Source organism: Pipistrellus hanaki (assembly GCF_964339955.1).
Source record: "Pipistrellus hanaki genome assembly, chromosome: 5".
Taxonomy (NCBI): domain Eukaryota; kingdom Metazoa; phylum Chordata; class Mammalia; order Chiroptera; family Vespertilionidae; genus Pipistrellus; species Pipistrellus hanaki.
The window spans coordinates 76,623,529-77,173,244 of NC_140507.1; the positions used below are offsets into that span (position 1 = coordinate 76,623,529).

A 549,716-nucleotide genomic window follows, 5' to 3' on the forward strand; every position below is an offset into this window, starting at 1 on the left:
ATGACAGCTACTATAGAACAGTGTTTCCCAACCTTCTCTCATGATGAGAATCACCTGGTGGAGTTGTTAAAACACAGATTCCTGAATCCCAACTAAGAAGTGCTAAACTAGAATTTTTGGGAACATATAGGTAAAATTGTATACTTAACTAGTGCTCTAAGACAGATTTTATATACAGAGCACTAAGTTAGGTATGCAATTTTACCTATATGTTCTCAAAAATTCTAGTTTAGCACTTCTTAGTTGGGATTCAGGAATCTGTGTTTTAACAACTCCACCAGGTGATTCTCATCATGAGAGAAGGTTGGGAAACACTGCTATAGAAGACAGTACGGTGGTTAAAAGTAGGATTTCCACATTTGGCAAGGTGGTTCAGTTCATTGGAGCGTCATTCTGTACACCAAAAGGTTATGGGTTTGATTCTGGGTCAGGGCACATACCTAGGTTGAGGGTTTGATTCCCAGTGGATAGCAGGTATGGGAGGCAACAGACCAATGTCTGTCTGTCTGTCTGTCTTCTCTCTCCCTCTCAAACCAATAAAAACATGTCCTGCCCTGGCTTGTTTGGCTCAATGGATAGTGTCAGCTTGTGGACTGGAGAGTCCTAATTTCAGTTCCAGTCAAGGACACATGCCAGAGTTGTGGGCTTGATCTCCACTGAGGCGCATGCAGGAGGCAGCTGATCAATGATTCTCTCTCATCATTGATGTTTCTGTCTCTCTCTCCCTCTCCCTTCCTCTCTGAAATCAATTATATATATATAATAGATTTTATTTTTTTATAGAGAGGAAGGGAGAGGGATAGAGAGTTAGAAACATTGATGAGAGAGAAATATCGATCAGCTACTTCCTGCACACCCTCGACTGGGGATGTGCCCACAACTAAGGTACATGCCCTTGACCAGAATCAAACCCGGACCCTTTCAGTCCACAGACCGACACTCTATGAGCCAAACTGGTTTTGGCAATAAAAATATATTTTAAAAAATAAAAACATGTCCTCAGGTGAGAATTAAAAAAAAAATTTCCATACCATTCAGCAATTCCACTTCTGGGTATATGCCGCAAAGAATTGAAAGCAGGGTCTTGAACAGATACTTGTACATCTGAGTTCATAGTAGTATTATTCACAATGTGTGGCATCTTCTGGATTGTATACAGAATTATTATTGTATTTTCACATAATGGTCCACTGATATTTTCACATAGTAGAAATAAGGCCAGAGTGTTCTGTGAGGTCTCTCTCTCTCTCTCTCTCTCTCTCTCTCTCTCTCTCTCTCTTTTTTTTTTAATCCTTACCTGAGGGCATTTCCCCATTGATTTTTAGAGAGAGAAAAAGACAGGGAAAGCACATCCATTGGTTGCCTCCTGTACAAACCCTGACCAGGGCCCTCGCCGCAGAGGAGCCTGCAACTAAGGTATGTGTCCTTAACCAGAATCAAACCCAGAACCTGTTGGTCTGCAGGCCAATGCTCTAATCACTGAGCCAAACCAGCTGGGGCTGTGAGGTCTCTTTTATGAGGGCACTAATGCTCATGAGCTCTATGCTCATGACTTAATCATTTCCCAAACACCCTGCCTCCTGTTACTATCCCACTGGGCATTAGAATTTAAATTTTAGGGAACACAGCATTCAATCCATTGCAGTGGTCACCATCTTCAGAGGAAGAACTTTCACTCTGTACAACAACTAAGGGGAAGCTCTGAAGTTGCAGCCTGATTCCTGCTGAGCACCCCAGCCTTCATCAATGGCACACTGACATGCTAACTCTTGACTATAACTTAAATGCTTCAATACTGGAAGACAAAAACAAAACAAAAAAAAACCTTTTCATCCAACAAACTCCCTGGTACTGGGAGACAGCAAAGATGGCTCCAGTTTTCTGCCCTCATGGACTTTACCATTTCCTGAAAGAATGAATTAGAAAAGTATGTAGTAAGAGTTTAACCTGGCCCCAGAAGAGGCTTGGACTTTGTACGCACCTTTTGAGAGGCCAACTCTAAGATGCCATTCTGGATGGTCCAATGGTTAGAAAGACCCACAATGTGAGGTTTTGGGTCTTGGGGTATTAGTGGACCTGGAGACTGAGACAACTTGTGTTCAAACGACCAGTTAACAAATTGTGCTTACATAATGGAATCCCAATAAAAACTCAGAACCCTGTGCTGGGGTGAGCTTTCCTGATGGGTCATACTCTGTGTGTATCATTACTCACTGATGCCAGGAGAGTATATCTGTCTACTTTTAATTTCAAACTTTTTTAAAATTCAGGTAAAATATATATAACATAAAATTTATCATCATAACCCGGCTGGGTGTGGCTCAGTGGTTGAGCATCAATCCAGAAAACAAGAGGTCACAGGTTTGATTCCCAGTCAGGGCATATGCACAGATTGTAGTCTCGATCCCAGGTCGGAAGCATGCAGGAGGCAGCCAATCAATGACTCTCTCTCATCGATATTTCTTCTTTTATTAAAAAAAATCCTCATCCAAGGATATTTTCCAATTGATTTTTAGAGAGAGTGGAAGAGAGGGAAAGACAGAGAAAAATATTGATGTGAGAAAAGCACATCCATTGGTTGCCTCCTGCAGGAGCCCTGACCAGGGCCTGGGCTGGGGAGGAGCCTGCAATGGAGATACATGCCCTTGACCAGAATCTAGCCCGGGACCCTTTGGTCCACAGGCTGATGCTCTATCCACTGAGCCAAGCTGACTAGGGCTTATCATTGATATTTCTCTCTCTCTCTCTCTCCCTTCCTCTCTAAAATCAATAAAAATGTATTTAAAATTTTTACCAGCCCTGAGGATCCACCCTTCTACTGTATGTCTCTGAATTTGACTCCCCTTTCAGGATCTAAGTGGAATCATATGGTATTTGTTTTGTGTTTGGCATATCACTCAGCATAATGTCCTCAAAGTTTATCTATGTGTAGTATATGTCAGAATGTTCTTCCTTTCTAAGGCTGAATAATATTCCATTGTATGGATATGGTCATTTTTTTTATCCATTCATCTATTGATGGACACTGGGGTTGTTTCCACCTCCTGCTCTTGTGAATGCTGCTGCTGTGAAAATTAATAAAGAAAACCTAAGATTGAATTAGGGGGGAGCTTATAGGAGGGACCTTGTATCATCAACAGGAAAATGTGTTCTATCCTACTACCCCAGCAAGAGGACGATCTTCTCTTACCCTGGCAACAGCTTAGCCAATGAAAGCCACTACATTTCAAACTCTCAATTTCCTCCCATGGGCTTTGTTTATAACAGCTCCTCCCAAAGAACCCTTTTTCTCCATAAAAGAACAGTTCCTCCCTGTTGTTCACTGACTGGCCTATGGTTTTGCCACAGCTTGCATGTCCCAAAGTGCAATCCTTTGCTCTTCCTGAATAAACCAATTTTTGCTGACAAAATAAGTGTTCTATGTTTAAGCTCAACACTGCTATGAACACAGTGTACGAATATCTCTTGAAGACCCTCCTTTCAATTCTTTTGATCATATACTCAGAAGTAGAATTGCTAGATCTTATGGTTAATTCTGTTTCTAACTTTTTGAGGAACCGCCATTTTTCCCCCCTCAGAAATTTACATTCCCCCTAACAGTGCACAAGAGTTTGGATTTCTCCACATTCTTGCCAACACTTGTTATTGTTGATAGTAGCCATCCTCATGGGTGTGAGGTAGTAATCACTTCCCAGTGCTGAGTCTGCTCCTGCCTTCCTAGAAGTGTATCACGGTGTTATGAAGTTATTGGAAGAACCAGGGGGAAGTAACAGCCAGAGAAACCTAGGACAGTGGGACCCTTCCCCCAGGAGAAGCAGAGCCACTGAGGCCCCCCCTTTCCCAAGGTCACCCTGCAGATGGGAGCACAAGTGCAGGCAAGGTTCATGGAACCCTAGCTCCAGCAGAGACAGGTTCTTGTTTCTCCAGTTCAGGGTTGGACAACCTGTTCTGCCACAATCACAAAAGCCACTCCCAGGCTTAATTTGCACTGCAAATGAGGTCAGTGGAAGAAAGGTAGGAGAAAGTACCAGAGAGTAAAGAGGAGGCTGATGGAAAGGGGCCAGTGGGACAGCCACTTGGCTCTGTCAACCCATGCCCTGCTGCAGGGCCGAGGGGATGAGTCATGTGATCCTCAGATGACAGATGAAGGTGAAAGGATGAGTAGAAACTCCAAGGGACATTTGACCATGTATGGAGACATTTTTTGGTCGTCATAACCCTGGGTTGGGAGGGTGGTGTTTTTTTTTTTAATAGGAAATATTTTTATTTCAAAAAGCATTGAAGATATCCTAAAACCTTAAACAGGACTCTGGACATGTAAACCTACAGAACAGACAAACACATAGCTCTGTCCCCCTTTGGGGCTGGAACTGGATGTTGGACATTGGAGTGGTGTGTGTATGTGTGTGTGTGTGTGTGTATACACACACACACACACACATACACTAGAGACCTGGCACACTAAATTTGTGCAGGGGTGGGTGGTTGTCCCTCAGTCCAGCCTGCATCCTCTTCAATCTGGACCCATAGAGGGAGGTCCGACTGCCCGTTTAGGCCCAATCCCACAATCCAGGACTGCTGGCTCCCAACTGCTCGCCTGCCTGCCTTCCTGATTGCCCCTAACCACTCCCATGCCAGCCTGATTAATGTCTAATGCTCCCCTGCCAGCCTGTTTGCCCCAACTTCCCTCCTCTGCTGGCCTGGTCATCCCTAACTGCCCTTCCCTGCAGGGTTGATCACCCCCAACTGCCCTCCCTTGTAGGCCTGGTCCCTCTCAATTGCCCTCCCTTGCAGGCCTGGGTCCCTCCCAAATGTCCTCCGCTGCTGGCCATCTGTGGTGGCCATCTTGTGTCCACATGGGGGCAGGATCTTTGACCACATGGGGGTAGCCATCTTGTGTGTTGGGAGTGATGGTCAACTGCATATTATTCTTTTATTAAATAGGATAATTATCCTGGGTCTTTGGATTTTGATCTTGTCAGCCTCCACAATCACTACCATTAAATACTAGTTACTGAGTTTGTGCAACTTAATTTGTTTTGCAGAAAGATCAAGTCTGGGCATCAACTATGTAGAGACAGTCCCAGTTCCAGTTGGCCCAGCCTCTGTCCCCAAGTCAGTGTACAGACATCTGTACATTGTGGGAGCTTGAGGGCAGGGCAGGGGAGCAGATGTCTTCAAAGGATAGTCACTATTCCTGGACTCCCAGTTGGAGGCTGGAGGGCCCTGTTGCGGGTGAGGCTGCTGCCTTTTCTTCCCATTATTATGGATTTTTAAAAATATTCATTATAATTTTGTATTAATATCAGGTATACCCATCTTTGGTCTTTTAATCAATCAATGGTTTCCTGATGGTGGGGAACCTGAGTAGTTCTAGGGAGTGACATGAAGGAGAGGAATGTAAACTCAATTCTCTTTACTGGCCAGCACCAACCCAACTATCATCTGAGCAGCTGTGAGACAGTGGGATGGTCAGTCATAGTGAAGGACCAAAGAACAGGAGGCCAGGACATGGACCTCCATAAGGGACCTCCTAGAGGGAAGGCCAAAGGCTCAAGCCCCAAGGTGGCACCTGGGAGCAAGCCCTGGCTCTGGCCTCAGTGCTGACCAGTGATGGACAGAGGCCAGGATTGTTGCTTGGCAATCTGCAGTCACAAAATGGTTTTCATAGCAGAGGATTATTGGACTGAAAATGTCAATGGCACTGCGGTTGAGAACCCTTAGATAGAACCCTTGCCTTCTAACAAACACTTGAAAAAATGGATTCAATGTGGTCTAAACCCTGACATACAGTACACCTCCTCCTCATGATTTTCCCCACAGAGAAGGAAGAGAAGTGATACATTTTAGATGTTTCCATTTTATACTCCTTGTAACCTAGTACAGCCCTGGGGATGAAAACTGAATTTGTTGGTATGTCCATGCCAAAGTTGTCCAGAGAGTGTCCATTGAGCACAGCGCCCTGTGCCCATGTGTTTCTAGTCTATTTTGGTGATGTGGTTAATTTTATGTGTCAACTTGGCTAGACTCCAGTGCCCAGATATTTGATCAAGCATTATTCTAGATGTTTCTGAGAGGGTGTTTTTGGATGAGATTTGCACTGAAATTAGTAGACTGTGAGTAAAGCAGATTGCTCTAGATAATGTGTGTGGGCCTCATCCAATCAGTTGAAGGCCTGAATAGCTCAAAAGACTAATCTTCCCTGAGCAAGAAGGAATTCTGCCAACAGACAGATGGCCTTGGGACTTGAATTATAGCATCAGCTCCTAATGGATCTTCGAATTATAGACTTGCCAGCCTCTGTAATCACTTAAACCAATTCCTTTAAATCAATCTTGTATTCATCTGCTCAGGTTAACTACAACACCATAAAATGGGTGATTTTAAAACAGAAATGTATTTTTCACAGTTATGGAGGCTTGGAAGTGTAGGATTAAAGTGTGAGAAAATTCACTTTTTAGTGAGGGCCACCTTCTTTCTGATAGATGGGCACCTTCTCATTGTGTCAGAAAGACACACACACACACACACACACACACACACACACAGAGAGAGAGAGAGAGAGAGAGAGAGAGAGAGAGGGAGGAACATCAGTGTGAGAGAGACACATAGATTGGTTGCCTCCTGCATATGGCCCAACCAGGTCCTGAGATCTGAGACTGAACCTGCAACCCAAGAACATGCCCTTGACTAGGAATCCAAACTGTGACCCTTCAGTGCATGGGCTGATGCTCTAGCCAGTAATCAATACTGGCCAGGGCAAAAAGAGCAAGTTTAATGGAAATTAGAAAATACCTAAATAGATATCATTCATGGACGACTTAATAGTATTAAAAGATGGCAATTCCCTTGATTTGGTATGCAATCCCAATCAAAATCCCATCATATTTTTTGGTTTGAAATTGACAAGAAGATGCTAAAACTTATATAATAATGCAAAGGATCTAGAGTAACCAAAATAATCTTTAAAATAACAAAGTTGGAGGATTACCTGATTTCCAGACATTATAAAGCTACAGTAATCAAGATAGTGTTGTCTTAGCACATCGACAGAGAGGCCAGAAACAGACTCACACTTAAAACAGTCAACTGGTTTTGACAAAAATGCCAAGGAAATTCAATGGGGAAGCAGGTAGTCTAGAACAATGGAATATCTCTATGGAAAACCATGAACTTCAACCTTACCTCATACCATGTATAAAAATTAACTCGAAATGTATCCTAACAGATACCTGATTCTTAAAACAGGATTCCTGATCCTTCCTCGCCAGTTTCCATATTCCATTGTCCTAGTTGCAGAGAAAGATTGAGCTCATTCTTGATCCTCTTTCTTTACCTCAGGTTCATTCTTCCAAGTTCTATCCATTCTTCCTCCAACTCTTCTACCATCTTCAATCTAATGCAAGCCACCATTTTTTCCACCCTGGATAACTGCTAGGGCCTGAAATGACTCCCCACTTCCTCTCCTTCCTGGCCAGGCCAGTCTCCACCCAGCAGCCATGAGAATTTCCTGATTAAAGCCCTTCAACTAAGCCCTGGTTGGTTTAGCTCAGTGGATAGAGCATTGGCCTTTGGACAGAAGGGCCCCAGGTTTGATTCTGGCCAAAGGCACATGCCTTGAGTTGTGGGCTCAGGAGGCAGCCAATCAATGATTCTCTCTCATTATTAATGGTTCTCTCTCTCTAAAATCAATAAAAGATATTAAAAAAAAAAAAAAAAAAAAGAAAAGCTCTGCAACTGCTTCCCACTGTGCTCCAGAGAAAGCTAAAGATCCTTACCACAGCCCACAGGGACATCTCCCGTACAGCCACATGGCCATCATCTATTCCCACACCCTTTTCCTCCTCAGAGCAAATTGTCTCCCCTACCTAACGTCCTCCTCTTTGCTCTTGTTCATCTTTTGGGTCTTGGCATAAATACCTCTTCCTCAGAGAGTTCTAGCTGACTCCCTAGTCCTAGGAAGGTCCCATGTTATGACCTCATCACACCTTAGGCTTTTCTTCCATTGCACTTAAGATTTTCCTATCAAGGCTTAAGGGGGTGTGGGGGGGCACTCCTGTGCCTTTCCCTTCCCCATCTTCTTCTATCAGAGACCTTTCTCCTAAGTGCCAAGGACCCCTCTTCTGTCCCTGTAACTTGTTTTAAGCCTATGAAGCTCAGTGGCTCACTTCCACTACTCTGTAACTTTTTTTTTTTTTTTTAATATATTTTATTGATTTTGTACAGAGAGGAAAGGAGAGAGACAGAGTGCCAGAAACATCGATGAGAGAGAGAGTCATCAATCAGCTGCCTCCTGCACACCCCCTACTGGGGATATGCCTGCAACCAAGGTACATGCCCTCGACCGGAATCGAACCCGGGACCCTTCAGTCCCCAAGCCCACGGTCTATCCACTGAGCCAAACCAGTCCCGGCAACTCTGTAACTTTTTAAAAATGTTTTTATTGATTTTTAGAGAGAGGGGAAAAGAGAAACATCCTCCTATACACACTTGACAGAGGATTAAACCCACAACTTGGGTATGCACCAACCTTTGTGCTTGGGACGATGCTAAACCAACTGAGCCACACAAGCCAGGGCACCTCTGTAACTTTCTAAGTAAACTTTCTCTTAAAAAAAAAAAAAAAAAAAAAAAAAAAAAGTATTTTCTCTGCTCCATGGGCAGGAACCTTGCCTTCTCACTGCATTACTGCAGGCCTATGATCTGTTCAGTGTGCTCAACATGTTGAGGACCCTTAAGAAATATTACTTAAATGAATGAGAGAGACCAAGGTTCAGAGCCCACTTTTCCATTTTCTGTGCATTACTCAACATTATGAGCTGAGGTTTAGAGAACTTTCAGGTGGCCTGCTTGTCATGGATTCCTCGTAACCAGCCTATGGAGGTGGGCATGATTTCCATTTACAGGTGAAATGTAAATGAGTCCCATAAACTTTCCTGGCACCCACAGCTACTAACAACAATGGAATCATGTTTTAAATCCAAGTCTTTCAAATGACTCAACTTGGGCTTGGAAAGACTCAATGAGTTAATGTACACTCAATAGGCAGTTAGTCTTTATTATTATTTCAATTAAAAAAAAGTAGCATTGCCGAAACCAGTTTGGCTCAGTGGATAGAGTGTTGGCCTGCGCGGACTGGAGGGTCCCGGGTTCGATTCTGGTCAGGGGGGCGTGCAGGAGATGGCTGATTGATGTTTCTCTCTCCCATCCTCTCTGTAAAAAGTCGATGAAATATATTAAAATAAAATAAAAAGTAGTATTTAGTATGTGGCACCACACTAGATGCTAGGTATTCACTAGTGAGTAAAATAAACATCTTTGCCACTTAATAAGTTCCATTTAAGTTGAGGACAGGGAGACAGAAAATGGAAAGAGGGTACCCAAGAAATATGAAGAGAAACTTTTGTTACTGCCAAAAAGGGAGAGACGCCTGAGGTGGTGAGTGAACGGACACCTGAAAAATGAGGAAGGGCAGGCCTGAGAGGCGCAAGGGTAGGGACAGTCACAGGCTGTGGAACCTGACCTTGGGGGACCTTGCTCAGGTGAGGGACTAACGGAGGAGGGCCCTGGAGATCCTTCCAGAGCGGAGAGGCGCCTGGGGGTCTGTGCCTTCACACTCTCCCTCAGGTTTTGACTCAAATGTCTTCTTCGCAGCAGGGCCTTCCGTGATTGCTCTATATAAAATCTACATGACTCGCCACCTCTCCATCTCCACATGACGTGTTTTACTTACTTCTCTTGCCTCTTGCCTGCCTCCCCCATTAGACCGTGAGCGCCACGGCGGCTGAGATTTTTTTTTTTTTTTGTCTGTTCCGTGCTGTGTTCCGCCTGGAATATAGCAGCAGGTCAATGAACACTTGCTAAACTACTAATTAATAGCACTAGGAAGGCTTAGCAGAAAAGGCAGCCACGGCCGAGTTCCCCTCGGACCCACCGAACAGGCCCCACCCTCCTCCGACCAGGGATGAAAGCGACTCCCAGCCTACGCTAGGCCGACTCTGCTCAACTTCAGTCCAGCCTGACGCACGGCCTCGGGTCCTCACGAGTCTCAGGGCCCCTGGCCAGCCATTTTCCACAGACCCCACCACCTCCCGCCCCATCCCCCATCCCCCATCCCCCAACCTCCTGCCGCCGCCGCCGTCACGACCGCCGCAGTGGCGTCAGCTCTGCGCACGCTCCGCGGCGTGGGTACGCGCGGCGTCGGAAGGCGAAGACCCCTTCCCCGACTGAGGTGGGAGGAGCGTCGGACTCTGGTGCAGTTCCAGGCCCCGCCTACCTTCCAGGGCTCGGGGAACGCGCTTGCGCACTGGGAGCGGAAGAGCGGGCGGGCGCGCGCTCTAGGCCGGACGGACGGCGGAAGCGGGAGAAGCCTTTCCGTGACGGGGGGGCGGTCAGGGGAGTCGGCGAGTGCGCGCGCCGCGGGGGCGCGGGTGGCGTGTGTGCGGGGGCAGGGGGAGGCCAAGGCGGGCGGGCGCGCGCACGAGGTTTAACCTCGCTTGGTGGCGGCGGCGGCTTCTTTGTTTCTTGAGGAGAGGCGAGACGCCCACTCAGTCCCCGGCAAAGCGCAGAGGGGCGGGGGCGACGCCGAGAAGGCGACGGTGCAGGCGGCTCCCGGTAAGGAACGCGGGCCACGGGGGAACGGCACGGGGTTGGGAGGACGGTTTGAATGGAGTCGGGGCGCCGAGGGGGGGGGGGGGGGGAATGCTGGCTCCCAGAGTCGGGCCGGGGTACGGCGGCGCCCGAGGGTCAAGAAGCCCGGCCGGCACCGCGCGCGCGAGGAAAGCTACTGTGTAGCGAGGTCGCAGCGGCTACGAGATCTGCGGGCCGGCGGGGTGGGGGCCGGTGCCGCGTGGAGGCCGCGCGCCACTCGCGCGCGTTCTCGCCGGATTCGTCGGACAAAGCTTGCCGCCCCCTCGGCGGGCCAGGGTTCCGGCCGCGATCGCGGTCTCCGTGGCGGCTGCAACAAAAGCGAGGCGTCGGGGATTTTCTGACTGTGTTATAACGGGTCCGACCCCAATGTTGCCTTTTTGGCGAGGTTACGGTCGCTGCTCAGTAGGAAAAACTCCTAATGTGTGCGGTGTCGCCTGGACACGAGTATTTGCAGCCTCCTTGGGTTAGATGACCTAATATTTTACTTTAAAAATCACATATTCTAGATTTTTAAAGGGAAGGTAACTCGCCCCATCCCTTGCAAGTAGGAACTTTAAAATGTTTGTCCTGTGTGGAGGGGTGGGGTTGGTAGCAAGCGGGGTACGAATGGGAGAATTGTTTGCTGTTGAAAGTATTGTTTTTACATCCTTTTCCTTTCTACCAGTTGATTTTCCAGGTTAAGGTTTTTATTTAAAACCTGAACCTTTCAGGAGAATGTTTTGTGACAGTCTTGGAGACACTGGTTTTGATCCCTCTCTTCCTTCTCCTCCGCCACCCAGTAAATCCTTGGGAAGGTAGGAGATAAGTGTAAGAGCCACTTCCCAGGAATTTGAAACAAGTTTTCCGTTTGAATTGACATACCAGATTACTGTATGATTCCTGGCACTTGCTCGGTCACTTAGCTGTGTGACATTAAGCAGATAGTTTAATCTCTCTGAACCTCTTAGTTTCCTCCTTTGTGAAATGAGAATAATGTTACAAATGGAGCTGGGTGAAAGCCTGTAAAATGGTTCCTGGCAAGTGGAAGCCCTGTTACTGTCTGGTCCAATCTGCTTCTTCATTGTTCAGCAACTCCCCGGGTCCCTACTGTGGGTCAGATGGTTGGGAGGACCCTCTCCGATCTTTAGGATGACAGGTGGTTAATGTGGGAACAACTCCCCTGGCCTATCATTTAATCCTCCCAACTCTTTCTGTGAGAGGAAAGCAGTGGATTGGATGCCCAGGGAGTGGTGAGCCAGAGATCAGGAAGGTGTGGGGAACAGAGGGTTTTTACTCGGAATCCGGGAGGATGTCCAGTCTTGTATTTTGACTGCCCTGTAACAGTCATTGTTCCCTCTGCTACACTGGCACATTGCCTCAATTTGTAATTACGCATCCATATTCAGAGGACCATGGGAGCTGGGGGTTGTCTCTCACAGCACTCTGGGCCTGGCACATGGGAGGCCCTTGTGAACATTTGTGCAATGAATGAAGGGCTCTTGGTTGGATTGAGTGAAGGTATGTGTGAAGTTCTTGGCACAGGACTAGAGTGGTTGTAAGCAATCAACATTAGTTGCTGTTGGGTTTTAACTTTCAAGGCCATTGTTTCCCAAACTTCATTCTCCTGGGAAGGAGAACATAGGATGGTAGTGTGGGATGCTGGTGAGGAATGCTGGTTCTGGAATCAGACCTCCTGGTTTCACACTCAGCTCGCTAAATCTTTATTTTATTTTATTTAATATATTTTTATTGATTTTAGGGAGAGAGGTAATGGGGAGAGAGAAACATGGATGTGAGAGAGAAACATTGATCAGTTGCCTCTGGTATGCACTCCCAACTGGGGATCAAACCTGCACACTGGACATGTTCCCTGATGGGGAATCGAACCAGCGACCTTTCTGTGCATAGGACAATGCTTAATATGGACCAGAGCCTAGCTCTCTGATTCTTAATTAGACCTCAAGCAAAGCACTTACCAGTGGGTTTCCCCATTTGTGAAACAAGTATGACAAAATGGTGATTGAGGGGGTATCTACTTAACACATTGAAGTGCTTGGCATATATGAGTGGTTATATATATTTTACTAACTTGCTTTAAAATCAGTGCATACATAATTGTGAGAATAACAATTCTCCTTGTACCACCTAAAATAATTTTGATCTTGCAGGTTTTGGAGTCAGGGCTGAGGGATGACATCAGAACTGTGACATTATCAGTACATGGTCTCTAGTCTTTGTTTTTGAAAAGCAAACATACACATTTTTATTTGCACCCTTTACCACTCCTTGTGGACTCTCAAAATAATGGGAGGCAATCCTAGAGCAGATATGGGAGGGCGGGAAGAATTATGTATTTTGGCCGGGACCTGTTTGGCTCAATGGATAGAGCGTCGGCTTGGGGACTAAAGGGTCCCGGGTTCGATTCCGGTCAAGGGCATATGCCTTGGTTGCGGGTATATCCCCGGTAGGGGATGTGCAAGAGGCAGCTGATCGATGACTCTCTCTCATTGATGTTTCTAACTCTCTATCTCTCTCCCTCTCTGTACAAAAATCAATAAAATATATTTTTAAAAAAAAGAATTATGTATTTTGGGCAAATGTCTGGTGAGAACAACATTCTGCTGGTAAAGAAACACATCGTGGGTGCTTCTTTATCAGGGGCTCTCCAGTCAACCACCCTGAGTTTGACTTCTGGTTTTGCCCCTTTCCTTGGTGCCTCAGAAAAATAGAAGTGACAATGCCTGACACATAGTAACTCCTCAGATGTGCCAGCTGATTTTGGCCTCGGGTCATCATTCCTTGCCTGCCATGTACAGAGGGACCCATTTACATTAACAAGACTGAACACAATGTTTATAGCGCCCCCTGGAGTTGTGCAAGAAAGTGGCTCAAGAGGGACTCATTCACACCGGCCACAAACAGAGCACAATGTGAATGGGAGTTGTGCAAGAAGTGACCCAACCACTCATTCCCCATTCATATAGCAAACAAATGTGCCATGAGCCAGGCACTGCTGGGAGCTGGTGATTCAGCCAGGAGCAGGCAGACAAGGACCCTGTTCTGATTTGCTTATATCTGTCGTCTTATTTGCCAAGGTTGGTAGTAATAGTACCCGACTTGTAGGATTGCTCTAAGGACTAAACAACAACAAAAAATGACAAGTGTAAGTTGCTTAGTGCATAGAGCTAAACATTTGGTAGCTGCTGTCATTAGGTTTCCTACAACATCTTGGTGGGTACAGAATATATTTTTGCCAAATTGTAGTCATTCTGTATGATTCAAGATGGTAATGAAGAAATGGACTCGTCCATTTTTCCTTAATACTTAAAAATTTTATGCTTTCCAATTTCACCATAAGGCATTAGAAAGCAGGAAGCATGTTTGGTGGCATCTCTTTTGAAAAATAGCAAACATTTATTGTTAATTTCACTTAATTAAAATTATTGAAAATTATAATTTTCTTACAATTTGTAACATTGATTGGAACACTTCAGAGAAAATTGAAGTTTTTTTAAAAAAAAAATTAGAGTTAAAGGGACATGGAAAACCTATTATAAAAGGGAAGCAACAGCTGCTGGAATATGGGGGGATGTGTCCAAGTGGAAACATGTCAGAATCGAGTTTGAAGCCAAATGGAGAGCTGCCATTGCTGTTGACCTTATACATAGAATCTTAAAGAAGTATAAGCCTCATGAATATGACCAGTGATATCTTGATTGGAATTTCCTGTTAGTTGCATGCTGCTGCTATTAACTTTTCAGGATATGGATTTGGTGAGCATGAGAAATTAAATTTGGCCTGCACTCATCTTCCTATATGGCTAGGGAAGGAAAGCACCAGGTGTAGCTGGGTTTATGGGGAGGTCAGATTTCACAGGGCGGAGAAAAAGGACGGATGCATCGATTTCCCCTTAATTCTCTCAGGGCAGGTGCTTTCTTTAGAAAACAGGTACATGTTAGCTAGAATAAACCTGCTCTGACCCTTTCCTGGCCTTTGCAACCCCAAGTGGTTTCCAGAGCTTCACTTTGGGACTGGTTTTCTTCGCTAAAGGAACATGTCTTCGTTTTTGCACATGGACACTTGTCACTGGGAACAGTCTGAGTTTTGCTCTGTGAGGTTCCCCAGCCATGAGTGTGGTAAAGGAAGGTTGACTCTGTTTTTAGTAGCTGTGGCCTTTAAAATAAAATGATTCTTTGGGCTGGTTTAAGTTCTCCGTTAACTGGCAGGTCACGCCCCGCTGGCTCAGGATGCAGGTGGCCACATGGCAGTTGCTGCTTCACCTGTTACAGTGGGAGACTTGAGGTGGCGGGTTTGATGTGTGTCACCCTAACTTGCCCTATAAGTGCCAGTAAAGTGACACAGTGTATGGTCTCACTGTCCTAATGATGTTACTGAAGCACAGCAAGCCGCTTGCTATATCCTGGGAGCAGCTAATGACCCTGGTGACTGCCAAGTGTTGTTTCCGATCACAGCCTGGACTGATTGTGTACTGAGTACCCTTGCTTGACTCCACAGAACACTTCCTGTGTGCTCCTTCCTGAGGGGGGCTTCTCTTTGTTATACTCCACATCCTTTCAGGCTCTCTTTCTCCTGTACCTTCTGATCATCCCCCGAATCAGTTATTCAGACCTTGCAGTCACACAGACTTAAGGACTCTACTCCCTGCATGATTAAAAAAAAAAAATGTTTTTATTGATTTTTAGAGAGAGATAGAAACATCAATGATGAGAGAGAATCATCGATCAACTGCTTCCTGTACACCTACAGGGGGTCAAGCCTGAAACCGGGCATATGCCCCGTCGGGGAATCGAACTGTGACCGCCTGGATGGATGCTCAACCACCGAACCACACTGGCTGGGCTCCCTGCATGACTTTGGGCAAATGACTTAACCTCTCTGAGCATACAATCCTCTGTTTCTGCCTAAGTCTTTTCAATCATCAGTGCTGAACCGAGGGGATGCAAGTTGGGGCTGAAATCCATCCTGGCTGGACTTTGCCAGATTTTTCTCCAGAGCTAGGCAGTCCCAACTAATGGCATGTGCTAGCTGAGGCCATCTTAGTCACCTTGACTCTCACCCTATCTGTTCCATCAGCATGTCCAGAGAAATCTTTTAAAAGCGTCACCAAATTATATCATTGCCCTGTCCAGAACCTTGTAGTGGTTTTACAAATCTACCTGGAGTAGACCCCTTACCTCGTCACCATTGCCCTCAAAGCCTGTGATCTGCCCTCCCCACCAATCTCTGACCTCATCTGCCACAACCCCATCAGCTGCTCCACTCTAACAAAGTCCTACCCCAGGGCCTTTGTACTTGCTAGTCCCGCTGTTCATTGATAGCCATGTGGATCCTATTTCACTTCAGGTTTCTGCTGAAATATGTCCCCATTACTGAAACCATCTCTGGCCACTATGATTGAAAGAGCACCTGCCGTCAGCTTGAATGCTAACTCTGCTTGATTATTATTATTATTATTATTATTATTATTATTTTCCAGAGAGGAAGGGAGAGGGATAGAGAGTTAGAAACATTGATGAGAGAGAAACATCAATCAGCTGCCTCCTGCACACTTCCCACTGGGTATATGCCTGCAACCAAGGTACATGCCCTTGAGTGGAATTGACCCTGGGACCCTTGAGTCCGCAGACCAATGGTCTATCCACTGAGCCAAACTGGCCAGGGCTTGATTATTTTTTTCATGACACTTTCACCCCCTACTTGACGTGTCATATCATTTGTGTGTTTGTTTCTGTCACTCATTTATCAGTCCCACCAGACAGGGACTGTTTCTGCCGGATGCTCAGTGCCTAGAACCTTGCTTTGCTCAGGGTCAGTTGATATTTGGGGTGGCTGGGAGGGTCTGTCCCAAGTGATACTTAGCAGGTATCGGTGCCGTGCCTCCTTGTACTTTATCAGCTCCTTTCTTGGGGAAGTTCCCTTCAGCCCTCTCCAGGGATCATGTCTTGCTCAGTGTTGAGTATATAGCAGGCCATAACAGACCCAGCAGTGAGTCATGACATCCATCCAGGGTTGACTAGGCTGGACAAGAGCAGGGTCAGGAAAGATTTGTAAAGCTTGTTGCAATTACTTGGTGTATGTTTGTGTTGGGCCAAGTCATGACTCTGGGTCATGGTCAAAAACACATCTAATAGTTAATAGGATAGTGTTTGTGTTCTTGACGTAAAGACACTACACCTCACTGACAGAGTGTGAACTCTCAGGGCAGAAATCCAACCTAGTTGTCATGTCTTCTGGCATGTTGTATTTGGGGAGGTGATCTTTAGGGTTGTCAAGTGAATGAAAAAACTTTTCAAATGGGCAAGGGTAGATTTCAGTGAATAAAATGATAATAATTCCCAGTGCTAAAAATAATACTTGGACCCTGACCAGTGTGGCTCAGTTGGTTGGAGTTTCATCCTGTCCTGTATATGGGAACGTGGCGGGTTTGATTCTAGGTCAGGACACATACCCAAGTTGCAGATTCCATCCCTGGTCCAGGTGCATGTGGAAGGCAACAGATTGATGTTTCTTTCTCGAATTGATATTTTTCTCTCCCTCCATCCCTTCCTCTCTCTCTCTAAAATCAGTGGAAACATATCCTCAGGTGAGGATTAAAAAAAAATAGCCTGGCCTGTGTGGCTTAGTGTTTGAGCCATGACCTATGAACCAGGAGATGTTGGTTTGATTCTCAGGGCACGTGCTTGAGTTGTGGGCTTGATCCCCAGTAAAGGGCATGCAGGAGGCAACTGTTCCTTGATTCTCTCTCCCTCTCCCTTCAATCAATAAAAAAATATTTAAAAAATAATAATAATACTTGGTAACAATTCAGCATACTTACCTTTTAGGTAGAACTGAGAAGCCATTGTAATTGGTTGTGACATGACTTTCCCTTTCTAAAATTTATTCCTTTTTAAATGCAGGGCAAGGTTTTGCTATTTAATTATATTGCAAGGAAAGTTCTATTGGACACAGTGATGGGGAAGTACAGTCCAGGAATAAGCCATTTCCACAAGGTCCCTAAGTCCACAGATGCCTGCCCCTTAACATCCTTCAGGTTCACTTACTAGAGCACTTCACACCATCAGGACGAGTGTGGAGGGTTTTGCTTAGTAGATTTATTAGGAGGGAAACGTTTTGTAATTTGAACGTAAGGCATGGGGCTTGTTTTGCCTAGCCAGCATTGCTGGGTATGAACACCCTGCTATGATTTAACTGTAATGTTGAATCTGCTGATGACACGTGTCTGTAAACAAATTTCCCCACACACCCCTAAAAACACAAATATTCTGGGTCAATCTGAAAGACAAAGCTGTTTTTTCTGGCAAGATGAAAAAACATACACCATAATTCCAGCAAGCAGATATCAGAGGGTCCAGATTGCTTGTTAGCAGCTTGTCCTGCTACAGAGACTGGCCACCAGTGTACTTAAAAAAATATATATATATATATATTTTATTGATTTTTTAAGAGAGAGGGATAGTTAGAAACATTGATGAGAGAGAAACATCGATCAGCTGCCTCCTGCACACCCCCTACTGGGGATATGCCGCAACCAAGGTATATGCCCTTGACAGGAATTGAACCTGGGACCTTTCAGTCCGAAGGCCAACGCTCTGTCCACTGAGCCAAACCGGTTTCGGCCACCAGTGTACTTTTTATAAGACAGAAAGCAAGGGTGTTAGGAAAGAAGAAACTAGACTGATCCTCCAGCACTCCTGTTTCACATTTGATGGCCAGAGATACTTTAATTTAAATGATAATTTTGATGAAGTTGAAAGAAGATGGAAAATAATGCAGTTTAAATCCTTTCATCTTTCTCTTTTAGTTCCACAAAGGCACTTCCTGGGCCTCTCTTCTGGGAGGATTTTTCTAACCTAAGTATTTTCCCTTAAAAAGGGCTCAGTTGGTAGGGTGTCATCTCATGCTCCGAAAGGTTGCTAGCTCCATTTCTTGGTCAGGACACATACCCGTGTTGTGGGCTTGATCCCTGGTGGGGGGCATGCAGGAGGCAGCCAATTTGTTTATCACTCTCACATCCATGTTCCTCTCTTTTCTTCTCCCTTCCTCTCTCTAAAATAATCAATAAAAAATAATTAAAACATTTCTAAAAATCTGGTTATGGAAGTAATAGATGATTATTATAAACAAACACACACACATACAGAAAAAACACACCAGAAATCTCTGATGTAGAAAATGTGAAGTTTCCCAGCATACACCTCCAGAGAAAGCTGCTTGTTGCTGCTGATAGTTTGGTGTATGTTGGCTTCTATGCATGGATTAACATGCAACTATAGTACATGTTAAACAATGTTGCAAATTGATGCAGAACTTTTACTCCTTCAAAACTTAACTACAGTACAGCTCAATGGTTGAGCATTGACCTGTGAACTAGAAGGTCATGCTTGATTCCTGGTCAGGGCATATGCCTGGATTTCAGGCTTGATCCCCAGTGTGGCATGTGCAGAAGGCAGCCAATCAATGATTCTCTCTCATCGATGTTTCTATCCCTCTCTACCTCTCCCATCCTTTCTGAAATAAAGATATTTTAAAAAATGACAAAAACTATTTAACTATTTTTTAAAAATATATATTTCTTTATTGATTTCAGAGAGGAAGGGGAAGGGATAGAGAGATAGAAACATCAATGATGAGAGAGAATCATTGATTGGCTGCCTCCTGCACACACCCCCTTGGGCATGTGCCCCTGGCTGGAATTGAACCTGGAACCCTTCAGTCTGCAGGCCCATGCTGTATCCATTGAGCCAAACTGGCTAGGGCTACTTAACTATTAAAAAAAATTAAAAAAAATATATATGTATGTATGTATTTTATTGATTTTTTACAGAGAGGAAGGGAGAGGGAGATAGAGCCAGAAACATCAATCAGCTGCCTCCTGCTCACCCCCCACTGGGGATGTGCCAGAAACCAAAGTACATGCCCTTCACCGGAATTGAACCTGGGACCCTTGAGTCCGCAGGCTGACACTCTTATCTATCCACTGAGCCAAATCAGTTAGGGCACTACTTAACTATTAATAGCTTATTGTTGACTGGAAGCCTTACTAATAATATAAGCACTTGATTAACACATATGTTGCATATTATATATATTATATTATAGTAAGACTACCTAGTGGCCCGGTGCATGAATTCATACACATTGAAAGTAAATTAATGAGAAGAAATAGTTTAATATTGCTATTCGCCCTTTCTCCAATAGAATTATCAACCAAATTCACAATTGACAATGACAGATTGAAATATACCTGTGATTGGCGCCAGCGAGAGCTTTACATATTTCATGCATGTACCAGTCAACTTAGCCTTTTATATATATAGAAGGAACTTGCTGAAATAGACCTGCTTTCTGATTTAGCTAAACTTTTCCAGCCCAGTGAAGCACCCCAACTTCTCTTTCAGGTAATTGTCAGCAACACAGCAGTAAATATCAACATGAAGTAGATAATTATTATAGACCATGCAGGGAGAACAAAGGGTGAAATATTTAACTGTAGCAGTGTTTGACTATATTCTGCGCAGTGAGAAAACCTGAAGTAATTTTTAAGGTCCACCATTTACTGCTTTTCAGTTGGGTCAAGTTTCTAAGCTTTCTAAATCTCCGTTTTCTGATTAATGAAAATAAAATAGGATTCCATTGAGTCTCCTATCTACCTACACCAGGATTCTGTGAGGATCAAATGAGATGAGGTTTGGGAAAACACTTCACAGACATTTGGTTATAGTGAAAAATGTTTGCACTTGGCTATAAAGCAAGTCATGTTCCTGGGCTAAAGAAACTGCAGGGAGGCTAGTTGTTAGAGAGAGGAAGCTGGGTATTGCTACGTGATATCATTACCCAGATGGACACTTAGCATATTAGTCATATATATATAAAGTAAATGTTAAGAAAATCATAAGGAAGAGAAAAAAACATTTTAATATATTTTATTGATTTTTACAGAGAGGAAGGGAGAAGGATAGAGAGTTAGAAACATCGATGAGAGAGAAACATCGATCAGCTGCCTCCTGCACGCCCCCTACTGGGGATGTGCCCGCAACCAATGTACATGCCCTTGGCCAGAATCGAACCTGGGACCCTTCACTCTAAAGGCTGATGCTCTATCCATTGAGCCAAACCGGTTAGGGCATCCCCTGCTTCATTTTGGATGATCCTCTGGGTCCATTTGCACAGAGCCCCCTCATTCACTTTTAATGGTGCCACTAACATCTGCAGCATGGATTGTGTGGGGTCCTGACTGGCATTTTGGATGCTTTTCAGAGAAATAGAGGAGAGGTAACATGGCCAAGTCACTTCCAGATCCTGTGTCCAGGGTTCTAGAGCAAGCATGTCAAACTCACAGCACACAATGAATATTTTTGTGGCCTAGCCAATGTATTGTATGCAAGAAATGTGTTTTTTTTTTAATAAATATTTTATTGATTTTCTACAGAGAGGAAGAGAGAGGGATAGAGAGTTAGAAACATCAATGAGAGAGAATCATGGATCAGCTGCCTCTTGCACACCCCCTATTGGGGATGTGCCGGCAACCAAGGTACATGCCCTTGACCGGAATCGAACCCAGGACCTTTCAGTCCGCAAGCCGACGCTCTGTCCACTGAGCCAAACCGGTTTCGGCTGCAAGAAATGTTTTAATAAAAATTTTGTGACTTAACTTTTACAATATCCTGTTATACATAATTATTAATAATGAACCACAACGTTCACTATTGAATGATTACTGTAATCGAGTTGCACTCATTTCCCTTACACGCCTTACGCGCAGGCGCACCATCCCCAGTAATACTAGCAGCGAATATTTTAGTAACCGATTGCCACGTCATTAGTCTTGTACTGACTTGTTTGGTGTGCGCAACAGGAAATATTTTGCTTTCGAAGAATAAGAAAAATAGGTTTATTTGCATTACAGGTTATTAATTTGTGTCTGGTAAATTAAGGTTCAAGAAAATATATTCATTTTTATTAAAATGTTCTATTTTATGTTAACGATTGCTCATTTATTTCAGCCCTTTATATTTACCATGTCTCTATTGAAATAAACCTACATTTCTATGAAAATTGAAGCTTTTGCTTTTATTGTGGCCCACATAAACTTAAACCTTGTTTATTTGGTCAGTGTTAACCTTTGAGTTTGACATGCTAGAGCCTGTTTTCATCTTGTGGCCTCCTGAATATCTTAGTATTCAGCTTTTCTATTCTTACCGGAAGTAGTTTTATTTCCTGTCACATTTCGTCAGACTGCCCATTGGATTCCCAACCTCTGTTCCCTTCTGTGGAACCCCAAATGCACCTAACCCATGGCCCAGACACATCTCTATTAGGCTTTCAGATACACCAGGCTAGCAGTTTCACCATTTTGACTCCTCCATCCCCTTGTCCTTTGTTTTGTCTCTCTGCTTAGGTAGAACTGGTTGGATGGATTTCACTGTGTGTGAAGTTGCCCTTACTTTCCCAACCTAGACACCAAGTGACTTGTCTGAGAGGGATTTGTTGCAGGAGTCCATGGCAGCACCATGGAAGCTACCTGGAGCCCACCAGGCCTTAGGACGACCTTGGGGGACCAAGACATTTGCTGGAAAAGCCAACTCTTTAGTTTCTGATGTAGAAAGGGCAGGGGTGTTTGGTGGTAAGGTAGAAAGAATGGGGAAGAGGGATGTCAGATCTCACCTGGTTAATCCTGTCTTGCCTCCTGAGTAGGCATCTCACTGGAGTGTAGTAGTACCCCTTCCTCCACCTTCTTCAGCCCTCAGCAGTGCCGGGCGGCTAGCTAAAAGGAACTTGATAATGAATGGCTAAGCAAATTGCTTTTGTGGCATTGATGACCAAGAGGCAAGGGAGAGTTTGCAGCAGCCCAAATCCTGCCCATTGATTGCGAGGCTGGACCTTGTTTGCTCTGGGCTATACTGATCTTTAAGCAGCTTCTGCTTCTTGAGGGGAGAAGCAAGTATATTTGTCCTGAGTGCTGAGGGATGGGAACATTGATCAAAGTTTGTCCTGCAGCGAAGCTAAAGTTAGGAAGCAAATTCTCTAGAGTGGTTACTTACTATGTGGCTAGTTTACTTATCTCTGTAGGGGAGAGGAGGGTGTAAATGCTTAATCTGTATGACATTTCTAGGACAGTAGTGACACGCATTGCTCAGTAGATGTTAGGACCTTGATTTTACCAGATGTGTGGTGGCACTTCCTGCCTGTATATGCTTTGCACATGTTAGCTCATTCGATGCTGGCTGTGACCCCTGAGGGACATCTCTGCTGAGCCTACAGAAGAGGAACCGGGCCCAGAGAAGTTAAGTCACTTACCTAGATGGTGCAGTTAGTAGGTGACAGAGTCCACACTCAGAGTCTGAGTTGCCCTGTGAGCTTGGCCTTGTTTCTCCATCTTCTCCACTGACCTGATGTGTGACTTCTGAACCTCAGGGACACCTCTGTCAGTGAGACCAATAATAGCTCTTTTGTATAGTGTGGTGGTATGACTCAGTGAATAAATCCAGGTCCTTATCACCAAATGGGCCCAAGCTCTGCCTCTCTCTGGCTGGGTCTTCCTTCCTGTGATTTATTTGTGACTGATACATCCTCAACAGTTATAAATTACAGGGACAGGGACAAGTCACAGTTCCCTTGGATATTAAAATATCTCTTCCCATTCTCTATCCTATGACTATGAGGTAGTACAGGAAAACCTGTTTCCTCAGATCACATTTTCTGACATCAAATGTGGGTTTTCCATACCAAGCAATTTTCTGCAAGTTTCTGCTGACACTAACTGTCCTACAGTTCAGTTCTGGCACTAACTGGAGTTACTGCCTACCCCACAGATGAATGGTTCAGTCCCACAGGACTGCCCCCCAATTCTGATGCCTTCTTTGCAAGTAGTGGGTCCTCACACTACCCACACTTCTGCCCAACTAAGCTACAAATCAGGGTTTCCCAGAATCCCCTTCTAAGTTTTAAAAATTTGCCAGTTCAGCTCATAAAATCAAGGAGATGTTAAAGGATACAGATGAACAGCCAAATGAAGAGATATGTAAGGTGAGGTCTGAAAGGTTCTTGGGCACAGGAGCTTCTGCCTCTGTGGAGTTGGAATTTATCACCCTCCTGGTCTATGGGTATGTTCACCAACCCAGCAGCTTTCTGAAACATGTAGTTTAGTTTTTATGGAAGCTTCATCACTCAGACATCCCTGGAGGATGGAGGGTAAGGTTGAAATTCCAACCCTCTAACCATGGCTTCGTCTTTCTGGCACCTAGTCCCCCATCCTGAAGCCATCAAAGAGCCAACTAAGAGAAGCCTCATTAGAACAAAAGATACTTCTATCACTTAGGGAATCCTAAGGGATTTTGGAGTTCTGTATAAAACCATCCTGACACCCATATCACATGTTTGATCTAGAGCCTTATGAATTAAAAGGGTTTTTTCCGAAGTTCTGTGTCAGGAACAGAAGGTAGATCATAATGTCACAGGTAGACAGAGATTTCTTAGTACCCCAAGATTATCTATATACTAGTATATAAAAGCCTTAGGTATATGCTAAGTGTCCAACCAATTGTTCTACCGTTTGGTTGACCACTTTACCTGTCACTATGATGTGCACTTACCACCAGGGGCAGACGCTCCAACAGGTAGGTTAGCTTGCTATTGGGATCCAGCCTATCTGGACTGGGTGAGACAGGCTGGACACGCCCCTGGAGCCCTCCTATGATCCATGCCTGGCAGGACAAACTCCCGAGGTTTCTCCCCAGCCAGCTGGCCCCCATTGGCCTCAATCAGGACTGGACAAGATGGCCCCAATTGGCCCTGATTGCTGGTCTGGCTGAGGGACCCCAACCATGCACAAATTTGTGCACTGGGCCTCTAGTTAACCATAAAAGAACAAATTTGATAATCAGACATATTACAATTAAGAACTTCTGTTGCCCTAGCTCCATGGTCGGCAAACTGCGGCTCGAGAGCCACATTAGGCTCTTTGGCCCCTTGAGTGTAGCTTTTCCACAAAATACCACGGCCTGGGCGAGTCTGTTTAGAAGAATTGGTTTTAGAAGAAGTTTAAGTTTAAAAAATTTGGCTCTCAAAAGAAATTTCAATTGCACTGTTGATATTTGGTTCTGTTGACTAATGAGTTTGCCGACCACTGCCCTAGCTGGTTTGGCTCAGTGGATAGAATGTCGACTGGGGACTAAAGGGCACATGCCCAGGTTTTGGGCTTGGTCCCCAGTGGGGGCCATGCAGAGGGCAGCCAATCAATGATTCTCTCTCATCATTGATGTTTCTCTCTCTCTCTCTCAAAAAAAAAAAAAAAAAAATTAAAACAAAAAGAACTTCTGTTTATCACAAGACACTGTTAAGAAAGCACAAAGGCGAGTCACAAATTGGCATATGGTCATTGAACCACTTTTTCCCAATAAAATTTTAGCAGAAATGTAGAGCTGTTATATAATAGAAGTGGATATCTTAATGACCATTAAGAATATGAAAAGGTGTTTAGTCACAGAGAAATGCAAATTAAAATCATAAGATATTCATGCCGAAACTGGTTTGGCTCAGTGGATAGAACGTTGGCCTGCGGACTGAAAGGTCCCAGGTTCGATTCCGGTCAAGGGCATGTACCTTGGTTGTGAGCACATCCCCCATAGGGGGTGTGCAGGAAGCAGCTGGTCGATGTTTCTCTCTCATCGATGTTTCTAGCTCTCTATTGCTCTCCCTACCTCTCTGTAAAAAATCAATAAAAATTATATTTTTTAAAAAAAAGAAAGAAATCTGGTAAAAAGTGAGCTGTTACTTGTGTCTGGGGCAATGGTGATCCTTAATTCTATTCCTGTTTGAACATCTGGATTCCCTGTCAACATCTGTTACCACGTATAGAATGAAGTGTTGTCTTGTAGCCTGTTGTACATTTAAGAATAAACTTTTATAAAAAATAATAATCATATAGTGACTTATCTGTTTAGTTCTTTTCACTCTGCCATTTCAACCTTACCTGTGAGGTCAGAGTAAACCCAGCCCAAAGTCTTTCCGGAGTGTGTTCTTCATTATGTTCCATCCTGAATTCTGTACCGCCTGTAACTAAACAAACTCATTAAAAAATAAAAAATAAAATACAGACAGCACCAAGTGTTGGTGTAGATACGGAGGAACTGGAATGCTCACCCACTGTTAGGAGGGCAGTGTGTAAGATTATATTCTTAATTTGAAAAATTGGCAATATCTACCAAAGCTAAATTTATGCCTTTCTTATAACAATTCTGTATATATATATATATAAAAAAGCATCTGTGTTCCCTAAATGACATTATTCATAGCAGCTTTATTCAGGCTAGCTCCAAACTGGTAGCATAGTGTCTGTGAACAGGACAAATGAAGAAAAACAAATGACCACTATACCCAACAGTATGGATGTCCCTCCCAGATGAACAAAAGCACACTACCTTGTGATTTTCTTTTTAGATGCAATTCACTAACAAGTAAACTAATATACAGTGATAGAATCAGGGCAGTGGTTCTGCGTAGGAAGGTGGTTTCTACCGGGAAAGGAGCTGAGGGTGCCTTCTGGAATGTTGGAAGTGTTATGTCTGATGTAGGATTCATCTATATATGTACATACAATCAGGGCATGTTAGGTATGCTACAAGTCATTACAGGTAATTAAAATAAAAATCCCCTCAGTATACACTGAGGACCAGAGAGCCACACTGGTTCCATTTTCCTGTTCTCTCCACCACAACAGTTCTTGTCCACATGTGGCACCAGCATCCTGATTGGGCTCCTCAGTGTTTGACAGAGCCCTACCCCCTGTGCTGCTTGGAATGGTTTTGTATTGTATTTGCACTCCTTTGGGTTCCTGTTGCTGTCACTCCCCACATGTATCTGAGCTTTCCCTCCAGAAACAAGTTTGCTCTGATGGTGGCTCCATGCACTTACCTACTTCATGGCAGCTTGACTCTTCAGAGGTGGCAGTTTCTGAAGCAAATATTTTATTAAACTGACTAGAGACCCAGTGCACAAAATTTGTGCACTCATGGGGGGCAGGGTGTCCCCTCAGCCCAACCTGTGCCCTCTTGTAGTCCGAGAGCCCTTGGAGATGTCTGACTGATCCACTGTGCTTGCCAGCCATGAACCTGACTCAGGGCTTCTGGCTGAGTGGCACTCCCCCTGTGGGAGCACACTGACCACCAGAGGGCAGTTCCTGCATTGAGCATTTGCCCCCCTGGTGGTCAGTGCATGTCGTAGCAACCGATCATTCTGCCATTCGTTCAATTTGTGTATTAGCCTTTTATATAGGATAAGAACAGATACTACACTTGATCTTAGCTGAAAGGCCAAAAAACGATTGAAGCAGGTATTTTTGTTTTTATTTTATTTTTTAAAATATATTTTATTGATTTTGTACAGAGAGGAAGAGAGAGAGAGATAGAGAGTTAGAAACATCGATGAGAGAGAGTCATCGATCAGCTGCCTCTTGCACACCCCCACTGGGGATATGCCCGCAACCAAGGCACATGCCCTTGACTGGAATTGAACCCAGGACCTTTCAGTCCCCAAGCCAACGTTCTATCTATTAAGCAAACCAGTTTCGGCGAAGCAGGTATTTTTAAGAGTGTCATGAGAAGTATCAAAAGTGGACAGTGTCACATTCGGGCACAAAAAGTCTGTTTTGATGTCTTTCAGTAACTTTAGTGGGTGCTGTGTTGTTGATGAATTGAGCCCTCCTCAGTGGAGGCAGGTAATTTCTAGAGGCACCACATCTTTGATGGGAAGAAGGTCTGATAAGTATAAACTACGTTTAGAAGCGCCATCATTCCAAAGGTACTTCCAGTGTTTGCTTGCCAGCATGTCTGCCTTTAGATGGGAAGTTGATGTTCCCTTGGTGGTGTGGATTCTATTTTGCTGTCAGTTTCAGTTGGCTTGACTTAGAACAGAGACCTCCAAGTGAGAAAAAAATTCTGAGCCTATGGATTCTGCAGGATTCCTTAAGGATTTGCAGGACCACTGTTCCTTTTCGCACCTCACTGCAGTGCTCTGTTGGCCTGCGAGGGGCTGTGGACATGAAAGGGCCAAAGAGAAGCTTGGGGAAGCCATCATCCTTTGCCCAGTGTGGCCATGTCAGTGTTGCTTGCTTTCCCACCTGTGAATTGTGACTGCAGGTGCGTCCTCCTGTAGACAAACTCCTGGACCAGAAGTTTCAGGCTCCAGAATCGGGATTTAGCAAAGGAGATACAGAGTACTTGGCAAAGACTGGGGCGGAGTCTTGGGATCAAACAGGATCTTGTATCCATGTCAGAATGTGTCACTCTTCACACAGAGCTAAATCAAGTCACATTTTGCTTCTAAATGGCTTCCAAATGAATTTGTGTCAAATGCATATATTTTTTATTTTACTTTATTAAAAAATTTTTGTTATTGATTTGTGAGAGAGAGGAAAAAAGGGAGAGAGCAAAAGAAACATCCATTTGTTGTTCCACTTATTTGTACATTCATTGGTTACTTCTTAAATGTGCCCTAACTATGGATTGAACCTGTACCCATGGTATATCGGGAGGATGCTTAACCAACTGAGCCTCACAGCCAGGGCTGTATATATATTTATTTTTATTTTTATTTTATTTAAAAAAATATTGATTTTTTATAGAAAGGAAGGGAGAGGGATAGAGAGTTAGAAACATCCACCAGCTGCCTCCTGCACACCCCCCACTGGGGATGTGCCCGCAACCAAGGTACGTGCCCCTGACCGGAATCGAACCTGGGACCTTTCAGTCCGCAGGCCGACGCTCTATCCACTGAGCCAAACCGGCAGTATATATATATTTTAAAAGTTTAATTTTACACTTAGCTTAATTGGGTTTGGATTTGTGGAAATGGGCTTGTGAGCAGACACCAGTTCTTCAGTACTCTTATGAGGCTGACTTAAGGTCCAACACTGAGGCTCCTGGAGCTTTGGAGGAAATCTGGGGCGCTCAGAGGATGGAGGAGCATTTTCTTTCATGTTGGGGTCTGTTCACGGTCCTGCTGGTGTGCGACCACTGGTTTCTGCCCTGCTAAAGTTTCTGATTCTGTCTGCTCCGATTATTTGCTCATGAAACTGGAACAAAGAAATTTGGGCTTTTGATCTGTTATCAAGGAAAATGCTTCCACCTTTCAAATTAACCTTTTTTAATCAAGATAATTAAAAATGTTCCTGAGCCTTGACTGGTTTGGCTCAGTGGATAGAATGTCAGCCTGTGAACTGAGGGTCCTGGGTTTGATTCCAGTCAAGGGCACATGCCCGGGTTGTGGGCTCAGCCGCCAGTAGGGGACGTGTAGGAGGCAGTCAACAATGATTCTCTCTCTTCATTGATTTTCTCTCTCTTCCTCTCCCTTCCTTTCTGAAATCATATATAATGATTTTAAAAATAAATATATTTATTTTAAAAATGTTCATGAACTTCTTATCAGGATTTATTCCTTAGAACCAAAAGTACCCAGTAAAGTCTAGGGGCAATGAGACTCATTATAAAACCAAAATACATCCACAGAAACAAAAACCAGATTTGTGACATGCCAACAGGATAGAGGCTTTTTAGTAACTCGGGATGCACAGAATGAGAGAATAGAGTGGAGCTGCTAGAGTTCATGCTTTGAAGACTATTAAATGACAAAAATGGTCATAGGTATGATTATATGAAACAAAACAAAAAAGCTTGCCAGCCTGGCTGGTATGGCTCAGTGTTTGAGCACTGACCCATGGACCAAGAGGTCACCAGTTCAATTCCTGGTCACAGCACATGTCTGGGTTGCTGGCCGGACGCAGCCAATCAGTGTTTCTCAATTTTTTTGTCTCTCTAGCCCTCTCCCTTTCTCTCTCTCTCAAATTAATGTAAATATATTTTTAGAAAGGAAAAAAAAGCTTGCCTACAATGTGTTGAGTAATTCTGTTTTGTGTGTGTGTGTGTGTGTTTGTGTGTAACAGGGCCCCAGGGACAACATCAGGGCCGCTCGGTGTCCTTAAGAGGGCCCATTCTGGATGTCTCAGCCTCATCCTTACCACTCTGGGGGGCTCTGAGGGTCTCTTGGGAGTCTCTGTTTCCACACACCTCCTCTAGAATCCTGCTGGGAAAGGTCAGAAGGGCAGGGTTGCTTCGTCCTCTCTGTAGGACCAGCAGGCTCCTAATTCTGCATCTAGTGGGATGATGGGTGATTTTAAGCTTCATATTCTTTATGTTTTCCAGATTTCACCACTGAGACTGTATTGCTCCATCATGATGAAAGAGGTTACTGTATTAAAGAAAATTTTATTTAAGGCCATATAACCACATAACTGATTAAGGGTTGCTTGAAAATTGAACCCTTAGTGTAGGAAGCATTTATAAAACTTATCAGCTCATGGTCCTTCTTAGCAAGTATAATTTATCAACATCATTGAATATTTATGGACTTGGAGGCTCTGAGTCATAGTTCTGGGTGTCAGTTTTTAGTGTACATCAAACTTTAGACACTTAATTATCACTCTCGAAGTATTTGAGATATCAGAGTGCCATTATTTATGTAATACTTCTTTTTAAGTGAACCTACTTTTTTTTTTGTGAACCTACTTTTTAAACTTCATTTATTTTAAAGGAAACTATCTCACTGCCTTAAATGAAAAACCAGTATTACTGGCCACCAATATTTGTTTTTATTGAATTTTTGAAAATCCAGTCAGATGCTGTTGCTGGCAGTGGCTTTGAGCCTTAGTTACACTCTCCTTTTTTGTTAAATTGGAAGGTGAGCACGCATTAAAGTGGTGTGAAGTATAGATCAGCATCACCCTTTGTTGTAATCAGAAAGATGGCAAGGGAAGTGAAGTCCCCCTCCCCCACTCCTGAGTTTCACCTCTTCCTCAGGGAACTCTTATCTGATTTTGTGTGTCTGATGTATGACCTCCTTCCAGAGGAATGGAGGAGAAAGATCTGGAGGAGAAAGGTTTGCATGTCAAAGGCACCAGCTCCCTGTTAGATGGGTGCTTCTGACATGACTGTGGTCCTCCTACAATGCCCCAACCACCCAGCTGAAGCCCATGACCCCCAGACTGACCTCGACTTCTCTCTAGCAGGAGACCACTGTCCGGAGCTCCTGTGAAGATGTCCACTCCAGATCCACCCCTGGGCGGAACTCCTCGGCCAGGCCCTTCCCCAGGCCCTGGCCCCTCCCCTGGAGCCATGTTGGGCCCTAGCCCAGGTCCCTCCCCTGGCTCTGCCCACAGCATGATGGGGCCCAGTCCGGGGCCTCCCTCAGCAGGACACCCCATCCCAAGCCAGGGGCCTGGAGGGTACCCTCAGGACAACATGCACCAGATGCACAAGGTAGGAAGCCCTGGGCCCACTGCTCTGGCTGGTTGGATTCACTTGGTCAGAGGCGGGAGGGTGAGCCATGCATCCTGGCCCCTGCTATGAGCTGGCAGTCATCATTTCATGCAACTCCCTCCAACCCATCCCAACTTTCCCCTGAGTGTCTCTCACACCCGTTTTTCTAGGTAGGAAATGTGGTAACATTATTTCTAAGTTGCCTTTCATTAATGAATAAAAATGTCCAAATCCTTAAAAGATAGCTGAAGGCAAGTGGACTCCTGCAATTTGGTTGCTCTGTGTACCCATGTAACCCATAGAGCAGGGCAATTGTCCTCATTGGGTCACCACTTACCTGACCCGATTAGAGCTGCCTTTGCTAATGAGATGAAAAACTTCTCAACACAAATATTTCCTCTTTCTCTGTGTTCCTGAGAGGTAGTTGAAGGAAATAAGGAACCGTCCTCTTATATGTATTAGCATCTGCAGGAAAGGGTGCAATTCCTCAGCCTCAGAAACCACAGGAAGCTGGCAGGTAGAAGATGCAGAGGCAAGGGCACCTTGGTAACCCCTCTGGGCTCTCTGCCTGGGCTATCCATGTATTTGCTCCCCATTCCATTCCCTCACCCCCACCCATCAGGTATAGGTGAGTATTAAGCCCATTTCATAGACCATGAACCAGAGTCTCAGAGAGATGGGCATTCAGCCAGTTAGTGGTAGAATCATCTCATCCCTCTGCTGCTCCCTGCACCCCAGGCCTGTGCCACCTCAGTGACCTCCAAGCACAGCCAAGTGAACCCCTCCCTGCCTCCCATCGCCTGTATATTTCTGTCAACTTTGGCACAGTATCTGTCTTGTCACTGCCTTCCTGGGAAGTTGTTGGTGACTACCCTCTCCACACACAACACCAATTTAGGCCCGCTTCTTTAACATAGCCCCTCTTTTTCTCACTGCCCATTTGTTCCTTCCTCCTGGAACTGTTAACGCACACTCCATGCACATTTACAAACCTCTGTCAGAGGCCTGCTGTGTGACCAGCCCAGTGTCAAGAGCATAGGAATAGGGATCTGCTGGTGTGTGTGTGGTGGGCACCTCCTATCTGTACAGAGCTCCCACTCTGTGTGGAGACAAGCCCATCCCAGGAAAGAGGTGTGGAGGAAAGGCCCCATCCAGGGGTCCTGTCAGCCTCCCAACAGTGCTCTATCCTTTTCCTGTGGAGACATCTGCCCCTCCTGTCTCAGCCAGGCACCCTCTTGGCCTCCCTTCACTGTACACAAAATGAGCTGCAGGTGATGGGGGGTTACCCATTAGGTTAAGATCCCAGAAAGCAGGACATTTGCATTCACCAGGGCCTAAGGAGTGCCCTGGAAGGGTCTTAAGAAAAGGTCCCCTTTAACAACCATTTCCATAGGGGAAGTGTCTGTGCTGAGCATTAGGAGGGAAAATAGGTGTCATGGTCCTGGCAGATAGCCTCCCTTGCAGCTAGCAGGCAGGAGGCCGGTATTCGATCACTGAGGACATGTGATGTATTGTTACCATGCTCATGGGCAGAAGTTTCTGTCTGTCCCTCTGATTTACAGTCTCCCAAGGAAGAGGGTCCCTGATCTCAAGATTTGTGGTGACAAGGTTTCCTTGTGACCTCCAAAGTCAGGGGCTTCCAAGGTTTCCAGTGACAGAGTCCTGAGTCCTAGCTAAAACTGCCCCTGACCAGAAGCTGTCACTCATTTCCTTGTGGGATTCTGGCCATCTGAAACTGACTCCTGTTCTTGCCGAGTGCCCTGGTCTTGTTGTCCCCTTGCCCTTCAACTGCTGGTCTCCTAGGCAGTCACCCTCCATTGGTTGGTATTATTTTATGCATCTGCTTGACACCTAGGTAGCTGTCAGGATCATGTCTTGGACCTAAGCTGCTTGGTCATGTTGGCAATTCAGTAAATGCCTTAGTGTTTTCAGTGACATTGAATTCTTGGGCAGTGCTTTGCTGTGCCATCTCATCCTGTCCCCGCTTGCTGATCCTGCCTTGTTATTACCCCCCTCTTGCAGCCAATGGAATCTATGCATGAGAAGGGCATGTCGGATGACCCCCGCTACAACCAGATGAAGGGGATGGGGATGCGGACAGGGGGCCACGCAGGAATGGGTCCTCCACCGAGCCCCATGGACCAGCACTCCCAAGGTATTGTTTTGTTTATCTTCTTTCCTCATGTTTATCACCCCCAGGAGTCCCAAGTCATTTTCCTAATCAGGTCTCCCACAGGTAGACAGGGAGGACATAGGGCAGTGCGGAAACACTACCACAGAGGGCTGTAGAGCTTAGGTTTGGCTGGTCCCCTGCTTGAGCTTTCTGTCTCAGAGCAGCCCAGGAGAGTGAATACCAATGGGAACGAACTGTGTTTAGTGCCGGGTGTGAGATGGCAGCTGGGCAGGGCAGACTCCTCAGGTTAGCAGCTCTGGTGTCACCCCAGAGTGTATTAGAAATGCAGATTCTTGGGTCCACTGCAGACCAGCTCGGTCAGAATCTTGGGAATGGGGCCCAAGCTGTTCAACCCAGGGTTCCAAGTGGCTTTTCCAGAACTTTGAAAAGTGAGAGTAGTTGACCTCTTGTCAATAGGGCAGGAAAGTCAGGGGCTCCCCAGGTCAGAGAAGTGAGGAGAGGGGACCTGGACAGGGCGAGGGACAGGATGGGAGGACCAGAGAAAGCCTGTATCTGTGTAACCTCTCAGTATGACCATCAGCAACTTATTGGACGGTAGGCCAGACCAACCACACCGGCTGCTGGTCAGTACCCTCTGGGTGCCTCTTGTTTGAATACAAGAATGAAAAAAATTTGGTCATGCCATGTCTCAGGGTAGGTGCCAGTGTAAGCTTGGTGAAAAGGTTATTGTCTTTGCCTTAAAAATCACTGGATGTATTCTCCTGAGTGACCTCTGGATCTGTGTTTTCTGCAGGTTACCCCTCACCACTGGGTGGCTCCGAGCACGCCTCTAGTCCGGTTCCAGCTAGTGGCCCATCCTCAGGCCCACAGATGTCGTCCGGACCAGGAGGAGCCCCGCTGGATGGCACTGACCCTCAGTCTTTGGGGCAGCAGAACCGGGGTCCAACACCATTTAATCAGAACCAATTGCATCAGCTCAGAGCTCAAATCATGGCCTACAAGATGCTGGCCAGGGGGCAACCCCTCCCTGACCACCTGCAGATGGCAGTGCAGGGCAAGCGACCGATGCCTGGGATGCAGCAGCAGGTGCCAACACTACCTCCACCCTCTGTGTCTGCAGCAGGACCTGGCCCTGGCCCTGGACCAGGCCCTGGACCAGGCCCAGGACCAGCACCTCCAAATTACAGCAGGCCCCATGGTAAGGCCCACTATCTCCAGCCCTTGGGGGAGGGAGAAGTCTCAACAAACTGACCACGTGGGGGCAATAGTGTCACGCAGACCTGGGCTCTGCTGCCCACAAGTTTCCCCCTTGGGGCTGGCACAATGTCTAGTGCTCATGCGGGCAGGCAAAGCTGTTATCAGGATAAAAGTTCTTTCTCCAGTTCCCTGCTTTTCCTTAATGCCCACACTAAGGGGCTTGTTGTTGGGTGTGTCCCCTGGAGACAGGGCTGCCCATGGGGGTGGGTGTAGGATGAACACAGGACACATTTTATCCTATTGTTTGTTTTTCCCTGTGTGTAGGTATGGGAGGGCCTAATATGCCACCCCCAGGACCTTCAGGTGTGCCCCCCGGTATGCCGGGCCAACCCCCTGGAGGACCTCCCAAGCCATGGCCTGAAGGTGAGTACCCTCTGACTTGGTGACATTTCTCTGCCCTGACTTATGTCATGAGCTGAGCCTGTCCAGATAGAGAGAGGGCCAAGGACAAGTCCTCGCTCCTTCCTGCTGTCTTCTTTGTGTCTTATCGATCCCTGGTTATTTTCTAAAGGCTTGGGTTGATTTCACTCCACAATTCCTGCCCACCCTTGTTCTGTCCTTTTGGATCTTGGAGACCCTGGGGTCTCTTTAAAATGTTAATAAGAAGAATACAAAATGAAAAGTTCACTGTGACTCCAGGGAGATGCTGTGGGGAGGCATAGCTGTAGCCATAGACACGACCCTTCAGGACCTGGTGCCTCCAGGCCTGTAGGTTATAGCTGACGTCCCTTCCCTCCTGGGATGCCCCCCAGCACTATGGAGGCCAGCAAAATGACAGGGTGGCTCAGGGCTCTGTCTCCTCACCATGTCCAGTTTCTCTTCCTTCTGTCAAATGTAGTTGTCAGCAAGGATTTGAGGGTCACTTCTGTTGGATGAAAGCTGTAGACAAAATGGATTTGTTTCCTATCCTCTTAGAGCCTGAGGTTTAGTGATGGGCATAGACGAGCTAATCACTTAAATCTGATTTCATCTGAACCGTAGTAGGTGGAAGTCAGGAAAATGCTGCCCAGGAAGAACGAACACAGGGTTGGCACTTGGATCAGTGCAGGGCTTCAGGGAAAGGCAGGTAGATCTGGAAGAGGCTTGAACTCTGAGGCAGGAGAGAGGAGACCCCTGAGTGAGAAGCTGCCTGCCATGCCAGTTCAGTGAGAGGCGGGAGATGGGGAGGTGTGGCCCAGACCGTCTGTCTGTCACTGGGACAGTGAGCACCGTGCAGGCTTTTTATTTTTACTTGGAATTGACCTGAAGCTCAATGCTGTGCTCCTGCTACTTGACTCTCCTCAGGACCTATGGCGAATGCTGCTGCCCCCACAAGCACACCTCAGAAGCTGATACCCCCTCAGCCTACAGGCCGTCCCTCACCGGCACCCCCTGCCGTCCCGCCCGCTGCCTCTCCTGTGATGCCGCCCCAGACGCAGTCGCCAGGGCAGCCAGCCCAGCCTGCCCCCATGGTACCGCTACACCAGAAGCAGAGCCGCATCACCCCCATCCAGAAACCCCGGGGCCTGGACCCTGTGGAGATTCTGCAGGAGCGGGAGTACAGGTGAGGGCACTGCTGCTGCCTCAGGTCATCCCTGACACATGTTGATGTGGTTTCCAGTTCCAAAGGCCAATAGGATATGCAACCAGAAATCACCCTATGCCTTTCTCTCTAGGTTCCCAGCTCCCCAATTGGCATGTATCCTTCCGAAAAATTGTGTGCATATGCAAGCAGATAGGCACAGGTAGCCATATTGTCCTCAAGGGGTTCATGAAGTATGCATTGTTCCTTTTTTCATGTTGTTCAGTGAAGATAACATGGTGCACATTAAGTTATTTCTAATCCGGCGTTAAGACAGTGTCTTAGTAAATGCACTTCTGTATTTGTTTTTAAGTTTACACGTGTACACATGTGTCAGAATAAGTCCCCAGAAGTGGCATTAATGGGTACAGGGACCGTTCACGGGAATTTTGTAGATTCTGCAAAGGTGCCCTCCACCGAGATCATACAGATATATGTTGGAGTAAAAGTATGTGTTCCTCCTCACCAAAATAGTGTATCCAACTTTTGGTTCATCGCACTAAAAAAGAAACCCTGAGAGCTCTGCAGTGGATCCTTCTTACTAGTTGCTGGCCCCTTTGCCAAGGCCTCCTGGGCACCATGTGGGATGTCTGGCACACCGTAGGTCTGTGATATTTCATCCCACACTTCTGAGGGCACCTGAGATTCACTCCTTGAGCATCTTGCACTTCCCATTTCCCCATTGCATTTATAACTTGTTCAGGGCAGGCGTACCTTGGTAAGTGTAAGCTCCACGAGGGAGAGGCTGTGCCTTGTTCACTGTGTATTCCCAGAGGCATCAGTAATTCTTTGCCTAATGACCATCTCTAAAGTACGTCTCAGCTGTGACATGCCTTGGAGCCATGTGCCTCCCCTGTAGCTTGAAAATGACCTATCCAGATATCTTCATGTTTCCCTGTCTTTCCCTCCTGTCTCTGTTCCCATATACCCACTATCCAGCAGCTCATTGGGCCACAGACAGTGCAGCCCCTTTCTCATCCCCCTTTGCATAGGTAGTGCATGACCCCTTGGTGAACCAGTTCGTCTCAGCTCCCCTCCCCAGACATGGTTCTCCCCCCGTACTGTTAACTGCCACCTGGTCTACTCCTGCCTGGGGCCTCCCTTCTCTCACACTTGCCTGTTTCCCACACAGCAGTTGGAAGTCTCTTTTTACAATTTATTTACACTAGATTCTATTCCCCAGGTTAAAACCTGCCATTCTGTTCAGTAAACTCCCTTCTGTTCAGTCCTTGTCTCATGCTCTGTCCCCGCCTATCCTATTTTCCTTGTTCCAATTTGTTTATTCAACAAGTTAGGCTTATTTCTGCCATGGCCTTTGCTTGGTGGTACATGACTCCTTGTGCTCACTTAGACCTCATTACTAAGGCCACCTCCTCATAGAGGTCCTGCCTATTCCCTTACCTCTAGCCTCCTTAAAGTAATGTTTAAATATTTTTTCCATTGATTCTTAGAGAATGTGGAGGAGGGAGGGAGGGAGGAAAGGAGGAAGAGAGAGAGAGAGAGAGAGAGAGAGAGAGAGAGAGAGAGAGAGAGAGATGGAGATGGATAAACAGAAACATCGATGTGAGGGAGACACATCAATTGGTTGCCTCCCGCACAAGCCACAACTGGGGCCAGGGACTGAACCTGCAATCCAGGTATGTGCTCTTGACCGGGAATTAAACCCACTATCCTTTGGTGCGGGCCTGCATTCTAACCACTGAGCACCATTGGCCAGGGCCATGGATATTTAGTTCTTCAATTCCTTTATGGCCCATATTTCTGATAAGGCTTCCAGGCTAAGTAGATTCCCAGGGCTGGGAGGGAGAGCTTGGCCTGCCTGACTCCAGAGGCTGGCACCCCGCTGAAATGCCTTAAGTCGGCTGTGCCCTGTCCGGTTTCCTGTTTGCTGTAGCTCTGAGTCCTCTGGCTGCCTTCCTCTGTGTTTTGTGGCTGGTATCCTTTTCTGAGACATCTGCCTCCCCCAGAGGATGGATTCTTCTGAGGCTCCTGCTTTAAAGAAAGGGCATAGGTGGGCTCCTTGAAAGCAGTCCTCTCATTGCCTGTCCTTTTTTCTGTCTTTGCACCCAGGCTTCAGGCTCGCATCGCTCACCGAATTCAGGAACTTGAAAACCTACCTGGGTCACTGGCCGGGGATTTGCGAACCAAAGCAACTATCGAGCTCAAGGCCCTCAGGCTGCTGAACTTCCAGAGGCAGGTAGGTGCAGGCACAGGCCTTTTCTGCCAACGCTGATGCTTAGATTCAAGTAATTACTTGCTGAGCAATTATTAAATAAATGTCCCTTGACCATTGAAAGCAGCAATGTCCACCCACACTTAGCTCATTGTACCCTCTTTTCTCTTCATGAGGTGGCACATGGGGTATTTCTGGGGGTGAGTAAGCATGTTTCCCTAAGACAGTGAAACAGGAAACTTAAATGGATTTATATCTGAGGGGGCTGTACTTTTGAATGAGCCGTAAGAAATATTTTGTGTGTGCTTGAGGAAAGGCAGAGCTATAGACCTGCTGGGTGTCCAGAAGCAGCTGTCTCCTGATCTGTATTTGCCTCCCCAGCCCTTGGGCATTTATCAGATGCCCTCCACAGGCACACACATTTGTGCTTATGGGATTTTGCAAGGACCCTTCTGGAGGCAGCAGTGTTCTGCCTAGCTTGCACTGTGTAATTGTGCATTTTGTGTGGACATGACCAACGTGTGCCTATGTTTTTCCTCTTCCTGAAGCTGCGGCAGGAAGTGGTGGTGTGCATGAGGAGGGACACGGCCCTTGAGACAGCCCTCAATGCCAAGGCCTACAAGCGAAGCAAGCGGCAGTCCCTGCGTGAGGCCCGCATCACGGAGAAGCTGGAGAAGCAGCAGAAGATTGAGCAGGAGCGCAAGCGCCGGCAGAAGCACCAGGTGCGCCCCCCCCGCTGCTGCATAGCTTGTCCTGCTGGCCCTCCAGTGTACCCGGGTCCTCACAGCTCCCTCATTGTTGAGTCTTGTTTTGTTTTGTGTCTAAACATGCTGTTTCTCTTTTCTGTTTGTGATAACACTAGTTAAGGCACCAAGAATACATTCTTGAACAAAATTGAGTGGTAGGGAGAAATTGAGTGGGCTACAATCAAGGATATAAAATATTGGGAGGAGATAGGATATAAAGAAACATGAAGCAGTATCGGGGAGCTGTTGACACAGAATGGTTGGTTAAGTTTTTTTCTGAGGAGGTGAGATCTGAGGGAAGGAAGCCCTATGGCTATGTGGGCAAGAGCTTTCCAGATAGACAGGGAGGTGCGAACGCCCGGGGGCTGATACACGCTGTGTGTTCTGTAAAAAGCAGGGATCTCTGTGCTACCAGAGTGCAGCAAGGGGGAGAGTAGGAGGAGGTAAGGACAGATCGTGCTGGGCCTTGTGAGGCAAGGAGCAAGTTGCACTATTGCTCTGAGTGAGGTGGAAGCTATGGAGTCTCTTAGAGGAGGGATTGATCTAGGTTAGGTTTGTTGTTCACTCATTATATTTTCTAAAGTTTCTCCAGTCAATGTCTATTACTGGTGCAGTTCAAAATAATAGAAAAAGTCAATATTCAGTGTGTATATATCTTTCCAGCCTTATTCTGTATACATAAGGTAATCAAACACTGAGATAGGCATTCTTCTTTTTTTTAATCCTCATCTGAGGATATGTTTTTATTGACTTGAGAGAGAGAGAGAGAAAGGGAGAGAGAAAAAAAAACATTGATGTGAGAGAACATCAATCGGTTGCCTCCTATATGTGCCCTAACTGGGAATTGAACCCACAACCTTTTGCTGTACAGGATGATGCTCCATCCAACCTGGCCAGGACTGTAATAAACATTTTTGTTCTTGAATTTTTTTTGGACAATCTCTACTACTTGCTTAAAATAAAATTCCTAGCAATGGAATAACTTGGTTGGAGGGTGTGAGCATTTTGAATCAGTTAATGTTCTTGTCAGCTTGTCTTAGCAAGGTTGATTGTCTGTCTGTTGTATACAAAGAAGGGCCCTTCCAACCACCCTCCAGCATTATCCTTACACAGAGAACATGGAACCTCGGAATCTCGTAGGCAAACAATGTTATAGTATTGTCTGATTATGTCCTCTTGGTTTTAAACAAGCTGCCTTTAAAGTTTTATCACAAGGAGTGTTACAGTAGTCAGTCTTGACTTGTGTGTCCTTGTAGGAATACCTCAACAGCATTCTTCAGCATGCCAAGGATTTCAAAGAATATCACCGATCTGTCACAGGCAAAATTCAAAAACTTACAAAGGCAGTGGCCACGTACCACGCCAACACAGAGCGGGAACAGAAGAAAGAAAATGAAAGAATCGAGAAGGAGAGAATGCGGAGGCTCATGGTAAAATTCTGCATTTGTAACTGTGTATCCCTTTGTTTGTGTACTGGGTGGTGCAGGGACCAGGAATCCATCACCCTGTATTTCACTGAGGCATTTTGCTTCTCAGAGTTAGAAGTGGAAGGATTTGAGTTTGAGAATCTGAAAGAACTGGCCTCAGACCTTTGTCTGGTCACACCAGCCATTAGAGTGCCTGCATGACCTTAGCCAGTTAGCTGGCTGCTTTATGTCCACCAGAAAATGAAGGTGCAGCCCCTCCTGGCTGTGAGTCATCAGTGGTGTGATCTGGTCCCCCATCCCCACCCTGTGTTTCTGACCATTTATTCCTGGGTGATTTTCTAATTGGGTAGGTATTGATAGGCATTACTGTCTGGACAGAGGCCACAGAAGTAAAGAGAAGGACACAGCCCTGTCCTCAAAGGGCTTGTGCTTACCCAAGGGAGATAATTGCCCAAGTGAAACAGTTCCGAGTGGTGGAAAGTGCACTAAAGAGAATGAACACATGGGATTGACAGGATGGTACTGAAAGGGTGAGCAGAAACCTGGAGGAAGTGCCTCCTAGGGATTGAGGAACCAAGGTCAAGGGCCCAAGGTAAGGAAAAGCCAGTTGCAAGGCACAGCAAGTGACCCCTACAACGGAATGGTGCAATGGAGGAGTGAAGTCAGAGTTGCAAGGGCAGGTCATTTGGGGCCTTGCAGGCCATAGGGAGGGCTTTGGATTTCATTCTGAACATGATGGGGAGTCATGAAGGCTATAAGCTGGGTAGTGATGTGATCTGATATATTCTTAGAAAGCCTCGAGGGAGAGAGATTGCTTAGACCAGGGAGAGAAAAGGGCTTCGATTTGGGGTATGTTTGTGAACAGATGGCACAGAACTTGATAATGGCCTTTACAAATAACTCTGGGTAGGATTATGTCTGTGCAGCCAGGTCCTTACAGAGCCTAGCTCTGGGTAAGAGTTGAGGAAATACTAAAGGGAGAGACAATAGTTATATGTGAAAGGCCTACATACAGCACAATGCAGGGTGTGACTAAGAGTTCCATAATGTGGGCCTGATTGTTCGTTAACAATAATTCCCAGTGGACTTCTCGACTGTGATTTGCCTGTCTTGGTGGCTAATGGACAAGCATGTCTTGCAGGCAAATGCCATAACTGCATGCTTTTGCAGGCAGAAGATGAGGAAGGGTACCGGAAACTCATTGACCAGAAGAAGGACAAGCGCTTGGCCTACCTCTTGCAACAGACAGACGAGTACGTGGCTAACCTCACGGAGCTGGTGCGGCAGCACAAGGCAGCCCAGGTGGCCAAGGAGAAAAAGAAGAAGAAGAAAAAGAAGGTATGCTGGGACTGGAGCGGCATTCTTGGCCTGTGCTGCCTAAGTATCCCTGTGAGGGAGTGACTGTATCTCTCTTTATTTCCAGAAGGCAGAAAATGCAGAAGGACAGACACCTGCAATAGGACCTGATGGCGAGGTGAGGAACCAGGTTTTTGGTGTATATTTTTTGTGGAAATGTCAACCCAGCCCTGGACCTTGGGTCTATTTCATTCTTTTCTTTCTTTTTCTTTCTTTAAATTGATCTCAGAAGGAGGAATGTGGGATGAAAACACACACACACACACACACACACACACACACACACACATACACACACACACATGAAGGAAGGAAGGAAGGAAGGAAGGAAGGAAGGAAGGCAGGCAGGCAGGCAGGCAGGCAAGGAAGGAAGGCAGGCAGGCAGGCAAGGGAGGGAGGGAGGGAGGGAGGGAGGGAGGGAGGGAGGGAAGGAAGGAAGGAAGGAAGGAAGGAAGGAAGGAAAGGGAAGGGAAGGGAAGGAAGGAAGGGAAGGAGGGAAGGAAGAAAGGAAGGAAGGGAAGGAAGGAGGGAAAGAAGGAAGGAAGAAAGGAAGGGAAGGAAGGAAGGGAAGGAGGGAAGGGAAGGAAGGAAGGGAAAGAAGGAAGGAAGGAAGGGAAGGAAGGGAAAGAAGGAAGGAAGGAAGGAAGGGAAGGAAGGGAGGAAGGAAGGAAGGAAGGAACATTGCTAGAAACATTGATTGGTTGCCTTCCTCATGCATCCGAGCAGGGATTGAACACACAACCTGGGTATGTGCCCTGACCGGAATCGAATCCACCATCTTTTGGTGTATAAGACAACGTCCCAACCAACATTTTTTTTTTCTTTTTAAACTGTAAAAGCTGAATATGATGATGGTAAAAATCTAAATCTGTCCCCTGCCACCATCCCACCTCTTCCTTGATCGCACTGCCCAGAGAAAACATTGTTAACTATTAGGTGTTTTCTCCCAAGACCTTTTCTATGCATGTGCCGCATTATTTACTTTTCAGGTTTTTTTTCATGTAATTTTAGACTCCTGTGAGGTGTAAGAACAGTACAGAAAAGTTATGTGCACTCTTCACCCAAACTCCCTGTTTTCACTATCATCATTTTTTCCTAAACCATTTGAGCATCAGATGCAGACATCATGGCCCTTTTCCTCCACATGCGTCAGTGTGTATTTCTTAAAAACAAGATAATATGTTTCCATAATTGTGCAGTGATCAAAAACTCTCCCCAGGAACATGGGGAGAATACTATGATATAATTGATAACCATTATGACCGTTTCTCCAGTTGTCCCTCTATTGTCCTTCACAGCAACAGAAAACCCCAGTTCACATGTCACACTCAGTGGTAGTCCCTTTCGTCATTGATCTTGAACAGCTTCTTGCTTTTTCTTTGCCTTTTATGACCTTGGTATTTTTTTAAAAAAATATATTTTATTGATTTTTTTTACAGAGAGGAAGAGAGAGGGATAGAGAGTTAGAAACATTGATGAGAGAGAAACATCTATCAGCTGCCTCCTGCACACCCCTACTGGGGATGTGCCCGCAACCAAGGTACATGCCCTTGACCAGAATCGAACCTGGGACCCTTCAGTTCACAGGCCGATGCTCTATCCACTGAGCCAAACCGGTTTCGGCTGACCTTAGTATTTTTGAAGAAGAATATAGGACAGGTATTTCCTACAGTGGCTTTGGGTTTGACTGATGTTTCCTTGTGATTAAAGTCAAGTTAAATGTATTGGCAGGAAGACACTAAAGTGACTCTGTATCCTTCTTGGGGCATCACATTGGGAATGTGTGCATAGATTTGTTCTGCCCCTGGTGCTGTGACCTTGATCCTTGATCTCTTGGTGTTGACTAAGGCAACCCCACTGTAAAGTTACTGTCTTTCCTTTTGTAATTAAGCACCATGTGGGAGGTACTGGACACTACATATATTGTAACTCCAAATACTTCTAACTCACTGGTTTCACATCCATTGATTATCTTTGCCTGCTTCTATTTTTTAGTTGACTTTCTGTAGGAAGGAAAGGCTTTCTCTTATTTGTTATTTGGCCCATAGGCCATAATTTGCAACCCCCTGGTACGAACTCATGGATTTTTATTTAATTTAATCCTTCATAGTCAGTATTTATTTTTTATTTTTTGATTTGAGAGAGGAAGGGAGAGAGAGAAACATCAGTTTGTTGTTCCACTTATTTATGCATTCATTGGTTGATTCTTTTTTTTAAAAAAATATTTTTTTATTGATTTCACAGAAGAAGGGAGAGGGAGAGAGAAATGTCAATGATGAGAGAGAATCATTGATCGGTTGCCTCCTGCACGCCCCCTACTGGTAATGGAACCACGACCTCCTGGTCCACAGGTCAATGCTCAGCCACTGACCCACCCCAGCTGGTCTGGTTGATTCCTTTTTAAAATATATATATATTTTGTTTTGTTTTTTAAATGTATTTTATTGATTTTTTACAGAGAGGAAGAAAGAGGGATAGAGAGTTAGAAACATCAATGAGAGAGAATCATCGATCAACTGCCTCTTGGCCATCCCCTAATGGGGATGTGCCCAAAACCAAGGTACATACCCTTGACCGGAATCGAACCTGGGACCTTCCAGTCTGCAGGCTGACGCTCTATCCACTGAGCCAAACCGGTTTTGGCTAAAAAATATATATATTTTGTATTGATTTCCAAGAGGAAGGGAGAAGGAGAGAGAGAGAGAAAGAGAGAGAGTGAAACATCAATGATGAGAGAATAATTAATCAGCTGCCTCCAACACTGGGGACTGAATCCGCAACCGAGGCATGTGCCCTGACTGGGAATTGAACCATGACTCCTGGTTCATAGGCCAATGCTCAACCACTGATCCATGCGGGTCGGATGGTGGTTAATTCTTATATGTGCCCTAACTGGAGTGTGACCTTGGCCTATCAGAACGACACTAACGACCTGAGCTACCTGGCCAGGGCAGTATTTATTTTCATGCTCAAATTGTTACAGTTGGGCCAGTAGGAGCTCCTTCAAATTGGTTTCTGTGTCCTTTTGATGTGTCCCTATCATCTTTTGGGGGCTTCCTTACTTCTTTGTATACCATTTTGGTGTAACCTTACCTTCTGATTTCCCTGCCAGACCCCTGGAGCCAGCCATTTCTCTAAGGAGCCCTGATTCCTTTTCTCAAAGAAGAATATTTTAAATTCAAAATCTAGGAGTGCTGATTGCTTCTGGTGTCATTGCTTCTAGGCCCTCTCAGCAGACAGATGTAGGAAATAGGTGTATGTGTGTGTATACATGTGCATTGCTATTTTTATATACTAATATTAACAAATCTTGATTTCACACTGACACCACCAGTTCTAATCCAATACCATGGGGTTATTTCTGTCCTTTCCTTTTCCACATTGAAACAGAAAAATCTGGCTGCCATTAACCATGATATGCTTTCCTGTTTGCTCAGTCCTAGGATATACAGGATGTACATTCAGAATTCCTAATGTGCTCCTTCCCATCCCCCCAATAAAAGGAGCCTCTAGAGTATTTGAGATTTTGCTCCCTGGCATGTGTTAATCAGTTTGGCTAAATTAAACTCCAATAAAAATTTAAAAAAAAACCCGCAAAAAACAAATACAAGGAGCCTCCTAGCTAGAGGTCAGTGTGTTTGGAGTTCTTTTTTTAATTTTATTATTTTTTTATTTTTTTATTATTAAATTATTATCTGTGTACATATTTTAGTGTTTGGAGTTCTTCATTCCGACAGTCTGTTCTCTAAATATTGTGCACAGAAGCTACTTGGATTGGCTCTCCCCTCATGCCCCTGTAGTTTCCCCCACCTTTGTTGGCTTTATTTATTTACTCGTTGTTGATTTATTTAGTGTGTGAAACACCAGCTTGTTCCAAAAGTCAGAACCGTACAAAGTGGCCCATTCAGAGAGGGGTTGTTGTGCCTACACACCCATCTTTCTACAACATCCCACGTCCTGAAAGCAGCTATTTTGTGTAATACACTAATTTGGGAGAAAGATATATAAAAGTGGGATGTGTAAATAAGAAGTGTTTTTGGTACCTCCTCGGCTCCTTGTCCCACTTCCCAAAGGGAAACCATGAGTAATGTGGTGTTTGCTCCTGGCCTTTTCTATGCCTGAGCCACTGGGCGGCTTTTCTTGTTGTCACATAGCATTGTATCTCAGACAGCACCCCATGTGAGCTCATGGACACTTACCATATTCTTCCTACTTTTAAAAATTTAATTTAATTTTATTATTGACAGTATTACAGATGTCTCCCATTTTCTTCCTTTTACCCCCAATTCCCACCCCAAGCTTTCCCCATGCTATTGTCTGTATCCATGGGTTACGCATATATGGTTTTTGATTAATCTCTTTCTGCCCCCTCCCACTCCACCCTCCATCCCCCTACTAAGATCTGTTATTCTTTTCCATGTATACATACCTCAAGACCTATTTTGTTCATCAGTTTATTTTTTTCATTAGACATATAAGTGAAATCATGTGACATTTGTCTTTCTCTAACTGGCTTATTTGGCTTAACATAATAGTTTCCAGGTTCATCCTTCTTTCTTACAGCTGCATAGTATTCCATTGTATAAATGTACCATCACTTGTTTATCCACTTACCTACTGGTGAGCACTTGGGCTATTTCCAGATCTTAGCTATTACATATAACTGCTATGAACATAGGGGTGCATATATTCTTTCTGATTGGTGTTTTGGGGTTCTTAGGATATAGTCCCATAAGTAAGGTTGTTGGGCCAAATGGCAGATCAATTTTTAATTTAGCCTATTCTTTCCAACCTCTCTAAAATGTAACACTTCCTTCCTCTAGAAAAAATTTAAATGATAACATGACAAGTAGAAGCCTAGGTATGCATACTGATTCCTGGTGACATCTTCTCTATTCTTCCTGAAATCATTATGCTTGTATCCTTTTTACTTTATTTTGGGACTATTTGGGTCAGTTTAGACATTAGCTAGACTTTTCCTACTTAGCCAAATATCTTGTGCCACTTTCCATATCACATCGTTAGTTCTATTTTTATTTTATTGTGTTGACATGTTAGAATCTGTTTCATCATTCAGACTGTTAGCTCTTTAGGTTGCTTCCCATCTGTAGCTGTTACAGAGATCCTGCACTGAGCAACTCTTTGCCTTCTCTTCTATTGGTGACTATTTCTGTTGCCTTTTTTCCTTTGCATGCATTGTTGTAGTGAGCCTCCTTTTGTATCACCTTTTGAGACTGTCTTAGTCAGCTTGGGCTGCAACAAAACACCATAGCACCATAGCCTGGGTGGCTTAAATAACAAACATTTATGTTCTCACAGTTATGGAGACTGGAAATCCAAGATCAGGGTGCAGCAAGTTGGTCCGTGGTAAGGGCTCTCTTCCTGGTCTGTTTTGTAACAGAAGCATCATTCAGTGGTGGCTGTGAATTGTCCTTATTCTCAGCCAGTGGTTCTTAGCATTGGCTGTACATCTGAATCACCTGGGAAACTTTTCTTTCTTTTTATTTTATTTTATTTTTTTTATTATCTAAAATTTTACATATGTCTCCTGTTTCCCCAGTTGACAGCACCCCCGCCCCCATCCACCCTCCCCCAGCTATTCCCACCTTGGGCAAGCCCCAGTGTCTGTCATCTGAGAAACTTCTATAAAACCCTAGAGCAGTTGAATCAGATTTTTTTTTTTTTTTTTTTTTTTGGGTGGGCAGGTGCAGGCATTACCACTATTAAATGCTCCACGGAACATTCAGGGGTGAAAGTCACTGATTGAGGGTTTGTGCCTCCCGAGTTGGGTGTCACCCCTCCCCCATCATGGTGGGCCACTTTGAGGGTGAGGTTGTATTATGCACAGAAACTAATCTCTCTCTACTGTATGGATGGTGTTGGTAGTGCAGAACTTTGGAGGGAGGGAGGGATATAAGTTCCTGGAAGATGCTGCTAATAAACAAAATTTAACTGAGTGCATTTGAAGATCTAATTGGTTTTATCCGATGACTTATGAATTGGGTAGGTAGCATCTCATCTAGCAAACAGAGAGCTATCTTGAGCTGTTATACAAGATGGAAGGTAACGAGGATGGATCAAGAAAGTCAGCAAAAGAAAAATGAAAATTTAATGGAATAAAGTAAGAGTTCAGGTGATGACCGCTTCTCATTGGTTTAGCTGGCTTTCAATTGGCTAGGCTTGTTGCAGTATAAGAGAGAAGCCTTTTTCCTGCTGTGGTAGTGCAGTAGATGCATTTTCTGTTTGGGAGTACAACGTAGGTCTCTTCCTGTTGGGATGTGTAATTGACTTCCTGTTTGAGGTAACTGACTTTGAGTGGTAGGGTAGGAGAGCTTCTCTACAGGCCTTCATGATGCCAGTTTTAGCTTAGTTTAATCGTGTCCAATTTAGTTGACCCAATTTTTTGTTTATTAATTTTCACAATGCAAACAAAGGTTTAAAATAAGAACTTCATCCTTATTCTGAAGTCTTCAGGAAATTTGAAGGGGGAAATGTTCATCCAATGTTGATATCTCAGAATGAGAAATCAAGGAATTTCATATGTGTTGCTAAGAGGAAGTTAGTTGTTTTATTTTTCAAATATTCCAATTAGCTATTTAACAACAACAACAAAAATGAGGACCCTTGATGAAGTAACAAACATATTACAAGTAGAAAAAATGTCAAGGGCCAGAAGAATGTGAATAGTACAGTCATTTGTGTAAAAATGGGGAGAAACCAGTTCTAATTTCTTATTTATGGAATTGATCGGTAAGGATGCATGAAAAACTGATACTGGTGGGCATCTATGAAAAGAGAAACTGCCAGGCTGAGGGGCAGGGGATGGGGAGAATCCACACTCTACATTCTTGAATTTTAAACTATGTGAATCTATTATCTATTTGAAAATAAAAACACGTATGTCAGTTATCTCAAAGAAACTGCTGTTATCAACGGATTATATCTTTTCTTGAATTATATGTAGGAAACCCACTGGCCATTAGTTGTGTGCCATGTTTTGGTTGAAGAGTTGTCAGGGCACTTCCCAGTTGGCCATGGTTAGTGAACATCTGAGGCATGGTCACCACAGAACCTAAAGTCACACATGTGAATCTTTTTCAGCCTCTGGACGAGACCAGCCAAATGAGTGACCTGCCTGTGAAAGTGATCCATGTGGAGAGTGGGAAGATCCTCACAGGCACGGATGCCCCCAAAGCAGGGCAGCTGGAGGCCTGGCTTGAGATGAACCCAGGGTGAGTTGGGCCTTGAATTCCAGATGTAGCCAGGATCCTGAGTCAGCTGGCTGGCAGCTGGCGGTGATTTTGCTTGATTTGGAAACAAGCCAATTTGCTAAGGTAAATGAATTATGCTGGTTTGGGGGAGATTTATAATAAAACACTAATATTTTTTCTAGGTATGAAGTAGCTCCAAGATCTGATAGTGAAGAAAGTGGCTCAGAAGAAGAGGAAGAGGTGAGTCCATTTCCTTCTGTCAAGGCCCTTGGTGCTCTATAGTGGTGACCTGCCTCCCTTGTGTATCAGTCACCCCTGCATGCTGTGACTCTCCCACTCTGCTTGGGCATGTGGGACAAGAGATAGGCAGAGGGTAGCCAAGGCCTCAGTCCTGATGAAAAGTTGGTGCTTTAGAGCTGTGCTGTCCAGTAGAGTAGCATCTAGCCACACATGACTGTTTTATTTTTAAATTAAATTAATCAAATTAAGTAGAATTTAAAACTCACATTCTTGGTCATATTAGCCATTTTTCAAATGCTCAACAGCCTTCTGCACAAAAAAATAATCACTATAAAGTTGTGAGCACTAAATCGTGCATGTTTACTTACTATAATCTCTTTATTAAAAATACTGTAAATGGTTACATTTTTATGCATATTCTTTATTTTTTTAAATATATTTTTATTGATTTCAGAGAGGAAGGGAGAGGGGAAGAGAGATAGAAACATCAGTGATGAAAGAGAATCATTAATTGGCTATCTCCTGCATGCCCCCTACTGGGGATTGAGTCCACAACTCGGGCATATGCCCTGACTGGTAATTGAACCTGGGACCTCGTGGTCCATGAGATAATCCTCAATTCACTGAGCCATCACAGCCGGCTTATGCATAGTCTTTAAATCACTTAATTATTCCATGCTAAAGTGACTTCTAGATTTCCCTGGTTGACAAAGCTCTGATTAAAAGCCTGCTCCTCTATCTGTTGTGAATCACCTCCTTGAGAAGGATAACTCAGAGGAAGCTAGGATGCAGTTTCTGTAGGCACTGTTCCTTGCACACAGTTAGCATCCAGCAAGGTGATCTTCACTCCCCCTTCAGCTGGGTTGAGAGGATCTTAATAGGCTTTCAAGTAACGTTTTAAAATATTGATCTTGTTGCCTATGAACTTGCTAAACTCATATTGTTATTTCTGATAGTTTTATTGTTATTATAGATTAGAGGTCCAGTGCATGAAATTCATACACTTGAGGGGATCCCTCAGCCTGCCCTGCATCCTCTTGCAGTCTGGGAGCCCTTGGGGAATGTCTGACTGCAGCGAAGGCCGTAGAGGTTCCCACAACCACTACTGCGCTTGCCAGTGTGAGCCCTGCTTCTGGTTGAGTGACACTCCCCCATTGAGCATCTGCTCCCTGGTGGTCAGTGTGCATCATAGCAATCGGTCGTTCCACAGTGTGATCGATTTGCATATTATCCCTTTATTATATAGGATTACTATACAGGATTATTTACAATTTTTACATACAGGATCATGCCATCTGTAAATAATGGCAATTTTACTATTTCTGAAGTTTCCTGTCTTTATGCTTTCAATTTCTTTTTTCTTGCCATATTGCACTGGCTAGATTCTCCAGTACAGTGTTGTATATGTGTCAAGAGCAGACATCCTTGCCTTTTTTCCGATTTTAGGGGTAATGCATTTTGTCTGTCACTGCTTTTTGGTATTAGCTGAAGGTTTTTTTGCACATGCTCTTTATCAGGTTGAGTAAATTATCTTTTAATCCTAGTTTATTGAAAGTTTTTATAATTCTGTCTATAGTTGATTGGTTTTTTCTTCTCTGTTCCCTACTAGGATGCTTTATTATATAAATTAATTTTTGGGTATTAAACCAAACTTGCATTCCTGGGATAAGTTCTACTTTGTCCTGATGTGCAATCTTTTTTATATATTATAGCTAATATTTTGTTGAGGATTTTTGAGTAGTTTTCTCTAGATATCTTTGTGTGGCTTTGATATTAGGTTAACGTTGACCTTCTAGATGGGCTTAGAAAATGTTCCCTTCTCTACTTTCTGGAAGAGTTTGAGAAGAAATTTATTAATTTTAAAATATTTGATAGAATTCTCCTGTTAAGCCATCTGGGACTGGCCTTTTCATTGTGAGAAGATTTTTAGTTACTAATTCAATTAGCTGTCAGATTTTATTTAGATTTGTCTACTTCTTGAGTCAGTTTTAATAGTTTGTATCTTTCTAGGAGTTTGTCCATTTCATCTTAGTTATTTGTTGGTAAAGGATTACTTATAATAGTTTCTTATTATCAAAAATACACACAACACACACTCATATATATTTATATATATATATATATATATATATATATACACACACACACACACACACACACACATAAAATTTCAGAGAGGAAAAGAGATGGAGAGAGATAGAAACATCAATGATAAGGGAAAAATCATTGATCGGCCGCCTCCTAATTGGGATCGAGCCTGAAACCTGGGCATGTATCCTGACCAGGGAATCGAAACATGACCTCATGGTTCATAGGTTGATACTCAACCACTGAGCCACACCGGCCGGGCTGAAATCTTTTAGAAGAGAGAATTTGTCTACAACCTCACTCAGACTTAGCCAAAAGTCTCACCCCAATATTAATTTCAGATATGGTAATATCAGTTAGGGTAAATTTGTACCAGTTTTGATTTTTTTTGACCAAAAATATTTGTGCTGCTATCAACTGTTTAATATTCCAAATGATCTATAAAATCATTTTGCACACCCCAAAAGAAATCCCACTAGATTTTTTATTGGAATTTTTAGCAGATTAATTGGATTTTTAGGTTTTTGAGTTTTTTTTAGTTTTATAGCAGTTCCATTACACATGAAAATAATTACTGGGACTTTGTGTCACTTATAGAAATATAAGGATGGTTTACTACCAGGAAATACATTCATGTGTATTTTATTAATATATTATGCAAAATTCCTTTATCATCTGAATGCTGAAAAATCACTTTCATGAAAACACAACACTTAATTTATAAGTTTATAAGTTTATTGAAAACCTCTTACTAAATTAGGATGCCTGTTATCACCAGTATTATTTGACATATTTTAAGCATTTTAGCCATATCGATAAACCTAGAAGTAAATCAAGAGCAACAAATATTGAAAATTGTCTATTAAATGTTTTATTTTGAGAAACTCAAAGAGATTACAGTGAAAATCTGGTGGAATAGGTTGGACAAGGAATAAATGTATAGTATACATTGTATAATGGGGGCAGGGGACATGAAGATTCTATTAGTAAACAAAAATACAAAGTACCCTGAGATAGCCTTAAAAAGAAGTATCTGAACTCTGTGCTGGGAAAACTAAAAATAATATGCTGAGCAATTAAAAGAAGATGCAAAGAGGAGGCATGACACATTCCGGGATAAGAAGGTGTGAGGGTTGTAAAACTTCGGATTCTTCTAAAAATGTGTTCTCCCCTGGGATCCCTGTGCCTGTCCCTGTGGGGTGTCTTGAGCTGATGCAGTCTTTTCTCTTGGTAGGAGGAAGAGGAGGAGCAGCCACAGCCAGCACAGCCTCCCACCCTGCCTGTGGAGGAGAAGAAGAAGATTCCAGATCCAGATAGCGATGACGTCTCTGAGGTGGATGCTCGACACATCATTGAGTAAGGCATTCCTACACACGCTCCTACTCCCCCAGCTTCCTTCATGGGGGTCCTGGCAGGACGTAAGCTTCCCAGCTTCTCCCTGTAACCCTTGGTAAAGGGTTACTTATAATAGTTTATTTGATAGAATAGAATATTTTAGCTCTCAGTTAATCTTGCTTACCATTGTCTAGCTGGAAGCCACTGTGATACCACAAATGGGAGTTCGATCTTAGTGCCTGTCTCCTCTCTCGCCCCCCCACCCTTCCCCGGATTAGTATTTGCTGCCTTACCTGTCCTTAGACTTTCCAGTCACTTTTCTTATTTTAGGCTTGAGTCACAGGTCCTCAGACAGAAAGAGCTGCTTAACAGTGTTGTGTCAGAAGTACATTGTTACAAATAGAAATGTGTGTCTTTACTCAGTGATTCTATTCACTTACAGGAATGCCAAGCAAGATGTTGATGATGAGTACGGTGTGTCGCAGGCCCTTGCTCGTGGCCTGCAGTCCTATTATGCCGTGGCTCATGCTGTCACTGAGAGAGTGGATAAGCAGTCAGCGCTTATGGTCAACGGCGTCCTCAAACAGTACCAGGTGAGGCAGGCGGGGGCTGTACTTACATAGCAGTCTTGACACATAGGTTCCCAGCTTGTGGGAGGCTGCTAAAGACAGGCAGACTCAAGTTCACATTCTACTCCTTGTCTCTGGGTACCTCACTCTTTCTCTCTAAGCCTCAGTTTCCCCTTCTGTGAAGTAGAAGCATGATCTGTTAGGTCAGCCATCAGGAGGAAATGAAACGGTATAATATATTAATGTTTGCCGGGTACTTGATCTGTGCAGGGCAGGATAGCAGCGTGTTTTATGCTGTTAGCTTCTGAATCCCCCAACAACTCTGAAATAGGCACTATCATCCTCCACACTTCACAGGATTAGGGGTGTGTGCACCTGAGGAACAGAAAGGTGCAGTGATTTCTCAAACTTACACCTTGGGAGTGGTCAAACCAGTTCCGGACCCAGGTTTAGACACAAGTCCATGTTCCCTGATGTTTTATACAGTATAGGATAGTGAGGAGTGATGGCATAAATGTCTGGAGCTGGCAGCCCGGGATCTAGCCTTTCCGGGATTTAGCCTTCTGTGGAGGTGACCTAGCACTGGCAATAAACCTCTTCGTCAGGCCCCTCCTGGAACAGACAAGAATTACAGCTGCCATAGTAGAAATTTCTTTTTCTGTGGCCCCATATCCCAAGCTCATTTATAAGCTCCCCAAAGGCAGCTGGTTTATATTTAATCAAAGATTTTCTGTTTGCTTGTGGCCCTTATACTTCAACTTTTCTTGAACTCTCACAGCCTCCATGCCAGTATCGAGTTCCAAAGAGGCAAAGCCAATGACCAGTGACATTTCCAGTGCCCAGAAGTTACTTCCTTAACCCGTTAGGAAAGTTTCCAGATTTCCCTTTATAACATATTCCATTTGAAAACTGTCTTCTCTTTAACGGTTCCTATTTGCAGAAACTTGCAAGTTTTGGAAAGCTCTCAGTTAATCTTGACATGCTAGTTCGGGGGTCATTGGCCGTATGGCGGATTCATCAGCATGTTCCCCTGAAACCCTAATGATCTCCCAAATTGAGTGTCACATGATTGTGGGCAGGTTTGTCCCAATGTACCACATGACTTGGTGTCAGGCAGTGGCAGACGGATCTTGTAACTTTAGTTCAAATGCTCATCTGAAAAATAAGTTTTGAATACTGTACATATATTATTAACACAGCAGCCCTATGATTTCATAGGAATGATTGCTGAGGATGAGGCTAAGGAAAAAAGGAATGGGGTGATGGAGAGCAAAACTCTAAATAAAGATGGCTGTGAGCAGTTCGTGGCTAGGGCTCTACTTGTTCCTGGTTGTGCTCGAATCTCTGAAGTGTGGGCTTCAGTGTTGGCTGCCTCTCTCCTTGCAGATCAAGGGTTTGGAGTGGCTGGTGTCCCTATACAACAACAACCTGAATGGCATCCTGGCCGATGAGATGGGCCTGGGAAAGACCATCCAGACTATTGCACTCATCACGTACCTCATGGAGCACAAGCGCATCAATGGGCCCTTTCTCATCATTGTACCTCTCTCGTAAGTGCACCCAACCCTGGAGGTCCAGGAGTGTCCAGTGCAAGTAACCCCATTGCCCTGCTTCAGTGACACCCATCCTCATTCAGTGTGTGAGTTTACTGGGTCTTTCCTAATAAAGTACCACAGCCTTATGACTTAAAGAACAGGTGTTACTTTCCAGGAGGCCGAAAGTCTGAGAACAAGGCATCAGCAGAGTTGGTTTCTCCTGAGGCCTCTCTCTTAGCCTTGTAGGTGGTCATCTTCTCCCTATCTCTTCACATAGTCTTCCGTCTGTGTTGTCTATATCCTAATTTCCTCTACTTCTAAGGATACCAGTCATTGCATTAGGGTCCATCCTAATGACCTTATTTTAACTTCATTACCTCTTTAGAAATCCTTTCTCCAAATACAGTCACATTCTGAGGTTTTGGGGTTGAGGATTTCAACATAGGGATATTAGGGTGACACAACTCAGCCCATAACAGCCTGCCTATGGCTCAAGGGCAAGATCGGAAAGGGGCAGGTGACTGTTTATTCATTGTCTGAATTGGGGCAGCTCTCACTGGAACTTAAGGTTCTCTTCAAGCCTACAACCAGCAAATTCCATACAAGGGTGGTGAGTCACAGGACCTAAGGATCCTCATGTTAGAAGATTAGAGTGGAGCCGAAACCGGTGTGGCTCAATGGATAGAGCGTCAGCCTGCGGACTGAAGGGTCCCGGGTTCAATTCCCGGCAAGGGCATGGACCTTGGTTGCGGGCACATCCCCGGTAGAAGATTAGAGCGGAGCCATTTGAGCAAACACTGTTTCCACCCCCTACTGGTGACCCTGGAGCCCTGTCGGTCCCATCCCAGCCCTGGTTATACAGATGCTCAGGTGTAGTGAGACCTGGGTACCCAGACAGCATCCTGAGGAGGTTCTCACCACTCCTGTGTGCCACTGGCCTCCTCCTCCTTGCAGACACCTCTCTGGTTCCGTGATTCCATCAGCCACTCTAGGCAGCCCTCTTTTCAACTCAGCCTGGGTCACAAAATGTCTCAACTTCCCCAGCATGTTTGCAAAACTCCCAGGGCCCCCTCTCATGGACCCAGCTCCGGGCACATGTCAGGCACCAGTGCAGTTACAGGCCTGGGGGATTGTCTGCTCTGATGTTGCCAGGCCTATGTATATACTTGGCCTAGCCCTGGATGGAGGGGAACCCCCTTAACTTCGGACCAGCACTAAGTGGGGACCATGTCATCATCAGATCCGTGAATGAAAGGAAAAATGGGAAGCTGAATGCTAATGTCTTCCTTCCTTTAAGAAGGCCAGACCTTCAAAGGTCACGCACTCATGGTGGCTATCTCAGAACCCCACAAGAATTTAACTTGGAGAAATTTATTTCTTCTTTTTGCCTTCCTTTCCACGTGGTGATATAAAATAGGCAACCTTGGCAGTCTTTGTGGAGAGGACTCTTTGCAGTGTAGGAAGATGTCCCAGGCTAGCAGATGGCCTTGCCTCCTCCTCCCTTGTGGTCAGATCCAACTTGCTTCTCAGCTTCCCACTGCACTGGCCTGTGCAATGTCTCCCAGCCCTGCAGTGGCTGAAGTCCCCTGTTTGTTTCCCCAAGGTGTAACTTCATCTTCACACAGCTTTCTTCAATGTGCTGTTCTGCAGCCTGGGTTGTTTATTTTTACTTTCCCATTTTAAAATTATTTTAAAATCATAATAATTGCAAAATTATTGTAAAGAATTCCTATATATCTGGCCTTCCAAATCTTATACCAGGACAGTTAACTCTATGAAGGGAACAATTACTTAATACTATTAATGAACCTAGAGACCTTACTCAAATGTCTATTCCCCCATATAACCTTTTTCTGGTCCTGAATCCCACTTTGCATTTTGTTGTCACATCTCTATGACAGCTTGCTACTCCATCTTTGTCCTTCATGATCTTTCCACTTGAATCCTGGTCAAGCTATTCCTCAGATTGTGTGTGATGTGCCTATTTCTGAAATTCTGGCAAGAATCCCCTAAGAGGGATGCCTTGTTCTTTTGGGGACCTCATGTCAAGAGGCACAAGAGAAAGGTAATTTGATCTTGGTTATGTGGTGCCTGCCAGTTTTCCCCTCCAGTTGTAAAACTAAGAGTTTTCCTTTATAATCCAAAAGTATCATGTGGGAAGGCACTTAGAAACCATATGATATCCTATTTGTCATCATACTTTCCCAGTAATTTTAGCATCCATCAGTTCAGTCTCACCTGAAATGGTTATTACTGTGGGAGGTACCAGGCAGTAGAATTCTCTTTCCAACACAGTGGGCTCTATCCAGAATGGACATTATTATTATTTATTTTGTTACTTAAATTGTCCCTGGTTTGGCCTGGGGAGACCCTTCCAATTGGTTTTAACATGTCCCCATCATCATTGTATTGTGGTTGGTGTTTATTTCAGAATGCTTTTATTTACTTATTTATTTTTATATATTTTAAAACATATTTTTATTGATTTCAGAGAGGAATGTAGAGGAGAAAGAGTTAGAAACATCAATAATGAGAGAGAATCATGGATTGGCAGCCTCCTTCACATCCCCTATTGGGTATCAAGCCCACATCTCAGGCATGTGCCCCCGACCAGAATCGAATCCAGGACCCTTCAGTCCACAGGCTGACACTCTCTCCACTGAGCCAAATCGGCTAGGGTCAGAATGCTTTTAGACTAGGAAAAAGATGTGAAGACACTCCCCCAGTTTGCCCTGGTGCTGATCACTTCTTACATGGCCTGTTACATTTAACGCAACTCGGGAACTCATTAATGTTACTATTCACTAAACTCCAGACGTTATTTGTATTTCACTAGTTCTCCCCCAATGTCTGGTTTCTAATTCCAGGATCCTAGATTACCTGTAGTCATCACTTCTTCTTAGCCTTCCCTGGTCTTTGACCGTTTCTCAGATTTTCCATATTCTTGATGACCTTGATGTTTTTAAGGAGAACTGCTCAGGTGCTTTGTAGGATTCCCTCAGTCTGGATCTGTCTGGTGATTTTTCTCATGCTTACATGGGACAGAAGATCATAAAGTAGTTACTGTCAACATGACTTTTCACTGTTGATGTTGACCTTGATCACATGGCTGAGGTAGTGTTTGTGAGGTGTCTGCTGTTGAGTTTCTCTTTTTTCTCTCTTCCATACTTTATTCTGTAAGGTCACTCGGCTTGTCCTGTACGCAAGAGATGGGCAGTTAAGCTACACCTCCTTAAGGAGGGAGCAGATACATAAATTATTTGGAATAATTCTGTACAGAATATTTCTCTCTTCTCTCCCAATTGTTAATTTATTTAATCATTTCTATCAAGTATGGACTCATGCATATTTTTTTTAATATTTTGGGTTATACTCCAGTACTAGTTTACTTTGTTGCTCAAATTATTCCAGCTATGGCCATAGGGAGGAGCTCTTTCAGTTGGCTACTCTGTCCCTTTGACATGCCCCCATCACTGTGGTGGTTTGAGCACTTTTCTTTTCGTCACCCAAAGGTGCTCCAAATTCAGCATGTACATTTTCCACCTAGGCCTAGAATCAGCCTGGTTTATCTTATTAGAGAATGGAATTGAAAGCCACTACCTGGATGTAGAAATATGGGGGTATCCATACTTCTAGGCCCTCTCAGCGGGCAGCACTAGAAAAATAAGTATATGTGTACTAAGCCTTATATGCACATATCTAATATCATAACATAGATAATAGTGTCTGGTCATCGATATCTCTATTAAAGCTAAACATATTCATACTGTGGTCTCCAGTTCTCAGTGAGGACCATATGATTCATTCTAGGGTTTTCTCCTCATTTATTTGTTCATTCCCAGTGTACATATACAGTGCTTTCAGAAGAGTTATCCCATGCAAACCAACTTTACCACCTGGAGTATTGTGTTCAGATCCACTTCCTTTCATCTCTAGGCTTTTAATTTCCAGTTAAAACACCTTTCTCCGAGGTTATTTCAGTCGGCTTCTTTCCCCTCTTCCCTTCAGTGAAGTTTTGCCATGTGTTGATTTTCTGACAAGGATCCAGTCTGTAAATGTCATCTTTGAGCCAGAAGAGCTACCTGTGCCCCAGAGAATGTTTTTAGACTTTGAGCATTCAGCTGTCCCATCCACTGGTTGGGATGTAGAACTTTCCACCATGCATTTGCTTGTCCTGCCTCCCTCTTGCTTTAAAAAATATATTTTTATTGATTTCAGAGAAAGAGAGATAGAAACCTCAGTGATGAGTGTGAATCATTGATTGGCTTCCTCCTACATGCCCCACACTGGGGATCAAGCCCACAATCTGTTCATATGCCCTGACCAGGAATCGAACCATGATCTCCTGGTTCATAGGTCAACGCTCAGTCACTGAGCTATGCCAACCGGGTTCCATCTTTATTCTTTGCCGTACTGGACAGGAGCCCTCAGTGGCTGTCATTTTTATTTAATTTCATTTCATTTAGAAGCCTGTCAAGTTTATTTATTTTTAAGATATTTTTATTGATTTCAGAGAGGAAGGAAGAGGGAGAGAGAGTTAGAAGCATCAATGATGAGAGAGGATCATTGATATCCTGCCTCCTGTATGCCTCCTATTGGGGATTGAGCCTGCAACCCAGGCATGTGCCTTTGACTAGAATCTACCCTTCAGTTTACAGGCTGAGTCTACCCACTGAGCAAAACTGGCTAGGGCTGTCATTTTTATTTTGAAGTGGTATTAAAGATACAGGTGGTGTCTCCTGTACTCCCAGGTTCCATAGCATGATTTCTAGCATGGTTTTGAACCTGAAATGAAGCACCACAAGCCTGTGCGTTTTTCTTGGCACAGTTTTATAGAATATAGCTTATTCTCACAGATGGTTGTGACCATAGTGGTGACAGAGAACTGGTCTCTAAGGTCCAACTTTTGGGTTCAACCTTCTCTTGCCGACCAACTCTAGTCCAGGCTGGCCCAGGCTTCTCACTGACCCTGTACCCGTCGCCACACTGTGTGTCCCTGATCCTCCCTTCCAGGGCACCTTCCCTCACTTGCCCCCATTGGAGATGATCAGTTACCTACCAGCTCTGAGCGCCACAACCACACTGGCATCACTTCCCAGTGGACATTGGTATGAACAGTGAGCTATTGTTGACTGAACTAGAACCTGACTGTTCCTTCCTTGTTTCCGCTAGAACGCTGTCGAACTGGGCTTACGAATTTGACAAGTGGGCTCCCTCCGTGGTGAAGGTGTCCTACAAGGTATGTCACAGCCTGTGGAGTGGACATAGGTGAGAATAGGGTAGGGGAGTAAGGAATACAGATAAGTGAATAGGGAAGTCAGCTTGTATTAATAATGAGGCACATGTGTGCATTTTTTTATGTTATACACTTGGGATCGTGGTGTTAATGCAGGTTTGGGGTCACTTGTTTTGGGGAGTAATGTTTATTTTCTATCAGTTCACCCTATGAAGTGGGGACTTGTACTTGTTTTCCTGGTGGGGAAACTGAGGTAGACAGGGCCTCATGCAGCCACTTAATTGCAGAGCCAGGTTATGCCTGGTCACTGGGCTCCGGGACCAGGGTTTTCACCCTGTGCTGTGAGGCTCTCTGCTCATGCTGAGGAGAGGGGTCTTGGCAGAAGGGACAGCATGTGTGGAGAAAACGTGGTACAGTTGAGGAGTTAAAAGTATTTCTGGCAAAAGCTTATGGGACCCAGTGGATATCAATCTGTGTGGAATGTGAACCTGAAGAACACTGGGCCTCTGGTCATATAGTTCAGGAGTTTGGACCTGGGAGCGGGACAGGGCAGGTTTGCTAATTGCAAGTAGGCTGGAGCCTCTGTCAGGAAATGATCTCGGTGGCCAGTGCTCAAGTGGGAGGTTTTAAGGAGGGTGCCCTGGTGTTCAGCTTGGAAGCCTGAAGGGAGACCAGGAAGACGTGGGGAGCTGATTTGCCATTGGGGCTCAGGCAGATGGTGCAGACAGCAAGCCTCCCAGAGAACCCACAAGCCTTTCTCTGCTTCCTGCATTTGGCACTCAGCACATTGCAGTTGGAGGACAGGAACCAGCAGCTCACCCAATTCTCCTCCCCTGGAGGCTGATGTGTGCATGTCTTTTCTTCTTCCTAGGGCTCTCCAGCAGCCAGACGGGCTTTCGTCCCCCAGCTCCGGAGTGGCAAGTTCAATGTCTTGCTAACAACGTACGAGTACATCATTAAAGACAAGCACATCCTTGCGAAGGTAGCGTGTCCTCATGTAAAACACCAGCCTTAGGCGCTCACTGCTATCAGGGAGCATGTGATCCGGCCGGATCCGGGATTGTTATGAGTGTATCATACTTACCATCTTCTCAAAGCCCATAATATACACATATGCACATGTGTATAAAGATAGCTGCTGTGTATATGCAAGGTCCCTGTCAAGGTGACCTTGCGTTTGCCTCTCTGTTCCCAGGCTAGCCTGGGATTAGATCCAGATATGGGGTTGCCTACAAAGCATGTGCGCTAGCGTCTCCTAGGGCTTTTGCCCAAAGAGTCTGGTCACACAAGATGCCTCCTGACCCACCTGTCTTCCTGCAGTGTTTTGATAGGGCCACGGAGAAGCCAGCCTTGTCTTTACCTGTCTCTAGCCACCTTAGACTGTGCCTCCCCCAGCATAGCCATGCGAAACCAGCCCATGATGCTTTCTGAGGCCCTTTGTGGCCCATAAGCCTTGGGCTGCTGGGCTGGCAAATTCAGTGGGGGCTGTACAGGCTTCTTAGCTGACATAGTTGTGAAGGTGGCTCTAGTTAGGTCATACTGAATTACTGAGAACATAATGATATAAAACAGACACCATCCCTTGTTTCCTGGTTTGAGGAGGGGTCGAGGCTGAAGATGATGTATCTGGTCTCACCACTAACCGTTCAGTAGAGTGAAGTAGAGGATAGAGTCCTTGACCCAAGATGGAGATGTTTACAAGTTACCACACCTCAGGGACTTGGTCAGAATGATGATAGCTTAGTTGGCATCTCTGAGCCTACAGATGAGGAGAGTGAGGCCTAGAGAGCAGATGTACATTGTATGGTCTCCTGACTCAGTACAAAGTTATCTGTGCTTATTCGACAGCAGCTTTAATTAGCAAACACTCTGCAATGGGGTTTCCTCGTGGGAGAAGGCTCTTGTATTACTCCAGCCAGATCTGCCTCTGACACTCTGTGTCACTCAGTCCTCACTCACTGTGTCCCTAAGAGGCTAAAGTACAGGATGGCCACACACTGATATAGTCAATGTCTAGCCTCTATCCATCAGATGTGTAGCCAAGACAGGTTCTAGAGCATAGCCCTAGCCCGCAGGTTCATACTCGGAATCTGCCTGAGTCTCTCAACCTTTAAAGGCACATTGGAAAATGTATTATGTATTATCTCACCGTGTCCCCTGTAGATGTACCCCTTCCCCCATTGGACTCCTCTGATCAGTGAGGGGGAGGTGCTGTTTGACAATTTTTCTGTACTACATACTAACATATGTAATTATGGGAGGGAAACCAGACTACTTTTCTACAACTTGCTTTGTTCATCCAACAGTTCACAGGCATGTCTCCTTGTCTGTTCGTGCTTACTGCATGCTTTATAGAGGCATGTTGTGTGTCTTTCTCTCGGTGAGCTGGCTCCTTGTCAGGGGACGTCATGTTCATGTTCTCCATCTAAACAAACTCTTCTACATGGAGCACTCTTGCCTAATCGCTGTGAGAAGCCCTGCGGCCTCTCCTCTAAATGCCTGCTCTTGGGCCTGCAGATCCGCTGGAAGTACATGATCGTGGATGAAGGCCACCGCATGAAGAACCATCACTGCAAGCTGACACAGGTCCTCAACACGCACTATGTGGCTCCCCGCCGCCTTCTGCTGACAGGCACGCCGCTGCAGAACAAGCTTCCTGAGCTCTGGGCACTCCTCAATTTCCTGCTGCCCACCATCTTCAAGAGCTGCAGCACCTTTGAGCAGTGGTTCAATGCGCCGTTTGCCATGACTGGAGAAAAGGTGGGTGTGTGCGGCCAGCCATGTGGTGGTGAGATGGGGCAGGGAACTATGGTCATGGACCATCATCAGAGGATTTGGGCATGCATTGGGTACCCACCACAATGGGCTGGGACTGTGGTAGGTGTCAGGTTCCTAGAGAAGAGCAGTGATTGAGGAGGTTAGATCTGGGAAGATACTTGGGGCTTCTTTGACCCTGTGCTCCAGACACAGAGAGGGCACAGTGAGGAATATGGCCTTGAGGGAGCTATGGGGCCAGAACAAGGGTATGAAGGACAACTGGAGGGCCCGAGGAACCTGTTAGTCCCTTTAAGGATTTTAGGTTTTACCCTCAGGGCAGTGAAAAGCCCAAAAGTTTTTAGACACAGGAGTAATGTCGTATTCTGTGTATTTCATTTTTTTTTTTTTAATGTTATTGATTTCAGAGAGGAAGGGAGAGAGATAGAATCATTGATTGGCTGCCTCCTGCTTGCGTGCGTGTGCGCGCGCGCAAACACACACACACACACACACACACACACACACACACACACACACACACACTGTGGGGGACCGACTGCAACTCAGCATGTGCTCCTGACCAGAATCGACCTGAGACCCTTTAGTCCGCAGGCAATGCTCTATCCACTGAGCCAAAACAGCTAGGGCTGTGTATTTCATTTTTAAAATGCTCTATGGCCGGTGGATCTCAAGGCCTAAATGGCCAGGGGTGGCAATGGCAGAATGAAAACCAGACTGTGGCATGTGGGCTGTAAGGGGCTAGGTCCTCATCACTTGATGAACTCCTTAAGCAGACTTCAGAGTGAGCTGCTGTGCTATTGGGTTTAAACTGTGTGTGTGGGCCAGCTGCATTTCAGTTGAAGGCAGTTAAGCCGCCAGAGCCTGACAACTGAGGAAGTAGGTACAACTGCAGCGTGTAATAAGTGTCACTTGTTCCCGATTATGAGGTTTTCCTTAGACAGGTGCAGGACAGCTGGGGCCACTACACCATGTGTGCAGAGGGGCCTCTGCCAGCATCATCTGTGAGGTACTCCCTCCTTGACACCATTTTAGGCTGAAGCCATTCTGAAGGAAAAATAGACATTTCCAAGAGTCCCAGGCCCCCCATCCAATAACTGAGAAGCAGATGCTCTAGTTTCATTTATTTTCAAGTTGAGTAAAAACTTTGCCAAGAGATTTTCTAGGGGACCCACAGAAGGAAAGTTCAGGTATTGCTTTATTTACTTATAACTTTTTTGTTGTTGTTAAGTATGTCATTTATTGTTTTAATTTATTTTAGGGAAAGGAATGGAAAGAGAGTCAGACAGACCCACACGTGTGTACGCACACAAATGCACACACACTCACAAAACACATGCAAATCGATCAACTGGGTATTGAACCCACAACCTGGGCATGTGCCCTGACCAGGAATTGAACCTGCCACCCTTTGGTATACAGCAGTGGTTCTCAACCTTTCTAGTTCCGCAACCCTTTAATACAGTTCCTCATGTTGTGGTGACCCCCAACCATAAAATTATTTTCATTGCTACTTCATAACTAATTTTGCTACTGTTGTGAATCATAATGTAAATATCTATTTTCCGATAGTCTTAGGCGACCCTGCTAGCGGTTCTCAACCTGTGGACACTGGTGTACAGGATGATGCTCCAACCCAGTCATACCTCCCAGGACTTATTCTTCACTTTTTAAATTTTTTAAAAAATTAATTTTTTACCAGAATAGCAGTCACCCTGGGAGAGCAGCATTTCTTTCCCTCCCATCCCTTCCCAGCTGAAATGAGAGTGGATATGGGGCTCCCAGTGGTAGAGCCCTCCATGAGCATCATCTGGTTTACACCAAACACTCTATGAATGTGGCCCCCATCATGCCACTTAGCTTTCATTTAGATGTGCTGGCGGGAAGCAGCACTATGCTGCTTTATTGCTCTTTGTTTTTTGTATGTTTTTAAAAATTGGTATCACATATTTGTCCTCAGCCCCCCATTCCAATCCCCCACCCTTCCCCACTCATGCCCCTACCCCTCTATTGTCCTTGACCACTGGTTAGGCTCATATGTATGCACACAAGTCCTTTGGTTGATCTCTCCCTTTTATCCCCACCCTCCCTTTGAGGTCCAACAGTCTGACCCATGGCTCCTTATCTCTGGGTCTGTTCTTGTTCATCAGTCTACGTTGTTCACCATTTCCCCTAGATGAGTGAGATCATGTCCTAGTGGAAATATACTTATAAGAGTCAAAAATGAGACAAGCAATAATGGTTATCCTGAAAGGCACATGAATCAGTCTGTAATGAGTTTCTTTCTGGGCCAACAGTTCTTTTGAGACGCAATTTCAATGTCAAACAGTTCCTTATGTGTACATGTCAGCAATAATACAATATTTCAGTTCTGGATGGTAGGCAAATGGTGGTAATGCAGGTCCAACCCTCTCTAGTTTGGTCCTGGGCAACCTGCAGTGATACACAGCTGCTGACTGCTATTATGGCAAGGCGTCGTCAGCGATTTCCATCTCTGGACTGCTTCTCTTCTGTCTTCATGGTTGGAGTAGTCCTGTCAATTCCTCTCTTTTGCCGGAATCCACATGGTCTTGAAGTTGTTTTCTGAAAATATACAAACATATTCTCGACCAAAAGTTAATAAAGGAATATTTTCTATAAATTTGACTTGGGATCCTTTTTCATTTTTTGCCTAAATAATTTTCCTCTGGCTTGTTTTGACACTATCTGTGTTTTTCATGGGTGTCTTGCTGTTAGCATTACAATTAATTTTCTAAAATACAAATTTTCTAGATGTAATTTACTTTCAGGATATTTTTCCTTACATGATATTCTTCTACTTTTCCCCTTTTTTGATTTAAATATTAGGAGGCTTTTGAAAATTTTATAAGGTAGTCTTGATGGCTTTTAAATTTTATTTTTTTGCATTATAATATGACTGCTTTAGGTTCATTTCCTGTTGTGAGATTTTATCATGAGATGAACTACCAATAAAAATTTTAGTTAACACTTTAGGCACAGCTTTTTGTCCAGTGCAATTAATTTTCTAGAATATTCACTTATTTCAATTAGCCTATTTAAATTTGCCTGAAAACTTGTCTACTATTTTACTGTCAAATTTATTACTCTAAAACAATCTTATTTTACCATCTAAATAATAGTGGAAAGGATTATTTGCCTTCTCTAATAGGCCTTGAGCAATCCTGGTGATAGGCTGGACTTAGGTATCAAAAACCCACTTCCCCATACCATGGGTACAAGACAACTCAAAGAAGTCTTGTTGTAGTGAGAGAGCAGCTGCTATCAGCCAAGTCTCTGTCTTTTACCCGGGTCCCGATTTGAGCTGGGCATGGGAAGTTAAGCAGCCATGCGGGCAGGAGACTCCCTCAGCAGTTTATTGCTCTTTGTAAGGCCTGTGGAACGTGGTGCCCTGGGCTCCTTGGTTCCACGTCCTGCATTTCTAGGGAAGAGCTCAGACCCTTCCTGTTTTCCAGAAGAAAAGATTTCTTGCAAACCCCCTAAAACAGAGGGCATCTGAAAAGGTAGGGCAGGGCACAGGGTGACTCCAAATGCCCCCCCTTTGGAAGTAACTCTTAGTTTTACATTTCTCTTGGCATGCCAGGTGGACTTAAATGAGGAGGAGACCATCCTCATCATTCGTCGCCTCCACAAAGTGCTACGGCCCTTCCTGCTCCGGCGGCTCAAGAAGGAGGTTGAAGCTCAGTTGCCTGAAAAGGTACCGTCAGGATTTTAAGTAGAAGAAACCACAGTGCAGGGCTTCCCTAGGGTGGTCCTGGCCAGGTGGCTTTCCTGTCCTTGCTGGCCTATGGTCTCATGGTCCTGGCCTTGCCCTGTCATTCCGAAGTAAATCCATCCCGGGAACGGCTGCTCACCCCCTCTAGAGCACTAGAAGGCAGGGGTGGTAGATTAGAATACAGAGTCCTACCTGTTGTCAGTAGGTCAGATGCTTGGGCAGCTCCTGCCCAACTATGTCACAAGCTCAGCTTGGAGACCATGGGCTCTCAGGGCTGCTTCCCCATCTTGAAATGGCTCTGAACTCTTGCTCAGGGAACCAGTACCACAGTGGGTCTCTAGGGCTCCCTTTCCTTCCCCCCGGCAGGGCTGGGGGTTCCTGGCCACAGTTACCCCTCTAGTCATACTTGGAGAGGCCTTTGGAAGGTGGCCACATGTGTCCCCAACAGAGAGGCAGCCCATCCTTTTCCCCAGAGTTCCAGGGACTGGCTCTTCCTAGGCTGCTGTGAGCCACATGCCCATCTCTCCACTGCCTAGGTATCTATGGAGCTATCACTGATTGGGCCTGAAGCTGGAATTAGTCTTTGTTCTTGTTGGAACCTTGAGCACTGAGAGTGGGAAAGAAGGGGAGAGAAGTGGATGCCGTAGGGGCAAGAGCAGTCCAGGACTCCCCTTCCATGTTTCTCTGTCCTGGTGCATCACTTCCCCGTGTCCCCGCTGTTGGGGCCTTTTCACTATCACCCCTGTGTGCCTTGATCAGAGCATCCCAGGGCCTAGGATGCTACCAAGAGATAGATGTGCTCAGGTGGGGGATTAGGCTCAGGACCCCTGAACCCCTACTGATAACGTTGTGTGTCTCTTACAGGTGGAATACGTCATCAAGTGTGACATGTCTGCTCTGCAACGTGTGTTGTACCGGCACATGCAAGCCAAAGGGGTGTTGCTGACCGATGGCTCTGAGAAGGACAAGAAGGTTTGCCCAGGCCCCACTTCCCCACTTAAGTGTCCAAGGCGGGTGGGTTCAGGGCAGCCAGGTGTGTGGGGTTGAGCACGCTGTAACCTGCAGGTCTTCCACCTTGGAGCTTTTGTTGTGGTCTAGGCCCCATGAAATGGTGATCCCAAGAGCACTGCAGAGCTATTGTTTAAGTCATGGCTGGTATGAATGTGTCAGTAAGGCTGCGGGAGCAGAGGCTAATGGACCAATTCTGGGGCACACTTAGAGCCAAAAGAACCTCCCAAGTCAGATGTTGTCTGGTGACCTGTTTGTTTATGAAATGTTAGCCACCATGGGTGTCAGTGGCAATACTGGGCCCAGCACTAATTCCCGCAGAATTAGAAAGTTTTAGTGAGCCCCACCTTCCCAGCTGGGAAAAAGCTGCCCCAACAGTCATGAACACTTAGCCCTTTCACCTTTTTAGCAGATGACAATGGGCAGGGGGTGGTGTTACAGTGGAGAGGAACGGGGGCTGGGCTGGCTGCTGACTTCTGGGATTTCTCTGAGGTCTAGTGCTCACCTATCCCATCCTTCACCTGAACTGAAATTATCATCTCAGGTCTCTTGATTCCACACCCGGTACCTCAAGCTTAGTCCTACCTCCCCATTTCCTCCTCTAGATGTTTTGTTAGGGCCCTTTTTTACCTGAGCTGTGGCAGCAGTGTGTTTACTGGTTTAATTCTATCCCACGGCACCCACTTACTCCTGAATCCTTTCTTCATGCCGTAGCCAGCAATATTCCTAAGTCATGACCCATCTGGCTGCAACCCCTAGAGACTTGCCACAATGCCCACAGTGAAGCTGGTTTCAAAAAGTGTTTGTGATTCAGCCTTAGCTCTGTCACTCTAATTTCCCTTCCTTCCCACCTTCCATCCCTCCAGTGCACAGGTAGTCTCTGCTCTCCTCAGAGCTGGTTCCAAGTCTCTGAGCTTCCACAGGAGCCAGTTCTTCACTCCTCATTTCTCTGCCATAAGCCATACCTGCCCCTAAAACTTCTCCTTCCACAATCCTCTTTCCAACCCCCATTCCGCCCCACCCTGGGACAAGACCCGATGTGGGACTCCTTTCTTCCTCTGCAGGGCAAAGGTGGCACCAAGACCCTGATGAACACCATCATGCAGCTGAGGAAGATCTGCAACCACCCGTACATGTTCCAGCACATCGAGGTGAGGCCCCCCTTTTCCTGGCCCCGGTGCTGCCCTGAGTACCCACAGGCAGGCTGAATTGCTTCTCCCTGATAACTTACAAAAAAAAACGTTTATAATATTTTAATAGACGATGCCTGTACATTTTTCTCTGTTGGTTTGCTGTTTGCAAGTGCTTATGGGAAAGAATCAAAACAGTGTAAAAAAAAAAAAAAAAAAAAAAAAATGGGCTAGAAAGTCCTTGAAAGCCCACCCTATAATAATCACAAATTATTAGAAAACTCCTCTCTGGGTCAATTTTCACCTTGTGGGGTCACACTGCCTCTGTTCACTGTTGCACTAGCATTTCGCACTCAGTGACATGTGGAGCCATCCTGGATCATTGTATTGACTCTGAACAGCTTTCCTCTTTTTTTTTTTTTTTTTTTTTTTTTATAAGGGAAATTTTATTTATCTATTTATTTATTTATTTATTTTTACATATTTTATTGATTTTGTACAGAGAAGAAGGGAGAGAGAGAGAGCCAGAAACATTGATGAGAGTCATTGATCAGCTGCCTCTTGCACACCCCCTACTGGGGATATGCCACAACCGAGGTACATGCCCTTGACCGGAATCGAACCCAGGACCCTTTAGTCCCCAAGCCTATGCTCTATCCATTGAGCCAAACTGGTCTCGGCTCTTTTTTTTTAATATATATTTATTGATTTTTTTTATATATATATATTTTATTGATTTTTTACAGAGAGGAAGGGAGAGAGATAGAGAGTTAGAAACATCAATGAGAGAGAGTCATGGATCAGCTGCCTCTTGCACACCCCCTACTGGGGATATACCCTCAACCAAGGTACATGCCCTTGACTGGAATCGAACCCGGGACCCTTCAGTCCCTAAGCCGACGACGCTCTATCCATTGAGCCAAACCGGTCTCGGCTTTTTTTTTTTTTTTTTTTTAATATTTATTTTATTGATTTTTTACAGAGAGGAAGGGAGAGGGATAGAGAGTTAGAAACATCTATGAGAGAGGAACATCGATCAGCTGCTTCCTGCACACCCCCTACCCGGGATGTACCTGCAGCCAATGTACATGCCCTTGTTGGAATCGAACCTGGGATCTTTCAGTCTGCAGGCTGACACTCTATCCACTGAGCCAAACCGGTTTCGGCAGCTTTCCTCTTTAGGAAGTCTTGGGTCATATCATTTTGGGCCATGGTGCCCTTTAAGAATTTGGGTTCTTGCTTCTGAAAAGCACACACAAATATGTTGGCGTTTTGGCATAATATTTCAGGTTTGTTGGAATACCCCTGGTGCCCTAGGATTCTGTTTTTGCAATCCCGGGATGGTTTCTGGTGCACACTCGCCTTTTGTGCTCATTTTGGTGGTTGAGTGTTATATCATGACTTCCTTTCCTTCATTGGAAAAACACGGGGAAAGGGACATACATGGGTGAGATAGAACAGCTGTAGTTGACATCTGTGGCTTCAGAGCCACTGTGGGCAGGCACTGAGCACTGGTGTGAGGGCTCAGAGGCATGGTGCTGGGCAGCACTCTTCTGCCCGTCCCCTCACCCCCATTGAATTGTCTCTCATTCCATTGCAGGAGTCCTTTTCCGAGCACCTGGGATTTACCGGTGGCATCGTCCAAGGGTGAGAAGCGTCCCTGCTGTATGGGGTGGGCAGGCGGGCCATGTGGTGGTGTTTTTCACATCTTTTATTGGTCCTGTTGCTAGTGTTACATTGGTTTGATTTCAAAGGCATTAAGTTCATGACAGAAAGTTTAGAAAATATAGACAAATTCAACGAAGAAAATAGAAACCTCCACACGAGAGTTGCCCACCATTAGAATTCCTAAGGTTGACCTGGTTTCCATGCCCCACCCTGCCACCTCCCTCAAGGCTCTGTGAACGTTACCAACTTCCTTCATCGCTCTGAGCCTTAACTCTGTCTGCCAACAGGGAGATGCTCCGAATGGTGTGCTGCCCACCTTGCCATGGATGTGCTTTCCCTGGCATTGTTTATAAAGTGCAGCTCAGGCTTCATTAAGCCTGTGGTGTTTGATGTGGAAGCTATCTCTAGATTTCACCACTGCCAGCAGCTTTGCTAACACCATCATTTCTCTGGGTGGGATACTAAGCCATTTCCAAGAGTAGAGGCACTACACAAAAAGTAAACCATCTTCTAAGGTGTCTTTTTTTATTCCCAACTGGTGGCCCAGTGCACAAAATTTGTGCACATGGGGGGTTCTTTAGCTCAGCCTGCACTCTCTCACATTCCGGGAGCCCTCAGGGGATGTCTGACTGATGGCTTAGGCAGGAGAGGCTTCCACCACCACCGCTCTGCTTGCCAGCTGTGAGTCCAGCTTCTGTCTGACTCATCCCCTGTGGGAGTGCACTGACCACCAGGGGAAAGCTCCTGCATTAAGTGTCTGCCCCTTGGTGGTCAGTGCACGTCATAGAAACCAGCCATTTTGCCATTTGGTTGATTTGCATATTAGCCTTTTATTATATAGGATTGCTTAATGAGGTCCCGCAGAGGTGGGTTTGAGTCCTGGCTCAGGCACTGCAGCAACCGTGTACCGCTGTCCCCAGCTTCAGTTTCCATATCTGTAAACTGGCGGTAGTAGACTGCAGTGACTGAGAGGAACTGCAGTGACCACTAGCCCGGTCTGTGGCTCAGTGTGGGCACTCTATAGCATAAGCTATGGCTTCTGGTTCTTTAACAAAATGGAGACATTGCATAGTTACTAATAGCGTCTCTTCTCACAAGTATCCAAGTTGGATGATGATTCCATGGCCACCCTTGTCCAAAAATGGCCTGAATGTATTTTAATTGGATTTGCTTAATCTTCTTGGGGATAGGGGATCTGCCTAGGAAGTCACTTGTGTGCCCTTACCCCTGATGACCAGCCCATGTAGGCTGTTTCTGTTCAGCTTGGAAATGGGACTGTGCCTCCTTCTTGCCCACCTATGCTATTGTTAACATTGTGTGTATTCTTCCCTCCTCCCTCTGCTTACCAGGCTGGACCTGTACCGAGCCTCAGGGAAATTTGAGCTCCTCGATAGAATTTTGCCCAAACTTCGTGCCACCAACCATAAAGTGCTACTCTTCTGTCAGATGACCTCCCTCATGACGATTATGGAAGATTATTTTGCGTATCGCGGCTTTAAATACCTCAGGCTCGATGGTGAGTCTGACCAAGAGAGACATTTGTTAAGGGGTCTCATTATCACTGCTGGCAGAGCTTCTGGCCAGTGTGCCCTCCCTTGCAAGGCAGGACGACGTCAGAGCTTCTGGCCAGTGTGCGAGGTGCGAGCCTCTAGGTGTCCCAGCAGGAGTGAGTGCAGCAGCACGCTCAGTCACACAGGCTCTCAGGGCTGCAGGGAGGGCTGTGTTCTCCTGCTGTGGGCACAGCTGAGCCAGGGCCCTAGAGGGGCTTTCTTGGTGCCTTTGTCCGTGGCATCCTCTGCAGGTGCCCTTCTGTCTGTGCAGTGTCCCCAACAGAGAGTTCCAAGGGCTGGCCCTCATTAGGCTGCTCTGAGTCCCATGCCCATCTCCACTGCCCAGGTGACTGCCACTATCACTGATCAGGCCTGAAGCTGAAACCAGGCTTGTTCCTGCTGAAACCTTGAGCACTGAGTGGGAAAGAGAGGAGGGAACTGGATGTAGCAAGACTCTGGGAACTGCGTGGCTGTGACCCTGCACGCATAGGGAGGCCTGCATTCCTGCCTTTACCCTACCACATGGGAGCCTGGGGCAGCAGTGGGTTTGTGTCAGTGTCACAATGTCAGTGAGCTGCTGACAACATGCAGAACCTGTGATGTGACGTGTCAACTGGCCAGGGAGGGCCTAGAGGGAGTCCCCATCCTCTCTCAGATGGCGAGAATGAACAGTGTTCATGAGAAAAATGAACTTGAGTGCCATAGTTTCTTCTTTCCCTGCACAACTCAATCTTTAAGCCTATTGCCAAGTCCATCTCCATGGTCAGATGCCCCAAACCTCTGTGTCCTGTGTTGTCTTTACTCTGCGTCTTGTGGTTTCACGGACCACAGACAGGTAATTGCTGGGCTGATTATTGGTCCCAGAACCTGTCTTGAATTTTGCCTTCCTCAGCTTGTTCTTGGAATTTTATCCAGAGTAACCTCTAAAAACACAAATCTGATCACGGGTCTCACTTTACTCCTCTCTCTGTGCCTTGGCTTTTCCAGCTGCTCTATCCTTAGGGAGGGCTTGTTCTTTTCTGTGTCACCATCCCAACCCTCCAGAGGACAGGCTATACAGTATTTGGAAAGCGTGTTTTCACCCACCCCAGTGGCCGTCCACCTCCCCCTTTTCTCTCCTTTCTTCCATGACAAGTTATTTCCTTAAGGATGAGGATTTTGTGGGTTAAGCATGATTTATCCCTAGTACTTCTCATGGACACTGCCAAACGGATAGAAACTCTAGTAAAGAATGGAGGGCCCTAACTGGTTTGGCTCAGTAGATAGTGTGTTGGCCTGCAGACTCAAGGGTCACACGTTCGATTCTGGTCAAGGGCATGTACCTTGGTTGCGGGCACATCCCTAGTAGGGATGTGCAGGAGGCAGCTGAGTGATATTTCTCTCTCATCAATGTTTCTAACTCTCCCTCTCCCTTCCTATCTGTAAAAAATTAATAAAATATATTTAAAAAAGGAATGGAGAAAGGGGGCTCAATGACAAATTGTATAAAAATAGAACCTGCCGAAACCGGTTTGGCTCAGTGGATAAAGTGTTGGCCTGTGGACTCAAGGGTCCCTGATTCAATTCTGGTCAAGGGCATGTACCTTGGTTGCAGGCACATCCCCTGTGGGTGGGGGTGCAGGTAGTGGCTGATCGATGTTTCTAGCTCTCTATCCCTTTCCCTTTCTAAAAAATTCAATAAAAAATATTTTTAAAAAAATAAAAAATAGAACCTTCTACCACCAGAGTGGTAAGAGCAAGGATGCAGGTCAGGCACCTGGAGAGATGGCCCCTCCTTCTGGGCCTGCCCCTGCCCCCCTTGAGGCCTCAGCCCCTCCTCAGATCTGTTGTAGCTGTGGGCACATCTGTAGGCCAGGCTCTAGAGGGCAGCAGGCCTTTGCACTGTTCATTGGGACCTCTAGGTGAGTGGCAGGAAGTGTTTAATTTTTGTTTCATCACCAAAAATGACTCCTGAATTTGCCAAGGCACCTCTGCTCTGAGCTGGTAGCAACAGCATCGTGAATACTTACTTACCTCCCTGGTACTCATGATGCTGAGGATCTTGTCCTGGGCCAACACCTGAGAGTCCCTGTAACTCTTAGAAGCCTGTCATGCCCAAAGGGAAATGAGCCACTGAAATAAGACACCTGTGTGCTTGCATGTAGGCAATTCTCTCTGAAACAAGAAATCTCATTACAGTAATTTGAGGGCAGACTCTTGGCCTCTGGTCAGTTACTTGTTTTGAGGGTGCGGTGTTATCGAAATTAGCTGGTGGGCAGGGACTGGTGGTAACAACAGCACAACAGGCAGCCCTTGTTGCCTGGGTATTTGCTGGGCTTCAGTCCCCACCTGGTCTAGTTCTTGCAGCATCCCTGTTTTTTTGTTTGTTTGTTTGTTTGTTTGTTTTTAAATATATTTTATTGATATTTTACAGAGAGGAAGGGAGAGAGATAGAGAGCTAGAAACATCGATGAGAGAGAAACATCGACCAGCTGCCTCTTGCACACCCCCCACCGGGGATGTGCCCGCAACCAACGTACATGCCCTTGACCGGAATCGAACCCGGGACCTTTCAGTCCGCAGACCGACGCTCTACCATTGAGCCAAACCGGTTTCGGCGCATCCCTGTTTTATACAGAGGAGGCGCAGCCATCTTCATGGGGCTCATTCTTACCTTCTGGGATGGGGAGAATGGCTTTTAGTGGTGTCATAAGTGGGTGCAGTCTCTGTTCTCCAAAACAAATGTTCCTCTGTGTCTCTCCTTGCCACCGCCTATCTCCCCCTCGTCACCCCACTAACCCTGTTGGCCTCATACCTGGCAGGAACCACAAAAGCGGAGGATCGGGGCATGCTGCTGAAAACCTTCAATGAGCCCGGCTCCGAGTATTTCATCTTCCTGCTCAGCACCCGGGCCGGGGGGCTCGGCCTGAACCTCCAGTCGGCTGACACTGTGATCATTTTTGACAGTGACTGGAACCCCCACCAGGTAAAAGCCCCTGGCGCCCTGGGTGGAAAGGCTTGAGGTACAGGGAGACCCTGCTGAGCCTCATGAATGCCACTAGCCTCCTTAAATCTCCCAGAGGGAGCAGCACCTATAGTGCCTGAGGCTTTTGGAGAGAAGCCCACATTGTATTCATTCCCCTCTGTTTCTCAAACCAAAATAGCTTTTTGTTCTGATATGACAAAAACATATTCCATTGTTACATATATAAAAAGAAGCCTGGCCCTAGATGGTCTTAGCTCCGTGGATAGAATGTTAGCCTGCAGACTGAAGGTTCAATTCCGGTCAAGGGGCATGCCTGGGTTGTGGACTCGATCCCCAGTGCAGGGTTGGGGGGAGAGCATGCAGGAGGCAGCCAATCAATAATTTTCATCATTGATGTTTCTACCTCTCTGTCCCTCTCCCTTCACTGAAATAAATTTTAAAAAGTATCCTGGTATTAACACAAATGTGGACAGAAAATGCAAAAGGCCCCACTCTTATTAGCTGGCAGTAATCATCGCTGTTTTAGTGATGGTTTAGGCCGTGTGCTTTTGTAAACAAAACTCAGGTCATCTTTTATGTACTTTGTGTACTGCTGCTCTGTTTCTTACCTGTCTACACTCCATGGGGGCACATGCCAGTAGGTGCAAGGTTGTGATTTTATAGATACAATAGTTTGAAAATACTTAATTTTTCTTAACTTTTTAAAAATAGCAAATATCACTAACTCAAAGTAATGTAGGGTCCATTTTCCCCCTTCTCCACCCATCCTGTTCTTCTCTGAGTACATGCCAGCATCTAATCTGTATGTTCTGTTTTTCACAAAAATACAGCATTTTCCAGGATGTGTCCCTTCCCTTCAGCTGCTGGGGTGTTTCACCTCTGTGTGAGCATTTATTCCGGGCCCTAAGACTTTTAACTCGAAGTGTAGTTATCAGACATCTGGGTTCTGGTGTTTGGCATGACCACTAGTCCCCTCAGCGAGCCCTATTATTGCTCTCAGAGCACCAGCCAGGCCAACCTTGAGAGGTGGGATTGCTTGGTTCATGGGTGTGTCCCCTTCATGATATTGGCCTCCAGTGGCCTCCAGAAGGCTCCCAGGTTTCTTTCCCACTGATGGGGTGTGAGTATACCCTTACCACAACCAGTGTGAAAATGATAGTTTATCTGATGGGCAAATACTGTGGGTGTTTGCTAGCATCCCTTTCTACTGTCATCTTGGAGAGTAGTTCCTGCCTGGACTTTGACAACTGGCCAGTTTCCCAAGAGGTGGTTGGGGCGTGTCTCCCCTGTTAGCAAACAGGCGGCAGGGAGAAGCTCCTGTGGAGCCCTGTCCTCCCTCTGTCATGCTGGGCAGTATCAGAGGCCACTATGCTCACTGCAGGGCCTGAGGGGGCTGCCATTGAGTGCTCGCCCTGCCAGGAAGCATGCTGGCCAGCCAGGGGCCCAGTAGTGAAGAGAGGACACTCCTGTCTCCAAGCAGGTGTGGCCTCTGTGTCCTCCATTAGGTACCAATTTCGAGCTCAGCCCCAAACAGCACCAGCCCACTTGGCACAATATTTCATGGGATTCCTCCTGGTTCTGTATTGGGGATGATGATCCAAATTAGGTTGGCAGTCATGGCTATCACTTTGTCAGAGCTTATTCCACACTAGGCACTGGACTGAGCATTCGATGCCCATTTGCTTCTCCCATGCACACAAAAGCCAGGAGAGTGGCTTGTGTGAACAGAGTGAGACCTAAGGTTCAGAGAGGTTGAGTTTGGGGTTGCACAGTAAGGAAGTACTAGGGACCACAACCAAAGTAGGTATCGCCAACATGCTGTCCAGCTTTGCCCTCATCCTGTAAATGGTACTGTGATACGGTCACACTGAGCATAGGGTCCTCCTTGGGTAGGCAAGGGGACCCCTGCATTTGTGATAGGAGCTGCTTGGGATGTAACTACCCAGGGGTTGTCCTCCCAAACTGTGCTATCTTCCTGAGTATTTCTCAAGTATCACTGAGAAAGTAGCACTTCTGCAGGAACTCAGTATGAAATCTTCCTGGCACAGGCTCCACATCCTGTACCTGAACTCGCCAGCCAGGCGGCTGCTGGTTGGGACCAGCAGAATGGCCAGGCAAGAGCCAGGTACAAAATAATCAAAAGGCCCCGCCTCTCCCAATGGCTTCGCAAGGCCGACCTCCCCTTAAACTCTAAAGTGCTTGCTCAAGACTGACCAGTGTTTCTTCCCCAGGACCTGCAAGCGCAGGACCGAGCCCACCGCATTGGGCAGCAAAACGAGGTGCGCGTGCTCCGCCTCTGCACAGTCAATAGTGTGGAGGAGAAGATTCTGGCTGCGGCTAAGTACAAGCTCAATGTCGATCAGAAGGTGATCCAGGCTGGCATGTTTGACCAGAAGTCCTCCAGCCATGAGAGGCGTGCCTTCCTGCAGGCCATCCTGGAGCACGAGGAGCAGGACGAGGTGAGGGCAGCACTGGCTCCAACCCCCTCCCCAGCGTGAGTGGTGAATGCATGAGCGGCTTTCATTTTTGTTTTTTTACCTTTTTTGTACTTTTTTTTTTTTTTTTTTCATTTTTCTTTTTTTGCATCCCTTTGGAGTAAAGGGAGTGTGGGCTGAAAGGAAAGAGGATGAGTACTTGCTTTTTCTTTGAAGTCGTTTTTTTTTTTTTTTTTTTTTTTTCTAAACTGCTGGTGAAAGACGCTGGATTGACAGCCCTGGAGACTGAAGTCCTCTATTTATCCACAGAGCAGACACTGCAGCACGGGCAGCGGCAGTGCCAGCTTCGCCCACACTGCCCCTCCGCCAGCGGGCGTCAACCCCGACTTGGAGGAGCCACCTCTAAAGGTGAGAGGGGTAGTTCAGTCTCCATGCCCATTCAATCCTCGGCTTCTCGGCTGAGACGGCCAGCAAGGGCCCTGAACCCACGGAGCGTGCGTGTGCGTGTGTGTGTGTGTGCCTCTCGCTGCTGTGTAGATCGCCATCCACTGCAGCCGGACTGGGACCACCAGCTCATTTCCCATGGATGCCGCCGCTCGCCTCCGAGCCCGGCCACCACCCATCCTTGCCTCTCCACCCTTGTACTAATCCTGTGAAATCTTGTAGGAAGAAGATGAAGTGCCCGACGACGAAACTGTGAATCAGATGATTGCCCGGCACGAAGAGGAGTTTGACCTGTTCATGGTAAGCTCCACAGGCGGGAGCTGAGGTGGCATTTCCACCTCACACACCTTTAGGGAGCTCAACTTTCCACCCATATGAAACGGGGAGCCCCGAGGGGTTCACATGCCCTGCCCCAATGACTTCAAACAGAGCAAAAACTCCCAGTGACGTTGGAGTCCCTGGATGATAATGGAGCCAGCGGTGGCCCCACAATGCCTCCTAACTCACCCAGCTTTCTTCCATGTTCTAAGAGTCTCAGAGGGATAGTGGACACACCCTCAGCCCCCAAAAACCTGTCCTCTTAAATTTGCTGAGGCTCCCTTGAGGTTCCCTTTAAGGGTGTATTAATACTGACCAAAGCCGCGGGTCTGGTGAGCACCTTGGTCACCAATACCTCATGCTTCTGGGTGAGAAGTATGGTATTAGTTTGGGCTGTGTGCCCCAGTAGGCTTTGTGCCTCCTGACAAGACTATACCTTGAGCCGAAACCGGTTTGGCTCAATGGATAGAGCGTCAGCTTGGGAACTGAAAGGTCCTGGGTTCGATTCCGGTCAAGGGCATGTACCTTGGTTGCAGGCACATCCCCAGTAGGGGGTGTGCAAGAGGCAGCTGATCGATGACTCTCTGTCATCGATGTTTCTAACTCTCTATCTCTCTCCCTTCCTCTCTGTACAAAATCAATAAAATATATTACAAAAAAAAAAAAAAAAAAGACTATACCTTGAAACTGTCACCCTATTTCAGCTCCCTTATGCAATCTGCCAGTCCTTTCCAGTTTTCTCTGTCCCTAAAGCAGAGCCCCTAGCCAGGGTCCGACGCAGGAGCCAGGCCACCTTGGCTGTAGCAATCCATACCCAGAACTGCTGTTTAACTATTAAGACAAAGAAGCAGCCCCTTATCAATATCCCTTGAATGTCCTCCTGGCTCTCCCTGTGCTGACGCCTCTCCTTGCTCCCCAGCGCATGGATCTGGACCGCAGGCGTGAGGAAGCCCGCAACCCCAAGCGGAAGCCACGTCTGATGGAGGAGGATGAGCTCCCCTCATGGATCATCAAGGACGATGCGGAGGTGGAGCGGCTGACCTGCGAGGAAGAAGAAGAGAAGATGTTTGGCCGTGGTTCCCGCCACCGCAAGGAGGTGGACTACAGTGACTCACTGACGGAGAAGCAGTGGCTCAAGGTATATGCCAGAGATGGCCGGCGAGGAGCTGGGCTGGGGGAGGAGAGGCTCACACCACGATAGCTTGGCCTTTGTCTAAAACCTGAGTATGTTCCGTTCAGCTATTCTTGGCTTTCATTCATGACAGCAACACTCTAGCATAGGGTCAGGTTTGCTCAATTCCTCCTGACCAGAGACAGGAAAGAGCACCAGTGCCATCCCCAAGCAGTTCAAAACTCACTGCTTGTATATAATTGGCCTCTTCTGTGTGAGGGTTCACCTCTTCATGAGGTTAGGATAAAACATTGCCGATCTCAGCATGGTGCAGGTCTCCTGAGTGTCGGTCCATACATAGGAAACACAGCCAGAGATTAGTGAACATCCAGTTGTCCTGCAAGCTGGTCAAGAATGCTGACGGGGTCAGGTAGCCCCACTTTGGACACATCACCCTTAGGACCTGAACTCCTAGGCAGGCTGGGGAGGAGTGAGCTGCTGATGAGACTGCATCCACAGTTACTCATAGAGGTGATGTCAGCACTCGTTTTCAGCTCCCAGCCCTGTGTACATGCAGCCCCCAAATACCTGTCCTCTTAAATTGCCCAGGGCCCACTGCATGTACACTGGGATTATAGTGATAAACCTGACCCCTCCCCATGTTTGGGAACTCTGAGTGGAGAGGTAATGATTAAAAATCCAACCTGGAAGTAATTTCATAAAAATGTCCCTGAAGCAGTTGTTCCCAGGAGGTTGGTGATGGCTTTTGCCACATCCCAGAATGAGAGGTGCTGCCTCTGGTCGTACATCCTAGGGTTCCTTGGGTTAACTGGGACCTGGTCCCTTTCTACCCCAGACATGGAAACTCGCCCACTGAGATATGCATGAGAGGGGCCATTGAAACATGCCAGGGAACCAGGCAGACTTCAGTGAGGGGTGGGTGTGGTGTCCTGTTGTCTGGCCCAGGGCTTCAGGACCAAGAACAACACTCCAGAGAGGGAACTTAGGCCCAGTTTCAGATCTGTATCAGCTTCCATGGAACATTACCAACCCCACATTTTTGAGACAGTGAGTGCCTTTCGCCATACTAATGTTTTGTATACATTTTTTGAGGTATAATTTATATACTGTAGAATCCACTCATTTAAGATGTACAAGCCAATGGTTTTTACTATATTTACAGTCTTGCAATTGTCATCACAGATCAACCTTAGAACATCCTCATCTTTGCTCTTGAGCTGTCTTCCTTCCCTTTATTCCACCTTGCCCTTGACAGTCACCCTATTCTGGACTTTACATATAAATAGCATCATGTAACATATGATCCTTTGATGTCTGGCTTCTTCACAAAGCAAAATATTTTCATGGTTTATCCATGATGTAGCACATATTCTTTCTTTTCAAGGCTGAATTATGTTTTATTTTACGGATATATCACTTTTTTTTATCCATTCATCAGTTGATGGACAGACACCTTGGTTGTTCCCACTTTTTGGCTATTGTGAATAATGCTGCCATGAGCATATGTGTACATGTTTTATGAGGACATGTGTTTTGATTTCTCTCAAGTATATACTAGAAGTGTAATTGCTGGGTCTCAAATGGTAAAATCCTATGTTTAACTTCTTTTTTTTTAAAATATATTTTATTGATTTTTTACAGAGAGGAAGGGAGAGAGACAGAGAGCCAGAAACGTTGATGAGAGAGAAACATTGACCAGCTGCCTCCTGCACACCCCCAACCGGGGATGTGCTCGCAACCAATGTACATGCCCCTGACCGGAATCGAACCTGGGACCCTTCAGTCCGCAGACCGACGCTCTACCACTGAGCCAAACCGGTTTCGGCCTATGTTTAACTTTTTGAGGGGTGGGCTGCCTGTTTTCCAAAGCAGCTGCACCATTTTACATTCACACCAGCAGGATATGAGGGAATTTCTCTGCATCCTTGTTAATACTTGTTATTATCTGTCTTTTTTATTTTAATAATTCCAGTGGTATAAAGTGGTGTCTCTTTGTGGTTTTGAGTTCCGTTTTTCTAGTGGCTAATGGCACTGAACATCTTTTCATGTGCTTATTAACCACTTGTATATCTTTTTTTATAAGTCTCTTATCAGATGTGTGATTTGCAAATATTTCTCCTGATCTGTGGTTTATCTTCTTCATGGTTTCCTTTTCAATTTTGATATAAAGTCCAGTTTATTTTTCTTTTATTGCTTATCTTTTGGGATCTTGTCTGAGAATCTCTCACGAGATGCAAAGTCACAAAGATTTATCCCTATATATTTTTTCAAGTTTTAGAGTTTCAGCTTTTACATTTATGCCCATGATCCTCTAAGTTCACTTTGTATATAGTAATAATTTAGGGTCCAACTTCATTCTTCTATCTGTGGACATCCAGTGGTCCTAGTACTATGTGTTGAAAAGACTCTTCTTTCCCCATTGAACACATAGCTTTTTATATGTCATACTCAGTAAAATTTACATTAATAATAAATATGTTTGCCCAAAACAGGCACTCTCCTCTCTTAGTAATGGATGTGTAATGGGCACAACTTTTTTGACAGACACTCTTATGCTCTATGTGCCAAAATCGTTCAGAATGTTCCTGGCTCTTGCCTTGCAGGCCAGGGGACCAGAAACCCGGGTATTAGATATTCCTAGGGTTCCCATAACAATTACCACATACTTGGTGGCTTAAGACAACAGTAATTTATTCTCTCAGTCCCGGAGGGCTAGGATTCTAAAATCCAGTTCCTTCCGAAGGACCCTGTTCCTTCCGAAGGCTCTAGGGGAGGAGACTTCTATGCCTCTTTCAGCTTGTGGTTGCCCTGGCATTCCTTGGCTTATGGCCCCATCATTCCACTCTCTGCCTCCACCTTTACATGGCCCTACACTGTGTCTCTGTGTGGCCTTTCTATCCTCATAAAGTCACGCTCATTGGATTTTGGGTCCACCCTAACACAGGATGAACTCATCTTGCTCGATTCTTAAGTAATTACATATGCAAAGATTTTATTTTCAAATAAAATAACATTTTAAGGTTCCATTTGGATATGAATTTTGGGGGGAAATATATATTTTTTTTAATTTTCACCCAAAGATATTTTTTCCCATTGATTTTGAGAGAAAGGAAGGGAAGGGGAGGGGATGAAAGAGAGAAACATTGATGTGAGAGAAACACATTGATTGGTTGCCTCCCACATGCACCCCAACCAAGCCCAGGATTAGACCTGTAATCCAGGCATGTGCCCTTGACCAAAATTGAACTTGTGCCTCTGGTGCTCGGGCCGATGCTCCAACCAGGCGGGGGACAGTTATTTCATCTATCCCAGTGTTTTTCAACCTTTTTTGGGCAAAGGCACACTTGTTTCATGAAAAAAATCACGAGGCACACCACCATTAGAAAATGTTAAAAAATTTAACTCTGTGCCTATATTGACTATATATAAAGTAATTCTCTTGAATAGGAATCAAATAAACACAAAGAAAGTATTTTATAATTACTTTATTATGAAATATTAAGTAAACAAAATAGTGAAAAATTATAAAATTCTTGTCTTGTCTGCACCTACGGCACACCAGGCAACATCTCGCGGCACACTAGTGTGCCGCGGAACAGCCGTTGAAAAACGCTGATCTATCCCACTAGGCCTGCAGTACATGCCCTCCCCTGTGCTGACCTTCTTTCAGTCCCTCCTGGATGTCTTTTTCCTCCCCTTTCCCTGCCGCGCCCCCTTCAGTTCTTAGCTTCTGTACCACCTCTTCTAGGAAGCTCTCCTGAACCTCTAGGTAGGACAGGTCTGCTTCACAATCAGCACCACTCACCCTTCTTCCTGGAACTTGACCCATGGTTGTCACTACATTTGTGGGAAGTCTGTCTGCTAAGTGTCCACCTGGCTCTGTTCAGTGCTCTGTCTTCTGTGCCAGGCCCCCTGCCCATTTCACAGTCACTTGATAAATGAGAGACGAATGACCAGCACAACCCTTTGAGTCCAGCCCCCTCCCTTTATGATTCCAAGCTCCCCTGGAAACCTGGCTTCCCTTCCCTTTGTCTTAAACGTGCAAATTATTCAGAATGAATAAATCAGGATCCTTTTAAAATTAACATTGTACGTGTTGATGTCCTTCAATTCAGCAGCTTCACTTCTGTAATCTGTACAGAAAAGACAGATGTCAGTCATGGCATTATGTAGAATAGCCACACCTGCCCCAAATAGTGGAAATAACCCAAATGCCCATGAACAATTATGTCCCTTTTTGCAATAAAATACTAAACAGGCGTTAAAAATTATGTTGCAGAAAAACAACAGGAAATGCATCCAGGATATAGTAAGCAAAAACATGAGTCATGATATGGTACGTGGATACAATTCCATGGTGTCTCAGTTGTGCACATGTACGTGGGAAGGGCAAGGAGACCTTGGAGCTGGATGGTGGTGGTTGGCTGCACACAATGTGAATGTACCTAATGCCACTGTGTTGCGCACTTCAAACCTGTTTCACCAAATTTAAAAAAAAGATGCATTGGGTCCAGAGAAGTGTTAACATTGTCACCTCTGGGTGGAGGGATACAGGAGTCCATTACACGGGAGTGAAGATATGACTAATTTTTAAAGTACAACCCTCTAGTTGGGAAGGACAGGCATGGGTGGGATGTGCTCTGGCCTTCTGTGGCTTTTTGGAGCCTGTGAGAGCCCTGGTGTGTGTCCTGCCCCAGCCAGAACCCACGGGTTTGCGCCGCGGGCTCTGCTTGTCAACCTCGGTGCTGGCTGTCCTATTTTACCACTATTGACCCTGAAGGCCATCGAGGAGGGCACGCTGGAGGAGATCGAAGAGGAGGTTCGGCAGAAGAAATCATCGCGAAAACGCAAGCGGGACAGCGACGCCGGCTCCTCCACCCCAACCACCAGCACCCGCAGTCGAGACAAGGACGAGGAGAGCAAGAAGCAAAAAAAGCGCGGGCGGCCACCTGCTGAGAAGCTCTCCCCCAACCCTCCAAACCTCACCAAAAAAATGAAAAAGATTGTGGACGCTGTCATCAAGTATAAGGACAGGTAAGCTGAGGAATGGGGCGGGTGGGTGGGCAGATGCCGGGGGTCCTCAAAGTTGCCTTTCCTGGCCTCCCATGGGCTTGTGAGACCATTCCACAGTCATTGGTTAAACAAGGAAGTGTACAAGTGATGTCAGCATGGGGAGAGGGAAATAAAGTGTGGTGGGGAGGCCAAGGGCTCTGATGAAAGGAGGTCTAGGAATGAGTTCACCAGCAGAGGCAAAAGCAGGTGGCAGGCCCCAGGCTGATGAGGTGTGGTTGGCAAGATTGAGGTTAGTGATGAGGCGAGGTGGAAGGAGAGGAGTTCTGTGCTGTGATGGGTGCCTATCTTATGGCCGACACTCACGACTATGGTGGAAGCCAGAGTTGCTGGAGCAGAAAGGGTTTCTGTTCCCTCTCTAGACTACCCCACCCTCACTGCCCTGTCCCCATACTTGCATGATAAGCCCAGTTTTCATGCTGGGCCATTGGAGGTCCGCCATGTGTTGGCTGACTGCTCTAGGCACTGTGAGCCCTGTCCTCACAGGCACCAAATACAAGGGAGTATGTGTTTTCAGCTTCAGTGGGTCTGTTTGTGGAGCACAAGTACCATTTAAATAATAATAAGAAAATAATGGTTCTCCTGCAGCCCTCCAAGGAGAATGCGCACATTCTGCCAGTGCAGGGTGGACATGTGCAGCTGCAGAAGGTGGCTAGGGATGCACGGCCTGCACCTTGCTCCCACTTTCCAGTGTCTTATGCCACTTTCTGGTACATACCAGCCCATATGACTCTCCATAACATAAGGGTTGTACGGCTTGGTTTTATAGTAATGCTTTGCAGTTAGTCATGAAGCAAAGTAAGGGGGAATTTTAATCTGTAGCAGTGGACAATGTCAAGGTGTGAACCATTAGCACATCATTTAGAGAGATTCTTACCAAGCATGACATTTTGGGGGTGGTGACAACTGGTATCCAAATAAAAAATACAGATTGACCTTTAAAAAGAATCTTATTCTCTGGCCGGTCTTTTCAGTGGTTAGAGCATTAGCATGGAATGGTCCTGGGTCCCATTCCTGGTCAAGGGCACATATCTGGGTTGTAGGTTTGATTACCAGCCCCAGTTGGGGTGTATGTGGGAGGCAACCAATTAATGTGTCTCTCTCATTTCGGTTTCTCTTTCTCCCCCTCTCCCTCTTCCCTTCCCCTCTCCCTCCCTCCCTTCTTCCCTCCCACTCTCTCTGAAAAACCATTGAAAAAATATCCAGTGAGGATTAACAACAAAAAATACCTTATGATAGCCCTGGCTGGTGTGGCTCATTTGAGTGTCGCCCCATGCACAGAAAGGTCGCCGGTTGGATTTCCGATCAGGGACATACCAGGTTGCAGGTTCAGTCCCCGGTTGGGGTGCCTACAGGAGGCAGCCGATTGATGTTTCTCTCTCACATCAAAGTTTCTCTATTTTCCTCTTCCTTCCTCTTTAAAAATCAATAAAAAAACTTTTTAAAAAATCATCTTATTACCAAAGAGGAACAAATGATGAATTTTTAAAAAAGCATATGCTAGTTCATCTGCTCAACCTAAAAATGTAATTAGTGTCAATATTGAGAAGAAAATATTGATGCTAATTTGCTAACTTGACCTTTGAGAGAAACTCCACAAAGAAACATGTAAAAGGTGAACTATGGAATGTGTAAAAATCCAATGAAAACAGTAGACTATATCCTGCCCAGTTAGTTCAGTTGATTGGAACATCATCCTGTGCACCAAAAGGTTGTAGATTGGACTTCTGGTCAAGGCACCTGCCTAGGTTGCGGGTTCAATTCCCAGTCAGGGTGTGTGCAGGAGGAAGCCAACCAATGACAAAGGACATATCCTAGGGTGAGGATTAAAAAGATTCTAAAAAAAACAAAAAACAAAAAAACAACAACAACAGCAGTGGAGGCCATGTTTTTTCCTTAGTGATATTCCTGTGAGGGAAACTTAAAATTACCAAAATGAAGAAGACTCTTGAAGGTCAGCGGGGCAAAGATGGACTTGATGGAAAGTCATGCTGGTCTTTGGATATCCATGTGGAGAAGAACCTTGATAATGCCTCACATCTTATACATACATTAGTTTTAAATGGATAATAGATATAAATGTGAAAGGAAAAGTTCTAGAAGAAGGCATGGGAGAAACTCTTCGTGGCCTTGAAGTAGGCAGACTTCCTCAATAGGACACAAATGTCACAGCCCATAAAAGACTTCATGAAAAATAAGAACAACTGTTCATCAAAAGACACACTGCCTGGGTGGTGTGGCTCAGTGGTTGAGTGTTGACCCATGAACCCAGAGGTGGCTGGTTTGGTATCCAGTCAGGGCACATGGCCCGCATTTCAGGCTTGATCCCCAGTGGGGGACGTGCTGGAGGCAGCTGATGGATGATGTTTCTCTTATTAATGTTTCTGTCTCTATCCCTCTAACTCTCTCTCTCTGAATATCTATAAAAACTTTTTTTTTTTTTTTAAAGACACACGATGATAGTGAAACTGCCATAGACTTGGGAAAAAAACACCCAATTTTAAAATGGGCAACAAAAAATACCTTATGATAGCCCTGGCTGGTGTGGCTCATTTGAGTGTCGCCCCATGCACAGAAAGGTCGCTGGTTGGATTTCCGACCAGGGCACATACCAGGTTGCAGGTTCACATCTTCTGGAAGAAGATGTCCCCATGAGCAATCAGTATATGAAAAGGTGATGGGGATCATTGCATCAATAACATCAAATGAGTGTGAGATGCCTGAACAGAGAGACTACAATTCCTTTGAGTGTATGGAGCAGTTGTACCTCACACTACTCAAAATGACATAAAAGTTCAACATAAAGATGAACTTTATGACACAGCAACTCCAACCCAGGAGAGCTGAATGCATGCCACCTAAAGGCTTGTGGAAGTACGTCCACAGCAGCTAAGATAGAACTGCCCCTAGTGAAGTAGCCCAAATAGTGTCCACCTCCAGGAGAATGTGTCAATGGCCCAATTGGACAGCAGAATTCTAACAGCCACAAAACCAAAAACACCACTGCTCCTTCGAAGACTCTTACATTTGGTTGAATGAAAGAAGCCAGAAACTAATGAGTACCTACCGTGTGCTTCCAGTTATATGAAGTTCAGAAGCTGATTCACAATGATGGGCATTGAATAGTGGTTATGTCAAGATGGGGAATTGACAATGAAAGACCATGAGGGAGCTTTCTGGGGTATTGGGAATATTTTATCCCAATGTATACATGAAAATGTTCATAAAGGTATATACTTAAGATGTATAAGGTTATACCTCAATTTAAAAAGAAACACTTGGAGCCCAGCCTGCATGGCTTAGTGGTTGAGGGTTGACTAATGAACTAGGAGGTCATGGTTCAATTCCTGGTCAGGGCACATGCCCAGGTTGTGGGCTCAATCCCCAGTGTGGAGTGTGGAGGAGACGGCCAATCAATGATTCTCTCTCATCATTGATGTTTCTATCTCTCCCTGTCCCTTCCTCTCTGAGATCAATAAAAAATATCTTGAAAGAAAGAAAGAAAAGAAAGAGAAATGGCAGCCTGAATTTGTTAATGGGGCGTTAGATATTTTCAAACCAAAAAAACATGTCAAATATCGGTCCACTTTCTTAGTCATCATTCTACAACTCACTGAAAAACCATTCTCAGTCTCATTTAGCTGTATATTATAAGCCAAAAAATGGCTTCCACAACAAACAGTTGTTCTCACACCCTGTGTAAGGTTGGATGAGAAATCAGCCAATAAATGAAAACTAGCTTTTAGGGTTCAGTGACCCCCTTGTAAAGACTGTTCTATTGCAGAATGCTGAGATCCTGGTAAGGATTCTGAGATCCAGTTTGATGTTCCCAGCTGATGTCAGACCCACGTGGCAGGACACCTTATCAGAGGGTATGATGGTTTATCTTTAATCTCACATCCCCCTCGTATGGATAGTGCCACAGAACTTGGAGTTCTCCATTAGAGAAGGAAGAACTATAAAGGAGTTACAAGAGGACTGCAAATGTGACCATTCAAGGAAGCTACCGTGCCCTGGACTGGAGAAGCATTTGGTTCGAATTTGGAGACGGCTGTCCACTTGCTATTTTGCTGCTGGTCATACAGGAAGAGATCGAGTTGCACATAAACTCAGGGAAACAGACAGTTTTCCTGGTTGAAAAGTTACCTCATTTGGCAGATACTTTCAAAGACGTTTGGAAACAAAGTTTACCTACTGAATGGATAATATTTCTGATGTTCTTAACAAACTGAATTTGAAGCCACGGGGAAAACAACCCCTGTTGAGGGGTTAAGTGACAGTCCATAGACCACCCTCACTTCTAACACCTCTGCAGAGGTCAGGGGTCCCCAAGACCACCCTCAGGCTTTAGGATTCTCTAGAAAAACCTCAGAACTCTGAAAGGTGTTATATTCATGATTATAGTTTATTAATTACAGCAAAAGCATACAGATTAAAACCAGCTAAAGGAAGAGGTACATGGAGCAGCATCCAGGAGAGCTCCACGCTTTGAGCTTCCTCACCCCACGGAGTCCCAGAGAGCACTGGCGACATCATGAGACAATGGGCACAGAGCATTGCCAGCTGGGGAATCCTCAGTGTCTAGGATTTTTATTGGAATTTAGTCCCATAGACATGACTGACTGCCCAGGTGTAGGTTGAGCTGATACCATATGACCCAGTGCCCCTGCCCTAAATCACATTCTCAGACTATCTGGGCCCGGATAAATTTTTTTGCAACTATATGTCACACACCGGGAAGATTCCAAAGACTGGTCACTGCGCCACACCAAAGAACTGGGGTGCGATAAAATTGGAGGTTGCCAAACTCGCACTTTCTTGTCTCAAACTTCCAATTGCTCCATTCCAAAAGAGAAAATGAAACATTTGGATTTTTTTTTTTATTGCTTTACACAACCCTATAATTAGCCAACTGCTATACTTGAGTTCAGTCTAGAGCCTGAGAGAGAATGAATTGTTACAACTTGGTTTTTCCTAGATCCCCAAAGAATGTTATCAGCATGCTGTTAGCTTTTGAAGTCAGTTAGGAGCCTGCCTTGTGGAGCAGGAGCATGTGGTGGAGGGACCATGGGGGGGCGGGGGGGGGGGGTTTGCACCTTGATGCAGTGACTCCCCTGAAGTGGTTCAGCAGTGCCTCTGCTGCATGTCTGAACAGGGAAGCCCTTCCGCCAGCTGGCATCACTCCAAATGTTGCTTTTCACTGTTGGTTTCCTGATGCCCCAGTTATATTTAAATACCAGTGCAATCTTGTATAATACTCCCTTCATATGTACATCCTTGTCCATATGAAGGTAATTCCCTATATTGTAAGTGTAGCTTCCTTCACATGTGTCAGATTCAGGGCTGCCTTGCTCCTGCCTCCCAAGGCCCTGTGCTCCCTGTGAGTGGCACTTCCAGGAGTTGTGTGGGCGTCTGGCCTCATATGGGTTGTAGTGAAATGCACTTTGTGCTGTAGGGCCCCTGGAGAGTCTATAGTACTGTGCCTTTGACCTGTGATGGCACGGACGACCCCAGGGCCCAGGGTGGCCTCAGGTAGAAGTGCTTCATAAGCAGAGCCTGAAGACTTAGCAGGAGCCCACCAGGGGAGGAGGAGGTAGAGGAGACAGCGTATGCAAAAGCCTGGAGGCTGAGGGCACAGGTTTCCCAGACCAGACGAAGATGAGGGGCCCCCACAGGGGTCAAGTCAGACTGCCAGGCGTCACAGGTGCCTCTTGATGATTAGAAATCTCAAATGGTATCAAAGACTCCACTGGTCAACAGCCAAAATCAAAATCTGAATTAGGAATTAAGAGTTTGCACTTCAAACGTAAACATATAAGTAAGTTAGTCACAGGCTCCTGAGTCAGATTGGTTCCTAGTTGTGGGGCTGTGAGTGCTGCCAGTTGGTTTCAGAAGCTCTGTCTGCAGAAGCCAGTTAGCAGGTGTGCAGATACCCTTGGGGTCTTTGGAAAGGTTTTGGAGAAGTGCATTTGCTGAGGCGCTGCCTCAGCAGGCAGGCCCTAGAGGGCCCCATACAACTTTTTGCGTACCCTAGGCCGCAGTCGCTGTAGGGGTTGTGGGGCGAGTGTCACAGAGATCTGGTTTCGATGTGTGTCTCTCTGCTTGTTTCCAAGTCTGTGGCACAAAAATTGAAGCCCCTGTGTGGGGTTATAGAGACCCTCAAGGAGAGAACATGGGCCAGACATGCAACTCAGAGACCGCTGTGGGTGAAGGGCCCCAGCCAGATCCACGGTGGGTGGTGGCACCGTCAGCCGAGGCCTGGATCTAATGGGAACTGCCCAGGCCTGCAGGCACTTTCCCTTTGCCCTTGCACCTCCATTGTTAGAATAAAAAAGAAGGTGACTCTTCAGAGTTGAAAGCTTATACCTTGATTTACAAAAAAATTAGAACAACTTAACAAGCACAGTGCAGGTTGTCAGGTTGAAGCGTTCTTAGGAGAGGTCACTGAAGGTGGCTCTAAGATCCGCAGGATGGGCCCCGGGAAGGGAGAGGGCAGAGGGTGAGAGCTGTACCCTGAGGGGGCAGGGAGGTCTCAGGGTTCCCTTGCTTCAGCCTTCAAAAGGCCAGATGGCCCTTCATCTGGAGCCAGAGCCCAGAATGGGTGTCTCCAGAGGAGGAGGCGGCTCTGCCTGTGGGACCAGGTCTGGGGTCAGCACTATCTGCTGGGCACCTAGCCCGGAGTCTCACCTGAGAGGCACTGAAATGCGATGTCTTAGAAAAGTGCTGATCCCATCATCAAGCCCCGGGCCAGCCTGAGAGTGGGTGCAGGCCGGGCTAAGGGCCCAGTGGGGCTCCGAGCCACCAGAGGATTAGCCAGGTGCTCATGGAGCAGTGCTGGGGTTATGAGCCTGCCATAGAATTTGCTGGAATAAGCTCACCTGCCTTGTTTACCAGTCTATTTATCATGCAAAACAAAACAGGTTTAGAAGGGTCTTAAAACTAGAATTACATAAAGCTTCAAACAGGACAGGGACAGATGCGTGGACTCTGGAAATAAGTAGATTTGGGTGAACAGGTTGAACCTTGACCCCCTCGTTTCTGTCTCCCGTGGAGTCCTGTCCAGGTAAGAACCTTCTAAAGTGTGCAGTGCATTTTATCAAGCTTGCACTACTTCTGTATGCAAGGAAAACAGAAAAGGGGTGTTCATGACAATAGGAGATACTAATCGGGTAACACAGGAGGTGTGAAATGAATGGGGGAGAAAGGAAGAGGAAAAGGATGATGGCAAAGGTCCAAAGATGAGGTTTCGTAAGTGAGAAGTCACAAAAGAGGGTAAAATTTTAAATTAAGCCAAGAGACAGTTGGATAAAAGAATAAAAAGATGAATTGAGAAATGTTGAATTCCGAGGTGAAACTAGTTAAAAATATGTTAACTATGGTTAAAGATTAGCTGGAGGGAAGGAAGAAGGAATAGGTATGAGGTCTCTAGGCAGGTGTGGACGTGGTCCATCAGCCCTGTACTGCAGCAGCAGTTCCCCAGGCTGCTGACCCCGAACACCCCCACTCATCCTCTGCATAGACCAGAGGACCATGCTGCCCTTGGTTCCAATATGGGGATTTGCAGTCCTTGGCACTTCAGAAGGAGCTTGAGACCCCCTCTAACTGCTCAGCACTCGGAGATGCTGACATTGATAATTCAGAAAATCAAGCACAATTCTTGAGGCCCTGGTCCCCTAGCTCTGCAGAAAGTGGTCTTGGGCCTCCCTGCACTCACATGACCACCTCCGCAGGTCTCTTAGAAATGCTCTCTGCATTGTCATAAACCTGTCACGGGTACTCTGTTCTTTGTCCTGCTCACCCACAGCTAATGCCTTCTGAGTGCCTGCCGCAGTACAACAGCCTGCTTGAGAGAGCACAAAAGTACATGCCACACCTAGGAGCTCGTCTGGATTACGTCCGGCTTCGGCTTCTGCTGCTTGCTCTGTGGCCTGGGACTTCTGTCTTTCACCCCCAAAGCTCAGATCTTGCCTCCAAAATTCAGGTTCAAACTAAGTAGTTTCCCAGTTTGAGTTACTTGGAGGGGGGAGTCAAGATTTTTATAAAATGAGATTTGGAATTTATATTTTAACTAGATTGAGACATGCAACCTCAGATGTGTTTTTGGCTCATTTGAAACTATTACCTCATTAGACAATCACCATCGGAACCTACAGCCAGTGTAGCACTTGGCATTTGGACCCTGCTGCAAAGCTCTCCACCTCCTCTCCCTGCACTGGAAGAGTGTGTAGAGTGCAGGGCAGCCCACAAACCATTCTCACTGGTGAATATAATTTCCCTCTCACTCATGCTTAGTCAGAATTTTTCTGTACTGCAATGCTGTAAATTCAACACAAATAGATATTTTAAGGATGGATGGGTGCTCAACTGGTGGAGGCTCTTAGTAAATATTGTAAGTAAGTGCATTTATCCAGACTTCTTACTTTTCTAAACTTTGAGATATCCTTGACTTGGTAATGTGTCCAAAAATTAAGACTAGGAAATAATTGTATACTAGTACAATTTCCTTTTAATGTGTTTCATCAATTCATTTTCAAACTTTGTTTATCGAGTACTTTCTGAGTCTGTTTCATATAAATATTTTGCTAAATCAGGTTTGAAAATACTGAGTTGTTCATGTCCAGGACCTTGGTTGGCCCAGTTCACTGGTTGAGAGTCAAAAGAGAAAATGGTCCAGTTCTAAAAGCTGTCATTGAGAGATGTCAGAGGGAAATTGTCTGAATGGGACTCTAGGAAGGAGGGCAGGGCTGAGGGAGTCCTTCCATACAGATTGGGACCACTTCTATCTTGAGCACCATCTTCAATCAATTGCTTGAGCCTGCCTGAGGCCATGGGAGCTCAAGGGATAGTGCTGTGATCATTTTTTTATGTCTGCCCCATCAGAAGATGTGGAAGTAAGGACATCATTTGCCCTGGCCAGTTTGACTCAGTGGTTCTATTCCTGGTCAAGGGCACATACTTGAGCTGCAGGTTTCAATCCCTGCCCCATTTGGGTGCATGCAGTAGTAATCAACCTGTGTGTCCCTCTCACATTGATGTCCCCCTGCCCCCTTCTCTAAAAACCAATGGGGAAAAAAATATGCTCGGATAAAGGTTAAAAAAAAAGTCTAGCCTACCACCTGTGTATGGATAGCCTGTGAATTAAGAATGGTGTTGTTTTTTAGATGATTTTGAGAAAATTAAAAGACTACTATGATGTGAAATGTGAAATTCAGATTTCATTGTTTATAAATAAAGTTTTATGTGGAAAACAGCCAGAGCCCATTCGCCTGTAAAGTCTGTGGCTGCTTTTGTGCAACAATGGCCAAGTTGAGTAATTGTGATGGATATGGTATGGCCCACAAAGCCTAAAGTATTTACAGTGACTGTTTACAGAAAAGCATTGCTGACCCTTGATTTAGAATGGGGTATGATATAGGAGGGAGAGTCGCTGACTTAGCCTAGGGGCTAAGTACTGCCTGCCACCAATTTTCTGTGTGTGTCTGTAGCCACCTTTCATAGCCTCTCTGGTTCTTTCCATCTGTTTAGCGAGGGGTACTGGTCGATGATTCCTTAGATACTGAAAGTCCATGGTTCTGTATTTTTAGGGCTCTGTTGTTCACTTCTGATTCTTTGTTCCTCTTCCAGGAGATGTAATTTTATTTTAAGGCTAAACCAAATAATATACTGAAAGGGATGTGTCAATTCAGACTTTTGGCTTCTGCCCATCAGGAACCCAGTTCTAAGCCCTTCAGGCCGAGAAGGGATTTCGTTGGCCTGGAGGCCATGTCGGAGTTAGTGAAGACTACATCTTGGGACCTAGAGTCCTCCCATGGTTCTCATGGCTGAATCATGGCTTCCACAAGCACCTGCTGCTTCCCCAGCTGCTGGTAGAAAATCCCAGAGCAGGACTCTGCTTGGCTGGCTGGTGCTGTGGTCCTGCTTGATGATGGTCAGCCCCACCAGAACCCCAAGTTAGTGTAGGGGAGGGCTCTTTTCCACAGAGAGGCAGACACTGTCTGTGCAGGTTAAATAACAAGGGTCTCCACCAAGGCTATTCAAGCTCCAAGGAGGAGGACTTGTAAAATTAAACAAGGCTTTGGTCTCTGAGCACCTCCTGCATATCGTGTCCTGTTGTAGTGACTGGGACTGGGCAGTGACGAGGTTGAGGAAAGCCCCTGCTCTGGGAGCTGACATCTAGAGGAAGAATAACATCATTTTTCTCATCATCATATGGATTGTCAGCAACAGCCATGGTTGCTCTTGCCAAACCAGTGACAGCCTGAGCTAGAAGGCACTTCCTTCCTGTCTGAATTGGAGTCATGGAGCTGATGCTGACAGCTTCATGATTCTTCGGGCTCCTTCATTTCCATCCCACCCCTGCCAGGACTGCTGGACACGCTCAGGGCTGGAGGTGGAGTTCCCAACAACTGTCTGCAGCAGCTTTTTCAGAGCAAGTCTCACAAGATGGGAGGTGTGCTCTGCAGTGGGACTCCTGGTAGTTGCTTCCAGAGTGTTTTCTGTAGTGGGATGGTATATAAATGTCCGCACGGGGTTGGGGGTGGTGAGGCACCCAGGTTCAAGCCCTGCCCTGTGACCCTGAGGCTTTCACCCTGAGCTCTCTCTTCCTCCATTCATCAAATGTGTTTTGAGCACCTGCTGCATACTAGGCTTTGTTCCAAGTGCCACAGACAGAACAGTGAATAAAACAGGCAAGGTCTCTGCCCTCATGGCTCGTTTTCTGGGTGTGGCGGGATGAATGGTAACTTCTATGGAGAGAAGCTCTCCAGGGCGACCGGCCTCATATCTAATAATGTAAAAAAGTGAAAATGTCCAAGCTTCTAGAAAATATCTCTGTGACCTGGGAGTAGGCAAAGATTTCTCTAACAGGGCAGGAGAAACGCCAATTATAAGAGGAAATACTGATAAATTAGGACTTTGATTAACATTAGTATCTATTCACCAAAAGACCATCCAGGGAGTAAGAAGACATAGATTGGAGAAGGGGTCGCAATAAATATGTCCAACAGAGCACTCCCAGGGGAAGCAGGTGTGCCTGACAGACTGTCAGACCCAGTGCACCTGTGAAAAGGTGGAAATGTGAATTAAAACCACAAAGTGATAACAGCACAGCAGGATGTAGACTGCCCACATCGAGGAGGAGCGACGGGAGCGAGTGCAGCTGCACAGAACCAGGACGCTCACCTGCTGCTGGAGGAGTGGACACAGGCTCAGTAGCTACCGGAGCTGGGTGTCCTCTGCCCCGTGACCCAGCACTGCTGCCCCAGGTAAATTCCCGAGAGATGCGAGCCGAAAAGTCAGACACAAGTGTCCACAGCCACTTGTTTATATGATATCCCAAGCCAGACACAGCCTGAGTGCCCCTCAACTGCAGATGGACAAGTGGACCACAGGGGGTACTTGCTCTGGAGCACAAAGCAGTTACTAAACAGTGAACTGCTACATGCACCAACAGGTAAATCTCAGTGGTGAGCGGCACTGCTAGGCCTGGGGGCTCACTCTTGTGATCCTGTAACATCAAGTTCAAGAAAAAGCCAAGCTCAGCCAGTGTCAAAGGTCAGGGAGGCTCACAGGAGCCTTGGGCACCTCTGGGAGCCAAATGCTGAAGATGTGTGCCTTTGTCTTACAGCTCACGCCTCCTTTTTTATTAAGAGGTCTGAGGGCAAGGTGGACAGGTGAGAATACTCTCAGGAGAAGGTGACATTTGTGCTGAGGGAGGGCAGGATCCTGGGATTCTTAGGAGAGCAGTGACGTGGGTGTGAGGAGGTACAGAGAGGGACACTGACATCAGAGGCCGCGGACAGTCCATCCTGGAGGACTGTGCGACTGTCAGAAGGACTTTGGGATTTATTTACAGGAGGTGGAGAGCTAATGGGGGATGCACCTCTGATACAGAGATGAGGAGGGCCTGGCCAGCATGGCTCAATAGTTGCATGTCGACCTATGAACCAGGAGGTCACTGGTTCGATTCCTGGTCAGGGCACATGCCCAAGTTGTGGGCTCTATCCCCAGTGTGGGCCATGCAGGAGTCATCTCATCATTGATCTTTTTATCATTCTCCCTTCTCTGAAATAAATAAAAACATATTAAAAAAAAAAAGTTGAGGGTTGGTGAGGCAGTCTGGATGGCTTTTGATCTCAAGCCAATGGCTTGGGGTTTAGTGGACTGACTCTTCAAGGGGCTTCTGAGCAATTAAAGTCTTAAATCAGTGGCTTTCCAAGAAGCCTTGGCTGCTGAGAGAGGACAGCTTTAAAAGGCCCTGTGGTCCTGGCACCTTCTCCGTCCTCGTGTACACCCAGGTCAAGGCCTTTGCGCTCAGAGCTCATCACAGCTGAGCAGGGCTGTCGGGCTGGTGGCAGCTGGGCCTCTATTCCCCGGAGGTTTAGAAGAGGAGGCCGTTTCTTTGCTCTCAAACAATTTCTCCGGCTGTCAGAGGAGAGGGGGTCTTATTACGAAACTTCCTGCTCTGTTACAGCGCTAAAGGCCCACCTAGAGGGCCAAATGCTCCCTGAGGCCGGCCGCCTGCATGGATTTCACAGGTGATGGGGCTTGTGGCCAGGCTCCACCGGCCCTGGCACTGCAAGCAGGGCTTTTCAAGCTAGAAGTCCGTGACCATCGGTGGGCTGTGGAGTGAATTTTGTGGGTCCCAGCTGGCGTTTCTCAGAGAGAAAGTAGGAAGTCGGAGTCTATTGCACTTTGTAAGGGAGACGAATGCCCCACAGAACTTGTTATTTTCACGTGTGGGTGAGAGTCCTGGGTCAGAGTGTAAAATGCAATGCTCCCCAACGTCTTGCCAAAGTGTGGGATGACACTGCCGTGAGAAAGGAGGCTCTGCGTGTTTTGTTACCCGTTCTCACTTTTGGAGTTCACACAAACGAATTCCAGTTGCTTGTTGCCAAACCACCCACCTGCCTGTTCATGAGAGAAAGGAAGCTTGTGTCGGGGAGGAGCTCCCTGGCTGGAAGGTCAGCCTGGAAGTGTGCCCTCCCGGAGCTGTGGCGCCTGACCCTGCACAGGGCAGGAAAGAAAGCGGGAGGCAGCCACTTACCGGTGTCCTCGGTAACACTGGGAGGAAGGCAAGGCCCGAAGTGAGCTGTGTCCTGCCAGGGCAGGCTGAACTTCAGCCTTAGTTCCTTCAGCACAACCATTAAAATAACAGCGTGATGAGAACCCGTGTTAAAGTGTGTCCAAGGCAAGGTGCAGGGAGCGGGTTCCAGCCCGCTTTCAGGCCAGGGCCCTCATGATGCACAAACACCCCAGATGAACAAAGGCCTCCAGGGATCCCTCTGCGAACAGCCTCGGGGAGGCGGTGCTGGCCAAGCCGCTCCTTAAGGCCATTATGAAATTGGGGCATCCAGCGACAAAACCCGAATAGCAGTTGTGTCACTACTGTCTTCCAGAATGGTAAACTAAAACAAAAGGAGTGGGGGCAGACTTGGGGATGGAGCGGGCAGGCTGCTCTGTCCTTTGAGAATTCTGTTGAAAAGAAAAGGGAAACAGTTGAGCCAAAGGGGCTCAGCCCAGAGGCAGCTCTGGGCCTGAACCACGGTCTCCTGTGACTGAAAAGCCCGAGTGGTGAAGCAGCCAGAAGGAGGTGGGCCAGCCGAGCGAGTCAGACATCCCGCAGCAGGACCTGGGTTAAAGCTCAGCTGGAATGAGTGGGCGCCTGGCTGGGGGAGAGGCCGGGAGAGCAAGGTTGCCAACAGGTCACCAACTCCCGGGATGACCTGGGCCTCTGCTGGCTGTGTGGAGCCCCAGCAGGATGGAACCCCTGGGGCACATTAGATTCCCGGAGGCAGAACCGCCATCCTCCAGGCTGACTGAACAGCAGGGAGCCTGGCGCAGGGGGCACTGTCTTCTCCCTTGGTCCTTCAGGTCTTGAATCCAGCTCCTGTTCACTCCCTCCCCGGAATGATGTCTCATCTGAGCTCCTGTCCCTAGTACAGAGCCAGGCTCAGGTGTGGCGCAACCTGCTGGCCTGCTGCACAGGATTCTCCAGGAGTGACACCCAGGAGTGGCTGCAGGAGGCCCGGTCGCCTCTCATGGCGTGAGACGTACACATGCCACGTTTTTCCTCGGCTCCCTGTGGAGAACAAGCTGGGGAAGGGGCTAGAAAACAGCTTTTATCTGTCGTTAACATCTTGCTGGGGGCCATCTTTCTCCCTGGGTTTTTGCCAGATTCTCTGACGGTCACTGCTCCTAACTGCTGCCTGCAAGAGACACACAACACGCCCGAGCTGGTTTGGCTCAGTGGATAGAGTGTTGGCCTGTGGACTGAAGGGTCCCAGGTTTGATTCCGGTCAGGGCACATGCCTGGGTTGTGGGCTTGATCCCCAGTGGGGCATGTGCAGGAGGCAGCCGATCAATGATTCTCTCTCATCATGTACAGACAGTCACCTCTCAGAGCAAACTGATATTTGCCTCGTGCATAATCGTGATCTGTCCAGTGCCGAGGCTGGCTTTGTGGCACGTGGGCCGAGGGGGTCGGGGGAATTGAGTGAGCTCAGATCCTGGATTGAAATACATCCCTGACCTCTCCATGCATGGTTCCCTCTCCGGAATGTTCCAGGCTCCCCCCGTTGGCAGGGCCTGTGAGTAACGTCCGCTCTGTTCCCTTACAGTAGCAGTGGACGTCAGCTCAGCGAGGTGTTCATCCAGCTGCCCTCCCGCAAGGAGCTGCCCGAGTATTACGAGCTCATCCGCAAGCCCGTGGACTTCAAGAAGATTAAGGTAACCCCAGCGTGGGGGGAGGGCCTCTCACTGACCCAGGACCTTGGCCCCCCTGGCTAGAGACCCGATCATTGTCTCTTGGGATTCCTCGTGGCCCCAAGTGTCCCAAAGATGTGTCACCAGGCCATCAGAGTTCAGGACTCCTGCAGGGTTACCCAGACTTCAGGCCTCAGTCATGTGGCTCTTGTGTTCAGTGGGTCTGGGCTTCTGAGTCTGCACAGAGAAGCCGAGACTGGGCTGTGACCTTGTCAAGCAGAGGGTCTCCCAGCCCCGGGTTCCCAGGCACAGGTGGAGCCTGAGGGTAAGGCTGCTCTCCCCCCCGCCCCCCCCAGGAGCGCATCCGCATCCACAAGTACCGCAGCCTCAACGACTTGGAGAAGGACGTCATGCTGCTGTGCCAGAACGCGCAGACCTTCAACCTGGAGGGCTCCCTGGTGAGGAGGCGCCCCTTCCCAGCCGTTCCACCTCCACAGCTGGCCCCAAACTACCGTGCCCCTCGCTCCATTTTGAATTGACTGGTGTAAAAATAATTCCCAACAACTTGGAATATTTTACTCATCACAAAAGCAGTATGTGTTCATTACTGAAAAAAAGGGCAGAAAATGAAGGCAAGTAAAATAGAGAAAGGAGACTCAGTCCCGTCCATCCAGGTGGCCCTGTGAACAGCTCCTGTTTATCTTGGAATTTTATTTTGAATTCACAAGGGAACTCTTGAAAGGAATCGTACGGATGCTTCCTTTCCTGTGATGAAATTAACACACACAGTCTCAGCGTAGCAAAGTTTTGCCAAGTGTGTTTGGGATAGGTGCCTCCTGGGAAAGGTTTTACAGTCATGAATTTGGGGAAAGTAAGGGAAGTAAAGATAAAGATCTCAGAGCCTTTAAAAGTGCTCTCGCTGTGATTCTGGGGGAGGATCCTTCAGCTGTTTCTTTGTTTGCTGGGGGCGGGAGGGTTGTGTGTGTATGTGTGTTTGTTTGTTTTTTACCTTCAGCTATTTCTAAACTAACACACGTGACCTTTTATCTGGAACCATTTCATAATCCTGATGTTCTCTTGGGCACCGATGGGGAAAGGACGGTTGAGATGTCCCTCTGTCCCGCATGGGCCAATCTGGCCAGAGCTCCCCTCCATTGGGCCCCAGCCCTCTCAATACCCACGTGTTTCTGCCCAGATCTACGAAGACTCCATTGTCCTGCAGTCCGTTTTCACCAGCGTGCGGCAGAAAATAGAGAAAGAGGAAGACAGCGAAGGCGAGGAGAGCGAGGAGGAGGAGGAGGGCGAGGAGGAAGGCTCGGAGTCTGAGTGTGAGTCCTGGGTGTGTGGTGGTGTCCTGGGATAGTCAGGGTCACAGCGTTCACGCCCACCTGAGAGAGCCAGAGGTCTCGTGCCCCGTCCATTCACAACCTGCCCAGCTCCCAGGTGCCCCCAACTTGGGAGAGCGCAGTATCTCTCCCAAGCTAATGTTTCCCCCCCTTTCTGATCCCACCCCAGCCCGCTCGGTTAAAGTGAAGATCAAGCTGGGCCGGAAGGAGAAGGCACAGGATCGGCTGAAGGGGGGCCGGCGGCGGCCAAGTCGTGGATCCCGGGCCAAGCCGGTGGTGAGTGACGACGACAGTGAGGAGGAACAGGAAGAGGTAAGCCCAAGGCCCTGGGACAGGCGGGAGGTCCAGTGGCAGTTGGGTCATCTCCATGCCAGCCAGCTCCTGGACCCATACCAGGTGTACCGGTTAATAATGCAGATTTTTTTCAATTTATGGAGTTACACACATGTTGATATGTATGCCAAATATGTCAAATTTGCTGAAGGTGTTAACATCAGAGATATTTTTATGCTTAAAAATGTCAAATATCGTGCCAAAAAAAGAGCATTTGGGGGACGTTTTAATTCATTACTATATTTTGAAGAAAAGTGCTGAAAGTTGCCGTATACTTCGGGAAGCTTATGGTGAAAGTGCTCCATCTCAGGATACTTGTGAATGCTGATTTAAACGCTTTAAAAGTGATGATTTCAATGTGAAAGACAAAGAACATCCAGATCAATCGAAAATGTTTGAAGACCAACAATTACAAGCATTATTGGATGAAGATGCATGTCAAACTCAAAAACAACTTGCAGAAAGATTAAATGTTGCTCAGCAAACAATTTTCAATAGTTTTTATGCAATGGAAAAGATTTCAAAGGAAGGAAAATGGGTGCCACATCAACTGAAGGAAAGACAAATGGAAAACTGAAAAGTCATCAGTAAAATGTTGCTTCAACGGCACAAAAGCAAGTTTTTTGCATCAAATTGTGACTGGTGATGAAAAGTGGATTTATTTTGAGAATCCCAAACACACAAAATCATGGGTTGATCCAGGTTAACCATCAATATCGACTGCAAGGCCAAATCGCTTCAGAAAGAAGACAATGCTCTGCATTTGGTGGGATCAGGAAGGTGTGGTGTATTGTGAGCTTCTAAAACGGGTTAATACTGATCGCTACCAACAACAGATAATCAATTTGAATGACGCTTTGATTGTAAAACGACCAGAATGGGCCAGATGACACAGCAAAGTAATTTTGCTTCATAATGATACACCATCACACACTTCAAAACCAGTTAAAGAAACATTAAAAGATCTTGCCTGGGAAGTATTAACCCACTGGCATATTTACCAGACCTTGCTCCTTCAGATTACCATTTGTTCTGATCAATGACATACTTTCTGAGCAGCACTTCAGAACGTACGAAGAAGTGGAAAATTGGGTCTCTGAATCATTTGCCTCAAAACAAGACAAGTTCTATTGGGATGGTATCCACAAATTACCTGAAAAATGGAATAAAGTGTAGCTAGTGATGGACAATACTTTGAATGAAGCACTTGATGTTCTCTTGAATTGATCGTGTTTTCTGATTATAAAATCCACATTATTAACTGGTACACCTACCTGTTAGGCTTTCACATCCCCACTCCACAGATGGGGAAGCTGGGGCTCATCATTATATGACATGTAACTCAAGCCCAGGTCCATGTGACACTAGACGCCTGTACACCAGTGGGCGTCCGGGAACAGGGTGGGTATCCCATTCTGTTCCCACTGCAGCAGTCTGCACAGGAGCCCAGGGCTGTCCTGCCGTGGCCCAAGGTGGGGCCGGGTCTTTTTTGAGGCAGGAGACACTGATTTGAGATGCCCCTGTACAGTCCCTGTCCCCTCAGCCTTCCAAGCAGACACAGTGCCTTGCCGTCCAGTCACAGCTGTCACTGTCCTTTAACCCCATGTGCCTGGGTCTCCGCTCGGGGCTGTGTTCTCGCCAGCCTGGGAGGATTTCCTAACAATGCTACTGGGTTAAAAAAGGCCTGGCTCCTCAGTTACAGAATGGTATGGAGCAAAAACCACGAATGGCGCCGATGCATGTCCCCTGTTGCAGGCGGTGGTCCCACACACTGGGGAGAAGCTGCAGGCTTGTCAAGCCCACAGAGGGCGGTTTGGGGGATGTGGGGTGTGGGACCAGACCCACGTGCTGGGTCTAAATAAGCTTTGCCTCCTGGTCCCAGTCCAGACACCTGGCCCTTCCCTGACCTGGGCAGTTAGTTCACTTTACTTCCGAGCCTCAGTTTCCTCTTCTACGAAGCAGAGAGGTGGGCTGGATTATGGAGCCAGGCTCCTGGCCAAGCTCAGGAGGCACCATTTTGGTGTTGCTCTTCTTCTAGAGCCATTTGCAATAATAGCAAAACTAAGTACCTTGCAATAAATCTGTCTGAAGACGTGCCTGACCTTCTGAGGGTGTCAGTGCTGCTCTGACCACGAGGAGGTGTGCCTGTGCTTTAGGTCTGGACCATAAGAGTGCCCCACCTGCCCAGTCCAGATCCAGCGGGGCATTTTATGGCCCTTGCCAAGCTGCTCAAAATGTTTAAACAGCGGAGCAAAGATCTTTCATGGTTAGGACCAGCCACGGTGGTTTTGAAATGCAAGGTCAGGGGCACAAGGACAGGGCATACGCAGTGGATGAAGCAGGGAGGACGTGGTGAGACTCCCAGATTCCAAGGAAGGGTCCGTGTGGGTACGGGGCCAGTCCTCAGGCGAGAGATGGCGTGGCAGAAGGGGCTGAGGCCAGAGTCCGCTCCGCCTCCAGTCTCAGTGCCTGGGCTGCTCTCACACACCCAGGAAAAGCAGTCCCATTGCCTCCACCAGCGTCTCAGCCTCAGGGTCCCCTCCAGGATGCAGACGGCTCATGCTCTCTTCTCCTGTCCCCTCCAGGACCGCTCAGGAAGTGGCAGCGAGGAAGACTGAATCCGGACATTCCAGAGTCTCGACCCCAAGCCCCTCGTCCCAGAGCCGAGGCGGTGTAGCTCTTAGCAGTAACGGGTAGCAGCAGATGTAGTGTCAGACGTGGGGTATAACTGTATAAACAAAAATCTTCCATATTTATATGACAGAGAAGATGTAGGGCTGTTTGTGTCTGGTCCTGTCCTGGCATCAGTAGCGTTTGTTAACAGCATTAACTGTTTAAAATGACAAAAAAAGAAAAAAAGAAAAAAAAAAGAATTATGAATTGGGGAACACACGACGCCTGTTTTTCTTTTCTTTTCCTGGCAGTACTGTTGCGGCCGCAGTTTGGAGTCACTGTAGTTTAAGCCGTGGATGCATGTGTGTAGCCGTCCACTCCTTGTACTGTATTTTATTGGACAGGTCACGCTCGCTGGGGCCGGGGGCCGCGGGCCCGGCGGGGGTATGTCAGTGTCACTGGATGTCAAACAGTAATAAATTAAACCAACAGCAAAACTCAGCCCTTTGCCTTCTTCTGGCGGACTTGTTCCCGCTCCGGGCGCATTGGCGGTGAAGCCTGGCAGCCTCGAGGAGCCGCGTGTCCTCCTGTCACCAGCTCCTGGGGAGCCTCTCACGGTGGACACTGAGGCCGACCTCACACCGTCTAAGGACAGGCTCGGGCTGTGGGCCCTGCTGGGTGCCACTGTCATTCCCATCCTTTGTTCAAGCCTCCTGCCCTGCCTGCAGCCACGCGGGATCCGGGGGATGGTCACGTGAACAGGCAGGCCATACCGCGCGGTCAGTGCTTTCAAGTCCACCACCTGGACCCCCACAGGGGAAGGTTCTATTGGCTGCCCTTGTCCTCAGTGTTGGTCACACTTCCTTGTTCCTTTGCATGTCTTGGAATTTGTTATTCAAAAGTGGGCATTTTATTTTATTTTTTATTTGTTGATTTTTTTTTTTTTTTTTTTTCCTTGTATGTGCCCTGTCTGGGGATCGAACCCGGTAACCGTGGCACATCAGGATAACGCTCTAACCAGCTGAGCTGCGCAGCCAGGGCTAAAAGTCAACATTTAAAAAACAGATTGTCAAAAAAAAACACAAAAAAAACAGATTGTCACAACTCTGAATTCCAATTCCTCCCGAGGAGAGTTGTGTTTTGTTTTGTTTATTGTTTGCTTAGTCGTTGCTGAACTAACTACAGTGTATGTCTCCCCAACAGTGTGCAGCAGCTGATGGTTGCTCAGTTCTTGTTTGTTTGTTTGTTTTTAATTCTTTAATTTTAATCTGGCTTCCTCTCGGCATTACACCAGGTCAGCCTAGCTCCAAGGTCAGCTTGTGGCTCAGAGGTGGTGCCAGCGGCCTAGGCTCAGGCATTTTGCAAGTCAGACCTTTGCTCCCTGCCCGTCCCTCTTGCATTTTCTCAGCACATGCACACAGCCTCCCTGAGAGCAAATTGCATAGATTTGTGGGTTCACGGGGCTCTCTCCAGCTCACCCAAGCCGTGAGGCCAGCCCCTCCGGATGTATGGGGCCACCTGAGGCTGTCTCATCCCTGGGCTTCCTGTCTGACTATCAATCTTTTGAGACCAGGATCCCCACTTAGCTAGTTAGGAGACCTCCTCACCTTGCCCATTCCTTCTCCTCTCAGATCCCTCCTCCTTCCAGCAGCCCCAGGGCCTGAGCTTCCCGCTCAGCTCCAGATCAACGGCCTCCTCCACAGGGATCTCCATGGCAGTGGGCAGAGCTGGGAGGCCCCCGTGGGAAAGTGGGGGAGACAGCCCCAGACAAAAAATACTGTCTCCACTGCTCTGTCATTCTTCCCGTTTTCTTGAATAAATGCTTAATTTGTCAAATTCCTTTGATAAATCTCCAGAATCCTGATATGGTTTTTGACAACACTGTAGTTTCATTGTTGATGCTGTTAGGGATGAGATTTGCCAAGATCCTCATTACATCATTTTGAAAGTCTCTCCCCGCCCCCCCCCCCCCGCCGCCTTTGTTTTCACCCCCCTCTTAATAGCTTTGTCTTTATTTTAATACATTTGAATTTATTTTAATCTTTACAGAAAATCAGCTCACCAAACCCTTGGTTTCATGGTATTCAGGATGAGACCAATTTAAAATATTAGTCCCTTGAGAGGGGAAAAGAGTACACTTAGGACTGGAAAATGAGAAAAATATGATGCTATAGTTTGAGAATTCTGACTTAAGTTAGACACGAGTTCATATCTCTCATGTCAGAGTCTGGAGTTGGTGCCTCAGAGTGCAGGAGTACACGGCCACGTCACCTCCTGGCCCACGCGGCTGCAGGAGCTCCATCTGTTCATTCCATGTTCCCAGCTGTCAATAGGAGGCGCCCCCCCCCCCTTAGAGACCCTCTGTGGAAACTGACACACACTCATATGTGCTATTGGCCATGATGCAGTCGAATGGTCACACCTAGCTGCATAGGGGGCTGAGAAATGCAGCCTTTCTGCTCTTGCTGTGTGTGGTTCTGTTGCTAAGGAAGGAGGGAAGGCTTATGAAGCCTGAAGACCCAGGAAATGAGGTCTGAGCCCACTGCTCACCTCGTGATTATCCTGTTTTCAGCTGTAAAAACTGAGGCACAGAACAGAAGCATCTGTCCAAGACTGTACGGCTAGTCTTGGAACAGGTGTTTCTCAAGCTGCGTTTGTCCTCCTCCCATGCCAGGTGGTTGGGGGGTTTGAATCCTGGCCCTGCCACTTCCAAATTGTGTGATCTCGGGCAGCTCTCTGCATCTCTCAGCCACTAGAAGATGAGAAAACTACATATTCAGGAAGGTTTTTCACTTCGGGCATTTTTATGTTTTCTGTGACAATGAGAAGGAAAATTATTCTGAGAGAAAAAAATGAAAGGCGTTGACAGACAGAGTTGGTTTGCGTGTCCACATGTGCAAAGCCAAGTGTCGTGGTTTGGCCCAGGAGCACATGGACTCTGGTAGGGGTGAGAGGTCAGGGCTGCAGGTCCCTGGCCTGGCTCTGCCATGTCAACCTTAGCCTGAGGTCCTGGAACCAAGCTCATGTGGACACTGGCCACGAACCAGGGGCCTCCATCAGTCAACTCCTGCGGCTCCTGGTGACAGCTGTTCTCTGCCGCCTCCCACCCCCACCAGCCTTTGCTCTCAGCACCCTTCTGAGGATGGCCTCTCCCTCCATCTCTGCCCTGCTGGTCAGTGCCTTCCCCCTTCCTCCCACCAACCCTGAGGGGTGGGGGACTTTGTGCCCTTCTCACAGGTGATACAAGTGGGGCTCAGAAAGGGTGAGGCGCTTGCCAAGACCACCCAGATTTGAGCTCAGGCTTGTGGGCCACAAAAGTCCTCAGGAGCAGAGACTTGCTCTGGGTCAGGAGGAAAGGCCTTGGGTCTGGCGGAGTGAAATGGCCCCACGGAAAGGGTGGTCGGTTGAGCAATGGGGTGCGGTTCTCTGTGTCCAGGGAGGCAGGGAAGCAGCAGGCCATGGGTGGGACTTCCATGGAATGGCTTAAGGCTGGAATGTCAGGTGTCAGGGCAGGAAAGGAACCCGCAGAGTGCCTTGACGTAGCCGGAACTGGGAGGGGGCAGCCAGGAAGACTGGGACTGCATGCCTGACACAGTGCCACACATCCTCCATCCTCCATGCAGTTCTAGAACCTCGCAGCTCTCCGTATCACGACATAGAGCCTAATTTTTAAATTGAATTTACTTGGGTGACATCAATTAATAAAAAAAATTACATAGTAGGTTTCAGGTGTACAATTCTATAAACCGTCTGTATATTGTATTGTGTGTTCACCAAACCAAGTCTCCTTCTATCATGACTTATCCCCCCTTTGTCCTCTCTTACCTTTCCCCACCCCCTTTCCCTCTGGTAACCACCATACTGTTGTCTGTGTCTATGAGGTGGTGGTTTTTTCTTTGCTTAATCACTTCACTTTTTACACCCAGCCTTCATCCCGGCCTCCCCTCTGACAGCTGTCAGTCTCTTCTCAACCCATTCTCCTCTAACTTCTTCAATCCATCCACCTGCTCCATCCTTGGCCCCCATCTGAGTCACCACCACGAGTCATCGCTAGTCTGGACCAGTGTCCTCAGCTCCTCCCTGGTTCCCCAGCTTCCACCATGGTTCCTGGCCATGCTGTTTGTCCCATGTGGCCAGAGGCTTCTAAACTGTTATCATTCCTGAGTGCACATGGGGCCCTGATCATCTGAGTCTGGCATCTCTCCAGCCAAATTATATCTACTTCAGCTACACAAATTTTACACTGCAGACTTCCTGTCCCTCTTCCCATAATGCAAATCTTCCCCTGAGCCTCATCTCCAATGTCACTCTCCTGCCCTGGCCAAGGTGGTGCAGTTGGTTAGGGTGTCATCCCATTTCACCAAGGTTGTGGGTTCGATCCCTGGTTGGGGTACATACAAGAATTAACCAATGAATGCATAAATAAGTGCAACAACAAATCTCTCCCAATCAATAGAGAAGAAAGTGGACACTGATGAACTTTAAAAAATCATTTTCCTTCCCTTTTACTTTGTAGACAGTCTAGGGGAGGAAGCATGTAGGCTCTCCCTAAAAAAACCCTAAAAAGGTGTGTTTTCAAAGCATATTCCATGAAGGCTTGTTGATAAGTAACCAACAGGAGGGGAATGGGAAAGTGGAATTGGTGGAAACTGGAAAATGTTAGCTTGTTTGCTGAATACTTTAAGTTCTTTCTATTTGCTACTTATCTTCAGGAACCGCAACGAAGAAATACAAATAGGGTCCTGACTGGTGACTCAGTTGGACCATCAGCCTTTATACCAAAAAGTTGTGGATTCAATTTCTGATCAGGACACATCCCAGGTTAGATACCCAGTAGGGATGTGTATGGGAGGCAACCAATCCATGTTTTTCTCTTAAATTGATCTCTCTCTCTAAAAAAATAACAATAATACTGAGAAACATCCTTGGATGAGGATTTTTTTAAAAAGAAGCAATACCAGTATGTGAAAAAAGAGATGTTGCCGAGACCTGTTTGGCTCAATGGATAGAGCGTCTGCTTGGGGACTGAAGGGTCCCGGGTTCAATTCCGGTCAAGGGCATGTACCTTGGTTGAGGGCATATCCCCAGTAGGGGGTGTGCAAGAGGCAGCTCATCAATGACACTCTCATCGATGTTTCTAGCTCTCTCTCCCTTCTTCTCTGTACAAAATCAATAAAATATATTTAAAAAAAAAAAAAAAGAAGAAAGAGATGTTATCCTATTAACCACCAAGTAAATGCAAATTAAAGCGATGAAATTATTATTATTATTATTATTATTATTATTATTATTATTCAGCTTAGCAAATTGGTAATGATTTGTTAAATAATAAAATGCAGTGTTGGCAAGGTGATGGGAGGCTGGTCCCCATATTAGCGACTATACCTGGATGTGACTTTCTAAAAGGCAATCTGACAGGATTAATTTTAAATGTCCTAGCTGATTTGGCTCAGTGGATAGAGTGTCTGTCTGCGGACTAAAGTGTTTTGGGTTGATTCTGGTCAAGGCCATATGGCCAGGGTTTCAGGCTTGATTTCAGTAGGGGGAATGGAGGAGGCAGCCAATCAATTATTCTCTCATCATTGATGTTTCTATCTCTTCCTCTCCTATGAAATCAATAAAACTATATTTTTAAATCAGTAAATAAATGTAATACCTACCCTGGCTAGGTAGCTTGGTTGGAATATCTTCTAGGGTTTCTGGTTTGATGCACAGTCAGGGTACAAACAAAGGGTAACCAGTAAGTGCATAAATGAGTGGAACAACAAAGCACTTTCACTCCCTCTAAATCCAATTTAACATTTTAAAAAATATATTTATAACCTTTTCTCAGGAATTTCTCTTAAGGAAATCATTAAAGATACAAAAGTATGAAGGAGTATTATTTTCATTGGGAATGAAAGTACTCAATAATGGAGTGGCAAGGCAAGGGGGGACATATGTAATACTTTAAACAATAAATATATTTTTTTAATATATTTTATTGATTTTTTACAGAGAGGAAGGGGGAGAGATAGAGAGCTAGAAACGTCAATGAGAGAGAAACATCGACCAGCCGCCTCCCGCACACCCCCTACCGGGGATGCGCCCGCAACCAATGCACATGCCCCCGACCGGAATGGAACCTGGGACCCTTCAGTCTGCAGACCGACGCTCTACCACTGAGCCAGACCGGCTTCGGCAACAATAAATATTTTAAAAAATAATTATTATAAAAAAATAATGGAGTGGCAGTGCCTGTCAGGATTCATTCAGAAGATACAGGACAGCCATTAAACATCATATCATGAGTGTGAAGAAGGGCTTATATATGACAGAAAGGGAGGAAAGGACCTACAAAATTATATCAGTCAACAAAATTTGAGTTAAGTCTATAGTCTTCACTAATGTCACTTTCTTGGGTTTAATAAAGTACTATAATTATGTAGGATGTTACCAACCATGGGGGAGGAAACTCAGGGGACCTCTCTACTATTTGCACAACTTCTTGTGAGTCTATAATTATTTCAAAATAAGGGTAGAAAAAAAAAATAGTGTCCATCAGGACAGGCAGGTTGTATGCTGCTATAACAAACACCCCCATCATCTAAGTGGTTTAAATCAACAAAGAGTGATTTTTTTTTCCCACACAATGAGTTTGTGTTGCAATAGTCAGTCACTCAGCAACCCAGGTGTATGGAGGTTCTGTCTTGACATGTGCCTCCACAGGTTGCCAACCCAGGAAAACATATGTGGCCTAATCAAGTCATATGGCCATGACTAACTTGACTTGGGGACAAAAAAAGAACAATCCTTTTTGGACCCAGAGAACAAATTTACTGATTTACCACATTGTCATAGAAAATAATCCCACTTCATAAAAATGCACACATTTATATATTTTTTAAATATATTTAATTTAAATGGGCATATATGTAAATTTGTAGAATACACACACACGTACATAGAAGAGACTAGAAGACACAAAATACAAACTGATCATATTGAATTGATTGTAGGTGTCTATTGCTTTCTTCTCAGAAGCTTCAAAGCTTTCTACTTTGTAAGGATTTTACATTTAAGTACTTGCTATAATTAAACAAAGATAACAATGAAAGTAAATGAAATTCAGATCAACCTCAGAGGAACGTTCTAAGTAGGAGCTCCTGGGACCAAACATTTGAGGTGATACCAGTGGTTTTTCTAGCCCCAGACATGGGTTACTTCAGTTCAGTTTTAATCTAATAGACATTGTATTCAGCAGGTTCTTCACAAACCAGATATGAGGTGGTTTTAAAGTAAAAAGGACAATCGGATCGGCAGTCTGGTTCTGGAGTCAGTCTGGGATGTGAGGACATAATTGGCTGAATCCAGCCACTTGCTCATGTTCTTTGCAATGGATACCTGGGAAGCAAATATCTGGCCTTGGGAATGTCCAAAGTGGGATGCAGCTGAGAGGCAGATACCCAAATGCAGGAAAGGGATTCTGATGCTGAGCAGACAATATAAAGGTGGAAGGGCCATAGCTTGAGGAAGGGGAGATCAGCTCTGCCACCAACCTGCTCTGTGGCTTTGGGCAAACCCCTTCCCTTCTCTGTGCCTCAGTTTATCCATCTGTTAAAGAGGAGGAAGGAATGCTTTGGCTTTTGCCCATATTATCCTTAGGAAGACAGAGAGCTATACACCGAGTGGCCAGATTATTATGATCTCTGAACAAAAAATAATCTGGCCACTTAGTGTATATCCTATATAATAAAAGGCTAATGTGCAAATTGTCCCCTTGACAAGGACTTTGACCAATAGGAAGGCTAGTCAACCACCCATGTCCCCTCCCCCTGGCCAGGCTGGCTGGACCCCACCCATGTATGAATTCATGCACCAGGCCTAATATATATATATATATCCTGAATGGCCAGATTATTATATGTTCAGAGATTATAATAATTTGGGCACTCAGTGTATATATAAAAGCCAAGTGACCAGAACGTTGGAATGACTAGAATGACTGGTCACTATGATGCCCACTGTGGCAGCGGCCAACCAGCCCAATCGGGCACCAAACGCTCCCCCTCCCCCAACCTCCTTCGGCCCCTCTCACTCAGCCAAGGACAACCCAAGCCTCCTGCTCTCTCTGTGTCTGCAGCCATCTTGGTTGGATTAATTTGCACACTCTCTCCTGATTGGCTTGTGGGCATGGCTTATGGGTGTAGCGGAGGTATGGTCAATTTGCATGTTTCTCTTTTATTAGTGTAGATGGGACCCAATTAAATTCAGAATGAATTAACATATTGACCTCCACATCTTAGACGGATTTTTCTTTATAAGGCAGAGGTTGTAAACCTCTCATTCTTTGAGAATCTGATGAAAAGTAGGACCCCTCTCTCCAGAAAAATGCACATTTCAGGAGATTTTAGATGAATAAAGATAACCAATGCTCATTCTTTAAGTGACTTTGAGATTACTTTATTGAAAGTCCACTGCCTACTAAGGTTTCTTCAGAAAGTGCTGCACTTATCATTGATTCATTCATTGTTTATTGAGCTCCCTTAGGAGCTGGGGATACTGCCATGAGTGATGAGGTCCCTGCCCTCAAGCAGCTTCTGGTCTCGTGGCGATATTGCTGCCTGGGTAATCATGGCAGAGCATAGGAGGAACACTCGGTCACCAGTGATGGAGCGGGGAGGTTGGTGGGCTTTTGAGAGGAGGTGATACTTGAGCTGAGCCTTCGAAGTAAGAGTGTGTTTGTCCTATTAGGCAGGAGCTACAGTTGAGTGTGTCAGAAATTCAACTCAAACTAGCTTATGCAAAAGGAAATATACTGGTACACGCAACTGAAAAAATCCAAGGGATGCCTGCAGGCATGGCTGTATCTAGGTGCTCAGATCTAGCCCTGAGGGCAGGACTCCGTGCTTGGTTCTTTTTTTAAAATATATTTTATTGATTTTGTACAGAGAGGAAGGGAGAGATAGAGAGTCAGAAACATCGATGAGAGAGAGTCATCATCAATCAGCTGCCTCCTGCACACCCCCCACCGGGGATGTGCCCGCAACCACGGCACATGCCCCCGACCGGAATCGAACCCGGGACCCTTCAGTCCCCAAGCCGACGCTCTATCCATTGAGCCAAACCGGTTTCGGCCATGCTTGGTTCTTTTCTTTCCTCTCTGGGGGCTTCCTTCTTGGCAGGCCCTCCTCGAGAGGTGGCAAATGAGAAGATAACACCCTTGCTCCATCACCCTAAATCCTCCAACTAACCCAACGGAAAGAGAGCTCCTGTTTCCCAATCCTCTCATTGGTTGGCTTGAGTCACATGCCCATCTTTGAATCAATCTCTAAAGTTGAAGGTGATTTTTTAGTTCTAATTGGCCAGGTCGGAGTCATGTGGCCAATCCCTGGGGATTGTCAGGCAGAGAATGGCTGTTCCTCACAAGACTGAGAATCAGGGAGGGATAGTCCCTCCTTCCCCTCTCTTACCAGAAGTAGGTAGAATGGCTGCTGGGCAGACAAAATGCCTACTAAGGTTAGATAAGGGGAGTTAAAAAAAAAAAAAAAAAAAAAAAAAAAAAGGCATTTGGCAGAGGGAACAGCATGAAAAATGTCAGCACGAGTTTAGACTGAGCCCTAGCCAGTTTTGCTCAGTGGATAGAGCATTGATCTTTGGACTGAAGAGTCCCAGGTTCGAATCTGGTCAAAGGCAGGTACGTTGGTTGCAGGTTCCCAGTCAGGTCAGGGTGTGTGCAGGAAGCAACCAATTAATTTCTTTCTCTCATATCGATGTTTTTCTCTGTCTCTGTCTCTCCCTTTCACCCTCTCTAAGAGTCAGTTGGAAAAAATATCCTTGGGTGAGGATTAACGACGAAAAATAAATAAATATAAATTATAATAATAATTTTTAAAAAAGTTCAGACTGAGAGGTGAGACCTGAATGGCAGGATGAGGTGTCTGGTTTCCCCAGAGGACTCGTGGAATCCCCACAACAACAATAATAACAATAAGAGCAGCAAATACTATTAACTGATTTGGACCAGCAGGTGCTGGTCCTAACAAGTGAGCTGATGCACATCCGGTTTGACAGAGGAAGAAATCAAGGCACAAAAGAAGCAAGTAACTTGCCCAAGGCCACACAGGAAGTGCAGAGTTGGGGTTTATGTTCAGACTGTGTGGTTCTTTGCCAACGAAAATCAAGACAAAGTTAAAACACTCTTCTGGAAGGTCCCTGAAGCCGTTGCCTTGAACCCTTTTGATAGGATTGCATTCAGCTGCGTGTGAGAGGACAGCGGATTTAAATAACTGGGTCTTATTGTTTGAAAGTAACATGGCAGGCAGTCCAGGCCCCGGCTGCTCTTAGCATTCTCCTGTGTGACTTTCACTCCATGTGGGCGGGACAGCGGCCTCACTTCCGGGCACCGATGTAATGCACAGACGGGAGCAGAGGGAGGACAGGGCCCAGGACAAACGGTCACGGATTGTATGTTTCCTGGGCAGGAATTGCCACTTGCTTCATTGGTTAGAGCCGGGTGTCAGGCCAACCAGCAGCAGCAAGAGTCTGGGAAAGTTTTTTTTGTTTGTTTTTTTTTGTCTCATCATTACACTTTATTAGAACACTTGATTGTTAAATCTGTTTGATAGTAAATATATTTTTTCAAGAAGTCTATAAATGAAGACATGTATGACTATGAAATGAAATGGAAATAAAACAGCTACTGACAATCTGAGAGATTGGAGCTGAAAACTTCTGGAGTTTTTTAAAGTTTATCAATTATAATTTATACCAACCAAATTCTCCTAGGAATGATTTTTAAAATGCATTTATCATTTCAAAAAAAAAAAAAAAGGGAGAGGGAGAGAAGAGAGGAGAGGAGAAGAAAGAAGAGGAAAGGAGAGGAGAGGAGAGAGAAATATAGTTCTTCCACAGGGGATTGAGGCCAGAACCAGAGCATGTTACCTGAGGAGGAATTAAACCAGCAACCCTTTGGTGCATGGGATGATACTCAACCAACTGAGTCACATGGACCAGGGCTCCTAGAAGTGATTTTCTATCTCAATTATGAAATCCAAAATTCTTTTTTATTTAAGTCTCACCCAAGGATATGGTTTGTTTTTTATTGATGAGAGAGAAACATCAGCATGAGGGTGATCGGTTGCCTCCCATATGCTTCCCCAACTGGGGATTGAACCTGAACCTAGGTATGTGCCCTGACTGGGAATCGAACCTGCAACCTTTTAGTGTATGGGATGGCACTCCAACCAACTGAGCCACCCAGCCGCAGCTGAAATTCTTACTTTTTGATTAAGAAAGGCCTAATCTGAACCTTAAATCTAGGCAAAGGATATATGGGATTTTTAAATATATAAATTTTATTGGTTTCAGAGAGGAAAGGAGATAGAAAAACATCAGTGATGAGAGAGAATCATTGATTAGATGTCTCCTGCACACCGCACACTGGGGATCAACCTTCAGCATGTGTCCTGGTCAGAAACAGAACCGCCTGGTTCCTAGGTCAATGCTCAGTCACCGAGCCCTGTGAGCCAGGCTGTGGGACTTCTTTGTACTTACATACCAGTTTTAGGAGTTTTTTTGGTGGACTCTCTAGGATTCCATATATACAGTATCATGTCATCTTCTGGGAACGTATTTTAACTGGGCACCTTATAGTCTGAAACAGGATTGGGATTCTATAAATAAAGAAAAGGAATGTGAAGCGGCGTGGCTGTTGCACAAAACAGTATGAAGTTTCCACAAACAATTAAAAATAGAATTACCATGTGACCCAGCAATTTCACTTCTGAATATTTACCCAGAAGAATTGGAAGCAGGGACGCAAGGAAATATGCACACCCAAGTTCATAGCATTATTCAAAAGAGCCAGAAGGGAGCCTGGCTGCTCAGTGATTAGAGCATCAGCCCTTGCACTGAAGGGTCGAGGGTTCGATTCCCGGTCAAGGGCACCTACCTCTGTTGCAGGTTTGATCCCTACCCACATTGGGGCACATGCAGGAGGCAACTAGTCAGTGTGTCTCTCTCACATCAGTCTCTCTCTCTCTCTCTCTCTCTCTCTCTCTCTCTCTCTCTCTCTCTCTTCTTTCCCTCCCCTTCCCTCCCTTCCATTCTCTCTGAAAAAGCAATGGAAAAAAATATCCTCAGGTGAGGATTAACGAGACAAAAGTCAAAAGGGAAAAGTAACCCAAGTGTCCATTGATGAATGAATAAACAAAATGTGGTATATCCATCCAGCAGGATATTGTTTAGCCTTTTAAAAAGAGGTAATTCTAGCACATGCTATAAAATGTGTGAATCTTGATGACATTAAGCTAAGCGGCATAAATCAGACATAAAAGGATAAATACTGTGTGATTCCCCTTATATGAGGTGCTTACAGCAGTCAGATTGATGGAGACAGAAAGTAGAATGGTGGGGGTGTCAGGGGCTGGGGTGGGGATGGGGAGTTAGAAGATTAAAAAGTTCTGAAAGCGGATGGTGGTGATGTTTGCACAACAGCGTGAATGTGTTTATTAATGCTACTGAATTGTACACTCAACGTTGTTAAGGTGGTACATTTTGTCATGTATTTTGCCACAATGATCCATTTTTTAAATTAAGAAAGAAAAGGAGGGCACTCTAGTTGCAGGCACTAGCCGTGTCCAGCCCATACCTGCACCCAAAACCAAGAGCTGCATCCATTCACCCAGGAGGGAAGAGCCTGGCTCCAGGCAGGCCGCCGAGGCACCCTGTGTCCTGCATGCAGGACGGGAGCGCCCAGTTCCATGGGCCTCCAGGGGGCCTGGTGGGCTCTTCCTCCCGGGTTTCTGCAGCTCCTGGCAGCAGGTGCGGGCGTCCTGAGGGAGCCCAGGCGGCTGTGCTGCCCCGAGGAGCTGTGGGAGCCAAGGTTGGTGTGTGGCTGGGGGAGCTTTGACAAAGGGTTGTTTTGTTTCTCTTTTCTTTCTTTAACCTTCCTTTTCCCCTCCTCTTCCCTTCCTTCCTTCCTTTCTTCTTTCCTTCCTTCTCCCTTCTTTCCTTTCTTTCTCCCTTCCTTCTTTCCTTCTCCCTTCTTTCATTTCTTTCTCCCTTCCTTCCTTCTCCCTTCTTTCCTTTCTTTCTCCCTTCCTTCCTTCCTTCTCCCTCCCTTCCTCCCTCCCTCCCTCCCTCCCTCCCTCCCTTCCTTCTTTCCTTCCTTCCTTCCTTCCTTCCTTCCTTCCTTCCTTCCTTCCTTCCTTCCTTCCTTCCTTCCTTTTCTTGCTCTTTCCCTCCCTTCCCTTTATATTTCTTTTTTTTTTTCTCACTTGTTCTGTTTTTAATTGTGGTGAAGTACACATAACTACAAAACTTCCATGTGAACCCTGATTTAAGTGTAAGCTCAGTGGCATCACCACACTCACATGGTTGTGCAGTCATCACCGCCACCCAGCTCCACAGCCTTTTCTTTTTTTAAATATATATTTTATTGATTTTTTTACAGAGAGGAAGGGAGAGAGAGAACCAGAAACGTCAATGAGAGAGAAACATCGACCAGCCGCCTCCTGCACACCCCCCACCGGGGATGTGCCCGCAACCAACGCACATGCCCCTGACCGGAATCGAACCCGGGACCCTTCAGTCCGCAGACCGACGCTCTACCACTGAGCCAAACCGGTTTTGGCATCCACAGCCTTTTCACCTTCCCCAGCTGGACCCCTAGCCATTCAACACTAGCCCCACCCTCCCCTGCCCCCAGCCCTGGCACCCACCACCTACTCTGTGTCTCCATGGATTTGACTCCTAGGGACCTCCTGCAAGTAGAATCATATATTTGTCTTTTTATTTCTAGTTGGCTTCACTTTTCTCTCTCTCTCTCTCTCTCTCTCTCTTTTTTTAAATAGTTTTTTATTGTTTTTTTTTAAATATATATAAAAAATAAAAAAGTAAGCCCATTTATGATGTTTATTATGGCAAGTTTATATGAATTTGCCAAATACAACAACCCTCTGAGCAAGTTGCAGAAGAGCAATGGAGACTCCAAGAAGTAGTAGAAAAATGAATCAGCATGACTGTGTCCTCAGGGCGTGGAACAGAAGGGGCCTGGTGATTTCTGCAGGCAGGTCCAAGGGAGACTCGGGGAGAGCTGTCCTGGAGACCTTGCACCCCAGGAATGTTCTTTTCAGAGCTTTTTTGCTCTTTTTCCAGGCCTGCCCTCGCATCTAAGGAGACCAGAGCTAAGTTTCTTTCCGGAAGAGAGCCTGTTCCCGGTCACTCTCCCAGGCCTGCTGAGAAGGGCCTCCTACCATCAGATGGTTAAGGAAAAGCTGGGCTCCTCACAGAAACACAGTGTGTTGTGTCTTGTCATTTTTCTGAAGGGAAACCAAACTTAGGATCCTAATTGGTTGAAAAAAAGAAATGGAGCATATGGTACAAGGAGTGGAATTCATGGTGGCACATGCACAAATGTTGCAACAACTCCCAGAACTTGCCCATCCTTGTAAACTTGCCCAGGTGATTGCTAATTAACTCATCTGACCCTGACCCTGAGCCTGCCAAGTAAGGGAAGAGGGCCTTGTTTTCTCCCCTTTCCAGGTTGTGAAAGCCATTTCACTCACCCAAAGTTGACTGATTCCAGAGTTGGGGCTCTTAACTACCCTTCTGCTTATAAATCTCATCCTTTATATTAATCACCATTTTTCTTTCTGAACGCTTGATTGTCCCCTTCTGCCTATTTTCTTTTTAATTTTTGTTTATTGAGATTACAGAGGGGACAGAGAGAGACATCCACCTGTTGTTCCATTTATTTATGCAATGGTGGGTTGATTCCCTCATGTGCCTTGACCACAATCAAACCTGCAACCTTGGCATATTGGGCCGATGCTCTAACCAACTCTGAGCTGCCCAACCAGGGCAAGGCGCTGGCTCTTTTCTTCCTTCTTTCATGGGTTTCCCATCAGCGTGCTGAGAGCTTAAGTGTGCCCTGCCAAGCTCCGTTTGTAAACCCCAGAGAACTCCACTCATTCTTGGGGGAACACTCCAAGACTGCCAGACGCTGTGTGAGCCTTTTTGGCCAGGGGCCCCTGGCAACTGCACAAATCCCCGAAGAGCCTTCTGATTCTAAAAGCTGCTCTCCGTCAGCCCTTCGTGGCTAGGCAGTCACTTTCGGCGCTGAAAACCCCACTTCGTTTTGATTTTTCTTTGGGGAGAGGAAGTGGCTTTTTGTTCATCTCTTTCTCCTAAAAGAATAAATCAATATTTATGTCCAGGCTCCAGGTTTTGGGTCAGCTGCTTTAGAGATGTTTTTGCTCATAATTCATCCAAGTGCTGAATCCCACAAGACAGAAATCCGGTGCAGGTTGTAAGGATTTTATGTAAAGGCCTCCTTGATTACTGTTTATGCTGCTATTTGGAATAACCATCTAAAAACTATACAGAACTAAACTCGGCTAAAACCTGCATACAGTTCCTAGAAAGGAAAAGGGAAGTAGAGAAAAGAGGGGGGAAATTTTCCAACACCCAGTTTTTCCGGTTCGAGACAGAGGGGAGATTGTCACTCGCCAATGAGACCTTTTTGGAAGGACAGACAATTAATCTTGGGACACTAAAGAGAAACGTAGCAATGAGTTGGTGGACATTTAAAGGAAATGTTGCAGGAGACGCATTTCCAGTTTGGGGAGGCCTCGATCTTCAAGCGCTACCTAAATCCCACAAAGCGAGGGGCCGCCGGCCGGGAGCGGCGCTGGAATCCCAGTCAGGCCTAAAGGGGTTAAGGGGCTATGTCACATCAGCGGCTCAAACTCCTCCTCTCGCCCGCGAGGTGAAGATATTTGAAAATCACCCCACTGCAAACTCCTCCCCCTAGGAGAAACCTCACATTGAAATGCTGCAAATGACTGGGGCCCGCGTGCAGTCGCCGCCGGGCTGTGCGAAGCCCGTGGTTGCAGCGCGGACTCTGCGGAACAGGGGCCGGCAGCCCGGGCCAGGGCGCTGCGGAGAGCATGAGGCTGTGCTGGCTCCCCGTCCTGCTCCTCGCCGCGGAGATGCCTGCAGGTGAGGCTGGCTCCAGGCGCCCACACGGAGTGTGGGTGAGCCCCCCGAATTCCCGGAGCCCCCCTTGGCAATTTTTTTGGGGGAGGCAGCGAAAAAAATCACTGCATCCTTGGGAGATGTGGGGAAATGGCACAAAGTCCTCCCAAACAGCTGGAGAGAACGCTAAGGAGCGCAAGGGTTTGGGGCGTCAGAGGAAAAGAGATGCGGCTTTCCCCACAAATCCGCTAGAATGGGGAGTCCTTCCCCTTGTCTCCCGCAGACCGGGAACCGGGTCTCCAGCACTGGGGAGGGGGGACCCTGTCCCAGAGTGATTGTAGGGACAAGGGTGACCCGAAGTTCGGCTTCCCCGCGCCCGACCGCGGGCAAGAGGAACTGAGGCTCCAAGTGGGCTTTGTGCTGCCCGCGAGCCCCGCGCATCTGGGAGCCCAGCCGAGGGCATCCTACCCGGCCGCCGCGCGCGCGCCTCGGCCCCAGGCCGCCGCCTCCCGCCACGCCCCCCGACCGCCGCCCCGCCCCCGAGCCCCCATTGGGCTCGATTCAAACAGGCGAGCCCAGAGTCTCTCCCACTGACCAATGGGAGGCGGAGCCTGCGGAGGCGCGCGCAGCGCGGGGCGGGACTATCTTAGGGTTCGCGCCGCGCCTTGTGCTGCATGAGGCGCCGTCGGAGATGCGGTTTCTCGCGCCGATCCCGGGCGCCCACCACAAAGGAAGCGACCCTCCCCGGGCCCCGCGGCCACCTCCGCGCGCGAACACGAGGCGCCCGCTGAGCGCCGCGGTCCCCTCAGCTAACCCCGCCGTTTCCACGGCGATCCGTGCCCAGGCCTCCGTTCCCACCGTGTCTTCGAGGCCGCCCTCGCCGCCCCCCCCCCCGGGGCGCGTCGCAGTGTCACCGGGCCGCCTGCGGGGCCACGGCTCCTCCCGAGGCTGAAGCCTCGCCTCAGCCAATTTCAATTCCAAGGGGGCCGGTCGGGGCCGGGCAGGGACTGGGAAGGCGCGACACCGACGGACCCCTCACAAGTGCCTTGTTGGTTCAGAGGCTCCAGAGTGGGTTTAGTTGAACTGCCGCTCTGACGATTTTTCACTTTAGGGTAAGGTGACCAGACGTCCCGCTTTTGGCGGGACAGTCCCGATTTTTAAAACAATTTGTCCCGCGTCCCGCGGCGTTTTCAAAAAGTCCAAAAGATTTAAAAGATTCTTTCAAAAAATCGGGACTTTAAAAAAAAAAAAAATCGCCGCGGGACGGGAACAAGAGAGGGAGGTTGCAGCCTCCTAGCCGAGGACCAGTGTAAAATTCAGCCAGCGGTTGTGAAGGGCAGGGACCCGGGCTTGGTTAAGAGGCATTGACTAACCTGTAGTTCACATGCTGATCCCTTCCTCCCCCGGGGAAGTGGGGAGGTGGGGGAGGCAAGGCAGTGAAGTCTGGGGCATTTAGGTTTTTTTCTCTTCCTCTGGGTGGCTGGGGAGCGGATGGGTCTCCTGTTCTGAAGGAGGCTCTGAGTCCCCAGACGCCCTGGCAGCTGGCGGCTACTTCTCTCTGGTGCAAACAGGAGCAGCCCCTGTTGCTCCTTGGCCGCCTTCAAAGCATTTCAGGTGGGGTGGGGGATCTCTTCTTTTCCTTTGGAAGTGAAAGTTGTTGGAATCTGAGCTGCAGGCTTTCACTTAGCCAGATCCATGTCCCTTAATAGTTGTCTGATGATGGAGCAAAGATGCAATGGTTACTGTAAGGAGAAGGTATCTTAAGACCGAGGAACGAAGCAGGCAGTTCCATAGAATATCACAGGATCTATTTCCTTGAGGGAAGATTGTTTCAGAGTGGAAGAGACAACCCAGCAGTTTTCCACTAAAATTGTTCTCCGCTAAAGACTCCTGTTACTGCACATTTTAAAATATTATAACGTAGGTACTAATGATTGACAAGACCAAGGGACAAAGAATACAGTAATGCTAGGGGCCATATTCCCTGGTGGTCCATACTATCATTAGTTTCGTATTCATTTCTGTTGTCATCTGGTCATTAACAAAAATATTTTAAGGAACACAAGATACTCATTATCTAGAAGGGTTCTTTGTTTTGTTTTAAATGTTTTTATTGATTTCAGAGAGGAAGGGACAGGGAGAGAGATATAATGTGCTGCCGAAGAGAGCATCAGGGAGAGAGAGATAGAAACATCAATGATGAGCCGGGACCGGTTTGGCTCAATGGATAAAGCGTCGGCTTGGGGACTGAAGGGTCCTGGGTTCGATTCCGGTCAACAGCATGTACCTTGGTTGCGGGCATATCCCCAGTAGGGGGTGTGCAAGAGGCAGCTGATCGATGACTCTCTCTCATCGATGTTTCTAACTCTCTATCTCTCTCCCTTCCTCTCTGTATAAAATCAATAAAATATATTTAAAAAAAGAAAAAAAAGAAACATCAATGATGAAAGAGAATCACTGATCGGCTGCCTCCTGCATGCCCCCTACTTGGGATCGAGTCCACAACCTGGATATGTGCCCTTGATCATAATTGAACCCGGGACGCTTCAGCCTGCAGACGGACATTCTATCCATTGAGCCAAACCAGCTAGGGTTAACGAGAAGGTTTTGATGTGCTTACTAAGGACAGTGGATTTAAGCAAAGGTCATAACATAAAAGGACACAAAGGTGGAGATGTTTTTTTGTTCACATCTACATCTGTATAATAGTTGTGTGCAGAGTATCAAATATGCCAAGGGCACACCCAAACTCAGAGGACATAGAGCATCCTGTTAAGAGTTGTATCTGCCTTAGCGACTTCTTCCAGGGCAATACTGGGGAAAGATAGGGAGAGCTTTTTTGAGGCTGGGAACCTTTAAGAGGAATTACATACCTCATTCTGTGTTTCCAGGCTAGTCCTGCGCTTAGCTGTGGGGTTCCTCCCCTGATAATATTCAATTCTAAATGCCTTTGTTGCTGGGAGCTTCGATAGTCCCCTGGCATTCCATGTTGAGTACATTAATATCATCCACACTTTGCCCAGCGGTCAAGCTAGTGACTTTGCTGCTGTGACGCTGTGGGAGTGACCGCAGTGAACACTGACAGGGACAGGCTACTGCTCCCCAAAGCTGCTGGCCACAGAGGCTACCATTGAGACCGCTCCTGGGAAAACCACCGTGGCACCCGAGTTCCGGAGAGAGCACTGCTAAATTGGTTTCTCACTGAACAAAAACTGTGCACCTATGGATGAGGACAATGGGGGATGGGGAAAGGACAGAGGGTGGGGTAGGAACCTGGTGAAGGGGAGCAATTGAGGAGGGGAAGAGGATCACATTTGTAATAATCTGAACAATAAAGATTTATTTTAAAAAATAAAAGATAAATAAATTGGTTTCTCATTCATCTTCATTCAGCTGAGGCTGTTAGCCCCAGGCATCTCTTCTTTCCAGGAAATGATTCTATCTGTAGATTTTATTTCCCTTACCACAGCCACCTTCAGTGTGTCAGTGTAAGAACCTGCCAAGAATTTTTTATGAGTTTATTTGGGCCAAATGATGACAGTTGTCAGGAAGCAAAACCTCCACAGACTGAGAAAATGCTCCGGAAAATGCACACAGTTTTGTAGTTTATTTGATACATTAGAAGGGGGCGGGAGAAAGCAAAGCGGGGAAATCTCTGAGACTGGATAAAGACTGGAAAACCGGAGAGACACACGTACTTCTTTCACATTGGCGGATACAGAATAGTTAACAATTAACATTTACAAAATAGACACAGTGTTCCTAGAACAAAATGAAAACGAGGGGTTCTGTGGTCTGCTCTGGTGCAGAGGTTGTGCCGTGAGAGGTCTGGAAAAGATTTGTCTTTTTTTTTTCTTAAAAAAAAAAGAGCCGAAGCTGGTTTGGCTCAGTGGTAGAGCATCGGTCTGCGGGCTGAAAGGTCCCAGGTTCGATTCTGGTCAAGAGCATGTATCTTGGTTTCGGGCACATCTCCAATAGGAGATGTGCAAGAGGCAGCTGATCGATGATTCTCGATGTTTCTAGCTCTCTGTCCCTCTCTCTTCTTCTCTGTAAAAAATCAAAATATATTAAAAAAAAAAAAAAAAAAAAAAAAAAAAGGAACACAACGAATTTATGTCATCCTTGCGCAGGGGCCATGCTAATCTTCTCTGTATTGGTCCAATTTTAGGATCTATGCTGCGAAAGTGGGCACCCTCTGACTTTTCAAAGATATGTTATCTTAGATGCAAAAAGACAGCAGTCTCAATTAAGGTTGATACTGATCTTTGTCAAGGAAGCTACAGGCCGTGACTCGCTTTTAGTTAGGGATTTTTTTATGTCAGATCACCCTGCACGGTGTGTGGTTACTTTCAGTCTCTGAGTTTGTAAGGCCTGCCACGCGGGTCTCCCAAGCTTTAATTTAGTCAGGTTTAGTCTGCGGCTCCTTCGTCCACAAACATTGAAAGCATTTACTACCTCATCTGTGTGTTGGAGAAAAAGCAGAAATGTGTATTCTCCTTTTCTGTTTCGATAACATTGTTCCTGATTTGTCACTCCTAACCAGAACAATTTAAGGGCTAGAAGAGATTTGTGTGTGTGTGTGTGTGTGGGTGGGGGTGTTGGGTGCAGTGCTTCAGTAATTTTAGGCACCCCCAGCAGGAGATATAAAAGTGTGTGCTCCCACCAAGACCGGTTTGGCTCAGTGGATAGAGCGTCGGCCTTCGGACTGAAGGGTCCCAGGTTCAATTCCAGTCAGGGGCATGTACCTTGGTTGCAGGCACATCCCCAGTGGTGGGTGTGCAGAGGGCGGCTGATCGATGTCTCTCTCTCATCGATGTTTCTAACTCTCTATCCCTCTCCCTCTCTGTAAAAAATCAATAAAATATATATATTTTAAAAAGAGCACTTGGCAATAAAATAATCATTAAAAAAAAAAAAGTGTGTGCTCCCTTTTGCTTTTGCTGAAATTTAAATGAAACTGGCATAGGAAATCCAAACCTCGCTTCTGCAAGTGGGAGGAAACAAGAACGGTGTGCGGTTCCTTTGGGCTGTAGTGATTAGAACAGAACTAGTCCTGTCTACCACGGGACACCCGTCTGATGTGTTGTTACCTGCTGCTGCCTGTGTCGTTTTAAATTTTTTTTTAAACATTGATTTGTTTTTATTTTTTAGAGAGAGAGAAACTGATTTTGTTGTTCCACTTATTTGTGCATTCATTGGTTGATGCTTGTATGTACCCTGACCCGGATCGAACTCACAACCTTGGATTATCTGGACAATGTTGTAACCAACTGAGTTATCGGGCCACGTCAGTGCTCCCTGCTTCTGGTTGCTGTTCCCACCAGCAATATGCTGGGACTTATTTCTCAGCCAACTGCTGCCTGGCTGTACCTATAACAATAAAATCCATCCACTTTTCAAACATTGTCTGGAACTGATGGCCAGCTGTTGGAAGACCTGGTCTGATAGAAATAGGTAGTTGGAGGGGTCTTCCTGTTGGTGAAGTCTTCAGCCACCTGTGGCTAGCAGATATTTAAAGAACTATTATCAGGTGAAGGCTTGATGTCCAGGAAAGGAATTTAATGTTGTTGGGTTTTTTTGTTTTTTTTAAAAAATATATTTTTATTGGTTTCAGAGAGGAAGGGAGAAGGAAAGAGAGATAGAAACATCAACGATGAGAGAGAATTGTTGATCTGCTGCCTCCTGCACGCCCCCCTACTGTGGCTTGAGCCCACAACCTGTATATACCCTGATAGGGAATTGAACTGTGACCTGGCTCATAGGTCAATGCTCAACCACTGAGCCACACGAGTGAGGCAGAATTTATTGTTTTTATCTTTATCCCTCTTTAAAGGGCCTTAAGATCTTACTATTATTTCCTTTTATTTGTAAGATAGGTCCTTGTGCAAAGGTTAGGAGGTGAGAGCATTAGTGGTGTGGACGAAAAAATGGTTCTATAGAAAGTAACCTTACAAGATGTTCTGATCTTAAACTCCTAACTTGGCAGGTCACGTTGGGAAGTTACACCTCAGGCATGTAACTTGCAAAAGGCTTGTACTTGCCTTAAGCAAGCTCTGTCAATTGTTTCTGTGCATCTAGATTAAGACACTTTTTTGAAAAAAGCATAACCACCCACAAGAGAGCACATATCTTGTTAACTGTCCTGTAGTCCAATCCTCCCCTTGCTTTTCTCCACTTTCATATAATTTTACGTAATCTGATGTTTGGGCTTCACTCTCAAATGCATAAAAGAAACGGCAACACTGTCAGTGCTGCCCAGCATCTGAGATCTTGCTTCCCTGGCTGGTGACTCAGTAGTGGGAGCATAGTCCTGTGCACCAGGAAGGTTTCGGGTTCAATTCCCAGTCAGGGTGAGGATGGGAGGCAACCACTAATGCTTCTCTCTCCCCTCTCTACTCCCCGCCCCCCAACCCTCCCACCTCCCTCTCACTCTAAAATCAATTAAGAAAACAACATGTCCCCCCGGTGAGGATTAAAAAAAAAATTCTCTACAGGTTTGGATGTTCTTATGTCTACAGTGGTAACCAAAGCGTGGCTGGCAATGGGAGGAAGGGGATGATGACAGAAGCTCCTCCAAGATCCTCATCACCAGTGCCCCTTGTCTGAACTTCCTATTTCCTTTTTTTCAAAGATTCCTCAAATTCCGATTGCTTTTTGCCCACCGTGTGTGCCACAGCACAAGAAGTGTCATTTCCTGCTTTCGGCATGATTACCATTATGATGCAGCTGTTTGTCATTGGGGGTATTGTAGAGGCATCTCCAAAGGAGACATCCTGTTCTGATGGGTGGTTGGGCAACACAGCTCTCAGTACTGAGGGCAGATTCCAAAGCTCAACTCATTCCCCTCTCCACCCCCTCTCTTCTGCTCTTGTCCTGGTCACCTGGGCCATGTACTTAACACTTTCCACGTTCTGTTGATTCTTGGAAACAGTCCCCGTATTTCTCTCTTTATCACCTCTATCTTCTTCTGGGGCTCCCTCATATCTCTCCTAATCTCATCTGACTGGTTTCCTAATCTTTGGCAGGAGCATTGGGATTGAATTTTGAAGACCCAGAGTGAGTTGGTTTTTTTTAATTTAGATATAATAAACATACTATAAAATGGATAGGTAGGAAGTGAGCAAAAGTTCAGTGAGGTTTTTTTATTTTATTTATTTATTTATTTATTTATTTTTAATATATTTTATTGATTTTGTACAGAGGGGAAGGGAGAGAGATAGAGAGTTAGAAACATCGATGAGAGAGAGCCATTGACCAGCTGCCTCTTGCACACCCCCCACTGGGGACATGCCCGCAACCAAGGCACATGCCCCAACCGGAATCGAACCCGGGACCTTTCAGTCCCCAAGCCGACGCTCCATCCATTGAGCCAAACCGGTTTCGGCCAGTGAGGTTTTTTTAATTGAATTTTTATCTTTTAAAAAAATTCATACTTTTATCGCCGAAACCGGTTTGGCTCAGTGGATAGAGTGTTGGTCTGAGGACTGAAGGGTCCCAGGTTCTATTCCGGTCAAGGGCATGTACCTTGGTTGGGGGCATATCCCCAGTAGGGAGTAGGCAGGGGGCAGCTGATCGATGATTCTCTCCAATCGATGTTTCTAACTCTCTATCCCTCTCTCTTCCTCTCTGTAAAAAATCAATAAAATATATTAAAAAATATATATATATACTTTTATCGACCTTAGAGATAGAAGAAGGGAGAGGGAAAGAGAAATGGAAACATTGATTGGCTGCCTCCTCCATGCCCCTACTGGAGATCAAGCCTGCAACCCTGACTGGAAATCAATCTGGAGACCTCTTGGTTCCTAAGTCCATGCTCAATCACTGAGCCAAACCAGCCAGGCTAATTAAATTTTGAGAGAGAGAGAGAGAGAAAGGGAGAGGGAGAGAGAGAGACATCGATGTGAGAGAGAAACATTGATCAATTGCCTCTCGTACACGATCTTTCAGTGCATGGGAGGACACTCAACCAATTGAGCCACACTGGCCAGGACCAAGTGTGTGTGTTTTAAATATATTTTTATTGATTTCAGAGAGGAAAGGAGAGGGAGAGAGATATAAAAACATCAATGATGAGAGAGAATCATTCATTGATCAGCTGCCTCTTGCACACCTCTTACTGGGGATTGAGCCAGCAAGTGGGTATATACCCTCACTAGGAAATGAACTGTGACCTCCCTGTATCATAGGTCAATGCTCAACTACTGAGCCATGCTGGCGGGCCAGTGAGTTTTTATAAACATCTATTTCTATGTATTCATCTCCCATTTGCATATATTGAATAGATTATTTCTAGCCCTTCAAAGAGTTTTCTTCTGCCCCTTTCTGCAATTTAATTACTGCTCCCACACACCAGAGGCAACGGCTAATTTGAATTCTAATTTAGATTAGTTTTGCCTGAACTAGAACTTCACATAAATGCAGAGTACATACTCTTGAACAAAATAAGTCAGACACAAGTAATGTTCAGTAAGTCATGTGTGTCAATAAGTTTATTAACTATTTGTCCCTTAAAAAGGGGGGGGGGGCGTGTATTGATTTTTTTAGAAAGAGAAGTAGAGAGAGGGAGAAACATCAGTCTGCCTTCTGCACGCCCCCTACTAGGCATGTGTCCTGACTGGGAATCCAGCTGGCGACATGGGATGGGCCTAAGCAACTGAGCTACTGGGCCAGGGCCAAGATCTTGATTCTTCCTCTTCCACGCCCATAATGAAGAAGGAAAGGCTGCTCTCAGGGGCAGGCTGAATCATTCAAGAATTTGCTCTCTCCATTTATTTTGGTCTGAGTTTCTCCCAAGAACGGAATAGCTTTCTGTAGATGTGAAGTCTGCTTCAAGTTTGATGCTTGTACCAGTATAAATTATCTTTGTGCAAAATGAGCTAATGACTATATTTTGCACAAACCATTAAACAATTCTTTTGGTTATAGCTAGTGCTCAAAATCAATTGATAAAAGGAAAAATCTTCTTACAAGGATAATGAAACATGTAAATAATATAGACATCAATCAAAATTCATATTTTATATTCTATTTACCTACAGAACATCTGACTCATGAGGAAAATCCTTTTAGCCGCTTTTATTGTTTTTCTCTTATTCCTTATTTATTCAATATAAAGCATGCTAAGATAAGCCAGGTCAGAATTTGTATTGGCCTCATTGTTTCAGTTTACATAGGAAATCAAAGTTTATATTTTGAGCTTAAAAGATTATTATTATCAGGTAATCGACAACCAAAAAAGTTGGCTTTGATTCCAGTTTATACTAAGCAGCGCATTCTAATTTAAAGTGTACTATTCAAGCCCTGACTGATTTGGCTTAGTGGATAGAGCGTCAGCCTGCAGACTGAGGGGTCCCAAGTTTTTTTTTTTGTTGTTGTTGTTTTTTAAATATATTTTATTGATTTTGTACAGAGAGGAAGGGAGAGAGATAGAGAGCTAGAAACATCGATGAGAGAGAGTCATCGATCAGCTGCCTCTTGCACATCCCCCACTGGGGATACGCCCGCAACCAAGGTACATGCCCTTGACCGGAATTGAACCCGGGTCCCTTCAGTCCCCAAGCCGACGCTCTTCCATTGAGCCAAACTGGTTTCGGCCCAAGTTTGATTCCAATCAATGGCATATACCTTGGTTGTGGGCACATCTCCAGTGGGCAGCTGATCGATGTTTCTCTCTCATCAATGTTTCTAACTCTCTATCCTTCTCCTTTCCTTTCTGTAAAAATAAATTTTAAAAATATATTTAAAGTATAATATTGAAAAGAAAATGCAGTAAAAAAAAAAAAAAAAAAGGAAGTGGAGTCAATATATATATATATTTTTAATCCTTACCCGAGGATATTTTTTCCATTGATTTTTAAAGAGTGTGGAAAGGAAGGAGCAGTGGGGGGGTGGGAGGGGAGGTAACATTGATTGGTTGCTTCACACATGAACCCTGACTAAGGCCAGGATCAAACTTTAAATCCAGGTACATGCCTTTGACAGGGAGTTGCACCTGAGACCCTTGGGGGTGCAGGCTGATGCTCTAACCACTTAGCAGTGCTGGCCAGGGCACAATCAATATAATTTTGATCTCTTTTCCAAGGTGCAAAAATCATGTATTTTAGGAAATTTCCCAGACACTTACTTTATCTTCATTTTTATCTAAAAATTCGAGTGTTGTTGTTTTTTTTTAATTGATTTTGAGAGAGAGAGAGAGAGAGAGAGAGAGAGACCGACAGACACCCTATTCCACTTATTTATGCATTCATTGGTTACTTCTTATATGTGCTCTGACCTGGGATCAAATCTGCAACCTTGGCATATCAGGACACTGTTTTAATCAACTGAGCTACCTGGCCAGGGCCCAAGTCTTTCTCTAGGAAAATTTTCTCTTATTACACATAAAGCTACTGTTTCTGTTCCATTTCTTTTTATCTCATGTTGAGATATTTGATTACCTTTGTTGCTGAATTTCTGCTCTCTGGCTTCCACATTAATTTATCATAATTTTTCTTTCCATTTCTATTCTACCTGCTGGAGAAAACTCAAGTTTTAATAAGTTTGCAGTGTCAATTTTTGTCATTATTGTTTCCAATACAGGCTTATAATATGCTAAATAATTTTCTTTATAAATGTGCATGAAAATTCTAATATTTTATCCCCAGATCCCAGTGAATTTGTACTTTGGACTCAACAAAGCATTATGTCCAACTCTTAAACTTTGTTGACAAGTCTCACTTTTGGTTGTGTTTTTTTGCATCCCCGCTATACTTTTGGCTCATGAAATTTAACTTGTTTCATTTATACATGTTTTATTTCTTGGAACCAGACTGTTATGATAGGGTTATATTTCTGGTTTGTTCTTTAGTTGGCAGGAAACAGACATAGGTAATATTGTCAGTTTCTGATCCTGCATTGAATATTTCTTCCCCTTTTCTCTCTTAGTGGAAGGCAATTGTGGGAGAAACGAGTTCCAATGCGAAGATGGGAAATGCATCGCTTACAAGTGGGTTTGTGACGGGAGTGCCGAGTGCCAGGACCAGTCTGATGAATCCCAGGAGACATGTAGTAAGTTCCCTTTGGATATTATACCCATCTCAACAATTAAAAAATACATGCACACACACACACACACACACACTAATAAAATGGTAATATGCTAGTTAGACCAGATGTCTTCTGGATGACCTTCTGGACATCCTTCCTCACAAAGCTGGCCCGGGTGAAGCTGCCCATGGCACCTGTGGCTGTGGCTGGCCCAGGTGAAGCCACCCCCAGTCTCAGGTACTTGCAGCCGGCCAGAGGGAGGGAAGCCTGGGTCCCGGGGTCAGGGACTGAGGCAGAGGTGGTTAGGGGTGATCAGGCTGGCTTGGGAGTAGTTAGGGGCGATCAGGCAGGCAGGCAGTTAGGAGCCAGCGGTCCCAGGTTGGAGAGGGTGCAGGTCAGACTGAGGGACCTCCCCCACACACACATGAATTTTATGCACCGAGCCTCTGTACACTGAGTGGCCAGATTATTATGACTTTGAACACATAATAATCTGGCCACTCAGTGTATATCCTATATAATAAAATGCTAATATGCAAATTGTCCCCTCGACCAGCAGGCAGGCTGGCCAACTACCTATTTCCCCTCCCTCTGGCCAAGCTGGCCAGACCCCAGCCATGCACAAATTCATGCAGCAGGCCTCTAATATATATATATATATATTATATATATAATCTGGCCACTCTGTATATTGATTTCAGAGAGGAAGGAAGAGGGAAAGAGAGATAGAAACATCAATGATGAGAGAGAATCATTGATTGGCTGCCTCCTGCATGCCCCACACTAGAGATTGAGCCTGCAACCCAGGCATATATCCTAACTGGGAATTGAATCATGACCTCCTGGTTCGTAGGTCAACACTCAACCACTGAGCACACCTGCAGGAGCCCCAACCCTTTGTGATGATAGCCAGGGACAGATGAGGTGGGTTTTGCCCATTACATTGATATATTCAACCACGAATTGGGAGGTGGGGAGCAAAGGTATTACTAGAACATCCTTTGAACAGCTCTTTAAAAAAAATTATTTTGAGGGGAAATTCACACAAACAAATTAACCATTTTAAAGTGACCAGTTCACCAGCATTGATGCATTTGCAAAGCTGTGCAACCACCACCTCTATCTCATTCCAAAACCTAGCGTCTGATTTTTAACAAGCTCCATTAAAGTTTGACCCAGAAAGGTGGGATTGGCACCTTTTTCCTGAAAACTCTGGGTTCTAAAATAGATCCAGAGACATAGAAGCATGGAAGAGAGTACAGAATCTCAGTGGGAAGGTAGGGGAGAGTGGGTGAGTGGGAAAAGATCAACCAAAGAACTTGTATGCATATATGCATAACCTGTGGACACAGACAATAGGGTAGTGAAGGCCGTGGGGTGGGAGTGGGCTAGAAGGAGTCAATTGGGGGTGGGTGGGGAATGGGGACATATGTAATATTTTCAACAATAAAGATTTAATTTAAGAAAATACACACAAAAACTGGGTTCTTCCTTTCATGGCAAGGACTGGGAAAGCAGACTGGCCTTTTCTTTGAGTTAAGACTCAATCCTGTTTCTCCCACAGAGTCTGTCACCTGTAACACGGAGGACTTCAGCTGTGGGGGTCGTATCAACCGTTGTATTCCTGAATCCTGGAGATGTGATGGCCAGGTAGACTGCGAGAATGGCTCGGACGAGCAAGGCTGCTGTAAGTGTGGCCCCTCGCGGCAGCCCACATGCCGGAATGTCCATGTGGCCCGATGGGCTTCTGGCTGCTATCAGAGCTTGTTCCCCAAGCAGCCCTGCCTGCTGTGGATTGGCCGCTCTTCACTCAGCTCCACCTCCTGGGAGCACATACCAGCCCCCTCCCTCCCATTGAGGCCCGTCTTGGCTAGAAGGTGTTGCGGCAAGTAGTGATGGCGCCCTCTTAGGGTGATCAGCACACTCCGTGAGGTTGTCCTTGCCACATGGCATATGCTTCCGTCAGTGAGCCGCTATGACCACTGTCAGCCACCCCAGGAGGCTAAGCACATAGTAGGTATTCAACTACCAAGACTCACTCATCCAACTAACCACTAAGAGGAGGAAAGCTTCGCCAAAGAAGCCGGCTTCTTCAAAGAAACAAGACCGAGTCCTGGAGGGCAGTTCCCTTTGGAGCTGGATGTCTGCCTTGGCTCTTATGTATTACTAATCACCCTGCACACGAATCCGTGCACCAGTAGCTTTCAACGGAGCCTGGCTGTTTCGCACCCGCTGCCCAGAGGCCCTCTGCGGCCAGGGTGGAACACTTGTCTTGTTGCTGCAGCGACAAAGCAACCATTCCGCCAGGCTGCTCATGCTGCCTGCTCTCCGCGGCCACCCTCCCAGGACTGGGGGACTCCAGCAGGGCTGAGAGAATTGGGCACTGCCATCTTTGTGACAGTGATAGTTGATTTGCATATTACCCTTTTATTAGATAGGATTATTATTATTTTTTCACTTGTGTAAATTTTTTTTCAAAACCAAAATATCAGAAAAAAATAACTAAGATCATATTAACTCTTCAAATTCACAGAATATAAAAGTCCTTAAGAGATTTTTAAATGGATTTTTAGAGAGAGAGATGAGAGAGGAACAGAAACATCAATGTGAAAAAGAAGCATGGCCCTAGCCAGCTTGGCTCAGTGGATAGACCATCAGTCTATGGACTGAAGGGTCCTGGGTTCAATTCTGGTCAAGGACTGCCTGGGCAGTCCCCAGTAGGGGGTATGCAGGAAGCAGCTGATGATGATTCTGTCATTATTGATGTTTCTCTCTCTCCCTCTCCCTTCCTCTGAAATAAAAATAAATAAAAAAATAAAAAGTTTTAAAGAAAAGTCTTGCATGGCTAGGCTGCCTGCTGCACATCCCCAACCAGGGATCGAGCCTGAAGCGCAGGCATGTGCCCTGACTGGAATCGAACCTGCAACCTTTCGATGCATAGGATGATGCCCAACCAATGGAGCCATACCAGCCTGGGCCTTAAGAGATTTTAAAAAAATGTGTTTACTTACATTTACCTTAGAAATACACAACTATATATACAAATAAATAACCTTCATTAGTAGTCATCTAATGAAATGACTTTTTGGGGAACATTTTAAAATAAAATGGATAAGACACTCGTTTTAAATTTTCCTTCCCGAAGTGATGTGTAGGCATAACCTGCAGTGGCCTATATACAAATACAATTTATATGCAAATATGGGTTTTATGCAAATACAAATATATAAGGGACTTGATTGAGCATTCTTGGATTTTGGTATCTGTAGGGTTTCTGGAACCAATCCCTCTAGGACACGGAGAGATGCTTGTATTGTGAAATGATTACCACAGAAGGGTTACTTAACATTTCTATCAAGTCCCATAATTACAGCTTTTTTTTGGGGGGGGATTGGGTCTCTTTTAATAATAATAATAGCAAACCCTTAATCAGTACTTCCTTGGAGCCAGCCCAACCTGAGAGCTGTACTTACCAGTCCTGATAATAAATCCCTGAGGCAGGAGGGGGCCAGGAATGGGGAGGGGAGCATCGGGACCAGCCTAGGACCCCTGACTGCTATCTCCCGCCTCTCCAGGGACCACGGAACTGGGGTCTGGCCTCTCTTCTCTCAGTGCCTCCATCTGTGGAATGGGCTTGCGTTGGGAGGCGGGGGCTCCCGGTGACCAGGTCTTCATCTCCCCTCTGTCCCCACAGCCCCCAAGACCTGTTCCCCAGACGAGTTCCGCTGCCGTGACGGCAAGTGCATCGCCTCAGAGTTCATCTGCGACTCGGACCGAGACTGCCTGGACGGCTCGGACGAGGAGTCCTGCCCCCCGCCCACCTGCGGCCCCGCCAGCTTCCAGTGCAACAGCTCCTCCTGCATCCCCGAGCTGTGGGCCTGCGACGGCGACCCCGACTGCGATGATGGCTCAGACGAGTGGCCGGGGAACTGCGGGGGCCGCAACACGTCAGCCAAGCACGGGGACAACCCCTGCTTGGCCAGCGAGTTCCTCTGCCGCAGCGGCGAGTGCGTCCACCGGAGCTGGCGCTGCGACGGCAGCCCTGACTGCAAGGACAAGTCGGACGAGGAGCACTGCGGTGAGGGCGCCCTCCCCGCCCGGTCCCCGTGCTTCTGAGTGGTTAAACGATTTCAAATCACCTGCCTGTTTAATGAATCTCTTTTTTGAGAGGGGAGTAAGCCAGAGCTGCAGTATTACTTTGGTTCAGAAACAATCCTGGGCTCCAGGCCTGGCTGGGGGCGTGGAGCTGTGTGACCCTTGGCCAAGGACGCCACCTCACTGCGCTGTGGTGTCCTCCCCTGTCCAATGGGGCAATAGCGTTGGCCTTGGCGGGCCGGGATTAGAGTCCATGGCCACCCAATAGGACTTTCTGTGAAGGTGGAGGCTTCCTGTGTCTGCACTGCCCAGTACAGTAGCCGCTAGCCAACGTAGACAGTGCAACTGGAGAAGAGAATTCCTGTGTTGGAGACAGTGCAGATAAGGGCTCTGGCCCTGTGTCCGTGCTCCTTGAACCCACAGGTGGCTATTTCGAGGCTGGCGATGTGGACTCACGGTGAATCCAGTAGGAGTTTCCCTTTTTCTGTGTCAGTTTCCATAGAGCCGATAAAATGTAATTGGACCTTCAAAATCAAGTTTTAAAAACAATGCATGATGTTGTAGGTGGTGTGTTCGAAAACTTAACACAAGCTCATTTAATCCCCATCACTTGTGAACAGGCTCCCCCCACTCTTTACAGATGGGGAAACTGAGGCACAGAAAGGCCGAATTATTTTCTGAGGACACATACTTGAGGAAACGAAAAATCCCATCCTCCTATCATTTGAACTGTCATCAGAGTTTAGGCTTCACTAAGGTTATCTTTGGTTGTTATTGTTTTTTTCCTTGATGTGAGGATATTACATATGGATTAAAAATAGGATCATTCCCCTTTTTACATATCACAGCAGACCAAGTGTCCACTTGTACATACAGAGTGCCAAAAATTTGAATTATTATTTTAAAGGTGGAAAGAGTTCATTCTGCTCACAGATTTAGTATCTCTTCTCTCTCACATCCTGAAATCAAATTTTAAATTGTATACATTTTAATTGTGAAATACAGCCCAAAGGAAAGTGCATACAGCCTAACGACTTAGCACAAAGCAAATCCTGCGTGAGGTCAAGGGCTGGACCATGGTTGGCAGTACCCTATTCCATCACCATGGACATCCTCTGAGTTTTAATTGTAATGTCTTTTATCACATGGTTTCATGTCATCAATATTCCATATATTTGTGGTCTCAGTCGTTTGAACAACTGCATTATACTCCTGTAAGGCTGTCGGAAAATTGCTTCTTCAAAGATGGGGCTTCTTCCGTCTTCCCCTCTCCCTGAGAAGAATCAGCACGTGCTCTGTCTTTCCTAGCTGTGGCCACATGCCAGCCTGACGAGTTCCGGTGCTTCGATGGGACCTGCATCCATGGCAGCCAGCAGTGTGACAGGGAGCATGACTGCAAGGACATGAGTGATGAGCTTGGCTGCATCAATGGTGAGCTCTGCGCCTTGACACCCTAAACCATGGCAGAATACGGGGGTACCAGCAGGGTGGATCCCAGAGCAGGGCAGGGGCTCCCAGGTCAGCCCCCCAATAGCTGTGCGTCCTTCGGCAAGTTACTTGTCCCCTCTCTGAAAAATTGTGCATAATGAAAGCACCTACTTCAGGACTGTGAGATTTAATGAGGTCAGAGTGTACAAAGCCCGTATCTTAGAGCTCTGAGTTATGTACAAAATTCAATTCCATGTAAAAGACTTTTCTGAATTTAAACACAGCAATTCCACTCCTGGGAATGACCCCAGGAGAAACTTGTCCCCATGCACTAGGAGCCTGGCTCTGGAAGGTCCAGAGAAGCACTGTGCTGATGGCAAAACCTTGGAAGCAGCCCAAATGTTCATCAGCAATAGAATTAATTTAAAAATTTTAATTGCGGTAAAATACAAATAACATAAGGATATTGCTTTTAAAAAAATGTTTATTTGATTGATTTTTAAAGAGGGAGAGAAAGAGAAAGGGAGGAGGAGGGAGAGAGAAACATCGATTTGTTGTTCCACTTACACACATTCATTAGTTGTTTCTTGTATGTGCCCTGACAAGGGATGGAACATGATACCATGCATATCTGGATGATGCTCTAAAGATATCAACTAAACTACTCAGCCAGGGCCAGGATACTACTTTTTACATGTTTCTTATGGCCCTGGCCAGTGTGTTCAATGGTTAGAGTGTAGCTCACACACCAGAGTCTCAGGTTCAGTTCCCTGTCAAGGGCATGTGGCCTGGGTTGCAGATTCGTTTCCGGGCTAGAAGATTATATATATATATATATATATATATATATATATATATATATATATATATATATATATATAATGTTATTTAGAGACTGAAACAATTTAGTGAATAAGAGTGAAATTTGCCGAAGCCGGTTTGGCTCAGTGGTAGACCGTCGGTCTGCAGACTGAAAGGTCCCAGGTTCGATTCCGGTCAGGGGCATGTACGTTGGTTGCGGGCATATCCTCTGTGGGGGGTGTGCAGGAAGCGGCAGGTCGATGGTTCTCTCTCATCGACGTTTCTGGCTCTCTATCTCTCTCCCTTCCTCTCTGTAAAAAATCAATAAAATATATATTTTTTAAAAAGTGAAATTTGATAATGCACTACCTTTTTTAAAATTGTGGTAAAGTACCTACAATATAAAATTTACCATTTTAATCATTTAAAAAATATATATTTTATTGATTTTAGGGAAGAAGGGAGAGGGAGAGAGAAACATCAATGATGAGACAAAATCATTGATTGGCTGCTTCCTGCACACCCCTACTGGGGATCAAGCTCATAATCCAGGAATATGCCCTTGACCCAAATCAAACCAGAGCTTTATATGTATCGCGCATGTGCAAGTCAATGTTTATTTTTAAATTGCCAGTGCGTGTCATATGTACTGGCTGGTCGAATGGATGGACAAATGTACAGTTAGTCACTTAGCCTTTTATATATAGAGATGAAAAGTTTTAGCCCAGCCCTAGCTGGTTTGGCTCAGTGGATAGAGCATTAGCCTGTGGACTGAAGGGTCCCCGGTTTGTTTCCTAGTTTGCCCAATCCTGCTCTTGGTAACATTCTAATTCTTTTTTCTTTCTTTCAATATATTTTTATTGATTTCAGAGAGCAAAGAAGGGGGAGAGAGAGAGAGAAACATCCATGATGAGAGAGAATCATGGATTGGCTGCCTCCTGCAAGTCCCCCACTGGAGATTGAGCCCACAACCTGGGCATGTGCCTTTGACCGAAATCAAACCTGGGACCTTTCAGTTTGAAGGCCAATGCTCTATCCACAGAGCCAAACCGTCTAGTGCAACATTTTAATTCTTAAACTGGGTTTACGAGTGTTCAATAGTTAGTACATTTTATTAGTGAATACGTTTGCATAAAATCTTGTACAAATTGTTATATTATTAAAAAGCAGCTCAGAGCACTGACCCTCTTCTTTGGCTCTCATAGTGACTCTGTGCGAGGGCCCCAACAAGTTCAAGTGCCACAGTGGCGAATGCATCACCATGGACAAAGTGTGCAACTTGGCCCGGGACTGCCGGGACTGGTCAGATGAGCCGCTCAAGGAGTGTGGTGAGTCTTGGGGGGCAGGAAGCTCTCGGAGCTCGTGGGGAACTGGAAGCAGGACCCCGATATGGGCGTTGTGGGGCTGCAGGGCTCAGCCCACCCATGCCCCCAAGGGCTTTGGCTCTGGGGCCAGAGAGATGTGGGGGTCTTGGGATAAGTGGCTTTGCTCCAAGTCTCAGTTTTCACAGCTGTAGGATGGGACCATAGTTGTTCACACATCCTTGGACTGCTGGGGATTGCCGATGGGGTACTTGTAAAGTTCCAGCAATGTCCTGTGACCCATAGCTGTGTAAATGTTTGGATGTTTCCAGTCCTATAGTCTCTCTTGCAACTAGACAGCAAGGCCATTTTACCAGAAAAGCAGCCATATGAATGCATTTGTACACATATGAATGTGGTGGCTAAGCTCTAAGAAAACTTTATATGGACACTGAAATTTGAATTTCATAGACCTTTTATGTGGTGTGAAATATTTTTATTTTGATTATTTAAAAAATATATATGTTTATTGATTTCAGAGAGGAAGAGAGAGGGAGAGGGAGCAAGAGATAGAAACAGCAATGATGAGAGAGAATCACTGATTGGCTGCCTCTTGCACGCCCCCCACTGGGGATCGAGCCCATAACCCGGCATGTACTCTTGACTGGAATCGAACGAGAGACCTTTCAGTCTATAATCCGAAGCTCTATTCTCTGAGCCAAACCAGCCAGGGCTATTTTGATTAATTTTTGAGAGTACATTTACTAACATTGCACTTGATCTTAGCCTAAAGGCCGAGAAGCAATTGGATCTCTGCACCGGGGACAGGGAAACAAGGAAGGGTTTAGGATAGAAGAAGGCACAGGAGAGCGCGGAGGGGGGCTGCTGTACCTCTAGAAATGTTATAGGAAAGACATGAGCCTAGGCAGGGCTAGCTTAGCTCACGGGAAGTCAGAGAAAAGGGGGCTTGGAGACAGGCTCAGAGGGTCGCCCCGATGAGCTGCCACTGCCCACTGCTCCCCTGGGAACAAGTCTCGTGAGGACCCTTAGTGATTAGGAGGTGCATACCTATTGGGGAAGAGGGAGGAAGGGAGACCACACCAATTCTTATTTTTTTTTATTTTTTTTTTTAAATAATTAAAAAAATATATTTTTATTGATTTCAGAGAGGAAGGGAAAGGAAGATAGAGAGAGATACATCAATGATGAGAGAGAATCATTGATCTGCTACCTCCTGCACAGTCCCTACTGGGGACTGAGCCCAAAACCCTGGCCATCTGCCCTTGACTGGAATCGAACCCAGGACTCTTTGGTTCACAGGTCGATGCTCTACCCACTGAGCCAAACCAGCTAGGGCTCTTATTTTTCTTTTTAACTATTTAAAAATGTAGAATCATTTTTAACTGTTGGCCTGTTTAAGAACAGGTGGGAGGCAAACTTGGTTGTAAAGAGTTAGCGGATGGATTCTGGAGCCAAAGGCCCTAGGTTCGAGCCCAGCAGTGATCTTGGATGTGCCTCAGTTTCCCCAGCTATCTTTAGGGTTGTTGGGAGGATTAAATAAGTTAATATACAGGGATTGGCAAAAGTAGGTTTACAGTTGTGAGTTCACGAATTCTTGTATTATTTATTAATTATTGTATCATTTTCCATACAAACAACTGTAAACCTACTTTGCCCACTTCTGTATGTAACTGTAGTGTGTGATTTACAGTTTTTATCAATAATTTTTTTTTAAATTGTGGTTGAAGAAAGCAATAAGATTTATCATAACCATTTAAAAATATGTTTTTATTGATTTTAGAGAGAGGAAGTGAGAGGGAGATAGAAATATCAATGATGAGAATCATTGATTGCCTGTCTCCTGCATGCCCCTACTGGGGATCGAGCCCACAACCCTGGCATGTACCCTGACTAGGAATCAAACTGTGACCTCTTAGTTCATGGGTTGATGCTCAACCACTGAGCCACACCAGCCAGGCTCTCATAGCCATTGTTAAGTGTGCAAATCAGTATCATTAAGCAGATTCACATTGTTGTGCAGCCATCACCACTGTTTTATCTCCCAGACTTTCTCATCTTCCCAAACTGAAACTGTTCCCAAACTCAAACCGCCCCCTTCCCCATGGCACCCACCATTCTACTCTTTGTCTAAGAACCTTATATAGGCGGGATCACACAGGATTTGTCCTTTTGTGCGTGGCTTATGTCACTCAGCACAGTGTCCTCCAGGCCCATCTTTGACATTGCACGTGACAATGGTATTTTTTGTCCTTCTTAGGATCTGGCACTTCACTGGCCTCACACTCATTGTGGTGATTGAGATGAAGATAGCAAAATAGAGAGGGTGGCTGGGAAGGGTGGCCGGAGGCCTGAGTGTGACCATCTGTCCCCCGCTCGCTGCAGAGACCAACGAGTGCCTGACCAACAAGGGTGGCTGCTCCCATCTCTGCAGAGACCTCAAGATTGGCTACGAGTGCTTGTGTCCTGAGGGCTTCCGGCTGGTGGACCAGCGAAGATGCGAAGGTGATTCCTAAGCTGGGAGGGCTCCAGGCCTCCCCAGCCCTTCCCTCTGATACGGTGGCCAAGCCCTCTGTGCCTTGGTTTCCCCATCTGTGTTTGTGGGCCGTCTCCACTCACAGGGCTGTTAGAAGGATTTAACATGATGCCATAGGCATGGGGAGTCTAGGATGGCTTAGCCCATTGCCACACTTGGTCCTTGCTTTGGGATTCATCATTTTAAAAAGGAGCCCAGGCTGGGTAGCTTTGATCATCGGACCCAAATGCCAAGGTTGCGGGTTCTAGCCTCAGGCATATGCCTTTGACCAGGACTCGAACCCACTATCCTTTGGTGTGAGGGCCGATGCTCTACCCACCCTGCTCACTGGCCAGGGCATTAGAGACGATTCTTTGCTGTTTTTAAAATTTTATTCCTGAACCTCATAGTTACTGAGACGCCAGCCCTGGAGATCTTCCCCGGAGGGAGAAGGTTGCTGTCCCCCATTTACCATTATAGGGCATAGCTTTGTGTTGGGGCCCATCCTACTGCAGGGAAGATGCCCAAACCTTTCTCTGTCCCAACTCATAGATATCGACGAGTGTGAGGACCCCGACGCCTGCAGCCAGCTCTGTGTGAACTCAGTGGGCAGCTACCAGTGCAAGTGTGAAGAGGGCTTCCGGCTGGACCCGGTCACCAAGGGCTGCAAGGCTGTGGGTGAGTGCCCCGAGGTGCCCGAGGGGTCTGGCCTGGCCGCTCCAAAGGCAAACAGGTGGGGAGTTGCATCATCTGAACGTTACATCATCTGAACTGTGGACAGGCTGTTCGCTCCCGGGACCTCTGGCAGGTAACGGAGCACGTGCAGTTAGGACTCGGGCTCACTGGAAGGCTGCCCTCACGTGTCCGGCTTCTCGGCAGACACAGGTCAACCCCTGGGGGGTGGTTTTTCAGCTCACAGACCCCACCGGAGACTTCAGAGGGCAAGAGGTGGAAAGCCATGGCCCCAAACAGCCTGCACCCCCTCCAGCTCTTATTAGCTAACGGTACTTGCACAAAAAAACACACACAAAACAAAAGCAAATACATTTAAAAGAGACCAAAATATAATAGCTCATAATGAAACAGAATAGTAGATATAGTTGAGTTTTATTTCCTACCTGAACTTTAGGTTAGAAAACAGCAAGCGTGCACTAATCATTAGAATCACCTAAATCAAGGGTGCCCATGCGTGCACTAATCATTAGAATCACCTAAATCAAGGGTGCCCATGCGTGCACTAATCATTAGAATCACCTAAATCAAGGGTGCCCATGTTTTTGGAGGCGTAATTGCTCTGGCAGATTTATCAGCCAGGAGGTCGCCCAGACATTCTTTGTTTTGCCTCACGTTCTGCTCTTACATGTGATTCCAGCAAGGGCAAGTTTTGCAGAAATGTCTTAGAGCTTGTTTTGTTTCCCCAAGAACATCCCTTCTCCACTGTTGTCAGCCTTTTAGACAGCCTCCTGTCCTCCCTCTGTCACATCCCCATGCATGTCCCGGTTCTGGAGAAAATTGGAGGGTGAATTCCTGAAATCCTCCAGGATTTGAGATTTTACTTTCCTTCCAACGTGTAGTGTCAGTATCTGTACGGATGCCACCCCAGGGGCGGGGATATTCTGAGTGAGGTCAGTTGTAGAAGTGGTCAGTTTGTTAGAGCATATCAGTGTCATGGTTACAGCACAGCTCCCAGAGTCAGAGAGACCCAGGTTCAAATCCTGGCTCTGTTGCTCACTAGCTGCGTGACCTGGGGCAGGTCCCTTTCCCTCTCTGGGCCTCAGCATCTTTTTCTGTAAAAAGGGTTGACAACAGCACCTGCCTTGTAGGAGTGTGAGAATCAGTGAGGGAAAGCTTAAGTAAGAAAAGCACTAAAAAGAATTCTCTGCTCTAAGGAGTCACTCTGTATAAATTAACTCATCATTTCTTCATCTTCCTGTTCTAAAATGTAGAGTGCTGGGGCCCAGGTGTTTAAAATGTAGCTTTCACTGTTATGCACCTGTGGTGAGGCCAGCGGAGGGGGAGATGGCTGCCCCTGGAAAGCTAGTTTGTTTCTCACAGACCCCAGAGGAGGAGCCGCACCGCACCAGGCAGGGCCCCACGGGAAGGCACCAGGGTGGTCAGGAAGCAGAGGGAGCGGGGAAACGGGGCAGGAGCCTTTGTGGTGGTTTCCTCGGGAAGGACAGGTGAGGCAGGGTGGCAAGGCTTAGGACTGGCTAGCTGGAAGGCTTTCAGTGGGCTCTGGGTGCAGGGACTGTCCCTGGTGCTGATTCCTGGCCCTGGGGTGACCACGGCCAGGGCACAGTGGAGTGTGAGGAGGTGAAGGAGGTGGTGGGTGTGGGCTGGTTAGTTTGCATTTGAGGCGAGTGGGTGACTGAGCCTAGGAACCGCGAGGCCTGGGAGGGGCCGTCCCACCGGCATCTGCAAGACCCCGAGGTCAGAGCATCAGAACCGCGTTGTTATTTTGTTTGTTTGTTTAAATATATTTTATTGATTTTTTTTTTACAGAGAGGAAGGGAGAGAGATAGTCAGAAACATCGATGAGAGAGAATCATCGATCAGCTGCCTTTTGCACCACCCCCACTGGGGATGTGCCCGCAGCCAAGGTACATGCCCTTGCCCGGAATCGAACCTGGGACCTTTCAGTCCGCTGGGCGAGGTTCTATCCACTGAGCTAAACCGGTTTCGGCCAGAACCACGTTGTCGATACACGAGGGAGGCGCGTGCACCCCATGTCCGGGGCGTACTCCCTGTTCAGCCAGGCCCCAGAAACAGGTCCGGGGTCCCTTCCACTCCCCTGAGCGCCCTCCGTGGCTCCACAGACACCATCGCCTACCTCTTCTTCACCAACCGCCACGAGGTGAGGAAGATGACGCTGGACCGCAGCGAATACACCAGCCTCATCCCCAACCTGAAGAACGTGGTCGCCCTGGACGTGGAAGTGGGCAGCCACAGGGTCTACTGGTCCGACTTGTCCCAAAGGAAGATCTACAGGTGAGCCTCAGCCCATGCCCACCCCACCCAGTGAGCAACCATGGCCTCGGGCACTGACTCCTCCTCCTCCTCCTCCCTCCTCAGCACCCAGATCCACAGAGCGTCCAGCTCCGCCTATGACACCATCATCGACGAGGACCTGCAGGCTCCCGACGGGCTGGCCGTGGACTGGATCCACGGCAACCTCTACTGGACTGACTCCATCCTGGGCACCGTCTCCGTGGCCGACACCAAGGGCGTGAAGAGAAAGACCCTCTTCAAGGAGAAAGGCTCCAAGCCGAGGGCCATTGTGGTGGATCCCCGTCACGGGTGGGTGTTCCCAAAGCTGAGGGGCACCGAGAGCAGGAAGAACCAGCTCGGACTCATGGGGGGAGGCTTGTGCCCCAAGTACTCAACTGAGGTGGGGGCTGAAGGGGGTCCTTCCCCACCTGCCCTCTGGGCCGTGGGATCCATCCCTCTGACGCCTGCTGTGCCACCTGAGGTGCAAGCAGACCCTGAAAAGTCCTGGCCTGTGGAATAGAATCCACAACCAGAAATTAATACTGCTGCCACCTGGTATTAGGAATTCATACTTATTTGAAATTGGAAAGTAAAAATCGGATTTAGTCTTTTGTGCCAGGACAGGAGTGGAGAAAAGTAAACTTGCACAAGCCGGACGTTAATCAATGGACAGGGCGTGGGCTGCGGACGTGACAGGGGTGAAGGTCACCCCCTGGGAGGCCCAGACAGGTGTCCACAGGGCTCGTGGCTGACGCAGCAACTCTAGGGCCCACAGGCAGGAGGGAAGCATGGCCGGTCTGTACCTGCCCGACCACGTCTGCCACCCCGGCCTGCCACGTGGGGGAGGTCATAGACCCTGACAGCCCCGATGGGCAAACATAATCAGAGGACAGGGAGCATTTGGCTGTGAGCGTGGCGATGGGACAGACCCTGTGGTCAGATGGGCCCACAGGCCTGGGTCCTCCCAACGGGCCAGGGTTTATTTAACTGCTATTCAAATCAGCACATGAACTTAGAATTTTAAATCCCCCTTTTTTATCCTACCTCTCACAAAGGAGCACTGCTTTATTGTGGTGGTCTGGAACCAACCCATAAATATCTCCAAGGAATGCCTACATATGTGTTGGGAAAGCAAAAAATTAAAATTTTAAATTGCAAAAAGATGAAAAAGTTGTAAAACCCTCAGAAAGCCCGACTGGCATGGCTAAGTGGTTGAGCATATGAACCTGGAGGTCACAGGTTCGATTCCCGGTCAGGGCATATACCTGAATTTCGGGCTCTATCCCCAGTGTGGGGCATGTAGAAGGCAGCCGATCAATGATTCTTTTTTTATCGTTGATGTTTCTATCTCTCTCTCCCTCTCCCTTCCTGTCTGAAGTAAATAAACTCAATAAAAATATTTTTTTTAAAAAACCTTAAAAACATGCACAACAGTGGTGAAACTTAGAGTAATTAAATATTTTAAAAAAACAAAACAAAACAAAAAACCCACCCTCAGAAAGTAGTGTTTAGAGTGCAAGTTCCTGGGCCCCAGTCCTGACATTGCAATCAAAACCTCCATTTTTTCTTGAAGGTTCTAAAATCCCGCCAGGCCTCACCAGGTGGCAGGCCTTGGGGTAGGGCAGAAGGAACCAACCTGAGGTCTCCCCAGGGCCTGTGTGGGAGCCTGGCCTGGCCGCTTCAGGATGTTTTTTCATTGGTTTTTAGAGAGAGGGGGAAAGAGAGGGAAAGACAGAGAGAAATACCGAGGTGAGAGAAACATATTAGTTGGTTGCTTCCTGCACGTGCCCTGACCAGGGCCCTGACTGGGGAGGAGCCTGCAACCACAGTACATGCCCTTGACCAGAATCGAACCTGGGACCCTTGGTCTGCAGGCCAATGCTCTATCCACTGAGCCAAACTGGCTAGGGCTGCAAGCTGCTCTTCAATGTTGTCTGGGAGCCATCATTTTGGCTGTGTTCTGAGTGTCTGTTCTCTCTGTTCTCCCTCCAGCTTCATGTACTGGACGGACTGGGGGACCCCTGCCAAGATCAAGAAGGGGGGCCTGAATGGCGTGGACATTCACTCACTGGTGACAGAGGACATCCAGTGGCCCAACGGCATCACCCTGGGTATGTTCGAGGGACGGTGGTCTCCGGGGGGGAGCACAGTCTAGATGAGAGAGGACAGTGGCCAGGTCACCCCTGCACACCATGCAGCTTCCTGAGCTATATATCTCCTGTGACTACTGCCCCCACCCCTCCCTCCACCCCAGCGTTTGGTTCAGGCTCACCAGCAGGGGTGTGGTCAGAGCGGCTTTTCCGGGCACACCTCCGCTGGGTCCTTCGGGGGCTCTTCCTGCAGCAGAGTGACCAGGCCCAGGGGCCCCTCTGGCATCAACACATGACTTCTCCTTGTCCGCTTGTGGGTTCTAGATCTTTCCAGCGACCGCCTCTACTGGGTCGACTCCAAACTCCACTCCATCTCCAGCATCGACGTCACCGGGGGGCACCGGAAGACCATTTTGGAGGACAAGAAGAGGCTGGCGCACCCCTTCTCCTTGGCCATCTTTGAGGTGGGGGCTGGGAGCACGTGGGCGCTCCCCTGGGGTCTGAGGGAATGCCCAGCCCAGTGCTGTTTACTGAGCGCCACTCATGTCTGAGGCGTGAGCACGCATGCCAACAGGTCAGCTGGCAGGGTCTAGTTCATGCAAGCCGAGACTAACCCAGGAACTGCCCTCCACTATGAAGAGGGCTTACACCTCTTCAACCGTCGTTTCTGTGTTATTCTCGCCAGAAGGATTCTCAAGAGTCTGAAGCAGCAGCTCTCACCCCGAGGCCGTTTGCTGCCCAGAGCATTTGGGAATGTCCGGAGCCTGTGGGAGGGCTGCTACGGTAAGGTGACCAGACGTCCCGATTTTTTGGCGGGACAGTCCCGACTTTTTGGCGGGACAGTCCCAGGACATAGGACAAATTGTTAAAAATCGGGACGTCTGGTCACCTTATACTCTGGGCCTCTAGTGAGTGAAGGCCCGGATGCTGCTAAATAGCCTGCAAGTGGAGCCACCCCAAAGAGCCATTGGCCCCACGTAGCACCCCAGTGGGGAAATTCTGTCTAGAGAAATGGTGTTCTGTTGGTAGACCCTGATTCATAACAGCCAAGAGGTGAAGGCAGCGTGTGTCTGTCTGGGATGAGTGGATAAGCCCCACATGGTCCATCCTTACGGCAGAATCTCATTCAGCCTTAACAAGGAAGGAACTGGCGACAGCGCTACCCTATGGATGCACCTTGTGGACATCCTGCTGAGTGAAATAAGCCAGTCACAGAAGGACGAATATTGGACCGCTCCCCTCGCAGGAGGTCCCTAAGGAGTCCGATCCAGAGAGGCAGGAAGTAGATGGGGAGCCAGGGCTGCAGAAGTGTTTAATGGAGACAGAGTTTCCGTTTGGGAAGATGAGAGCGTTCTGAAGGGGATGGTGGTGATGACTGCCCAACACAGTGAATGTATTGAATGCCAGGGCACGGACAAAGAAGATGATCAAGATGGTACATTTTGTGTTCTGTGTGTTTTACCACAGTTAAACTTTGTTTTCAGAAGAAGAAATGATGCTACCACCTAGAAGTGCTGTTTCCCAGAGACCCTCCGAGGCTCGGGGGTGGGGAAGACAGTGGTCTGCCCTTCCCAGTGGTTAATGGGGTCTGTCCTCTTCCTCACTGCCCGTGTAGGATAAAGTATTTTGGACGGATATCATCAACGAAGCCATTTTTAGCGCCAACCGCCACACGGGGTCCGACGTTACTTTGATGGCAGAAAACCTGTTGTCCCCGGAGGACATTGTCCTTTCCCACCGCCTCACACAGCCAAAAGGTGAAGGCGGGGTGCTCACCCTCTCCCACTTCCCTGAGAGAGCTCTGCAGTTTTCTAGAATTTTCTTACCTCGTTTTTGCCCTGACTCCCTGCCTTTTGCACCTCAGGGATAAACTGGTGTGAGACAGCTTTCCACTCCTACGGTGGCTGCCGGTACCTGTGTCTCCCGGCCCCACAGATCAATTCCTTCTCACCCAAATTCACCTGTGCCTGCCCTGATGGCATGTTGCTGGCCGAGGACAGGAGGAGCTGCCGCCCAGGTAGGGGACACCAGCCTGCCTGGCACAAGTCCTGCTTCTGCCACCTTCTCGACTCCGCCTGAGCCTCTCTTTGCCCATCTGTCAAATGGGAGAGCAAGGCCCCTGGAGGCCATTGTAAGGACTCGTTAGCAGGGGTAACGGTGGTATGCCTTAAATACTAGAGAGGCCCGGTGCAAGAAATTCATGCATGAGGGTTGGGGGGACGTTCCTTAGCCCAACCTGCACTCTCTCCAATCTGGGGCCCCTCGGGGGTATGTCCAGCTGCCTCTCTCAATCGGGGTCCGCTGGCTCCTTCCTAACCACTCGCCTGCCTGCCTGCCTGATTGCACTTAACCCCTCTGCCTGCCTTCCAGATCACTCCTAACCATCTCTGCCTGCCTGATTGCCCCTAAATATCTCTGCCTGCCTGCCTGATCACCCCTAACTGCTCCCCTACAGGCCTGATCACTCCTAACTGCTCCCCTGCTGGCCTGATCACCTCTAACTGACTCTGCCTCACCCTGCACACAGGACCCCTGGTTCCCTCCTCCTGCCGATTATAGGTACCCAGGGCCTGGGCTTCCCTCCCTCTGGCTGGCCGCAGGCATCCAGAAACTGGGCCAGCCACAGCCACAGGTGCCCAGGATTGCGGGCTGGCAGCTTGTCTCTCTTCTGGGCTACAGCCTGGCTGGTCCTCATTCCTCTCTCCCCAGTGTTATGTCTGAGCCATTAAGCATGATGGTGTGAGGGTGTGATGACCATTTGCATATTTGCTCTTTATTATAAAGGATTGAACATATCAGCACTGTGCTAGACACTTAGACTCAGTTTTTTGGGTTTTTTTTAATTATATTTTATTGATTTTGTACAGAGAGGAAGGGAGAGAGATAGAGAGTTAGAAACACCAATGAGAGAGAGTAATCGATCAGCTGCCTCTTGCACACCCCCTACTGGGGATGTGCCCGCAGCCAAGGTACATGCCCTTGACCGGAATCGAACCCGGGACCTTTCAGTCCCCAAGCCGACGCTCTATCCATTGAGCCAAACCGGTCTCGGCAGCAATAAAGATTTTTTTAAAAATGAATAAAAGTGATTAAAAAAATAAAATAAATAAGATCAGTTACCGCCGAAACTCTATCCGATAGAGCGTCGGCTTGGGGACTGAAAGGTCCCAGGTTCGATTCCGGTCAAGGGCATGTACCTTGGTTGCGGGCACATCCCCAGTAGGGGGTGTGCAAGAGGCAGCTGATCGATGACTCTCTCTCATCGGTGTTTCTGACTCTCTATCTCTCTCCCTTCCTCTCTGTACAAAATCAATAAAATATATTTTAAAAATAAATAAATAAAATAAAATAAAATAAAATAAATTTAAAAAAAAAAAATCTTTATTGCTGAAAGTATTACATATGTCACCTTTTTTTCACCATCGACCCCCTCCAGCTGCCCCCCACTCCCGACGCCCCACCCCAGGCCCTCACCACCCTACTGTCTGTGTCCAAGGGTTATGCATATATGCATACAAGCTCTTTGGTTAATTAGGGGAGGTGGTTGATTTTAGAGCAATGGCTCTTTTAAATTATGTATATATATTTATGTTGCTAAAACAACTGGTCATTTAATTTCAAATACCAGTATTTTTCTGAAGTCTTTTGGTATGTCCACTCTTGCATCCCTTAAGAGTCCAGTGTTAGGAAGTTTACCCACCAGCTTAATATACTTTAATTTCCCCCAAAGTTCATAGGTTGGGTTATTTTGAGGAGGAGGAGGAGATCTCTTTTATATTTAGGAATTTAAAAAAAACACTGTAGACTTTCATATGATTCTGAGCTTCATGTGATTCTGAGCTTTCCCTTAAAAGAGAAAACAAAACAAACTGTTTCTTTTTGCTACTGCCATAAATATTTTTGTTCCTTCATTTCAGTTCGGAACCCCGGTTCTTACTACATTTCAGCTTATCCTTTTAGTTCCTATGAAAGTATTTTGAGATTGTGTGGTTGGTTGTCTCATTTTATTTCTCTCTTTCTGCATATCTTGATTATTTTTTTTATCTGACATTTAAATTTTTAAAAACTTTCACAGAAAAATCAGGGTACGTTTTGCTCACAGTTGCTTTCCAGTCCTTGACCAGATCTGTCTGGGCAGGTGGGTAGGAAGGAGGGGTAGAGGGGCAGCATCAGAAGTTCTTACTCAAGTGCAAGCTTGTGCTCAGTGCTGGCAGCCCCGAGATACAGTCCTCTGGGCATGGCAGCTGGCTCTGTTCTCCAGGAACCGCTTGTTGAACCGACGCTCTTGTAGCCTTTCGTGACTTCACAGGTGCTTGCTGCACAGGCCAGTGCCGGTGTACCGGATGTTCTTTCTTGTCCACAAGGAGCAGCGTGGAGGAGACTGCCACTTCCTTTCCATCTTTTTTCTTCTTCCTTCTTTCTGCAGAGTTGGGGGTCATCATCTTATTTACATAATATCGTCCTTCTTCATTGCACTCATTGTTTTGCCCTTGTATCCAGAAACTTTAAAAGAAAAAACCCTTAGATTAGATTCAAGCTTATGCAGGGCGCACACCCCTCATGCGACTGCAGTCAAGCTCCCAGCCAGGGCTGCCGTCATGTGAAGGTTCGCCCGGGGCAGGAATAGCTGCTTCTAAGGTGGCTTACGCGGTAGCGGTGGCAGCAGGACTCCGTTTCATGCTGGTTCCGTTTCCACTGCAGGGCCTGTCCACAGGGCTGCTCCCAGTGACATGGGGGATGTCTGGAATGTGTGATTCCCTCCACCTCCCACCCCCAAAGTTTATATGTTGAAAGTATATTGTTGAGACCTGGCTGGGGAGCTCAGTTGGTTAGAGTGTCATCCGGATATGGCAAGTTTGCGGGTTTAAAACCTAAACATTCAAGAATCAACCAATGAGTGCCTAAATAAGTGGAACAATGACTCTCTCTCTCTCTCTCTCTCTCTCTCTCTCTCTCTCTCTCTCTCTCAACAAAGTTATAGAAAGTATATTGTTGAAATAGAATCTGCCCTTTTCAGTTTTTCTCATCCTCAGAGAAAGTCTCAGTTTGGAGCTGGTGTCCATGACACTGACCTCCCTCTCCGGAAGCAGACACCAGCGTGCTAGCATTCTCTCTGCTTTTGATTTCAGTTATTTCTCTGTGGCCCTTGGCACTCACAGGCACGTGTTACTGTAAGCAGCACTGAGCTTTCAGAGCGCTCCTCGGCCACAGGGCACTCAGGAAATGTCTAATCTTTCCAACACAGAACCTGTAGTGACCACCCGGGCACCAAACATGACTCGCTCCACTGTGACCACTCCTGAGCTCACCACCGCCAAGATGGTGACAAAGACCCACCAAGGTAAAGGCCAGGGCCACCCTGGGCCCCAGCTCATCCCGATAAGCATCCAGATTGAACGCCCAGAGCGTTCAGGGGCCAGAGCAACTCAGTGATGAGCTAGAGAGTGCAGTTAGTTTGGGCTCCTTTGCTGAAGGGGCCTGTGTATCTCTGACGCCTCGGTGTCCCTACTTAAAAAAGAGGCTGGTGCCGAGATCGGTTTGGCTCAATGGATAGAGCGTCGGCTTGGGGACTGAAGGGTCCCGGATTCAATTCCGGTCAAGGGCATGTATCTTGGTTGCAGGCATATCCCCAGTAGGGGGTGTGCAAGAGGCAGCTGATCGATGACTCTCTCATTGATGTTTCTAACTATCTCTCTCCCTTCCTTTCTGTACAAAATCAATAAAATATATTTAAAAAAAAAGAAAAGAAAAAAAAAGAGGCTGGTAACAGTGCCCACCCACCTTGTGGTAATAGTGGGGATCACATGGGCGAGCTCATGTGAAGAGTCTGAGCTCATGGTGGCTGCTGACCCCAGAGTCCACCGCACAGGCCCAGGGGTGTGAAGTGCTGTCCAGGCCCATTCACTGTCCTGCTTTCCGGTGTGTGCCCAGCAGGGCCAGCAGGAGGGTGAGGCAGGTAAGGTACTCCTCGAGGCAGCACCTGAGGGGCACCAAGAAACTCAGGACTCAGTATGTTAATCTGTTATTTTAAAAAATCAAATTGCCAAGCGATAGCCCGTGGGGCCAACCACCTATTGTAAATAAAGTTTGATTCGAGCCAGGGTCCTAGGAAGGCATAGCGTCAGATCCAATCTTCCTAAAAATCTGGGTATTTTGTTCATCGTAGGGTATTGGAATTAATTTTTATTTTTAAAAATAATTCATCACCCAGCCGGTGTAACTCAGTGGTTGAGCATTGACCTATGAACCAGGAGATCATGGTTCAATTCCTGGTCAGGGAACATGCCCAGGTTTTAGGCTCGATACTTAGTAGGGGGCCTGCAGGAGGCAGCAATCAATTATCCTCTCTCATCATTGATGTTTCTCTCTCTCCCTCTCCCTTCCTCTTTCTGAAATCAATAAAAATATATATTTAAAAAATAAGATTGCCCTGGCCGGCATGCTCAGTGGTTAGAGTGTCGGCCCACACACCAAAGGGCCCAGGTTCAATTCCCAGTCAAGGGCAAATACCTGGATTTTGGATCCCAGCCTTTACTTCCACTCTGAAAAGCAATGGAAAAAATATTGTCTGGTGAGGATAAACAAACAAAACTAAAATACTGCTGAATTATTGAATTGGGGCTGCGGGAGCTTTAATTTTTGTGCTTCAGGCCAGTGACTCTCCTCACCTTAGCCTGGCCTAAAGTCATGACCTCCTTGGAGGAGGTTAGAACTGGGCTCTCAGTGAATTGATCAGAGACCCACCATTTGTGTCTTCGTCCACCAGAGGGCGCCCGGCCTAGCTTTTGAGCAACCGGAAATGGAGCTCATGGACTTTTCTGGCCAGAAAAAAAAGTCACATCAGCATGTTTCAGACATATTTCCCCCTCAGAGTAGTTGAAGCCTTTGTTCAGCCATAAACGAGATAAAACAGGAACTGCTGTGCTTATGGGATGCCTGGAACCCTTCTCACGTGGGGGGTTTGAAAAGCCATTTCACGGGCAGGCCCATCCAGGGCTCTGGAATTTGGCAAAGGATCCTTTGTAAGGGAAAAACTTCTCAAAAACCCTGCTGCTGCCCTAGGTTATTGTTGTCACAAGGCTTCTTAAATATTTGCAAATGCAATACTGGGTATCAATTTCGTATACACATGACCAACAGCTAGAAGCATTGAAACCCAGATGGATTTGAACATGGTGGTAACCACAGCTCACCAGCCCTCCTGTAGCCCGGATGTGGCTTCTTTTATCTTCCTAGCCTGTTTTTCTCTTTAGAGACCTCTACAATTTAAAATATATATATTTTTTTATTGATTTCAGCGAGGAAGGTAGAGGGAGAGAGAAATAGGAATATCGATGATGAGAGAGAATCACTGATTAGCTGCCTCCCAAATGCCCCCACTGGGGACTGAGCCCACTACCCAGGCATGTGCCCTGACCAGGAGGACCTCCTGGTTCATAGTTCGATGCTCAACCACTGAGCCACTCATGTGCATGGAGCCCCTTGTTGTCTGGCTCAGGTGCATTTGCATGGTGAGTGGTTATATAATGAGGTGTCTTTCCCCACCCCGATATATTTTATTAGCTGGGGACAATTGACACAGGACTATGAAACTTGGTGCGATTCAACCAGACTCTGGAATTGGTGGACCCATGAAGCAAAGGCTCATTACCATTAAATGCAGAGCCCGGTTGGAAATTTTCACCAGAGCCCTGTTAATATCAATACCACAGAGTCCCGTAACTCCAGCTGCTAACAAACGAGGCCCGAGGCCCGGGCACAGCCTTCCTGCTGCGCTTGGATCCTGGGAGATGCTCCAAGTTCCTCAAATGTTTAAGGGCAGTGGGAGGGGCCAGGCGCTTCCCTTTGGGTGTCAGCCATCCTATCCCTGCTGTTTGCATGCCCTGCCTGAGGGTCTGAGCCTCACTGTCTCCCTTTCCCCCTGCAGCCCCGAAGAACAGTTCTACCGGAGAGGACAGGGGGCAGAGGGCCCCGGGCGTGAGCTCGCTCTACATCGTCCTCCCCATCGGTAAGCCCACTGGCCACTGGCCGGCCCTCCCTCGGTTCCCTGGCCTCCCTGCTAGTCGCCTTTTCTCTCAGGAATGGGGTGTCCCCACCATGTGTCCTGTCATCACTGCACTCCCCTTCCTAGCTTCATTCATTTAACAAATCTAGGTGAGGGCCTCCCATATACCAAGCCTGTTTCTGGGGACACAGCTGTGAAGAAATAAACACCTCGCCCTGTGGGTGCCCACGTGATGTTCAGATGGGGGATGAGCCCGAGGCCCCTGGGGCGCTGACACCGGGAGGGGGGGGGGGGCGGCAAGAATCCTTCTCTTGCGGGGGCGAGTTTGCAGAGCTCCACGGTCCCTTCCTCAGCCTGTCAATCATAGCTCGGTTAGCATCGCCCGTTCTTCCTTTTGTGAAGAAATCCTTTTGAGGCGTCCCGTCAGCATCCAGCCTGCCCACAGATACTTTTATTTTGGTGCCCAACAGTCATCCGACTGTGGGTTGACAGACGTGTCAAGTGGGACCCTCACCCCCTGGTGGCCTCCAGGTGTGTGCTGCCCTACGTGTCTCCCACCCTCTGGGCACTGCCCAGGCTATTTCACAAACTGGGCTGTGCACGCCGTTGGCTGTGCCCTGGGTCTAAAAAGGAGTAGCCCCCTTCGTGGGCAATCCCTGAAGAAACCGGAAGAATCCACCACAGTTGAGCATTTCCGGGGTGAGGCGGTCACAGAGGTCAAGTGAGAGATTGGTAATGCTTACCGATAGGGTTTTCACAATGGGCAAGGATTTCTTTAAATCAGAACAAAGCCACTCACAAATAAAAAGGCTGGAGTTTGCCGAAACCGGTTTGGCTCAGTGGCAGAGCGTCGGTCTGCGGACTGAAAGGTCCCAGGTTCGATTCCGGTCAAGGGCATGTACATTGGTTGCGGGCACATCCCTGGTGGGGGGTGTGCAAGAGGCGGCTGGTCGATGTTTCTCTCTCATCGATGTTTCTAGCTCTCTATCCCTCTCTCCTCCTCTGTAAAAAATCAATAAAATAAAAAAACAAAAAAATAAAAAGGCTGGAGTTTGAAGGCAGCTCACTGGCCCCGGGGCACCAGGCGGGGCACGGGGCATGGGGCACGGGGCACGGGGCAGGGAGTGACGCCAGGCTGCCTCCCCGCAGTGCTGCTCGTCCTCCTGTGCCTCGGGGCCTTCCTCCTCTGGAAGAACTGGCGGCTGAAGAACATCAACAGCATCAACTTTGACAACCCCGTGTACCAGAAGACCACGGAGGACGAGGTCCACATCTGCCCCAGCCAGGACGGCTACACCTACCCCTCGGTGAGAGCCCAAAGCCGTCCGCACGGCCGGGGAGCAGGGAGGGTGGGGAAGGAGAGACCCGGAGTCATGGCAACGAACAGAGGGAAGCCACCAGGGGCTGGGAGAGGGGAGGCGAGTTTAGAAGAGGCGGTTTGGGCGGGCCTCCCTAAGCAGGAAGCATACGGTGTGCAGAGGGGGCAGCCTGTGCAAAGGCCCTGAGGCTGGACCGAGCCTGGTGTGTTTGAGCCCAATGGCCACAGCGCAGCCACTGTGGCTGGAGCGGAGAGAGGGGGAAGGAGGGAGGAGACAGGGCAATGAGGGGCCTGGCAGATGGAGCAGAACCTGGTGGCCCTTGGGGAGGACTTGGGCTTTGCTCAAAAGGAGGAAGGAGCAATGGAGAGCTCTGGGAAGAGGAGGGACATGGCCTGACTTGGGTGCTCACAAGCACCCCCTGGTGGTGGCTGCTGTGTGAGGACAGACTGGGGAAGGGTGAGGGCGAAATCTGACTCGGGTGCTCACAGGCGCCCTCTGGCTGCCATGGGGGAAACAGACTGGGGCAGAGGTCAGCGGCCAGGGGACCTGGGCGGAAGTGATTGTGCCGGTGCCGGCCGGTGATGAGGAGCAGGTGGCCTCTGGCCATGTTTACTGGATGTTGGACTGATTATTTCCGGTGTTTATCGTTTTGTTGACAGAGGCAGATGGTCAGGATGGAGGATGACATGGCGTAAGGCGCTGCCTCCAGCCCCGCCCCTCCCCTGAACCTGCTGCTGGTCAAGGGCAGGAAGAACGCTTTCTCCCCAAACCCTTGACCTTTCCAAAACCCTTCTTCAGACCTCCGCCCCCCTCCCGTTCCGCTCAGAGAAGGGGTGGCCAAAAGCCCTGCTGGCGGCCGACCTCGACGCTGGCAGCCCCGGGCCTGTCTGCCAGAGCTTTGTTTTATATATTTATTTATTCGTCTGGGAGGCAGGCGACAGAGCACACGGAATGGGTTTGGGCTGACATTTTTTCTTGACCTTTTCTCCTCAATTGGCTCCTCGCCTGAGGAACGAATGGACGGAGGGACACCGAGCAAGAGAAAGCAAGTGGCTCTGAACCGGAGAGCAGGCGCTGCCCGCAGGGTCCCAGGCAACTGCCGAGCCCTGACCTCAGGAGTGAATGTGTTTACCTCTGCCTTGCAAGCCTCGGTGGACGCCAGAGCCAGCGTCCGCTCTGCCACCCCCAGATCAGGATGAGAGCCGTTTCTAAGCCGAGTATGCGCCCTCTCCTTAAGCCGGGAAAGGGAGGCTGGCACTGGTGTGGACATGGCTGAGTCCAGCACCCCGGGGTGGCCAACTGAGCCCCATTCATTCAACAAAACCTCGACAGTTCCCTAGGGAAAGCCTGAGTCACCCTTTGCCCTTAATATTTATTGAGTGCCCGAGACCCCGGGTAGCTTGTGTATGAAGATAAGTGGCCTCCGACCTCTAGCAGTGTCCTTCAGCCCCTGGGGGGTTGTCCGGACCAGCCTGTGACCCAGCCCCAGCCCCTCCCACGTGCCTTTGCACTTTTCTAGTTCAGGTTTGTACATCTGTAAGGACTACAGTTCTTTATTTTGCACTGTTTTCTGGTCTGGCTGGGATGGGCTCCCAGGTCGGAGAGGACCCGGGAGCGGAAAGGGGATGAGGTGCCGTCTCATGGCCTTTCTCCCGGCACGTCAAAGCCAAGATGTGATTATCTGGCTGGTGTTTCCGCTTCTCTGCACATGTCCCTGAGCCATTCGTCTCCCCGACAGGACAGTTGTCAGGGATGGTGTTCCAGCCCTGAGACGTCCGTGGGTGTGGTCCTTAGATGGGGCTTAGGAAACGAAACTGTCACACGTGTGTTCACAACCGAAGAGACTGTGGGAGGGGCCGCCCGGGGCTTCCCTGCCATTGTGCACTACAGACACCAGCCGCGGTGCCCGCCCGCCCGCCCGCGGGAAACCGTGAAAGGTGTTTCTCGCTCTGAAGCCTGTAAATAGAGCCCTGTCCCTAGGAGCGGGGCGTTCGTGTTTGCACTTTGTACATTTGTTGAAACATTTACCACTCATCTATATGAAAACAGATCTATTTATTTTTGCAAACCCCGCCCGGGTGCTGCTTTGTTGGGTGACCCTCAGGGACCTGCATCGGGGGAGAGGCCTCGTCTTTCTGTGCAGCGGACCTGCGTGCGCAGCCCGGGCGCTGGGCTCCTCGGGAGACCCGTGTCCATGCCGCCTGCGTGGGCTGCTCGGGGGTGGGCTTTGATTTTAAACCTCTGTACAGAATGTTTTTATAGTCTGACTGTCTAACTTTGATTACATTTCTTAAATGAACCATTTGGCTAAACCTGATGCACTGTCTTCTTCAGTTCCCTCACTTCCTCCATCTGCTGGTGGGCTGGGCTCCACAGGGGCGGGGATCTGAGGGAGCACGGCCCTGAGTTCAGGGCAGGCTCAGGCTCTCGTGAGGTTGTGCTCAGCTGGGAGGCAGCTCTGCTGGGTGCTCCCCGGAGCTGGGGTTTTCCTAAATCTGCTGCTTGTTCATTCATTCAACAAACACGTATGGGGCACCTACTGCGTGGCCAGGTCCTGTTCTAGGCATGTAGAAAAAAAGACAATAAAAATGACTAAGAGTCTGGGCCCTCAAGGACATGACTTTTTTTTTTTTTAATTTTTAAATATGTTTTTATTGATTTCAGAGAGAGGGTTAGAAACATCAATGCTGCGAGAGAATCACGATTGGCTGCCTCCTGCATGCCCCCTACTGGGGGTCGAACCCACAACCCAGGCATGTGACCTGACCAGGAATCAGACCTGGTTCGTGGGTTGACGCTCAGCCACACCGGCCGAGCAAGGACATGACATTTTAGAAGGGGAAACAAGATTACTATATTTTAGAAGAATGTTAAACAGGATAATGGGACAGACAAATGGCTGGCAGAGGATTTGAGCTGAGTCAGAAAGAATAACTGGCCATGTGAGGGTCTGTGGGGAGAGTCTCACACTCGGGCTTCATGGAACATGGTATTTCTGGAGGACATATCCCTCCAAACCTTTGGGCCCGCGGAGTGGTTGGTGTGAGGGCCTCGGAAAGGATATAGCAAAGGCTAAAAATGTGACTACATTCACCACTGAGATCTAACAAAAGTTTGGTGAATCTACAGGTTCCACATAGAAATATTTGGCTAGAGCTTTGGGTGTCTGCTCTGCACACTGCATCCATCTCAGTACCCTGCATCTCCACTCCTGTGCACCCCAGCTTCACTTGAGCCTGGGCCTGGGGCCATTTCAGCATGCCCTTGAACATGGCAGTCAAACCACAAATAGTCCCTGAGTACCAACTGGGTACAGTCAGAGCCCACAGCAGATGTTTGGAAAGAGAGAATTCAATATAGAGACCTCAGTATAAAAGACCAAGGAGGCAGGCAGGCGCCATGCGATGCCACCTCACACCCATTAGAATGACTCTAATAAAAAACAAAACATTAGATCGCATGATCTCACACATCTAGAGGAAATGATGAACAACATAGACTGATGAACAAAAACAGACCCAGAGAAAGAGAAGCAGCGATCAGACTCTCAAACCTCAGAGGGAAAGTAGGGGAGGGTGGGGGTAAGGGGAAGAGATCAAGCAAAGGACTTGTATGCATGCATATGGGCCTGGCCAGTGGCCATGGACAAGGGCTGGGGAGGGGGGGGGTGAGGGCATATGTAGGAAGGGGTTTGGAATGGGATTGGGGAGATGAGGACAATTATGTGATACCATAATCAATAAAAAAATTAAAAAATAGAACAAAACAAAATAACAAGTGTTGGTGAAGATGTGGAGAAATCAGAGCCCTATGCACTGTAGCTGGGAATGTAAAATGGTGCAGGCTGTGGAAATAGTGTGGTGGTTCCTTGGAAAATTAAAAATAGAATTACTGCCCTAAATTAAAAATAGAATTACTGACTGGTGTATAGAGCATCGGCCCGCAGACTGAAGGGCCCCAGGTTTGATTCAGGTCAAGGGCACATACCTTCTCTGCAGGCTCCATCCCGGGTTCCTGGTTGGGCTCATGTGGGAGTCAACCAATGGATGTGTCTCTCTCACATCGATGTTTCTCTGTCTCTCTCCCCCTCACTTTCACTCTCTCTAAAAATCAATGCCCAGCCCATGTGGCTCAGTGGTTAAGTGTCAGCCTATGAACCAGGAGGTCACAGTCGGATTCCTAGTCAGGGTACATGCCCAGGTTTTAGAGTCAATGCCTGGAGGGGGGTAGGGAGGAGTGTGTGCAGGAAGCAGCTGATAAATGATTCTCTATCATCATTGATTTTTAAAAATATATATTTTATTGATTTTTTACAGAGAGGAAGGGAAACAGAGAGTTAGAAACATCAATCAGCTGCCTCCTACGCACCCCCTACTGGGGATGTGCCTACAACCAAGGTACATGCCCTCGACCAGAATCTAACTTGGGACCCTTCAGTCCGCAGGCTGACGCTCTATCCACTGAGCCAAACCAGTTAGGGTATCATTGATGTTCTCTCTTCCTTTCTGATATCAATAAAAATCTATTTTAAAAATAAAAAATGAAAATATACCCTTGGAGATATATATATATATCTCCTATCTAATAAAGAGGGAATATGCTAATTGACCAACACTCCATCACAAAGATGGCTGCACACACAGCTGAGGCCAAGTTCCTATAAGGAGCCTTAACAAGCAATCAGCAGGGACCTGAGGCTACGCCCTCCCCTGCCCCAGTGGAGCTTGACAGGGGACTTCAGGCTGCACCCCCCACCCCGGTCTGGGCTGGGGGACCTCAGGCCACATCCCCCATCCTGGCGCTGGGCCAGGGGACCTGAGGCTACCCCCTCTGCCTGACAGGCTTGATAAGGGTGGGACTGGCTGGGTCTGGATCTAGCCCAATGGGGGGGCCGGCAGGGTCTGGGTCTCATATGATTTTGAGGTGCATGTGGGTGGGCGAGGATTTGACTCTGGGTCCCATGGTGTGCCCCAGCCTCTGGCAGAGGAAGGTTTTTATATACATTTTTACTAATTTTCTTTCATCTCTGACACTTCTATTATAAAGGGCAAATAGCAATATTAAATTTTCTCCTCTAATTCCCACAGCTGAGGGGGGCGGCTGGGCAGGAACGGACCGGGGCAGGGCCACTGGGTGGGGAAGAGCACAGGCTGAGTCAGGCCGCCTGGGTTGACAGATGACCTTGGGCCCATCAAAGCCAGTTTCCCCAATAAAACTGGGGCCAAGGCCGATCCACCTCCGTTCTGTGATCTGTGGTGGGAGGTGAAGACCAGGAGCTGCTATCATTTCTGTCCACAGGGTGGCACTTCCTTCCTTCCTTCCGCCTTTTGTCTTGGGAAGGTTCCAAAATGCCTCTGGGGTGAAAGCTGAACTGGCCAAACAGGAAGCATCGGGCTTGCACACGGACGCACACGGACGGTCAATAATTGGGTGATTGACTGAGCCGATGCTCAGCCATGTGGCAAACAGGACAAATGGACCTGAAAGGCCTGCACAGGGGAGTTGGCCAGGGGATGGCTGGAGGGAGCTGAGAAGGGGTTAGAGCTGTGAAGGGGGGGAGAGGCAGAGGCAGGGAAGCTTCTGGAACCTGGCCGTGGCGGCTTTGCTGAAGGAGTAGTCACAATTACCCATCAGGCACCCCCTGGGCACTGGCTATGGCACCGCCTGGGGTTAGAGCTTTGTGACATACAAGGATGTACATACATGTCTGCGGGATGAGCTCACCCGCTCCCTGTGGTGACCGGCACCCACTTTACAGATGGGGAGAGGGGGCTTGGGGTCCCTGGACCGACTCCCCTGGCCTTTTCCCACCACCAGCCTGGGACGGTCACCATGGGGGTGACCCTGGGCTCAGAACGGGGCCCCTCAGTGAAAGGTGTGAATGTCACCAGGTAAAGCTCAGCCCCCTGGGCTGACTGGCCATCCTCCTGGCCTATGGGCTCGCCCGCACCTGAGGGGCTGGTCCCGGAAGGGTAGGGGCGGCAGTCTGGGGGTGGGGGGCTGCCTCCCCAATATGGGTGTGGGCTCCACAGCTCTGGCGGGTCTGGGTGGGGGCAGAGGAAGCTGTTCTCCCAAGCCCGATGCTCTACACGTCCTCTGCTGCTGCCCGCCCCCAGCCCTGGCATCCCAAACCACAGCTGCCTGTGGTGAGTCAGGCTGGAGCCTGCGGGGCTGGGCCCAGGTCCTCTGCAGGGAAGGAGGAGAAGGGGGGCAGGGGGGGCGCTGCCCTCAGTGCCCTGCCTGGGAGGCGGGCGGGGGGAAAGCGGCACCCTCTCCGCCATGAGGCTGAGGACTCTGAGCTTGTACAGGTCCTGTCACCCACCCCTGGGCCCGATCGCCTCCCCTCCAGGCAGTTCAGCTCGGGTTTCAGTGCAGCTTCCTGCCCTCAGCCGAGGGGCTTCCTCCTTCCCGAGCCCCACCCTCCCAGCCCAGCTGCTCCCACTCGCCCTGCCTCCCCTCCCACGCCGCCTGGATGGAGATGGGGAGCTTGGGAGTTCAGTGAGACCAGCACCGCTGGACTCCGGAATCCTCCCCACGTCTCACTGGACGGCAGGCCCGGCGTGACCAAGCCCTGTGGCCTCGGGGTCCCCTGCGCCCCGGCCGCTGTGGTTCAGAACGCCAGCCTTCACAGTGCTGTGCCCTCTGCCAGGATCACTGGCTCCGACTTCTGTCCCCTGGGGGCTCAGGTCTGGGCTCTCATGACACCTCCTCCCTGGGCCTCCTACAAAGCCCTCGCCCCTCCAAATACCAACAGCATTTATCAGACACTGGGATGACCTCAGGGTTAAATTCAAGTTCCTGATCCAGTTCAACCCCAGCTCTGCCAACATCAGCTGCCAACCCTTCCCTGTAAGGAGCCACGGAGCCAGCACCCAGCACCCGCTCAGCCCTGAAGCCAGGGCCCCATGCAGCGTGGCTTCCCAATGGGTGCAGGTCCCAGAGGTGAGCCCTCCTCTTTCAGTCAGGCCGCTGGGGTCCTGGGTCGCCCTGCGGCGGATCAGCGTGGGCCACACACGGAGGCCCCGGGAATCCCAACAACGCTGTGTCCGTGCCGAGACCGTCCTGCCGGCCTCGCTGAGCTCGCCGGGGGGTGGGGTGAGGGCTTTGGCCTCAGCAACACCTCCTGTCAGCCAGGCCGACCAGGTGTGTGCATATCTGACCAGCAACCACCGATCAAGAATGACTTCCGGGCCCTAGCTGGTGTGGCTCAGTGGATAGCACGTCCGCCTGCGGACTGAAGGGTCCCAGGTTCAATTCTGGTCAAGGGCACATGCCTGGGTTGCGGGCTCAATCCCAGTAGGGGGTGTCACTGATATTTCTCTCTCTCCCTCTCCCTTCTTCTCTGAAATCAATAAAAATCTATAACAAAACTATATGCCCCCTCCCTTTTCTTAAAAAAAAAAGACGATGTGTCTGAACCCAGGCCTGCTTCTGTCACCTTTCGGGCGTGACCAAGCGCAGGTTCAGTCTCAGTTCTGTTGGTCTTTCTCCCTGTGCGACCCCGGACAAGCGCCTTCTCATCTGCAGTGAGGTGACCCTGGGCCCCCGTTCTGACCGTCCGTGCCGTCTCCCCACCTGGAACATGAACCGTCCTCACTGTTCGGGGTGGTGCCAGGCCCTCGCCGGGGTGGGGTGGGGTGGGCACAGGGTTAGGAATGGGGCGGCGGGGTAGGGCTGACCCCTGGTTCTGCAGTCCGGTGACCTGGTTCCCCACTCCCTGGTCCCGGGCACATAGATCCTCCTCCTCCCTCCACAGGCCGGGCCAGCGCTCAGCGGCTGCTGGCCAGCCTCCAGCCTCCAGCCTCCAGCCCAGAGCTGGTGGAGAGGCTCCAGGAATGGGCGGGGGCGGGAGCAGGGGCGCAGGCTGCAGGCCGCGGGCCTGAGCCTCTCCTGCTGGCTGTCCCGGGCATCTGGCCAGATCCCGGCAGTGAGTCAGGGCCCAAGCACGTTGGAGGCCGGGGTTCTCCCCGCCCCTGTGAGCTCAGGCGCCTCCCTGAGCCCACCCGCCCACAGGGCCCCGGCCAGCCGTGCTCCCACACACTTGCTCACTCCTTTGGGTCAGTCCCTGGAGACTGGGTCCATGCAGTCTCCGTAACGGGACCGTCTTCCTCGGGGGCAACGGAGCTGCAGGCGGCACAGGCCCCCACGGCCCCCCTGGAACAACGGCCCGGCCCCACGCCCGCTCTCCCCCCAGGTTTGGGAGGAAATGCGCTCCTCCCGCCCGGACCTGCAGCTGGGCCGGGGGCGCCCCTCCCCCACCCAGGTGAGCAGGAGGCCAGCTGTGCCCGCAGGGATGGCCACCAGTGACCGCTGTTAGCTGGCCACGGGCCAGAGCCTGTTATGGCTGCAAGGCTGGTCAGCAGCCTGGGGGGCTCCCCTGGGACACTGGCAGAGCCGGAAACATCTGTGGGGGTCACAACTGAGGTGGGTGCTCCTGGCTTCTAGCGGGTGGAGGCCCAGGGGTGCTGCTCAATGTCCAGGACTGCCCACCACACCGATTGGCCCCGACGGCCACCAGGGCCGAGGTGGAACCCTAGTGCAGGTCATCTGCTGCCCTTCAGACGTGGCTGGCGCAGAGGGGGCTCTGCACCCACTTCACACGGTAAGACTGCTGGCCGGGAGCAGCAGCCGCCCGGAGGGCTGTGCACAGGAACAGCCGGGCGCGGGCACACAGCAGGCCCTGGAGTTCTGGAACCGTGTGAGCGGAATGGGCCGCAGGCCTCCTTACTGGGCCCTGCAGGCAGGCTCCTGGCCCCAGGCCCTCCAGTCAGGGCCGAGCTCACTGGCTGTGCCCAGGTGCCGCTAGAACTTGCTGTTCCCCGCTGCCTAGGATGCCCGTCTCTGACTAAAACACTAATTGTGCTGACTGCAAACACTTGTGTGGCATAGAGGTGTACAGAACCCAACACCCAGAGCTTCCTGGAACATCTACTGGCTCCGGGCAAAGCTGTACCCAGGGGGCAACAGGTGTCCACGGCTCTACTCCCGCTCCTCAGCAGGCAGGTCGCGAGCTTCCCACCGAGTACCCGCCACCGAAAACGGGCTTCAGAGAACACTCCCGGCCAGCCTGGTCTGGGCTCCATCGGTTAGGGTTTATTGTGACTGACTGGGACAGAAACACAAAAGTAACAATGGCACACACAGAGGTCCAGGGCTGACACCAGCTCCCCCATCTCAGACACCAGTTCTGTGTCACCCCCATCGCGCCGCACCCCTCCTCACTTGTGGGATGTGGCTGCCGGGTCTCCAGCCATCACACCCAAACCCCAGAAAATAAACGGCGGGGAAAAGAGAGGGCCCACCCCCTTGCCTTTTAAGGATTCTTCTGGAAGTTTCACACAACACTTCCACTACATTGCATTGGCTCAATTTAGCTGCAAAAGAGGCTGGGGGGTGAGTTGTGACCAGGCATAGCTCTGGGGTGGCATCGGCTCACACGCGACTCCTCCTGGGGCAAAGGGATCCTTTTCACCTTCGTCTGTGTCTTGGTGCCTAACACTGTGGCATTCAAAGATACTCTCCGAATGAATAAAAAAGGGCCAAACTTGAATAATAAATGATCAAGACTGGGAATTTGTCTTCATACACTATGGTGTCACGGGTACAGTGTTGTCACAGCTGTGAAGTCACAGGCCTGGCACAGTTAAGTCAGTTGTCAATGGTTACCTGGCCCAGGGCAGTCCAGCATCTGAAGCAAAAAAATGGGGAGAGGAGGGGAGAATTCAGTAAAAATCCCATTTATGTTTAAACATTTAATTTTAAGCTGATCTCACCACCAAGGCACTAACCACACACCCCAAATGATTCCCGCTCTCTGCAAGATGGTCCGGGAGGCTCCGGCTACCACTCCGTGTCCACCAAACTCCAGAGATAGTCGCTGATGAACTTGGCGGAGAGCTGGGTGCTGTCCAGGTGGATGGGCTGGGCCACGCGGGGGCCGCGATGGACTGCGGCGCGATGTAAGGAAACCTGACGCCCGTCCCCCCCATGGCCCCCAGCAAAAGATGCCTTCAACGACCAACAGATTTTCATGAAGAAAATTTTAAGCTCTAATAATGTACCATATTGTTTTTATAAATTGTGGTAAAATACATAACACGAAATTTACCATCTTAACCATTTTCTTTTTCTTTTTTTTTTTTTTTAATCCTCATCCAAGGATATTTTTCCATGAATTTTTAGAGAGGAAAAGACAGAAATATCGACGTGAGCCGAAACCGGTTTGGCTCAGTGGATAGAGCGTCGGTCTGCGGACTGAAAGGTCCCAGGTTGATTCCGGTCAAGGGCATGTACATTGGTTGCGGGCACATCCCCGGTGGGGGTGTGCAGGAGGCAGCTGGTAGATGCTTCTCTCTCATTGATGTTTCTAGCTATCTATCCCTCTCCCTTCCTCTCTGTGAAAAAATCAATACAATATATTTAAAAAGAAAAAGAAAAAGAAAAAGAAAAGAAATATCGACGTGAAAGAAACACATCCATTGGTTGCCTCCTGCACGTGCCCAGGCTGGGGTGGAGCCTGGAACCGAGGTACATGCCCTTGACCGGAATTGAACCCGGGACCCTTTGGTCCGCAGGCCAGCGCTCTATCCAGAGGCGAGGGCACCGTCTTAACCATTTGTAAGTGTGTAGGTCAGGGGCACTAACACACCATCCATCTCCAGAACCTTTTCATTGTGAAACTCAAACACTGTCCCCATTAGACACTAGCTCCCCAGCCCCTGAACCTACCATCTACTTCCTGTCTCTGACTTTGACTCCTGCACGGGCCCCGCCGAGGGCCCAGGGGGGGAGGAGCCTGAAACCGAGGTCCATACCTTTGACCAGAACCGAACCTGGGACCTCATGTAAGTGCAATCTTACAGTACGTATTTATCTTTCTGCTCCTGGCTTTTTCCACTCAGCGTGTCCTCCACAGCAATGCACACATGGGTTGCCTCCACCTTCTGCGACCAGTGCTACTAGGAACGATGTATCTGTCCCGTTAGGATTTACCCTCGGACCCCCACCCTATTCCCCCCCGCGGCTGCAGCATTCACATCCCCTCCAGCAGTGCACACGGCTCCTTTTCTCCACAAAGGATACTGCCTTTGATCGTCCCCGGTTCACACTCATAATCCCACTCAATTTTACTAATTCGGTGGTAAAGTTGAGCCACATACCTGCATATGAATACAAAAGAGAGAGAGAGAAAAGAAAGTTACCCCAGCATCACCCCGACCACAGCTGGGACTGGACACACAGACTCGGCACGCACTCACACTGGCAGTTACGGGACCTACATGGCTGCAGGGATGGTGACCGTCGTGTCATCGTCAACTTCCTTCTCCTGTTTCTCGAGATCAGCCTCAACCTCCTTGAGGTCCTCCAGCTCCCTGGTGAGCTGAGTAGAGCAGGAAGTTAAGGATCCCTGCGGGAGGAGGGAGGGCTGCCTCCATGCTAAAGCAGCCGCCCGGGCCCAGGGCTCCTGGCTCCAGGCACGGGTTCTAGCGTGAATGACCCCACCCCCCAGGATCCCAGGAGAGGCCGAGGCCCGGCTGTTTCGAACCGGCAGGAAAGGATATAGGAGGCTGGCCTGCAGGTGAGTGTCCTGCTCACTGGCCTTCTGAAGTTTGGCTTCGATCTGCTGCAACTCGGCACCGCCCTGGCTCGCCAGCTCCTTCGCATCGAGGAGGCTCTGGGCCACATCCTTCTCTGCCTTCAGGATCTCTGCGGGTGGGAGAAGGCCGAGGCCCCTCAACCCGGGCTTCCTGGGCTCTGTCCTGGGAGAGCCCGAGGAGCAGACTGGTTCACGGGCCTGTGGCCTCAACTACCCCCCTCCCCCTCATCAACGATCAACCATGAACGGTCCCACTTTCCTGTCCGCAGCCCCCCAGCCCATTCACCTTATTTCCAAAAGTCTATCAGTTTCACCCGGACCTCACACAAACACCGCCATTTCACTGAGACACATCTGAATCCACACAAAAGAATTAAAAAAGGTTCTGCACACCTAATCTTAACGTATAACGTCACAATCCCTCCTGTTGCCCGAGCAAGAAGCCTGGGACTGACTGTTTTCTGCATTTGGCCATCCAGGCCTGACAGGTCCCCCTGCCTCAGGTCCTTGGTCCCTGAGGCCACCCTTACGCCTCCCCCTGCCCAGGCGTGGTCTCTCCTGCTGCCAATCGGCCGATCCTCTTCCTTCTGCCTCCAGAGCGGCTGCCTGTGAAGTCCCTCCCCTACTCAGACCCCCATGGTCCCCAGTGTCTCCGGGGCAAGTCCAGGGCCTTTGAGCACCTTCACCATTCCTGCCAGCCCCCTCTCTCCCTCCTTTTCACCCCACCACGTGTTTCTCTCTCTGCTCTGGCTGCAAGGATGCCTCATTCTGCAAATGCCAGGTTTTTCACAGCCCTGGGCCTCTGCCTGCCCGTCCTCCGTGGGACACATCGGACTCCTGGGTAATGACAGACAGCGGAACACTCTCTTCTCCCGCCTGGGGCGACTGTGCTCCGTGACAGCCCTCTCACACTGAGTTACTTCTTCCTCGAACCGGAGATTGCATCTGAGTCACCACGTGCTGCCAGCACCCACTCAGAACAAACACGTGTGGAACACAAACTCAGAAAGATTAAGAGCACCTTCAGGTCACTGTGTTCCTTCCCACAGAGGCAGAGGAACCTGCCAACACAGATTAAAGCGCTTCTCCACGGGCTGGCATGTAAGTGTTTACAATCGGACATTGTTAACCTTTAACCAAAGTATTATTACATGTATATGGTTGTGAACATTTAAACACACACACGTGTGCACCCACATGCCCCCTCTAAGCCTCTCCACCCCTCTGAGGCAGGGACTTTCAATTCTTTACTATTTTCTCAGGCACTGACCTTCACAGTTTTAAGTAATCGCTCTCGCTGCTTTTATGATTTGTCTGTATGAGATGTGCCTGCTGATTTCCTGTTAGGGGAGCTGAGGGTCTGGCTTTCTTACGAAGCCTTCCTGCCCCTTCACTCACCCTCCTGAGCGTGTGCTCCGTGTGCAGAATGACCTGGGAGCCCCCGCTCAGCGCACCCTCACACCCCGAGGGAGGTGGCCCACCCCTCCCACCATGTGAGGCTCAGGGACTTGTCCGCAGGCACGCAGCTCCGAAGCCTGGGTCTGCACCGGATTCACTGGCTCAGAGCCCCAGCTCTGAGAACACGGACTCCTCTCTCCGGCCCCAAATCCAACCAACTGAGGCTCAGGGCTAAGAGTCTTCTCTTTGATGGTGTCTTGGATTCGTCAAAAATGATACTATTTGTCCAGTGTTCTCTCCACATGCAGCCGGAGGCACTTTATCCACATCCATTTATTTAATCCTCTCCATAGCCCTGGCTCCCCCCACCTCCTCGGGGTTCCTGCTAAAATATCATCTCAGAAGGCCTTCCCTGACCCCGCCCCAAAACATCACCACTCCTCCCTACACAGCCTAGGTTTTCTCCTTGGCCTGTCGCCTCCAGACGTGTTCATTTTTTCTTGCCATCCCCTACTAGCATATCAGCTCCCCTAAGGGATTCTGTTTTGCTGTCTGCTGCCATCCAGGGTGGGCACTATGCCTGGCACACGGCAGGTGCTAAGTAAAACATCTAAATAACCTTAGGAAGTGGAAGGGCTGGGTTTCAAACCCGGCACCTGGACTCCTGAGCCCCAATGCAAACCCAGAGTCTCCCAGTCCCTGCTCCCCGAGCGCTCAGAACTGCGCCAGGCGCCCCAACTCCTATATTCATCACCAAACCCCTGGAGGGGGCTGCGGTCCTAAAGCCCATTTCACGGGTGGGGAAACTGAGGCTCAGAGGGAGCAGCGCCCGCCCGCTAGCCCCCTGGGAAACCGGCTAGGGGCCGGGGGCACGCAGGAGGCGGGGCTCGGGAGGCCGGTCCCGGCCTCGCCCCCGCGGAGGCCCCGGCCCTCACCTCGCAGCTGCTGCTCGGCGCCGTCCTGCGTCTCCAGCAGCCGCTCCACCATCTGCCCGTAGCGCCCGAGCAGCCGCCGCTGCTGCGCCGCCGCGTGGTTGGCGCCCAGGAGGCTCAGCAGCCCCTGGCACAGCTCCTCCATGTCGCGGAAGGCCGCCATGACTGTGAGAACCCCAATCCCGCGCAAATTTAACTGTTCGCTAGGCCCGCCCCCTTCCTGAAGAGGTCCGTTTCTATTGGCTTGATCCTCCGCCAGTCATTAACGAATGGGGGAACGCCCTTCTGGTCTGGCCTAGTACGCTTGCGCCGGGTCCTGTCAGTCATTGGCGATGGCCAATCGACGCAGGTTGCCTCTAGGTCCTATCTGATGCACCTGCGCAGACGGGAAAGTGGCTGCTAGAGCTTGAAGCTGTGGGTATCTCCCTAGTTGGAGCACCTGCAGCAGGCAGGGAGGCATTCCAAGGGCCAAGCAGTGAATTGCTTCTAGTGGATCTGAGGTTCTACAGTGTGCGTGGGAAACTCACAATAAATAAGTAAATTCAGTAAGTGTCTGCATAGCAAGAAGATGGAGTCTACAACCAGATTCATTGGATTCCAATCCCAGCTTTGCTACCTACTAGCTTGTGTTACCTTGGGCACATACTTTCATCCCTCTGTGCCTCACTTTCCTTCTCAATAGAGTGAGGATCATCATTGTACCTGCTTCAGGGTTGGCGTGAGATTAAATGAGGATGATCTCTCTGTTACTCAATAGGAGCTACATAGGACAGTGTTAAAACATAAGACATGCTAGCTAGCTGGTGAGGTGCTTAACGTCATGCTAGGTGCGGGGTTACCGTAGAGGAAAGGCAAACTGCACACTCGTGACATGTTCTCGGACTGAGGTGAAGAAATAAAAGCAGTGGGTCATGACCAGCTGTTGCTACAAAATGCAATGGAAAATTTCAGTGCATTGTGCATGGAGGGTTAGGTAAGTATTTGTATTGCTTGGGGACACTCCAAATTCTGCATTTGTATCCTGGGTGTGGCAGGTTGTATTTCTGAAAAATGACTACAGAAATACCGTAGTTCCAACTTTGCCACTCCCCATCAAAAGCTAGACTCTAATTCCTTTCCTCTTTAAAACGAGCAGGACTTTGTGCAACAAATAGCTTGTGGCAAAAAGGACGCTGTGCAGCTTCCAAGCATAGGTCAGAAGCTAGGATCCATCTCTTACCTGGTGATAGTTCTCTCTTAGTCTTGGGTTTCTCTCTCTCTCTCTCTCTCTCTCTCTCTCTCTCTCTCTCTCTCTCTCTCTCCCTCCCTCTCTCTCAGCCCAGCTGCCGTGGTGAGAGGAGGCCCAGGCAACATGAAGGTCCAGATAAGCCGGCATGAAGCACCAGACAAGTGAGTGAATACTGAAATGATCCCACCGCCCAGCCTCCGGCCATCCCAGCTGACACCAAGAGGAGCAAAGAGTTGTCCCCATCGAGCCCTGCTCAAACTGCAAACCTGTGAGCAAGATACAAGTCGTTGTTTAAAGCCAGTAAATTTGGGGGTAATTTGTTACACAGCCATGACACCTGGGTGGCCGGGTCACATGTGAAATTTATATTACTATAGGTCACATAAAAATATCATTGCAAGTCACTGCTATGGCAGCAAGACGTCATAAGAAGAAAGAAAACTGGAGCAGGATCTTTTGAACTGGAACATCTGCTGTGAAGGCAATTAAACAGGGTCATAGGATAGTCACTAGATTCGGGGTGGGGAACGGGGATCGGGACTGGACTTCCTGAGCAGGGGATATATGAACTAGGTGGGACCTGAGTGATGAAAAGGTGTTGGAATATAAATAGCCAGAGAGAAGAAAGAGCAAGTGCAAAGGCTGCTGAGGTGGGGAAAGTTTTTAATTTATTTAAGAAATTGCAAGGGGGCCGAGACCGGTTTGGCTCAGTAGATAGAGCATCAGCCTGCGGACTGAAAGGTCCCGGGGTTCGATTCTGGTCAAGGGCATGTACCTTGGTTGCAGGCACATCCCCAGTGTGTGTGTGTGTGTATGTGGGGGGGGGGGGGGTGCAAGAGGCAGTTGATCGATGTTTCTCTCTCATCGATGTTTCTCTCTCATCGATGTTTCTCTCTCATCGATGTTTCTAACTCTCTATCCCTCTCTCTTCCTCTCTGTAAAAAATAAATTATATATATATATATATATATATATATATATATATATATATATATATATATATATATATAAAAGTTGTCATGCTTATATTAAAAAAAAACAAAAGAAAAAGAAATAGCAAGGGGGTTGGCGTGGCCGGAGAGGGGTGAGCAAGAGGGTTGCCAGGAGCCCTGAAGTTCTCTCTGGTGTAACAGGAAGCATTGGGAGACATTAGGTAGGGGTGAGCTAGGGAAGATCTCGATCCCAGATCTTCTGGAATCGAGAGAACTTGCGGGCTGACTGGGTGTATAAAATGAGGAAGACAGTTTAGGACCCCAGAAGACCACCCCCAGACTTTTTGGGTTAAGAAGCTCCCCAGCCTTTGTCTCATGAACCAGCTAGAAGATTTAGAAGTCATGACACCTGCCCTGGTCGGTGTGCCTCAGTTGGGTTGAGTGTCATTCCGTGCACCAGGCAGTCACAGGTTCCATTCCTGGTCAGGGCACATGCCTGGGCTGTGGCTGCAGACTGGGGATCCCGGGTAGGGCCATGCAGGAGGCAGAGCAATGGATATTGCACTCTCTCACTGATGTTCTCTCTACTCCTCTCTTCCTTTCTCTCTAAAAATCAGCAGGAATATTGTATATCTTATAAAAGAAGCCATGACACCTGAGTTATTTCCTGCAGGAATATTGGTGTCTGGTGCCTGGGCATGGAGCCTGGTCCCCAGAGTCAGGGCTCAAGGTCAGTGTTGCTCACCCTCCTGCTGGCTGAGCCGGGGATGATGACATTGCTCTGTCACCATCCGCTGTGTGACCTTTGGCGGCCGGAGCTCACCTTCTGTGCCCAAAGGCAGTGGGGTGGATTACTTAACAATGCAGAATGAAATAATGAGGAGATAAGGCCTTGGATTCAGTTTCTGGCTCTGCAGTTTACCTGTGACCTTGGCAAATTCTTAACCTTTCTAAGCCATGGGCTAATGATAGTTCTCTTATCAGCTGGGGAGGGGGGTGTTCAAGAGATTAGCCATTTGAAATTGCACAACTATAGCCTGACAGATATAAATGCTCGGGTCAAAAAAAGGCCACTCACCTCTCTTCTAAAGAGCAAAGTTAGAACCACTTCACAGCCAGAAGGATGGCTACTATTAAAAAAATAATAATAATAGCCGAAGCCGGTTTGGCTCAGTGGTAGAGCGTCGGACTGCAGACTGAAAGGTCCCAGGTTCGATTCCGGTCAAGGGCATGTACATTGGTTGCGGGCACATCCCCGGTAGGGGGTGTGCAAGAGGCAGCTGGTCGATGTTTCTCTCTCATTGACATTTCTAGCTCTCTATCTCTCTCCCTTCCTCCTCTCTGTGAAATATCAATAAAATATATTTAAAAAAAAAATAATAATAATAATAATAAATAAGGCAAGCAAGCCCTGGCCAGTGTGGCTCAGTTGGTGGAGCATCATCCCCCTACACCGAAAGGTCATGGGTTCGATTCCAGGTCAGGGCATATAGGTTACGGGTTCCACCCCAGTTGGGGTGTGTGTGAGAGGCAGCCAGCTGATGTTTCTCTTTCACATCTCTCTCTCTCTCCCTCCCTTCCTTTCTCAAAAATCCGGTGAGGATGAAAAGCAACACAACAGAAAATAAGTGTTGGTGGGATGTGAAGAAGTCGGAACCCTGGGGACCCTGGTCATTGGAGGGGGGAATGTAAAATGTGTAAAATGGTGCGGCCACTGTGGAGAACAATACACAACAGTAAAGAATTTTAATTTTAAAAAAAAGAAAACAATATAGCAGGGCCCCCAACCCCCAATTACAAAGAATTACCATATGACCTAGCAATTTCACTTCTAAGTATATACCCCCCCCAAATTGAAAGCTGGGGCCTGAAGAGGTATCAGTGTGGGACTAAGGTGACCAGACACCCCGCTTTTGGCGGGACAGTCCCACTTTTGAACAATTTGTCCCGCGTCCCGCGGTGTTTTAAAAAAGTCCCAATTTTTGGAAAGAACTGTTAGACAGGAGCAGAGCAAGGACGATGGGCCGGGCCCAGGACACTGCAGGTCACCGGGACGGGAAGCCCTGGGAGTCCAGCAAAAGAGGGTCTTCAGGCGGGATCCCCTGGGGTGACATTTCCTCCCCGGGCATTTTTAAAAAAATATATTTTATTGATATTTCACAGAGAGGAGGAGGGAGAAAGATAGAGAGCTAGAAACATCGATGAGAGAGAAACAATCATCAACCAGCTGCCTCCTGCACACCCCCCACCGGGGATGTGCCCGCAACCAAGGTACATGCCCCTGACCGGAATCGAACCTGGGAGCCTTCAGTCCGCAGACGGATGCTCTACCAGCAGCGTTTTTCAACCGCTGTTCCGCGGCACACTAGTGTGCCGCGAGATGTTGCCTGGTGTGCCGTAGGTGCAGACAAGACAAGAATTTTATAATTTTTCACTATTTTGTTTACTTAATATTTCATAATAAAGTAATTATAAAATACTTTCTTTGTGTTTATTTGATTCCTATTCAAGAGAATTACTTTATATATAGTCAATATAGGCACAGAGTTAAATTTTTTAACATTTTCTAATGGTGGTGTGCCTCGTGATTTTTTTCATGAAACAAGTGTGCCTTTGCCCAAAAAAGGTTGAAAAACACTGCTCTACCAGTAAGCCAAACCAGCTTCGGCCTCCCCTCCCCGGGCATATTAATGGTCCCCTGGTGGTTTGGACCCGCCTCCCTTGACCTTGAGATAACATCTCCTGCCTAGAGGTAACATGTAGGCCTCAGCTGTATGTCAGCTCCAGGCCCAGAAAAGCAGCAAAACCAGACAAGCTGACCTCAGGAGAATGAATCAGTGGAGACCTTGACCCTGCAGGGACAGGCCTGGAAAGCGGATGAATAGTCTATTAAGACCTTCCCCTGGCACCTCCCCTAAAATCCTCACCCTCAAAACCCTTCGAATGTGGCTTCAGCTCATTCTTCCCCCAGGAGCTTGCCCATGCTTTTCGCTTTCCCCTTCCCCTCTGCCTCCCTCTCCCCTCTGCCTCCCCTCTCCCCTCTGCCTCCCCTCTCCCCTCTGCCTCCCCTCTCCCCTCTGCCTCCCCTCTCCCCTCTGCCTCCCCTCTCCCCTCTGCCTCCCAGCAGACACGTGACCATGTGCTTCCTCACTCCCAAACCCCCAAGGCCCTTCCTGTCACTCTCTAACTTGTTTCCTAAGCCCGTTTCCTCTAGCAGTTGCTGCTTCTACCTCTGTGAATTTCCCGAAATGTTCTCCGGTGAGGATGAAAAACAAAACAAAGTGTAATGTTCTTTAGCGTGAGCTTTGGCTCTGAAATCTTTCCTCGCCAGAACCCAGGTCTGGTCTGACCCTCCCAGTCTAACACCTACCCTGTGCCTGGATTTGTACACCAGCCTTATTGACAGTCGCCAACAAGTAGAAGCAATTAGGTGTCTATTGTTGGATGAGTGGATAAACAAGATGGAATATATGCATACTATGAAATATTATTCAGTCTTAAAAAGGGAAGGACATTCCGCCATATGCTACAACATGGATGAACATTAAGGATATTGTGCTAAGTGAAATAAGCCAGACACAGAGGACAAATCCCGTATGGTTCCACTTATGTGCGGTCCCTAGAGCAGGCAAATTCATAGAATGGTGCCCGGAGCTGGGGGTGGGGGGTGATGAGTTAATGTTTAATGGGGACAGAGTTTCAGTTTAGGAAGATGAAGAGTCCTGGAAATGGGTGGTGGTGATGGCTGCACAACAATCTGAATGTACTTAATGCCACTGAACTGAAACTTAAAAATGGCTTAGCCCGGCCAGTGTGGCTCAGTGGTTTAGCGTCGACCCTGGCGTCAAGCTCGATCCCAGAAGGGGGTGTGCAGGAGGCAGCTGATCAATGATACTCTCTCATCATTGATGCTTCCATCCCTCTCTTCCTCTCCCTTAAATCAATAAAAACGTATTTAAAAATCATATATTGCCGAAACCAGTTTGGCTCAGTGGATAGAGCATCAGCCTGGGGACTGAAAGGTCCCAGGTTTGATTCCAGTTAAGGGCATGTACTTTGGTTTCGGGCACATCCTCAGTAGGAGGTATGCAGGAGGCAGCTGATCGATGTTTCTCTTTCATTGATGTTTCTAAATCTCTATCTCTCTCCCTTTCTCTCTGTAAAAAAATCAAAATATATTTTAAAAAAATAAAAAATAAAAATAAAAATCATATGTTGTCCTGGCAGGTGTGGCTGTAGTGTCCACTGGGCACCAAAGGGCTGTGGGTTTGATTTCACGGTCAAAGGCTTGTACCTGGATTACAGATTCATTCCCTGGCCCTGGTCAGGGCCAGTCAATGTGTGTTTCCCTCCATCGATGTTTCTCTCTTTCTCTCCCCACCTCCCTTCTACTCTCTCTAAAAAAAATCATTTGAAAAGTATACTCAGGTAAGGATTAACCAAAAAAATCATGTATGAAAAAAATTAGCTTGGCGAGCATGGCTCAGTGGTTATCGACCCGTAAATCAGGAGGTTGTGGTTCTATTCCCGGTCAGGGCAACATGCCAGGGTTTGTGGGCTCGATCCCCAGCGTGGGGGGTGCATGAGGCAGCCAATTAATGGTTCTCTCTCATCCTTGATGTTTCTATCTCTTCCTCTTCCTTCCTAAAATCAATAAAAATATATTTAAAAAAATTAAAGCAAGAAACTGGGTGGTGGTGGGGAATGGGTCCTTAGGCATTAGCTGAACAGGATTAACAAAGAAGACAAAATGGTCCTCGACAATTACTTGTGAGAAACAATTTCTTAAAAAATACAACTAGGCCAATCTTTCTTTTTTAAAAAATTGTTTTTATTGATTTCAGAGAAGAAGGGAGAGGGAGAGATAGAAACATCAGTGATGAAAGAGAATCATTGATTGGTTGCCTCCTGCGTGCCCCCTACTGGGGATTGAGCCCGCAACCCTGACATGTGCCCTTGACAGGAATAGAACCTGGGACCCTTCAGTCTGCAGGCTGATGCTCTATCCACTGAGCCAAAGCAGCTACGGAAAGAGAAACAATTTTAAAAAATATATTACAGCCGAAACTGGTTTGGCTCAGTGGTAGAGCGTCGGTCTGCGGAATGAGGGGTCCCGGGTTCGATTCCGGTCAAGGGCATGTACATTGGTTGCGGGCACATCCCCGGTGGGGGGTGTGTGGGAGGCAGCTGGTCGATGTTTCTCTCTCATTGACGTTTCTAGCTCTCTATCTCTCTCCCTTCCTCTCTGTAAAAAATCTATAAAAATATTTAATATATATATATATATATATATATATGTATATATATATATATATATTACAAAGGCCTCTTCTTGGCTCACTAACCCCCCTGAAAAACTGACAAGCGCAATGGACCTTCCACTCAGAAATAGACAACTCTGCATAAAATCCCTGGCACTTCCTAAAACCTCTGAAACCCACCCATTATCTCCTGGCTGAACAATCCAGAGGTAAAACAGAGGAAGTGAGAGGTCAGGAGAGCAACCATAATCACCTTTGGAGGGAGGGAGAGGAAGGGTCAGGGTTGGGGGCCAGCCCAGGCTGCTCCACTTCCTGTCCTGGTGCTGTGACTGGAGGGTGTTCGGTTTGTGCTTCTGTGCATGACTTTGTCGGGTCTGATCAAATAATGGAATCGATATTTCTCCCCTGGGAGCTGACCTTTAGGCCACTTCACAACCGACACTCCCTTTCGCTTAGACCACCTTCCACTTGCTAAGACCACAATCTTTCCCCTGTGGACCTGCCCCAAAAAGGCCCGCCTAGAGTCCTTTAAAATCAGATTCCTGCCGAAACCGGTTTGGCTCAGTGGATAGAACATCAGCCTGCGGGCTCAAGGGTCCCAGGTTCGATTCAGGTCAAGGGCATGTACCTTGGTTGCAGGCACATCCCCAGTTTGGGGGGGGGCGGTGCAGGAGGCAGATGATTGATGTTTCTCTCTCTCTCCCCTTCCTCTTTGTAAAAAAAAAAAAATCAATAAAATATGTTTAAAAAAAATTAAAATACAATCTGATCCCTTGTCCCTCGGTGCTGGTACCATTTGGGGGGCTCAGCTCTTCTGAGTTTCCAGAAGACTTAATGAATTTATAATCCCTTACCACTTTGGCCAAGTGCATTCCTCCTCCCGCAACCCTAACAGACGTGGGCACAACATGTGTGCATATTACATCTCAAAAAATAAAGCAGCAAAACGTTTACACTAAGGACCAGAGCACCTCCACCATGCCAAACATTTCTGTATTGTCTGGATTTTGCCTTTTACAATTGCTGTGAATTGTCATGAGGAAAACGCAGTCTGTCAAGATTTTGGTTGAGGTCTTCACTGTGGGTCTTCGTTAGAACTTTCTGCCAATGTTTTCTACCTCTGGAGGCCAATATGATAGCCACTAGGCACATGTTAATTATAATCGTAACTAAAGTCTATTTAAATGGAAAAAGCCACATGGAGCTAGTGGCCACAGTATAGAACAGAGCATAAGGGAGTTTACTATAATAAGTCTTATCACTTTTCTGTAGCTCTGAACATTGTTCAAAATAAGCAAATTATAATTTTTAAAAATTGATTTCAGAGCGGGAGATAGAAACATCAATGATGAGAGGGAATCATGGGTTGGCTGCCTCCTGCACGCCCCCTCCTGGGGTTTGAGCCCACAACCCGGGCATGTGCCCTTGACCGGAATCGAACTCGGGACCCTTCAGTCCATGGAGCTCTATCCATGGAGCCAAACCGGCTAGGGCAAAAGGGTATCTATTTTAAAGCTTAAAGAGGCACACACCTTGACAAAGACCAGACACAGATATTGGCATTATCATAAAGTAGCTTTATTACATTTCTTTACCGTCTAAAAAATGATTACAAAAAAGAATACTTCATTTAAGCGTAATACTGTCTTTATGGACGTACCGTGGTTGGGAAGTAGAGTTTAAGGCCATGAATACACGTGAGAAGAGAATGGGGACAGAGGCAGTACCCCTGTGGCTCCCTGCCAAGCCAACGGGCACCAGGGGAGAGGGGAACAGGGACAAATATGGTGTCAATGAGCTCTTGTAGGGGCTTAAAATAAACCACCGCTGGCCCCGGGCCAGGACACACAGGCACACGACACCAGGACCGCGGCTCAGAGCCGCCTCCCATCACACGCCAAGGCATCCTCAAGCAGCTTCGGTTTTTTTCTTTCCAACTCACACACACACTCTCCCCCTCTCTCCGGGGTGCCTCCCTCCTTTGGCCACGCAAGCTCTTTTGTCTCAGGTACAGAGTAAAAAAGATTCTGATCCCCTTCAAAATCAAAGCAAGCCAGACTCCATCCGCCAGGAAACCCACTTCTGTGGGAGGGGAGCCAGCGTTCCGCAGGACCGAGTGGACACGTGAGCGCTCAGGGCCGGCTCCATCCCCGGCGGCCTGGCCGCCACCCTGGCCGCAGGGCTGCGGACTGGCCGGGGGCAGGACACCTATTAGCCAGGGGTCTCCCTCCCCGGCCGCAGGGGCACGTGGGGAGGCTCGGAGCCGCTCCCCTTTCTGTTTTTGGTTCACAGAAGGAAGGAAAAGGAAAGAGAACTCGGTCGAGATCCTGGGAACAAAACCGGCCATTAAGGAAACTGTGAGTGTCTGGCGAGCCCCAGTCCAGCAGGCTCTGCTCCAGGCAGCGCCGGAAAGCCTGTAGGTTAAAAAAAAAAAACCCAGCTGGCCCTTGTTTGGTTTTCGGCAAGGCCCTGCCTCTTTAAGTTTGTGCTGGGAGCCCTCTGGGGGCAGCCAACTTTTAATTGTGCACACATGGGGTTCCTGGAGCTGGCCCCAGGCGCTGCCAACACACACACACGGCCTGTTTTCTTTCCTTTGAAGAGAAATTCTGGAGCCTGCGGAGGACCTGGGCGGCCCGTACCCTGGGTTCGAAACCCAGGGACGCAGCAGCCACTCTGGGAACAGGATTCATTTCCTGTGTCTCCGGGCCTGAAGGATTTTCTAGGAAAATTAATGTTCGCTGGGGCCTCCATGCGGGGAGGGGCCGGAGTAATTTCTCGATACGAACTGCTCCCACCTCTGGGCTGCTGAGTCCTGGGGCTCCCTCCCTCCCCCCATGTCCGACCTGACGGGGTGGACGCTGCCAGTGGCAGGAGAAAGCAGAAGAAAGGGCTGCATTTCCTACTCCGGGTGACAAGGACTGCATCCGTTTTGTGAAGAGACCAAAATTCCCCCGAAAAAGCTGTCTGCGGGGGGAGTGGACACAACACTGCTACATACCAGACAGTTACGTGGGGGCCGAGGGGGAGTGAAGCCACTCCAGACCACGCCCGTGAGTAATGACACTCATGATTAGAGTGAAAATATGCATTTCCAGTGACTTTCAGATTTGGCAACAGGTCCTACGACGGCGGTTGGAAAACACAGTGCGCTCCCCTCTGGCCCTCCTCCGTCCGCCACCGCCAGCCGATGGTTCTGTTCTCCATGAACCCACGCCCAGCACGGCCGCCGGCGCCCATCTCTGTGGGAATGAGCTTCGGTCTGCGCTGTGGCTGCTTTGAACTGGGGGGCGGGAAGACCCGCTGTAAGCTGGAGTCCGGTCGCTGCTGGGAAGCAGAGGAGAACCACGTGCCTGTGAGACCCAGGCCTCGGTGGGAAGGAGTGGGGTCGGCCAGGGAGGAGGGGCGGCCGCTTGGGGCTGCCTGGCCTCGGAGGGGAGGCGCCCGGGTCCCCCTCGTGGCTACTCTTCCGCGGAGGACGATGCAGGGCTTTCGTCATCCGACATCGGGGCGAACTGAAACGACAAGCACAGTCGTTGTTGGCGTCCTGGCCTCCGAGGCACCGCGGTGAGTGAACAAGAGGCTGCGATCCCTCGGCCCCCAGGAGGCCACGTGACGGGGAGATGCCTCCAAGAAGCAAACAAATAAATGCAGCGGAGGATTTTCATCAGGGACGGGGACGGAAGGGAATGGAGTGGACGGCGGGTGGTCGGGGAGGGCCTGTCTGAGCTGAATGCTGCTGAGGGGCCAGCCAAGGGGCAGAGCAGGCACTGCAGGCAGGAGAGCCGAGCCAAGGCCCCGAGGGAGCAGGGAGAAGGCTGGTGTGGCTGGAGCTCAGGGATGGGGGGAGGGAGAGGGGAGGGGGGAGCTGATGGGCTTTAAGGATGGCTTGGGCTTTCTCTCCAATGGAGGAGGAGCCAGAGAGGGCTGTGAGGAGGAGGCATTGCTGACTCAGGTGTCCGCCATGACCTCTGGCTGCTGAGGGGAGGGCAGACTGAGGGGGGTGAGGCTGGGGGAGGCAGAGGCTGTAGCAGTGGTCCAGGTAGACAAGGAGGATGGGGGTTCCTCCCTCCGAGTCCCTGGGGCAGGAGCACAGACCAGAGGGCGAGCCATCTCCAGCCCCATCACCCCATCTTCCCGCTGAGGAAACTGAGGTGATCGGGGCGTCACCCCTGAGGCCCGGGTGGGTGTCCTGAAGCCGGAAAGCTCGGAGCCTCAGGAGGACCTGGGAGCCAGGCGAGACGGATGCATGTCTGCAACCTCCCTCTCTTGGACCTTTTGGGATTCGCTGTGTTGACACCCACGATGCCACCCTTGAACCCGAACCCGGATACGCTTCGGGGCGAGTGCAGGTGTGGGTGCGGGGGGAGGGGGGAGGCGGCAGGAGGCTCCTGCCCGTGACCAGACGTCCCGCTTTTGGCAGGACAGTCCCGATTTTTAACAATTATCTTTTTGACAAATTGTTGTTAAAAATCCGGACATCTGGTCACCTTACTCAAGGCCTCTGCACACTGACACGCTCCCGGCAAGACCCACAAGGCCCGGCGTGACCTCCCGGCCCTCCTCTCCTCCGTGGGCTCCCAGACGCCCCTCACCCGCCAGGGAAGCCCGCCTCGGGCCGTGGCTCTGCTCGCTCCTTCCGCCCGGAGGCCACTAACTCGCTTCCTCAGCGTCACAGTTTCATGAAGGTCTCAAGTGGCTCCTCCATCACGCACTGTCCTTCCTCTCCTGTTCCATATCTCTCTCCAGGACTTACCGTCCCCGGGCTGTGATACACCAATCTGCTTATTTTGTCTTTTATTAGAACGTCTGCTCTAGGAGGGGCAGAAACTTTTTTTCCTGTTTTGTTCAGTGCCGATTGCCAGGCCAGGATTAGGGCCAGAGACAGCCAGTGCTCTGTAAATACTTCTCAAATGAGTGAATGGCGATTAAGAACATGCACTTGGCCTGGCCGGTGTGGCTCAGTGGTGAGCGGTGACCTATGCCTCAGAAGGTCACAGTTTAATTCCCAGTCAGGGCACATGTCTGGGTTGTGGGCTTGATCCCCAGTAGGGGGTGTGCAGGAGGCAGCCGATCAGTGATTCTCTCTCATCATGGAAGTCTCTCTCCTTCTCCCTTCCTCTCTGAAATCAATAGAACTATATTTTAAAATCATTTAAAGAGCATGCGTTTGGAACCGGATAGGTCTGGGTTCGAATACTGAGATGTTGACCATGATCGTGCAGCCTCAGCTCCCGGTGACTCATGGCCTCGTGGGGCACCATGAAGGCTCAACAAGCAGATGATGACTGAGTCCCTGGCTCAGGACCCATACCATCAGCTCCTCATAAACATCCGTCCACTCCCGGGCCCAGCCCTGCTCCCCCGCGCCCCGCCTGCTGGGGCGCAGACTCACCGAGCACTGGATGTTCATGCGGGAGTACAGCATGGAGGCGATCTCGCTCTGCCCCGCGTCCAGGGCCACCATCAGAGCCGTGCTCCCGTCCTGTAAGCATCGCGCGGTGAGGACGCGGCACCAGCCCCGCCCGCCCCGGGCGCACCTGAGCGGGACTCACGCGGTCGGCGAGCGAGATGTCGCAGCTGGGCACGGCCAGCAGCAGCCCCGTGATCTCCTTGTGGCCGTGCTCGCAGGCGCACATGAGGGCCGTGGAGCCGTCGTCGTCCTGCACGTTGACGTCCGCCTGGCAGGCCAGCAGCGCCTTCACCACGTCCGCGCGCCCGTGGCTGACCGCCAGCATCAGGGCCGTCTGCCCGGCCTGCACAGCACAGCACAGGCTGCTCCACGCAGGCCCGAGGCACGGCCCCCCCCAAACCCGTCACAGCTCCCACGACCCGAGGCTCCCAGCGCCCGCTGGCCTCCCTGTATCTCAGACAGGCCTCCCACCCTGGGCCCTGCACCTGCTGGCCCCTCCCCGTTCCGCTGCCTCATTCCCGCAGGTCTCGGCTCCCATGTCTCCTCCTCTGAGATGCCACTGGCCTCCCCATCGCCACCCCACGCCCACCTACAGCAGCCGCCTGGCTCACAGGCGCAAACAGGTGAAAATGTTCGAAGCTGAGACCTGTGCACGTCTCTGTATGTCAGCTGAACCTCCACAAAAATTAAATCAGTGCTCCCAGCAGATGAGCAATAAGCACGCTGTGGTAAACCCGCCCTCCAGAATGTCATTCCGCCTTAGAAGGGAACGCCACACCCTGCGAGGGGGAACCTTGAAAACACTGCGTTCGCTGACAGAGCCAGACACTAAACGGCGCATCATACACGACGCCATTCGTCTGAACCACAGCGGGCAGATCCAGAGGCGGAGAGCGGAGAGCAGACCGGGGGAGTGACTGCTAACGGGGTTTCCTTTAGGGGTGATGGGAATGTTCGGAGGTAGATTTAGGGGACGGTGACACAACACTGTAAATATATTGTACTAACTGCCATTGGCCTGTACACCTTTCAAGGGTAATGTGTGAATCTCACCTCAGTTAAAAAAAAAAAAGTAAACCAGCCCTAGCTGGTTTGGCTCAGACACAGTGAAGACCTACGGACTGAAGGGTCCGGGTTCCATTCCGGTTCAGGGCACATGTCCCAGCTGGGGGCTCGATTCCCAGGAGGGGGCGTGCAGGAGGCAGCCGATCAATGATTCTCTCTCCTCTCCTCATTGATCGCTGCACCCTGCTCTTCCCTCAGGGCGTCTGTGCTGCTCCGTTCCCTCCCCTGGCTGTCCCGCCCTGCTCCTCCGCCTGGACCCCGTCCACATCCCGGTGGCTTTCAGTCTCCTAGCTGCTGCTCCCAACATGCAGCTGAAGGAGATTTCAAATCAGAAAGCGGTCGCACGCGGCCCTGATGGAATGCCCCCAGGGGCCTCTGCAGCCGAGTCCAAACCCCCTGCAGGCCTCCGTGCCACCTGACTGAGCGGCTCCTGCCCCCTGGCTGGGGAGCACCAGGAGGGAGGGGCCGTGCCCGCGGGCCACCTCTTGAGCCTCTGGCCTCCGCCTGGTGCCAGTGGCTCCCCAGCAGCATGTGGGGCAGTGTCAGGCTGGGAAGGCTGGAGACCCCCTCGACCTCCCCATCCCCACCCACTCCCCCAGAAGGCCCTGCGCCTGCGGGGAAGGCACGCGAATGGGGCTCTGGAGCTAGACCCCCGGTTCGAAGCCCCTCCTCTAGCGGGACCTTGAGAAAACAACGCTGCTTCTCTGAGCCTCAGTTTCCTGTCTGAGGAGCGGGGACTCTGGCATGAAACCAGGTCACCGGGGCCTGGCGTGCGGCTGGGACCTGGTCAGGGGGCAGGGCTGCCCGGTGTGCAGTGCCCGGGCCTACCTGGCTGGCTTTGGCGTTGACGTCTCCGAGCCGGAAGAGCTGCAGGAGCGTCTCGATGTCGTCCTGGGTCTTGAGGGCGGCCAGGGCGGTGAGCATGATGGGGCTGTAGCCGGCACGGTTCTGCTTGTCCACCTGGCAGACACCTGGGCGGGGCAGGCAGACACCAGCCTCAGACCCCCTGACACGGCAGGCCCCTCGAGGCGGAGGGCGGGCCCTGAGGCCCGGGAGCCGCCCTCTCAGACCGGGAGCCGCTCCCTCGGACCGGGAGCCGCTCCTTCGGACCGGGAGCCACCCTCTCGGACCGGGAGCCTCTCCCTCGGACCGGGAGCCGCTCCCTCGGACAGGGAGCCGCTCCCTCAGACCGGGAGCCGCTCCATCAGACCGGGAGCCGCTCCCTCAGACCGGGAGCCTGGCTCCGCTCGACCACGAGCTCTGGGCATCCTGTCTCCTCCGTCGTCGAGGTGTGGCCGGACCCCCTCCTCTCAGACGGAGAGCCCCGTCTGCCCAGGGTGTGTGTCCCATTCTCACTCCCCTAAACGGAGCCCCCCGCCCTTTGTGACTGAAGCCGCTCCACCCCTCCACCAGCCTGGGCCCCCCGCATCGGCACCGAATGTAGGGCTGAACGCCAGTTCCTCAGACTGGCCTCTGCCTCCTCCATCAGGCTGGAGTCTTCACCAGACCAGGAGTCTGTGCCTCCCCGTCTGACCAGGGAAGGAAGACCTTTTCCTGCTGAATGGGGGACCACATCTTCCCTCCAAGCCCCAGACTCACAGCCACGTCCGTCCGTCCCTCAGACGGGTCCCGGAGGCCTGGCCTCCTTCCACGGGGGTCTGTGTGGATGGCGGGAGGCCGTGTGCTCCCGAAGACCGCGGCTGCCCTTTCCAGAATATGGGGCGTCCGGGGGGGGGGGGGGGGCCTGCATCTCCCCCACCCCCCCGCCGAGTGGGAGGCCGTGTCTGCCCAGCCAGACCACCAGACCGGGGACAGCGCGCCCGGCGGCTCACCGCTGTCCAGCAGCTGCCGCACCACCGGGAAGTTAGCGTGGGACACGGAGTAGTGCAGCGCGGTGTTGCCGTTGCTGTCGGCGATGTTGACCACGTAGTCCAGCAGCCGCGAGGACATGGCCCGGAAGGTCACCAGGTGGCGCCGCACGAGCTCGGGGTGGGCGTCGCTGCGGCAGGCCAGGCGCAGCCACTCCTGCAGCACCGTGGTGTAGGCCACCTTCTGCCCGGGGGGAGGGGGAGAGGAGGGCTGGGAGGCTAGGCCCCGAGGGGAGCCTGGAAGGGGAGCACGGGGACCCCACCCACACGAGCCCCTGGAGCGGTGCTGCACCCCGTCCTGGACCAGGACCCTGGAGGGAAGTGGAGACAGGCAGCCAAGGTCTGTGGAAGCTGTGAGCATCTCCATCCGGGGAATGACAACCAGTGGAGGGGATGTGCCAGCCCCTCCCCTCAAGCTCCCGGAAGGACCAGGGACCAAGGCCGGCTCTGCCAGCAGGCGATCATCCTCAGGTCCCTCTCCCCTCCCCCCCCACCCCCCGGCCCCTCTCTAAGGCCCGTGACTCAAGCACCCCCCACCCCCCCACCCCCGCAGGCCGGCAGAGGGACAGAAGGAGGCCCTGCGGACAGGAGGCGCCAGGGGGCGGCGGGAGGAGGGCCCTCCTGTCCCAGGGCCGCGTACCAGCTCCCGCTCGGAGAGGGCGTTGGGGTTGTCCAGGTACTTTTCCAGGGCCAGGCAGGCTGAGATGAGGTCGGGGCTTAGCTCCATCCTGCGAGGGAGAGGGGGTTACCCCAGCCGCCTGGGTTTCCTCATTTCCCACATCCGCCTGGGCACTCACCGATCCCGCCAGGGCCCCCCTGACTGTAACCCTCAGACGCCCCCTTCGCCAGGAACACGTTTTCACATCACAGCCCACAGGGCGTACGTGGAGAACAGACAGACTCGGAGAGAGCATGGACACACAGGCTAGTTTACTCCAAGTGGCCAGAGGCAGGTGGGAAATCTTTTCCTGATGCCAGATTTTTCATCAAAGGATTAAAAAAAGATAAACAGGATGGACAGGTGGGGCAAAATGTCCCCAAAAGGCAGGTAGCTTAAGGACTTTAATCCTAACCCCACAGCCAAACTGCCCCCCTCCGGCCCTTCCTCAAAGCCTCAGACCTTCCGGGTGCCCAGAGGGAGAAATGCTTCTGTGCTCACTTAGACTACGGTGCACGACTGACGGGATGTTCACTCAGAAGGCGTGGAGGGTGGGACTGGGGGTCACCCCTGCCTCCCACCCAGAGCACTGACCGGATCTCCTCCGCGTTGGACCCCGAGGCTCCCCCTCGCTCGGGCTCCCGGGGCGGCGGGCGCTCCTCCGGGGCGGCCGTGGGGGCTGCGGTCCCCGCGGGCCTGGGCGGGGCGGCCTCGGCCACGGCCGGCAGCCGCGCCTCGGGCTCCGGGGTCTCGTTCCCGGTGCTGTCGTTGTCGGAGTTCTCGGCGGTGCTGGAGTCCTCGGAGGAGGACTCGCGCCTGGGGAGGGTGGCGGGAGGAGAGATGCTGCGGGCGGGCCCGGGTGTGGCGGGGGCCGCTGGGGGCCGCTGACGACTGGACCCGGTTTCCCCGTCTGCCAGCCGCGGACGGTGTCGGCACGGACCTCACAGGCCTGCAGGGACGTGGCTCAGAGCGCCTGGCACAGTGAACCTCCACAGACACTCGCTGTGGCTGGGATGGCGCTGGGGGCCAGGGAGGGGCACTCTCTCCCTTCCACCCTCCGGTGCCGCTCACGCCCCGCTCCTGGTCCAGACCCTCCCCCCCCTCGATGGGCCCCTCATGCTTCTTGCTTCCTCCGGACGGAGTCTAAGCTCCTGGTATTCGAGGTTTCAAACTGCCCCTGACCATCGCTCCGATGCCTCCCATTCCTCCTGTCGCTCTGCTTCCTCTCCCCTCTGGGCCTGGCCCCAGGCCGTGCCTCCACCAGGGGAGCCCTCTTACCCCCTCCCTCACTTTGCCAGCCCATCCTGGGGCGCCGTGCCTCCCAAGATCCCCCTGGCTGAGTGCCCTCCTTCCTGCTTCATCCAGGCCGGGAGCTTAACCTGGCACCTTCTGTGGCTACGGCACCAGCCCTGCAGCCAGACACCGAGCAGGCTCCTGGGCACACGTGCGTTCCAGCGAGGCCCTCGGCCTCACCGGGCCTCATTTCCCCTCCCGTCTGCTGTGCTTTCGTTAGGTGAGGGCACCCAAGTGAGGGGCTCAGGCCGGGACTTGGTCCACGCTCGGAACAAACAGGGACTGGAAGCTGGGGCGTGGGTGGGGGCTCTCTCACCCGCCGTTGACCCCCACAAACTGGAGGCTCCGCTGGTGGGCCGCGGGGTCCGCAGGCTCCTCTTTCCGCTTCATGATGGACCGTATGGCCGCCTGGGGCCCGCCTGGGGGGGGGAGGGGCTGGTGTCACAAGGGCCTCCCGAAGCCAGACCCGTGCCCAGGCCTCCAGCGCTGTCGTCTGGGCGGCACCCCACTCACCCGCACCTCCGGCCTCCTCCGGTTCGCGTGGGGCAGCCGGCCTGGGGGGCACCCCGCCTGCGTTCTTCGTGGGCGGTGCCAGGGCTGCTGCGGACCCTGGGGGCGCCGAGGACGCCGCTGCAGACGCCCGAGGACCTGGAGGGGCGGAGGCGGCGCTCACTGTGGGAACAGCGGAGCACCCACAGCGGCAACGCTCCTCCCGTCCGCGCTCTGAGGACTGGCTCCTCATCAGCTCCTCCGGCCGGGGAAGGTGGACGGTGGGCGACTGCGGGAGAGCAAACGGAGGCACCGGAGGGAACGGAGGAGAAGAATCCAATCCCAGCCCTGGCTGGCTGCCTGGCCCCCACGGGCAGGGACAGGGAAGGTCCTGCGACCACAGGATGCTGGCTCACGACCCCTCTCCGACCTCCAACGACACGCGAAGTGCTGTGTGGTGGTCACTGCAGGGAATCATGTCTTCCAGGAGCAAGTATGTGACCTCGGGCAACTCATGTAATCTCTCAGTGCCTCAGAGAACGGCATGCCTACTTCCTGGCAGCTGATTGGACGGAAGACAGGAAGGCGAAGAGCCTACAACAGTGGTCAGCAAACCGCGGATCATGCAGGCCATTTTGTAGTAAGATATGTGTAACGTGAAGTTCTCCATTTTAGAAATTGTAAAGTGTCCGGTTCGGCAGTGGTGCGCGATCAGTGCGATCGAAACTCCGTGGCCCGGCGCAGAGGTCGTTGTCGGCCGGGCGAGTCCATTTTGAAGAAGTGGTTCTAACGCCGAGCCACACTCCCGGGGCCAAAGAGCCGCATGTGGCTCACGAGCCGCGGTTTGCCGACCACTGGCCTACAACAATGTCTGCACTTGGGAGGGCTCAAGAAGCATCTGTTAATTCAAGAGAATCGTAAGCTCTATTTTGGTGAGACTTCATATTATGATTTTTTTTTAGTCTGTCCTTTCTTTTATAAAAGATTTTTTGATGGACTTTTATTGAATTTTTTTTAGAGAGAGAGGAAGAGAGAGGGAGAGAATCATGGATACAAGAGAGAACATGGATCAGCTGCCTAAGACATGCCCCCGCCTGGGGATCGAGCCTGCAACCTGGGCATGTGCCGTGACTGGGAATTGAACCTGCAGCCTTTTGGTACATGACCATCTGAGCCACACCAGCCAGGACTTTGATTTCTTTTTTCTTTTTTTTTTTAATCCTCACCCGAAGATATTTTCCCATTGATTTTTAGAGAGAGGGAAAGAGAGAGAGAAACAGTGATGTGAGATAAACACATCAATTGGTTGCCTCCTGCACAAGCCCCAACCAGGGCCTGGGATGGGGAGGAGCCCACAACCAAGGCACAAGCCCTTGATCGGAATCGAACCCAGGACCCTTCCGTCTGCAGTGGACGCTCTATCCACTGAGCCAAACCAACTAGGGCTTTAAAAAAAAATTATTTTTAACAAAAGTAGGATTGTGCTATAAATGGCATTTATATCCCGCTTCCTTTTTCCCTTCTTAACTCAATTTTAAGCAGGCACTATTTTAATAAAAAGAAAAAGAAAGAAACAATTGAGCTATTGGAAAATGACAATTGAAACCCCACCCAGGCAGGGATTTAGTTTGGGAAGATAAAAAAGTTCTGGAGGTGGGGTTGGTGATGATTGTACACCACTGGACACTTCAAAATTCTTAAAATAGAAAGTCTCATGTGATACGTATCTTATCACACTTTTTTAGAAAACCCACCTACCCTGTTTCCCCGAAAATAGGACAGTGTCTTATATTAATTTTTTCTCCCAAAGTTGCGCTAGGTCTTATTTTTAGGGGATGTCTTATCTTTCCATGCGCTAGGTCTTATTTTCGGGGAAACACGGTAGTTTGGTGTAAGGACAAAGCTGACTCTGTGGGCATCAGGCCCCGAGGGTGCTCACTGTCCCCTTGGGAACGGAGCCGCAGGAAGAGCCAGCCCGGAGCCCGGTTTGGAACGAGGAACAACAGCTCAGTCCCACTGTGGGGGCTGCCCGAGTCTCGGGAAGGCTCAGGGCCCCAGGCCACGTGTGGCTTCCATGTCACCACTTCCTCAGGACGGCCCCGTCCTGCCCCTGGCTGCACAGGCCGAGTCACTTTAATTCTCTTCAAAATACATATTTCTATTGATTTCAGAAAAGGGAGGAGAGAGAGAGAGAGAGAGAGAGAGAGAGAGAGAGAGAGAGAGAGAGAGAGAGAGAGAGAGAGAGAAACGTCAATGATGAGAATCACTGATCAGCTGCCTCTGGCAGGCCCCCCCACTGGGGATTGAGCCCGCAACTCCGGGCATGTGCCCTGACCGGGAATCGAACTTCGACCTCCTAGCTCATAGGTCACAGCTCAACCGCAGAGCTGAGCTGTGCTGGCGGCTGGGCACTTTAATTCTCTTTAACAGTTAGAGCTGTTTTGACATACACAGTGACTAGTTCCTCAAGTCCTTGGGCAACATTCAAGTCAAGAACAGGGAGTAAATACTTGGGACCAGCCCACAGAAAAGATGAGGCACTTGGCCTGAGCACGCAGACAGCACTGCAGCCAGGGCGTGGCTTGGCCAGGCCAGTTCCGGAGCTGGTTTTTATGAGAATCTCATTTTTTTTTTTTTTAAATTGATTTTAGAAAGAGAAAGAAGAGAGAGGGAGGAAGGAAAGTGGGGGAGAGGAGAGAGAAGCACTGATTTGTTGCTCCACTCATTTATGCATTTCTAAGTTAGTACTTGTATGCACCCTGATCGGAGATCGAACCTGCAACCATGGTGTACTGGGATAACATCCTAACCAATGTGCTACTGGCCAGGGCTCCTGATTTTTTTTTTTTTAACCCTGTCAATAAATTCACGTAAAACAAAAACATTAAGTGGCCAAGTGAAATGTGTCAGGAGGCAGACGGCCAGCTTGCAGTCTCCGTGTGTGCCCCTTACTGAAACCCCTGGGAGGGTCCAACAGCCAGGCAAAGCAACATGTGGCTGCGTGACACAGGCCAGGCACCCGAGGATAAACACTGTGTGAGTCTACTTACAGGAGGTCCCCAGGGGAGCCAGGTTCACAGAGACAAGAAGCAGAGGGTGGGTGCCAGGGGCCGGTGGGGGGAGGTTGTTGAATGGAGACTGAGCTCCAGGTGGGGAAGACAGAGACATTCTGGGGATGGCTGGTGGTGGTGGCTGCACAAAAAACGTGACTGCCGCCTGGCCGGGGCGGCTCAGCTGGTGGAGCATCGTCCGGTGCACCAAGAGGTCTCCGCTTCTTTTCCTGGTTGGGCACAGGCCAGGGCCGTGGCTCCTTCCCCCTGCGGGGTGTGCGGGAGGCAGCCAATCAATCTCTCTCTCTCTTTCCGTCTCCATTCCTCTCTCTCTCTCTGGAATCAATAAAAACTTTAAAAAAAAATTATTCATTTATTTACTAAATATATTTTATTGACTTTTTACAGAGGAAGAGAGAGGGATAGAGAGTTAAAAACATCGATGAGAAAGAATCATCGATCAGCTGCCTCTTGCACACCCCCCACTAGGGATGTGTCCACAACCAAGGTACATGCCCTTGACCGGAATCGAACCCGGGACCTTTCAGTCCGCAGGCCGACGCTCTATCCACTGAGCCACACTGGTTTCGGCAAAACTTTTTTTTTTTTTTTTTTTAAATATGACTGCTGAATACCATTATATGTGGACACTTAAAAATGGTTGCCGCCGGGACCGGTTTGGCTCAGTGGATAGAGCGTCGGCCTGCGGACTGAAAGGTCCCGGGTTCAATTCCAGTCAAGGGCATGTACCTTGGTTGCGGGCACATCCCCAGTTGGGGGTGTGCAAGAGGCAGCTGGTCAATGTTTCTCTCTCATCGATGTTTCTAACTCTCTGTCCCTTTCAATTCCTCTCTGTGTAAAATCAATAAAATGTATTTTAAAAAAATAAAAAAATAAAAATGGTTGCCCTATATATAAATTTTGTTATATATATTTCACCACAATTTTTTAAAAAATGGAAAAGAAAAAAATGGAGTGGCACCATGGCCGCTTTTGCCACAGGGAAAAGCGGGCCCTGCTCCCAAAAGCTTGGGCGGCTCCTGTCATGCGAGGAGGTCAAGGTCAGACACTGCCCTGCTAAAATAACACCAATAAAAATGGTATTTACTGCTGTTATTTCCCTGGGGGGTGGGGCACGCTGATACCGAAATTTATATGGAAAAACTAAAGTCCACGACCAGCTAAGATCATCTTACAAAAATGGGCAGAGACGAAGAAGCCAGCTGGGAGAGAGTAAAACAGAGGCCAGAGCCCGAACGGTCCCGGCAGGGGGTTTGTTACAGGAAGAGATGGGCCCAGGGAACGGGGAGAGAGCCCAGCACGGCCCCGCTCAGGGAACGGGGGTCAGACGGAGGGGTTTCCACAGACCAGCGGCCAAGGGGGGCTCTGCGGGTGGTGCTGGGGAAAGCAGCTCCAGCTGAGAGAGTCCGGCAGGAACCCACCTCAGGCCTTACGCAGAAGTAAACCCTGAAGGAACAACAGGAAGGTCCAACTACAAAGCCGCAGGAAGCAAATGTAGAATGCCGGGGCCTCAGGAAAGGAAAAGATTCCTTTAAAAATTCCTCAATGTCTAACCACCGTGTGGCACACCTGAAACCAATATAGCGAATGACAACTGTAATTGAAAAAATGAAAAACCTCAAAAATGAAACTTCAAATACGAAAAAAAAAATTAAAAATTCCTGGCATGGCTCGTTTGGCTCAGTGGTTAAAGCATTGGCCCTCGGACTGAAGGGTCGTGGTTTCGATTCCTGTCAAAGGCACGTACTTTGGTTGCAGGCTCAGTCCCAGTTGGGCACCTGGGGGAGGCACCAGTTGATGTGTCTCTCTCACATCGATATTTCTCTCTGGCTCTCCCCCTCCCTTCCACTCTCTCTCTTAAAAAAAAAAAATTCTTCAAAGCACAAACTATATGTGAAAATACAAGCTGATCTCACTTCCATGTGGGATCTAAAGACAGACAAACAAACAAACAAACAACACCCTGAACTCAGAGATAAAGAGCAGGGATGGGGGCAGGGAGTGGGCGAAAGGGGTCAAAAGGTACAAACTTCCAGTTATAAGATAAATAAATCTCGGGATATAATGTAGAGCACATGTGTCAAACACAAGGCCCGGGGGCCAAATCCAGCCCGCCAGGCCTTGCAATGTGGCCCGCACCGCGCTGTCATCACTGCACTCCACTGTCAGTTTATGACATTGTCGGTTTATGACTGTTCAGTAAACCATTCGGCCCGCGATTTAGGCTGGATTTTAGATTTTGGCCCCTTCTCTGATTGAGTTCGACACCCCTAATGTAGAGGACGGTGGCTGTAGCTTATGCTACTGTACTGTATATTTGAAAGCTGCTAAGAGTAGATCTTAAACATTCTCATCACAAGAAAAAAAAACAACCTAACTTTATAAGGTGATAGATGTTAACAAAACCTACTGTGGTAATAATTTCATAACATATGCCTACATCAAATCATTAATGTGTACACCCAAAACAAATACAATGTTATATGTCAAATACATCTCAATAATGGAAACAAGTTTTTTAGAGACGATGAGTTTAACTGTATCTGAAATAGGTTTCTATTTGATAAAGACAAACAAACCAACCAACCTCCAAAAGACTCATAGTCAATTGATAGAAGAATTCAGACAGGGAGAAGATATTCGAAATGCCAAAAATGGGCAGGGACAGACAGCAGACACTTTAGCTACATGGGCCATAGTCTCTGTCGAAATGGTGCAAGTTTTGTAAATGAACGGGTGTGGCTGTGTTTTTATAATTTTGAATTTTATGTAATTTTGCTAATGTCACAAAATGTTACACTTCTTTTCATATCGCTCAACCACTTAAAAACATAAAAGCCATTCTTGTGAGCCACAGAACAGCAGCCCTGGCCAGTGTTCTCAGTGGTTAGAGCGCCGGCCCATGCATCAAAGGGTCATGGGTTCGATTCCCAGTCAAGGCACGTCTCTGGGTTGCAGGTTTAATCCCAGCCCCGCTCAGGGTGCATTTGAGAAACCTCACATAGATATCTCTTTCTCTCTTTCCCTCCCGCCCTCCCTTCTTGACAATCAATGGAAAAAATATCCTTGGGTGAGGATTAACAAAACAAATAATAAGAAACATAAAAGTAAAAGCTGGCAGAGCGCTGGATTTGGCTCACCAACCCCTGACCTGGGATGTGCCAGAAATTTCCCAAAATTACCCAAAGAAAGATGGGCAAAAGCTACAAAGAAGTGACCCAAGGAGGAATCTTATTAAACTTATATGGTAATGCCCAACCTCATCAGAAATCAGAGGAATGCAAATTAGAACAAGGAGATGCCACTGCAGCACCAGCAGAGGACAAAGCGTTAGGAGGACACGGGAGACGGCATGCTGGTGGGGACCTGGGGAAACGGGCATCTCAAGCTCAAGCACGGCTGGAGGGTGGGGGTGGGACCAGGGCAGCTTCTCCAGGGAGGACCTCGGTGCCAGCGGCCCTGCTGACGGGCACGGGGAGGAGGGTTGCCGCGCTGTGTGTGGCATCAGGAGGTGGAAGTGACCCCGGTGCCTACCAAGGGCTAAGAAAAATGTAGCACATGCTCGGGCATTCACAGTGACACACTGGATTTATATCAGCATGGAGAGTTCAAAAACAGCGTGTGCAGAAGGGAAATTAAGAAAAGAATGAGATTTTTTTTCACCCTCTAAAGCACAATACCATTTTAGGAAGTTCACACACACAGGGCATGTTTTTCAAGGACACTCACATATCTCAGTGACTCCGGAAGGTGGATTGCCAGGAATGATATGAAGTGGGGTGAGGGGTGAGGGGTGAGGATGGATGGAGAGTGTGTGTGAATGGCACAGGGCAGAGGTTGGCCAACTCCAGCGTGAGGGCCCTGTTTACATTTTTAAGTGGCTGGAAAAACAATTAAAAGAAGGATTCCATTTGGGACACATGGAAATGATATGAAATTGACGTTTCGGTGTCCACACACCAAGTTTTCTTGGCACACAGCCATGCTCGTTTATTAATACATATATATTTATTAATACATATATATTAATACATATATATATTTAAAATATATATTTTATTGATTTTTTACAGAGAGGAAGAGAAAGGGATAGAGAGTTAGAAACATCGATGAGAGAGAAACATCGATCAGCTGCCTCTTGCATCACCCCTACTAGGGATGTGCCTGCAACCAAGGTACATGCCCTTGACCGGTATCGGACACGGGACCTTTCAGTCTGCAGGCCGACGCTCTATCCACTGAGCCAAACCGGTCTCGGCTATTAATACTTATATTGTTTACGTCTGTTTTCATGTTACAAAGGCACCAAATTAATGAAAATGTACACACTAAAAATAGACACTTCTGCCCAGCCTGGGTGGCTCAGTTGGTTGAGCATCATCCTGTGCACTGAGGGGTTACTGGTTCATATCTGGGCTGTGGGTTTAATCTCCGGTTGGGGCACATATGGAAGGCAACTAATCAATGTTCTCTCTCTTATCTCTCTCTTTCTCTCTCTCCCCTTTCTTGGGTGAGGATTAAAAGAATAATAATAAAATTAAAAAATGCACACTTTTGCCCTGGCTGGGCAGTTCAGTGGGTTAGAGTGTCGTTCTGATACGCCAAGATTGCAGGTTTGATTCCCCATCAGGGCACATACAAGAATCAACCAATGAATGGGTAAATAAGTGGAACAAGAAACCAATGTTCTCTCTCCCTCTCAAACCAATAGAAATAAAGAATGTCCAAAGTTGTAGGGAATTTTAAAAAATTAAAATATATATATATATATATATTGGGTCGGCAGCTAAGTAATTGCGGGTTTCACACATATATGGCTTCAGTTGAATTTTTAGGTTTGCAGACGTAGTAAAATGTAAAACACATTTTGTTATTTGATAGTTGGCTATTCAGCTGTTAATCAGTAAAAAAAGTTTTTTGATCTGTTTTGTAGTTTTCGTTTGGTGTTCGTTGAAAAATGGAAAATCAAAAGGAACATTTTCATCATATTTTGCTTTTTTATTTCCGCAAAGGGAAAACGCATCGCAAGCTCATAAAAAGTTATGTGCTGTTTATGGTGACGAAGTCTTAAAAGAACGGCAGTGTCAAAATTGGTTTGCCAAATTTCATTCTGGTGATTTTTCACTCAAAGATGAAAAACGCTCTGGTCGTCCAGTTGAAGTTGATGACGCCCTAATCAAAGCAATAATCAATTCGGACTGTCACAGTACAACACGTGAGATTGCAGAGAAGCTTCATGTATCACATACATGCATTGAAAATCACTTAAAACAACTTGGCTATGTTCAAAAACTCGATACATGGGTTCCTCACGAACTGAAAGAATCACAGTTAACGCAACGCATTAGCAGCTGCGATTTGCTAAAGAAACGTAATGAAAATGATCCATTTTTAAAACGACTGATAACTGGCGATGAAAAATGGGTTGTTTACAACAATATCAAGCGGAAAAGATCGTGGAGCAGGCCAGGTGAACCAACTCAAACAACATCAAAAGCTGATATTCATCAAAAGAAGGTTTTGTTATCAGTTTGGTGGGATTACAAAGGAATTGTCTACTTTGAACTCTTACCACCCAACCGAACGATCAATTCTGATGTCTACATTGAACAACTAACGAAATTAAACAATGCAGTTGAAGAAAAGTGGCCCGAATTGACAAATCGAAAAGGTGTTGTATTCCATCATGACAATGCAAGGCCACACACATCTTTGGTCACTCTGCAAAAATTAATGGAGCTTGGTTGGGATGTTTTGCCACATCCACCATATAGTCCTGACCTTGCACCATCTGATTACTTTTTGTTTCGATCTTTACAAAACTCCTTGAATGGTAAAAATTTCAATAATGATGATGATGTCAAATCGTACCTGATGCAGTTTTTTGCTAATAAAAACCAGAAGTTTTTTGAACGTGGGATTATGATGCTGCCTGAAAGATGGCAAAAGGTCATTGATCAAAATGGGCAATACATTACAGAATAAAGTTATTTAGTTCCATGAAAAAATTGTCTTTGATTTTCTTCTAAAAATCCGCAATTACTTACTTGCCGACCCAATATATATATATATATATATATACACAATATATACATTTTTTTGTATATAATATACCTTAATAAAGCTGGGGAAGAAAAAGAACAGAGTAAATTGAGTTATTGCAACATGGATCATACGGCCCACAAAACTGAAAATATTTACTGCCTCTCATCACTGAGGCTGGAAAAGATGATGAAAAAGAGTAAAGTAAAACAACAGCAGTGTGGTCACCACGGGCAGAAGAAATTTCATTATCTCAGGTTTGGGCCCCTTAAGTCCAAAAGAAATTGTTAAAAATGTAAATTACGGGTCAACCCAGCCAGTGCCGGGAAGGGGTGAGCCCACGGGGGGTGAAGCGATTTGGAATCAGACAACAGGAGCCTCAGAAGGCCCTTCAGAAACTGCCCTGAGAAAACAGACCAGAGGATGCGAATGCTCCTGAGGAAGGACGCTGGCGCGGGACCCTGAGAGTAAAGAACCAAGTGGCTCAAAACAAAAGGCGCCTCCCACAAACTCTTAGTAACGTCAGCAAATGTCCCTGGGATATCGTGATAGCAAAACGATAAATCCTGGCTTCAGGAACCGTGGGCAAATCCCTAACCTGCCTGAGCCTCAGTTTCCTCATCTCCAACATGGGGATTAAAAACACCCCTCCTTATATAGGTGCTGGGGATCTGAATGAATTAAAAAATGAAAAGGGAATCAAATAATGCCTATAGTGAGGGCAGCCTAAATGCTTTAAAAAGTAAAATGAAGGGAAACAACAAATTCCAAGTTCTATGTTTTGGAATTGAAAAATACATATTATTTTGTGTTAAATAATTCAGAAGGAGTCCTAGCCAGTCTGGCTCCGTGGACAGAGCACTGGCCTGTGGACGGAAGGGTCCCAGGTCTGATTGTGGTTAGAGCACATGCCTGGGTGGGACGTGCAGGAGGCAGCCAATCAATAATTCTCTCTAAAAAAATAAATGATAATAATTCTCTCTCATCATTAATGTTTCCAGCTCTCTTCCTTTCTGAAATCAATAAAAAACATATAAAAAAATTCAAGAGGAAAGCAGCAGCTGCGTCTGGGTGGTGGTAGGTTTATGGGAGCTTTATTTTGTGTTCTAGATTTTTCTCTACTTCCCAAAGCTCCCACAAAGAATATGAATTGCTCATATGTTTCAAACAAGAAATACGTTTCAAAGAAGAGCAGAGAGAATTTCAAAGTCTTGGAGGGGCCACAGCTATGCATGTGTCTGGCTGCTCCCTCTTCCCCTGACCTCCGTGGTGCCTTTGCCAGATGGGGGCAGGACTTTGGGGTTCTCCAAGCTTTTCCAGCCCGAGGGGAAGACTGCCCTTCAATTGCGGTGAGCACATTCTACAGGGCGGAGAACTTGGGCTCCTTCTTGCCTCTTCCTCCAGGGAGCCCTCCCTGACCGACACATCTAGCTGACCTACCTAAGCGAATACATGGTCCAAATACGTATCAAGTCCTCTTAGCATTTTATCTCATTTTATTTCTCCTATTGCTCTTCCCCAGCCTAGAAACCAGGGAGGACCTTCCCCTGATGCTCAGGCTATCCTGCACCCTGCTTCCCTAGCCTCATCTTATGCCGGTTTGTTTGGCTGCACCTATACCCCTCCTCACCTCAGGGCCTCCCCCTGCTGTGCCCCCTCCCAGAACACTCTTTTTCCCACTTCTTTGCCCTCTGACTGCTTCTTTCCTTTCACATCTCGGTTCAGAGTCCACAGCTGACCCTTGAGCACCCGTTGTGTGTCTGGTGCCACACGGAACACGGAACATGAACGGATGCATTTAAGCCTCATATTAATCTGGTGACATCGGGCTGTCAAGACCCCCAGTTTGCAAATGAGACACAGAGAGGTTAAATAAATTGCTCAAGGGCGCAGAGCTAGGGAGCAGGGAAGCCCAGCCCCCCGCACCCCGTCCCCCTCTCCCCCATCGAACACGTATCTGTCTCAAACACGGATTCTCTGAAATAACTCTTCACTTGTTTGTTGTGGCTGCCTATTTGCTTATCTCGGGGGCTTTTGTCTATCTTGTGCACCGCTGTGTCCCCAGTGCCTAGAAGCGTTGGCACATCACAGGCGCTCTGTAAACATCTGCTGAATGAGCAGACACGGAAATGAACGAGCTCGGTGGGCCTGGCTGCAGCAAGAAGGAGTTAAGTGAGACACAGGAAGCATCGCCGGGAGGACACCGCTGTCCGTGCGTCCCGACGGCAGGAGGTCCCATGACTGCCCTGGGAGGCATGTCTGGAATGGAGGTTGCCTCTCAGAGGTCCTGAGGTTGGGCCAGGCGGGGCTCCTGGCCGGAGGCCAGAGTCGCAGGGCTGGGTGTTTGGAATAGATACAGCACAGAGGGGTGGTGCCCGGAGCTGGCCAGAAACAACATGGAAAAGCAAGAAAACACAGCTGCGTCCCCACCCTCCAGCTGTGCCCTCGGGTCCCACCGCGAGGCCCTGGGCACCTTAGATCTGAGGTTGGCATGAGCACCTGGGTCCCCCCTGTGAGCCCTGCCGCAGGTTCAGGCTAACGTCGGCTCGGACCCTGCTTCGGCCGCTTCCTGGCTGCGTGACCTCTCCCCAAGCCCCCGTCTCCCCGGCTGTAAACAGAGCTGACCTGAGAGTCATCAGACGCAGACACAAGCACCGATGGAGGGCTCAGCGTGCACGCTAATTCACAAGCATCCCGGAGGGGCTGTGAGTATGCCGCTTCACAGAGAGGGAGGCCGAGGGCCCGCGAGAGCTGCTCGCTCAGGGACACACACAAGAAGTGGAATTTCAACCCAGGTTGCCTTCAGCCCGCTCCGGGCGAAACGCTTCGCACAGCACCCAGCTCCCGCTGGTATCCGATAAAGAACAGCTGCTGTTATTATTATGAATCATCCTGGCAGCGTCTCTGGGAGCCCCAGGGCGGCAGTGGTAGGCAGCTGCCATGCTGTACAACCCACATCCCCTTTCTGGGCATGAAGACTCAGCACTTCCTTCAGGGAGCACCCTCAGGACTTGGCTGCAGCACCTGGGTGGGGCTCCCCTGCCCCAAGGGCCAGGCAGTGAGGGTCAGCGATGAGCTCAGTGTTGGGCATGTGACCCCAGCGGCGATGATGCCACCTCCGGGGTTTTTACTGGCCGTGTTTGGACGGAGGGGCGCCCTGCCCACTGAGCTGCAAGCACAGAGGCGCAGAGCGGGGTGTGTGTGTGTGTGGTCACCTTTGCTGGTCTAAAACAGAAGCCTCGAGGGTGCAGAGAGGAAGAGAAAGAAGGAAAGAGTCAAGAGCACCAGGATCCAGCCATGCCTGAAGCTGTCCCTGAGTTACATTTCCTTCCCATTCCTTGAACTGGTCTGAGATTGCGTCCTGCCACTTACTGAGCAAACAGGGAGGGTTTTTTGCTCAGCAAACCAATTCCTGGGGAGATCCTTCAAATACTTTGTCTTCTGGACACTTCCAGTGTACGAGGCACGAGAACATACATTTAACAGACACCCAGGTGTCCGGCACGATCCCCACACACTGAGTTGGCGGCACAGTTTCGCCCCCTTTGAGCAGAGGAAGAAAGATGCGGATGGATCTGTCTGGTGGAAGGCCAGGGCCGGGGCTGGGGCTGGACCCTACCGCTCCGGTGAAGAGCGATGCCCCTCCGCGGTCCCCCCGCCCGGGATGCTCACCTGCCGCCCCGTTGCAGCTCGGCTCCGTGATGCTGATCTTCTTCACCAGGTGGACGTGGCCCGGGGCTGCCGCGGGCGAGGAGAACGCCGCCTCCACCACTTCGTGGCTCCGGAACACGGGGCGGCTCTCGGGCCCCCCGGGGGCCACCAGGGCCCGCAGCCCCGCCCCGTAGGGCTCCAGGCTCTGGGCCCGCTGCGCGGGGGCCCCAGCGGCCGTGCTGGCCGCCACCTCCACCTCCCGAGGTCCCTCCACCACGCGGACGGTGTCCACGCGGACAGGGCTGTCGGGCGGGGGCCAGGCCTGGGCCTGGGGCTGGGGGCCGGCCTGCCGCGCCTGCGCCGCCTGCAGCTCCTGGAGCGCCTTCTTGAGCTGGGTCTCCAGCACCGCGACCTTGGCGGCCAGGGCCGCCTCCCCGTCGGGCACGCCCAGGTCCCGCTCGCGGACCCAGGTGCCCACGCTCCGCGTCTCCCGCGGCGCCGGGTCCTCGGGAGCCTCGGGGAGGTCGAGGCAGAGCTCGCCGCGGCCCCGGGCCCCCGAGGGGTGGCCCAGGAACTTCTGGCTCTTGAGCTGCACCGTGAGCTGCCGCTTCTCCTCCTGCAGCACCGACAGCTTCACCTGCAGCACGGGGATCAGCTTCACCTGCTCCTCCAGCTGCCGCAGCTTCCGCAGGGCGCCCGCCATCTGCTCCCGCACGTGGGCCAGGTGCCCGGCGCTGGGCGGCACGGGCGTGGACATGCCCGAGCCCCGGGGCGTCGGGGGCGGCAGCCCCACCCCCACCAGGGAGCTGGTGGAGCTGGCGGCGCTGGGGGCCAGGGAGCCCAGGCCCGCGGGCGCGGCCGCCTGGTCCTCCAGGCGGCGCCGGGCGTCCAGCAGGGTGCGCTCCACCCGGGGGTTGAAGCCGCCGCCGCGGGCCTCCAGGGCGCCGTACTGCGGGTAGAAGCCGCGGCCGCAGTAGGAGTAGGCCGAGTGGCGGCTGTCGGCGCTGGCGTTGGAGCACAGCGACTCGGTGGAGGTCCACCAGGAGCCGGGGCCCCGGGGCAGCGAGCCCAGGCGCGGCCGGCGCTGCACGGCCACGCGGCGCAGCGTGTGGCCCTTCTCGATGTCGTCCACGTACTTGAGGAAATCCAGGTCCAGGCGGTAGCCATAGGGCGTCTCCACCGAGTAGGGAGGCTCGGTCTCCTTCGGGGGGAAGGCCGGCGGGGAGGCTGGGCCAGGGGTCCCTAGGGCGGGAGGAACGCTAAGGCTTCAGAACGCCGCTGTCCTCGGCGGGGAAGACTGAGCCCCCCCTTTCTCCTTCCCCCCAGAGCCAAGATTTATTTGCCCGAGAGATGGGAGCCCGCAGGCCCTCAGCAGCTAAACTGGGTCTCCAGTCTCAGCCGCCCCCCCCCCCCCCACTCCCAACAGGGCCATCTCCCTCTCTGACCCTCCAGGACAGTCCGGTTGTCTACATTCAGGCCCTCAGGGCAGGGCTGTGTTCCTCACCACCCCCCACCCCAGGTAGGGCCCTCTCTCCCCCAAGACCCCTCTCCCCGCCCTCAGGCCTCCAGGGCCGGACCACGTCCCACCGCCTGGCAGGAGTCTGACCTGGAAAGGGGGCGGGCACGTGCAGGACTTGGGCCATCCTCCCCTCCGTAGATGCTCCTCAAGCGTCCGGGAGGCCTGGAGTCAGACTGCCTTCAGCACCGGCTGAGGCTCACCTGGAGAGGGGGCGTGGAGAGGGAGTCTGGAGGGTCTGCAGGGGGAGGGGAGGGGACGTGGCCACCACCCAGTCCCAGGTCAGGACCCTCCTGTAGGCGTACACCCAGCCACGCTGTGGAAAGGGCTGGGGTGGGGTGAGGGCCCTGGGGCCTAGAACAAAGGAACCAAACCTCCCTGCCTGCCTGCACATCTGTCCAGCCGCTGGACAGTCTCCAGCTGTCCCCAAAGCCCGCCTCCACAAGGCCCGCCGGCTAGGAGCCCCGAGACCTACAAGCCCACCCTTCCTGCACCCCCTTCCCTCAGCCCAGGCCAGGAGCAGGTCTGGGGTCAGATGGGGGCTGAGGTGGGCAGGGGGCTGGGGTGCTAATAGGGGGACAGCTACCCTGAAAGAGACGCAGAGACAAAAAAAAAAAAAAGAGAGAGAGCTACAGCTCAGGGCAGGGGACCCCAAAATAGAGCCGGGTCAGGGAAGTGGGGGAGAGAGGGCAGGGAAAATTGTGGGGAGGCAGTGAGGAGCAAAGCCTTTCCCCTTTATGGAAACAATTTTCTCTAAAAATAAACAGTTTCGCTGCCGGGCTACACGAGAACTTCCTGCCCACCCCCAGGACACGTCCGGCTGGGGAGAGGGGTGCCCAGCAGCCGGGCGGTGGCCCGGGAAGTCATGGGGGTATGAGGAGGAAGTCAGAGGGGGCGCCTGGAGGCTGCAAAGGGGAGGGACAATCAGGGCCTCTCACTCACTCCCCCTCACCCCCCTGGAGTCCAGCCAGGGTCCTTTTGTCCCAAACACTCCGTCTGAGCCTATCCAGTCCTTCCTGCTGTTTGACCTCCAGCTACCCTATGGCAGAGGCCCAGGCCCACCCCTTACCAGCCCGTGGGTGCAGAGCAGCGGGTACCTGGGAGGGCGGGCCAGGCGGGACACCGGCTGGGCATGAAGGCGGGGCTGGGGCTCCAGGGGCTGCCAAGCTGGTCCTTTTCTCACACCCAGTGTCTCTCGGTCAGTCAGCGTCTCGCTTTATCTCTCTCCACGTCTCTGTCTCTGTGTCTCTCTCTGTACTTCCTTCTCCCTGTCTCTCCACGTCTCTGTCCTCGCTTCTCTGTCTTGCAACACCTGGAACACGCAGCCACCAAACGTAGGAAGGTTGGTTTTCCACCTGCCTGCAGGCTCCCTCCCCCTCTATAGGACAGGATTACAAATAATTTCTGGGGACCCGAGAGAGGGAGGCAGGGTGCAGGATTGGAACAGCCTGTGGGGGCGCCTGGAGGTGGGCAGGGATGGGGTGAATAATAGCAGCAACACTGATCTGTGCGTCAGACAAACCCACCCCACCAGATGGGGAGGCACGGAAATGTGCAGTGACTGGTCCCGGGTCACTGGGTGGGTGAAGGGCTGGTCCTGGGTTTGAACCTAAGCCTCGCAGATCCCCCCGCTGCAGGCCTGGCCACCCTCCCCCGCACTCCACATCCCTCCCGCCCATTTCCCAGGCAGAGAGGGGTCTGGGGGTCTCCAGCCACCCGGCCATCCTCAGTGAGGGCAGGCAGCTCCAGGCGGAGAAAGCAGAATGGAAGCGGGGATGTCTGCGGCTGAGGCCCCTCTCCCTATGTGGAACCCCTTGGGGCACAGGGAGGGAGGGGGACACAGATAGAGGCAGAAAGGAAGACAGGATGAGCCCGGGTGCGCCCGAATGCCCAACCGGGTCTCCCTAAAGACCCCCTGGCTGACCAGCCTGGATGTCTCTGGGGTCTTCCCGCCCCTCTCCCCGCCCCAAAGATGGGGTGAGAGGACCCCACCCGTGCAGGGAGGGGCGGGGCCTGCGGGGTCCCCGGCTAATGGCAAACAGCTGCCGCTCCCCACGCCGGCCCAACCGCCAGGCCCAGGCCCAGCCCCGCCGGACGCCCGGTCGCCTTCCCCGCGCCCGGGGCCTGGCTCTGGGCGGCCGCCGAGGGCGCAGAGAGACGGAGCGGGGCCGGGGGAGGGGGGGGGCGGTGGAGGGACGGAGCGGGGCAGAGGGGAGAGGGGAGGCAGTGACGGGGCGGAGGGGTAGGGCCAGAGATACAGATGGGAGAGGAGGACGGGGTGGGGGTGAGGAGCAGGGACGGGGGTCAGAGACGAGAACCGGGCAGAAACACTCAAAAGTCCGCAAAGTTTGGGATGAGATAGTGGAGTGAGAGGCAGCGGCTTGTCCACACCCGCGAGGCTCTGCCGCGGAGTTGGCGGCGGCGAAGGACCACGCTCGAACCCCGAAGCGGACTCGAACCCCGATCCGACCCCCGGCCCTACTCGCCTCCCGCGCTCCGGCCGCCGCCGTCCCCGCGTCCCGCTGCCGGTGCGTCCTCCGCGCGCCGCCGCTGCCCGGCCTCCGGCCTCGGCGGTGGCCCCGCCCCTCCTGTGGGCCCCGCCCCCTGCCCTCGGCGATGGCCCCGCCCCCTGCCGCCTGCGGGCTGGCAGCGGCGGGAGGACGCGATCGCACCTGGACGGCAGGTGTGTGCGCGCATGGGGGCACCAGTCCGTGTCCCCGCGCCTCCCCTCCCGGGTCCCGGACCCCCCGCTGTCCCCCCTCCTGCTGCGGCTGGACCGCTGCGGGGGGCGGGGAGGGCGGGACTGGCCCGGCCCCAGCTTCGCGAGGGCGCGGAGGGCGGGCAGCGGCGGACGGAGCTCCCCCTCCCCCAGCGCAGCGGGCCGAGGCTGGAAGCGGCCCAGCGCAGGCCTGGTACGCGGTGACCGCCCGCCGCGGGGCGGACAGGGAGCTGGGTCAGCTCAAGGCTGCACAGGCCGCAGCTGAGGCCTGGGCTCTCTGGCCGGCCGGACCGGGGCTCCAATCCCAACCCCAAGCCTTTAAGGGCTCGGTGCCTCAGTTTCCCCATCTCTAAGACGGGGTTAAGGGTGTGCCTGATAGTGGTGCTGAGGAGATTCAATAACCTATTGGAGTTTTTTTGGGCAAAAAGACCCATAAGTGGGGCAGTGTCTTCCTGGGGGCTGGGCAATCAGCAAGGGTTTAATAAATGCTCCTTTTGAAAAAATAAAATAAACGTTCTATTATTCCCATGTACACGTGACATTTTCATTTGTGTGTTGCCTTCCTCATCGGAACCACAAGCCCCACAAGGGCAGGCATTTGCAACTGTGGTCACTGCCGTGTCCCTGGCACCCAACAGTCTCAGTGGCTGTCAAAGATCAGAGAGTGGATATACGGTGCTCACGTGACCCAACCCCCAGGGACCACACCACACAGGCTTCTCATAAAAAAACATTTTAAATTAAAGAAAGGTAATAAGTATCAGTGCACAAACAGGAACAGAGGGCCCAGCACCACATGCAATGTGGTCACCCCAAGGGAGGCAGACTCCCAGAAAGGCACAGAGCTGAGGCAGGGTGCTGGTTCCTCTGGGTGTGGTTTTGGGCCCTGTGAGCTCAGAGGTCGGCCTTCCGGAAACTTGCTCTGTTCAAGGAGTTCCTGGGGGAGGAATGAGGTGGGTCAGCATGGACACAGATGCCCCCAACTCCACAGCCCCTTCCCTCCTCCGCCAAAGCTTCCCTGCTCCTTTCACGTCCGTTCTGATCTGGCTGTGGGCTCACAGATTCTCTCCCGGAACCCACCACCAGAATCGCGTCGTGCCCATTTTACGGATGTAGAAACCGAGGCTCAGGAAGACGAAGTTGCTTGTGTGGGACCTAATGCACTAGGACAGTGGTCGGCAAACTGCGGCTCGCAAGCCACATGCAGCTCTTTGGTCCCTTGAGTTTTTAGCAAAGGCCAGCTTAGGAGTACCCTAATTGAGTTAATAACAATGTACCTACCTATATAGTTTAAGTTTAAAAAATTTGGCTCTCGAAAGAAATTTCAATCGTGGTACTGTTGCTATTCAGCTCTGTTGACTAATGAGTTTGCCGACCACTGCCCTGGGATCGGAAATGATTGCCCAGGGTGTGCATCTGTGCACATGCCCAAGTAGTCACATCCTTGTGTGCAAAGCCACATGCGTGTGTTGATGTGCACGACAGTCCCCATCCTGTGCCTGCCTCCGCCGGCCCTCTCCAGGGTGGGGGCGGGGGTCAGGCACCTGAGGCTGGCCGTGGTCGGCGCCAGCAGCTGGGGCAGCCGCTGGGTGAGCAGGGGCTGCAGAGCCTCCCGCAGGCGGGCGTAGTTGCGCTCCAGCTCGCGATGGTACTCCTTCTGGTCTGGCCCAATCAGGGCCTTGTTCTTGCGCAGCGCATCCTCGCACCTGGGGGCCGGATGGCAAGGTGCTCAGAGACTGGCACTCAGGAGAGAAGAAAGCAAGGCCAGAGGCGGAGGGGGAGACCGTGAGGTGGGTCAGGAGCTAGGAGGGAGGGGGGGAAAGTGGGTGGAGCGCCATGATGAGGGCTGGAGGGGCTCTGGAGGGTGAGGTCAGGCCTACTTCTTGCAGAAGTCCTTGAAGCAGAGCCGGAGCTTGTTGTGGTGCCTGAAGAGTTTGGGGTCTTCTGGGATCTCTGCCAAAAACACCTGGGCCACCTCCAAGGGACCCTGTGGGGTAAGAAGGCCTTGTGAGGGTGCCTGCGTGGACCCCGGGGGGCCTCGGGCAGCCTGCATACCCCAGCGGCCATGCCTGGTTCACCGTGGGTCCCACGGAGCCCTGGAGCACCATCTGCAGCATCTTGGCGTCCGGCGGGTCCTGCTCGGTGGCAAAGGCCAGCTCCCGCGTCTTCTTCTGCATGTCCTCGATGGCCACCTCCACCGGCGTCAACACCGTCTGCAGGGGAGGGGGCGGCGCGCACTGGCTGGGGCCTGGAGACATCTTGGCCCAGGACAGCCCAGGGCAGCTGCAGCGGGGAGGGGCCTGCGTGGCTGTGTCATGAACAGCGTGTGAGGGCTCCTGCCTGCCTGGCTCTGCCAGGGCCTGGCCCGGCTGCCTCTGTCTAGCTCTGGGGCTGTGGCCTGGCTGCGGTCCAGCCCTGGGTCAGCTGGGTCTGGAGGGAGGGATCTGAGGCTGCAGATTGGGGTCTGGAGGATGGAGTTGGGAGTCCCCTCACCTCCCCCAGCCCGGGTTTGGGGGCCCCACATACCTCCTCCCGGTGGCACACGCGAATGCGGGTCTTGATGTAGGGGAAGGCGTGGTCCGTGCTCAGCAGGGTCTTTCGCTTGTGCTGCTCGTGCAGCTCCCCGTGAGCACGCCCATCGGGGGTGAAGGGCGTGCAGAACAGGAAGGTGCGCAGTCCGTAGTTGCGGTCGAAGTAGGTCACGCGGTCCTTGAGCTCATAGGTGTCGAAGTGCGGTTCCACGTATGTGATCTGGATGTAGGCCTGGGGCACGGGGCTCGGGAGTGAGGTTCCCACACCCCCACATACTCCCCCCGCCCCCCGGGGCTTCCCAGCCTCCCAGCAGGGCCCTGTCCCTGAGAAAGGGGATCTGGGCCTCCACGGGTCTAGGGGTTTTACACCCGGGGGTCCCAGGTCTCCTTACGAATTGCCTGAGGCTAAGGGTTTGGGGGTCCCTGGAAAAGGATTTGAGGGTTTCCAGGAAGTAGTACTGAGAGCCACCCTGACTATCGGATCTTGGGGACCCCAGGGGCGTGGCCAGGAACCCTCACCTTCTGGGAGTCGAGCTTGGTCTTGTCGACAGGGTTCGAATCTTTGACGATCTCGACCACGTCTTCTCCGAACCGCTCCGTGTAGAACTCCTGGGGACACGGGGCTGACTCGGCCGCACAGGGGCAGCCTCACCCCACCCTGGGCCGCCCTGGGCTCCCTCCACCCACCGCCACCCACTGGGACGTGCCTCCAGCCGATGGGAGATCTCGGCCAGCTTCGTGATGGAGGGCTCCTTGTACACAAACTCCTGCTCGTCCAGGTCCCCGAAGCGGGCTCCGTAGAAACCCACGCGGAAGTAGGTCCCAAAAACGCGCTGGGGCTGCGGGGAGGGGTATGTTGGCCCGGAGGCCCCGCTGGAGGTCCCCCTGCTCCATCCAGAAGCCGGGCCCCACGTGTGGGAGAGGCGGACATGGTCAAGGGGACCAGAGCCCTTGGGTAGGCGAGTGAGGACTCCAAGAACATGTGTCACAGGCAGAGGCGGGGGGCCTCTTGAATACTGGGCATGGACTCAGAGGACCACCAACGGCCCACGCCTTGCTCTTTCTCCCTCGCTCCCGTCTCCTACCTCCCCCAATCTGCCCCTCACTGACCCCTCATGTGGAATAAGGCCTGGGTCTATCCTGCTCACAGCTGTATCCTCAGTGCCTACTGGGCTGGGTATGCAGCAGGTGCTCAATAAATGCTTGGGACAGAGACTCTGCCTCCTTTGTTCCAGGGCATCCGCTCACTCCTCCCCCCGCCTCCCCTCTCCCACCAGAAAGGAAGGGGTGGCTCCACGTTCACTCACCAAAGCAGATCCCGGACGGGTGGGGTAGGCGTCAGGAGAGGGAGGCGGGGAGCAGGGGACAGAGAGACAAAGTCACGGGGGAGGCCAGAGGGAGAGCCACCAACCCCCCAGGGTCCTGGTTATGCTGCCCCGTGAGACCAGAGCCCCAGGGGAGGGAGGGGACCCGCCCCCCACCCAGCCCTCCTGCCTCAGCTCTGGGTGCTTGCCATCTTTGGCCAGAAAATTCTCCCCAAACTAGGAGATGCCTAAAAATAGACCCAAGTGGGGGGAAGGCGGGAGAGGGGGAGCACTAAATGGCAATGAGGAGCGGAGATCCTGGGGGAGGAAGGGGAGATGGGAGAGACAGACCAAGAGAATCAGAGGGAGTGATCAAGACAGGGAGAGACTGGGAGACATTGGGGGGTGGGGGGAGAGGAAGAGACACAGAGACAAAGAGAAAAAGAAACAGGGCCCCCTCGCAGGCAGTGGCTTAGCAGGCCCTGCCCAAGGGAGGGGTGTCTCTGGAGAGCTCCCAGCTGGGTGAGTCACAGGCTGCCCTGGAGATTTGGGGAAGGGAGGGGGGGTCTGGGGGAAAGTAGTGGGGTGTATCCTTGCCCACTGGGTCCCAACGCCTGTGTCCCGGCAGCCATGCTCCTCCGGCGCCCCCTGGTGGCTGCCCGTGACCGCTGCTGACTAGCCTCGTGGGGGCCCCAGAGGCAGATGGCCACCAGGCTGACTTACCTCCCAGCCAGAGCTCTGTGGGGAAGAGAAGGGTCAAGAGTTTAGCCTGGGAAGGTGGGGTGGGGCCAGGGGCTGGGTCTGGGAGGGCACCCTGGGCCGACCTGGTGCAGGATCTTGGTGAAGGCCTCCTGCAGTTTGCCGTGCACAGCAGCCAGCTTCTTGTAGTCGCGGTGGGCTTCCAGGATGGGGATCAGGTTCTTGTACACCTCGTTCACCGCCTCATAGAGCCCACCCTGGGGTGGGGGGGAGCAGGTCAGGGTTCCCAGCCCCTCCCTGGTCACCTCCCGCAGGGAACAGCCCGCCCTTCTGTGCTCTGACCCATCTCCCAAGGCCCCCCCGCCACCGCCTCCTCCAGGAAGCCTGCCCTGACCACCCCCACCCGATGGGGCATCAGCCTTTCCACTTGGCGCCTACATGCCCCGCTGTGGTCTCCACCGTGTTTGCTGTGGACAGGCACTGTGTACGTCTACACTTTACCCGTGTCCCTTCATTGGTGGGAGGAGGAATCCCTCCCCACCCCCAGTTCCTCAGAAGGGACACCGAGCCTCAGAGACATGGAGACGCCCCCCAGGGTGTGGACCCGAACACCAGCCCCCCTGGCCTCTGACCACTGCCTCCTGGCACATGTGATGACCACTCCCTCATAGGTGCCCCTTCTCCCTAGCTGGTGCCAGCAGCAAGCCTGGCATAGAGCAGGCATCCTGGATGTTGGCTATCAGAGGGTCTATGTCTACCTCCTGGCTTCTTCCCCTCATGAGGCCCTTGTGAGACTCCAGCAAAGTGACAATAATGACAACACCGCTAGGAGGGCTGGCCCCACAGGAAAGCAATCTCGCCGGGCAACCTGACCCTGAAGCAGAGCGGGGCCCCAGATGCAACTGCCAGTTCCCGGAACCAGGAACGGACGAACAGGTCAAGCAGCCAGTCACGGGCGGGCGAGAACACCTTTTGGAACAGTTCCCACCTCCAACGAGGGAAACGCAGGAAAAACCAAGCGCTTTCACACAAGCAAGCACATTGGAGGAAAAACTCCTTTGCAACAATAACAAGTAAATGCCTAGGCATCCATTTATCAAGAAATGCATGTCCTGGCTGGGTGGCTCGGTTGGTTGGAGCTTTGTCCCATTCACCAAAAGGTTGTGGGTTCGATTCTTGATCAGGCACATACCCAGGTTGCGGGGGGGGGGGGGGGGATCCCTGTTCGGGGTGCGTACAGCAGGCAACCGACGAATGTTTCTCGTTCACATCAATGTTTCTCTCTCTCTCTCTCTCTCTCTCTCTCTCCCCTCTCCTCCTTTCTTCTCTAAAATCAATAAAAAACATATCCTCGGGTGAGGATTAAGAAATAAAAAAGAATTCCTGCTAACTTCGTCGTGCAGGATAAGAGTTGTGTAAAAGGGACTTTCTCAGTGGGAGCTGCACACAGGTGCTTGTGGGTGTGACGCGGGATATCAGATTTGTTTTAAGCTGGAGTTTCTCCGACTCTAAAGCGCACAGGAATCTGAGATCTTGTTACAGGCAGGGCTCAGAGAGTTTGCCTTCTCGCAAGCTCTGGGTGATGGCCACACTGCTGGGCCTCTGACCACACCGAGTAGCAGAGGTTTATAAATCCGAATGATCACCTTCCGATTCATCAATGCTTGAAAACTGGGATCTTGTTTTTTTTCAGATGCCAGAAAGCCCCACAAAAACTCAAAAAAAGATCCTTTCTCTCTCTCCCACTTTTTTGGGGGGGAGGCAACCTAATTTTTGGTGGCCTTGTTTCAGCTAAAAAAAACAAAAACAAAAACAAAAAAACCACCAAAAAATCTGGATAAAGAGATGAAACAAGACGGTAAATACAGGTGGCTGATGAATTTGAGCGCTGGGTTGGTGGGGGTACAACTTTCTTCTTTGATGTGTGCTTGAAATCCCCCCCCCTTTTTTTTTGGTGGGGGATGGACCTACTAAGCAATCACCAAAATGTTCTATAATAAAAAAGGTTTTAACACCAGCTAAACGTGATAAAGGCTTACGCTATCCAGCCTGCATGTGGAGGGTTTAACAGGGAGAAAGGCAGGCCATGGAAGCCACTGAGGGTCCCCATTTCCCCCTGCAAACCCCCCAGCTTCCCCTCGAGTATCCGAGAGCAAGGACAGGGCCCCCAGCAGGTCTGTGATGCCCCCCCGGCCGAGCCCCGAGCCCCGAGCCCGAGCCGTGGGCGCCGGGCCTCACCATGGTGAAGTGGGCGGCCGCCTGCTCCAGCAGCCCCACCAGCCCCAGCTCCGTGAAGTGCTTCCCGGAGCAGAAGCCCTCCTCATCGGGCGACAGGATGTCGTCGGAGATGGCGGACTCCTCCAGCACGTTGGACGAGATGTTCTGGGGCGAAAGGGGTGTCAGGGCCGGTCCCTGCCGCACGGTGCCCCCCCGCTGCCCCCCGCCCCCCCGCCCTCACCTGGAAGGAGACGCAGCCCACCGGCAGGTGGCGGCTGTCCTCCAGCAGGGCGAGGTACTCGGCCACCAGCGCGGCCGCGTGCACCATGCACTGCGCGGCCTCCGCGTGGTTGCCCAGCTCCGCGTGCTTCCCCGCCATGTTCTGCAGCCACGTCAGCCGCAGGTCCGGGGAGCCCTGGTAGCCCCGGGCGATCCTGGTGCCCAGGGGAGGGGGTGAGGAGGGTGGGGCTCCCCCGCCTGCCTCTCACCTGCCCAGCCTTCCCTGTTACCCCACCATCTGCCCACTGACCAGCCAATCTCCTCACCCGCACCCCGCTCACCTGTCCCTCCAGTCACCCGTTTCCTGTCTCCTCATCTATCCATGCCCTCACCCGTCTCCCTGTCCATCCATTCTCCGGCCCCCCATCCACCGTCCGTCCTCTAACCCAGTGTTCCCCAAAGTGTGGTACGCGTCCCCCCAGGGGTCCGGGGAGAGTTTGGTGGGGGTACGCGTTGCCCCGGAGTTTGATGGGGATATGCACCGCACCGGGCTTAGCTGCGCCTAATTCTACGTTCTCATGAGTACGAGGGGTGCTCAGCGTTACGGAAATTATAGAAGGGGCACACATATGTCAAAAGTTTGGGAAACACTGCTCTAACCTGTTTCCTTACCAGTTCTACCTTCCATCCTTGCACCTAAACCATCCCCTTATCCCTTAGCCCACCTGTCCATCCCTCTGTCCATCCCTCTGTCTCACCTGTCCATCCCTCTGTCCCACCTGTCCATCCCTCTGTCCCACCTGTCCATCCCCCTCTCTCACCTGTCCATCCCCCTTTCTCACCTATCCATCCCTCTGTCCCACCTGTCCATCCCTCTGTCCATCCCTCTGTCTCACCTGTCCAACCCTCTGTCTCACCTGTCCATCCCCCTGTCTCACCTGTCCATCCCTCTGTCCATCCCTCTGTCTCACCTGTCCATCCCTCTGTCCCACCTGTCCATCCCTCTGTCTCACCTGTCCATCCCTGTCTCACCTGTCCATCCCCCTCTGTCTCACCTGTCCATCTCTCTGTCCATCCCTCTGTCTCACCTGTCCATCCCCCTGTCTCACTGTCCATCCCTCTGTCTCACCTGTCCAGCCTCTCACCTGTCCATCCCTCTGTCTCACCTGCCCAGTCCCTTGCCTATTCCCTTGCCTGTCCAGCCTCTCACCTGTCTTCCCATTTGCCTGTCCATCATCTCCCCTCTTCCTCTACTCACCTGTCTCCTCCCTTACCCAGTCCCTCCCTGCGTCCAAGCCCTCACTTATCCAATCGTCACCATCCATCCTTTCACAAACCCCCCTCCCCCCAAAGTGTCATTCTCTCACTTTCCTTCTGAGCCGTGGCCCACGCCCCACTCACTGATCCCCTTGCACATGCACCGTGTCACCGCCCCCCCAGGCCCGTCCCTCCCGCACCCGCATCACCCGCCTCTCCGGCGCCCACGCCCCAATTTCTTACTAACTCCCCTCACCTCTCCTCCAGATTTACTTACTCCCTGACCCGCACCCCCGCCCACTGCGTGCCCTCACCTGTTCCTCCCACTCGTGCCCTCCTGTCCTTGTTCTGTGGGTCCCTCTGGCCCCCTCCTCCCCTGTGCACTCAGGAGCCTCACCTCACTTGCAGCCTCCCGTCTGCTCACCGGTCGCCTCGCTCACCTGATTCCCCCGTCCGTCTGCTCTCCTGTCCCTCTTGTCACCTCTGTGCTCGCCCGCTCCCGCCTCACTGTCTCAGGTGCCCACTCCTCTGTCTGAGCGCTCCTCACCGGTACATGAGGTCAATGAGCATCTCGGGGTCCTCCTGGTGCTCCTTCATCTTCACCGTGTCCGTCAGGATCATGTGCAGGTTGAACATCAGGTCCTGGACCTGCCGCGGGAAGGGGGCCTCGTTGGGAGGTGACGGGGCCGAGGCGGCGGGGCGGGACCCGGCGAGGCCCTGGGGCGCGGGGAGCAGGGCGGCGGCGGGTCACCTGCTCGGCGAAGGCGCTGTCCCGCAGCCCCACGTCCTCCTCGGCGTAGGTGAGGATGGTCCTGAGCGAGCGCCGCAGGTGCTCCTCGCTGAAGCTCTGCGTCGTCCCCACCAGCGAGGACAGGGACATGGTCACCTGCATCTTCACGCGGGCGAAGTTCTGGGGGGCGAGAGCGAGAGCACGCCTGGGGGCCTCGGACCCACGCCGGGCCGGCCGGACAGGCTCGCTCACCCCTCTCCCCGCCCACCCTCCTCTGTCACCCCCTCCCTCCGCCCCGGGAGGCCGCCCCTGCTTACGTTGCCGATCTCAAAATTCTGGCGCATGAGGAGGTAGAGGGAGGCGCTGGCGTGTGTTCGGATGGTGCTGATGCGGCTGCCGCAGTGTCGCAGGAGCCGCAGGCAGAGGTCGGCGCACAGCTCGGTGTCCTCCTCGAACAGCAGCTCCGGGAACTGCCCCCCGGGGCCCAGACAGACACGGGTCAGCCCCTCCCCGGGCCAGACCAGAAGGTCCCCCCTGGGGACCTGGGCAGGAGCCCCTGTCTGCGCTCTGCCTTCCGTGGCCAGGCACAGCGGACTGGGCAGTCACCCCGGGGCTAGTCCTGGCCGTGTGACACTGAGGGGGTGACCCGGCCACCCCGGTGCTCCGTTCTCTCCTCTGAAAACTGCGGCCGAGGAGGGTCTGCCGCGGGGAGACACTGCACACACAGGAGGCGCTCAGCGACGGGGCGGCACTGTGACTCTCAGCCGCCAGGCCGAGGGGCTCACCTTGGACACCAGGGACCGCTGTGTGGCCAGGCCGTGCTGCAGGAAGAGGGCGCTCTGGGAGCTGCCCAGGCTGTACAGCACCACCTTCAGGACTGCCCCCAGCACGCTCTCCCGGGCCTCGGACAGCACCACCGTCTGCGGGGCCAGAGGTCCGGCTGTGAGGGCCCGGCGTGGGTATGGACCCGGGAAAGGAGAGGGGCTCTGGGGTCCGGGATCACGGGCATTGGGGCAGGTCCGAGGCCAGGAAGAGGCTGGATCCAGCCTTACCTGCACGATGATCTCCAGGGTGTCCAGGACGACCAGGCTCACCTCGGTGGCCAGGTTCCCTTCCACCAAGGCCTCCTGTTCCATTTCGTCCTTGGTCCTGGAGGAGAGGGGGGAGAGGGGAGCCTCTGGAAGCCGGACCTACCCTCCGGCGAAGCCCAGCCCCTCCCTCAGGCACCCGAGGCGCCAGTTTCTCTGGGAACTGGCCTCCTTCGGGCAGCACCTACTTGTCCACGCGGTCCGCGGTCTGCTTCCAGTGCGTGACGCTCTTCCGCCAGCGCACGTTCTCCTGGTTTCCGAACGGGCTCCGCTCTGGACGGGCAGGCACAAAGGGACACACGTGACCGAGAAACGCACGGGCACAGAGGTACACAGGTGGGGTGCACAGGTGCTGGCCGAGGGGACGGGGTGCACAGGTGCCGGCCGAGGGGACGCACAGGGAGGCCTGAATGACTTGTGAGAACAGGTGGGGACACAGACACCCATGTGTATGGGGATGACGCATGGATTTCTGGGAAAAGTGAGCTGGACAGAGAGGTAGGGACGGGCCCGCGTGGGGGCCCCCCCGGACGCGGGGTGAGAGCGGCTGGTGGGGACGGGCGTAGGGTGCACCCCCCTCTCACCACGGCTCCGCCGCACCATCTCCTGCCGTGCTCCGATGGTGCCCAAGATGGCCTCCTCCAGGCGAGCCTTCATGTCTAGCGACTTCTTGAACGTGAGGCTGTTGATGCGCTCAAAGGCCTTTTTCCCCTAGGATAGGGGTGTCGAACTCAATCAAAGAAGGGGCCAAAATCTAAAATCCAGCCTAAATCGCGGGCCGAATGGTTTACTGAACAGTCATAAACTGACAATGTCATAAACTGACAGCGGAGTGCAGTGATGACAGCGCGGTGCGGGCCACATTGCAAGGCCTGGCGGGCTGGATTTGGCCCGCGGGCCGTGTGTTTGACACATGTGCCCTAGGAGGTCAGAGAGCGGGTTCCGGGCTGGCTCTGCCCTTCCCCGTGGGACCTGGGCTAACCCGGTCCCGTCTCTTCTGGCCCTTCCCGGCCTCTGGGACCCTGTGCTTCAAGATACCGCTCTCTGCTGTCCTGCGAACCCTCGGCACCTTCCAAATTCCATTCGTGAGAACAAGCCTCCCCTTTTCCTTGTGCTCAGCACAGAAACAGTCCACCCCTCTCCCCTCGGGAACTGGACACGAGGACAGTCCCCCCCTTCGCGCCCAGACCACAGCGCCGAGAGCTCTGTACGCACCCTCAGCCTGCCTCCTGCCCCCAGCCCCTGCCCACACCCGCAGCCTGCCTCCTGCCCCCAGCCCCTGCCCACACCCGCAGCCTGCCTCCTGCCCTCCAGCCCCTGCCCACACCCTCAGCCTGCCTTCTGCCCCCAGCCCCTGCCCACACCCTCAGCCTGCCTCCTGCCCCCATCCCCTGCCCACACCCTCAGCCTGCCTCCTGCCCTCCAGCCCCTGCCCACACCCTCAGCCTGCCTCCTGCCCCCAGCCCCTGCCCACACCCTCAGCCTGCCTCCTGCCCCCAGCCCCTGCCCACACCCTCAGCCTGCCTCCTGCCCTCCAGCCCCTACCCACACCCCAAACCTTGTACTCGAAGGCAGCCAGGCAGAGGTACAGCAGGTCCAGGAGCCGGCCCAGCTGGGGGAGGGACAGGTCGGCGGCCCAGTGCTGCAGGAGGGCTGGCTCTGCGTTCTTCAGCACCCACAGCACACACACCAGCAGCGTCCGGCTGGACTCGGCAGAGAGCGGGCAGCCGGAGCGAGAACCCTGGGGCCAGAGAGGGGACAGGGCGCTCAGAAGGGACAGAGTTGACTTCCATTTTCTCCAAATAAGATGAGAACTGGCTGACTTGAACCTCATTTCGTAACTTCTGTCACCCGGTGGGATAGTGGCTCTGAGAGGCCGGCCCCATACTCACAGTGGCTGAGCCCTGGGAGATGCTGGCCCGGGAGCCAGGGGCCAGGGGGCCACCGGCAATGGCCATGGCCACGGAGGGGTTGATGGTGCCTCCAAAGTCCCCGTCCCCTTCCGCGTCTGAATCGAGCATGGAAGCCAGCCTTGACCGTTGACCTGGGCCCTCTGGGGCAGGAGCAGGGGGAGAGAGAAAGGAGTCCTTGGTAAGTGCTCTCCCTCTGCCTCAAATCTCAGCTCACGGGTCACCTCCTCATGGAAGCCCTCCTTGATCCCACCCCCTAGACCAGTCTCCAGCTTTCTACCCTCAGAGCTCACTTATTGTACTTGGAAACACATGCATTCATTGTGTCCACAGAGGCAGGAGCTATATCTACTCTGGCCACTGCTCTATGCTCCACACTCAGAACCCGGCCTGGCCCACAGGAGCAGAAACTGTAAAGGTGATGATGGTGGTGATGACAACAACAACATAGGCTGTTGCTATTATTATGGCATCTCCTATGTGCCAGGTGCTAGTCTCACTTAAAAAATATTAACTACGGCTGAAACCGGCTCAGTGGATAGAGCGTCAGCCTGCGGACTTAAAGGTCCCAGGTTCGATTCCGGTCAAGGGCATGTACCTTGGTTGTGGGAACATCCCCAGCAGGGGGTTTGCAAGAGGCAGCTAATTGATGATTCTCTCTCATCGATGTTTCTAGCTCTCTATCCCTCTCTCTTCCTCTCTGTAAAAAATCAATAAGATATATATTTTTTAAAAATATTAACTACGAATCTTAAAAACACATACCTACAAGATAAGGACTTTGATCATTCCTACTTTATAGATGAGGTTACCCTCTCTGTAGAGGTTAAGTTACTTGCCTGGGGTCACGCAGTAGTTGGTGCATAGTAAAGCTGATTTTAATCTAAATGGTCCAGTTCTAAAAATCTACGATCTTGTAAGAGTACCCACTCCCCTTCCCCTCCCCCCAAGAAAGTCTCACCAGAGAGAGGAGCAGCCAACAATTAGGTTTCACCCTAGGGATTCTTGAAACAAAAGGTCAACTTAGCCCTAACCGGTTTGGCTCAGTGGATAGAGTGTTGGCCTGGGGACTGAAAGGTCCCAGGTTCGATTCCGGGCAAGGACATGTACGTTGGTTGCGGGCACATCCCTAGTGGGAGGTGTGCAGGAGGCAGCTGATCAATGATTCTCTCTCATCAATATTTCTGACTCTCTAACCTTCTCCCTTTCTCTCTGTAAAAAATCAATAAAATTATAAAAACAAACAAACAAAAAACACAAAAGGTCAACTGAACCTAACTATCACTCCAGCCCAACTTAGCCACGCTCAGTTTCAAACTGGACTGAAGTGATCAGCCCCTTAACTCATCTGCTAAGAGAGGGAAAGAGGAACCCTCTCTAGGGAAAAATGGCATTGCTCCAGTCCTGGTGGTTCTCTTATATACAATGTCCAAAATACAATAAAAAGCTGAAAGGTATGTGAAAAGGTGGGGAACCGATTGATCAGAGAGAAGAGACAACAGGAGGAGGCACATCGATGATCAAAAGCAAACGCAGTTCTTAAGATAAAAAGTAGTGGAAACGATGGACTAAAATAGACATCTTCCTACTGAAAAAATGTAACACCTGAAATTCAGAACTCAATAGTTGGGGCTATCGGAAGCCTGGACACAGCAGAAGACAGAAGTAGTGAACTCAAAGACAGGTGAACAGACAATTTCCCAAGGGAAGCACAGAGTGAAAAAAAAGAATGGAAAACACAACAGAGCATAGCAGGCACGTGTGAGATGATCAAACGGTCTAATATAAGTGTAATTGGAGTCCCAGAAAGAAAGAAGCAAACAAGGTAGATAAAAAAGTTAGAAATAAAGACTAAGAACTTCCGCCCAATGATGGAGGGGATCAACCCACAAATCCCAAGCCTATGCTTCCCACCCCCGTGTCATGTCCCTAAGAGGTGCCAATGAATGCGCTATGAGCAAATCACTGAATCCAGGGCTGCAACTGCCTTCTGGCCCCAATGCTCCCCGCCTTCCCTCCTCACACCCTCTCCTTCTCAGGAGTAATACATGTTATAATCCTATCTCCCATTTACTGTGGGCTGACAATGTCCCAGTGCTACAGCTCTGCACGTGTTTACATAACTATAGGAAGTAGTTAGTGTCACCACTGTCCCCATTTCACAGGTGAGAAACCTGAGGCGCAGCGAGGTGAATGGCTTGCCAGGGCCCTGCCCCGGCACTTGAACCCAGTCTGTGGACCCTCACGCCATGTTTTTACTCCTAACTGTGCTCGCCCACCTTCCCCAACCTGAGCCCATGTGTCCATCGAGCCCCTGGGTTGTGTGACTCCAACTGCCCGGCCCACTGACCAGCGAAGTCATGCAGCCGCGGCAGCGTGTCCCGGGCGATGGACAGCAGCGGGAGGTACAGCTCGGCCACCCGGGCCTTCACCGGGGCCTCGGCGTAGCGGGGGTCAACATCATGGCCGCAGAGCAGGTTGTGCACGGCGCTGATGACCTTCTTGTGCAGCTGGGAAGCCCTGCGGAGGAGTGGGGTGCTCAGGACACAGGAGACACAGTGCCTGGACCTTCCCACCCGCTGGGGCCAAGCAGGGCCCGGGCTCACCCCTCGGCCTCCGGCTCCAGGGCCAGCGCCAGCTCCGTCAGCAGGAGCCCCGCCAGGAAGTGCTGCTGCCTGAACGGCCCGCTCAGCTCAAACATGCTGAGCAGCTTGGGGTCCGGGGCTTGGCTGGAGAAGGTGGAGCTCTGCGGAGGGTGAAGGGAGGGGGAGGAAGCAACGATGTCACCAGGGGTCAGGGGTCGGAGGTGAGGGGTTAGGATGAACTCATCTGAAGTTAAGGTTTAGAGGTGAGAGACTGGAATTATCTGGAGGTGACAGCTCAGTTCAGGGTCAGAGGTAAGAGAATGAGGTTCACCTGTGAGGTGGTGGGAATATGGGGTCAAAAGTCAGAGGTCTGAGACACAGCAGCTCGAAGGCAGGTCGGTGAGCTAAGATTTAGGGGTGAGAAATTAGGACCTGGTCCCTAGGAAAGTGCTGAACATGAGGGGTCAGAGGTGAAGGGTCAGAGGAGAGAGGATGGTCCCCCCTGGACAGTGGCCCACCCTGAAAAGGACAAAGGCTGGGGAGCCCCGGAAGACAGGTTGAAGGTGAGAGGTCACAGGTCAAGGGAGGAGCCAGAAGGGAGGCCGGCCCACCTGCGAGGTGGTGGAGGACACGGAGGGCGAGGGGGAGGCCGGGGGCGACAGGGGGCAGCAGGGGAGGTTGAGGGTCACGTAGTGCTCGTGGCTGCACAGGATGCGGGTGAAGTCCGTGCGCAGGGTCAGCAGCGCCGCCGGGCTGGGGGCCGACTGCAGCCGCGCGGCCACCTGCCGGGGCCCGGGAGGGGTCAGTGGGCAGGCTCTCCGCCCCCCCCCCCCCCCGCCGGCCCCCGCGGGCGGGCGCCTCCCACCTGCTTGTAGTGGGCCCGGACCAGGCCGAACACGAAGCCGCGGTCCGCCAGGGACAGCAGGTCGCTGAGGAAGAAGGCCAGGCTGCTGTTGAGGCGCTCGGCCTGCTCCATGTCCTGGGGACACAGGGCCCGTCAGCCGCGCGGTCCCTGCCGGGCCCGCTCTCTCCACGGCCGCCAGCGGCTCCGACTCCGGGAGCCGCGTCGCAGTCCCAGAGCCGGGTCCTAACACCCCTCCGCCCTCGGGCCTCTCCAGGCCTTCCTGGGGTCTCCGCCCTCTGACCAGCCCCTCCCTTCCTTACACCTACATGTCCACACCCCTCAGGGCACCGTTTAGGACACAATTTTCTCTCCTCTCTCCCCATGGAGAATTTGTGCCTGGGTGAGGTCCGCCCAGCCTGGCAGGGGATGTGGGGGGAACAACATGGATGGCAGAAACTGGCTGCTGACTCCCCCTAGATCCTCCTTCCCATCTCTCTGGTGTGAGGTCAGAGGGCGGTAAAGACTGGATTTCCCAGCCTGCCTTGCAGCTGAGAATAACCCTGTGATCAGATCCCATTCTGGCCAATGGGATGAAGGGAGATACTGTGGCCAGGTCTTCCTGTTCCCACAGCCTGCCAGGTGCCTGATGTGGGGGGCACCATGGAGAATCTTTTTTATAATTGATTTTTTACAGAGAGGAAGCGAGAGGGGATAGAGAGTTAGAAACATCGATGAGAAACATCGATCAGCTGCCTCCTGCACACCCCCTAGTGGGGATGTGACCACAACCAAGTCACATGCCCTAGACCGGAATCGAACCCGGGTCCCTTCAGTCCGCAGGCCAACACTCCATCCACTGAGCCAAACCAGTGTCGGCACCAAGGTGAATCCTGATGGCCAGGCCCACACCATGGAGCCCCCATGGCCCACTTGTGCTCAGAAATAAACCTGGGGCACATTTAAACCACTTGTGGTTAAGTTTGAGCAAATTAACCTCTGCCCTAACGCTAAGCCCTCAGCAATCATCTGATGAGCACGGACGGCTTGCACAGCGCCCAGCTTCCCGTGGGGGATCTCAGATCGTTCCACGTGTCGAAGACGACTGAACGGGCTGCCCGTGGAGGGAGGCCCGGAGGAGGAGGAGGAGGAAGAGGCGCTCCAGGCCGAGGAAAGAACAGGGCCACGGCCCTGGGGCAGGATGTGCCCCGCTAGTGGGAGGGACAGCACGGGGATTGCTACGGCTTCCGGGCCCAGCTGGTGCGTGTTCTTCCCGCGTGCTCTCTCCAGCCACTCTGGCCTCACCGGTCAGCCTGGGGGCTCTAAGCTCCCTGCAACCCAAAGGGACAAAACACAAAGCCTGCTTGAGCCGAGTCCACCATGGGGTGGGGGCGGGGTCGGCCCCGTTCCGAGCTCCGTGCGTGGGACCACGGCGGCCGTCACCGCTGTCCCACTCGCAGCTATGCGACGGGCTTCTCGGGGGCATTGCTCTGCCCTGCAACCCTTTCCCAGGGCGGTTTCCTCACAATCTGGGTCAGCCCCTGGGAATGTCAGTGCTCAGGGGAGGCTCCAGTGGAACAAGGTCGGGACCTTTGAGACCAGCCCAGAGGTCGCCAAGGGATTGCACAAGGGGCTGGCTCGGGCCAGTCTGGTGTTTCAAAAGTCTGGAAAGTTCCCATCAAATCCAGAAGTCCCATTTCACTTTTCAAATGAGACATTGCGGCCACAGCGGCCGAGCACACGCCCTCGGGGCCTTCACCGGCCCCCGCTTCCCCAACTGAATCGGGCGATAAGGGTGTGTGTGGGCTCTGAACCTGGTGGCGTGGGTTCAGTTCTGCCCCTTCTCGGTTGTGTGGCAGCAGGTTGCTAGTCATTCTCTGCCCATTTCTCCTCCAGTAAGATGGAGATACTAACACAAACTTCCTGGGGCTGTTGGGAGGCTGTGATTCATCTCAGGTGTTTAGATACACAGTAAGTGCTCAATATTACTATCATGAATATTGCCCACCTAGCTTCCGAGGGCATGGGAATTAGGGACCCAGTGCCTGGACAAGTGTCAGGGTCTCAGAACACTAATGTCCACGATTGAGCCCTCATTGTACACTGAGTGTTCAGAGATCATAATAATCTGGCCGCTCAGTATATATATTAGAGGCCCGGTGCATGAATTCATGCATGGGTGGGGTCCGGCCAGCCTGGCCAGGTGGGGGACATGGGTGGTTGGCCAGCCTGCCTGCTGGTCAAACTCCTGGTCGAGGGGACAATTTGTATATTGGCCTTTTATTATATTTGTTATATAGGATATACACTGAGGGGCCAGATTATTATGTGTTCAGGAATCATCATAACCTGGCCCCTCAGTGTATACTGACACTGGTAAGGGCTCATGGATCCGTCACTTCCTGCCTTCTCCAACTCCCGTTCCTGATTTGCTCACTCTGTTCCGGCCACTCCCATCACTTCATTCTCCTCCGACAGCCCAGGCACCGTCTCAGCCAGGGTTTCTCTTGCCATCCCCCTGCTTGGAATGCTCTTCCCCCAGACGTCAGATTGCTCCCTCACTCCTTCAAGCCTCTCCCTGACAGTCGGCGCCAGGAGGGCAAGGGTTGGCATCTCTTGTTCACTGCTGTGTCTCTAGCGCCCAGCACAGGGATGTGCACACAGTAGGTACTTAAGAAATGACGTTGGCCCTGGCTGGTCTAGCTCAGTGGATACAGTGTCAGCCTGCAGACTGAAGGGTCCCGGGTTCGATTCCGGCCAAGGGCACATGGTCGGGTTGCGGGCTCGATCCCCAGTATGGAGTGTGCAGGAGGCAGCAGATCAGTGCTCTCTCTCATCATTGATGTTTCTATCTCTCTCTCTCCCTTCCTCTCTGAAATCAATAAAAATATATATTTAAAAAAAAGAAATGACGATGAATGAACAGACCCATCCAGCAAATGGGACTGGTGGCCTCGCAGCCTGGAAGCACTGGGCGGGACTGGCGCCCCGAGCCCCGCCCCCGCGGAGGCCCCTCTCCTTTACCTTGTGGGCCCGGGTGATGACCTCCAGGCCCACCGAGCCCACCAGCGCCACGATGTCGTCCAGGAAGCGCGCGGGGAAGCGGAGCTTTCGGGGCGTGTCCAGACGCTGGCTCAGAACCAGGTGCAGGGCCATGCTCTTCACCTGGGGGCCGGGCGGGGCCGGGGGAGAGCTTGAGGGGCGGTGGGGCAGAGGGCTCTTGCCAGATGGGGATGGGGCTTGAGGAGCTGCGAATGGTATTTTAGCAGCGAGGGAGGCGAGGGACAGGTGGGCGTCATGGGCCCTGGCCCTCCCCCTGGATGACCTCAGCACTTCCGACCGTCCTGGGCCCCGCGCCCGGATCCCGAGCTCTTCTGGCTGTCCCCGTGGGCCCGCCCCCTCGATGATGCCAGCACTTCTGGCGCGTGACCCCGACCCGAGCCGTCAGCCACCTGAGCATTTCTGGCTCCCCACGGAGGGCAGGGCCGGAGAGGCTGCGAGTAGGACTTTCTCGAAGGCCACGGGCTGAGCCTGAGTGGGCTGAGGCTGAGCCAGGGGGAGGGCTGACGCAGGGCTCCTGGGGTGAAGTCTGGGGAAAGCACTGGGCCTGAGGGGTGGGGCTGAGGGAGCCCTGAGTGGGCCTGTGAAGGCCCACCGGATGGGGGTGGGGCTTGGAGTCAGGGGGGGTCCCTCAAGGCACCTCTTGAAGAGTTCCCCAGGGGTTTCCTTCTCTCTCTGGGGGTATCTCTCGGGTGGGGGTGTCTCCGTCCTGGTCAGGGACCTCAGCTGACAGTCCCATCGGAGGGCGGGGGAGGGCCTCTCTCCAGGGGACGATCCCTGTAGGTGTCTCTCATCTCTGTCCCTGAGTGTGGGGGGGTGTCTCGGAGCCATTCCTCAGGGGTCTCAGGCACAATCTCTGGGCTTCTCTCCCCCAGGAGGGCCTCCCCAGGGCCTCTCGCTCTCCGTGTGCGCCTGTGTGCCTGTGTGTGTGTGTGTGTGTGTGTGTGTGTGTGTGTCTCACCATGAGCTGGAAGAAGAACCAGGCATGCTGCAGGACGGCCTCGCGCACGGCACTGCCGCTCACCACCCACTGCAGGGCCAGCTCCTCGTGAAGCAGCTGTAGGCGGGGACAGGGTCACCGAGGGCAGAGGGCGCCCCCACCCCCCCGGAGAGCACGAAGCGGGAGGATGAAGCTGGATAGAGGGCTTGGGGTTAGAGCAGCAGGAGGCCATGCGAGAGAGCGGGGCGGGGGGGGGGCGGGCAGGAGTCAGATGTGCCCTTTCCCTGGGCTGCCCGGACCCCGCTGGGCTCAGGGGTGGGTGCTCTGGACCCCCTTGCCGGGCCCAGGCCGAAAGTGCGCCCCCCGCCCCTGCTCCCCACTACCTTCTGCACAGTGGGTCTCGGCCGGGTGGCTGGTGGGGCCGAGGAGGAGCTCTCGAGGTAGGAAGAGGTTCGGGCAGAGCTGCGGTCGATGGCCTATGACGGATGGAGTGGAGAGGATGGGATGGCGAGGAGGGGTTAGTGTGGGCAGATGGCATGGACAGGAAGGGGGCTGGTCGGCACGGACAGAGGAAAGATGTGTCCGTGTGGACAGGCGGTCGGGGTGTGGATGGAGAGGGAAAGGGGGTGACGGAGATGAGCATAAGGCAGACATAGCGAGGAGGCGAAAAGCAGGGTGAACAGAACAGGTGAGGATGTGAGCCGGAGACCCCGTGGGCAGGGAGTATAGACACACAGGTGAGAGAGTGGATGGGAAGGGTGGAGGGGGAGAGGGTAAAATCACTGTAGATGGTGAAGAGGGAGTGTGCTCAGAGGGTGGAGAGTGAGTGTGGACAAGGGTGGAGAGTGTGAGTGAGTCAGTGAGCTCAGGGGTAGTAGACAGAGAAGGAGGAGGGAGGGCACAGAGGTGGAGGAGGGAGAGAGTACAGACAGAAAAGGTTAAAGAGAGGAAGGAGAGGACAAAGAGGAAGAATTCTAGGGCAGGGGAGGTAGATGGTGATGAGAAGCAGGGGAGCAGCTGAGAGCCCCGGGTTCCAGGCCTGGCCCCACTCCAGCCTTCCTTGGGGGCCTCACTGGGCCTCAGTTGTCCCCATCTGTGAAACGGGTACGGGGACTCAAGCTCCACTCTCCCCTCCTCCTTTGTCGGTTAGGAGGTGAGGCTGCTGGCAGGGAGAACAGGTCCAATGACAGAGGCGGCCCAGCCCTGGGACCCGCCCAGGCCCCGGCCTTGGCAGTGGAGGCCCCCCAGCTCCCACAATCCCAGCCACACACCCTGGCTTCTCAGCAACCCCTGCAAAGGCCAGCCTCGGTGCCACCTCCTGCCAGGAATGCCCACCCGCCTGCCATCCCAGCACCTCCTATGTGATCTCCAAGGCCCAGCTGACACCTCCGCGGTCGGAGGGCAGTGGGGGAGTCCTGTTAAAAATGCAGGGGGGCCGGACCGGTGTTGCTCAGTGGATAGAGCGTCGATCTGCGGACTGAAAGGTCCGGGGTTCAATTCCGGGCAAGGGCATGTACCTTGGTTGTGGGCACATCCCCAGTAGGGGGTGTGCAAGAGGCAGCTGATCGATGATTCTCTCTCATCGATGTTTCTAACTCTCTATTCCTCTCTCTTCCTCTCTGTGAAAAATCAATAAAATATATTTTTTTAAAAAAGCAGGGGGGCTGGCAGGACCCACGAACCCAGATTTCCAATCTGGAAAGTCTGTCGGAAAGTCCCCCTGCCGGTGCTGCTGTCAGTCCCCAGGACCACCACGCAGTGCAGGCCCGAGTGACAGCACAGAGCTGGGACAGGGCTCAGGGCAGGAAACCAGCCCCCGTGGCCTCCTGGCTCCACCTTCCCCTCCAGGTCCCAGCAGAACACGCTCTCTCTCTGGAGAGAAGCCCCAGAGAGAGGCGGACCCCTTTCTATATGCACCCTACACCAGAGGGAGGCTGGTGGTCCCTCTGCTGTCTCCTTCCAGGCATTGCACTTGTTTGCGTGCTGTCTGTCTCCCCAGCTAGCTGGCGGCTCAGGGGTGAGGCTGGGCCAAGAAGCTATGTCGCTAACAGCATCCTGCCTGCAACCCCCTAACTCTCTCCCGGGCTCCAGGCTGCGGTGCTGAGCACTTTCCTTAGAATCGTTACCACGTCTGGAAATTCAGAGCCAGGATTCAAACCCACGTCTGTCGGAAAGCAAAGCCCCCGTGCACAGGGGGTGTCTGGGGGAGGGTCGGGTAGAGGGAGCTGCCCACAGGCTCCCCTTTGTCTGAAACAGGACGGCGGAGCTCGAGGCTCGGTTTTGTCCCCCTGGGACCATCCAGGTGGCCGTGTCAAGGGGACAGGGAGAGGCTCCTGAACAGAGCGGTTAGAGGGCAGAGAAGGCCATGCGGGGCAGTGAGGTTACAGTGGCTGGGTCTGCATATCATTTCCATGCCGTGTACACGCCACCCGTCCCTTCCTTCTGTCTCTGCCTGAGGCTGTGGTCCTGTGGCAGCAGTTTACGGCGACCCTGTGCGCCTGCCATGCCGACTCCACAGATCCAAACAAAGCAGAAGGGGCGCGCCTCCTCCTTCGGGCAGCCCCCCTGGGTTAGTCAGCGCAGCCAGGACTGAGGGGGAGCTCATGCTGAGGGGGGTCCCACGCGTGCAGGGCGGGGGGGGAGGGCACCTGTCTGGGGTCGGCCCCACAAAACGGGGGTGCCCGGCGCAGCACAGCCTTGCTGCCTCCTGGAGCATAGGCAGAATTCACCCAGGAGTGCGAGCGGTCGATACCCTGGAGATACACGGTGAGTGGTAGCATCCATGGGCAGACGACAAGGAAACCAGCATAAAAAAATCAAGTGTGAGCCGAAACCGGTTTGGCTCAGTGGATAGAGAGTCAGCGTGCGGACTGAAGGGTCCTGGGTTCGATTCAGGTCAAGGGCATGTACCTTGGTTGCGGGCACATCCCCAGTAGGGGGTGTGCAAGAGGCAGCTGATCGATGTTTCTAACTCTCTATCCCTCTCGCTTCCTCTCTGTAAAAAATTAGTAAGATATATTTTAACACCCCCCCCCCCCCAAAAAAAAAAACACACAAAACAAACAAACAAAAAAAACCCAAGTGTGTGCCCTGGCCGGTGCGGCTCCGTTGGCTGGGCACCATCTGTTCACCGTAAGGCTGCTGGTCCGATGAACGGTCAGGGCACACGACCGGGCTGCGAGCTGGCTCCCCAGGGCAGAGTGTGAAGTAGGCAGCGGCTTGATGGTTTGCTCTCACATTGATGTTTCTCTCTCCTTCCCTCTCTCTCCCTCTCCCTTCCTCTTTTTCGAAAATCAATTAAAAATCTTTAAAAAAAAAACCGCAAGTGTGAACACTAGCCTGGACCATATATGTGTGCCCATGTAGGCATCCACATGCAACCCTGGAAAACTGGTGTGCATGTACGTGCACGGGGTGCATGAGCATGTGAGCCTGTGTTCACACGTGCGTGAGTCACACAACCCTACACCTGTATACACACGCACGGGGTACACACATACATCTGCTCCGTGCATGTACACCTATGGGGCAGATATATTTGTGACCTGTGTATTTACACACATTGGGCACACATGTATATGTGCCTCCCAGTAGGTCTATATATAGGACACACACACGTATACACACCCTACACACGTATGTATACCCTATGCGCATACACATATAGGGCAGCACACATATGCATCCACATATGTGCATGCATGTGGTATATATGTGTTCACCACCAGGCCAAGCCCGGCCACCCATCCTTAGGTCAGCCCCAGAGTATGGAGCCCAGTGTAAACCCAAGTCCCAGCTCCCCAGCTGTGACAGCCCCTGAGCCTCCTCGGCCCAGCGTCCAGCCTGTGCCCACGCCCCAGTCCTGTCCTCCACCAACGCTGAAGTCCTTCGCCACCCACCTGGCAGCCACGGCCACCGAGGCCGGAGACGCCAGGGTCCCCCTCGCCCTACCTTGCTGGCCAAGATGCGGGAGACCTCGTCATCCACGGAGCCGGGGGCCACGGCCAGGTCCGGGTTGCTGCTGCTGATGCTCTTAGAGCGAGCCAGGTAGAGGCTGGCCGGGCGGCCAGGGCCACGGGCCAGCGTGGCAGGCTGCACGGCCACCGGAGGGGCCCCTGCGGTGGAGGGGACACGGTCAGCCACCGCCTACCCACCCTGCCGACCCACCCCTTCCCAGCGGCGGCCTCTGCTGAAGTCACTTTCCGTTTATGAGCCGCCAGGTTCCTGGCCTGTACAATGGGTGTGATAATGGCTGCCGCCTCCTCACAGCTTGGGGGAGACGAAAAAACCCCGAGCACGGTGCCTGGCACACAGGAAGTGCCCAGAGGAGGTGGCAGTTCTCACTAGTTATTTAGCAAATGAGAACAACAACCGGCTCTACGGAGCGCTCACGGTACCAAGCATTTGGCACGGATTGCTATGCCATTTCCCATTACCAGCGCCCAGGAGAGGGGGCACGTCACTGATGTTTTACCAACGGGAATTCAGGCTCAGAGAGGGGCAGGCACTCGCCCAGCAGTTCGGAGCTTGCGGGAGGCAGAGCGGATAACCCTGCTCGAGCCCCTGCTTTGCCGATCAGCCGAGTCACCTGCCAGCAAGCAGGCCGACACCAGACCCCCGGGGCAGGAGCAAAACGTGCACGTCGTCCAGGCCAGCCCCGGCCTGCGTGGCCTCAGGACCTTTGCACGGGCTGATTCCCTTTGTCTAGGACGCTCTCCTCCCGGATATTTCCCGTCCTGCAGATTCTCCCACCAAAACTCACCGCCCCCGAGGCCGGGCTCGGTGCCAGGCAGCCGGAAGGCATAGTAGACGTAGGCCGCCAGCAGGAGGCAGTGGCCACGGGCGTCCTGGGCAGCCTCTAGACTCCGATGGATGAGGCTGACCACGTGGGCCATGGCTTCAAAAGCTCCACGACCCAGGTTCACTGCCGGGCAGAGCAGAGGTCAAATCCCAGGCCCCGGGGCCTCTACCTTCCCGAGAAGGGGCTTCAGGGCCCAAGGGATCACGTGGCAGCGGAGGGTGGCCGGAGACCCGCGCTCAGCTCAGTGGGCCGAGGTCACTCCCCAGACGGGGAACACGGAGCCGGAGAGATGAAGGGGCTAGAGGGAGTCCCCCGGGACCAGGGGACGGAGGGGCCGTTTTCCAGGTGGGGAAACTGAGGCCGGAGGCCGTGCCCGCTCACCGATCTGGCCGCCGATGATGGGGGGCCGCACGACCAGGCGTACGAGCTTGTCCAGCACGTGGTGCGAGAAGGCCACGAGGAACTCGGGGCTGGCGAGGCGCAGGGCCGCCAGGCTGGCCCGCAGCTCCGGCTCCACCGTGCTCTCGCTCAGCACGCCGTCCTTGAGCCGGAACGGGAAGGCGCCCTCCTCCAGGACGTGCACCAGCGTGAAGAACTTGTCCAGGTACGGGTCCTGGGCGGGGGGGCTGGGTGAGCAGGGAGGGGCCGGGCCCCGGTCCAGGAAGCCCCAGGGGTCTTCAAACTACGGCCCGCGGGCCACATGTGGCCCGCAGAGGAGTCTGATCCGGCCCGCCAGGTTTTTTGGGCAGTGAGCGCAGCCGAGGTGTTACAGTAGGAATTAGTAGTTCATATAGTCCGGCCCTCCAGCTCTCTGAGGGACCGTGATCTGGCCCCCACTTTAAAAAGTTTGAGGACCCCTGCCCCAGGGGATGGAGTGGGGAGAGCTGAATGAGCAGAGACACCGAGGCCAGGGATCCATGAATGGATAGTAAGGACGGGATGAGACTCCAGAGCAGCGGCTCTCAGCCTTCCCAGTGCCGCGACCCTTTAATGCAGCTCCTCCTGTTGTGGTGACCCCCCAGCCAGAAAATTATCTTCGCTGCGACTTCATAGCTGTCATGTTGCGGCTGCTAATGAATCGTAATGTTAATATCTGTGTTTTCCCATGGTCTTAGGCGACCCTGCTGGCGGTTCTCAGCCTGTGGGTCTCAACCACCGGAAAACACAGGTATTTACATCACGATTCATAACAGTCGCAACATGACAGCTATGAAGTCACAGTGAAGATAATTTTATGGCTGGGGGTCACCACAACAGGAGGAACTGCATTAAAGGGCCGCGGCACTGGGAAGGCTGAGAGCCGCTGCTCTGGAGGAAGGGAGGGAGGAGAGAGGGGGAGGGACCACAGAAACGGCAGGGGACAAATGGGGGGAGAGACCATGCACAGGGCCACCGCCCGGGGCGGCTGGGGCAGCCACTGGCCCCGCGCCTGCCTGAGTCAGCAGCTTGCGGGGAGACGGGTCCAGCTGACTGAGGTCTGTCCGTGGCCCAAGGCCAGGCCTCTCCCCGCTCAGTGGGAACTGTTGCCCAACTCCTGGCTTCCCGTCCCAGCACCTACCTGGGGGTGCACGGAGGACACAGCCATGAGCTCCACGCTGAACACGCCCTTGTGGCCGTCCACCCAGCGCATGCCCGGCAGCGCCACCTGGGGGCGGGACACGCCGGTGGGCACTGGCTGTCCCTCCCCCACTGGCCAGGTCACCAGCGCCAGCCATTCCAGCTATTGCAACACCACAGCCTGAGCACGGCCCTGCATGGGGGAGCAGCTGGGCACCCTGCCCGCGGCCCTGCCCAGCGATGGGGGTGGGGGCAGTCGGGGGGAGCACTATGGGGTTCCACTGGAGACCCAGATGGACATCGATGGGAGGGAATGAATCAGAAAATGGGGTCCTGGGAGAGGGAGGCCCAGGAGCACAACGAACGGTGTGAGGGTGTGCGGGAGGGTGACAGTATCCACGGAGGGGGTGAGGGTGGGGATGACGGCCCCCGGAGGACCCCAGGGGACAGGGGTCAGGAAGGCGGGCAGGGCTGCCAGTGGGGGATGGTGAGTGCAGAGGCAGGGGCACTAGGAGGCAGGGACAGGGAGGGACACAGGCGCCTTAGGACACACAGAGGTGAGAGCACGAGTGAGGAGGCAGCCGGGGCCCTGGCCCTGACAGCGGACAAGGCTCCCAGAGGTGCTGATGGCAAGGGAGGCGGCACCATCGGGGAGCCACCAGGACCGTAGGGAGCGCTAACGGGGCACCGGGTGCTGGTGGGACCGGGCGGTGGGAGGCCGGGCCAGGCGCTTACGTCGGGTGTGAGCACGGAGTAGCTGGGCGGGGGCTGGTCCACGGACACAGGGAGGCAGAAGGGGCCGGTCCTCAGGCGGCCGTGCTGCAGCAGTGGGATCCACTAGGAAGAGGCTGGGGGTCAGGGGCGGGGGGCCGGGCCGGGGCCAGGGGGGGCTGGGGAGGGGGAGACAGCCGGGGGGAGGGGGGCCCTCACAGTGAAGCCCACGGGAGTCTCCAGGGCCGTGCCGGGCCGGGGCTGGCAGCTGACGTGGTAGAAGGTGAAGAGCAGGTGGTGGTTCTCGGTCACACAGGCTGGGAGGTGCAGCTTGAACTCCTCGTAGAACTCGGGGGACCTGGCAGGGCCGGGCTGGCATTGAGGGGAAGGGAGCCGCCGGCCTGCCCCACCCCCTCGGTCACGTGTCCCCCTCAGCACTCCCCCCCCCAGTCTCTGCTCTCTGCCTCGGGTCCCCCCCTCAGCACCCGGGAACCTGCCCCTCCCTCCCCTCTTCCTGCCCCCTGCCCCGGCCCTGCCCCACCTACTTGCTGTGGTAGACCACCGGGGTGAAGGCCTCCCGGGTGAACTCGCTGCAGCTGGACTTGCCGAAGATGACCTGGGGGAGCAGGGCCGTGAGGGGCCAGCTGGGGGCACCGCGCCCACCTCTCCCAGCCCGGGCCGGCCTGGCCGCTCACCGGCAGGGCCTGGCTGGGGTCCTCGCCCGCCATGTACTGCACTCGCACGGCCAGGTTGCGCACGGAGCCCTGGCGGCTGCTGAAGTTGAGGCTGTGCGGGTACACGTAGAGCAGGTTCCTGTGGGGACGGCATGGAGGGGGAGCGTCACAGGGACAGAGGAGGCTGGGCTCCTGGAACAGGACGACGGCCACACGGCCGAGGCCCTGAGGGCCGGGTGAGGGGCCATGAGGGCGCAGTTCGGAATGGGACTGGCAGAGCGTGGGAGACAGAAGGGCGGCTTCGGAGCGCAGACAGGGAAACTGAGGCAGGCGGTGGAAACAGAGGCAGGGGGCCACAGGGGTTCTCAGGGCTGAGGCCAAGGAGGCCCGGGGCCCGTGGTCAGGATAAGCCCTGCACCAGGGCCGACCTGCCCCTCACCCGCTCAGGGGTCTGTCCCCCTTGTCCCCCCGACCCCAGGAGAGGCCCTCATCATATCGCATGTCCCTCGGTGGGAGAACTGAGCCCGGGACCAGCATCGCGGCTTGGCTGGGGTCAGAGATCTGCCCCTCTCCCCAGGAGCAGCTGTGCAGGCCCTGACCTCCCTCTGGACTCCAGTTTCCCTACCAGTATTGGGGGGGGGGCATTGACCCTCCCCGCTGAGCCTCTGTAACAATACCAAAGGCGATACCAGTACTGACAGCGATTGCACCAGCCGCCGAGGGGCCCCCTGTGTGTGCCAGGCCCTGGTGAGGCGCTCACCACGAAACAGCTAATTTACTTTTCACAAGCGGCTTGTGAAGCAAGACTGAGCACACCCCCATTTCACAGGCACGGAGAGTGAGGCGCCTGCCCATCGCTACCCAGAGGGAGAGCTGGCAGCTGGCACTGACCGGGGCCATGTGTGGCCTTGGCAGAGTCTCTGCACCCCCTCCCCCGGCTCCCAGCCGGGCCTCGCCGGCCTGCGGGAAGGCACCAGATGGGTTACTGCAGCCAGTGGAACAGCTCTGAGCGAACTGGGGAAACTCACAGGAGCCTCCCCGTTGTCGTCACCGTCATGGTGCCCTTCTGCAGGCGGGAAACCAGGGCCCAGAGCTCCTTGGTGCCCCAGCACCTGGGCCTGGCCCCGCCCCGTGCCCCCAGCCCACACCTGGCCCTCAGCCCCGGCCTGCGTGACTCCGGCATGGCCCCGCTGGACGTGTGCCTGATGCAACCGCCGGCCGCTGCCAGGCCCTTGCACAACACAGACACCCGGCTGGCTGGTTAACGATTGACCGGGGCTTGGGGGGCGCTGCGGCATAAAAGGCAGCGGCGGCGCCGGGACCGCACCTCCGGCCGCTCCGCCACAGCCATGCTCGCCCTGTGCCTGCTGTGCTCCCTGCTGGCCGAGGCCTGGCCCGCCTCCGCGGCCCCCGTGGGCAGCGTGGAGCCGGCCCAGCATGAGGAGCTGACGCTGCTCTTCCACGGGGCCCTGCAGCTGGGCCAGGCGCTCAACGGCGTGTACAAGAGCACGGACGCGCGGCTGGCCCAGGCCCGGCACAGCGTGGGCCTCTACGGCCGCGCCCTGGGGCTCCTGGGGCGCGAGGTCAGCGAGGGCCGGGACACCGCCCAGCAGCTGCGCGCGAGCTTGCAGGAGATGCAGGTGAGCATGGCGGTCCGACCGCCGGGGTGGGCGAGGACTGCCCTGGGGCGACGGGCAGGGCCACCCGCCGTCCGGGTTTGCCCGGGAAGAGAGCGGTCCCAGGGTTAAACTCAGGGATGGCGCAAAAACACCCTGCCACCCTCTCCCTGTCGCCGCTCTGCAGGTGGAAGAGGACGCTCTGCAGCTGCAGGCGGAGGCCACGGCCCAGGCGCTGGGCAAGGTGGCCCAGGGGCAGCGGGGGCTGCGGAAGCACATGCGGCAGCTAGAAGCCCGGCTGAGAGGCGCCTGGCTGGGCCGGGCCCAGGAGGAATTCGAGGCGTTGAAGGTAAGGGGCTCCCAGGCCTGGGGGAGTTTGAGACCCTGATGCCCAGGCAGCACTTGCTTTTCGAGCATGTCCCAGAGATCCCCCTCGCCCACCCAGGCCAGCTTCCCAGCACCAGGCGTGGCCCTGGGCGAAGCCCTTGTCCCGTCCCCTGCCTCAGTTTCTCCATCTGCAATTAGAGGCAACAACGGATGTCCCAGGGAGGAGCCGGGGACTCAATGCAGATAAGATAGGAGGAGGCTAGCTAGCTACTCGCCAAATGCGTACTTGTAGAGAAACTGAACACTTCTCGAGCGTCCAGTAAGCACCCAGCACTGTTTTGTGTCCTTAAATAATCCCCGTCATGCCCAGAATCCCACCAAGTGAGCCCCATTGCTTCCCCATTTCACAGCCAGGGAAGCTGAGGCCCGACTTGCTGGGTCACGCAAACGCAGTGAGGAGAGGGGGCTGGGTAGGACCGAGGGATGGGAGGGGAGGCAGCCCCGGCTGAGGTTTCTGTCTCGTCCCCGCAGGCCCGCGCTGACAAGCAGAGCCACATCCTGTGGGCGCTCACGGGCCACGTGCAGCGACAGCGGCGGGAGATGGTGGCCCAGCAGCACCGGCTGCGCCAGATCCAGGAGAGGTGAGCCTGGTGGGGGCGGGGCTTGTAGGGCACCTGGCCTGGGGGTGTGCCGGGAAGCGGGATGCCCTCCCACCCCCCACCTAGGCTGAGCCTCGTCTCCCTTCCAGGCTCCACACAGCGGCGCTCCCGGCCTGAGCCTGCCTGGCGGAACTGAGGACCAGCCATGCACACCGAGGGACGGGCGCTGCCACGCCCCACGCGGCCCAGCGCAGGGAGGAGCTGCCTGGCGGCCGGGGCCAGTCCGGCTGTCCGGCCCCACGTCCGGCCGTGGATCAGAGACAGAAGCAGGTGGGGTCGAAGGCAGAAGACGTGGCCCCACCGAGGAGGAGTGAAAGCAAGACACGTGCCCCCCTGAGACATGTGCCTAATGACCCATTAAACATGTGCCTAATCACCCATTAAAGCAACAGTGGCATCGCACCCCGGGTGTCTGTGTGTGTCTGGGACTAAAGGGGCCTCACTCGGCAGGACACCTGAACGCCCCCCCTTCAAGCACCCGCCCGGGCCCCGGAGGCGGTACCTGTAGCTCGTGTGGGGAGCGTAGACCTCACGGGTGGGGAACTCCAGGATCTCCTTGGTGGGCCGGCCCCTGGGGTCTGGGTAGGGCTTGACGTGGAGCAGCTCCGGGGACAGGCAGAAGTGGGGGTTCTCGGGGGCCGGGGAAATGTCGATCTTGAGCTGGGCTGCAGAGCGGAGCCAGTTTGCACCGGCCGGGAGCCTCCTAGCCAGGCCCCGCCCTCCCTGGACTTTGGGGTTCCAGCCCAGACTCTCCCACAATGCCCTCTGGTGGCTGTCCTTCAGGTCCTAAGGCCAGAAGTCACCCTCAGCTCCCACCTCTGGTCCCCTCGTTGGATCAGCTCTGCCCGCAGGATCCACGCCCCCTCCCCCGCCCCAGCCACTACGTCCCCCAGTTGAACCAATATCTGTCTCTACGGCTTCCAATCTGTGGGCCGCGGGAAGGTCCAGCTCCGAAGCTGGGGTCTGTCTGTCGCGGTCCCTGCTGGCGGCCAGGGTTTGCTGAGGGACCCTCCTGCCACGGGGCCGGCACGCACCGGTCACAGGCCGCAGGCGCCGCAGCAGGGACGAGGGGCGCCGCATGTCGGCCAGGAACCTGAAGAGGTCCTCGTCGCTGAGCCTCTCGGCCTCCTGCACCAGACCCGCACGTGAGCCGGCCGGGCCCGCGCGCCCCCAGGCGTCCCTCGGCGCCCCGCCCCGCCGCCCCCGCGGCCCTGGCACCTGTTTGAAGAAGTTGGTGACGGTGAGCGTGGCCGGGCGGAAACTGGAGAAGCTGCAGGTGTCGTCCCCGCTGCTCGTCCGGTCTGGGGGCCCCCGCCGGCGGCGATCCGTCCAGGCCGGTCGGCGCTCTAGGGGCAGCAGTGACAGGATGGGTGGCAGTGACAGGGATGGGTGGCAGTGACAGGATGGGTGGCAGTGACAGGATGGGTGGCAGTGACAGGGATGGGTGGCAGTGACAGGATGGGTGGCAGTGACAGGGATGGGTGGCAGTGACAGGGATGGGTGGCAGTGACAGTGACGGGTGGCAGTGACAGGGATGGGTGGCAGTGACAGGATGGGTGGCAGTGACAGGGATGGGTGGCAGTGACAGGGATGGGTGGCAGTGACAGTGACGGGTGGCAGTGACAGGGATGGGTGGCAGTGACAGGATGGGTGGCAGTGACAGGATGGGTGGCAGTGACAGGGATGGGTGGCAGTGACAGGGATGGGTGGCAGTGACAGGATGGGTGGCAGTGACAGGGATGGGTGGCAGTGACAGTGATGGGTGGCAGTGACAGAGATAGGTGGCAGTGACAGGGATGGGTGGCAGTGACAGGGATGGGTGGCAGTGACAGAGATAGATGGCAGTGACAGGGATGGATGGCAGTGACAGGGATGGGTGGCAGTGACAGGATGGGTGGCAGTGACAGGATGGGTGGCAGTGACAGGGATGGGTGGCAGTGACAGGGATGGGTGGCAGTGACAGGATGGGTGGCAGTGACAGGATGGGTGGCAGTGACAGGGATGGGTGGCAGTGACAGGATGGGTGGCAGTGACAGGGATGGGTGGCAGTGACAGGATGGGTGGCAGTGACAGGATGGGTGGCAGTGACAGGGATGGGTGGCAGTGACAGGATGGGTGGCAGTGACAGGGATGGGTGGCAGTGACAGGATGGGTGGCAGTGACAGGGATGGGTGGCAGTGACAGGATGGGTGGCAGTGACAGGGATGGGTGGCAGTGACAGGATGGGTGGCAGTGACAGGGATGGGTGGCAGTGACAGGGATGGGTGGCAGTGACAGGATGGGTGGCAGTGACAGGATGGGTGGCAGTGACAGGATGGGTGGCAGTGACAGGGATGGGTGGCAGTGACAGGGATGGGTGGCAGTGACAGGATGGGTGGCAGTGACAGGGATGGGTGGCAGTGACAGGGATGGATGGCAGTGACAGTGATGGATGGCAGTGACAGGGATGGGTGGCAGTGACAGGGATGGGTGGCAGTGACAGGATGGGTGGCAGTGACAGGGATGGGTGGCAGTGACAGGGATGGGTGGCAGTGACAGGATGGGTGGCAGTGACAGGGATGGGTGGCAGTGACAGGGATGGATGGCAGTGACAGGGATGGGTGGCAGTGACAGGATGGGTGGCAGTGACAGGGATGGGTGGCAATGACAGAAATGGGTGGCAGTGACAGAGATAGATGGCAGTGACAGGATGGGTGGCAGTGACAGGATGGGTGGCAGTGACAGGATGGGTGGCAGTGACAGAGATAGATGGCAGTGACAGGATGGGTGGCAGTGACAGGATGGGTGGCAGTGACAGGATGGGTGGCAGTGACAGAGATAGATGGCAGTGACAGGGATGGATGGCAGTGACAGGGATGGGTGGCAGTGACAGGATGGATGGCAGTGACAGGATGGGTGGCAGTGACAGGATGGGTGGCAGTGACAGGATGGGTGGCAGTGACAGAGATAGATGGCAGTGACAGGATGGGTGGCAGTGACAGGGATGGGTGGCAGTGACAGGATGGGTGGCAGTGACAGGATGGGTGGCAGTGACAGAGATAGATGGCAGTGACAGGATGGATGGCAGTGACAGGATGGGTGGCAGTGACAGGATGGGTGGCAGTGACAGAGATAGATGGCAGTGACAGGATGGGTGGCAGTGACAGGATGGGTGGCAGTGACAGGGATGGGTGGCAGTGACAGGGATGGATGGCAGTGACAGGATGGGTGGCAGTGACAGGATGGGTGGCAGTGACAGAGATAGATGGCAGTGACAGGATGGGTGGCAGTGACAGGGATGGGTGGCAGTGACAGGATGGGTGGCAGTGACAGGATGGGTGGCAGTGACAGAGATAGATGGCAGTGACAGGATGGATGGCAGTGACAGGATGGGTGGCAGTGACAGAGATAGATGGCAGTGACAGGATGGGTGGCAGTGACAGGGATGGGTGGCAGTGACAGGATGGGTGGCAGTGACAGAGATAGATGGCAGTGACAGGGATGGGTGGCAATGACAGAAATGGGTGGCAGTGACAGAGATAGATGGCAGTGACAGGATGGGTGGCAGTGACAGGATGGGTGGCAGTGACAGAGATAGATGGCAGTGACAGGATGGGTGGCAGTGACAGGGATGGGTGGCAGTGACAGGGATGGGTGGCAGTGACAGGGATGGGTGGCAGTGACAGGATGGGTGGCAGTGACAGGATGGGTGGCAGTGACAGGGATGGGTGGCAGTGACAGGGATGGATGGCAGTGACAGTGACGGGTGGCAGTGACAGGGATGGGTGGCAGTGACAGTGATGAGTGGCAGTGGGTGGCAGTGACAGAGATGGATGGCAGTGACAGTGATGGATGGCAGTGACAGGGATGGGTGGCAGTGACAGTGATGGATGGCAGTGACAGTGACGGGTGGCAGTGACAGGGATGGGTGGCAGTGACAGAGATAGATGGCAGTGACAGGGATGGGTGGCAGTGACAGGATGGGTGGCAGTGACAGGGATGGGTGGCAGTGACAGTGATGGATGGCAGTGACAGTGACGGGTGGCAGTGACAGGGATGGGTGGCAGTGACAGGGATGGGTGGCAGTGACAGAGATAGGTGGCAGTGACAGGGATGGGTGGCAGTGACAGGGATGGGTGGCAGTGACAGAGATAGATGGCAGTGACAGGGATGGATGGCAGTGACAGGGATGGGTGGCAGTGACAGGATGGGTGGCAGTGACAGGATGGGTGGCAGTGACAGGGATGGGTGGCAGTGACAGGGATGGGTGGCAGTGACAGGATGGGTGGCAGTGACAGGGATGGGTGGCAGTGACAGGATGGGTGGCAGTGACAGGGATGGGTGGCAGTGACAGGATGGGTGGCAGTGACAGGGATGGGTGGCAGTGACAGGATGGGTGGCAGTGACAGGATGGGTGGCAGTGACAGGGATGGGTGGCAGTGACAGGATGGGTGGCAGTGACAGGGATGGGTGGCAGTGACAGGATGGGTGGCAGTGACAGGGATGGGTGGCAGTGACAGGATGGGTGGCAGTGACAGGGATGGGTGGCAGTGACAGGGATGGGTGGCAGTGACAGGATGGGTGGCAGTGACAGGGATGGGTGGCAGTGACAGGATGGGTGGCAGTGACAGGGATGGGTGGCAGTGACAGGGATGGGTGGCAGTGACAGGATGGGTGGCAGTGACAGGGATGGGTGGCAGTGACAGGATGGGTGGCAGTGACAGGATGGGTGGCAGTGACAGGGATGGGTGGCAGTGACAGGATGGGTGGCAGTGACAGGGATGGGTGGCAGTGACAGGATGGGTGGCAGTGACAGGATGGGTGGCAGTGACAGGGATGGGTGGCAGTGACAGGATGGGTGGCAGTGACAGGATGGGTGGCAGTGACAGGGATGGGTGGAGGACAGATGAGAGGCAGGGAAGGAGAAACTTGGAGACATAGCCTGTACAGAGCTCAGCCAGCAGAGGGCGCCCCTTCCTTTCCCCGGTAGCCCCGCCCCCGGCCACCGCCCCGCCCCCGGCCACCGCCCCGCCTCTCACCGCCCTCGGAGTCGGAGTCGCGGTCGGGCTGCCCGGCGCTGCTCACGATGTTGGCCAGGTGCACGGCCGTCCAGGCGAACGGCATGCGGTAGCGGCCCAGGCGGGTGCAGAACTGCTCGGCCGCCAGGCGAAGCTTCTCCAGCTTCTCTTTGTTCTGTGGGGAGACCCTCCGAGACCCACAAGCTCAGCGCCCCGGGCCTGCTGAATGCAGGATTGGGGTTAGGGAGAGGGTCCAGCTCCACCCCTTACCTTGGCTGAGTCCACCTCCTTCATCACCATGTAGGGCTCACAGCACTCGCTGATGTCTCCCTGCTGCAGCACCTTCTCCAGCTGCGGGCAGGCAGGCCGGTGAGGTGTTGCCGAGCCTCACCTCCCCCACACCCCACCCTCCTGGGCCTCCCATGGGCCCAGGCACCCCGTCCACGAGGGCTCTTGCTCCAACTCCCTGGGCTCCCACTGTCCTCGGGGGTGAGTGCCAGCCGCTGCCTTGCCTGGCCAGCTGCCCCCTCCCCACCTCTGAACCCACCCCAAAGTCCAAGGCTCCATAGTCCCCTACATCCGCAATTCTTTGTCAGTGTACACAGAGGCCACCCCAAGAACCGGACTTCAATCCTGACCCCTCCGGGCTGTGGGATCCTGAGCAGGCCCCTCACCTGACCCGTGCCTCAGTTTCCCCACCTGTAAAATGGATCCACGGCAGCCCCCAGATCCCAGGGCTGCCGTGAGGCCTGACTGACAGTGAGCAGTCCCTATCCATTGATGCTCAGGTAACGTCATTAGTGTGACCCAGAGATCGGCAAACTCATCAGTCCACAGAGCCACATATCAACAGTACAACAATGAAATTTCTTTTGAGAGCCAAATTTTTAAACTTAAACTTCTTCTAACGCCACTTCTTCAAAATACACTTGCCCAGGCCGTGGTATGTTGTGGAAGAGCCACACTCCAGGGGCCAGGGCCGCATGTGGGTGTAACCTAATGAATGCTTTGGGAAAGGAAACTGAAACTCACTCCTGGAAACAACAGCCCAAATAAACGTGCCACTTAGGTCTTTTCTCTCCTAACGAACTGAAAAGCTCTCCACTAAAGAACGGATTTCAGGCCCTGGCCAGGTGGCCCAGCTGGTTAGAGCGTTGGCCTGATACACCAAGACTGTGGGTTCTATCCCCAGGCAGGGCACATGCAAGAATCAGCCAGTGAATGCATTGATAGGTGAAACACCAAATCGATGTTTCTCCTTCTCTCTCTGTCTGTCTCTCTCAAATCAATAAGTGAGAAATGTGTGCATGTTTAAACATCTGTCCCCCTATGCCAGGATGCCATTTCCCTACAGGCTGCTCACGTGTGGGTCTCGGCTCAGCTGCCACCTCTCCATGGAAGCCCTCCGTGATTTCTCTTCCCCTGGGATAGGTCAGGAGCCTCCTCCAGGCTCGCCCACTGCCTGTGCTTCCCCTACAAGAGGCCTGGTCACCCTTCCTCCTCCGTGTCCGTCCGTGTCCGTAGGGACTGAGCCTGTGACATTCGCCCCCCGTCCTCGCCCAGCCCCCGTGGGCACCTTGATGACCAGGAAGATGTCGGGTGAGGGGTAGGTCACGGAGAAGATGGCGGAGCGGGCCAGGGTGGAAATGGCCGGGTGAGAGCCGTGGGCCCGCAGCAGTCCCTTCACCGAGTCTGAGTTCAGGTCGAAGTAGAAGTTCTCCGAGATCTGGGGGCACAGGAGGCAGCTGGGTCACCGCCTCCGGGGAGCCCACCGCCTTGCCGCGAGGCGGGCGGCGAGGACGGAGGGAGGGGAAGGCAGGGGCCCCACCTTCTTCTTCTCCCGCACGTCGTACAGGGCCAGGATGCCGAAGATGGGCTCGATCTCGATCTCGAACCTGCGGGCGAGGGGGCGAACTGGCACCGGCCGCTCCTGGCACCCTCCCGGCATCCACCGCCCCTGCTCCCTCGGGGCCCAGCCGCCTCGGTGCAGCCGTGGGGGGCATCTAACTCCCACGCAGCCGCACCGACGGCCATTTACGGGCTTGCAGGAAAGGCCTGGCCCGTTTTGCAAGAGGAAACCGAGGCACTGATTCTACCCCCTCCCCCCCACTCCTATCAGTAACTCACACAAACCCCTCCCCCTAAATCATGGCTCTTGCCGAAACCGGTTTGGCTCAGTGGATAGAGCGTCGGCCTGCAGACTCAAGGGTCCCAGGTTCGATTCCTGTCAAGGGCATGTACCTTGGTTGCAGGCACATCCCCAGTAGTGAGTGTGCAAGAGGCAGCTGATTGATGATTCTCTCTCATTGATGTTTCTAACTCTCTATCCCTCTCTCTTCCTCTCTGTAAAGAATCAATAGCCGGGACTGGTTTGGCTCAGTGGATAGAGCGTTGGCCTGGGGACTGAAAGGTCCCGGGTTCGATTCCGGTCAAGGGCATGTACCTTGGTTGCAGGCACATCCCCAGTAGTGAGTGTGCAAGAGGCAGCTGATTGATGATTCTCTCTCATTGATGTTTCTAACTCTCTATCCCTCTCTCTTCCTCTCTGTAAAGAATCAATAGCCGGGACTGGTTTGGCTCAGTGGATAGAGCGTCGGCCTGGGGACTGAAAGGTCCCGGGTTCGATTCCGGTCAAGGGCATGTACCTTGGTTGCGGGCGCATCCCCAGTAGGGGGTGTGCAAGAGGCAGCTGATCGATGATTCTCTCTCATCGATGTTTCTAACTCTCTATCCCTCTCTCTTCCTCTCTGTGAAAAATCAATAAAATATATTTAAAAAAAAAAAAAAAAAGAATCAATAAAATATATTTTAAAAAAAAAATCATGGCTCTGGTTCAGTCTGTATAGAGGTATTGATAGCTTTTGGCACAACAATTCCCTCCCTTCCCCCCACCTCCCAACTTAAAATTCTCCACTCCCGGGTCTCCCCGTCTTCCCTCTCTGGGGTGTCCTGCCGCCTGGGCCACCCGGGCCGAGTCCCATTTTCGCTCGCCCGAATGGCCACGGTCACCGCCTCCCTCCCTTGCTCTGCCTTGCTGGCCCCACTCGCCATCGGCCTCCTAAGGAAGCATCTTAGAAGCTCAATGTGGAGGCTCCCCGCTGCCCTGACAACAAATCCCTGCACGGCCCAGCCCTGCCACACCTCTCGGTCTCCTTTCCCCTCTCCAGATGTCCCCCTTCCTGTGTGTGTGCTGCGTGGTCACCCCACGATTACACGCTCTGTACACGCGAGGCGCTCCATGGGTGCCGAGGGACTGGATGAGCCCACAGAGCCAATCCCCAGCCTTTGTGCTGGGGCAGGCGGCCCGCCGGGCCTCCGGCCAGACCAGGCCTCTCCTTCCTGTCCCCGGCCAGCAGGAACTCAGGGTGGGAAGGGGCAGGGCCGGGCTCCGGTCCAAGGCCACATCCTGTTCAGCTCCGTTCCCACGCGTTTCTGGCTGCTCCCCGGGGGGCTCCTGTGGGGGGGCCTGAGCCCCAGCGTCCCAGCGCGCCTCCACCTGGTCCCCCCAACGAGAGGGAGCGCGCTGGCCTCCGGCCTCCCACGTCGCGACTGTAGCACAGTGACCTGGCCACTCCGTGCTTCGGTTTCCCCCCTGGTGTCCGCTCACAAGGTTGGAGTGGAGAGGAGGGTGCGCGTATGTGAATGGGCTGGCACACAGCACGCGAGGGTTGCTGGTTTTGAATGACAGACAGACACGGAAGTCTTATCTCCCCCGAGAAGCCCGTGGCCTCACGGGTCTCGTGGCTGCACGTGGCAGTGGCACGGCTCTCGCAGTGAGCACCAAGTGGGTGCCACACCGTACTCTATCCGTCCGGGCCCCTTGCCTGTCTGAGGGGGAAGGGAAGCACACTCACTTAAGTGACAGGCACTTGACCAGGATCCTCTGTCCGAAGTGCTCGCAGGGCGGCTCCGGGTGGATGCAGCGTTCCACGGCCTCGTCCTGCCAAGAGTAGGGGGTGCGGGGAAGGGGACAGCTGGGACACGGCCTCCAAGGAGAGCTTGGAATGTACAGCCTGAGACCAACTCAACCCCCAGCCTGACTGAGCTTGGAGTCCCTGGCCTCTGAGCCTTTGCACCTGCTGTTCCCCGGCCTGTAATGCCTTTCTCCTCCCTTCCTCCTCACTGCTGACGCCTGCTCTTGGTGGAGGCCACAGTCTACCTGGCACTTCCTCCGGGAAGCCTCCCCCGACCCCTGAGGCCTGGGCAGGCACCTCCTCCACCTTAAACTAGTAACAACGAAAATAATAACAATAATGCTTGGTATAATTATCCATATAATAAAAGCCTAATATGCTAAGTGTCCGGTTGTTCATCCAACCAATCAAAGTGTAATATGCTAACGAGATGCTAAGGCTGCTCAATTGCTCACTATGCCATGCACTGACCACCAGGGGGCAGATGCTCCGACCGGTAGGCTAGCTTGCTGCTGGGGTCCAGCTGATGGGGACGAAGCGGAACAGGCCAGACACGCCCTGGAGCACTCCTGCAGTCCCTTCCCGGCTGGCCAACCTCCCAAGTCCAACCCCAATCATGCACCAGTGGGGTCCCTCAGCCTGGCCTGCGCCCTCTCACAATCCGGGATCCCTTGGGGGATGTCGGAGAGCGGGTTTCAGCTGATCCCACTCAATGCAGGAGCTGCCCTGTGGTCAGTGTGCTCCCACAGGGGGTGCACCGCTCAGCCAGAAGCCGGGCTCACAGCTGGGGAGCGCAGGGGCGGTGGCAGGACCCTCTCCCGCCTCCACGGCAGCGCTAAGGATGTCCAACCACTTCCCCGGGGAGCGGGCCGAAGCCATCAGTCAGACATCCCGAGGGCTCCCGGACTGCGAGAGGGTGCAGGCTGGGCCGAGGGACACCCCCTCCCGCCTCGAGTGCACGCATCTCGTGCACGGAGCCTCTAGTTATTGGTATAAGGTAGCTGCTCAATTAATGCCGGTTGAGAAAATGGACCTGTTGCGATGGGCCACGTGGCTGGGGCATTGAGGGCCACGGGAGGGACAAATCTCAGCACGTCGTTATGGTGTTACTCTGTCTGGGTAGTAATTTCCTGGAGGGTCTGTCTTCCACTAGACTGTTAACTTGTGGGGAAGGAATTGGGTCTGTCTTGTTCATGGCTATATCCCCGGGGCCTGTCATACAACAGGCACCCAAACATGTCGGTTGAATAAATAGAGGTATACAGTAGATACCTACTAAAAGTTGGATAAACAGATAAGATACATATAGAGAGAATGCATTCTATTAATGATTACTGAATATATATATATATATATATATAGTATTAGATTAGATACCCAATAAACACTGATTGAATAGATATAGGAGTATACAGTTAAGACTCAATAAATGGTTGAATGAAAACACGAGGTACCCAATAAAAGTGGGTTGGATAAATAAAGGGGTATATAGATGTCTAGTAAAAGTCATTCGATAGCTCTAACTGGTTTGGCTCAGTGAAGGGTCCTGCAGACTGAAGGGTCCCAGGTTTGATTCCAGTCAAGACCACGTACCTTGGTTGCAGGCACATACCTACTAGGAGGTGTGCAGGAGGCAGCTGATCAATGTTTCTCTCTCATCGATATTTCTAACTCTCTATCCCTCTCCCTTCCTCTCTGTAAAAAAAATCAATAAAATGTGTTTTTTTTTTTTAAAGCCATTCAGTAAAAAGAAAGTGTATATCCACTTGTTGTTCAGTAAGCGTTGGTTAGATAAATATAGGCATGTAATAGGCACTAAATAAATTCTGTTTGATTAAGAGCGGTCTATACAGAAGGTATACAATAAGTATTGGTTGAATAAGTATGGGGGTGCATATTAGGCATCCAATATAAGCCACGGAATAAAAAAAACGGGGTATACAGTAGGCACCCCGTACACGTTGGAGGGATAGTATGCAGGGATACATGTCAGTCGGGTGGGAGTCGGCCTCAGGGCCTGTGTGGGCCCGCGGGCACCCACCTCGTCCGGGGCCGGGTAGAGGGTGAGCAGGGTGCGGGCGCGCTGCTGCCTCCGGAGGGCCTCGTTGCGCCGGTCCACCTCCTCGGGGGCCACCCGCTCCAGCAGCGAGGGCAGCAGGGAGTCAGCGGCCAAGTTCTTCAGGTCGAAGATGCCAGAGGCGCCGCTGCTCCGAGGAGTGTCCTCCGGGGAGCCCGAGGAATGCCGGGGGTCGTCCTGCCAGGGGCGACGGGCGAGCACCATGACCAGGGTCACCTCGGGACTTCACTGACCCTCTTCCTGGAAACTGACTTGGTGAGCCCTCCTCCGCTGCCACTGCTGGGAAGGCTACTTCTGTCCCCATGTTCTGAGCATCACACGACCCTCATCCGGCCAATCAGAATGCATCTACCGGTCCCAGAGCCGGGCTCCGCGGTTAAGGACATGCCTGGGCTGGGCCAATGAGAGCCTTCCCTGGGACTCTGCTCGCTGTTGCCAGGGGAGGGAGCGTTCTTACGGGGGCTGTCACCGGCCCAGGATCCCACCTAACCTCCACACACAGCTACGGTCAGGTAGGATTCTACGGAGCTAGAATACCCTGGTTCAAATCCCAGCTCAGCCCTGTGACGCCAGATCTAGACCCCAACTCTGAGGGCCTCAGTTTCCCCAGCCACATCGATAAATTATAACGATGAAAACAGTAACAGCTGAAACCGGTTTGGTTCAGTGGATAGAGCGTCAGCCTGCAGACTGAAGGGTCCCGGGTTCGATTCCGGTCAGGGGCATGTACCTTGGTTGCGTGCACATCTCTGGTGGGGGGTGTGCAGGAGGAGGCAGCTGGTCGATGTTTCTCTCTCACCGATGTTTCTAGCTCTCTATCCCTCTCCCTTCCTCTCCCATAATAAATCAATAAAATATATTTTTTTAAAAAGTAACAATAATTCTTAGTATAATTATTGTTGGTATAAAGTAGATGCTCAACAAATGCTGGCTGACAAAATAATAGGCCAGAGTCATAGTGGGGTCCAGCTGCCTCCGTTTTAACCCGTGCCTCGTTTTCTTTAATCTGTGAAATGGGTGTAATGGTTGCCCTGCCTCCCGGGATGAAAAAAACGAGGACAAGTTTATAATTATTCTCCTTAACTTTTCGCTCCTGGGGGGTCCACGCATTTCCTTTTAAACTCAAGGTTATCTGGGTCCTTGCCCGTTACATGTGACTGAGAGCCGGGGCGGGAGCTCACACACGCACCCCGGCAGCGATCCCCACCCCGGGGTCCCTCACCGAGTCCTCCAGCCCGGCCTTCTCGTCTCCAGAAGCATCCTGCTCAAACACCTGGCGGGGGAGGCCCTTCTGTCGCTCTCGCTGGGTCTCCGCGGTGATGGGACTGTATGCCGAACTCAGGTGCTGGTACCTAGGAGGAGGCGGGGCTGGGTGGGTAGCAGGGACCAGGGCTTCCCCGGACTCCCCGATGCACCCCGACACTCCTGCAAGGCCAGGTGATGCCTGCAAGACTACCCACCTACCCTGTGCTCAAGTGATGGAGCACAGGGTAGGTGGGTAGTCTTGCAGGCATCACCTGCAGTGACAATGGGCAGGCATCACCATGCAGCGACAATGGGCAGATAAGCAGGAGGACCAGCCGCAGACAATGAGCTCAGACCCAGCCGGCCTCTTGACCCTGCACCCCGAGCTGCCCCCCCAGCCAGACCCACCTCCTGTGGGCGATGATCCAGTCCTCTGTGTACATCTCCACCGCGGCCCTCGCCTGGGCATCCAGCTTTCTGCGCGAGGTAAGACCAGGGTAAACTGAGGCAGGGCCTAGTGCCGGTCCTGCCCGGGAGCCAGCCGTGAGGTGGGGACGTGTCCTTCCGCCTGTCTCAGGGAGCCAGAGGCTCAGGGAGGGAGGGTGACTTCTCCAGGCCGCACGGCGGGGGCAGGATTTGAGGTCAGGGCTGTAGGGGGTGGGGTGGGGAAGGAGGTATCGGCGGGGACAGGTGCCTGGAGGTGGCGTGAGGGACAGGGAGGGCGTGGGGGGGACCCACCCGTCCGTGGGGATCCCGAGCTCGGTGGTCCGGCATTCTCGGGGCTCCAGCAGCAGCTCCAGGTCGTCAGCCGGGAACTCCACCAGGTCGCGGAGCGGCCCGGGCTCAGCGTCTGGGGGCCGGCTCAGCAGCACGTCCTCGAAGTCCAGCGGCTCGATGACTTCCGTCAGCGGGACCTGGTTCGGGGCGAAGTGGCCGTGACCCCGGCGCCGGGCCCCGGGAGCGGGGGCGGAGGCTGCGCGGGGGCACGGGCTGGCCTCGGATTCCAACGAGAGGGCGGTGGGAGCCATGGAGGGCGCTGGAGCTGGGGAGGGTCCAGGAAGGGTGGTGACCTCGGCCTCTCCTCGCCCAGCCGGGCCACGCCGGCCCCACCCCTTCCCAGGCAGGAAGTCACACCCTGTGCCTGGAAGGGCCGGGAACTAAGGGTGGAAGGAAAGGCTTACCGACTGCAGGGGAGAAACAGACAATTCCTCAGGCCCAGCGGCCAGATGGCCCCACCCCTTCCCTCTGCAGCTGATGGACCTCCCAACCCCCAGCCGCCTCCCCATCCTCATCTGGGTGGTCCAGGCAGCGGGAGCAGGGGCTCCATCAGGCTGGAGTCTCTCCCCACCCCACCCCGACCACCCACAGGGAGGCCCCCCTCCCCTCTCACAGGGAAGCGGGAGTGGGGACAGCACTGGGGCCGGGCCAGGAACCCCTCCCTGCCGCAGCTTTCCCAGGACAGGGCGCACGGGAACCCCACCTCCACTAGGGGGCGGGGTCTGGGCGGGGCACCTCCCCACGCGTACCCCCAGGTTGCTGCTGCAGCGCCGGCTGGAGTGGGGCGAGCCGCTGCGTTCCCGGGACACCTGCTTCCGCACCTCGGCTGCCACCGTCCTGTGGGGACAGGAAGGGGGCCGTGGGGACAGGAAACGGGGGCAGCAGGGCCCTGAGAGCCTGGCCTCGGGGCCAGCACATTCATTCTGCGGGAGAAGAATCCAGGCTGAGGCAAGAACACAACAGGCCGCTTGGCCAAGGGAACGGAGGCTTCCAGAGGCACGCATCTCACACTGTGGCCTTTCCCACCCCCTCCCCGAGCACATGGGGGCAATGCCACTGGGAGGGGCCCCCAGGGGGTCATAGGTCCCTCCTCACCCAACCCCACCCTCACCACGCCAGCCCTCTGGTCTCTGCTTTCTCATCTGGGGGGGTCTCTGTCCACCCTGGGGCCCCTCAAACACCTCACCACACAGCCCATCCAGAATGTGGGCACCGTCCTGTGCTTGCTGGGGTGCCTTGGACAGGCCGCTCCTGCCACTCAGCCTCAGTTTACCCTTTTGTGGCTGTCCTGACCTCACAGGGCTGCTGTGGGGAGCAGGGCAGGGGCCTGGCGATCAGAGGGCACTCCCTGGCATTCCCAGGGAGTCTGAGAGAGGCTGGCGGTGTATAAGAGGCCCGCCGAACCCTCAGAGCACACCCCGTAACCAAGGTTAGGGCTGCGGCCTGCCGGAGTCAAATAAATCTGCACAGGGAGGGACGGGTCCCTCGAGGAGGGGCAGCAGGAAAATCGGGGACAAGTCCCTGTGAAAGCAGGGATCCCCCAGGCCCTCAATCCTTCAGCAGAGCTTAGAAGGGGGGGGGGGGAGGAGAGAGAGCCGGGCAGTTGTCTAGGGGAACAGCGAGCCAGGCAGTGGGAACAGCACGTGCAAAGGTCCTGAGGCTGCGCTCTGTGCTCTGGGCACGGGCTCCAGGATCCAGGACCGTGTGGCCCCCACGGAGGCCCTAGCGTAGGACCCTGCGTCTCACAGGAGCTCAGTACATGTGGCTCTTTGAGGGAACGAGTCAATCCCTCCCCAATTCCCACCTGGTCCAACTCTCTCAGATCTGCTGTAAATGGGGTAGCCCCAGACCTGCCGGTGGGGTGGCTTTGGGCAGCTGGGACACCTTCTCTGGCCTCACTTCCTCTTAAAATCAGAGGGCAGTTGCCTGAGTGGTCAGGCCTCCGTTCTGCCTCCCACCGAGTGCGTGAAAATGTCCATAATGCAAAGTGTCACCCCCAAAAGCTCTCTACTGAGGACTGCAACCCTGATGGCCCACAGGCCACCACGGAGATGGATGTGTGCAGTGGGGCGGGGGTGGGAGACTGGGGCCAACTGCGAACCTTAGCTCCACCCAGAAGCCTGAATTCAAGTCCGTATGCGTCAAACAAAATGTGACCGTGACCCTGACCCAACATGGGGGCCTCCAGTTTGAGGCCCCAGCCTCACGCCCTTTTACTTATTTTTATTTTAGAGAGGAAGGGAGAGGGAGCGATAGAAACATCAATGATGAGAGAGGAAATCACCGACTGGCTGCCTCGGGCACACCCCCCTCCTCTGAGGGTCAAGCCCGCAACCAGGGCATGCACCCCTGACCGGAATAGAACCCGGGACCCTTAGGTCCGCAGGCCTACGCTCTATCCACTGAGCCAAACCAGCTAGGGCACCTCCCTCCTTGTCTGTCCCTGCATTCTATTTATTTTCTGTCAACTGCCCCTGAGTCTTGCTTCTATTGATGGGGAGGGGCAGGATTCTGGGAAATTCAAAGGGTGTTCAAAATTCGGGATTTGTCCCAAAATTAGGGACATTCCCCAAACTGGGCTGCCCCCTCTGGACGCCTGGGCACACCAGGACTTTGGGGGTAGTTTACGAAGGAAGCCTGGACAGGGGACCTGTCTGTGTCCGGGCCCAGCTGTTCTGCAGCTGCTGCCCAGCGCGGGAGGGCGGGGGGAGAGGGGAGGGAGGGCCAGAGCTCCAGCCTCATGTTGTCATCAGGGAGGAGAGGCCCCTGTGGTGGGAAAGGGATGGTCCACAACGCCATGGCCATGGCCGTGGCCATGGGAGCCAGTTCCGAGCCCGGGGCTGTTCTTGGAGCTGGTGACCTCCCCTCTGTGGGCCTCTAGGCTCAGGGACAGGATGCACACTTGCTCAGCTGTTTGGAGTGTAGGCCTGGCACATAGTAACTGCCCAATTATTATTATTTTTTAAAAATATATTTCATTGATTTTTTTTACAGAGAGGAAGAGAGAGGGATAGAGCTAGAAACATCGGTGATATGAGAAACATTGATCAGCCACCTCCTGCACCCCCCCCCCCCCAAACTGGGGATGTGCCAGCAACCAAGGCATGTGCCCTTGACAGGAATTGAACCTGGGACCCTTGAGACCACAGGCCAACGCTCTATCCACTGAGCCACACCAGTCAGGGCTAACTGCCCAATTATTAAGGCTCGCTGTCACCAGGCTGCCCTAAAGAGGATCTTGGGAACTAGAACCCTGGCCCTGTCTCTGACCCCGAAGGAGACAGGCTCAGAGAGGGGTCTGATCCTCCCAGGGTCAGAGCTGAACGCAGCAGGGCCAGAACCGCACCCTGGCCGGCCGTTGGCCAACGTGGGCACCCCTCGGCACTCCCTGTGACTCCGATGGGAGAAGGAGCCCCAGGACCAGGCCTCCGGAACCCACCCCTCCCTGTCCTCACGCCCTGCGCACCGGCCCTGTCCAGCCTTGGGCCTTCGACACCTTCTCAGTCCGTGGGTTTGCGCCACGTGACACCGGTCTCTGCGTGTGCCCATGTGGGGGGCCTGTGGGCAGCCTGCAGGGTGTGACTGTCACCGGTCCCCACTGTGTCCCTGCCTCACCCGGGCAGCCCCAGCCTCTCAGGTGTCAGGAACCCACCCCTGGGGTCACCCCAACTCCTCTCTGTCAGGCATCCTCACATTGAACACCTTTCAAAAAGGCAGGCAGCTGAAACCAGTTTGGCTCAGTGGATGGAGTGTCAGCCTGAGGACTGAGAGGTCCTGGGTCAAAGGGCATGTACCTTGGTTGTGGGCACATCCCCAGTAGGGGGCGTGTAGGAGGCAGCTGATCAATGTTTCTCTCTCATTGATGTTTCTAACTCTCTATCCCTCTTCCTTCTCTGTAAAAAATCAATAAAAAATATATTTAAAAAAAAAAAAAAAAAGGCAGGCAAACTGTTGAGCTGAACTTGGTGATTTCCCCGAAGTATCTGTCTCACAATTGCTATGGGGGAAACTGCAGGTGGTGGGTTAGAGCTATCGGTGAGATCAGGCATCCAAAGGTGAAAGACTGACAACCCTATGTGACACTGAAGAGTTGGCTCAGTGGATAGAGCATCGGCCTGCAGACCAAAGGGTCCTGGGTTCGATTCCCGTCAAGGGCATGTACCTCCGTTGCAGGCTCCTCTTCAGCCCAGGCCCAGGTTGGGGCTCGGGCAGGAGGCAACCAATAGATGTGTTTCTCTCACATCGATGTTTCTCTCTGTCTTTCCCTCTCCTTCATTCTCTCTTAAAAGCAATGAAAAAATATCCTCAGGTGAGGATTAAAAAAAAGACAAAAAGACAAAGTCTTAAGAGAAAAAGAAAAAAAAGAGCTGCCCAGAGGGGAAAGATGGAGCATCATTGGGAATTCAAGTGAGACTGTGGAACTTGCCCCAGGGCTGGCCAGATTAACAGAGGTTTTACCCTCACAGGGAAGGAGGATGATAATCCAGAGCAAGAATGACAAAAGCTTCGAATGCTCCGTGTTCCCATTTGTGCAAAAAGTGAGGGAAGAAAGTGAATCCAAGTAACATCACAAAGAGATGCCTCTTCATACCCACCCTCCCACCACCACTCTGGGCCAGGAGAATTACGAGTGCTGGTGCTGATACAGATAGAACAATGGTAACTCTCACGGGCTGGTGGTAAAAACCCCGAGTAAAACCACCTCCAATTATCAAGGAAAGCTGAAGGTATGCCCTTCCAGCAATTCCCCTTGGAGGCGTGCTCAGGAGGAAACACGTGGCCAAGAATGTGCTGGTGACAGCCCAGCACGAAACAGCTCACGTGCTCCCTGACCACAGACGGAGAGTCCACAGGCAGGGAACACTGTGCAGCAAATGTAAAGGACGAACCTGACTCTGGGCACCTGGACAGACAAGCCCCGCTCCTGACATTGTGCTGGGTGAAAGCGGGGTCCACGGATTAGATGCCCCACGTAATTCTATGTATAGGATGCTCTAAACATGCAAAACTAAGCCCTGGCCAGGTGGCTCAGTTGGTTAGAGCATCGTCCCAATACCCCAGGGATGAGGTTCCGATCCCTGCTCAGGGCACATACAAGAATCCACCAATGAATGCAGAAAGAGGTGGAACAGCAAATCAATGCTTCTCGCTCTCAAAATAAAGTTTAAAATAAGTAAACAGGCAAAAACTAACCCATAGCGGACATGGAGCCATCCTGGATGAGAATCCATAATGCAAGTGAGAGGGGGTGGCAACCGCCAGTGGCATGGCAGCTCTGAGGGGCAGAGCCAGTGCCGCTTCGGAGGGGCTGCTGGGCTGGGGACGCCCAGGAAGAAGGAGACAGCCCCCATCTTGACCTAAGTGGTTGTTCCTTGGGATTTGTTTTATTTTTATTTATTTTATAAAGATATGTATTTATTTTTTTACAGAGAGGAAAGGAGAGAGGTGGAAAGTTGGAAACATCGATGAGAGAAAAACATCGATGAGCTGCCTCCTGCTCACCTCCTACTGGGGATGTGCCCGCAACCAAGGTACATGCCCAGGATCGAACCTGGGACCTTTCAGTCCACAGGCCGATGCTCTGTTCGCTGAGCCAAACCGGGTAGGGGGATTTGTTTTATTTTTAAATTGTTATTATTTTTTAAAAAAATAGATAATATACTTTTATTGATTTCAGAGAGGCAGGGAGAGGGAGAGAGAGAAGGATGAGAGAGATCGTTGATCAGCTGCCTCCTGCACACCCCACGCTGGGGATGGAGCCCAAAATCCAGGCATGTGACCTGACAAGGAATCACACCATGATCTCCTGGGTCGTAGGTCAAGGCTTAACCACTGAACCACACCGGCCGGCCAGGCTCCTTGGCATTTGTATTATAACTGAGCCTTACACTTCCCTGCAGGGGTGCCTCCCATAGCCATTTTTAAAAGGTAGTGATGTGTGCACGTGCTCATCTTTGCAGACATCCTGTGGGACGGAGCAAGAAGGAGCCATTTCCTTGAAATCCTAGAGGCACCTCTGGAATTCTGTCCCTGTCTGTTTCATGGCCCTCCACTAGTCCAACAGATCATGGTCATTAAAGGAGAAAGGCAAGCTGCCTCCTATCAATCCATCCGCGGTGGGGCGGAGAGAAGACGCGGCTGTTAGATGCCCAAGGAGAATGAATAGATGCCCTGAGAGACAGGCGGTGGCAGAAAGAGGCTCAGTTCCCAAGGCCGCTTTGGGCTCCTGGGCTCACTGTCCCAAGGAGACCCGCTACAGTGACCCAACCACTCCGAGCCTCAGTCCCACTGGCTCTTCCTGTACCACGGGGCTCTGAGGACAAACAGTTAGCATCCCAGATGGACATACGCATGCGAGAAGCATTCTTATGAGTGCTGGGCATTATCACCATTCTGTATTGTATTTTATTTAAATAGCACAAGTGAAAAAAACGAACAGGTTATATTGCACACAAGAAGATTTGTCCGTATTATTTACATTCACAAGAGTTTGGACTTATAGGTTGTCATCCAAAATCTAGTGTGTGTGGTTTTTTTTTTTCTAGAATCTGTTCATTAGGAAACTGGGGGACTGTCTTATGTTCAGGTTAATATGGTGTTTGTGGAAGGAAAGAAGGAAGGAAGGAAGGAAAGAAGGAAGGAAGGAAGGAAGGAAGGAAGGAAGGAAGGAAGGAAGGAAAACAGGCCCAGGGAAGGAAGGAAGGAAGGAAGGAAAAAAGGAAGGAAGGAAGGAAGGAAGGAAGGAAGGAAGGAAGGAAGGAAGGAAGGAAGGAAGGAAAACAGGCCCAGATCTGAGCATGTAAGACACCTGGGTGTCCACCGGGCAGCTCTGGAGACCTCATCAGAGAGCAGCTAGAGACTTGAGCCACTTGCTTGTGGTTCACTGGGGCCCCAGGACCTTTCTCTGCTCTTCTTACTCTGGGTCCTGTAGCATCTGTTTCCCAGGGTGAGACCCAGGACCCCTCTTACTCACAGAGTGGAAGCCAGGACCCAAGGACAGAGGGACTGAAAGGCAAAGAAACAGGCTCAGAGACATCAACGTTTCAAAAGAGACAGAGATGACAGACATAAAAACTGCCCCGGACACCACGTCACATCTCGAACCCTTCATGGGTCCGCCCTCACTCAGGATAAAAGTTAACGTCCTTCCTCAGCCCACAAGGCCCCGCACCGTCTGTTGCCACTGTCCCCTCCTTCCCCTCCCGCCCGGCTCCTCTCAGATGCTCTGTGAGCGACTGCGCCTCTGAGAACCCACAGGGCCTTTGCACTGGCCCTCCCTGTGTTTGGACCCTTCTCCCACATACAGGCACGGACCCCCTCCTTCAGATCTTTGCCCAAACGGCACCTTCTCATCCAGGCATCCCTGACCCACCACCTCCCCCGTCTAACATAACCCCCCACCCCCTATCTCCCTCCGTCCTCTGCCTTGTGTATCCCCACAGCACTGGTCACTAATAAATAATCGACTTCATTGTGCTTCTCATCTGTACCCCCTTCTGTCTCTGCTCCCAAGGGTGACTGACATCTTTCCTTGGGTCTCTCTCCATCAGGCCGGGCTGGACCACTCCAGGGAGACTTTTTCCCTGGGGGTCAGGTCCCCTGTGGAGAGGACCGCCACGCAGACACTGATCCCTCTGCCCCCAGGCCGGCTCACAATCCTCAGTCACGGAAATGGATCCCCCAGCGCCTGGTGCCTGACCCTTCCCCTCCCCTCCCCCGTCTGCCCACCAGCTGGCTCCGTCCCCAGCCCCCACCCTCTCCATTCAATCCCCCCTCCATCCATCCATCCATCCATCCATCCATCCAGCCCGTCCAGCCGGCGCTGGGAGAGCCCGCAGCTGGGCGGGGGCACCCACAGCTGTCTCTCCCCCCCCCCCCCCCCGACAGCTGGACCGGGACCCCGGGGACGGGGAAGGGGAGGGGGGGGGCGCCACGGGAAACTTTTCCACGGGATCCAGAGCCTCCAGGAGCACAGCCCCCGGTTCCGAAATCCCGGCGCCCCGAACCAGACCCAGAGGATGGGGGGCACCGCGGCTGCCCCCCCCCCCCCCGCTTCCCCTCGGCTCGGGGTCCGGGGAGAGGCCAGGATGGCGGGAGGGGATGCCGAGGACGCCCCCGGCTCCGGCTCCCCCGGCCGCCGCCTCCAGGAAGGCCCCCGGCCACGCCCCCCGGCCCCGCTCCGGGCTGGACCCCGGCCGCCCCCCGCCCGCGCCCGGGCGCCGCCCCCGCCGGGACCCCGGCCCCGGCCCCGGCCCCGGCCCCCGCGAGGGCGGAGGCGCTGGCCCGGGGCGCCGGCCGGACCAGCCCGGGGCGGGCGGCACGTGGGGGCCCGGAGGGCCGGCGGCCGCGCTACCTGTTGATCTTGTGCGCGAAGGCGCGGCGCTCGGCGGCCGCCATGGCGCCCCGCGTCCCGACTCCGCCGCCGCCGCCACCGCGCTCCGGCCGCCGCCGCCTCCGGGATCGGGATCGGCCCCGGGCGGGCGGGCGGGCGGGGCCGGGCCGGGGGCGGGGCCCTTCCGGGCGTCCCGGGCCGCTCCGCGCTGCCCCCGCCGGCCAGAGGGGGCGCTGTCCCCGCCGCCCCGCGCCCTCGGGGCGGGAGGGGAAACTGAGGCTCCAGGACTGGGGCCGGGGCTCGGGGTCGGCGCGGGGCAGGGGCGGGCACGGACTCCAGGGGAGGCTCTCTGTGCCATTTAACAAGGAATCGCCACCATGCAACCTCGGCGCTTACGGAGCGGCGGGAGCTCATCTCTCCACTTCACAGGGGAGTGCGCGGAGGCGCGGAGGTGTCCGGGCATCGCCCAGCTTGCGTGACCCCGGGCCTCTGAGGGGGAGCCGGGCCAGCCGTCCTCCCAGGCGCCTGCGGATGGGCGTCAGGGCACCTCCGGGCGGCGGGACCTGAGGGAGCCAGTCCGGGAGGCCGGACTGGCTGTGCAGCCTACGCTGCGAGGAGGATATGGGGATGTCTTGGTTAATCTGGTCTCAACACTACCCTCCTTCCCTCCCCTCCAAACTCCTGCATCAGTCCTGGAGCCTCCCTCCGTCTCCCCGCTCTGAGCCTCAGTTTCTCCAACCAGCCCCGAGGGAACAGGGGCGGCAGGGGGACCAGCGCCCCTCTCCCAGCCCCACCCCCTCCCAGCCCCTCCACAGCAGTTTTGGAGGATTCTCCACCCCCTCATCCCCTCATGCGCCAGTCCCTCTTCACCTCCAAGCCTTTGCACAGGCTGATTCTTCCTCTTGGTGACCCTCAACTCCAGTCCTACGGAGATTTTTTTTTTAAGTTTTTTTTTTTTATTGAAAGTACGTTTTTATTGATTTGCTTTTTGTTTTGTTCTGTTTTTAGAGAGAGAGAAACAGCCATCTGCTGCCCCCTGCACACCTCCACCGGGGACCCGGCCAGGGCGAAATCAAACCAGCGACCTCTCCTTGCATGGGAGGATGGCTCAACCAATGAGCCCCAGTTAAAGATTTTTAAAATTGATTTTTAGAGAGAGAGCGAGAGGAAGGGAGAGAGAGAGAAACATTGATTTTTTAAATATATATATATTTTATTGTTTTTTTTACAGAGAGGAAGAGAGAGATAGTTAGAAACATCGATGAGAGAGAAGCATCGATCAGCTGCCTCTATCCACTGAGTCAAACCGGCTTCGGCAGAAAGATTGATTTGTTGTTCCATTTATGTATGCATTCATCGGTTGATTCTTGTGTGTGCCCTGATCGGGGATCAAACCTACAACAGTGACGGGTGTATCCGGATGATGCTCTAGTCCACATGTGTCAAACACAAGGCCCGCGGGCCAAATCCAGCCCGCCAGGCCTTGCAATGTGGCCCGCACTGCGCTGTCATCACTGCACTCCGCTGTCAGTTTATGACATTGTCAGTTTATGACTGTTCAGTAAACCATTCGGCCCGCGATTTAGGCTGGATTTTAGATTTTGGCCCCTTCTCTGATTGAGTTCGACACCCCTACAGTCTAGTCTAACCAACTGAGCTATCGGGCCAAGGCCCTAGAGAGAATTTAGGCTGAACAATACTGGGCACAGCTGTACCTCAGGGCCTTGGCATGTGTTACCCTCTGTTCAGTGTGTGGGTGCTGTCTCTGTCCCCCTCTTACAGATGAGAAAAGCAGAGTGCCCTGCCCCCGGTCGCCCTGTGGGTCAGTGACAGATCCTGAGCCCACAGGAGGGAAGCCTGGGTGGAAGGGGAGCCCTCCGGCCCCCCCACGTTGCCCTGGCCCCGTGAGGGCACGGCAGGGTGGCTCCCAGCTTGGCATGTGACACGGGCACACGCGTGCCAGCACCCCACGCACCTGCCCGAGTGGTCCAGCCACTTCGGCGAGGGAGATGCCGGTGTGACTCCGCCCGTCACTCCCTCTGTGTCCTCCCTGCCCCAACCTTCAGCCTCCGGGGCTGGAGTCCCTGCCTCGCTTCTCAGGCTGCCGGGAGCCAAAGGGGCAGGAAGCATGGGGGCGGGGAAAGTGGCGGGTTCCTCCCCGCCCCTCTGCCTTGTCCCAGCCCAGCCTCGCCGTCCCTGGTCTCCTGGCTCCTGCCCTCAGTGGCCAGAGGAGCCTGGAGACACGCGCATCAGGTCATGTCCCTCCTCTGCTTCCAATCCTCCACGGTTCCCACCTCATCCAGCATAAAAGCCAAAGACCCTGCATGTCTGCCCTGTCACCTCCCTGTGCCTCCCCCCTCCCCCCACTCTCTCCCTCAGTCACTGCGCTGCTGCTCACTCGCTCCATGTTCCTCTGGACACAGCTCTACCTCAGGACCTTGGCATGTGCCGTTCCCCTTCCCACGTGTGGGTGCCGTCCTCACCCCCTTTTACAGATGAGGAAACTGAGGCCCCGAGAGGCACAGAGGGACTTGCTGCATTTCACCCAGGGAGTCAGGGTCCGATGTGTGACCCAGGGAACCCGGCCCCACAATGGCTCCGGAAGACCAGCCCGGGGTCCGGTCCGGGCCAGGCCGCGGGGCCCAGGGGAGACCTTCCCGCCTTCCTGTGCCTGTCTCCTGGTCGGAGAGCTCGGGACAGACGCGGCAGGAGGAGGCGTGGCCGCAGGAACACCACAGGCCAGGCCTTGTGGGGCTGGTTCCACAGCAGAGCCGGTGGGAGCTGTCCGCCCAGCCACTCCGGGCGCTGTCTGGGTGGAGACACGGCTGCAGGATCCCTCCCCCGCTGCCTGGAGCCAGTACCTGCCTGGTGCCTGCCAGACCTGATCGGCGAGGCAGTTCCTCTCAGGCCTGACTCAGCGGGCGGGGCGGGTGACCTCCACAGCTGCTCAAACAGAGGCCGTGCTGGGGGGGACTTTGGCCTGGTTGGCTGCTGTGGGGGATCGGACTGTGTGTGTGTGGGCACCTGCAGACCCGGGAGGAGCGGTTGCACCGGCCCGGGTGGGGGGGCCCTGGGCTGGGAGGGAGTGGGCTCAGAAGAACGACGTGCTGGTAAGTTGAGCGTCTGTGTGGTCAGTGGAGTGGAGCCGACGACCATCTCTCTTCTTCACGCCGACCTTGTCCGGCGCTGTTCCCTCCCCCTAGAATGCTGTTCCACCAACTCCTCCTCTGGCTCCTCCTCCAGCCCTCAGGTCTTACCTGGCTCTCCCCGCCTCCCCATCACAGCCCCACCACACCGGCCCAGGTGGTCTGTCTTCAAGGGGTCCCGCCCTAACTGGTGTGGCTCAGTGGATAGAGAGTCGGCCTGCGGGCTGAAGGGTCCCAGGTTCCATTCTGGTCAGAGGCATGTACCTTGGTTGCAGGCATATCCTCAGTGAGGGGTGTGCAGGAGGCAGCTGATGTTTCTCTCTCATTGATGTTTCTAACTCTCTATTCCTCTCCCTTCCTCTCTGTAAAAAAAATTAATAAAATATATATTTTTAAAAAATAAATAAAAGAGCTGAAACTGGTTTGGCTCAGTGGATAGAACGTCGGCCTGCGGACTGAAAGGTCCCACGTTCGATTCCAGTCAAGGGCATGTACTTTGGTTGCGGGCACATCCCCAGTAGGGGGTGTGCAGGAGGCAGCTGATCAATGTTTCTCTCTCATCGATGTTTCTAACTCTCTATCCCTCTCCCTTCCTCTCTGTAAAAATCAATAATATATATATATATATATATATATATATATATATATATATATATATATATATATATATTAAAAAAAAAAAAAAAAGAGGGCCCAGCACCTGGCACATAATTCGTACCCATCGTATCTATTTCTGGCCCCTCCTGTTTCCCTAATCTGTTACCCATGCCTGTTCCAGGGGCTCACAATGGGAATCAGTGTGGCATTAAAATGTGCTTTTTCATCTTTCTGGGCGCGCGCACACGCCGGGGGCTGCAGCCCCTTCCAGAGCTCTGCACAGGCCGTGCCCTTCGCCTGGAGCAGTTTCCCCTTCTCTTCGCCTGAAAAGACTTCTATTCATTCCTCAGGTTTCCCGCCTCTCAGAAGCCTTCCTTAACGACCCCTCTCCCCTGCCCAAGCTGGGCCCGGGGTCCCCTGGGCCCTCCCGCAGCCCCTGGCCTTCCCCTCACAGCCCTGGCCACCCTCAGTGGTCGCCTCCTGCTCCCGAGGTTATCCGTTATCCCACTCAAGTGCCAACTCCATCAGGGCAAGGGTTTTTCTGTCGTATTCAGCGCGGTGTCCCCAGCACTTAGCAGAGGGCTGTGCATACAGTAGGTGCTCAATAACAGAATGAATGAGGCGGAGTGAGACAGAAGTCCAGTGGCCAGAGGACCCTGATGCCTTCCTCTCCCGTGGTGCCTCCCATTTCCACCTTCGGTGCCCTGGGAGAAGCCAGCCTGGTGGCAGAAGGATCAATTCCTCAGCGCCCCAAACTGAGAGGCCCCGGGGGGGCAGGAGGCCAGGAAGATGGGGAGTGGGGGCGGAATAGGGGCGCCCCCTGCCCCTTGGTGCCCACAGCGGGGATAGCAGGACCAGGCAGCCTCGGTCACTTGTCCTGGGAACCCTCTCTCCACAAGGCGAGGGGAGTGAAGGGAGTAAGAAGATAAGGTGGGGGCGGGGGCAAAGGGTGCAAGACATCTTTCGACAAGCGTCCCGTGAGCACCTGCAGTGGGCAGGCTCCAACTGACCCCGGAGGTGGGTCATCACCCAGGCCATCAGCTTACAGACTCAGGAAACCAAGGCTAAGGGAGGAGCAGCTGCTGGCCCCAAACCACACATTTAGGTCATGGGCCTTGGACTGGGTCTGCTGTGTTCGGGGCAACCTCTCTCCTGGTTCTTCAGATGCATTTTGACAACTTGGTGGATCACATGATGAATGAATGAATGAATGAATGAATGAATGAATGAATGGATAAATGAGTGAATGAATGGGTGAATGAATGAGCGAGTGAATGAATGGATGGATGGATGGATGGATGGATAAATGAGTGAGTAAATGAATGGATGAATGAGTGAATGGGTGAGTGAGTGAATGAATGAATGGATAAATAAGTGGGTGAATGAATGAGTGGGTCAATGAATGAAAGAGTGGGTGTCTAGCAGTCAGGGGTGAACTCAGAGTATGAACAGTCAAAAGCGGGACTTGGAGTTGAAAGAGACCAGATTCCAGGCTGGGTGGCCTGGGCCGCGTTGGCCTCGGCCTCCTGCTGTGACATCCGTGCGGCACCCTCCGAGCTGGCCTACGGGATGGGGAACGGGCCCGAGAGCTGTTGCTGGAGAGCACAGAGGCCAGGAGGCCCTGAGCACAGGCGTGGGGAGATGCCGCCTGTCAGGTTGTTTTCCCTGTGGCTTCCGGAGCCAGTGGGAGCCGGGAAGGAAGCTGGAGCAGCTGGGGTGTCCTGCCTTTGGGAGCTTAAAGCACAAAGGCTGGGCCGGGGCAGGCCAGGGGGCAGGCCGCAGGCTTCCTGTTTGCCTTCCGACAGCTGGCCCGGCTGCCTGTCCCCGGCCTCTTGTCTGGATGCTCGTTCCTCATCCCTGGAAATCACTCCTAGCCCTCGTGGTGACACCTCCGTCCAGTTTGCTCATTTTCGGGGGCTCTCACCACACCCCAGCATTTGGAGAGTTTTCATCGAGGTCCCCAGATACCCAAGAGGTCTGCAGATAGAATTCGGGGCGGGGGGGCATGAACTTGGAGGAGGAAAGCTAGAATCGCTCACGCTCACCCTGACAGCAGTCATTAGGCTTGCCGCTTTGCTTCACTAGTATGTTTAGAAAGATGCACACATCTCATCACAATTAAAACATATTTTGATAACTGTACCCCAATGTACTGGGTTTGTAATAGGTTTCCGTTCCCACCCAGGTGTTTTATTTTCTGTAATTACAAACTTTCACTGTTGAGGGCCCATGGCACCAAAAGGTAATATAAGAGGAATTTTACCAATACCCTCTACTCTGCTTAAAGCCTGCTACGGGCCCTAACCGGTTTGGCTCAGTGGATAGAGCGTCTGCCTGCAGACTGAAGGGTCCCAATTTGAGATTCCGGTCAAGGGCATGTACCTTGGTTGTGGGCACATCCCCAGTAGGGGGTGTGCAGGAGGCAGCTGATCAATGTTACTCTCTCATTGATGTTTCTGACTCTCTATCCCTCTCTCTTCCTCTCTGTGAAAAATCAATAATAAAAAAAAGGCCTGCTATGGTTCCACATTGCCCCAGGAGGGAGACATGCCCTTCCCTGTGGCCTACAGATCCCTCATCCGCCCCCTCATTGATTCATTCATTCATTCTACCAGCAGTTATTGAGCACCTGCTGTATGCCAGGCATAGGAGTTCTGGAAGGGGGTGAGGCCTAAATTCAAGTGGGTGTCGACCAGGCAGAACCAGAAAGGTACAGGGACCAACAGGGCAAAAATCGAGAGGAGAAGTCGCCCGCGGTGGGGGCAGGAGGAGAGGGTGAGACTCAAGGTGGTGGGTTTCAGACCCAGGTCCCAGGCATAGCCCTGCGGAGAGTGGGGAGCAGAGGAGGGGGGCGGGCAAGGGCACTTGGGGCTTCTTTCAGGAAGATGCAGTTCTCACGTCCATCGCTGGCAGAGGTGTCCTTAAGTAAATGTCCAGTGGAGGACAAATCAGCTGGATGTTTCAAAGTTGCAAACGTATAAACCCTTGGCCCTAGCTGGTTTGGCTCAGTGGGTAGAGCGTCAGCCCTCGGACTGAAGTGTCCCGGGTTCAAGTCCAGACAAGAGCACGTATCTGGGTTTGCAGGCTGGACCCCTGGCCCCAATCGGGGCACATGCAGGAAGCAACCAATCGATGTGTCTCTCTCACATCAGGTGAGGATTAACCAAAAAACAAACGCACAAAAACCTATCAGCCCTGGGTCAGAGAATGTCCACTGCTAGATTTCCAGTCTTTACATGGCAGGCGAGGAGGACATTGGTGGTGTCCACCAGACAGCTAAGATTGCAAATGCCTGTCCACGCGGAGCTGGCTCCACGCTCTCTGTGGGGTGGAGAACTACGAAGCTGTGAAAAAGAACGAGGGTTGTATTTCTAGAAAAGAAACAGCCCGGCCAGTATGGCTCCATGGTTGAGTGTCCCCCTATGAACCAGGAGGTCACGGTTCGATTCCCAGTCAGGGCACATGCCTGGGTTGTGGGCTTGATCCCCAGTGTGGGGGGTGCAGGAGGCAGCCGATCAATGATTCTCTCTCTCATCATTTATGTTTCTCTCTCTCCCTCTCCCTTCCTTTCTGAAATCAATAAAAAAAATTTTTTTTAAAAAAAAAACAATGAGAACGACATCTATGCACGCAGTGCACGGAATGGGTAGGAATGAGAAAAACAAGGACAAAACAGGGTGTGGTATAGGAAACCAGTTTTTGTGTATTTGGGAACTATATACCCACATTTATTGATTTTCTAGGTGTCCCCTTCAAAGAATCCCAAGAAAATAATGAGTTTGGGGAAAAGATGAAGGGCAGGAAAGACACTTTTCTTTTTTATGAATGGATGTTGCTTTTAGAGATGTTTCCGTTCAGAGAATTGAGCCGATAATCCAGGAAGTTCCCACATGTCTCCTCAGCCCCCACCCGCACACTGTTTCCTCCACAATTAACATCTCGCTGGAGGGAGGTACAGTTGTTACACCTGATGGAGCAAAACCGATATATTTCTAACTAAAATGGGTAGTGCACTTTAAGCTTCGCTTTTGGTGTGGTACGTTCTGTGGGGTTGGACCAATGTACAATGACATGTATACATGGTAACACACAGAATCCTTCCACTGCCCTAAAACGCCTCTGTGCTCCCCAATCACCCCACCCCACCCCTTTGTGACCTCTGACCTTCTTACTGCCCCCACCGTTTTGCCTTTTCCAGACGTGACATGGTTGGAATCATGTGATGAGTAGTCTTTTCAGATCAGCTTCTTTCACTCAGCGGCCTGCATGGAAGGCTCCTGCACATCTTCTCAGGACTGGAAACCTCCTTTCTTTTTCTTTCTTCTTTTTTTTTTTTAATAGATTTTATTGATTTTTTTATAGAGAGGAAGAAAGAGTGATAGAGAGCTAGAAACATTGATGAAAGAGAATCATGGATCAACTGCCTCTTGCACACCCCCTACTGGGGATGTGCCCGCAACCAAGGTACATGCCCTTGACTAGAATTGAACCTGGGACCTTTCAGTCCACAGGCCAAAGCTCTATTCACTGAGCCAAACCGGTTTCGGCTGTCCTTTCTTTTTTAAGAAAATCTTTATTGCCCTAACTGGTTTGGCTCAGTGGATACAGCGTCGGTCTGCGTACTGAAGGGTCCCAAGTTCGATTCCGGTCAAGGGCATGTGCCTTGGTTGCGGGCACATCCCCAGTCGGGGGGTGTGCAGGAGGCAGCTGATCGATGATTCTCTCATCGATGTTTCTAACTCTCTATCCCTCTCCCTTCCTCTCTGTAAAAAGCAATAAAATATATTTTTAAGAAAGAAAATCTTTTTTGTTGAAAGTGTTGCCTATGTCCCCTTCTCCCCCATTAACCCCTTCTAGTCCCCTCAACCTCACCCCAGGCCTGCACCACCCTATTGTTTGTGTCCGCGGGTTATGCATACAAGTTCTTTGATTAATCACTTGCCACCCACCCACCCTCCCTCGCCTTCCCTCTGAGATTCCGCAGTCTGTTCCACGCGTCCACGTCTCTGGATCCGTCCTGTTCATCAGTTTATTTTGTTTGTTGGACTTCACACGTGAGTGAGAGCCTGTGATCCTTGTCTCGCTCTGCCTCTGCCTGCGGCGTTTCCTCCTTCGCACAACCCTCTGCAGCAGGCAGCACCGATTTCAACAAAACTAGATGGATCACCTTTTCTCAGCTCAGCTCAGCTACTTTTGAGATTTTTTTTTTCAGTCCCAACATGGCTTCTTCATCATTTCCTTAGTTATAGGACTTCTGTTTGTCTAGTTTTCAGATGGCTCTTCAGGTTGATTGTTCTATAATTTAGTTATAATTTTGATGTGTTATTTTAATATATATATTATAAATATATATTATACATATATATTATATAAATATATATATATATATATATATATATATATTATTGATCTCAGAGAGGAAGGGAGAGGGAAGAAAGATAGAAACAGCAATGATGAGAGAGGATCATTGATCAGCTGCCTCTTGCACGCCCCGACTGGGGATCGAACCCACAACCCCGGCATGTGTCCTTGGCCAGAATCGAACCTGGGACCCTTCAGTCTGCAAGCTGAAGCTCTAACCACTGAGCAAAACCAGCTAGGGCCTACTCTGCCACCTTGGCCGGAACTCCAGTTACTGCCTTGGTTTCTAGAAGACGGCTCTGCCAAGAAACAGAGGCGGTACCACGCGGTGGATAGACGCTCCGATGCTGGGGTTTGAATCCTGCCTTCAACTCACAATGCCCCCCTTAAAAGACTTCCCTTCCACACCTGTCAGATGGCTAAGCTAAGAATGCCGACAGCCTCACATGCTGGTGAAGATGCAAAGAAACAGAACCCCTCCGAGGCAACCGCCATGTGACCCAGCAATCCCACGGCTGCGTGGTTAGCAATGAAGACGCACAATCTCAGAGAAGCCTGTACGTGAATGTTTGTGACAGCTTGATTCACAATCACCAATAACTGGGAACAAGCCAATGGTCCTCCGATGGATGAATGTAAAACAGCAAATCAGGGCCCTGCCCGGTGTAGCGCAGTTGGTTGAGCATCATCGCACGCACCAATGGTGGCCGGTTCGATTCCCACTCAGGGCACATGCTCGGGTTACAGGCTCGATCCCTCGCAGGGGGTGTGCAAGAGAAGCCAATCGATGTTTGTTTCTGTCTCCTCCTCTCCCTAAAATCAATACAAACATATAAAAAATTATCGAGTCCACCTGCACCATAGTCAGTAACAAAATAGAACAAACTAAGTGTACAGGCAACAAAGCGTTATGCTCAGATGCTTTTAAGCTTCCGTGAGAGAAGCCAGATGCAAAAGGCTACCCTTTGTGCGATGCCATTTAGATAACATTCTCAGGAAGACAGAGCTGCCTGGGCTGGGGGAGGGGCGGCGTGAAGGGATTCCGGAGTGTTTTGGTTTTTGTTGTTGTAAATATAAACACACACACACACACACACACACCCAGAGGGGATGGGAGAAGGAGAGAGAGTTAGGAACATGAGAGAGAATCATTGATCGTCTGCCTCCTGCATGCCCTACCCTGGGGACTGAGCCTGCAACCTGGGCATGTATGTGCCCCGACCAGGAATCAAACTGTGACTTCCTGGTTCAAAGGTCAGTGCTCAGCCTCTGAGCCACACCGGCTGGGCCGGGAGCGTTTTGGACTTTGGGAGCTGCCTGGCAGGAGAGCGGATGGACGAGATCAGGGCGGCAGGTCCTGGAGGAATCCGCTCCTGTGGGAGCCTGAGGCAGTGTCTGACCCCGCCGGAGGGCCGTCAGCTGAGACCCAGAGACCGCGCTGGGTGGAGTCAGGCAGATGCAGGCCCTTCCCGGCTGTGGGAACAGCCTGAGCAGAGGCCCGGAGGAGGTGCATTCAGGAAAGCAAGTGACCTTTATTTTTATTATTATTATTATTTTTAAATATATTTTATTGATTTTTTTACAGAGAGGGATAGAGAGTTAGAAACATCGATGAGAGAGAGTCACCGACCAGCTGCCTCCTGCACACCCTCCACCGGGGATGTGCCCGCAACCAATGTACATGCCCTTGGCTGGAATCGAACCTGGGACCCTCCAGTCCGCAGACCGACGCTCTCTCCACTGAGCCAAACCGGTTTCGGCACAAGTGACCTTTATTTTACTGGAATCCACAGAGGCCATGTGTGTGCATGTGTGTGTGTGCGCGTGCATGTTTAATCCGTTTTGGGGGTGAAAACTGGAGAAGTTGGTGGGATCTGAGCAGACTTTAGGGCACTGGGGAGACTTGGGAGGCTTTGGGACAGGCAAGGAAGGCAGCCAGACTTTAAGTCCTATTTTAGAAAGGTTGGGCTGGACTAAAGTGGAGGGTGATTGGAACCAGGAAAGATGGGAGGTGAGAAGGAGGAGGCGGTGGCCGCCTGAAGGAGCAAAGCCAGGGGCTGACGGTGGAGAGAAGTGGGCAGAGGGGAGAGAGATTCGAAGGGGTGGGGCTTTGTTAAATCAAAACTGCCCTCCAGCCCTAGCCAGTGTGGCTCAGTGGATAGAGCATCGGCCTGAGAACTGAAAGGTCCCAGGTTGGATTCCGGCGAAGGGCACATGAACGGGTTGTGGGCTCCATCCCCAGTGGGACTTGCAGGAGGCAGCTGATCCATGATTCTCTCTCATCATGGATGTTTCTTTCTTTCTTTTTATTTAATATATTTTATTGATTTTTTTTTTTCAGAGAGGAAGGAGAGGGATAGAGCGTTAGAAATATCAATGTGAGAGAATCATCGATCAGCTGCTTCCTGCACACCCCCCACTGGGGATGTGCCCGCAACCAAGGTACATGCCCTTGACCTGAATCAAATCTGGGACATTTCAGTCGGCAGGGACGAATAGCTCGGTAGACCCAGACCTTGCCCTTGAGGTCATCATAGGCCGGATGCCAACATCCAGATGCCGTTGTCAGATAGTTTTCTCCGGAGGCTGGGAGGGTGGGGGGTGGGGAGGGGGGTGGGGGGTGGGTAGAGGTGGGGAGGCGGCCGGGGCTGAAAGATTAACGCCCCCTGGGAACAGCCTCAGTTGGGGGCTGGTGGGCGTTGGGTGGCGGCTGTAGGATGGATCCCCAGGTCCCTGGCCTTCATGCGCATGTTCTGCTGGCTATCCCCGCACCCCCCGCCCCTCCCCCCCCCCGCCCCCATTGCCGATTGCCCCTGGGGCAAACCAGCCCTACACTCCCTTTCTTGCTGCCTTTCCTTCCTGGATTCACTTCTTTCTTCTGATTGAATTGGGAACCTCCGCCCAACCCGCCCCTCCCCAAATTCCTGTGTTAAAACCCTCCCGCCAGGACCTCTGCCGGGGCCTGCACATGGAGAGGGGTCTTTAAAGAGGAAACGAAACAAAATGAGTGAAGGCAAAGCCCCCGGGGCACAAAGGTGCATCAGGTGAGGCAGAGGGTCCGGGGCCTGGGGTTCCCAAGCCAGAGCCAGTGCTGCAGGACAGACCTCAGGGCCACAGAACCCACGCTGGCTCCCAACCCCGGACAGAGCACTTCCGATGTGGAGAGGGAGCACCCACAGTGGGAACCTCCTCCCTGGCTTCGGGCCACAGAGTCCGGCACAGCTCACTTCGGGGAGGCCACAGGGGAAATGGTTACTCCTTTGGGCTGAGCTGACCTGACCTCAGCCTTCTGGGCTGGGCCTCTCCCCTCCTCCTCCTCCTCCCTCCTCCCTTCTCCATTCTCCCTCCTCCTCCTCCCTCCTCCCTCCTCCCTTCTCCTCTCCTCCTCCCTCCTCCCTCCTCCCCTTCCTCTCCTCCTATCCCCCCTCTTCCCTCCTCCCTCCTCTCTCTCGTCCTCCCTCCTCTCCTCCCTCCTCCTCTCCTCCTTCCTCCTCCTCTCCCCCTCCTCCTCTCCCCCTCCTCCTCTCCTCCTCTACTCGCTCCTCCCCTCCTCTCCCCCCTCCTCCTCCTCCCTCCTCCACTCCTCCTCTCCTCCCTCCTCCCTCATCCTATTCTCTCTCCTCCTCTCCTCCCTCCTCCACTCCTCCTCTCCTCCCTCCTCCCTCATCCTCTCCTCTCTCCTCCTCTTCTCTCCCTCCTCTCCTCCCCCTCCCCTCCTCCTCTACCCCCTCCTCCTCCCCTCCCTCCTCCATTTCTCCTCTCCTCCCTCCTCCATCATCCTATTCTCTCTCCTCTCTTCTCCCTCCTCCTCTCCTCCCTTCTCCTCTCCTCCTTCCTCTCCTCCTCCCTCCTCTCCTCCTCCCCCTCCTCTCCTCCTCCCTCCTCTCCTCCCCCTCCTCTCCTCCCCCTCCTCTCTTCCCCCTCCCTCCTCCGTCCTCTCCTCCCCCTCCTCTCCCCCCTCCTCTTCTCTTCTCTCCTCCACTCCTCCTCTCCTCCCTCCTCCGTCATTCTATAGTCTCTCCTCTCTTCTCCCTCCTCCTCTCCTCTCCTCTCCTCCCCCTCCTCTCCCCCCTCCTCTTCTCTTCTCTCCTCCACTCCTCCTCTCCTCCCTCCTCCATCATTCTATAGTCTCTCCTCTCTCCTCCACTCCTCCTCTCCTCCCTCCTCTCCTCCCTCCTCCTTTCCCATCCTCGTTTACTCCCAGAGACCTTGGGCCTCCCTCGGGCCTCAGCTTCTCCCCAGCCCAGCTCAGACATAACTCACATACCACGCAATGCCCCATTGAAAGTGGACAAATCAATGGTTTTTAGTATATTCATAGACACATGCAACCTTCGGCATTTTCATCATCTCAAAAAACCAAAACAAAAAACCAACCACAACCTGCACCCTTTCGCACCACTCTCCTGCCTCCTGTCCCTGCACCCCGAGCCCTAAGCAGCCCAGAACTCACTATTCTGGGCTTTCACAGGATGGAAATAATTCAGTACGTGTTCTCTGCATCTGGCTCCTTCCACTGCGGGAAGTGTGCTCAGGGTCCATCCCCGTGGTCACCGGCGTCAGAGCCTCGTTCCCGGCTGGGGCTGAGTGAGACCCCCGGGGGGCAGGCCGCAATCGGCGGTCTGTTCTGTGACGGGACCCCGCGGGGCTGTGTTTTCATTCCTCCGGGCGCCTCTCTGAGGAGCATAGGGTAATTCTACACTTGACCTTCTGAGGAGCTGCCGGGCTGCTTTCCAAGGTGGCTGTCCCATCCCACAGTCCCACCAGCAGCGAAGGAGGGCGTCCGTGTCCCCAAGGTTTTTTCCATTTCATCGAAGCTTCATTAGAGTCCATGGGTCTTTACTGAGCTCCTACACAGTGTACCAGGTACTGTAGACATCCAGTGGCAGAGCAGACAGAAAGCCGTGAAATAGTGTGATATAATGAGGAAGGACCCAGATTGTTTAAAATAATAAGATAACTCTGGCCAGTGTGGCTCAGTGGTTGGAGTGCCATCTCATACACCAAAGAGTCTTGGGTTTGATTCCCAGTCAGGCATATGCCCGGGTTGTGGGTTGAATCCCAGTTGGGGTGCATGATGAAGGCAGTTGGCCTCTCTCTCTCTCTCTCTCTCTCTCTCTCTCTCTCTCTCTCTCTCCATCCCCCTTCCTCACTTGCCATAATCAATTAAAACTTTAAAAATACTAGTAGCTGAAACCGGTTTGGCTCAGTGGATAGAGTCTCAGCCTGCGGACTGAAGGGTCCCAGGTTCCATCCCGGTCAAGGGCATGTACCTTGGTTGCGGGTACATCCCCAGTAAGGGATGTGCAGGAGGCAGCTGATCCGTGTTTCTCTCTTATCGATGTTTCTAACTCTCTATACCTCTCCCTTCCTCTCTGTAAAAAAAAAAAATCAATAAAATATATTTTTAAAAATAAAATAAAATAAAAGAGACCCTCCCTTTCCAGGTTTCTATCATTCCTTTGGCAAAAAAAAAAAAAAAAAAAAAAAAAAAAAAAAAAAAAAAAAAAAAAAAGAAGGAAAAAAAAAGATTGCTCAGAACACGGAGGGATGCCAGGACTCTGTAAGAAGAGACCAGAGACTGAAGGAGCCACGATGCTGAGCGGCCGCCTGCACCAGGCCGCCGTGGCCCGGGCAGGGCTGTCTCAGCATCTCAGCGGAGGCTCCTTGCTGAGCCTGGCGGGAGAGGAGAAGCTGGGGCCTCAAGTGAAAGAATTTTCAGAAACAAAAGCAACTCTGACACGGAATGTAGCCGGGACAGTGGGGGTCCGGGAAACAACCCGCCCAGCACAGGAATCTCCTCCCAGGCTGCCTGGGGGCGTTAGGGCAGCGCTGTCTCATGTTCTTCCTTCTGGAAGTGTCCGCAGATCGTCTGCCGTGAGCGTGTGTTCCTTCGGCGTACAAAAAAAAGTGGTTCGGGCCCCGGAGGGATGTCACGGCAACGTGGCCCTAATGCGCCCGGGCTGGCATGTTTGCAGGTTCCCTTCTGGTCGTTTTTGTCGATGAGACAGGAACCGGGGCTAATTTTTCAAACTTGGGATCGTCCGGAGCGCACAGCGCAGCGTTGGGACCTGCACATCCTCTCAGGGTCGTTTCTTCACACCATTGAACCTCCAAGCCCAAACTCACTCTAAATCCAGATTGATTTCATCTCAAGATCCCTCGTTGCATCTGCAATGATCCCATTCCCAAACAAAGTCCCCCGCTGAGGCCCCGGGAGGACATGGGCTTGGGGCTTGGGAGCGGGACTGCACCCACTGCGCGGCCCGAGGGGGCGGGCGCTGCAGGGAGGAGCTGTGCCCTCCGCCCAGCCATCGCCACGCCTCCCACCCGGGGCCGCCATTCCTGGTGCACATAACATCTGCTACTTTTTAAATATATTTTATTGATTTTGTACAGAGAGGAAGGGAGAGAGATAGAGAGTTAGAAACATCGATGAGAGAGAGTCATCGATCAGCTGCCTCTTGCACACCCCCTACTGGGGATATGCCCGCAACCAAGGTACATGCCCTTGACCGGAATCGAACCCGGGACCTTTCAGTCCCCAAGCCGACACTCTATCCATTGAGCCAAACCGGTTTTGGCGATCTGCTACTTTTTAAATTAAGATATACAGGGTGTTCCTTCAAAATGTATACACGCACTTTGAATAATTATAAAAGCAAGTGTTTGTTAAATACATTGCATTTTAAAAATTGAGCTATCAGCCGAAACCAGTTTGGCTCAGTGGACAGAGCGTCGTTCTGCAAACTGAAAGGTCCCGGGTTTGACTCTGGTCAAGGGCATGTACATTGGTTGCGGGCACATCCCTAGTAAGGGGCATTCAGGAAGCAGCTGGTCGATGTTTCTCTCTCATCGATGTTTCTAGCTATCAGCTGTTAAAGTGTATGACATTTTTGGGGTACACCCTTTAGTTAAGGTATAATATTAGTTTCAGGCATACAACATAGTTATTCAACCTTTACTAGTATATATCTAATGAAGTGATCGCCATCATAGATCTAGTAACCACCTGTTACCGTACACAGTCAGTATGACATTATTAAGTGTGTGGTACATTACATCCCTCTGAGCTATTTATTTTATTTTATTTTAGAGAGAGGAAGAGACAGAAGCACTGGTTTGCTGTTCCATTTATTTATGCATTTATTGGTTGCTTTTTAAAAAAATATTTTTATTGATTTCAGAGAAGAAGGAAGAGGGAGAGAGAGAGACAGAAACATCAATGATGAGCCAGAATTATTGATCGGCCACCTCCTGCACGCCCCCTATTGGGGATCGAGCTTGCAACCCAGGCATGTGCCCTTGACCAGAATCGAACTCGGGACCCTTCAGTCCACAGACTGACGCTCTATCCACTGAGCCAAACCGGCTTGGGCCGGTAGGTTCTTTTATGTGCCCTGACTGGGGATAGAACCTATAACCTTGGTGCATCGGGACGACACTCTAACCAACTGAGCTATGCTGCCAGGACCAGATTTATTAGTTTTATAAGTGGCAGCTTATATTTCTTAACCCCTTCACTTTTTCCGCCCTTGCCATCATCCTCACCTTTTGGCAGGTAGGAAACCGAGGCCCTGCCAGGTGAGTGCCATGGCCTAAGTTCCTTGGCCAGCCAGGGGGGACACCAGCAACTGAATGAACAAGTGTTGAGACCCAGCCCCCTGACAACATGTGTCTACAGTTATTTGGGAGAGATCAAAATGTTTCTGCTTTTATGGGGGAGGTCAGGGTCAGATTATTTTTTTTTATGAAAGTGAAATTCACATACTTAAAATTAACCATTTTAAGCCATACCATTCAGTGGCACGTAATACAGGCATGATGTTGTACAACTCCGCCACTATCTAATTCCAAAACATTAAAATATATATATATATATATATTGAGCCGAAACCGGTTTGGCTCAGTGGTAGAGCGTCGGTCTGCGAACTGAAGGGTCCCAGGTTCGATTCCGGTCAGGGGCATGTACGTTGGTTGCGGGCACATCCCCGGTAGGAGGTGTGCAGGAGGCAGCCGGTTGATGTTTCTCTCTAATTGATGTTTCTAGCTCTCTATCCCTCTCCCTTCCTCTCTGTAAAAAAATCAATAAAATATATTTTAAAAATTATATATATATATATATATATATATATATATATATATATATATATATATATATTTCAGAGAAGAAGGGAGAGGGAGAGAGAGATAGAAACATCAATGATGAGAGAGAATCATTGATTGGCTGCCCCTGCAGACCCGCCACTGGGGATGGAGCCTGAGACCCAGGCATGTGCCCTGACTGGGAATGGAACTGCGATCTACTGGGTCATAGGCCGATGCTCAACCACTGAGCCACGGGGCCAGGCCCCAAACATCTCCCTCACTCCAAGAGGAAAAACTCTGTCCTCATGAAGCCGTCATTCCCATTTCCCCGCTCCCAGCCTCTGGCAACAACCAATCTACTTTCTGCCTCTACACATTTGCCATTGCTGGGCATTTCCTGCAAATAGAGTCACACAACATGTTGCCTTTCGCGTCTGGCTTCTTTCACTCAGCGTGAGCTCATCCACATTGCAGTGAGTGTCAGAGCTTCGCGGCCTTTCACAGCCGAATAATATTCCGTCGTGTGACTGGCATCACAATTTGTTTATTCATTCATGTTTTCCACCCTTTATTCCTTTTTTTGTTAATCCTCACCCAAGGATGTTTTCCCATTGATTTTTAGAGAGAGTGGGAGGGAGGGGGAGAGACAGAGAGAGAAACATCGATGTGAGAGAGACACATTGATTGGCTGCCTGTCCGACCAGGGCCAGAGCCTGCAACTGAGGTCCGTGCCCTTGGCCAGAACAGAACCTTCCAGTCCGAGGGCTCCGTGTATTATCCACTGAGCTAAACCGGCGCTAGATACACCTCACTTCTTCTCCTAAGAGACAGTCACTTGGAAGTCTCCCCGTGCCGGTCCCTGAGTGCTTTTGGGATTCAGCACTCATTTCCTCAGCGACAGAGCATCCCTCGGGTCTGAATCGGCTCGGACCATTGTAACAAAACGCCTCCGACTGCTGGGTTAAACGACAGACATTTATTTCCTGATGGTTTTGGAAGCCAGACCCCAAGACAGAGGTGCCAGGGGCGGTTTCCGCTGAGGGTCCTCGTCCGTCCTGGCTTGCAGCCGCCGCCTCCTGCCGTCCCTCACTCAGCACTTCCTCCGTCTCTCTGCACAGAGACATCTCTGGCATCTCTTCCTCTTCGCACCGGGACCCCAGTCCTATTGGCTCAGGGCCCACCCTCCGGCCTCATTTAATCTCAGGTTCCTCCCTACAGACCCTTCCTCCCTATATGGTCACTTTGGGGCCTTTGACTCCATGAATTTGGGGGGCGGGGGGAGAGACACACCACCTTTCTGTGGTTGGATCCTGTCGTATGTAACCAGCCCCCTTGTGAAGGGCATTTAGGTTGTTTGTATTCATTCACCAACTCAGACTAAACTTTAGAGGAGGCGTTGACAGAACCACATCCTGCCACCTGCTTCTGTAAACAGCATTCCCTCGGTTGTTTACATCGTGATGTGGCCACGCCCACTTGTTTGCATTCATTTGCATGGTGTTTATTTGCATAAGTCTGTGCTATGAGAGCAGAGTGGTAACAAAGATGGTGTGGTCTGCAAAGCCGAAAGTACCTGCTCTCCGGGTTTGCCAACTCCTGGTTTATGTGTTTGAGTGAATCTGTGGGAGAAATTTCTAGAAGGGGAAACACTCCTCACCTACTTTGTTGTTTTATTTTATTTTTTGTTAATCCTCACCCGAGGATATTCTCCCATCGATTTTTAGAGAGAGTGGAAGGGAGGGGGAGAGACAGAGAAACATCGATGTGAGAGAGACACATAGATTGGTTGTCTCCCGAATGTGCCCTGAGCAGGGCCAGGGAGCCACCCTGCAACTTAGGTATGGAACCCAGGTACACGCCCTGAACTGGAATTGAACCAGTCTGAAGGTCAACTCTCTACCCACTGAGCCAAACCAGCTCGGGCTCCTCACATACTTTAAAAAAAAAAAAAAAAAAAAAAAAAAAATATATATATATATATATATATATATATATATATATATATATATATATTATTGATTTTTTACAGAGAGGAAGAGAGAGGGATAGAGAGTTAGAAACATCGATGAGAGAGAGACATCGACCAGCTGCCTCCTGCACAACCCCTATTGGGATGTGCCCACAATCAAGGTACATGCCCTTGACCAGAATCGAACCTGGGACCTTTCAGTCCATAGGCCGTTGCTCTATCCACTGAGCCAAACCGGTTCTGGCTCCTCACATACTTTAAAAAGTCCTGTTTGTAGTTGTTATAGGTCCCTTTGAGGCATAAGAGGTGCAGAATCTCCGAATACTACTTACAAACTTTTTAGTGGGATGGGAGCAGTTTTGACTCCCCAGGGAGCAGCCATTGGGTTGGCTCAGTGGATAGAGTGTCTGCCCGCAGACGGAAGGATCCCGGGTTAGATTCTGGTCAAAGGCACATACCTCAGTTGTGGGTTCCATCCCCAGTCCCAGTCAGGGCGCATGCAGGAGGCAACCAATTGATCTCACTTCGATGTTTCTCTCTCTGTGTGTCTCTTCCTCTCTCTTCCACTCTCTCTAAAAATTAGTGGGAAAATATCTTTGGGTGAAGACAAAAGCAAAAACAAAACCAGAGCCCCCTTGAGGAATGTCACCTGGAGCCAGTGGTCTAGGAGCCACTCTGTCCGAACTCTCATTAGGATTCTCACCAGGACCTCACAGGCCTCCTGGTCCTACAGAGTCAAGACCCTTTGCTCTGTCTGGGCAGTACTTTGTGGCTGAGTTTGTGTGTGTGTGTGTGTGTGTGTGTGTGTGTGTGTGTGTGTTTAATATTTCAAGAAAAACTATTTTAAGTAAAATAATGTTACATACAATAAACATTAATATCTCAAGGAAAACTATCCTAAGAGGGGATATGCTAATTGACCTTCACACTGTCACAAAGATGGTGGCACCCACCGCCAATAAGGAGGGGATATGCTAATTGAATGCCCCACCCTCAAAGATGGCGGTGCCTGGTCCTCTCAGGTCCACCCCCAGGTGGGTAAGGCTGCTCCTCACGCTGCCTCTGGAGTCCCCTCAGCCCTCCAGCCACCCAAGGCCAGCCCGAGGTGCAGGCAAACCTTGGATGGCTGCTGCCCAGCCGCCCAGGGCCACCCGAGGCTCAGGTAACCGGGCCGGCCGAGGCTTGCACTACCGGCAGTGGCAGCAGCAGAGGTGTGAAGGGACATCATCTCCCCCTAATTGCCAGGTCACCTCCCACTCCTGAGGGCTCCTGGACTGTGAGGGGGGGCAGGCCGGGCTGAGGGACCCCCGCCCCCCCACTCCAGTGCATGAATTTTCATGCACCAGGCTTCTAGTTTTTTGTTGTTTTTTTTTGTTTGTTTTTGTTTTTTTTAAATCAATCTTTATTGTTCATATTATTACAAAGGTTCCTCATTTCTTCCTCCCTCCACCAGGTTCCCACCCCACCCTCTGCCCCCTCCCCATCCCCCATTGTCCTCATCCATAGGTGCACAGTTTATGTTCAGTCTCTTCCTCCCTCCCTTTCCCCGATAGTAAATCCCTTTTCAGATAGTAAATCTGTTACTTAGCATTTTCTCATATCAATAATACCTCCACATGCCCAATGATACACTTCACACAAAAGACATTTTCAAATAGGTCAACCAGCCTCATCCAGGCCCCACCCAAGGCACTCACAGATCAACACCCCAGCGCTATACTAACTCAACACATCCAGATCTAAGCCTTCATCACTTGATTCAGCAGACCCTCAAGTTCCCGCAAAAGTTTCCAGCCATGTCTGAGAGGCAGCCGTGGGCAGGTACAGGCGAGGAGCAAGCTGTTTCGGGCCTGGCTGCTCCGGGCCTGGCTTCTGTTGCTCTGGTTCGTTCCACAACCAGCTGCTCCGGGTCTGGTCACTGCCGCTCCCGACCTAGTTGCTCTGGACTTGGCTGTTGCTGCTACAGGCCTGGCCGCACCCGACCCGGCTGCTCTGGGACCGGTTGCTCCAGTCCCAGCCGCTCCGGGCCTGGCCGCTCCCAGCCTGTCAGCCGCTGCTCCGGGCCTGGCTGCTCCCAGCCTGGCAGCCACTGCTCCTGGCCTGGCCGCACCAGACCCGGCTGCTCCAGGCCTGGCCGCTCCCAGCCTGGCAGCCGCTGCTCCTGGCCTGGCCACACCAGACCCGGCTGCTCTGGGCCTGGCCGCTCCCAGCCTGGCAGCTGCTGCTCCGGGCCTGGCCGCTCCCAGCCTGGCAGCCGCTGCTCCTGGCCTGGCCGCACCAGACCCGGCTGCTCCGGGCCTGGCCGCTCCCAGCCTGGCAGCCGCTGCTCCGGGCCTGGCCGCACCAGACCCGGCTGCTCCGGGCCTAGCCGCTCCCAGCCTGGCAGCTGCTGCTCCGGGCCTGGCCGCTCCCAGCCTGGCAGCCACTGCTCCGGGCCTGGCCGCTCCCAGCCTGGCAGCCACTGCTCCTGGCCTGGCCGCACCAGACCCGGCTGCTCCGGGCCTGGCCACTCCCAGCCTGGCAGCCGCTGCTCCTGGCCTGGCCGCACCAGACCCGGCTGCTCCGGGCCTGGCAGCTCCCAGCCTGGCAGCCGCTGCTCCGGGCCTGGCCGCACCAGACCCGGCTGCTCCGGGCCTGGCCGCTCCCAGCCTGGCAGCCGCTGCTCCGGACCTGGCCGCTCCCAGCCTGGCAGCCGCTGCTCCTGGCCTGGCCGCACCAGACCCGGCTGCTCCGGGCCTGGCCGCTCCCAGACTGGCAGCTGCTGCTCCGGGCCTGGCCGCACCAGACCCGGCTGCTCCGGGCCTGGCCACTCCCAGCCTGGCAGCCGCTGCTCCGGACCTGGCCGCTCCCAGCCTGGCAGCCGCTGCTCCTGGCCTGGCCGCACCAGACCCGGCTGCTCCGGGCCTGGCCGCTCCCAGACTGGCAGCTGCTGCTCCGGGCCTGGCCGCACCAGACCCGACTGCTCCGGGCCTGGCTGCTCCCGGCCTGGCTGCTCCCAGCCTGGCAGTCGCTGCTCCAGGCCTGGCTGCACCAGACCCAGCTGCTCTGGGCCTGGCCGCTCCCAGCCTGGCAGCTGTTGCTCTGGGCCTGGCCGCTCCCAGCCTGGCAGCCGCTGCTCCGGGCCTGGCCACACCAGACCCGGCTGCTCCGGACCTGGCTGCTCCCAGCCTGGCAGCTGCTGCTCCGGGCCTGGCCGCTCCTAGCCTGGCAGCCGCTGCTCCAGGCCTGCAGGCTTCTAGTTTTAAACATAATATTACATGCAATAAAAATTAATATTTCAAGAAAAAAATATTTTAAATATGATAATATTACCCAAACGGTACTAACATAGTATAATAACACAAAAGTTGTAGGAAATATTAAAAATCTGCAAATAACAGGATTACTTCTGTTATATTCCAAAATATTTTTTTCCTCTGGCTCTGTTTTGGTTCATCAGTTTATGTTGTTCATTATATTCCACAAATGAGTGAGATCATGCGGTATTTATCTTTTTCTGACTGTATAATGCTCTCCAGTTGCATCCATGCTGTTGCTAATGGTAAGAGTTCCTTTTTTTTTAACAGCAGCATAGTATTCCACTGTGTAGATGTACCACAGTTTTTTAATCCACTCATCTGCTGATGGGCACTTAGGAGGTTTCCAAATCTTAGCTATGGTGAATTGTGCTGCTATGAACATAGGGGTGCATATATCCTTTCTGACTGGTGTTTCTGGTTTCTTGGGATATATTCAATGAAGTGGGATTACTGGGTCAAATGGGAGTTCTATTTTTTAGTTTTTTGAGGAAACTCCATACTGTTTTTCACAGTGGCTGCACCAGTCTGCATTCCCACCAGCAGTGCACGAGGGTTCCTTTTTCTCCACAACCTCTCCAGCACTTGTCATTTGTTGACTTGTTGATGATAGCCATTCTGACAGGTGTGAGATGGTACCTCATTGTCGTTTTGATTTGCATCTCTCAGATGGTTAGTGACTTTGAGCATGTTTTCATATGTCTCTTGGCCTTCTGAATGTCCTATTTCAAAAACTGTCTATCGAGGTCCTTTGCCCATTTTTTTTATTAGATTGTTTATCTTCCTTTTATTAAGTTGTGTGAGTTCCCTATAAATTTTGGAGATTAAATCTTTATCGGAGATAACATTGGCAAATATGTTCTCCCATGCAGTGGGCTTTCTTGTTGTTTTGTTGATGATTTCTTTTGCTGTGCAGAAACTTTTTATTTTGATGTAGTCCCATTTGTTTATTTTCTCCTTAGTGTTCCATTGTCTTAGGAGCTGTATCAGTAAAGATATTGCTATGACATACGTCTGATATTTTGCTGCCTATGGATTCTTCTAAAACTTTTATGTTTTCACGACTTACATTTAAGTCCTTTATCCATTTTGAATTTATTTTTGTATATGGTGTGAGTTGGTGGTCTCCTTTCATTTTTTTGCATGTATCTGCCCAATTTTCCCAACACCATTTATTGGAGAGAATGTCTTTTTTATTTTATTGATTTCAGAGAGGAAGGGAGAGAGATATAGAAACCTCAATGATGAGAATCATTGATTGGCTGCCTCCTGCATGACCCCCCTCTCCCCACTATGGGAGATCAAGCCTGCAAACCCAGGCATGTGCCCTTGGCTGGAATCAAACACCGCGAGCCTTTAGTCCACAGGCCGATGCTCTATCCAGTGAGCCAAACCGCCTAGGGCTGAAGAGACTATCTTGACTCCATTGTATGCTCTTGTCTCCTTGAGTTTTGGGGTATTGTTCATCCTCACCCAATGATCTTTCTTTCTTTCTTTCTTTCTTTCTTTCTTTCTTTCTTTCTTTCTCTCTTAGAGAGTGGAAGGGAGGGAGGGGGGAGAGAAAGAGAGAAATATTGATGCAAGAAAGACACATGGGCCTGGATAGGAGCTAGGGAACGAACCACAACCCATGTTTGTGCCCTTGACCAATGCTCTACCACTGAGCCACACCAGACAGGGCTGTGGCTGAGTATTTTGAATATCATCCAAAATCTGTTAGTGTTCTTTAATTTACTCCCGTCTTTTCCTGAAGTTGAATATCTGCTGAGCTAATGGGGTAGAAATTCCAGATTTATACGCAGAGAAAGAGGAGAGGAGCGAGTATCCCTAAGGATAGAGGCCTTCCTGTCGCCCCCTCCCCACCCCCACCCAAGGCCTCAGCACTCAGAGTAAAAGGCTCAAAAATAAGTCGGAATCCCTGGCCAGTGACTCAGTGGTTAGAGCTCCAGCCTGAGGATTGAAAAGCCTTGGGTTCGATTCCCGGTCAAGGGCACATACCTGGGTTGCAGGTTTGATCCCCACCCCTGTTTGTGTGGGAGGCAACCAATTGATGTGTCTTTCTCACATTGATGTTTCTCTCTCTCTCCCTCTCTCTCTCTCTCTCTCTCTCTCTCTCTCTCTCTCTCTCTCTCTTTCCTTCCACTCTCTCTAAAAATCAATGGGAAAAATATCCTCAATGAGGATTAACAATAACAAAAAAAGTCGGAATGTGAAAAAGATGAAAGAAATGGAATATTTGAAAACCAACCAACCAGCCAAACAGCAACAAAAGATCCCTCATGGTGGAAACGCCGTCTGCTTCTCTTTCAAGTGGCAGCAACGATGGTTACTATGACCCTCTACTGTCCCATCGAGGATTTCAGCCCACAGTGTCACAGCTTCCCTGGCCAGGGCTGAGGGCTGCGGCCTGGGAAGCCCGGAGTGAGGGAATGACCAGCCTCAGATGGACAGATGAGCCCTGAGCTCACTTTTCTGTTGGCTGGTAGATTCCGGTTTGTCACCTCCTCCCCCAATGATTGCTCTAAAATACCTTAAACCATAAAATGCCTCCTGTCAGGGGTGGATCCAGGTCGTGTGGCTCTAAACACACAAACATATCAATGCTGCAGATTTTACGTGAACAGTCAACCGGGTGAACTAACTCCTGAGAACCTTGTTTTTTGTTGTTTAATATATTTTATTGATTCTTCACAGAGAGGAAGGGAGAGGGAGACAGAGCTAGAAACATCAATGAGAGAGAAACATCAATCAGCCGCCTCCTGCACACCCCCCATGGGGGATGTGCCCACAACCAAGGCGCAGGCCCCTGACCAGAACCGAACCTGGGACCCCTGAGTCCGAAGGCCGACGCTCCATCCACTGAGCCAAACCAGCTAGGGTGAGAACCTTGTTGTTGATGCTGATGACAAATCTATGAATTTAAGGATTGTTCGTGGACTAACAAGGGCTATTGACATAAAATAGTGTGTGTGTGTATGTGTGTGTGTGTTTAACAGACTTCCTTTTCTTGGAAATTGTTCATTTAAGAAACGTATCCTGCCCGGCCAGCATGGCTCAGTGTTTGAGCGTCGACCTATGAACTAGGAGGTCAGGGTTCTATCCCTGGTGAGGGACATGCAGGAGGCAGTTGATTGATGATTCCCTCATCATTGATGTTTCTCTCTCTCTCCCTCTCCCTTCCTTTCTGAAATAAAAATATATTGGGGGGGGGGGGAAAGAAAGAGAAAAGCATCTCCTAAATTATAAGGAAGGAGATCTAGCATGTGGAGAAAGAAACCAGGATTGTGTCAATACACCGTAAGCCCTGCTATTAAGGAAATATTGAAGTGTTATTTCTACCGCGGTCTTTCTGTGTCCTAATGGCTCTGTAGCACCACTCCAAGAGGAGCTTTTCACTGTTTCTAGAACCTTTTAACTGTCACTGATGAATGTGTCCTGGTTTTCTGCATGCTTCTCTTTTTTAGCCAAATGGCTTGCATTTCTAATTTGCCGGATGCCTGCACAATTCTGTCTGTTCCCATCAATTCAGAGGATTTGTGTTGGAGGTGTTGGGGGTGGGAATTACATCTCCATTTTCTCACAAAGGACTCTCTTGGAGCTTCATGACACTCGCGGGCAGAGCGGCAGTTCTGGGGGACCCACATATCTTAGCGGGGAGTCCGGACACACGAAGGGCCGCGCATCCACTGAAGGCCGACAGAGGGCGCGCGAGACCGGGCCGGCCGCGGACTTGCGCGAAGCTGGGGCGGGGCCGCGGAGGGTCCACCTTCCGCAGCGCACAGGGTTCTCCTTTCCCTCCCCTTTCCCATCCCGGCTGCCCCCTGTCAGCGGCAGGCGCCCCAACCTGCCCCTCCATCCACTCCAACCTCTGTCTCCCACCCCACCCCTCTTCATCCGCCCCTCATTTTCCCGCCTTCTTTGCGTCGCCGCTTCTATCGATATCCCCACCCTCCGCATCCTTTTTCTCCACCCCCCCTCTGCACCATTTCCCCATGCTCCCTTTCACCCCGTGTTTTCCCGCCTTTGTACCCCTATTTTCGTGTCCTTAGCCTCCGGCTCTGAGGCTCCTTGTTTTAAAAGACCATTGAGGCCCCAGCCAAGTAGTTCAGTTGGTTAGAAGGTCCTGGGGATATGCCAAGGTTGCAGGTTCGATTCCTACTAAGGACACAGGCAAGAATCAACCAATGGCCAAAACCGGTTTGGCTCAGTGGATGGAGCGTAGGCCTGCGGACTGGAAGGTCCCGGGTTTGATTCCAGTCAAGGGCATGTACCTTGGTTGCGGGCACATCCCCAGTGGGGGTGGTGCAGGAGGCAGCTGATGGATGATTCTTTCTCGTTGATGTTTCTAACTCTCTATCCCTCTCTCTTCCTCTCTGTAAAAAATCAATAAAATATATTTAAAAATTATATATATATATATATATATATATATATATATATATATTTTTTTTTTTTTTTTTTTTTTTTTTTTTTTTTTAAAGAATCAACCAATGAATTCGAAAGTCCCAGTGATCAGTGACTCATGGGCTCAAGGCCGGTCCCTCCACCAGCTTTGGCTGACAAGCCTCAGATGGAGAAGGGCCGACTCCTGGGGAGGGGCCACAGGTTCCAACCTCAAAGCCCAGCCTCCATCCTGCGTCCCTTGTGGCCTCAGCCGTTATCCGGGCCTCCCTGAGCCCTGTGAGAGGGATGGGCCAAATGAGCTAATGTGGGCAGGGGCTTTGTCTCAGATTCCTGGGTCACAGTTCCTTTTTGTTGTGGTTAATCCTCCCCCGAAGGATATTTTCCCCCCCATTGATTCTTTTTTTTTTTTTTTTAAATATATTTTATTGATTTTACACAGAGAGGAATTGAGAGGGACAGAGAGTTAGAAACGTCGATGAGAGAGAAACATCGACCAGCCGCCTCTTGCACACCCCCCACAGGGGATGTGCCCGCAACCAAGGTACATGCCCTTGACCGGAATCGAACCCGGGACCTTTCAGTCCGCAGGCCGACGCTCTATCCACTGAGCCAAACCGGTCCCGGCCCCCCATTGATTCTTAGGGAGAGTGGAAGAGAGAGGGAAAGACAGAGAGAAAGATCAATGTGAGAGAAACACATGGATTGGTTGCCTCCTGCACAAGCCCTGACCAAGCCCCGGGCCAAGGAGAAGCCTGCAACCGAGGTACATGACCTTGACTGGAATCGAACCCTGGACCCTTTGGTCCCCAGGCCGACATTCTATCCACTGAGCCAACCCGGCCAGGGCCTTTTGGTGCCTTCATTCCACACGGGTGTCCTGGAGCACGTCCTGGGTGGCAGGCGTTGGGAATGCAGCCGGGAAGGGGACACTGAAGGCCCTCTCCCCCTTGGTGCCCCCCACCCCAGTCTAGCATCAGCCACGTAAGAGGTCAGTGCTGGGCACTCTCCCCACAGGACCCGATGGCCTCGGGGGTCCCAGGTGGCACCCTGAGTCTTTTTTCCACGCCCCACACGTCCTGTTTGGAGGAGCCCGCAGGAAGGCAGTTGGGGCACCTGCTCCGATTGTGATGTGATAAAGGCTGGTGACTGCACCCCTCCCCTGCAGATGGCCAGGCAGTCAGAGAGGGGTGGGGGGAGAGCAAGTCCGCTTTAGTGACCCCGCCCCCGCCCCCCAGGCCTGTCCCAGCTCAGGAAACAGCAGCCCGGAGGTGCAGGAAGATGCGGACTTCGTGTCCCCGGCGCCCAGGCTGCCAGCATGGCTGAGATGCACACTCCCTATTCCTCCCTGAAGAAGCTGCTGTGTCTCCTCCACGGCTTCCTGGCGGTAAGTATGTCACCGCCCAGGCCCCCAGCCTCTCGGCCCCTCCTCCGCCGCTCACTCCCTCAAAGACAGAAATAAGCTGATCCAAATTCGTGGGCATCCAGCTCTGCGGTCCCCGGGGAAGCAGGAGGAATGTAGGGCAGGCTGACGAGGAGCAGGACACGCTGGGGACAGGGGTAGCCTCCCCTGGCCCAGAGCCGGTGGAAATCACAGGCGCGTGTGATCTGGGAGCCCAGAGTCAGCGGAGGACGGCGTGGCTCGAAGCCAAGTCCTGCAGAAAACCAAGTTGGGTTGGGAGGGCAGGAGGGAGTGGTCATTTTCTGGTCCTTTAACTTTTTCAAGACATTGCTTTCTTTCTATGAAAATAACTCGACTTGTGCATTATTAAAAATATTTTTAATATATTTTATTGATGTTTTTACAGAGCGGGAGAGGGATAGAGAGTTAGAAACATTGATGAGAGAGAATCATCGATCAGCTGCCTCTTGCACACCCCCCACTGGGGACGTGCCCGCAACCAGGGTACATGCCCTTGACCGGAATGGAACCTGGGACCTTTCAGTCCGCAGGCCGACGCTCTACCCACTGAGCCAAACCGGTTTCTACAAGAAGTGGTTGTTTTTAGAGGAGAGCAGTCTAAGGACAGGCTGCCAGGAGAGAGAAAGCTGTTCAGTGTCACTCCTGGTTACCTGTCCCGGGGCGTTTTGATGGGAAGGAAAGGAAGCCGCGCACTTAAAGGGCTCCTGCCTATGATGGGAACATTGCTCAATAAAAAACCATCATCTCATCCCGGCCGATGGCTCAGCGGTTGAGCACTCACCTAGAAACCAAGAGGTCACTGGTTTGATTCCCAGTCAGGGCACATGCCCAGGTTGTGGGCTTGATACCTAGTGGGGGTGTGCAGGATGATTCTCTCTCATCATTGGTGTTTTTATCTCTCTCTTTCTTTCTGAAGTTAATAAAAGTTAAAAATAAATAAAAACTTCCTAAGGCATTGAAAACATCTTTTTATACTAATAAACGTTTTCCTACAATAGAGGTCAGCACAGTACACCCATACAGATAGATGGATGGATGGATAGATAGATAGATAGATAGATAGATGAAATGTATTTGAGATTTAAAAAATTGTTTGCAAATTGAATATGGCTGCTTTTGAGGCACACCACCGTAGCTGAGTTCTTTCCAAAGAGAATTTACAGCCCTGGCTGGCTGGCTGGCTGGCTCAGTGGGGTGGAGTGTCCTCCTGGTAAACCAAAGGTTGCAGGTTTGATTTCTGGTCAGAATATATACCTAGGTTATGGGTTTGATCCCCGGGCCAGACACATACAGGAGCCAACAAATCGGTGTTTTCTCTCTCCCTCCTTTCCTCTCTCTCTCCAAATCTATACAAATATACCCTCAGGTAAGGATTAGATAAAAGCGAACTTATAGTCTACAGAGCTCATAATATCCGGGGCTTTTCAGGGGGGAAAAACTGCCACCCCCTCTCCTACAGCATCATTTAAAGTAGGGTTGTCGAACTCAATCAGAGAAGGGGCCAAAATCTAAAATCCAGCCTAAATCGCAGGCCGAATGGTTTACTGAACAGTCATAAACTGACAATGTCATAAACTGACAGCGGAGTGCAGTGATGACAGCGCGGTGCGGGCCACATTGCAAGGCCTGGCGGGCTGGATTTGGCCCGCGGGCCTTGTGTTTGACACATGTGATTTAAAGTAACTGTGTATGGTGCCAGGGCACGGCCTTACCATGGCTTACCTATCCGCTCTGTCTTACTGGTTGCTTCAGTAATTTTTGATGCTTTGTCCTTAAGGAACATCCTGGTACTGAGGCACATATGTGACTTTTCCTTAGGCTGAATATCTAGAAATGGAAGTTCTACGTAAATGTTTTTACCATATAACCTTTAAGGTGGTTTTTGTTTTGTTTTGTTTTTTTAAAATATATGTTTATTATTGATTTCAGAGAGGGAGAGAGAGATAGAAACATCAACGATGAGAAAGAACCATGGATCGGCTGCCTCCTGCACGCTCCACAACCTGGGCGTTATGCCCTCACTGGGAATGGAGTTGTGGCCTCCTGGTTCATAGGTGGATGCTCCACCACTGAGCCACACCCGCTGGGCTAACCTTTAAGGTTTTAAAATACAAATTGCAAGTGCCCTCCCCCCACCACCCCCCGGCAAAAAATAAAATAAAGTTTTTGCCTGGCAGAACTGTGTGAGAATGTTCCTCCCCATCCTCTCCGACACAGGGTATGATCAATGTTTTAATGTTTTTGCTAATCGTATTGGCCTTCATGCTCCTGTCCCTCCCCGAGGAGAGTTCCTTTTGTGAACAACTAACAGTCTGCCTTCCCGTTTCTGATTCATGTTCTGAAGATGTCTGGCGTGATCCTCATCTGCCTGGGCATCTATGTCTCGTTCAGAGGGGCCGTGCTCACCACCGTGCTCGGCGTGTTCTCCACACACCTGTTCCACGTGGGCTACCTGTGTCTGGTCATGGGCTGCCTGGCCGTGCTGCTGGGCTTCGCCGGCTGGTACGCCACGAGCAAAGAAAGCAGGGGCATCCTCTTGTTTGTAAGTTGGGTCTGCAAGCACACCCCAAAACTCTCCCCGCACATACGAATCCTTTACCGTGCCTACTGCACATCCCCCCACTCACCCGCCCGTTTACAGTGTTCATGGCGTCTCATGCGATGGCGCCAATACATACATCTTCTCCTTTACGATGTGTCTCCCTTAGAACTCCTTTCCTACCCAAGGTCATAAATTACACTCTCCTAGGATTCCCCCCCACCCCCACCCCAAGCCTTCTGGACGTTAGCCGTGTGTGTGGTGTGAGGTAGGGATCTGCTTCATCCTGTCTCCCTTGCTGAGTGGCCCCTCCGGTCCTCCTCTGCCTACGTGACTTTCCATTGTGTTTAGGTCTGGCCTGGGCATGCTGCTCTTTCCATCCCACTAACACAACACTGTGAATCGTCCTACGTGAACAAGTACATGGGGTATGAAAGTTCTGAGCATGGCCATGCAGAGAGCACGTCCCAGATTTTACATGCTTTATTTCCACACACACACACACACAGACACACACACACAGCTGTGGCTAAACATCTCTTTAAAATCCAGCTCCCAGCCTCCCCATTCCCATTTCCCTGAGAATCTTGTTGGAGTGGATGATCCCACCTGATGTTTGGTCTGTCCCTGATGTGTGTGTTTTCCTTCCTCCACTGTGTTGCTACCAGTCTCTGGTTATTTCAATGTGAGGGTTTCAGGGAAATTCTTACTCTAGTTACCCCCTAAGGCACCCTGTCGCCACCCTCCTCCTCTCTGAAGTTCCATCATCTCAATTTCCTTTCTTAATTAGATTCAACAAATATTTCCTAGCCACGTCCTGTGCCTACAGTATTTCATGTTATCTTTAATGACACGGACGCTATTTTAGCCATAGTTCAACGTGGAGGAATCAGAGTCCTCCCTCTCGCAACCCCACATCCAACCCGTCTGCAAATCCGACCTTCTTTGCCACCAGTCTCTGTCCCTCCAAAGCCTCTGAGACCTCACTCACAAAAGCCACGTCTTTTTGATGGATTTGGGAGCCACAGAAGGGTCTGAGCAGAGGAGGACTTTGAGACACAGGTGCTCACGGGCGCCCTCTGGTGTCCGTGGGGGGAACAGTGGGGGACATGGGAGCAGAGGCACTGTGCTGGGCCAATGGGCATGGTGGAGGCTAGACCTGGCGGAGTTGAGGGAGGGGGTGAGAAAGGGCAGACTGGGAATAGATTCTGAAGAGAGCCACCGGGACTTGCTGAGGCCTGGTTATCTTAGTCACCCAGAGGTGATATTAATATTAACCCCCATAATCTGTTACATGAGCTGCTCATGTGGGGTCCTACACCTGCTAAGCCCTGCACCCACGTTTATCCCTGTGGGCTGTGGGGACCCCGGGGGTATATCCACTGCACTTTCCTGCCTCTCTGTGTGAGGGCCAGATAAGCCCTGCCATTGCCAGCTGGGTGACTCAGCCTAAATTATCAAACGGGTCTTTAATAATAATCCTATCTAATAAAAAAGGAATATGCTAATTGACCCTCACACTGTCCCAAAGCTGGTAGTGCCCACAGCCAATAAGGAAGGAATATGTTAATTGACTGCCTGCCCTCAAAGATGGCAGCGACCACAGCCACAAGATGGCGGCACCCAGTCCCCTCAGGTCCGCCAGGGCGGCAGACGTGCGGCGAGGCTGGGCCCGCCTGTCTCCGGAGTCCCCCAGTCCCCTCCGCTCCCCAGCCACCCAGGGCCACCAGGGTAACCAGGGCCGGCTGAGGCTTGCACTGCCGGCACTGGCAGCAGCAGAGGTGTGATGGGGCATCACCTTCCCCTGATCGCTGTGTCGCCTCCTGCCCCTGAGGGCTCCCGGACTGTGAGAGGGGGCAGGCCGGGCTGAGGGACCCTCCCCCCCCCAGTGCATGAATTTTCATGCCCGAGCCTCTAGTAGTACCCTGTTTCCCTGAAAATAAGACAGTGTCTTATATTAATGTTTGCTCCCAAAGATGCGCTAGGTCTTATTTTCAGGGGATGTCTTATTTTTCCATGAAGAAGAATACGGTACACATTTATTGTTAAATGAAAATAAAGGAAATTTATTACCTGTATACGGTACGGTAATACGGTAGTTGTCAACACAAACCAGACAAACTGTGAATCCTGCAGTATCAAGAATTTACTCATTTATTCAATGACAATCATGTCATCATCTTCTGGAACATCATCATAACAATCCAATTCCTGAATTTCCTGTGACTCCATTTCTTTCAGAATCAGTGGACCAAATCTCTCATGGTTAGCCTGGGGGGGGGCCTTATTTTCGGGGGGATGCCTTATATTTCACTCAGAAGGAAACCTGTAAGTAGGTCTTATTTTCGGAGGATGTCTTATTTTCGGGGAAACACAGTAGTAATCATAATCTACACTAATAAAAGAGAAAGATGCAAACTGACCATACCTTTGCAACATCCACCAGCCAATCAGGAGTGAGTATGCAAATTAACACAACAAAGATGGTGACACGCAGTCATTCCACACGGCTCCCGCAGCTCTGGGCCTCTGGGCAGCGTGGGACGGCGGGAAGGTGGCTCCGGCTGGAGCAAAGGCGGTGCGGGCAGCCAGGGGAAGGAAGGCCCATTCTTGCACGAATCTTCCAGGCCTCTAGCAATAATAATAAGAAGAGGCGTAAATGGAAATGCATGAAAGGAAAGCCAGGAGCTGAGCTTACTTTGCTCCTATATGGCCTCAAGCTCCACAGAATCCACTGAGACCCCCAGAGCTGGTCCCACCCCATAGTGTGCAGATGGGGAAGCTTCTCCTTGGTGGGTAACTTGGAGACCGCCCCTCTGCCGGCCAAATTTCCCATCGTTTTCCACTGTGCAAGTGAATTTATCAGAAACGTTAGGCGGCAAATGCTGATATTTTCTTCCTGCACCCACCGACCTGTCCCCCGTCCCTCCCCTTCAGTTGTCACCCCTCTTCCCACACTGGCAGCTTCTCCCTTCCTCCTGTCCTCCCCACCCCCACCCCACCCCTCACCCCACCCCCGTCCCTGCTGTCTGCAACACACGGCCTTTACCGCACCTGACGCCTAAGCCTTCCTGGCACCCATGACGTGCTGGCGTGAATGAGGGTCCGGCCGGCTGGCTCCTCAGTCTACCCTGCATCCTGGACACGTAGGAAAGCGACACATGAAAGAAACAGAGGCCCCTACCCCGCTGGATGTCCGTCTTTCAAACCGGGCCGGCCGTGGCCTGGGGTGGGCGGGGACGCCCCGCAGCTCCGCCCCCACCGCCCCTCCGTGTCTTCCAGTGCCTCGTGTGGATGGTCGTCGTCCTCATTGTGGAAATCACGGTCGCCACGCTGGTCCTCGCCTTCCTCCCGATCGTAAGTACCGGTGCCGCTTTCTCCCCTTCGGCACCAGAAAGGACAGACTCGGCCCCCGCCGGTTTGGTCTGCGGCTGAAGGGTCCCGGGCTCCATTCTGGCCAAGGGCACATGCCTGGGTTGTGGGCTCGATCCCCAGTAGGGGGCGTGCAGGAGGCAGCCGATCGATGATTCTCTTTCATCGTTGATGTTTCTATCTCTCTCTCCCTTCTCTTCCTCTCTGAAATCAATTTAAAAACATTTAAAAAAAAAAAAAAAAAAAAGAAAGAAACAGATTCAACTGAAGCCCCATCCCACCCACCCCAGGCGGAGGCACTCGGGCTGTGGGCTGCTCACGGATGGAGCTCCGTGACGGCGGCCTGAGGTCCCAGGGAGGGGAGTGGGCCTCTAAAGATGCCGTGAAAAGCCGAAACCTCAGGCCTCCCCTCGAAGGCCCCGGGAAACTGGCCCGCTCGCCCATCGGACCCCCGTCCCGCTCTGGGTGAGGGTGGTCAGGAGCAGTGGGAACGCCGTACAGGCTGTTGGGCTTCGGACTATGTTGAAAACGGGGGGGGGGCGGGAGGAGCCTATTTGGCAAAACCCATCCAAGTGGCAAGCAGATGCCCTGACCCCACCATCCCACTCTCACCCACGGGTCTGTGTGTCCGTGGGCAGAAGGACCTGCCTCCGGGGATGGAAACTCCCGCCCCCCGAGCACCCTGCAGGGGCAGCGCTGACCGCCGTCACAGGACAGCCTGGCGCCGGTGGGCAAAGGGAGGAGGAGGAGGCCGTCCGTGAACAAGATGGCACTCTCTTCAGGACGCAGGGGTGTCCTGTCTGTGTCCTCCCCCCCAGAGGCCAGCTCGGAGACGAGAATTTGAAGGCTCCTGGTTTATTTGAGACGTAACCCCAAGGATAAGGTGACCAGACGTCCCGCTTTTGGCAGGATAGTCCTGATTTTTAACGATTTGTCCCGTGTCCCATGGCGTTTTTAAAAAGTCCAAAAGAGCCGAAACCGATTAGGCTCAGTGGTAGAGCGTCGGTCTGCGGACTGAAGGGTTCCAGGTTCAATTCCGGTCAAGGGCATGTACATTGGCTGCGGGCACATCCCCGGTAGGGGGTGTGCAAGAGGCAGCTGGTCGATGTTTCTCTCTCATCGACGTTGCTAGCTCTCTATCTCTCTCCCTTCCTCTCTGTAAAAAATCAATAAAATATATTTTTTAAAAAGTCCAAAAGATTTAAAAGAATCCAAAAATCAGGACTTTTTAAAAATATATATATATTATTGATTTTTTACAGAGAGGAAGAGAGAGGGGTAGAGAGCTAGAAACATCGATGAGAGAGAGTCACCGACCAGCTGCCTCTTGCACACCCCCCACTGGGGATGTGCCCGCAACCAAGGTACATGCCCTTGACCGGAATTGAACCTGGAACCTTTCAGTCCGCAGGCTGACGCTCTATCCACTGAGCCAAACCGGTCTCGGCAATCGGGACTTTTTCAAAACGCCACGGGACGCGGGATAAATAGTTAAAAATCGGGACTGTCCCGCCGAAAGCGGGACACCTGGTCACCTTACTACCAAGGAGCACCCGGGGGACAGGGAAGCGAGGCAGGGACGGGGATGCACTTTGTGAAAAGGGGGCACTGCGGGCAGCTGGGGCACCGGCACCCGGAGCAGGCACACCGCTGCTTCTTGCCCAGCGGCCCAGGAGGCTGCAGTGTCGCCCCCCTCCCGTCGGCCACTTGCGTGCGGCTCCCTGGATGCCCGAGGCCGTGGGAAGCAGGCGCAGGAGCACAGAGATGACAGAGGCCACGGGGACGCGGGCAGGGCGCCCAGAGCAGTGGCCTCCCTTGTCCGCGGCCAGCGGGTACAGACCGAGAGGCCCCGGGAGGGGAGGCGCGGGCTGGGCTGGCTCTGACACACACAGGCTGCCTCTTCTGGGGACACAGGAAGCAGCGACAGCCGCTGTGGAGTGGGAGGCACTTGCTGGCTGGGAGAGAGAGGTGGGAGGGAGACTCTGCCCGGTCCACCCGTCTGTGCTTTGTGCGTTTTGAACCATGTGACTACATCACCTCTTTGGGGGGGCAGGGGGGGGAATGTTTGAAATGTGGACCTTTATTTAAAAAGTAGGAAATGAAATGTGTTTCTTTTCTTGTGCAGAGAGAGAGAGAGAGAGAGAGAGAGAGAGAGAGAGAGAGAGAAATTCAGTTGCTAACGAGGATATTCAAGACTTTAATAGCATTACAGCCAAATTGGGGGTGGGGCCGACGTGTGGGCGATTGGAAAGAGCAGATGATTCAAACTGGTTTGTGATGGATGCGACCAGATGCGCCCGGCTCGCGACCCACGCGCGCCCTGTGCCGCCCGGGAGCCTGAATTTGCCGTCCGCCAGCGCGGACCCAGGGCTGCGGGGGAGGGACCCTGAAGGAAGCGGGAGAGAACCCTCCACCCCCACCCCGGCCGCTGTCCCCAGGAAACCTCACCAAACGGGGCACCTTGCCGGTGTGTGTATTCACGGCTTCCCATTTCGCCTTTGAGGTTCAAGACGCAGCCCTGGAGCACAACTTTGTGGCCCTGAAGCGGAACTACAGGGGTTACAATGAGCCAGACGACTTCTCCGTGGAGTGGAACCTGGTCATGGAGACGGTGAGAGTCAGTCTTCTTTTCAGTGTGGTGAACCGTCTCTGTGTACAAAAGCCTAAGCGACCGTTACCACTGGTCGACTGAATGACTGGTCGCTATGACCATGCACTGACCACCAGGGGGCAGATGCTCAGCGCAGGGGCTGCCCCCTGGTGGTCAGTGCACTCCCACAGCCAACCTCCCACAGTCCCTTCCCCCCACCCTCCCGCCGGCTGGCCCCGGCCAGGCCAAGGGACCCCATCCATGCAGGAATTTGTGCACCTGGCCTCTAGTACATAACATAAAATTTACCATCTTAACCATTTAAAAATATATATATTTTATTGATTGTTTTACAGAGAGGAAGGAGAGAGGGATAAAGAGTTAGAAACATCAATCAGCTGCCTCCTACACACTCCCTACCGGGGATGTGCCTGCAACCAAGGCACATGCCCTTGACCAGAATCAAACCTGGGACCTTTCAGTCCACAGGCTGACGCTCTATCTACTGAGCTAAACCGGTTTTGGCGCAGCTTAACCATTTTTAAGTGGCATTAAGCACACTCACATTGTTTTTTTGTTTTTTTTTGTTTTTTTGTTTTTGTTTTTATTTATATATTTTATTGATTTTTACAGAGAGGAAAGGAGAGAGATAAAGAGCCAGAAATATCGATGAAAGAGAAACATCGACCAGCTGCCTCCTGCACAGCCCCTACCGGGGATGTGCCCGCAACCAACGTACATGCCCCTGACTGGAATCGAACCCGGGACCTTTCAGTCCGCAGACCAATGCTCTACCACTGAGCCAAACCGGTTTCGGCCACACTCACATTGTTGTGCGGCCGCCACCACCATCCAGCTCCAGAACTCTCTCATCTTCCCAAACTGAAACTCTGTCCCATTAAACACTCACTTCCCCCGTCCTGGCACCCACCATCTACTTTCTGTCTGTTCATCGGACTCCCCTGGGGACCTCATCAAAGTGGAGTCGCACCTGTTGTAGCATGGCCCAGCATTTCCTGTCTTTTGTGTGGAGACAGCCCATCACCCATCGGTGGACACTCGGGTTGTTCCCACCTTCGGGGTGTTGTGAAAAACGCCGCTATGAACATGGGTGTGCAAAGCCTTCTTGGGTGTTTGAGGACCTGCTTTCAATTATTTTTTTAAATATATTGTTATTATCTTCTCAGACCATAGTGGCATAAAACTGGAAATTAATTACAATAAAAATAATCCAAAGAAATCAAATACATGGAGACTAAACAACATGCTATTAAACAAGGACTGGGTTACCAGAGAAATCAAGGAAGAAATTAAAAACATCCTGGCAACAAATGACAATGAAAACACAACAATCCAAAATCTATGGGACACAGCAAAAGCAGTTTTGAGAGGGAAGTTCATATCCTTACAAGCCTATTGCAAAAAACTAGAAAAAATGGTAACAGATGAACTAACTCTACAACTCAAAGAGTTAGAAAAAGAGCAACAAGAAAAGCCCAGTGTAAGCAGAAGGAAGGAAATAACAAAAATCAGAGCACAGATAAATGACATAGAGACCAAAGAAACAATACATAAGATCAACAAAACCAAGAGCTGGTTCTTCGAAAGGATAAACAAGATTGATGGACCTCTAGCCAGGCTAACCAAGAAACAAAGAGAGAGGACCCAAATAAACAAAATCAGAAATGAAAGAGGTGAAATAACAACAGACCCCACCGAAATACAACAGATTGTTACAAAATACTACGAACAACTCTATTCCAACAAACTAAACAACCTGGAGGAAATGGACATATTCCTAGAAAAATACAAACTGCCAAAACTCAATCAGGAAGAATCTAAAAATCTCAATAGACCAGTGACGTGGGAAGAAATTGAAACCGTCATCAAAAAGCTTCCAGCAAACAAAAGCCCAGGGCCAGATGGCTTCACAGGAGAGTTTTACCAAACATTCAAGGAAGAACTAAAACCTATCCTCCTCAGACTATTCCAAAAAATCCAAGAGGAAGGAACACTTCCGAACTCCTTCTATGAAGCCAACATCACCCTAATACCAAAACCAGATAAAGACAACTCAATGAAAGAAAATTACAGGCCAATATCCCTCATGAACATAGATGCCAAAATCCTCAACAAAATTCTAGCAAATCGACTCCAGAAGAACATCACAAAGATCATACACCATGACCAAGTAGGATTTATTCCAGGAATGCAAGGATGGTACAATATCCGCAAATCAATAAACGTGATACATCACATAAACAAATTGAAAGATAAAAATCATATAGTCATATCAATTGACGCAGAAAAAGCATTTGACAAAATCCAACACCCTTTCCTGTTAAAAACTCTTAAAAAAGTGGGAGTACAAGGATCATACCTCAACATAATAAAAGCTATATATGATAAACCCACAGCCAACATTATACTCAATGGGCAAAAACTAAAACCATTCCCTCTAAGAACAGGAACAAGACAGGGATGCCCACTCTTGCCACTCCTGTTTGACATAGTTCTGGAAGTACTAGCCATTGCAATTAGACAAGAGGAGGAAATAAAAGGCATCCAAATTGGAAAAGAAGAAGTAAAGTTATCCTTATTTGCAGATGACATGATATTGTACATAAAAAACCCAAAAGACTCCATTAAAAAACTAATTGACTTAATAAATGAATTTGGCAACGTAGCAGGATATAAAATTAATGCCAAGAAATCCATGGCATTTCTATACACCAACAGTGAAACTACAGAAACAGAGGCTAAAAAAGCAATTCCATTCACCATCGCACCAAAAAAATTAAGATACCTAGGAATAAATTTAACTAAAGAAATAAAGGACCTATTTGCGGAAAACTACACGACACTGAAAAAAGAGATAGAGGAAGATGTAAGGAGATGGAAGAACATACCATGTTCATGGATTGGTAGGATCAACATCATCAAAATGTCCATACTTCCTAAAGCAATCTATAGGTTCAATGCACTCCCCATTAAAATACCAACGACATATTTCACTGACCTAGAAAGAACTCTCCAAAAGTTCATTTGGAACAATAAAAGACCCCGAATAGCCACAGCGATTCTGAGAAAGAAGAGTAAAGTAGGAGGGATCTCAATACCAGACTTCAAACTATACTACAAAGCCACTGTTCTCAAAACAGCCTGGTACTGGCACAAGAACAGACAAATAGATCAATGGAATAGAATTGAGAACCCAGATATCAACCCAAATCACTATGCTCAATTAATATTTGACAAAGGAGGCACGAATATACAATGGAGTCAAGACAGTCTCTTCAATAAATGGTGTTGGGAAAATTGGAAAGACACATGCAAAAGAATGAAACTAGATCACCAACTTACACCATCCACAAGGATAAACTCAAAATGGATACAGGACTTAAACATCAGACGGGAAACCATAAAAATACTAGAAGCATCCACAGGTAGCAAAATCTCAGACGTATGCCAAAATAACTTCTTCACTGATACGGCCCCTAGGGCAATGGAAGCTAAAGAGAAAATAAACAAATGGGACTACTTCAAAATAAAAAGCTTTTTTACAGCAAAAGAAACCATCAATAAAACAACAAGAAAGCCCACGGTGTGGGAGATCATATTTGCAAATATTACCACTGATAAAGGTTTAATCTCCAACATTTACAGACAGCTTATACAACTAAATAAAAGGAAGATGAATGATCCAATTAAAAAATGGGCAATGGACCTAAACAGAATATTTTCAAAAGAAGACAGAAGGAAGGCCAAAAGGCACATGAAAACATGCTCAAAGTCACTAAGTATCCGAGAGGTGCAAATCAAAACAACAATGCGGTACCATCTCACACCTGTCAGAATGGCCAACATCAACAAATCAACAAACGACAAGTGTTGGCGAGGTTGCGGAGAAAAAGGAACTCTCGTGCACTGCTGGTGGGAATGCAGACTGGTGCAACCACTGTGGAGAACAGTGTGGAGTTTCCTCAAAAAACTGAAAATGGAACTCCCATTTGACCCAGTAATCCCACTTCTAGGAATATATCCCAAGAAACTAGAAACACCAATCAGAAAGGATATATGCACCCCTATGTTCATAGCAGCACAATCTACAATAGCCAGAATTTGGAAACAGCCTAGGTGCCCGTCAGCAGATGATTGGATCCAAAAACTATGGTACATCTACACAATGGAATACTATGCTGCCATAAAGAAGAAGGAATTCTCATCATTTGCAGCAACCTGGATGGAATTGGAGAGCATCATGCTGAGTGAAATAAGCCAATCAACGAAAGAGAAACACCACATGACCTCACACATCGGTGGATGATAAAGATCTTTATAAACTGATGAACCAAGAGACAGATATAGAGAAAGTAAAGCAACAGGCAGACTGTCAAATTACAGTGGGGAGGGTAGGGATATCAGGGGGAGATAATAGATCAACCGAAGGACTTGTATAAATGCATATAAGTACAACCAATGGACATAAAACTATGGGGAGGGAGGGGATGTGTGGGAGGGAGGGAGGGGGGCAATAAAAAAAAAAATCAAGAAAATATGTAAAAAATAAATAAATAAATAAATAAATAAATTAAAAAAAAAAATAAAAAAAAAAATAAATAAATAAATATATTGTTATTTATTTTCCTCCTCAAAAGCTAGTGCCTTAGCCTGGCCGGCATGGCCCAGTGGTTGAGCATCGAGGTCCCGGTTTGATTCCCCTTCAGGCACACTGCCGGGTTTGCAGCCCAGATCCCCAGCAGGGGGCGTGCAGGAGGCAGCCAATCAATGGTTCTCTCTCAGCATTGATGTTTCTATCTCTCTCTCCTTCTCCCTTCCTCTCTGAGATCAATTTTTAAAAAGGAAAAAGAAAAACCGAAACCGGTTTGGCCTAGCGGATAGAGCGTTGGCCTGCGACTGAAAGGTCCCAGGTTCGATTCCGGTCAAGGGCATGTTCCTTGGTTGAGGGCAGGTTCCCAATGGGGGGTGTGCAAGAGGCAGCTGATGGATGATTCTCTCTCATCGATGTTTCTAACTCTCTATCCCTCTCTCTTCCTCTCTGTAAAAAAATCAATAAAATATATTAAAAAGAAAAAAAGAAAGAAAAGAAGAGGGAACAGCCTGTCTAAAGGCCCCGAGGCTGGCACTTGCTAAGTGTGTGTGAGAACATCGAGGAGACGGGGAGGCTAACGCGGAGACAGTAAAGGGAGCGTGGGCAGAGATGAGGGCCTGGAGGTGACAGGCCGGTCTTGCAGGCCTGGCGGGCCAGGACGTCAGCTGAGAACGTGGGAGTGGGGGAGGGAGGCACTGGCCGGGCCCTGGGATGGCGGGACTGCTGTCTACACAGTAGCCATGGTGACTGTGGCTCCTATTGTTCTTGTCACTTTAATGTGTGAAAGGAAGTGTCCACGTGTTTGTTCTCCTCCCGCAGCTGAAGTGCTGCGGGGTGAAGAACTACACGGATTTCTCCGGCTCCTCCTTCGAGAGGACGACGGGCTACACCTACCCCAGGAGCTGCTGCAGGGACATGGGGACGGCAGCCTGCACCGGGCGCAACGCGTCCTCCGGCGTCATCCACCAGGAGGTAACTCCGCCTCCGCTGCCCCCCCGGGGGACCCGAGGGCTGGGGACTTCCATAAAGAAGTACATAGGACGGCACTCCAGCCCTGGCTGCTGTGACTCGGTCCGAGTGTCCTTCTATGTACACCAAAAGGTGGTGGGATCGGTTTCCGGTCAGGACACATTCCCAGGTTGCGGGTTTGATCCCCGGTGATTGGCGTTTCTCTCTCAGGTTGATGTTTCTCTCTCTGTCTCTCTGTCTGTCTCTCTGCATGCCCCCTACCCAGGATTGAGCCCACAACCTGGACATGTGCCCTGACTGGGAATTGAACCAGCAACCCTTTGGTGCCAGGATGATGCCCAAATGAGCTGTGCCACTCTGGCCAGGGCTGGGCGTTCACTTTTTTATTTATTTATTTAATTTCTTTATTGATTAAGGTATCCCATATTTGTTCTCAACCCCCCATTCCAATCCCTCACTCCTCCCCACACTCATGCCCCCACCCCCCCTATTGTCCTTGACCACTGGTTAGGCTCCTATGTGTGCACACAAGTCCTTTGGTATATCTCTCCCTTTTATCCCCACCCTCCCTCTGAGGTCCAACAGTCTGACCCATGGCTCCTTATCTCTGGGTCTGTTCTTGTTCATCAATTGGGCATCCACTTGAATTCAGTTCCCATCGCACCCCTCCAGGCTCTTCTCCCGTTTTACAGATGAGGAAACTGAGGCACAGAGCGCTTCCCACGGCCAGGGAGCGGTCGACCTGGGCTTTAAATCTCACCCAGCTTCCTCTTGACTTCAGTCATGAGTGAATGCACACGGGTCTCCTCTGAGGGAAGAGACAAGAATCATCCCTTAATTCACTCTTCACCCGGAATGGCTCCTGCCGGGAGCCAGACCCTGGGACTCAGAGATGGACACACCGGCCCCTCGGGCCCTGCACAAGCTCTTCCCCCACCACTCCCACCTCCCTCCTCCTGCTGCAGCCGCACCAGCCCCCTCGCTGCAGCAGGAGCACATCAGGCGCCGGCCAGCCTCAGGGGCTTTGCAAAGGCTGTTCCTTCTGCCTGGAATTCTGGTCTGTGCCCCATGGAGACTATTCCCGCCCCCTTCTCTGTAATGGGGTCTCCCCCGAAATCACCGTCACACGTCATCTCCTTCCTCTGCTTCGGTGTCTGTCCGGTGCTTAACCAGTGCCTGTCACCTGGTTTCCCCCCTCACATGTCCGCCCCACCGAGGCAAGAACTTTGTTTTCACATTGTTGGGTTCCAGAGCCCAGTGCCTCGCATACAATAGGCACTTAATAAATAGTCATTGTGTGAAGGGCCACTGAACTGCCCGCCGCCCACGCTCCGAACACGAGAGGTGCTGGGGGCCTGGCGGGGAAGGGGCATCTCCGTGGCCGCAGCAAAGGGGTGGAGCCTGCTCTGCTCACCCATCGAGTCTGGTCGCTTCTCCTGTCTGAGCCTCAGTTTCCTCACTTACAAAACAGAGAGTCGGCTGGCGTGACTCGGTGGTTGAGCGCCAACCTGCGCACCAGGAGGTCACGGTTCGATTCCTGGTCAGGGCACATGCCCGGGTTGCGGGCTCGATCCCTAGTGTGTGTGGGGGGGAGGGCGGGGGGGGGTGCAGGAGGCAGTTGATCAATGATTCTCTCTCATCATTGATGTTTCTATCCCTCTCCCTTCCTCTCTGAAATCAATAAAAATGTATTTGGGGGTCGGGGGGAGAGAAAAATACCTGCCTTATGGGATTGTTGTAAGAAATGAGTGAGGCCCTAGCTGGTTTGGCTCAGTGGATAGAGCGTCAGCCTGCGGACTGAAGGGTCCTGGGTTCGATTCTAGTCAAGGGCATGCACCTTGGTTACGGGCACATCCCCAGTGGGGGGTGTGCAGGAGGCAGCTGATCGATAATTCTCTCTCATCGATGTTTCTGGCTCTCTGTCCCTCTCCCTTCCTCTCTGTAGGAGGTCGATGAAATACATTTTAAAAAGAAAGAAAAGAGTGAGGAGGCGCTAGAAACACGTTAGCCCTTCTGAACATATATACAGAACACTCAGAAACAACTAGTAGTCCCTGAATGCTGGCTCTGTGTCAGGCCACGGCTATGTACTTCCTGTAGATTCTGTCTCTCAATCCACTCAAAGTCTTGTGAGGTGGACCCAGTTGGGAAACTGAGGCACGGACGGGGGTGACCTCTACCACATCCCAGTTAGTAATGACTTGCACAGATGGATCCTGGGGAGTGTTGGGGGGGGGGGCGGGGGTGAGAACGAGGAAGCTAGGGCAATGCTGGAATGTTGGGGGGCAGTCAAGCGAGATGGAGCCGAGGTCCTGAAGCTTTGTCCCTGTGTCCTCCCTGAGTCTGAGGGCCGTTTGAAGGGCCCCAAAGGGGTGGGTGGGGACAGGGCCCCCGAGCCTCGGAGCCCCTAACCAGGTCCCGCCTGCTTTGCTATGTGTACCTGCAGGGCTGTTTTCCCAAGCTCCTGAAAATAGCCAAGACTCAGAGCATCAACCTGAGCGCGGGCTCCCTGGGGGCAGCAGTGATACAGGTAAGCCAGCTCCTCTGGGACACGCTAAACTCTTTTATTGAGCGTGCCAAGCACACAACAGTGATGAAAAAAAGAGACAAAAAATCCGTGCCAATGTGACACTGACATTCAAGTGGGGGAGGCAGTAGAACAAGGGGATGGAATAAGGAAGATTAGGGCCGAAACCGGTTTGGCTCAGTGGATAGATTGTCGGCCTGCGGACTGAAAGGTCCCAGGTTCGATTCCGGTCAAGGGCATGGACCTTGGTTGCGGGCACATCCCCAGGGGGGGTGTGCAGGATCAGCTGATCGATGATTCTCTCTCATTGATGTTTCTAACTCTCTATCCCTCTCTCTTCCTCTCTGTAAAAAATCAATTAAAAAAAAAAGATTAGGGAGGGCCTGTCTGCGGAGGTGCCAGGTGACCAGTGACCTGCGGAAAAGCCGTGTGTGTGTGCATGCGGGGAGGCGGAGGGAACAGTTGGTGCAGAGGCCCTGAGGCTAGGATAGTGTGGCTTTTCCAAGGACCAGCAGGGAGGCCCTGTGGCGGAGCGGGGTGGACCAGAAGGGGGACAGGAGGGCAGGCTGATGCAGGGAAGGTGATATAAGGCCTTGTGGGTACAGAGAGGGGCCGGCTTTCTTCCGAGAATAACAGAAAGGCAGTAGAAAGGGTTTTCACATCTTTTTTTACTCCACAAACTTTATTGAGCACCTACTAGGTGTACAAACTTTATTGTAGACACCAAGGATACAATTTAGAATGAAACGAACAAAACCCTCTGCCGTCATGGAGCTGACCTTCTATCCAGCAGGGATAAGTGAAAAATATGATTTTTAAATTGGAAAATGTGGGCCTGGCCAGGTAGCTCAGTTGCTTGGAGTTCTGTCCTGATACGCCAAGGTTGCGGGTTCGATTCCCACTCAGGGCACCTACAAGAATCAGCCAATGGCCCTCGCTGGTTTGGCTCTGTGGATGGAGCGCTGGCCCTCAGACTGAAGGGTCCCGGGTTCGACTCTGCTCAAGGGCATGTACCTCGGTTGCAGGCTTGGTCCCCAGCCCCGGTCGGGGCACCTGCCTCCCCTGTAAAAAGGGCGGCCCCATTGTTTGCTGGGAAGCACTCTGAGGTAGAGTGCGTCAGAGGCTTTGTGCGATGCCCCGTGATTCCGGGAAGTTAATGTCATCCCCCCGAGGGAGGGCTTCCCCAAGGCAGGGATCACAGGGCGGCAGAGGCAACGAGGTGACGGTTCTTCATGCACCACTAGAGATGCTCGGAGGCCACTCACCATGGAAACCGTGTGCACAGGAGCCATGCTCGCCCCTGAGCCTGTCCGAGGGGCGGGCGGCTCTTTGCTCAGAGCCCAGTTCAGATAAGCCCCAGGGAGAGAAAACATTTTCTGTTAAAACTTTTCTTCTCCTATCTCATTTAAAGATAACTGCACTGGGCAATAACTATAAAATTGTGTTGATAGCCTTATGTTAAAATGTAATTTGCATGACAACAATAGCATGAAGAAGGTTGGAGAAAATAGCTATATAGAAACGTTTTTTTTTGTTATTGTTGTTTTTTTAATATATTTTATTGACTTTTCACAGAGAGGAAGAGAGAGGGATAGAGAGTTAGAAACATCGATGACAGAGAAACATTGATCAGTCGCCTCCTGCACACCCCTCACTGGGAATGTGCCTGCAACCAGTGTACACACCCTTGACCGGAATCTAACCCGGGACCTTTCAGTCCACAGGCCAAAGCTCTATCTATTGAGCCAAAATGGTTTTGGCAGCAACCACATTTTTGTAGGCTACTGAAATTAATTTCTCTTAATCCAAGCCAGACTGTAAAGAAGTAAAGACGTTCACTGTCATCCCCAGGTGGCTGGGGTCGGCCTGTGCACTGAAAGGTGTCGGGTTCCATCCTGGCCAGGTCACACCTGGGTTTCAGGCTTGATCCCCACTAGGGAGCATGCACGTGGCAGCCAATCAATGTTTTGCTCTCACATATATGTTTCTCTTTTTCTCTTCCTTCTTCTCTCTCTTTAAAAAATCAATGAGCCCCAACCAGTTTGGCTCAGTGGATAGAGCGTTGGCCTGCAGACTGAAGGGTCCCAGGCTCAATTCCGGTCAAGGGCATGCACCTTGGTTGTGGGCACATCCCCAATGGGGGGTGTGCAGGAGGCAGCTGATAGATGTTTCTCTCTCATCGATGTTTCTAACTCTCACTTACTCTCTGTAAAAAATAAATTATATATATATATATATATATATATATATATATATAAAATTTGATTTAAATTGATTTAAATATATATAATTGATTTATATATATATATATATATATATATATATATATATATATATTTTAATCAATGAAAAGATTTTTTTTTGAAAAATTAAAAACATAACTGCTTTATGACCCAGTGACTCCACCTCTGGGTATATATCTGAAGAAACCCAAAACACGAATTGGAAAGAATATATGCACCCTTTGTTCATTGCAGCATTATTTATAATAGCCAAGATATGGATGCAACCCCAGTGACCATCAATAGGTGAACAAATAAAAAAATATGATGTTTCTTTTTTTAATACAAATTAAAAGATTTTTTTAAATCTATATTTTTATTGATTTCAGAGAGGAAGAGAGAGGGAGAGAGTGATAGAAGCATCAATGATGAGAGAAAAATCATTGATCAGTTGCCTCCTGCACGCCCCCTACTGGGGACCAAGCCCACATGTGTCCTGACCTGGAATCAAACTACTGTATGACCTCCTAATTCATAGGTCGACACTCATCTACTGAGAGATACAGGTCAGGCTCTCAGCGATGTTTCTATCTCTCTCCCTCTCCTTTCCTTTCTCTGAAATCAATAACAACGTATTAAAAAATAATAATAATATTTTAATTTAAAAATAAAGAAAGAGGAGGAGGAGAAGGAGGAGAAGGAGGAGAGGAGAAGGAGAAGGAGGAAGAGGAGGAGGAGAAGGAGGAGGAGGAGGGGAAGGAGGGGAAGGAGAAGGAGGAGGAGGAGGAGGAGGAGAAATTGGTAGCCACAAAATAGTCATGGAGATGTAAAGTATAGCATAGGGAATATCTATATAATAGAGGAATATGCAAATTAGCTGGGATGCCATAATGTCACGACCAATTAGCCGGGACCTAAGGCTGCATGGCGCCTGGTGGGAACAAGGGACCTCAGGCCACACCCACCACCCCAGCACCAGGCCAGAGACCTTAGGCTGTGCCCCCTGCCCAGCGGGGTTTGCTGGGGAACCTCAGCCGTGCCCCCCACCCTGCCGCCAGGTTGGGGGACCTGAGGCTGCCCCCCCCCACACACACACACACCTGGAGGGGCTTGACAGGGGTGAGGCCGGCAGGGTCTAGCTCTCACCCAGTGGGGTTGGGGCTGGCTGGGCTGGGTCTCCTGTGTTTTTGAAGCGCATGTGGATGGTGGGCGGGGACTTGACTCTATGCCACTCCCCAGACTCTGACAGGAGGGAGATTTTCATATGCATTTTACTAATTTTCTTTAATCTCTGACACTTCTATTATAGAGAAAGGGAAAATAGCAGTATTAAAATATTTCCACTAATTAATTCCCTTTTAATGTGCACAAATTTTGTGCACTGGCCACTAGTAAGCAATAATATTGTAAGGACTATACACAGTGCCAGGTGGGCCCCGAAATATTGGGAGGACCACTTTGTAAAGTACAGTGTATGATAATCTAACCACCATGTTGTGCACTGGAAACTAATACAAAACAATATTGTATGTAAACTGTCACTGAAAAAGAAACGCGATCAGAAAAGTAGCCTCTGCAGAGGTGTGGGCGGAGTGAAGGAGAATGGGGGGCGTTGAGGCACTCAGGGGCTGGCAACCTGGGAGCTGTCACTTCTCCCAGGCCGGAGGAGCTGGGCGGGCAGGCTTGGAGCGCTCAGGATGCGCAGAAGAGAGGAGGGAGTGAGGAATACTTCAACCTTCCCCCCATCCTTCCACTTCTCACCGGTGCTTCCTATCGGCCAAATCCAGCAGGAAGGACGGCCGGAGGCAGGGGCTTCTGGGAAGTGTCGTTTTCAGGACCCAGGAGGTCGGAGGTGAGACCTGGGGGAAGCAGAGAGAATGACGGCTGTGCCTCCCGAAAGCCCTCCACCTTCTACCCACCCCTGACACTACGTTAACGGGTCCACACGCTCTCCACCCTGGCCCCGAGGAGCCTGAGGCCCCGTGTGGAACCCCGCCCCCGTCGTTCCCGGAACAGGGTGCTCCCCGTCGGTGTGCGTCCAACGTGGTTCCGGTTCCAGGAGTCCCTCAAGTCGGTCAATGTCTGTTTCTTCCATTGCAGCTGCCAGGAATTCTCGCCACCTTGCTGCTGTTTGCGAAGCTGGGCTGACGGGCCTGGGGAGGACGGCGCGCCTGGCCCACCTGGCTGCTGGAGCTGTGCTCTCCTCTTTGTTCCTCCGCGGCTCTCACTGCTTTTGAAGGGAGATTGGTAATAAAAGATTGGGGATCCCGACTCCTTTCTCCTCCTCTGTATTTATTATTTATTTTTTTGTTATTTTTCTTTCTTTTTTCTCCCCTCCACTTTGTTTTTCATACTAGCTGGCAATGCTTTTAGTTCTAAATACCTGACAGGCCCTGCCTTCACATGCAACTGTCTTATTTGGTAAATTATTATGTGAAAAAAAAAAATCTAAAATATTCACAAAAGATAACTTGTCCAAAGAAACTCCCATGTACTCCTAACCCAAATTCAGCAATCACCAAGAGTTTGACATTATTTGTTTCATTATCCCCTTTTGTTCTCTCTTTATTTTTTATTGTTTATTTTTTAATATATTTTATTGATTTTTTTTACAGAGAGAAAGGGAGAGGGATAGTCAGAAACATCAATGAGAGAGAAACATCGATCAGTTGCCTCCTGCACACCTCCCATAGGGGATGTGCCAGCAACCAAGGTACATGCCTTTGCCTGGAATCAAACCCAGGACCTTTCAGTCCTCAGGCCAGAGCTCTATCTGTTAAGCCAAACCAGATAGGGCTTTCTCTCTTACACACACACACACACACACACACACACACACACCAAAAAAAAAGTTTTTGAGGAGAACCAAGCTGGCAGCATAGGTAAACACATGTTCTTGCCACTTTGCACAACCACATTAAAATTTCAACTAAAATACAGAACAACCATCATTGAGAGCTGTCTGAACAGAAGTCCTACAACTAGAGAAGTAAAGAAAAAAGTACATTGAGACTAATAGGAGAGACGGAGGCACAGAACCAAGACACATAATTAAAATGCCAAAGGTTAAAGACAAAGAGAAAAGCAGCAAGAGAAAGCATTTACCTACCTATAAGGGAGCACCCATACAACTGTCAGCTGATTTCTCAACAGAAGCTTTGCAGGCCAGAAGGGAGTGGCAAGAAATATTCAAAGTGATGAAAAGCAAGAACCTACAACCAAGATTACTTTACCCAGCAAAGCTATCATTTAGAATTGAAGGTCAGATAAAGAACTTCCCAGATAATGAAAAGCTAAAGGAGTTCATCACCACCAAACCAGAATTACATGAAATGTTAAAGGGTCTTCTAGAAGGAGGAGGAGGAGGAGGAGGAGGAGGAGGAGGAGGAGGAGGAGGAGATAAAAAATATGAACAATAAAATGGCAATAAATGCATGCCTACTAACAATTGAATCTAAAAATCAAAATAGCCCTGGCTGGTTTGGCTTGGTGGAAAGAGGGTTGGCCTGTGGACTGAAGAGTCAGGGTTCGATTCTGGTCAAGGGCACATGCCTGCATTGTGGGCTAGATCCCCAATAGGGGGGGTGCAGGAGGCAGCCAATCAATGATTTTTCTCTCATCATTGATGTTTCTATCATTCTCTCCCTCTACCTTCCTCTCTGAAACCAATAATAAAATATTTTTTTAAATTATAAATAAAAATAAATGAATAAGGAATCTAATGGACAAAATAAGCTGATGACTAAAATATAACCAGAAGCATGGACACATGAACACACCGGTGAATCTCAGAGGGAAAGGGGGTGGGGGGCTGAGAGGAGATTAACCAAAGAATTCAATGCATATGTGCGTTACCTATGGACACAGACATAGGATGGTGAAGGCCGGCAGTGAGGAGGGAACCAGGTGAAGGGAGACAATGGGGGAAAGAGGGGGGACATCTGTAATACTCTCAACAATAAAGGTTAAAATAAAAATTTTTAAATGCATACAGTTGTGTTCACAACCCCAATGCCATTATAACATCAGACTGAATATGGGTGTCTCCCCAAAATTTGTATGTTGAAACCTAATCCCCAAGGTGATGGCATTAGGAGGTGATGAGGTCATGAGTGTGGGGCCCTCAGGAATGGGATTAGTGCCCCTGTAATAGAGACTCCAAAGAGCTCCCTCCCCCTCACACCATGGAGGACACAGTAATCTGCTGGCACCTTGGTCTTGAACTTCCCAGCCTCTGGATCTGTGAGAATAAATGTTGTTTGTAACCCACCAAGGCTGATATTCTGTTACAGCAGCTTGAATGGACTAAGACATCTAGACAACCAGCAGCCGTTCTTTGACATCACCAAACCACACAGGCCTTCATCGAATTTCTCTAATTGGCTCAAAACGGCATTACATTTGGTTTCTTTAAATTGGGATCCAAACAAGCTCCACATGTTATGTGTGTCATGTCTTCCACGTCCCTTTCATTTGAATCCCAGCAGTCCTGAAATTAGAGCACGCATTGCAATCCTCTAGATCAGTGGTCGCTAAACTGTGGCTCGAGAGCCACCTGCGGCTCCTTGGCCCCTTGAGTGTGGCTCTTCCACAACATGCCACGTGTGGGCGCGCACGTACAGTGCAACTGAAACTTCGTGGCCCATGCACAGAAGTCGGTTTTCGGCTCTCAAATTGCAATCGCCGTACTGTTGATATTTGGCTCTGTGGACTGATGAGTTCGCCGACCACTGCTCTAGATGTTTTGCTAAAGTCCCAATCCCGCCACCAGGGCTTCTGACTCAGGAGATCTTGAGGGCCAGGGATCTGCCTTCCTAACACGTTCCCAGACAATGCTGCTGGCACAGGAAGCACATGTTGAGACACCCGCTGCTCTAGATTTCCTCCTTTTCCCCAACCCCGCCCACCTTTGGTTTGTTTTGGGAGGAGTGTGGAATGCTGGGAATTCCACACCTTCTGGTTTTGCTGCTTCTGCTCTGTGGTGCCTTTACCTGGTTCCCCTCTCCCCTGTATTTCCTGTGAATCGCTTGTCCTCAGCCCTGGTTGGACACCGGAACCCCCTGGGAATTTAACAAAACACTCAAGCTTGGACCCCAGGGTTACCAAGCAAGGCCTGATGGACACAGAAGCCAATCCTATGGCTCTAGCTTCTCCTTTTTTCCTTTTTAAATATGCTTTTATTGATTTCAGAGTGGAAAGCAGAGAAGGGGAGAGAGGTAGAAACATCAATGAAGAGAGAGAATCACTGATCGGCCGCCTCCTGCACGCTCCACGCTGGGGATAGAACCCGCAGCCCTGACATGTGACCTGGAATCAAACTGCAACCTCCTGGTTCATAGGTCAAGGGGGCTCACCACTGAGCCATGGCGGCCGGGCTACGGCGCTAGCTTTTGAGGAGGGAAAAAAAGGAGGGGGAAAAAAAGCTTTTATTGTGAGGTCAACTGCAAAGAGACAGGAGACAAGGCTCAAGCCTGTCTTCTCCTTCCAGGGAGTGGGGCAAGATTGAAGGGGTGTCATCCTGACCAGGTAGCTTAGCTGGTTGGAGTGTGGTCCTAATACACCAAGGTTATGGGTTCAACCAGGGCACATACAAGAATCAACCAATGAGCCGAATCCAGCTTGGCTCAGTGGATAGAGCGTCAGCCTGCGGACTGAAAGGTCCTGGGTTCGATTCCGGTCAAGGTTGCGGGGAACATCCCTGGTAGGGGGTGTGCAGGAGGCAGCTGATCAATGATTCTCTCATCGATGTTTCTAGCTCTCTATCCCTCTCCCTTCCTCTCTGTAAAAAATCAGTAAAATATATTTTAAAAAGAAATTATTTTAGCAGCCATTTCTATACAGAAGCCTCTCACGCAAACTGCGCTCCAGGGAGAAGCCTGCACTGAGCAGCCTGCCTCTGCGCTGACTCGCCTGCCTGCACTGTCTGCCGTCTGAGCCAGCCCTGACACAGGAGTGCCTGGAACCCTGCTTCAACCACCGGACTGAGGCTTCCCATCCAACTGGCCCTGCAAAGCTCAGGTCAACTAGAGCAGTTCTATTCTGACCAATCAGGTCAGTGCCTTTTGGACCAATCAAACTGCCGAGGATTTGGAGTCCTCATTTGCATGAGGACACACCAATCAGGGGCCGGGGTGGGGACTTGTGTCTATATAAGCCAGCTCTCCTGCGGCTCTGGGAGCACACTTTCCTTTCCACCCAAGACTGGAGGGAACAGAACTGGCCGGAAGGCAGTGGAGCAGGTCCCTGCAGCACAGAGCGGACCAGCCAGGAGCAGAGCTGCCTCGTAGGAGTGTGGCCTGGCCCCAGGACTGCCTCACAGTTGTGCTGTGTCACCATTGAGGTGTTTTGTACTGGATAATTTCTTTCTTTGCCACACCCCAAACTGGGGATTCCTATTCTTGAATTGGCACCAACATCCATCAGTTGACATTAGAACAGGATAGGGCCAGTTAGAGCTGGTTCTGTGGTTGCACCATCTCCCCATCTTTTGATTTAATTGGATTGGGGTGTGGCCTGGGCATGGGGACTTATTACATTTACCCAATGAAGGGGTGGCCCCGGTCACTGCTATGAACCAATAAAACAGGGGTTTCACCCAGTGACCATAGCAGACTGAATGGGTTCTTCCATTGGGGATTGCAAATGGTAATTTTTCCATCTTTCTTTTGGGGAGGATAATAAAATGGGCACAGTCATATTTGCTATTGCTGCCATCAACTGCCACTTTTTGTAAAACACACCTAGCTTTCTTTGGAACCAGCCCGCCTCTCAGATCTGTGTCTCTAAGCTAGGGCCGGGCAATCAGCTCCAAGCCAGCCAATCAGCATGTTTCATCTGTCTGACTTCAGTCATTGGTTCAGGCATGAACTGGGACCCGGGTGGCCAAGAGACCTGGTTTGGGGACGTTAACTAGGGTTACCAGAAAGAGCAGCTTCCAGCATCCCCACAGCCCCCCACAACTCACATGGTTCAGAGGGGTCAGGGGCGGGCTACAGAGAGCAGGGATGAGAATCCTGGTACCGTATGCAAGTCTTTGGGCCTCGCTCACGCAGGCTCTGCAGTCCGTTCGTTCGCCGAACAAACATCTGTGCAGTGCCTGCTGTGTGTCAGAAACAAACTGTTTTTTACTCACACTTCTGACACCAAATGTGAGGGGACTCTCCAGATCAAGCAAACCTGCAGGCATCCGCTGGGTGACCCGCAGTTCAATTCAGTTCTGAAACCCACTGCCCAGAGTCCACATCAGAAGCCACAGGTTTAAGGGCTCAGTCCCGCGGGACTGCCCCATCTCAGATGCCAGCGGCCAGTGTGGTGTCCCCCGGTGAGACACACCGCTGTCTGAGCTGGTTACGGGAAGGGGTTTCCCGCCGCCTTCCTTCCGTTTCAGGCCTGATAACCGAATGACTCGCCAAACTCAGGAAAGCACTTTACCCGTTACTACGTTTATTACAAAAGCTACGACTCGGAATAAGAACGTATTTAAAAACATAAATGAGCCGAAGCCGGTTTGGCTCAGTGGTAGAGCGTCGGTCTGCGGACTGAAAGGTCCCAGGTTCGATTCCGGTCAGGGGCATGTACATTGGTTGCGGGCACATCCCTGGTAGGGGGTGTGCAAGAGGCAGCTGGTCGATGTTTCTCTCATCGACGTTTCTAGCTCTCTATCTCTCTCCCTTTCTCTCTGTAAAAAATCAATAAAATATATTTAAAAACATAAATGAAAGCTACAGCTCAGGAGCGTGAGAGGGAGGAGAAGCACCGGACAAGGAATGGGGAAGGGAGTGGGGTGTCCATGCCTTCTCTGAGCAAACCACTCCCGGCACAGCCATGTGCTCACCACCGCGGAAGCTCTTCCATAGGTTAGGGTTTTCACGGCGGCTTCCTTACACGATTGATTAAGTCATTAGCCATTGGTGATTCACCCCATCTCCAGCCCCTCTTCTCCCAGGAGGCCAGGGGGCAGGACTGACAGTGCCCAGCATCCAATCATGGCTAATCATGGCTTGGTCTTCCTGGAGGCCAACTCCCATCCTGAAGCTACCAACCCCCTCCCCCAGTCTTCTGTCAGCATGCAAAAGACAGTTAGCCCGCCCTCCGGAGATAACGGGTTTTAAGAGATGTGTGCTAACCCCAGCTGGCCCCCCTCAGTGGATAGAGTGTCAGCCAGTGGACTGAAGGGTCCCAGGTTTGATTCCCGCCAAGAGCATATACCTGGGTTGCTAGGGGGTGTGATGATCTTCTTTCATCATTGATGTTTCTATCTCTCTCTTCCTCTCTGAAATCAATAAATATATATATTTTAAAAAGAGCCCTAATTGGTTTGGCTCAGTGGATAGAGTGTCTGCTTTCGGACTGCTGATCGATGTTTCTAACCCTCTATCCCTCTCCCTTCCTCTCAGTAAAAAAAAAATCAATAAAATATTTTGAGAGAGAGAGAGAGAGAGAGAGAGAGAGAGAGAGAGAGAGAGAGAGAGGTGCTAGGAACCAGGGACAAAGACCAAGTATTTCTTTTTTATTGTAGCAGACAGGAACAGAGCTGGGTGTGGTGGTGAAATATTTTTAAATCCCTGCATTTAGCTGACACTATTGGAGGAAATACATGTTGACATTAAGTGAGAAAATAAGATAGTCTTTTATATTCCAGGGGCTCTGGGAAGGAGGGGTTGCAGTACTACATTGTGGGGAAGCAGCAATGAGAAGGTGAAATGTGTGGGGAGACCTGAAAGGGCACGTGAGTGAGGGGAGCTTTGTGGCTCCCTGGGGTAGGAGAGTTCCAGGCTGAGGAACAGCGAGTGCGAGGGCCCTGAGGCAGGGGCCTGGTGTGTTCAAATAGCAGCCAGGGAGTCAATATGACCGGAGCAAAGCAAGTGGGAAAAGCTGAGAGCAGGGAGGCGGCTGATTAGGCCACACAGTGCCCTGTAGGCCACAGGGAGACTGGCATTTACTCCCAGGCCGGTGGGAGCCATGGAGGGTCCTGAGGAGAGGGGTGTGACCAGACTGGGTGCTCACAGGCGCCCCTCTGGCTGCTGTGGCGGAGGACAGACCTTCCTCATAGAATTAGTTGGAGCGACATTATCCTCTCTGCCCTCCAGGCAGAGGAAGTTTCTGAGCCAGCGGAGTGGCCTGAGTTCCCAGTAGACAGCCCCAGGCCGGAGCCTCCCGGGACTCACATGGGAGCTGCTCCGTCCAGCAGGGCCCTCCGCCATCCGCTTGGCTGTGACTCCACCGCTCTCTTCCTGGAAATCGCATCTCACTAATGGAAATGAAAAAACAACCGTGTCTGGGCACAATGGCTTTAATTCTTTTTTCTTGCGGAGAAAAGTGCACCGTCTTTCCAGTGGCCACCAGAGAATCGCTGGCGCAAGAGAACCACGTCCAGGATGGAGACGAGCAGGCCCAGGGCTCCCTCCGTAGTGTTTTTGGGGAATTGTGGGGGAGACGAAGCCGGCTGGCAGAATTAGCGCTTCCACACGGAGACCAAATTTCACCCTTTGCTTGTTTTTCTAAGTTTCGTTGGAGAGAATGACACAAGAATATGACCCCCAGAGAAGCCAGAAAGCAGACCCCAAACCTCAGCAATCATGGCAATTTCCCACCGGGCGGCCTGTGGAAAGACAAGTTGCTAAAAGCAAGTGGTCAGAAGGGTCAGCACCCGGGCAGGACTCCCTGCCGCCGGGAGGTGGTTTTCCCACGGCCGTGGGTCTATTTCTGTTTGTAAACTCAACACGCCTCCCTTCTCTCCATGACCCGGGAGCATATCCATGTCTGTTCCCCAGAGACTATCTTGAGCAATCCCGCCCCCACCACCACCACCAAACATCATGGAATAAAAACTTGCATTATTTTTAGAAGAAACAAAAATACATACTATGCTCCTACATGCTCCCCAGCCTTGAGAGAACCCGGAGGCAGCTGCCTCAGTTGTGACTTGAAGCTGAACGGTTGAAAAACTGTCTACACAGCCAAAACCGGTTTGGCTCAGTGGATAGAGCATCGGCCTGCGGACTGAAAGGTCCCAGGTTCGATTCCGGTCAGGGGCATGTACATTGGTTGCAGGCACGTCCCCGGTGGGGGTTGTGCAGGAGGCAGCTGGTCGATGTTTCTCTCTCATTTGATGTTTCTAGCTCTCTATCCCTCTCCCTCTCTATAAAAAAAATCAACAAAACATATATATATATATTAACTATTTTCATTTTTATGTCAAAGCAATGGACATTTCTGATTCCCACCCCAAGCACTCAGATCTTCTCACTTGGTGTGTCTCCCAAAACTTGATCCTTTCGCCAGTCATTTAACCGGTTGTTGTCCCAAGATATCATCGCTTTGAAACCCTCCGGGCAGACACGGATACGGGGTCCACGGGACCCTCTAGAAATAGGTTCAATCTAGAGTTTCCAGAAAGGTGAGAGCTAAGGTTAGACTTGAACCAGGCCTTCCGGGTTCCACAGACCTTTAAGGCTACAGGAGGTCACCTGGCCAGCAGGGGCCGGGACAGGAGAGTTGGGAACACAGACTATCGGTCTGGGCTGTCCTCACAGTGTCTGTCAAGTGGGGGGCGGGGGGGATGTCTGTTAGTGTTCCAGGGGGCCACGGAGCTGAACAGGGTGTGTGTGAAGATGGCAGATCCCCAGACTGCACATAATAACCTCCCAGCAGGAGCCGGGGCAGCTGGGAACCCAAGCCTCAACCGGGGAGACTGACCCCGGCCCATCCCCTATCCGCCCGCTACTCCTGAGCAACATCATGAAGTACAAGAGGCAGTAGCAGTTACACAACCCTACCCTCTCCCTCCTCCAGCCCACACCCCAAACATCCCTTAGAGTGGCTCCTCCGTTAGCAAAAAAAGGTCCCGTCTCCGGGCCCCCCGATGGCATGGCTCCGGGCCCCCCCGATGGCATGGCTCCGGGCCCCCCCGATGGCATGGCTCCGGGCCCCCCCGATGGCATGGCTCCGGGCCTCCCCGATGGCATGGCTGCGGGCCTCCCCGATGGCATGGCTGCGGACCTCCCTGGCGCCCACGGGGAAGGAGCCCACATCCTTTTGGCAGAGCCGCCGGGAGGGCGGGCTACGAGAACGTTGCTCCATTTCCTCCTCTAGCAGGATGTGCGATGTGGAAAGACCTTGCTTAAAACTTCACCCCATGGGCCCAGGGAGGCAGGCTGGGGCGGGAGGGCGGGGGCTCCTGGGTCTGAGGTGAACTCCTGGCAAAAAAAAAGCCCCAAACAGGAAGGCGAAGGGGCTGGCGATTCTCTGCCTGGCCTCACACGGGGCGTAATTCCAGAATTCAACCCTGGATCGGGGGCACCAGGGATCAGCCAACACAGTGCCAGGGTCGTGGAATTCTGGGGAAACTCAGAAGGCACTTCGGGGTCCCCAAAGCCCGGGGGCGGGGGGGTTCTGTCCCCCCTTATCCCTTCACAATGGGTGAAGCTGCTTTAATACTGTTTGCACAGACAGAGGATCTGCAGGCCAGAAGGGAGGGGTCTGCCAGGGCCAGCGTCACCGCCCCAGCCTGGGGCCTTGAGATCAGAGAGGGACGGGCAGGCTCGGGATGGGAGCGGGGGACCCTGAGCAAGGAGCCTCCTTCCGCTCCCGAGGATGAGCTCGGAGAGCCCGCAGGGCGTGAGGAGGAAGGCTGACCCCCTTCAGCCAGCTCCTGAGCTCCAGACGACCAATGCCCGGCACGGAACGGACGTGGACAACGGCTCGAACCCAGAACGTGGTTTGAACCCAGAAGGCACTGTGGAAGCCCCACAGGCTGCCGGGCGCCCCCACGAAGACGCCTGGGAAGCAGGGAGCGCGTGCAGGTCAGCACCCCCAGACCCTCCTCTAACGCCGTCCCCAGGGTCAGGAGCTAGCGACCGGGAGCTGCCTGGGCAGCTGGCGGCGGCGGTGAGAAAACGGGCCATGCGGGCAGTGAGGGGCAGCAGACAGCTGACAGAGGGGGGAAGGGGGCGCCCTGAGCTTGGAAACAGCCCTTGTGGCTCATGCCGCAGTCACACTGCCTGCCAAGGCAGGCGGGGGTGGGTGGGGGCGGGGTACCACCTCTAGCAGCTACAGCTGCTGGGCTGGGGAGGTGGGGCATCCCCCAGGGCGGGGCCTTTGCCGTTGCTGCCGGGGCTGGAGCTGGGGTCCAGGGACTCGTTCATCTTCTCACAGATGACATCCACCAGCCGCTCGAAGACTTGCTTCACGTTGATGTTCTCCTTGGCGCTGGCCTCGAAGAACTCGAAACCTGGGCGGACATAGTGGGGACACCTGTGAGACGCGACGAGGCACGGGCTGGGCCGTGGCATCATCCAGAGCTGGGTTCCAAGCCCACGTCTGTCTGTTCTGCGGCTACGGGACCTTGGCTGAGTGCCTCAGTCTCTCTGCACCTCAGTGTGCATGTCTATACAATGGGAATTATGTTAATAAAAACCTGCGATAGTCCTGGCTGGTTTGGCTCAGTGGCTAGAGCATCGGCCTGTGGACTGAAGGGTCCCGGGTTTAATTCCCATCAGGGGTGCATGCTCGAGTTGCAGGCTCAATCCCCAGTGGGCTGTGGGGGAGGGGAGCAGGATGCAGGAGGCAGTCAATCAATGATTCTCTCTCACCATTGATGCTTCTATCCCTCTCCCTTCCTCTCTGAAATAAAAAAACAAACAAACAAAAAACCTTGTGATAGAATCCCTGCTCTGAACTACCCTAAGAACCTCTTTGTCCCAAGGCAGTGGCTGCAGGAGTCCAGGTAGTAATTTTCTGGTGCCTAGAGGGACAGGTACCCACGGGTGGCTTCGACTTACCTGACATGGAATTGTACCGCACAGGGAGGTCCCGCAAGGGGGCCCACAACACTGGACATGTACATGGACTCTAGCAATGCTCTGGAAAATGTGCTTCCGACCAAGGAAAGCAAAGCTGAAGACGGGCTTCAGCCTGGGGCTACCAGTCTGCAGTTGCTGTCGGGTTCCCCAGTGTTTGTGGGGAGTGTGTGGTAAGTAGTTCCTGGCCGATAGAAGGCACTAAAAATGGTAATGGTGATGATGATGATGGTAATAATAATAATAGCCCTGACCAGTTTGGCTCAGTGGATAGAGCGTCGGCCTGCAGACTGAAGGGTCCCAGGTTAGATTCCAGTCAAGGGCATGTACCTTGGTTGCGGGCACATCCCCAGTAGGGGGCATGAAAAAGGCAGCTGATAGATGTTTCTAACTCTCTATCCTCTCCCTTTCTCTCTGTAAAAAAAAAAATCAATAAAAATATATTTTAAAAATAAATTAATTAATAATAATAATAATAATAATAATAATAATAAAAGTGCTTATATAATGCTTACTATGTGTCAGGCACTTTTCTAAGTGCTTTGCATAAATAAACATCTTTAATGATGCTCTGAGGTTCATCCTATTATAACCCATTCTATAGATGAGGAAACTGAGGCACAGAGAAGGAAATTCGCTTATTTAAATTCACATCGGTAACACCAGGCTGCCTTGCTCAAACAACAGTTAACATTAAATAAATATTCTAATGTAATAAAAAAAAGAATCATAAATATTCCTGCTGCACCACCTTGGGTCTCGGCTGGCTGGCTCCTTCCGGGGCGGGAGGCTGGGAGGCAGCTCTGAGTATATTCTCAGTGGCTGTCATGACTTGTTTGCCCTCCCAAAGGTGGGAGGCGGAACAAATGCTTTGCTTAAGGCCTCTCAGCTACAAAAAGCAGCCAGCCGGCCTGAAAATCACGGGTACATGACGACCCTTCCCGCACCCCTAAAAGTTTGGTTAAGGATCTGGCTGCAGGGAACTATCCCTGAGAGGTCCCCGATGTGTTCCCACCTGCCACACCCGCCAAGGTGGGCCAGAAATGCAAACCAACACCCGCCACATTACACACAGCACAGGGTAAACGGGCCTCTGCCCCAGCACTTGTCATGCCGCACTATAAAATGTAATTAAGCCGAAACCAGTTTGGCGCAGTGGATAGAGCGTTGGCCTACGGACTGAAAAGCATTTACCTTGGTTGCAAGCACATCCCCAGTAGGGGGTGTGCAAGAGGCAGCTGATCAATGTTTCTCTCTCATCAATGTTTCTAACTCTATCCCTCTCTCTTCCTCTCTGTAAAAAATCAATAAAATATATTTTAAATTTTAAAAAATGTAATTAAATAGTTAGGTGTGTAATTATAGGCTCCCTATCCATCTCCGCTACTAGACCACCAGCTCCAAGAGGGCAGGATTTCTGTCTGTCTTGTCCACTCCGCAGCCAGTGCCTGGCACAGAGCAGGCATTAGGGAACCACTTGCTCAATGACAGGATGGATGGATGGATGGATGGATGAATGAATGAATGCTAGAGGTAGGATATGAACTCAGACCATATCATCAATGGCACCCCACTGTCTTCCTGGGCAAACCTGGCCTTTTCTTCAAATGTGTGTGGCTTCTCTCAATCTGGATCCTTTTTTTTTTTAAAGTATTTTTTTCTCATCATAAATATTTGCTAGAGAAAGCTAGAACTGCTGAAAAGTATCAAGACAAATATGAAAGCCATTTGTCATTTATCACCCAGAGACAATTACTATTGATGTTTTGATATTTAGCTTTCTACTTTAAATATATTTATTTTATTTTATTTTATTTTATCAATATATATTTTATTGATTTTTCACAGAGAGGAAGAGAGAGGGATAGAGAGTTAGAAACATCGATGAGAGAGTATCATCGATCAGCTGCCTCTTGCACACCCCCTACTGGGGATGTGCCCGCAACCAAAGTACTGTACATGCACTTCACTGGAATCAAACCTGGGACCTTTCAGTCCGCAGGCGGACGCTCTATCCACTGAGCAAAACCGGTCCTGGCTAGCTTTCTACTTTAAAAAATACAAATACAGCCCTAGCCAGTTTGGCTCAGTGGATAGACTCTATGCGTCTGACTGTGGACTGAAGGGGCCCAGATTCGATTCCGGTCAAGGGCACCTGACTGGGTTGTGGGCTTGATCCCCAGTAGGAGTCCTGCAGGAGGCAACCAATCAGTGATTCTCTCTCATCACTGATGTTTCTCTCTCTTCCTCTCCCTTCCACTCTGAAGTCAATACAAAATTAATTTAAAAAAAACACAAATACATAATTGTTGGGCTTGGGTTTGTAGGTTGTGTGTATGAGGGGGTTAGTTTGGTTTCCTTTCTTTCTTTTTTTTTTTTTTTTTTTTTTACAAAATTGGGATTAAATTCCATCTTCTGCTTTGTCCTCTGGCATTTTAAACTTAATGACAGAGTGGGAAGTCCCCCCTCAGCCCTGGCACTAGATGTCTCTGCAAGAAGGTGTGGGCGACACCCACAAGGACACTAGCCCACGATAGGACTCCCCAGGAAGTGAGACCAGGCTAGAGTTCCCAGAAAGCACCAGGGCCAGAGGAGCGGGTAAAGGACACCCCGAGGGGGCAAAGAGCCCCAAACCTCGAGTGCAAGATGTCCCAGAGAACAAAGACCCCGTTTCTCCAACAAACGGATGGCAAGAAAAGAGAGGAAGGGGACCAGGACAGCCCAGGGGTCCTTGGGCTTTTTCTGTAAAGGGCCAGATTGTAGGTATTTCAGACTTGGTGGGCCATAGTGCTTAGAGTTTTCTATGCAAGCATCAACAATAGTTCACGGTCATGCCAGCTAGCGCTGAGATGCAACCTACTCGTGTGCCGGACGCTGTTATAACTACTTCACACGTCCTAACTCGTTTGGTCCTCAGTTATCAGTGAGGTGGGGCTGTTACTATCTGCAGGTGACACATAGGGACATGCAGACCCAGAGAGCTGGAGTCACCGGCACACGATCCCAAAGCGACTGAGAAATAACACAAGTTAATGTTCAACCGAGGCCAGCGTTTGCCTATTTAATCCTCCTAATAGCCCTACGAAGTAGACACGGTTTCGCTTCTGTCTCCCAGGGGAGAAATGGAGCACAGAGGGGAGGCTCTGAGCCCTCGGTCACACAGCAGTGGGCTGCAGACTGGGACTGTATCCTCCCAGAGTTCCTTTAGGCAAACGTAGGTATATGTTCTTATTCTCATCCTTTTTATACACTAATGGGGGGGGGGGCCCGGGGGTCCCCCTCAGCCCAGCCTGCACCCTCTCACAATCAGGGGACCCCTCTTGAAATCTGGGACCACTGGCTCCTAACGGCTCACCTGCCTGCCTGCCTGATGCCCCTAACGCAGGGGTCCTCAAACTTTTTAAAGTGGGGGCCAGATCACGGTCCCTCAGAGAGCTGGAGGGCCGGACTATATGAACTACTAATTCCTACTGTAACACCTCGGCTGTGCTCACTGCCCAAAAAACCTGGCGGGCCGGATCAGACTCCTCTGCGGGCGGCATGTGGCCCACGGGCCGTAGTTTGAAGACCCCTGCTAACGGCTCCCCTGCCACTGTGGCGTTGTCCAGAAGGACGTCCGGCAGACATCCGGTCTTATTAGCCTATGACCCTTTCATCAGTATAGATGCAGGCCTTGGCCCACTCCAGAATGCAGGCCAATTCCGGCCCACGGCCTGTTTGGTAAATAACGTTTTCCTGGCAGTCACACTCACTCGCAGGTGTATCATCTATGCCTACTTTCAGACAGAAGTGAATCGCTGTGAGAGACCCTACGCCCAAAGCCATTTCCTCTCTGGCCCTTTAAGCAAATGTTTGCCGACCGCTGCCGGCGCTAAAGGAAGCAGCCACTGTTCTGCAGTTTGCTTTTGCCTCTGAGCCACAGCTCCCAGGAGCCTCGCCGTACCTGCGGCCGCGCCGCGTTTTGCCACGTGAACATGCTTTCTGTTCTGTGGCTTCCTCCTCTGGGAGACACCTGGGAGGCTGCCAAGGTTTCCCTGCCACTAGCAGCTCTGGAATTGGACATACGCGCCGCCGCTTCCCACGTGGGTGAGGATGTTTGTGGGATAAATAAATAAAAAAGACCGTCCAGAGACAGTCTCCTGAGGCTGCGTTCCTAGGGGGGACAGCAGTCAGGGAGGGGGGTCGATGGGGGAACCCCCTGGAATGAAGTGGAGAAGGTGGCACACACGTGGGCGTTTCTCTGGCCAGACCCTCAAAGAGCAGAGGGTTGGAGACTGTGGCTGGACCCGGGGTCTGAGCGTGAGGACAGGGGCTGGTTCTGGGAAGGCCAGGGCCCACGGCCCAGGCTGGGCACTCACCGAGGTCATCGGCGAGCCTCCGGCCGTCCTCCTCGAGTACCACACGCTCATCCTCCAGGTCACACTTGTTCCCCACCAGGATGACCTGCGCGTTGTCCCAGGAGTACGTCTTGATCTGGGTGGCCCTGTGGGGCGTGAGGGCTGTCAGGCCCGCGATTTGGGGGGTGGGAAAGGGGGAGGGCCAAGGTCAGGGGACCAGCAGTCAGCAGGCACTCACCAGTCCTGCACGGCGGTGAAGGACTCCTGGTTGGCGACGTCGTACATGAGCAGGAAGCCCATGGCTCCCCGGTAGTAGGCCGTGGTGATGGTTCGGTAGCGCTCCTGTCCCGCCGTGTCCTGGGGAAACCGAGGGGTCAGCCGGCGAGGGGTCGCCGCAGGGCCCTGCCCTCACTGCCCCGTCTGATGGGAGGAGCAGGGCCTGCCTCTGCCGCCTCCAGTCTGGTGTGAGCATGGCCCTGAGCCTGAGGAACTCGCCGTCTGAGCGGCCAGTGCCTCTCACAGACTTATAAGCCCTTTTGACCTCATCTCCGAGAACCAACGTAATGACCACAATTAGGAGCCACTCGGGGTAGAGGGGACCAACCCTCTTGATGCACACACCTGGCGCTCGTTACCATGACAACTGTTACCAACGGCTGCACGTTGGGGGTGCGGTGGAGGGTGAGGGTGGCTCTGACACCTGGCAGGCTCAGTGGGGGCCTCTGGGCTCACCCCTGAGAGGTACCCAAACCCCTTTCCCATTAGCCTCCAGGGCTTCTAACCGCCTTGGGTGACAGCTGACTCCCCCTCAGACCTCACAGGGCAGGTGTCCTCTCATCCTGAGGAATCAATTCGCTACAGATAATTCTCCCCTTCTCTTCGCCTCTACTCCACGCCCCCTCCCCGCCTCGGGACCCCTCCCCACGGCCCTGCACCTCCCCGTGGGCGTCCCAGAGGGACCGCAGGCCCCCCTCGGCCGCAGAGCCGGGCACAGCGGCGGGCGCACCCATATCTGCAGCTTGATCCTCTTGTCGTGGCGGTAGACGGTCTTGACCTTGAAGTCGATGCCCACGGTGCTGACGAAGGCGGGCGTGAAGGAGTCGTCTGCGTAGCGGAACAGGAAGGACGTCTTGCCCACGCTGCTGTTGCCGATGAGCAGGAGCTTGAACATGTAGTCGAAGTTCTGGTCCGCTGCGTCGCGTGGGCTGGTGGCGGGGTCTCCAGCGGACGCCATCCTGGGGGGAAGCCTCCTGCGGGGGGAGGCCTGGAGCCCTGCCGGGAAATAGAAGACGGGTAACCCCGGTTCAAATCCCGGTCCTGCCACTTGGAAACCAAGCGACGACGCTCTGCAGGACGCAGAAAATGGGGACGTTTGGCAAATGCAAGGGTCCAGGGTGGGGGGCGCGTGGCAGCCTCCTCTGGCCGCGGAGGAACCAGACCCTGCGAAAGTGCAGGTGTGGACTTTGCCCCCTGGTGAGCAGCCAGTGTGGCCGGGGTGTGCGCTGGGGGAGGGGGCCTGCCAGCTGGATAGAGCCCCCCCCCCCTGCAGGCTGGGTGTTGACTTTGGCAGGTGTCAGCCACCGCCAGGGTGCCTACCCTGCCCCCCATCCAAGCTGAGCTTAACCCCTTCCCTGATCCCCAGGGGAGGGGATTAATCAGTAGGTTCAGCCCAGAGGTTGCAGGGATCCGGCCAGGGGATCAGCCCAGCTCCGGCCCGGCCATGGTTACTGCCACCTTCTGTTTGTCAAAGGGGCCGGGCCCGTATCGTTCTGGAGAGAGCTGACTCAGCCCGCCCCAGCCCCAGCCAGGGAGGCTGCTGGGGTGATGGTCCTCAAATACAAGGAAGCCACCTCGGCCACCTGGTAACCAAGAGCCCTGCTGCCGGGGCCACCACGCCTGGTCCTGTCCCGCTGGCATTGTGTCCCCACCGCGGGCTGCTTCGCCCGGCCCGGGACATGCCCCAGCCCTCGGGGCCGCCCCAGACCTCAGCTTCCCCAGCCGTCTGGCCACACGGGGAGTGAGGTTCCAGAAGGCCTGGGCGAACGGAGGGCACCCCAGCGGAGATACTCCCCGCAAAGCTCTTCCTCGTCTGCCCGTGGGGCTTTTCTCCACGTGAAAGGAGGACACAGCCGGCCCCCCTTTCTGCCCGGCCCTCGGCCCCACCCCGTGTTCCGGGAGAACGAGTTTGAGGGGAAGACCAGAGACAGGAAGCCTGTCCCCAGGCTGGGCAGGGCTGCCAGGCTGGGCCCCCGTCCCCGCCCCAGCCCCAGCCCACCTGTCCGCCGGCCCATCCTCCCTGGCCCCGCACTGGGCAAGGGCCCCCGGGCTGGGCCCCCTTTCCCTCCTGCCGGATCTGGAGGGGCCCAGCAGGTGCAGGGTGGCTCTGGAGCACCCCCCGCCCCCCATCACCATATGGTCCCATCTCCAGTTCCCAGCGGGGATCCGGGAGCCCCCGCATCCCAGGCACGTTCTCCGAGGAGCCCAGCTGGGTGGGGGCGAGGGGGGAGGCGTCCCCGCGGCCCGCCTTGGTCCCCCCGGGGCCTCCCCCGCCCCCCGGTCCCCCCCAGACCTGATGGGACGCAGAGGGGCGGGCGGGGCGCTCCCTCCGAGGGGGTCACCTCGAGCGGGTCGTGGCCCGCGGAGTCTCCGCCTCCGGACTCGCTGCGGCTCTGCCCTCGGCCGCCGCCGCCGCCCCGACCGCGACCGCGACCCCGATCCCGCCGCCGCCGCCGCCGCAGCCACCGGATCCCCGGGCTCCGCCCCGGCGGGAGGGAGGGCCGCTCCCGGGGGCGGGGGGCGGGGCGGGGCGGGGCCGGGCCCGGGCAGGACTCGCGGAAAGTGGGGAGAGGGTGGAAGCGGCACCCCGCGTGCAGAGGTCCGGAGCTCCCCCTGCACCCGCCCCGACTATACACTGCTTATAAAACTCCTACTGGGTGCAGAGCGATTGAGCGAGTGCAGGATTCTGGAGCCAGGTTCGAAGCCCAGCTCCACCGCTTTCTGCCCCTGTGACTTTGGAGAAGTTCCTTAGCCTCCCTGGGCCTCAGTTTCCCCAACAGTCAAATGGTTGAACACGAGAGTCTCCACCTCCCAGGGTTGTGCATGGGTTCTGGCCTGAGAATTAGTGTTTGTAATTGCAGTGCACCTGACCCCAGAGTGGGCTCGATCCCTTTGCCAAATACTCTTAAGGGCCCTTGGGATTCATTTCCACTTTATGGATAAGGAAACTGAGGCTCAGCCGAAACCGGCTGAAGAGTCCCGGGTTCGATTCCGGTCAGGGGCATGTACCTGGATTGCGGGCACATCCCCGGTAGGAGGTGTGCAAGAGACAGCTGATCGATGATTCTCTCATCGATGTTCCTAACTCTCTATCCCTCTCCTTTCCTCTCTGTAAAAAATCAATAAAATATATATTTTAAAAAAGAAAGAAAGAAAGAAAGAAAGAAAGAAAGAAAGAAAGAAAGAAACTGAGGCTCAGAAAGGATCAGCTCCTTGACCGAGGTCACACAGTATGGAAATTTGGCACATCCAGCCCTAACTGAGGTCCTAGAGGTTTTTTTGTTTGTTTGTTTGTTTTTTATGCTAGCAGGAGAGGATGTGCAGTGATAGCAGCTTAGGCTTTGCTGGTGTTCAAATTCCACCAACTCCACCTGAAGCCACTTGTTGAACATCTCTGAGTACCACTGCTTCATGAAACAGCAGATGCCTCTGAGGACTGCCTTGAGAAGGAACAAAAATGACATGCATCAGTCAGGAAGGAGTGGCATATGCTCAGTAACAAGCAGCCCCAAAACTTCAATGGCACCCAACATTTAAGGTGTGCTTCTCACACTGGTCATTGTGGAGAAGGGAGAATGTGGCAAATCGTGCACTGGCTTGTATAGTAGTCCTCCCTTACCCAAAGCTTCTTTCTGTGGGTCAACCGCTGTTTGAAAATATCAAATGGAAAAGTCTGGGGTAAACAATTTCTATGTTTAAAATTGTGTACCATTCTGAATAGCATGACAAAATCTTGCGCTATCTTGTTCCATGCAACCTGGATGTGAATCACCCGTGTCTACCATATCCACGCTGTGGACACTCCCCACCCATGAGTCACTTAGCAGCCATCTCAGGTATTAGACCAAACGTCACAGTGTCACAGTGCTGGTGTTCAAGTAACCCTTATTTTACTTAATGACCCAGCCCCGCCGCTGTTGTTCAGTGGTTCAGTGTCACCCCGTGCACCAAGAGGTCGCCAGTTCCATTCCCAATCAGGGCACATGCCCAGGTTGCAGGCTCGATCCCCAGCGGATGGTGTGCAGGAGGCAGCCAGTCCATATTGATGTTTCTCTCTCATGAATGTTTCTACCTTCCTTTTCCTTCCTTTCTCTCTCTAAAAAAAAAAAAAAAAAATTTAAACCCATAATTTAAAAAATAATAATGACCCCCAAAGCACAAGAGTAGTGATGCTGGCAATTCAGACATTCCAGAGAAGCCATAAAGAGCTTTAATTGAAAGGTATGTGTGAATAAGAAAAAAAAAATCATAATATATACAGAATTTGGTACTATCCATGGTTCAGGCAATCACGAGGTCTTAGAATTATCCCCCATGGATAAGGAGGGGACCATTATACCCTTCTCTCTCTCTCTCTCTCTCTCTCTCTCTCTCTCTCTTTTTAAATCCTCATGTGGGGATATTTTCCCATTGATGTTAAAAGAGCGTGGGGAAGGGAAGTAGGAGGGGAGAGAGAAAAACATCAACATGAGACACATAAATTGGTTGCCTCCTGCGCACATGCCCTGACCAGGGCTGGGGATCAAGCCTGTAACCGAGGTACATGCCATTGACCAGGAATCGAACCTGAGATCCTTTGGTCCAAAGGCTGACTCTCTCACCACTGAGAAAAACGGGCTAGGGTGTACCCTTCTCTTTGGAAATGACTGTTGGGGACTGTTTACATTTCATTGGCCAAAGCAAGACACATGGCCATCCCCAATTCAATGGGGTTGAAAATATGCTTGTCCCCTAGGGATCAGAACCAGCGATGGTTACAATAATATATGGTGCCAGCATGAGAATGATTACCTCCAGTGCCCATGTGTTGGCACACAGTGGGTGCTCAACACATGGGCACTGTGATAGGAAGAGCTTAGGGGCTGCAACAGCTAACACTCCAAATCACACCGGGAGTGTGAACGGAGAAACAGAGGCCCTGGCTTCCACTCTTGTCCACCTTTCCCCCTGCTTCCCAGTGGGAGAAAAAGGACAGCAGCCATTTCCAAAGATGGGTTTATTGAGATCTTGGGGCCCCAGCAGAGACGGAGTATCAGTGGGTGCTACAGGCTCTTAAGATTCAGGGCAAGGCCAGCCAGACAGAGCCCATTGCTCAGGAGGCAGCCCAGATTGCAAATGGAGGACAGGCCGTGGTAGCGGAAGAAGATCTGGCGGAGGGCGCTGTACTTGGGATCCTGCTCCCGCAGCTGGCGGTAGAGGTCCGGGCCCTGGTGGCGGCCTGGGACCTCCCCACCCAGGCCCTGCTTCTTCTCAATGGCCTGCAGGGCCCACATGGCCGCTGTGGTGCGATGCTCCAGCCAACGGGCATTGATGGTGGCGAGTGTGAGACTCAGGAACATCAGGCAGAGCTGTTGGAAGTAGTGGAAGGTGAGCCATACCTGGAAGAGGGGCCTTCTGCATCCTCAAGGTCCAGAGGGGCTGGGGGACAGCAGAGGGTCAAAGCCGGGCCTCCCACTCCTTCCACAACCCAGATTAGGGAGCGCCCCCCCCCCCCCCCACACACACACACACCAGAGCTCCAGGTCTAACAATCTGAAGCTGGCAGGAAAAGCTCCATATCAGCACCGCCTTTATCCCCCTCCCCCCCAAACCTTCTGAGCCTCCTCTTCTCTGACAGTCAGACTGGGCGTTTCCAGAATGCAGCCTTGTGTCCTCTTTTCCCACAAACTGACAGTATCTCAGAGCAGGACCTCTCTTCCCCAAATTGGAACCGCACAATAACTGCCCCCTCGTTCCCCCAAAAGAGAGAACCTAAGATAGGGTCCATCTCCTCTGTGGCCCCAGCCCAGATTCCAGAAGCAACCATTGGGCCCACAGGGAGTGAATAAAAAGCCCTTAAAGTGCTAGTTACCCATAACATACTCCAGTGTCTATGGGATTATTCTTGAAACCCCTGTCAGGCTTTTCCTGCTCACATCTGAGGAACACAATGAGGGCAGTGGGAGGGCGGGATAGAGAAATATGAGATGCAGGGAAGGTCCCTTGCCTGGTAACTGGGGAAATGCGTGGATGGGGGTGGGGGACTTTAAATTCCCAGTCAGGCTAGTTTTGAAACAATGAGCTGGGGTCAGTGCCCCAGCCCAGCTGAGTCACCCCAGCTTGGCAGCAGGCCCAACCAGAGGGAGGCGAGGGAGCAGCAGCCAGCAGATAGACAGGGGGGTAGGATAGACAGGGCTGCTGGGGATGGCTGTGCAGGCGGTGGACTGCTCACAGGTGTACAGAGCCCAAGCTTTGTATTCACCAGGAAGAAGGCACAGTTTTGTTGTCGCTTAATTCTCACAAAGGAGGGGCCGTAGGAGCTCAGAGGGGTACTGGGAAGGAGTCTTCTTCAGAGGGTAGTGAAGCCCAAGACTGCATACCTGGCTGGTCTCCCAGAATGTGAGCTGAGCCCAGGCGTGTTGTGGAAACAAGACGCAGAGGTTGATGAAGGCACAGCCCATAGAGATGTGAAAGTAGAATGGGAAGAGCTTGCTCTGCACGAGCCCGAAGGTATGGCGTGGAAGGCCTCGGAAAAGCAGGAAGCCTGTGGAGTGTAGGCATCCGTTAGGACACTCCAGGTCCTGCTCTCATTCCTGCCCCCGCCCTGGGTATTCATGACGTCCAGTACGAGGGTCCCTACCTGAGAAGAAGGTCACCCACATTTGCATGCCCCAGGCCCCGGACAAGACCAGGAGATGAACCACCTTAGTCAGGCTTGCCAGGTCCCCGCCTTCCTCCATCTTGCGGGCCTGGGAAGGAGGTACCGAGTGGCTCAGAGCTTCACCTTTGGCCTTCAGCCCCTGTGAGCCTGCGCAAGGCCGGGGTCACCAGGAGTAAGGGTCGGGCCCTGCGACACCCCGACCCCATCTCTCTAAATGTCAGCCCTCAAGATCTCAGCCTCTCTGGACCCCAACACCCATGCCACCTCCGACACCCCCAAGTTTCAGCCCCACCAGCTCAAGCTCGTCGCCCTAGATCTTCTGAGATCACCTCAGTGACTCTCAAATATCACGTCGGGGTCCAGTTCTAACAGCAAAGATCCTGCTTCCATAACAACATCCAGATATCTGTATGAAGGCCCCCCCAAAGCACCCCGGCTCCATCTAATCCTGAGAAACCCCCAAATCTCATCCCAGAGACATCGATCCCATCAATAGGAATCCGAACTTCAACCCGCAATACCCAGGAGTCCGAGACCAGAGGCCGATCTTGGGGGCCAGCCCGCTACTTTACTCCCGGGATCCTCACCACTTCTCCTCGTGGGACCAAGAACTCGTCCCGCCTCCCAGCTGAACCCGAAGCCAATCCGATCGTAACCTGCTGCCTTCTGTACCGCCCCCTTAGCTATCGACTAATCGCTTAGCAGAAACCTGCCTGAAGCCCCGCCCCCTCTCCGGGATTTTACTCAATTACGCGGCGGCTCCCAAGATCTGCGGAAGCGGGAAGGCGCCAATGAGGCCGCGGGCTGCGACGGAGGGGGCGGGGCCAACGCGTCAGCCACGCCCCTCTCTGTGACTCCGCGTTTGGGCTCCGCGCGTTTTAAAGTGATGGTGTCCCCGCAGGATCAAATTTCAGCGTCACAGCTGGGGACTGGCTTCGCGGTTCCTGATGGGAGAGTATGAGCAGGTGCTATGTGGTAGGTGGAAGTGGGAAGTGGTCAGGAGCATGTGGGGCGCAGGACTCAAGGCCCGGGGGGCGGGGCCCGGACTAATGACCCTCCCCTCTCTCCCCAAGAATTCTCCCTGTAGGGACTTCAGGAGGAACAACCGATATGGGAGGGGGAGGGTGTTCCACTTGCAGTTGGCACTCAGAAACGGGTCCTCCCTCTCCTCCAATCCTCTCAGGGCTCCTATGACTCCCAGGTCCCAGTTTCTCAGCGTGACATTCAAGGGCATACATTGAGTTTCCCACTGCTGTGTGCTAAACACTGGCATGGATTAATCTACTTAATCACAGCAATTATGTGGTAGCGTGATATCCCATTTTTATAGTTGGGGACACCAAGGCATGGGGAGGTTCAGTAATTCTTTCAATACCACACAGCTAGGAAGGGGCAGGGCTAGGATTTGAACCCACACCATCCAGCCAGAGGGTCTCCAGTGCCTCTTGAAAAGGTACTCCAGAACATTTCAGGCAGAAGCACAACCTCTATGTGACAAGATGGGTGTGAAGATGAGTGTTGATGGTGGTGCCCCCCACTCAGTGAGGTACTCAGAAAATATGAGCTTAAAAACGGATCAAGGGCCCTGGCCTGGGTGGGCATCCCCCCCTGCACTGAAAGGTGGCGGGTTGTTCCCTGTCAGGCCACATGCCCGGGTGGCAGGGTTGAGCCCCAATAGGGGTCATGCAGGAGGCAACCTACCCATGTTTCTCTTTAACATCAGTGTTTCTCTCTCTCTCCCTTCCCCTTCCTCTGTCTCTAAAAATCCATTTAAAAGGATCAAGGGCCCCAGCCGGTATGGCTCAGTTGGTTGCACTAGAAAGTCAATGGTCCCTTCAGCACATGTGGGCTGGATCCCCGCTAGGGGTCGTGCAGGAGGCTGCTGATCCATGTTTCTCTTTCACATTGATGTTTCTCTCTCTCCCTCACCCTTCCTCTCTCTCTCAAATCAGTAAAGACATCTTTCTTAAAAAACAGATTAAGGAAGCTTTTACAGAGCAGATGCTGAGTAGGGTTTTGAAGGGTGCATAGCAGTCTTCTAGGACTGGGCAGAGGAAGGACACTGGAGGACTCAGAAAAACCTCTAGAGTGTGGCCTTTCTGTCTTTTTTTAAAATATATTTTATTGATTTTTTTTTACAGATAGGAAGAGAGAGGGATAGAGAGAAACATCGATGAGAGAGAATCATCGATCAGCTGCCTCTTGCACACCCCCTACTGGGGATGTGCCCGCAACCAAGGTACATGCCCTTGACCGGAATCAAACCCGGGACCTTTCAGTCCACAAGCAGACGCTCTACCACTGAGCCAAACCGGTTTCGGCCGGCCTTTCTGTCTTGCTTCCAGGTGGAGGCAAGACCCCCTCCACCTGGAAGTTTTCCCAGACAGCTCTGTCCCACGTGACTCCATCTGTGCCAGCCCTGACCACTCCCCCTGGAGTGAGGCAGAGCTGCCTTCTCTCTCGTTCCCAGCCCCACTTAGCCTGGGCCTGGGCCCCAATCGAATAGACATGTCTTATAATACGTACTGAATAGATAGGCGTTGCCTCTCCTGTTCACACACGATGGCTCCCAGGTATCTGGGGATCCGGGTCCAAACTTCTCTGCTCGGCTTTCAATGCTTTGCTTGAACTGCCTTGCTAATCTCCTGCTGCTTCCTCTTGGACTCTGCCTCCAACCGTCCTGAATTTATCATCACAGACCACATGGTCCCACACCTCCAAGCTTTGGCTCATGCTCTTTCTTTTTTCTTTTTTCTTTTTTTAAAGAATAGTTGATTGGTTTTTAAAAAATATTTTTAAAATCTATTTTTTATTGATTTCAGAGAGGAAGGGAGAGGGAGAGATAGAAACATCAACAATAAGAGAGAATCGTTGGTTGGCTGCCGCCTGGATGCCCCCAGCTGGGGATCTAGCCCTGGGCATGTGCCCTGACTGGGAATCTAACCAGCAGCCTTTTGGTACGTGGGACAACGCCCAACCAACTGAGCCACACTGGCTAGGGTTGCACATGCTGTTTCCTGACAGGGCCCAATGTTAAGAACTGGTTTTTTTCTTTTAGACTCTTCTGAGACCTCCCTTTCTCCTGGGGGGTCTTCTGGGTCCTTCTCACTGCCCATCCCAACCCCCGGGGCTGGGATCAACTTTCATCCTGTTCCTCCCGTAGCTGGAGGCCCTGTGTTCAGGGCTGAGGCCTCTGTGAGGTGTCAGGGAGGGCCTGGCAGTGTGGGACATGGGGGCTGGTCTCAGTGCAGCCCCCTGTCCTGTCCTTCCTACTCGAAGCGACCCTCTTCTGGCCGGCCTGCCCCGGGACTCTGACTACTCTCTGCCCTGCTACTGCTCATCTCCGTCGCCCTCCAACTTGTGTTCGTTTGATAACAACAAGTGTGACAAGTACTGGGGTTCGTTGAGGGGCTGCTCCAGAGCTGGGGAGCTGGGAGGGGCTGGCGTGCTCCGGGTCGGCCCTCAGGATGTCCTCATTCACTCCCCACGCCCCCCCAGGCCCTGCCTCAGACAACAAGAACCTGAACTATACGTTTCACTGGTCCAGGGCCCCAGATCCAGAGACCCCGGGGCCAGCTGCTTCAGAGAACACGGTGACAATTATAGACTGGAAGCCAGGGAGGGACTCGGGGCCTCAGTCGCATGGGTCTCCCCACTTCCCCAACGCGGACTCGCAGGAATGCTATAATGACCAGGAACTTGTGAAGAAGCGTTCGAGCATCACTAAGGTTACCCGCACCCGGACCCCCCTTCCTGCTGCACCACTGTCTATTGCTGCAGGGCTTGGGGGCGGGGGGGTTGGGGAGACAGGGAGGTCCTTAGCACCCAGAACACCTCCCAGGGCTCAGCCGGCCTGCAGTGAATATGCCTTACTGGATGAGGGAATGGATGGGATGGACGTGGGATGGTGTGTTTCAGTGGAATCTTTTCTGTCATTGTCTCTGGCTGTGACTGTGTGTCTGTGTCTGGTTATGTGTCTGAGATGAGTGTGCATGGGCGCCCTGGGTCTGATGCCTTGGAGTGCACGCCTGTGTCTGTGTTTATGTAGCTGTGATTGTTGTGGGATTACCCATGGTTATGCGTCTGTGCCGTTGGTGCTGCCGGCAGCCATTGTCAATGTCGTTTGCCCCTACAGAGGAGGACCCTTTTCTGAGCCCAGTCCAGAGATGGGGCTTGGCAGGTGCATGCTGTCAGGGGCAGCCCAGAGGCCCCGCACATGTAGGCTACAAGCCACATAGGTGCACTTCTGAGCATGTACAGATATGCCTGCACTCAGGGTCTGAGACACCCAGAACTCAGCAGACTCAACTCATGTGCAGACCCTGGGTTGGGGGGAGGAAGGAGGCAGCCCAGGGATGAATTTCTGCTGCCCTCATACTCCCCTATCCTAGAAACCATCGGAGACCAGCTCTTCTAAAACCAAAGGTGAGAACCCTCCCTCCTCACAAGACTGGGTGTGCAAGACCTGCTGGTTCCTGCATCCACCCTCTGTCCCAGCCTCCGTGGGATCCTGCCATTGCTGCCCACTCAGCCTGCCCCAGCATCGGCTGCCTCTTGCCCCTGACCTTGCCCTCCATCCCAGTCCCTGATCATGACCCCCTACTCCTGCCTCTACCTCAGGCTCTGTGATCCCTGCTCCTGACCTTGCCCCTGCCCCCACCCTGCCCAGCTGGGCCGACCCACACTTCTGCTCGCAGGTAAGCCCACCATGATGATTCCTGACACCCAGAAGCCCCTGCGCTGCGAACTGGAGTCACTCAAGAACCAGCTACAGGCCCAGACTAAGGTTGGCCTCCTCAGCCAGCCCTGTGCCCAGCGACCTCTGTCCCTTCCTCCCCCCCCTCCCCCCACCCCCCATCCCCCGCCCCCTGCCTCCCAGGCATGACCTCTTCCCCCACAGGCTTTTGAGTTCCTAAATCACTCAGTGACCATGTTGGAGAAAGAGAGCTGCCTGCAGCAAATCAAGATCCAGCAGCTTGAAGGTGAGGTCAAGGCCAGGCGGGAGGCTGTCAGGGTGGGCTGGGTCAGAGTGAGAGAAGTGGGCGAGCCTGGATTCAGGGTCGGGATCCAGCCAGGCTAGGGCAAACGTGGGTTCAAAGCTGCGCTTGGTGGGACTGGGGCTCAGCCCAGCTCCCACTGTTTCTGAAGAAGCCCTGAGTCCCACGGGCCGCCAGACAGAGGGAAACAAATCCGACGCGGACCAGGGACAGCAGGAGCTGTACGGGGCCCTGGCGCAAGGCCTGAAGGGGCTGCAGAAGACCCTGAAAGAGAGTGAGGAGGTGCAGAGAACCCGCACCACCCGCTGCCTGCAGCTGCTGGCCCAGGAGATCCGAGACAGGTGGGTGTGCTGAGGGGGAGGCCTGGAGGCTGTGGGAGGGAGGGAGGGAAGGCCAAGAGGGGGAAATGGGAGCGGCTTGCGTAAGGGTGATGGGGGGCCATGGAAGGCTTAGAGGACAAGAGGAACAGATGACAGGGTCGAAGGCAGGTTCAGTGTTTGTGTGGGGGGAGACTGGGAGGCCAGAAGGCAGGGAGGGGAGACGGGAAGCTGAAGGAAGGATGGGAAGGAGGTAGGATGGAGAGGTTGATGCGGGCTGAGGCTGGGAATATGGGAGGTCAGGGGTGAGGAAGATAGAGGGATGGAGGACAAGCAATGGGAAGCTGAGGGAAAGGGAGGCTGCAGGTCAGGAGGAGGTGACTGGGGAGGGAGAAGGTGGGGGGGCCAATGGTAGTCGGAGGGTGAAGGTGGGTAGGCAACTTGGGGAGGGGTGGAGCCTGGGGGAAATGGTGGTTGAACAGATGGGAACATGGGAGGTGGAGGAGGTTTGGAGAGGCAGGTGGGCAGACTGTGAGGCGGGGAGGCAGGCACTGGGCACGGCTGTGGGTCTAGACTGCACTGTCCCCTCAGCAAGAAATTCCTGTGGGAGGAGCTAGAGCTGGTTCGGGAGGAGGTGACCTTCATCTATCAGAAGCTCCGTGAGTGTCTGGAGCCCGGGGGCCGAGGGGGCGGGGGGGGGGGGGAGGTGGTGGTGTCCTCTGCTGCCGGCCTCCCTGAGCCCCCTCCCCTCACAGAGGCACAGGAGGAAGAGATCACTGAGAACCTGGTGAACATCCAGAAGATGCAGAAGAACCAGGTGAAGTGCCGTAAGGTGAGGAGAGGACAGGGGCCCCACGTGGGCTGGGGATTTGGGGATCTCTGCCGGCCTCCACCATCGGGCTGGAGCCAGAAGGCCTGGACATAGATCTCAGCTCTGCTGCTTACTGCTGTGTGACTGTGGGCGAGTTTCTTGGCCTCTCCGGGCCTCACTTTCCTCATCTGTGTCATGGATAAAACACACACATCCCTACCTGAAAGGGGTAGCTGCAGGAACTGAGGGCAGCCTGGCATGCAATAAGTGCCATGTAATGGTCACTTTGCACCGTCATTATTTTTTTTAAAATATATATTTTATTGATTTTTTTACAGAGAGGAAAGAGGAAGAGAGAGGGATAGAGAGTTAGAAACATCGATGAGAGAGAATCATTGATCAGCTGCCTCTTGCACCACCTCTACTGGGGATGTGCCCTCAACCAAGGTACATGCCCTTGACCGGAATCGAACCCGGGACCCTTCAGTCCGCAGGCCGACGCTCTTCCACTGAGCCAAACCGGCTTCGGCTTGCACAGTCATTATTACGACTGCTCTTCTCTCTCTTCCCACCCCTGTGGGAGCCCCAGGTCTTGACCAAGATGAAACAGCAGGGGTGTGAGACAACCAGCTGGCTGGAGGCAGAGGAGGTGCCATCAGGAGGCAAAGGCTCTTGGAGGAATGACCTCCAGAAGGAGCTGAGTGACATATGGTGATGCCCAGCCCCCACTCTCTGACCCCTGGCCCTCATCTGCCCTGCCCTGCTCCTAATCTGATCAAACTGTGACCCCCAGAACCTAGAAGCCACCTGAGTCCAGACCTCCCATCTCCAAGCAGGACTCCCTTCCTCCTCTGCCCCCCTAACAGCCCCATGCCCCAGCCTCAAGCAGTCCAGAGTCACCTGGGGCCCCCAGCTCCCCGTCCTCCTGCAGGTCCGCCGTGCATATGCTACAGAACTCCTTTGATGGCCTCAACTTGTCCTCGGGAATCCGCCCCAAGACTGGGAACCTTAGGGGTGAGAGGGACTGAGCCATGCTTCTGGGTGGGTGGGGTCATTCTCCAGCTTCACACATGGAGGTCATGTTCAAAGGCCATATTTAGAGGTCACATATGTTGGGCCTCATTAAAAAAAAAAAAAAAAAAAAAATATATATATATATATATATATATATATATATATATATATATATATATATTGTTTTTAGAGAGGCAAGGAGAGGAAGAGAGAGAGAGAAACATCAATGATGAGAGGGAATCATTGATCAGCTGCCTCCTGCATGCCCCCCACTGGGGATCAAGCCCAAAGCTCAACCACTGACCCACATCATTTGGACGGGTTTCTTTCTTTCTTTTTTTTAATATATATACAATATTTTAAATATTTTTTATATATAATATTTTAAATTATTTCAGAGAGGAAGGGAGAGGAACAGAGAGATAGAAACATCAGTGATGAGAGAGAATCAAAGATTGGCTGCCTCCTGCATGCCCCCTACTGGGGATCACGCCAGCAGCCCAGGAGGAACTACCCACCCTCCTGGTTCATAGGTTGATGCTCAACCACTGAGCTATACCAGCCGGGCCACATTTTTAATTTGGGGTCACATTAAGGAGTCCCTGGAGATTTCATCTAGGGGTCACTCCGGGTCACCTGGATGTTTTTTAAGGATCATTGGTGTAAAATTCAAGTATCACATTGGGTCACATTCAAGGGGCATGATTAAGGGACACTAGTCCATCCATATTCGGAGGTCTTTCAAGGGTCACATTCGGGGTTCATGCACGGAGAGCCAGAATGGGACCTGTCCCTGCAGGCTACAACGGTCACAGATGCCTGAGTCCTCCGCTTCAGTCTTGGGACTCGGACTCCGACTCGGACCAGGACCCTTCCCAGATACCCTTCCGCAAGAGCCGCTCCTTCCCATCAGGTGTGGGTCCTCCCCGGCCCCTCCCGACCAGCCCTGGAATCCCACAGCACAGAGCCTCCCAGCTCCCAGCCTGCACTCCTGCACCCTGACGGCCATCCCTGGGTCCCCTGGACCAGACCTGGCCCTTACCCATCCTGTCTCCCCACAGCTTGAGCAGCCGGGTTGCTCTCCCCGAAGACTCCTCCAGAGAGAAAATAAACTAGCCGAGACCCTCCTCCACCTGCGGACTGTTGCTCCTGCTGCTTCTTGTGCCTGAGAATGAGCCACCCCCATTTACTCACCAGGGTTGGGGAGGGCATGGAGATCCCAGGGGCTGTTTGGGATGTAGGAGCTTAGGGTCAGAGCACAGTGCGAGGGCAGATTGGTATATGACAAGTCCTGGATTGATCTGTCCAGATATGAGTGGCTAGACAGGCTGTTTCTCACTAGCCACACGTATTCCTTTCTTTTTCTTTAAAAAAATATATATTTTATTGATTTCTTTACAGAGAGAAAGGGAGATAGAGCTAGAAACATCGATGAGAGAGAATCATCGATCAGCTGCCTCTTGCACACCCCCTACTGGGGATGTGCCCGCAACCAAGGTAGATGCCCTTGGCTGGAATCCAATCCGGGACCCTTCAGTCCGCAGGCTGACGCTCTATCCACTGAGCCAAACCGGTTTCGGCTTAAAACAATTTTTAAAATATATATTTTATTGGTTTTTTTACAGAGAGGAAGGGAGAGAGATAGAGAGTTAGAAACATCAATGAAAGAGAGACATCAATCAGCTGCCTCCAGCACACCTCCCACTGGGGATGTGCCCTCAACCAAGGTACATGCCGCTGACCAGAATCGAACCCAGGACCTTTCAGGCCGCAGGCCAAAGCTCTATCCACTGAGCCAAACTGGCCAGGGCTTAAAATAATTTTTGTTGATTTCAGAGAGGAAGGGAGAAGGGAAAGAGAGATGAAAACATCAATGATAAGGGAGATCCGTTGATTGCCTGCCTCCTGCACACCCTCCCTGGGGACCGAGCCCGCAACCTGGGCATGTGCCCTTGATTTGAATCAAACCCAAGACCCTTCAATCTACAGGCCAACGCACTACCTACTGAGCCAAACCGGCTCGGGCCAGAGTCCTCCCCCTGAACCTCCATCCTTCGTTCCCCCTCAATCTATGTATTCTAACTCGCCCCGCCTGGCCCCAAAGAATGGCTGAGACTCCGCCCCCGATCATGCTAATAAGACGTCCCGAAGCCCCGCCCACTGTTTTATGCAAATAAGGTGCCCGAGGCCACGCCCCTCGCTCCTTCACGGAGCCTGCGCGGCGCAGAGCCGGGCGACAGCATCTCCATTTGTGCGTCCACCCACCCGCCCGCCAGGCCGGCGATCCGTCTGTCCGGCCGCGCTGGTGACGTCTAGGCGGAACGCGAACTCCGGTGGCGAAGCCTCAACCCGGTGAGGCGGACGGGCTTGGACCCCGTCTGGCGGGCTTCCCACCCTCGGGCTCTGCCTGGTCCGGGTTCGGATCCTGTGGGTCCGGTCCCCTGCGGGTCCAGCGTGGGAAGGGGGAGGGGAAGCGAGGAGCTAGGGGACCAGCCTGGGGAGGGGGCATGGGAGGGGACCCGGGCTTGAGAAGCCAAGAGGAAATGGCGAGGGTGGTGACTGGGATTGCATGGTTGTAATTACATGTCAGTGGGGTTGTGTAACTGTCATTTTGTGTCTGTAGAGCTGTGGTTGTGTGGCTTCTGAAGTGTGTGTGGTGTGGTGTGTGTGTGTGTGTGACTGTCTCCGGTGGCTGTCATTGTGTGCTCTCATCGTGGCCATCCCTGATGGTGTGTGTGTGGCTTTGTTGTGATGGCTGTCCCTGTGATTGTGAGTCTTTTAGTGTCTGTGTGGTTGTGGGTATATGGCTGTCATTGTGTGGCTGCTGTTGTGTGTTCCTTTTAATGGTGTGTTGGGGGGGCATGTTTGCATTCTAATGTGTAGCTGCCATCGTGCATCTTTCGTGTGTGGCTGTGGTTCTCTGTGTGAGTCTGTCATGGTTCATGTATGTATATGCCCTTGTGTGGCCATGTGGCTGTGGTCGTGGACAGCACCGTATCTCCCATGACTGTCGATGTGGATGAGAAGTGTTCATGTGTGTGGTTGTCACTGAGTTCCATGTAACTGGGGGTGTGACACTATGACCGGTTCTGTGACACCCCCTCCCCCCCGCATTGTGTACGGTGACTCTCTTTTTGATGTTGCTCTTAAGTGTGTTGGCAACCCCATCCCTGAGGGGCGAGTGCTCATGCGGGGCTGTGGGCTGGGTGGTGTGTGGAGAGCCGCCTGTTGTGTCCCTGTGACTGTGTTGGGGGAGTTGTTTGATCCGTGTGGGTGTCTGTGACAGGCTGTGCGCACATTGTGCCGTGTGCGTGTGCGGTGCGTGTGCGTGAGTATGCCGTGATGTGTGTGGTGGGCTGTGGTGGGTGTTGGGCACCTGTCTGAATGAGTGGGCCCGTCTTGTTCACCACAGGCTGGCACTCAGTACAGTGCCTGGAACGCAGCAGGCATGTGGTTTGTGTTGGTGAGACCGGCGAATGCTGAGCCGTGAGGGGTGTGGGGTGTGGGGAGGGGGGCTGGATGAAGGCTGTGGCTGAGCTGTGTCCTCTGGAGGTGCCAATGCGGTTGACTATGTCTCCGGGGGGCTGTGGCCAGATAGGCACCTGGGACCTCTTGCATCCTTCATCCCACATGTTACACTGAAGAGCAAGCCTGGTGGATGGAGCACTGGACCCAGAGTGCCTACCCTCAGCTGCCTGCGCCTCAGTTCCCACATCTGTGCAATGGGGGTGACCGTCACTGCCCTGCTGGCGGCCAGGGGCGGCTGTGAGTGCGCAGGCGTGGCAGCCACCTGCGGGAAGTCGTAGGGCTCTTTCCCAGGTGAGGCGCCCGGGAGGGTGGGTCAGGCAGGTGTGACCGTTAGCGCTTCCCTGTGGGGGCAGCGGGGAGCATGGGTGGGAGACGGCTCCCTCAGGATGCGGGGAGGTGATGGGCTGGGAGGAAGTGAGAGGCCATCAGCCAGGAACCACAGGGACCTGGGAGAAGGGCCTGGAAGGGGTGGGGGACACGGAGCATGGGGTTCCCCGTAAAGCATGTGGGAAGAGAGGACAGGGTTCCCTAAACACTGGTGGGTGTGAGAACCCTTCTACCTGGATCCTTCTCCGTAGTGGAGGGATCCCTGTTAAGTTGGAGGATTCTCTTCTAAAAGCCGGGGCGGGGGGAGGGGAGGGGTCCTGCTTAGTAAGGAGGAGAGTCCCTCCTAAAAGGTACGGGGCTAGAATCTCCTATGTAGGTTACAGGGAGGGAACACCGCTAGAGAATCCCTGGGGTTCCCCCGCCGCCAGGCTGAGCGGAGCAGGCTGTCAGAGGAAGCCGGTGTCTCCGATGGGCAGGAGCGGGCTGAGCCCTGGATACGCAGAGGCATGGCCAGAGGACTGCAGGGGCCCCGTGACCTCAGTCAGCTTCCCCCTCGGCCACACCCTGGCCACCCCGCCTCCTCCCCACCTCCACAGGCCCAGGCCTTCACCATGGCGGGAGGGAGACCTCAGCTCAAGAGGAGTTTCTCCATCATCCCCTGCTTTGTCTTCGTGGAGGTGAGGAGTCCATGCCTCCTTCACCCCGTTCCCTCAGTGGGGAGGGGGGGTACCTGTCTTTCTGTCCCCTCTCTGTGTCCCTCTTCCTGGCCAAGTCCCTAACTGTCCACCTACCTGGTTCCAGGCCTGCCTTCTCTCTCCCGATCTCCTCCTCCCTGTCCGGGGGGGGGGGGGGGGGGGGGGAGGGAGGGGCAGGGAGATGAGAATATGATTCCCTTTCTCTTGAGGAGTGTCTATGGGCTTGGACTCAGAAGTAATGCTCCCAGGGTTCCAATCCTGCTCTTCACATCCTCACTTCCGGACTCTGGGCATCTCACATACCCTCCTGAGCCTCAATTTCCTCTTCTGTCCAATGGGCATATTTAGAAGGTCAATGTATTCACTGACAGAAAAGGGTTAGTATGACGCCCTGCCCACAGGAAGAGTTAGACCTGAGGTAGCTGCTATCCCACCAGTAGGATTAATTCTTCCCCTGGTGATCTGTCCACCCAGTCTCTCTATCTCTCTGGTCAGATTTTAACCGTGTCCTCACCCTCCCTCCCAATCCCATTCCCTCTTTTCTTCTCTCTAGTCTATTGTTCTAGACCCTTCTCTTTTTTTCCCCTTGCCTTTTCTCTTTTTCTTTCTCCTCTTCCCGCTTCTCTCCCCTCCCCTCCCTCCACTTCTGTCTTCCCTCTCTTTCTTTCTGTTTCCATCTCCATCTCTTTTCTCTGTCTCTTACTTGTGTCTCCCAAACTCTGACACTTCTCTGGCCCCATTCCCCATCTCTCTCTCTCTCTCTCTCTCTCTCTCTCTCTCTCTCTCTCTCTCTCTCTCTCTCTTCATCTCCCTCTGTCTTGATCACTCTCTGTCTCTCTCCCCCTTTTCTCTCTCTGACTCTCATGTTTGTGTGTGTGTGTGTGTGTGTGTGTGTGTGTGTCCATGTCCCCAGTTCAGGCCTGACCTTCTCTTTTGCTCTCCGTCTCTCTCTCTGCTCTGGCTGGGCGGCAGTCTGTGCTGCTGGGCGTGGTGGTCCTGCTTGCTTACCGCCTGGAGTTCACGGACACCTTCCCTGTGCACACCCAGGGCTTCTTCTGCTATGACAGCACTTATGCCAAGCCCTACCCGGGGCCTGAGGCTGCCAGCCGAGCACCTCCTGCACTTATCTATGCTCTGGTCACCGCTGGGCCCACCCTCACGGTGAGACTGAGGGGGGTCGCCTTGGTAGACTGTGGGAGGCCCTCCCAGGAGGCCCTCAGTTGGGGAGTGCCGAGGGCTGGGCTCGAAGGCCAGGAAGACCCTGTTCTGGTCTCATCCACAGATCTTGCTGGGGGAGCTGGCTCGTGCCTTTTTCCCCGCACCACCCTCAGCCATCCCCGTCATCCGGGAGAGCACCATCGTGTCTGGGGCCTGCTGCCGCTTCAGCCCCCCACTGAGGAGGCTGGTCCGCTTCCTGGGTGAGTGACAGGCCCAGGGTTCAACCACCCAAAGGGATCTGGGCCAGGCTCGGCCATCATCAGGATTCCAGGGGGTGAGGGGCGGAGAATTGTTATGACGGTCAGAGGCAAAAAGGGACTTGGGCTCTGGCCAGGCATGATGGAGGTCTTAGGGACATGGACGGGGCCTAAGCCAACCACGGCAACTGCAAGAGGAGGGCCCCAAATTGCCACAGGGAAAATCTGTCAGAAAAGGGGGACACCATGGCGCCCCAGGGAGATGAGACCCCAGCTGTGCTGTAAATGTAGTCCCAGCCACAGCGGGTGGTGGTGGGGGTCGGGAGAGGGCGTAGCTCATCCATAACAGTGGTCCCGAGGCAGAGGGCTGGTGTTCAGCTCTGGCTCATTGGGGACCCGGGAGAAAAGTGGGCACCTCGGTCACAGCGAGTCCAGGGCAGATATAAAGGGGCCCCGGAATGCCGTCCGGATGCGACTGGGAGGTCCCAGGCCCAGGTCCAATGCTGATGTCAGGTCTGGTGGGGTCCCTCGGTGGTAGTCCCAGGGGGACAGAGCGCCATCATGGTGGCCAGGTGTGGTATCTCACGGGGTGAGGTATCAGGGGATTGAATGGTGGTCACGGGAACAGGAGAGAGGGCCCAGATGAGTCACAAGGAGGCTCACGGGGGGAGCCAGCGCGGCCTCGGGGCCCTAACATGCACCCCTTCCCACCCCATCCCCAGGGGTCTACTCCTTTGGCCTCTTCACCACCACCATCTTTGCCAACGCGGGGCAGGTGGTGACTGGCAATCCCACGCCGCACTTCCTGTCCGTGTGCCGCCCCAACTACACGGCCCTGGGCTGCCAGCCGCCCTCACCAGACCGGCCAGGGCCCGACCGCTTTGTCACCGACCTGGGCGCCTGCGCCGGCAGCCCCAACCTGGTGGCCGCTGCACGCCGGGCGTTCCCCTGCAAGGATGCTGCCCTCTGCGCCTACGCCGTCACCTACACCGCGGTGAGCCCCGAATGGGAGCGCCCAGCGGGGCAGGCCACCTGCGCGGGAGCCTCTGATTCTTACCCAGGAGAAGCCACGCCCTGACCCTGTTACTCCGCCCATCAGGCAGGGTCTACCCGGTGGGAGCTCCGACTCCTCCCCTTGCACCCTAGTCAGGCCCTGAATCTGCTGTGGTTGACTGCCTGCCTTTTGGTGTCTGGCCCTGCCTCCTGGCCCAGGAAGGCCACACCCAATGGAAGCTGTTGGCTCCGCCCTGAGGGATCAGGACCCTGTGCCTGGAGCCTAGCCACTTCCCCAGGATGCTATTTCACCCCCTGGAGCCCTCAGTCCCTCCCCCTTTATGGTCTTGGTCTCTGCGAGGACTTCCTGACTCTCCCTTGCTTTTCCCCGGCCGCACCCCGTGTTGCTTTGACTCCTTTTCCTGGAGTTTGGGTCAGAGATTCTCTGGTGTTTGGGGATTCCACCTCCTGGAGCTCCCGGACCGCCCCTTAGGTCCTGGTGCCGCCCTCTGCTTCTGTAGCCACGCCCCAGCCCAGCAGGGCCTTTCTCCGTCTGTGACTGGCCCCTGGGAGACCCTGCCCCTGAGGGCTCCATTGCTCTTTGGTGATCTGGCCACGCCCCAGCCCAGCAATCTCGTCTCCTGGCTCTGTTCCCTGGAGCCCCTGACCACATCCTCCAGCCCCAATGGGGTTCTGGCCATGGCCCCCAGCCCCAAACGCAGCGGCCACTTGGGTTCGGCAACGGCATTGCCTGTGTCCCCTGACTGGTCCCGTTTGGTTTCCGCAGATGTACGTGACACTGGTGTTCCGCATAAAGGGCTCCCGCCTGGTCAAACCCTCGCTCTGCCTGGCCCTGCTGTGCCCCGCCTTCCTGGTGGGTGTGGTCCGCGTGGCCGAGTACCGCAACCACTGGTCAGACGTGCTGGCCGGCTTCCTGACCGGAGTGGCCATTGCCACCTTCCTGGTGAGCCCCCCTTTGCACCCACTCTGGTGTGGGAGACCCTCCAGCAGCTCCTTGGCCCAAAAGGGAGGACTGCATGATGGTGAGGGTTATGGACTCTGTGACCTTGGACAAGATCTTTAACCTTTCCTTGCCCAGATGTTCATCTGGGAGATGGGATAGCAGGACCTGGATCAGGGTGATGTGAGCGAGGTCCTTGTTTTGAGTGCAGAATTCGAAGCGTGCTAAAACATTCAGTAATTCAGATAAGTCATATTTCAATGAAACATTTTAAAAATAAAATTAGTGCAAAAAACATCAAAAATTTTAACTTTACCAAACAGAGCCTTACTTGCCTGCTCCCGGGCCAGCCCTGTGGAGTAATTACAATAGGAAGGTGGAAAGGAACATAGTAAGCACCATAAAAAACGGTAGCTGTCTTTGAAAACCTTACCCTCAGTTTCCTTATCTGAAAAAGTGGGGATGGTATTTATTATACATAACTCGGATCTCATTAGCCTAACACGCCTCTGTCCCAGGTCAGCTGCGTCGTGCACAACTTCCAGAGCCGACCGCCCTCCGGCCGAAGGCTCTCCCCCTGGGAGAGCCTGGGCCAAGCCCCCCCGGTGGACAGCCCCCTCGAAAAGTTAAGTGTGGCCCAGGTAAGGGGGGCCGGGGACTGCTCCCGGCTGGAGAGGGTGGTGGGTGGAAGGGGGGCCAAGGATGCAGGGAGTCAGGCGACAGATCGGGGAGGGGGGTGTGACCCTCTCTCCCTGCCAAGGGGACCTGGTTGATCCTGATCATCTGGTTGTCTCTTCCATTGGGCTCTCTGCCCTATGAGCCCCTCATGCTGTGGCCCAAGGGCCTCAGGGGACCGCTAGCCCATCCCTCTGCCTCTTTGTCTCAGGAACCCGAGGCCTGCAGGCCGCATTCGACACCGGCACGGCTCACCCCATCCAGTGAGTGTCCGGGGAATGGAGGGATAAATGAGGGGACTTCCAGGTGGTGGTGACTGCCACAGAGGTCTTCCCTCCTCCCAAGCTTTCTAACCCCATGACCTCTGACCCCCAGAGCCGCAGAACTGCGCCCGCCGTGGCCACCTGATCCCAAGCTGCGCGTCCTCCAGGGCTCCAGCCATGTGTTCATCACCCCGTGTGCCCCGCCCTCGATTGAGATCTGAGCCAACGCCTCTGCCTCTGCCCCTGCCCCTGCCAGCACCAACCCCCAGCCAGGGCCCCTCACCCTCCTCTCCTGGGCCTGGGGGGCCAGGCGGGGGTGGTGGACGTAGCCGGAAGCTGTTGTTGCCCACACCCCTGCTGCGGGACCTGTACACCCTTAGTGGACTCTATCCCTCCCCCTTCCATCGGGACAACTTCAGCCCTTACCTGTTTGCTAGCCGTGACCACCTGCTGTGAGGCCCAATCACTCACCCAGAATCTGCCAGTCCTCATTTCTTCCCTGCCACACGTGTGCATGCGTGCGCCGTGTGAGTGCCAAAGGCCCCCGTCCCCAAACCAGCCAGGTCCACACATCAGAGGATGGCTGGAAGGACATTTGGGGGTCCCCCTGCCTCTCTTGCCCTCTGGGACATCCACGTGGGCATAACTGGGAGGTGGGCCCTTGCCCACTAGGATTGCCCTTTTGAGGGCCAAATCCTGACCCCATTGGCTATTGCCAGCCAGTGGGAGCCTCCAGTTATCTGAATTATAACCAAAAGGAGTTTACTCCAGCCAATGGGAGCCTCCTCCTCACTTAGAATCCTCAGGCAAGAGGGCAGCTCCAGCCAGTGTTCAGCAAATGAACAACCAACAGGAGCCCTTGTTTTCCAGAATTTCTAGGGTGGGTATGATTCCAGCCAATGGGGAACCGCCCATGTCTAAGTATGTGCAAAACTGAGGAAGGAGATGGGATCATCCTTTGTAACTGGGTTCTCTCTCTCTCCTCAGGATCAGAATCCAACCCGAGGGTGGGGGCAGGTTCCCCCATGGCAGGGTCCTTGATTCACCCCTTCCCCTCTCAGACCTTCCACTATGTGCACCCTCTCACCCAGTCCCTCCTAACCCCCTACGTATGCAGGGCTTGTCCAGTTCAAAAGTTTTGTGGTTCAGGGTGCTGTCTCCCTTTCCCTGTGCCCGGGTCACCCCAAACCCTTCTGTTATTTATTAGGGCTGTGGGAAAGGACTTTTTCCCCCCTTGGAACCCACCCGTTTTTCACACTGCCCCCATGCCCCAGCCTCATGAGGATGTGCCCATCATGGGGGCATGGGTGGAGCAGAGAGGGCTCCCCATCCAGGAGGGCAGCCAAGGGCAGTGGGCAGAGGAGACACTGACTCCCTTTCCTGCCCCTTCCTCATCTTTAATAAAGACCTGTTTGTAACAGAAGTTTGGCCACATGCCTCCCTTCCCTGAGTATTGGAGTGTGGAGGTATTTTATTGTGGGTCTAGGTGTCAGTGAGGCTGGGTGTGGGTGTATTGTTAGTGTATCTGAGGGGAATTGTGGAAAGACAGTGTGGGGCTGTGGGCCAGCAACTTGGGCTTAAATCTTGGCTCTGCACTTCTTGGCCTCAGGAAAGTTAATTAACCTCTCTGTGCCCTTGCGTCTTCGTGTGAAATGCAGATCCACAAACATACAGTGAGGGGCCTCACATGCCTGTCTTCCCCAGGCAGCTGGCCTGTTTTTTTGTTTTTTTTTCTTGTTTGGTTAGTTTTGTTTTGTTTGTTTGTTTGTTTGTTTTACCATGGCCAGGGGGTAGAAGGCACAGGAAATAAGGTGAGTGTTCTCGGGGTTCCTAATAATGAAAGGAGATGCTGACGTCAGTAGGAACCTCAAAGCCAAACCCCTGGATACATGGATGAGAGCAGGAGTTCTGATTGTGAGGTTGTGCTGAAGACCCATTGGAGACCAGAAAGTGTAGGAGGGGCAGGGAAACACACACACACACACACAAGCTCTGAAGGGCTTCAGACAGGCCATTCAGGGCATGGAGTCATCCAGGGACTAGGAAAGGGGAAGCTGCTTTCCCCTAATTCATCCATCCATCCATCATTCATTCATCAAACACTAGGGAGCACCTTCTACATGCCAAGTGCTGTGTGAGTAGGCATATTGGCTGTCGCAGTTAACAGAACAGACACAAATTTCTGCCCTCATGGAGCTCACATTCTAATACTTAAGAGACAAACAAGATACATAAGCTATACACTGAGTGGCCAGATTATTATGATCTCTGAATGCATAATTGGCCACTCAGAATATATATATATATATATATATATATATATATATATATATATATATATATGTATATACAGGCAGGCAGTTGGCCAGCCTGCCTGCTGGTCGAACTCCGGTCAAGGGGACAATTTGCATATTAGCCTTTTATTATATAGGATATACACTGAGTGGCCAGATTATTATGCATTCAGAGATCATAATAATCTGGCCACTACAATTGCAAATTTCGAAAGTATCTGAGAACCAAAAAAAATTTTTTTTCATAATTCATCTGTGGCAAAAACCTGACCTGTACTGACTTGAGGTTACTATAGCCTTCATTTACTTAACATGATGTGAATATTCTTATATTTCATTGATGATAAAGTGTTTGCTTTTGAGATGTCATCCCAGACTCCACCAGGGGTGTTATGCAGCACGTAGTATTTACACCAGCGTTATTTTCGAAAATGTAAAAAATTCTGATTTCCAAACTCTAGGACCACAGACTTAGGGCAGGGATTGGGACCTCTGATATGTTAGGTATTGGTAAGTGATCAGGAGAAAACTGAAACTAGAGAAGACAATAGGACAACTGTAGGATAGAGACACAGTTTGCAACTTAAAGTGGGTGGTCAGGGAACTTCTTTCTGAGGGGATGATACCGGAGATGAGGTGTGCAGGAGAGGAGGGAGGGGTCCATTAGCATGCCAGGGCTGGTGGGAGAAGCATTCCAGGCGGAGGGAAGATCCCTGCGGTTGGAGTGTGCCTGCTGTGTTCAGGGAACAGTGTGGGGACCTATGTGGCTGGAGCGGAGTGAGTGAGGGGGAGGGGGAGGGGGTGGGCCTGTTGTGGATCGCAGGGAATGAGATGGGAGCATGAAAGGATGAAATCAAAGGAGACACAGAACCATGGACCCTCCCCTCCCCCGCTTCCCAGACCAGAGCTCCTGTTTCCAGGGCTCACACCTCCACTCGCACAGCTGCTTCCACCCAGGACAGGAAGGAAGCAAATGGTCAGCACGTGGACAGCACCCCTACCAACCCGGTTGGTGCTGTCCACGGTCCTGAAAGGTTAAACTGGGGCTGCAGGGTCCACAGAAGTGTCTGGGCCCCGCTAGGGAGGGTGGTGGCGGTAGCCTGAGCCTTGGCCACATCCCCATCCCATGACGGATAGTCGTAGGTAGAGAACCCATATTGAGATGTACCCGCCTATTCAAGAGCGTTCTTGACGTGCTCCCGTGGGTCTCACCGCATCTCAAACTCAGCTCATCCAAAGCAGAACTGTGGTTTAGAATGTCAATGAGGCCATGTCCCTCCTCTGCTCAGACCCTCTGTGGATCCCCATGGCACTCGATGTAAAAGCCGAAGTTCTTCCGATGCCTCGGAGGAGCCTTTGCAGGTGCAGGTGCCTCCACCTGGAATGTCCTCTCCCCCGCCCCATAGTTGCATGATTCCCCCATGACCTCCTTCAAGCCTTTTCTCTCCTGTCACCTTCTCATTGAGCTCCTCTCCTGCCACTCTATTCAGAACTGCAAAAGCAGCCAAATCTTTGGTCCTCCAAACTTCCCTTCCCTGTGCAAACTTTTTTTTTTTTTTTTCATGAACTTACATCTGCTCATAGACTATTTAAATTCCTCAGCCTCCCTCCCAAGGGATGTCAGCTCAGACAAAGATTTTGTCAACTGTTCACTACTGAGTTCCCAGTGCCCAAAACAGGGTCTGGCACACCGCAGGTGCTCAACAAATAGTTGTTAAATGAATTAACTTGAGAGTGTTGGTAAGTCCTTATCCTCTCACCCATCAGTCCTCCATACTCCAGGGAGCTCCTCTCTATGTTAATTGTTCTTCTATCAGAACATGAAGACAGGATTGTAAACAGTGAGGGAAAGAAGCATTGTATGCATGAGAGGTATGCCAAACGTCTGCGTCTCTGCCAATGTACGCACTCAGCCTACATTTATGAGCACCTCCTGTGTGCTGGGTGCTCTTCTAGTAACTGGGGATCCAGCAGTGAACAGCTCCTCGGTGGAGCTGACCTTCTAGGGGCAATAAAATAAGTACATAACATTAGAAGTTATATGTTATTTGAAGATATATAAAGACAGATAAGCAGTTAAAAGTGAAGCATGGCCTGGCTGGAGTGGCAACTCATGAACCAAGAGGTCACTGGTTCGATTCCTGGTCAGGACACATGCCCAGGTTGTGAGCTTGATCCCCAGTAGGGGGCATGCAAGAGGCAGCCAATCAATGATTCTCATCACTGATGTTTCTATCTCTCTCTCCCTTCTTCTCTCTCTCTCTCAAAAAAAAAAAAAAAATCAATAAAGACATATTTAAAAAAGTGAAGTGTGTGCAGTCTTTCCCTGGTCAGGGAAAGCCTCTCTGGGTGATATTTGAGCAGAGACCTGAATGGAGTAGAAAAATGAGCCAGTGGGCTATCTGGGAGCTGGGTGCTCTAGGCAGGGGAACAGCAAATGCAAAAGACCTGAGGTGGGCTGTGTTCAGCATGTTCCCATGTATGCAACTGTATGACGGGGTGCTTGTTCATCTGTAGTGTTGCAAAGTGAGGTGAATCATGGTTTGTTGGAGGAAGGGGCTGAGGTGGTGCTTTTGACAAGGCAGTGTAACAGTGTACCTCATCTCTGTGTGTATTAGAAAGAGCTGCAGGTACATCAGCTAAAAGGAAACTGTGTGTGTGGTGGCAATGATATGATTGTATCGGTGTGTTCCGATGTGTGTACAAGGGAAGGGTGAGGGGATGAGAAGGTAGGAGAGAGTGTAGATAGGATGCTTTGTGTCAGGATAGGGTAGGTCTGTGAGCATGTGGGTGATGGGGATTCTGGAAGTGGAACATATGCAGAGATGCCATGGAGTGTGTGTGTGTGTGTGTGTGTGTGTGTGTGTGTGTGTAGGAGTGTGGGGGTACCCGACTGTGTGAGTGGTATATTGGGGGATATTGTGGAACTGTGTCCTGGTCCCAGAGAGAGAAAGCCCCGGAAATCTCAGTTCCACCCTGTCCCTGGGTCTCCTGGCAACGGCACTACTTTGAAGTTACCAGGAAACGGAGTTGCTAGGGCAACAGGGCTGTGAGTGGCAGCTCTGGGGCAAAGTCTGGGTGAGGAGCCCCAGCTTGCGACACTTGATCACTCAGCTTGTTCCTCCTTTCTCCCAGTTTCTCATCAATCCTACCTTCCTTCTTTTCATTCATTTATTTAACGTGCACACAGGGTGGGGCAAGAGTAGGTTTACAGTTGTTCTTATGGAAAACGATACAATAATTAATAATAATACAAGAATAAACTGTCTCCTGTACTCACAAATGGAAGCCTACTTTTGCCACATCCTGTATATTGAGAATATACAATAAGCTAGTCACTGTTCTGGACGCTGGAGTTATCAAGTGAACAAAGCAAAAACGGTCCCAGTCTCCCAGCCCGTTTCTTTTTCTCCTGGCCCTTTCTTTGTTCTGTGGTGCTGCCCCCTATCCCCTTACCTCTAGCAGGACCCAGGATCCCAGGCCAATGGAACTCCTCGCAGACCCCCGGGGACAGCTTCTGAGGTTTTGCACACCCGTGTCCCTGACAGACACTGGTGCCAGTACTCAGACCCAGAAAGAGAAGTACACAGCTTCTCCATCTCTCTGCTTCTCAATCGTCACTGGGTGACATCAGCAAAACCACAGACACATGCCCATAGCAATATTCCTCTGCGATATCATGAGTTCCATTTTACAGGTGAGCAAACTGAGACTAGGAGACTTCAGTGTGTCACTGATTCCAAGGCGTCTGCTCCCTTCACCTCTCAACCTTACATCTGTCTCTTTAGCTGATGGGCTCACAATAATAATATTCATACTGCTCTACTCCGCAGACTCAATCAAGCAAAAGGCCTTTTCCCCCATCAAATGCCCGTATTCCTCCCTCAGACTAGGTTAATCATCCCTTCACCTGCGTAGGAGCTAGCCAAGGCCGATCTAACTTTGATGGACAGATCCATAGACCAATGGGGAAGCCGAGTGCACTGTAACCAAACAGACCTCGGGCTGGGCGGGATTAAGGGCAGGAAGAGGCCGCCGATTGGACAGAGAGGCACGCTGTGGATGGCGGAGACGCTGAAGCGGGTGCTAAGCCCCGGGAGGGCGGCCGGGCCCCGGGAGGATACGACCGCGGAGGTTGGGCCACCTTTGCTGCTGCTCGGCGGTCCAGGGTCCGGAAAGACAGCGCTGCTCTTCGCGGCGGCCCTGGAGGCGGCAGGGGAGGGCCGAGGCCCCGTGCTCTTCCTGACGCGGAGGCCTCTGCAAAGCCTGCCCCGCCGCACGCCAGCGGCGCTCGACCCCCTGCGGCTACAGGTAACAGGGAGGCGGGACTTGAGACGGACCAGCCAGTGGCAGGGCGGATCGGAGATTGAGTGACAACTAGACAGACCAATGAAGGGGACAAAGGAAGGACGAGCCAGAACAGCCATTCTAGGGCGGAGTCACGAATGGGGGGGCGGGACTTGTGAGGTTTGTTGAAATTGAGTGAGAGACTGACTGTCCAATGAAGGGGCGAGAGGCGGGACCCAAAGGGTGGGATCAGGGCTGGTTGGGAGCCGGACTAATCCTGGTTGTTAGGACACGAGTTGGTTCAGGGAAGCCAGAGGCAAGGATGGAGTGAGAATGGAGGCTGGGGTGGGTTTTGCGTAGAAAGATTGACCTAAAAAAAAGATTGACCTAGAGATTTGGCAGGAAGACATACCTTGCCTTTAGGACCTACTATCTATCTCTCTTCACTGTAATCTTGCCACTATCGCATAAAAAAAAAAAAAAAAAAAATACAGCCCTGATCGGTTTGGCTCAGTGGATGGAGTGTCGGTCTGTGAACTGAAGGGTCCCGGGTTCGATTCCGGTCCAGGGTATGTACCTTGGTTGCGGGCATATCCCCGGTGGGGGGTGTGCAGGAGGCAGCTGATCCATGTTTCTCTCTCATGGATGTTTCTAACTCTATTCCTCTTCCTTCCTCTCTGTAAAAAAAAAAATCAATTTTATATATATATATATATATATATATATATATATATATATATATATACACACACACACACACACACTACTGTTCTGAACTAATACCGAACAGTAACGAATGCTAAATAATTTTTTAAAGGGGGGGGGGCAATAGAAGAATATATTTGACATCTCTAAGCTGCTTCATTTGGGCGTTGAGGAAAGTATGGGGGGAAGCAAGGCTGTGGAAGCTGGGAGCTGGCTTGCTGTGCTGAACGTGGCCCTTCTTTTCTCTCTCTAGAAGATCCGTTTCCAATACCCGCCCTCAACCCAAGACCTTCTTCAGCTCCTGTGCTCTGCCCATGAGGCCCGGGGCCCGGCCCCCTTCCTCCTGCTGCTCGATGGGCTGGAGGAGTACCTCGCCGGAGACGCGGAGCCCCAGGAAGCTGGCCGCCTGGCTGCCCTGCTTCTGGACACAGCTGCCCACTTCAGCCACCAGGTTGGGCCTGGCCGAGGCTGTGGGCTCATCGTGGCCCTGCAGACCCAGGAGGAAGGAGACAGTGGTGACACCCTGCAGCTGGCGCTTCTCCAGAGGTACTTCCCTGCCCAGTGCTGGCTGCAGCCAGTTGCACCAGGCCCAGGGCAGCGCTGCTTCAGAGCCTGCCTGGAGCCAGGCGGGCTGGGGCCCAGGGTGGAGTGGCGTGTGGCTTTCCAGCCTGATGGAGAGATGACCATCGCCCCGTGGCCTCCCCCGGCTGGTGACCCCAGCTCAAACGAGGCTTCGGGCTCTGGAGGCCAGCCTGGAGCTGTGGTGTAGGACCACCTTTCTGCCTGTTTCCCATGGCTGGAGTGCTTACCTCAGGGACGTGTACAAAGTTAAAAACCTAAAGAATGTAAAGTGCTTTTTCTCTTTTCAAAATAGCATTAGCATGTATATATTGTACCCTGTCAAATTGTTTATTTTTATAAACAATATTTTATATTGTTTAGTTTTGCTGTTTTTAACTTTATAAAAAGTTTTATTAGAAATATAATCTTTGAGACTTTCTTCTTCTCCCCCTCCACATTGTTGCTACGAATTGGCCACATTTTTAGTCCATTTTTTTTTTTTTAATCTTCACCCATTGATATTTTTTCCATTGATTTTTGGAGTGGGAGGGAGAGAGGGAGAAACATCTGTGTGAGAGAAACACATCGATTGGTTGCCTCCTACACGCACCCTGACCAGGGCCAGCCAGGGATTGAACCTGCAACCCAGGTACGTGTCCTTGATCAGAATCAAACTCAGACCGCTCAGTGGGCAGGCTAACACTAACCACTGAACACACCGGCCAGGGCTTTAGTCAGTTTCTTTTTCCCTACTGTATATAATTCCAATGTATCTATCAGATTGACTTATTCACTGCTATGAGCATTGTTGCACGCATGTCTTGGTATATGTGTGAGGGTTTTTAGACTATATACCTAGAAATTGAATTGCTGCAGCAGAATATACATATGTTCAGCTTTCGTAAGTTATGCCAAACTTATAAAAAATGGTTAAACTTGCCCTGGCCAGTGAGGCTCAGTTGACTAGAGTGTTGTCCTGTGCACCAAAGAGTCTCAGGTCAGGATAAATAACCAGGTTGTTATGGGTACAGGAGGCAGCTGATCAATGTTTCTCTCTTTCCTACTCTTATCCTCTAGAATCAATGAAAAACGTATCCTAGTGTGAGGATTAAATAATAATAAGTGTTTAAACTTGAACTCCCATTGAACCCACTTCGTAACATTTGTTGTCATCAGAACGCCTCCTTAGAATAGGGCCTGATAAAGAATAAAGCCCTGTGAATTAATGTTGTTACTGCTACTGGGAGAGACAAGCTGGAGGCCCATTAAATAGCTTTCCTCTCTCTGGGGGCACTGCCTAACTACATTTCTCAGCCATCCTTGCTTCTGGCTGAGGCTGCGTGACCATTTCTGGCCATTGGAGCCCCCTTCTAGGTTAGATCCTTAAAATGGCCCACAGAATCCTTTCTCTCCCTTTCCTTGCTGGCTGGTTGGATGCAGAGGATCTACCTAAAGACCCCAGGGTGCCTTAGCTGGCTTGGCTCAATGGATAAAGCATCAGCCTGCGGACTGAAGGTCCCAGGTTTGATTCTGGCCAAGGGCACAAGCCCGGGTTTTTCGGGTTCGATCCCCAGTAGGGGGCATGCAGGAGGCATTCAGGAGGTAGCTGATCAATGATTCTCTCTCATCCACGATTCTCATCATTGATGTTTCCATCACTCCTTCCTTCTTTCTGAAGTCAATAAAGAAATATATTTTTAAAAATAAAATAAAGACCCTACGGTGACTCTGGGTGGGGAAGCTAGAGACCAGAAGAGTCTCAGCTTCTGACTCATCCCAGGAACGGCTGCCCACCTGTTTGAACTGAAACGTGAGAGAAACTAATGGTGGTAAGCCACTTCTGGCAGCTAGTGTCACTTTTAGTGGTTAGTCCATTTTATTACGATGATTATTCGGGCTTCCAAGTCCCGACTTTCAAACTGAGCTCACAGTCTTTTATACTGTTCCCCTATAGCCTGAGCCATAAGAGCAGCAATATACCTATCCATCTATGTCCATATATCTACACATATATTTATACATATATATATATATATATATATATATATATATATAAAACAAAAAAAATACACCTGTACATTTAGAAATACTGCAAGGTTGTGACTTCCTGAGGATGGGTTAGACACAGAGCCAAGATCAGAAATGCCCCTGGTCCCGAGGGAGGCCTCACCGGCCTGCGAGATGGGCCTTGGCCCTAGACTAGCACGGAGGCCATGCTGGGCCCCCAGCATCTGAGGACTAGAGTCCTAGGAGCAGGCCACATAGCTGGGAGGGGAAGGCTCGGGGGCCGGGACAAGGTTATTCTCGTAAGGGTTGGAGTAGGGGCCATTGGATGAGTCCCCCTTGACTCCCTGGAAGCCCCCTGAGCTGTAGTCAGTTGAGATGCCAGAGTCCGACACCACGAGGTACAGATACTTCAGGTGGGGTGGGGTGGGGGGCAGCTCAGGGGGCAGCGCCCTTGGGCGCAAGAGCTGGGAGCTGGGGTCCAGGATGGTGTACTCAAAGCTGGCCGCCGAGGCCCCCTCTGGTTTCAGGGCCAAAACCGATGAGCAGGATGCTTCTGAGCCTTCGTCCGTGGCCGCTACGTCCAGACCGCCACCAGCCTGCGGGGGCTCCTCGCTGGGTGGGCTCCTGGGCAGCAACCACCTGTCCAGCACCAGGTAGGTGTCCTGGGCCCGCTCACCGCCCACTGGCTCCAGCAGGGGCCCCTCATCATCTGTCCTTGGCTCCAGTGCTGGGGTCACCCCCCAGCAGCGTTCAGAAAGGACTTCCAGTGGGGCAGGTGGGTCCTCTGCGAAGGGGGTACAGGGGCTCCACCACAGACAGCCGTCCTTCTGATACAGCCACAGCTGGGGGAACAGCACAGCCAGCTCAGAAACCTGGGCTCTGGCCACAGGGGCGGGGACGCCACAGGCCCTGCAGGGGGACGACCAGACCACCTACCTGGAAGTTACCCTTGTGGGTGGTGAAAAGGCCCTCAAATTCACTCTCGGGGCTTGGGATGCCAGGCCAGATCTTCTGCTTCAGAGTCCTGGTAAGACCAAAAGAAACAAGTCCATGGGCATGTGTCCTTGAACATACTTCTATCCAGTCACAGGGGCACAGATACTCCGGCCTCTGGTGATGGTGATGAAGGCAGAAGAGCACATAGGGGAGGGGGAGCAGGGGCTTTGGCTGAAGCATCTGTAGAGACCGACAGGAAGGCAACCGAGACAGAGTTTTGAAGGACGTTTAGGATTCAATATACAGTGCCCAGCTTGCCAGGAGGTCCATTCTGTCACTTCTCTCGCTCCTCCCCCTGGTTCCCCAATGCATTCAGAATAAAGTCCAATCTCCTCCCCACAGCCCTGCAGGCAACCCTATTTCCTTCCTTCCTTCCTTCCTTCCTTCCTTCCTTCCTTCCTTCCTTCCTTCCTTCCTTCCTTCCTTCCTTTTCACAGAGAGGAAGAGAGAGAGAAACATCAATGAGAGGGAAACATCAATCAGCCACCCCCTGCACACCCCCCACAGGGGATGTGCCCGCAACCAAGGTACATGCCCTTGACCGGAATCGAACCCGGGACCTTTCAGTCCGCAGGCCGACGCTCTATCCACCGAGCCAAACCAGCCAGGGCAACCCTGCCTATTTTCACCCCTATTCCTTCATTCCCCTCATCACCCACCACTCCCTCCTGACACCGTCTGTTCTGGCCATAGCACTCTTCCTGAAGCTGTGTCATTGCTCCAAGCTCGTTCCCACCTCAGGGCCTTTGCGCAACTGTTGTTTCTTCTCCCTGCTTTTCATGGCAGCTTCCTCCCAACCTTCAGATTTCTACTCCGAGGTCACCGCCCAGAGGTCTTCCCTGACCATGCTGTCATGTCCCCATAGCCCAGTTCTGTGATAATCACTCATCATAATTTATCATCAAATATCTGCTGGTTCCCTTGTTTGCTGTCTGACTCAACTATGAGATCCACTGGGACATGTTTGGCTTGTTCTCCACTCTCTTCCCTGAGCCTAATACATAGTTGACACTCAATGTGTATTTCCAACTGAATAAATGAGCAGAGCCTTTATTCTTTTTTAATTTTTTTTTTTTTTTTTTTTTTTTAATGAGCAGAGCCTTTAAAGACAACTAGGAAGATTGCTAAGCAGACAGGGCAGGAATCGCATTCCGGGCAGAAGGAACAGCATGTGTCAAAGCTTGGTGGTGTGAAACCATATGGTATGTGCTTAGGATTACAACCCTCAGGAGGAACAGTCAGATCATAAATTGTCTGAAGAGTTTAACAGAAGGGAAGAAACACAGGGGCTTACCTCTTTCCATTAAGCCCTTCTCGCTGACTTTACAAAAGTAAAGGAATTTGCAAAGGAATCTAAAAGGGGAAAACCAGACGACTGTCCCCCAGCATATTTTAATCAAGAATCTGGGTCTGACTGAAACCGGTTTGGTTCAGTGGATAAAGCGTCAGCCTGTGGACTGAAGGGTCCCAGGTTCAATTCCGGTCAAGGGCGTGTACCTTGGTTGTGGGCACATCCCCAGTGGGGGTTGTGCAGGAGGCAGCTGGTCGATGTTTCTCTCATCATCGATGTTTCTAGCTCTTTATCCCTCTCCCTTCCTCTCTGTAAAAAATCAATAAAATATATTAAAAAAAAAAAAAGAAAAAGAAAAAAGAAAAAAATCAAGAAAATATGTAAAAAATAAATAAATTAAAAAAAAAAAAAAAAAAAAAAAAAAAAAAAAAGAAAAAAGAAAAAGAATCTGGGTCTGTCTGGTCTGGCTTGCATCCCAGCTCTGCCACTGACTCCTTATTGTTTGGCCTTGGGCAGGTGCCTGCCTCTCTGAGCCTAGGTTTCCACAAGGAAAGGGGTGACTTAGTGGGGAGGGGTCTGGATCAGACAACCGAGTGGGGTGCTCACCGGCGGTGCGAGAGGAGGGCGAACACGGCCAACAGCAGCAGGATGAGCACGAGGATGAGGGAGAGCGTCAGGATGAGCGGGTCCAGGTCTGGAAAGCCAGGAACAGGTCAAGGCAGTGGGCTTTGCCCCACGCTCAGCCCCAGCCCCTCCTGCACCCCAGCCCGGGGCCTCACCACTGGCTGTCAGCAGCGACGTGGGCTCCGACCAAGCGCTCCAGAAGCCGTCGAAGCTCGGCTCGGCCATCCGCGCGCGCACCGCGAAGGTGTAGCGCGTCCCGCGCCGCAGGTTGCTCAGCACGCACTCCGTGCGGCCGTCCAGGATCTCCACCTGGCCGCGCGGGCGGTCACAGGCGGGCGGGGCGGGCCAATCAGAGAAAGGAAGGACGGACCAATTAGAGAAAGGAAGGACGGGCGCCCGAGGACCAGTGAGAGCAGGAGGCGGGGCTCCAGGAGGGCTCGGGGCCAATCAGGATGGGGCGGGTAAAAACAGGGCCCAGAGCATGGAGGGGGCGGCGCCCTGAAGGCGGTACAGGGTTTGGGACAGGGATTTGGAGAAAAGGGTCTTGTCGGAGCTATCAGGGAGCGGAGCTGTCAGGGGCCCCAGGGCCATGGGACGTCGGGCGTCAGGGCGGACCCGGAGGGGCGAGGCCACGGTGACCGTCTGGGCGGGACTCAGAGGGGCTGCACCTCTGGGAGAGCTGGGGGTGGGCGGCAGGGGCGAGTCTCACCTTCCGCGCGCTCCCCGCGGCGCCGCCTGCGGAGATGTTCACCTCGTAGCGGATGAGGCTCGCCATGGGGGCCCCAGGAGGTGGGAGCCAGCGCAGCACCACGTGGCCGCCCTCGTCCGCGCGCCGCGCCTCTAGCCCCGCGGGGGGGTCCAGGAGCACTGCCGGGAAGGGCGGCTCTGGTGGGCGGAGACCGAGACCTCCCTCCAGCCACCCCCACGCCCCACCCCATGGCCGGCGGACTTACCCACTTCGTTGATCTGGATGACTCGGCGGTAGCGTGGCGCGCCGGACGCGGCCGCCGTGACGCGCAGCTCCAAGGGCACGAAGCTCGACGTGTCGGCCGTGGGCAGCGAGCACCAGAAGCGCACCGCCCCGCGGGCCGCGGGCGCCTGGTGCAGGCGGCACGGCTTCCACTGCTCACCCCTGAGTGCGGAGGGACCCGGGAGGGAAGGGGGAGCAAGTTGGACGTATGGACCGGACCAGGTTCATTTCGGTCCTTTACCACGAGGGGGCGCCCCGGAGCCAGGGACCGACCTGTTGGAGAGGCGGCGGCGGTCCCAGCCCCGAGGCGCGGAGCCGCGCTCCACCGGGGACCACCGGGGCGCTCCGGCCCCGGCCGCTAGGGGGAGTGTCAGGGCTGAGACCGCGGGCTTCCCGCCGGCAGGGGAGGTGCCAACCCCGCCCGCCCCTGCACCCTGGGCGGCGGGTGGAGTTCTCACTCGAGCTGGTAGGAGAAGCTGTAGTTGTCGGGGCTCACCCCCGCGCTGGCCGCTTCCTCCCAGAAGCACACCAGGTCCTCCAGCCGCTCGGTGAAGCACAGGAGCTCCTGGTGCCCGTGGGCCACCAGCAGGGCCGCTGGGGAGGACGGGGGCGCGGGGAAGGGTCAGGCGAGAGCCGAGCCCCGTCGTCGGACCACAGCGCCCGCCCCCTCTTTCCCGGCGCCTGTGCGGGCCGATAAGACGAAAGCCCCACCCAGCTCTCCACCCGGGCAGGGCCCCGGAGGGGGGCGCGGAGGTGGCGCCTCCCGAACGCCCAGGCCCGGGTTACCTGCCTTATGGCTGCCCCCACGCACCCCGTCCAGCCCGCAGCCCGCGGAGCCGAGCGCAGCAGCGGATCTCCGCAGCCCGCCCCCGCCGCGGCCCGGGCACCCCAGCCCGGGGGTGTGTGTGCGGGAGGCGGGGCCCCTATCGGACCCCGCAGGCTCCGGGCTCCCGATAGCGCCAACCGTGCCCCCGCCCCCTCCCTCAGCCCCTCGCCGCGAGGGACCCGGTGCCGCACGCCAACCGTGTTTACAGTCCCCTGGGGCCCGGCCCTGAGACTCGGACCCGGGCCTCCCTCCCTCCGTCCCCCTCCCTGGAGGTCCGCTAGGCCCTCTCCCCACAGGGACTCCAGAACCAGCACCACTCCGGCCCCATGAGGATGTAGCATGGCCCAGACTCCCTGAAAAAAGGTTTCTCTCCAGCGGTACCCCCAGAACCCAGGCCGGGGACTCGGACCCGGCGGGCCCCAGCAGAACCAACCGCCCTAGGGCTTCAGACCCCAGCTCGGTCCTCGGGTCCAAAGCTGAGGGTCCCGGCCCCTGCATCGCCCTCCAGGACCGCGTCGGGGTCCACGCACAGCTCCATGCCGCCTTACCTTTGCTTTCAAACTTGGGGCCCGGGGCGTTAGGAGGGGGAGCCAGGGCAGCCCCGGAGAGCAGGAGCCACAGGGAGCCGACTCCAGGCCAGAGGGGCGCCCCGAGGTGGTCCATGATGCAGCCGGGGGGGGGGGGGGCGGGCAGCGCTCCTTCTCCGCGCTGCCTCCACCTCTGGCACAGTCCTCAGCTGGGTCAGCAGTTGCCTCCACCGGACACAGCTGGCCAGGCCCTTCCCGGCCGGGCGCCTCCGAGCGGCAGCCTCCCCGAGGGGGCGGGGCCGCGGGGCCGGGGCCGCGATAAGCGGGAGGCGGCCGCCCGCCAGGCCCCGCGGGAGGAGGCAGGGGCCCTCCCGGCCCCCCGCGGCCGCTCAGAGGGCGGGAACCCCGCGGGGTTTCTGTCTCCGCAGCACTTCCTCGCTGTGTGACCTTGGGCAGGTGCCTACCTTATCGGAGCTTCAGCATTTTCATCGGTAGAAATTGGCCTGGCGTATATCAAACATTCCAAACATGCAAGCGACTGATATTATCGTGTTCATCAACATTTCCCAGTCTGGGTGGGAATAAATAATAACATCGCAATAGCGACGACTAACTCTTGAGTGTTTGCACAATGCTAGGCAGTGCTGCCAGACTCCGTATGATAGGACTCTGTATGGGTAAAATTGGTATATTCTGGAGGGTGAGATTTTGCTTTTTTTGGGGGGGGGGGGGGAAATGTAGTTTACATCTGTATATTCAGCATTTTATAAGGAGTGTGGAGTTCTCTTAATAATGTGGCAAGAAGCCAAAACTGGTTTGGCTGAGTGGATAGAGCGTTGGTCTGCAGACTGAAAGGTCCCAGGTTCCATTCCGGTCAGGGGCATGTACATTGGTTGCAGGCACATCCCCAGTAGGGGGTGTGCAGGAGGCAGCTGGTCAATGTTTCTCTCTCATCAATGTTTCTGACTCTATCCCTCCCTCTTCCTCTCTGTAAAAAAATCAATAAAGTATATTTTTAAAAAAATAATGTGGCAAGTCATTCTAGAACAAACCATGAAAGCTATTTGCTTGGGCTGAGCTTAAATGGTGTAAACACCCCACAGGGGTGATGCCTGGGGAGGGGTGATTCCTGCCTGATGGCTCCTCCCTGCCCCAGATCAGCCCATTAACCGCTCCATCCCCTGGAGCAATTGGTTCCGGGCGGGCATGTGGTCCAAATGCAGTCAGTGAGCTCCAGTCCCAGGACTGGACCGGGCCTCCCTGGGAAAGGGGCTGCTGCTTCCTATTGGACAACAGCGGGGGGGCAGATGGAGCAGCCAGGACATCTCTGCCCGGAGGGAAGAAACCGCAGATGGCGAAGACAACAGGGCATTTGCACCAGCTGTTCCCTCTGCCTGAAAGGTTCTTCCTCTAAATATCAGGGATCACTCCTTCACCTTGTTCAGGCCTCTCCCCAAATGTCGCCTTCTCAACAAAGTCCTCTCTGATCACCCTGTTTGAAACAGCACCCTACCATCCCACACTCCCCATCACCCTTCAATGGCTTATTTTTCCCCCTCAAATATGTTTCTTTATTGATTTCAGAGAGGAAGGGAGAGGGAGAGAGAGAGAGAAACATCTAGGATGAGAATCATTGATCAGCTGCCTCCAGCACGTCCCAGTGGGATTAAGCCCACAACCCATGCGTGTGCCCTTGGCCAGAATCAAACCTGGAACCCTTCAGTCCGCAGGTCAATGCTCTATCTACTGAGCCAAACCAGCTAGGTCTAAATGGCTTATTATTATTATTATTATTATTATTATTATTATTATTACTAAATGGCTGGTGCACAAAATTCATGCATGGGAAGGGTCCCAGGGATCAGGCCCTTCTGGCTGTCCTGGGGCCTTCTTTCATTCTTCACTGCCCCTGGTGGTCAGCACATGTCATAGCAAGCAATTGAACTCCCGGTCTCCTGGTCAAACTCCTGAGGGGACACTTTGCATATTAACCATACACACACACACACACACACACACATATACACACACTAGAGGCCTGGTGCATGAAATTTGTGCATGGGGAGGGGGGTGTCCCTCAGCCCAGCCTGCACCCTCTCCAGTCTGGGACTCCACAACCCGGGGACTGTTGGCTCCTAACCGCTCATCTGCCTGCCTGCTTGATCGGCCCTAACCACTCTGCCTGATGGCTTGCTCACCCCCAACTGCTCCCCCCGAGCTTGCTCACCCCTAACTGCCTCTGCCTCAGCCCCACCACCATGGCTTTGTCTGGAAAGATGTCCGGAAGGTCTCCTGGTCTAATTAGCATATTACCCTTTTATTAGTATAGACTAGTATAGCCCTGCACACGAATCCATGCACCAGTAGCTCGCTGCTGCCCTCTGGTAGCTCTCCGCCCGCTGCCCTGCCCCCTCCTGTAGCTCTCTGCTGCCAGCTTGTAGCCAGTAGCTCGCAGCCCCACCCTCCTGCTGATCCATGATCCGGTTGTTACATGGTCAGTCGTTATGCTTCACGGCATAAGGATCATTTGCATATTACATCTTTATTATATAGGATTTTTGCATCCTCTGTGGGTAATATCACCTAATGTGTATGATGTTTTATTGATTCACTGCCCTCAGTAGTCTGTTTTGTTCATTTTTGTGTTCCCAGACCCTAGAGACTGGTTCACAGTAGGAGCTCAAGAAATATTTGTTGGGGGAAGGGCGGAATATTTGTGAAGTAAAGATTAGAGAAAAGCTTAGTAAGAGATGTAAAGATACAGATCTTGTTAGTTATTGGGTAGAACTGTGCCTGAGTACCCTGCACTTTTGTTTATTTTTTAATGTTTTTGTTGATTTCAGAGAGAAAGGGCCAGAGGGAGATAGGGAGGGAGGAGCATCAATGTGGTGATCAGTTGCCTCCCATACGCACCTGCACTGTGGGACCAAGCCTGCAACCTGGCCATGTGCTCTGGCCTGGAATCGAACCAGCGCCCCTTTGGTGCAAGGGAAGACACTCAACCAACTGAGCCACACTGGCCAGGGCTACCGGTGCACTTTCAAGAAACAAAGTGATTCAGAGAACCTCTCTCTGAACTGGATGTGGACTGTGTGAGAGAGAGGAAGGCAGAAACTGCAAACTGATTCTGAGAGGCCAGCCAGCCCAGGTGTTAAGTGCATGTTCTAGCACATCGCCCAGCCTTGCCACTTACCATGGCACCTTGGATAGTTGTTTAACCCTCCGAGTCCCAGTCCTTTGTGTATACAATGGGTAAATAATAGTGCCTACTCCATAGTGTGATTATGAGCATTCAATGAGATAGATTATTAAAACAGAGCCTGGTACATAGTAAGCACTCTGTAAGAATAACAATTACTGCCTTTCCCGGTTTGGCTCAGTGGATAGAGCATCGAACTGAAGGGCCCCAGGTTCGATTCCGGTCAAAGGCATGTACCTTGGTTGCGGGCACATCCCCAGTCGGGACTGTGTAGGAGGCAGCTGAATCAATGTTTCTCTCTCATTGATGTTTCTAACTCTCTATTCCCTCTCCCTCTCCATTCCTCTCTGTAAATAAATAAATAAATAAATAAATAAATAAATAAATAAAATAAATAATATATATACATTTTTTTAATTGAATTTTTACAGAGAGGAAGAGAGAGGGATAAAGAGCCAGAAGCATCGATGAGAGGGAATCATCGACCAGCCGTCTCCTGCACTCCCCCCAACCGGGGATGTGCCCACAATCAAGGCACATGCCCTTGACCAGAATCGAACTTGGGACCCTTCAGTCCGCAGGCTGACGCTCTATCCACTGAGCCAAACTGGTTTCGGCAATAAAATATATTTTTTTTAAAAAGAATAACTATTGATATTACCTTATTTTTATTGAGATAAAATTGACATATTACATTACATAGCAATTATGATTTGCTTAAGCTAGTTCAAGATATTGTTACTTACATCCAATTAGTACTAAGGTCTTAATACTCATAGTATCCCCTCCCCCTTAAAAAGTCTGTAGAGTAGCATGTTGTGTATTATAATCTGCCTTTTTTAAAAATATATACTTTTGTTGACTTCAGGGAAGAAGGGAGAGGGAGAGAGATATAGAAACATCAATGATTGATTGACTGCCTCCTGTACGCCTACTGGGCATTGAGCCCACAACCCAGGCATGCGCCTTGATCGGAACATTGATATGAGAGACACCAACTGAGGTACGTGGCCTTGATTTAAATGGAACTCAGGACCCTTCTGTCTAAGGACTGATGCTCTATCCACTGAGCCAAACCAGCCAAAGCTGTAATCTGTCTTTTTTTCTTTTCTTTTTTTTAAATATTTTTTTGATATTTTACAGAGAGGAAGAGAGAAGGATAGAGAGTTAGAAACATCGATGTGAGAGAAATATCCATCAGCTGCCTCTTGCACACCCCCCACTGGGGATGTGCCCGCAGCCAAGGTCCATGCCCTTGACCGGAATCGAACCCGGGATCTTTCAGTCCGCAGGCTGACGCTCTACCCACTGAGCCAAACTGGTTTCGGCTGTAATCTGTCTTTTAACAGACCCTACATGATACTTAGATTCTTCTGTCTCCTCTTTTCCCCCAGACGGGGCCTGAGCATCCCCCATTATTGCTCCAAAGACAGCGTTTAGAACCCCAGGAATTGTTTTATTGCCCATTCACCAGAATTCTCCCTTCTCCTACTTACACCCAAGTGTAATTTCAATTTTTGTGCCCTCCCAGACTTCACTCCTGTGGTTTGAAATTCCTCTGCCAGCTCAAAGGATGGGCACAGGACCCAGGCCTGGCTAATTAGTGTACCATATCCCTCTAAACAGTTATTGATCCAGTTGGTCCAACGGGCATCTGCTGGGGGACTTCTGTGGGACCTGATGGGAGAAAGGGGTTTGTTCTCCGTGCACGGGAGGGTGGAGACGGTGGGATGGAAGCCTGGCAATGCCCCCAGGAGGTGTGAGCCTGTCTCGGAGTGGGGCTATGTTACTTAAAATGTTCTTTCGGTTACTGTAATAGAAACCCAAATAATAGTGGTTCAAGTAAAATAGACATTTATTTCTCGCTTATGCAACAATTCAACTAGCAGCAATACAGTCTGGCAGTTCCATGCTCCTTTCGTTTTGTTGCTGTTATTTAGTGGGTGTGGCCCACCCGACCCCACAGGATCCACTCCACACAGCGGGAGGCAGAAGAGGGGGGAGGGAAGGACTACCCCTTTAAGGGCAGGGCCTAGCATTTGCCCACATCCTTTCCTTTTACATCTCATTGGCCAGGGCTTGGTCACATGATCGCACTTTGCTGCAAAGGAGACTGGAAATGTAGTTTTTACTCTGGGTGACCAGGTGAAAACCACAAGTTCTATCACCATAGCAGGTGATTGGATTGGAGGGGACAATAGACAGTCTCATTCTTAGAGCAAAATTGGAGCCAAGAGACAGCAACAGAATCCTGATGACATCTTTTCAGTCCAACTGTACCTGAAGTGGACCCTCTGGATTTTTTAATTACACAAGCCATTGATTTCCTTTGTCCATGTGCCTATTTGAATTGGATTTTTGACCACTTGAAACATAAAGAATCCTGATTAATACAGTGAAATACAAAGCCCCTAGTTATTGTCCAGCATAGAGTAGAGTTCATAAGTGGGCATATCATTGTTCTTGCTATGACTTGTAGATGGCCCTTTAGCTCACTCCATCTTTGCCTTCTCTACCTGTTTCTTCTTCTTAAAAAAAAAAAATTATATATATATATATATATCTCAAAGAGGAAGGGAGAGGGAGAAATAGAATCATTAATGAGGAGAATCATTGATCGCTGCCTTCTACACACCCCCTACCTGCAACCCAGGCATTTGCCCTGACCGGAAATGCAACCATGACCTCCTGGTTCATAGGTCGATGCTCAACCACTGAGCCATGGCTGGCTGGGCTCCACCCGTCTCTCCTTCCTACCCCGGTACCGAGAGACAACTCAGCTTCACCTTCATCCTCACAGCCCTACTGACTCATGGGTGATGATGTTGTCTCTGATTCCAAAGGAATTTCATTTCTTTATCTCCCATATACACCCAGAAGAGCAGCATAGCACCCCAAAAATGTTGGGGGAGGGAGTCCTGGAACCTGTGTGTATGACCGCCACCCTCCCCCAGTGTCTGGTCATGCTTCACACAATCCTGTCCTTAGGGCTCTTAGTTCTTCGCTTTTACGTTTTTATCTTAACGAAGAATGGACATGAGGCACGGGTCCCAAACAAAGAAGACCGACTCCTGTTTCATATCTTTGGTCACTGTTTTCATCTACTTCTGTCCATTGTGATGCCTCTCCAGCAGTCACCAGACTTCTCTAGGGAGGGGTCTGACCTCCAGGATGCAGTAGAGCTCTCCACCAGCCGTCCTGTGAGCTGAGGACTTTGGGATAGGGATCCAGTGCCAAGAGGGTCAGCGGGATGGGGCCCAGTACAGTTAGGGGGAAAGGGTCACAGGGTGTAGAGCACAATGGGCTCTGCTGGGAGAGGAGTGCCCTTGCTGCCCCCATGGCGACAGAAGCTGCCCGTGGGGCCTGTGTCCCGGAGGCAGGACAGAGCCAGCTCAGGTCGGGGAGCCTGAGGTTGTGTGCTGGGCCTCCTCCTTCTTCCGCCGCCGCAGCATGAAGTCTCCAGGGGCCGCTGGACTCATGGCATAGAAGACGTTGGCGTTGTCAGGAATCAGGAGCTCTGGCCAGGGGTGGATATGATCATGAAAGCCCGCACGACCTCATACTGCCCCCACAAGGGACCTAGGTCACCGTCTGCCGTTCTGCCTGAGGCCTGAACATCCTTGGGTCCCTTCGGCCAGTGCTCAGCCAACCTCGTTCTGCTCTCATGGGGAACCTGGACAACTGGCCACTCAAAGCCTGCACAACTTCGTGTCTCCTCCCCACCTCAAACCTGGGCAGCTTCCTGCCACTTCCCCCGGAGTCTAGGCAACCTACACTGCGAGCTTGGGCAAACTCAGGCCACCCATCCCAAACAACTTCCTCCCACCCCACTCTCTCCTCACAGCCAGTTCCCAGCCAAGTTCATGCTGCTATTACCATGAACTTGAACAACTTCTGACTTCCTACTTCCGGCTTGCACGACCTATGGCCATTGCCACCCGAGCCTCACATACCCCTTCCTTATGTCCAGCCTACTTCATGTCATGTTCTTTAACATAGCAACCTCTTGTCTCTGCCTTGCAAAACCTGGACAACCTCCTACACTAAACAACCTCATGGTCCCCTCCCCCGGATTTCAATACCTTTTGGCCTTCTCCTGTGCCAAGTTCAGACACCTTCAGATTCCCCAGGCTGAGCCTGGACACACTCATTTCCCCTCAGATTAAGGCTCAGAGCCCTTTCAGACCTACACCCCACCACGTTAAGTCTGAACAACCCCATGATCCTATACATTTAAGCCTAGACAATCTTTTACACACAGTCCCTCTTGTCTAACCCTGGGCAATCTCATTTCCCCATAATCCCAGGTGCCCTCTTGCCTCACACTGAGCCAGGATAACCACGTGACTCATATAATTGAGGAACAAATATGTTACTGCCTCTCACCCCCACTCTGTTTCATCTTATCTCTACCCTGTGCCTGTACCACCTCCTGGGCCTGTGAGGGCCATCTCCCAGCTGCCCCCAGCCAAGGCTCCAAGCTGCCCCTGCTCACCCTTGTCCCCAGGAAGGACTTGGAAGAGCTGGTAGTCACGGGCCCCGGACTGGGCCATATTGTGCTTCTGTAAGGCTCTCTGCACCACACTGGGGGTCTTGTCCTGACTCGTGAGCTGGGAAAGGAAAGCAGGAGGTCAGAAGGGACAGTCTGAGCCCCAAGGGCAGGGCTGCCCCCAGAATGTCCCTGGCCCCTTCCTCACCAGAATGCTCCGATACAGGTTTCCGTGGTCGTTGTCCATGCTGACGCGGATGACCCGGGCCTCTGAGCCCTGCTGCCCCACGTGGGGGATTCGAGGACAGCTCAGGGTCAAGGCCAAGGGCAGCTGTAAGCAGTGGGGGAGCATTAGGCCCCTTCTTTATTAATGTATTCAACACATGCCCCTACACACCCAAAGTCAGAGGACGCACAATCAGGGCACACACATACAAGTCCACATCTGTGCAATCCCATCACACACAAACCTTCATTTCCTGTTACACACATTTACATGATTAATAAACACACACACACACACACACACACACACACACACACAAATCCTATGTACACCGAACAGAGAGCGCATACGTATGCTCACAGTTGTTGCACACACATAAGTCCATATCCACGAACAGCCCGGAACATGGGCGAGTGGATATGGTGGATATTCATGCCCACATTTCCCCTTCAGGAATGCAAATTCCTGGCAACACACCAATTCTTGCAAAATGTGAGATTGCACCATGGGCAAGCAGACACACAGGCCCAGATCTGAGCACAAGCCAGATGGAGGGACAATTTCTCAATCAAGGCCATGAAAATGTACATGGCCCCTTGGACAGACGCCCCAAGTACTGAGCCAAGCATGAGTACAATCTCGTATGTACATGCCTGGCCTTAAAATCTCTCTCTCTCTCTCTCTCTCTCACACACACACACACACACACACCCCGAGCCCTGGGTGCCCACAGTCCCACGTGTACACACAGGCAGGCCTGGTACCTTGGTGCTGGGGCTCTGGGGCCCGGGAGAGGCTGGGGGACTTCCAGGAGGAGGGTCCCTCATTCTAGGGCTGGAAGGGGGAGACCCTGGGGACAGACTAGGAGAGACGCAGAGCCTGAGGTGGTGCTCCCCCAACCTCTGACCCTACCACCTCCAATTCCTTCCCTAAACAGGATGCTCACCTGGAAGTGGGGGATGAAGGGTCCCCAGGACTCCCACCAGGAGACGAGCCTCTCTCCCTGGACAGCTTCCTGAGGGTGGGGACAGGGGGTGAGGGTAAGGCCAACCTCAGAGCCAGAAGCAGCCCCCACCCCATCTCTGCCCATATCACCCCTCCCACATTCCCAAGACTCACGCACTGAGACGCTTGGTGAGGCTGATTCGTCGCCGCACACGTGGGGAGCTGGGACAGGAGGCGGCTGGTGGCTCAATGACACGGGAGACACGGTAGCTGAGGGACCAAGTTGGAGACGAGAGTTAGAACCAGTTGGGAGCTGGGTTTGAACATTGTGGGGAACAGCTAAGTACTGGGCACCAAATACCAGGGTGAGAGTAGTAAATGGGGTCACAAAGAAACTGGGTCTTATTAGGAATGAGATGGGACGGCTGGGTTGGCAGGTCACACAGGGACTCACAGGTGGGACTGAGGCGTCAAATTGGGTCAAGAATAGAATTCAAGGTCAGGTAATTATTGGAGTCATGGATTCCACGGGATGAAGGAAATAATTGGGATCGTTGAGTTGGACGGTCAAATATATGTCAAAGTCTAGTCAATTACTCAAAATTGGGGGTCAATGATTGGACTCGGAGAGTCAGATGGGAGTCATGAATGGGATCGCGGGTCAGATAGGGTCAGAGGTGGGAAGAGAACAGAATGGATGGTTGAGTTGAAGTCAGAAAGCCAGATAGAGTCAAATTTAAGGTGGGAGGTCATTTGGGGCCCTCAATTGGGCTGGAGATGATGCAAGGTCACAGGTTGGGGGTCAAGGCTCAGGAAGGGGGTGGTCTTAGAAGGATTTGGAGAGGTGTACTGGGTAAGCAAATCCAGGGTCCGTCGAGGTGGGGCTGGGCCAGGCCACAGGGTGGTCACCTCTGCTCCTCACTGAGCTGGCGCTGGGCACGCAGGGCGGCCAGGATGGGCGGGCAGGGGCTCAGGCAGTAGCTCTGACAGCGCTTCTGCAGCTGCTGGATTCGGGCCAGGATCTCCCACTCCTGAGGGTATGATTTCTGAGACCCCACCCCTGCCCTGACCCCACCCGGGCCCCTCCCACACTCACCCCAGCACCCACTCACCTTCCTTCTCTTCTCAAAGTTGATGAGATCCCCCTGGGGGAAAACTTGGTCTGAATTGGAGTCTCCGGGGTTTAGGATGGATTGAGGGTCAAGGCCAGGGGTTGGGATGTCAGGAGCCCTACTGCACTAAGGGAGCTGGGGTTGGGATGGCAGGCAGGGTCAAAGGGGGGATGTCAGGAGGCCACTGTGCTGAGGGCAAGTGGTACTGGGTCAAGGGTCAGGAGTCAGACCTCTAGCATGTCCGGCAGGGCTGTGTCCAGCATAACCAGGTCCGTGAGGAAGGTGCCAAGGTAGGGAACCGGGCCTGGGGGCAGTTTCTGTGGCCCCAGAGCTCCAGTCACTCTCCACCATCAGACCCCATCGCACCCCATCCCCTTCCTTGAGGGTCCCACTTGTCCCCCACCCCAAACTGCCACCACTCACTGAAGGCAGGCTTCCCGGGGGAGAATTCTCCTCTTGGGGTCCCTCAGTGGCCTCCTCCTGTGGGCAGGAGAAGAACTGAGCAGATCCGGGTCTCTTGGACCTCTCCTTCGGGGAAGAAGCCTCAATACACACCCATTTTGCTTTTATTCTTTTTTTAAATTTTAAAAAAATACATTTTATTGATTTTTTTTTTACAGAGAGAAAGAGAGAGGGACAGAGAGTTCGAAATGTCGATGAGAGAGAAACATCAATCAGCTGCCTCTTGCACGCCCCCTACTGGGGATGTGCCCACAACCAAGGTACACGCCCTTGACCGGAATTGAACCTGGGACCTTTCAGTCCGCAGGCTGATGCTCTATCCACTGAGCCAAACCGGTTTCGGCATGCTTTTATTTTTATTTTTATATATATGTGTATTGATTTCAAAGAGGATGGGGTTTGGGGGAGAGAAAGAGAAACATCAAGAATCATTGATTGGCTGCCTCTTGCACACCCCACACTGGGGAGCGAGCCCACAACCCCAACTTATGCCCTGACCTGGAATTGAACCCTGACCTCCTGGCTCACGGGTAGATGCTCAACCACTGAGCCATGCAGGCCGGGCCCGTTTTGCTTTTAGCAATTACAAAGCAGTCGCAAAGGTCACGCTCCAAGGAAAGTGAACAGGGGAGGGAGGAAGGGAGCAGAGAAGTGGCAAGGGGTAGGTCCCGCTGATGCCCAAGGTGGGGCTGTGGGTGCCATGGCCCCAGGGACAGCCTCAACACAGGTGAGAATCTTTGCCCCAGGTCCATGGACCAGGCCCCCAGGCAACCCGCTGGGCATGCCCTGAACCTGCCTCATGGCACTGCTCTGCCTGGTGCCTGGCACCATCGCTGGGCAGTTAGCATTGCCCTGGGTGCCCCCTGTCTGGGCCTGATTCCCCCCAGGGCAGCAGCTGTGTCTCTCTGGTTCATGGCCATGCCTCCTGGCATAGTGCCTGGTACACAGTAGGTGCTTAAACCAGAGCTCCTTGTTCCTTGAGATCATTCTTATGTGAGATATTAATTCACTCGTAGGTATTAATTGAGAGCCTGCTCTGGGCCAGGCACTGCTCTGGCTCCTAAGAAGCAGTAGTGAGTAAAACATACAAAACGTGCCTCATGGAGCAGACATCACGGGGGAAGAGAGAGCAATAACCAAACTTTACATGTAATAATGAAGGATACTCAGAGATAAGAAAAGAACAACAGAGCCCAGAGGCATGGCTCAGTGGTTGAGCAGCGACCTATGAACCAGGGGTCACAGTTCGATTTCTGGTTAGGGCACATGCCAGGCTGGGGGCCCGATCCCCAGTGAGGGGCGTGTAGGAGGCAGCCAACTGATGATTCTCTCTCATCATTGATGTTTCTATCTTTCTCTCCCTCTCCCTTCCTCTTGGAAATCAACAAAAATATATTCTTTTTTTAAAAAAAAAGAATGAACTGCCGAAACCGGTTTGGCTCAGTGGACAGAGCCTTGGCCTGCGGACTGAAGGGTCCCGGGTTCGATTCCGGTCAGGGGCATGTACCTTGGTTGCAGGCACATCCCCAGTGGGGGTGTGAAGGAGGCGGCTGATCGATGATTCTCTCTCATTGATGTTTCTAACTCTCATCCCTCTCTCTTCCTCTCTGTAAAAAATCAATAAAATATATTTTAAAAAATAAAAAAAAGAATGAGAGTCTGGGGGCACAGGGAGGGCATCTGGGAGGGGACATCTGGGAGGGGACCTGCAGGAGGTGAAGGTGAGGCCTGTCCCATCTATTCTGGACTCACCCTAGCAACCTGACTGCATTTAGAACCTCGATCTTGCCTACAGTAAGTCTGATCTGTGGGCACACGTTGGTTAGTTTTGCTTATTAAAGCCACTTTTTTTTATTTCCTTCCTACCCCTCTCCCCCCTTCCCCTGCCGCCCTAAAGCTACTTCTTTTTTTTTTTTCACTCGTCGCTGTGACGCTAGCCTTCAGTGACCTTTTCCTTGTAACTTCTGGTATTTGTTGAATGAATAAATAAGGCAGTTAGCGAGCTGAACTATCATGAGGGCAGCAGAGGCAGTAAAAACGCGGGCCGCAAGGACAAGGTCATTGCTGAGGTGCAGGGAGGGGGAGGACAAGGACAGCCTGCCCCAGGTCCCCAGCCGGGCCTCTGTACCTGGGAAAGAATCTCTCTGCTGCTGAGGTGGTTGTTCTCGTCCGAGAAAATCTGCGACAGCTTCCTGAACGTGGATAAGGGTTCCCTGTGGGGGACAGGAGAGGGGTCAGGCTGGGGGGTCAGGGCTGGGGTGGTCGGGAGGAATCGCCCAGCTTCTCTCCCCGTCGCGCTCACCTGCTCACAGCGCCCCAGCTGCTCTTGAGCCGGTATATGGGGTTAGACTGCAGGGCGGACAGGATGGCGCGCAGCGAGGAGAAGTTCCGGAGCTCCCTGCAGCGCTGGGGGGGGGGGGGGGCGCTCAGACCCCAAGCCTGGCCAGGTGTAACCCGCCTTCCATGACCTCCTGACTTTTCTCACCCCAGATCCAGCCTGTACGACTGGCCCACATCCGACAGCTACCAGGACCTTCTCTGCCTTTCCCACCTGCTGCCCCGGCCCCTCCCCCAGCTGCTCCTGCTTCTGACCTTGGCTTCTGCCTCCCGACTCTGCCTCCTCTGTGGGCAGAGAGGCGCCCGGGGCATCTCTCCGGAACCAGACCCCTCCTCCCGAACCCCAGTCTCAGGCCAGGTTCAGCCTTTCCACTCCCCCTCCTGGCCAGGCGCCCTCTCTCTCTCTCCAGGGCCCTCATTTCTGTCTCTTCCTCTCGGACCAGAGGTTCCGGCACCCCCCCTCCCCACCCCCCAAGTCTTTTTCGGGACCCCTGCCAGCTTCTCTGGGCTTTGGTCCCTCCTCCAATCCTGTACCCGCCGGATCACACCCATCCCATCCTCTTATCCCAAGGCCTGCCCAGCTCCTCGGAGTCCCTGGCCCTAGCCTGGCACAGCCATGTCCTCGGCTTTTCCTTAGGCACCTTCCAGCCCCAATGCTCCCCACACCCCCAGACCCCAGCCCTCCGCCCCCTCACCCCCTGCCTCTCTGGGCACCACCGCCCGAACGTGCACCTGGGCAATGCGGATCCACTTCTCCAGCCGCTGCGCCCTCTGCAGGGCAGCCAGGCCCGGCGCGCCCAGCACCGAGCCCAGCACGCAGCCGGTCACCAGGTTGAACTGGGTCACGGTGGCGCGCACGGTCGGGGCGATGCCGGCGGCCCCCGGCCGGTCCCGCTGGGACCACACGGAACCCAGGCACTCGCAGGGCCGCACGCGGGAGAAGAGTTCCTGAAAGGGGGTGGGGGTAGGGTCTGTGCTCAGCCGGACCTGCCCCCCCCTCGCCCGTCCCCACCCCCACTGCGCCCCTCCTGCAGCCTCACCACGTCCATCAGAGTCAACTGCTCAGCCACTTGGTCTGCACTGAAGTCCAGGAGCTCAGGGCCTTCTTGCACCAGCCCTTCCTCCTCTTCCTCTTCCACGGAGCCTTCGGGGGAGTCTGGGCTGGGGGTCCGGGCAGTTCCAGGAGGTCCTGAGGGAACCGTCAGAGGGGGTTAAGACTCTCAAGTGTGGATTCGGGACTGGCTGTGGGACCTAGGGCACGTCCCGGAGTGTTTCTGAGCCTCACTTTCCTCATCTGTGAAATGGAGACCTCCCTCAATGTTTGTAAGGACATAAAGTGACAGATCCTCCCTCCCTTCCTCCAACTGATGTAAACTCCACCCGCAGCCGGACATTCCTGAGCACTGAACCGCCAATCAGCACCTGCCAAATACTCTAAGCCCCCCATTCCTAAGTCCCTGGGTCCCTAATCATAGGCCTTACATGAAACCACCAATCAGCGTGTGCTGAGTGCCCTAAGCCCCCATCCCCTCTCTTCCCTCCCCTTAAAAGGTGCTTGTACCCAGGCCCTCACTCTCTTTCTCCTCTGGAAGCAGCCGGCAGTGGTACCCTTCTCTCCAATAAAGCCTGTGTCCTGGCATCCCGGTCTCCGGCCCCTCTGTTTCATCTTTCATAAAGCAACAGGAACGTACGCTGAGCTAGCAGTGTGGTTTAGTGGTTTAACTCGGTAATTTAGCACTTACTAGCGAGCCAGGCATTACTAGTGAACTGCTGTTCTAATGACCCACCTCCCAGGGGCTGGAGGAGCAATTTGCCTTAAGTCAGTTCTGTAAATGACAGGGCAGGGGTTTGAAGCCAGGTGCTCAAAGACTAGCATAGAAAATAGAGCTTTATGACCCTGAGACTTTAAGATAAAATCTTTTGCATATATATATTGATTTCAGAGAGGAAGGGAGGAGAGAATCATTGATCCGCTGCCTTCTGCAGGCCCCACACTGGGGATGAGCCCTCAACCTGGGCATGTGCCCTGACCGGGAATTCCACCATGAGCTCCTGGTTCAGAGGCTGAAGCTCACGCCAGCCGGGCTTGCCCTTTGCTTTTGGTGAAAGATGGTATAATTTTGTGGTTGGGGAAGGTGATTGTCAGAAAATGCCAAGTTCAAATTCAAACTTGTCCGCCGGGCTTGCTGTGCGAACTAAAACAAGACTTTAAACTTCTCTGCGCTTTCTTTTCTTCATCTGCGTTTCTTTTCATTTGATCCCCCCTCCCACATTTCTTAAAAAAAAAAAAAAAAAATCAAATGAGATCATGCATACCAGGCTGCTATAAAGTACTCAAATGTGAGTGACTTTGTGGTAGTGGGTTTCAGCGGGGGCACCCCAGAGGGCACCTTAGAAGCCGGACCCTCGCTGCACTGTGAAGACCTGTGCCCCAGCCTCCACACGTCCCTCCGAGGCATTGCTGCCCTTGTTTCTTTTGCTTGTTTTTATTCTACTTTTCCTTTCTTTCTTTTTGTTCGTGTGTGTCCTTGAAAAACCTGTTTCTAGCGATCTGCACCTTGCACCCAACTATCTTGCTCAGAAACACTAATTATTTTGGCCCCGGGAATGCAAGGACTGTGAAAGCCCTACCTTGGTTTTGTTTGGAAACTGCAAGTGTTGCTCAGCATTTTGGAAGGTGATGTCACTAAAGCCGGCAGTGGTACCCTTCTCTTCAATAAAGCCTGTGTGGCCAGTGGATCAGAGCATCAGTAGGTGTGTGCGCCTCAACTCCCGATCTGGTTGGGGAATCTAGTATGCAACTGAGGCAATTGCCCTTGACCATAATCAAACCCAGGACCCCTATCAACTGAGCCAAACCAGCTAAGGCAGCTGGTGAAATCTTGAGAGCAGAGGAAGAAAAACACTTAGTAACCAGAAGATGGAAGGATAAGATATACAGGGTGTGACAAAAGTAGGCTTACAGCTGTTCATATGGAAAATAATACAATAATTAATAAGTAACTCAAGAATAAACTCCACAATGGTAAGATATGTACACAGATAATAATTTAATTAAAAAATTAAAAAAGAATAAACTCCATGTTTCATGAACTCACCGCTGTAAACCTACTTTTGCCCGGCCCTGTATATGCATAACTGAATGTTTCAGGAGGAGAAGTGGCTGCTGCTTTGTAAAGAGGAGAGAAATGTGGCCATAACCTGAGGATTACAGGATGGGGATTAGGGATACAGATGCTTTCGTGATAGGGATCAGATGGAACACAGATGGGGGAAGATCATACTTTATAAGCGGGATATATAATTATTCAGTCAACCAATCTGCACTGGTCCTGCCCCTGGGGACAGAGATGGGGACTGAACCAATGAGGGCTATGCAGAAAAATAAGGCAGGTTAAAAGGGCACAGAGTGAGAGAATAAATTTGTTGGGAGGGGGTCAGAGAAAGCATGTCTGAAAAGTTGACAATTGAACAAAGACTTGAATGAAGTTTATGGCTCTTTACCCTTCCTCCCCCCCCCCCCCAAAGCTCTCTGTAACAGAAGGTGGTAGGTTTTTCTATAAAAGACCAGTTTACTGACCCCTACTATACAAGAAAATACCCGCATGGCTTCTTGTACATATTTCATTGTAAGTGGTACATTCTAAAAAGTAAGAATAATTGGTAATAACAATAAAAAAGTATTACTATTTGCCAAGCCCTCATTGCTTGTATATTTACTTGTCTACTGATTGTCTTCCTCAGGGAACTGAGAGCTCCTGTCCACTGTTATGTGCATAGAGGCCCGTGGCTAAATATCTGCTACATGAATGAAGAGGCAATGAGGTAAGTATTGTTATTGCCCCCATTTCACAGGTAGGGAAACTGAGGTTCATATTAGTGAAGGGACTTGTCCAAGATCAGACAGTCAGCAAATGGCAGGACTGGGATTTGAATTCAGATTTCTGTGGCTCCTAAGGTAAGTAGTAGTGGAATGATTTGTAGTTAAAATGCAGGGCATTCTGAACCAATGATGGAGCATCTTTGCAGTTAGGACAGAGTGGGGAGGGAGCTGCTAGACAAATGCCAATATGTTAGACAAAGGGTATTTTCCCCATTTTATAGGTTAGGAAACTGAGGCTCAGACAAGATTAAGAACCTTGTTTAGCCCAGCCATCGTGGCTCAGTGATTGAGCATCAACCCATGAACCAAGAGTTCACAGTTGATCCCAGGCCAGTACACATGCCCAGGCTGTGGGCTTGATCTGCAGTAGGGGGTATGCAGGAGGCAGCCAACCAATGATTCTATCTCTCGATTCCTCTCCCTTCCTCGCTCTCTAAAAATCAATAAAAACACATATTTTTTTAAATAAAAGAAAAAACGCTTGGCTGGTGTTGCTCAGTGGTTGAATGTGAACCTATGAACCAGGAGGTCATAGTTTGATTCCCAGTCAGGGCACATGCCTGGGTTATGGACTGGATCCCCAGTAGGGGGCATGCAGGAGGCAACTGATCAATGATTTTTTCTCTCCCTCTCCCTTCCTCTCTGAAATCAATCCTATATAATAAAAGAGTAATATGCAAATCGACCAAATAGGGAATGACCCAGCGGTGTGACACGCACTGACACCAGGGGGCAGATGCTCAACACAGGAGCTGCCTCCTGGTGGTCAGTGAGCTCCCACAGTGGGGGGCGCTGCTCAGCCAGAAGCCGGGCTGATGGCTGGCGAGCAGCAGCAGCCCGCCTGCCCGGCAGTGCTAAGGATGTCCAAGGATGTCCGACTGTGGCTTAGGCCTGCAATAGGACAGTAAGCAGTAGGACATCCCCTGAGGGCTCCCAGACTGCAAAAGGGAGCAGGCCAAGCTAAGGGACCACCCCACCCCGCCAAATGCACCAATGTCGTGCACCAGGACTCTATTAAATATATATATATATATTTTAAAAGAAAAAGAACCTTGCTTAAGATCTGTAGCTCCCTGTGGGGAGGAGCCCCTGGGGGAGGTATGAATCAGGAAAAGCCTGCTCAGGGCACTATCATTGCCCCAAACCCCTCACCTGCCGAAGCCTGGGGCTGCTCCTCCTCCTCTTCCTGCTCCTGCTCAGCCTCCTCCAGGAAATCTCTCAGCAGCTTCTCTGCTTCCAGGGCCTCGGGCCCCAGTGGGGCAGCCCAGCCCAGAAAGGTGCGGACACTGCCCAGGTCCGAGTGGGCAGGGGGGTCCCAGAAGTCCTGAGGGTGGTCCCGCAGCCAGGAGCCCAGCACAGACACCACAGCCCTGGCCAGAGGGGCAGGACCTCAGAGGCCGGTTGGGAACTCCGCAGCCCCCACACCTCAGATCCGACCTCTGACCTCTGGGACCTTCCACAGCTGCCCAAGTGGGAAACCAACCTCAGGTTCTTGTTGAAGCTGAGATCCTGTCCTTCTGTCTTCTTGATCTCCACCCTGGAAGGAGCCCCACAATCAGGTGAAGGAGGGTGTAGGGAAGAGGGGAGGGGATGTGTGTAGCAGAGGGTTCTGAGGCTGGGGGATTTCCTGATTCTAAACCTGAGGGAGGGCCCAGGAGAGAGTCTGGGGTGGGACCATGGAGGGTCCCCCATGGGTACTGACCAGGGCGGCAAGGGCGGCGGAGGCGGTGGCAGGAGAAGGCCCAGAACTCGGGCCGTGGGCACAAAGGCCTGGTGGGTGGCCAGGAAGGCAGGAACGAAGCCGGGGTCCTGCTCACGGTCCACAGACACCAGCTCCCACACCAGCCGCTCCAGGTGCGCCGCCCGCAGCACGCGCACCTTGCTGGTGCGGTAGTGGAGGAAGGTGCCCGCATCGGGGCTGGGGGCCTGCGAGGCAGGGGGGTGGTGATGCCAGAGGGGCGTGGCCCCTGCAGCACCCCTGTTCCAGCCACACCCGTTGCTAGCAGGGTTCTTGCACCTGACCCCGTCCACTCCCCAGAAGCTGGCCCCTAGGTTCACCCAGCACCTTACACAACTGACCTGAACGCCCCGCAGCCTCCCGGCCCTGCCCGCCGCCCCGCCCCTAGGCTGCTCTCGGCTCTCCAGCTCCGCTTCGCTGGCTGTCCCGGTCCCTGCTCTCCCCTCCCCGCCCCTCTGCTCCTGAAGACCACCCCTCCCGTCCCGCTGCAGCTCCGCCCCACTGTCCTGGCTGACCCGGCCTCTGCCTTCAGGTGCTGCTCCCGAACCGGTCCGACCCGGCCCCTCCTCACTCATCCACCCGCTCACCTGGCCGCCCACCCGGCCTGGCCGCCCGCAGCCCGCCCTCCCGTCGGGCCCCCGCCCGGGCTCCGCGCACCTGCCCGCCCCGCACACCTGCCCGCCCTGCCCCCCCCCCCCCCCCGGGCCCCCTCACCTGCCCGCCCCGCCCCCCGGGCCTCACCTGGCCGCCGCCGGGCCCGGCCCGCGGGCTCCCGCGCTGGCTGCGCTGCCGCCGCAGGGACACGCTGTACACCGCGCCGTCCTCGGTCTCCTCGCCCCAGTCCTGCAGCGGCGCCTGTCGCGGGAGGGGGGTCAGGGGCCGCGGGGGCCGGGCCGGGCCGGCGCCCCTCTGCCGCCGGGGCTGGGCCGGGCCTCCCGGAGTTTGTTTCACTCCAGCGAGCGCCCCGCGCCCGGTCCGGTCCGGTCGGGTCCGGGAGGATGGGGCGGCCGGCGGGACGCCCGGGGCCCGGCTCACGGAGTGCCTCCGGCCTCCCCTCCATCCCTCGGAGGAGCCGCTTCTCTGCGCCGGGGCCCCGAGGCCCGAGGGAGGGGACCTCGGGGGAGTGCGAGGGGTCCGGCCCGCCGGGAGGTGGGGTCCGGGGAGCCGGCGCCCGGAGGCTGATCAGGGGGTCGCCAGGGATGCGGGGCCCCGGGGCGCTGGTCCCCTTACCAGGGCGAGCTCCTTCCCCGCCGCCCGCTGCATGGCCCGCCGTCCGCTCCGTGCCCGGCCGGGGAGGCGGAAGGGCCGGCGGCGCGGGCAGCGCGGGGCACTTGGGGGCCGCGGGGCGGGGCGGACGGCCGCGGGGGCGGGGCGGGGAGGGGCGGGGGACCCACGGCTCTCGGATGCCCCCTGCGGGACCCCGGCTCCCCTCCAGGCCCGCGGGGCGAGGCCGGGTTCTCCCCGCAGGTGTGTGGGCTGGGCCCGGAGGAAGGCCCTCTCGGGGGCCCCTCGCCGTGGCCGGTGCGGGGAGCTCAGTGCACGGCGGGCGGGGCAGGCTGTGCCCCAGGTGGGGAGTCCCCGGTCCCCAGCGGAGGGCTGGTCCTCCCAGGTGGGGGCGACTCTCCGGAGGCCCCCCTCTGTGTTCCCGGCTGACGGGAGGGGCAGGGCTGTGGCCCCCGGTTTGGGACCAGCTGTCTTTGGGGAGGTGCCGGGTCAAGGAGAGGCCAATACCCAGGAGGCTGGTCGGTGACATTTATTTGTGATTCCGAGGCCGGCGGGCCGCCGGATATTTATTCCGGGCGCCGAGGCCGGCTCGCTCTGTCCGGCCGCTCAGCCCTCGAAGGACCCCGGGGCCGGGGGGCTGGGCGCCGAGGGCTCGGAGCTCCCAGAGGCCGGGAGAGGCCAGGAGGGCGCGAGGGCGAGTCTAGGACTTCCGAGGGCTTTTGCGCTTCTTGCTGCGAGAATCGATCAGTTTCTGGGAGCGGATCTTGAGGCCCGCGCGAGACACCAGGTCATTGTCGTCGTCCTCGGTTTCCTCCTCGTCTGGGGGGGAGTGGGGGCGGGGATCCAGGTTCCCATCCCTGCTCAGATCTCCGCAGCCTTTACACCCCACTCACCTCGGCCTTGTCGAGCCTCGGAGGACCTCCCACAGCCCCACGCCCTCCCTCTCCCCACCGGACTGACCAAAGAACTTGTCCGCGGCGCTGGCCAGGGGGAAGGTGATGCGGGTGTTGTGCGGGGGCAGCTTTCCCTCCAGGTTGGCGTAGAACTGGGAGGAGGGGGGCGGGAGAGAAGACTGTGGGTGGGGCAGGGGCCACAGGGCAATCCTGTGCCCCCTCCTTCCCACCCATCCCAGGATAGACCCGCTTCCAAACAGCCCCTCCGCCAACTGTGGCCCAGCTGTGGCCTTCGTTCTCCCCTCGCACCCTGACGCCCAGTCCCACCTCCTGGTCCTCCCGCCAGGCCCGCCCCTGGTCCCTGGGGCCCCGCCCCTTGGCGTCCTGAGGCTCCACCCCTGACACCCCACTCATCCCTGCCCTCTGACCTCCCAGTCCCATTTCTAATGAGCGGCCTTCTCCAGGTCTCCCACGGATTGCCGTAGCTCCCTGAAGTCTGTCCCCCCTCCCTCCTCCCCCCAACCCCTGGGTACCTCGCGGTTCGCGATGTGGCGCAGCATCTCCGGAATTTCCTGGCTGTCGAATTGCGCCTGCAGCGACAGCAGCTTCTCCTCCACCAGGCCCAGCAGCTTGGGCATATAGTCACTGGCCTTGCGATCCAGCTCTTTCTCAGCAGAGCCCCCGGCCTCCTGCGGCTGCGGGAGAGGAGCTGCGTCAGTCGGGAGGGGTAGGGCCTCGGGCAGATTCCACCAGGGAGGGGCTTTTGCTTCCAGGGGTCGAGTTGGAAGGTGAGGGGCCACCCACAGGGGTGGCGCTGCTGTCCAGGGCCTTGGACAAGGGGTGGGGGATCTTCTTTTGAGGGGAGGGGATTACCAGAGAGAAGCCATTGCGAGGATGACCTGGAGAAATGGTACTTTGCTGCAGACAAGGGTGGGGCTTCTGTCTCAGGGTGCTCCGGCATTGCAGCCAGGTCGCTGAGGTTTTGGGTTGGGGGACAAAGTGGGACTTTTCTCTGGTGGTGGGTCTTGAGGCAGCACAGGGACTCTGAAGTCTTGGGCCACTTAAGGGAGTTACCCCAGGAACGTGGGGTAGGGGCTCCCTTCTAAGTGGGCTTCTGATGGGGGGGTCCTTCCAATGGGGCTATGGGGCGGACACCCACCTGAGGGGCTAAGTCCTGGGTGGCGCTGGGTAGGTCTTTCTCAGAGACCTGGCTGTCCAGTGTGAGGTGGTTCAGCTTGCCCGCCAGTTCCTCCATGCCCTCCCTCACAACCTGCATCGCCCGCGTGGCCTGATCCAGCTGGGCCTGGGCCTCAGCCTTCCGCTGCTGCTCTGCATTGAGGCTACTCTGCAACTCAGTCTGCAGCCTCTGTTCACTGCAGGGAGTGGGGAGAGAGCTGTGGGAGTGCAGAGGACCCCGTGCCCCCCCCCCCCCCCCCGCCTCTGGCACTGGGGCCTCACCTCACTAGCATGGTCTCCCCTGAGTACTTGTGTTCTTCGAGCTCCTGATGCAGCTGCTGCTTCTCTTGCTTCAGTCCCTGCAGCAGCTCCGCGTTCTCATTCTTGAGCATCTCCAACTGCGTGAAGGTGTCGCTCTGCGCCAGGAACCGCCGCACCACCGCCTAGGGCCACCGACCCAGTCAGAGCGAGGGCCTGGGCAGGCCCCGCTGCCACCCTCCTCCTCAACCCCGGGGCAAGAACAGGTGGCTGAGCTGACAGCTTCCGCACAGTGAAGCGTGCTGACTCTGCATAGGACTCAGGGCTGCCTCACAGGTGGGTAGCCTGGGACAAATAATATTTGCTGAGCCTTTCCCCCTCTGTATCAGGAATTTGAATCAGCCAAAAATCCGCGTGTGAGGCAGGGTAGCAGTGCCCATAGCTGCTTTCCAAAATCAAGGTGCCTACAACATTCTGGGCAAGCGGTGGGGGCGGGGGGGGGTAGATCTCGCCCTATCCCAGGAGGAAATACTGGCCCGCTGTGGGAACAATCCTGCCACCAGGCCAATTTCTGAAAAGACAGCTGGCCACAGTGCCTCAGGTGACATCACAGATCCAAGTGCCGGACCCCTGGGGGTCATCCCGTGGGGAGAATAGAGGGTGGGGGAGTGCCCAAACGGGGGGAAACAGACTGGGGTCCAGCAGGATCACTGTTTGCCAGCAGGGAACATAGGGTCTTAGGAAATTTCAAGGAAGACATTGCAAAGAGGGATGCCCAGGGGTCTGGCTTGCCCAGGGCTAAGGTGGCACTGGGCAGTTTGCTAGGCCCTCGGCCATGTTACAGCTGATGACACAGGAGAGACAAAACTCCCAGCTTTCACAGGGCCTCCAGAACCAGGAAGTCAGCGTAAGCCTGACAGAAGGAGAGGAAGCGGTGAGTACAGACAGTTTGCATAGGTGCTGTGGTAAGGGGCAGCAGAGAGACGGAGCGGTAGCTGGAGGAAGAAGGGTTGGCCTTTAAGAGAGCACGTTTGCGTGCTGAGGTGTTGATCCAGGGCACAGGGCTGCAGGCAGCACTCACGTGCGCTTCGGCCACGCCGGTGGCGTCCTTGACCTTGCCGAAGAGCATCTCCATCTGGTACATGCTCCAGCGCATCTCCAGCTCCTCCTCCTTGGCCTTCCGGTTGTCCTGGGTCGTATCATCGGACTGCAGCAGCACGTGCTCCCGCTGGGTCTGCTCCAGGTTGAGGTCAGGTCCAGGGTCAGGTTGTGGACAAGGGCTTAGGACAGAGGCCAAGAAAGGGTATCTGGACACGGGTCAGGGAATAGGTGGGCCAGTCTGGGGGTCCAGGGAAAACCTGAGCTCAGGTGAGGACAGCCAAGCAGGGATCAGGAGCGCGGGACAGGGCCGGGGTCCCGGCACCCCCGGGTGCACCCACCTTGCGCTCCATGCGCTCGTTCTGCAGTTTCCTCTCCTCCGCCAGTTTCTTGAACTCGCTCACGTAGTGCTCGCGGTTCTTGCGCTCTCGGAACACAGTCTCCTCCAGATACTGCAGCTGGCTCTGGAGGCAGGCAGGGGAACAGCAGGACCAGTTGGCATCTACCATGGCTCAGGGTCAGAGCCACAGGCCCGACTGGACCAGGTTGCAAGGCCTGAGAGACAAACAGGAAGGGCTCCGGGACAGCTGGGGTTCAGATTCTGGGGCCAGGAGACCGTGTGTGTGGGTAGGATTCCCAGGGACCAGTGAGCTGGCACCTTGGCAACGTTCCGGGTGTTGAGTGCCTCCTGGTTCACCACGCGCAGCTCCTCCAGTTCACGTTTCATCCTCACCGCCTCAGCCTCCATGAAGTCCACACGGTTCTCGAAGTGAAGGCTCTCTCCCTGAATGTGAGGAGTGGGGCAGCCTGTGACCACTGTCCCCGGCCAGGCTGGCCCTCCCACTGGCCTCCCCGTCCCCAGCCATTCTGGTCCCTACCTGGAGATAGGCCTTGAGCTGCAGGTACACATGGGTGATGTGTTCCGCCTCCTCCGCCTTCATCCGAGCCTTCTCCAGGCGGTTCTCCAGGTTCCGCAGGGTCTAGCGGGAGACAAGGCCGGGCTGAGTCCCCTCCTGGGGGTCCCCCCTGGATCAAGAGCCCCTTTGCAGCCGTCCACCTCCCAGCCCTCCACACCTCCATGGCCGCACCTTAGCCATCTCAGTGTTGCTATCATGCACCTCCGCCATCTCCTTCTCACGTAGGCTGTGCTGCAGCTGGAGCTCCTCCAGCCGCTTCTGCCGCAATCCCAGCTGGTGCCGGAGAGCGTTCCGTTGCTTCACCTTCTCACTCAGCTGGTGGTCCAGGTACTCCAGGGCCTGCTGGAGGGAGGGGAGCGAGAGCAGGGGTCTGAACCCCGCCTAGCCCCTCCTCCAGCGCTTCCTTCCGTCTTTTGGTTCCCATCCTCTCTCCTGTCTCTGAGCAGCGTCTGACCCTCCTCCTGCAGGTGTTCTACTGTGGTGGCTTCCAGAAGCCCATCCCCTGGTTTTCCACCCCCCTCCCTGCTTGCCCCTTGATTGTCTCCTTTGCCTTTGGCGAGACAGCCCCAGGCTCCTCTCTATGTCTGCGCCCACCCCCATCATGATCTCTCATCCAGACTCAGGGTTTTAAAGGCCACTTGTGCACCGGAGACACCCAAATTTACCCTCCCCGAAATTCAGGCTCATGTATCCACACCTACACTGCCTTCCAGCTGTGTCCACAGGCGCTCAAAACCACTGCGACCCATTTGGGCACTTGATCTTTCTCCAAACCTGCCCTTCTCAGTCTTCCCATCTCAGCTCATGGTGCTCTATCCTTCCTTCCAAGTGCTCAAGTCCAAAACTCTGTCACCCCCACTTCTTTTTCTCTCCCGTGTATGTTCAATTTGTTAGCCGTTACCTGCTCTATTTCAAAGGTTGCCCCGAGATTCTTTTTTTATTATTATTTAATATATTTTATTGATTTTTACAGAGGAAGGGAGAGGGACAGAGAGTTAGAAACTCTCTATCGAGAGAGAAACAATGATCAGCTGCCTCCTGCATACCCTCCCTGGGGATGTGCCCGCAACCAGGTACATGCCCTTGACCGGAATCGAACCCGGGATCTTTCAGTCCGCAGGCCGACGCTCTACCCACTGTGCCAAACCAGTTTTGGTGCTCCCGAGATTCTTGCTTCCTGTTTCCAGCTTTCACCCTAGTGCATCTAACACCATCTTTCACCAAAATGACTTCCTCCTGGCTTCCACTCTTGCTCTCTCTCAGTCCTTCTCCACTTACCTGAGCCTTAGCATATAAAACCCCCCTCTCTTCATCATGGGCTGATGTCAGATTCGCTCCTGCTGACCCCCCTCCTCCCATGTTCCCCTCCCTCCCTCCCATCTAGCCACACTGGCCTCCAACACTCACACTTGTTCCTGCCCCAGGGACTTCGCCTTGTTGTTCCCTCTGCCTGCCCCCAACCCCCATCATCTCCTGCCTGGACCGTTCTCAGCTCAAGCATCACATCAGAAAGGAGGGGTCTTTGCTGACTCCCACCCCCCAGTCAAAAGTGCAAATCCCCGTCCCAGTGGGAACTTGGTCAGTTTGTTTTTTTTTTCCACTGCATGATCAACAATACCTAATACCAAGCCAGGCACATGGTTGAGAGGTGATAAAAATTAACTGTGTGAATAAATGAGTGGCGGAGGGTGGGGAGACAGGACTAGAGAGGGCGGGGAGGAGGGAGGGAGTGCAGTGGGGAAGGGACCCAGGCTGGGAAGGAAGGAGACTGTCAGTGGAGTAGGGGTGGGGCAAACCTGGCCTGTCCTGTTCTTCAGGTATGGCTTTTCCGACTTCCATTCCCGAATCACTGCCTGGACCACTTTCTCTTCTCCCTGCAAGGAGGGGAGCCCAGTCACCACTTACCCAGGCCACCTGGACCTGAGGCAGTGCCCTGTGCTGGGAGTGCTGGGAGTGCTGGTGCTGCCCCTGGGACCGCTCCTCCCACTGCTGAACCCTCACCTGGAGCAGGTCCCTCAGCCGTAGCTGCAGCACCCTGTTCTCCTCATGTAGGTGGTTGATGGTTTCCTGATTCTTCTTGATGTTCCACTGGCTGCTCTCATAAAAGGCCTTCCGATCACTCTCTGGGGTCAAGTGATGTGGGCAGGTACAAGCAGAGCATCATGGGGGTGGGAAAGACTTCCCAGAGGGATAGCCTTTTTGTAGTCATCAATTTAATGTTATAACAATATTTTGTTTAGAGCATTTATTATGTGTTGGATCCTGAACTAAGAACTTTGCAGATATAAAATATAGTATGCCAATAGGTATCCATATCAAACCCATCTTATAGATGAGAAGACTGAGGCTCAGGCTTATTAGATTGTTCAAGATCACAAACAGTCTGACTCTTGACCTTCAACCACTCTGCAAGATTCCCCCTATCCTATATAATAATCCGATATAATAAAAGGGTAACATGCAAATTGACCCTAACGGGGAACAGACCAGGAATGACTGGTCACTATGACGTGCACTGACCACCAGGGAGCAGAAGCTCAATGCAGGAGCTTTGGTGGTTGGTGTGTTTCCATTGGGGGAACGCCACTCAGCCAGAAGCCGGCTCATGGCTGGCCAGCACAGCAGCGGTGGTGGGTGCCTCTCCACCTCCATGGCAGCGCTAAGGGTGTCTGACTAACGACTTAGGCCTGCCGTTAGTTGGACATTTCCCAAGGGGGCTCCCAAACCTCCACAGGCATGTCTGACTGACAGCTTAGGCCTGATCCCCTGGGAAGCAGGCCTAAGCCAGCAGGTGGACATCCCCCGAGGGGTGTCGGGCTGCAAGAAGGTGCAGGCTGGGCTGAGGGACCCTGCCCCGCACCAAGTGCATGAATTTTCGTGCACTGGGCCTCTGGTTAATAATAAAACAATAATGGTTTACACCAGGTTTTTCCAACCTCAGCATGACTGACACTTGGGATGTGCAGTTATTTACTGTAGTGAGTTGCCCTGTGCATTTTGGGATGTTGAACAGCATCCCCAACCTCCACCCTCTAGATACCAGCAGCATCTTCCCACCCCTAATTATGTGACAACCAAAAATGTCTTTAGCGCTGGCCAGTTAGCTTAGATGGTTAGAGCATTGTCCTAATACACCAAGGATGTGGGTTTGATCCTCAGGGCACATTTAAGAATCAACCAATGGCCAGTGGATAGAGCGTCGGCCTGCGGACTGAAGGGTCCTGGGTTTGATTCCGGTCAAGGGTATGTACCTTGGTTGCGGGCACATCCCCAGTCGGGAGTGTGCAGGAGGCAGCTGATCGATGTCTCTCTCTCTCATTGATGTTTCTAACTCTATCCCTCTCCCTTCCTCTCTGTAAAAATCAATAAAATATATATTTTAAAAAAAGAATCAACCAACGAATACATAAATAAGTGGAACAACAAATCAGTGTGATATCTCTCTCTCTCTCAAGATAAATAATCAACTATAAAAGCCTCCAGACTTTGCCAAATGCCCCCTGGGGAGCAAAATGAACCTCATCCATTGAGAACCACTGGTTTGCAACTTATAGTGTGCTACCATGTGCCACTGCTCTAAGCACTTAACACATTTCAACTACCTATGGTGTTGTACTGTTATCCCCATTTTACAAATAGAGAAACTGAGAGCAATTAGGTTACTCTTAGTGCCCAAGATCAAACCATTAGTATATGCAGAGCCAGGATTTGAGCCCAGAATGTCTGTCTCTAGAATCTATGTTTTTCACCACTCCATACATGAGAGTTGAAATTACACAAAAGTATGAAATACAATCCAGTTGACTCCCGAGTCCAGGAAAAGCTTTTTCTTTCGTTAATCTTCACTCAAGGAAATTTTTCCCCCCCATTGGTTTTTAGAGAGAGTGGAAAGAAGGGGGAGAGGCAGAGAGAGAGAAATATGTGAGAGAGACACATCAACTGGTTGCCTCCCCCAAATGCACTGACCCAGGCTGGGGACCCAGCCTGCAACTGAGGTATATACGGTACATGCTCTTGACTGAAATCAAATCCCAGACTCATCAGTCCAGTCGGAGGGCCTATGCTCTATCCACTGAGCCAAAGCTGCCAGGGCCAGGAGTTTAATGAGAAGAGTTTTTATGAGTTTTTGCCACCTGAACTGATCACCTGGATGAATGCTGGTGAAGCACCCTTGTCACACCACTCCTGGTCAGAGGGCTGAGTGGACATTGCCGACTAGGGACCATTTTATGCCCTTTGGAGTCATCTTACCTAATACTTGTATCTTCCTTTGTAACTCAGCCATCTGAACTTGGATAGCGGCCTTCCCATGGGTGGGTCCCTTGAAATGGACTGGAGGCCAGGCCTGTCCGGGGACCTTGACTCTAGGGTGGCCTTTGGTCTGATCTTGAGTGCCCTTGGCCTTGGAAGAAGTCGGAATCTGGTCCGGAGGAGGCACCGTGGCACTGGTGGCGGCCAGCCAGCACAGGGGAGACGTCATGATTGGGTTGGGGACAAAGGCAGGTCCAAGGGGCTGGGGGGGCGACTAGGAATCGCCTCTGTCCGGAATCCGTCAGTTCGGGTTTCTCCGGCTCAGAGAAAGCACTTTCCTACCGTTTGGCTGGGCCTAGCAGCATCTCCCAATTGCTAGGTAACCTCCTCCCCTCCTCCCTTTCCGCTCCCATGGAAACCGTCCGCGTTCCGCACCGCTGCTCTCATTGGCTGGCGCTGTGGAGGGGCGGGCCCAGCAGGGGGCACCGCCATAGGGTGGGGGAGGGTTCTTTAAGAGTCACGTGGTTGCCTTTTTTTCCCCCTCCTCCTCCCGCCTCCAACCCACAGGATGTTCGCCGGCGTTTTTTCAGGAACTTTCTTTGGCGATGGCAGAACCTGCCACTCCCAAGATGGAGGCACCTTGCGCCGCCATTAAGCGCAAACCTCCAGAACTATTCCCTCTAAGGCTTCGTAGTCCTATCCAAGATGGCCGCCCGGGTTCCGGCGCCTCGTGTGCCACTCCAAACATGGCGTCCCCTAGCCGCCGTCTTGGCGCTCAGCGCGATACCGGAAGTGACGCACGACACACTTCCGCTCTTTCCCTTTTCACGCTGGAGGAACTGTTGGCTGCTGGGCTAGGGGGGCGCGGTGGATATTGACCTTTGCCCTTGCTCCATGTAAGTGATGAGTTAGCGGGCGGGAGGGAACCCCAATTTCCTACTGAGGTAGCCTGAGGGTGTGCGTCGGGGAAGGGGGAGGCTGTTTGCTCCCTCGGCCCATTGGCGGGAATTGGTTAGTCCACTCTCCCCCCCTCCATAGGGAGCGGAGGTTTTGAGGTCCCACCATTGATTCGGGCCCGGTCGGAAAGGTATCTTCCGATATCTTTTCCCATGAGCCCCCGGCCCGGAAGCGATGGAGGAACCCAATTGGCTGGAGAAAGAGGTGCCTTCCTTCGGCTGGAAGTAGCCCTCGGCCGCTGACCTGCAGCTCCTCTCTTGCAGCGCGTCTCCCCGCAGCCCGCCTCCTCCCACCGACCCCGTTTCCGGCCTCCGAGCCTCTGGCGAGATGTTGCTGCTGGTGCTGCTGCTCCCCGCGTGCTGGGCCGTGGAGGTCCGGCGGCCTCGGGGCGTCTCCCTCACCAGTGAGTCTGCCGCTGGATGTGGTGGGGGGTGTGGAAGGGGGTAGGCTGGGGCTCCGCCGGGAGGCATTTACAGCCTTTGGCCTCAGTTTCCCTGCCTCTGGGTTTAGGGGAAGGTGGCAGTGCTCAGCCAGTGGATGGAAGCAGAGGTGCCATTAGATTGAGAGGCCTCTTCCCTGCCCTGGGCTGAGTCTCTTGCTCACCTCCCCAGACCATCACTTCTACGATGAGTCCAAGCCTTTCACGTGCCTGGATGGCTCGGTCACCATCCCTTTTGATCAGGTCAACGACGACTACTGTGACTGCAAGGATGGCTCGGATGAGCCAGGTGAGTTTTTCTCCATCCACCCATTCACTCGTTGCACGTGTACTGAGCACCGGGGCAACGCCAGGTCCTGTGTGGTGACGAAGAGAGTACTGCTCCCTGTTGACTTAATGGGGAAAGCTGGCACAGAAGCAATTGGTCCTTGGTTTGGTGATGAGAGCCACAGGCACTGCTGGAGCTCAGAGAGGCCCCTACCCAATCCGAGGTCTCAGTGCCCGGAGGTGGGAGGGGCCAGCGCCCGGAGGTGGGAGAGAAGGCGGGGCCTGTGGGCAGACAGAGGCAGGTGAAGGCGAGGGAGGGAGCAGCTGGTGGGCCTGTTCTGAGGGTCTTGGTGGAGAGAGTCAGGAGGGGGCATGAGAGAATTTAGTTTCAGGCCTTGAGTGTGCAGCTGCCCCTCTGTCCCTCATGCAGTACTGGTCTGCCTTTCTTTTCTTTTTCTTTTTCTTTTTTTTAATATATTTTATTGATTTTGTACAGAGAGGAAGGGAGAGATAAAGAGCCAGAAACATCGATGAGAGAGAGTCATCGATCAGCTGCCTCTTGCACACCCCCCACTGGGGATATGCCTGCAACCAAGGTACATGCCCTTGACCGGAATTGAACCCGGGACCCTTCAGTCCACGGGCCGACGCTCTATCCACTGAGCCAAACCGGTTTCGGCTGGTCTGCCTTTCTTGAGCTCTGTTGGGTGGATGTGATGGGTTAAGGCCTGAGCACTCTGAAAACTCCCCTCCCTCTTCCTTCTTCCCCAAGGCACGGCTGCCTGTCCTAACGGCAGCTTCCACTGCACCAACACTGGCTACAAGCCCCTGTACATCTCCTCCAGATGGGTCAACGACGGAGTCTGTGGTACATGAGGTCCCACCGGGGGTGGGGAAGGAGAGGAGGGTGGAGGAGGAGGCGCTGCCAAGTCTGATGGTGCCCCCTCCTGTGCCCTAAGACTGCTGCGACGGGACGGACGAGTACAATAGTGGGACCGTCTGTGAGAATTCTTGCAGGTATGTGGGTGCCCCCCGCCAGCCCCCAGGATCTTGCCTTGCCTTGCCGGGTGAAGCAGGCCCCCTCTCTTTTCTGTGTTTGAGCATGGAGTGCTCAGTCTGTGCCAGGTGCCCTGTGAGGGCTCCCTCTGGCAGGGAAGGAGGTGCATCATTTGCATGTTCAACAGGTCAAGAAGCTCAAGGTTAGAAGGAAAATGGCTTTTTAAAAATATATATATTTTTTATTGATTTTCTTTACAGAGAGGAAGAGAGAGGGACAGAGAGTTAGAAACATTGATGAGAGAGAATCATCGATCAGCTGCCTCTTGCACACCCCCTACTGGGGATGTGACTGCAACCAAGGTACATGCCCTTGACCGGAATCGAACCTGAGACCTTTCAGTCGGCAGGCCTATGCTCTATCCACTGAGCCAAACCGGTTTCGGCGGAAAATGACTTTTTCAGGGTCACGTAGCTAGGAGATAGCAGAGCTGCTACTCAAACCCAGGACAGTCTAACTTGAGACTCCATGCTTTTAATTGCTACACTGGAGCAGGACCTGAAAACTGAAGTGACAGGCAGGTCATGTAAATGCCAGAAGCAGGCTGAGCATGAGACTTTAGAGTGGTGGGGATTGTGGCATCTGAAGGGACAGCTGCCCTCGACTCCTGTCAGTTGAGGGCAGGTGATGAGGGCCTGATTGGTTTTTCAACGAAGCCGAACACTTATGTGTATAAACTCTTCTGATGGAAGATCTTTTATTGAAGCAGAGGGTTGATTACACACAACATGCTTACCGGCCAGATTGTCCGGGAGTCTGTGACTTCTGTGCTTTTCTCTCCTTTCTCTCTTGGGAGCCAACTTCAGCCTCACATCCCAGCACTCCCTACTCCCTGTGCTGACCCTGAGGGTGGGCGAACCCTGTCCGCTGCCCCTCCTCCCAAGGACAAGGATTTGGGGCTCCGAGGAGGGAGTCTGGGGAGTGGAGGAGGGGGGTTCTCTCTCTTGCCTTTCCCAACACGGTGGCGGCGGGTGGGGAGAGCAGATCTGAAGGGTCCTAAGTGGCCCCTGGCGGTGCCTGTGTGTCCCTCGCCCCAGAGAGAAGGGCCGCAAGGAGAGAGAGACGTTGCAGCAGATCGCCGAGATTACCCGCGAGGGCTTCCGCCTGAAGAAGATCCTCATCGAGGACTGGAAGAAGGCTCGGGAGGAGAAGCAGGTGAGGGCGCGGGGCTGGCCAGAGCCCGGGGACGTGGGCAGGCGAGGCGGGGCTTGGCCTCCCTACGAGAGGGGCCCTCGGGCCAGTTACTGCCTGTGCCTCGGCTCACTCATCGTCCACTTGGCACTGAGTTATTGGGCAGGTCATTCCAGGTCCACAGTGGTCAGCAAAGGCGTGGCACGCTGCCCCCAGAACAGGAGGGGTGCCTCTGCACCCCCGGGCTGTGGTTCTGTCATCTGTAGGATGAGGCTGATAACTGTGTGACTGGGGAGGACTTAAGACTGTGGCAGTCAGCAGCAGCTGGGTTAGTTCAGTAGGGTGTGTGCTTTTGGGGGCCAGAGGAGGGTGTACCCCCAAGTGTGTGCTCCCCTCCTGCCCTCCCCTGTAGGCCTGGTCCTCCCCAACTGCCCTCCCCTGCAGGTCTGGGCCCTCCCCCAGGCCCTCCCCCAACTACCTCCCTTGTTGGCCTGATCCCCCCCCAACTGCCCTCTTCTGCTGGCCTGATCACCCCTAACTGTCCTCCCCTGCAGGCCATCTTGTGGCGGCCATCTTGTGTCCACATGGTGGCAGCCATCTTTGACCACATGGGGGCAGTCATATTGTGTCTTGGAGTGACTGTCAATTTGCATATCACTTTTATTAGATAGGATGTTAAAATAGCAATAGGGCCCTGGCCAGTGTGCTCAGTGGTTAGATCTTTGGTCCATGCAGCGAAGTGCTATGGGTCCGATTCCTGGGTTGTGGGTTTGATTCCCAGCTGCAGTCAGGGCGCACTTGGGAGGCAACCAGTTGCAGTGTCTCTCTTACTTCACATTTCCCTCTCCTCCTTCCCTCCCTTTCACTTGTTCTAAAAATCAATGGAAAAAATACGTTTGGGTGAGGATTAACAAAAAAATAAAATAAAAAAAGAGCAGTGGGGCAGGTGGAGCTGGAGAGGCAGCAGGGCCTGGTCACACGGGGCCTGGAACTGCTTTCAGGTGTTCGGGCTTCTCTTCGGTGGGCTGCGGGGGACCAGGCGGGTGTGAGCTCTGGGAAGGCCCTGCGGTTGTCCATGGAGTAGAGGCGGGAGGTAGCAGTCTGTGAGGAAGAGGAAGAAAGCAGATCAGAAGGAAGAGCTGGCCCCTTGCCTCCTCCCCACCCAGCAAAAGCTCACCGAGCTACAGACCGGGAAGAGGTCCCTGGAGGCCCAGGTGGAGACGCTGCGGACGGCGAAGGAGGAGGCCGAGAAGCCCGAGAAGGAGGCCAAAGACCGGCACCAGAAGCAGTGGGAAGGTATGCCAGGGTGGCAGGGGAGCCGGGCCCAGGAGCCTTGCCCCTCACCGTTGGTCTGTTTTTCCTGCTCTTTCTCGGTCACGGTGCCTCAGTCCCCACCTGCCTCGTTATCTTCGACTGTGCGTTGGCCATTGGATTTGGCGGTCCTTTACAGGAGGGATTTGTAGCCTAGGATGCAGAGTCCCCCAGATAGAAGGGACTTTTCTTCCTGCCAGTCAGGTGGGATTCCCAAATCCAAATTCAGGCTGGGTGCTTTCCCGTCCAGCCTCTCCCCCGAGGGCGTAGCCCCATGGCGGTGTGGTAACCCCATGGCGGCCACAGTGGAGTGTGTGCTGTGGTGCTCCCCACTTGGACTTTGATTTCCATCTCCTTGGCCCACAAGTTCTCATCAAGACAGACACATCCAGAACGGGCAAGTCCTTTTGGGAAAAGTCAGCCTCCGCATCTCTCACCCTTCCAGGCGCTTCGCGGCCCTGGCATTGCCTGCCGCCTTGGTTGGTTTTAAGATGTTTTATGCTGTGCTCAGCATTTTCTTGCTGTTGGCCGGTCCCGTCACCATGCCGGGAAATTGGAAGCCTCGGTCCTTGTTCTCAGTCGGCTCCGTGGGGACACCTTGGGAGCAGCTAGGAGGGGCGGTGGGACAGAAACCCTCCAGGCTGGTCGAAGGGCCAGGCATGGCTGGGAGATTTGGAGGTGCGGCTCCGCTGTTCCTACGGCTGGTAGCCAGGAGCTGGCAGCCCCCCAAGCTGTTGATGTCTCCTGTCTCTCTGGGCGTCTGCTGCGCTATTCCTCGCCCCCCTCTCTCTGCCCTGATTTATCATAATCAATAATTCAGTAGTTTATCTGACAAGTATCTGCCGAGTGCCTGCTGTGTGCCAGGCTCAGCCCGGGTGCCAGCACTGCAGCACTGAACAGGAGGAGAAGCCGCTGCTGCAGGGGCAGGTGCACAGGCCCGAGGCACCGCCGTGTGGGTTTTTAAGGAGCAGCAGGCAGCCATGTGGCTGGAGGGAGAGACGGCCTGAGGGGCCATGGAGAGGACTTGGCTTTCACCCCAAATCAGGGGAGCGCTCCTACAGAGGCTCCTGCCCGAATCCCAGCGGCTTGTTGGGTGGGGACACCTCAGGGACCCCCTTCCTTCTCCCCTCCTCCGTGGGGGCCGTGGCCACCCCCACGCTCTGGCTCCCAGTCATCGCCTCTTCCTGGCCTTTGGCTGACACCTTCCTCCACTTGGAAGCACGCTCAGCCCTCCACCGCCCGGCCGCCTTCCCCTCGAGTGCCGGGAAGCCGGGCAGCTCCCTCCCGCCGGACGGAACCTGGCGTCCTTGACTCTGTCTGGGCTTCCTGTTCTTACGGCTGTGCTCCGTCTGCTCTCTTCCTCCGCCACCTCCCGGAAGCCCTGCTCCCGCGGCGGGCTTCCTGCCCTTTCCTGCGGCCCACACTCCTGCTTGGGGCCGCGACCTGGTGCCTCTTCGGGGCTGGACCTGGCCTCTGCCCTCTTCTCTGGTTCCTCACCCGCAACCCAGCAGTCCTGGAGTAACTGCCCCTAGAGGTCTCAGGGCCCGGACTCACCTGGTCACACTCCCACCCCAGCCTCCATTCCCCCCCGCCCCCTCCTTCATGGGGAGAGAGAGCCTGGTGGGGCGTTTGGGTGTCTATCATGGGGCCTCCCAGACATGGCAAACCTTGGCCTGGTCCCAGCCGCCCCCTGCGTGGTCTCTGCAGCCCTGCCTGTTCAGATCCACGTCCCAGGCCTGCCCCCACAGCGGCCTGGCTCAGGGCCAGGCCCAGCGCAGGGCCAGGCACACAGTCAGCCGCCTGGGGTGTTGGGGGAGGGCAGGTTTGGGGTGGGGGAGCCAGTGGGCAGAATGGAGGCTGACAGCTGGCCCTTCCACAGAGCAGCAGGCCGCCCTCAAGGCCCAGCGGGAGCAGGAGCTGGCGGCCAGTGCCTTCCAGGAGCTGGACGACAACATGGACGGCGCGTGAGTGTCCCCCTGCCCGGGCCTCGGCCCAGCCCCACCTCCCGGCCACGGGCCTGAGCTGGCCCCGAGCGCTCTGGTAGCCTTCGCTCACTCGTGTGTGCGATGGTCCAGAACAGAACAGACAGGTGGTCGTGGAGATGAGGGGAACTGACCCCCAAGGAGCTGAGGGAGGGGACGAGGGCTCCCACTGTCCAGGCCTACCCTGTGCTCAAAGGCGGACCCTCTGGGCCCCGGCTGTGCCCCGACCCCAGACAGTGGCTCCGTGGAGGCTGGGCTGTCGGGAGCCAGGAGGCTGGGCGGGCACCCGGGGAGGACCAGGGGAGCAGATGGCGGGTGAGCCGCCCCGGTGGGGAGTGGTGACGGTGCCTGGGCTCTCGTGGGCGTGGGCCCCTGGGTGGAGGGCACCGGGCAGAGGGCAGTTTGGAGGTGCTGGGTGCTGAGGGTGTAGGGAATGGCTGCTGCTGGTGGTGAGGAGAGGTCTCGGGAGACACTGTCCAAGTGTCTCTCAATCCCACCTCTGTCTCTGTCCCTCCTCTGAGCCTCTTCAGTGTGGTAGAGACTAAAGGAAGGGATGGGAAGCAGGGGGGATCCCAGGGGTCGGGGCTGGAGGGGGCCCCAACCCTAGAGCTCACCTCCAACTTCCCGCTGCTCACCTGGCGGTCTCTGCCTGTGCCCCGCAGGGTCTCCGTGGCCGAGCTGCAGACTCACCCAGAGCTGGACACAGATGGGGACGGGGTGCTGTCCGAAGGGGAAGCCCAGGTGCCCGCCCTGCCCTTGGCCTGGGACTCCGAGCGGGGGCTGCCTCACGTGACGCGAGGGCCAGGGGCCGAGGGCCCGCTGGCTGGGGCTGCCCCCACGGAAAGCTCCCCGTGGCCCGGCCGGGCCTCGTGTGGGAGCCAGCAAGGCAGCACCAGCGTCACTTCTCCTCCCTTTGGAGCCTGGTCACATGGTGCCCGGGCGTCTGGTTCGGTCAGAGCCAGCTTCCCCCTCCCGCGGCCCCGCTGGCCCCACGTGTGTGCAGCCAGATTGCCCTCCTCACACACGTGCCTTCGGCTCTGCAGTGTGGACCCTGCTCCTCCGTCCCCTGTCCATCCCTGTCCCTGCTGGGTCCCTTCCTGGCCCTCCTCGGCGTCCGAGGCATGGCCATCCTGCTGCCCGTGCTCCTGCCCTCTCCTCCCTCCCCCTCCCCTGGTGATGGCTCCTCCTCCTGCCGGCCTGTGCTGCCCCCTTCTGGTGGCTGCAATCACTCATTCTGGCCCAGGCATGGCCTTGGCAGTCGGCTTGCCCACACCTGGCCCTGCAGCCTGAGGTTCCCCTTTGTAAGTGGCTGGGGCACAGGAGGGGCTCTGAAGCCCCCCCCCATCTTGATACCATCTCAACACACGCACAGACCCTGCTCGGGGGAGACACGCAGATGGACCCTGCCTCCTTCCACGACCGGGTCTGGGCTGCCATCAGGGACAAGTACAGCTCCGAGGTCAGTGGGGGAGGGGCTGCGGCCCCGTCCTCGCCCTCCCTCCCCAGCCCCCTGATGCCACACAAAGGAACTGCCTCCGGTTCTGGCACTGGGCCACCGTAGCCAGCTGGCCACCCAACCCCCTCCCAGCTGTCTCCCTCCCCGGGCCCCTTAGGAGGCACTGCGGCCACTCTTGGGCAGTGGTGTGAGTGCGGAGCCTGCCCCGGGGGTGGAGGGAGAACCCCAAGTCCCAGCACCAAGCACCCTGCACACCCACAGGCTCTTCCCACCGACCCGCCAGCACCTTCTGTGCCTGAGCAAACGGAGCCCAAGGAGGAGCAGCCCCCAGGACCCTCACAGCCCGAGGAAGAGGAGGAGGAGGAGGAGGAGCCAGAAGGAGAGCCGGAGGAAGAGGAGGAGGAAGAGGAGGAGGAGGACTTCCAGGTGCAGGGGGAGCAGCCCAAGGTGTGTGTGTCGGGGAGAAGGGGGTGGGGCCTAGAGGCAGGGCCACTCGCTGACCTTGCCCCTTCCCCAGGAGGCCCCGCCCCCCCTCGCGCCCCCCCAGCCAGCCAGCCCCACGGAGGACAAGATGCCGCCCTACGACGGGCAGACGCAGGCCCTGATTGACGGTGAGCGCCCCCTGGCACTGCCACACCCGCCCCCATCGCAGTCACCTACAGGCACCGAAGAGCCAGGCCTGCCAGCCCAGGACCCCGCTGCCTCCGCACCGGGTGCTGCTTGCTTGTGCCACCCTCATAGATGGGGGGAGCCCTGGCCCTGATTCCTTGGGAGCCACGAGCCTGGGCAGCGGGGTGGGGTCTGCAGCTGGCGAGACCCGCAGGGCCTTCTGGCGCCGTCTTCCCCAGAGCTGCCTGGGGGCGGGAAGCAGGCGGGTCCCGCCATCCCTCCCCCTCCCCCTCCCCCTGGGCTTGGGGAGGGCCCTGACCTTGCCCACTCTGCCCCACCAGCTGCCCAGGAGGCCCGCACCAAGTTCGAGGAGGCCGAGCGGTCCTTGAAGGACATGGAGGAGGCCATCAAGTATGAGCGAGGGTGGCTCCCCAGAGGCGGTGACGATGGGGTTGCCTAGGCAACTGCTGCTCCTGCTGCCAGGCTGGGTGGCTCCTGAGGGGGGTCCCCAGGCGGCAGGGAGCCGGAGCCCAGCCCACACGGCCCTCCGTTCGTCACGGGGATCCCAGCAGCGTCCTGAGTCAGCGGGGGCACCGACTGCCCTTCACCACTTGGCCTTCCCTGCAGGAACCTGGAGCAGGAGATTTCCTTCGATTTCGGCCCCGAGGGGGAGTTTGCCTACCTGTACAGACAGTGCTACGAGCTCTCCACCAGCGAGTGCGTCCCCCCACCGCCCCGCGGCGGGCCGGCGGGCGGGCGGGCCTGGGGGCCTGAGCCTGAGCAAGGCCACGGGGTGACTGGCCTGTGCCACCCTCCCCCGCCCGCGTGCCCCGCCCACCAGTCCGTCCTTCCACAGGTATATCTACCGGCTCTGTCCCTTCAAGCACGTCTCCCAGCAGCCCAAGCACGGCGGCGGCTCTCCCACCAGCCTCGGGTGAGTGGCTTAGGCCGAGCCCCTTCCCCTCGGCACCCCAAACCCCTGCCGGCCGGCACCCCAAACCGCTGCCGGCCGGCACCCCAAACCCCTGCCGGCCGGTACCCCAAACCCCTGCCGGCCGGCACCCCAAACCCCTGCCGGCCGGCACCCCAAACCCCTGCCGGCCGGCACCCCAAACCCCTGCCGGCCGGCACCCCAAACCGCTGCCGGCCGGCACCCCAAACCCCTGCCGGCCGGCACCCCAAACCCCTGCCGGCCGGCACCCCAAACCCCTGCCGGCCGGCACCCCAAACCCCTGCTGGCCGGACCCTGCCGGCCGGCACCCCAAACCGCTGCCGGCCGCCTCAGCACCCGCCCTCCCGCAGCACCTGGGGCTCGTGGGCCGGCCCCGAGCACGACAAGTTCAGCTCCATGAAGTACGAGCAGGGCACGGGCTGCTGGCAGGGCCCCAGCCGCTCCACCACCGTGAGTGGGGAGCTCGGGGAGGCGGCGGGCGGGCGGGCGGGCGGGCGGGGGACCCAGGCCCGGCCAGCCGCCCGAGCCCCCCGCCCGCCCGCCGCCCAGGTGCGCCTGCTGTGCGGGAAGGAGACCACGGTGACCAGCACCACGGAGCCCAGCCGCTGTGAGTACCTCATGGAGCTGACGACGCCCGCCGCCTGCCAGGAGCCGCCCCCCGAGCCGCCCGCCGACGGCGACCACGACGAGCTCTAGCCCCGCCCACCGCCCAGGTGGGCAGGGAGGGGACCGCCTGCCGCCCAGGTGGGCAGGGAGGGGACCGCCTGCCGCCCAGGTGGGCAGGGAGGGGACTGCCCGCCGCCCAGGTGGGCAGGGAGGGGTCCGCCCGCCCAGGTGGGCAGGGAGGGGTCTGCCCTCCACCCAGGTGGGCAGGGAGGGGTCTGCCCGCCCAGGTGGGCAGGGAGGGGACTGCCCGCCGCCCAGGTGGGCAGGGAGGGGTCTGCCCTCCACCCAGGTGGGCAGGGAGGGGTCCGCCCGCCCAGGTGGGCAGGGAGGGGTCTGCCCTCCACCCAGGTGGGCAGGGAGGGGTCCACCCGCCGCCCGGGTGGGCAGGGAGGGGTCTGCCGCCTGGGCGGGGCGGGGGGTCTGAGGAAGACAGGCCTGGGTTGGCACCACCTCTCCCCACTTGTGTTCCATCATCTCTTTCTCTGGCCCCAGAACCTCAAGGCATGGAACCAGCCTCAGTGGTGCCACCTGCCTGCCTGTCTGGACGGAGGCCTGCCCCTCTGAGTCCGTGCCCTCCCCCCAGGCAGGAACCGTGAGGGGCCCCCTGCCCTGCTCTTGGGGGGTCAGGCTGGGCAGAGCCATTTGCCCAGGCCTCAGGGGGCCTCCAAAATGGACTAAAGTGCACCCTCCCGGGCCATAGCCTGGTGACTCACTGCCACTCTCCCGTCATCCCCCTGTGCCCCCACCCCCACATCCCCACCCCTGCCCGTGGTGTCTGCCTCCCCTGCTGGTGGCGACAGTTTATAGACTGTGACCTTGAAACAATAAATGACATCCCACCCACGTGCGTCTCCTTTGCTTTGGGCCGAGGGTGGGCACAGGGCAAAGGCAGGCCACACTGGCTGCAGGCCCTTCGGCTGGCACCACAGGGCGGCCTCTCAGAGCCTGAGTCACGGAGTGTGCCCGAGATGCACACACACACACACACACACACACACACACACACACACACGGCACTTCCGGCACCGAGGGATGATGGGCGTGCCCATCGCGTTTCTCCTGAGCTCCTCCCTCCTCCGAGCATCTGGGCCGAGGAGCTGAGCTGAGACCCAGGCCCGAGCCGGACACTCACCGCGCCGCCCTCCGGCACAGACACCACCACGGCTGTAAGATTCTGAACTTTTATTTTCTGGCATGAAAAGTACAAATAATTAAACAATTCCATGTAAAAGTCTGTTACCGCGGCCAGGCCTGTAATCCGGTAATAAATAGTCTAAATGCAACGCAAAGTGTTGTTTTTTTGTCTTTTTTTTTTTTTTTTTTTCTTTGCAGTTCTTTATCATCTCCAACATATGGACTCTGTCATGATGCGAAACCTTCGAATAAATAACAGGATGAAGGGAGGGCTTGAGGGGCTGAGCCCCCTCCCCACGGGCCCTGCCCCTGCCTCCAGGGACAGGGAAGACCCCGGCCCCTCCCCTGGGCAGGCCTCCCGCAGGGGCCCGGCTGGCTGGGCCGAGTTCTGTGTTTTAGGAAAAGAAGTGCACTCCCGGTCGGGGGGTCGCAGGGCCTAGGCCTCGGTGTGGGGGGTCTGTGTGGGGAGGTGCCCTCTCCAGAACCAGCACCCCCAGGGAGGGGGACAGCCCCCGCCCTTATTGCTCACAGATGCCCCCGGCACGTGCCCACGTGCGCACACGTGTCCCTGCGTGCAGGGAGGGCAGAGGGGAGAAAGCCCCGAGATACAGAGGGGGAGGGAGGGACCCGCTGGGGGCCTGGCCTGCTGGAGGGGAGCCGGGAGGTCAGGACTTAAAAACCACAAGAATAAATAAGTTCATGTATCAAGAACAAGCTAAGGTTTTCACCAGCTAAATAGGACGGAAAAAATCCTCAAGACGAGCAAAAAGAATCCCATTGAGACCGGACGCCGCCAGCCGAGCGGGGGCCGCCCCGCCGCTGCCACCGGCTACCGTTCCTGTTATTAATAATTATTACTTTAATGATTCCACTTCCCCTTTATAAATAAATTAGGCATAACCACGTCTCAGCAAAAACTTAAAGAAACAAAGAGAACATCATGGTTCCTTTAAACTTGCAAACTGGATGAAGGAACAGAAATATACACAAATGTCCTTACAGGGCAACAAGAATAAATAGTTAACATAGCAATAAGTTAAAACTACAAGAAGCTAAATTCGGCAAAAAAGTACAAGAAAGTTAACTGGTGCCAGTTTATGTCTTTTTTTTTGTCTTTTTTAAAAATCTCTTCGGTGTGTGTTTTTTTTTTTTTCTTCCTTTTTTTTGTTGTTTTTCTCTTCTGTTTGTATTTTTTTGTTGCTTTTTAAATTCTTTTTTTGTTCCTTGCAGCAGAAGCTCCACAGACGTTTAATAACAAACACCAGGGAGGGTGGGGAGAGAGAGCTGGGCAGTCAGAGGGGGCCGTGGCCAGACACCAAAGCAGGACACCGGAGAAAGGGCAACTGAATCTAAAACCGGGGTTTGCGACTCTGTTCTGACGGGGCCCACGGCCGGGGGTGGGGCTGCGAGGGCTCCCGGGGGCTCCCGCCTGCCTCGGGCTTCCGTTGGAACTTTTCGTTACAAAAGAAAGAAAACCAGGGGGGTGGGACGTCCAGACAGAAGCCAGGGCTGGGGCTTGGGATGGGAGCCGTGTCCACCGCCCTCACTCATCGGAAAGATGGAAAAACCCAACAAAATCAAGGGGGTGACGCGTGGGTGGAAAAGCGGGGCGGGGCCCCTGGGCCGGATGGGGAGGCGCAGGGCCTGGGCTGGGGGAGGCTCAGCCCCAGGGACAAGGGGTCCTTTGGCCTCAAGTGTTGGGGGGTGCTGCCTCCAGCCCACTGTGATGCCAAAAGTGAACGAGGTATCGTGTGTCTGGATGCAGGACGCGGTGCACACGCCTGTGCTCACGGGCGGCGCGGACCGCTGAGGAGCCCGGAGCGAGCTCTGCAGAGACCCCGGGGCGGGGGCGAGGGGGCAGGGCACCGGGAGGGGCTGGGCGCCTGGGTCCGAGGGACTGTGGGCGTGTCTGTGTTCCTGGGTGTTGTGTCTGTTTCTGGGTGTCTAGGTTTGTGTCTCCAAATGTATGTCTCCACTGTCATGTGTTCATGTGAGAGCATGGAAATGTTTGCAGGTCCACGTACACCTCTGTCCACGTCTGCCTGCGGCCACGTCTGCCACGTCTGCGTTCCAGGGCTGCCACGCGTACGTGGCTCCGTCCTCCGGTCTTCCGTGCGTGCCTCCCTGTCTGCGTCTGGCCGGGTCCTGTGTGTCAGGGTTAGTGCTGTGTGTTCCTGTGGCGTGTGTCTCTGTGTGGCCCCTGGGCCCCGGCCCCAAGCCCTGATCCCGTCTTTGCCCCAGTTGGTAAACATAACCTGTCAAAATATTTTCTTTTTTTTTTTTGTCTTTTTTTTGAGTGTGTGTTTTTTTTTTTTCAAGTTCAAGAATCCCCAGTAAAAATTCTCCACGAGGTCTTTTTCCCCTTTTTACAAAAATAGAGTTTTTCTCCCCCTCCCTCCCACCCCCCCCTTTTTTTTTTCCATTTTGTTTGTTTCCAGCCCCTCACCCTGCGCCTCACAATGCACCGAGGGGGCCGGGATGCCCACGCCCTCTCGTGTTTCGCTTTGTTGGGGATTTTTAAACCTGTCTCCTCCCCCACTCTGGCTCACTCCGCGCGGGGAGGCCCGGAGGGCACCAGCACCCGCCCAGAACCTTCCTGAGCAGCCGGTTGACGGTTGGGTGGGGGTACATCTCTGCTTTCTTTTCAGCCGAATAAAGAAACAAAAACCATCTCCATGAACAAAACCAAGACGAGAGAGTGAACAGCCCAGCCTGGGGGAGGGGCAGGAGGACGGGGCGGGGGGCCCCAGGCACCCCCCCGTTCCCTGCAGACCCTCCCAGCCCGAGTGCTCACCCTGTGGCTCCGCAGGGGTGTGGGGCCTCGTGCTGTCCGTGGTCTGCCCGCTGTGTCTCTCGGGCCCCTCTCCCTCTCTCTCTCCCTCTCTCTCTCTCTCTCTCTCTCTCTCTCTCCCTCTCTCTCTCTCTCTCTCTGCTGCCCGGGGAGTGGGGAGGCGCGGCTCAGGCCTTGTGCTGCTTGCTGGTCTTGAAGGACACCTGCAGCACGCGCTCGCCCAGGCGGTAGCCGTTGAGGCTGGCGATGGCCATGGCGGCCTCGTCGTAGTTGGTCATGGTGACGAAGCCGAAGCCCTTGCACTTGTTGGTGGTGAAGTCGCGGATGACCTTGACGTTGGTGACGGCCCCGAAGGGCCCGAACAGCTGCCACAGCACGCTCTCGTCCGCCTCCGGGGACAGGTTGTACACGAAGATGCACCAGCCGGCGCCCGCCGCGCCCCCCGCCAGGCCCACGCCCGCCAGGCCGCTCACGCCGTCGATGGCGATGGGCGAGAACCTGGCGATGAGCGACAGGGGACTACTTTGGGGGTCACGCGGGCTCCGCCCTGACCCCCGGCATGCCCCCGACCTATGGCCTCTGGTGCTGCCATGACCTCTGAGGGCACCTGGATGCTGGGACGCTTGTGGGCTTTGCGTCGTCCTGACCCTGCTGTGCCCTCCATCTGCACGCCCACCTCCAACCCCATCCCCACTCTTCGCCCTGACCTGTCCCCTCTCCGGAGCCCTCAGCTAATCCTGACCCATGACCTCTGGTCCTATTTGGACCTTGGCTCTGTTGACCCTATTTCCCCCCTCCTCCCCCCCAGGCACATCTTCCCACCAAACTCCTGCCCTGGCTCCCTCTGACCCCCTGCTGGCCCTGCCGTGTGGAGCCATCTGTCCTGCTGGCCACCCAGAAGGGCAGGGCGTGGAGCCATGTAAGCGCCTGCCCCCTGCTGTTCGGGGCTGAGCACTGCCATCCCCTCCTTCGGAGCCTCCTCTGCGCCATGAGGAGCCACCTCCTCCCCAGCCCTCTCTGGCTGTTTCCTAGTTAAACTGGGCATCTGCTATCGGCTCCCTCTTCCCTAAAGGGTTTTGTTTTCAGTGGGGCCCCAAGCAGAACAGGTCCTAGTACACAGCGGGCATGTGGCTCCACTCAGCTGGGCGGGGCCGGAGCCCGAGCCATCCAATTGGAGCCTCTGGAACTGACTGCTCCCGCCTCACCCAGGCCTCCGGGCCATTCCTGCTGCTATTGCCTCCGATGGCTCTGGCCTCTCTGGGTCCCCATGGCCGTCTGTCCACTCCACCTCCCTGACCACTGCGCACCGGCCTCCTTTCCCTCTAGGCTGAGGTAATCAATAACAGTAACGATAATCTTCAGAGCAGCTACCTTTATTGAGCGCTCACTAGGGGCCAAGCACTGTGCTCAATACCGTGTCATCGCCACGGGGACCCTGCTGCCGGCCGGGCCAGCCCTCGGCGTGCCCTCAGCCGCTCACGATGCAATAAACTCGGGACGCGCACAGGGCCAGGGATGTGGACAATGTCACGGGGCCCTGGGCAGAGGGGCGGACGCGACCCTCAGCAAGGACCACCTGCAGGCGGAGCTCAGGCTGGCGGGGCCGGGGGCGTGGCTGTGACCCGGGCAGCCCTGCCCACCTTCCTGGGCAGCAGAGGGCCCTGGGCCCAAGTCCTACGGCAGCTCGTCAGGCCTTTACCAGGCTCCCCAGCCCCCAGCCCAACGGGCATGCTCCTTCCCCTGACGCTGACGGCAGGTGTTCTGGGGGCGGAGGGGGGGTCCATCAGGGCCAGGGTCTGAGGGAGGGACGGCGCGGGGCTGGGCAGTGGGGTGGGGGCACTGTTACCTCTTGACTCCGTAGGCCATGTTGAGCAAGTTGTCCAGCCTGTGGGGCAGAAGGGGTGGTCACGGCGGCCTCCGGGCGCGGCCCCGGCTGTGATGCAGGCCAGGCGGCTGCCCGCCCTGCCCCCGCCGCGCAGGCCAGCAGTGCCAGCCCCGCCCCCGCCGCCCGCCCGGCTGGACACCGCCTGGCACGGCCGTGGCCACTCCGGCCCCGCCTCTCGCCTGCCCTGCCCCATCCTCTCCCCCGCCGCTGCCACGCCCTGGGGGCTCCGGGCCCCAGACACAAAGGGTGGATCCCTTCACCACCATGGTTGGGGAGGTGGGGGCAGTGACCAGGCCTCTCTGAGCCTCAGGGTCCCCATCCGGCGGCTGGGACCGGACAGGCTGCATTCTCAGGGCGCTGCGGTGCAGGATAAAGGCTGTGCCGGGCACGCAGGGGGCACTCCTGACATGTGCATGAGGAAACGGAGGAGACAGCGGGGGCAGTGAGAGCTGGCCCTGGCCGGGCGATTCTAACCTAAAGGCGGATAAGGCCACTCGGAGTGCCCTGTGCTCGCCGGGGCCCCGCACGGGGGCCTCTGCTGGGGGCTGTGGGGGGGCCGCTCACCGGAAGCGCTGTGTCTGATGGTGCAGGGGGCCTGCGTAGCGCCGGGCCGACGACTGGTACAGGTGCGTCAGCAGGGCCTGCCCCGTCTTCTGACTCGGGTTGTTGGCAAACTTGACGGTGATGGGCTCGGCCGCACCCAGTGGCTTCTGCCCGTTCAGTCCTTTGATGGCCTCCTCGGCCTCAATCCTCTTGTCAAAGCGGATGAACCCCACGCCCCGAGACACGCCTGCCAGGGAGCCGGGGGTGTGGTGAGGCCCCGGCCTCCTGTCACCGCTCCTGCCCCCGCCCCGTCCCCCGTCCCGGCCGCCCGCCCTCCCGGCGCCCTGACCTGTGACCTGGTCCACCAGGATGCGGGAGGTGATGATGCGGCCGTACTGGGAGAAGAGCTGCTCCATCTCCTTCTGGCTCATGGTCTTGGGCAGCCCGCTGACGTACAGGTTGGCATCCCGAATGGATGCCGAGCTGGGCCTGGCGTAGGACACCTGGGGAGGGCCAGGCGGCAGGCGTGAGGGGGGGAGAGAGGCCGCGTCAGAACCGCACGGAGTCGCAGAGATGCCTCGTCTGTTCACTCAGCGAATATCTCGTGAGGCGGCACGGTGGTTGTGGCCACCGGGCTGGGGGGGAGGCCTGGCCATGGCCCTGTCTGCATGGCGATGGGGGGACCTGACACCTGAGGAGGTCGAAAGGGCCACACGCCTGGGGTCACTCTCCCTCAAGACCTCTCACACCCCAGTTCACGCCCTCAGGCCGGACATCCATCAGCACCAACACTTTCCTTTGGAAAGCCGGCTCTTGTGACCCCTTGTTTTCCCACCTGCACCTGGGCCCCTGAGTCACTCGGTCTTTAGCCACCAAGTCGAACCTGACAGCTTGCAAATGTCCGTCCCCAGCACAGACCTGGCCCCTCGTCTCCACACCCGTGACCCCTGCCTCCAGGCTCCCGACTTCCCCCAACGTCCCCGACTCTGACGGCAGCTGTTCGGCGCGCAGGACCCTGCCTCCGCTGTCCTTGACGCCTCTCTGACTTTCACGCCCACATCTGACCCCCTGTCCGTCCTGCTGGCTTTACTTCTCATGATCCAGGATCTGCGTACATCCTACTCCTTTTTTTTTTTAATCCTCACCCAAGGACTTGCTTTTTAAAAGTTGATTTTAGAGTCTGGTTGACGTGAGTTGGTGGTTGAGCGCTGACCTAGGAACCAAGAGGTCATGGTTCGATTCCGGTCAGGCTCATCCCCAGTAGGGTACGTGCGATCCATGATTCTCTCTCTCATCATGGATGTTTCTATCTCTCTCTCCCTCTCCCTTCCTCTCTGAAATCAGTAACAATAGATTAAAACAAAAAACACAACAAACTGACTTTAGAGGGAGAGGAAGAAACGTTCACACGAGAGTGAAACATCCATCGGTTGCCCTTTGCACACACCCCAACTGGGGACCAAACCTGCCACTTTCTGGAGTGTCAACTCCACTCAACTGAGCCCCCAGCAGGGCCTTCCTCCCACCCCCATCTCCCCACTTTGGACCAGTACCCACCATTGCTAACCCCAACCGGTACGTCGTCTTCTGCCCTGGTCCCCGCTCCCAGCCTCCCCTCTCACGGCTGAGCCCCACCCAGCAGCCAGAGAGCACCAAGGGCATCTGAGCCAGGTCACCGCACTCCTCAGCTCAGAACCGTCCACGGTCCCCACGTGCTTCAGAGTTCAAGTCCTTCCCACGGTTCACAGGCCGTATACCACCTCACCGCCAGCCCTGTCTCCCGCTCGTGTTCCGGTCACACAGGCCTCATCCTGTTCCGCCAAACACCAGGCCTGGGCCTGCCTCCTGGCCTTTGCATAGGCTGTTCCCTCTGCCTGGAACTCTCTTCCTTTTTCTCCTCCTCTAAGTCTCAATTGAAATGTCCTCCTCCTCCTCCTCCTCCATCCGCATTGGGTCCTACCTGCGTTACTTTCTCTCAGAGCACTTCTCTCAGCGTTAGACACGTTCTAGTGCAGACGCCTTGCGAGTCAGACACACGGGAGCACGGCCATCAGATTCATGTCATCTGCTGGTCCAGCCCAACAATGAATCTCTCTGCAGCTGTTTAAAAAATGGGGGACGTGGATATTGATTTTCCTGGAACAGTGGTGAGTATTGTGGAGTGGAGGAGAGGGGGGGAAAAAAGTCCATTTATAGAGCAGCGTGGATGGTGTGACCCCATCTCATTGTGTGTGTATCCATGTCCTGGGAACGTGGACATCGGCCCGCCCCCGAGCTAACGGGGGGACCCATGGCTGGTGGGGGCAGGGAGTGTGTGAGCTCCTCTCCCTTCTTTTCTGCCACTGTCTACATTTCTGTTCCTTCTAAAATAGCTTCTGGGAGGGTAGGGGTCATGGTCAAGGGCCTGGTTTTTGTTTGGAGCCGTGAATGGTGAGGGCATACTGATTCATCAGAAACAGCTAATTTGTAAAAGCTAGCAAAATGGCCGAAACCGGTTTGGCTCAGTGGTAGAGCTTTGGTCTGCGGACTGAAAGGTCCCAGGTTCGATTCTGGTCAAGGGCATGTACCTTGGCTGCGGGCATATCCCCAGTAGAGGGTATGCAAGAGGCAGCTGATCGATGACTCTCTCTCATCTATGTTTCTAACTCTCTATCTCTCTCCCTTCCTCTCTGTACAAAATCAATAAAATATATATTAAAAAAATCAATAAAATATATTTTTAAAATAAATAAATAAATAAATAAATAAATAAATAAATAAATAAATAAAAGCTAGCAAAACGAATGAACTGGGCTGGAGTGGGGCATTCTGATGAATTGTGCACACCTGGGGCTCTCCAGAAAGAACAAACAATCAGCAGAAACCGGTTTGGCTCAGTGGATAGAGCATCGGACTGCTGACTGAAAGGTCCCAGGTTCGATTCCGGTCAAGGGCATGTACCTTGGTTGCTGGAGCAGGAGGCAGCTCATCGATGTTTCTGGTTCTCTCTCTCCCTTCCTCTCTGTAAAAAAAAAATCAATAAAATATATTTATATTTAAAAAAAAAAAAAATCATCCCTGGCCAGTGCAGCTCAGTTGGCTGGGTGTCATCCCGTCCACATAAACTTTAGGTCCTAAAGGTTGCAGGTTCGATCCCCAGTTGGGGGCGTGCAGGAGGCAGCCGATAAATGTTCCACTCTTGCATCACTGTTTCTCTCTCTCTCTCCCTTTCACTTTTTCTAAAAAAAAACAACAAAAAACAATCAATCAAAAATCTTTTTAAAAAAATATATATTTTATTGATTTTTTACAGACAGGAAGGGAGAGAAATAGAGAGCTAGAAACATCAACCACCCGCCTCTTGCACACCCCCTACCGGGGATGTGCCCGCAACCAATGTACATGCCCTTGACCGGAATCGAACCTGGGACCCTTCAGTCCGCAGACCAACGCTCTACCACTGAGCCAAACCGGTTTCGGCTCAATCAAAAATCTTAAAAAAAAAAAAAAAAAAAAAGGGGGGGGGGGGAGGGACGACACATCCGCTGCTATTATTTCTGTAATGATAATTAAAAATCACGCCATGCATTTTACCATTTTTACTCCCCTCACCACAGGTCTGTGAGCTCTGAGGGGTGAGGAGGGGCTGAGGACTTGTGGATGGGCTGAAGTTGGGGGTGACCAGAAGAGGGGTCTGTGCTCCTGGTCAGGGATCTGTGGTTTGGCGGCATCTGAGGAGCAGAGCAGGTCCTTCCATCCTGTGAGCTAACCCGTACCCCTCACTAGGACGGTGCCTGGCACACCGTGGGAGGCTAGAATTATTTTGGGCAGAATCTGCTGGAACACATAGGGCTGACCATACAACACAGCCATTCTGGCAGACAGACAGACAGACAGGAACACACCACCCACGGCCAGTGTGCTCGCCAACGACAGGCAGGAGGGTAACACAAGGCCTCGGCCACCGTCGTGGCAGGATGAGGATAGTAAGCGTTGCACACGCCTGTCATACACCGTGCCAGCCTACAGCCTGCAACATCACACATGTTCCCCCCTGAGTGGGGCACAGGTAGACATGACCACACTTGACTGTGACATGCAAACACTCCACCACAGCCAGGCACACCCATGAGGCCCACCAGGGCGCAGCCGGAGTCGCAGTGTGTGACAAAGTGCCTGTCAAACAGACAACGTCCCACGGACCAGTAACACACCCCAAGTCTGTAATAGCCGGACCTGTGTGACAACAGCCACTCACATCGCCACGGTGACCAACCAGCACCGCCTCACAGAGGCCACACACACACAGGGCCTCACAGCTCACTCCTAGTCCACCCTCATGCTCGGGGGCTTCGGGGGTTTAGTTGGCCGAGAGTCCTTAGGTCACGACCTTGCCCCACCCCAGGGAGCGGAAGAGATCCCACACCTCTGTTCCTACGGGGAGCCGGGGGCCAGACGGGAGCCCCACCGGCCCACCTGCCCCCAGGGTCCAGGAGCAGATTTGTGGGGTGGAGCCCAGACACTCCAGGCAACCTAGAGAGAGGGGTTTCCATGGCAACCCACCCCCCCAGGGAACTTGGGCTCCCAGGGTCCCAGCTGCAGCTGCTGAGAGGGGAAGGCGTGGGGGGGAGGGGCATTGCACAAAGGTGGGGGAGTGGCCCACCCCTAATCCCGCCCTCCCAGACCCTAATTAGGCTCCAGATGGCAGATGGATCCCCACCCTTCCCCCATTTCCCTAACAAAGGCAGGGAGGGGGCTGCCCACTGGACCCGTGGGAAGGCACCTCCTCCGTGAGCCTCCACGGAGTGTGGGACTGATATTCTCCCCATTGACACGTGAGGACACTGAGGGTCAGAGAGGCAAAGGCACTGGCTGGATAAGCAGAAGGCCTTGGGGGGGCGGGATGAGTGGGGGCGAAGGATGGATGGCGATGAAGGGGAGCTCCCGGTGGGCAGTGAGATAGGGGACACGGGGACAGACGGGGCGGGGAGACAGGCAGCAAGGGGAGCAAGGGCACCCACCTTGATGGTCTTTGTCTGTAGTTTGAGGCCGTTGAGGGTGTTGATGGCTTTGTCTGCGTCGTTGGGGTCAGAGTAGTTCACAAACCCGTAGCCGAGGCTCTGCCCTGTGTGCAGGACCAGGTCGGTGACCTACCTCCCCGGGCCTGCCAGGATCCTCCCTGGCCCAGGTGTGAGAGGCTGGCCACCCCCTTCTCGTCGCACCTCGGAAACCTCCAGGGTACCGCCTGGCCCCATCACACCTGTCCTGGCGGCCACCGCCTCCCCAGGCCGCCTCCCCGCCTGCCAGAAGCCACACCTGTGATCTTGTCCCGAACCAACTTGCAGGACTCAATGTCACCGATGCTGCCGAAGAGGCTCTTGAACTCATCCTGGGTCATGTTCTGGGGCAGGTAGTTGACAATGAGGTTGGTTTTGCTGTCGTCAGTGGCTCCGTTCGTACCAAGGAGTGGCCCATTGGGCAGGGCCGGGCCGGCCGGGCCCCCTGCCACCTGAGACTCCATGGCCCCGAGTATCTGCTGGAGACAACAGGCCACACCCACTCACGGCCCAGTCCCCGGGAGACCGGGGGCGTGAGCAGGGGCGCGGTGGTGATGGATCACTCGTGTCCGCCATGGGCTTGAACATGGGGAGAGGGTGTCACATTATTCTAATAACCCCTTCCGCTCCCTGAGCACTGAGCAAAGCACTTAGCACATGATTTCACTGAGAAAAAAAATTCATATATAAATGCCATATATGACTTTGTGTATGTTTCCCTGTTTGTCTAAAACCAACCTGTTTTTTTGTTTTTTTTTTCAGAATAATATAATGAACACTTTTTAAAAAATCCTCACCCCAGGATATTTTTCCATTGATTTTTTTTTCTTTATTGATTTAGGTATTGCATATGTGTCCTATCGCCCCATCCCATTGCCCCTCCTCCACCACTATTTTTAGAGAGAGTGGAAGAGAGAGGAAAGACAGAGCAAAATATCCATGTGAGAGAAACACATTGATTGGTTTCCTCCTGCATGTGCCCTGACCAGGGCTCGGGCCGGGGAGGAGCCTGCAGCCGAGGTACATGGCCTTGACCGGAATCAAACCCTGGACCCTTCGGTCTGCAGGCCAATGCTCTATCCACTGAGCCAAACCGGCTGGGGCTATAATGACCACATTTGCCTTCAGAATAAGAAATATAACATTTTTATTAGCTTTGCAGCCATTTCCCATAAATTCCTCCCTGCCCGTGTACTTTCCTTCTCCCACCTAAGGTAATTCCTATCCCAAATGTGTTTACATTTTGTGCATAAATTTCCCAATAGGCATTTGCACCCACAGTTTTCCCTATTTTTTAAAAAAAGCTTTTAAAATATATATTTTTATTAATCTTAAAGAGAGGATGGAAGAGGGAGAGAGGAAGAGGAATGGGGAGAGAACATCGATGTGAGAGACAAACATTAACCCACTGCCTCATGCACCCTGACCGGCAATGGAACCAGGGACCCTTCGGTGCACTGGATGACACGGAGCCACACCAGCCAGGGCACCCCCGGTTTTTCCACTCAGCATTAGAATATATATACAGTTATTGACTTCAGAGAGGAAGAGAGAGGGAGAGAGAAAGATAGAAACATTAATGAGAGAAGCATTGATTGGCTGTCTCCTGCAGGTCCCCCTATTGGAGATGGAGCCTGCAACCCGGACATGTGCCCTGACTGGGAATCTGTGACCTCCTAGTTCTGTGGTCGGCAAACTGCGGCTCTCGAGCCACTCGCGGCTCTTTGACCCCTTGAGTGTGGCTCTTCCACAAAATACCACGGCCTGGGTGAGTCTATTTTGAAGAAGTGGCATTAGAAGAAGTTTAAGTTTAAAAAATTTGGCTCTCAAAAGAAATTTCAATCGTTGTACTGTTGATATTGGCTCTGTTGACTGAGTTTGCCCACCACTGGCCTAGTTGATAGGTCGACGCTCAAACACAGCCATGCCAGCTGGGATAAGGTGTGTTTTTTTAAAAAAAAAAAAAAAAAAAAAAAAAAAAGCATAAGCATAACACCTGCAAATAATGACAGTTTATCTCCAATCTCTATCAGTTATTTATTTTTCTTGTCTTAGTGCAGGGGTTACACTGTGATAGTATCTTCTTTGTTTTAAACATTTCACAGCTAAATATGACCTTTCTGTAAAAGTTTTTTTTTTTTTTTTGTAAGTGGCCTTTATCAGGTTAAGAATGTTTAATTTAAAAAATTAATGTTTAATATTTTTCCTACTATCTAAACAATATATGTTTTTAAATATAATGGATGTTAAATTTTATTGAATGTTCTTTTCCTACATCTATTGTTTAAATTGAGATATAACCGACATATAACATTATATTACTTTCAGGCATATAACATAATGACTTAATATTTGTATATATTGCAAAATGATCACCACAATAAGTCCAGTTAACATCCATCACCATCCATAGTTACAAAAAAAAATTTTTTTTTTTTGTGACGAGAACTTTTAATGCCTATTCTCTTAACAACTTTAAAATATATTCCACATCTATTTTATATCTAAGGCCCACACTGAGAACTTCAAAGCCACGTCTGGGCACAGAAGGAGAGTGCCGGGTTGATTGGTACTGTCTGTGATGAGCACCGGAAGGAAGGCAAAGTAGGTCTTTTCTTACAACGGGGGTTGGTGAATAGGTTGCCCTTCCCGGAAAATGCAAATTGATTGGCAGGGTCTTTCTAGGTGGAGTTCAAAAAGATGTGAAGCCACACCCAGTTTCAGTGAGGAAGACCACTGTGATCGATTAGCAATGTCTGCCGTGGCCACAGAATCAGGAACAGTCCGCAGGTACCCATCACCTCCGTCATCCCTGACTCAAAACACAATCCTGTAATTGTTCCCAGATGGCATTCCCTGTGTGCCAGGCAAAGCGCACAGCCCTCGACAGGCAGTCTTCCTTCTCTTATTCACAACTGCCCTCAAAAGAGGAGGATTTTATTCCCTCTGCGTAACGTGTTATGGGTTAAATGCTAGTTTTCCCCCCCTCCCAACCCCCCATTCGTAGGTTGAAACCGTAACCCCCAAGGTGATATTTAGAGGCGGGGCTTTTGAGAGGTAATTAGGTCATGAAGACGGAGCCCTCGTGAACGGGATTTGTGTGTGACACAAAGGGACAGGAGAGAGGTGACTTCTCTCTACACCAAGTGAGGACACAGCAAGACAGCTGTCTGCAAAGCATCAGGCACCTTGAAACTGGACGAGCCAGCCTCCAGAACCGGGAGGAATAAATGTTTGTTGTTTAAGCCACACAGTTTATGGCATGCTTTTATAGCGATCTGAGTGGAGACAACAGGTAAAGAAAGGGAGCGGCACCCCAGCTGGTTTGCCTCAGTGGATAGAGCATCCGTTTGCGGACTTAAGGGTCCTGAGTTCGATTCCGGTTAAGGGCATAGGCCCAGGTTGCGTTGATCCCCAGTAGGAGTGTGTGTGTGTATGTGTGCAGGAAGCAGCCAATCAATGATTCTCTTTCATCATTGATGTTTCTATCTCTCTCTGCTTCTCTGAAACATATATATATTTAAAAAGAAAGAGCCGAGCCGAAACGGGTTTGGCTCAGTGGTAGAGCGTCGGTCTGCGGACTGAGGGGTCCCAGGTTCGATTCCGGTCAGGGGCATGTACGTTGGCTGCAGGCACATCCCAGGTAGGGAGTGTGCAAGAGGCAGCTGGTCGATGTTTCTCTCTCATTGATCTTTCTAGCTCTCTATCTCTCTCCCTTCCTCCCTGTAAAAAATCAATAAAATTAAATTAAATAAATAAATAAATAAATAAATAAAAAAGAAAGAAAGAAAGAGCTAAAACCGGTTTGGCTTGGTGGATAGACCATCGGCCTGCGGACTGAAGGGTCCTGGGTTCGATTCCGGTCAAGGGCATGTACCTTGGTTGTGGGCACATCCCCAGTAGGGGGTGTGCAAGAGGCAGCTGATTGATGTTTCTCTCTCATCGATGTTTCTAGCTCTCTATTCCTCTCTCTTCCTCTCTGTAAAAACTCAATAAAATATATTTTAAAAAGAAAGAAAGAAAGAAAGAGAGCATCAGTGATGTTTGGAAAATTACCAGAGACCATGCAGCCTGTAAGTGATGGAGCAGGGGATTTTGCACATGAGCTTTTCTGATCCAGAGTCTGTGTTTCCAAAATTCCACTGCTAACCTAGCACTGGCTCCATTTCCCAGCTGCTTCCTCAGGTATGCCACTTACTGCTTCTGGGCCTCCGCTCCGCTTGGCCAAAACTTCAAATTACCGTCCCAGGGGCTCGGGGAAGGATCTAAAGCTACACGGGAGAGCGGCTGGAAAGCGTTCTGGGGCCAGTTAGCCATGTCTGCCATCCATGCCTCATGATCCTGCTATTAATAACCGTCCTGCTCATGTGTTAAGCACTGTGTGATGTGCTTCACTTCACTTATTGCTCTCAACCATCCTTTCCCTTTATTGGTTTTTAGAGAGAGAGGAAGGCAGAGGGATAGAGCCGGAAAAACATCGACCCCAAGGACACCGGCAATTAGACGGTAAAAACCTGGGACAGGGTGTGGGAATGGGCTGGAAGGTGTTAATGGGGGGGAGGGGGAGAGAAGAGACGTATGTAATACTTCAAACAATATTTTTAAAAAGAGAAAGAAACATCGATTGGCTGCCTCCTGCACACCCCCTACTGGGATTCAGCCTGCAACCCCTGGCATGTGCCCCCAACTTGGAATCAAACCAGTGACCTCCTGGTTCATAGGCCGATGCTCAACCGCTGAGCCAGGCTCTCTCAACTATTTTAAAAGACAGCAACACATTCTCCGTTTTATAAGTGAGGAAGCTGAGGCTCAGAGGTGTTGAGCGATATAAATGGGGGACTCCATTTCAAACTTTCTTGTGTCAGACTTTTAAAAATATATATATTTTTAATTGATTTCAGAGAGGAATGGAGAGGGAGAGAGAGATAGAAACATCAATGATGAGAGAGAGTCATAGATCAGCTGCCTCCTGCACGCCCCACACTGGGGATGGAGCCGGGAACCCAGGCATGTGCCCTGACCCGGAATCAAACCGTAACCTCCTAGCTCATAGGTCGACGCTCAACCACCGGCCCCGCCAGCCAGGCTTCAGAGCTGTTTTTAATGATTGTGGCCCATCCAGCGGGGCGGCTCTGCCACTTGGGAGCTGTGTGTCCTCGGGGATCATCTGAGCTCTTCTTTGGGCCCCTCCTTCCTTCCCAGGGATTCTTATTATCACTGGTAAGAGGGTGGCACAGAGGACCGAGGCCCCTGCGTCTCCAGTGGGCTGAGATGGGCTGCCCGGGGCTGGCTGCTCCGAGGGTTATTCTGAAGCCACATCTGAGCTGAACAGGAGCACACACTGGGGTGATTAGCAATGTCTGCCGTGGGCACCAGCAGTCAAGCAGTAACGCACACTCCATGGACCTGAGTCCCATCTCCCAACATGAATGCGTAACACACAGCACGCCACGTACTGAGTGCCCGTTATGTGCCAGACAAACTCTCTGTGAGAATACCCGCGCCGTCCTTTCTCCCAGCGTCGAGTGTTAGGGGGCTCTTGCTCCTTTTAACAGGCGAGGAAACCATGTCAACAAAGGGATAGGATACGAGGTTGGACAGCCGGCAGACGATGGACCAAGAATTCAAATCCAGGGTGTGAACTCCAGAGCCCACTTCCCTAACGAAAAGGCCAATGACAGTAAAAATAACAACAGTTGAGGGAAGCTGAGCGCCCGCTCTATGCCACGCCCCGGGCATCCCCACATATAAATCCACTGTGTGGGCTGAGTTTACCACCCATTCAATTCAACAAATACTTCCTGGGTGCCACCAGGTGCCAGCCGCTGGCTTCCCCTCCTCTCGGTGTGTCCTGTGACACTCACATTGCCTCTCTGGACCTCTGTCCCGCCGCTAAAGGAACGGAAGTCCCCGTGTCTGGAGGTAAGACTCTGAAATCCTGCCGGGGCTCAGTGACACAGGGTTCCGCCATCAGCTGATAATGTCTACGGGAGCCAGAGGAGCATTCGGCAGCACATGGCCCCGTGTCAGGACTTCCCAGGTTCCAGCTCTGGAACCCCTACCATGAGCCTGGCACAGAACAACTGCAAAGCTTTCACGGACGCCCAGCCACACAGAAAGCAGGAGATATTCTCTCTGCATCTCCAGATGGAGAAACAAGGGCCAGAGGGCCCTGGAACGTGCCCAGGGTGACCAGGGGAGGTGGGGGTCATACAGTCAGGGTTTGACTCCTAATCAGATAACCCCAAAGCCCACTGGGTTACAGACCCGCCCCCCCCAATGCTGTACTCAGCTTGGAGGGGATTTAGAGGTGAGTGGGGCCCTGGCCTGTGTGGCTCAGTTGGTTGGAGCGTCGTCCTGTAGGCCAAAAGGAGGCGGGTTTGACTCCTGGTCAGGGAACATACCCAGGTCGCAGGTTCGATCCCCAGTCAGGGTGCATGCAGGAGGCAAACAATCCATGTTTCCCTCTCACATTAATGTCACTCTCTCCCTCCCTTCCCCTCTCTAAAATCAATTTATTATTTTTTTCTAAAATCAATTTTAAAAATAGGTGATGGGGGATTTCTACTCTGGACCTGGATGGAGCCTCAGCCTGTGAATCTCGCCACCACATCTCCCTCCCTCTGCGCCCGGGCTTAGCGGGATCAGTGTCACCTGCGCTTCCTCCACGGCTGAGCCGGCTAAGCCGCTAATGGGGATCAGACTGGTGGAGGTCACACCCACCCTGCTCCAGTCCGCAGCAACGGTGTGGCCTGATAGGACACGGGAATCACAGGGACCTCGGAGGGCTGTTCCCGGGGGGGGGGGGGGGGGGATTAAAAGAGGGAGGGGGTCTTGGATGGAGAGGCAGATGCCCACTGGGAGCAATGGAACCTTCCTCTCTCCAGCTCTTCCTCTGGGGATCTCTTCCTCCTTTTCTCTCTCTCTTTCCCCTCCGCTGTTCACCGCTCCTCTCTGAACCACTCTGTCTCCCCATCCCTCTCTCTCAATCTTTCTCCAACTCTTTTGCACCATTCCACATATATCTGACATACATATTATGCAGGGAACACGCCTGCGGTCAGCAGCTGTGTAGACTCTCCCGTGTCTGACCCCCTTGGCCCCCGCTGCGCCCCCGGTCCTCCGTCACAGTGGCAGATGCTTGGACACCGGTGACAATAGGGCATTGAGTGGCTGTGCCTGGTGAGGCCGAGCCGCCACGTGGTGCTAACGGAGCCTCCCACTCGGGCCTTTCTCCCTCCAGGCAGGGCCCTCACTGTCTCAATGTACCCCCTCACTTCCTGCCAGCCTGTCCCTAGGGTGGGTCCCTGCCCCAGTGCCCTCCATTGGAGTAAACAAGCCTCCAGGGCCCTCCGGTGACCTCTGGCCACACCCTCTCCTCTTTGTGCGTCAGTTTCCCTTTTTCAAAAAAAAGGGGACAGATCAGAGGAGAATGGATAGATGTAGGGGTTCTGAGGGTCCTCGGGAAGCCACGTTCACTTTCCTGGACTTGGGTGAGCAGGGTGAGGCCCAGAGAGGGGAAGGAGGTGGCTTGAGGTCACACAGCAGGCCTCTCCATCCAGCCTCATTTCTCAGAGCCAGGTGGGTGGGCCCCAGGGCCCAGGGGGGAGTGCTGAGCTTCCCCCCACCCACTGTGCTGGCCAGGACTGCAAGAGGCCCAGGCGCGCGCGCGCGCGCACACACACACACACACACACACACAGCACACACACACACACAGAGCACACACCCATACACAGCACACACACACACACACACACACACACAGCACACACAGCACGCACACACACACACACAGCACACACCCATACACAGCACACACACACACAGAGCACACACCCATACACAGCACACACACACACACACACTCACACACACAGCACACACACAGCACACACACAGCACACACACACACACAGCACACACCCATACACAGCACACACACACACACACACAGCACACACACACACCCATACACAGCACACACACAGAACCCAGAGGCTGGAAGGGCGGACGAAGGCCAGGGCGCCGGGACCAGACAAAGGACGCGCGGCGGGGCTCGGGGAGCAGAGTGGCTCCACGGGGCGGAGGGGGAGCTGGGGTTGGGCTAGAACCGGCCGCCCCGCCCCCGGGAGACGCCCGCCCGGGAAGCCCGCAGGAAACCCGAGGGCTCGGGCGCGGCCGGTCCCCCGGGCCCGGGGCGGGGCGGCCATGGGCGGGGCGGGGCGGGGCCGGGCCGGGTGTGGCCGGGCGTGGCCGCGCCGGGGAGCTGACCAGCTCGGTGGCTGCTGAAAACACCGGAGCCGGGCGGGCGCCGGGCGGGCGCTCAAGGTCACCCCGCGGCCCTGCGCCCCGGCGGGTGCGGCGCCCGGCCCTGGTCTGGGGGGCCTGCCTGAGCCCCTGACCCCACCCCGCGGTGCACGGGGCCGCACAGCCGGGATGCCCCCCGCCCCGCGGGCCCTGCGATCCCCTCCCCCTCCCGCAGCCCGAAGCGCCGCGCGATGCCAGGGCCCGCGAAGAAGCGCCGAGAAACAAAGAGCGGCGGCGGCGGCGGGCCCGCGGGGCCTCCGGGCGCGCCCCCTCCCCTCCCCTCCCCGCTTGCCGCAAGGTCGACGGGCTCGAGGACGAGATGCCCGGATCCCGGGCGCGGCCGAGGCCTGGGGCGCGCGATCCGACGCCACCGGCTGGCGCCCGGGCCCTCGGGGCTGCCTGGACGCCGTGTCCCGGCCCAGCACCCTCACCGGGGCCCCGCGTCTGCCTGGGCGGCCTGCGGGGTCCGGGCCTGGAGGGAGGAGGCATCCTCCGTCGCCGCGGCCCCTCCCCCATCGGCATGCCGGAGGGCGGCAATCCCGTCCCCGGGGCGCCGGAGGATGCCCCGAATCGCGGCCTGGAGCCCCGAGGCCTCCCGGCCAGACGCTAAGCGCCCTCGGCACGCTGGGCGCGGCGCAGCCCGCCCTCAGGCTCCGCGGCTCGGTCCTCCCCCCCCCCCCCCCCCCGCTCCGACTGGGCCTAGCTGGGCCTGGTCCTACCCCCCCACAGCCTCCATCTCCGCGGAGCCCGAGCCTCGCCCCTTCCCGGCGAGGCTCCCTCGCGGCGACAGGGGATACCTACAGTGACCATTCTTGTGTGCCCGGCGGGCGCGGTCCGTGCTGGGGGCGGCTCCGGGGGTCGCGCGCTCGGTGCTCACGCCGGGGTTCCACCCGGGCGGCCTCGGGCGCGGCCGCTGCAGAGGTGTCGGTGGAGGCGGCGGCTCCCTCGAGGCTGGAGACGGGCCCGAGCCCGCGGGCGCGCGCGCGGATAACCGAGCCCGGAGTGGTCTGCAGGCGGCAGAGGATGGAAAGGGCCGGCGGGCGCGGGCCGAGAAGGTCCCCTGCACGGCCCCGCGGGGCCCGGGGAGTTTGCGCTTTCCCACAGAGATCGCGGCGCCCTGCCTCTCGCCCGGCCGGTCGGGTTCCGGATGCTCAGTGCTGTCCCCTCGCCCGCCCTCCCTCCCACCCTCCTGCCCGCGCTGCGCGCTCCGCGATCTGGGCCGCGCCGCCGCCGCCCCCAGCCCTTTATATCCGCAGCTGCCAGCGCCGGCGACGCTCATTGGCTGCGGCACCCAAGCCCCGCCTCCTCGCGGCGCCCGACGGCGCGGCAGGTGGAAGCGAGCGCGCCGGCCCGGACTCGCTTTCTGGGGACCAGCATTGCCAGATCCCGGCTCTTTTGACTCAGCGGACCCTACTTCCTGCCCGGGCACCCCTTTTAGGAAGGGCTTTCTAACCGGAAGTCAGGGCAGGCTCTTCTTCTCCGTCCAGCACCTGGAGCTGGAGAAGCAAAGAGGGACAGGAGGTATCTGTGACCCTGTGTACGACCTCCCTGAGGTGCTGTCCACAAGAAGACTGGAAAGGGACAAGGATCCAAGACTTCAGTAGGCAAAGCCCTGGGTCCCCAGATTTGGGGGGACCAGGTGTAGTCTCCTAATGCTAAGGGAAGAAGGTGGGGATGGCTGGGGGTCCCAGTCTTCCTGCAGAAGGAACTGGTACCCTGTGGGCTAGGTGTCTCTGGGGTTCAAAAGCTGTGGACTGGCACCCCACAATGCAGGGGCACTTGGCACGGCTGCAAAGTGGGGGACGAGGTTTGGGTCTTAGGATTCCAGGCAAACCTTGCTGGTGCCCTGAAGCCCTGGGAAACCACTGGGCATTCTGGGACAACATACACTATGGGTGGGCTGACCTGCTAGCAGAATGTCCTGGCTTTCCGAGCTCAGAATTGGCCCGACCGCGGAGTCATCTCGCTTTCTGCTGGGGGAACCTGGACGCTACTAAGGCGATGGAAGCTGGCACATCACCTTTGGTGCATGTTTACGTGGGACAGCCTTCAGCACCACAGACAGCGGCCCGATGGCCCCAACCCGTCCTCTTGCGGGCGGGGTAGCCACGACCCTCTGAACCAGAGAGTGGCAGCCCCCACCCTATCCTCGGCCCAGCACGCCCTTTTAGCCTCCGGACCGTCCGGGAGTGTCGTCAAACCCTGCGAGAAGAGCCTGTTCTGACCAATCAGGGACGGCCCTGGCAAGAACGAATTGCAGGACGCCCTCGAGGTGGAGCCAATGAGAGCCCGAGCAGCGGAGCGCGCGGCCTGGCTGATGGAGAGGGAGGCCAATCGTAGTGGCCGCGCAGCCCGGGCGGTGGCGTTGCGGGACCCGGTGGCCCTTCTAGGGTTTGGCAGGGCAGTGTGGCGGCTGACTCTAGAGGCCCCGAGCGATGGCTTGTTCCCCAACCCCTGATCCTCCCGGCTCCAATGGGATTAGAAGCTGTGCTTGGCCTGCAAGGGGCTACTCCTGGGCCCGCAGACCCGACTGCGGTTCCCATGGAAACTGCTGGCTCCCGCCGTGCGGAGACAGCTAAGAAGACGGAGCCTGGGGGGAGAGGGGGCGGCCCCAGCGGCCGGACTGGCTCTTCCTCGCCGACGCTTCTGTCCCTGATTGTAGACCCCGATTAGAAGTGTAAAATGAGCGTTCGCTGCGGCCTCGCTCCAAGAACTGGCGAGGAGCTGGAGAGGGCAATCTGCGCGGCTCGCCGTGGGCTCCCCGGGCCCTGGTCCTGCTCGCGGCTGCGGTCCCCAGGGTCACGTGGCTGCGGCCATACCGGCCCGTGCAGCTTGTGCGCCACCTGGCGGCTGTGTAGCCTGGTTTCACTCCCCGCCCCTCTCTCCCTGGCAGTCTACGGGGTGAGGAGGTGGCCTCGGTGTCCTCCAGGTACTGGGACCAGAGCAGCCGCCCTGTCGATGCCAACTCCCTTCCCCCGCGGCTTCCTGTTCCAGGAACACTCCGAGCCCATTCTACTTCGCGGTGTTGGCACCGGCTGTTCCTTCAGCCTGGGATTTGCCTCCCTCAGCTTTCTCTGGGATGGAACCGTTTTGTCATTCTGATCAATGTTGAAATACTACCTGACCACTGATCTACACAGCTCCCCCAAAAACTAATACACTATTTTCTGCATGGTGCTTGTCTCAGTCATAGATGTCTTAAGGGTTTACTGAACTTGTCCCTGACCTCTCTAGGGTGGGGAATGAGTGACCCATGAGAAATTGGCAGAGTCAGGAGAGAGTCCAGGGAGATGTCAAGTGGCTTCCCTGGGTGCCCAAACCCCAGCCCTGGCCCTGTGAGAAGCGAGTGTTCAGGGTTGCTCAGGCTACTGAGGCAGAGGAAAAGGTCCCTGGTCTGCCGGTATGACTTCCCCTACCTACCACCCTCACCTGAGGCCTCGCTCAGGCTGGATCCAGGTTGGAGAAGAGGCCCCCTCACCCCCAAATCATCCAGGTCTAGGGGGAGGGCATCTACTTTCTCACTCTTTAATCTTGCTCTGCTCTAGACACAGTTCCAGCAGGGCAGCCCCCATCGCCAGCTCCGGGGGGGGGGGGGGGGACCAGCCCTGGGTGGGTCTTCCCGCCTGCGGGGTGGCCCCATGGCAGTCCAGGCCCAGCAGGCCCAGGAGTGGCATCGGAGTGGACAAATAAATAGGGACGGTGGCTGACGGGGGTCAGGCGGGTTTGTGGTCGGGGTGGCTTTTGAGAGTGTGGAACTTGATGCTGTCCAGCTTCTCGAAACGCTTGCCGCAGCGCTCGCACGTGAAGTTGTACTGCACCTCCGCCGTGTGCTTCTTCATGTGCCAGTTGAGCGAAGCCCGCTGCCGGCACTGGTAGCCGCAGATCTCGCACCTGCCAGGAGTCAGGGCACAGTCAGAGGGGGCGGGCCGGCCCGGAAAGGGCTGGCGCCATCTGGGCCTGGAGTGCAGATGGATCTGGCATGGCAACCCCAGGACGGAGCGCGCCTGTGGGACCTGCTCTGTGCTGGTCCAGCCCGGATCTCCTCCCTCCTAGGACCCTCTCGGGGCCTGTCACTCACTGCAGGGGTGTCTCGCCGGTGTGTGTGCGCCTGTGCACCTCCAGGTGGTTCTTCCTTTTGAAGGATTTGCCGCAGGTCTCACAGGTGAATTCCCGGACACCTGGGGGAAGCACGGGCTGAGGGCTCCGCTCTTGGGGAGGGGGCTGGGAGTGTCTCCACTGCACTGGGGAGACCAACTGCAGAGGAACCAAGCCCCCCCCCCCAGGCTTGAAGGTCAAGTCTAATAACCAGAGAGGCTGATAAAGGGGAGGCTCATGGTCACTGCCCAGGAGCCCCAGGCAGAGATGGAATGGGAGCTCGGGTTCCTGAGGAGGAGCACAGCGTGCAGATGGGTTTGAATTTGACCCCAACATTTGGACTTTGGCACAATTTCACATGGTGTCTCAGCCCACACTCTGGGTCACGGAGGTGTTTGGAGCAGAGAAACAGAGGCCCTGTTCCTAGCCTGATGCCCCTTCAGGCTGGTTCAGCCCTGGAACTGCTCCAGCCTGAGATCTGCGTGGAGGAGTCAGGAGGCCGATGGGCCTCGCTCCCCATGAGGTGTGACAGTCAGCGTCACTGTGGCTTATGCAGCTCGCTCTTTAATCTCGCGCTGCTCTCTTGACACGGTTCCAGCAGTGCAGCCTCAGGGAGGTGCCTGGGGGCTCCAGGTTAGTCTACCATCTCAAGCCAGTCCATGTGGGACAGGCAGGAAACTGAGAAAGGCAGTCCTGGGCAGGCTTGCCCCTGCCTGAACCCGCTCCGGCTCCAAGGCTCAGGCGCCCGGGCCCCAGGGCCTTACCTGAGTGGATGATCATGTGTCGCCGTAGGTGGTTGGATAAGTAGAACTTCTTGCCACAGCCAGGGTGAGGACACACTTTGGTCTTCCCTTTTCGATGCACAAGGTTGACGTGGTTCTGGAGACGAGAGGGGCCGGAGTGGTGCTGTGGGTGCTATGGGGACAGGTGAGGGCTGCTGGGGGTCAGGCTGGGGCATTTCCCTGGAGGCGGGAAGAGGGGTGCCCTTGTCCTTCGGATGGACTGCCAGCTCCAAGTTGGGGCCCCTGGGATCCGTTTTACTGAGCATCGACTCCAGCCAGGCTCTGGGTTGGGGCATCAGTGAATCTTATCACAACCCTGCGAAGGGCCCCGCCATTAGCCGTTTATGGAGGGGGAAACTGAGTCTCCAGAGGCTCAGCAGTTTGCCTGGTGTCTCACAGCTGGGCAGTGGCAGGGCTGGGACTGGATTCTAGGGCTGTCAGTCCATAGCAGGCTCTTTGCCATGGTGCTATACTGCGAGCCCTCTCCTGCCCCCCACCCCCACCCCAGGGGCCTGGAGCAGAAAGCTCTCGATCACCCTTTCCTTTGTGTTGTTGTTGGTTTTTTTTTTTTTTTTAATATTTTTTTTACTGATTTCAGAGAGGAAGGGACAGAGAGAGACAGATAGAAACATCAATGATGAGAACCACTGATCCCTGCATCCCTCACACTGGGGACTGAGCCCGCAACCCGGGTATGTACCCTGACTGGGAATTGAACCGTGACCTCCTGGTTCACAGGTTCAACCACTGAGCCACACTGGTTGGGTCTGCCTTTGTTCTTTAGCTCGCTAGTACACCTGTAGCTTCAGTGCCCAACCAGGCTTGGCATTGGGAGGTGCTCAATATGTGCTTAATGAAAACATGATTTGGCAAATTCAAGGGCCAACTTGAGACCCCTCCTTTGCCCAGAGGGGATATGGTAAGGCCCTGTCTCTGCCCTTGGGGTGGCCCAAGGCCCAGTGGGCAACCTGCAGGTACGACTTGGTGGGACAATGACCTGAGGCTTGCAGGCCCTACCACCCTGAGCCAAGAGGGTGGTGTGGGCAGAGGAGTTGGGCAAGTAGAAGAGCAAGAGTGTGGGGGGAGCCTCCAGGCCAGGAGCAGGCAGCCACTGGGGGTGCAGAGAGAGGCTGTGGCTGGTGAGGCGGGCCAGGCGTGCCGGAGGCCAGTGGGCATGTGGGAGGCGGGCACGTGGCACCTGCTGGGGGCTGGTGGGGCTCTCTACTAGCCACAGGCGGCTGGGCACAGGAGCAGACCCTGCCCAGCCGTGGGGGGGAGCCTCACCTGGAAGCTACTGAGAGCCACATACACCTGGCTGCAGCCCTCGTAGGGGCAGTGGAACATCTCCAGCAGGCCGTCGGCGTCCATCACCCGGGGCCGCTTGCTCCTCCGCCTCCTGGAGAGGAAGGCCGGTGGTGTTAGGGCTCCCACACCAGCCAGGACCACCGGGCCCCGCCCGCCTGACACCCACTTCTCAGGCTCCTTGGGGATCTCATAGATGATGGCTGACATGTCACTGCTGTCCAGCTCCTCCCCGTCTGCCTCTGCCTCAGGCTCTGCACTCTCAGGCACTGTCGCTGCCAGCTCTGCCAGCTCTGGAGCCACCGGCTCCTCCTTCTCCTCCTTCTTAAGCATGTACAGGTCCTCCTTCTCTACGGGGTGACACAGGGCAGGTGTCCGCGGGGACTAAGGCTTTCCAGGAGTCCCCTCTAGGGCCCTCCTCGCCCTCCCCCTCCCAGGTACTCCCATCCCAGCACCCCCAGACTAGCATGGGCCCCCAGACCTTTCTTGGTCTCCATGCCTGCCATGGTGGTGGGGTCCACAGCGCCGGGCTGGCTGCCCTCAGGCTCCGTCTGGGTGTAGGCTGCCACGCCCTCCATCATGGCGCAGGGCACCTCGTCACCCAGGCCCCCGCTGGGCGCACTGCTGCCTGCTGCCACGTTGAGGTGGATGCCCTCAGCCGTGAGGGCATCATAGCCTGGGCCTGCGATGATGATCACCTGGGAGCCAGGCACCATGCCTGGCATGGGACAGCTGGCTACCACCTCGCCCAGTGCCTCCTGGGGCATGTTCTCAAAGAGAGTGCCAGGGCCCGGGCCCACTTGCATGGGCACTGGCACACACACCACAGTCTCCAGGGCTTCCGGCCCGCTGCCTGCTGGGTTGGGGCACAGTGCGGTGCCCTGCTCGGCCAGGCTCTCCACGTGGTGGACGTCGAAAGGGATGTGCACACCCTCTTGCGTGATGAGGCCGCTGCTGCCCGCTGGGCTGGTGGGGGTAACAGCAGCTGCTGCAACTGTCGCCTTGGCTGGCTGGCCTTCCGGGGGCTCCTCAGAGTCAGAGCCAGAGCAGGAGCTGGACGAGTTGGAGCTGCCGGCCCCCAGGCCGTTGTCCACTGTGGTGACAGAGGAAAGAGACGGTTACAATCGTGGCGGCGGCAGCTGGTGCTTGTTGAGGGCTCAAAAGGGGCCGGTGCTGCGACTCCTCACTGGCACCAACAGCGGTCACTTCTCAGTCCCCATCCTCCTCAGTCATCCCTGCTCCTCAGAGATGCTCTCCTCCCTTTGCCTCTGGCCCACTCGTTTCCCAACTCCTCTGTGGTAGCTCCTTCGCAGCCTTTTTTGCTCTTAAAGGTCTGGAAGGTTCTAGCTGGGGCCTCTGAGTGCTCCGATCAGATCACCCCAGGGTTTCAGCTGGGCTGATGGTGTTAAATCCCACCCTGATTCTGTGTCCAGCAGTTCAATACAATTTCCACACCACATCAGACCCCAGAAGAATGACCCCACTTCAGACACCAGCTGCAAGCCCCAGGCCACCTGTAAGTCCCAGGCCACTTGCCCTCCTACCTATTGACCGGGAGTTCCCACGACCCCATGTTTAGGTTTGATAAATTTTTTAAAAATTTATTTTATTTTATATATATATTTTTATTGATTTTTTACAGAGAGGAAGAGAGGGATAGAGATTTAGAAACATCTATTAGCTGCCTCTTGCACACCTCCTACTCAAGATGTGCCCGCAACCAGGGTACATGCCCTTGACAGGAATCGAACCTGGGACCTTTCAGTCTGCAGGCCGACGCTCGATCCACTGAGCCAAACTGGTTTTGGCAAGGTTTGATAATTTGCTAGAATGGTTCATAGGACTCAAGAAAATGCTTCAAGCCAAAACCGGTTTGGCTCAGTGGATAGAGCATCGGCCTGTGGACTGAAGGGTCCCAGGATCGATTTCGGTCGGGGGCATGTGCCTTGGTTGCAGGCACATCCCCTGTGGGGGGTGTGCAGGAGGCGGCTGATCGATGTTTCTCTCTCATCTATGTTTCGAGTTCTCTATCCCTCTCTCTTCCTGTCTGTAAAAAATCAATAAAATATATATTTTTAAAAACAAAAAAATAAAATGCTTCACTTCCGATGACAGTTTTATTATAAAGGAGAAGACTCGGCCCCGCCGGGGGGAAGAGACGCACAGGGAAGGCACAGGGCGGGTCCCGCGCTGCCACGCCCCTCCAGCTGTGCCCTCTCCACGCTCCACACGTTCACCCAGAAACTCTCCGACCTCCAGGCCCTCCCACAGACCTCCAGGCCCCCCCACAGCCCGGGGACTGGTGTGGGGCTGAGACTGCGCTGCTATCATGTGTTTGGTCTTTTTGGTGACCAGCCCTCCTCCTGAGTCACCTCGTTAGCAGAGAGCCCAGGAGTGTTTCAAAGGGGCTCCTTCCAAAGCAGGACTCCGGATAACGGAAGGCATTCCTCTCTCAGGGAATTCCAAGCGTTTTAGGCGCTCTGCACCAGGAATTAAGAACCAAGATCAAGTATCTGTTTTTATTGTGTTGCCTCCTGGTGCTGCCATGGGAGCACTCCCATCCGGACTCCTGTGAGCTGCAGACTTACATCCCACCGCCTTCTCTGCTGACCCACCCCCAGGGGACCTCACAGGCGCCCACACTCCTCTCAGCAACTCGGGGCTCGGAGCCTCCTCAGGAAGAGCCTGCAGCATCCGTGGATGTCCCCCCAGGGAGGGCAGCTCTGTTCTAGCTGCTCAGGCCAAGTCCTGGGGCTATCCTAGACTTCTCCCTTTCTCACACCTACTTCCAATCTGTCAGCAAAACCTATCGGTGCTGCATCCAAAATACATCCAAAGGCCAACAGCGACCCCACCTCCCCCGCACATGCCTGGTCATGGCCCCATCATCCCCTGCCTGAACCATGCAGTCCCTTCTCCCTGGTCCCCCAGCTCCCACCCTCAACCACCACCACCCCCTCGCTCTGTCCTTCCTACAGTGGCCAGAGGGAGTTAGTGAACACCTACTCAGGTCACACCCCCCTTTAAGAACCTGCTGGTCACTTTCTGTGAAAGAGAGAGACCAGCTGCTCACCAAACCAGTGTCTCTTCCTCCTGGCACCCAAATGGACTACATTTCCTAGCATTCCTCGCAGATAGGTCTGGCCATACGGCTGAGTCCCAAAGAAATGTGAGTGGTTCATGAACTTCCACCTCTGAGGAAATTCATGAACCAGTGACTACGTCTTCCTAGATGCTACCATGTTTCCCCAAAAATAAGACATCCTCCGAAAATAAGACCTACTTACAGGTTTCCTTCTGAGTGAAATATAAGGCATCCCCCGAAAATAAGGCCCCCCCTAGGCTAAACATGAGAGATATGCTCCACTGATTCTAAAAGAAATGGAGTCACAAGAAATTCACCAAGGAAATTTACAATAGAAATTGGATTGTTATGATGACGTTCCAAAGATGATGACATGATTGTCATTGAATAAATGAGTCAATTCTTGATACTGTAGGATTCACAGTTTGTCTGGTTTGTGTTGACAACTACCGTACTGCCATACTGTATACAGGTAATAAATTTCCTTTATTTTCATTTAACAATAAATGTGTACTGTATTCTTCTTCATGGAAAAATAAGACATCCCCTGAAAATAAGACCTAGCGCACCTTTGGGAGCAAAAATTAATATAAGACTCTGTCTTATTTTCGGGGAAACAGGGTATATGTGTCAGATGGGGATGATTGAGATGATCAGAACTCAGAGGAGGCTGGAGCTACAGGATGGAAAGAACCTGGATCCTGGGATGGAAGGCAATTTGCAGGTGTGTGTATTTCAACAGCCGGCCTTCCTTCAGTTAACACCCTTCCCAGTCCTAGCTAGTTTGGCTTAGTGGATAGAACATTGGCCTGAGGACTGAAGAGTCTGGGTTCAATTCTGGTCCAGGACACATGCCAGGGGTTGTGAGCTCAATCCCCAGTAGAGGGCATGCAGGAAGCAGCCAATCAATGACTCTTTCTCATCATTGATGTTTCTATCTCTCTCTCCCTCTCTGAAATCAATAAAAATATATTATAAAAAAGTAAGAAAAAATGCTGTCAAACTATCATACAATGCTTATCATTAAAAACAAACAAACAAACAAAAAAACACCCTAGCCAGTTTGGCTCAGTGAACAGAGAGTTAGCCTGCGGACTGAAAGGTCCCGATTCAATTCCTGTCAAGGGCACATTCCTAGGTTGTGGGTTTGATCTCCAGTAGGGGGCGTGTAGGAGGCAGCCAATCAATGACTCTCATCATTTATGTTCCTGTCTCCCTCTCCCTCTCATTCCTTTCTGAAATTAAAAAATAATAATAATAAAATAAAAAATATACACACACACACACACACACACACACACACACGTATATGTGTGTGTGTGTGTGTGTGTGTGTGTGTGTGTATAATACCCATCTCAATTCACTTGGCATAGCAGCCAAAGCTCTCACTAAAGGTAACATGGCTTGCACCTCCTCTCCAGTCCCACTGGCCTCCCTCCCGAGCTGAGACACTAGACAGCTTTTTGCCTCAGGTCCTTTGCATTGCCACTTCCTACCTGAACCCTTTTCTCTCAGACACCAGTTGGGCTTCCTTTCTTATCTTCATCAGACCCTTCAGCAATGGTGTTTTCTTCTGGGAGGCCTCTGACCACCTTGTCTCAAATAGCACCCTTTTCTCTCCTTTACTTCCCCCCCAAATACTTCCCATATTCCAGTGTACTCTGGATTTTACTTGTCTACCTTGTTTACTGCCTGCTTCCCCTGTAGACAGTAAACTCCACAAGGACAGGGGTCCCTGTGCAGGTCCCCAGTGCCCAGAGGCTATATGGTACACAATGAGCAACACCTTTGCAAAAATGAATGGCTCTCCAACCAAGGCCGTGATGAAGGCCCAGGGAAATAACATCTTACCCACACAGGGAGAAGCTGGGACAGGCAAAGGGAGTGACTGTCCCTTAGATCACACACTCGTGACAGGTGGGGCACACTGTCTGGGAACCCATATGGAGAGTGCAGGCACTGGACCAGACTGCATCGGGGGAGGGGTCTCAGTGCTTGCTCTTCCAGCTGTGTGATCACAGAGGCCTTAAGGAACCCACCTGGGCCTGGAGCTATCTTGGTACCTACCTCAGGGAGTACTCTGGGTATTTAATGAGCAAATACATGGAAAGGACTTAGGATAGTACCAGGCCTGGAGAAAGCACCCTACCAATGTTTTCCACTACCTCTGATACCCAACTGCCCCATCCATGAGGCGGCCTGGATGGCAGCAGGAACAGTATGGGATCAGCCCTGTAGTGGGATGAGCCCGGGCTGCACCCTGGAGAAGGGGCTATCACCTCATGAGTTGGGAGCATAGCTGGGTCCCTGGGTGCCTGAGTGCAGCACCAGCTGCTAAGGCTGACACTGGATCTTGCTCAAGATGATAACTCTCCCAACAGAAATGACCGTGCACCCCTGGCTTCCCACAGTCCCTCGGGGGAGGGAGGGGTCTTGTTACTGAGTGAGAGGTGGCAGGCTGCCCTAGGCACAGAGCAGATAAGAGTGCTGCTTGAGCCGAGACCAGTTTGGGGACTGAGGGGAGCCGGGTTCGATTCCGGTCAAGGGCATGTACCTTGGTTGTGGGCATATCCCCAGTGGGAGGTGTGCAAGAGGCAGCTGATCGATGACTCTCTCTCATCGATGTTTCTAGCTCTCTATCTCTCTTCCTTCCTCTCTGTACAAAATCAATAAAATATATATTAAAAAAAAAGAAAAAAGAGTGCTGCTTGAGGGAAGAGGGCAGGCCTGGGGCACAGCACTCTCTCGCCAGCCCCCAGCAGCCGTAGCAGACCTGGAATTGATCCCAGTGTTCATTCCCAAGGGCCCAGCCCCAGAAGCTGCTAGTGTAAAAGTGAGGTTGGGGTGCCAGAGACCGCCTGTGGGTGTCACCCCATCCAAGCTGGATCCATCACCAGATGGGCCAGTCATGTTACTCCCAAAGCCCTGGTTTCCTCGACTGCTCAGAGGGTCTGATGACAGGCCTGTGGGGAGGACTCGGGGAGTTTTGGGGTGGGCCTGGAGCGGAATACAGGACAGGATGGCCGAGGGGCAGGTTCACGCTGGGAACCTGACTGACACACAATGGGATGGCTGTTGGCCAGGGTGCCCACCTGGAGCACCTCTCGCCCACAGCTTCCCCTCACCAGCTGGGATGCCATCTGCTCCAAATGCCTGCCAGCTCGGACTCAGCCCTGGTGACTGACCTCACCCTCAGCCCTGGCAGAGCACCTATCTGCGGGCCTCACGCTTCTTCTCACAGCTCACGCCAAGCTTCTGAGGCAGGTGGGCAACCCTCGCTCCCCAGAGCAACCCCTGCTCCTCCACCAGGTCTTCCTGGACCTTCGTAACCGAGTCCCTCCCAGGCCTGAGCTGGCAGTCAGCCCCTGGGTGTGACCAACCTGGAATGGCAGGAGAGGGGCAGGGACAGAGATGGGAAGGGCAGGGTGGCAGACGGTAGAAAATGAGAGATGGACAGGGTGTGAGATGGAGGGGAGACACAGAAAGACAATGTGGAGAGGAAGGGAAAGGAAGGAGACTGAAGACAGAGCGAGGGACAGGATGAGAGACAGAGAGCAAAGAACAGGAAGTGAGGAGGAGAGGAGGATGGAGAGAGGGAAAGAGAATGAGACTGGTAGAGACAGACTCTGAACCCGAGAAAGGGCTTAAGAAAATAGAGGAGAGAGGAAGAGGCCAGGAGAGAAGAGCCACTCTGTGGAGTCTGAGGCCCAGCACCCAACCCTCCCTCCCGCTACTAAGCCAGGTTTCCTGGACCCCAAGTCCAGCCCTGCCTGAGCCTGGCCGTGGGCACAGGTGGGCAGACTGCCCTGTGCCTCGGCTGTCTCTGTAAAGCGGGAACTGTGTCCTGGGATCTGTCAGGGCTCAGAGATTGCAGGCTGCATGGAGTCTGTGCTCGGTCCCTGAAGCTAGCACCTGGGCCATCTAGCTGCTGAGAGTTCATGATACTGGCCTCAGGCTAGCAAGACCCGGGAGGGCGGGCAGTCCAGGGTGACTCTATGCCCCGCTCTGTGGACCCACCTTTGTCACTGTCGGCGTCTGAGTCGCTGAGTGGCTTCAGGGGCGAGTGCAGGTCCTGGAAGTAGCGGTGGCCGGCTTCACACTGCCACACGGCCGTGGTGTAGAGGCCGAAGGTGGGGTCCAGCTCGGCCAGGTGCGGCTCGTACGGACAGCGGTGCTTGTGGTCCTCGTACCAGATCACCACGTTCTTCAGGCAGTTCACGTTGCGCCGGCGCCCTGCGCGACAGGCCGGGGCAGGCGTGAGGAGTGCGGTGAGGCCGCCCAGGGCAGCGTGGCCCTACAGCCACCGGCCTTCTGGCTCCTGGGGGTTGAGACGACGTCCGGAACCCTGTCCGGGCCTGTCCCGTTTGTAGGTAAAGAAACTGAGGCTCAGAGGGATGAGACCCCCTGGAGGTGAAGGGACCGTCCTCACTGGATGGACAGTCATACAGACAGTGGGCCTGGCCGTGAAGGTGCACAGTCATTGTCAGCTGCTGCTTATTGTTACGATCAGTCCCCTGGCCGTCCCCCGCTCCCAGCCTCCGCCTGCAGTCTGTTCCTTCCGGAGACACCAGTGGACGCCTGTGAGCACTGAGTCAGGTCACATCCCTCCTCTGCTCAGGGTTTCCATAGCGCCCACCTCCCTGGTGGGAGTCACATCCTCCCAGAGGCCCAGCAATACTCCTGCCCGCCCGCTCCGGCCTCAGGGCCTTCTCCCGGGTCCAGCCTCAGAGCCCTCGCATTGGCTGTGTCCTCTGTCACCAGATAACTGCCCTGCCGCCTCCACCTTCACTCAGGTCTTCCCTCGGCCAGCCATCCTCTCTCCCCTGTCCCTCTAGCTGACCTGACTTGCTTCCTTCCTCTCCAGGTAGCACCTAGATGCTATCTATGCTTATTTGTTTTCATGTTTCTTGCTCACCTCCCACACTAGATGTCAGCTCCCTAAGGACAGGGCCACTATGGTATCTGTGTGGTTCCTTGTGCACATTCAGCACCTGCACACAGCCGGTGCCAGATGAGCGCACATTGCGAGGGGGTGGGAATAGGGGAGCCTAACCACCAGGGTTCACATCCTGTCTCTACCACTCCTAGCTGGGTAGCTCCGGGCAAGTGACGTGGCTTCTCAGAACCTCAGTTGACCCCTCTGGTCAGGGGAGAATAAGGCTGACAGGAAAGAGGTTAGAGAGTGAAGACACTGCCAGGGCACAGAACGGGCTGTGAGTGCCTAAGAATTGGTGCCAGCGATATGTGCGATGATCCTGCTCCCTCAACCAAGTGGGAAGGAGTGGGCCCAGGAAAGGTCCCGGGGCCGAGGAACGGTGCCCAGGGCCGCCAACACAGCGACAGCCATGGGGATACCACCAGCAAGCCACCTCCTTAGCCTAGCGCTTGCCTCCTTGTCTTCATCCCCACCCCGTTGGGATTTGGGGTCACAGTCTTAGCTCACCTGCTCCCTGAGAACTATGACAGTGGGAGGGGCTCGCTGCCACCAGAAGGCTGTCCCTGGACAGCTGGCTCCCACCCTGTTGGACGGAGCTCGAGACCCACAGCCCCCGTGCTCAGGGGCAGGAGGGACGAGCTCCAGGCTCTGCTCTGGCTGCCCACGCCCAGCTCCCCCTGAGCCTGGCACACAATATGCCCTTCAGGGCCTGGCACAAGCCGTTCCCTCTGCTCCTCCCTGGCTGACTCCCACACAGCAGCCGGAGAGCAGGGAGCCAAGGGGCCTACTTTGGAGACATGGGGCCCTGAGTTCCCAGCTGTGCGGCCTGGGGCAGGGAGTAGGTCCTCCTGGGTTCTGTGTGTGTGAGATGGGGAGGATGAGAGATGATGAGGGCACAGCACAGCTTCCTTCCTGGGCTGGGAGGGGCCCCTCCTCTGGGCCCCAGTGCCCTCATCTACCCCCACTTCCGTCACAGCCCTGCTCAGCCTGTCCCTTGTCTTTTCCAGGAGACGGTGGGCTCTGTGAGGGCAGGGCTGGGTCTGCCCTGGTCCACACAGTGCCTGGCACAGGCAGCCTCTCCACAAACGGTCGCAGGGAATGGGGGAGCGAGGGAGGCCAGAAGGAGAGAACGACAAAGCCAGTAACTCTCAAGACCCACCCCTCCCCCCTGGCTGTAGCCCCACTTACTTTTCTTCCTCTTTGGCTTCTTGGGGACCTGCTCCCAAGGCTTCCTGTAACAGAGAGAGGCAGGGGAGTGACACAGAGCCTGACTGACAGTGAGATAATGACAGTATCCCGCATCCTGCCGTGGGGCGAGATGTTAGCTTCTGCTTCCCGGGTCTGTTCTCATGGCCCTTCACTGGGGTTCTCTCCCACATGGACAACAGCCCTTAGAGGAGGGTCTAGTATCCTCACCCACCACAGAGTGGGAAACTGAGGCCCAGAGAGGTGAGACTTCAGCCCAGGTCCCGTGGCCAGGGAGTGGGGAGGTCAGAAAGGGGTATACGGTCAGTACCTTGTTCTGACCTCTCCTCACCCCATGACCCCACCCGCTGGGATCACACACCCTGTGTAATCCCCTCCCCTCCAGTGGGGCACGCTGGGGAATATGAATGGTTACCATTCCGTGGCTAGATGACTGAACTAATCGAGAGGGAGCTTACTGAGGTGGGCCTGACTTAGAGAGCCCTTACAAAGAGCCAGCAGATATCAGAAATCGGAGGCTGAGGACAGGAGGGGACTATGAAGGACTAGGTAGCAAGGACCTGAGAACAAACGGCCTCTGGGTGCTGAGAGCAGTCCTGCCGACAGCCAGCAGGGCCGCAGGGACCCTCCCCACAACCACCAGCATGTGGATTCTGCCAACGCTGTGAGGGGTCTAGACGGACATCTTTCCCGAGTTGAACCTCTAGATCAGGAGTGGGGAACATTTATCTGCCAACGGCCATTTGGATGTGTACTTCATTCCAGGGCCATACAAAAGTATCAACTTAAAAACGAGCCTGCTTGCCAGCACCGGTTTGGCTCAGTGGATAGAGCGTCGGCCTGAGGACTGAAAGGTCCCGGGTTCGATTCCGGTCAAGGGCATGTACCTTGGTTGCAGGCACATCCCCAGTAGGGGGTGTGCAAGAGGCAGCTGATCGATGATTCTCTCATCGATGTTTCTAACTCTCTATCCCTCTCTCTTCCTCTCTGTGAAAAATCAATAAAATATTTAAAATAAATAAAAATGAGCCTGCTGCCGAAACCGGTTTGGTTCGGTGGATAGAGCGTCAGCCTGCGGACTGAAAGGTCCCAGGTTCGATTCCGGTCAAGGGCATGTACATTGTATGCGGGCACATCTCCAGTAGAGGGTGTGCAGGAGGCAGCTGATTGATGTTTCTCTCTCATCGATGTTTCTAGCTCTCTATTTCTCTGTAAAAAATCAATAAAATATATATATATATTTTTAATGAGCCTGCAAAATGTAAACAAACAGGGCACAGACAGGATAAATGGTGATGGAAAAAATAAAATAAAAAAATGTAAGAAAAAGGAGGAGAATCCAAGATGGCTGCTCGGGTAGGCAACTAGCCGCAGCCGCAAACAACAATTTTAATAAAATACAACTAAAATATAAAATGGACATTACCCAGAACTACAGGAAAGTCGACTGACTGGAAATCCTACAACAAGAAGCAAGGAGAAAACCAGAAGGAAGCGCGGAGGAGCTGTAAAAGCCTAAGGTACGGAGACACGCGGCGCGCGGAGAGGACGGAGCCGGAGAGGAGGGAGGCCGAGTGCCTGGCGGGCGTTCCCTAGCGGAAAGGAGATAAAACTCCGACTGTGCTGGGCCCCTGACTGCTCTGAACCCCAGATCTGGGCCAGACCCCGGGGACTCAGGCTCTGCCATAGGGAGCTGGGCTGCAAGTCGGAACCCCGGGGTAGCGGAGAAAGGAGGTCCCGGAGGCGCGCACACTGCCCCCAGAGAAGGGACGGTCGGCTGTGCCGCGGGATTGCCCTGACGGGAAGGAGACTGGGGCTCCAGACTGCTGTGAACGCCACCTCCAACTCCACTTCCAACTGAACTGAACCCCAATACCGGGCTCATTGGGGGAGAGCATAGACTGTTTGGCAGCAGGCGAAAATCGAGGGCACCTTTCTCTCAGAGGCGCCGGCAGCGAGCACTGAAGGACCCGCAGAGGGCGGGGCTGACGGAAGCCAAAGCTGCAGGCTCCACCCTGAAACCCCGTCCCATCTGTAACTGCGAAATGCGACAACAAAATAGATCACAAACGAAAGAAATGGAGGACAAAAAGCGTCTGGATATAGAGTTCAAATCTACGCTTATAAGGTTTTTCAAGAATTTCCTAGAAAAGATGGATAAGGCCTATGAGGATATGAAAAGAGATCAACTAGAATTAATAAGGAGTCAACAAGAAATGATAAGGGATCAACAAGAAATAAAGAATACATTGTCTGAAATAAAAAATATTCTACAGAGTCCTAAAAACAGAAGGGAAGATCGCAAGAATCAAGTCAAAGATTTGGAACATAAAGAGCCAGAAGACACTCCTCCACAGAAGCTAGAAGGCAAGAGAATCCAGAAAATTGAAGATAATGTAAGAAACCTCTGGGACAACTTCAAGCGAACCAACATCAGAATTATGGGGGTTCCAGAAGATGAGAGAGAGCAAGATATCGAAAACATACTGAAAGAAATAGTGACAGAAAATTTCCCCCACCTGGTGAAAGAATTTGACTTACAAGTCCAGGAAGCACACAGAACTCCAAACAAAAGGAATCCAAAGAGGACCACACCGAGACACATCATTATTAAAATTCCAAGAGCAAAAGATAAAGAGAGAATACTAAAAGAAGCAAGAGCAAAGAAGGTAGTAACTTATAAAGGAGCACCTATACGATTGTCAGCTGACTTCTCAACAGAAACCATGCAGGCCAGAAGGGAATGGCAAGAAATATTCAAGGTGATGAATAGCAAGAACCTACAGCCAAAAATAAGCTACCCAGCAAAGCTATCACTCAGAATTGAAGGCCAGATAAAGAGCTTCACTAATAAAAAAAAGCTAAAGGAGTTCATCACCACCAAACCAGAATTATATGAATTGCTGAAGGGGGTTCTTTCAGAAGAGAAAGTAAACAAAGATAAAAATTATGAACAACAAATACGTAATTATCAACAAGTGAATCTAAAAACCGAGGAAATTAAAAAAATCTGATGAACAATATTAACTGTTGAATATAATAGAATCAGAGGTATGGAAGGGGAGTGAACTGATGATTCTTGGGGAAAAGGGGAGAGGGGGGCGTGGGAAGAGACTGAACATAAACTGTGCACCTATGGATGAGGACAATGGGGAGAGGGGAAAGGGCAGAGGGTGGGGTGGGAACCTGGTGGAGGAGAGCAATGGTGGGGGGGGGGGGAAGGGAACATTTGTAATAATATGAAAAATAAAAACTTATTAAAAAAAAAAAAAAAAGAATATCCATAAAAAAAAAAAAATGTAAGAAAAAATAAATAAATTAAAAAATAAAATAAAATAAAAATAAATAAAAAATGAGCCTGCTGCCGAAACCGGTTTGGCTCAGTGGATAGAGCATCGGCTTGGGGACTGAAAGGTCCCGGGTTTGATTCCGGTCAAGGGCATGTACCTTGGTTGCGGGCATATCCCCAGTATGGGGTGTGCAAGAGGCAGCTGATCGATGACTCTCGCTCATCAATGTTTCTAACTCTCTATCTCTCTCCCTTCCTCTCTGTACAAAATCAATAAAATATATTTTTTTTAAAAAATGAGCCTGCTATATTGGGTCAATTTAATGAACTGACCCCTCGTGCCTTGACAGGGCCAGGCCCAAAGCCCAGGCTCCCATGGCCCCCCACCCCGGGACGGCCGTCAGGTCTGCCGGATGGGCTCCTGACTCCCTCGGGCCACGTGGCTACGGCCCAGCACTGGCTCTACACACACTGAGGGCAGGTACCTTGGAGCCCTCTCTCTCAGACGTCGTAGCGGCTTCCCTCTGCCTTCCTGCCACTGGGCCTCCAGGTCTGCTCCCTTCACCCTGGCTGTTCCCTTGTTCTTCTAAACTGCAGCAGTAAGCGTTGTGGCCGTGGTTGAGTGGCCTTGCTGCCCTGTGCCTCAGTTTCCCCTTATGAGGTTGGTATGAGATTATATGTGTTGTATAAAGTTTGGTGCAGTTCTGGCAATTTGTAATCATTCAGCAAATGGTGACAGTGATCATTATGATTATTAATATTATCACAGAGCCAGGCCCTGGAAGACTGACCTCCCTGCTATGGCCATGGCTATGCTCTTACCACAAACATCCTGACAGCCAATCCAGGGTCTCTCCTCAGCTCCACTGCCCGTCCCCTCAGTCCCCTATCCGGCTTGATAACAATTCTCAGCTGCCACACCCCAAGTCTGGTCCCAGGACAGCTTCTCAGGGCTCCTCTGTCTTCCTGCCCAGGCTCTGCCCTCTGCCCTGGGGTCTGCTCCCCTCTGCCCATCTCAGGAGCCTCTACCCCCTCTAAGGGGCCAGGCCGCCAGATCCTTCTCCAAACCCAAGTCCAAACAACCATGCCGCCTGCAATCACTCAAGGCCTTGCCATGACTGAGTGCTGAGAAGGCAAGTGTTTGTGGTGGGAACAGGCTTGGCGTCGGTCAGATCCCAGTTCACGTCTCATCTCTGTTATTGACTGGCTGTGCGGTCTCAAGCAGGGTCATCCCCTCTGAGACTGTTTATTTTTTTCTTTTATTTAAAAAAAAAAAATAGATTTTATTGATTTTTTTTTTTTTTTTTTTTTTTTTTTTTTTTAACAGAGAGGAAGGGAGAGGGAGAGAAAGTTAGAAATATCGATTAGAGAGAAACATGGATCAGCTGCCTCCTGCACACCCCCTACTGGGGATGTGACCTTGACCGGAATCGAACGTGGGACCTTTCAGTCCGCAGGCTGACGCTCTATCCACTGAGCCAAACCGGTTCTGGCTGAGACTGTTTCTTAATCTGTGAAGTGGGATAACAGCAGTGCCTCCCGCACAGAGCTGCTGTGCGGATTAAAGGAAGTCAGCCACATTCTGACCTTCACACAGCCCTTTCTCCTGCAACTCAAACTACTTCCCCTCTGCCTGCATCTCTGGGACTCCCCGCAGTTGCCACCACCTGCGTCTGAGGACACAGCTGCGGAGGCTCTTGCAGGGCCTGGCTGTACTTTCCTCCTAGTGGCCAGCCCCAAACGGTGGCCAGCGACAACAGTCCCTTGCTCTCCTCTGCCCTTCCATTTCACATTTCACTTGAAATTCCCTCCAGCATCCAAACAAGCTGGTATTTCTAACATCTTGGGTTGAAATTACCTTGAGCCCCTTCACTCCCAACTTTTGCGCCATTCCTTGACCACTCTGCGACTGAGCTGTCTACATTCTTGGTTTCCATGTCTGCTTCTTCATCTCCCTTGAGCCCCTAGGGTCAGCGTTCTTCTCCACCATGCCACCAACGGCCCAGCTATAGCCACCAGGATGGCTGCCTCATTCGGCCCCCCAGTATTTGACCCTTGGCCTCCAGGACACCACCCTCCCTGTTCCCCCACCTGCCTTCCACGCCGCTGCTTCCTTCTCATCCGCCTGACTTCTGGAAGCACGGAGAACGGCAATGGGCTCAGACCTGTGTCCTCGGTCCATGTGCATCCATCACTTGCATTCCTGATGGGCTCTCTCCCCACCACCTCCCTGACACCCCATGTAGGAGCCTCACATGCAAGCTGTCATTTTGTCCCCCGACGCAGCCCTTCTTGGTTAACAGCAACTGCAACTTTTCAGGTGCTCAAACCTGGGGCATCTCTCATACCCACGGCCGTCAGAGAACACCGCCGGCCCCAAGTTCAACCACTTCTCTCCATTTCCCTGTGACCTGCTCGGGCCAGCCCCACCCTGGCTCGCCTGGACCAGTGTAGTCAACTTCTTCCTCCCGCCCTCCCCTCCCACAGCCTCAACATAGGAGTCGGGATGATTCTTCTGATTTTCTCGTTGGGAGTTTAAGATGTGAAAAGGAAAACGCAAACACATACCAAGTTAGAGAGGAGGAGAGTGACCTTCCTTGAACCCATCACCAGCTTTAATAACTGTCAACTCTTGGCCAGCCTTCTTTTAACTCATACCCCACCCATTCCTCCCACCACACACACCCTGAGCAGTGCTTCTTTAAACATCTCAGCTGGATACATGGCTTCTCTGCACTTATAAAGGGAACTCAAAAAAAAAAAAAAAAAAAAAAAATCCCACCAGAGCTCCCACTAGACATTTTTCACTAAAAGAAAAAAATCAGTCCTCCTAGCCCCTCCCAGCCTTCATATTCTCTCCTCTGCCCCTCCGTTTATGGCTGCAGCCACAGTGATTTGAGGTCAGGTGCGGCTCATACAACCACCCTGGCCTTCTACCTTTGTACTGCAGCCACACGTTCCCGTCATGTGCCATGTACATATCAGGGCACCAGGTAGGGTCCCGACTCCAGGCCTTTGCACTTGCTATTCCTTCTTCCTCCAACACTCTTCCCCTGAATATCCGCACGGCTCTCCCTGGCCTCCTTCAGCTGTATACTTAAATGTTATTTTCTCAAGGTGGCTCCACCCTAATGCCCTATTTAAACTTCCAGCTCACACTCCTGATTCCTCTTCCCTTATTTTACTTTTTGTTTTTTTCCATAGCTTCCATCAATCTCTCACATGCTACATAATTTACTGTTTCTTATCTGCAGTAGACAAGCCTTTGCACACTAGAAAAGGCTCTACCCTCTGCCCTTTATGTCAACTCCACGAGGCAGCTACCTTTGTTTTGTTCATTGCTGTACCCTGGCATTTAATGAGCACCTAGCACCTAGTAGGTGCTCATTAAATGTTCCTTAAACAAATGCAGCAGCACTGGAAATTCCACTATGACCATTGTTTCCCTTTTCCCAGTAGAAAGCACCAAGGCAAACTCCATTCACCATTCCCACTTTACGCCTCTTGAATCCCTCTGGTCAGACTTTTACCTTATCATGCCACAAAACTGCCCTTGTCATGCCCCCTGTGACTCAATGCTTCAATCCAACAGCACTCATCATGGCCTCAGGGTGCCACTCATTTTCCTTTCTCTTTTCACCCTGATTTAACTTCTGCTTTCGTGTTCATGTCTCACAGCCCTTGAACTAAAATCCTTCCAGGTTATGAATAATTGAACAACTGAAATAATGTGACCTCCTACTTCTGGTCATGGCTATTCCCTATAGGATATCCCTCACCCAGGTTCATGTATTTTCCCAACTACCCATGGGTCCTGGGCCAAGTTTTTGCCTGGGTTGTTTCAGTGCCCCTGCCCTAGTCCTGCACACACAGCCCTGCTCAGCCAAACCAAGCAAATACCAATTTCAGCTTAGGAAGCTCCAGGAGCTCCCTCTGGCCAGTTGCACATCAAGTCTCCTTGGAAGCTTTGCATAAAAAAAAATACAGGGTCTGCAGTTCCATCAGACTGACTGAATCAGAAATTCCAATAGTGGAACACTGGCTTGAGATTTTCTAAGCACCTAGCATTTCCTGCCTTGCCCTTGAGCATATAAACTAGCCTGCCACCCTGAGAAGCAGGTGGGTACAATTTCAGCAGGAGGCAGGTTGCTTCTTGACCCTCAGAAGCACTCTTCCTCCCCCCCACCCCAAACATGCAAGCAGAAGAAGGATTTTGTCACAGAACTGCTTGTAATACAGAACAAACATCATCCTAACTGTTAATACCTGGAATGGTAAGTGGCGGCACAGTCTTAAGGCCTCTGCTGTAGTTTAACTCATTTAATTATCACTCAGGCTGGAAGCGAAAAATTCCAACACTGCTCATTCTCCAAATTGAGACTGCAAACCTCTCTCTGCCTCCCACCTGTGTGGCTAACTCAGGGCTTCCTCTTCACTTGCGTCTCCCTGGGCTGAGGTGCTCCTTAGGAGCCAAGAGGTTTAGGGAAATGCGATCTGGATTGTGAGGGGTCCTCAGTCAGGTAGGTGGGATCCAGGACTGTGGGAATGGGACCACTCTGTCCTAGCTGGGGCATCGGAACCTCATGGGCGGCAGGGCTGGGCGGCCCAGGGTGTGCAGTCATGCTGTCAAGTCTCAGGCTACATTGTAGGGGACCAGGCCTACGAAAGTCCAGGGACCGCAGGGACCGCTGGCCGCTGAGGCCTCAGGAGGCGGGGCCGCTCCTCTAGGGACCGCAGTTAGAACGCTGGGAGGTGGAGCCCGTACCAGGATTGGTCAGCCAGCGCTCAGAGGGCGGGGCCAAACGCCCAGGAGGCGGGTTGAGGCTGGACGCATCCTAGGATTGGGCGGTCAGAGCGGCGGGAGGCGGGGCCGCGAGCGAGGCACGTCCCAGGACCGGTAGTCGGAGGCCCAGGCCGGGCCGCCGGGCGGAGCTCAGAGGTGCCGGGGGCAGGGCCTGGGCGGAGGGGGCGGGACCAGGCGCAGCGGGGGATGGGGGCGTCTCCCTCCCTCCCTTCCTGTCTCCCTCGGGCTGAGGCCCCTCACCCGTGCCGGCCGCTCCGCTGGCCGCGCTCCAGCGAGATGAGGTAGGCGGCGAGCTTGGCGTCGCTCCAGCCGCTGCGGCGCCGCAGGTCCACCCAGGGCCCGTGCGCCTCGCCCAGGTACACGCGCCTCACGTCGTACTTCTTCCGGGACTCGAGCCGCCGCCGGGCCCGGTCCGACTCCGTGAGTCGCGGCCGGCCCCGCGCCTTGCGGCCCGCCGCGCCCTCCTCGGCCGCTGCCTCCCCGCCTGCGCCCGCCTCAGCCTCCGCCTCTGCCTCGGGCGCCCGCTCCGCCATCCCCCCCCTCCCTGGTTACCAGCCTCCCCCGTTGTTAGGAGCCCGGCCGGAAGTGGCGCGCATCTCCCGCGCCGCCGGGAAATTTCTCCTGGACTCGCTGCCCCGCAGCGCCAAAAAGAGACAGAGGAAATTGCGCATGCGTCCTACAAGCTTGCGCGACAACCCACTCTCTTACTTTTTCTGTTAAACTTCTCACTTCATAGAGATGGAGGGAGGAGCTGAAGGTTTGAGGCAGCCCCGTAAGAAAGAGGCAGATGAACCTGTGGACTGGTAGGGGGGAGGGGGAAGACATAGGACTACTTCTGCATCTTGATCCTGAGTGCTTGCCGGAGATGACCAGGTGAGGGTGGGAGTTGTCAGGTGAAGGCAGAGGGGAGGCCAGGGATCTGACCTTTCAGTCCTGGATGCCGGAGAGCCCTTGAAAAGCCATGCCACCAGGCATTAAAAGGGCAGGGATGCCACACTGCCGGATAACAGCCCTACACCAGGAAACTTTTATTTGCTGTACAAAGATCATCTCATGCTTCCACACCAGTCCAGGTCCCTGTGCCTGCTCAGGCCTCAGCTCTGGCCCTGCTGCTGTCGCTGCGTTTTGTCTTCCTCTTCCTCCTGCTCTTGGGGGGGTGGCGGGCAGGGCTCCTCCAGTCCTGAGGAGGATGCCAGGAGCTCCCCAGTGGACGCTGTCAGGCGGAAGATCACGGGGATCTGGGCCAGAGCTGGGTTGGTCTCCTGCAGGCCCTGGATCCACTTGGCCAGTGTAGCCTGGTCATGGGCACCTGCCATACAGATGGCGAAGACGGGGCCTTCTTCCACTGTGGGGAGAGACAGGCCCTCAGTCTGTGCAGTGGGACGGCAGCCCACTCCCCTTCCAGGCCAAGCTCAGGGACTTGAAGCTCCCTTTTGGTTTTCTTGTGTATCCAAGTCTTCCCACAGGATATGCACTCTGCCTGACTGCCCATTCCATGCTTCACCTGTGTGATGCCTCCTGGTTCTTCAAGATTCCTCTGGAAAGTCCTCCCACTTCCCATCTGCTCCTCCCCAGAATATAACTTGCCTGTTCCCCCTTTGGCCCTGCTCTGATCACACTGGGTAACCAGCACAGAGGCCCTCCATGATGGAGAAATGACAGGCCTGGAGCCCCTCAGGTGTGTGTGTATTTGGGCACCTGCTAGGTCTGCCTCAACCCCACAGGCCACACCTCATCCCATGCTCTCTCTGGAGCCTGCTCATCCCAGTTTTACCTTCATCAATGTCAAACTCATAGTCATCCCAGGCGCTTCTACCATACTTCAAGTCCAGCTGCATGGGGTAGTAGAGGTTCCATTCCTCTGGAATCTCCTCCACTTCCTACCCCAGGGAGGGGGGAGGGGTACAGACAGAGTCAGAGGCTCAGGATCTTGCCGCCTCCTCCCTACCATCACCAGAAACTCACCCCACCCCAATCTGTGAGCCCTCAGGGCAGTGACAGCCCTCCCCTCACCATTTGGGCCCTTACCCTCTCCTCAGGGGGCTCCAAGTCTGCTCTGAGGATGTGGTAGTAGACACATTTGTCGCGAAGCCACAGGGAGAAGGGGCCCTCAACGAAGATAGGCCGGGCTGGGTTGTGGCGGGCCAGGGCGGCCTGTTGATCGGGACTCTGGATACCTGGTGTGGCAGCATGCATACCCAAGGGGCCTTGGCTGAGTCCAAAGGCCCAGGGAGCCCACCCAGCAGGCCCCGTGAGAACCCAGCTGCTCTATACGCAGGGCCTTACCTACAATATGCTGCTCAGTGGGATCTGCTGTACCTGTGGAGTCTCTGGATGAAGCCATCTGCAAAAAAGAACAGGGGTGGAAGCTTTTGGCCTCCTACAGAGGAACTGGGGAGAAATGGGAAGGGGGTCCCCAGCGAATTCTGGGCTTGTCTACTGGGCTGCCTACATGTCACTCAAGCCCAACCCTTCCTCACTTCTATCCAGATCAGCATAATAACCACTAACGTTTCAGGTGCTCACACAGCTGGAACCCTGGAGGCCACCCACCTGCATTAAAATCTGGGCTCTGCCACGGGCTGTGTGACCATGGCCAAGTTGCTGTACCTGTGCCTTAGTTTCTCCAATTAGAACAGGGGTAATAACAGCACTTACTTCAGATGGTTCTAAAATGACAAGAGCAGCCCTAACTGCTTTGGCCCCGTGGACTGAGCATTAGCCTGCTGTCTGAGGGTCCTGGCTCAGTTCTGGTCAAGGGTATGTTGCAGGCTCCTCCCCAGCCCAGGCTCTAGTCAGGAGTGTACAGGAGGCAACCAATCAACGTGTGTCTCTCAGATGGACTTTTCTCTCTGTCCTTCCCTCTCTCTTCCACTTTCTAAACTTATCTATAGGAAAATATCCTTAGGTGAGAATAAACAAACAAAAAAAAGTGCACATATGTTTTGACTAAAGTATCTAAGAGTAGACAATTGTTGGCACACATCATCCATCCTTTCAGGTTAAAAATTCATTGGATCCGTGGTCACAAACAGAAGAACCACCAAGCATTATAAAGTGAAACCAGCAAAAGGCAAGATGCAGAAAGTATGTAATGCTCTGCCACTGGAGAAACTATTTTTTTAATTATATTTATTGGGTGGCATTGATAAAATTATATAGGTTTTTAGTGTACAATTCTATGATACATCATCTGTTTACTATCCAAAGTCCAGTCTTTCATCACCATATATTTGACCCCCTTTAGGAGAAAATTTTTTTTAAGTTTATTTTTATTTATTTATTTTTTGAGTTTTAGAGGGAGACGGGGGAGAGAGAGAAACATTGATGTGAGAAAGAAACATTGGCTGCCTGGGAATTGAGCCTGCAAACCAGATAAGTGCAACCTCTTGGTGCATGGGTCGATGCTCAACCAACGGAGCTATATTCCTGGGCAGGAGAAATGTTTTTTTGTGGTGTTTTTTTTTAATTTATTGATTTTTTACAGAAAGGAAGGGAGAGGGATAGAGAGCTAGAAACATCCATGAGAGAGAAACATCTACCAGCTGCCTCCTGCACACCTCACACCGGGGATGTGCCCGCCACCAATGTACATGCCCTTGACTGGAATTGAACCTAGGACCCCTCTATCCGCCGTCCGACGCTCTATCCACTGAGCCAAACCGGTTTCAGCAGGAGAAATGCTTTTAAAAGTGTTTTTTGGGGGGTGGAAAAAAGTAAATGTTTTACTCTTGGGCCCTTTTATTGGACAAGATACAATGGGACCTTGGTTCTAGAACTCAATTCATTCCAGAAGACTGGAAAGCAGTTGGAAAACTGAATCATTTTTCCCATTAGAAATCCTGTAAATTGAATTAATCCCCAAATGATTCCGTTTTAACCTTTCTTATATACAGTACATGTCTAATGTACTGTTTAATCTATAAATAAACACTACTTTTCCTAAATTTATCGAACCACTCCTTATGAGGTTTAAAGGAATCACTTTCAGCACTTGTTCCAGGGTGTCTTTTAAGTCAGCAGGCAGCATCTTGGCTCTTTCATGTATCAGGGCCTCTGAAATGCCACGACTGGCTAACTGCTTTTTGGTTATCCAAATCAACAAGTTTTCCTATCTCTTCAGTTGTTGTGATCCTTGTTTCTTTCCCACCCTTAGCAACATTAGCATTCTTGATGACTTCTTTGTGTTTTAAAATTGTTGCATTCTCTCCTTTGTTTGTTGCCTGAGAGATGCTCTTTGTCATGATGAGGTATTAGCATGAAAGGACTGTCAGGTCAAAAACCAAAGTTTGGTTCAAAGTTTCATTCAACAAACGAGACATTTTTTTTCTAAAAACAACTCGATTGGAGACATACTAGAAACAAGGTTTGACTGTATTTATACTGATTTTTAATTTCAAATTTAACATCATGCCTGGCCAGGTAGCTCAGTTAGTTAGAGCTGTCTCAATATGCCACGGTTGTGGGTTTGATCCCCGGTCAGGGCATATATAAGACTCAACCAATGAATGCATAAACAAGTGGAACAGCAAATAGATGTTTCTCTTTTTCCCTTGCTCTCTTCCTCTCTCTAAAATCAATAAATAAAAATTTAAAAAATTTTTACCATGGAGTTTTTTAAAAACAACATTTAATTACATATCTTTTTCTCTCATGCTAAAAATCTTGGTTCCTATCAGCAGTAATACATGCACTTATTTGACTTGTCCATCAATATACATAGTGGGGGTTTTTACATAAATAGTTTTGATATTACTACTACTACTATAATGCTATGGCATCAAGTTCAGGGCTTCTCTGCTGATCTTGTTTTTTAGAATACATGCCACTAAAGATGGACAGTCAGATGACAGTGACAGAGGAGATTTTTTCCTCTTCTGTTATGTTATCAATTAGGTATCTAGCTATATCCATTTTTGTTTCCAATTTTGGTAGTTTACTCCCTCCCATTTTTATTTTGTTTGCCAATCCACAAACCCATGTCTCTTCCATTCCAGTTCTCTACCCCATCTCCTCGCCTGCCAAGAGGTTATAATTTCTACCCATTTCTGACTCATCTTTGCATTATTTATTTTTCTGAAAATAGGCAGATAGGTATATGCACTTTTATATCCCCTCCTTCTCACTGAAGATAGCCTATTCCACTGTGTGTACTTCATCCTTTCACTTTGCCTTTTCCCCAAATCTTTGACTGAGGTGCCACAGTCTGCAAGACAATTTCCTCTTACTGGATATTTGGATTGTTTTCATTCTAAATCTGGGCAGTGTCAGTGATTTTATCATGCTTTCCACCTTTCTGTATATATATATTTTTAAAATATATTTTTATTGATTTCAGAGAGAAAGGGAGAGGGAGAGATAGAAACATCCATGATGAGAATCACTAATTGGCTGCCTCCTGCACGCCCCACACTGGAGACTGAGCCTGCAACCCGGGCATGTGCCCTGACCGGAATCGAACCCGGGACCCTTCAGTCCGCAGGCCATTGCTCTATCCACTGAGCTGAACCAGCTTCTCTGTCTTAGAACCAGTGGCTCTGAGGGAATTGTTATTCAGGGTTGGCCTCCATGACAAGACCAATGCTGTGAGGGGCTCTCTTTGGATCCCCTGTGTGACCTTGCATGAGTGGGGCCCTCAGGACATGGGTGGGGGTATAGAGTATTTCACTCAGTCATTCAACAAATAACTGCTGAGCTTTGTGACAGACCTGTGCTGGGCCTTGGGAGACACAGGGGAAACTGAGTCACAGTGATTGAGCAACCAACCTCAGTGCAGGGAAATGGTGGTCAGGAAGGGGACCCTGAGGAAGGGACAGTGCTGTTGAGACAGGCAGAATGTGAAGCCCCCAGGGAAGAGTGTTCCTGACCCAGGAAACAGTGAGGGTAAAGTGTAAAGACCCAAGGAGGGAACTGGCAGATTGCTAAAGGAACAGAAAGGAAGGCAGGTGCCTGGATTACAGTGCATGGAGGGAGGGAGGGAGGAGCAGAGGTCAAAGGTCAAGCAGGGGTCGGAGTGAGGGACATAGAAATGGAACAGAGGGTTCAGCTGAGGAAAGGGGAGCTCGGCCCAGGTAGTGAAGACAGGGCTGAATACCTGGTAGATGGTGACCTTGGCGCTGAGGTCGGGCTCTATGTGTCGCAGGCCCAGTGTGGCCAGGTCCACAGGGTCCGTGGGCAGGTCCCGGGGCACAGGGAAGGGGTTGACGTTCTTGAAGCGGGTGAACCACAGCTTCATGCGTACGAACTTGAGCATGGGGTAGCTTTTGCGCCCAAATATCTGAAGCAGCAGGAACTCGGTCTCCTTGTTGGGCATCACCCCTGTGCCAGGTGGATGGCAACAGAGCATCAGAGGGGGCAGAGAGGGGAGACATGGCAGACAGAGGCCATAGAGAGCCCAGGACCAAGGGGAAATTATGTCAAGGATCAGATGGAAAGAGCAAGAAACAGGGAGAATAGAAGTCAGGGAATTGATGCCACAGGACAGAATCCGAGAGAATGTAAAGGAAAAGTCAGAGGGAAAGAGGAAAGGGATGGGAGCCAAAAAGAGATTTGAAAGAGAGGGTGGGGAGCAGGCGGACAGAGAGGACACACATGAGAGCCATAGAGGGATGTAGGGGCCCAGGCCCAGCAGTGGGCGGCAGCCACGCCCCCGCCCTGAGCCTGCTGGCCTCACCGTGGCTCTCCATCTGCTCCAGGACGGCAAGCCCGCATTCCTGCTGCCGCGGGTAGTGGATGAAGATCTTCTGGAAGACGTTGCGAGGCCGGAAGACCTCCTTGGGGAAGACGTCGAGCAGCAGGTTGTAGACGGCCAGGTCCCTCTCCACGCCGTAGTCCCGCATCTTGCGCAGGGCCAGGTAGATGAAGTCGACGTGGCCCCGCTTGTGCACATTGTGCTGCCCGAAGTTCTGCACGGCCCGCACAAAGCTGGCTTTGTCCCGGGCCCCCTCTGGCGCCAGCCTAAACAGCTCTTCGTGCGGGGCCGGGGGCTTGGCCGGCTGCCGCGGGGGCTCAGGTGGCCTCGGGACCAGAGATGAGTCAGAGCTGTGGGTGGCTGCGCTGCCGTGGAGGCCTCGAGGGACCTGGGAGGGAACCTGGGGACAGAGAATCCCTGCTGACATCTGCTCCCTCCTGTGCCCCTTGGGGAATGCCAGGCCTGCTCCTTCCTGGGAAAGATGCCAGAGGGTATCCCTAAAGGCTTCTGAGGAGGTAAGCTGCGGTTCCAAATCCAAGATCAACCACCATTACAGACTATGAGGACACAATGGCAAAACCTCTTCAGAGACAACTCGACAGTTTTTGCGAGGACAAACACACCCCTTCTGTAGCAGCAATCCTGCATCTGATAATTTAATCTGACAGCGCTAAACATACCTGCACAAATAACTGTGCATCCGCTATGTGGTGGAAACGGCCCCCATGTGCATCAGCCAGGAAATGATAAAGCAAATGGCTGTGGACTTGAACAAGGAGCACACCTGCTGTCTAAGACACACTGAGGAGGTCTTGTGTTACTTTGGGTGATCTTCAAGGTGTTTCATTAAATTAAAAAAAGGAGGGTGTGAAACTGTTTAGAGTATGTATTAAAAAAATCCCCAAACTTACATATAGTAGGTCATCATTGTTGCGGATTCCGTATTTCTGACTTTGCCTACTCACTAAAATTGAAGTGTAATCCCCACGTCAGAACTCCCTCAGGCACTTTCCTGGTCTTTCGTGGACACCTGTGGCTGAGGCTGAACAAGATGATGCTCTGCCTTCTTGTTTGGCTCTCATACTGGCAATGTCCTCTCAGAGGCTTACTTAGTGCATGTTTCTCACATCTTTTTGTTGGTGATTTTGCTACTGAAAATGGTCCCCAAACGTGGTACAGAAGTGCTTTTTAGCGCTCCTGCCTACAAGAAGGCTCTGCTGTTGGTTACGGAGAAAAAAATGTGGTAGATAAATTTCATTTAGGCATGAGTTACAGTGCTGTTGACTGTAAGTTCAATGTTAATTAATCAACAATCCATATTAAATAAGGTCCCTTTAAATAGAAATGTGCATACAATAAGGTTATGTAATGATTGGTTGAGGAAAATATGACAAGAGGCTCACAGGAACCCTACCTCATACTTCACCTGGAAGCAAGGGTTCAATAATCGCTAATTCAATGTATGCAGCAATTTTACAGACCATAAATACTGTGAGGAATGAGAATTGACTATATGGATATACATACTTTGCATCTATGAAATATGTCTGGGAGGAAATACAATAAACAGGTAACATCTCTTTCCTCTAGAGCTAAGTGTGGCCAGACAGGAGGACAGACCCTTGTCATGACGCAACCTCAGAACTTTTAGAATTTTGGGAGGAACCAAGATGGCGGCCAAGGTAAATGCCGGTACTCACTGCTTCCCACAACCATATCAAAATTATAACTAAAATACAGAACAACTATCATTCAGAACTTCCTGAAAGCTGTCTGAAAGGAAGTCCTACAACTAGAGAGTAAAGAAGAAAGCATGTTGAGACTGGTAGGAGGAGTGGAGGCATGGAATGGGCTGGTCCAACACCCACACATGGCGTTTTGTTAATCCAGAGGGAGATCATCCCTGCAGAGGCCGCTGTGAGGAGCAAAGGGTCCCAGCTCCACACCAGGTCCCCCACCCTGGGTCCCAGAGCTCAGAAGAGAACTCCCCGTAACTTCAGGCTGTGAAAACCAGCAGGGATTATGGCCGAGGGACTTGGAGGCTGCCAGAGACCCAGGTGTTCCTCTTAAAGAGCCGGGTATGAACTTTCTTGGCCTCAATACCTCTGAGCTCCTGTACCAGGAGGCATTGGGGGACCCAGGCACATATGGGAGGAACTGGATTGTCTGGCATCTTCTATCAGATGGAGGTGCTCACAGGGGTCACTGTTCGTTTGCCAAGACCTCTCCTGTCCCAGGGCTGACTGGCAACCATACCTGAGACCCCAACACTGTTTGCTCCACCCCGGTGATTCCCTGAAGCCTGGCCCCATCCAATGTGCAGAACTACCCTAGCGTTGGCAGCAGCTTTTCTTTATGAATGGCCTGTCCTGGCTCAGGCTTCAGACTCTGCTGAAATATCTCAAACAAGCCAAAGCTGGTATCAGAGTGCCCCAGACCTATCAATAAAAGGTCTATCCAAGACCGCCCTAACCGATTTGGCTCAGAGTTGGCCTGCGGACTCCCCAGGTTCAATTCTGGTCAAGGGCATGTACCTTGGTGTGCAGGAGGCAGCTGATTGATGTTTCTCTCTCGTCCATGTTTCTGACTCTCTCCCCCTTCCTCTCTGTAAAAAATAAAATATAATTTATTTAAAAGTCCCAAGACCCAGCACCGGCACCAGCTTGCCTTGCTTCACAGCTGGGGCTCAGCTGGGCACTTCCAAACACGATACAAATACAAGGAATCTGCAGATCTCTGTAGCTTCCACCAGGTGACCCAGGCAGTGGCTGACTTTGCACCTCCTGGGAGGCCCCAAAGCCAGTGCACCCAGGGGACAGCTCAGACCACATCAGATTACAACTCTAAACATCCAGAAGCAACACACTCAAGGAGAAGACTCAGTGAGCACCAAAGCCCCACTGAAGCAAGTCCCGCTCCATAGGCTGTCTCCTGCACAGCAGCTCTCCCACTGTAGTCGAAGCTCATCCTCACAGCCAATTGGCCTGGGGGTCAGTTCCTCCCAATGACACAAACAGCAATCAAGGCTCAACTACAACAAAGCTATACACACAGCCCACACAGGGGCACACCTCGAGTGCCCAGATCAGGTCACTGGGGAGGCTAAACCACTGGGTCCTACAGGAAACCTACTACACAAGGCCACTTTCCAACTCCAGCAGACATAGCAGCTCTCCAAAATGCAGAGACAAAGAAACATGCCACAAATGAAAGAAATAGAAGAACGCAAACTATTGCATACAGAATTCAAAACCATAGTTATAAGGTTACTCGAGGATTTTCATGAGATCTTCAAGGGACTTAGCCAGACTTTCAAGAATCTTAGTGAGAATGTCAAAGACATGGAAAAGGACCAGTCAGAAATTAAGCATACTGAAATAAACAATAATTTACAGGGATTCAACGTTAGAGTAGACAGCTGCCTACATTTGTCAGTCAAGTTTTATTGGAACACAGCCATGCTCATTATGAATGGTTTGTAACAGAGTTGAATAGTTGTGATGAAGCTTGTGTGTCCTGCAAAGCCAAAAATATTTACTCTCTGACCCTTTACAAAAAAACTGTGCTGACCCCTACTTTAGATGATAAACAACAAATTTCTTATTTTAATCTGAACTGAATGTTTACTGAGTATTCTTATGTTCCGGGCATTGTTGAGTACTTACTGTACCCTTTTACCGATGAAGAAACTGAGGCCCACTGGGGTGAAGTGGGATGCCTGGTGTAACACAGCTGCCGAGCAGCAGAGCTGGGACTGGAGTCTCTTCTCTGCTGCCCCCATCAGCCATCCTGAAGTCTTGCTTACATAAGGTGATGTAAAACAAATAAACATTCATTTAAAGTGAAAGTGTAAGCAAATAATACTACTAGTGGTATGTGCATAATCGAAAGAGGAAGCTCTAGAATGCCCAAAAGAAGTGTAATCGCACAAAGGAGATAATCTCATTAAATGCATAGCAAAAGGCCTGGCACAGAGAAAGGGCTCAATAGGAGAGCTTTTAACGGTATCACACCATCATCATTGTTGTTTCAATCTATGGCCATTGATCACCTTGGGTCATCACTTTGGGTAAGGGATGGAAGTTTAATTTTCTGCCCACATCCTTGTAAGTGGATGTAGGAGGTACCCAGAGTCACCACTCAAATCTGGTTGGTTCATACATCCTTATTTTCAAATTCCCCCTCATACCTGTGGGCACCAGCACTTTTTAAAATAAATAAGAAGCATTAAATTGGTCCTCAGAACAGACAGGCTAGCGGCCAGCCCCAAGCTCACACACACACACACACACACACACACACACACACACACAACACACACATGCCCACCAGAGCTGGCTTCATTGAGTGGATTCTGAAAGGCTTGGGAGCAAACTCTAGACCTGCCTGCCAAATCCTAGGCCTGCCTGCCCCGTCCCTCCCTCCCTCCGCCCTGACGATTGCTTGGTTGGCACTTACCTGAGGGAAGGGGGCTCCTGTGAGGGCAGCAGCACAGATGCCTCTCCAGCCCCGGGAGAGGCCCCGAGCTAGCATGGTGGCGTGGGCCCAGCTCAGGCCTCTGCTTCCTGGACAACCACCTGGACAAGGGAGAAGAGACAGCGTCAGCCTGGCACCCGCCTGCTGATGGAGAAGAGACCCCTCTCGTGGCAGAGGACACTTTCCAGCCTGCAGAGCTGCCTCACCAGACCCACTGTTTCCTCACCCACAGGATGGAGCTGAAATGACTGTTACAATCAAGGGTCCTTGCTTCACTATCTAGAGAAATTTGCTGCAAGGTTCCCCACCCTCCCTCCCAGGTCTTTTTTTTTTTTTTTTAATCCTCCACAGAGGATGTTTTTATTGATTTTAGAGAGAGGAGGGAGAAAAATATTGATGTGAGAGAAACATTGTTCGGTTGTCTCCTGTACACGTCCCAACTGGGGATGGAACCTACAACCTAGGTATGTATCCTGCAACCTTTGGTGTATTGGACAGTGCTCAAACCAACTGAGCCACCTGGGCAAGGCCCTACGAGGGCATTTCTTAACTTTAGTCACACACCATACAGTCCACTCTTTTAAAATATAAAGTTCAGGGGGAGGAAAGGGAACATATGTAATACTTTCAATAAAGTTTTAGCCCTGGCTGGTTTGGCTCAGTGGATAAAGCATCGGCCTGCGAACTGAAAGGTTCCCGGTTCAGCTGCAGGCACATCCCCAGTGGGAGGTGTGCAGGAGGCAGCTGATCAATGTTTCCCTCTCATCTATGTTTCTAGCTCTCTATCCCTCTTCTTTCCTCTCTGTAAAAAAATCAATAAAATATTTGTAAAAAAACAATGAAGTTTTAATTTAAAAAAGTATAAAATTCAATCTTTTTTTTTTTTTTTAGTATATTCAGCAACCAGCACTGTAATATAATTTTAGAACATTTTTGTCACCCTGAAAACAAAACTTAATGAAAACAAAAACATTAACCATCACTCTTGATTTCCTTTCATCCTCAACCCTAGACAACCAATAATCTACCATCTCTATAAATTTGCCTACTCTGGGCATCTACACTAATAAAAGAGAAAGATGCAAATTGAACATATCTTCATGATGCCCACCAGCCAATCAGGAGTGAGTATACAAATTAACCGTACAAAGGTGGCAGGTTAATTTGCATGTGCAGGCACCCGGCAGCCCGAGGACTGCCCTCACTGCTCCAGGCCTCTGGGCAGTGTAGGAAGGTGGAAAGGCGGCTCCAGGCCAGAGTGAAAAGGTGACTCTGGGCAGAATGAAGGCAGAAAGACAGCTCCAGGCGGAGCGAAGGCGGTGCTGGCACCAGGTGAAGGAAGACCCATTCTTGCACAAATCTTAGTGCATCTGGCCTCTAGTCTATACACACACACACACACACACATATATATATATATATATATATATATATATATATATATATATAGTCCCCTCCGGAGTTCGATCACTTGCTATGACGTGCACTGACCACCAGGGGGTGGTGCGAAACAAAGGAAAGCCCTGGCCAGCAGCTGTAAGGCCGGATCAGTCCTGATTGCTGGCCAGGCCTAGGGACCCTACCTGTGCACAAATTTTGTGCACCAGGCACCTGGTTTCATATAAATGGAATCATAGGATATATGTTCTTATCTGGCTAACACTTTTCATTTAACATGTTTCCAAGGATTATCCATGTTGTAACATGTATGCAACTTCATCCTTTTAATTGCCAAAAAATTCCCATTTTATAGATGTTTTATTTATCCATTTATCAAAGGATGGACATTTGGTTGTTCCCACTTTTTTACTATAACTGATGCTGCTATGAACATTCGCGTAGAAGCTTTTGTATGAACATGTATTTAACTTCTCTTGGGTATACACTTACAAGTCATATTGCTGGGATATGTGGTAACTCTATTTAATATTTTGAGGATCCCCTAAAACTGTTTTCCAAAGTAGCTCCACCATTTTGCATTCCCACCAGCAATGTATAAGGATTTCAATTTCTTCACATCCTTGCCAATACTTACTGTCTGTTTTACTACAGACATCCTACTGAGTGTGAAGTGGTATTTCCTTTGAGGTTTGGATTTGCATTTCTCTCATGATTAATGATTTTTGAGCATCTTTTCATGTGCTTATTGGCCACTGTGTATCTTCCTTGGAGAAATGTCTATTTAAATACTTTGTCCATTTAAAAAAAAAAAGTGTTTTCATCCTAGCCGGTTTGGGTCAGTGGATAGAGCGTCGTCGGCCTGCGGACTGAAGGGTCCCAGGTTTGATTCTGGCCAGGGGCATATGCCTGGCTTGTAAGCTCGATCCCCAGTGGGGGGTGTGCAAGAGGCAGCTGATCAATGATTCTCATCATTGATGTTTCTATCTCTCTATCCCTCTCCCTTCCTCTCTAACATCAATAAAAATATAAAATAAAACCCTGGCTGGTTTGGTTCAGTGGATAAAGCATTGGCCTGTGAACTGAAGGGTCCAGGGTTTGATTCTAGTCAAGGGCGTGTGCTTTGGTTGCAGGCACATCCCTGGTAAGAGGGGTGGAGGTAGCTGATTGGTGTTTCTCCCTCATCGATGTTTCTGACTCTCTATCGCTCTCCCTTCTTCTCTGTAAAAAAATCAATAAAATATATTTACATATATATATAATATATATGTATAAAGTAAAATAAAAATAAATGGGTTTTCTTTTGAATTATTGAGTTGTAAAGAGTTCTTTATATATCCTGGATACCAGACCATTATGATTTAAAAATAATTTATCCCACTCTTTAGGCTTTCTTTGCCCTTCCTTGTTATCGTTACAGCACAAGTTTTAAATTATGATGAAGTCCAATGAACGTTTTTCTTTTATAGCTCTGCTTTTGATGTATCTAAAAAAAATGCCGAGCCCAAGGTTATAAAGATTTACCTCTCTCTTTCTTCTAAGTCTTTTAGCTCTTACATTTCCGTCTGTGATCCACTTTGAATTTTTGTGCATTGTGTGACAGAGGGGTTGACTTCAGTGGCTATCCAGTTGTCCTAGGCCTGTTTATTGAAAATATTATTTTTTCTACATTTTACAGTCTTAGCACTTTTTTTTTTTTTAATATATTTTATTGATTTTCCACAGAGAGGAAGAGAGAGGGATAGAGAGTTAGAAACATCGATGAGAGAGAATCATCAATCAGCTGCCTTTTGCACCCCCCCACTGGGGACGTGCCCGCAACCAACGTACATGCCCCTGCCCGGAATCGAACCCGGGGCCTTTCAGTCTGCAGGCCGACACTCTATCCACTGAGCCAAACCGGTCCCGGCAGTCTTAGCACTCCTGATGAAAATCAATTGACCATAAATGTAAGGGTTTATTTCTAGGCTCTCAATTCTATTTTCATTGATCTATGTTGAACCTTATACCAGTACCACACAATTTTGGTTATTGTAGTTTTCTCACTCAGGAACTGTAAGTCCAACTTTGTCCTTTTATTTTTATTTTATTAAAAAAATATATTTTATTGATTTTCCACGGAGAGGAAGGGAGAGAGATAGAGAGATAGAAACGTCGATGAGAGAGAAACATCGACCAGCTGCCTCTTGCACACCCCCCACCGGGGATGTGCCTGCAACCAACGTACATGTCCCTGACCGGAATTGAACCTGCGACCTTTCAGTCCGCAGACCTACGCTCTACCACTGAGCCAAACCGGTTTCGGCTGTCCTTCTTTTATAAGATTATTTTGACTATTCCTAGTCCCTTGCAATTATATATAAATTTTAGAATCAGCTGTCAATTTCTGTAAAAAGCCAGAGGGATTCTGATAGGGATTGTATTGACTCTGGAGATTGATTTGGGGACTATTGCTATCTTAAAAATAATGTTAAGTCTTCTGATCCACAAACATAGGCTATGTCTTTATTTATTTGTCTCCATTTATTTAGATCGTTAATTTCTCTCAACAATGTTTTATAGTTTTCAGTCTTTTCTTTTTCTTTTTTTTCTTTTTTTTAAATATATTTTTTATTGACTTTTCACAGAGTAGAAAGGAGGACAGAGAGTTAGAAACGTCAATGAGAGAGAAACATCGACCAGCTGCCTCCCGCACACCCCCCACTGGGTTTGTGCCTGCAACCAATGTACATGCCCCTGACTGGAATCGAACCCGGGACCCTCCAGTCCACAGACCGACGCTCTATCCACTGGGCCAAACCGGTCTCGGCCAGTCTTTTCTTTTGTTAAATGTACTTGTATTTCATTTTTAAACACACACACACACACACACACACACACACACACATATAATCCTTTTTATATGTTACTAAATTTTGGATTGTTAAGTCTTTTGTTGAGGATTTTTGTGTCCATATTCATAAAACATGCTGGTCTGTAGTTTTCTTTTAGTGCTTGTTTGGTTTGGTACTGGGTAATGCTGGCCCCTTAAAATGAATTGGGAAGTATTTAGATCATCCTCAGCATTAAACTTTCTCTAGCAGCTCCTACCTTGACCTGAAGTCTCCCTCCGGCCTCTGTTTCACATCTCTGCTACCTTTACAAAAACGTTTTATCCTCAGAGGTATCTACATACTATGTTCCACTTATTCCAACCCGGCTGCTGCCCCCACCACTCCCCTGACACCACCCTTGATGTTCTATACTTACCAAACCAGTCATTACTTCTCAGAAGCATGTGGCACTGGTGAGGCCCTCCTCCCACCTGCTTGACACTGCTGATTTTCTTCCTAGCACCCAGGCCTGTTTCTCACTTAGTTGGCAAGACCCACTTCCTTCTCTAAAGTTTACAACGTCTGAAAACTTGAATGGACAGCCGAAACCGGTTTGGCTCAGTGGATAGAGCGTCAGCCTGCAGACTGAAAGGTCCCAGGTTCGATTCCGGTCAAGGGCATATACCTTGGTTGTGGGCACATTCCTAGCAGGGGTGTGCAAGAGGCAGCTGATCGATGATTCTCTCTCGTCGATGTTTCTAACTCTCTATCCCTCTCTTCCTCTCTGTAAAAAAATCAATAGAATATATATATATATATAAAAAACTTGAATGGACAGACAAATCACTGGGATCTTGTTAAAAGAAAGATTCCGATTCAGCAACTCTGGGGTGGAGCTAGACTCAGTTGCTTATTTAACAAGCTTTCGATCGATGCTGATGCTGCTGGACTGGAGACTACACTTTGAGTAATAAGGCTGCGGTATCCCACATTCTGGATTTGTCTGTCTACTTCTGAGGTATCATTCAACTTGCTCCTTTCCTCTATCTCCTATAGGCAGCTCTAATGGTTCTCAAACTTTGTTCATATTAGAGTCATCTAGGATACTTTTAAAAATCCCCATGCCGCCGAAACCGGTTTGTCGGTCTGCAGACTGAAAGGTCCCAGGTTCGATTCCGGTCAAGGGTATGTACCTTGGTTGTGGGCACATCCCCGGTAGGGGGTGTGCAAGAGGCAGCTGGTCGATGCTTCTCTCTCATCGACGTTTCTAACTCTCTATCCCTCTCTCTTCCTCTCTGTAAAAAATCAATAAAAATATATTAAAAAAAAAAAAATCCCCATGCCGTCGAAACCGGTTTGGTTCAGTGGATAGAGCGTTGGCCTGCAGACTGAAAGGTCCCAGGTTTGATTCCCGTCAAGGGCATGTAACTTGGTTACGGGGACATCCCCCAGTAGGGGGCGTGCAAAAGGCAGCTGATCGATGTTTCTCTCACATCTATGTTTCTGACTCTCTATCCCTCTCTCTTCCTCTCTGTAAAAAATCAATAAAATATATATATATTTTTAAAATCCCCATGCCTAGATATATTAAATCAGAATACCTAGAGGCAGGGCCTACGCACCAGCATTTTAGCACACCCCAATGACTCTCACACGCAGCCAAGATTAAGACCCTAATTTATTTTTTTATTTTCTTTTTTAAAAAGTTTTTTTATTGATTTCAGAGAGGAAGGGAGAGGGAGAGAGACATAGAAACTTCAATGATGAGAGAGAATCATTGATTGGTTGCTTCCTGCAAGCCACACACTGGATATCAAGCCCACAATCTGGGCATGTGCCTTGACCAGAATCGAACCCAGGACCCTTCAGGCCTATGCTCTACCCACTCAGCCAAACCAGCTAGGGCAAGACCCTAATTTAAACATTGGCCACTCAAAATGTATTTCAGGAATCAGCTGCATTGGTATTATCAACTGAGAGCTTACTAGAAATGCAAAATCTTAGCCCTAACCCCCTACTCAATCAGAATCTGCATTTAACTAGTGTCCAGGTTCCTTCTAAGTGTGCTAAAGTCTGAGAAATGATGATCTATGTGCTGATGGATCCAAATGTTTATCGCCTAAGCTCCAGCTTTCGTACCTAATTGCCACTTTTGCATATACCCAGTTGTCTCAAACTTAATTTGCGCTAAATTGATATCCCTGCTGAAACTTGTTTGTTCCCCATCCTGGCCAATGACACCACTGATTCCTAGTTACGCAGGCCTAAAACCTAGGAGTCACTGCTGAGTCCACTGTGTCCCTCACGCCCCCATGTAATCCATTAAATAGTTCTGTTGACTACTGCCACACCGATCCCAAGTGCATCCATTTCTCTCCATCTGCAGGCCAGCGCCCCAGTGGCCTCTTTCCCAGCCTCCCACTTCTTCCCTTGTGCGCCTCCAGTCAGGTCTCCCCACCCTGACCATAGGGAGCTTTTAAAAATTTGAACTACCACCCTAACCGGTTTGGCTCAGTGGATTGAGTGTTGGCCTGTGGACTGAAGGGTCACAAGTTCAATTCCAGTCAAGGGCATGTACCTTGGTTGCAGGCACATCCCCAGGAGGAAGTGTGCAGGAGGCAGCTGATAGATGTTTCTCTCTCATCGATGTTTCTAACTCTCTATGCCAGTGTAGCTCAGTGGTTTAGTGTCAACCTGTGAACCAGGAGGTCATGGTTTGATTCCCGGTCAGGGCACATGCCTGGGGTTATGGGCTCTATCCCCAGTGTGGGGCGTGCAGGAGGCAGCCGATCAATGATTCTCTCATCATTGATGTTTTTATATCTTCCTCTCTGAAATCAATAAAAACTATTTTTTTAAAAAAAGTAAATAAAATAAAACGTGAACTGAATTCAGTATTCTCTGCCTAAAATTAATGATATATCACACGTAAGATACAATCAGACAGCGTCTACTCTACCAAACGCAACTCTTATAACTCCAGCTACCCTGTTTCTTAAACAAGATAAATTTATTCTAGTCTCAGAACCTTTGTGCTTGCTTTTCCATCTGTTTGGAACCCCCCCCCCCCCCCCCCATCAGACCACAGCTATCTCCAGTCATTCAGGCCCATATTTGAATGGAAGGAAGGCCTTCCCTGACAGTAGCCTCAGTCCCTGTTCAAAGCCCCCCTCAGCCCGATGAATGCATTTCTAGCAACTGCCAGCCTCTGAAATCACCCGTCCGTTTTTATTGCTGACTTGTTCAAGGTCTGGCTCCTCCCCACCCTCGCCCCCAGGAGATGGAGGGTTTTTCCTCCTTCCTCTCTGCTGCCTCTCCAGCACCAGGGACAACACCTGGTATATGGCAGGTGCCTGACAAGACCCCTGGAATGGAAAAGAACCAAGTTCCTACAAAACTCTGTAATTTACAAATCCGAACCCCGCGCGGGGTGTACCTACAGCAGCTCTGAGGCTGGCTGCCAGGATTCTGGGGTCGCTGGGAGAAACCGGCAGACGCGGGTTCGAATTCCGGCCTAGCTGCCCTCCTGCGGCGTGCCCGCTGGAGACAGCCTTAACCTCTCTGAGCCTCGGCTGTCTCATCGGCAAAATGGGAGATTGAAGACGTGAGAAGGTGGGTACCCACGGAGAGCGGCCTTTCCCGGCACGTCTCCGCCCCGCAGCGCAAAGGTCACGGTGCCCTGGCCCGGCAGCCGGGCCCCCCGGGGCCGCTCTCCGGCGCCGGCGGCCCAGACGGGCCGCCCCGGAGCCCTGCAGCGGGTGCTCGCCTCCCCACACACAACCTACCTACTAACGCGGGCGGCAGCCGACTCTGAGCCGGTTACATCTGGCCGCTGGGCGCCGCCATGTTGCCCAGAGAGCTTCCGGGTCACGGGCCGCCAGGGAGCCAGCCATTCAAGAGCGCGGGTTTAAAGAGGTCCCGCCCCCAAAGGGAGGCGCACCAATAGGAAGGGACAACGGCATTGACGCTGCCTAAGAAGGAGACAGCCCCCCTGTCCCATACAAGGCAAACCGCATCCCTGCCCTGGGAAAGGAGAAGGGCTGGGGAAGGAGCGACTGGGTCGTTCCCGGGCTGGGAGCCTGCTAGTCCAGGTGGGAATGAGATAGTAAGGGCGGAAGTACTCCCAAGTGTGTGAAAATGCAGTGCCTGGGTCCTTGGATTGGTACCTTTTCCTTCTGGCGGCAGGTGCATGATCCCGGGATAATTCCTTTGCCTCCGAGCTTGGCGACATCGGAGATGGTGCAGCAGCTGGCATCCACCCCGACGGCTGCAGGAGCTGGGCAGTCGGACAGAGGAGGTACCTGGGGTGTGGACATGGCTACAGAGCAATGACTCTCCCTGCTGGACCCTGTGGTCCCCCCGCCCCCAACCCCCCGTGGTTTTGCCTCCTGACTTCGTCTGGTGCCAGCTTCTGGCGCTCACCCAGCGCGTGCTCCACAGCCTCGAACTCACGCCTAGGGAGGCTTCCTGGTAGTGGGGGGCGGGGTGGCCCCCTCTGCCCTCATTCAAACCCCACCTCCCTCTCCTGGTGCCTGCCCATCCTCCTCTCCCTGGCCACCGGCGCCCTCTGGCGGTACAACCTACTCTCCGTGAGACTAGCAACATCAGCCTCACTCCATGAGTCAGCTGGGCACAGGTGGATCTTCTCCACTTCACTCTCACCCCTGCTCCGAGCTCCTGTGGGGCGGGGAGCCGGTCACATGGGGAAGGAGGTGGACACTGCAGAAGGTCTTCAGGTGAGTAAGGAACCCCTTGAGGAAGATTCTCTGAGTAAGGATGGCACAGCTAAGAAGCCTCTTGGGCCAGCCTACTTTCTCCGTTTACCCCAGCCTAGGCAGAAGTTGACCCAGGGCCTTGACCCCATCCATGCCAGACCCCCAGCTACCCTGTCCAGGGCGGTCCAGAGTGTGGGGGTGGGTCAGTGGGCTTCCTGCTCCCTTTGACCCACAGACTGTGGCTGATGCCTTTGGTAACCTGCTCCATGACAGATGGGGTTCAGCTGGGTGGGCCCTGGGTCACATTCACTCAATCCCCTGCCCACTTCCCTCCATACCTGGTGCTGATCCACTGCAAATAGGACATCATGTGTTCCCGGGTTAACATACAGTCCCTCTTTAGCGTTCACCACCTCTCAGATCTGGGACACTACCTCTGCCCCCTCCCCACCATGTATTGAACATCTCCTGTGCGCTGTTAATGTTAGCTCCATGAGGAGAGGGAGATTTTGTTTGTGGTATATCCGGTATTGTCCCTAGCACTGGGGAATGTTCCTGGTGCTCATCCCAATATTTAAACCCCAGCAACTGTCCCTTGTGACAGCCTCATGTGACTACCTTCCACATACCTGACTAATTACCCTGCCTTTGCCTCCCCCCTACTCTCCCCAGCCCTGTCGGGGCGTGCAGGAAGCAGCCGATCAATGATTCTCATCAATGATGTTTCTCTCTCTCTCTTCCTCTCCCTTCCTCTCAGTAAAAATATATTCGAAAAGAAATGCACATGCTACTGTGATTAACAAGATGGTTGATATTAATAGTCTAGGAGTTTTTGAAAAGTAAATGTTTTATAGCTTGAGCTGTGTGGCAATTACATGGTGCACATGTATGTAAACATTCATTGAGCTGTCTATTAATATTTGTGTATTTTACTTTAATATCTCAACTTAAAAGTTTTAAAAAGTGATCATTGATTCACTGTTGTGTAATTTGTATACTTTTCAACATGCATGATATTCTGTAAAAGCCTATTTAAATACTTCACACCCATTAGGATGGTGATTATAAAAAACAAAGAGAACCTAACAAGTGTTAATGAGGGTGTGAAGAAAGTGGAACTCTTTTTTTTTTTTTAATATATATATTTTATTGATTTTATACAGAGAGGAATTGAGAGGGACAGAGAGTTAGAAACGTCGATGAGAGAGAAACACCGACCAGCTGCCTCCTGCACACCCCTGGCGGAACTCTTATATACTCTTTGTGAAGATGTAAAACAGCCAGGACCGGTTTGGCTCAGTGGATAGAGCGTTGGCCTGCGGACTGAAAGGTCCCGGGTTCGATTCCGGTCAAGGGCATGTACCTTGATTGCGGGCACATCACCAGTAGGGGGTGTGCAAGAGGCAGCTAATCGATGATTCTCTCTCATCGATGTTTCTAACTCTCTGTCCCTCTCTGTGTAAAATCAATAAAATATATTTAAAAAAAAAAAAGATGTAAAACAGTGCAGCCACCATGTAAAACAGTATAGTGGCTTCTCAAAAAATAAAAAATAAAAAAAATATATATAGAGAGAGCGCTACCATTTGATTCAGCAATTCCATTTCTGGGTATTTCCAGAAAAACTGATAGTTACCCACCATATTCATAGCAGCATGATTCACAATTGTGGAAGCAACTCAGATGTCCATTGACAGATAAACTAATACACAAAACGTGATATGTACATACAATGGAATGTTATTCAGCCTCAAAAAAGGAAGGAAATGCTATCATTTTGTGAATAAACCAATCACAGAAGGACAAATACTGTATGGTTACACTTACCTGGGGACCCTAGAGCGGTCACATTATCAGACAAACAACATAGAATGGTGGGTGCCAGGGACTGAGGAGAGGGGATGGGGAATTAGTGTTTTAGTGTTTACTCATAATAGGGACAGTTTCGGCCTTAAAGGATGAAAAAAAGTCCTGGAGGTGGATGGTGATATACAACCACATAATTGTACTTAATACCATAAACCTGTACACTTATTTATTTACTAGAGGCCCAGTGCACAAAATTCATGCACTGGGGGAGGTCCCTCGGCCTGGTCTGCACCCCCTCACAGTCCATGACCCCTCGGGGGATGTAGCAGTGTGCCAAGCAGCAGGCGGCCAGTGGGGAGCCCAAATTGGTGCCAGGCGCTGTGCCACTTATGCTCATCCTGGCCTGCTGTGCCTGCTGCCGCCACTTGGTATGCTGCCGCAGCACTGGGAGAGACTCCCAATGCCATGGCAGCTGTGCTCACCAGCCGTGAGCTTCTGGCTAAGTGGTGATCCCCCTGTGGGAGTGCACTGACCACCAGGGGGCAGCTCCTGCGTTGAGTGTCTGCCCCCTGGTGCTTAGTGTGCATCATAGCGACCGGTTGTTCCAGTTGTTCTGCCATAAGGGTCCCTTAGGCTTTTATATATATAGATTTTTTAATAGTTTTTTTTTTTTTCCTTTTTTTAAAAATACATTTTTATTGATTTCAGAGAGGAAGGGGATGGGAGTGAGAGATAGAAACATCAATGAAGAGAGAGAATCATTCATTGATTGGCTGCCTGCTGCACACTCCATACTGGGGACTGAGCCTGCAACACAGGCATGTGCCCTTGACCGGAATCGAACCTGGGACCCTTCAGTCCACAGGCTGATGCTCTGTCCACTGAGCCACGCTGGTTGGGCACAAACCTGTACATTTAAAATGGTAAATTTTATGTTATATATTTTACTACAATTTTTCAAGTCTCCTAAAAAAAAGATACGTAGGTGATAAGAGATAAGGTTAGATTGGAGGGGGGCTCCTGGGCTCCCCAAATGAGCTGTTAATAACCTAAGTGGGTTATCGCATACAATGGGGACTTGGGAATGGCAGAGGCTCCGGGCAAGGATGGTTATTTTCCCCATAAAGCCATTTCTGCAGTCCCTGGGCCGCCATGACGCAGGTGCTGACAAGGAGACAGCAGCCACCCTGGGGATGCTTCACAGACTCTGCAGATCTGTCTCATCAGGATTCCTGTGATTGGCTGATCTGAGGAGCACTGCAGCCAATCAGCTACTGGCCCAGGATGGCTTGCACAGCCCCTCCCCAGCAGGTTGATAGCCATTTGGACGGCTGCTGCCCTCCACTGGGCACCCCTCGCTAAGTTGCAGGTGCAGTTAGCTCTGCTCAGCTGGGACGGGGGTGAGGGCACATGTAGGCAGTCAAAACCTGGCTTCAGAGCTCCCGATGACCATTTCCCTCTTGAGGCACTTCTTTTCTTATTTTTTTTTTTAAATATATTTTATTGATTTTTTACAGAGAGGAAGAGAGAGAGATAGAGAGCCAGAAACGTCGATGAGAGAGAAACATCAACCAGCTGCCTCTTGCACACCCCCCACTGGGGATGTGCCCGCAACCAATGTACATGCCCTTGACCGGAATCGAACCCGGGACCTTTCAGTCCGCAGACCGACGCTCTACCACTGAGCCAAACCGGTTTTGGCTTTTTCTTATATTTTTAAAACATGTTTTTATTGATTTCATAGAGGAAAGGAGAGGGAGATAGAAACATCAATGATAAGAGAGAACTACCCATCGGCCGCCTCCCGCACACCCCACATGGGAATCCCACAACCTGGGCACATGCCCTGACCGGGAATTGAACAGTGACCTCCCAGTTCATAGGTCAGCACTCAACCACTGAGCCTTATTTACTTTGCAGAAGTACAAACACAAGCATTTACATATTTTTTTTGGTATATATTAGCACAGACCACAATGGTACGTGTGAACTATGTAGACTCTTTAACAGGCAGTCCTCAGAACAACCCTAGGGAAACCAGCAGCTTCGCTGTGGAGGAGCTTGGCAGACACCACCTTAATCAACGGGACGGAGGTTAACATCACCAGCGATGAGTCATAGTAAGATCATAACTCTCCCACCCCCCCTCCAAGAGAACATCACCTCTCTGGTATCCTGGTATCCTTCTCAGTAATACAAAAACCTCAACCTAATCAAGACAAATTACTGACCAGTACTTTACAGAACTGTCAAGGTCATGGAAGCTTGAGGAACTGTCTCAGACTGGAGGAGTCTAAGGAGACATGACTAAATTCAATGAGGGACCTTGGGTAGCATCCTGAAACAGAAAGGGAGCATGAGTAGGAAAACAAGAAATCTGAAGTCTGTAGTTTATTTTGTATATTTGTATTGATTTCAGAGAGGAAGGAAGAAGAAGAGAGAGAAGCATCAATGATGAGAATCATTGATTGGCTGCCTCCTGCATGCCCCCTACTGGGGATTGAGCTCTCAATGCAGGCATGTGCCCTTGACCAAAATTGAACCTGGGACTCTTCAGTCAGCAGGCGGACGCTCTAGCCACTGGGCCAAACCAGCTAGGGCAAGTCTGTAGTTTATTAATAGTATCATGCCAAGGTTAATTCCTTAGTTTTAGTAAATTTACTATGGTTATGTAAGATGTTAACAGTAGGGGTTACTGGGTGATGTTATATTTGAGCTCTTTATGCTATTTTTGTACCTTTTCTGTAAGACTTTAAAAATTTTTTAATTGATTTCAGAGAGGGAGGGACAGGGAGATATAGAAACATCAATAATGAAAAAGAATCATTGATCAGCTGCCCCCTGCACACCCTATACTGGGAATCGAGTCTGTAACTTGGGCATATGCCCTGACCAGGAATTGAGCCATGACCTCCTGTTTCATAGGTCAGTGCTCAACCACTGAGCCATGCTGGCTGAGTGTGTAAGTCTTATCTCAAAATAAAAGTAATAAATAAATAAAGAGGAGAAAATGAGGCACAGAGAGGTTAAGCCACCTGTATAGGGTCACACAGCCAGGAAGCACTAGAGTATATCTTAAACCCATGGAATATGGATCCAGAGCCCCTACCCTTAACCACAGCACCACAGTGCCTTTATTTAAATTAAACAAAACACTGCATATTCTGCCTACAACTTTGTCTATCTCACTTGTTTCTTGGTAGAGCTATAGGGTGACTTGTTATTAAAAAGGCCACTGAAATCAGTGTTCTGGCACATAGCTCATTCTTCTCATACCTACACTTGTAACTTGTACTATAAGGACTATTCTTTAAAAAAAAAAAAAAAAAAAAAAAAAAAAAAAAAAAAAAAAAGCTAGTTCAGAAAGTATACTAAATAGACAGGGTTCCCCAGAGAAATGGGACTAAACATGTATATAAATATATAACCTGGGACCCTTGGCACAATACTATTAATAAACTAGACTTGCCCTAGCTGGTTTGGCTCAGTGTCTCTAGAGCATTGGCCTACTGACTGAAGGGTCCCAGGTTCGCTACACACACACACACACACACACACACACACACACATATATATATATATATATATATATATATATATATATATATATATATATATATGATAGGGTAAAAGTAGGTTTACAGTTGTGAGTAATGAGAAACAATTTATTATTGTATTATTACTTACTAGAGGCCTGGTATACAAAATTGTGCATGGTGGGAGGGTGCCTCCTCAGCCCAGCCTGCACCCTCAGGGGATGTCCAACTGCCGGAATCGGGTCTAAAATGGCAGTTGGACATCCCTCTCACAATCTGGGACTGCTGGCTCCTAACTGCTCACCTGCTTGCCTGCCTGATCATCCCTAACTGCTTCTCCTCCCAGCCTGATCACCCCTAACTGCCTCTGCCTGCCTGCCTGGTTGCCCCTAACTGCCACCCCCCACTGGCCTGGTTGCCCCTTACTGCCCCCGCTGCAGACCTGGTTGTTCCTAACTCCCCCCCCCCCCTTGCCAGCCTGTTCGCCCCCAACTGCCCCCCTGCCAGCCTGGTTGCCCCCAACTCCACCCCCTGCTGGCCTTGGTACATCTTCAGTGAGGGGTGTGCAGGAGGCAGCTGATTGATGTTTCTCTCTCATCGATGTTTCTAACTATCTCTCTCTCTTCCTCTCTGTAAAAAAATCAATAAAATATATTTTAAAAATATATAAAAATCTGTGCCAGTCCTTTGTGTGGTTAAGTAGCAACATCTCAGACAGACATGGGTTTGAGAGACCTGGCTCACTCCCTTTAATTCTACTTACACACTCAGCATTTTTTGAGCACCTGCTATGGACAAGCACCTTACCAGGCTCTGGAGATAGAGCAGTGGACACCCAAAGCCCCACCCTGTGGTGTTTCTTACTAGATGAGAGATAACAAGCAAATAGGAGATGATTAAAAAAAAAAAAAAGGAAGCAAGGAGAGGAGCTAGAGGAGGGGACGGTGCTTTAAGATCACTTTGTAAAATAAAAGTTTTTGTGGAGGTAGACATTTTATGCCAGGTGAAAACACGTGAACATCTCCCCACCCTCTCTGGGATGCTATTGTTTTATTATTTTATTTTATTTTTAAAATATATTTTATTGATTTTTTACAGAGAGGAAAGGAGAGGGATAGAGAGTTAGAAACATCGATGAGAAAGAAACATCGATCAGCTGCCTCCTGCACACACACCCCCACACACACTGGGGATGTGCCTGTAACCAAGGTACATGTCCTTGACCGGAATTGAACCTGGGACCTTTCAGTCCGCAGGCTGACACTCTATCCACTGAGCCAATCCAGTTTTGGCATGGGATGCTATTGTTTTAGAGCAAGTGGTCAGGACGGGCCTCTGAAAAGGTGGCATTAGAGCAGAGGAAGCGAGGAAAGGCCACGTAGGGTGTCATGGGGATGAGCGTCAAGTGGAAGAACTGCCAGTGCAGAGGGCATGAGGCAGGAGCCCGGATGCGCACAGAAGAAAGACATGTGGGCGGACCCGGGCACTGTAGGAGCTTCGTGTGGTGGGGTAGTGGCCTGGCCTCTCTGAGCCTCCTTTCCTTTTCTACAAATGGGGCCCAAGAGTTTCCACCCTCAGAGGGTGGTGGTGAGGACTCAGTGAGGTTGTGCCTGGCATGGAGTGAGCCCCCCAAAACAACAGCCATCGTGGACCACAGCCTCTTCCTGTTTCCAGAGGGCACGCTAGGTGAGGAGGGGCTGGCCAAGGGGGGCTGCCCAGATAGGCAGATAAAGGGGGACGGGAGCTTTGGCTGCAGGCGAGGGCAGAGGGTGTGTGTGTGAGTGTGTGTGTGAGTGTGTGTGTGTGAATGTGTGTGTGTGTGTGTGTGTGTGTGAGTGTGTGTGTGTGTGCGTGTGTGTATGTGTGTGTGAGTGTGTGTGTGAGCGCGCGCTGAGAGTTGGGAAGGTTTTGGGCTCCCTAAGGTTGAGAAATGCCAGGGCTTTTCTTTCATGACTGACCTGAATGATCCCTTTGGGAAACTCTGTCCTCACAAGATGGCATCTTTTCACTTAGATGGGAAACTGAGGCCCGGGGCCTGGGACAAGCTCCCTAGGAGCGGAGTGGACGGCACCCAGGGCAGCCAGTGATGGGAAGTCCGGGGTGGGGGCCCGCGAAGGCTCAGCCCCTCTGTCTCTCTCTACTCCCACTGACCCGACGGAGGCCTGGAGGGAGAGGAGAAGCAAACGTGACCCAGAGACACAGATGGAGAGAGGAGAGACATGAGGACGTGGAAAGACAGAGGCGGGCAAACTCATAGACCCAGCTTTGGCTCAGTGGATAGAGCGACGGCCTTCAGAGTGAAAGGTCCAGGTTCGATTCCGGTCAAGGGCATGTACCTTGGTTGTGGGCACATCCCCAGTGGGAGGTGTGCAGGAGGCAGCTGATCTGTGATTCTCTCTCATCGATGTTTCTAACTCTCTATTCCTCTCTGTAAAAAAATCAATTATATATATATATTTAATAAAAAAAGGCTGAGACAGAAAAAGGCTGGGCGACGTGGAGGGACCAGGACCGACCTGGAGACAGAACATAAGACACAAAGCCCAGAGCCGGAGGGACGGGACAGGCCCAGAAAAGGCCACCCTCGGGGAGCCCCGGGGCTGCCCCCCGCGGCCGCGCCAGGCGCCCCCGCCCGCCCGCCCGCGTCGTGCCTGGGCCGTGACCTCAGAGCCCGCGCGGCGGCTATAAATGGCCAGGCGGCCGGCCGGGCGGCGGTGAGTCAGCGCGCGTCACCGCCGGCCCCGCCAGCCTGGCCGCCCAGCCCGCCGCCAGGGGGCGCCGGCCGCCAGCGCCGCCGCCGCGGGTCCCCGCATGCGCAGTAGCGACCTGCGGCCGGCCGAGGGCCTCTCTGCGTCCGCGGGATCCAGGCATGGCGAGTTCGAATCCTGACTCTGCCACCTCGTGCTGGGGACCCCCCCCGAGCAGTCGGCTTCTCTTCTCCGTGCCTCCTATTGACCCCACTTCACCAGGCTGTTGTGAAGAATGGGTTAACAGATCCAACGCATTTAGTACGTACCAGGAGTTCATGGTTAATTCCTTTATGTATTTTAGTGTGTCTTCAGTCAACATGCCACGACTGGTCCTTAGGTGCCTTAGCCCAGCCGTTCTCAAATGGGGCAGATCTGCTCTCCTCCCTCCCCCAGGGTCATGTGTCAGTGTCTGGAGACATGCCTGTGTGTCAAGACTCAGGGAGAAACCCGGGGTGCTGCCCAGGACGCACCCCACCGGGAGGAATTAATTCTCCAGCCTGATGACGACAGTGCCTGCCTCTTAGCACTCAGGGCAGGGACCTGGGTTCACACCCCGCTCTGCCACTGGCAAGCTGTGTGTGGCACTGGGGAAGTGACTCCACACCCCGTGCCTCAGTTTCCCCACCTTTAGGTTGTGTTTAAAACCATGTCCACTTCTGAGGGTGTTGTGAGGACGGAGTTGACACGTGTACAGGGCTTGCAACAGGAGCTGACACGAGGGCTGCTGTCATATTAGTGTATCACAGCTGTGCCTTTAGCATATGGCCAGCCAATGGGGTGTCCTTAACAGACGAGTGGATGGTCCATTGCTGACAGATCATCCAGGTGTTACCAACATGGCCCTGACATATGTGAACATGTCACCCTGTGGTCCAGGTCATCTTGGCTGGGACAGGGATGTATGGGGATGTCACCTGCTAACACATTCAACCCACAGGTAGATGGGGAGGGTGAGAGCCAGGATCTTTGCTCCCCCAGGATCTTATGAGGGGCTGCAGGAGACAGAAGTGCGATGCCAGATTCTCAGCAGAAAGAACTGTTATTTCTTTTCTTCTTCTTCTTCTTTTTTAAAAAAATGTTTTATTGTTTTTTTACAGAGGAAGGGAGAGGGATGGAGAGTTAGACACATCAATGAGAGGAACATCAATCAGCTGCCTCCTGCACACCCCCCACTGGGGATGTGACCGGAATCGAACCTGGGACCTTTCAGTGCACAGGCCAATGCTCCATCCACTGAGCCACACCGGTTAGGACAGGACTGCTATTTCTTGAGTTCTCCCCTATGCCAGGCACTGCGCTGGTCACGCCCGAGGCCTCGCTTCTTCTGAATCTCACAAGGCAGGCGTTATCATCCACCCATTTTACAGATGTGATAACCAAGGCTCAGAGAGAAGGCAGCTGTCTAGAGTGAAGGACTGTTGGTTTCTGAGGGCTGTTTGACTACCATGAGTGGCAGTTCTGCCACAAGACTGGAGAGAGACACGGAGAGATGGCGTCAGAGAGGCCAATCGCCTCTGAGACAGACACAGGGCCTGGGAGACCCAGCCAGGGGCCCTGTGAACAGTGGGGGCCGGGGAGGAGGAGGGTGAGTTGGGCCTCTGTCTGGCTAAGCCCCCCACAGAAGAATAACCCCGGCCGCCCCCCTAGGTGGAAACAATGACACCATCAGCTCCCAATACCAAGGCCCTGACATCACGAAAGGGGGGGTGGCCAAGGTGGGGGCGCCCCGCCCCTTGGCAGGCCCCTGTGGCCAATGGGACGGCCTTGGAAGAGGCCCGGGCCGCCTCCGTAGCTTCAAAAACGTGTGAGGAGGGAAGAGGGTGCAGACAGAGCCTCCGCTGCTGCAGCGCCCGCAGAGCCACCGGCACCCCTGCCACCAGCGGCCAGCATGTCCTCTGCCCATTTCAACCGAGGCCCCGCCTACGGCCTGTCGGCCGAGGTCAAGAACAAGGTAGGGCCACAGGGCCGCCCCTGGCCTGGCCTACACCCCCTGCCAGGCCAGAGGCCCCGCGCTCGGGGTCCCCTGGACGCCCTCCTGCCTGTCCCATGTGACCTGGAACCTGAGAGGGAAGAGGGACAAGTGTACCACAGAGGTTGCCTCCCTCCCCCTCCTGAGCATCCCAGAGCCCGCAGCTGCTGCTGGGGGAGGGGAGGGGAGGGGAGCAGGGGGTGGCATGCAGGGAACCGCAGGTAAACGGAGCGGCCATCCAACTGTGAAGACCCCACCTCATGAGAATCCCCCATGAACCTTTGTTTTCCCGGTGGGCTGGGGGAGGCGTGCTGATCCCCAGGCTGACAAATAAGTTGGGGAGCACTTGGGAGCTGGGGCTCCTGGGAGGCGAAGCCTAAGAAAGTGAAGGGAGAGGAGGCAGCGGAGGAGGGCAGAGTGGGCATGAGACACAGGGCAGGGGTCTCCTAAACTCGGGATTAGGAAGGCACTGAGACGTGACCTCCATGCGATGGATGGGTAAACTGAGGTTCCGAGTGGAGAGGCAAGCAGCCAGGGTCCTACCGAAGGGAGGTGCAGGGCTATGTATGCCCTTGGCCTCGCCCCCTTCTGCACCAGGACGGGGTCAGCTTCTCCAAGGGAGCGAACTTGGAGTCTCCCTCCCACTGGAATGCCCCCAGGAGGCCTGCCCGGGGGGAGTCCCGGCCCCATTCCACAGAGGGCAACACTGAGGTGCGGGACGGCTTTTGCCAGGGAGCCGGGAGGTGGGGAGCTGGTATTGGGACCTGGTGCTGGTCAGGGATCCTCGTGGCCGGAGAAGGGAGCAGGTGGGGGCGGGTGCTCCTGCGGGAGACACATCCCAGGGCTCCCCGCCTCTGCCCCCCCTCCCAGCGCCGGCCCCAGAGCCCAGAGGAGCCGCCGCGCCATATAAGGAGGCCTCGGGGAGCCCAGCCCCAGGGCAGTGCTATATAAGGGCCGGTTTGCTTTATAAAGCCAGGCTGCTGGGGAGGGGGGTGGCAGGGCCGGGGCCAGGTGAGGGGTCCGCTCCCTTCCCCCGCCCGTCCCCTCCCCCAGGAGAAGGGACAGTCTGGTCCCCAGGGGCTGGGAGCCTGTCTGGGCTGGAGGCCGAGGGTTCCAGGGAAAGGGAGATTCTGGGAGCCTGAGTCAGGAGGGAGACAGATGGGGGAGGGAGAGCCAGGGGTGAGATAAGACCGAGACTCGGATGGTGGGGTAGAGGGGGGGGGGAGACAGACGAGCCCCACCCCCACCAGAGGCAGGGAACCTGCAGTCCGAAATGGAGAGTGATCCACAGATGGATGATGGGCCCCACTCCCAGCCTGACAAGGAGAGATGGGGACAGGCAGACAGGGCCAAGGAAAGACAGACAGAGCTGGGGAGTGGGAGAGAGACCGAGAAGCAGACACAGTGCTCAGAGCCAGATGTAAGAGGCCCGACCCTCTGCCAGAGCTGGAGCCCCGGATGGACCTGGAGACAGGCCGAGATGCAAGACAGAGCAGTCTCCGCTGCAAGGCAGCATCCAGGGCACCTCCTGGGGCTCCCCCCACTTCGCCAGAGGCTCCCAGTCTTCCAGGAAAGGGGGGCGGGAGGGACGGAGAGGGAGGGGGTGAAGGAGAGGAGGCAGGGCCAGGGAAAGCAAAGCCCCAAGTTTGGCCTGGAGGGGAAACCAGGAGGCCAGGCACCACCCCCCAACTCAGAGTATCCCCCTCTCCACCCACCCTTGTTTGGATTCTTGGTGCCAAACCTCAGAATGCCCGGAATGGCCCCCTGGGCAGGTGCCACCTCAGCCCTGGCCCTCCGCCCCTGAAGGCACCCCCACCCCCAGCCGTGGACACTGGCGGAATTGCCTTAGTTGGGAAGGGCTGGGGCAGGAGATGGGCGTAGGGAGCGGAGCCTGCCCCTCAGATCCTCACCATCCTCTCTGTGCCCCCCGCGCCCAGCTGGCCCAGAAGTACGACCTCCAGCGGGAGCAGGAGCTGCGGGAGTGGATCGAGGGGGTGACGGGACGCCGCATCGGGCCCCACTTCATGGACGGCCTCAAAGACGGCATCATTCTCTGCGAGTGAGTGGGGCCCTGCCGGCCCAGACTCTGCCCAGGGCTCACCCCGGCCGGATTCACCTCTCCGCCTCAGCCCCTTCACCGAAGGGGTTTTAAACGTGCTGGGTTGGGCACTTTAAAAAAAGAAATTATTTTATTGATTTTGTACAGAGAGGAAGAGAGAGGGATAGAGAGTCAGAAACATCGATGAGAGAGACTCATCGATCAGCTGCCTCTTGCACAACCCCCACTGGGGACGTGCCCGCCATCAACGTACATGCCCCTGACCGGAATCGAACCTGGGATCCTTCAGTCCGCAGACCGACGCTCCATCCACTGAGCCAAACCGGTTTCGGCGGGCTGAGCACTTTTTATCTCAGACCTTGAAACAGTCCTCTGAGCTGGCAACTAATCATTGAGCCCATTGGACAGGAAGGAAAACTGAGACGAGTCAAGTAAAACCTCACCCAAAGTCCCATGCATTTCCAACAGAAATGACTCCAGATTCTAGCATCTTTTTTTTTAATTGATTTCAGAGAGGATGGGAGAGGGAGAGAGAGTTAGAAACATCAATGATGAGAATCATTGATTGGCTGCCTTCTGCACGCCCCTTACTGGGGAAATGAGCCTGAACCTGGGCACGTGCCCTTGACCGGAATCGAACCTGGGACCCCAGTCCGCAGGCCGAGGCTCTATCCACTGAGCAAAACCAGCCGGGCAGATTCTAGCATCTTAACCACCACGCACACAGGCCCATTTATGGGCTCCAGCGTCCCAAGAAAGGGAGGTCACAGCTAAGACAACAGGCAGCAATGGTTGCCGTCGTTGGCTTGGTGACATAAGGAAGTAACTTGAGTAGGCTCTGATTGTCTACCCTTCTCAGAACTCAAATCACTGAGAAAGATTTTTTTAAAATCTTAAAAAAAAAAAAAAAAAAAAAAAAAAAGATGCAAGCCTTCACAGCTCCAAGCCCCGATTCCAGCCTCAACAGCCCCAGTGCTGGGCGGGGCCCTGCGCCCAGCAGGGGTCCTGTCTGTATGTGTGAGTCTGACCCAGGGCAGGGTGACCGTGACGACCAGAGTGATCCCTCACCGAGCCCAGGTGCTGAGAGGGGGGACAGGAGCCTCTTGCTCTACAATGTCCACTGGGGACAAGTAGGGAGACAGCCCGGTGTCCCAGCTCCGGCAGGGCTGCTGGGCCTTAGAGAGTGCAGAGTCCCCCTGGCCGGTGTGGCTACGTGGTTAGAGCACCAGCTCTTGGACGGAAGGATTGTGGGTTCAATTCTAGGTCAAAGGCATGTAACTGGGTTGCAGGTTTGATTCCCCGGCCTTGGTTGGGGGCGCCGGGGGCACATGCAGGAGGCAAACCACCGATGTGTCTCTCTCACATTGATGTTTCTCTCTCCTCTCTCCCCCTCCCTTCCACTCTCTCTAAAAATCAATGGGGAAAAATATCATCAGGTGAGGACTAACGGACGGACAGGGCTTCCGCTGGGTCAGGCCTGGGCCCTGGGGGCAGCGAACAAAGCAGCCGCCCTCGGGGCTCACAGGGAGCCCTCGTCCTGGTGGGGGAGGTGGAGTCCACCGTCGATGAGACAATCACGGACTTGCTTACGGTGGGAAGTGAAGTGAGGAGAGCCGTGAGGGAAGACGGGGCCGGGCGGGCGGAGGCAGCCGCTTTGCACAGAAGGTCCGGGAGGTCTTTCTGAGGCCGAAGTGAAGGAGACCAGGCGGGTGTCTGAGGGCAGAGGGGCCAGGCAGGGGGCAGCCAGTGCAAAGGCCCTGAGGGGAGTGGGAGGACTGGGGGAGCGGAGGGGCCGGTTGGGGGCCAGATGACATGGGGCCTGGTAGTTATGCTAAGGAGTTAGGAAACCATGGGAACCATGGGAATATTTTATTGATATTTACAGAGAGGAAGGGAGAGGAATAGAGTTAGAAACATCGATGAGAGAGAGAGAAACATCGATCAGCTGCCTCCTACACACTCCCTACTGGGGATGTGCCCGCAACCAAGGTATATGCCCTTGACCAGAATCGAACTCGGGACCCTTGAGTCCACAGGACGACGCTCTAGTTACTGGGCCAAACCGGTTAGGGCAACGGGAGCATCTTGGAGTGGGGAGTAACTGGAGTTGTTTTTAAAAGGGGATTCTGGCTGCAAGAGGAAGGGTCTGTAGGGGGTGAGGTGGGAGCTGGGAGCCCACAGGGAGCCGCTGTGAACGCCCAGGAGAGGCGAGGCCGCGGGGGCGCCTCCGAGCACGGCGGCGGCGGGAAGCTGTGGTCTTCGAAGGCAGAGCCAGAGCCTTGCTGAGGGGCTGGTGTGAGTGACAGAAGGCAGAGTGTCAAGGACAGGCCTGTGCCCCTGGGAGGGGAGAGGAGGAAGGGGGGAGAGGCGGGTGTCGGGTCCGGGGTGGGTGCGCTTGATTTGACACGTCCGTGTGTAAAGCTGGGTCGGAGAGTGAGCGGCCGGGGCTCCAGGGAGATACTGGGGAGTGGCTGGCAGATCAGTGGCACTGGAAGTCGAGAGGCTGGATGAGGGCGAGGGGGTGAGTGTGGCAGAGAGGGCGGAGGCCTGAGCTGCAGGCTCTCCTCGGTGTAGGAGTGGAGGAGACTGCGCTCGGCTCCAGGAGGCGGGGCACACCGGGGACTCCCACACACCTTCCACCAGGAGACTGACAGGGACAGTCTACCCTCCTGCACGTGGTTTCCCGTCTTCTCCCCCCCCAATATTTTTATTGATTTCAGAAAGGAAGGGGAGAGACAGAAACGACGATGATGAGATTCACTGTCGGCTGCCTCCTGCATGCCCCACACTGGGGCTTGAGCCCACAGCCCTGGGCATGTGCCCTGACCAGGAACCAAATCAATGCTCAACCACTGAGCCACACCAGACAGGCTGGCTCCCCATTTTGGTCCTGCCTGTGTTTTGGGGGTGGGTTTTGGGGAGGGATCTGCAACATGGATGTTGCCTACGGACTGCCATCCTGGCCCCGTGTCCTGCTAGATTGGGCATGGGTGGGGCGGCAGGGGTCACCGGTCACTCCTCTCCCTACTCCTGGTAGGTTCATCAATAAGCTCCAGCCAGGCTCTGTGAAGAAGGTCAACGAGTCCTCACAAAACTGGCACCAGGTGAGCCCCGACTCTTAACTCTTTCAACCCCTCGCCACCGCCCCTCTGCACCACCCTCCGCCTGGCCCCCGCCTTGACTGCCCCCTGCCCCTCCAGCTGGAGAACATAGGCAACTTCCTCAAAGCCATCACCAAGTACGGGGTGAGGCCCCACGACATCTTTGAGGCCAATGACCTGTTCGAGAACACCAACCACACCCAGGTGCAGTCCACCCTCCTGGCGCTGGCCAGTATGGTGAGTGTGGCTGCGAGGTGGGCATGGGGCGGAGGGGCCGTGGGCGGTCTGGGCGGGAGCTCAGGAGGGGCCCTGAGGCCCTGTGGGAGGGTCCCTCCTCAGCCCCGCCCCCCTGCGCTCCCCCAGGCCAAGACGAAAGGGAATAAGGTGAACGTGGGCGTGAAGTATGCAGAGAAGCAGGAGCGGAAATTTGAGCCCGAGAAGCTTCGAGAAGGGCGGAACATCATTGGGCTGCAGGTACTGCCCTTCCCCCTGGCTGGGCTGGAGGGGGAGGGGGAGGCACCCTGGTCCCTGTGGACTCTGTGGACAGCGTGTCCGGCCTTGATGCTCTCCGTACCTAACCCTCTCCCGCAGCAGCTCTAGAAGGTAGGCCAGTGACCGGCAAACTCATTAGTCAACAGAGCCAAATATCAACAGTACGACGAGTGAAATTTCTTTTGAGAGCCAAATTTTAAAAAATATATATTTTATTGATTTTTTACAGAGAGGAGAGAGATAAGAGTTAGAAACATCGATGAGAGAAACATCGACCAGCTGCCTCCTGCACACCCCTTATCGGTGATGTGCCCATAACCAATGTACATGCCCTCAACCGGAATCGAACCTGAGACCTTTCAGTCCAACAGGCCGACGCTCTATCCACTGAGCCAAACCGGTTTTGGCGAGAGCCAAATTTTTTAAACTTAAACTTCTTCAAACGCCACTTCTTCAAAATAGACTCACCCAGGCCGTGGTATGTTGTGGAAGAGCCGCATGTGGCTCTCGAGCCGCAGTTTGCTGACCACAGAGGTAGGCTGTTAGCGTCAGACCGTTTATATGGGAACAGGCCTCGGCTGTCAGGCTCTCCCAGGTGATGAGGGGCCAAGCTGGGACTGGAACCTGGAAGTCAGGCCTGGCTGCTCTGAGCCACTCCCTGAGCTGTTACCCTTTCTCTGGGCCTCGGCTTCCGGTCTGTAGCCTGTGAGTGGAAACTGCCTTGTTAGAGGGCCATGTGAGGGTCCACAGGCATCGGGACATCTGTGACCCGTGGTGAGGCCCCGGAACCCTGAAATGACTCTCCTCCTGGATCCTCAGATGGGCACCAACAAGTTTGCCAGCCAGCAGGGCATGACGGCCTACGGCACCCGGCGCCACCTCTACGACCCCAAGCTGGGCACCGACCAACCGCTGGACCAGGCCACCATCAGCCTGCAGATGGGCACCAACAAGGGTGCCAGCCAGGTGTGTGGGGGCCAGGGGGCGGGCTGGTGGGCTCTGCCCTCCGCCGTGCCCACGGCCTGACCGCGCTGCCTCCGCAGGCCGGCATGACGGCTCCCGGGACCAAGCGGCAGATCTTCGAGCCAGGGCTGGGCATGGAGCACTGCGACATGCTCAACGTCAGCCTGCAGATGGGCAGCAACAAGGGGGCCTCACAGCGGGGCATGACGGTGTACGGGCTGCCGCGCCAGGTGTATGACCCCAAGTACTGCCTGAACCCCGAGTACCCGGAGCTGGACGCCGCCCAAAACCACCACCCACACAACTACTACAACTCCGCCTAGGGCCCTGCCCCCGCCTTCCCCCCAGGGAGGCTGGCTGCTGCTCGGCTGGGCCTAGCCCGGCCCGCTAACCCCTGCCCCCTGCATGGCGCCCTCCAGCCCCTGGCACCTGCCTACAGGGTTAGCACTGGGGGAGGAGCAGACTGAGGGGGGTCTGTGGGAGGGGGAAGGGGGCTCTCCTCCCTGGAGCACTGCAGGGTCCAACATCGAGCCAGGTGGTCCCAACAGCATCCTAAGGACGCACTGAGCAAAGCTACCCCAGCTGTCCCCCGCTCCCTCACAGGTGGGTTCCCCCAGGACAAGCAGCCCCCCAAGCAGAGCCCCCCGAGCCCAGGCTCAGCCCGCCCCACCCCATTCCCGCCATGGGAGCCAACTGCATGCCCAGAGACCCAGCGGACACACGCAGTTTGGTTTGCAGCGACTGGCGTACGTGGATGTGACAGCGGTGTGTGTAATGCGAGCACTTTCTTTTTCTACTTCACTGGAGCACAATAAACGGCTATAAAATCATCTGAAGACTCCGGCTGCTCTGTCCTGGAGCCTGTATGGCTCTTGCACACGCACAAACAGCCTTGCTCAGGTACACTGCATTGAGCAAACATACATCTGTACAGGCACACATACTCCCACACACTCTATACACACAGGCTCACAGCCACTCGGCTGGACCCAGGACACACGGACATGCACTCACACACACACACACACACACACACACACACACACACCCCTCTTGGTGGGTGCGGTGTGTGTACGCTTGCTGCAGCCTTAGAGGCACCTACAGATACTCACACATGCAGTACACACTCCCACATAAAAATCCTCTCGCCGAAACCGGTTTGGCTCAGTGGTAGAGCGTTGGTCTGCCGACTGAAGGGTCCCAGGTTCGATTCCGGTCAAGGGCATGTACATAGGTTGCGGGCACATCCCCTGTGGGGGGTGTGCAAGAGGCAGCTGGTCGATGTTTCTCTCTCATCGACGTTTCTAGCTCTCTATCTCTCTCCCTTTCTCTCTGTAAAAAAATCAATAATAATTTAAAAAAAGCCCTCTCACATATGTACACAATACCCACACACACATGCTCAGTACCCATGTATTGTACTTTGCCAAGGGGCCTGTGAGTTGTGAGGAAAGAACTCAAGTGCTAGGATGGGCCAGACGGGTGACCTTGGGCAAGTCACTTCCCCTCTTCAGGTCTGTTTTTCCATCAGGAAAATGGGGACAGCAAGTCTCATGGGGAAGCTTAAATGACTACTCCACATAGGATGTCTGGCACCGACCAATGGTCCTGGAGGCCCCTGTGGGCAGGGGGCCCCTTTAGGCCTGGGTTGTGGTGTGTGGGGTGAGAGGACAGGGCAGGGGGCGAGGAGGGGCATTTCGGGGCCCAGAGCAATGGCCCTTTACTGGCTGGCACAGAGCGGTTGAGTAGCTGACTGCAGGGCCTGCTGTCTTATGCGCCAGGCTCACTCTCCCTTCTTACAGCTGATCCCCGTCTCGCCTGCCATTCCAGGACCCTAGAAGTCTGTGGTCAGGCCCCCATCCTCTGTTTCAGAGGGGGCCCTGTTCTGTGACGTCAGCCCCTCATCCCTCTTGCAAGCCACCGTCAGGGTTCCAAGGAGAGGATTCAGCCATGCAGGGTCACAGCGCAGCCTTCTCTCCGCCCCTTCCCGGGCAGGGGATGAGGCTGGAACGTGGGGGATTGCAGACAGACATCAGACCTACATGCAGATGATTTAGTGTTTGGGGCCTTGTAAACTGGATTCCAGGCGCTCTTGGCCTGGCTACTGTGTGCTGCTCCCCGAGGGCCAGCTCAGAAGCTCCGTTGAGGACCCACGCTCTGGGCCCTCCTCCTGTGGAGAACAGCACCATATTAGCACTTGGTCAGCAGACTGGGGTGGGCGGGCCCTGGATGCCAGAGCACTGAGCCCCCTTTTCCTGGACCCCGGAGGCAATCCCACCCAGGCCTGTCCACCACTTGGCCCATGACCACTGACTCCTGTCTGGACCAAATCTTACCTGGGGCCTGGGCAGGGAGGTGGGAGCGCCAGGAAGGAGCATCTCAGGGCAGGGTGGGCCTCAGGGGCACATGCCAGACCCAGTAGCTGGGCCTAGTGGTCAGGACTTCCTGCCAACTCACCGTGTAACTGTTCACGTCCCTCAACATCCAGGGTGATTCTAGTCACTCAAACCAAACAAGGCACCTCCATCCACAGTGTGGCCCTGGAGGAAGGTTCCATCATCCTTCCCACTGTACCAACGAGAAATCCAAAACGCAGGCCCCCTGCTGCTCAGGCTCAGGAGGCGGAGCTGGGCCTGCCCAGGCTACTGAGAGCCAGGACCTTCACAGCCAGGAGACCTCCTGAGGGCGCTGTGCAGTGCCCAGGTGCTCACCATCGGCCATGCTAAGATGTGTGCTTTTCCCAACAATAACCAAGCAAGGAACTCAATTCCGACACCACCTGGAGATAGTGTCAGATCCCAGAGTAAGGGCTCGGTCCGACCGGCTGGTCCTCCCCCACTTCGGCTGCCTTTGCAAGTCCAGGTGCTTGTGACCAGCTGGCTTTGGATAGTTCAGTCCTCAGAGAAACAGGCTGCTTACAGGTTTATTATAAAAGGGCATAAACCAGGACAGCCCAGTGGAAGAGCTGCACAGCAAGGCTGGGGAAGGAGAGGGGAGCGCCATGTGCTTCATACCCACCCGCTTCCCAGTTCACCAGCCTGTGAGCTCGTCAAACCCTTTTATTTAATTTTTAAAATGAATTTATTGGTTGATAAAATTACATAGGTTTCCCCCTAGCCGGTTTGGCTCAGTGGATCGAGTGTTGGCCTGTAGACCGAAGGGTCCCAGGTTCAATTCCAGTCAAGGGCACATTCCTGGGTTGTGGGCTCTGTCCAAAGTGCAGGAGGCAGCCAATCAATGATTCCCTCGCATCATTGATGTTTCTATCTCTCTTCCTCTCTTTTCCTCTCTAAAATCAATAAAAAATGTATTTTAAAAAAATTATATAGGGCCGAAACCGGTTTAGCTCAATGGATAGTCGGCCTGCGGACTGAAAGGTCCCAGGTTCGATTCTGGTCAAGGGCATGTACCTTGGTTGCGGGTACATCCCCAGTAGGGGATGTGCAAGAGGCAGCTGATCGATGATTCTCTCTCATTGATGTTTCTAACTCTCTATCCCTCTCTCTTCCTCTCTGTAAAAAATCAATAAAATACATATATATATATATAAAAAATTATATAGGTTTCAACTGTTCTCCAAATCTTACTGAAGTTTTTAGAGAGCTTAACCTGTCTTCTCTCCCTGACTCTTCCCAAAGGTGGCTGGGAGTTCCCCTCAGTAATCTGCTGATCTTTCTGGTGACCAGCCCCATCCTGGGTGATCGCACTGGAAATTCCAAGAGTTTTAGTAGCTCTGAGCCATGAACGGGGGCAAAGATCAATACAATTTGTACCACACCCCTGCATCTGGCACCACCTCCGGCCTCCAGGCCTCACCAGCCTGGGACAAAGGTCCCTTGAGGACCGTTACTCTTCTCCTGAGCTTCCCAGCCCCCACAAAACCAAGAGCTGTCCTCTCAGCCTGTCCCCTGGGATTAAGGACCAGCTGTGCTGCTTTCCGGCTGGGGGGCCTTGGGCCAGTGACCTCCATCGCTGGCCTGTTTCCTCCCCTGCAAGCCTGTGGCACCTGCCTCAGGGGCAGCCCGTGAGAGTTGCCTTCGTCAGTCAAGAAGCCTTCCCTGACCACCCTGCTCCCCGCACCCCAGGCTGTTGCCCTATTTCTTTTTAAAACATATATTTTACTGATTTTTTTATAGAGAGAAGGGAGAGGGAGAGTTAGAAACATTGATCAACTGCCTCCTGCACACTCCCTACTGGGGATGTGCCCACAACCAAGGTGCATGCCCTTGACCGGAATGGAACGTGGGACCTTTCAGTCTGTAGGCCGCCTCTCTAGCCACTGAGCCAAACCGGTTAGGGCAGTTGCCCTATTTCTCACTGGAACTACATGCTTGCCCACATGTCTGTGGGGTCATCCGAGTTCCTTGAGCCCAGCACTGCCATGGTTTTACCTTGGATGCTTGTCTAGTGGACAAGTGTTGGACAGTTGGAAGGACTGACCAAACCCCTTTTACAATGGCCTCCCTCTCCCCCCGCACTGGGCCCAGGGGGCTGACCAGAACCCAGGAAATCAGAGCCAGGAGTCTGCATCGGCTGCTTTATTTAAGGGCTGGTGACTAACAGTCCCCATCCCAGCCCCTTCCTCTTCTATAAAAGCAACTACACATGAACCGGGGCCCCACCCAGTGGTGTTGAGTCCCAGGCCAGTCCTTCGAAGGCAGAGGAGGGCGTGGGTCCAGTTCACACAGGCAAGGTGCTGGAGGGGGGGTGAGGAGGCGGAGAGTCCTGAGACGGTCTCTGTGGGCTTGCCTCACCCCGGATGTCAGGACACTGGCCCCTGGAGAAGCCAGGGCTCCAGAGCCAGGGAGTCAGGGGCCGAAAGGGGGAGCAAGTCAAAGGCTTCTGGAGCCAAGGAGGCAGTTCAGGCCCCCGGAGCCCCCTGCCCATGAGCACACCCCCATGGCCATACTTGCAGCCAAACATCCACATCCACATCCACTCCATACACAGGCAGGGGCTGCGAAGGCCCTGGACCCACACCCTGGACCTCAGGAATGTCTCTGGATTGGTACCCAGTGGGCTGGTCCTCGGCAGCGGGCTGCTAAGGGGGTGGGTCCTCTGTTTTGCTACTGATTGGCGGCCTCACAGGCATCTATCCAATCACTATACACGTCCACTGGTTCTGACAGATCTGAGCCGCTGAAGTCAAGGGCAACTCCCAGCATCCGACACTTCCCTTTCCGCTTCTGCTCACACTGACGTCAGCCAGACCCCTGCCCTGCACACTATCACCCCACTTAAGCAAGCAGGTAGCACCCATTCCTCTGGGTGGCCACAGCCCTGCACAGGATACACAGCAAGGCCCAAGGTGCAAGGGCTGATTCTCCCCCTTGCCCTTGAGCAGCCCACCCTGGGCAGGGCAGCCCTGACCACCCCGCCCCCTCACCCCCTGGTAAAGCCCAGTTTCCAAGGATACACGTGATGGGCGTCTGGAATTCCTCTAGGCACACGGTACAAGAGATGACTCCGGTGTTACGGGCACGGTCCCTGGAAAGGGGGGAGATGGAGGGACTGATAAGCAAAGAGGCCTGTGTTTAGGGGGAGCCAATTCCCGACTGAGGGCGGAAGGCCCCAGGAGGCAGGACTCCCGGCCCCCACCCCCCACTCACATTTTCACGTCACAGGATTTCTCGTGGTTGCAGAAGGGGCAGGTGAACTGGGTCTCTAGGGTGCCTGTCATCTTCTTCTTGGGGGGTGGCTTTCGTTTGGACTTTCTGCGCCCCATGTCTGCAGGAGGGCGAACCTGGAGGGGAGGAGGGCAGATGTCAACTCACGGGACCCAGGAGGCCCTCCAGATGCTCCGGGAGCAGGCCGGGAAGACGGTCCAGCTGGCCAGTGAGGGGAGGACTTGCACAGTGGCACCCTCTGGGGACGGCACTGTTGCACAGTGCACTCTGGGTAGAGGGGGTGAGAGCAGGTTCTAGATTCTAACCCTGCCCCGCCCCCACTTACTAATGACCTCCAATAAGTACTTAAGCTCTCTGCCTCAAAGAGTTGAGGCTGCTACCTCACAGGGGCTGACAGAATCCTAAGTGCTTGCATTGCCTGTGGCCCATCCATCGCTGGCACCTACACAGGAGGCCACTGTTCCTGGTGAGGATAACACGAGTGACTGACAGGCCAGTTGCCCGGGGCTGGGCAGAGCCCAAGTGCTCTGGGGCCGACGATTTTTAGGAGCAGCTGCTCCTCTTGTCAAAAGACATGCCAGGACCACCCAGGAGAATGGCATCAAGGGATTTGACAGAGACGCCGACAGGCTCTGTGGGCAGCCTATCCACAGAAGAGGGGTTACTGGACAGAGACGTGTTTCAAGCAGAGAAATGCCACGTAGAAGGCCGAGGGGCAGGTATCTGAGTGCTGAGCTAGCAGTTGGGGACCACGCAAGTGGGGGAGGGGCAGGCTGAAGAGGGAACAGAGGGATCCTGATGGCCAGGGAGAGAAACAACCTCACCCTGTGCTTTTAAGGGACTGAGGGATACAGGTCAAAAGTCTGGACAAAGATGGAAGTCAGAACTGGGACAGGGCTGTTTGGGGAGGAGAGAAGCAGCTGGCAAGACTGAAGAGAGAAATCAGTGGGATGAGTGGGTATGGCGAGAGACGGAAGAGTCCAGAACGACCTCCAAGGCTGTGAGGGGCAGGGGCCGTGTCGAACACTAAAGAACAGAGTTGTTAAAAATGAGTCAGATGCCGGGACCGGTTTGGCTCAATGGATAGAGTGTCAGCTTGGGGACTGAAAGGTCTCGGGTTCGATTCCGGTCAAGGGCATGTACCTCAGTTGCGGGCATATCCCCAGTAGGGGGTGTGCAAGAGGCAGCTGATCGATGACTCTCTCTCATCAATGTTTCTAACTCTCTATCTCTCTCCCTTCCTCTCTGTACAAAATCAATAAAATATATTTAAAAAAAAAAAAAAATGAGTCAGATGCCGAAACCGGTTTGGCTCAATGGATAGAATGTCGGCCTGCGGACTGAAAGGTCCCGGGTTCAATTCATTCAAGGGCATGAACCTTGGTTGCAGGCACATCCCCAGTAGGGGATGTGTAAGAGGCAGCTGATTGATGCTTCTCTCTCATGGATGTTTCTAACTCTCTATCCCTCTTTCTTCCTCTCTGTAAAAAAATCAATAAAATATATATTTTTTTAAAAATGAGTCAGGTGCCATTGGGACATATGTCTTGGAGGCAGAGACCACTGGAAGAATTTCTGTGTCAGGCGCTGGGCTCAGGGCTCTGCATTCACCGTCCCTCAGCCTTCCAATGGACTCCCCCTTTCTGCCAATCACACTCTGTCTTTCTCTCTCTCTCCACTGCTGGTTCTGTGATCATTCCTCCATGACAGAGGAGGTCGGCAATCTCACAGAAGAAAGGCCAGAATTTCATTCATATGTAGCAATCACTTTCCATGTAACATCCTCATTCATTTAAAAAAATGTTAAAGCCTGGCCAGAGTGGCTCAGTGGTTGAGTGTCAGCCTATGTATCAGGAGGTCACTGTTCAATTCCTGGTCAGAGCACATGCCCAGGCTGTAGGAGGCAGAAAATCAATGATTCTCTCTCATCATTGATGTCTCTATCTCTCTCTTTCTCTCTGAAATCAATAAAAATATATTTAAAAAAAAATTTTTTTTAAACTTTTCATTTCAGTTTACATTCAACATTATTTTGTATTAGTTGCAGGTGTACAGCATAGTTGTTAGACAATCATATACTTTACAAAGTATTCCCCTGATATTCCCAGTACCCAACTGGCACCATACAGTATTACACTGTATTTCCTAGGCTGTACTTTACAGCCCCATAAGTATTTTGTAACTACCAATTTATGTTTCTCAATTCCTTCCACCTTTTTCAGCGAGCTCAAAGCCCCTCGCCTCTGGCAACCATCAGTCTGTCCTCCACATTTATAAGTCTGTTTCTGTTTTGTTTGCTTGTTTATCTTTTTTTTTTTTTTTTACAGAGAGGATGGGAGAGGAATAGAAAGTTAGAAACATCAATGACCCTTCAGTCTGCAGGCCGACTGACCCAAACCAGTTACAGCTGCTTGTTTATCTTATTCTTTATATTCCACATATAAGTAAAATCATATGGCATTTGTCTTTCTCTGACTTATTTCACTTGGTATAATATCCTCTAGGTACATCCACGTTGTGGCAACATCCTCAATTTTAACTGTGGATGTGTCCAAGTCACTTTGTAGACAAAAACAGCTGGCAGAGCACATCCCATGTGGCCTTCCCTCCTTTGCCTTGGACGGATGTTCGAGGTCCCCATAAAAACAATTTGTGCCCTGGATCCCAACATCACATTTTCTGTCTCTACTCGGTCATTAACAAACAATTAAAAAGCAAATCAAAAAACAAACCACCACAAAACAAACCACCTCCTTCTCTGCAGTTGCTAGGAGAGCTGTTTTCCCTCCCATACTCTCTACCCCCAGCCTCATGCTGCCCGTCCCAGGGGCAGTCCCCACTCCTCAGGGCACTGGACACTGGTTTTCTCTTCCTGCCCTTCCCATGGGACCCTCAGAACCTGCATCTTACACCCCTGATCCCGACAGTTCCTTCCACTCTCTGCTGCTGACCTCCCCCTGATTCTCTAACGAGGAGCCCACAGCTCAGTCTCTGGCCCCCTCTCCTCTGCCGACACTCCCCTCCATGGAGATCTCACCCAGCCTCAAGGCTTCCATGCCTCTTCCACACTGATGCCACCGGCCTCTCTGGCCTTGATGTGACCTCTGAACCACAGACTCGCCCCTCTGCCTGTCTTGGTCACACCTCCATCTGATGCTAACCAATGTTTAAAAGTAACCTGTCGAAAACTGAGCTCCTGACACCTCAACCTGCTCTCTCCCAGTCTTCCCCGTCTCAGCAGACAGCAGATCAGTCTTTCCAAAAACCTCGGACTCATCCTCGATTTCTCTCTCTCTCTTACACCCCAGCTCTTAATCTGATCCTGATCCCGCTGCTCCTCTAAAACACACTCAGAACCTGACTTCTCACCACCTCCGGGGCTATTGTCCTGGTCTGAGTCCAGAGCCCTGGTCATCTCTGGCTTGGGTGATCACAACAGCCTCCCCATTGGTCTCCCTGCACCTCCACATGTAAATCCCACGAGGCCAGGGACTTCTGGCATTTCTTCGTATCCTCGGAGCCGAGAATTGTTCATGGCACAGAGCTAGCACTCAACAAATATTTACTGAGCCAATGAGTGAATAAAGTAACGCCAGACCCAACACTACACCGCACCAATGCTGCAATCAAGGCAGGCAAGGTTTCTGCTCTGGTGAAACTTCTATGGAAATCACTCCAAACATTGGTAAGCCCTACAAGGTCAATACCAGGGCGAGGTGAAACACCTCCGGAATGGGGCTGCTTCAGATAAGGGCAGCGTGGGAAGGACCTCTGGCTAAGTCACTTAAGATGAAACCTGAATGAGGACGAGAAGGCACTGTGCAAGGTAGTCAGTCCAGGCAGAGGGAACAGCAACTGCAAAGGTTTTTCTCCAGAAAGAAAAAGACTGATACAGCGGAAGCTCCTGAACAATGGGGAGATGGGTATGAGATGCGACAGAAGCGGGAAGCAGCAGCCAGACCCCACAAAACCCTGCAGACTTCAGTACGGTGTAGTCAGTTCTGGAGCCCGTGCTATCACCCACCAGGGCAGTTTCTCCCCCAAAGTCCAGCCCTGGGTACCCCCTGCAACAGAATCACCTGGGGGCCCTCCGAAAAGGCTGATTTCTGAGCCTCACCCCAGATCTACCCACACTGAGATGTCAGTTCTGAGAGGGGTCGGGGCGTGACTTGCCCGCTGCTGAAGCCCCAGGATGCATAGCGACGGGTACGCATTAAGCGCTCAGTAACTCCGAGTTGAATGAACAAATGAGTCTCCTGAATCAGACGCTACAGAAGTCTCACCCGGCCCTCCTCCCCCGCCCCATTTCATTTTACCTGGTGACTACAATACCCCACCCACCACAGAACAGGGGGCTGGCCTGCCATTAAGCCCCAGGTCCCTCGGCCAAACGCGCCGACAAGGGACGGAAGGGGGTCGGCCTCCAATCCGGCCGAGACTCCGGAGGCGGAGGGCGGGCGGTCCTACAGGCTCACCCAGGCTTCGGCGGCGCCTCCGAGCAGCGCGCTCAGCCGGCTGGGACCCGGGGGAGTCAAGCTCCCTGACGCGCCACCCTCCAACCCCCGGGCCCTCGGCGCCCCCTCCGGTACCCCGTGAGCCGCCCCGAGTCGAAGAGCACCCGGCCCGCCCGGCTCCAACGCCCTCCCGCGTGCACCGTCACCTGCACCAGCCTTCCCTCCAGGCGACAGCCTCGTTCACCCGGGAGACAGAGACTTCCGCCTCTCAGCGGAAGCGGAACTCCTTAGGCCCTTACGTCCCGCCCACCCGCAGCCGGGATAGGCCAATAGCAGGACCCGCCTCCGCCAGCATCTTTCTGTGCGCATGCGTACTCATGGGGTGGAGGGGAGGGGAGGGGAGCCGGCGGGAGTTTCGCAGTGCGCCTGCGCGTGGGCTTGAGCGCGGTCAGAGGATTACTTCTCTTCGTTTCCCAGCGGCGGCCGTTCCCGCCTTTCAGGGCCGTTGGGCTCGGCCATCCCTGAGCTGAAAAGGCATCCTGTCCTGGGTCGCAGTATCTTCTTGGGGATGTCTCACTCGCCTCTCCCCATTCGAACCCCAGCCCCTCGCAGCCCACCCAGCTCTCCCAAACGTGGGACACGATAGTAAACTATCCCAGAGCTGGGGACTCCTTACCCTCCCCACGGGGGGGGGGGGGGGAGAGTCTGTGCTTGTTCTTCAATCATTTCCACCTTTGCTATAAAAATAAATAAATAAAATGTCCCGGTGCTAAGGAGATGCAAATACTAGAATGGCTGGATCAGGGGGAGGGGGGAGCTTGTAAGACGCTCTTCTCCAACGTGAACAACCTTTGGGTCTTGCTACAATTCTGCCTTTGGTCATTGGTGACCTTGGTAAGAACTGTTTCATTAGACTCTAATGATTAGAGTGTTCCGGAAAATAAACTTGTGACATGTGTGTCAAATGGACCTGTTCCCAAGGCTCCCACGAGGGGGCAGTGTTACCCTTGGAAGCCCCCTTCTCAGTGCTGGTTCCAAACCTGAACACACACAGATGGGATCCTACAGTGAACCGCTGCCTTGCAACCTGCTGTTTCCCCTCAACGGTCGGTACACATACAGATAACGCTTGTTTTCAGTAGCCACATGAGTCATTGTGCAACTCTGCCATGGCCTATGGACAGTGCTCTATTTGCTGAAGGGTAGTGTTTCCTGCCTCCTTCCCTTCCTTCACAGCTTTATTGAGATAATGGAGCATCCATCTTATATGAAAACTGCTGTTTAAAACTTTAACCCTGCTCTTTTGGCTTCTGTAAAGGCTTGCTTGCTTAAATAATAAGGAAAATAAGACGACTCCAGAGAGGCCATAAACGTTCCCCAGACGAAGTTATCGGTGCTGGAGCCAGGCCAAGCCTTTGGCTGAGGTCTCAAAGCCCCAGCACATAGGGGCACTTTAAGAACTTGCAAAGGGGGCCAGAAACACCCCATATTTTGGAGACAAAGACGGTAAAACATATAAATAGGGAAAGTTCCTCTATTTGGGGACCCAGAATTTAAAAGACATTTTCCTCTGGGCCTGCACATAAATGTAACTCCATCTCTCTAAGCGTTGCTTGGTTCTTCTCTGGTTTTCTGTAACAATACTAGAGGCCCCATGCATGAATTTCTGTTCGGGTGGGGTCAGGGCAGATGGGGGCCCCTGGTCAAACTCACCATGGAGAGGACAATTTGCATATTAGCCTTTTATTTTATAGGATAATCGACAGATAATAAGCTGCATGTATTTAAACTGACATTTTATGTCCTGACATATGCATATACATGTGAAACTATACAATCAAGATAGTGAATGTTTCTATCACCCCAAGAAGTTTCCTGCTGTTTCTTTGTAGTCAGTTCCTTCCCTGCTCCTAGACCCTGGCACCAACTGATCTGTTTTTATTTCCGATAGCTTTATATTTTTTCAGAAAGTCACATGAACAGAATAATATAATACGTAGCCTTTTGATTTTACTCAGCTTACTACCTTCAAGTCCATGTCGTATCTATCAGCAGTTTGTTCCTTTCTATGTTGAATTATATTCCCTTATGAAGATACTAGAGGCCCAGTGCATGAAAATTCATGCACTGGAAGGGGTGGTCATTCAGCCCAGCCTGCCCCCTCTCCCAGTCCGGGAGCCCTCAGGAGTGGGAGGCAACCTGGCAATCAGGGGAAGGTGATGCCCCATCACACCTCTGCTGCTGCCACTGCGGGCAGCACAAGTCTTGGCTGGCCCTGGTTACTGAGCCTTGGGTGGCCCTGGGCGGCTGGGCGGCTGAGGGGACTGGGCACCTCCATCTTGTGGCTGTGGGCGCTGCCATCTTTAAGGCCATGGCAGTTAATTAGCATATTCCTCCTTATTGGCTGTGGGTGTCACCATCTTTGAGGATAGAGCAGTAAATTAGCATATTTCTTCCTGATTGGCTGTGGGTGCCACCATATTTGTGACAGGGTGAGAGTCAATTAGCATATCTGCTCTTTATTAGATAGGATACCAGGCTGTTTATCCTTTCAACTACTACTGGACATTTGGGATGTTTCCAATTTTGGGACTATGCTGAATAGAACTACTATGAACCACCTCATTGACAGCTTTGTGGGGATACTCATTTTCATCTTCTACTCTTTTATTTTTACACTGAAATATGTGATCCCTCTGGAATTTATTCTTGTATATGGTTGGAAGAAGGGTTCAAGCTCTGTCTTCTGGGCAATTCAACAAGGCAAATTATCCCTTTTCTTATAAAGTTGCAATGCCACCTTCAACCTACATCACATTCTCGTGTGTTTTTAGAATTTCTGGATTCCCTCTGGACATTTTCCTGAAGCCAGTGTCATGCTGGCTTTTATATATTTTTTTAATGTTTTCAAAATATGTATTTTTTATTTTTAGAGAGGGAGAGAGGAGCATCATTGATTGACTGCCTCCTGCACACACTCCTGTTGGGGATTGAGCCCACAACCTGGTTATGTGCCCTGACCAGGAATCAAACCAATTGAACTGGTAAACTCTTGGTTTCTGGGTCAACCCTCAACTGCTGAGCCACACCACCTGACAGCTTTGCTTAATTTTAGCAGAGCAATGTTGTGCTGTGTTTTTAGTTTTTTTAAAAAAATATATATTTTATTGATTCTTTTACAGAGAGGAAGGGAGAAGGATAGAGAGCTAGAAACATCGATCAGCTGCCTCCTGCACACCTCCCACGGGGGATGTGCCCGCAACCAAGGTACATGCCCTTGACCAGAATCGAACCTGGGACCTTTCAATCTGCAGGCCAATGCTCTATTCACTGAGCCAACCCGATCAGGGCTGTTGTGCTGTTCTGATGACGGTGCATTTTGCTGTGTGGTAAGGCAGGTCTCTCACCTTCTGATTCATGATTCTTGGAAGCTGGTGAGGAGGTGGGTGTGGCCCGACGCTCTGGAGACAACCTGTTGCTGCTTGAAGGAGACGGTGCCCATTCTGGCACTCGGCGTGAGGAGTGGAGAGGGGCCTGATACTGTCCCTGGTGACCGAATCAGAGGTGGTTGCTCAGGAAGAGTGAGGACAGTGGTTTCTGCAACTGCCCCTGAGGAACTTGGTTATCTCAATCCTTGCAGTTGGGAAGGCATCCTTCTAACAAAGGCTGTGTGCTGGGTGGCATTGTTCCCTGAGCCGGAGCGAAGCTCTCTGAGCGGGACTGCCTACCCTGCCTTATTCTTTTGGGTGCTCCAGGGTCCCCAGCTCTCTGCAGAGGACTCAGTCCTTGGTGCTTGGTAGCAGTGCTCAGTACTTGGCCATTGTGGAGGAGGGGGCCAACCCCATCCCTGCCACTCACTCCCCGTGTCGGCTCTGATGTGTCACTTCTCCTTTACACGCGCTGGGCCCCGTGAACCAGGACACTGGGCTAATTCCACGCTTTAGGTGCCACCAACAGCACATGGGGCTGCCCGCTGACTCAGACCATCCCTGCCCAGAGCCTCTGAGTCAGTGGGAAGAGGCAGCGTGGCTGTGAGTGGCGGTGACTGTCTCGGTGAAGACTGAGAGTCTGCCAACTCCCTGGCATGACCTTGGGCACGCAACCCGCTCAGTTTCCGTAATGTCCTCTGAGAAGCAAGGTTGATCGTGGCCCTTCCCTCGTGGGTCAGGATTAGAAGTGATTTATTTTTTTATTTTTTTAAATTTATTATTTATTTATTTATTTATTTATTTATTTATTGCATAAAGCTTGGCTGGTAAGAATACCAGCCGGGTAAACGCAGTTGGAAAGTGCTTAGGGCTGGTCTTTGGGTAAGATTGCTTTGCTTAACTCTAGCAGTAACACGTGTATCTTGTAACAAATCCAACCCTATGGACATCTCTTGAGTAGCCCACGGAAGGTGCCCCCTCCCTGGGTTCCTGCCAGCAGTGGCCTCGGTGACTTTGTGTCTAGGCTGTTTGGCGTCCCGGCCCTGGAGCAGCTGAAGCAGCATTTGAGGGCGGATCAAAGGAGAAGTTTCGGTGACTGGCCTGGAGCTGGTGGCTGTTACTCAACTCTCCCCAAAGGGGAACTGGCTTCTCTGCAGCCTTCAGCTTCCACCACAAGAAACAGGCCTGAGCCCTGGCTGGTTTGGCTCAGTGGATAGAGCGTCGGCCTGCGGACTGAAGGGTCCTGGGTTCGATTCTGGCCTGGGTTGCGGGCGTGGTCCCCAGTAGGAGGCAGCCAATCAATGATTCTCTCTCACCATTGATGTTTCTATCTATCCCTTTCCCTTCCTCTCTGAAATCAGTAAGAAATATATTTTAAAAAAAGAAAGAAACAGGCCTGAGCCCTGCCAGTAGCTCACTTGGCTAGTGTGGTCCTCATACGCCAATGTTGCGGGTTCGATATCAGGGCAGGGCATAGAAGAAGCAACCAGTGACTGCATGGATGGGTAGAACAGCAAATTGATGTTTCTTTCTCCCTCTCTCTCTCTCTTTCCTTCCTTTTCTTCCATCCTCTTGCTGTCTCCATGAAACCAATCAATCAATCATCAATCAAAAATCCTCTTAAAGAAAAAGAAACAGGCCCTCAAACAATTCCACTTCTGGACTTTTTTTTTTTTTACATACATATTTGCACAGATGTACAAAAGCCTGGGTCCAGGAATGCATACAATTCCATAGCTATGTTGGTAAAAGGAAAAGATTGGAGATTCCAACGGGACCCCAGCAAGGGACGGGTGACAGAGGTGGAAGCTCCATGCCTGTTAAAAGGAATGGCAACAGAAAGAAAACACACACACACACACACACACACACACACACACAGAACGGCAGTCCTGCTCTTTGGAATGCGTCTTGTTTATTCTACAAACTTATCTGCTCATGCAGGAAACAGGGACAGGGTGATTGATTGTAGCTTTGTTTGAGGATAGCAATTGGATGCGATCCTGGCAGCCCTCAGGAGATGGCTGGTTCGATCGGCCGTGGAGCAGGCACACGGTGGGCCTCCGTGGCCGTGGCCACAGAAAGAGGCGGAAGCGCGGAGAGCAGATGGGCAGATCTCCAGGGTAACAGGCGGGAACAGGAAAGTGCCTTTGGGGGTGTGGGACATGCCTATGCCTGTATCTAAACTGTGGTAGGTGTTTATGGAACTGTGAGCTTTAAAAACATGGTTTTTAATTAATTTTTTTAGAGAGAGGAAGGGAGAGGGATAGAGAGCAGAAATTTCAATGAGAGCCTGCCTCCTGCAGGCCCCCTACTGGGTATTGAGACCCAAACCCAGGCATGTGCCCAGACTTGGAATCGAACCCATGACCTCTTTAGTTTGTGGGCGGATGCTCAACCACTGAGCCACACCAGCCTGGCTGGAACTGTATGCTTTAAATGTGTCAATTACACTTAAATAAAGTTGGTTTGGAAAACACACACACACACACACACACACACACACACACACACACACACAAAGCCAGGTGCAGATCAGTGAGGAGACAAAGGCATTCATACTTGTCTTTATTTGCATTGAGATATACGGAAGGAAACAAAGCCCTTATAAAAATTTGTTTCTTTTGCCGAAACCGGTTTGGCTCAGTGGATAGAGCGTCGTTCTGCAGACTGAAGGGTCCCGGGTTCGATTCTGGTCAAGGGCATGTACACTGGTTGTGGGCACATCCCTGGTAGGGGGTGTGCAGGAGGCGGCTGGTCGATGTTTCTCTCTCATCGATGTTTCTGACTCTCTATCCCTCTCCCTTCCTCTCTGTGAAAAAATCAATAAAATATATTTTAAAAAATTTTGTTTCTTTTTAGGAGAGGGGGCGGGAAAGAGAGGGGGGTGGCGGGAGACTTCACCCTGAGCCACGTGACCTTCTTAGCAATTTCGTGTTGAAACGAACAAAATGAGTGTTCTGTTAGGGACAGCTGAACTGTGGTTAAGTAGGAAGAAGGGTAGTGGTTAACTAGAAAGCAGGTGCAGCACTGAGTGGGGATGGCGTGGTTTTGCATAAAGAGGGATGTTTTGCTGACGGAGGCACCAGGGACGGTGTGGCTGCCCCTGGGGAGCTGGGCTGGGGGAGGAAGGCTTGTTTTGTACCTTTCCCCCCGCATTTGGCCTTTGTGTGTATGTGTGTGTGTGTGTGTGTGCAGCAAAGCAAGCAAGAATTTATTGAGCCGGGACTGGTTTGGCTCAGTGGATAGAGCGTCGGCCTCGGACTGAAAGGTCCCGGGTTCGATTCCGGTCAAGGGCATGTACCTTGGTTGCAGGCACGTCCCCAGTGGGGGGTGTGCAGGAGGCAGCTGGTCGATGTTTCTCTCTCATCGATGTTTCTAACTCTCTGTCTCCCTCAATTCCTCTCTGTGTAAAATCAATAAAATATATATACTGTATTTAAAATAAAAAAAGAATTTATTGAGAAGCAAAGGCACACTCAGGACAGTGAAACAGGAGAGGTTCGGGGAGGCACTTTTGCAAGGCTCACTGGGAAGGCAGAGAAAAGGGGACCGAGACAGGTTCAGGGGGTGAGCCTGGGACGAGCTGCTGCTAGCTGCTCCCCTGGTTGCAAGCCTTGTGGGGTCCCTTAGGGCCTAGGAGACGCTTATCTGTGGGAGAAGAGGAGGAAGGGAACGGTGCGCCCCGTTCAGTCCTTCCTTAAAGCCATATCCATGTAGCGGCCCAGCTGGCTGCGAATGGGGGTAAGAGATGGAGTTCCAGGCCAGCAAGGGGTGCGGGGCAGACACCCAGGTGATGCAACTCGCCAGGGTCAGGAAGGGGACATTTGCAATCTTGCATTTATTTATTTATTTATTAAATGTTTTTATTGGTAACAATTAACAATTTATTTTTTATTTTTTTTAGAGAAAGAGGAAGGGAGAGGAAGGAGTGGGAGGAAGGAAGTGAGAGAAGGGAAACCTTGATGAGAGCTAAACATTGATCGGCTGCCTCTTGCATGCTCTCCCTCTGGGGCCAGGCAACCGCCCTGGCACGGGCCTAATGAGGAATGGAGCTGGCGACCCTTTGGTGTATGGGACGACACGCAACCAACTGAGCCACACCGGCCAGGGCGCATCTATTCTTTTATTGAATATTTGGCAGTGACAGGAGGATGCCAGGTTCGAGAGCGTGGTTCCCGCTCAGCAGAACCACAGGGCCCTGAGAAGTCCTGCCAAGGTGTGGGGGTGCCAGGGGGGCCCACCACCCCACCGGCAGGGGAGTCTCTCCGCCTCCCGCCCCTCACAAGTGCCCCAGCCGGGCTTGCCGGGGCAGCTGGGTCTTGAAGAGGGACTTGCCGGAGGCCTCGACGTAAGTGATGCTCATCTCTTTGGGGCCGATCTCCACGTGGGCGAAGCCGCCCAGCGAGTCCTCAGCCCCGTAGTGGAAGCGCAGGTAGCCGCTGGGGACCCTGCGGAAGTGCCTCCGCGAGGGGTCCATGAAGTTGCCGGCCCCGCTCAGGACGTAGCCGATGCCGCTCTCATCCTGGAGGTACTGCGGGCGGAGGGCTCGGGGTCAGGGCGGCCCCAGCCCCTCCCTGAGGCCGACCGCGGGCTTGGTGCCCGCCTCTCTGCAGTCCAGGCTCTCCAGTCACTTTGGGAAAGCAACATACACCCCCTGAGGGCCTCAGTTCCCCCCCCCCCCCCACCACCTGCAGGAGTGTATGGATCCTACTTCCCACGCCTGCCCTGAGTAAGCCACTGGCAACTGGTAGCCATCATGATAGCTTTGGGGGGGAACTTGGGGTTGTTTCCCTGGTTAAAGAAAATAGAGTGTGTGCCGAAACCGGTTTGGCTCGGTGGATAGAGCGTCGGCCTGCGGACTGAAAGGTCCCGGGTTCGATTCCGGTCAAGGAATCGAACCTTGTGCCTTGGTTGCAGACACATCCCCAGTGTGGGGGGGTGCAGGAGGCAGCTGATGGATGTTTCTGACTCTCTATCCCTTTCTCTTCCTCTCTGTAAAAAATCAATAAAATATATATTTTTAAAAAGATTGGTTTAAAAAAAAAAAAAGAAGAACACAGAGTGTGGCCGAAACCGGTTTGGCTCAGTGGATAGAGCGTCAGCCTGCGGACTGAAAGGTCCCGGGTTCGATTCCGGTCAAGGGCATGTACCTTGGTTGAGTGCACATCCCCAGTGGAGGGGGGCGGGGCCCCGAGGCAGCTGATCTATGATTCTCTCTCATCGATGTTACTATCTCTCTATCCCTCTCTCTTCCTCTCTGTAAAAAAATCAATAAAATATATTAAAAAAAAGAACACAGAGTGTGAGGGAGTGTGACATTTGGGGAGGGGGATGCCCCAAACGGCAGGAGGATCCCCATGTGCCACGCGGCACATCCACTGGGGTGGTGGCCCCTTACCTGGCTCCCCCCCACCCCCACCCGCAGGCCCCTCACCTGCAGGTTGTGGTCGTGGCCGCACAGGTAGGCGGTGACCTTGTACGTGGCCAGCAGCGGCTGCAGCCGGCGGACCAGGCAGTGGGTGGGGCCGTGCTCGGCGATGGACCACACCGGGTAGTGGCCGGCCACCAGCACGTAGTCCTCCTGGGCCGCCGCCAGCTGCTTCTTGAGCCAGGACAGCTGCGTGCGGGCCAGCTGCGGGTCGCGGGGCCGCTGCGGCTGCTGGCTCAGGAAGTCGTCCGAGTTGCCACACAGGGTCACCGTGTCCAGCATGAAGATGGCCACGGAGACGTTGGACTGCGGGATCTTGAAGCGCAGGCGGTAGTAAGGGCTGGGGAAGTTCCTGGGGAGGGCACGGGGTGGAGAGGGTCTGCCCAGGGTCCGCTCGGGCCAGCGGGGCCCCTCGTGCCCCTGAGCGAGGCCCGGGGGGCGGGGAAGGGTGGGAGGAGAGAAGGCTCACCAGCGCTTGGAGACCTTCGAGTAGGCGATTTGCGCCGAGACGTTGCCCAGGTGGTCATGGTTGCCAGCCAGCACGTACCAAGGCACGTTGCGGAGGGAGGGGTCGGAGAACACATCCTCGAAGGTCTCCTGCAGCGGACAGAAGGGGCACCCCCACCCCAGGGTGTCAAGCAGCACCCCAATGCCCTCACCAACCCAGGAGCCGAGGACCAGAGAGACATCGGCGGACGCCTCCCTCGGCCGCCCTTCCTCGGAGGGGGAGGCTGACCCCGGCTCCTCCGCGTGTCCCCGCCCGGCGCGGCCCGCACCTGGAACCGCTTGTCCTCGGCGTCCCGCACGCCCGTGAAGTAGAAATTGTCCCCCAGCGACAGGATGAAGTCTGTGCCCAGGATCTGGGCGGTCCTGGCGATCTCCTTGGCGTTGGCCGTCTCCCGGGCGGTGTAGAAGGGGGCGTTGGGGACCCCGCCCCAGTCCCCCACCGCCACGAAGCGCAGGGCGGGCGCGGGGGCGGGGGCGGCGCCACGCGCCGGCGGGAGCGCCAGCAGGGCCTGCAGGACGAGCAGCACTGTCCTCGGGTCCATCTGGGAGGCGAGAGACGAGTGTCCGGGGACCTGGTGCCGAGGGGCGTGGGCAGGAGACCCCCCTGCCCTGCTGTGGCCCGGCGGGACCCCCCTCCTCCCCTGGGTGCCCTGGTTCCCGGACGGCAGGGCAAGGCTGGCCCAGGGAGAGCGGGCAGGTGGCGGCCGGCCAGGGGCCAGGAAGGGCGGCCACGCAGGCCCGTCTGCCCGCCCTCACCCGGCCCGGCCGGCACTCACCCTGGCGCAGGCACTGGCCGGCCGCTTGGCACCGTCCGAGGGGCAGCTGCGTTCCAGGGCGGCCGGGCCGGGGTCACCGAGCCTTTATGCTCTGGGGCGGAAGCGGGTCATTGGCCAGGATGAGGCAGTTTCTCCGGGCCGTTCCCGGAGCCTCCCCCTGGGTCATGTGAGCCCTGGAGTTCCCCAGCCCGGCGGCGGGCGGGCGGGTGGGTGGGTGGGTGGACCGGGGTCTGGCAGTCACGGCTCTGCCCCGGGGGCTTGTCTGTGCCAGGGCCTGGGCAGCGGCTCTGCACGCTGTGTGCGCCCCGCCAGCCAGACACAGGTGGCCGGCCGGTCCTGCCTGTGTCCGCCTGCGTCCGGCCTGTGTCCGGCCTGTGTCCGACGTGTCTGAGCTGCCCGGGTCACATGTCTGCCTGGGAGTCCCGTGTCCCCCAGCAGGCCAGGCCCCGGGTGGCTGTGATGTGTGCCAGGAGCTGTGTGGGCGATGGCTTGGGAGTCCCTGCTTGGTGCCTGGGTGGTGGTGTGCGCTGTGACTCCAGTGTGAGCTGTGTGTACGGTGTGTGCGGTGTGTGTGGTGTGGGTTGTGTGTGTGAGAACATCTGAGTGTGTGTGTCCCAGGGTCACCCCCCCTAACCCCCCACAGTAGGGTCCCCTTTTCCAGGAAGTCCTGCTCACACCCTCCTCCCCTCCCTGCCCCCATTCCTGCAGGAGGAACCCTGGCGGGAGGCAGCTGATGGCGCCGCATGTGACCTCGGGCTTCTAACCCTCGCCCTGCGCGGGGCTGGAGGCTCCCCGGGAACCCCAGCCGCTGGGACCGGCGCCCGGCCCCCAGACTTACCCTGCGCTCGCGGCCGCCCTCTTCTGGCCGGAACGGCCGCTGCACTCAGGGGGCGCCCCAGCCCCGCGGGGTGAGCAGGCGCGGGTCGCCCAGGCGGCGGGCAGTCCTCGCGCAGCCGGGGTAACAGGAGGCGGGTCACAAGGACCGGGGACCCCTCCCTCCGCACCGGCAGGGCGGGTCTCACCTGCGGTTGGCTGGGCCCGGGGTCAAGGTCACCGCCAGGAGCCGGGGAGCCGCGCGGGGCGCTCGCAGCGGGGCTGCCCCGCTCCTGGTGGCGGCGGCCCGGCCTCCCGGCCCCGGCCCCTGAGCCCGGGGTGCACCAGGGGTGGCCCTGGTGTGCACCCAGGGGTGCTCTGGGCCCCGCTCCCACCTGGCGGGAGCCCCGCCCCGGATCCTGCCCGCCGCCCCGCCCCCGGCGCACAGACTGGGGCTCCGGACGCGGTTTCGGGGCCGGAGTCCCCGCCCGCTTCACACTTGGGCGCCGCAGCCCGGGTCCGGGGGTGGGAGGGGCCTTGCCCTGGGCCGGGCCGCCGTCTGGGGAGGAAGTCCCCAGCCTCAGTCTTCCGGTCTTTAAAATGGGTGTGAGGGCCAGTGAGTCAACTCTTCCTTAGGAAGAACCCCAAATCACGTCCGTCAAAGGCCCATGGGGAGCCAGAACTCGGCATTTCCAGCCTCCTTTTTAAAAAGAAAAATTTATTGATTTTAAGAGAGAGAGAGAGAGAGAGAGAGAGAGAGAGAAACATCGATGATGAGAGGGAATCATTGATCGGCTGCCTCCTGCAGGCCTCCCCCTCACCCCCCATTCTGCTCCATGGAGAGGGCGTCAGTCGATCCCAGTCCAGGGCACTGGGTTGCAGGCTTGATCCCTGGCAGCCCTGATTGGGGCACATGCAGGAGTCAGCAAACTGATGTCTCTCTCTCACATCAGTGTTTCTGTGTGTCTCTCCTCCTCCCTCTCACTCTCTCTAAAAATGAATGGAAAAAATATCCTCGGGTGAAAATGAACAAAAAAACAAAAATAAGAAACAAAAATGGGATGCTAGTGATACTATTTTATAGTCTTAAAGTGTCAACTATATATATTTTAATTAAAAAGTATGCAAAAGCGTGTGCACACGACTTTGTGCAACGTGTGCAGTGAAACCTGTGGGTTCTTGGCTATCGCTCTGCCATCTCCCGGATTCTGAATCCGCTGTTCTCCCTCCGTTTGCCAGGGGTCCCTGCTCTGCTGGTTTTCTGTGAGGGTGGATCAGGGTTTGGCTCAGAGCCTCCTGCCCCCTCCAGCCCTGCCTGGCTTCCCAACGGCCACGTCAATCAATTCTCCCTGTGGCTGAGTTCTTCCTTTGGCACCTCTGTGCCCTGCCCACTCCTCCCCCTTCCCCTTGCTCTTTGGCTTTTTACTCTCCTGGAATAGGGCCACACTCTGACCTCAGGACCTTGGCGCTCTGCTGTTCCATTTGCCTAGAAGGCTCTTCCCTTTCCAGACACTCCCCCCCCCCCCCCCCGCCCCAACCCTGTGCTCCTTTCCCGCTGTATTCAAGTTTCTTTATCTACAATGCACCCTCCACCCCCAGCTGACTCCCCCTCCTGCTGCAGTTTTCTCTGTCCCCCTTATCATGCCCCGACAAGCCACACATCTTTCTGGTTGGTCTCCGCACCAGACAGATGGCCGCTGGGATAAGATCGTCTCGGTCTGGCTCCCTGCGGTGCTTCCCTGGCCTCTGGAATCCAGGCGCACGAAGGCGGCTGCTCACGTCAGGGAGGATGGAGCGAAGGGGTGCCCTGCAGGACCCCACTTCACCCCGGTTTGAATGTGCAGCCTCCCCGACCCGCTCCTGGCTTCATGCCCTGAGCGGCTTCGGGCCCAGTGTCAGTGCTGCTGTGGTTGGTAATCTGCCCCGGAGCATCTCAGAGAGACTTCATGACCGCTGGCTGGACTGGGCATCTCTCTCACATCCTGGCCGCAGCCCCCCAGGCCCTCGGAGGACAGCTTATTCCCACCTCAGGGCCTTTGTCCTCGCCGTTCTCTGCACTGGACCCGCTCCCCCCCCCCCCCCCCCCCCGGCCCTGCCATCGAGTACTTGGCGGAAGTGCCACCTCCTCAGACTACCCCGATACAGTTAGCACCCAGCACCCACTTCTCAGTGCCCGCCATTGTCAAGCACCCTTTCCCCATCCTCCCCGGGGTTCCCATCGTGCAGGTCTGAGTGGACACCCAGTGCACACTCGGTGGGGCAGGGCGGGCCCTGGGCTAACATTCCTCTGAAGCACCGGCCAGTGAGGGGAGGTGGGCACCGACTGACAGGAGTGGTCTGAGGAGGGTGGTGGTGGTGGGGGGGGGAAGAGGCCGCTGGGAGGTATCAGGAGGTGGGGAACGGAGGCTGAAGGGGCCGGAGGAACAAGGGCCTGGAGCTATGGAGTGGGCGCTTGATCTGGAGAGTGACAGGTTTGGAAGATGGGGTCATTAAGGAAAAAAACCATTGAAACCTGTAAAGAATGTTAGTGAGTTTATTTGAGCCAAACTATCAACATATGCTGGGAGGCAGAACCTCAACGGATTGAGATAATGCTCCGGAGAATGGCGGGTTACATTTCTCTATTTATATACGTTGCAATCAAAGGAGGGACATAGGTGGGTTACATGAAATTCATTGGTGATGGAGTAAGGAGGTGGGATAAAGCAAAGCGGTGGGAAACCCCTGGGATTAGATAAAAATAAAATGAAGGACGTGTACTCAGGTGAGTGCAGGAACAATTAACATGATAACGAAGGAATTTGAGGCATCTGTCCTGGCGCCCACCACATTTGGTTGTGCCCCAGTGGCTCCAGAAAAAGGGAAGTTACAAATTACCCAGACATCTCACAGATACGTTATCTTAGACGCAGGAAGGCAGATGGACTCAGTAAAGAAGATAACAGTTGATCTTTGTCAGGTGAAATATCGGTCTAGAAAATGACTACCCACTATAACCTGTTTGTAGTTAGATATTTAATTTTAAAACCATCTTTTGTGCTTTTTTTTAGGTCTCTGAGTTTGCAAGACCACCATGCAAGCCTCCCCTGAGCTTGTCAGGTTAGCAGGTGGCTCTTTTCCTTCACAGGGTCCACGCTGTGTTCTTAAAATCAGTCTGGCCTGACGGGTGAGGCTCAGAGGTTGAGCAGCGACCTATGAACCAGGTCATGGTTCAATTCCTGGTCAGGGCACGTGCCCAGGTTGCGGGCTTGATCCTTAGGGTAGGGTGTGCTGGAGGCAGCCAATCAATGATTCTCTCTCATCATTGATGTTTCTCTCTCTCTCTCTCTCTCTCTCTCTCTCTCTCTCTCTCTCTCTCTCTCTTCTCTCTCTCTCTCTCTTTCTCTCCCTTTCCTTTCCTCTTTGAAATCAGTAAAAAACATTAAAAAAAAAAAAAGATCATTCTGGAACAAAGCAAGTCAAAGACAAATGTATACCATCTGACTGTCCATACATATATCTTTATATTTCTGTTTACCGATATCTCTCTATCACTGTCTACATCTACCTGCCTACCTCGCTACCCATCAGTCACGCTATATCTTTTAAAAATATGTATATTTTATTGATTTTTTTTTTACAGAAAGGAAGAGAGAGGGACAGAGGGTCAGAAACATCAATGAGAGAGAAACATCGATCAGCCGCCTCTTGCACACCTCCTACTGGGGATGTGCCTGCAACCCGGGCATATGCTCTTGATCAGAATTAAACCTGGGACCTTTTAGTCCATAGTTCAATGCTCTATCCACTGAGACAAACCACTTAGGGCATTATATCTTGATACAAAACTGCAAAAGCTTGGTGCTACACTGATGCCAACAGGAACCAAATGAAGAGTGGTATCCTCTGGGGAGAGCTGTTCTGGGACTTTATTCATTTCTTTATATATATATATATATTTTTTTAATTGATTTTTTTACAGATAGGAAGAGAGAGGGATAGAGAGTTAGAAACATTGATGAGAGAGAATCATTGATCAGCTGCCTCTTGCACACCCCCTACTGGGGATGTGGCGGAAACCAAGGTACATGCCCTTGACAGGAATCGAACCTGGGACCCTTCAGTCTGTAGGCTGACGCTCTATCCACTGAGCCAAACCGGTTTCAGCTACTTTATTCATTTCTTTACTTAATTCCTCTTTAAACATTATAAGCTGGTGACAAATATATTTTTAAATATTTGTAATGATCTCAGAGAGGAAGGAAGAGAGAGAGAGAAACATCAATGATGGGAGAGGATCATTGATCGGCTGCCTCCTTCAGCTCTCTCCTGGGGATGGAGCTGCAACCTGGGCATGCGCTCAGACTGGGAACCGAACCGTGACCCTCTGGTTCATAGGTCAACGCTCAACCACTGAGTCACGCCAGCCAGGCTGGTGATATTTTTTAATCAGGAAAACAATGTTTACCCACACAGCTACGCTGACAAAAGCGTGGATGGTCGCTGAGGGAGAGGGGCCTGCGGCCGGGGAGACTCAGCGCTGGTGCTCCGGGCGGCTGCTCAGAGCGGCCAGGCCGGGCGCTCCCGCCTGCCTGCGCCCCCGCTCCAGTGCCTCTGACGGCATGCGTCTGTAGGGCCGTTGGCTGGGACCATTCCTTCCGGGGCCTCATTTCTTCATCTTTAACATGATGCTGTTACCGTCGCTCAGTTCAGGATGCGGTGTGGATCCTGAGGACCTGCCGCAGGTGGAACAGGCGGGGTAACTCCTCGCCCGGAGCAATCGCTCACTCTCAGCCAGCTGCCACTGCTGAATATTATTATTACCATTATTATATTACTGTTATTATATTATTATTATTGTTGATCCTTACCCAAAGATATTTTTTCCCCATTGATTTTTAGAGAGCGTTGAGGGAAGGGAGGGAAAAAGGGAGAGGGACACACACACACACACACACACACACACACACTGATCTATTGCCTCCTGCAGGCATCCTGCGGGCTGAACCTGCAACCAAGGCACGGACCCCTGATCTGGAATGGAACCCACAGCCCTGGGGTGCACGGGCCGATGCTCTAACCTGGGGGTGTCGAACTCAATCAGAGAAGGGGCCAAAATCTAAAATCCAGCCTAAATCGCGGGCCGAATGGTTTACTGAACAGTCATAAACTGACAATGTCATAAACTGACAGCGGAGTGCAGTGATGACAGCGCGGTGCGGGCCACATTGCAAGGCCTGGCGGGCTGGATTTGGCCCGCGGGCCTTGTGTTTGACACATGTGCTCTAACCACTGAGCATGCCGACCAGGGCCATTATGTGTATTAAGCTGAAACCCCTCCTCTAATCTCAATTTTTAAAATCCCAAATAGTTTACAGTGAGGAGCCTCCCTCCTACTCTGGTCCCTCAGCCACCACTTTGGAGGAAGCTTACTAGATTTTTTTTTTTTTTTTTTTTTTTAAATCAATCTTTATTGTTCATATTATTACAAAGGTTCCTCATTTCTTCCTCCCTCCACCAGGTTCCCACCCCACCCTCTGCCCCCTCCCCATCCCCCATTGTCCTCATCCATAGGTGCACAGTTTATGTTCAGTCTCTTCCTCCCTCCCTTTCCCCGATAGTAAATCCCTTTTCAGATAGTAAATCTGTTACTTAGCATTTTCTCATATCAATAATACCTCCACATGCCCAATGATACACTTCACACAAAAGACATTTTCAAATAGGTCAACCAGCCTCATCCAGGCCCCACCCAAGGCACTCACAGATCAACACCCCAGCGCTATACTAACTCAACACATCCAGATCTAAGCCTTCATCACTTGATTCAGCAGACCCTCAAGTTCCCGCAAAAGTTTCCAGCCATGTCTGAGAGGCAGCCGTGGGCAGGTACAGGCGAGGAGCAAGCTGTTTCGGGCCTGGCTGCTCCGGGCCTGGCCTCTGTTGCTCTGGTTCGTTCCACAACCAGCTGCTCCGGGTCTGGTCACTGCCGCTCCCGACCTAGTTGCTCTGGACTTGGCTGTTGCTGCTACAGGCCTGGCCGCACCCGACCCGGCTGCTCTGGGACCGGTTGCTCCGGTCCCGGCCGCTCCGGGCCTGGCCGCTCCCAGCCTGTCAGCCGCTGCTCCGGGCCTGGCTGCTCCCAGCCTGGCAGCCACTGCTCCTGGCCTGGCCGCACCAGACCCGGCTGCTCCGGGCCTGGCCGCTCCCAGCCTGGCAGCTGCTGCTCCAGGCCTGGCTGCTCCCAGCCTGGCAGCCGCTGCTCCTGGCCTGGCCGCACCAGACCCGGCTGCTCCGGGCCTGGCCGCTCCCAGCCTGGCAGCTGCTGCTCCGGGCCTGGCCGCTCCCAGCCTGGCAGCCGCTGCTCCGGGCCTGGCCGCACCAGACCCGGCTGCTCCGGGCCTGGCCGCTCCCAGCCTGGCAGCCGCTGCTCCGGGCCTGGCCGCACCAGACCCGGCTGCTCCGGGCCTGGCCGCTCCCAGCCTGGCAGCCGCTGCTCCGGGCCTGGCCGCTCCCAGCCTGGCAGCCGCTGCTCCGGGCCTGGCCGCACCAGACCCGGCTGCTCCGGGCCTGGCCGCTCCCAGCCTGGCAGCCGCTGCTCCGGGCCTGGCCGCTCCCAGCCTGGCAGCCGCTGCTCCTGGCCTGGCCGCACCAGACCCGGCTGCTCCGGGCCTGGCCGCTCCCAGCCTGGCAGCTGCTGCTCCGGGCCTGGCCGCACCAGACCCGGCTGCTCCGGGCCTGGCCGCTCCCAGCCTGGCAGTCGCTGCTCCGGGCCTGGCCGCACCAGACCCAGCTGCTCCGGGCCTGGCCGCTCCCAGCCTGGCAGCTGTTGCTCTGGGCCTGGCCGCTCCCAGCCTGGCAGCCGCTGCTCCGGGCCTGGCCACACCAGACCCGGCTGCTCCGGACCTGGCTGCTCCCAGCCTGGCAGCTGCTGCTCCGGGCCTGGCCGCTCCTAGCCTGGCAGCCGCTGCTCCAGGCCTGGCCACACCAGACCCAGCTGCTCCGGGCCTGGCCGCTCCCAGCCTGGCCGCCGCTGCTCCGGGCCTGGCCGCACCCGACCCGGCTGCTCTGAGCCTGGCCGCTCCCAGCCTGGATGCTCCGTGCTTGGCTACTGCTGTTCTGGGCCTGGCTGCTCCCAACCCGGCTGCTCTGGACCGGGCTTCTCCGGGCCCAGCCACTCCGTGTCTGGGTGTTCCTGGACTGGCCACCCTGGGCTTGGCCGCCTCTGCCTCAGGCCTGGCTGCCACTGCCCCAGGTCTGGCTGCTCCAGTGCTGGCCGTTGATGCTCTTGTTCTGGCTGCTGCTGCTCTGGGGCCTGGCCACTGCTGCTCCGGGCCCAGCTGCCACTGTCTTGTGCCTGGCCACTCTAGGCCTGGTCGCCGCTGTTCCAACATTCTGTCCCTTTTTTCTCCTTTTTTTTTTCTTTTTTAAAAAAAAAACAAAACGCATTTATGTTGCAATGTTGGCTGGTGCGTTGAGTTCTGACTTAGTCTTTGATTTTTCAAGATCTTCTTTGTATTCTTTCTTAAGTAATTTTACTATCATTTGCTCTCACTTGATTTCTTCACATTGAGAACTTCTTTGGTTTCTTCCTCCTTGTCCTGGGAGCTCAGCAGGTTGGCCTGTGGCACCCCTTTGTTCTCCGCGGGCTCCCGCGCTGCTCCAGCCTGTTGCCGGGGTCGGCGCCGCCCAGGAAGCAGCCCCCGTCCTTGGCTCCGTTGCCAGCGCTCAGCAGTCGAAGGCTCAGGGGCACCCCCCCACTGGGGGCCCCGTCGCCCGGCTCCTTGCTGGCGCCCGGCTGGCCGGTGTCCGGCAGGGGCTCCTGCTCCTCGTGGCGTTCCTCCAGTCTGGAGCTTTCTTTCTCCCTCCCACTAGGGGAGTCTAGGATCAGAGTCAACAGACTGTCCTCTGCGCACAGTGTGCGCGACTCCGGGGGCTCGGCCTTTCGCCGCGCTCCCAGGACTCCACCTCACAGCTCCGTCTCCCCCTGCCCGAGCCTGGGTCCCCAGGGACTGGCCCAGACCTGGAGTTCGGGGTGGTCTGGACTGAGGCTCAGAGCTGCCGCCGGAGGCTTTGTTTCTTCCGGCTAGGGTAATCCAGCATCAGAGTCAACATTCAGTCCTCTGCGCGCCATGTGCGCGCGACTCCGGGGGCCCCGCATTTCGCCGTCCCCAGGGATTGTCTCCCCCTGCCGGAGCCTGGGTCCCCAGGGTCTGGCACATATCTTGGGGCTCAGCGCTGCCGGTTCGGGGGTTCAGCCCAGGCTGGGGGTTCTATTTCCTTCCTGCTAGGGAACGCCAGGCAGCACCCAGCCCTCTCCTCCTCTCCGGCTGCGACCTCTCCGCGCGCGCGTGCGTGTGAGCGCGCAGCATGTCTCCGTACCTTAGGCTTTTTTTCAGCTCCTCTGATTTTCCTTCTGGTTTTCTCCCTCCTTCCTATTGTAGAGTTTTCAGTCAGTCGACTACCTGTAGCTCTGGGCAATGTCCACTCTACATTTTAGTTGTATTCCCTTGAAATTGTTGTGAGCTGCTGCGGCTAGGTGTATACCCGAGCAGCCATCTTGGATCCTCCCTAGATTTTTAAAAATAAATATATTTTCATTGATTTCAGAGAGGAAGGGAGAGGGATAGAGAGATAAAAACATCAATGATGAGAACCTTCTGGGGACTGAGTCCTAAACCCAGCCCTATCCCCTTGACCGGAATCGAACCTAAAACCCTTCAGTCCACAAGGCGATGCTCTATCCACTGAGCCAAACCAGCCAGGGCAAGCTTACCAGATTTTTGTGGTTCCTTCCAGAGACGACGAATTGATTTCAGGCTGATAACTTTAAATTGAAGAGTATTTGATAACTGAGTTTAGAAGCAGTACAGAATGTTTAAGATAATACATTGGCCCCTACTTATATGTTTAATTTTCAAATTTATAGTAACTGCTATGGACCTCAGAAGGGCTAGCTTGGTGGTGGCATTTAGCAGATTAAAGAATAAAATGTAACACTTTAATAAAGGCCATCTAAAATATTTAAGCGAGACCACATCAAAATAAAAAGTTTCTGCACAGCAAAAGAAACCATCAACAAAACAGCAAGAAAGCCCACTGCATGGGAGAACATATTTGCCAATGTTATCTCTGATAAGGGTTTACTTTCCAAAATTTATAGGGAACTCACACAACTTATCAAAAGAAGAGAAACAATCCAATTAAAATAATGGACAAAGGACCTAAATAGACACTTTTTGAAAGAGGACATACAGAAGGCCAAGAGACATGAAAACATGCTCAAAGTCACTGATCATCCAAGAGATGCAAATCAAAACAACTATGAGGTACCACCTCACATCTGTCAGAATGGCTATCATCACAAATCAATAAACTGCAGGTTCTGGTGAGAATTTGGAGAAAAAGGAACCCCCTTTCACTGCTGGTGGGAATGCAGACTGGTATGGAGTTTCCTCAAAAAATTAAAAATGTAACTCCCATTTGACCCAGTGATCCCACTTCTAGGATTATATCCGAGGAAACTAGAAACACCAGTCAGAAAGGATATATGCACCCCTATGTTCATAGCAGCACAATCTACAATAGCTAAGAGTTGGAAACAGGCTAAGTGCCCAGAGCAGATGAGTGGATTAAAAAGCTGTGGTATCTACACAATGGATTACTACGCTGTTATAAAAAAGTAGGAACTCTTACCGTTTGCAACAGCATGGCTGGAACTGGAGAGCACTATGCTAAGTGAAATAGACCAGACAGAGAAAGATAAGTATCACATGATCTCACTCATTTGTAGAATATAATGAACAACACAAATCGATGAACAAAAATAGAGCCAGAGGGAGAAAATATTTTAGAATATAATAAAAGTAATCCTGTTATTTGCAGATTTTTAACATTTCCTACAACTTTTGTGTTATTATACCATGTTAGTACAGTTTTGGTAATATTATTATACTTAAAATTCTTCTATTCTTGAAATATTAATATTTATTGCATGTAACATTATTATATTTAAAGTCATTTTTCTTGAGATATTCATCTTTATTGCATGTAACATTATTATATTAAAAATCATTTTTCTTGAGATATTAAGGTTTATTGCATGTAACATTATTATATTTAAATCATTTTTCTTGAGATATTAAGGTTTATTGCATGTAACATTATTATATTTAAGATCGTTTTCCTTGGGATATTAAAAAATAAAAGTAAAGTGTCTCAGGACTCATACTAAAAGGGAAAAATAAAATATTTAAACGAATTCAACCCCCTGCATTTCCACATGGACCCAAATATGGACCACTGGCCTCTGGGAAGGCGACGGCCCGGTGGCCAGTGAGAAAGTCCCACAGCAGCTGCAGCTGGAACTCAGGCTGAAGGGGAACGTGTTTCTCCAGGCATCGCTTAACGGACCACACATTTACAAAGTGACTCCGAAGATGGGTTATTGGAGGCACCCAGCTGACCCCAAACCCAGACACTAAGGAGTTTGTTCGGTTTTAGGACCCGAAAGGCTAGTGCGGCTGGGGCAGAGGGAGCGAGGGGGCCAGCGGGAGGACGTGAAGGCGGGGAGGGGAGGAGGGCGTGTGCGGGGGTCGGGGGAGTACCGGGGGAGGCCGCGGGGGCGGCGCTTCTATCCCCGGTGAGGTGGGCTCCGTGGAGAACTCAGTAGAGGAGGGACTGATCTGATTTAGGTTTTGCGTAACTCCCACTGGGTCCCTGGAAAAAACTGGGTCGTGGGGGTTATACCCCTTTACTCATTAAATTAAAAAAGAAAAAGAAAAAGAAAAAGAAAAAGAAAAAGAAAAAGAAAAAGAAAACGAAAAAGAAAACGAAAAAGAAAAAGGAGCGGAACGCTGGAGCCTGAATACCTTCCAGATCCTTGACCTGGTCATCGCTGCCCTCGTGTGGCTACAGCCTGAACTGCAGCGACATCGGCTGCCCGCTCTTCCTTTTCGGTGCCCTCTGTGCCCGCAGAGGGTCCTGCAATGGATCCAGCCGCGGACTGTCCTCGAGACTCCCCAGAGGAGTGGGGAGTGCATGTGTGGGCAGTCAGATGTTTGCAGGGTAACCGATGGACTTCGCTCTTCTCAGGAAACTGCAGATTGTGTAGGCTTCTAGAGAGGTTTTCAGAAAAGGAGGAGTCTTTGGTCCACGTTCAAGGACCAGTAGGAGTTTTTCAGAAAAGGAGAGCGAGAACTGTCATTCTGACCGGTTTGGCTCAGTGGATAGAGCGTGGCCTGTGGGCTGAAGGGTCCCAGGTTCGGTTCCCCTCAAGGCTCACGAGTTCATACCTTGGCTGCAGGCTCATCAACCAATCGATATGTTTCTCTCAATTGATCCTCTCTCTGTCTTTCCCTCTCTCTTCCACCCTCTCTAAAGGATCAATGGAAAAATATCTTCAGGTGAGAATTTAAAAAAAAGAAAAAGTTATCCCGGGCAGAAAGAAGGGAATTTTTTTATTTTTTATTTTTGCCATTTATTTACAAAGCTAGGTCAAAACTGAACTCCTGATATACTCCATATCCCCTAAACTGCTCCTCCCAACCTGGGTCATGGGGTTACCACGCCTATACTTGTCCTGCACACCTCTCTTCCTCTCACACCTGCCATCCCCATGGCGACCACCCAGGGCCAGACACCCATCACCTGGGCGTTGAGTGCCTGTTCCGGCCTTTGATTCCTGCCTGTCCATCCCTGTCTCCAGGGTATCTTTCCCTGCCTCTCCCCTGCTCCCCTTCTCCATGGCTCCCAGCTCTGGAAGGAGGCCCAAGCCCGTCAGCCTGCCGCCTGAGGTCGTGGGGGACCGGGCCCCGCCTAGCCCACAGTGTCATCGCATGAACAACCGCACACGCAACAGCAGCACCTGCCCTCCTCAGCGAGGCTCACCTCATGCCGGCCCGTGTGTCACACAGTTCAAAAGCGGCTTCACAACAGCCTTAGCACTGCACAGAAGAGCGAACGGCGGTTCGGAGAGCTCAAATGGCTTGTCCAAGATGAACTCCATTCTTTTTTTTTTTTTTTAAATATATTTTTATTGATTTTTTACAGAGAGGAAGAGAGAGTGATAGAGAGCTAGAAACGTTGATGAGAGAGAAACATCGATCAGCTGCCTCTTACACACCCCCTGCTGGGGATGTGCCCGCAACCAAGGTACATGCCCTTGACCAGAATTGAACCTGGGACCTTTCAGTTCGCAGGCCAACTCTCTATCCACTGAGCCAAACCGGTTTCGGCTGACCTCCGTTCTTTCCAACTGCAAAGCTCAGGCTTAATCCCAGCACACTGTCGCCTCTGTGACACATCTCTGATGTGATGGGTTTAATTCTTCGTCAGCTCAGGATTCTAAACACAGACAAGGTGGCTTGAAGGACAGACAGTTATTGCTCATAGTTCTGGAGACTGGGAAGATCCAAGATCAAGGTGGCAGCCAATTAATTCAATTACTGGTGAGAGCTCTCTTCCCGCTTCCTGACAGCCACCTGGGAACTATTCATCTATTATCCATGTCTATTGTTTTGTCATTTCCCCCTATTCTTTTTAAATCCTCACCAGAGGATATTTTTCCACTTATTTATTTTATTATTTTTAAAAAATATATATTTTATTGATTTTTTTTTTAAACAGAAGAAAGGAGAGGGATAGAAAGTTAGAAACATCAATGAGAGAGAAACCTCAATTCAGCTGCCTCTTGCACACTCCCTACTGGGGATGTACCTGCAACCAAGGTACATGCCCTTGACCAGAATCGAACTTGGGACCCTTGAGTCTGCAGGCCAACACTCTATCCACTGAGCCAAACCAATTATGGCTCCATTTATTTTTAGAGAGAGTGGAAGAGACAGAGAAAGACAGAAACATCAATATGAGAAAAACACATCCATTTGCTGCCTCCTGCACATGCCCTGATCAGGGCTCTGGCCGGGGAGGAGCCTGCAACTAAGGTACGTGCCCTTTACCGGAATCGAACCCGGGACCCCTCAGCCCACAGGCCGATGCTCTATCCACTGAGCCAAACTGGTTTCTGTCACACATTAGTTTTTAAAAAATATATTTTTAGTGGTTTCAGAGAGGAAAGGAGAGAGGGAAAGAAACATTAATGATGAGAATCACTGATCGGCTGCCTCCTGCATACCCCACACGAGGGATTAAGCCCATAACCTGGGCATGTGCCCTGACTGGGAATCGAACCGTGGCCTCCTGGTTCATAGGTCAATGCTCAACCACTGAGCCTCGCCGGCTTGGCTCAAATTATTTTTTATATTCTACCCAAGCCCTTATTTTCATGTTATAAACCAAAGTGTTACCATTTGTTAACCATCTCCCTTCTCTCACAAAATTATGAACATCAGGACCACAGACATTTATATATCCAAGACCCAGTGCCTTGATGGCCTGTGCTAAACTAGGTATGTTTTGAATCTAGACGAGGCATGTTAAGAAATTAGCATCAAGAGTATGATCTCTCAGTAACAAAGGCCTGATTGGAATAGTGGCCATGTCTTTCTCCCTTGCTAAGTTTGTGTTTTTTCACTAGTTACCTGAACATATAGGACTCATTTGAGTTATAAAGGAGACAAAAACGTTTCATGTGCTTTACTAAGGGGATTTATATGTTTTCACTTATGTACTTTGTAATAAACAGTGTCTGTCCAATACATATCAGTATTTAGATCATGAGCAGGGAAGATGTTCCAGTGGACTGGGAGCCAGCCTTGCAGTCCCTTATTGTGTTAAAAAGTAAAATGTCATCACTTCCATCATCAGACAAAGCTATTCAGTGACCATGATGAATCAAGACAAAAATAGGGGTCTTTTGTAACCATCTCTCTAAAATTGGTAGAACAATTTCAAATCATGTCACTCCCATGTTGTCATCTGACTCCTCCAATTCCTCCTTCTCCTCTTTCTTTTCAGCTGTAGCTTCCATGGAACCATAAAAGATACAGATTTTAGACATTGTCACATTACCCATTGCCAAACACAATTTAGGAGCGTCACTCCAATTCTATAGTTTATTGTCCAACAACAGATCTGTCTTAATGCAAAGTCTATTATTTAAAGTCCTAGCCTGAAGGAATGACAAACGGCAAAGATTCACTTATTCATGGATTTTTTCAATTGACCTACACAGCCCGAACATCAGCTCTGAAGCTGTAGAAGGCTGACTAGTTATACTCAGATTTTCAACTGTGTGGGAGGTCAGCATCTGTAACACCTTCATTGTTCAAGGATCAACTGCCATTCACACGAGACCGTACTCTATGGCAAACAGTTATCTGAATATTCAGCTTAAAAAATTAGAAATTCATAGTTCAACAATGTACTTTAAGGAGGCTTGATAAACACAATATACTTATATCTTTCCATATAAATGCCTAAGGGACTCTCTGACCTTTAGACCAGCAGCTATGATGAGCACTGACCAACAGGAGACAGACGTTCAACACAGGAGCTGCTGAGTTGCAGTGACTTGGCAGCTGCGGTTCTCCGGTGACGCACCTGGAATCAGAGAAGGGAGCCCGATTCCAGAGTGTGTCACCGGAGATCCGCCCTCTCGCAATCTGGGACCCCTCGGGGGATGTCGGATACCTGGTTTCGGCCTGATCCCCATAGGCCAGGCCAAGGGACCCCACCGGTACACAACTCTGTGCACCGGGCCTCTAGTTTATAATAGCTGTTTCATTACACATGGATTAATTTCCATCGAGCTTTTTCATGTTACTCATATTGATATCTACCCCCACCCGACATGTAAGCATGTAGATCAAATGAAGTCTTTCCTATGCTATTTACATTCAACAGGGCTTTTACTGTGAGTCTTCTTATGCCTCCGGAAGGAACTGGGATAACCGAAGCATTTCCCACATTCTTCACATTCATAGGGTTTCTCTCCAGTGTGACTTCTTTCATGTACTTGGAAACCTAGCTGAGAAATAAAAGCTTTACCACAATGCTTACATTTATAGGGTTTTTCTCCAGTGTGACTTCTTTCGTGTATTTTTAAATAACTGTGATCTCTGAAGGTCTTACCACATTGTTTACACTCACAGGGTTTCTCTCCAGTGTGAGTCATTTCATGCCTGCGTAATGTACTGGGAAAATAAAATGCTAACCCGCATTCCTTACACTGATAAGGTCTATTTCCAACATGTACTTGCATCATGTGTGCTCTAACACCTGATGGGTAAATGAAAGCCTTCCCACATTCCTTACACTGATAAGGTCTATTCCCAGCGTGCATTTTCATGTGCGTCCGGAATCCTGACAGATGCATGAAGGCTTTCCCACATTGCTTACATTTATAGGATTTCTCTCCCGTGTGCAGTTTCTCGTGTCTCTTTAAGCATTTGTGATTGCTGAGGACTTTCCCACATTCCTTGCATTCATAGGATTTCTCTGCAGTATGAGTTGATTTGTGTAATTGTAAGGCATAGTAATAAACAAAAGCTTTACCACATTCACATTTATAGGGTTTCTCTCCATTGTGATTTCTTTCATGTAATTGGAAACCTCGGTAACAACTAAAACTTTTACCGCATTCCTTACACTCATAGGGTTTCTCCCCCTTGTGATTTCTTACATGTATTTCAAAACCTTGGTGAGAACTGAAAGCTTTACCGCACTTCTTACATTCATAGGGTTTCTCTCCTTTGTGATATCTTTCATGTACCTGGAAACCTCGATGAGAGTTGAAAACTTTACCACACTGCTTACATTCGTAGAGTTTCTCTCCTGTGTGGATCTTCTCATGTGCTTGAAGAGTATGATGGTATCTAAAGACTTTTCCACATTGTTTACATACATAGGGGTGCTTCCCTTTGTGGTAGCTTTGATGTATTTGGAAACCTCGTTGAGAATTAAAAGCTTTATCACACTGCGCACATTCATAGGCTTTATCTCCTGTGTGAGTTCTTTCATGGGTCTGAAAAGCCTGATGATATCGAAAGACCATTCCACACTGTTTGCATTTATAAGGTCCATACCCGGTGTGCATGGCCATGTGTCTTCGAAAGCTTGTGAGCCACATGAAGGGTTTTCCACATTCCTCACATTCGTATTGTTTTTCTCCTGTGTGAACCCGTTCATGGATTTGAAAGGATGTGAGGAAACGAAAGGCTTTCCCGCATTCCTTACACGTATAGGTTTTCTCTTCAGTGTGCTTCCTTTGATGTATTTGAAATAAACTTGAAGAAATATAAGCTTTCCCACACACCTTACATTTATATGGCCTCTCTCTACATTTCAGATACTCATCTGGTTTGTGTCCAGTGTGACCTCGGATATGCATATTAAGGGAAAAATAATGCATGAAGACTTTTCCACATATGCTACACTTAGGTGGCTTCACTCCAGTAGTTTTCTTGTTCAGACTGAGATTTGGGGTAAGGCTGAAATTTTCTCCATGTTGACTGCCCTCTTTACCTTCACAGGGACTTTCTACCATTTGACTTCTGTAAAAAAATGAGAAGCACATTATTAATGATTTTTTTAAATGGTATTTTTCAAACTACAATATTTATTAGGATTTATATGAAATGTGTAAATTTCCTGCCTTGTCTGAATTCTCTGAAGTTGGATATAGTGAATGTTCTTCAGGAGGACTTCACCAAAACAGTAATATATAGCACTTATTAATACAGTTTCCAAGTAAACTATTTTGTAAACACTGAATATTTATGTCACATATAAAGAAAGTATTTCTGGTTAAAATTAAGAATAACTAAATTTGAAGTAAGAATTGTTTATTTTGTTTCCTTCTTTTAAAAATTCATAACACTAGGATTCTCACATGAGACACTACTTTATCAGTTTTTTAAAAAAATATTTTATTGATTTTTTACAGAGAGGAAGGGAGAAGGATAGAAAGTTAGAAACATCGACGAGAGAAGAACATCGATCAGTTGCCCCCTGCACACCCCCCACTGGGGATGTGCCCGCAACTAAGGTACATGCCCTTGACCGGAATCAAACCCGGGACCCTTGAGTCTGCAGGCTAACGCTTTATCCACTGAGCCAAACCGGTTTCAGCGAGACACTACTTTCTATTGTGAATGTGACTCACCTTAGTTTTCTCCCCTGGCTTTTGTACAGATCTTCAATGTAATGATCTTCCCAGTTTTGGCCTAAAATATAAACCCAGAAAAATGATTCCAAAACAGTAATACATTATAAAAAATTGTTAGATTCCAATTTCATTATTAGCTGTGACTATGCCTAGTTTCTTTTCTTTTCTTTTTTTTAATATATTTGATTGATTTTTCCACAGTGAGGAAGGGAGAGGGATAGAGAGCTAGAAACATTGATGAGAGAGTAACACTGACCAGCTGCCTCTTACACACCCCCTACTGGGGATGTGCCCGCAACCAATGTACATGCCCTTGACCGGAATCGAACCTGGGACCTTTCAGTCTGCAGACCGATGCTCTATCTGAGCCAAACCGGTTTTGGCATTTTTAAAATATATATATATTTTATTGATTTTTTTTACAGAGAGGAAGGGAGAGAGCCAGAAATGTGGATGAGAGAGAAACATCGACCAGCTTTGCACTCCCTCCACAGGGATGAGGCCGCAACCAAGGTACACGCCCTTGACCTGGGACCTTTCAGTCCGCAGACCGATGCTCTACCACTGAGCCAAACCGGTTTCGGCCTATGCCTAGTTTCTTAACCAATGTCCTCCTTTCCACAATCTGCACCTTGGGAAAAAGATGGTGAAAAATATTTGTTCTCTAGTGATAACTGATGAGTCGCCTCATCCTTACCTATTGAGTCCAGGTTCCTGAAGGTTTCCTTCATGACATCTCTATACAGTTTCTTCTGTGGAGTATCCAGTAAAGCCCACTCCTCCAGTGTGAAGTTCACAGCCACATCTTCAATGACCACAGGATCCTAAAACATCCCAAGTAGGTTTACAGTAGGATGCATGAAATTGACTGCACATGACATATATATTCCATTTATAGGACGCTTATGTATGATTTTATCATTTCTAAACACGCCATGATTTAATCAACAGAAACTTACTCTCTGTCCATAACCCACTTCCTCTTATAAATTTTTATTAAATTTATTGTGATGACATTGGTTAACATGAATATACTTCCTTATAAATTTAACAGCATGATGTACACATGGAAATTATTTACACATTTTTACTGTGATCACATTACATCTTATTTCTCTCTAATGGCAGGGTTCAGAGCATGTTGACAGAAATTCTATACAAATCAAACAAAATTATCATTTTAAGACCATCAATACCTTGTGAGAAAAACTCTTCATCTTCTCTATTATTACAATCACTTAGAGCCCTCCAAGAGGCAGAAGGTCAGATATGCATACAATTTTAATGGGGGGTAGGGGAGAACAGGAATCCTTTTCTCATCACCGAACATGAGAAGTCTAAGAGACCAGTGGAAATCTGACTTTTAATAAGGTACAGCTGGCCATCATCATCCCTAAAGTATCCTGGGCCTTTAGAAGTAGTCAGGGCACAGCTCACAAAATCAAAATATTTTTGTGAAAAAGTGCTGCTTTTGCCTCTGCCTTTCTCTCTCCATCCAATGTGATGGGCTATAAAGATAATTGGAAGTCAGAGTTCAGACACCAGGTAAAGGACCTAACTCAGACCACAAATTCCCTGTACTCGTGTGCCTCAGGGCTGCATGGGGCCAATTTTTGGCAGACATGGGTACATACAGTAACGAATGTCCCAGAAGAGCTCTTTATGGCAGAAACAGAACATTGTCCTGAACCCTCTTGACCCTGAGGAAGACTGAGAGTTGCCAATGCCAACTGCAACTGCGTTCAAATCTCCATTTTTAAATTGCAGAAGAAAGTGTTTCCTGACCAGCCACCCTAGAGGGTACACTCCCAAGTTCTCTAATTCCCAAGCTCCCACGTGGAGTAAGGCAGCAAAAAGTCTCAAATCCTGGGCACACCTCAAATCCCATAGCTGAGTACACCACATGTTGCAAAGAATGTACTCCCATAATTGAGGCTTGTGGAAAAAGCAAGTGAAAGAATATGATACAGAAATACAGGACAGTGCAGAGAGAATCCAAGATGGCTGCTCGGGTAGGCAACTAGCCGCAGCCGCACACAACAATTTTAATAAAATACAACTAAAATATAAAATGGACATTACCCAGAACTACAGGAAAGTCGACTGACTGGAAATCCTACAACAAGAAGCAAGGAGAAAACCAGAAGGAAGCGCGGAGGAGCTGTAAAAGCCTAAGGTACGGAGACACGCAGCGCGCGGAGAGGACAGAGCCGGAGAGGAGGGAGGCCGAGTGCCTGGCGGACGTTCCCAAGCGGGAAGGAGAGAAAACTCCGACTGTGCTGGGCCCCTGACTGCTCTGAACCCCAGTTCTGGGCCAGACCCCGGGGACTCAGGCTCAGCCATAGGGAGCTGGGCTGTAAGTCGGAACCCCGGGGTAGCGGAGAAAGGAGGTCCCGGAGGCGCGCACACTGCCCCCAGAGAAGGGATGGTCGGCTGTGCCGCGGGATTGCCCTGACGGGAAGGAGACTGGGGCTCCAGACTGCTGTGAACGCCACCTCCAACTCCACTTCCAACTGAACTGAACCCCAATACCGGGCTCATTGGGGGAGAGCATAGACTGTTTGGCAGCAGGCGAAAATCGAGGGCACCTTTCTCTCAGAGGCGCCGGCAGCGAGCACTGAAGGACCCGCAGAGGGCGGGGCTGACGGAAGCCAAAGCTGCAGGCTCCACCCTGAAACCCCGTCCCATCTGTAACTGCGAAATGCGACAACAAAATAGATCACAAACGAAAGAAATGGAGGACAAAAAGCGTCTGGATATAGAGTTCAAATCTACGCTTATAAGGTTTTTCAAGAATTTCCTAGAAAAGATGGATAAGGCCTATGAGGATATGAAAAGAGATCAACTAGAATTAATAAGGAGCCAACAAGAAATGATAAGGGATCAACAAGAAATAAAGAATACATTGTCTGAAATAAAAAATATTCTACAGAGTCCTAAAAATAGAAGGGAAGATCCCAAGAATCAAGTCAAAGATTTGGAACATAAAGAGCCAGAAGACACTCCTCCACAGAAGCTAGAAGGCAAGAGAATCCAGAAAATTGAAGATAATGTAAGAAACCTCTGGGACAACTTCAAGCGAACCAACATCAGAATTATGGGGGTTCCAGAAGATGAGAGAGAGCAAGATATCGAAAACATACTGAAAGAAATAGTGACAGAAAACTTCCCCCACCTGGGGAAAGAATTTGACTTACAAGTCCAGGAAGCGCACAGAACTCCAAACAAAAGGAATCCAAAGAGGACCACACCGAGACACATCATTATTAAAATTCCAAGAGCAAAAGATAAAGAGAGAATATTAAAAGAAGCAAGAGCAAAGAAGGTAGTAACTTATAAAGGAGCACCTATACGATTGTCAGCTGACTTCTCAACAGAAACCATGCAGGCCAGAAGGGAATGGCAAGAAATATTCAAGGTGATGAATAGCAAGAACCTACAGCCAAAAATAAGCTACCCAGCAAAGCTATCACTCAGAATCGAAGGTCAGATAAAGAGCTTCACTAATAAAAAAAAGCTAAAGGAGTTCATCACCACCAAACCAGAATTATATGAATTGCTGAAGGGGGTTCTTTCAGAAGAGAAAGTAAACAAAGATAAAAATTATGAACAACAAATACGTAATTATCAACAAGTGAATCTAAAAACCAAGGAAATTAAAAAAATCTGATGAACAATATTAACTGTTGAATATAATAGAATCAGAGGTATGGAAGGGGAGTGAACTGACGATTCTTGGGGAAAAGGGGAGAGGGGGGCGTGGGAAGAGACTGAACATAAACTGTGCACCTATGGATGAGGACAATGGGGAGAGGGGAAAGGGCAGAGGGTGGGGTGGGAACCTGGTGGAGGAGAGCAATGGTGGGGGGGGGGGGGAAGGAACATTTGTAATAATATGAAAAATAAAAACTTATTAAAAAAAAAAAAAAAAAACCACAGTGCAGCCCTAACCGGTTTGGCTCAGTGGATAGAGCAGAGGCCTGCAGATTGAAAGGTTCCAGGTTCATTGATGTTTAACTATCCCTCAGCCTTCCTCTCTGTAAAAAAATCAATAAAAATATATTAAAAAGAAAAAAAAAAAAAAAAAAAAAAAAAGAATATGATACAGAAATACAGGATACATGTCATTAAACATCTGCCAATCTGCATGGAGGGGACGAAGGGGTGGGGGTGGAGCGCATGCGGCTCCCTGCTCCCTCACCCCCAGCACCCTCGGGAATAAAAGCAAAAATAAAAACAAACAAACAGGAAACCATCTGCCAAAACCCACATTATCAATAAAACAAATCAATGCCATTATAAACAGTGCATTTTATCAATACTGGTTGAGCAATTGTTACAAATGTACCACAGTCATACAAGATGTAAAAAAAAAATTGCCTGGCCAGTTTGGCTCAATGATTAGAGCGTTGGTCGCAGACCAAAGGGTCTTGGATTTGATTCCCAGGCAAGGGCATGCATCTCGGTTGCAGGTTCGATTCCTGGCCCCAGTTTGTAGCAACCAGTTAATATGTCTCTCTCACATTGATGTTTCTCTCTCCTCCCTACCCCTCGTCATTCTCTAAAATTCAATGGAAAAAATATCCTTAGGTAAAGATTAAAAAAAAAAAAAGTGTGCAAACTGTGGGGATACTCAAGTTGCTCTAAAAAAACTCACAAATACACAAAAACTTGTGGTAGAAAAAAAAATGAAGACAGACTCATTACAATTCACACTGATACTACCGTGTTTCCCCGAAAATAAGACATCCTCCGAAAATAAGACCTAGCGCAACTTTGGGAGAAAAAATTAATATAAGACACTGTTTTATTTTCGGGGAAACAGGGTATGACTGAAATAGGGCATTTTTCATTCAACTCATTTGAACTCATTTGAACCAGTATGGTACTATATAAATCTAGACCAGTAAGGGAGGTGAAATCAATAAAAATGTATTTTTAAAAAGCCCACAAAAAACTTCATTATGTGTAATTCAGAGAAATTAAGAAAATTTAAAGTCATAATGGGCAACTAAGAGAAATTAAGATAAACCATTATGCCCTAGCTGGTTTGGCTCAGTGGATGGAGCGCTGGCCTGTGGACTAAAGGTTCCCTGACTCGATTCCGGCCAAGGGCACAAGCCTGGGTTGTGGGCTTGATCTCCCACAGTGGGGGACATGCAGGAGGAGCCAATCAATGATTCTCTCATCATTGATGTTTTTATCTCTCTAGCTCTCTCCCTTCCTCTCTGAAATCAATGAAAATGTTTTTAAAAAGCCAAGAGCTTAAAAAAAAAACAAAAAAAAAAACACCCCAAAAACCTCATTACATTTACCATTGCATCAAAAAGAAAAAACAGAGTTGGAGATATCTCACTATCTGATATCAAACTATACCATAAGGCTATAATAATAAAACAACATGGTACTGGCAAAACAACAACCACATAGATCAATGGAACAGAATAGAGTCCAGAAACAAAAACACTTAGCATCATGGTAACATAAGAAGACCTCCAGGTGAAATTATAACTTGGACAGCTATAACTCAACAAAGAAGTCCCTGCTTAACACACAAACTCATCTGAAAGACCTATGTATTCAGACATTTGAAGATGGGCATGTGGGAGCAAGCAGGGAATTGCAGACAGGAGAGTCACAGACGTAGCCCAGGGCTTGCTGAGGCCCCAGAGGATGCTGGCGCAGTGAAGGCTAAGTCCAGGATCAGGGGCAGAGAAATGGTGCAAAGGGTGGCAGTGGTGGACCAGCCCCCATCAGTCAAACAAAGCCACAGACATGGGAATCTGCCCACCCTCACATTTCTGAGTCCCTGTCACCACCAGCCCCTCTCCTGCCGCCAGCATTATAACCCTCGCTTGGCAGATCTCCAAGGGGCAGAAACAATATTCTAGTCCAAGTTGTCCTGAAACTCATTGTGATTGACCCCACTGGAAAGAACAGAGCTACAGACACACAAACCTACTTTGTCCTCCTACCACTGCCCTACCCACATGGTAGAGAGAGTCCTGACACAACACAGTACAGTGTAGCTGGCAGTTTCTGGTTGCAGGAAATTGGTGCTGGGAACACATGAACCATGACCCCATCATTTGCCACATTCCATCAGAGGGCGGTGTACTGAGACTGAGGCAATTGGACTCCAAAGAGGACACCCATCTGGTCAAGCAATACAGCGTATTTTCTCTGCTAAGGCAACACCACTTCACCTAGTCCAGAGTTACAAGTAGCGCAGGTAAGAGAAAATGAAAACTTGCACTACAGCACCACCTACTGGCAATGCTAAGTGAAATAAGCCAGCCAGAGAAAGACAAATGCCATATGATTTCACTTATATGCTGAAACTAATCAACAAAATAAGCAAAACAGATTCATATACAGAGAACAACTGACAGATGTCAGAAGGGCAGGGCAGGGAATTAGGGGGCTGGGGGCAAAAGGTGAATGGATTAAGAAAAAAAAAATGAAAAAATAAAAAAGAACTGAGGTACAGACAACAGTATAGTGATTACCAAAGAGAAAGAAGAGTGTGGGGCAGGGGCAGGGGCAGGGACAGGGGCAGGTAGAAGGTAAAGTGGGATAAATGGTGATAGAAGACTTGATTTTGAGTGGTAAATATAATACACAGGCGATATATTATAGAACTGCACACTTGAAACATAATTTTACCTCAATAAATTCAATAAAAATTTAAAAATCTCTACTTACCAACTTGCTAAAAAGTTAAAATAAACAAATAAAACAAAAATAAACAAGTACTTAAAAATAGATTTAATTCAATTAAAATCCCAAGCAGAGAAATAACCCACCACCTATCATGAATAGCCAAGGTAACAAGGTAGTTCAGAAAGATAATAAAAATAAACCTAAAGACATGGAACACCACGACTTAAATGACAGAACTTAAGATTGCAGTTCTGGAAAAACTCAATGAGATACAAGAAAACTCAGAAAGTTGGTTCAGAGAGCTCAGGAATTAAATCAATGAACAAAAGAAGTAAGTACTTCATTAAAAATTTGAAAAGAACCAAATTGAAAATCTGGAGGTGAAGAACTCAATAAATGACATGAAAAATAAATTACAGAGCTTAGGAAATAGAGCAGACCAGATGGAGGAAAGAATTAGTAATATTGATGATAGAAATCTAGAAATGACTCAGATATAAGAGAGAGAATTGAGAGTAAAAAAAATAAAATAAAATAAAACTTCTACAAGAATGATCTGATTCTATTAGAAAGAGCAATTTAAAAATACTGGGTATATCAGTAGGAAAAAAGAGGAATAAAGGAACAGAGTGACTATTCAAAACTCAACGAGAACTTCCCAAACCTATAGAAAGAGATAGTCTGGACCCTTGAATCCAAGAAGCCAACAGGATACCTAATGATCTCAATGCAAAAAGACATTCTACCAGGCACATTATATTAAAATTGTCAAAAACTGCCGAAACCAGTTTAGCTCAGTGGATAGAGTGTCGGCCTGCGGACTGAAAGGTTTGATTCCGGTCAAGGGTATGTACCTTGGTTGCGGGCACATCCCCAGTGGGGGCTGCGCAGGAGTCAGCTGGTCGATGTTTCTCTCTCATCGATATTTCTAGCTCTCTATCCTTTTCCCTTTCTCTCTGTAAAAAAAATCAATAAAATATATATTTTTAAAAATAAAAAATAAAATTGTCAAAAATTAGTAACAAAGAGTTCTCAAGGCAGCCAGGGAAAAGAAGAAATCAGAAAGGAAACCCCATTATATTATACTTGAATTTTTCAGCAGAAACCATGCAAGCCAGGAAAGAGTGGAATCAAATATTCAAAATATTGAAAGAGAGAAATCCCCAGCTCAGAATAATATATGCAGCAAAGTTATCTTTTAGATATGAAGGAGAAACAAAGGCTTTTCCAGACATACTTAGCTGAGGGAGTTTACTAACATAAGTTCTACACTACAAAAAATGCTGAATGTAGTTCTACCTAAATAAAAAGACAAAAGGATATAAAATGGTAAGATGACAAAGATAACAGAGACAGAAGCAGGAAACTGTAACATCAATTGTTCAGAATAGGGTATTAAACTCAAATATAATAAAGAGATTAAAGGGGTAAAAATAATTTTAAAAGACAATAGGCCCCTCAGGGTGGCTCAGTGGGTGAGTGTCAACCCATGAACCAGGAGGTCACAGTTGAGTCCTGGGCAGGGCAATGCCTGGGTTAAGGGCTTTATCGCCAGGGAATTTGGGAATGAATAGACAACATAAAAAGGGATAATTTGTGACAACAAAAACATTTAAAAGGGGAGAGAAAGAACTAAATGTGCATAGATAAGTGGAGATAAGATACAATTAGAAGAAAAAAAGACTACTGTATCTCTGAAACTTTTTTGTGTAAACATAATGTTAATCACAAAACAAAAATCTAGAAATGAGACCCATAACACAAAGAAGAAATGCAGCCCGAACCGCTTTGGCTCAGTGGATAGGGCGTCAGCCTGCTGAGGGTCTCGGGTTCGATTACGGTCAAGGGCATGTACCTTGGTTGCGGGCACATCCCCAGTGGGGGGTGTGCAGGAGGCAGCTAATCAATGATTCTCTCTCATCGATGTTTCTAACTCTCTATCCCTCTCCCTTCCTCTCTGTAAAAAATCAATAAAATATATTTTTTAAAAAAAGAAAAAGAAATTAAGCCTGGCCAGTGTTGCCAGTGGTTGAAGTGTAGGCCAGAGCATCGAAGGGTCTCAGCTCCAATCAATTCATCTCTCTCACATCAATGTTTCCCTCTCCCTTCCACCTACTCTCTCTCTCTCTCTCTCTCTCTCTCTCTCTCTCTCTCTCTCTCAAAAAAGAAGAAAAAGGAAAAAATATTTTTAGGTGAGGATTTAAAACAACAACAACAAAAAGAGAAGATAGGGAAAAATCAGCCGAAACCGGTTTGGCTCAGTGGTAGAGCGTCGGTCTGCGGACTGAAAGGTCCTGGGTTCGATTCCGGTCAGGGGCATGTACGTTGGTTGCGGGCACATCCCCGGTAGGGGGTGTGCAAGAGGCAGCTGGTTGATGTTTCTCTCTCATCAGCGTTTCTAGCTCTCTATCTCTCTCCTTTCCTCTCTGTAAAAAATCAATAAAATATATTAAAAAAAAAATTAAAAAAAAAAGAAGAAATCTGTTAAAGCACTACTACACAATTTAAAAAAAAAAAAAAAATCACAGAATACCACCAAACTAAAATCAGCAGAGAAGAGCTCCCCTCCCCAGGCTTCCATTCACATCAGGCAACTCTCAGCCTGATATTGTTCAATGTTTTGACCCAAATGAACTCCCAAAATCATAAACCCTTTGTCCACAGACTATGTGCAAAAATTATACCTTGGTGCACTTATACTGTGGCTGCAAAACTAAAAGAGGATCTGAAAATGTCTAGACTTAAGAGACCACAGCCTCAGAGCCTCATCCCCCCTCTCCCTCCTTGTGCTCCTGCACCCCCCGAGCTCCAGGGCTGCAGCCTCTCAGTGTAAAGGCTCCTTCCCTGCCCGGTGTGAGGAGGCAGGACACCTGCAGGGGGGGCCCCCCAGGAAGAACAAATGGGGAGGGGGGCCTTGTGCAGACTCAGGGGGCCTTAGATTGTGTGACTGGCCACAAGTCTCTGCTCCCCTCTGGAGATCTCCACTGTAGGTACTACCCCTGATAGTTAAATTACATCAATGTTTGAACAATACAGCAAAATCACTCAAATTCAGTGATAATGTGGAAAGGGGAAAGAAGACTGTAACCTGCTTTTTATCAGTTAAACCAGAAAAGCCCAAGTATCTGTTCCATTCAGGAAAAAAAAAAAAAAAAAAAAAAAGCTGTCTGTTGATTATGATTTCCATGGCAACACATTGTTTTGAAGTAATTAATCACACTTGAACACCTCTGCTCTGCAAGCCTAAGCTCTGGAATTTCACTTGAAAACATGCAAAAGTAAAGAGACCTCGGGACTCACTACACATGCTGAAGGGAAGAAAAACAGTGAAATCAGAATTCTTTACAAATTGATTGGGGATACTGGAACTTTTTTCTGAAAGTCTCCACTCGCTTGCCTCTTTAGACCTATTTTCACACTGCCATTCTTGCTCTATTGACGGAAATACATGCTATCCCCACCGAAAAACGAAGACAAATAAATCAATAAACCTCATTAGGGTGACAAATCCAGAAAAGATTTCAAAAAGGAACCCCCAGCTCTCACCGGTTTGGCTCAGGGGACAGAGCTTCGGCCCCCGGACTGCAGGGTCGCCCGCACGACCCCCAGCCCCAGGTGGGGCAGGTGCGGGAGGCAGCCAATCCGTGTGTCCCTCTCGGGTGCACGGTTCTCCCAGTCGTTCCCCCTCCCTTCCGCTTTCTCTAAAAATCAATGCAGAAGAAGGCCTCACCAGAGGACTAACAACAAAGGGACCTCCATCCAAAGGGTTCCCGGACGATGCCTGAGCCCAGCCAAGCTCCTGGGGGAGAGGAACGGGAATTTCATACAACGTGTTTGTTCCTGGTGGTTACTCTCAGATTTCCTCTCACGTAAAAATATACAGACCACCACCACCACCAACAAAACATATCCTCATGACTATGTGAAAGACGGATAAAAAAAGTAAAATACTGCCCTAGCCGGTGTGGCTCAGTGGATAGAGCGTCGGCCTGCGGACTGAAGGGTCCCAGGTTCCATTCCGGTCAAGGGCATGTACCTTGGTTGCGGGCACATCCCCAGGAAGGAGGTGTGCAAGAGGCAGCTGATCGATGTTTCTCTCTCATCGATGTTTCCAACTCTCTATAAGAAAATCAATAAAAAAAATATATATTTCTTTAAAAAGTAAAATACTGGGGCTGTCTCAGATGCACCACCGATGACGTAGTGAATCGGAGAGGGGAAGCGCATTTAGGAACGAGGGAAGGGACCTGGAAATCCAGGGATTTTTATTTTTATTTTATTTATTTATTTTTTTGCCAGCCCCAGGAAGAGCTTGGCTGGGGGACCGGGACGTGGATTTGACACCCTGCTCCCCCAACATCTGGAAAACTCATGAAAAAAACAAAAACCACCAAGGCCGATGGGGAGAGATGAGCGCTCCTCCCCCAGACAAACTCGGGAGCAGGAGTCAGGACGGTCTCCCCGCGACCCTGCCCGCGGCCGCACCGTCTGCGGGGACGCCGGGCGGGCGGCGGGCGCCGAGCTGCCAACCGAGGTTCCAGGCCCGACGGGCCCCGCGGAGAGCGGACAGACAGGACGCCCGGGTCCCGGCGGCGGTCCAGCCCCCGCGCCGCGGGCCGGAGGAGCCGGGTTCGGGGCGGGCCGGGTGCGGGCGGCGGGCCGGGTGCGGGCGGCGGGCCGGGTGCGGGCGGCGGGCCGGGGCATCAGGGCGATGGACCCGGACCGGATCCCGGGGAGGCCGGCCGGCCTGCCGGCCAGGCAGGTTCCGGCGGTTCCGACTACCAGCACCATATCTCCCCCTCCGTGCCCGGCCCGCACTCACCATTTCTAGGCTTCCTGGTTCTCGCCGAGTCCGGCCCGCGACTCTCAGGAGCGGCACAGACCACAGCGCGACTCCGCCGCGGCCAAGCCCCCGGGCCGCTGTGAGGCGGCGGCGGCGGAGCGACCCGGCGCGTTGCCACGGGAGAGACGACCTCCACGCCGGAGCCGGCCGGAGCCCCGCCCATCCGCTCCAGGGAGGCCTCTGATTGGCCGGTTTGGAAGGCCACGCCCCCGCGTGCCTGAGCGACAACCGCCGGGCTGACCCGGCGTTCTGCAGACCTTAGCTTCGGTCTGAGGCCGGGAATCTACGCCCGCCCCTACCCCCACCCTCACCCTCATCCTACCCCCCTAACATTTGCTTTTAAAGTTTAAAAGCCGAACTTTTTTTTCCTGGCCCGGGGCTGCACTCCTTTGTGGAAAAGACAGCTTCGTGGGGAGGCGTGGTCAGAGGTGTGCACGGAGAAGTCGTGATTCAGTTTCAAGATGGAGCAAGTCCAGACAGGAGAGTAGGCCAAGCCAGGCCGCCCTGGCGCAAAGATGGTTTGATGTCTTGTCGGGGTCCACGGAAGGCTTGGATTTCGCTCATGGAACGGTGACCCTTGTTTAGAAACACAGACAGTCTGACCGTCTGTAAGAGTCTGGCTCCATTTGGGTCTTTGGTTCTTGCAAGCCTTGAACCTTCCACCTGTCCCTTTCTCGCCGCCTCTCATTTGGTCCTTAAGAGAGCGACCCCAGCGCACTGGGCGCTGATGGGAAATTCGAACCCCGCTGGACACAAGGACTCATCTCAATCTAACCACAAGGTGTGAGATGTGCTCATTGCATTTCTCAGGTGTATGTTTTGACACCAAAGGGAATTTATTTTAGGTCAGTTTCTCTATGTGACCCTAGAAAACTTCAGCATGTCAACGGATTTCATATCCCGAAGGTTTAATGACTGATATAATAAGCAAAACTTTTATAAATTGTCATCTAACTTTGGGATGCGCTTGAAAACATCTTTCTCGGGTTACAAAGATTACAATAAGATGATTTGATTTACATATACTGCATTGTACAGTTGAGCTCTCACTCTCAGTCTTCCCATCTTCCTTCTCCAATCCCCACCCCTGGGCAATCACTAATCTAAGCGTTACTATTGGGGTCTTTCATATGCATGGTATTATATAATATTTGGTCTTCATGACTGACTGCACTCACTTAGGATCATTTTTTTCAGGGCACATTCCTATTGTCGCATGTATCAATACTTCATTTGTTTTTATGGTTGAAGAATATTCCACTACGTCCACTGAAAATCAGTATTGACCAGGTGTTTCTGTTATCGGCACCCTGGGTTCTTGTGATCTCCCAGGACAGTGGTCAAAAGAGATCACTAAAACCAAGATAGAGTTTTGGCTGGAAATTAAAACAGGGGCTCTTGTATGTCAGGTGAGAATTCTACCACTAAACCATCCTGGCTTCTTTTAAATTTTTTATCCTCACCCGAGGATTCCTTCCTTCCTTCCTTCCTTCCTTCCTTCCTTCCTTCCTTCCTTCCTTCCTTCCTTCCTTCCAATACATTTTTTATTGATATCAGAGAGGGAGAGAGAGAGATGGAAAACATCAATGAGAGAGAATTATTGACCGGCTGCCTTCCTTCTGCACACCCCCTATTGGGGATTGAGCCTGAAACCCGGGCATGTGGCCTTGACCGAATCAAACCTGGGACCCTTCAGTCTGCAGGCCAGCGCTCTATCCACTGAGTTAAACCCTCTACGGTGAGGATACTTTCCCGTTGATTTTCAGAGAGAGTGGAAAAGACAGAAACATGGACCTGGGCTGGGGAGGAGCCTACACACTGAGGTACATGCTCTTGACCAGAATTGAACCCGGGACCCTTTGGTCCTCAGGCCGACACTCTATCCACTGAGCCAAACCGGTTAGGGCCCATCCTGGCTTTTTAGGAAATCTCAAGATAGAAATGAACAGAGTTCACCACAAGAATTAAGACTCAGAACCTGGATAGAACTAGAGAACATCATGCTGAGTGAAATAAGCCAGTCAATGAAAGAGAAATACCACATGGCCTCACTCATTTATGGATATTAAAAAACATTATAAACTGACAAACCAAAAGATAGATATAAAGACAGTAAAGCAACAAGCAGACTGTAAAATTACAGCGGGGAGAGTAGGGAGATCTGGGGGAGATAAGAGATCAACCGAAGGACTTGTATACATGCATATAAGTACAACCAATGGACACAAAACTCTGGGGAGGGAGGGTATGTATGGGAGGGAGGGGGCAATGTTAAAAAAAATTAAAAAAAAAAAAGAATTAAGACTCAGGTGAAGGTTTATGAAATGGTTTGTATACCAAGGGAGACAACATTTAAAGGGAAAAGGAGAAATGTCACTCTCTGAACAAAAGCCAGGGCACAGTTTTAAGGAAGTTGAGGCGGAAAAGATGACATCTAAGTGTGACATTTAAGTATAGAATGGTGGAGAATTTTAGGGTCTGTAGTGGAACTACAAGCTTCTTCTAGGAAGACATGTCTAGTCAGCATGCTAAATCTCCGCCCAGGGGTGTGGCTTTTAACATTTAAATGAGGGAGGGTCTTTTTCGCTAGCTCACGTGCATGCCTGGAAGGCACAAAATTTAAGCCCATCAAAGCAAATCTTGCAGACGGCGGTGTCCTTCAGTCTAGCAGCTAATTGGCTGTAAAGTGAAGGGACGATATAAGAATATAAGGAGTGATTAATGAGTTTTTGGCTCCCGACAGCTGGACCGGTGGGGTGCTTGCCTATTCCATTTTGTCACCAAAAAGGATTTATTTGGGAAAAAAGAAATGCAATCTAGAGCAGCGTTTTTTGTTGCCTGGTGTGCCGTAGGTGCAGACAAGACAAGAATTTTATAATTTTTCACTATTTTGTTTACTTAATATTTCATAATAAAGTAATTATAAAATACTTTGTGTTTTTTGATTCCTATTCAAGAGAATTACTTTATATATAGTCAATATAGGCACAGAGTTAAATTTTTTAACATTTTCTAATGGTGGTGTGCCTCGTGATTTTTTTCATGAAACAAGTGTGCCTTTGCCCAAAAAAGGTTGAAAAACACTGATCTAGAGTATGCATACACTGACCAGCATTCCTTAACTTCCCTCTTCCTTTCTATTGGAAAAGGGAAGTTAAGGAAAAGGGAAGTTAAGGGAAGGGGAAGTTAAGGGAAGGGGTAGTTACAAACTTAGAACTTTGTTGTAAGCGTAGAGTTCTTCCTGTAGGGTTCTTGGGATGAGGTGCAATAACTCCTTCCACAGACCCTCCAGACTGATCATGTTCCCAACTAAGAAGTGCTAAACTAGAATTTTTGAGAACATATAGGTAAAATTGCATACCTAACTTAGTGCTCTGTATATAACATCTGTCTTAGAGCACTAGTTAAGTATACAATTTTACCTATATGTTCCCCAAAATTCTAGTTTAGCACTTCTTAGTTGGGATTCAGGAATCTGTGTTTTAACAACTCCACCAGGTGATTCTCATCATGAGAGAAGTTTGGGAAACACTGTGTTAGATCCATGCTGAGAGGAGCCAGGCCAAGAGACTTTGTGAGAGTTTAAGAACCTTTGTTATCTTCTCCCACAGCGGGCTGAGACCATTGTGTGGGTGTCAGCGGGGCAGAGTTGGGAGAGCGGGATATTTGTGTCTCTAGTAAGGGTCAGAGTGACCAGTCCAACCAGGTGCAGGTGGGGGCCAGGTATAGGCGGTCCTGGGAACTGGGTGAGGCAGTTTACTGCAAGCCGAAGACTGATATCATGAAACCTACAATGAGGATAACAGGAAAAACGCAGGGAGGGGCAAGAGCCCCAGCAGGGCACAATGGAACTCATGAATGTGCCCAACAGTTTCTATCTCTCCCTCTCCATTCCGCTCTGAAATAAATACAAATATATATATATATATATATATATATATATATATATATATATATATAAATATAAATTATATATATATAAATTATATATATTTGTATTTATTTCAGAGCGGAATATATATATAAAATATAGAGAGGAAGGGAGAGAGATAGAGAGCTAGAAACATCGACCAGCTGTCTCCTGCACACCCCCCACCGGGGATGTGCCCGCAACCAATGTACATGCCCCTGACCGGAATAGAACCCGGGACCCTTCAGTCTGCAGACCGACGCTCTACCACTGAGCCAAACCCGCTTCGGCTAAAATATATATTTTTTAAAAAATTAACCATTCTGAATATCCAGAAGTCACCTTTATTTTTTCACGGAAAGGATGGCTTGTTTTTGTTTGTGTGTTTGTTTGTGTTTTGTTGTTGTTGTTGTTTGTTCCAATGCTCTTTGTGGGGATCTGGCTGCAGTTCTGGAAGGATCCCTCCCTAAGGCATCCCTGGTCCCTGAGCCTGTGCACCTTCTTGGCAAATGCACACGTCAGACTCCAGCTGTCAACAAAGATCAAAATGGAGCCGAAACCGGTTTGGCTCAGTGGATAGAGCGTCGGCCTGTGGACTCAAGGGTCCCAGGTTAGATTCAGGTCAAGAGCATGTACCTTGGTTGCGGGCACATCCCAGGTAGGGGGTGTGCAAGAGGCAGCTGATTGATGATTCTCTCTCATCGATGTTTCTAACTCTCTATCCCTCTTTCTTCTTCTCTGTAAGAAATCAATAAAATATATTAAAAAACAAAAAGATCAAAATGGAGCCAGATTCATCAGGTGCCTTTTCAGGGTGTGTGTTTGCAAGGAAGGACCTCTGTTCCCTGGGGACTCTCAGCCCTGCCTCTCAGTGCAAACGTCCTGGACAGGAGCTGTGGCTGCTTTGGGCTCAGGGCCTGTGCACTTCGGGCGCTAGGGGGCGCTGTCTGCGAAGTGTCTGTCAGCTGAGCTGGGCGCCAGGTGGGTGGGGCTGCGGTGTGGGCGGGGCGTTGGGGTGGGCCTATTGCGGGCAGGTGGGTGGGGCTACGCTCTGATAGCACCCGGAAGTCCTCGGGAATCGAAAGTTTCTTTTACTTCCCGTCATTCGCCAGGCGATCCTTTCGGTGGTGGAGCCGCAGGGGACTCGGGCCGGGAACGGACATGGTGAGTGGCGGCCGGGCGCGGAGGCGGTAGGAGGGCGGGGAGCCGCCGGGGACCGTCTGTCCGCGGGCAGGTCCGGGCTGCGGACCCCAGGCGCCCGGGCTCCGCGGAGGCTGCAGGCCCCTCGGGCTCGCAGGGGGCCCCGCCGGGACCCGGGTCCAGGGCGTCCCCGCGGCGGGGCCTGGGGCTGCGGAGCGAGTCCGGGCGGCTCCGCGCCCACAGCCCGGGCTCCGCAGTGGGTGCGGGGCCGCGTGGAGGGTCCGGGGGGACAGGGGGCTCGGCCTCCGCGGTCCGTGCACGGGGGGAGCTGTGGTCTGTGGCCTGTCCCTCCTTTCCCCCCAGAGGGACCGTGTTCTCCTGGGTGTGATGTGTGTGGAGCAGTACCGGAACCAGCCAGTATGACAGGTCCTGAAGGTATGGCTAGGAGGCTGAGAAGAAGAGGACATGAACAGCGGGGCTTCAGGAGGACTGCAGAGCCTAATGGCACTGCAGCAAGTTTATTAAGGGCGCAAACTCTTTTATTTATACACTGAAGCTGGGCGTTCCTCCAGATGGCCTTCTCTCTGGCCTTGAGGCTACGTGCCAGTTCCTTAAGACCTCCGCAGGAAGATATCTGCCTGGGAAAGTTCATTCGGCTGTGTCCCGACCAGCGGAAGATCAACGTGGGGGCGAGGAGGCACCTAGAAGGGAATGACAGAGGACAGGAGACGCGAAGAAATGGAGGCATGACAGAGTTCTGATCAAGCCTCGAATTTTATTGTTGAAGCTGCAATATATATATACACAGGCTGTAGGAGGAGGTTGCCGCGGGGACATTCCAAGGCGGGCAAACTATGGGAGGGAGGATCAGGGAGGGGACCTTGTAGGGATCTTCGGAGCAGGATGTGTCCTTAAGCGATAAGTTATCTTTAGCTTCTGGCCAAACCGCAGGGCACCACGTGATTTCTGGTGACTGTGATTTGTAAGAGGAGTTGGAAACTTAACTCTCAAGATGGAGTTGTATTTTCTAAGATGGAGTTGCTTGTATCAACTCTGATGGCTCCCAACACGGCTGTACTCTGCTATGTTTAATCAAGGACATGTTTGCACATTCCAATCTTGCACGCACAGCAGAACGAAGGATACTGTGTCTTGCCACGTCCCCAAGTGACCCGACTTCTGGGGGAGAGCAGGCAGGGCTACCTACCCTTGCTCCATCCCCGATTCTTAGGGGACTCGGCTTCTAACAGAGCAGGCTCTCCAGTCCCCCGTCCCCCAGGCCCTGCTCTGCAGCCAGTGCCTGCATTCCCAGTCTCTCCCCGGACCCTGAACCCCACTTCCCTCCTCTGAGTCACAGTGTTGGAGACCGGGTGTAAGCTGACAGAGTCCTTGTCCACAAAGGGACTGATAAGAGTCAGTCTTCTGCCCACAGAGTCCCCTGACTTTCTTTCTTTTTCTTTTTCTTTTTTAATGTTTTATGATTTTTTACAGAGAGGAAGGGAGAGGGACAGAGAGTCAGAAACATCGATGAGAGAGAAACATCCATCAGCTGCCTCCTGCACACCCCCCACTGGGGATGTGCCCCCAACCAAGGTACATGCCCTTGACGGGAATCTAGCCTGGGACCTTTCAGTCCTCAGGCCGAGGCTCTATCCACTGAGCCAAACCGGTTTCGGCTCCTCTGACTTGTTTTGATGGCACTTTTCTGTTGTCAGCAGAATGAGAGCGACCTTCATAGCTTATCAGAAGTCTGTAAGTATTTACCGAGAATTTGGCTTCCTGCTTTATCTCCACGATTGGGAGGAACCGAGGGACAGAAAGTGGTGAAAGTGGGCATCTCTGTCTCATTCCTGTTCTTAGGGGAAATGGTTTTAATTTTTGCCCATTGAGTATGATGTTGGCTGTAGGTTTGTCATATAAGGCTTTTATTATGTTAAGGTATGATCCCTCTATTCTCACTTTACTGAGAGTTTTTATCAGGAAAGGTTGATGGATTTTGTCAAATGACTTTTCCGTATCAATTGATATGATGATGTGATTTTTGTCTTTCAATTTGTAAATGTGATGTGTTACGTTTATTGGTTTGCGGATATTGTACCAGCCTTGCGTTCCTGTGATGATTTCCACTTGGTCATGGTGTGTGATCTTTCTAATGCAATGCTGGATCCAATTGAGCATCAAGTTTTTGGAGAAAATCACTTTTGTATGTTTTATGTTTTCAAACCTATTGGGATGACATTGGCTAGGAAATGTATATGTTTCAAATCTACATTTCTATACTTCATCATGTGTACCTTGTATTGTGTGTTCCCCACCCAAAGTCTCCTTCCATCACTATTCAATACTCACCTTTACCCTCTTCTACCTCCTCACACTCCCCTTTTCCTCTGGTACCTCATGCTGTTGTCTAAGTCTAAGAGTTTGTTTTGCTTAATTACTCCCAAACCCCTTCTCCTCTGACAGTTATCAGTCTGTTCTCTATATCTATGAGTCCCTGTAGACTTTGTTAATTTCTCTTCTTTACATTCCAAATATAAATGAAGTCATGTTTGTATTTTTAAAAAAATATATTTTATTGATTTTTCACAGAGAGGAAGAGAGAGGGATAGAGAGTTAGAAACATCGATCAGCTGCCTCTTGCACACCCCCTACTCGTGATGTGCCCACAACCAAGGTACATGCCCTTGACTGGAATCGAACCTGGGACCTTTCAGTCCAGGCCGACGCTCTATCCACTGAGCCAAACCGGTTTTGGCTGTATTTTTTCTTACTGGTTTACTTCAGTTACCATAATGCTCTCCGTTTTCATCCATGCTGTCACAGAGGGTATGATTTTCTTCATTTTTAAGGCTGAGTAATATTCAGTTGAGTTATACTATAACTTTTTTATCCACTCACTTACTGAAGGGCACTTGAGGTTTCTTCAAATCTGGGATATTGTAAATACTGCTACAAGGAACGTGGGGGTGCATATTTTCTTTTGTATTAGTGTTTTGACTTTTTAAAAAATATATATATTACCAAAAATGAAATTGCCGGTTTATTGCCGGTGCTGACAAGCAGACCCTGAATGACGGATTTATGGATTACTTTGAGACATTTGCTGTGAAACAGAGGTTAAGGGACTGCCCTGCTAAAGGAACCAGATAGCCTCGATTGCCTGCCTCGTTGGGCTTTTATTGTACTGTATTTTCCGGCGTATAAGACGACCGGGTGTATAAGACGACCCCCTAATTTTACAGTTAAAACATAGGTTTAGGCCTATATTCCCTGTATAAGACTACCCCCCACTTCCGAGGCAACACCAGTTCTTTTTTTAATAGACCGCCTCTCTGACTCTGGCCAATCTGAGCAGGCTTTTTACTAGAACACAGTGTCATCTTATACGCCGGAAAATACGGTAACTGCAGTTTGAGATAAAGTTTATCTTTTATTTTTATTTATTTTTTCATTTTTTTAAATTAAATTATTATCTGTGTACCTATACCATTACCCGCCCCCCTTCAATACATGCCCGCCCTCCCCAGAGTTTTGTGTCCATTGGTTGTACTTATATGCATGTAAACAAGTCCTTTGGTTGATCTCTTATCTCCCCCAGATCTCCCTCCCCTCCCCGCTGTAATTTGACAGTCTGCTTGTTGCTTTACTGTCTCTATATCTATCTTTTGGTTCATCAGTTTATAATGTTCTTTATTATCCATAAATGAGTGAGGTCATGTGGTGTTTCTCTTTCATTGATTGGCTTATTTCACTCAGCATGATGTTCTCCAATTCCATCCAGGTTGCTGCAAATGATGAGAATTCCTTCTTTTTTATGGCAGCGTAATATTCCATTGTGTAGATGTACCATAGTTTTTTGATCCAGTCATCTGCTGATGGGCACGTAGGCTGTTTCCAAATTCTAGCTATTGTAGATTGTGCTGCTATGAACATAGGGGTGCATATATCCTATCTGATTGGTGTTTCTAGTTTCTTGGGATATAATCCTAGAAGTGGGATTACTGGGTCAAATGGGAGTTCCATTTTCAGTTTTTTGAGGAAACTCCATACTGTTCTCCACAGTGGTTGCACCAGTCTGCATTCCCACCAGCAGTGCACGAGGGTTCCTTTTTCTCTGCAACCTTGCCAACACTTGTCGTTTGTTGATTTGTTGATGTTAGCCATTCTGACAGATGTGAGATGGTACCGCATTGTTGTTTTGATTTGCATCTCTCGGATAATTAGTGACTTTGAGCATGTTTTCATGTGCCTTTTGGCCTTCCTTCTGTCTTCTTTTGAAAATATTCTATTTAGGTCCATTGACCATTTTTTAATTGGGTCATTTATCTTCCTTTTATTTAGTTGTGTAAGCTGTCTGTAGATGTTGGAGATTAAACCTTTATCAGTGATAACATTTGCAAATGTGTTTTCCCATACAGTGGGCTTTCTTGTTGTTTTGTTGATGGTTTCTTTTGCTGTAAAAAAGCTTTTTTACAGTTTATCTTTTAAATACAATTAGTAGGCTAAGTAATTTTGGAAGGACACATGTGTTTGTAATGTCCTTTAAGTAAGAACATCCAAATATTAAGTATAAGAATTCCTGTAAACACCTGGTTGTCAGTACATGCACAGTCTTGTTTTTGAAAGGTCAAGAAATAATTAGAAGCATCGCCTTTGGCACTCCCCTAAGTCAGAATTCTAATAAGCAGGGCAGGCGGCTTTCTGCACAACTTCTTGTTTTTCAGCATGTCCTCTTTGCTGACTTTCCAGCCAAGTCTTGTGTGCTTCCCAACATCTCTACCTTTTTTGTTTTGATGAATGTAGAAGACAGAGGGAGGTGGTGAACTTTCTGCTTCAGAATATCAGGATCCCGGAAGTGCATTTACTGCTCCAGTTCCAATTTTACAGATTATAAAAAAAAAAAAAACACACAAAAAGAGCAATGGTTGGTTATGTGGAATGGGTGAAGTGTGAGTATGCTCAGCTTCTGCCCTCAGCTTCATCATGATTTCCCAGGTTATTCTGGGGGGCCACCTGGGTCCAGGGAAGGTGCATTGTTCGAGGCTTCAGAGTCCGCAGGTCCAAATTCTTCATTTCTGGGCGAAGATTGGTCCCATGCTATGCCATGGCAGGTTTTAATCTGGCGAACTGGAATCCACAGCAGCCCTGGGGGATTGAAACACAAGCATATCCTCTCCCCCATGTTAATAATTCATTGGGTCCCCTCCAGTTTCCACATCTTGCCACAAGACTTGTAGTTTCTGAGATGGAGTTATTGAGGTAAAGTACTGTTCTACAGAGGATTGAAAAGTATTTATTCAAATTAAAAAAATTAAGGGTAAAGAATGCTTTAGATAGCATTACAGCAGGGTCTTTGAGTCCCATATTCCCCTTTTTTGTTTTACCAGCAGACCCTTCAGGGTACCAGGGGCACGTTCAGTGGTGGCCTGCCCTTTTGGATGTAAGGAATTCCCGTGGAATGTTGGATGGACAAAGTTCTGCAAAAGGTGGTGAAGCCAAGGCTGCTATAAGCAGGCCCATTATCAGTTTATCTTGATATAGCTACAATTGGACACAGGTCTTATTGAATTCATGCGAAGAACTGTATTGCTACTTATTACCGTATTTTTCGGACCATAAGACGCACCAGTTTTTAGAGAAGGGAAATGAAGAAAAAAAGATTCTGAAACAAATAGTGTCCTAAAATATTTTATGTGCATTAAAACCCAACATCACAGTCATAAACACATGTAATCAACCCTGTAAAGTAAACAGCAGCATTTAGAACCATTTTAGAGCCGGGCAAGCACACAGAGACCACACAGAGCCGGGCAAGTAAAAAACTTTTTTTTAAAAGTATATGTGTAGGCTATATTTGGACCATAAGACGCAGGGACTTTTCCCCCCCACTTCTGGGGGGGAAAAAGTGCGTCTTATGGTCCGAAAAATACGGTAAGTATTGCCAAATACTGTAGGGACGGGTAGGGAGAGAAAGAAATAATTTACCAAATTACTTTAAAAATGCCTTTTAAAAAATATATATATTTTATTGATTTTATACAGAGAGGAAGGGAGAGAGATAGAGAGCTAGAAATGTCGATGAGAGAGAAACATTGACCAGCTGCCTCCTGCACACCCCCTACCGGGGATGTGCCCGCAACCAACGTACATGCCCCTGACCGGAATCGAATGTGGGACCCTTCAGTCCGCAGACCGACGCTCTACCACTGAGCCAAACTTATATCTGAAACACAGAAAGTTTAAGAATCAGTAATACTTGCAAATGACATTGAATATTGTCTTTTCTGCATAATACAATATTCTTGAATAACACAGCTGCAAATGAAAACATAATATACAATAGTTACATTTGACAAAGCTTCCCATTCTCTTTAAGGAGAAAATTTTCCTTTATGAGAGAGAAAACAAACATTTGAGACATTCCAGAGCCAATTGTAGTGTTCTAAAGCCAATTCTAGGTAAAGGAAAAGTTCCTTAAAATTCAAACTCTGGAAGAATTGTCAAATTTCTTTTACCAAAATTTCATATATGAAAGTGTATTAGGCACAAACATAGGCTAACAAACTTCAGTCTCCATGATTAAAAGATGGCTTTTAAGAAACTTTCTGGTTAATACAACATATAACAATTTTAATAATTTTTGTATATTTGTTCTAGTTATGTGAAATACACCATTGGTATCTTGAAAGGAATTGCATTGAATCTATAGATTGCTTTGGATAATACGAACATTTTAATGATATTAGTTTTTCCTCTCCATAAACACCATATGTGCTTCCATTTATAGTTTACATTGCAATTATAGTTTACATTTAATTTTATTTTGTATTAATTTCAGGTGTAGAACATAGTCTTTAGACAAACTACAATTTTCTGCTTGATATTTTTAGTACCCCTAACACCCCTCATGTATTTTGAAATCATGTGCCACTTCAGTATGAAAATATTGCAGATTTCAATAAGGGTCCTTGTACATGCCAAGTCTTAAATTATTTCTAAATGTCCAGGCCCCAGTTACAGTGTTACAATTCTATTGGAAAGACTTCTTTTGAGTGTGATCTTATGATTTCAATATACGTGTCCATGTGTCCTAAAAATCAGATGGATTAACCTTCAGGATCATAAGCAGGGGACTTTTGTAGAGGGCTACGTTGACCTGCCTTGCTCATGCCTGAGCTCTTAACTTCCTATCTCCATGAAATGAGAGAGGCAAAAGGTCCAACTGAGTTACTAACTACCAGATCCAGCCGGCATCACAGGTCCTGGAGGTAGGGCTAGGAGGTTTTAAGAGAAATAAAGACAAAGAGAAAGCGGGACTTCAGGAGGACTGCTAGTCCATGATGAGACTTCAGTAACTTTATTAGTTGCAAGCGTACATTTATGCGGCTTTTCTGGGCATTTCTCCAAGTGCCCCTTTCCCAGGACAAGGCCGCTCGTCAGCTCCTCAAGACATTCTTGGAAAAGATACATAGAGCAAGCGTCTGGTTAGATATCATTGAGAACAGCCTAGCTGAGAACATCCAGATAAGTCGTGCATCACGCGCACTCTCTAACAACGGGGCTATGGTCTGCCCTGTCCCTAGTTGACCCTGAAGGCTTAGGGGAGAGCGGGTAGGCGTCCCTACCCTGCGCTCAATCCCCTGCAGGAGAGCAGGTAGGCGTCCCTACCCTATGCTCCATCCTTGCCCTCGGGTCCCACGGAACACGGCTTCCCACAACTAACAAATAACATAAAAACAAATGATTATTCATACTCCTTCACAAGAATATTTTCCTTCATTCAGGTGTATCTGAATACTTCTAATAATCTGGAGTACTTCAGGACAATATGGTCAAGTACCTTTTGTTCCAAGTTGAGTTTTCACACACCTCCTGGTCTCTTCTGTTTGATGATAAGTATAGAAGAGAAAGCTAGCTACAAGGCCCTTATTGTATTCATAGTCATTAAAGCTTTATGGAGATATGACAGTATGCTTCATGGATTGCTGCATCAAATGGTGGTTATAGTGGAGATGAGTTTTTTTCCTCAAGGAATTGATGGGCTTAAAATAGAAGTATTTTAATGTATTAGTATAGAAGTTGTTCAAGGCACTCTTTAACCTGACAGAGCAATGAAGATGAAGTGATCACAGTAAAATCATATCAATAAATTCCATGTGTGCCCTAGCTGGTTTGGCTCAGTGGATAGTGTTGGCCTGCGGACTGAAGGGTCCCAGGTTCAAATCCAGTCAAGGGCACATGCCAGGTGTGAGCTTGATCCCCAGTGGGGATGTGCAGGAGGCAACGGATCAGTGCTTCTCATTATTAATGTTTCTATCTCTCTCTTCCTCTCCCTTTCTCTCTGAAATCAATACAAATATATTTAAAATAAACAAACAAACAAATCAATAAATTCCATGTGTTCTTCTGCAAGTGATTGTGGCAAATTCATACTAGTCTTAAGATCATGCCATAGACTGAATGTTGGGGACCACATGTCCTGTGTGAACTTCCTATGAATTATGTATGTATAGATCCTCAGTGCTGTCTGTCTGACCCATTCTCCTATATGCATATGTGGGATGTTGTAGGACTCCGTGGCCTTTGAGGATGTTAATGTGGAGTTCACCAAGAAGGAGTGGGCTTTCCTGGATCCGACCCAGAAGAAACTCTACACGGATGTGCTGCTGGAAACCTTCTGGAACCTGGCATCAGTAGGTAGGTATCACAAATTCTTCTGTTAAAATACATTTTTATTCATTTTAGAGGGGAAGGAGAGAGAGAGAGGGAGAGAGAGAGAGACAGAGAGAAAAACCAATGATGGGAGAAGAGTCTCTAATTGGCTACCTCCTGAGCCTCATATTGCAATAGATCAGAGAAAAACTAAGCAACGCTTTAGAGAAAAGGAGTGACACTGTTTATTTACGCCGGCAGACTCGGGATAACTTTTCAAATCTGAGTAAAGTAACACGTAGGGGGTTTCTCTTTTATATCTTTCTGGGGTCTTTGTTCCACAAATATGGATTATGCTTCTGGTCTTTTTCGCAGACTTTGCAAGAAGGTCCCTAGGTGTTGGGGTTCTCCAGGCCATATCTGATGGTTTGGCCTGGCCCCAGTGTTAGTAACCCTCCCTCTGGGGCAGTGCACTGTTCAGTTTTATGGCCTCTGTAATAGGTTCTGCAAATCCAGTTTCTGTGAAAGAGGTAGTGACTTAATTATAGATTATCAAGAATGTACACTGAGCTGAAACCGGTTTGGCTCAGTGGATAGAGCGTCGGCCTGCGGATTGAAAGGTCCCTGGTTCGATTTCGGTTAAGGACATGCGGGCACATCCCCAGTAAGGGGTGTGCAGGAGGCAGCTGATCGATGTTTCCCTCTCATTGATGTTTCTAGCTTTCTATCCCTCTCTATTCCTCTCTGTAAAAAGTCAATAAAAATTAAAAAAAAAGAATGTACACTGAGCTTGCTGGCATGGATTCAGATTGCTAGTCCTCCCCACCCTCCTCCAAATATCAGGGTTACATCAGAATTAGCCTTTTAGCCTCCTCACTTCACACTCTAAGGATCTAGCCTGCAAACTGGTCCTACTGGGAATTGACCTGTGACCTCCTGGCTCATTGGTTGACCATCAACCACAGAGCTACTCTGGCCTGCAACAGTTTACTTATTTAGTCATTTGGAAAACTAATTGCTTGCTCATCAATGCTGTTTCAAAACCTGAAATACAGAAAGGGAGTACAATAGTAATTAAAGTAGGAATGATCACAGCTCATTGTGTCCCTAAAATCTAACCATTTTTAATATTCTTTAATAATTTATAATGTTCTTTCTAGTGTGTATTTTACAAGAAAAATGTGAAGACCATGATAGTGAAGATCAGTATGAAAATCTGGGGATGAATCATAGGTGAGTCACATTAACACGAGAAAGCATTAAGAGCATCATTGTTGTTGTTTTTAAATGTTTTTATATATTTATTTATTTATTTAATATGTTAAAATTTATTTCAGAGAGGTAGGGAGAGGGTGAAAGAGAAACAAACATCAGCGATGAGACAGAATTATTGACACCTGCATCCTGCATGCCCCTCACTTGGAATCAAGCCCAGAACCTGGGCATATGCCCTGACTGGGAATCGAACTGTGACCTTCTTGTTCAGAGGTTGGCACTCAACCACTGAGCCACACCGGAGGTGCTAAAATAGGTTTTCATTAATTTTAGATTGTGGAGGTGAGATAGAAACATCAATTAGCTGCCTCCTGCATGCTCTGTTCTGGAGTTAATAAGTCTATAGTCAGGCCATGTTCCCTTTCAGGGAATTGAACCATCAATCTCTGGTGCATGGGTCCATGCTGAACCAGTGAGCCACATAGGCCTGGTCCACAAAACAATCTTAAAGACAGGTAATCCAGTTGCATCAGCCCAGTTTTAAATATATTGGTTCTTAGAATTATCTCTAAATGTTTTTTTCTGAAATATGACCTAATGTTTAATGTATACAAAAATAATTACTCTTGGAAACAATATACAGAAGTACCATTAATGAGTATAAGTGTTTTCATAATATCTATGATCCAGACTATTTCAGAGGTTTTAGGATATCCACTTTCAAAAATCAGAATGTACAGAAGCACCACACTTTTGACAACAGTAAAAATATCATTGTCATATTATTATTAAATATTAAATAACTAACAGAGTATTAATAATATGCTTCTGATTTTTACAGCAATCATACAGTAGAGAGACTTTGTACAAGGAAGGATGGTAGTAAATCCAGAGAAAACTTCAGCCAGATTCCAAATCATAATGAAAAGAAGGAAACTCCTACTGAAAAAAAGCAATCTAAGTCCAGACTGTGTAGGCAAATCTTCATGCATTATTTATCCTTGAATAGCCACCTGAGTTCTCACATTGGACCCAAGCTATACCTGTGTCAGGAATATGAGGAAAACCCTTATAAGTGGACGGAACCTGAGAAAGCTTTCAAGCACCATCAGCATATTCGAAGACATGAAGGCAGCCCCAGTGGGAAAGCTTTTCACTACTCAACTTCCCTTAAAAATCATGAAAGGACGCATATTGCTGGGAAACTATATGGGTGTGGGAAAGGCTTTGGTCATCTCGTTTACTCTAAAGTTCACAAAAATACTGATAGTGGAGAGGAACCATATCAAAGTAAGCAATGTAGCAATGCTTTCAGGTCTCCCAAGTACTCTGGAGAAAATGAAAGAAGACACCCTGGAGAAAAGCCCTACCAATGTCAGAAATCTGGAAAAGCTTTCAGTTCCACTTCTCTTACAAATCATAAAACTACACATACTGGCAAGAAACCTTATAAATGTAAGCAATGTGGCAAAATCTTCAATTTGCGCAGCTCTCTTAGAAAACATAAAATAAGTCATTTCGAAAAGCAGCCTCATGAAGGTAAGGAATGTGGTGAAACATTTCCTTATCCCTCTTTACTTAGAAGTCATAAAATAATTCATACTGCTGGAAAACCCTATGAATGTAAGCAATGTGGTAAATATTTATCTAGTCCAGCTTCCCTCCGACGTCATGAAAGAATTCATACTGAGGAAAAGCCATATCAATGTGAGCAGTGTGGTAGAGCTTTCTATGATCAGGATGTCCTACAACGTCATAAAAGCATTCATACTGGGCAAAAACCCTATAAATGTGAGCATTGTGGTAAAGTTTTATCTAATCAAACTTCCCTCCGACGTCATAAAAGCATTCATACCCGGGAAAAGCCATATCAATGTGAGCAGTGTGGCAGAGCTTTCTATGATCAGGATGTCCTGCAATGTCATAAAAGCATTCATACTGGGCAAAAACCCTATAAATGTCAGCATTGTGATAAAGTTTTATATAATCGAATTTCCCTCCATCGTCATGAAAGCACTCATACTGGGGAAAAACCATATAAATGTGAGCATTGTGGCAGAGCTTTCTATGATCAGGATGTCCTGAAACGTCATAAAAGCATTCATACTGGGCAAAAACTCTATAAATGTGAGCATTGTGGTAAAGTTTTATCTAATCAAACTTCCCTCCGACGTCATGAAAGCATTCATACTGGGGAAAAACCCTATAAATGTCAGCAGTGTGACAAAGCTTTCTGTGATCGAGGTGCCCTCAATCGTCACGAAAGAACTCATACTGGGGTAAGACCCTATGAATGTAAGCATTGTGGTAAAGGTTTTGATTTTCCATTTTCTCTCCAAGATCATGAAATGATTCATAGTGGGGTAAAACCCTATGACTGTAAGCATTGTGGAAAAGCCTTCAGTTATCTGCAGTCCTGTCGAAGGCATGAAAGAACACATATGAAAGAAGACCCTGGAAATAGTGGGATAAAACCCTACGTATGCCTTCAATGTGATAAGGTTTTCAGTCTTTCCGCGTATCTTAAAATTCATGAAAGAATTCATACTGGGGAAAAACCCTATGAATGTAACCATTGTGGTAAAGCTTTCTCTGATCCAAGTTCCTTCAAACGTCATAAAAGAATTCATAATAAGGAAAAACCCTGTTAATGTAAGCAATAGGGGAAATTTTTTATTTATCCCAGATCCCCTCGAATTCACAGAAACCTTCATAGTAGACAAATCATAATGAAAGAACTCATACTAAAAATAAGCTCTATCGTTGTAAAGATTGTAGAAAAGCCTTTGAGTATTCTAGTACTTTTTTTTATCCTCACCTGAGGATATTTTTCCATTGAGAGAGTGGAAGTCAGAAAGACAGCAATATCGATGTAAGAGAAACACATCAATTGGTTGCCTCTTGCACACGCCCAGACATTAACCTGTTAACTGAGCGGGACCTATAAATACGTCAAACGTAAACAATATCGGGAATGGGTAGGATGTATGAATACATCCTGGAAATACTTGTTGCGCCCCGAGAGGGACGGTATATATTTTTTGTAATCTTTATAATTGTTTGTAAAATTTATAATTTTTTAATTTGATGTTTCCACTTTTTTGTTGGTATTCTTTTCTGTTTTTTTGTAATTTTGTATTTTCCTTTGTGCTTTATATATAAATAACAAAAAAATATATATATATCATTTATTTTAATTAAGTATAAATAAAAAATAATAATAATATGAAATTACATCCTCCGGGCATGATGTACTGACAGGTCCTAGTGAAAGAGTACGCACCCATTATAGGTTGCGTAATTAAAAAGGGAACTCCCCGGTTAACAGGTTAAAGCACACATAGTGGAGACAAGCTGAGAACCTTATGAATGTAAGTAATGTGAGAAAACTTTCAATTGTCTCATATCTTGGAAGACATGAAAGAAGTGAAAGAAAGAAGCCTCAAGAGAGGGGCCAGTCCTGGGTGTGGGATGGTAGGAGGAGGCACCAGGGTGGGGTGGGGTCCCTGACACACTGGCTTCGGCCTAATTTTCCTGGGTCCCCATGGGGATCGGCTGCTGGGTGGTGGCTGAGCAGATGCCAGATCCCAGTGAGGTCCCCAGCCCACATACAGTGGGCATCTGCTCTGGGAACCGAGTGCTTCACCTGACGTGCACCTGGCCTCATAGTCCTGGCTCTGTGTGCATCATGATTTTCCTCATTGATGTTTCTATCTCTCCCTCTCCCTTCAATAAAAAAATATTTTTAAACAGTATATATTATAGAGGATAAAATAAACTTTAAAGACAATTTGATTGTTTCTAAGTTTTTTATGGGTGTGATTCAACTGACAATATATGAAAATAAAATAAGTAAATTGGGAGATTTAGAAAAATGAATGCAGTAAGTGGTTCTGCTTCTTGGTTGACGCTAAGCTACTGCAGAGTTCTTGGATTTGTAGCTTTTAGCTTTACAATGAGTATAATCATAGAAATCTGTTTCACCAACAATTACATAGCTAAATCATTTTCAATCTGAGCAAGTTGCCTGCTTTGGTGTTTTGTGGATATCAATGCTACCATTCAGTAAAAAGCTAAAAATGATCTTCCATGTCATAGGCCTAGACACTTTTTTTTATGTAGAGGAAGGAAGAAGGATAGAGAGTTGGAAACATGCAAAAAAAATGTATTCCTACTTATTATTTTTTCTTTAAAAAATATATTTTATTAATTTTTTAGAGAGAGAGAGCTAGAAACTTCAGTGGGAGAGAAACATCGATCAGCTGTCTCCTGCTCACCCTCAACCAAGGTACATGCCCTTGACCGGAATCAAACCTGGGACCTTTCAGTCCGCAGGCTGATGCCCTATTCACTGAGCCAAACCGGTTTCGGCAGGCTGAGTTTCTTTTCAAGAGCCCAATGGTTGGCAAACGAGCTCGTGAGCTCAGCCTAACTCGATTCCAATAATTAAGGCTGCTGTTCCTTGTGATTAAGCCCTCATCCTTACTCCTCTACAGTATATTGTATAAGGAAATACAATTGTCCCTCTCCCCTCATAGGTTCTGAGTTGAGGAATTCCTGTAATAAACATTCTTAGCCGAGACCGGTTTGGCTCAATGGATGGAGCGTCGGCTTGGGGACTGAAGGGACCCAGGTTCGATTCCGGTCAAGGGCATGTACGTTGGTTGCGGGCATATCCCCAGAAGGGGGTGTGCAAGAGGCAGCTGGTCGATGATTCTCTCTCATCGATGTTTCTAGCTTTCTATCTATCTCCCTTCCTCTCTGTACAAAATCAATAAAATATTTTTTTTTTAAAAAAAACATACTTAGCCCGAGCCAACTCTGCTGAGTGGATAGAGGGTCAGCCCTACAGACTGAAGGGTCTCAGGTTCGATACTGGTCAAGGGCACCTGCCCAGGTTGTGGGGATGGTCCCCATTAGGGGAACTGCAGGAGGCAGCAGATCAATGATTCTGTCACCATTGGTGTTTCTATTTCTCCCTTCTCTGAAATCAATAAAAAACATGTAAATCAAAAACTATTCCAGTGTTAGAAACCAAAATCTTGGATAATATTTGGAAATTATTTGAGAGCATTGGTAGAGGGGTAAAAGACAAATGGCTTCTTGACAGGGGAGGAGACAAAGAAATAGATTCTTTACTTTGTCCAGAAAACTCTTTCAATGTGGTAACAATTGGTGTGTGTGTGTGTGTGTTTTTTGGAATATGATGTCACAGGTGAAGTGATCAGGTTTCTGTATTTTATTATAGAGTCATTGTATCTAGTTTCTCTACCATATTATAGATGAAGGAAATGATCCTCACTTGAAGTGGTAATAGCTATCATGTAATTTGTTCTTTCCAAGTTCCAGGCACTGTTTTTAAAAAGTTGGCAGATATAGCTCAGTCAGTGTGGCTCAGTGGTTGAACGTCGACCTACATACCAGTAGGTCAGGGTTAGACTCCTCAGGGCATATGCCCTGTTTGGGGTCTTGATCCCCAGGAGGCAGTCGATCAGTGATTCTCTCCTATCATTGATATTTCTATCTCTCCCTCTCCCTATTTGGAATCTACAAAAATACATTTAAAAGATATAAGACAGCCCTAGCCAGTTTGGCTCAAGGGTCAGAGTGTCAGCCTACAGACCAAAGGGTCCTGGATTTGATTCCAGTCAAGGGCACGTACCTTGGTTGCTGGCTCTTCCCTAGCTGGGGCATGGTCAGGGCTCATGCAGGAGGCAACCAATAGATATCTTTCTCTCACATCGATGTTCTCTTTCTTTCCCTCTCTCTTCCTATCTCTAAAAAATCAATGGAAAAACAAGAAATAGGTTACTTTGGTATTATTTTAATATATATATTATATATTTATAATATATATTAAAATAATACATATATATATTTTTTCCCATTGAATTTTATTGAATTTAATATATATATATATTTGTCCCTACATGCCGGGCACGGATGCAAGCGCGCCTTAAATATATTTTTATTGATTTTTTAAAAAATATATTTTTATTGATTTTGTACAGAGAGGAAGGGAGAGAGATACAGAGTTAGAAACATCGATGAGAGAGAGTCATCAATCAGCTGCCTCTTGCACACCCCCTACTGGGGATATGCCCGCAACCAAGGTACATGCCCTTGACCGGAATCGAACCCGGGACCCTTCAGTCCCCAAGCCGACGCTCTATCCATTGAGCCAAACCGGTCTTGGCGAATTTTATTGAATTATTAACTGTGTACATATTTTAACATTGCCCCCCCCCCCCTGTACATACCCTCCCTCCCCATAAAATATATTTCTTTATTGATTTCAGAGAGGAAGGAAGAAGGGGAGAGAGAGATAGAAACATCAAATAAACAATTTATGATAAAAAATGTTGTATTACCCGCCGGGACCGGTGTTGTATTACCCGCCGGGACCGGTGTGGCTCAGTGGATAGAGCGTCGGCCTGCGGACTGAAAGGTCCCAGGTTCGATTCCGTTCAAGGATAATATTTGGAAATTATTTGAGAGCATTGGTAGAGGGGTAAAAGACAAAGGCTTCTTGACAGGGGAGGAGACAAAGAAATAGATTCTTTACTTCTCTTTGTCCAGAGAAGTAAAGAATGTACCTTGGTTGTACCTTGGTTACGGGCACATCCCCGGTAGGGGCTGTGCAGGAGGCGGCTGGTCGGTGTTTCTCTCTCATCGACGTTTCTAACTCTCTGTCCCTCTCAAATTCCTCTCTCTGTAAAGTCAATAAAATATATTTTAAAAATTAATTAAAAAAATATTGTATTACCCATATTTTACTTCTGCTTTATGGGTTGACGCTCAACCACTAAGCCATGCCAGTTAGGCCATTCCTAAGTTTTAAGTGTCAGTTTTAATAAGGAAAGGAACTTCTATACCAGGGCTGTCTTGGGTGGACAGAAGAAGAGCAGATCTCCACACTGTCCACCAGAATCTTCAGAGTTTACCTAGGACCCTTCATGGGTCATGTACATGGTTCAGGTGGAATTAGCAACACATTATTCTCTCAAAGCTGTGTCCTTGAAATGGCCCCCAGTTCTCCATCAGTGGACAGAACATATATCCCAAGGACAGGGGTGGGAGGAAGGAATGTGATTGCCCAGTTGTAGCTCATTGGTTGACCAGCTGTAGCATCTTCTCAGTGACCCTCCCACAGAGCGGCTGCTTGAACCATGTGTGACCATATGGGCCATATGCCAAGGCTACGGGGAAAATCTATCCATACAAGGAACTCCTTGTGGCTTCTCAGTGGAGCTCTTTGATGAAAAGACCATCTTGTAGGGTGAGTCTTGAGACCTGATGGTTTCCATGGTGCAGGTGGATGCAGCAACACTAAATCTATTCTGGCCCTTGTGTTTGCCGTGATGGAGACTACAGGAACCACCTGCTCTTACCCCCTAATGTATCACCAGTGGATATCATGTAACCACTGAGATCTTCTCTTTTGATTGTAATATATAAATCTCGAGAACCGATGCACAAAATTCCTGCAAGAGAATTCCTTCCTTCCCCTGGCTGCTGGCACTGGCTTCCCTCTGGCACCCGAGACCCGGGCTTCCCTCTGACCGCCAGCAGGCACCTGGGACCTTAGCTTCCCTCCCAGCCCTGGCTTCATTTGGAAGGACATCTGGCCTAATTAGCATATTACGCTTCTATTATTATACATAAGGTACAAAACTGCCATTCCTTGGAACGATTGACATTTTGCTTCCTGACAAACTCACAAACATTCTCTTATGGTTTGATTCTTACTTTGACAGATGGAACCCAGTTTTCTGATGAATCTCATTATCGCTGGATTAAACAGTGTAACTGTGGTAGGCAACAGGAACGGCACCAGGTGTCTGACTGGGCTCAGACCAAATGTGGGTTCAGCAGCCTTGGGTACTTTGGTTCTGGCTAGGAAAGAACTCAGAGCAAGACCCAAAGGGTAAGAGAACATTTACTGGGTAAATTACAGAGGTGTGAGAGGTAATTTTTAGAAGAAGTGGGCTTAGGAAAGGAGTTAAGGAGGTAACGTAAAGCCCCTTGGAACTTGGGAGAGCAAGCTAAAGGTAACCTGCCTGGAGGGGGTGGGGAGAGAGGAGATGGAGAGGAAAGGGAAAGGTACAGGTGTGCTCCAGGGAGGGAGAGCGCACTGGGTCCTCTTTCCTAAAGGTTTTAGGGTGGAGATTACAGGGTTATTTCTCAGGGGATGAGCTGATGGAATATTCTGTAGCTTTCCAGGTGTGTCTATTGAGGGATGTGGTCTCCACTGATGGATTGGCTGGCTCAGTGGTCAGCAAACTCATTAGTCAACAGAGCCAAACATCAACAGTACAGCAATTGAAATTTCTTTTGAGAGCCAAATTATTTATTTATTTATTTATTTAAAAAAAATATTTTATTGATTTTTTACAGAGAGGAAGGGAGAGGGATAGAGAGCTAGAAATGTCGATGGGAGAGAAACATCGACCAGCTGCCTCTTGCACACCCCCTACCGGGGATGTGCCCGCAGCCAAGGTACATGCCCTTGACCGTAATCGAACTTGGGACCCTTCAGTCCGCAGGCCGACGGAGAGCCAAATTTTTTAAACTTAAACTTCTTCTAACACCCCTTCAAAATAGACTCGCCCAGGCCATGGTATTTTGTGGAAGAGCCACATTCAAGGGGCCAAAGAGCTGCATGTGGCTCATGAGCCACAGTTTGCTGACCACAGACCTGGCACGAGGGCAGGGGTCATTATTCAGTGCAGCTGGTCCTGATGTCAGCCCTGGCATCTTGTTGCTTATTTGGGCCAGGAGCCAAAATGCAATGAGGCATAGATGTTATCTCTAGGTCAGGAGGTCCAAACCACAGGACCAGTGATCTGCTAGAGGGGGAAAAGTCACCCTGGGGACTAGGCAATGGGCTGGACCTGGCCTTCCACCCTGGTGACCTCTGTATCTGGCCCATCTCCCTGCTCTGCGTGGGTCTGTGCAACTGCCCACAATATAACCACAAGTAAGGGGATGGCTCATGACCTTAGAGGACCGTGACTGAATCACCAGTGGGAACACATCTTTTCATGTGAAAAACATTTTCTAGAGTTAACCATTCTGAATACACAGAAGTCACTTTTCCCGCTGGACATGATGGCCTGGTTTCAATGCTCTTCCTGGGGATCTGGCTGCAGTTCTGG

General features: G+C 51.8%; 23 protein-coding genes and 2 long non-coding RNA genes across 72 annotated transcripts; 11 read left to right on the top strand and 14 right to left on the bottom strand.

Moving 5' to 3' along the window:
• Positions 1–10,317: 10,317 nt before the first annotated feature.
• On the top strand, positions 10,318–103,554 carry SMARCA4 (SWI/SNF related BAF chromatin remodeling complex subunit ATPase 4). Of its 8 annotated transcripts, none has more exons than XM_084885648.1 (35): positions 10,318–10,614; positions 30,710–30,962; positions 32,985–33,117; positions 33,890–34,294; positions 34,618–34,716; positions 35,638–35,896; positions 37,985–38,111; positions 38,636–38,809; positions 40,090–40,263; positions 41,431–41,598; positions 41,684–41,734; positions 48,718–48,848; positions 49,010–49,067; positions 52,390–52,511; positions 52,933–53,083; positions 54,446–54,609; positions 59,767–59,833; positions 60,702–60,812; positions 62,348–62,590; positions 66,207–66,320; positions 67,203–67,310; positions 68,411–68,497; positions 70,077–70,123; positions 71,494–71,660; positions 74,496–74,659; positions 76,891–77,118; positions 77,404–77,502; positions 77,761–77,838; positions 78,776–78,994; positions 83,769–84,022; positions 98,677–98,785; positions 99,118–99,219; positions 99,957–100,089; positions 100,277–100,419; positions 103,026–103,554. In XM_084885648.1, exons 2-35 carry the CDS (start codon positions 30,741–30,743, stop codon positions 103,056–103,058), a joined length of 4,944 nt encoding a protein of 1,647 aa, XP_084741774.1. In that variant the 5' UTR covers positions 10,318–10,614; positions 30,710–30,740; the 3' UTR covers positions 103,059–103,554. The 8 variants fall into 8 exon arrangements, 7 of the variants coding, with proteins under 7 accessions (XP_084741774.1, XP_084741770.1, XP_084741775.1 ...); XM_084885644.1 differs by having other exon boundaries at positions 10,427–10,614; positions 30,713–30,962; XM_084885645.1 differs by having other exon boundaries at positions 10,430–10,614; positions 98,680–98,785.
• A 15,293-nt stretch (positions 103,555–118,847) lies between these two features.
• On the top strand, positions 118,848–156,918 carry LDLR (low density lipoprotein receptor). 2 transcript variants are annotated; one of them, XM_084885769.1, is made up of 18 exons: positions 118,848–119,037; positions 129,940–130,062; positions 131,606–131,728; positions 133,736–134,119; positions 135,445–135,567; positions 137,571–137,693; positions 140,070–140,189; positions 140,752–140,877; positions 143,016–143,187; positions 143,272–143,496; positions 145,180–145,298; positions 145,602–145,741; positions 146,893–147,034; positions 147,142–147,294; positions 150,523–150,618; positions 153,205–153,285; positions 154,432–154,589; positions 155,261–156,918. In XM_084885769.1, the coding sequence occupies exons 1-18, from the start codon at positions 118,986–118,988 to the stop codon at positions 155,294–155,296; spliced, it is 2,496 nt and encodes an 831-aa protein (XP_084741895.1). In that variant the 5' UTR covers positions 118,848–118,985; the 3' UTR covers positions 155,297–156,918. The 2 variants fall into 2 exon arrangements, with proteins under 2 accessions (XP_084741895.1, XP_084741896.1); XM_084885770.1 differs by lacking the exons at positions 146,893–147,034; positions 147,142–147,294; positions 150,523–150,618; ... (1 more) ...; positions 154,432–154,589; positions 155,261–156,918 and adding an exon at positions 145,852–146,070 and having other exon boundaries at positions 145,602–145,802.
• A 6,754-nt stretch (positions 156,919–163,672) lies between these two features.
• Positions 163,673–168,737, bottom strand: SPC24 (SPC24 component of NDC80 kinetochore complex). 3 transcript variants are annotated; one of them, XR_014795018.1, is made up of 6 exons: positions 168,531–168,737; positions 166,163–166,307; positions 165,881–165,985; positions 165,684–165,760; positions 164,390–164,548; positions 163,673–164,289 (listed from the first exon to the last, which is right to left on the bottom strand). XR_014795018.1 is itself a non-coding variant. In XM_084883984.1 (6 exons), the coding sequence occupies exons 1-5, from the start codon at positions 168,688–168,690 to the stop codon at positions 164,442–164,444; spliced, it is 594 nt and encodes a 197-aa protein (XP_084740110.1). In that variant the 5' UTR covers positions 168,691–168,727; the 3' UTR covers positions 163,673–164,289; positions 164,397–164,441. The 3 variants fall into 3 exon arrangements, 2 of the variants coding, with proteins under 2 accessions (XP_084740110.1, XP_084740111.1); XM_084883984.1 differs by having other exon boundaries at positions 164,397–164,548; positions 168,531–168,727; XM_084883985.1 differs by lacking the exons at positions 164,390–164,548; positions 165,684–165,760 and having other exon boundaries at positions 164,089–164,289; positions 168,531–168,727.
• An 8,767-nt stretch (positions 168,738–177,504) lies between these two features.
• On the bottom strand, positions 177,505–203,627 carry KANK2 (KN motif and ankyrin repeat domains 2). 4 transcript variants are annotated; one of them, XM_084885766.1, is made up of 15 exons: positions 203,498–203,627; positions 202,109–202,323; positions 201,102–201,214; positions 199,517–200,737; positions 186,756–186,890; positions 186,559–186,661; positions 185,544–185,765; positions 184,932–185,019; positions 184,256–184,475; positions 183,252–183,394; positions 181,501–181,701; positions 181,341–181,430; positions 178,806–179,460; positions 178,139–178,774; positions 177,505–178,106 (listed from the first exon to the last, which is right to left on the bottom strand). In XM_084885766.1, exons 3-13 carry the CDS (start codon positions 201,136–201,138, stop codon positions 179,407–179,409), a joined length of 2,514 nt encoding a protein of 837 aa, XP_084741892.1. In that variant the 5' UTR covers positions 201,139–201,214; positions 202,109–202,323; positions 203,498–203,627; the 3' UTR covers positions 177,505–178,106; positions 178,139–178,774; positions 178,806–179,406. The 4 variants fall into 4 exon arrangements, with proteins under 4 accessions (XP_084741892.1, XP_084741894.1, XP_084741893.1 ...); XM_084885768.1 differs by having other exon boundaries at positions 177,505–178,774; positions 186,762–186,890; XM_084885767.1 differs by having other exon boundaries at positions 177,505–178,774; positions 184,256–184,472.
• Positions 203,628–204,447: 820 nt separating this feature from the next.
• DOCK6 (dedicator of cytokinesis 6) lies at positions 204,448–254,949 on the bottom strand. 4 transcript variants are annotated; one of them, XR_014795167.1, is made up of 50 exons: positions 254,820–254,949; positions 247,216–247,303; positions 246,428–246,603; positions 246,098–246,166; positions 245,667–245,796; positions 244,409–244,621; positions 242,308–242,393; positions 240,282–240,348; positions 240,030–240,179; positions 238,724–238,804; positions 238,475–238,628; positions 234,675–234,802; positions 234,491–234,584; positions 233,959–234,121; positions 230,876–230,993; positions 230,726–230,796; positions 230,400–230,538; positions 230,205–230,306; positions 229,471–229,557; positions 228,294–228,525; positions 227,874–228,035; positions 227,063–227,226; positions 225,760–225,864; positions 223,495–223,587; positions 223,133–223,228; positions 222,136–222,276; positions 219,136–219,249; positions 218,882–219,052; positions 218,292–218,431; positions 218,036–218,205; positions 215,668–215,828; positions 215,334–215,516; positions 214,360–214,486; positions 213,964–214,048; positions 213,740–213,836; positions 213,473–213,607; positions 213,005–213,157; positions 212,709–212,867; positions 212,505–212,605; positions 210,723–210,915; positions 210,503–210,646; positions 208,390–208,521; positions 208,289–208,303; positions 206,959–207,094; positions 206,781–206,870; positions 206,257–206,493; positions 205,800–205,943; positions 205,611–205,717; positions 205,275–205,436; positions 204,448–204,667 (listed from the first exon to the last, which is right to left on the bottom strand). XR_014795167.1 is itself a non-coding variant. In XM_084885762.1 (50 exons), exons 1-50 carry the CDS (start codon positions 254,861–254,863, stop codon positions 204,625–204,627), a joined length of 6,342 nt encoding a protein of 2,113 aa, XP_084741888.1. In that variant the 5' UTR covers positions 254,864–254,949; the 3' UTR covers positions 204,448–204,624. The 4 variants fall into 4 exon arrangements, 3 of the variants coding, with proteins under 3 accessions (XP_084741888.1, XP_084741890.1, XP_084741889.1); XM_084885762.1 differs by having other exon boundaries at positions 206,969–207,094; XM_084885764.1 differs by lacking the exon at positions 225,760–225,864 and having other exon boundaries at positions 206,969–207,094.
• ANGPTL8 (angiopoietin like 8) lies at positions 231,994–233,857 on the top strand. 2 transcript variants are annotated; one of them, XM_084885771.1, is made up of 4 exons: positions 231,994–232,494; positions 232,658–232,819; positions 233,329–233,438; positions 233,523–233,857. In XM_084885771.1, the coding sequence occupies exons 1-4, from the start codon at positions 232,204–232,206 to the stop codon at positions 233,590–233,592; spliced, it is 633 nt and encodes a 210-aa protein (XP_084741897.1). In that variant the 5' UTR covers positions 231,994–232,203; the 3' UTR covers positions 233,593–233,857. The 2 variants fall into 2 exon arrangements, with proteins under 2 accessions (XP_084741897.1, XP_084741898.1); XM_084885772.1 differs by having other exon boundaries at positions 233,546–233,857.
• Positions 254,950–282,974: 28,025 nt separating the features above from the next.
• On the top strand, positions 282,975–304,186 carry TSPAN16 (tetraspanin 16; the record flags this gene model as incomplete). Its single annotated transcript, XM_084885354.1, has 7 exons — positions 282,975–283,043; positions 285,424–285,621; positions 288,901–288,975; positions 291,494–291,601; positions 297,012–297,164; positions 299,608–299,691; positions 304,011–304,186. 7 exons carry the CDS (start codon positions 282,975–282,977, stop codon positions 304,056–304,058), a joined length of 735 nt encoding a protein of 244 aa, XP_084741480.1. The 3' UTR covers positions 304,059–304,186.
• Positions 304,187–312,082: 7,896 nt separating this feature from the next.
• Positions 312,083–321,818, bottom strand: RAB3D (RAB3D, member RAS oncogene family). 2 transcript variants are annotated; one of them, XM_084883217.1, is made up of 5 exons: positions 321,617–321,818; positions 320,054–320,319; positions 319,286–319,404; positions 319,069–319,193; positions 312,083–314,142 (listed from the first exon to the last, which is right to left on the bottom strand). In XM_084883217.1, the coding sequence occupies exons 2-5, from the start codon at positions 320,279–320,281 to the stop codon at positions 313,955–313,957; spliced, it is 660 nt and encodes a 219-aa protein (XP_084739343.1). In that variant the 5' UTR covers positions 320,282–320,319; positions 321,617–321,818; the 3' UTR covers positions 312,083–313,954. The 2 variants fall into 2 exon arrangements, with proteins under 2 accessions (XP_084739343.1, XP_084739342.1); XM_084883216.1 differs by having other exon boundaries at positions 321,666–321,815.
• Positions 321,819–324,246: 2,428 nt separating this feature from the next.
• On the bottom strand, positions 324,247–326,636 carry TMEM205 (transmembrane protein 205). Of its 2 annotated transcripts, none has more exons than XM_084885789.1 (4): positions 326,551–326,636; positions 325,943–326,051; positions 325,683–325,846; positions 324,247–324,671 (listed from the first exon to the last, which is right to left on the bottom strand). In XM_084885789.1, the coding sequence occupies exons 2-4, from the start codon at positions 326,040–326,042 to the stop codon at positions 324,366–324,368; spliced, it is 570 nt and encodes a 189-aa protein (XP_084741915.1). In that variant the 5' UTR covers positions 326,043–326,051; positions 326,551–326,636; the 3' UTR covers positions 324,247–324,365. The 2 variants fall into 2 exon arrangements, with proteins under 2 accessions (XP_084741915.1, XP_084741914.1); XM_084885788.1 differs by having other exon boundaries at positions 326,485–326,591.
• A 159-nt stretch (positions 326,637–326,795) lies between these two features.
• CCDC159 (coiled-coil domain containing 159) lies at positions 326,796–334,234 on the top strand. Of its 9 annotated transcripts, none has more exons than XM_084885784.1 (13): positions 326,814–326,938; positions 329,243–329,361; positions 329,462–329,556; positions 330,355–330,388; positions 330,661–330,749; positions 330,864–330,945; positions 331,112–331,301; positions 331,869–331,936; positions 332,033–332,109; positions 332,678–332,799; positions 333,020–333,102; positions 333,902–334,015; positions 334,164–334,234. In XM_084885784.1, the coding sequence occupies exons 1-13, from the start codon at positions 326,934–326,936 to the stop codon at positions 334,166–334,168; spliced, it is 1,083 nt and encodes a 360-aa protein (XP_084741910.1). In that variant the 5' UTR covers positions 326,814–326,933; the 3' UTR covers positions 334,169–334,234. The 9 variants fall into 9 exon arrangements, with proteins under 9 accessions (XP_084741907.1, XP_084741911.1, XP_084741908.1 ...); XM_084885780.1 differs by having other exon boundaries at positions 326,828–326,938; positions 329,462–329,691; XM_084885778.1 differs by having other exon boundaries at positions 326,828–326,938; positions 329,462–329,691; positions 332,033–332,108; positions 332,665–332,799.
• Positions 334,235–335,304: 1,070 nt separating this feature from the next.
• Positions 335,305–343,382, top strand: PLPPR2 (phospholipid phosphatase related 2). 4 transcript variants are annotated; one of them, XM_084885776.1, is made up of 10 exons: positions 335,305–335,454; positions 336,747–336,921; positions 337,554–337,634; positions 338,625–338,813; positions 338,935–339,070; positions 339,790–340,061; positions 340,848–341,024; positions 341,540–341,646; positions 341,908–341,959; positions 342,072–343,382. In XM_084885776.1, exons 3-10 carry the CDS (start codon positions 337,569–337,571, stop codon positions 342,102–342,104), a joined length of 1,032 nt encoding a protein of 343 aa, XP_084741902.1. In that variant the 5' UTR covers positions 335,305–335,454; positions 336,747–336,921; positions 337,554–337,568; the 3' UTR covers positions 342,105–343,382. The 4 variants fall into 4 exon arrangements, with proteins under 4 accessions (XP_084741902.1, XP_084741900.1, XP_084741901.1 ...); XM_084885774.1 differs by having other exon boundaries at positions 335,309–335,454; positions 341,540–341,662; XM_084885775.1 differs by lacking the exon at positions 335,305–335,454 and having other exon boundaries at positions 336,782–336,921; positions 338,700–338,813; positions 341,540–341,662; positions 342,072–342,551.
• A 4,691-nt stretch (positions 343,383–348,073) lies between these two features.
• SWSAP1 (SWIM-type zinc finger 7 associated protein 1) lies at positions 348,074–350,223 on the top strand. The gene is made up of 2 exons (XM_084885787.1): positions 348,074–348,564; positions 349,499–350,223. Exons 1-2 carry the CDS (start codon positions 348,199–348,201, stop codon positions 350,012–350,014), a joined length of 882 nt encoding a protein of 293 aa, XP_084741913.1. The 5' UTR covers positions 348,074–348,198; the 3' UTR covers positions 350,015–350,223.
• Positions 350,224–351,659: 1,436 nt separating this feature from the next.
• On the bottom strand, positions 351,660–357,310 carry EPOR (erythropoietin receptor). Its single transcript, XM_084885773.1, has 8 exons — positions 357,069–357,310; positions 356,153–356,288; positions 355,678–355,856; positions 355,434–355,591; positions 354,880–355,033; positions 354,707–354,794; positions 352,750–352,837; positions 351,660–352,655 (listed from the first exon to the last, which is right to left on the bottom strand). The coding sequence occupies exons 1-8, from the start codon at positions 357,181–357,183 to the stop codon at positions 352,053–352,055; spliced, it is 1,521 nt and encodes a 506-aa protein (XP_084741899.1). The 5' UTR covers positions 357,184–357,310; the 3' UTR covers positions 351,660–352,052.
• Positions 357,311–362,083: 4,773 nt separating this feature from the next.
• On the bottom strand, positions 362,084–376,789 carry RGL3 (ral guanine nucleotide dissociation stimulator like 3). Its single transcript, XM_084884632.1, has 19 exons — positions 376,669–376,789; positions 376,180–376,293; positions 375,403–375,626; positions 375,184–375,237; positions 374,853–375,070; positions 370,858–371,006; positions 370,550–370,765; positions 369,783–369,886; positions 369,609–369,693; positions 367,442–367,498; positions 367,249–367,335; positions 367,019–367,051; positions 366,816–366,937; positions 366,081–366,176; positions 365,908–365,976; positions 365,726–365,822; positions 364,944–365,066; positions 364,742–364,856; positions 362,084–363,763 (listed from the first exon to the last, which is right to left on the bottom strand). The coding sequence occupies exons 1-19, from the start codon at positions 376,699–376,701 to the stop codon at positions 363,639–363,641; spliced, it is 2,121 nt and encodes a 706-aa protein (XP_084740758.1). The 5' UTR covers positions 376,702–376,789; the 3' UTR covers positions 362,084–363,638.
• Positions 376,790–377,066: 277 nt separating this feature from the next.
• Positions 377,067–385,705, bottom strand: ODAD3 (outer dynein arm docking complex subunit 3). Of its 3 annotated transcripts, XM_084884671.1 has the most exons (13): positions 385,256–385,702; positions 383,006–383,127; positions 382,801–382,878; positions 381,176–381,346; positions 380,966–381,067; positions 380,746–380,871; positions 380,429–380,551; positions 380,071–380,223; positions 379,014–379,174; positions 378,715–378,928; positions 378,089–378,250; positions 377,623–377,707; positions 377,067–377,481 (listed from the first exon to the last, which is right to left on the bottom strand). In XM_084884671.1, the coding sequence occupies exons 1-13, from the start codon at positions 385,482–385,484 to the stop codon at positions 377,363–377,365; spliced, it is 1,845 nt and encodes a 614-aa protein (XP_084740797.1). In that variant the 5' UTR covers positions 385,485–385,702; the 3' UTR covers positions 377,067–377,362. The 3 variants fall into 3 exon arrangements, with proteins under 3 accessions (XP_084740797.1, XP_084740799.1, XP_084740798.1); XM_084884673.1 differs by lacking the exon at positions 378,715–378,928 and having other exon boundaries at positions 385,256–385,703; XM_084884672.1 differs by lacking the exon at positions 378,715–378,928 and having other exon boundaries at positions 377,367–377,707; positions 385,256–385,705.
• Positions 385,706–386,049: 344 nt separating this feature from the next.
• On the top strand, positions 386,050–397,365 carry PRKCSH (PRKCSH beta subunit of glucosidase II). Of its 8 annotated transcripts, XM_084885955.1 has the most exons (20): positions 386,056–386,151; positions 386,476–386,615; positions 386,824–386,940; positions 387,691–387,786; positions 387,878–387,935; positions 389,013–389,130; positions 390,273–390,402; positions 392,297–392,381; positions 393,062–393,140; positions 393,772–393,858; positions 394,117–394,302; positions 394,373–394,466; positions 394,806–394,875; positions 395,092–395,181; positions 395,321–395,398; positions 395,767–395,866; positions 395,966–396,115; positions 396,328–396,340; positions 396,372–396,399; positions 396,575–397,365. In XM_084885955.1, the coding sequence occupies exons 2-17, from the start codon at positions 386,540–386,542 to the stop codon at positions 396,110–396,112; spliced, it is 1,611 nt and encodes a 536-aa protein (XP_084742081.1). In that variant the 5' UTR covers positions 386,056–386,151; positions 386,476–386,539; the 3' UTR covers positions 396,113–396,115; positions 396,328–396,340; positions 396,372–396,399; positions 396,575–397,365. The 8 variants fall into 8 exon arrangements, with proteins under 8 accessions (XP_084742079.1, XP_084742077.1, XP_084742081.1 ...); XM_084885952.1 differs by lacking the exons at positions 396,328–396,340; positions 396,372–396,399 and adding an exon at positions 396,223–396,250 and having other exon boundaries at positions 395,966–396,129; XM_084885954.1 differs by lacking the exons at positions 396,328–396,340; positions 396,372–396,399 and adding an exon at positions 396,210–396,250.
• Positions 397,366–398,417: 1,052 nt separating this feature from the next.
• ELAVL3 (ELAV like RNA binding protein 3) lies at positions 398,418–416,991 on the bottom strand. 3 transcript variants are annotated; one of them, XM_084885987.1, is made up of 7 exons: positions 416,583–416,991; positions 407,731–407,947; positions 407,436–407,539; positions 402,785–402,938; positions 402,457–402,682; positions 401,854–401,892; positions 398,418–400,526 (listed from the first exon to the last, which is right to left on the bottom strand). In XM_084885987.1, the coding sequence occupies exons 1-7, from the start codon at positions 416,589–416,591 to the stop codon at positions 400,175–400,177; spliced, it is 1,101 nt and encodes a 366-aa protein (XP_084742113.1). In that variant the 5' UTR covers positions 416,592–416,991; the 3' UTR covers positions 398,418–400,174. The 3 variants fall into 3 exon arrangements, with proteins under 3 accessions (XP_084742113.1, XP_084742114.1, XP_084742112.1); XM_084885988.1 differs by having other exon boundaries at positions 398,418–400,505; positions 407,731–407,950; positions 416,583–416,990; XM_084885986.1 differs by having other exon boundaries at positions 407,731–407,950; positions 416,583–416,990.
• A 2,301-nt stretch (positions 416,992–419,292) lies between these two features.
• On the bottom strand, positions 419,293–440,139 carry ZNF653 (zinc finger protein 653). Of its 2 annotated transcripts, none has more exons than XM_084885927.1 (9): positions 439,521–440,139; positions 431,170–431,213; positions 429,063–429,278; positions 422,442–423,053; positions 422,169–422,310; positions 421,943–422,054; positions 420,641–420,755; positions 419,860–419,959; positions 419,293–419,672 (listed from the first exon to the last, which is right to left on the bottom strand). In XM_084885927.1, exons 1-9 carry the CDS (start codon positions 439,811–439,813, stop codon positions 419,495–419,497), a joined length of 1,812 nt encoding a protein of 603 aa, XP_084742053.1. In that variant the 5' UTR covers positions 439,814–440,139; the 3' UTR covers positions 419,293–419,494. The 2 variants fall into 2 exon arrangements, with proteins under 2 accessions (XP_084742053.1, XP_084742052.1); XM_084885926.1 differs by having other exon boundaries at positions 422,130–422,310; positions 439,521–440,136.
• A 145-nt stretch (positions 440,140–440,284) lies between these two features.
• Positions 440,285–458,553, bottom strand: ECSIT (ECSIT signaling integrator). 3 transcript variants are annotated; one of them, XM_084885974.1, is made up of 9 exons: positions 458,435–458,553; positions 458,099–458,230; positions 450,430–450,548; positions 445,954–446,371; positions 445,375–445,598; positions 441,567–441,624; positions 441,309–441,457; positions 441,055–441,160; positions 440,285–440,625 (listed from the first exon to the last, which is right to left on the bottom strand). In XM_084885974.1, exons 3-9 carry the CDS (start codon positions 450,502–450,504, stop codon positions 440,375–440,377), a joined length of 1,281 nt encoding a protein of 426 aa, XP_084742100.1. In that variant the 5' UTR covers positions 450,505–450,548; positions 458,099–458,230; positions 458,435–458,553; the 3' UTR covers positions 440,285–440,374. The 3 variants fall into 3 exon arrangements, with proteins under 3 accessions (XP_084742100.1, XP_084742101.1, XP_084742102.1); XM_084885975.1 differs by lacking the exon at positions 458,099–458,230 and having other exon boundaries at positions 458,444–458,527; XM_084885976.1 differs by lacking the exons at positions 458,099–458,230; positions 458,435–458,553 and adding an exon at positions 452,483–452,639.
• Positions 458,554–458,672: 119 nt separating this feature from the next.
• On the top strand, positions 458,673–459,306 carry LOC311623705. Its single transcript, XR_014795192.1, has 3 exons — positions 458,673–458,749; positions 458,844–458,955; positions 459,258–459,306. It is a non-coding gene; the product is annotated as an uncharacterized lncRNA (long non-coding RNA).
• Positions 459,307–469,262: 9,956 nt separating this feature from the next.
• On the top strand, positions 469,263–476,879 carry CNN1 (calponin 1). Its single transcript, XM_084886032.1, has 7 exons — positions 469,263–469,419; positions 471,375–471,496; positions 474,534–474,600; positions 474,697–474,834; positions 474,961–475,071; positions 475,909–476,055; positions 476,133–476,879. Exons 1-7 carry the CDS (start codon positions 469,357–469,359, stop codon positions 476,373–476,375), a joined length of 891 nt encoding a protein of 296 aa, XP_084742158.1. The 5' UTR covers positions 469,263–469,356; the 3' UTR covers positions 476,376–476,879.
• Positions 476,880–480,575: 3,696 nt separating this feature from the next.
• ELOF1 (elongation factor 1) lies at positions 480,576–486,439 on the bottom strand. 2 transcript variants are annotated; one of them, XM_084886070.1, is made up of 4 exons: positions 486,340–486,439; positions 481,662–481,795; positions 481,469–481,539; positions 480,576–481,183 (listed from the first exon to the last, which is right to left on the bottom strand). In XM_084886070.1, exons 2-4 carry the CDS (start codon positions 481,775–481,777, stop codon positions 481,119–481,121), a joined length of 252 nt encoding a protein of 83 aa, XP_084742196.1. In that variant the 5' UTR covers positions 481,778–481,795; positions 486,340–486,439; the 3' UTR covers positions 480,576–481,118. The 2 variants fall into 2 exon arrangements, with proteins under 2 accessions (XP_084742196.1, XP_084742197.1); XM_084886071.1 differs by having other exon boundaries at positions 486,155–486,364.
• Positions 486,440–493,673: 7,234 nt separating this feature from the next.
• ACP5 (acid phosphatase 5, tartrate resistant) lies at positions 493,674–497,640 on the bottom strand. Of its 3 annotated transcripts, XM_084886000.1 has the most exons (6): positions 497,114–497,638; positions 496,276–496,366; positions 495,769–496,041; positions 495,462–495,589; positions 494,999–495,344; positions 493,674–494,095 (listed from the first exon to the last, which is right to left on the bottom strand). In XM_084886000.1, the coding sequence occupies exons 3-6, from the start codon at positions 496,039–496,041 to the stop codon at positions 493,844–493,846; spliced, it is 999 nt and encodes a 332-aa protein (XP_084742126.1). In that variant the 5' UTR covers positions 496,276–496,366; positions 497,114–497,638; the 3' UTR covers positions 493,674–493,843. The 3 variants fall into 3 exon arrangements, with proteins under 3 accessions (XP_084742126.1, XP_084742128.1, XP_084742127.1); XM_084886002.1 differs by lacking the exon at positions 496,276–496,366 and having other exon boundaries at positions 497,114–497,640; XM_084886001.1 differs by lacking the exon at positions 497,114–497,638 and having other exon boundaries at positions 496,276–496,857.
• Positions 497,641–509,075: 11,435 nt separating this feature from the next.
• LOC311623608 (uncharacterized protein) lies at positions 509,076–525,794 on the bottom strand. The gene is made up of 4 exons (XM_084885923.1): positions 525,621–525,794; positions 514,833–514,959; positions 514,133–514,193; positions 509,076–513,521 (listed from the first exon to the last, which is right to left on the bottom strand). Exons 1-4 carry the CDS (start codon positions 525,621–525,623, stop codon positions 511,856–511,858), a joined length of 1,857 nt encoding a protein of 618 aa, XP_084742049.1. The 5' UTR covers positions 525,624–525,794; the 3' UTR covers positions 509,076–511,855.
• A 4,824-nt stretch (positions 525,795–530,618) lies between these two features.
• LOC311623700 lies at positions 530,619–543,708 on the top strand. The gene is made up of 4 exons (XR_014795185.1): positions 530,619–530,715; positions 539,262–539,388; positions 540,504–540,576; positions 541,400–543,708. It is a non-coding gene; the product is annotated as an uncharacterized lncRNA (long non-coding RNA).
• Positions 543,709–549,716: the final 6,008 nt, after the last annotated feature.

Excerpts from the sequence above, each read along its gene's own strand:
- SMARCA4 (XM_084885648.1), top strand. The coding sequence starts at position 30,741 with ATGTCCACTCCAGATCCACCCCTGGGCGGAACTCCTCGGCCAGGCCCT. Across the intron at positions 60,813-62,347 it reads ACAAGCACATCCTTGCGAAG|ATCCGCTGGAAGTACATGAT; the intron begins GTAGCGTGTCCT and ends TTGGGCCTGCAG. Across the intron at positions 67,311-68,410 it reads GCTCTGAGAAGGACAAGAAG|GGCAAAGGTGGCACCAAGAC; the intron begins GTTTGCCCAGGC and ends CTTCCTCTGCAG.
- LDLR (XM_084885769.1), top strand. The coding sequence starts at position 118,986 with ATGAGGCTGTGCTGGCTCCCCGTCCTGCTCCTCGCCGCGGAGATGCCT. Across the intron at positions 140,878-143,015 it reads CAAGGGCTGCAAGGCTGTGG|ACACCATCGCCTACCTCTTC; the intron begins GTGAGTGCCCCG and ends GTGGCTCCACAG. Across the intron at positions 145,742-146,892 it reads TCTCCTTGGCCATCTTTGAG|GATAAAGTATTTTGGACGGA; the intron begins GTGGGGGCTGGG and ends CTGCCCGTGTAG.
- SPC24 (XM_084883984.1), bottom strand. The coding sequence starts at position 168,690 with ATGGCGGCCTTCCGCGACATGGAGGAGCTGTGCCAGGGGCTGCTGAGC. Across the intron at positions 166,308-168,530 it reads CGCCGAGCAGCAGCTGCGAG|AGATCCTGAAGGCAGAGAAG; the intron begins GTGAGGGCCGGG and ends TCCCACCCGCAG. Across the intron at positions 165,986-166,162 it reads CACCTGCAGGCCAGCCTCCT|TCAGCTCACCAGGGAGCTGG; the intron begins ATATCCTTTCCT and ends TTCCTGCTCTAC.
- KANK2 (XM_084885766.1), bottom strand. The coding sequence starts at position 201,138 with ATGGCCCAAGTCCTGCACGTGCCCGCCCCCTTTCCAG. Across the intron at positions 200,738-201,101 it reads CGTGCCCGCCCCCTTTCCAG|GGACCCCTGGCCCAGCCTCC; the intron begins GTCAGACTCCTG and ends CTCCCGCCCTAG. Across the intron at positions 185,766-186,558 it reads TTTGTGGGGGTCAACGGCGG|GCGCGAGTCCTCCTCCGAGG; the intron begins GTGAGAGAGCCC and ends CACCCTCCCCAG.
- ANGPTL8 (XM_084885771.1), top strand. The coding sequence starts at position 232,204 with ATGCTCGCCCTGTGCCTGCTGTGCTCCCTGCTGGCCGAGGCCTGGCCC. Across the intron at positions 232,495-232,657 it reads CGAGCTTGCAGGAGATGCAG|GTGGAAGAGGACGCTCTGCA; the intron begins GTGAGCATGGCG and ends GCCGCTCTGCAG. Across the intron at positions 233,439-233,522 it reads CTGCGCCAGATCCAGGAGAG|GCTGAGCCTCGTCTCCCTTC; the intron begins GTGAGCCTGGTG and ends CCCCCCACCTAG.
- DOCK6 (XM_084885762.1), bottom strand. The coding sequence starts at position 254,863 with ATGGCGGCCGCCGAGCGCCGCGCCTTCGCGCACAAGATCAACAG. Across the intron at positions 228,526-229,470 it reads TGTCCTCCGTGCACCCCCAG|GACCCGTACCTGGACAAGTT; the intron begins GTAGGTGCTGGG and ends CCCCCCGCCCAG. Across the intron at positions 205,944-206,256 it reads GCGTGTGCCACCGGGAGGAG|ACGGTGTTGACGCCGGTGGA; the intron begins GTATGTGGGGCC and ends CCTCCCCTGCAG.
- RAB3D (XM_084883217.1), bottom strand. The coding sequence starts at position 320,281 with ATGGCGTCCGCTGGAGACCCCGCCACCAGCCCACGCGACGCAGCGGAC. Across the intron at positions 319,405-320,053 it reads GGATCAAGCTGCAGATATGG|GACACGGCGGGACAGGAGCG; the intron begins GTGCGCCCGCCG and ends CGGTTTCCCCAG. Across the intron at positions 314,143-319,068 it reads GAGGCTCGCCGATGACCTCG|GTTTCGAGTTCTTCGAGGCC; the intron begins GTGAGTGCCCAG and ends ATGTCCGCCCAG.
- TMEM205 (XM_084885789.1), bottom strand. The coding sequence starts at position 326,042 with ATGGAGGAAGGCGGGGACCTGGCAAGCCTGACTAAGGTGGTTCATCTC. Across the intron at positions 325,847-325,942 it reads GTGGGTGACCTTCTTCTCAG|GCTTCCTGCTTTTCCGAGGC; the intron begins GTAGGGACCCTC and ends TACACTCCACAG. Across the intron at positions 324,672-325,682 it reads CATTCTGGGAGACCAGCCAG|CTCTGCCTGATGTTCCTGAG; the intron begins GTATGCAGTCTT and ends TACTTCCAACAG.
- CCDC159 (XM_084885778.1), top strand. Across the intron at positions 329,362-329,461 it reads CAAGTGTGACAAGTACTGGG|GCCCTGCCTCAGACAACAAG; the intron begins GTTCGTTGAGGG and ends ACGCCCCCCCAG. Across the intron at positions 330,389-330,660 it reads CAGCTCTTCTAAAACCAAAG|GTAAGCCCACCATGATGATT; the intron begins GTGAGAACCCTC and ends TTCTGCTCGCAG.
- PLPPR2 (XM_084885774.1), top strand. The coding sequence starts at position 337,569 with ATGGCGGGAGGGAGACCTCAGCTCAAGAGGAGTTTCTCCATCATCCCC. Across the intron at positions 337,635-338,624 it reads CCTGCTTTGTCTTCGTGGAG|TCTGTGCTGCTGGGCGTGGT; the intron begins GTGAGGAGTCCA and ends GCTGGGCGGCAG. Across the intron at positions 341,663-341,907 it reads AAAAGTTAAGTGTGGCCCAG|GAACCCGAGGCCTGCAGGCC; the intron begins GTAAGGGGGGCC and ends TCTTTGTCTCAG.
- SWSAP1 (XM_084885787.1), top strand. The coding sequence starts at position 348,199 with ATGGACAGATCCATAGACCAATGGGGAAGCCGAGTGCACTGTAACCAA. Across the intron at positions 348,565-349,498 it reads TCGACCCCCTGCGGCTACAG|AAGATCCGTTTCCAATACCC; the intron begins GTAACAGGGAGG and ends TTCTCTCTCTAG.
- EPOR (XM_084885773.1), bottom strand. The coding sequence starts at position 357,183 with ATGGACCACCTCGGGGCGCCCCTCTGGCCTGGAGTCGGCTCCCTGTGG. Across the intron at positions 355,857-356,152 it reads AGCTTCTCCTACCAGCTCGA|GGGTGAGCAGTGGAAGCCGT; the intron begins GTGAGAACTCCA and ends CTCCGCACTCAG. Across the intron at positions 355,034-355,433 it reads CCGCGGGGAGCGCGCGGAAG|GTGGAGATCCTGGACGGCCG; the intron begins GTGAGACTCGCC and ends CCGCGCGGCCAG.
- RGL3 (XM_084884632.1), bottom strand. The coding sequence starts at position 376,701 with ATGCAGCGGGCGGCGGGGAAGGAGCTCGCCCTG. Across the intron at positions 376,294-376,668 it reads CGGGGAAGGAGCTCGCCCTG|GCGCCGCTGCAGGACTGGGG; the intron begins GTAAGGGGACCA and ends CTCCCGCGACAG. Across the intron at positions 375,071-375,183 it reads AGCTTCAACAAGAACCTGAG|GGCTGTGGTGTCTGTGCTGG; the intron begins GTTGGTTTCCCA and ends CCCTCTGGCCAG.
- ODAD3 (XM_084884671.1), bottom strand. The coding sequence starts at position 385,484 with ATGACGTCTCCCCTGTGCTGGCTGGCCGCCACCAGTGCCACGGTGCCT. Across the intron at positions 382,879-383,005 it reads GGCTGAGGGACCTGCTCCAG|GGAGAAGAGAAAGTGGTCCA; the intron begins GTGAGGGTTCAG and ends CCCTCCTTGCAG. Across the intron at positions 380,224-380,428 it reads ACGAGCGCATGGAGCGCAAG|ACCCAGCGGGAGCACGTGCT; the intron begins GTGGGTGCACCC and ends AACCTGGAGCAG.
- PRKCSH (XM_084885953.1), top strand. The coding sequence starts at position 386,540 with ATGTTGCTGCTGGTGCTGCTGCTCCCCGCGTGCTGGGCCGTGGAGGTC. Across the intron at positions 387,787-387,877 it reads GGTCAACGACGGAGTCTGTG|ACTGCTGCGACGGGACGGAC; the intron begins GTACATGAGGTC and ends CTGTGCCCTAAG. Across the intron at positions 393,859-394,116 it reads GGGACAAGTACAGCTCCGAG|GCTCTTCCCACCGACCCGCC; the intron begins GTCAGTGGGGGA and ends GCACACCCACAG.
- ELAVL3 (XM_084885986.1), bottom strand. Across the intron at positions 402,939-407,435 it reads TACAGACAAAGACCATCAAG|GTGTCCTACGCCAGGCCCAG; the intron begins GTGGGTGCCCTT and ends GGCCCTCCCCAG. Across the intron at positions 400,527-401,853 it reads ATGGCCTACGGAGTCAAGAG|TCCCCTGTCGCTCATCGCCA; the intron begins GTAACAGTGCCC and ends CCCCCAAAGTAG.
- ZNF653 (XM_084885926.1), bottom strand. The coding sequence starts at position 439,813 with ATGGCGGAGCGGGCGCCCGAGGCAGAGGCGGAGGCTGAGGCGGGCGCA. Across the intron at positions 429,279-431,169 it reads GAAGCCAAAGAGGAAGAAAA|GGCGCCGGCGCAACGTGAAC; the intron begins GTAAGTGGGGCT and ends CCTGTCGCGCAG. Across the intron at positions 419,960-420,640 it reads ACACATGATCATCCACTCAG|GTGTCCGGGAATTCACCTGT; the intron begins GTAAGGCCCTGG and ends TGCTTCCCCCAG.
- ECSIT (XM_084885974.1), bottom strand. The coding sequence starts at position 450,504 with ATGCTAGCTCGGGGCCTCTCCCGGGGCTGGAGAGGCATCTGTGCTGCT. Across the intron at positions 445,599-445,953 it reads GGAGCAGATGGAGAGCCACG|GGGTGATGCCCAACAAGGAG; the intron begins GTGAGGCCAGCA and ends CACCTGGCACAG. Across the intron at positions 441,458-441,566 it reads CACTGAGCAGCATATTGTAG|GTATCCAGAGTCCCGATCAA; the intron begins GTAAGGCCCTGC and ends CTGCCACACCAG.
- CNN1 (XM_084886032.1), top strand. The coding sequence starts at position 469,357 with ATGTCCTCTGCCCATTTCAACCGAGGCCCCGCCTACGGCCTGTCGGCC. Across the intron at positions 474,835-474,960 it reads TCCTGGCGCTGGCCAGTATG|GCCAAGACGAAAGGGAATAA; the intron begins GTGAGTGTGGCT and ends GCGCTCCCCCAG. Across the intron at positions 475,072-475,908 it reads GGAACATCATTGGGCTGCAG|ATGGGCACCAACAAGTTTGC; the intron begins GTACTGCCCTTC and ends CTGGATCCTCAG.
- ELOF1 (XM_084886070.1), bottom strand. The coding sequence starts at position 481,777 with ATGGGGCGCAGAAAGTCCAAACGAAAGCCACCCCCCAAGAAGAAGATG. Across the intron at positions 481,540-481,661 it reads AAATCCTGTGACGTGAAAAT|GGACCGTGCCCGTAACACCG; the intron begins GTGAGTGGGGGG and ends CCCCCTTTCCAG. Across the intron at positions 481,184-481,468 it reads ATTCCAGACGCCCATCACGT|ATCTGTCAGAACCAGTGGAC; the intron begins GTATCCTTGGAA and ends TCAGCGGCTCAG.
- ACP5 (XM_084886002.1), bottom strand. The coding sequence starts at position 496,041 with ATGGACCCGAGGACAGTGCTGCTCGTCCTGCAGGCCCTGCTGGCGCTC. Across the intron at positions 495,590-495,768 it reads CCGAGGACAAGCGGTTCCAG|GAGACCTTCGAGGATGTGTT; the intron begins GTGCGGGCCGCG and ends TGTCCGCTGCAG. Across the intron at positions 495,345-495,461 it reads TCGAAGGTCTCCAAGCGCTG|GAACTTCCCCAGCCCTTACT; the intron begins GTGAGCCTTCTC and ends TGCCCTCCCCAG.
- LOC311623608 (XM_084885923.1), bottom strand. Across the intron at positions 514,194-514,832 it reads CAGGAACCTGGACTCAATAG|GCCAAAACTGGGAAGATCAT; the intron begins GTAAGGATGAGG and ends TTTATATTTTAG. Across the intron at positions 513,522-514,132 it reads AGCCAGGGGAGAAAACTAAG|AAGTCAAATGGTAGAAAGTC; the intron begins GTGAGTCACATT and ends ATTTTTTTACAG.